Source organism: Amyelois transitella, chromosome 3 (genome assembly GCF_032362555.1).
Source record: "Amyelois transitella isolate CPQ chromosome 3, ilAmyTran1.1, whole genome shotgun sequence".
Classification (NCBI taxonomy): domain Eukaryota; kingdom Metazoa; phylum Arthropoda; class Insecta; order Lepidoptera; family Pyralidae; genus Amyelois; species Amyelois transitella.
Window position 1 is genome coordinate 1,662,028 of NC_083506.1, and position 469,952 is coordinate 2,131,979.

The window sequence follows — 469,952 nt, forward strand, 5'->3', positions numbered from 1 at the left end:
CACGTACTAGCCGTAAGTAAATTTGGCGAACCCTTCTTTGGCGGGGTCGGCACAAAAAGCGGGCAGGATTTTATTGGGTTTAGCATAACCGGTGGGGCCAGTCGCCGCCGCCCGCTATCATCTCGGCACGGGCACTTTCTTCTGTCTGATTGGCTCGCGATCCGGCCCGACACTTCAATTATTTTTATCCAATGCTGTGCAATGTAGGAGTTTTTTTATTATTTTGTTTTTTTTTAGCTTTTTGTTTATTTCGTCTCTCATGTTTTTAATTTTCTTTATGTTTTATGCCTTCTAGTTTGTTTGTTTGCTAAGCAATGTAGGATAAGGTGTTTGTCGAAGTTCAATTTAATGTGATGTAAATTATACCAGTTTGGTTATGGAAGAGAATAGAATTGAATAGAGTAGATTTATTTTCAAAATTAGATATGTCGATAAAAGAATAGACGCTACACCACTTCAATCTAAATATAAAAAAAATAACTACTATGGTAAAATGTTACTTATTCAACCCAGGATCATATTATTAAACAGTATATATATCATATTGTACAATTTTTCAGTGGTTTATTCATTAAATTTTTATAAATATCTACCTCAAATACAAGCTTTCGAATATAAAACCTGTTGCATTCGGACAGACAGGTCAAATCAGGACATGACAAAACTATAAAGGGTCCCGTTTTTGTAATGGCTACGGACCCATAAAAAGGAGTAGTATTAAACATCCGTATTAAGTGCAACGAAGATTATAATATTAAATAAATAAATTAATATTATTAAATAAATAAATTTATATTTCTTGGAGTGTGAGCCGGATCGCGCAATTCACCCATTGCGGCGTTACTTAGGCCAGGCTTGATACTGTCAACTGCACGCCTTGGTCTGCGATGGAATTGAAGGAATTTATTATTTTTACTTGTTCTTGTGACTCACTGCAGGGGGAAAATCGCCAACTTTTCCTTTGAATTGTCTTAATCCACCTTAATTCGTTTAAATCGCATTGTAATGAGCTGATTTTGCCATCGTTAACATGTACGTACCTGAATAAGTACCTAAACATGTAATTTTTGACACCTAAAATCGTAAAACCTAACCATGTAATGGCGTAGGTATTGATTGATTTCTAAGAAAGGTCCGAGTTTTCGCAATTTCACAGAATGCCAAATATAGCTTTTAGCTTAGTGGGAATTTGTCGCCAATCATAGGTATAATTGCGTTCTCACCTCTTTAGAGAAGAGTCCGGGGTCCGCCTAAGATCACCATCTTGGATCGTAATTCTTCTGTGGGAGGCTCCGCACGGATAAAACGAAAGTCCTTTTATTTTTGTTCTCCTCCTCCGTTCTTACGCCGAGAAACATAAATGCTAAATTAAATATTCCTACACCCAAAAGTATCAGTTGTGCATTGTGTCCAGTTAATTATATTAAGTTGTGTTTAAAATGAACGCACGCACTCAATGGACTATAGTGTTTCAAATATCATTTTAATATTTTCTCCATATAGAGAAAATAAAATATAATTTTAAGGCATCCAGTAAACCACAATAACAAAGGCGCATCGCTTGAAATCCGTAAATTTGTGAAGACAATAACATAAAGTTAGCACAATACGCTTGGATATTCTGTCCTTTTTATACGTATAATTGCATGGGTGCTCATAATAAAATTAATTTCGCGTTTATCTCTCCAAGCACCCATTGAGTTTTAAAGCTATAGAGCCGACAATAATAAAATTACATAAAAAATAAACACATAAGCAAAGCTTGGCTTGTTACGGATACCTTAAATGCTTTTTTTAAGTGAAGCGCATGTCACGCACAAGTATTTACTTGTGCTTATATCGTACCTATAACTTATAAAAACCAGAATTTAAGTCATCCTAAAACATCCTCAAAAAGAAACAGTATGGCCAGCCCCAACCTAGATTATGACAGTAAATAGGCTTTTAAAAACTGTAGATCACTTAAAATTTCTTAGTACCTTCTTTGAGGACTCTTAATCTAAATTGGGTGCCAAAAATCCTTCTGCAAATTTCAAATTAGGTCTTCTTCTGGCGTTAATTCCGATTAAATCCTAACCTAACTTACCAGGAGAGGTCCCCAGGGTCCACCTTTTTGACCATGATCCTAGATGAGATAAGTCAGGTTTTAATGCCAAGTGACTCCCGTCTAACCTCCACAACCTTTGTAGGGGAAGCTTGTTCATACTGCATCATGATAAAAGCTTCGTTACATGATTTTCTTAGTCACCTTTTACGAAATCCATGGTAAAGAGATGGGACAGTCCAGTCCAGTCTATCCACAGACTGAAGTCTGTCTTATAGGATCAAATAAATGTTAATAGCATAGCTTATTTCCAATTAATTAAGGAGTAAAGTCAAATTTTATAAGCAAATGCGGTTAGTTCGGCAAAATTACAAGGCTTGGCTTTGGCTGCACATTCATCAGATTGGAGCAAGAATGCCGATTCATATTTTCATATTTGTATTATTACGATTGGAATAACAATCGAGTTTCTACCTGCTTTCGACTCGTCACTCTTGTCTTCTCACCCCTCTGTAAAAGATGTATCTCAAAAATCTTAAACCATCCATGTTAAATTAGACTTTATTTCGTTTGACATAAATTTTAAAATCTCGTAGAAGGAATCATTCGTTTTGTTCAATATCGAGGTTTGACCAAAATAACCAGTCATCGAAATCATCGTGATACAAAATGAAGAGAGAACAGAATAAAAAAAAATGGGTTTATTTTTTCCAGTTTGGCAAAATATCAAGTCATGAACAGAGAGTGAGTGTGAATAAAGATAAAGCGGTATGCAGGGATAGTGGCAGTAGAATGATGGTTTCTGCATTCTCCTCCGGGATGGAGACGTGATTTTATAGTGTGTATATTAACTATGGAATATATATACGGGGAACGTTGTAAGTGGAAGGCCTAGATGAATAATAAATAAATAAATAGTAAATAAATAAATAAATATATACGAGACAAATTACACAGATTGAGTAAGCCTCGAAGTAAGTTCGGAACTTCAATATACTATAATTTTCTGTTATTATATATAGAGTAAATGCAGGTAATTTGGAATACAAGTTTCTTTAAAAATCATACTCGCGAAGGGTTAATTTTATTTTTATTTTATTTTATTCTGAAAATATACAGTCTTAAATTATAATTTAATAACTATATGAGAGACTATTGACCATTTACATATTTTCACATGTAAAAATCTAAACAGCATGTAAAAATCTTAAGAGCAATAAGATTAAAAACTACAAATATAGTTAGTGAAATTTGTGTATTAATAGCATAAAAATAATCAATATTCTCATTCTTCTATAAAACACTAACTTTTTTTTACAAAGAAAACAAGTGAAAGGCATCGAATGCCTAATGTGAATATAATAATAGAAAATTAGCTTCCGAATTTTGTGAATGTTGGTGATTTGAATATATTAACATTATTATTTGTTCTTATGTTTCACATCTATCATTTCTTTAATTTTTCTCCTAAATAGAAGGTCCCTTTGAGGCACAGGTGCTTGATCAAAAAGGGCAAAAAAGGCCCAGATCAGGACAATTAATGGATTATGTATATATAAAATAAGATATGCGTAAATGGGTCCATAAAGATTGTAACGTCTTTCGCGTCAGAGGTGGTTCAACTGGGGTGTCTGACTTATTTATTTATAGTCAAAATGCATTGGTGCCGGTCGTTGACTTGACGTAAGTTTTTTTTCATAGTTATAAGATACAGTCCAGAGAAATACTAGGGTTTTATAACTGGCCAGATAATATACTTTTTTAAATGATGTTTTTCCGTCGCCGTAAGAGCATCGCTTAGCACTCAAACTAATGCACTAAAATAACGTAGGTATTAAGTTTGTATAGTATTTTTATATGTTAAGTATTATACCGTAATAAAATCATATACATATGTAATAACTAAATTTTTCCTATCACTAACCTTATCTGAAATTTAATACACTGTAGGAAATGCTACACAAATATTCTCTGCAAGCACACAAAAGCTACCTTAATACACCGTTCACACATACATACATATAACCACGTCTATTTCCCTTGCGGGGTAGACAGAGCCAACAGTCTTGAAAAGACTGACATTCAGCTTGGCTTTGGCTTTAAGATAGAATTAAGATTCAAATAGTGACAGGTTGCTAGCCCATCGCCTAATAGAAGAACCTCAAGTTTATAAGCCTATTTAGTCGCCTTTCACGGCAGCCATGGGAAAGAGATGAAATGGTCCTATTCCCTTTTCTATTGGTGCCGGGAACCACATGGCACAATACACCGTTTTATTTGTAAATAAGCCGAGAAAACGAGACGGCATACATCGCATAAAGAACAGTTTGACAAGCGTTGTCCTGCCATATATCTGGGCATCGGAAACATTCGTCTGCGACGGGCGATGCCGGGATTTATAGCTAGGCGAGTCTAAACAAGGGTATTTGACCGGCTCTGTTCATTTATCAACGCGAACCGCTTCTGTGTTAACATTAAAGAGGTTATAGAAGTCCTTGCTTGTCGAGAGGCAAGATTATGAAAAAACACGTTTATTGTATGGGGATCCAACACGACTTTATTTATTTTTTTGTATTTTTTGTAATAGCGGAATCGGATATCTTTTTTCCATGGATGTCGTAAAAGGCGACTAAGGGATTGGCTTACAAACGTTGGATTGTAGCAAGCTGTCACTATTTGAATCTCAATTCTATCATTAAGAAAAACAGCTGAGGTGACCTTTCAGTTTTTTCAAGACTGTTGGCTCTGTCTACCCCGCAGGGGATGTAGACGTGATGATATGTATGTATAATAATCTAACAATTACATGCACTTTATCATATTATCCGCTAATAGGTATCCAACATTTAAAACTGAGAGGGGTTAGTGCAAGTTTGTTTTCCTCTGACAAAGGCGTCGAGCAAATATACGCGAGTTTGTATGGAGTTGCTTTAGTTCCCTCGCGTTACCACTAGATGGCGCTGATTAAATTACATACAAATTCGCGTTTAGTACATCGACGCGTTTGTCCTCCTTCAATTTAAAACGTTTGTTTGTTTGTTTTGTTTGTAATATCTTTATATCACATCACATATAATCACGTCTATATCCTTTGCGGGGTAGACAGAGCCAACAGTCTTGAAAAGACTGATAGGCCACGTTCAGCTATTTGGTTAATCATAGAATTTAGGTTCAAATAGTGACAGGTTGCTAGCTCATCGCTCATAAAAGAAGAATTCCAAGTTTATAAGCCTACCCCTTAGTCGCCTTTTACGACATCCATGGGAGAGAGATGGAGTGGTCCTATTCTTTTTTCTGTTGGTGCCGGGAACCACACGGCACTAACGGCATCTTTATTGCATAGAAATTAACACAGTAACTAGAAAATTTTATATAGTTATAAAAGAAACAAATCACTTGCAATGGCGGACTTAAACGTATTAAGTAACTTCTGCAATTTCTATGTTTTAATTCCATGTTTTACATCTCGAAGCAACATCCCATTAGATTAAATATCGGGCGAGCGGATTGTTTATGCTGATTTCTAGTTAGTTTCCAGGTAGCGTGTTTAACTGTTAGTGTTTGTGGATCGGCTAATTTAATTAAAATAACGTAACTGCAAGAGAGAATAGTTTGTAGTACCAATTAAATACTTTGTAAGTTTTCTCTTTAATTGCCGCGCGGTTGCCAACACTTATAGAAAAAAGAATAGGACCACTCCATGGATGTCGTAAAATGCGACTAATGATAGGCTTATAAACTTGACATTCTTCTTTAAGACGACGGGCTAGGAACCTGTCACTATTTGAATCTCAATTCCATCATAAAGCCATACAGCTGAACGTGATCTTAACAGTCTCTTCTAGACTGTTGGCTTTATCTACCCCGCAAGGGATATAGGCGGGACTATGTGTGTAGATATGTTAAACATCAAGTTGCTCAAATGTCCATGTACATTTCTTCACGATGTTTTCCCTAACCAGTTCTTACCTACAAGAGGAATCCCAAGTTTACATAAGCCAATCCCTTAGTCGCCTTTTACGACATTCATGGGGCTGATACATACATACATATGGTCACGTCTATATCCCTTTCGGGGTAGACAGAGCCAACAGTCTTGAAAAGACTGAACGGCCACGTTCAGCTATTTGAATTGAGATTCAAACAGTGACAGGTTGCTGACCCATCGCCTAAAAAAGAATCCCAAGTTTGTAAGCCTATCCCTTAGTCGCCTTTTACGACATCCATGGGAAAGAGATGGAGTGGTCCTTTTCTTTTTGTATTGATGCCGGGAACCACACGGCACTACCGGCGGCCATGGGGCATATATGGAATGGAATGCAAAGAAAGCCGTGATACACGATCACCCACAAAACTGTAAACTCATCACATTCCTACGACGTAATGCGCCTACAAATGACGGTGCTGTTATTAGTATAATTGGTCACTTACACGAGCTAGCAAATATAGGGTATTGGGGACTTACATTGTGTCCACGAGGTTTTATGTTAACCAAAGTTGTATATTCTTCGAGGTTGACAGGGCCAACAGTCTTGGAAAGGACTGAAAGGCTACTTTAAACTCTGTCTACTTATATACCTATATAAAGATTTTTTGTTAAAAAAATCTATTGTTATTTGCATTTAGTATACAGCTCGCAATTTGTGTCCACAAAAATGTATTTATAAATAAATAAGCTTAGGCTTAGGCTTAGCAGCTGCGCCCGCTTTAAATAAAGAATAGAGATTTTAAAGATCTCGGTAGTTATTGTCTCCTAGCTGTGCCCGCGACTTCGTCCGCGTGAAATAATTATTTTAGGCATCATTGAAGCCCTCAAGGATGAATATTTTCGCTGTTTTTTCACATTTTCCATTATTTCTACGCTCCTAATAGTTGCAGCGTGATATTATATAGCCCAAAGCCTTCCTCGATAAATGGTGTATTTAACACAAAAATATTTTTTCAATTTGAACTAGTAGTTCTTGAGATTAGCGCGTTCAAACAAACAAACTTTTCAGCTTCATAATATCAGTATAGATTTTGACGTCCCTCTATTCTCTCTAACAGTTTCGAATTACTCAAAAATATGTGAATCATGAACACATAATGTTTATTTTATGCAGTGGTCGTGCAAAATTTAAAATATCCATACTGCGCAAGACGCAATGCGCGCGAGCAACAAGCGCGTTGAAATCTACTGCATGACAGCGTTTTATTTTGAGTTTATCTCATAACACAAATCTTGAATCTTGATTGTTCCTGGCACCAATAGAAAAAAATAATAGGACCACTCCATCTCTCCCACGGATGTCGTAAAAGGCGATTAAGGGGAGGGCTTGGGAATCTTCTTTTAGACGTTGGGTAAGCAACCTGTCACTATTTGGATCTCAATACTATCAATAAGCCAAATAGCTGAACGTGGCCGATCAGTCTTTTCAAGACTGTTGGCTTTGTCCACCCCATAAGGGACATAGACGTGACCAGATGTATGTATGTATGCATATGTAACCTTAGATGATGTTACAATATATCTGATGTGTTCGGCGGCTCGCGCACATATCTCCCGACAAAGTGTCCATAAAAGAGCAGGCCTCGACTCTTTATAATGCCAGATATTCGCGGTCAAGTCACGACGGCTGTTCAAGAAGCGTGAGTCAAATGGAGATTAATGACATCAGTTCTTCTGCATCACAAATATTTTTCTACCTATTTTATTTTTTTTATTTATTTAATTTCCTAAAATTATGTCGCCTATTCCTTGGTCGCCTTAAACAACATTGATGGGAAACAGATGGAGTGGTCCTAATTTTTTTTCTATTGGTGCTGGGAACAACACAGCAACGGCGGCGTAGACAGAGCCGACAATCTTGAAATGACCAATAGGCCACGTTCAGCTTTTAAGCTTGATGTTAGAATTGAGATTTTAAGAGTGACAGATTACTAGCCCTAAATGAAGAAGAAGGTATTATACACTTAGGATTTCTTCATTTACGCAAATCATTCATTTTATGATGAAGACTAGTGGACAAGAGTTTAAGTATAAGGAGAAATCTCAATTCTATCATCAAGCAAACAACTTAAAAATGGTTTTCGAGGCTTGTGACTAACATGTAAGGGAAAATGACTTCATAAGTATAAGACCCAGCTAAGACATATGTATGGCAGTGCAAACTCCATACTTTCCTACTTCTTGTACTTCTTCTACGATGCATGTGCCCAGCGGGTGCCCTCACGAAATGGCCTGTGACGTCACTAGAGTTATCTCTCATCTCGCCAAGTGACTGGGGTGCCAGACATTACACACAGAGTTGGTGGTCGAAAAGTTAAGATGCCCGAATAAAAAAGTGTGATGCACTGCTTCAAATCATAACGCATGTACTCAATTGTACATGCGGTATGATTTGAACCACTCATCATCTAGTCAAGAGTCTAGACCATCTAGTCTTGTACTAGTAATCACGTTATAAACATTAATTTTGTGCTCTACAGTAAGGGAAAAACATCGTGAGGAAACCTGCAAACTCAGGTACTGTATGTGTTACAAAAATTGATTATGCGTTAGGTTCCCCAGCAAAGGTTGCGAAGGTCTAATGGGAGTCGGTTCTTGTAAAAACCAGGCTTACCTTGTCCAGGGTCATGATCCAAGGCGCATCTCCTTCAGAGAGCTGATCATGTAAGATAAATTAGTAAAAACTTATTCGAATCAGTTTGAATCATACACAAATAAGAAGTTACAATATTAACATTACAATAAAACGCACACATACCCTACCCCTCCGGGAAAAAGGTGTGATTTTATGTATGTATGTATGTATAACTCGCACTCACACACACACACACACACAATAATATGGAAAATATGTTAAATATGTAAGTATGTAGGTACAGATAGCAATAACAACATGTGTCGCAGTAATATAAAACTTAGCGGTCTCATTGCTTAAAGAGTATACACTGATTTTAAATCATCACCATGATGACAGTGGAGTGACACCGCCCGAGTTAAGCAAATTTTTATGTATGTACATACATATTGTAATTTCTATATCCCTTGCCGGGTAGACAGAGTCAACTGTCTATAAAGACTGCTAGGCACGATAGCTGTTTGGCTTAATGATAAAATTGAGATTTAAATAGTGACAGGTTGTTAGCCCGTCGCCTAAAAGAAAATCCCGAATTTATATCCCTTAGTCGACTTTTACGACATCCATGGGATGGGAGCACTGGAGTGGTCCTATTCTTTTTGCTATTGGTGCCGGGAATCACACGGCACATTTCATGTAACCGAAACTTATGCCAAGAAGAAGAGAAAGAATACTTTTTCTCTTGTAAATAAGTTTTCGTAAATAACATTTTAAATGCATCCGAAACTCAATACCTCTTAGATGTCCACACGGAATGCCAATAAATGTATTTGTATCTGCATTTCCACTCACGTAAATTCTTCCGAAACTTTTTATCGAGCACTTAAAGTAGCGTAATTACATGCAGATGATCACTTTGTACCGAATCAGGATCGTTTTTTGTACCGACTCGCGTTGGAAATGAGCCGGACGCCTTTTTCGTTAATTATTTTGTAGATGACGCCGTTTTCATCATTTATTTTTAACTAGGTAGCTTTTGCGCAGGGCTTCACACAAGTGGGAAATTCCAGAAAAAAAGCCTCCCAAGGTCACCATTTTAAATAACGTGAAAATCAGTCCCAGTAGTTTTTGAGCTTATTCATTACAAACATACAAAAATGAGGCTCTCGACTACCTTCTGTTTTAGTAGGTGTGTCAATAATTCATTGATAACATCAATTAAACAGTTCGAAATGTCGCGATATACAGCTTTTAGTGATACTCGTATTTGCTTGAAAAAAGTTTGACAAAGATTTTACGGCCCGTAATCGGCTAAGAATCAAGCAGGTTTTACCCTATCTTATGCAGTTCTTATAAGTTCTTGACACTTAAGTCATACATACATACATACACAAATCAGGGTAGGCAGACCACATTCCTCCAATTGCCACGATTCCTGCATACTTCTTTCTCGTCATTATAACTCTCTTCATGCAAGCTCGTCGGTTTCGGGTACTCTTGACCAGACCTTTTGCTTACAAACATACCTTGATCAAATCAGAGACGTTCTAGTCTCCAATTTGATCAAGGTACGTTGCACAAAGGATAAAATGTCTGTAATTAAGAACAGCGAAAGGGCGTCTTTACCCAAAACTCGTTAATTAACTTAAATGATAGCCAATCGTAACTAAAGTTAACGAGACTCGAGTAATAAATAGTACAGCGGTTACCAAAAGTTCTCAGAACTATATAATGAACGTTAAAGTCGAAGCAATTTCTCGAGATATGAATTAAGCCACCGATTGTTTGAAGGAGGTCGTCGACCCACCAAATGATGGCCAAAAAACCGCCCAGTCAGACCCTGACCGGCCCGCGGGCACCACGCACTTTATATGAAAGGTTATGCTGCGAAAACTTTGGAATTAGGAAAATAAAATGTTTTTCTTTTTATAAAATTACTAACTGTCCCGGAAAACGTTGTTTTGCCATGTAAATAATTTTTAAGTAATTACTAGTTAAAAAAAATGTTAATGGATGACAACCCTTATCAGTAAGGGATATGAAAAATAGATGTTGGCCGATTCTCAGACCTACTCCATATGCTCAAAAAATAACATGAGGTTTGGTCAAGCCGTTTCGGAGGAGTACGGGAACGAACATTGTGACACGAGAATTTTTTATATTAGATTACCATTAGGGTGATCCATTCCATCGTTGCCTTTCAGTCTTTTGATGACTGTTGACTCTGTCTACCCTATACATAAGGGTTATATATCTATACGTAAGGGTTATAGTTGTGATTATATGTTATGTTATTCATAAAGTAGTTAGGTACTTTTTACAAGAAGATTTAACAGTTTAATAGTGTGTGAATAAATAAATAAATAAATAACATCTACGCTCACAAAACTATCCCAATTCAAAGTTTACGTGGTCAGCCCGTACATAAAGCGTATACAGGTATCGATAGCCGAGTATAGCCTATGGGATATCTCAGAAGACCGCATTCCATGCCCCAGCTGCCCCTCCCTCACCTCTCCGGTACATGTTACTGTATACGCCACAAAATATTACGTTACCTTTAAAACTTTGTAACATTTACTGCCTTAACTTTAAAGTTCAATTTTGAATAAATTTGAGTTTTTTATTAGCATATATCTTGGTCGTTTGGGTCGATCGGTGTCGTTTTTTTTATCTGTAGCAGCGAAACCACGGAAAGGATTAATTTGAGGCAAATAAAGTGTTATGTGAAAATGTCGGTACAAATGTTTTACGATTTATACATACATACATATAATCACGTCTATATCCCTTGCGGGGTAGACAGAGCCAACAGTCTCGTAAAGACGAATAGGCCACGCCCAGCTGCTTTGCTAATGATAGGATTGAGAATTAAATAGTGACAGGTTGCCAGCCCATCGCCTTAAAGAAGAATCTCAAATTCATAATGGGAACGAGACGGGGTGGTCCTATTCTTTTTTATTTATGGTGCCGGGAACCACACGGCACTGCCATGATTATATTTCTCGATATAGAATACATATGTATATGATCACATCCTTCTCCTTATAGAGTAGACAAAGTCAATAGATAAATAAGCATATATATACGCGACAAATTACACAGATTGAGTTAGCCTGGAAATAAGTTCGAAACTTGTATCACGAAATACTCTAATTCAACAATACTATATTTTATAATAAAAACTTATAAAGATAAACATTCAAGACCCAAGCCAATCATAGAATTAAACATACATATGGTCTCGTCTATATCTCTTGCGGGGTAGACAGAGCCAACAGTCTTGAAAAGACTGAATGGCCATGTTCAGCTATTTGGCTTAATGATAGAATTGAGATTCAAATAGTGACAGGTTGCTAGCTAACCCATCGCCTTAAATAGAATCCCAAGTTTGTAAGCCTATCCCTTAGTCGCCTTTTACGACATCCATGGGAAAGAGATGGAGTGATCCCATTCTTTTTTGTATTGGTGCCGGGAACCACACGGCACGGTTATAATAAATACTTATATAGATAAACATTCAAGACCCAGGCCAATCAGAGAATTAAACTTGCGATTTTTCTTCAAGGGAATGGGCCAGCAACCTGTCACTATTGGAATCTCAATCCTATCATTAGCTTAACAACTGAGCGTGGCCTATTCGTCTTTTCGAGACTGTTGGCTCTGTTTACCCGCAAGAGATAAAGACGTGATGATATGAATGATCGAGAAATAGTGTTCGAATTTCACGCATCCGTTCCCCAGTAGTATCGAGGTATTTGTAATGTTAAATGAGGCCCGATAATGTTGCAATTAATCTTGTGGCCCCTTTTAATGACTGGGCCACATTTCACCAAGACATATAGGTACATTATCTTAACAAAAATGGGGTGTTTCAGAAATCATCAACTCTTAAAATCTATACTTATTTTATAACTAACTAGCTGTGCCCGCGACTTCGTCCGCGTGGTATAGTTATTTTGGGCATCATTGAAGCCCTCAAGGAGTAATAATTTTCCCCGTTTTTTTCACATTTTCCATTATTTATTCGCTGTTTATAGTTGCAGTGTGATGATAAATAGCCTAAAGCCTCCTTGATAAATGGTCTATTCAACACAAAAAGAATTCAATTCGAACCAGTAGTTCCTGAGATAAGCGCGTTCAAACAAATAAATTCTTCAGCTTTATAATATTAGTACAGATTAAGTTTTCAACCAAGAATTACCTTTTTAAAAGATCAAAAAGTGTTAAAAATTTGTTATAGAAATAAGTGGGTCTCAATGATAAAGATATCGAATTGTATTCCCAGTAAATAGTGTCGTAAAACTTGTTCATAGAACACAGAGTGAGGTCTCTTGCCGCGAAGCCTTTAAACTTTATGTTGCACTGATTTTGCCCAGTTTATTAGAACCCCTATAATAATGTTTGTCTGGTATATGGTGGCACGGGAGTAAAAATAATACAGAGCCAACGCTGCACATCAGGTTTTTATCGAGCCATTTATTTATTTTAGTTTTTTCAACACTGCCATAATACTGTACTGTGTAACCTTTTGGTTAAAGTTATTACTAATTCATTGTAAGGCACTTTTGTGTTTATGGTTTGATGAAACCAACGTTAGATGTGATCTAATTTGTTTTATTGCTAAGTACAAAAGTGAATCTTAAAATGAAATAAAGATACCTTATTAAATAGATAGTGTTGTGATTCGTTTGCTTACAAAATTACCGGAAAAGTAACTAGAACTAGAAGAATTTGAAGATTAAGAGGAAATGAGCGATATTGAAGATGGATGGAAGGAATTTAAAGAAAGAATTGTGAAAGTAGCTGTTGAAGTGTGTGGTGTAAGTAGAAGAAGGAAAGGAAAAAATCACAAAAATGCGTGGATGAGTAAAGACGTGCAAGAACTTGTGCGATTAAAGAAGAAAGCATGGCTGGATTTGTTAGCAGCAAAAGCTAACTTAAGAATGCAAGAGGTTATAGATGAAGATGTGAATGAAGCACGTAAGGAATATAAGAAAATGAAAGATTTGGTTAAGAAAGCTGTGATTAGAAAGAAAGAAGAGTATAAAGAGGATTTTGATAAAAGGCTATCAGAAGACTTTCAGTCAAATCTGAAAGTATTCTGGAAATCCGTAAGGTCAGCCCGAGGAAATACTATAACCAGAGAGCTGACTAGGATCAGATGCCAGGATGGTAGCGTTGTGAAAGGAGAAGAATGTGTACTAAAGATATGGAAGGACTATTTTGAAAGTTTATTTGAAAAAAAGGAAGGAAATAAGAAAGATTTCTGCTATAGTGAAGAAAAAGAGAATGAGATGGAAGGCGAAATTGAAATGTTCGAAATTGTGGAAGCACTTAAGAGTATGAAAGCGGGAAAGGCTGCTGGGTGTGATAGAGTGTCGGTTGAGATGCTTAAAGCAGGAAAAGGCGTAGTAGCTAGTCAGTTGTACTGCCTTTTCAATTTGTGTTGGAGAAGCGGCCGAGTACCAAAAGATTGGTGTAAGGCTGTTATCGTGCCACTTTACAAAGGAAAAGGGTCACAGCTGGACTGCAAAAATTATCGTGGTATAAGCCTGCTTAGCGTCGTCGGCAAATTGTATGCTAAGGTATTGATTAATAGAGTCAGGAATGAAACTGATGACAAAATATGGGATGCTCAAGCGGGATTTCGAAAGGGAATGGGATGTACTGATCAGGTCTTTTCCTTGCGGTGCATAGCCGAAAAGTTTTTGGCCAAGAGTCAAAAAGTCTATTGCACATTCGTAGATCTGGAAAAGGCCTATGACAGAGTTGAGAGGAATGAATTGTGGTCAGCACTTTCTATGCATGGGGTGAGCAGTCTCTTAATACGAGCACTGAAATCCTTATATGAGGATTCGAGTGCTTGTGTCAGGATAAACGGAGCGCACACTGAGTGGTTTAAGATTGAGAAAGGCGTTAGGCAAGGATGTGTTGCGTCACCGTGGCTGTTCAACCTATTTATGGATAGCTGTTTGACAGATTTGAAAGAGTCTAAAAGTGGATTAAGGATGAATGAGTTACTCGTCAAATGTCTGCGCTATGCCGACGATCAGGTTATACTGGCGTCATCAGCGGAGGAGTTACAGGAGATGGTAAACTGTATGCATGAAGCTTTAAAAGAGAAAGGAATGAAAGTGAACGTAAGTAAAACTAAAACACTGGTTTTTGAAATGGAGAAAGAAATGACAGCATGTAATATTTTGATTGGAGGAGAAAAAGTGGAGCAAGTGAAAGAGTTTGTATATCTAGGATCAAAGTTTACATCAGATGGCAAGTATGATAGTGATATTGAAAGGAGAGTGAACGCGGGGAACATGGTGAATGGAGCTTTGCATGCCTTTATGAGCAGTCAGAAACTATCCAAAAAGGCTCGACTGGCTGTGCACAGGGGCGTGTTGGTCCCGACATTAATGTATGGGAGTGAAAGTTGGGTATGGCAAAAGAAGCATGAAAGCAGAATAAATGCAGTGGAAATGAGAGCGTTAAGGAGTATGATGGGTGTGAAATTGAGTGACAGGATAAGGAACAGCGTGATAAGGGAATGTTGTGATGTGAAAGAAGATGTAGTTACAGGAATAGAAAAGGGTATGTTAAGATGGTTCGGTCATGTGGAGAGGATGAATGAAAGCAGGTTGACTAAGCAGATATACAAGGAGAGTGTGGAGGGAAAGGTCGGAGTGGGAAGACCTAGACGAACGTATCTTGATCAAATTAAGGACGTCCTGGTAAAGGGTCAGGTCAAAAGTACCCGAAACCGCCGAGCTTGTATGAAGAGAGTTATGAATGTGGACGAAGCGAAAGAAGTATGCAGAGATCGTGGCAAGTGGAAAGAGGTAGTCTCTGCCTACCCCTCCGGGAAAGAGGCGTGATTTTATGTATGTATGTATGTAACTAGAAGCAAACTAAAAGAGAGTTATGAATATGGATGAAGCGAAAGAAGTGTGCAGGATCATGGCAAGTAGAAAGATTTAGTCTCTGCTTATCACTCCGGTCAAGAGGCGTGAATTTATGTATGTAGACTATCAGAATGCGAAAAAAACCGTTTGCCCGTAGCTGGTTTGAATAAATAAAAAAGAGAAAAGGGATAATCATTTTTACTTTCTCTTTCATCTTGGCGTGTACCCAGTTGCGCCCTCCGCTATTAAGATTTGGGTCCTGGGCTCCGCTTCTCCTATTATGCTTCTAGCTTTGTCTCCACACATTTCCTCTGTAACAGTGTGCCCAATGAGGAATTTATAGCGACAGACCCTATTTATCTATTTGGAGGTTTATAGCTTTCGTTCACAGAATTTACGGCTACGCATAGTCAGTTACAGAGCCTTTTAAAATTATGGGCAATTATTTGAAAGATGGAATAGCGAGAATAAATGAGCCTTATAAGTTTCGATTATGAAGTCTGATAGCGAGACAAGATAACTTAAATACGTAAAATTTTACATTTTCTTTCGTTTTTGGAAGTTGTGTTCAGTTATTTCATAATAGTAGAATTAAACTGATAGAAGTTTACGGGTATTTACATACATATTTACTAGCTGTCCCGGCAAACGTTGTTTTGCCATATAAATATCTTTTAAAGAATTTCTAGTTAAAAAAAATGTTAAGAGTGGACAACCCTTATCACCAAGGGGTGTGAAAAATAGATGTTGGCCGATTCTCAGACCTACTCAATATGCTCACAAAATTTCAGGTGAGGAGCCCAGGGTCCACTTGTGACAACGATTCTGGAGTGGGTAAATCTGGTTTTATATACATAGATAGGTAAAACACTTTATTGCACCATTGCGCCGTGTGGTTCCCGGCACCAATACAAAAAAGAATAGGACCACTCCATCTCTTTCACATGGATGTCGTAAAAGCCGACTAAGGGGTAGGCTTATAAACTTGGGATTCTTCTTTTAGGCGATGGGCTAGCAACCTGTCACTATTTGAATCTCAATCCTATCTTAAAGCCAAATAGCTGAACGTGGCCTATCAGTATTTACAAGACTGTAGGCTCTGTCTACCCCGCAAGGGATATAGACGTGATTATATGTATGTATGTATGTATGCACCATAAGAGTAAATCTTTTATAATAAAGAGCATTTATTTAGCACCTTTTTGTTATTGGTACTTATATGTCCGTGGAAGGGTTCGAACCTGTGCCTTTCTGCGCATCAAACATTTTAACCGGACACATTACTAAAACGACCACCGACGCTCTCCACCGAATGTCGAAGACGTGGTAATATCTAATATCTAGTGCTTTATTTGTTTTACCCGGCGACTCAATATCCCCCACGACGAGGACATTTCACGTCCTCAGCCCCGCTAACAGCATTTCATAACAAACACACGAGCCACCATTTGACTTTTACATTCACACTTACAGTTTACTTATACCCATCAAACATGACTTTAAACCTTAATTTTATAACCTTAAGGATAATATTTCCTTGGTTATTATCTACGATTTGGATTATGCTCTGTTTGGAGTAGGTAATGGTGAATAAGTATTTCATTCTTAGCACGAGTACACAAATCGAGGGACCCAGCGAACACCACGAGTTTATTGCTTGATAAATGATGCGTTATTGCTGAGGTAAATAAAATAATCCCTTTTATGGTTTTAATTGATCTTACTCTACTTGTAAGATGGCTCAATTTTTCTTACGTAAAAGTTTTCTATCGATTCGAATTTGACTTAAAGGTTTTGCGATTATTGCTATGTCTTCTCCGTAGCGGTTAAACGCGTGAACAGAAGCCTTGCTTATTCTTAATGTTTTTTTTATTATCAAAAAATTTTACAATTCTATCTGCCCACTATCACATTCAAATCTCGGAAGCCACAGCAATTATTAAAGACACATTCAAATTAAAAAAATTGACAAACATTTTTAAGGTCAGCCTGTTTAGATTTTTAAAGTAAAAGGGTATGAGCAAAGGATACCTTCGTCCTTATCCAAATTCATTTTTATTTATATAAATGGCATTAAGTACGCGAAATCGACGAGCTTGCATAAAAACAGTTATGAATGCAGAAGAAGCGAAATAAGTGTGCACGGATCGTGGCAATGTTCAAAAATGTAGTCTCTGCCTTACCCTGCGGAAAAGAGGCGTGATGTTATATATGTATGTACATAGATATATATCCATCCATATGGTCACGTCTAAATCCCTTGCAGGGTAGACAGAGCCAACAGTCTTGAAAGGACTGAATGGCCACGTTCAGCTATATGCCTCTCCCTGCGGAAAAGAGGCGTGATGTTATATATGTATGTACATAGATATACATATGATCACGTCTATATCCCTTGCGGGGTAGACAGAGCCAACAGTCTTGAAAGGACTGAATGGCCACTATATGCCTTTCCCTGCGGAAGAGAAGCGTGATGTTATACCTATATGTATGTAATTGGCACCAAATCGCTGCAATTCAAAGGGACGCCTCCTACAATTTATCTCACCTCCAGTTATCTCTTTCGGTATAAATGTCGGTGCTTCGGCCGAGATACGGAACCACTTAGGGGGAAGGCGGTACGTACAATGTGCAATAAATAACATCTCGTAAATGTGCATGAAGTGTTTCTAAGTCGCACACTTAATCTGGCGTTTGGCTCGGGTAGGGTGGCCAGAAAATTTAAGAGAGAAAGTTTTTTTTTTTTTCTTTATAAAATATTTCATAGAAAATTTGAAATAGGTTGTCATTCAATCCCGATTGAAACAACATGCTTCGTCAAATGGTTTAAGAAGATTCTCAGCAACTTGCAACTTCACAAAGGATCAATGAATTATCAAAATCTTATCCACAACAAGTTCCGCCAAACGCAATCAAATAAAATTTTTAGACTGTAATTGCATTTTATCTTGTACCTATAATGCAAATGCATTTTCTCGACGTATTTTTATTTTTCGACAATTATGTGATTCCAGGAATAAGAAATACCTACTTGATTTAATAAATGTATCTAAATGCATCCAGTTATCATCTTTATTTATTTATTTTTCACAAACTTAACCTATCATTACAGATATACCTAATTCGATAAATAAATAAAATAAAATCTTACCATTAAATATAATAAATATATACTGCACAAATTACACAGATTGAGTTAGCCTCGAAGTAAGTTCGAAACTTCATACTTTTCAAGGAAGTCTTCTAAGTTTTTAAAAATATCTTACTAAATCATGGTTATCCTAACCGCATTACTTCCAACAAATTGCCAGATTAGCGAGTGCTGTATAGTTTGTAAAAGTGAAGATTTATCCGAGCATAATTTTATAGCTACAAGAACTTGATCGTTTTACTTAAAAAGAGCTCCACACCTTTGACGAAAAAACTGGCCAAGAGCGTTTTGACAATGTATGCAACCAAGTTGTTTAGTTAAAGAATTAGAAAATTTTTAATGTTAAATATTTTGCGAACGTTTAATTAAATTAAAAGAAATGTTTAGACCTTCGCATTGTGTTTGATTTTTAGAATAAATTGTCTCTGAGAAATGGGATGGATATGGCGAAACTGTAAGGGCTAAAATGATACCTTTATGTTAAATGTAACTTTCGTGAGTTCCTCTGTAAAATTTTAAGGCACTGTATGCATTTAGTTTGCCTCCATTTTTATTTTGCAAAAATATTTAGTGTCTGACATAACAAATTAAAGGGTCAACCAGCCCTTGAATGTCATAAATTTGGTTCAATCTACCTAAGGGATGAAGACATTGTTATGTGATTCCAAAAAAAAAACTTATTTTTAGCAGTCAATCGTTATGTCCGGCCTAGAACCTTCAGACAAAGACGTTTAAAATTAGCACTGAGTAAAAAAACTAGTTTAGATTATCTCATGCGTCATGCGTACGCGTTTTGTCTGGATCAAGCATGGCTAGAATATTTTTGCATAGCTACATTAAGTAAAAACCAGTAACCTTGTTACATCATCTAGGTTTGGTCGTGGATTTCTAACTCTGTAGCGTCACCACTGTAAATGTCACTAAAAATACACTCTTATTATCTTAAGTATAGAAAATGTATAAGTTTAATTGCAAGTTAAACTAAGAATCCACGAATATAAAGCGTTTTCCCCTAATATTTTTTGCAAGTATTTAAACATTTTGATTAAAAAACCGTTCTACAATCAAAAAACCGACAGCGAAATACAATTTTCGCCATAATTAAAAAATCAATCAGTTAAACAATAAAATTTTACCAGTAAATTTTCGCTATTGAATGCAAATTGAAAAGTCGCCAAATTGAAAGCATTGAGCGAACCAACCAAATATGGTTGTTGTGTAGGCTATTGCAATTTGCCGCATATGCAATTATATCATTAAGGCTCGCTAGCAAATAAGGTTGTTTATGGCGTAGGATACCAGCATCTTTCAATTAGTGGCTGTAAATGTGAACAGTCCGGGACAGTTGGGTTTTTGCTGTGAAATGTTTGCACTTCTTTGGACACGGCTCATTCAAATTCTATGAACACTTGCAGTAATTAGAGCATGATTACTTGTTTAATTATACTTGCCTATGTTCTTATTATTATTTTTCTCTTTGTGGGTGGTCAGCTCAGCGTGTTTTCTCTAGTTCAATCCATCATTTAACTATCTTAGCATTTCATTCACGAAACCAACAACATTCTTCGGGCATATACTACTTCTGAAAGCCTCTAATAATTTTTTTTTCATACAACTAAGTCGACAAGACAATTCACACTTTTACCTTTGGGGAAGAAAATTTTAATACAAGCATACTAGTAGAATTAGGTAGAGCTATACGTTTGTAGAGGAAAGGTAGATTAGTGAATAAACAAAACATATTTTGAAATTGGGTCATTTTATATCCTTGAACCAAATACTTGGGATTCTTCTTATAAGCGATGGGCTAGCAACTATATATATATATATATGATTGAACCAAAACTAGATTTTCAATGTTTCTATTCATTCAATTTGCATTTTTCCGTCAAATCACAATGGTGGTCGTGTTCACAACGCCTGGATGGAAGGAAGGTTCATTTCATTGAAATGAAATAAAATTCTAATATTTATCTGATGGAATACAGACTTTACACTGACAAATAGAAATTAATTATACACTTACAATAGCCCTTTTGAAGCAAAAGGCTCATTTGTTTCTTTGAGATACTATAAATAAAATATAGTCTAAATTTATCCTTAGGAACACTTATTGTCTGTCCAGCCTTTTCAGTGGGAACCTTATTATACAGTAACACAAAGCAGAAAACTCCTTTTGTTAATAGAGCTTTATGTTATTCATAAGTCTGAATATTATCTCATACTTTGCTGTTTTCGCCGAAGACATTAATATATTATATAGCAGCATTAAAGTAAGTAATGGATGTAATGTGTAATGAAACAGTGACTGAACAAAGAGTACTCCGCGTCTCTTTTTTGCGATATATACAATTTTCGTGCCGTGTGCTTCCCGGCACCAATAGAAAAGGTTGCTTGCTGATCGCCTAAAAGAAGAATCCCAAATTTATAAGCCTATCCCTTAGTCGCCTTTTATGTCATCCATGGGAAGGAAATGGAGTGGTCCTGTTCTTTTTTATTGGTTCCAGGAACCACACGAGCTTAAAATTAATGCTTGGTAGAAATAAAATTTCCTACAGCGACAACCCTTAACAGGCTAAGTGCTGTGACTAGCATCGTTAGCCGTCCATTCTACTAGATCCCTAGATAGTGAATAGCATCGGGTGAGAATGTCTGTAAACTGAGATTAAGGAAACAAGGAGATATGGCAAATCTTTTATCACTGGTTCGCCTTCTAATGCTATTTAAATAAAATTCAGAAATGTGAAATGATTTCCTACATTCGGAGTTAGCTGACTCTTTCATTGATTTGCATGGTTTTTATCGTATTCATTTATTTTAACTTTATGCTCGTAAAATGTATAATAGGTAATATTGAATATAAATATGCAATACTTATTAATATGCCTTACCTTATATCTCTTTTTCCAGCTTTGAGGTTAATCGTAGAGAACAAAAGAGAAAGGAGATAAAACATGTTATCTTTCAACGTTCATGAATAAGGCAGTAGAAAGTACATGGTACATATTAATAATAACAATATCTCCCAGTTACCATGATCCAAAGTTGAGTCAGAATAAGTACGTGTCACCTTTTCTACTATTATTACACGACGTGATTGAAGTCAATTGAATTTATGGCCACTTCTTGTGGGCTAATTTATAATGCTATTTTGTAATTAGGGGTTTAGAAACGTCGTGGAATCCAGGATTTATTTTTGACACAGATTTATTATATACTAGCCTTTGCCCGTGGCTTTTTTTGGGGTACATTTATCGTATAACTCAAGGAAATAATAATGTTAAACAATGAGTCCCTCTTCAGTACTTCTTTTTCATGAGTATATGTTTCATTTAGATTGGTCAAGTAGATTGTGAAGAAGGAACTAACACACTTTCCCCATTTATAATATTAGTATGGTCGATTTGATAAATTTGACTTGATGATTTGATTGCCGTGTGGTTCCCGGCATCAATAAAAAAGAATAGGACCATTCCATCTAATCCCCATGGATGTCGTAGGCGGCTAAGGGATAGGCTTATAAACTTGGAATTCTTCTTGTAGGGCTAGCAAACTGTCACTATAAAATCTCGATTATATCATTAAGCCAAACAGCTGAACGTGGCCTATCATCTTTTCGGGACTGTTTAAGGGATATAGACGAGATTATATGTATGTTTGTTTGTATATAAGTAAGTATGGGTTTTATTTCATTCGAATTACCAAATGATACACCGGGGTTGGATTCTTGTTAACAATTTTAATATTTACAGTAATTGTATGGAAGTACTGATATAATAAATATATTATAGTACCGTTAAGCCGTGTGGCTCCCGGCATCAATAAAAAAAGAAAGAATAGGACCACTCCATCTCGTTCCCATGGATGTAAAAGGCGACTAAGGGATAGGCTTATAAACTTGGGATTCTTCTTTTAGGCGATGGGCTAGCAACCTGTTACTATTTGAATCTCAATTCAATCGTTAAGCCAAACAGCTGAACATGGCATATTAGTCCTTTCAAGACTGTTGGCTCTGTCTACCCCGCAAGGGATATAGACGTGATCATATGTATGTATGTACTGTTACGAACTTCTTTAGAGTGTTCCGAACTCCTTTGTAAAGGACAAAAATTTTGTAATTTAGAATGAGAAAAATAAGAAAAATAAATGACAGTCAGTTTTAAGCGTGCATCATCTTTTCTTTACCAGCGCAAATATTTTATTATTATCAGCTTATTTCCTACTAGCTTCCCCCCGCGACTCCGTCCGCGCGGATGTCGGTCATCGCGTGGATGGTTTATTTCTCCATTTTGAGTAACTCTGATAATGACATCTTAGTAGTCCGGCCAATTTAGACCAAAAAATAAGAATGAAGCTACATTAATTCCCATCAAGCTGAAAATGAGTATAATTGTTTAAAACACAATCAAAATCATTATTTCAAAATTCCCCATGATTCCGGTTTAAGGAGAAAAAATTTAACAAAGGTCAAAGGAAAAAATGGGTGTTTCGCGATTTTCTTCAAAATGGTAAGTTTTATCGGAAAATTACCTCAGACATAGATTGTAGATCATAAAGTTATCTATAAAAAGGAATCAATATTTTTTTTCAATAAAGCTACCGTTTCTGAGATATAACGATGCAAAAAGTTGCAAGCGTCATAATATGCATAAGCACGTCTCGTATATACTCAGTGTAGCAGTAATATAAGTTAAAATATTGTTCTGTCGGTAATTATAACTTGAATTCAAAATATAAAATATACACAAGTATAATGAAACCCAGTCCCTTCATTTATACTTTAGTGAAACCTTGAGACAACATCTGTCTCTCTGTTTAATTGTGTACGTGGCTAGGGTCGTATACCTGCTTTATCTCAGAATGCTCAACACATGAAATACCGTTAGTCTTTAATAATAGTAGTCCTTGCGGGGATACCGTTGACGGCTATGAACACCACGGCCTCTCATGCCCTAGGAGTGCCGGCCGTTTACGGCGCCATGCCGCCCTAAATAATATAATCCTCCTTGCTCTTGCCACCATCCATGTTCCAGCCGTTCTAGAACCAAACGGTCTGGCTCGGGATGATGCCAAGAGACCGGATGGTCTGACTTTGGTACCCTGGAGATTGGGGCGGCCTTTGGTGTGGGATGCTACTTGTGTCGACACACTTGCGCCGTCTCATCTTCAGGTTACTAAATCAAAGGCCGGTTCTGCTTCAAATGAGGCAAAAAACCTCAAAAGGCGCAAATATGTAGGTATCAGTAATACCTATACTTTTGAACCTTTTGGGGTAGAAACTCTGGGACCGGGGGGCCTATCTGCCCATCAGCTTTTCTGACAATTATCGAAAAAGCTGATTGAGGCATCTCTTGACCGGAGGACTCGAAATTATCTGGCTCAGAGAATCAGCATTGCCATTTAAATTGGCAATGCTGTCAGCCTTCTGGGCACACTCCCGCGTGTTGACGCTATGCAGGGACTGTACAATTTATAAATTAAATTTTTGTTTGTAGTCATCTTTTTTTCTTTATTTTTATAAGTAGTTTAAGTTTTAATTTGATTTAATTGTAATCTCTATTATTGTCCTAAGATGATTTTCTTCACTTAGGGTTATTCTAATTTTTTTAAATAATAAATGCGAAAGTTAGTCTTGTGTGCCACTGCGTAGTGAAAACACGTGTTTATTCTAACCTATTTCAGACTTTTTCAAGTTTAATAATAAAAATGTTAAAAAAACGCGCTAATAGTACACTACCTTAGAGGTGGCGTGGAAACGTGTGCATATTATGACGCTTGCAACTTTTTGCATCGTTATATCTCAGAAACGGTAGCTTTATTGAAAAAAAAAATATTGATACCTTTTTATAGATAACTTTGTGATCTACAATTTATGTCTGAGATAATTTTCCGATTTGAAAAACTTACCGTTTTGAAGAAAAGCGCGAAACACCCATTTTTTACCTTTGACCTTGGGTAATTTTTTTTTCCTTAAACCGGAATCATGGGGAATTTTGAAATAATGCTTTTGATTGTGTTTTAAACAATTATACAAATTTTTAGCCTGATTGGAATTAATGTAGCTTCGAATGTCTAGATTGACCGGACTAAAGTATTTTTTCATAGAAATTAGTAGCGGCCCGCGTGTGCCGCAAACGGTTCAAGCTAAATCCGACTTTCGGCGCTATACGTTACGGCGCTGAATCCACTGCGGGTAATGTAACGTGTGTTCGCGGTTCTACAGAACAACGTCTATGGATAAACTAAAAAATTAAGACTTTTTTTTCTTCGTATTTTTCCAGGATAAAAAGTATCCTATTTTATGCCCAGGATAATAAGGTATAATTATACCAAGTTTCATCAAAATCGAACCGTTAGTTTTCACGTGATGCCTGAACATACAGACAAAAATTTTTTTAATCACATATTTGTGTTTGGTATCGATCCAGTAACACCCCCTGCTATTTATTTTTTCAATATTTTCAATGTACAGAATTGACCCTTCTACAGATTTATTATATGTATAGATATAAGTGCCGTTCAAGATTTATCAAAAGTTAAAAGTACAATGAACCACACACACACATTCTCTCGTATGGTTCACAAAACAATAGTTAATTAGTTCTTTCAATTACGAAGTTCGGACGATTCAGCCGCCTCGGGCGTTTACGTCCATCATCCGGAAGGTTTCTTAGGAACATTAATCAGCTGAATTATCCAGAGACTGTGACCCTTCGCGTCGCCTTTGTCCTTTGTTCCTTGTTAGACGATGTCTAGGAGCTAGTAACGGAATGGAGCCGACATACGCTAAATATAATAAAAATACGCTAAAAATAAATAAATGTTTGAATATTTTTGTTGTAATAAAATGAGAAAAACTATTTTTAACCTTTGTTTCTAAAATTTTAAATAAAAAAGGTTGAAATAAGTAGTTTGCTTCTAAAATTTGGTTGTTGAGAATGTTTTCATTAGAAAATTTAAATTCTTTAAAAAATTCCACTTGATCGTCTTTGCGTTTTTTTATTTTTCACAAGTATGTCCTGACAAAAGGTCAAGTCAAAAGTTCCCGAAACTGACGATCCGGTATGAAGAGAGTTCAGAACGTGGATGAAGCGAAAGAAATATGAATGCATCGTAGAAAGTCGAAAGATCTCTGTGCCTACTCTCCTGGGAAAGAGACGCCATTTTATGTTTGTACATTTATTAACCTTCTCCTTTCAGATCGTATACCGTCCAATTTCGTAACTTCGTGTCTCTTCAAACCATGACATTGGCAGAATCACCGAAATGTATGGTGGAAGCCATAATAGAAAAGAAAGAAAGAAAGACGCTATTTTATGTATGCATATTTTTAAATACGATACACTGCTTTATGACTCTTTACAAAGAAATTTGTGGATAAAGTTGGTAAAAAGAGAAGGTAAAGAAATTATTTAGTTCAATTGTATTTTATTCCGCAAACTAAACTTGAATCTTAAGTCCTTGGAGGAGACGATGAATGGTTTCTGTGAATCGATCCTGTTTTGGGCACTTCTCTCCATATTGTCTGTTCTGACTTGGGGCTATAATCACATATATACTATGAGATTCCAGGTTTAATAGCTCTTTGACATCATACAGTATATGTCATATAAGCTTGGGAGTAATTATGACATTATACTTCTGCTAATTTGCCCTATAGTATACATTTTATCGTACTTTTTTCAACTTGATAGGGTTTTTCAAACCTTTAGAAGCTTTCTCTACTATGGGAGCTGAGAAAAAGCAGCGCGTAAAAAAGAAGAAGACAAGATTATTTTATCCGAAAAATTTCATTGTTACTCGGTCAAGTTGAAAAAAGCGCGTTATAACGTGTTTGTAGGGACAAGCAGTGGACTCAGCATACCCCATTAATGGTGGACAGTAGTGATGGCAAAATATCGACAATAATCCTTTACAAAGAGTGAAGATAGCAAGAGTATCGATAGTTCTACCGATTCTACTGCAAGTACAACCATACAAATTTTTCGTCTTTATACCTTGCGTAACGAGACCTACATGGAAGCTTAGCGAGTCATCTATTGTTAATGATGCTTGTACTAGTAATTTAGTCCAATAAACAGATGTTTAAGACGTCTGTAAGCAGGAGTTGATGAGGAAGTAGGAATCATCAAGGGGAAGCGTTACCGCGTGTAGATTAAGATTAAATAAGTCGAAAAAGGTCTTGGAGTAGAGACTACCCATGTCTAGTTTTCACAACAGCCACACTATCGATAGAATATCGACAGTGACCTATCGATCGGCATCCCTAGTGGCCAGCCGAGTGGCCGCAGTTCGGTAACCGGTCGCGCCGGTCCGGTTTTTTCGCAACTCCTTCCTGTCTGGCCTGTTTTCGATACAACTATGTGTTTAACGATCGGCGAGAGAAAAATTGGATGCAAGTTCGGTGAATACAAGTTTGAGTCTGGAAATTTGGTGTAAAAATAATTATTTATACATACCTACTACGTTTATGCCATACGCCGCTGTACCTGGGGGGTTGGAGAGACTTCATATTTCTACTTGTTACAATAATTGCATACTTCTTTCGTTTCATTTCAACCATCTTTTGTTAAAAACTTGTCGGGTTCGGGTACACTTTGTCTAACCTTTCAGAACCTTCTCGATTTGTTCAAGGTTCGTTTGTCTGGGCCTTCCTCTTCATGCTTACGTTTACATGTGTATGACAATTATCGTTTCCTTTAAATTATCTGTCACCATCACTACTCCATCCTCATGGCGATGATGAGAGGAGTCTGAGATCCGCCGATGGGAATCCATAAATACGTATATGTGTAATTGTAATACATAAGAACTCTTTTGCTCTTAGAACTATAAGACTCTGCAATGCTTTAGCCGAAGAGCTCAGACGGATATCCAACAGGCATAATTATATTCTGTCTACCTCAGAAAAAGTCATCATCTCTTATTTATGTGAATGATATTTATGTATGTTTATCTATATTCTTATTTATGTATATCTATGATTAAATCGAAAAAAAAAACACTATTATAAAAAGCTAATTAATTACATGCTTGACCATAGCGGACCAGCTCTGAAATATATTCTATTCCGTTCAGATCCCTCGACCCCACTGAAGTAATAAAACGGATCCACAAGGGTATCAGATTTTGGGGATAAGGAATAACTCTTTTAGAAGTTGATACTTAACATCTAAAGAAGCTTTTTTGCCCAAAAAACCCAGGTGGACTGGAGGTGCTCACTTGTAGAACCTAAGCGACAACTCTACCACGTTTCATTCTAATATAGATAGATGTGATTATAATCTACTCCCATCATCTAGTTCTATCGCCACCACCGCCCACGTGACCACAACATCTTATCAAGATAACCTTTTTTTTTAAAAGATAAACTATCATCCGACGAGAAAAAAATAGCAACACGCGTCCAAATCGCGAGAGCATTGACTCTGGACCATTTAGCTCGGCTTGTGTGCGGAAACGAGTTTGAGTGTGTGTCCACGGTTGGGACTGAAACGAGATCGAGGGAAATTATGAAATTAAAGTTTTCTTTATTTAGTTAATACTGGCCCAATTGAGTAAAGAGCGGCTGTGGTTGAATTAATCATTCAATTCAAGGTTCTCGAGTAAAAGAGTGTGTTAAAACTTACAAGAACCAATGTGCCCATGTCTATTTTTTGAATTATTTTAACATTAGTTTGATTGTAGATTCTATAGTATATCGGCTGGGATCCTTTACAAATGTGGCGAAAGTCAGGCGGGAGTGGTTTCCTGTATAAACACCCAGCATCACGATCCTATCCACGATCTTATGAAAGATGTTGCAGTCTCTAGGGAAAACGCTGGAATCGTTAAAATATCGTGATAATCATTGCACTTGCATCATTAGAGGATGATGTTTGGTCATGTCTCTCTGTATTTCCAAACTCGGAACTTAATAAGACAAAGGGAACTGAAAAAACAAAAAGAACTGAAATAATGACAAGTATTTATCGGCCAATGGACAACGAGTGCGCACGCACACATAGGTGCGCAGACGCATACACGCAAAGGAGTTTGGTCACGAACACGCCAGATCTCTGATTGTGCTCTTGTCTAGTCTATGTGCTACATAATTAGGGTGTCCATGTGTCTGGAATTTTCCAAACGGCACATATTTGTACTCCTTAAAACAGTCTTGTCAGTACCAGAGTTTGTAATCAGAATCATCAGAATTCGTAAAAATCCTTCTATCCAAGAAGCATTATTCATTGGGTATAAATGTGGAATTTGCTGAGGGCAGACGGGAGTCGCTTCGTGTAATAACTTTATTTATCTAATCCAGGATCGTAGTTAATGGCGAGGAACAACGCCTCATTTCCTTAGGGGTAGCCGTAGACCACGTTTTAATGCACCATCTTCAATCATTCATTCATGGGCTAGCAACCTGTCACTATAATATTCAATTTCATCACTTATAGCTGAAAGTGGCCCCAAACTTTACGAGATTGTTCTCAACGGCCTCTGTGGCGCAGCGGTAGTACGCTTGTCTGTGACACCGGAGGTCCCGGGTTCGAATCCCGGTCAGGGCATGATGAGAAAAGAACTTTTTCTGATTGTCCTGGGTCTTGAATGTTTATTAATATAAGTATTTATTATAATATAGTATCATTGAGTAAGTATATCGTAACACAAGTCTCGAACTTACTTCGAGGCTAACTCAATTTGTGTAATTTGTCCCGTATATATTTATTTATTATTGATACTGTCTACCCGGTAAGTCATGAAGTCGTTATTTATTTTCATGCAAGCTAGTCGGTATATTAATTTTCATCAGTTATTATGGTTACCCTAACCATAGAGTCTATGTAGCCTGCATTGTGCTGTCATGACTAGTGGATACGCTGAACCGTTGAAGGTACGGCGCATCTATTATGTATTTAGTTCATTGTCTTTGAAGATCCTCGATTTGATATCAATGGTATGGCTTCGGGTATAAACATATTGAAACCTGAAGATGTTATGCCCAGGTTTGGTAACTTTGTTAATGCTTTTAGGAGACTTCTTATTATTTATTTAATTTGTCTCTCTAATCATATTAAAAAGAGTTATTTGCATTTTTAAACGGAACGATTGATAAAATTTGACACAAAGATTTAGACTAGAATATAAATCCTAGTTGTTATCTTTTAAGATATCATGTTGAGAAGGTGGATGAGAACAAACTGACGAAAGATATTGTTAAATCAAAACTGACTGAAATGCTGCAGTGCAGTTTGATTCCGCTTTTTCTCCACTAACGTTTTGGAAGCGGCAGTGAACTGAGTTTTAAGTCATTTATTTGACGTCAACCAATGTTGTGAAAACAAAAGATTTGACAATTATTAAGCGATATGAAGTATCTTATAATAATGAATAAAAATTATGAATTTGAATTTGACTAAAAAGGTGGGAAGAGGCCCAGCTTCGTCTAACTTTTAGGGACGAAAATGCAAATGTCTTGTTAAATTAAAGAAGGTTGGGGTACCCGTAATCGTCGAGAACATATGAAAATAAAAATGAGCATGAAAGAAGCGAAAGAAATCTGTGAAAATTCCAGAAAGTTGGATTCAATAGTCTCCTCTTACCCTTGTATGGACCAGGCGTGATATTATGTACCCACCATATGTGTTTTAAGGATGGAGGTTTGCCTGTGCTTTTGGGAAGTTTTATTGAGTTTGCTTTTGTCTTATATGGGTTAAATTAAACCACAGAATCATCATCATAGTCATTTTACTATATAAACGTATAATCACTTTATCCCTTACGGGGTAGACAGAGCCAATAGACTTGAAAAGACTGATAGGCTGTTTGGCTTAGTCATAGAATTGAGGTTTAAATAGTGACATTTTGCTAACCCATCGCCTAAAAAAATGGCAAGTTTATAAACCTATCTCTTAGTCGCCTTTTACGACATCAATGGGAACGAGATGGAGATCTTACTATAGGTTGCACAAATGCGATGTAATGCGTGCGTGGGTTATTTCTCCCATTTACCACCATACCGCCAGGTGGAACATTTTCTATATAGTAGTAAGCTGGTTGCATACTCACTGTTAGTGACTACATTCCCTTGATAAACTGGACAAATAATTTTGTAAGTAAAGATGTCTGACCAGTCTTGGTAACTGTAGTTAATTGCAACGGATGTACTTGCGTGTTAAAAATAAAAAAAGCAATTATAAATAACGGAGTTGGAGAGGAATGATAATTATCTTGTGTAAGGCTTTGGTTTGGTCACATCTTAGAGCTTACATAAATGTTTCTTCAGAGTTACAGTATTCTTTCTTGCGAAAAAGTATGCAGAGATTGTGGTAAGTGGAAAGATGTAGTCTCTGCCTACCCCTCAGGAAAAAAAGGCGTGATTTTATTTATGTAATAGGTAAACGTTGTTTTGCCATACAAAAAATTTTTGAAATAAGTTCTACTTAAAAAAATGTTAAGGGTGGACAACCCTTATCACTAAGGGGTATGTAAAATAGATGATGGCCGATTCTCAGACCTACTCAATATGCTCACAAAATTTCATGCGAATCGGTCAAGCTGTTTCGGAGGAGTACGGCGACGAAGATTGTGACACGAGAATTTTATATACATATAAGATGATATATTTTTCATAGAAAGCAGTTGGACGACTCGCCAGCGAAGTAGTAGTCGCCCTACAAACTAGACTGCACTAAATTAGAACGAAAGCTGTAGGCTCCCCGGCTAAATGCGGCGGAAAATCTATTCAGAGATAAACTCGGCGCTGTTAAAAGGTGAGAGAAACTTACTAGAAATTCAAAGATGTTTCGTCTAAATAATATTACGAGTATATATTCTAAGTTGTATTTTCTTCGAGAAATGGATGTGAGTCAATCCCCACGGGAACAGGAGATAAATAAGATTAGTTTAACGCTGGCGCTGCAGGCATATTCCTGAAGAGTATTTGAGGTATTTGAGGTAAGAGACATAATTATCTAGCAGACAAGATCATAATTATTGTTATACGCTTCCGTAAAGAAAAGATTTTTGAAAATAATTACTGGAGCATTTTAAGCAATACAGCTGAACGTGGCCTTTCAGTCTTTTCAAGATTCTTGGCCCTGTCTACCCACTATGTCATGGATAAAGTCGTGATTATACTCATACGAGTATGTGTGTATGTATCACGGCTGAAATAGCAAATTCAAAGAGAATAAAAAAGACGTTATATGACATTTTAATAAAATATTTGTCCTTAATTGATGATTGTGATCGACGCAGGCGCCGCCGCGCCGACGGGAACTTTAGGTAAAATTTCTGTGAGAGTTCGTAAGGAGTTAAATTATCACATTGGCGATGCTCTTATGGTGAAAAAATTGTGTGGAAAAAATAAATTATGGCAACTGTAAAGGTTGCGGAGATTCACTTCGTGTAAAAACGTGCCTTACCCAAACCAGGATCTTGGACGTAGGCGAAGGCCAGGTTCTTCTCCAAAGAGGGGAGACTCTCTTGCGGGGTAGACAGATCGAATAGTCTCAAAAAAAGCCAACAGGCCACGTTCAGCTGTTTGTCTTAATGATAGAATTGAGATTCAAATAGTGACAGGTTGATAGCCTATCGCCTAAAAAAAGAATCCCAAGTTTATAAGCCTATCCCTTAGTCCCTTAAGGGAGAACACAACTGGCATTAACTCCAAGAAGACTCCGAATAACAAAGGGATTTCCATCAAACATGTTAAAAGCCACCTGTATTTCTGTATATTGTTTCGAGTTGCATTCTCAGCCATTATGCAGCGAAGCTAGGACATAAGTCCGGTGTTTTTTACCTCTTGAATTATTTAATCGTAAACTGTATATTGGCTGCAAGGCATTGTGGTCGATAGTGCTTATGCGCGCGTACGCACATTGAAATGTCCAATATAGAAAGGCTTAGGTATATAGATAATTAATTTTAGCCCATAATTTTACCATAAGATTTTTCAAAAAAAGAACACTTGGAAAATTAATCCAGCGGTGCGAGAAATCGTTGAATTTTACAGTCTAAGTGACACACACAAGGTTTTTTCTTCCTACCCTGCACAGAATTATAACAGTTTAGTTGGCACAATAATATCAACACAAACTACAATATGGATGTCGTTATGGAAGCGCCCTTATAGTGGACCCCTTATTGATCATACTAGAAGTAAAAGCATAGTCTATGATGAATGACTTTTCCTGGTTTGTGTTTCCTCCGATACAGACTATTTTTCTATACATACTTGTACCTTAAAGCCGCTATTAGACCGTTCGATAATAAGACTGTCTTAGTTTTAGAATGAATAGTGTAATAAGAGTTAGACAGACAGTTAGACTCTAAATTCCGGCTGCAAGACTGTCTTACTGTCGACGTGTCTGAATATTGAATAGTGTAATAAGAGTTTTACTCATATTGAAGTGGTTGAAGTCCAATGAAACTTACATCATTTTTGTGTTCCTAATAACAAAGGCGTAGATTTGAAAATTCAATTTTGAAAACTGATTCTGATATAAAAGAAAGAGACAGATGGTATTCTATTTTTTATCAAATCCTTATATCCTTCGGAACACATTCAAATCTACCGCTTGTTGTAAAAACCTTGATTGATACATCCTACTGGTACGTGAAATATTCTTTCTTGTAAGTTAGGTATGTACTGTACATTAATTGACAGTTGAATCGGCCGGCACGAATTAATCGGGCGTATTGAATTATTTATAGGATACAGTGCGAGTGGACGAGTTGGGGGGAGGTGTGGAGGGGGAGGGGGAGCAACAGGTCCGCATTGTGCCGGGATGCAAGGGATGAGGAGGCTGTAGGGCTGTCACAAACGGGTTAGTATTTAACTGATTGTAAACTTTCAAGTGACATTCTACGAGAACTGTTAATAAATAATGCAGGTATTAGGCGCGCACGCAACATGATTCGAAACGTTCGAGATGTAAATAAAGGTACGTACGTTACCTGCACGATTAATACTTGGGTTTGTATTAGCCACGTGTAAATTATGAGAAGTATCACATAGATTGAGTTGGTTACAAAAATAATTTCCAAAAATTCGAAATTTTTTCGATTATATGACATATTTAAAGAATGACCGCGGATATTCTTAATTCAGCCCCCGAAATAACAATCGCTGTCTTGTTTCCTGGGCGATAAAAACGGCGTCGCGCCTGCCATTTTACGGGACTGGAGTCGGTGTTCCGCCACTGAATCTGTACGATATCCACTTGGCGAAGATAGCGTCAGCTTATCATAAAAAAATATAGAAAGCGATGAAAATGATGCCAATATAAATATATTCACAATTTTTTTAAGACAACAAGAAATGTATTACACAAGTGGCATTTTATAGATCCCAGGGTTACCAAACATTTCCGAAAGCGCTTTAGCTTAGTCTGATCCTCACTTACCAACTTATATACCACCATTAAAATATGTTCAATTAATCATCAAAAAATCCTTTGAATTTTTTGCGTTGGCACCCCTACGCGTCGGCGGCAGGGTGCGCGGGCGCGGCGGCGCGCAGGAATGCAGGCTCTTGTTCGTTTTGGGGAGCGTCTGCGCAGGTAGGCGCGCCGCCCGCGCTCCCCACACCCGTTGCTAGGGAGGGATTAAACTCGACTTGTTTGTGCTGCGAAATACGATTTTTTTACTCGACTGTGCATGTGAGAGGGTTGTGCTTTTCGCGAGTCTGTATTTTATTGGCATGTTATACAGAAAAACAAATAAATAAAATATAATTGAAACATAAATAAAATTTCGCTTGTCTTAAGATAGGAACTCGTTAAAGCACCAAAGACTGAAGGTCCAACATAAACTGGGTTCTCAAAGCGAATAAAAAAAGGACAAGGGAAAATAAATCACCGGCGGAGTGTAGACCACTGTAGCCCTTCGTTATTTTTTTACTCGCACACTCGCTGGAGGTCAGAGTAGTAAAAGTAAAGTATTGAGTCGAAAAAAAAAGAAACGATCGCTCATGGGAGCACAATCCAGGTCATAAATGGTTCGTCCACGATGACTACGCGCTTGAGCTTCGAAAAATAAATTGGAGAATTTTAATTGATAATGAATTGTTATTTAATGAAATATTTTGCTAAGTAATTGAATGATTTGTATAAGAAAACAAATGATCACGATCTCTGTAACGTCATAACAGAGGCCATTTGTTTGAAATAATATTACCTAACTCTCTATTAGCCTAATAATTTGTTTATCATCTCCAAGAGTTCCCAGTTGTACCCTCCTCCGATATGCTTCGGTGTGTGTAGACAACCATGGTATACGCCATAGCAACGGTGGCCATGATTTTGTTTTGTTAGTGAGATGTCAAAAATAATTTTTATTGTCAAAGGTTCTGAATTTATATGTTGAATAATATAGTGATTTTTAACTGATTATTTCTCTCCTCTTTTCTCCTTATATCTTCTGTAGGAATTAAATAATTTTATAACTATACTTCCTACAGTGTGCCTCTGCTTTCCACTTTGTTCGGTTTTCGACATCCTCGGTTTTCTTCTCTCATTGATTTATGGACCAGTCCTGACTACCTGGGCCTGGAGGAGGTGGTATATTAAAAAAAACTGTTCTCCAGATAATCTGCACGCTTTTTATTAGACGTTACCGTCCGACCGTACCAGCATTTTGGTGCTAATACATCTTTATATATTATTAGCTGTCCCGGTAAACGTTGCTTTTCTAGTTAAAAAAAATACATTAAGGGTGGTATGAAAAATAAATATTGGCCGATTCTCAGACCTACTCAATATGCTCACAAAATTTCATGAGAATCGGTCAAGCCGTAACGAATATTGTGACACGAGAATTTTATATACATATAAAAGATACGGTCACTTAAAAGTAACCTTTCATACGATTGGGTAGACTAAGCTTTTCATTAGTTTAAAAGTCAATTGAAAAACGCTAACATAAAGAGGAAGAGAGACTATTAGAGGATATAAAAAAAGAGTCAATTGGTCAATTTCCAACCTGAACAATAAATATAGGTAGTAAGAAGTAACATAATAATTCTAGCAATCAAACCCGCCTTACATTGTTGCGGCTTATAACGTAGAAGCGCGGGTCGACGCCAATTTTACGATAATTGTTGTTTACAGCTCAGATAGCGGATAACTGCAGATTGCATAAATAAATTTACTGATTTTAATATACAAATTAGCTGCTAAATCGGAATACTGCTGCAGTTTTAAGTACAGCCTGATTTGAAGAATGTCGACTATATACTGAGTACATACATATGTATAAAATCACGTCTATATCCCTTGCCGGGTAGATAGAGCAAACAGTCTCGAAAAGTCTAATGGGCCACGTTCAGCTGTTTGGCTTAATTATAGAATTGAGAATCAAATAGTGACAAGTCGCCGTCGTCATCTCTTTCCTATGGATGTCGTAAAAGGCGAGTAAGGCTTATAAACTTGTGATTTTTGAACTTCTTTGAGGCGATGTACTGAGTACCGTACAGTTTATGTCCAAACTTTATACCTTGGGATGATTCGAGCTCATTTGAGTAATAGATTTAATGTTAGTGTAAAAATTATGGAATGATATGAGTTCACGCGATGGATTGATAAATGTATACTTGTAAAAATCGTTCAGAAGCCAATGTAAATCAAATTTGATAGACATAGTGAATGTTTTTTGATAAAATGTTTTCTTTTCAAATATTTGCAACTGCAGATGCAATGCAAGATAATCTTACAGACGAGAAATGGTAGACGTAAAATGTGAGATTTGACATTTTTAATTTTAACTTAAAAAAGTATTTATTTCCTCATCTATACAAATACAAGGATAAAGTAACAAAAATTTTTAAGCAGATAATTTTCCCAACTCCACATTATCAGTGGCTAAGCCGCAAACGTGGCTAGTCAATGAGGTAAATCCGATTAAACATTATTAAGAACTTGAACAAGACGCCACTCAGCCGGTCATTATATTTAGACAAAATAACTATTTGTTTGAGGATTATTACATACTAATCCTTTTTTACATACAAAGTTTAGACGGCCTCAGTGGCGCAGCGGTAGTACGCTTGTCTGTGACATCGGAGGTCCCGGGTTCGAATCCCGGCCAGGGCATGATGAGAAATGAACTTTTCCTGATTGGCCTGGGTCTTGAATGTTTATCTATATACGTATTTATTATAAAATATAGTACCGTTGAGTTAGTATCTCATAACACAAGTCTCGAACTTATTTCGAGGCTTACTCGTGTTATTTGTCCCGTATATTATTATTTAATGACCAATTTTTTCACTTCAATACCAATTAAATTCACTGATTTCTTGAATATAGTGAGTACTATGTTCTGATATTATTTTTATGACAAACTTTCCCCAGTCTAGGTATTTGGAAAGAAAAATACAGGAATCTAGCTTATAGTAAAGTACACGAGAATGACGAATACGGTGCAATTAACAAGCATGAGGTTGAGGGAGATGTTAGTATTAATATTAATCAATAATATTGTTTATCTTTTATGTAGTACTAATTTTTAATCCTATTCAAATTTTGAATTGTTAATGCCCTCCGTCCAGTCAGAGGTCGGACTAAATTCAAAATGGTTGCTAAATCTCAGTTAATATTCATAATTTGTTTATTTTTATCATTATTTTCCTCCATTATATTACATCCTCCATGATATCTTATCACACTTTATTCAAATCTCTTTGTACGCGGCACAGCAGCCGTAGGCCATCTTTGTGAGGATTTTAAATAAGACAGTCAAGTGTGTGTCGGGTAAGCACTGAGTGTTACGAATTGAATTGTCAGTAAATTTTATATGTTTATTTGCTTTAAAATAACAACCACTCAACTTAGGGCAACAATATATTTTTTGTATGTTTGTGTGTTTGTAACGCGATAATTTTCGAACCGCTGGTCTGTTTTGATGAAATTTAAAATAATGTAGGATCGGACAATAGAAGCATCAAAATCGGTTTAGTTGAGATATTCAAAATTTTGTAGAAAAATTTTAAGGGCCACGTATATTTCAAATTTCTTCAAAATCAGACCAGTGGTTCGAAACTTATCATGTTACCAATCTTCACTTGTGTGTTTTAAACTACATTAAAGGTATTAAAGTAAAAAAATTATTCATTATAACACTTTGAAATAACATTTCATAAAAATAATATTGAAACGAAGACAGTTTTCTATGTTTAAAAAATTGAACCCTAAAAATAAAGAGTTTCCTCTGCCCTGAATAAAATATATGGCTTTTTGTTCCAACGTTTCGTTAAACGCAGTCCGATTTGAAATGGAAATTCGTAATCCTTTGTTGTTCCTTTGGTAACATTTTTTGCGTACACTTCCAATTCGGATTAATTGAACTTGTTGCAGAACGTATCTTTTGAGAGGCTTTATGAAGGCGGTAGGAAGTTTGAACATAATTTATTTATGAATGAATAAATTATTAATGGCATTTTTATTTGAAATAGGTCTTTATTAGTATTTTCTTAAATGTTAGGACAGAGACTACATCATTCCATTTAGCAATATCACTGAATATTTCTTTCGCATCATTTACATTCATAAATATTTTCGTCGCTTCAAAAAAGCTCGTCAGTCTGTCTGTCTGTCCTGTCGCCAGAAAGAAGGTCCCCGATTTGACCAAGGCGTACGTTCGTCTAAACCTTCCACTCTACGATTCCCATTCCTTGTTTAATTGCTTTGTAAAAATGCTATCATTTATCCTAATGCAAAATCATCTAAGTATTCCCTTTTCTATTCCTGTCTTTATATCTTTATGAATTTGATTTAGTAGACTTATATTTTTATATATTTACTTTGTTTATATATGTACGTATATAATTATTAAGTCTTCAGCATAATACTCTTAATTGAACTGTTGGTCACCCTTGCCTCAATTTTGTATGTGATCCTCTTATTGTCAGGTTGGCTGGAAGAGATCCCACTAAGGGATAAGCCCGCCTTTGTACTGTACTGTTTTATATTTGTAATATACTCCTTTAGTGAACAATAAAGCATTTACTTTATTACTTATATCTTCTTCAAATTTATTATAAAACAATTTTTTTTTGTGAATGAGCAGTGCACCCCTTTTCTGATCTAAAACAAGTTTAAAATACAGCTCGCCTGCTCCGGTTCCAATAAACTAGTTTAACCAGTCGGGTTTGTCTAATTTTAGACTACATTTTGAACTATTTTTAAAGCATCATCCGTTTATTCTTAACAGGTGTAGAAGAATTATTATCCTTTGGAATACCTCTCTCTGCCTGATACAGTGTAGGGTTTTATATGTATATATCTGTAATTCTAATATGTAAAGATTCGGCTAAGTGCGAGCAAGGAATCAAATATAAAAATTAAATTTGATCTTATTTAGTGTATTTATTTGGTATAGTGCCGTGTGGTTCCCGAAACTGAAGAATAGGACCATTTCATTTCTTTCTTAACGGGCAGGCTAATAAACTTGGTATTGTTAGTACTTATAATGTGTCACTATTTGAATGTCAATTCCGCATGCCTTGTGTGGAAAAGACCGAAAGGTCTTTTCGAGACTGTTGGCTAGTCAGCCTGTCTAGCCCGCAAGGGATATAGACGTGATAATATGTATGTATGTATTAAAAAATATTTTTAGTTCAGAGGAGGGGAGAATTGGGTGGAGAGGGAAATTAACACAAACTTTTTATTACTTTCGTAGTGAAAATAAAAATAGACCATGTTTTAGCAACCTATAGTTGAGTCAACCTATAGTGAGTGACCCTGTCATGTCATGTCTTAATAATTTCGTCAGTCTGTTCCCATGGATGTCGTAAAAGGCGACCAAGGGATAGGCTTGCAAACTTGCGATTCTTTTTTAAGCGATGGACTAGCAACCTGTCACTATTTGAATCTCAATTCTATCATTAAGCCAAATAGCTGAACGTGACCATTCAGTCTTTTCAAGACTGTTGGCTCTGTCTACCCCGCAAGGGATATAGAAGTGACCATATGTTTGTATGGATGTGTAGCCATGATCGATCCAATACAAGGTTGCGGAGGTCGGTCGGGTGTGGCTTCGTGTTAAAACCTGACACACTCAATCCAGGATCCATGTTTAAAGGCCTCTCCAGAGTGGTGAGGATGCAACCGGGATTGATGCAAAGAAGAGGAAGAAAATATAATATACTAGCTTCCGCCCACGACTCCGTCCGCGCGTGTTTCGATGTTTTAGTAAGAGAAGATCGCTTAAACTTAAAAATTAAGATTTTTTTATACGTATTTTTTCCAGGATAAAAAGTATCCCATTTTATGCACAGGATAATAAGGTTATATACCAAGTTTCATCGAAATCGAACCGTTAGTCTTTACGTGATGCCTGAACATACAGACAGACAGACAAAAATTTTTTTAATCATATATTTGGGTTTGGTATCGATCCAGTAACCCCCTGCTATTTATTTTTTCAATATTTTCAATGTACATAATTCACCCTTCTACAGATTTATTATGTGTATCTATATGTTGAAATACATGTGAATTTGCTGTAATTTATTTTGGTGCAATGAAGGGTTATTGTATTGTATGCACATGTATATATGTAAAAAAACTTCCATTGCCGAGACTAACTGACCGACAACACTAACCACTGGGTCTAGAATATAGCTAAGGAGTGATACATACATACATACATACATAAAATCACGCCTCTTTCTCGGAGGGGTAGGCAGAGACTACCTCTTTCCACTTGCCACGATCTCTGCATATTTCCTTCGCTTCATCCACATTCATAACTCTCTTCATGCAAGCTCGGCGGTTTCGGGTACTTTTGACCTGACCCTTAGGAGTGATAAAAGAGGATTATCCTAAATTTCAGCAGGCAATTACCGTTTTACGCAGGCGAAGGCGCGGGCGAACGCTAGTAGTAATATATCCACATCGATTCGCGTTACTTAGTTAAAAGCACACCGCTAATGAATGGTAGCAATTACTCGACGAATACGGTTAACTAATGACCGATTTCAATAACCTGTCTGAGCGGGATTCAACATCTACGTCCTAGTTTGTAGATAGTCTGCGAGCATTGTTCGTACATACATACATACAAATGTATATTACATGCATACATATGGTCACGTCTATATCCTTTGTGGGGTAGACAGAGCCAACAGTCTTGAAAGACTGATAGGCCACGCTCAGCTTTTTGGTTTAATGAAAGAATTAAGATTCAAATAGTGACAGGTTGCTAGCCCATTGCCTAAAAAAAGAATCCCAAATTTGTAAGCCTATCCCTTAGTCGCCTTTTACGAAAGTCGTAGGAAAGAGATGGAGTGGTCCTATTCTTTTTAGTACTGGTGCCGGGAACCACACGGCACAAATTTATATTCATATAATCATTCATGTTTTTCACCCTTACTGAGTAGACAGAGCCAGCAGTCACAAAAATACTGAAAAGTGAAGTTCAGCTGATGAAATTAAGATTAAAATAAAGACAGGTTGTTCAGTCCATTGCCTACATCTTTATGAATCCCAAGTAAATTGTTCGTGGAGTTTTTTTTAATTTGTATTATAGCGCGTTCTCTGCCTACCCCCCGGGAAAGAGGCGTGATCTTATGTATGTATGTATGTTAAAATGTTGAAAAGAAAGTTTTCTGAGGAAGTTTTATACCTATAAATGCTACCCACGCGTAGCCGGGACAGATCGCTAGTGTTTATATAAGCCAAAGTTCCTTGCAAATAATGCAATGTCTTCTACTGAAGCTGGAAGTTAATAAAAATAAAACAGCGAAAGGATTTGAGGCTAGCGAGGAAAGAACCATTTATCTCACTCGTGGCGTCTGTTAAAAGCTCCGAGACGAGCTTTAAGCTGTATTATACGTTATTACAGGATAGTAAGAATAATGATACTATTTACTTCTCAGTGCAAATGATGCAAATTGTCCGTATTTTAATCTGCAAGAGAGGATTCGCGTGAAAGTGTCTACCGCTGATTGCAGTAATAGCATTTCTTTTTACGACCTAAATATATTAATCTGAGCAATGTATTCTCTCGTCCACATTCTATTCTAAGTTTGGATATTTGTGAAGTTGACGTTGTTAAAGAAAATGCTGCAGTGCAGTTTGTTACCGCTTCTTCTACACTGACGCCTTGGAAGCGGCAGTAAACTTAGTTTTAAGTAATTTATTTGACGTCAACCAATGTTGTGAAACCAAACGTTTTGACAATTATTAAGCGATATGAAGTATCCTATAATAATGAATAAAAATTTTGAATTTAGCGTTTTTGAATTTTGACCGTTTTGGTGCAGAAGTAATAGTTTCTTGCCTGTATAATTGAGTTACTGGGTTCTGTCCCCGGTAAGGTCTCGATAGAAAGCGATCGTTCTTTTTGAATCAGTTAATGTTATAAGTAAGTATTGTGAACATTAATCGATTCCGTTATATTAGTTTTTGAGTGAAGGAATTTGAAGTTGGCCGAATAAATGAATTTGTTGGCCAAAAACACAGATCTTTTTATGTTCGTTCGTTCACTTTTCATTAATGTAACGAACACTCTGTTTTGCAATGATAAAAGGAATAATAAGTAGGAGGCAGCAGTTTTTTGAAAAAAAAAATAAACACTACTAATTAACAAAGCATAAAAACTTATTTAAAAGTAACCATAAATAAATACCTATTATAGATTTTGTATGATGTACGAAGGAAGTATGCAGAGGTCGTAGCAAGTGAAAAGATGTGTGCGTGATTTTATGTATGTACTAGCTGTGCCCGCGACTTCGTCCGCGTGGAATAGTTATTAAGGGCACCATTGAAGCCTTCAGGGATGAATAATTTTCCCCGTTTCTTTTTCATTTTACCTTCGCTCCTTAAAGTTGCAGCGTGATGTTATATAGCCTAAAGCCTTCCTCGATAAATGGTCTATTCAACACAAATAGAATTTTTCAATTCGAACCAATAGTTCCTGAGATAAGCGCGTTCAAACAAACAAACAAACTCTTTAGCTTTATAATATTAGTATAGATATATGTATGTATAGATTTTGATTTGACTTGAATATAAAACCTTATAGAACCTCTTTTTTGCGATCGGTGAAGACAGATAGGTCAGACTCTCATAAAGTTTACGGTCACTCAGTTGGAAATAAACTGCAGTGGTTTAATCCACGAGGGAAAGGACTCGGCCTCGGGTAATGAAGATACGAACGAGACAATTAACTCTGCTATTTATGAGAGGTGTAATGGAACTTACTATAATTGATCTATAAATTACTTATCGTGATTTTGATACGATGATAAATTTTTAATATTTATATTTGATTTATAGGGAATAGCTCGTTTCATTAATATAGATTCATTTATTCATTTAGTCATGTCTATATACCTTGTGGGGTAGACAGAGCCAGCAGTCATGAAGAGACTGATAGGCCACGTTAAGCTGTTTGGCTTTATGATAGAATTGAGATTCAAATAGTGACAGGTTGCTAGCCCATCGCCTGAAATAAGAATCCCATGTTTATAACCCTATCCCTTAGTCGCCTTTTACTAAACCATGGCTAAATATAGAGTGGTCCTATTCAATTTTCTAGTGGTGCCGGGAACCACACGGCACTTACTAACTTACTGATAATAACTATTACCTACTATTTTCAAATTGATCGCTCGTTGATGTCTTTTGTATAAGAACGACATGGATCGATTTTCTATAACAATGTATCGTTCCGTATATACGATACATATACATACGTCTGTGCGTTGCAAGTTGAACTAAAATCCCTAATACAAACTTTTCTTAATAGATCAGGATTTTATAAAATATAGTAAACTATACTACAAGTTATGAAGTTACTGTGGGTTACAGCTTGATGTGTTCGTAAAAAAAAGCTAGTCCATCGCTTTGAAAAAAATCAGTTTTATACCTAATACTGATGGCTCTGTTTACCCCGCTAGAGATAAAACGTGATTGTATGATGTATGTTTTATTAAAGTTGTTTAAAATAACAAATAAAAACACGCTGCAACTATAAGGAGCAAAGAAATGATGGAAAATGTGAAAAAAAAAACGGGGAAAATTATTCATCTTTGAGGGCTTCAATGATGCCCAAAATAACTATATATTTGTTTCTTTTATAACAATGTACTTACTATTTTCTTGTTACTGTGTAAATTTCTATGCAATAAAAATATTACAAACAAACAAACAAACTATTCCACGCGGACGAAATCGCGGGCGCAGCTAGTGTTATATAATCTGTACGCCCCGTAAGAGATTCAGAAACTAGCTCCAATCGAATGCACGGAATCGTCTGACCTTTCAAAACTCGAGATGAGCACTTAAATTATTCAATATACAATCCTTACTGTATATAGATAAGGACGGTCAACAAAAATGTCTCTAAAGGTCGTCTCTGTCCCATGGCCTGAATTTTATTTGTCGTTACTACCAGCGGAAGGTCAGCAAAAACAATGTGTCGGAAAGAATCGGTGAAATAGTGAGTTGACATGTTTTATTTTTTTTTACCAGAGTGACAAGGCTACTCCGTGTTTTTGTTGGATTGTCCTAGAAGGGTTATATTTATGGAATACTATAGGTTTTACTTGCAGCTTCGTCCGCGCGAAATTAGAGCTACCTACAAAAAGCGGGAAATTTAGTAGCGGCTATTAAAATCAACGAATTTAGCGACACCTACAAAAGAATACAGGTTATTCGCAAATCCCACGGGAATTTTAGCGGGATAAAAGGTATTTTTTATTCTTCGTTATATTATTGTGATATTTCAAGAAGATTAATTTTAGTAGATTACCCGTAAAGAGGTAACAAACAAACAAATAATTTCATATTCAAAAGATTATTTCTTTTCGCTCATCCTGAAAGCCCATTTGCCATTTTCCTCAAAGTAAGATTTAAAAAACAAAATGTACTTTATTTAGTCCACTCCATATCTTTCCCATGGGTGACGAAAAAGGCAACAACGGGGTAGGCTTATTAACTAAGGATTCCTCTTGTAGATGATGTGCTAGCAACCTGTCACTATTTGAATCTCAATGTCATCACAAAGCCATACAGCTGAAAGTGGCCTTTTATTCTTTTTAAGACTATTGGCTCTGTCTACCCCGCAATGGATACAGAGTAACTATACATATGTACTTTATTCAGCAAATAGTCTTTTTAAATGTTTCATACAAGTCGTAACCTATGTTTTACACTCGAACATCGACAATACGCTTTCAACTATACTTACATACATACATATAATCACGTCTATATCCCTTGCAGGGTAGACAGAGCCAACAGTCTTGAAAAGACTGATAGGCTACGTTCAGCTGTTTGGCTTTATGATAGAATTGAGAATCAAATAGTGACCTAGCCCATCGCCTAAAAGATGAATCCCAAGTTTATAAGCCTATCCCTTAGTCGCTCTTTACGTCATCCATGGGAACGAGATGGAGTGGCCCTATTCTTTTTTTTTATATTGGTGCCGGGAACCGCACAGCACAATACTCTTACAACTATACGATTCTACGTAACCTGTAGACGTATAGACGCTCGCGAAAATGTAACCTTGGTTTTGAAATACGTATAGCTCGTAGTCGGCGGTCGGTCAGTTTTTTGTCGTTGGTTTTTTTAATGGTTTTTTTTGTCGACTCCCCGACTCGCCCGTTGAGTGTAGGGCCGCCATGATGCGGTGCGACTTTTGTGTTTTTTTTTTTTTTTTACTTTTTAACATTGATCTTTTTAATGGTAATCCTTAGTGGACGGAACCGATAGGTTCTGTTTCATAGCAATTCGACGGTTCGATACTTAATACATACATTGATCACGTCTATATCCCTTGCGGGGTAGACAGAATCAGCAGTCTTGAAAAGACTGAATGGCCACGTTCAGCTATTTGGCTTAATGATAGAATTGAGATTCAAATAGTGACAGGTTCCTAGCCCATTGCCCTTAAAAGAATCCTAAGTTTGTAAGCATATCCCTTAGTCGCCTTTTACTACATCCATGGGAAAGAGATGAAATGGTCCTATTCTTTTTTGTATTGGTGCCGGGAACCACTAAATAATACATAAGAATAAGAGGTGCTTGAGAATTTTTGGGCTTTGAGGTTACTTTAGATTAATATATTATTTCAGACACTCAATGTGTTTTTTTAGTTAATATGACTGAGATGAACAATGAATCGTTGCCTGTCTACTGCCATTAATTGTAATTCCATTTGTATTATCAATATGTATTATTTTTAGTTCATTTGTAATATTAATTATTGATTATTAGATTAGATTATAGATTATCATTATTATTATTATCAAAAACGGCTCTGTCTTCCCGCAAGGAATAAAGAGGTGATTATCGTATTATTGATTTACTGTGTAAAGTCTAGGTTATTTTTTTATATATATAGAAGTTATGTTCTCATGTTTTGCCTTGCCCTCTAAAGATTAGGCAATAATTCTTCTCAGCAATTTCTTTCTATTACTATTTGAATCTCAATTCTTTAATTAAGCCAAACAGCTGAACGTGGCCTATCCGTCTTTTCGGAACTGATAGCTCTGTCTACCCCGCAAAGCGTATAAACGTGATTTTATACATGTACGAGTGTATGATATTTATTTCTCTATGCAATTAATTAACAAATGTAATTAAAATCCAACATCTAGTGCCGTGTGGTTTCCGGTACTAATGAACAAAAGAATAGGACCACTCCATCTCTTTGCCATGGATGTCGTAAAAAGCGACTAAGACATAGGCTTACAAACTTGGGATTCTTTTTTAGGCGATGGGCTATTAACCTGTCACTATTTGAATCTCAATTCTATCATTAAGCCGAATAGCTGAACGTGACCATTCAGTCTTTTCAAGACTGTTGGCTCTGTCTACCCCGCGAGGGATATAGACGTGATTATATGGATGGATGGATTAAAATCCACATTAATCACGCGATCATGGCGACACCAGCAGTTTATTCGTTATTGATCGTAGATATGCGTAGTCGCGTCTCGTTATCTCGAATACGTTCAATAAAACTGAATAGTTGCCAGGCCGGGTGTAATTACAGACTCATTAATTTATGATGTGTGATAAGTAACACGAATAACAATATGTCAATGAAATCTTAAGAGCAGATAGACAAAGTGGCCTCGGTGTGATCGTTATATTTTTTACATTTACGTTCATATACCTTGCGGGGTAGACAGAGCTAACAGGCTTGAAAACACTGGTAGGCCACGTTCAGCTGTTTGGCTTAATGATAGAATTGAGATTCAAATACTGACAGATTGCTAGCCCATCGACTTAAAGAAGAATCCTAAGTTTATAAGCCTATCCATTACTCGCCTTTTACGACATCCATGGGAATGATATGGAGTGATAATATTCTTATATGCCGGAAACCACACGGCATACAACCTGTACGCCAAATAATTGTGCGTTAATATTATGTCATTCAATCGGTCAGTCACTGCCTTTTTCTTATACCTATTTATATAGATTCCACATAACACGAACTATAATTATACACGACACTACAATTATATTAATTGAAGCTCTGTAATCAAGACGTATAGCTTTATAATGCCTACAATTTACAAATTAAAAATCCACATAAACCTTTCTCCAGTCACCCGTAAGATGTATGCAGGGAGCCATTAATATAAATTATTTAGATAAAATCTGCGATGGCTGAGAAATATATCTTATGGCGCCATTTCTGTCATCTGCGGTCTTGGCTACGTATTCTCTAGGTTTATTTTTAGTGTCTTGGTTATTTAGTGATCTGTGAAAGGACGTTTTTGCAACTAGAAGGTATAGACTTGGGATTCTTCTTTTAGACAAAGGGTTAATCATTATTTGTATATCGTATTTCCTTAGAGGATTTTTAATTTATTTTTTTAATTATATTTATATAAAATTTCATCATATTTTGATCGAGCGGTTTTGCCGGGAAAATGTATGAGATAGATAAATTTATTTTTGCATACATAAATTAAGTTTAGTATAAATTCGTCTCAGATATAAGTACGAAGGAACTTCCTAACAGTATAAAAGACTTTATAAAAATCTCATCTTATTTATAATGTTCTGTAGGCGGTACCTAATAGAGATTAGCCCGGAGACTGAGCGTTATGGTCCGTACCAGAACCGTTACTTCAAACCGGAACTAATGTTAATAAATTCCAGATGAGTTATTACATGTAAAGAAATTGTTAATACAAGTTTTAGATTCAGATATCTTCGTATATCGTATGCAGTTATGATTTTAACATATTGCTTATGCGTTCATGAACACACTATTCAATATAGCGTTATTTTACTTTCAGGTAATATTTCAATTTATTAGCCCTATTTTATGGGGAATATTTCAATTTATTAGCTATTTCAGGGTTAGGACCCTCAGCGAAGGTTGCGGAGGTCAGACGGGATCGCTTCATGTCAAAATCTGACTTAGACAGGATCGATAAGTCGATCAGACAAAGATTGACTAATAAACTTGGGCTTCTTCTTGTTAAACTGCTTATTTGAATCTTAATTCCAATATTATGCTAAACGTGGCCTTTCAGTCTTTTCAAGAGTCTTGGCTCTGTCTATCCAGCATGGAATATAGCCGTGATTATAATTAGGTATATATAGGCTCTACGCCAATGACGCCAGTGAGGATGCAACCAGGATTACCATGACAAGGATAATGTTATAAGAGGTGTCAGTTATGTTAATCAGTTTGGTCCTAAACTCTCATGGTGAGGGAAATATCGGGAGTAAACCTGTGGGTTAGGTTTCCCTGCAAAGGTTGCGGAGGTCAGATGGGAGTCGCTTCGTGTAAAAACTTGACTCACCCAATGCAAATCATTTTCAAAAGGCGCCGGGCTCCTCTTCTGAGGAGTGAGAAATGTACTCGACACTAGGAAGAAGTAGATACTAGTATTTGTAAATACAACTATTTTTAGACGTAATTCTCCTCCTCTCTTGTCATGGCGTTCCCAGATGCACCCTCTGCCATTAAGCTTTGGGGCCTTTGGTCCGCTTTCCTAATTCTGACGTTACTCTCCTTACTATTCGAGAATAAAGATCGCACATTACAAAACGCTAGTCAAAACTTAAAGCTCGAGCATGTTCAAAGCTCGGTAGGTGGTCTGACACGTGCATACGTACCGTCGCAAATCGTAAATGATAAACCACAGTGCACTGAAGACCGCCCTAGCTGTAGCTCTTTTTTTTTTTGTTTGGAAATTTGAGTACATTTTTTTGACGGTAACTCAATTTTCTTGAGGGTAGCATGATAAGGTCTAAAGTGAATAACGTAAACTCAAATAATACCTACTCCTTGTCTTGAAAATTACTAAGTTGTAGCTATCGGGGAACAGAGAAGCGAGATGGGAATTTATATTTTGGTATTTCGCTTAATAAATATGTGTCGTCATGGTCTACCCTACGCCCCCTCTCCAACACCCGGGGATCCTTACTTCTCCTTTGGTCTACTTCACCAAGTTACGTAGCTCGCTCTCCTAAGGCGGCAGCTTGTTGGAACTCGTGTCTTAAGCTAAACCTACGATAATTTAATAATTCTTAAAGTAGTCCAATAAAAATTTTCGTTATTCTATTAATTTTTTAATTGTCTGTTTAAAATTTTATGTCAAATTCATAAAGGATTTGGGGATTTTGACTACAGGTGGGTGGGATAGGTGTAATCGCCGCCCGCGCCGTATAGTCCGATAATGGGAAAGTGCGAAGCATTCACAAGTGAAGCTTCTAAAAGACACATGTCCGGTCGCTTCTTTGCTCTGTTTTACGAACCTACGTCGAATGGCACTGGCAGTGACGGGGTCATGACTTCAGAGGGTGATGACCTCTTGATGATGCACTTTAATTACCTTACACATGTGTTCACTTGCTCACAATGGCATTAAGAAATTAACGAAAATGCTTTTTGAATTTCGAAGGAAATTAATGACTTTTTTTGCGTGAAACATTGATGTTGTACCTTAATTATGGTTTTATTTAAGCACTGGCACAAATAGCTATTTGACCATTGACACGAGAAAACGGTATGCAGGCACTTGATAGAAGTACTAAGGTTCATGAAACTATTCATCACAAGAAATCTTTATGTCTAAACCTACAGTGGTATCGACACTGATGAAAATAAAAATATAGCTCCACCGTGACAGTTTTCACTGCCGTGACCAGGATTCGAACCTGGGTTACTACGGCCACAACGTAGGGTCCTAACCACTAGACGATCACGGCTGTTGGAGCTGGTGACGGTGTTGACGAAATTCAGTAAGATATTTTAAGAATTGAACCACTTTCACGATTTGACACGGTCTGCGCAGGCGGTTGCATAAAGCGAACTTAAGTAGAGCAAATATTTGTTAAGTTAAGCTAAAAGAATTACATTTTCATCATCAATGTTATATACGAACATACATATATAATCACGTATATATCCTTTGCGGGGTAGACAGAACCAACATAGTCGACCGATAGGCCACGTTCAGCTGTTTGGCTTAATTATAGAATTGAGATTCAAATGGTGAAAGGTTGCTAGCCCATCGCCTAAAAGAAGAGTCCCAAGTTTAAAAGGGAACCCAAGACATATTGAATCATGGTTACACATCCAGGCATATTGTATGTAATATCACAAACAATACAAATTTATGTCATAACAAATTTGCTTTTTCGTAGCATCACTGACATCAAAGGGAAGATCTTCCGCCACATTCGGCTAGGTGTTATGCCTGGGGAAACGCGGCTCCAACGATGCTGTGTCGGAGATTTTATACATGCTCCAATCCATGAAATCTTTGCTTGCGCGATTCAGACTCATCGCTGTTATTGGCTGATAGCGTCGCGTGATTGGCTCTCGTATCTTTTGGCATTGAGATGTCGCCAGATATTATACATAGCAAACAAATTACAAATCCTCTCTTACGAATTTGGCACAGAAAGAATAGACTTTTACATTACTTACTTTACTTTTCGAACGCTTTTTATACGAATAAAACCGATCGAATCGAAAGAAAAACCAATTTTAACTCGACAAGAGTAATTAATTGGCTTAGTATGAATAACGGAATGTAGTTCTAGATGGCTTTCAGCGTGTAATGGACGAGCGAAGACAGCGCCGGAGCAGATTTGAGATAAACTAACGAGTGTCTATTAGGAGCCGCACGACATAGATTGGCTTTTCACTGAAGATATGCGCGGGCGCAGTGTTAGTCAGGATAAAGTAAGAATATTGGAAATATCGAAATTACAATTGAGATATCGAGCTGACATAATTGTAGAAGAGTGAAATAAACATTTCAGTGTATTTATTTCTCAATAATGGATAAAGATATAGTCTTTGCCTATCCCTCCAGGAAAAAGGCGTCCTACTTTAACAGTTATCTCTGCCTTATAACTTCCTATCATTACAAAACGTAACTTACTCCTTCAGAGACAAGAGAGAGAAATAAGATAAATGCTTTGTCCGTGGATAGACCTCCAGGTCCACTCAAGCCGGACGCTTTGCAATTATAATTTTTATTGTCCAATAAATTACCAGATATTATTTATAGGAAACGGTACCAGCAAATGACAGCTATTGGAATTTAATTGCTTTACGAAAATGGTAGTTACTTCTGTCGTGCGAGTTTATATCGCCGATCGCATAATAGCGTATCTCTATTTTACTATCTTAGAATCGCGACCATCCGACAATCACTCGTATATTTTATGGACGTGTATAATGCGTGAAATCAAAAGTGTACTGTAACGTTTGATACATAAAGATTGTTTTGTCTTGACGGAAGTTTGGGAGATTATATCTTGACGCGTATTGTTAGATGGATTTGAATTACAACCGCTGTATAGTCGTGTATTGGAATTTAACACCCCTGACTAGTGGTGTCCCCCTAGGGACCAGTAATCTGTTTATTACTAGCGGTTCCTTCGATTCACTCTTGGCCACGCGAAAATCAAGCGTGCTTGAGAAGATTGCTAAATGTAAATAAAGCATAAGAGCTATATACATATTATAAAGAATATATAATATTATAATAAGTCCCCTTATTGTTTTCTGTCCGTATAAATGCGCTAATCTCGAAAAGTTGTGGATGTTTTTTGTTTCTGTATAAAATGTTGAAAAGAGGGTTTTCCGAAGGAGGTTTATATCTATTAAAGCTATCCGCGTGAAGCCGGGGCGGGTCGCTTGTGTTGGTATGTAGACAGTAATGATCACATAGGCCTTACTTAGGGTTACCTTAAGAATTTCAAGTCAGTGTAGCCTCAAGCAAGCGTTAGTAATTCTTAAGAGGCAAAGTACAGTTACAAAGTCATAAATAAAAATAAAAAAACAAAAGGATGAATAGTCTTTTAACGGAGACCTTAATTACAACAGCTTAGAAGGCGGATTACCACGACCATCACTCAGCTCCTACACTTGTGATACCAATGAGATATAAAAAAAATAGATAGCATATATATCGCAGCCGTAAAAACTTTACTTTTTTATCTTTGGAAAATCTATTTAAAGAACCTTTGCTTAAGAATTAAACTTTGTCAATTATTTTTACAAGGTAACTAAACAAAATAGATTAGTAATCATTGTAAATAAAGTAGGTAATCAAGGTATGTCAATTAGTAATCTTAACAAGGTAAAGGTAATTAGTAATAATCTTTTGAAAAAAAAAAATATCTACACTTCATAAAATAAGTAGGTGTATATTAAATCCGTAGGGCGTTTTCAAGGAAGGAATAAATTTGTACATAATTTATTGCATAATTTATTGTATGTAATGTAATGGTTGTTCACGGAACCTGAGCTCCTCTTAAACACCCGCAGAATGATGAGATTCATAATTCTTGTAAGTCTTACGCAACTAAATTTTAATTTCTCTAGAAATAATTAGTGCCCATGTACTAAATTTCTCTTTAGTTTAAGTTTTATTCTTACCTTTTCCTTTATGTACATAAATATACTAGCTGTGCCCGCAACTTTGACCGCGTGGTATAGTTATTTTGGGCATTATTGAAGCCCTCAAGGATGAATAATTTTCCCCGTTTTTTTCCCGTTTTCCATTATTTCTTTGCTCCTTTTAGTTGCAGCGTGATGTCATATAGCCTAAAGCCTTCCTCAATAAAGAATTTTTAAATTCGAATCAGTAGTTCCTGAGATTAGCGCGTACAAACAAACAAACTCTTCAGCTTTATAATATTAGTTATCTATATAAATAAATAAAAAATATATTAATAATTAAGCAGTCTATTTGCTTATATATCAATGTACTAAGCCCAGTGCCAGTGGGCGTGGCCAACGGGAAAATTGCGGTTACAACTGTCATACATTTGATAGCACAATTAACTGATTATCGAGAATTCGCGGGTGATTGACCCCCGCCATATCCGGGTTGAGGATTTCATGATGTGATATAGTATTTTAACTGTGTGTGAATCAAATAAATACTTAAATTGGACTGGATACCTACTATAGAATCTATAGAAACGTCTCGTTTAATTTTCGTCCTTCTGAAGGGACTTGTGAGGTTACGCACGAATTTTAAATATCTACCATGTATCTACCATGTATACATCTATGTATAAAAATAAAATAAATAAAAAAAACGTTTATTTTCTCTTCACAAATAAATACATAAGGAAGGAAGCGCTATAGATAACTTAACTAAGTTCTGAAGTCAGAGACTTGAACGAACTTGTACACTTTGTGAAGAGACTAGTCCCTGAAATAGGTCTCCTAAGAAACCTGTCCTACAGGTGACTAGGCCCCTCCCTTGGAGTACTTGTTGTAGTCACTGGTGCTTGAATATGTATCGTTTACGGATACACTTATGAATTTGTATGAACGCATATATATACATCATATACATGTATAAATATACGTATCTATACATCCACATATACACATAACTACATACTCGTAGCATTTATTATCTATACTTTTATCTTATGTTAACTATTATTAAATAATATAAGTATTGTATGATTAGGTACTAATATGGATTTGATTGAGTAGGTACTAACATATTTGGGCTGTTTAATTTGTATTGTATGTGTGGTTGTGAGAAGGATGTGTTGTTTATGTGTACGAAAGTGGTTTTTTATTTGGAGGAAGATTTAGTGGTGAGGAATTGCATTGGTGGTTGTGCTAAATAATTTGTTCAAGTAGCTTTTCTGTGTCTGTATAATTTAATGTTTTTAGGTAGGTTATAATTGTTTTTTTACAGCTATATTTGTGTAGTGGGTATATATTTAAATGTTTGTTTATTTTGTTGTAAATGTACGGTCCAAGGTAAAAGAAGAAAGAAGTTGCAGTAGCTGTGTTGAGAGGGGGTATTACGCAAACTGTTCTGTTCCGTCGCCTGTCTATGAATTTATTTGGGTCATATTGGATGTAAGAGTGTTGTGTAAGGGTGATGCGTAATATATATGATTGTCTGACTGTGAGTACGTCCCAATGTTTATATAGTTCATCAGTTGGGTGACGAAAGGGGAGGCTCGCTGCTACCTTAAGAATGCATCTTTGGGCTCTTTCGACTTCTAGAAGGTGTGTTTTGGCTACTCCCCCCCATGTGGTAATACAGTAGTTGATGAGCGATTGGCATAGGGCGTTGTACACCATCAGTATCACTTTACGGTCGGATATATGTCTAATAGTTTTAAATATATAGACTAGTTTGCGCAGTCTAGTTGTTAGGGTTTCCGTATGTTGTTTAAACGATAGGGTTTGGTCTATAATGACTCCTAGGTATTTTAAGTGTTCAACTTTTTCTAATTGGGGGCATGTACAATTTTGGAACATTTGGTTACAATCGTGAGCGGTTAAGGTGAAGGTTGGTGGCGGTTGTAGATTAGTTTTGAATGAGAATGTAACGTATTTGGTTTTGCTTGTGTTAAGAGTCAGTCGGTTGCATCAGCAAGCAAGTAAAGCAAGTATCTACCATGTATCTACCATGTATACATCTATGTATGTATGTATGTACCAGAGGTTTGGGGTATACATACGTTGATATGTCAGTAAATCAGTGAGCATTAAGCTTTAATATGTAGAGAATTTGTCCCAAAATTTTAAATTGCGAATAGACAAGAATGTTAACGTACTTATTTTAAAATTTCCTGATCTTAAGCTATGTATGTTACAAAAGGTCCTTAATGTTGAAATAGTCTAATAGTTATCTTAACAGCTCATAAAAGTCCACTGCTGGACTAAGGCCTCCCCAGAAATGGGGGATATTTTACCCATTGTCAGCATGCTGGGTTGGTGGGTTGATGACCGCTTTGTCTTCTGGACTATGTTGTCATAGAGAAGGCGCTTCTGCCACCTCCCAAAAAAATAATAAAAATATTTTACTAAACGGCATTCTATATACATACATACATACATAAATCACGCCTCTTTCCCGGAGGGGTAGGCATGGGACCACATCTTTCCCTGCACACTTCTTTCGTTTCATCTGCATTCATAACTCTCTTTATGCAAGCTCGTCGGTTTCAGGTACTTTCGCTGCGAACATCTCCGGTTTGTCCAAGGCAATAAAAAGGATAAACGGCATTCTTGGTAGGCTTTTTAGTAGGTATATAGGTAAGTAATTATTATTTTATGAGTAGAAATCTTATGAAGCTAATATTTCTTGGTAGTAGGAGTTATTTGACTGTTTTTAAGTAATCATTTCTTTAAAGAGAGTCGCACTCTATGGTGGTGTTCAACGCAAATTTCTGCTGTTCATTATTTTAGTATTTTTTATTTATTTAGCACAGAAAACTGATTACAAAACAATAAACAGTAATTATAATCTATATAGCTTTCGTCCGCGACTCCGTTTGTGTGGAGACCTTTCCGTTGTCCACACTCTACGTATGTATGCAAAATTTCATAAAGATCTGTCCAGTGGCTTTGGCGTAAAAGACTGAGAAACAAACATACAAACAAAACATTTATAATATTACGACATTTTTCTTCATTATAATTTAAAAGGTTAGGGTAAGGGAGCGCTTATACGGGCCATTTGCTAAAAAAGATTTTATTAATTTAAAATATAAACTTTTATCACGGAATAGAAGCTTTAAACAGTATTTTATTGTTAAAAGCTTCTATTCACAGAACCTTTTCAAAACGACCGCATCAAATGATTCAAGGAAAAGAACGTAGCGTATGTATGCAAAATTTCATAAAGATCTGTCCAGTGGCTTTGGCGTAAAAGACTGAGAAACAAACATACAAACAAAACATTTATAATATTACGACATTTTTCTTCATTATAATTTAAAAGGTTAGGGTAAGGGAGCGCTTATACGGGCCATTTGCTAAAAAAGATTTTATTAATTTAAAATATAAACTTTTATCACGGAATAGAAGCTTTAAACAGTATTTTATTGTTAAAAGCTTCTATTCACAGAACCTTTTCAAAACGACCGCATCAAATGATTCAAGGAAAAGAACGTAGCGTTGGAGCTCATTATTCAAGTCACGAGTCCTCATGTAGACTATATCTGAGACGCCCACGGTGTCTTGCGGAACTTCTATGGAGGTAACCTATTACACCTACCTACATAGGTAGTTATTGTGTTAAAGGTATATGTCTTTTACATTATATATCAATTGAATGAACGTGAATGTAATTTTTAGGTAACAACGATTTGTTTTGTTAGTAATTTAGACTTTAAAAGCGTCGGTAGTCTAACATACAACTAAAAAACATGGTGCACAGATTCAAATCCTACTTCGACCATGTGCGCTCAATATAGTTTAATTTGAATAAATTTCTACAGAACCTTGTAAAGTTACGATTAAATATTTTGAAACCGTGGAGGAAGGATAATCGCGCGCCTACACGATCTAAAAATGAATTTCCTAATTTAATTCGCGTTAATTTCCTCCAAGTTTCACAAATACGCTTTCTGAGAACAGTTTATTTTTAGTAATTGCGAGAAAAGATTTAATCATTGTTTTCACAAAACCACAAGTATATTTAACTTCAGAGAGTTAAAATTAATGAATACTTTGAGAATTACTGGGCAACCTCTGCGGTAAACATCTTTTGTGCCAGTCCACTTAAGATATTAAAAATCTTGAGTCTGCCTCCAAGAGATGACTTGCTTTTACACACAGAAATCGGAATAATACAAGACAATAAAATACCTTTCTAGAATTAATAAACTTGTGATTCTCCTTTCATTACTAATTGAATATCTTCAATCTATCGTTAAGTCATAAAATTGAAATGGGTCATTTAGTCGTTTTGAAATTTAGGGCTTTGTTTACTCTATAAGGGATAAGGATATAATATATTGTGTATGTACAAATAATTTGTGTCGACGTCTTGAACACACGAAGTCATATACTATACGTAGTTATGACACTCTCAAATAAATACGATATTGGTGGTGATTACCGTCAAGCGCTTACCAGTACGTGTCACTTCTGTGGTCTCATAATATTCTGAATTCTATGGTTTTACTTGTACTGTAACTGTCACTATTTGAATCTCAATTCCATATAAAGCCGTACAACTGAACGTGGCCTTTTAGTCTTTGCGAGACTGTCGGCTTTGTCTACTCCGTAAGTGATAAAGCCGTGATAATGTATGTATGTTACATGTACTGCGCAGGAGCAAGTTTGCGGCCCATCGGATGGTAAAGTTGTTACGCTGATTCGTTAAACAAATTATATTAAATTAGATCGTATGTTGGTTTTGAAACTAAATCTAATATGTAACACAGACTGTAATCATAGGTAATGTTGAATTTATACAAACAGGTTGTAACAATTACGAGATTACCATAGCGAGTACTGAACGCATTGACATATTTGAAAATCTATGGACTGGACTAAATATTTTGTCAATTGGATTCGATCGTTTATTGTTGCACTTGTTGTTCTGGAAAGCAGTTTTTATTTATTTACTTTTGAGAGAACCGAAAAATTATTTTTTACTAAATTATTGCTGTGTCGCTTTTATTATGACGTGCAACACGTAAGTTCCGTATGGTTTCCGGCACCTCAAAATAGAACCACTCTATATTTCCCATGGATGTCGTAGCAACATAGATATAGGCTTATAAACTTGGGATTCCTCTTGTAGGCGATGGACTATCATCCTGTCACTATTTGAATCTCAATTCCATCATGAAGCCGTACAGCTGAACGTGACCTTCCAGTCTTTCGAGACTATTGACTCTGTCTACCTCGCAAGAGATATAGACGTGACTATATGTATGTATGTGAAATGAGACAGTATCGCTGTCTCGTTTTTGGCGCGATAAAAATGGCGTCGTGGGTTTCATATTTTAAGGGCATTTTGCTTTGTTGCTACAGTATACTATCCAGCAACTTCATTTATGCCCATGACTCTTTGGTAGGGTCTGCTTTGCCATGACAATGTACTGATCAATCAACGGTCATCGACCTATCACTATGGCGTCGAATATTCCAGGCAATGGACTGCAAGACGTCTTATACGATTACATCTTATGTCGTCTGAATAAAGTTGATTTTTAGTACCTAAGTAAGGTAAATGTGTGGTCAGTTGTACGAACTGTATGTTTGAAATTTATTACAACTAATCTAAATCGGATGAGGTCAACGACTTTGGGACCAGTTTGGTATCCTCTTATGTATTATTTGTTTGATAAACAAAAGCAAGTATTTAGTATCAATATATGTATTGAATCTACTCGTTATATGTAACGAGACTGTAAAATCGAATGTCTGTACATTAAATATATATCCGAAAATCTGATAGGTGGCGATTAATGAAGAGTAACAGATAGCTAAAAAACTAATTTTGGATTTTTTGTCTATCTGTCTGGTACGATATAACTTCGAACCATCATTTGACGATCTAATGAACAGACAACTTATGAAGTGAGTTTTTTAATTCGTTCATATAATCACGTCTACATCCCTTGCGGGGTTGACAAAGCCAGCAGTGTTGAAAAACTGATAGGCCACGTTCAGCTGTTTGACTGAATGATAGAATTGAGATTCAAATAGTGACAGGTCGCTAGCCCATCGCCTAAAAGAGGAATCTCAAGTTTTTGAGTAAAGTAAATAAAACGTAAGTAATAAAGTAAATAAAACGTAAAGTAGTAAAGTAAATAAGTGGCCTTACATCACAGGCTTATAGCCTGTGATGTAAGGCCACTTATTTACTTCGATATATTTTTTTTAATGTCATCGACCAAATCATATTAACACTATTTAGAAAGGTGATATTCTTATTCATAAATACTGACTTCCGATGCAAAATATTTTTAACAATTATTATTCACTCCATTAAGCTGCTTGCTAAAAGCAATAACTCAGTCAAATATATTTAAAAAAACACTCCTTAGCCATAAACTATTTTACTACACTAATGGAAACCGCCCCGGGCGGACGCGAGCAGAGCCGTGAAACATGACTAGTGTTCGCCCACCAACCATTGAATAGATCCTGTCTAACGAGTTATAAGTATACGTATAGGCTATGCCCGTGTCTTCGCCTGCGTGAAACAAATGACGGTGAAATAAAATTTATGTAATTGTAACCTAAATAAAATTTGTGCCGTGTGGTTTTCGTAAACATTAGAAAAGAAGGAATAGGACAACTCCATCTCTTTCCCATGGATGTCGTAAAAGGCGACTAAAGGATTGGCTTCCAAACTTGGGATTCTTCTTTTAGGCGATATATTAGCAATCTGTCACTATTGGAATCTCAATTCTATCATTAAGCAAATTTATCAAATAGCTGAACGTCGCCTATCAATCTTTTCAAGATTGTTGGCTCTGTCTGCCCTGCGAGGGATATAAACGTGATTGTATGTATGCATGTATGAAAGCAAACTCAAATTGGATCAATCGTGAAGATGTTTGGACAAAATGCAAAATAAGACCAATCCCACTCACATATAGATCCCTTAAATTTAAATCGTGGACGAATGCACATTGTTTACATTAAAAAATATGAATGAATGTAAAACTAATGATTTCAATACGAACATATCGTCAAATTTTTATTATCTATGTTTAAACTAAATATATACATATCTTAACTTAGGTACGTTTTATGAGTCATAACCAACTTTTAGATTTCGGTCGTTCAAAGCTGTATTATCATAAAGCCGGTAATGACACTCGGCTTTCTACCAGATTACGTCAATTAGAAAGGCACTACCTACGTAAAGGTTGTAGCTAGCTTTAGCCGTGATAACTTAGCTGGCACAGAGCTAAAATCTAACTTCTACTTAGTTTATATGTCTCCATTATTCTCTTATGGGTCAATTGTCTTAAACTTGTAGGCCATGTTTAGCTGGTAATAAAAGTTAATAGGTACATACATTAATACATATAATCACGTCTATATCCTTTGCGGGGAAGACAGAGCCGGCAGTCTTAAAAGACTGATAGGCCACGTTCAGCTAATTGGCTTTAAGATAGAATTGAGATTCAAATAGTCACAGGTTGCTAGCCCATCATCTAAAAAAATAATACCAAGTTTATAAGCCTATGCCTTTTTTTGAAACTAGGTGTATAAGTCTTCTTTTTATTGTGTTGACTCTGGTAGATCTATTGCTTTATCAGAGGCATCATCGTCCGAAAGAAGATTCCAAGTTTATATCCCTTTTTTTAGAAACCAGATTTATTATGTCTTCTTCTTATTGTGTCGACTCTGGCAGATCTTATGTATTTTTTTATCAGAGGCATTATATGCGAACTAATATGAGGCCAACATCGGATTATCAGAGGCAGGTCCTTCAGTCTATTAACTTAGTGTGTCTATTTAGTTAGTCATCTAGGAACCAGTAACCCTAGGTTTAGATTCCCTATGAGTCATGCAGTCGCCTATTCTCAGACGGGTCTATTGTATGCAGAACTTAAGGCGGCTGAGAAAGCACAGGCTGTATGAATATCAAAGTGTTTGTATGAATTACTATGAATGGCCACAATTGTTGTAATGACTTCTAGGAGCCGGATTGCTGGTTAGCATAAAGGTTTGTATATTGCTGGGTATTAAGGATTATACATATAACATTGTTGTGGAACTATATGCGTGTTTAATATATACTACAAGATATCCGTATCAAGGTTTAAATCACTCTGTAGTCATATTTTATTTGAGTGTTTGTTTGTTTGTAAACTCTTTATTGCACATAAAAATAAATATAACAAAAATAAAACAGTCATTGGATATAGAAGAATATGTTCAATGGCGGACTTATCCCAATCGGGATTTCTTCCAGTCAACCAAAATAAAAAGGAAAATCCATAACCAAAGAGGCAGCGCAGATTAAAAGCATTGAGGATGCGTTACAACAATCAGTCTTAATATTTCTTTCACCAAATTTTTAAGGCATCTTACCATTCTTCCTCCTGGCTTTAGTCCCGGTTGCATCATCACCATTCAAAAGAGGAGTTCAGGGTATGCCTTCGATCGTGGATCTTGGCTTGGGTGAATCAGGTTTTTACACGAAGCGACTCCCATCTGACCTTCGTAACATTTTTGCTGGTAAACCTTTAAATAAAATTGTATTGGATTAAAAAAATGGATGGAACCCATGGTTACACATCCATTCGCCTGAATGTACAAGTTGCCTCACAATGTTTTCCTCGCCTTAAGAGCATCGGTTAGTATTCAAACTAATCTACATAACTTTGAAAATAGTCATTGGTACATGGTCGAGGAGGGATTTGAATCTGTGCCTTTCTGCGCATCACGCATTTTACCCGGGCACCTTACCAATTCGACCACCGACGCTCACCGGGTCAGACGAGAGTCGCTTAAACATAAATCCAGGCCCCGTTGCCGAGCACGCGCGACGCCGTTTTTATCGCGTGAAAAACTATCGCTATTTCGCTTTTTACGGCGTCTTTACGCTACGGAGGTAGGATCATGGTCAAAGGCACCATCCAGGGTCCTCTCCAGAGAAGCGCAGACGAATACGAGACTAGCACGGATATGATGATCTATGTATATGTGAATAGACGACGTTGCATATAGAAGTAAGTATCTATACTAATATAATAAAGCTGAAGAGTTTGTTTGTTTGTTTGAACAAGCTAATATCAGGAACTACTGGTTCGAATTGAAAAATTCGCATTGAATAGACCATTCATCGAGGAAGGCTTAAGGCTATATAATATTACGCTGCACCTTTAAGGAGCAAAGAAATAATGGAAAATATGTGAAAAAAAAACGGAGAAAAAATATTCATCCTTGAGAGCTTCAATAAAGCCCTATACCTATTACTATTCTAGTGACTAAGTTGCGGTTATACAGCTAGTAGAAAAATAAAATCAAACAGTCGGTGCATAGATTCTGAGAAACATTGTATTAAGTACAGTGCCCAAAACAGTGGCAAGTGTACCGCGTCGTATTTGTAACGCCACGCGCGCCTCCCGTGACGGCTGCGGGTTCACACGGCGGCGAGCAGCGCTCCTCAAACTTTACGAATTTAGCTGATTAATCTTATAAATAAAATTCTCTAATTTGATATAATTGTTCCGTGTAATTCCCGGCACCAATACAACAAAATAAAAGAATAGAATCACTCCATCTCTTTCCCATGGATGTCATAAAAGGCGACTAAGGGATAGGGTTACACAACCAACTTGGGATTCTTTTTTAGACGATGGGCTAGCAACCTGTCACTATTTCAATCTCAATTCTATCATTAAGCCAAATAGCTGAACGTGGCCATTCGGTCATTTCAATACTGTTGGCTCTGTCTACCCCGCAAGGGATATAGACGTGCCCATATGTATGTATGTGTGTATAAAATTCTCGTGTCAAAATGTTCGTTCCTGTACTCCACCGAAACGGCTTGACCGATTCTCATGAAATTATGTGAGCATATTGAGTTGGTCTGAGAATCGGCCAACATTTATTTTTCATACACCTAAGTAATAAGGGTTGTCCACCCTTAACATTTTTATGAACTAGAAATTACTTAAAAAATATTTATATGGCAAAACAAACGTTTGCCGGGACAGTTAGAAAGTGTATAAAATTCTCATATTATCTTCTTTGGTGTTGATCTCGGTTATATCCTCACCACTCTGGAGAAGAGATCAGTACGTAGTTTAACAATAATCTCGGCTTCTACAAGAAGCGATCACCAGTTTGATCTCCATATATTTTGCAGGGGAAGTGAAACCGAATTGAATTATGATAAAAACTAACCATATCTATTCCCTAGGTCGCCTTTTACGTCAGGATGAGTAAGGGATTCCGCTTGTCGGAGATGGGCTAGTAACCTGTCACTATTTAAATTTAAATTTCATCAATGAGACATAGTTGGTCGTCTACGTGGGCTTTCAGTTATTTTAAGACCGTTGGCTCTGTCTACTCCGCAAGAGATATGGGAAAGAAATGGAGTGTTCTTATTCTCAAGTACTGAGAACTGGGAACTGGGACCCAAACGGCACATTTCTCTTAATCTAGCCAAAAATAATGAGTTTTATGACTGTTACCAAAACATCTAGTGCTCTGCATTGATAGATTTAAAAAAATAAGTCTTTATCTTCAGTTCTCGTAACATAGATTTTGCATAGCTTCCTGTAAACTTATCGAAGCCATTAATGCGGTCACGGGTGGCTTTTTTGGAGTCGACTCAGCTTCTTATAAAAATGGAGAAGTTATTAGAATTAATATATTTTTAAACTTGAGAACCATTGCAAAACGGCCACTGACACTGGCATTACACAAAATATCTCAACAATAAGGTCTTAAGTAAATGGTTGTATCGTTTGAATTATCGCATACGATCGGCCAAACAATAGACCACTTTTTAGACGTTCGCACGATAATCATGCTCTATGATATATAGTTCGGAATTTAAATTGACTTTTTAAGGGAAATGTGTATGAACCTGTGGATAGTTTGACTGATTGCTAATGTGGCTTCATCATTTACGCTATTATTGAAGCAGTTTTGTAATTCATAACTCTGTGTACGGCATGTAATCTGAGGATCTTATTTCGGTCCACGTTTTTCCTTAGTAAGAATCATGCCCTTTTGGGAAGTTATGGTGGTGAACCAGACTAGCTGCTTCAGATCACATTAACAGCATTGACAAAATCTTTTCGCATTTTTTAAATATTCTTATACCCTTTGATAAGTGCGATGCTGATCTCGCAAGGGTATTTCACTAAAACTCTTTAGATTTTTTTTCTGTTAGCTCTGGCATTGGGAAGGAAGGTATCCTAGGGTAGTCGAGAAAAACACTAAGAGAGTTTTGATCCCGAAATTCCTACAGAAAATAAAAATACACACGACTTAGGCGGGTGGAGCTGTCGCCATAGAATTGTAGTCCAGTCTTGCAGTCTATCTGTTATGTGACCAATCCTCTTTTCAGTGGACGATAACTATATAAACTCGTGACTTTAATTTCTAATCTTGGTCTGAAAGTAGTAAGTGCCAAGAGATGTGGTGTCGTTGTCTTTTATGTCTGCAATGCACCTCGCAAACACTCGCAGAACGCATTACGAAGAATATTAAAACGTTTTATGTGCCACCAACCAAGAGTTTCTTGTGTCGGGCGCAGCCAATCGACTGTGAGGGCGTTAATATTTTATTAGATAAATAAATTGCTACTGGTTTTATATAGGGCCTGTTTCAATTGAGTACAAAAGCTGTACGTTAGTTGTAAGTTTTAAGGGATATTCTTTTATTACGGGTATATACGGTGATGTTATTATCATTGAATCGCAATGTTATCGCTAAGCCATACAGCCAAACGTGGTGTACGAGGCTTGTGAATTTTGGCTCTGTCTTTCTTGAAAGTAATAAAGACTTGATATGAAGTATGTGAGTTTGTTTGATATTGGCCATTTCCCTAGATTACGCATGAATTCAAAGGAGTTTTAATCCGCGAGGATCAATAGTCTTGCAGGAAGTATAATCGCAAAGTTGGTTATTCACTACAGAAGACAGAAGGATAAAAGAGGAGAGAAATAATCAGTTTTAAGTAATATATTGTTGGACAAAAATATTTTACCATAAAATATAATCTCCGACATTTTTTCCTAATTAAACAAACCATGGCAACCGTTGCTATGGCGTACATAAAGTAGGTTGCTTACAGTCTCATGCCTGAAATCACATTTCTTTTTTTTTGCTGTAGAAATGAATTATGTATAACTTTGCACAATTCCAAATCGCATTATTAAGAAAATAAACCGGAAAGACGTCATTTTAAAAAAGAACTTGTCAGGCGATACATCGACTGATGTCTCATAACATTCGTTTAAAGTATAAAGTAAAATTATCTTAGAAACAAAAGATCATGATAAATAAAAATGCCGTTATACAAAAAAATTTCAACGTGGTTTCAACCCAACATCAATCAACGTGATGGATGATCAATTTAAGAGTAATGATGAAGTTTGTTACATTAATATTTTACGAGATACATGAACGTTATTTTAAGATGACTGGTTGCCGTATACTTAATACTTTAAAAGTCTTCCTCTTAGTGATGAGGATCCTAAATTTAAATTTTTATCTGCTCAGTACATACTGACTACATAGTCACTTGGTTTTGGAATGAAGATGTGAAAATGCTTAGTCTGTGTATCGAAGTTAAGCGAAACGCGAGATAATCGAGACAAATATACATGCAAGTCAAACAGAAAACGACATTATTTTAAGGCGGTTAAATATAAATGAAATGCTTCATACATTGGTGAAGATGTTGTATAAGGCGATGGTACGGTCACATCTTACGGAAGCCTTTTTTTTGTTATCGAAGGGAAAATCCTTTTTACGGACAAACCCCCGGGTCTTCACCCGGGAGAGTGTGGGACTCCTGGCACTTATTTATCCTATCCACTAAAACCCCTCCGTGCGCCCTTCTTGCCATTTTGAGGGCATCATGGGATAACACATCTTGCGGAAGCCTGTGGCTCTGCCGTCGCCTAGCTAGGGGTTCGCAGACTGGGCAAGCCCCAGAAATTCTGGCTTACCACCGGCAAAAATTATATGTGTGTCAATAATCTTAGTACTGAATTCGCAGAAGTATATAGAAGGAGAAATGTCGAAATGACGAACCCAGGTGCTGAACCGGAGGGTGCAACTGGGAACAGGCAAAGATGTCGTAAAAGGAGAATAAGTAAAACTATAAACGTAAACTAGCATGAGAAATCGTTAGGTGCGAACTAGTGCTAATAGGTATTTACGAGTTTTTACTCGGAACTCAAAATCGGCGTCTTTGTGTAACGGCCGCGGTGGCCTTGCCTGGCCGTGACTGCGTCTGCGCCGGCCGCATTTCTCACGTACTCGTGCGCAGCCAGAGATCTAGTGGGAACGGGACGTGACATCTTTTTTATACGGACTGGCTGAAGCCACCTGATGTTACAAAAAATTGAGTTGAAATCAACATCCAGTTACGATGTTATCGATATAAAAATCTTTTTCTGTAAACATACACAGCGTAGGAAACTGATTTGATTTTTGTTTTTCGGGAAATACAATTTCTTTGAATTTCTACGGGGACAGAAAGAAAACAGGTTTTGTGTAAAAAAAAGTATGTATAATACAGTTACTACTAAATTGTTATATTACGAATGAACATATGGATACTAGTAAAATTTATAGGTTATTTAAAAAAATTTAAATACAATTTTTCGTGGCGTGATTTTACATAAATCACGCCTCTTTCCCGGAGGGGTAGGCAGAGACCACATCTTTCCACTTGGCCTGATCCCTGTATACTTCTTTCACTTCATCCAATTCAAAAATATCTTCATACAAGCTCGTCGGTTTCGGGTACACTTGACCTTTTGCTAGAACGCTCCCGATTTGATCAGAGTAAGTGCGTCTAGACCTTCCCACTCCAACAGTCCCATTCATCCTCCAGATTTTATGTAAACTCTTCGCAAATGAATATTTACGAGAAGAAAATACCAAATGCCACATCTAGCCGATTAAGTCAACGATCATAAGTATAGGTCAACGATACGGGCGAGACAGGATAATTTATGAGGCAGCAAGATTCTCTTGGATTGTATGTGTTCTCGCGGATTTTATGTGGTGCCGAAATTTTTTTGCGACGACTGCAGTAAAATATAGTCTCTCCTCTTTCCTATATATTCTATTTAGGACTTTATGACAAAAAAAGCGTGTGACTTTATGACAAAAAAGTAAATTGGCATCTTGATCAAAGTAAATTGGAAGCATTTCGCAATACTTTGGCAAAGATATTACTATCGTTGGTGTTTGGTATTATACAATCAAATTCGTATTCTTCGGTATGTCATCTTATACCGTGTTGTTCCCGGCACTAATAGTAAAAAGAATAGGATCACTCTGTCTCTTCCATGGATGTTTTAAAGGCGACTAAGTGATAGGCTTATAAATTTGGGATATTTCTTTTTGGCGACGGGCTATCAACCTATCGCTATATGAATCTTAATTCAATCATTAAGTGAAACAGCTGAACGTGACCTACCAATCTTTTCAAGGTTGCTGGCTCTGTCTATCCTGCAAGGGATATAGAGGTGATTAAATGTATGTTCTAGGTCAACAAAAGCGACTTGACCATACATTAATTTCTACATAACATTCAGCAGGACGTCATCGTGACCTTTCCCCTTCCAAACTTCCAATTAACATTAACCTTGTTTAAGCTTAGTAAAACTACCTTAATTTATACCAGTCAACTACCTAAGCGTTTCCTTTACCACGAAAATTCAGTAATATAATAGACAAATTCAAGATTTCCGTTACATTTGCCAAGTGTTTCACAGTTAGCTGCCCCGGGGCAATAGAGCGCTCCCGTCGTGTTCGCGCCACTAAATCCCTTCTTATCTTAAAGAAAACCCCCTATTATACCGGTAGAGGGTGAAACGTCGTCTTGTAATGCGACAGTTATATTTATCGAGAACATTCTGGATTGCGGTTTTGTTTGTAAACTCTTTAGAGCACATGAAAAGAAATATAATCTCTTAAACTTGGGATTATATTTTCAAACGATGGGTTAGCGGCTATTTGAATCTCATTTCTATCATTAAGCCAAACAGCTGAACGTGGCTTTGCGGTCTTTTCAGGACTGTTGGTTCTGCCTTCCACGCAAATATAGTATTTATTTTTTAATTTTTTATAATTTTTTTTTATAAAGGAAAAAGTAAAAATAGAACTTAAACTAAAGAAAAATTTTGCACAAGGGCACTACTTATTACTAGATAAATTTTTCCCAGTAGGCCCACGACAGGAAAATGTAAAGAAAGTAAGTATAGTGTGATAATATGTTTGTATATTTTTAACTTTATTCAAGTATGTTAGAGATAATATATTTAAATTCCTTCCATGTAAAAGTTACCGTAGATAAATTCATAGACAGTTGTGATTTCGTAAACCACATCTAAATATATATGAACGAACAATGTTCTCGCTTTACTGAACACATTCACCCGATGTTAGGGTAAATATCTTAAATCCACAATTTATACTCGTATATATCATAGTACACACTTGGAGAAACACGACATGAATAAGGGAATGTTTTTTTTTTCAGTAATCTGTTAAAGCTTATTGTAATACTTGGCAATGTTTATTGTTGTTATGACAATTTATTTGAATGTAATTTTTCGCGCACATTGTAAACTAAAACGTTTACTGAACTGAGGTATAATTCACGGAAATCATGTTTTTTGTTAGGTTTGCTTTTAATTTTCATTTGATCTCGATTTTTTGCAAATGGAACCGAAAAGTATACTTTTTCTCCTACTTCAAAAAATAACGTGTATTTAATAAAGATGTTGTGAAGTCATTCAATCTCTCTGTTTATTTCTTTAGCACTTCTTTTCATTAGTAAGTTCCTGTGTGATAATAATTAGATAAAAAAATCACTTCAAAAATACACACGCGGCAGAAGTGATATGAATTGTCGGCTAATTTAATTGCAATCGTGATAATAATTAAGCATACATGCTCTGTTCTTGGGATGAAAAGGGCGGCCAGCAACTTACTGATCGCCCATTACAGCAAGATTCCCGGCACAGAAGCGCCGGGCAGCCAGAGGGTATCGTGGTGAAATGCCCGCGATCCCATGATGCCCTCAAAATGGCAAGAAGGGCGAACGGAGGGGTTTTAGCGGGTAGGCTGGTATACTAGGTGCCAGGAGTCCCACACTCTCCCGGGTGAAGACCCGGGGGGCTGTCCGTAAAAAGGATTTCCCCTTCGATAACAAAAAAAAAGGCTCTGTTGAAGCTCCTATCCATCCTCTTTTGTGCCGTATTGACGCAATGCACGCGTCCGATTGTGTTTTTTTTTACTTTTCGATTTTCGAATTATAGTCAAATTTGATTCAAAAACAGCTCCGTGTTTTTATTTTAAAAATTCCAAAAATAATAAGCGACACTTCAAGTCAGGCTCAATTAGTCAAACAGGACTAAGATATCGCGTGATATTGGTCCGTAATCGTGCCTTAAGTAATCGTCGCTTAAGTTTTACCCACTTTTACCACGTCTTACGGGGTCGACAGAGTCAATAGTCGCAAGATTGGCTCGTTTAGTTAGACGGCTTAAACTTTCCTGTATATTATATTATTGCTATCTGCGCCCCGGGGCTTCGCACCCGTCGTCATGTCGGGATAAAAAACACCCTATGTCTTTTTAAAGATTATATTCTATCCGTGTACTAAATTTCATCAAAATTTGTCCTTAGTTTATGTGCGTTAAAGATAATCATAATCATTTATTCCTTGAATATGGTAACATAGGTCTAAACTATATATTAATCATATCTAAACTATATTTGACGGCCTCTGTGGCGCAGCGGTTGTACACTCGTCTGTGACACCGGAGGTCCCGGGTTCGATTTCAAGCCAGGGCATGATGAGAAAAGAACTTTTCTGATTGGCCTGGGTCTTGGATGTTTATCTTTATAAGTATTTATTATAAAATACAGTAAGTATGGTTCCCGGCACCATTACAAAAGAATAGGACCACTCCATCTCTTTCCCACGGATGTCGTAAGAGCCGACTAAGGGATAGACTTGGGATTCCTCTTTAATGTAAATCCCTGCCAATCTAAGGTCTGCCGCGCCGATGGATGCATGGCTAGGGGCGAGCCTAGTCTCGAGCGTGCCACTTCCGCCATGGGGTTGGGCGACCCCCAGGTAATGGCTAGCCTTACCCTGGCATGCGGGGCTCTGCTGGGGCGGACAAAATTTTTCCCTAGCGTCTCGTGGGAATCGCATGGATGCAAATTTTTTGAAAGAGCACCTAGATGGCGGCGATGGTGTCCGCACCCCATCACGTCTCGTTCCCGGCGGGAGCGGTATGCGGTCTGCTGAAAGCCGCTTTGCGACGATGAATGTAAGAGGAGGAATGAAGGATAAGATTGAGGAAGTATGCCAGATGATGGATGAAAGACGTTTGGATGTGTTGTGCGTGAATGAAACGAAGCGGAAAGGATGCGACGCGACGCAGCACGGCCCTTACACGGCGTATTGGTCTGGAATTTCCAGTACCAGCCGAGGCTGTCAAGGGGTCGGTCTAATTCTTTCTGCACGAATGGCTGAGTGCGTGAATGAGTATGAGTGTGTCAGCCCTCGTCTTCTATGGATTAGGCTGAAAGTTGGAATCACTCGGATCTTCGTTCTAGGTGTTTATGCACCTTGGGATGTGGGTTCGAGGGGTACAACATCAGCAAAAAGCGAAAACGAGGAGTTCTGGAATAGTGTAAGAGAAGTATTGAAAGTTACCAAGCCAAATGAGAAGATTATTATGTTAGGTGATTTTAATGGATGGGTGGGTGTAAAGCGTGATGGATATGAAAAGGTGCTTGGTGCGTTTGGTGACGAAAAGGTGAATGATAATGGAAGAAGTGTATTAGAAATTTGTCTAGAGTGGGATCTTTTTGTGTCGAACTCAATGTTTCAACATAAAGAGATCCACACCTACACAAGAGTGGAAGGTATTTTAAAAAGTATGATAGACTTTGTGATTGTAGATGAAAGATTGAAGAACAAAGTGCTGGATACCCGTGCATATCGCGGTGCTGGCATTGACTCGGACCATTTACTGGTGATATCCCGGATAAGGGGTATCTTCAATCGCTGGCGGCACAGGGTAAGGGAGCAAACCAGCGCTTTGGAAAGAGTAAAAGTAGAAAATTTGCAAGATATGGATGTAGGTAAGAAGTATATTAATAGACTGAAGGATGAATTTGAAGATTTAGAGGAAATGAGCGATATTGAAGATGGATGGAAGGAATTTAAAGAAAGAATTGTGAAAGTAGCTGTTGAAGTGTGTGGTGTAAGTAGAAGAAGGAAAGGAAAAAATCACAAAAATGCGTGGATGAGTAAAGATGTGCAAGAACTTGTGCGATTAAAGAAGAAAGCATGGCTGGATTTGTTAGCAGCAAAAGCTAACTTAAGAATGCAAGAGGTTATAGATGAAGATGTGAATGAAGCACGTAAGGAATATAAGAAAATGAAAGATTTGGTTAAGAAAGCTGTGATTAGAAAGAAAGAAGAGTATAAAGAGGATTTTGATAAAAGGCTATCAGAAGACTTTCAGTCAAATCTGAAAGTATTCTGGAAATCCGTAAGGTCAGCCCGAGGAAATACTATAACCAGAGAGCTGACTAGGATCAGATGCCAGGATGGTAGCGTTGTGAAAGGAGAAGAATGTGTACTAAAGATATGGAAGGACTATTTTGAAAGTTTATTTGAAAAAAAGGAAGGAAATAAGAAAGATTTCTGCTATAGCGAAGAAAAAGAGAATGAGATGGAAGGCGAAATTGAAATGTTCGAAATTGTGGAAGCACTTAAGAGTATGAAAGCGGGAAAGGCTGCTGGGTGTGATAGAGTGTCGGTCGAGATGCTTAAAGCAGGAAAAGGCGTAGTAGCTAGTCAGTTGTACTGCCTTTTCAATTTGTGTTGGAGAAGCGGCCGAGTACCAAAAGATTGGTGTAAGGCTGTTATCGTGCCACTTTACAAAGGAAAAGGGTCACAGCTGGACTGCAAAAATTATCGTGGTATAAGCCTGCTTAGCGTCGTCGGCAAATTGTATGCTAAGGTATTGATTAATAGAGTCAGGAATGAAACTGATGACAAAATATGGGATGCTCAAGCGGGATTTCGAAAGGGAATGGGATGTACTGATCAGGTCTTTTCCTTGCGGTGCATAGCCGAAAAGTTTTTGGCCAAGAGTCAAAAAGTCTATTGCACATTCGTAGATCTGGAAAAGGCCTATGACAGAGTTGAGAGGAATGAATTGTGGTCAGCACTTTCTATGCATGGGGTGAGCAGTCTCTTAATACGAGCACTGAAATCCTTATATGAGGATTCGAGTGCTTGTGTCAGGATAAACGGAGCGCACACTGAGTGGTTTAAGATTGAGAAAGGCGTTAGGCAAGGATGTGTTGCGTCACCGTGGCTGTTCAACCTATTTATGGATAGCTGTTTGACAGATTTGAAAGAGTCTAAAAGTGGATTAAGGATGAATGAGTTACTCGTCAAATGTCTGCTCTATGCCGACGATCAGGTTATACTGGCGTCATCAGCGGAGGAGTTACAGGAGATGGTAAACTGTATGCATGAAGCTTTAAAAGAGAAAGGAATGAAAGTGAACGTAAGTAAAACTAAAACACTGGTTTTTGAAATGGAGAAAGAAATGACAGCATGTAATATTTTGATTGCAGGAGAAAAAGTGGAGCAAGTGAAAGAGTTTGTATATCTAGGATCAAAGTTTACATCAGATGGCAAGTATGATAGTGATATTGAAAGGAGAGTGAACGCGGGGAACATGGTGAATGGAGCTTTGCATGCCTTTATGAGCAGTCAGAAACTATCCAAAAAGGCTCGACTGGCTGTGCACAGGGGCGTGTTGGTCCCGACATTAATGTATGGGAGTGAAAGTTGGGTATGGCAAAAGAAGCATGAAAGCAGAATAAATGCAGTGGAAATGAGAGCGTTAAGGAGTATGATGGGTGTGAAATTGAGTGACAGGATAAGGAACAGCGTGATAAGGGAATGTTGTGATGTGAAAGAAGATGTAGTTACAGGAATAGAAAAGGGTATGTTAAGATGGTTCGGTCATGTGGAGAGGATGAATGAAAGCAGGTTGACTAAGCAGATATACAAGGAGAGTGTGGAGGGAAAGGTCGGAGTGGGAAGACCTAGACGAACGTATCTTGATCAAATTAAGGACGTCCTGGTAAAGGGTCAGGTCAAAAGTACCCGAAACCGCCGAGCTTGTATGAAGAGAGTTATGAATGTGGACGAAGCGAAAGAAGTATGCAGAGATCGTGGCAAGTGGAAAGAGGTAGTCTCTGCCTACCCCTCCGGGAAAGAGGCGTGATTTTATGTATGTATGTATGTACAGTAAGTATCTCGTAAAACAAGTCTCGAACTTCGAGGCTAACTCAATCTGTGTAATTTAGATATTATAATTACATATATATTTATATATGTCATTATAATATCATTACAAATTTGTCATTACAAAAATACACATATCCTTGCACATTTTTGCATTAATTATATAAGTAGTTAGTAGAAATAGGACGGATTAAGCATTTAAATCTGCCGGGAGGGTGTAAGCTTTCTTTATTTTCCTCTACTAATTGTATTTGGATGTTGGAAAAAGCTGCACTAGCTTTTACTTAGATTCAAATACAACTAGATGAATGTACCCAAAACCTTAGTGGCTAGTTACGACATGCATAGAAAAGTGATGGAGTATCTTATTCTAAAATGCTCGGGACCTCATGGCACAAGGGTGAAAACGTCCATTATGTAAGTAACAACGAAAATATTTCTGTAGAGAAAAATAAATTTATATATTTCTCTCTACAGAAATATTTCACTTATATAAAAATTATATAGGTGAAGTCATGGCCATGTGAAGAGCAATGTTTCTCTCGTGTCGCTGATCGCTGGGTTTCGGTGTATGCAAATGTTGAGTTGCAAAGTTGCAACGAGGGCTTATCTCAGCGGGGCGCGGTCGCGATTACTCCGGACCACAGATGAAGGAAACGATGAAATATGGCATTCATGTAACATACATCAATATACAGTGGCATTAATTTGAGTATATAGATTCCAAAACATATCTTTAATAATGTAGCGAGATTTTCATAAGAAATATCGATCGACGATCTCTTTGAAATAATTAAAAAAATCAAACAATTTTTGTGCAGTTTACAAGAGGCACAAGACACAAAATATAAAAATACTGACTGTATATAGAAAATAAACATATAAGCCACACAGCTGAACGTGGCCTTTCGCTCTTTTCAAGTTGGCTCTGTCCACCCCGCAAGGGAGAATGGTTCACAGTAATATCTTAAGCTTGTATCGTAGTTTGCATGGGCACACTACGATAGAAGCTAAATATCTTTCACGGGTTTAAACTTTGCGGGACAGAGAGCGGTTCAATAAATTAAAATCACATTTGTCTGTTTCTTTAATCTAATGCCGAGACATTTCTTAGGGTGCGTGCACATTATTGTAACAAGAAATCTTGATACCCCAACGCTGTATGGCCCGTGTAAGGAATGGAATCTCCATACGTGCTTATCTTACAAAAATACCCGACATTTTTCACTTTATTTATTAGTTGCAATCTTTCAGTAATGCGATGGAGACATTTCTTTAATTCGTGTTCAATTATAGTGCCCTCATGCTGGTTTCCATATATGTATTGTACTAGTTTTGCAGTTTCATACATATAATACGTCTATATCCCTTGCGCGGTAGACAGAGCCAACAGTCTTAAAAAGATAGGCTACGTTCAGCTTTTTGGCTTAATGATAGAATTGAGATTCGAATAGTGACAGGTTGCTAGCCCATCGCCTAAAAAAAGAATCTCAAGTTTGTAAGCCTATCCCTTAGTCGTCTTTTACGACATCCATGGGAACGAGATCAAGTGGTCCTATTCCGGGAACCACACGGCACCAATAAAAAACTATTTTCTCGGGAAAAAAAACATGATTCTCTGTATGTATTCATGTTTTTCTTAAGTCGATGGGCTAGTAACAATATGAATCTCATTTCTATAATTAAGACATCCAACTGAGCGTGGCATTTTAGCCTTTTCGGGACTGTTGGCTCTGTCTACCCCCTTAGAGAAAAATACGTTATATATGTATGTAATTAATTTTTATAAGCAGTTCCAAGTGCAACGGCACGAGTGTGCAGTAAAACCCCGTTGCATTGGCACTAAACGATGCATTGTTTGCTGATGAATTTCAACTATGCAGCTGATGCCAGGAATATAGACAAAAGGCGACTAAGGGAAAGGCTAATAAACTTAGGATTCTTCATGTAGGCGATGAGCCAGCAACCTGTCACTATTTGAATTCCAATTTCCATAATTAAACCATACATTTGAAGGTAGTCTTTTAGTTTTTTCGTTGTTGGCTCTATCTAACCCGTAAATGATAAAGATGTACTCGTATGTTACATACATTGTTGCTGATGAATTTCAACTATGCAGTAGATGCCAGGTTTGACTAAGGCAAGGTCAAAAGATGACTGAAGTTTTGAAAGCACTTATAATATGACTAACTATGGACGCGGCTCCGCCTGCTTGAAAAGTATCCTATGTCTTCCACAGTATTCTATTCTACACTATATGTATACATAATTTCATGGGGATCGGTTTCGTGGTTTTGACGTGCAAGGTGGAATAATTTTAATCCAAAATAACAAATGTCTGTACATCGTGAGGAAACTTGTACATTCAGGCAAATTAAAAAAAAATTCAATATTCAAAATAAAAATGAATGGATGTGTAATCATGATTCATTACGGGTTCAGGTTTCCCTGCAAAGTTTGCGGAGTTGAGACGGGAGTTGCTTCGTGTAAAAACCTGACTCACCCAATCCAGGATCCACGGCCAAAAGCATATCCCGGGCTCCTCTCCGTACAGGATGAAACCGAAAATCGAGCGACGAGGAAAAAAACCGTACGGACAACATTTTCACTAATTTATTATAAGTTATGGAGAAACCTGTACTACGTGACATGGCGTGTTCACATGCAGGACTAGAAGTCTAGAAATGGAATCAAATGTAGGTTAATTTCATCCATGCTTATATAAATAGTCAGTATATAGTTTCATAATCCATGCTCTTATACAAAATCAATTCGAATCTCTGTAGGTAAGTTTTGTCTATCTGTCTGGTACGTTTTGATAAAAAAATTAATGATTTTGGTAAGTTTCTGTAGGAATATATCTCATGTTATTTTTTTATGCCAAGGTAGCTTTTCCCTGAAATTGATCGACGCGTGATTGTTTGCAGTTTATAATACATATCACGTGAGTTCATCCCGCAATAGACAAAGCCAAAAGATAATATGGAGTGGTTCTATTCTAAAGTTCTTGGAACCACAGCATTTATGTTATGGTTTATAAATTTGTAAAATAAGTAGATTTCTATAGGTCATAGAAATCTGAATCTTATCATTTAGTTCTGCGCGGGTAAGCCAGACATACGTATCTATTATCTCATCATGAACTGTGTAAAAGTCTGCTCCCACCTTTTAGCATTTGTTAATTAAAGTTCGCTAACTAATGACGTACAAGGTTCGAATTGTAAAATATTTAGATCCTAGATGTCCAACTACGTTTTTTTTTTTTAAAAAAGCTAAAAAGCAAAATGACTTTAAATTGATAATATACCTATTAGCTAACTGAAAATTTTTAATCAATTTCAATAAAAAAATATTAATAATATTTAATCATTTGGAAATTCTTACAGCAGCATTTCTTCAACTTATAAGTACTTTAGATGCGACCCTAAAAGATATTTTTTAGAGAGAAGCGTGGGGTAATATCAAAGAAAAAGTGGGTTTATAACTAAGAATCTCTCTACTCACTGAACAGAACACTACTTGAATAGATTGTTATTTTCTACATCTATAAATTAATTTAGGGCGAAAATACATTTTTTGTATGTATGTTTGTAACTTTGTAATGCGATAACTTTCAAATCGCTGGTATGATTTTGATGAAACTTCAACGCAAGGTACTCGTAGGACCTGCCAATATATTTTTTTAATTCGTGGAGCAACAAAATTAATTCGTTTTTTTGAGATATCCCCAATTGTTTGCGGCAAACTACTGCTTGCATAAATCTCATAAACATTTATTTATTTGGTATTTGCGCACTGAAACATGGGTGCCACATTTACAACCTCTTTCATTTTGTTGCAGTTTGCAGAACGCAGCTCGATGCGATCTTTATTTGTTTTTGTAAAGTTGGAGGTTATCGGCTCGTTAGTTTATAGTTGTGTAGACTTTTCTTTTTGTAATGAGAATGTTTAAGAAATGTTTATCAAATTAATTAGAAGAGTTAATTAACAAATTTGTTTGTAGTTCAATAACTTGATATTGTATTGTCAATATGCTTCTTCACATAGACGAAATTCTGTATAGTATTTAAAAAATAAGAAAATGCGTAATATATTTATTTCATTTTAATATATTCTAACATACGTGTCATTCTTATTCCAATTGCATATTTCAACCAAGATTTGAGAGTTGAACGTGTTATTAACTATTAAAAACCGAAATGCAATCAAATTCGTATTCTTGCGTGTTAGAAAAAAGAATAGGAGCACTCTATCTCTTTCCCATGGATGTCGTAAAGGCGTGGCTTGGGATTATAGGCGATGGGCAACCAACTTGTCACTATTTGAATCTCAATTATATCATTAAGCCTAACAGCTGAACGTAGCATCTCAGTCTTTCAAGACTACTGGCTCTGTCTAAGCCGCAAGGGATACAGACGTGATTATATGTATGTATTCGTATTCTTCTCCCTCCAGATTATCTCATCAACTTATGATACAACTATTTTATGCATTTAAATAGTTCTTAGTTAATTTAATAGTCAAATATATTAAATTATGCGTGGCGACATTATGCATGCATCAGGTGCCATGGCTGGAAGACATGGGGATTCCAGCTCCGTAATTATCTTTTCGTCGACATGGACTAAAGATTTTTGTTTGAAAATACATGGTTGTAATAAAAGGAAAATAAAATAATATTGTGATAGTACTTAATTAGGGATATAAATTTTTTGGAGTGTCGAACGGTCAGTTACCTGAACAAAAATGTTTAAAGATTTTATTATTGTAAAGAAAAATAATAAAATAAAATAATAAATCTTTTCTAAGTTGTGTACATTACATTCTGATGTTCTTACGGTAAAGGAAAACATCGTGAGTAAACCTACACATTCTGGTAAATGGACGTGCAAAAATCATGATTCGTAAAGGTTATGGAGTTCAATCAGTACATTTTCTAGTTATTTTATAACATAAGTCAGAGCATACATATAGTCACGTCTATACCCCTTGCGCGTAGGCAGAGCCAACAGTCTTGAAAGGCCACGTTGAGCTGTATTTCTTTATGATCGATTCAAATAGAGACAGATTGCTAGCCCATTGCCTACGATAGGAATCCTAAGTTTATGAGCCCTTTACGATATCTATGGCAAGGATATGTATTCCAAAAAGTCGGAAACCACACGGCACTTTAGAATAGTATTCGTAATAATAATCAATCAAACAAATAGAAAACTTATTTCTTTTATAAGATCTGATTTGTACGTAATGAAGCTTTAGTTACTACTAAAAGCGCACACGCAAACAAGTTTTAACTCTACGAAAATAAAGACCGGTTTTGGAAGCGCAATTTTCGCTAATAACGAATTCAAATAAACGGCCAAATCGCCGAAACATGACCTTCTCAGTTCTCACAGTGGTTATAATCCAAGTTCGGGGTCAGTGACCTCCGGCAATGCAGATGCGTTGGCCGGCGGTTCACATGTAGTTTTACAACCTCCCACGTGATTGGATGTAAGTCATGGACGCAGGCGGAGGCGAGCGGCAATAACTTTCATATATATCTTCTCTAATCTTACCCTATTAAAAGATCTCTTAAGATATCCCTTCGGTCACCCAGGTGCTAATATAAAAACAAAAATTAAGGAGTCATTATCTTATCTACTTATTATTGCGACTTTGATAAACTTAAAATTGTATAATATACTTACTCGCTGTCCCGGAAAACGTTTTTTTGCCATATGAATAATTTTTAAGTAATTTCTAGTTAAAAAATGTTAAGGTTGGATAGATGTTGGCCGATTCTCAGACCTACTCAATATGTACAAAAAATTTCATGAGTATCAGTCAAGCCGTTTCGGAGGAGTACGGGAACGAACATTGTGACACGAGAATTTTATATATAGTAAGACTATAACACACATGGATTCCCTTACGAGTTTGGACAAAATCCGTAGTCACAAGATTCCAGAGTTGCCTTCACTTGTATAGTTTAATGACTGAATTTAAATTCTGATTATTTAAAAGAAAATTCCAAGTTCATCAGCTACCCTTATGTGTCTGTTGGTTATTCACATTAAACATATCTCATTTAAATCTATGTCCGGTGCGGTGTCCAAATATATTTTAGCAAGATAAAGCTACGATTGATTTATTGAAAAAAAAAAAAAAAATATATGTCGCCAGCGCCGTATATCAGCATTTTTTGGAACTTACTTAAGTCATAAAAGTGATATTGATTTTATGCCCTTTACTAACACTGATATAGTGCACCTTAAGAGCAGGCTTTCGACTGTTCATGTGGTAGTTATTCTTTCAGTTTTATGAGTTGTCGATGATACTTCGTCCATATGAAATTCATCACTGGCCAGAGAAGAAAGTTTCTTATAACTTATACCATACCCCTTTAAGAAGTCCGCCTACACAATGAGCTTGGTTCTGGGACTGAATCCAAAGTGATTTGAGCGCTTTTTGTTGGTATTTAAATAAGGTGCCTATAATAAGTCTGTTCGCACTGAACACGGCGGTAACCTGTAACCTAAAATTATGTTAAAAAATTAGTCTAATTTATCCAGTTATAGTCATGTTTGACTATAACTGGATAAACTTTATTTCGGATGTTGATGGTGCGAGTTTTAAAAATAAAATTTTAATACTATCAAGACAGTTGTGAGTTATTAGCAGAAGATATAAGTATAAAGTCATTCTTAAAGCCAACTTCACCAAAATGTAATGGGTTTATTCCTAACTAATAAAAAGCAACATCTTTCTCTTCATGACGTTAGAATCGAATGGACATTCTGATTTTCCAGAAAAAGTAGGGAAAATCTCAATAGAGTCTCCGAAGTACGTTAACCCGAGACACTTGGATTTATGTGGCTATATCTCAAGCATGAGTTAATCACGACAAAGGAGAAAAACAAATAGGGTTACCCCGGGTCGTGCCAATAAAGCGGACAGCATGACTCACGAGTCATGTGTCACCGGAGTCATGACTCCGAAAGTGAGATAGTCACGACTTTTCATTGTGATAGGATTTTGATTTTAATTCGGGCTAAAGCAGAATAGAATAGATTTAGTTTGACTATCATCGCGAAAAGTGGTGCCTATTAATAAAACATAAATCTTAGAAATAAAACTCTTCCGTTTCTGAGTGACGAGGACGTTCTAACAAAAGGTCAGGTCAAAAGTAGCCGAAACCGACGAGCCACACAATTAGCCCTTGTAAATTTTGGGAATTATCATACTTCTAGGCTTGAACGAATGTAAAATAAATCGGGGACGTTCAGATCAAGAGTATCCAAAAACGACGAGCTTGCATTCAGAGATTAATGATGATGAATGTGGAGGAAGCAAAAGAAGTATGCAGAGATCATGGTAAGTGGAAAGATGTAGTCTCTGTCTACCCCTCCGGAAAAGAGGCGTGACTATATGTACCTACGTATGTAAATACTGATAGACAACGCACAGCCCAAACCTTAAGATACTTGACATTTTAGAGGGGTGCCTTAAGAGAGGATTTCCCGAAATTCCCGTGGGTAAGGGAAATTACGGGATGATACGTTATACGCGGGCGAAGCCGCTATCGACCTAGTGTAGTGCATTATATTCCCGCTCTCATTTTGGTATTTTTTCACCCGTAATATATAATTTATCCCGGGCGGTATTTCCAGATTGCTTGTAATCCCTTGGGCCGCCATTTTGCCGCGAGATAAATTAGACTCCGGTACAGTTTGTGTGTGATCATAAAACGTTTGTATTTTTTTCTTTACGACATTCTTAATTAAGGGGAGTTTATTTGTGAAGACATTCTGAAGTTACTGTTCCATCAATTTTGATATTTTGTCTTTTGGTATCATTTACAATTATGATGCAAACTCATAGCTAAATCAGACATCCTTTTTGTAGTACGGTGTGGGGAGTAGTTAAAATTTTTTAAGATTTAATATGTAATGTGACCTATTAGGTTTATCTATGTCCTATTGTTTATGGTCAATACTCTATACTGTTGTTTGATTTGGCGCTCATTAAAAGAATACTTCATTAGGATGTCGCGTTTTCCCTGTACTAAAGTAAGAAGTCCTCCCTAAAACCTAAGGCACCTTATTACGCCTGGAAGAATCTAAGCCTGCAAGAGATTGCATAATGCGATAAGGCCGCCTTTTGTGTAACTTTTCGCATAAATATAGCGTACATTCAATCGCCTCTATATCACTTACGGGGTAGACAGAGCCAACAATCTCGAAAAGACTGAAAAGCCACATTCAACTGTATGGCTTCATGATAGATTAAATTAATTCAAATTCAAATTAAATAGTGACATGAATCTAGAATTTTAGCGCACGACTGACACAAAACAATGTGCCGTGTGGTTCCCGGCACCAATAAAATATAAAGAGGACCACTCCATATTTTTCCCATAGATGGCGTAAAAGGCGACTGAGGGATAGGCTTATGAACGTGGTATTGCTCTTGTAGGCGATGTGCGAGCAACCTGTCACTTTTGAATTCTATCATTAAGCCTAACAGCTGAACGTGGCGTTTCAGTCTTTCAAGACTGCCGGATCTGTCTACCCCGCAAGGGATGGATATTTAATGAATACGTGATATTGTGTGTGTATCTTTAAGTTTTAACTTGTGTATCAGTTATAAACATTGTAAGCGTGGTCTTTTACTTAACCACAATTCATTTGCTTTTCTATAAATGTAGATATGTGCGGCTGCCAATTGCGGCCTGTTTATTCTCAAGATATGTACACTATATTCATGTTATTTCAATTTTCTTTCGCTGCAAAAACTCGAATGTTTTGCGGTTATGGTATCGAAATGAAGAATGTGGTGCTTCTTGTGTTTTGTGGACTTTTTGTTTCCTCTTTGGTCTGAACTTGGTCAAACGGCAAAAATGCGCCCTTTTAAATACGTAATCCAATAAAAGTAATAAATAAATACATACATATAATCACGTCTATATCCCATGCGGGGTAAACAGAGCCAACAGTCTTGTAAAGACTGAAAGGCCACTTTCAGCTATTTGGCTTAATGATAGAATTGAGATTCAAAAAACGACAGGTTGCTAACCCATCGCCTAAAAAGAATCCCAAGTTTGTAAGCCTATCCCTTAGTCGCCTTATACTTAGTCGTAAAAGAATAAGACCACTTCCTCTCTTTCCCATGGATATCAATCCATGGGAAAGAGAGGGAGTGGTCCTATTCTTTTTTGTATTGGGGCCGGGAACCATAAGCGTTTTGACCATCCCGTGTAAGTAAGTATTTTCTTTACATAGAATTTGTACTCGTAAGAAGGTTGGTTATGTAGTATTCAAAATAATCAATATCGTTCGTTCTTTTATCCACATCCATACATATCGTAAAATAGTAACTGACCTATGTCTGTGTTTGAAAAAAATTGACATGGGGTAAAAAGACCAACAGTTTGGTTTTTTAAGATATATAAGCGGCTTGGTCGAACTTAAAACTGGTATACAAAAACACCTTCCCCACCCCTTTAAGGGTCAATACAGGGGGTCAGTTTTCATGGCGAACGAATTCGCGGGAATTAGTAAGTCATCAATATAGCTTCTCTTCTTCTTTCTGGCTATAGTCCCGGTTGAATTCTCAGCCCGGGGTAAGCTCTTGACCGTGGACCCTGGATTGGGTGGGTCAGGTTTTTACACGAAGGGACTCCCATCTGACCTCCGTAACCTTTGCAGGAAAACCTAACCCGTATTGGATTATATGGTCACACATTCAGTTGCCTGAATGTGCAGGTTTCCTCACGATGATTTTTCTCAACGTAAGAGCATCGGTTAGTTATCAAACTAATGTACATAACTTTGAAAATAGTCATTGGAGTACATGGACGCGGTGGGATTCGAACCGGTGCCTTAAAGCGCGACCGCATTTTAACCAGGCACCTTACCAATTCGACCACTGAACGGGCCGAGGGTCTGGTAGGTCGCTCAGAATAAAACCAGATCTGTTGGCTGTTCAAGGCGTCGTGTCTTTGTGTCTTAGTCAAGCTTCGATTGTCCTTTTTTCATCAATATGTTAGTCAGTTTTGTACATCTAAAATGTCAAGTTAAAGTGTCTGTCTATCCATAGAGGCTGAACGGCCGCTACAACTATCGACGCTCAATCTTCAATATAGCATGTAAGTCTATTTACTAAGACGAAGGTTACACACATTTTCGTAGAATATTTATAACATCAATGATTTCAATCACGTGAATAGCGCTAAAAAGAAACCGTTTCATCACCGTCAAAAATAGCAATAATTCGTCAAGAGGTATACAGCAAGGGGTCAACGACCTCTTGTACTTAGAGCCTTGTACAACAATCTGGTTGGCTCTAGTCACATGTCAAGTGTGTTTACACCCCATGACTTGTATTATGTACTCTAGTCTTCATATTGAAGATGTATAAAATAATCCCCTATTTATTATAATAATATATTTGATGTCTATTTTACGCCATTTTGATTTTTTTATTCAATTTTAAATTAGGAATTTGTCTTCCATCTAACCTAATGGTAAGTGACGATATAAACGAAGATGTCAGATGCTTATACAAGAGATACCCATTTATTCTACTTTTGAATGTTCGCGGACAGTACTTGTCTGGGAATATAGACGCAGGCAGTTCATGACACACCTTAGCTACTCGAACCAAAATGGTTAAGAAAGTAAGTGTACTTATGGAATATTATTTATTCTTTTTAAAATGTTAGAACACACATACTACATTGATTATTATCACCAAATAAACGAAAATATATACAGAGTATGTTATTTTTTATTATAATTCACGCAAATTTTCAACTTTAAAACTGACGGATATTTGTAATGAAACGACATTTTAGAACCCAGTACACTCAGTGGTAACTAAAATGTCGCTTCGAAAGTTAGGTGTAATTTTTTATAGAATATTTGGTCCAGTATACTTGTATAATTCAGGTCAGTGGTTAACACCCATGATAGATTGGTCTGACAAGAAGAAATAATAAGTAAAAAACATCTATTGAGCCCAGCCATTACGAGTTACAGTTCATACGCGTTGTATTCTGTGACAGCTGGTTTGGTCGAGAGGTTGGAAAAAGTTGACATGTAAACTAGAAAGTATTGACGGATTTCTTAACGTAGTACAACGTTAAGGAAAACGTTTCATTCTCATGGCTATCAGTTTCATTGATCATGGTTTTCGTCAAACCAGCTTTGGGATCAAATACGCAAATATTGAATCTTAAATCCATCATTAAGCCATTCAGCTTAATCTGACCGTTCAGTTTTTTCGAGATTGTTGGTTCTATCTACCTCGTAAGGGAAAAATATGTGATAAGATTATATGTACTTACGTGCCGTGTGTGTGCACTAAGGAATTGGACCACTTAATATTTGTAATGGATGTAGTAAATGGTGACTGAGGGATAGGCTTTTAAACTTGGGATTCTTCTTATATGGGGGTTAGCTAGTAACCTTTCACAAAGCCATACAGCTGAACGTGGCCTTTCGGTCTTTTCGGGACTGTTGGTTCTGTTTACCCCGCAAGGAATATAGACGTGACATTGAGTATCTATATACATATGTGTCAAGCATTAAAGAAGAACGTAGTAACTGTTCAATTAAAAAAACATAATAATTGTTGATGGCAATTTTTTTTTTCTGCTTCCGTTTCTCTTTCCGCTTTGGTGTGCATCGTTTACATTGTTAAATTAATAAATACATAATTATATAAATTTCAAATGTTTTTATGTTCTTTCCCCGAACTAGTACAAATAAGAGACATTCTAGTGAAGTGCAGACCCTAAACTGACCAACTTATACCAAGACGGTCCACAAAGATCTAACATTTGTTTGCATGTTATCGCCTCGTTTGAAACGCATATTACTCGTTTGCTGCACAGGTTCACGGCCAAGTTGGTCGTTATGACATTTGTCTTATTCTTACGTGCCGGTTTAGATGCTAATCTTTACATTTTCGGAATGTTGTCTAAGCCATTGTAGGTTTACATCATTCTCCTTTGTTTTTTTTTGCGTGTGGAAAGACCCGCCAACCACCTAACATAGGTTATGTGGAATCGAAGCTGCGAAAACGATACGACGTTCCGATCTCATTTCACATAATTGGTACAAGTCATTACCTACAGAGGACACATTACGGTACGCTCTCAGACCTCTAATTTAATGAGTGGAGTCGGAGTAGCCAGAGTTGGGTTGAGTCTTGGGTTACTCTCCAAATTACCCAATGTAGGATAGGTGCATATCTTTCGACCTCAAAGTCGATAAGATCCCGATTCTGACGTGCAATCAGCGAGAAGAGAGTGTTGGAAAAGTCATCACTTTACTCGAGAAAGTGTTCCTTTCCTGAAGTGACAGTTATCACAAGACTCGAAGGCTACGTTGGGCTAAATGAAGTGATAGGATTAAGATAGATTTTAATATTTTTTTATCTTAAAACTCCGTTTATCATTTTTAAATTTAAAAATTCACTTATTTATTTCTTTGAAACGAAGGTAGTATGAAAATAGTTGCATTAGCCCATGCATCGTCTGCTCAATGCTTGATTTATGAAAAAATAACTGATCTCATATTGGCAATGATAAAATTAAAAATGACATTTAGATAGATGTGTTCGTAATCGTAATCATAAAATTAAATGAACAGCTGATCGTCAAGTTGCCATTCGTTTGATTATTCAAAATTATGCAAGTAACGATACGCCCTCTTTTGTTATAAGCGTAACTGAGTTTAACCTTGAGCAAGAATTGCCAACCGAAAAGATTGGGCGTAACAAAAATTCCATGATTTGGTAGGTATTGGCAAATGTGCCATTACAGTAGCAGAGTCTTATTCGAAATGGAAAGACGTACGTAATAGTGTAAAAATTCGTATATTTAATAGAATTGTCTCAACCCTTTCTTGCATCTGGACGAACCTTAAAGTGAACCGGTTCCATTGGCGTCTCGTGAAAGCCGCCATTGCGAAAATTCGGCCATGTTTGTTTCGGACAAAAACGCGGCAAAAGTGATGAGCGGTCGTCTCGGCGAGCCGGGTCGGGCGGCGCGTCTCTAAATTCAAATTTCGAACATATGATTCAGAAGTCTGTGGTCGGCGTGGTGGATTTTGAATTTCGAAGTCGGGTATGACGTCAGCGTCGGCGGCGCGAAGGGAGCGTCGGTTGCGCGGGCGGCGAGGGGCGGCCGTGCCAGTCGCGGGGCTCCAATGGCCAGTGTGAGCCGCGCATGCGCCGCAGTGCACATACCGCACGATTGCTCAAACTTGGCGGATAGCGCCCTCGCGTTCTAAGGGCCGTTTTCACAGTGTTCTCAGCGAGTGACCGCGCTCGTGAAAATGGCCCTGTGTGACGTTAAGTTTTGCAGAGTTGGTGCCCCGCCAAGTTGGGGCAGTCGTGCGGTAGACTCCAGACGCCGGGATTATCACCCGGATGCATCTTGAACTGCATCAGGTGAGTTTTTCAATTAAATATATTAGCATATAGATATGACCGGTTATTTGCGGTTTTCCTGGTATTCTCGTCGTTTCTTAGAAGCGTGTTTGTGGGCAATATATTTGGGTGTTGGTCTGTTTGTTACATCCGGGTTCGTCGGCTAGAGGCTGTGCCTCCCACGCCAGCCTTGACCGCCGCGAACTCGACGCCGGCCGCCGCGACGCCTTGCGTCTGCGCACTCTTACGCCTACTAGATCTTTGGGATTTCTTAATAAATATCCAAAAATTATAACTTCAACACACAATGAAAATTTTTTTTCGGATGCAAATTAATTGAGGGTAGATATACTTTTTGTTTGTTCAATTGTAAAATATCTGTTTAATATATATAATCTTGAAAGATTGACAAGAGATAAATTGGAAATTGCAAGAAACCTCTCGTATTGAGTTGAGTCATCAGCCTACTTACGTACGGTTCGCAGAAGGCAAAAACCTCGTTCAAGGAAACTTGTGGTTTACATAAGTAGTCGCGTTTTATTCGCTGAAGTCATTTCATGCATTCATATTTTTAACTTTTTTTTCTAATATTTGTAATTACATACGAACTATTTTATCAGGCTTGTTTCTTATGGAGCTTAAAAGTTTTTCTGTACCTACCCTAATTTTGTATTACGATATGAAATTAAGTAGTAGTAGTGCCCTTGTACTGAATTTCTCTTTATTTTAAGTTTCATTCTTATTTTCATTGATGTTTATAAATATATAAATAAATAAGTAAAATTAAGCCACTGTGGCAAAATTAAAATTCTCAGTTTGCGTTATATATTATACTTTTTGTGATATTAAACAGATAAAAATATATAAATAAACACTCGAAACGCTATCATTAATTTTATACAATTACTTATTTAATAGGCTTTCTCATTAAAAGTACATTATAAAAACGTATAATAATTAAATTTGACGGTTCTCTGTGAGTACCTACTTGCCCGACAGCGCGTTGATGTCTTTATAAGGGGTCTTGAGCATAATGAGCATATTATCTCCTAAATTTATTATTTAAGTGAAGTGATGTAAGCGGTTCAAATTGAATTAGATGTTTTTGATTTTGGTATTCATTGTTATATAAAAAAATATAATATGATATGATTGTATCAATGACATTTCAATACTATTATTGAAATGGAAAACAATATCAACAGAAATAATGAAAATATGAAGAATTTGTTTCTAACCAGTTATTTGAAATTTAGAAGCAATATTTTAGAAAAATTTAAATTCGTTGCTCGTTTTTTAGCTTGTAGATTTGGCGTTAGTTTCATATATTATCTTATTTGCAATATTAAAAAATTAATAACTAAACGATAAAAAGATTTTTCTGGGTGTCGGCAAGCACTATATATTTATTTTGTACAGATTGAAGTTCAAATGCTTTCAATAGTTATTAGTATTTATACCATAAAGATTATTTAATTTTATATGATACATAAAACAGATAAAAATGATAAACATAAGAAATACTTACTTCACAGTAAATAGGTTCTGCTTATTTCTAAAGAAATTACATCTAAAGGCATGTAAACCCAGGTATATGCATTTATTTAACTATGATACTCAAAGAAGATATAAACATTTTATTCGTTAAACTAGCTGTACCCGCAACTTTGCCCGCGTGGAATAGTTATTTTGGGCATCATTAAAGCTCTCAAGGATGAATAATTTTCTCCATTTTTTTCACATATACCCACCATTATTAATTTGCTCCTTATAGTTGCAGCGTGATGTTATATATCTAATATATAGTCTAAAGCCTTCCTCGATAAATGGTCTATTCAATGCAAAAAAAAAATTTCAATTCGAACCACTAGTTCCTGAGATTAGCGCGTTCAAACAAACAAACAAACTCTACATACATACATAAACTCACGCCTCTTTCCCGGAGGGGTAGGCAGAGACTACCTCTTTCCACTTGCCACGATCCCTGCATACTTCCTTTGCTTCATCCACATTCATAACTCTCTTCATGCAAGCTCGGCGGTTTCGGGCACTTTTGACCTGACCCTTCACCAGGACGTCCTTAATTTGATGAAGATATGTTCGTCTAGGTCTTCCCACCCCGACCTTTCCCTCCACACTCTCCTTGTATATCTGCTTAGTCAACCTGTTTTCATTCATCCTCTCCACATCACCGAAACTCTTCAGATTTATAATATTAGTATTGATTTTGTGCAACTTATCGATGCATGCCGATGTCGCCATGGTTCGCGAATAAGTTGCAATTCCCCTCGATTCGGTTGGGCAATGTATAATGTATAATAACGCCGGGTTTTACTTAAACCGGCCTTAAACGTAATGATTTATAGCGAAATACACGATTAAGCGATGTTTAACTATAAGTATTACATTCGTAGTCGAACTGTTAAATACTGGAAGTAAGAATAAACGTGGTTTATGTGATATTTGACTTTTAAGTAATAGGTAAAATCCTTTGGAATTATTTATATTAGTTAAATTTTTGGCGATTGATAAATTATGTTCTTATTACGGTGTAGTACGAGTAAGACGTCATGAGGAAACCTGCACATTCAGGCTACTGGTAGTGTTGGAATCATGATCCTATACGGGTTAGGTTCCCCTGCAATGTTTCGGGAGACATATGGAAATCGCTTCTTGTAAAAAAATAACTTATTCAATATAGCCTGGTCAAGTTATCAATACGTAAAAAAAAACTGAGATCAATACAAAAAGAAAATCATCCATTCTTCCAAAGCCCAAAAGGCGTACAGATGTGAAATCTAAATAAAAAATTAAGTAACTTTTTATAAAAATATTTATTGTTTCAATAAATTGCTTAGAGACACATCGCATCGTGTGCACCAAGCCTTATAAATGTCAGAAATCGAGGACAGTTTTGTAGGTATGTCTGTGTACCCGTTTCTCTTATACATAATAGCCCTTAATAAGGTTGTACCACTTGTCCTTAAGAAATCTCTTTGTGACCGGCTTTTAAGAAAGCTGTACAATTTATCGAATCGAGTTTTTATTTTGCCAGTACAAGAGCTGTTGAGAAATGATAATTATGTAATACATGGATAACACATCACGTTATTATCCCTTGCAACGTAGGCAGAGACAAAAGTCATAAGATACGCGTGCCAGTTTATTCAACTAAATGGCTTAATGATTGATTTAATATTGAAGAAATATAACTTTACAAGCCTTTTCTCATAGTAAATATAGAATAAATCCTTACAAACATACATACATGCGGCCACGTCTATATCCCTTGCGAGGTAGACAGAGCCAGCAGTCTTGAAAAGACTAAATGGCCACGTTCAGCAATAGCTGCCAAATATGGCTTAATGATAGAATTGAGATTCAAATAGTGACAGGTTGCTCAGGAATCTCAACTTTGTAAGCCTATTCCCTTTATTAAAGCCTTCTTTAAATTAATAACATACTAACTCAAGCAAGTACCGAATATGGGTTTAGTTGAAAATATAATTGGAAATTTAAAATTATATTTAGTTATCTAGTCACAGATAAGAAATAAATTGATCAAGTTCTTATAACCTGAAAGTCAAGGTGAACATTCGACATTCTGTATCTTTCTATACTTATAACTGATCTTTATTATACCTAACACAGATTCTATCGTTAAGCAAAAAATACTAAGTCAATTTATTTTTTAAGTATTCGTTTTAACTGCGTCTTGGGAATATTTATCAATACACATCTTACATTGCTCTGTTATTAAAAAAATAACTGAATATGAATTAGAAATAGGTTAGAATTTTATGAAAACATTTGGCTATTTTCTCTCATGTTGATTTGAAAAAGGTTTATTTTATTTAATTAACACAAGGTGTATTCGCTCGCGATTTAGATTTAAAAAATCTATTGTATTTGTAAATTAACGTCCTGTGAAAATGGTGCAGTGTAGTTTTTGCCGCCGTTTCTCTTACACATGCGCTTTGGAAATGGTAGTAATCTTAATTGGACTTAGGTTACTAGCAATTAAAAAAAATGTTTTGTATACTAATCTACTTCTAAAATAAGATATTTATATAACCATCTTAACGAAAAAATAAAACAAAAAAAGGGCAATCTTGTTTGCCAATTCGAAAAGCTAAACAAAATTATTCGTCCCACAAACGAATTGTAACTTTATGATTGCTATTTTAAAAACTTATATACTCGTAAACATCCACTCGAAGTAAGTCAGAGTCTCAGGCAACATGATTAGCATAAATTATTTCGCGCCAACGAATATTTCATTCAATTAATAATTTAAATGAATCCAATTAGTGGTGAATGATTTTCCCCATGCTATTGTCTCAGTCTCTCAGTTGATGTTTGTCGGTCGCGCCGAGAAAATAAGATGCTCCATTTACATTAGCTTAGTTGTAAAGCGTTAGTTTTGTGCGTCTTGAGTTTGTATGTTTTGTAATCATTATAGTTAATTTTGTAATCATTATATTAAAGTAAACAGAATTTTTTTGTATTGTTTTGAAATCATTGCATATTTTGTAATCATTCTAGTTCATTTTGTAATCATTATATTAAAGTAAGAAAAACTTTACTGTTTATTTGTTTTGAAATGATTTCATATTAAAGTTATAAGAACAGTATTTATATACTAATAACTATATACTATAAATTTATATTTATATGAGCAAAATAGTGAAAATTCGTTTACTACAAGAAGTTCTATGAAATAAATAAAATAAGAACAAGTAGAATAAACTTATAAATGATCCTTATTATATATGATCAACCTTACAATGCCTTTGCTATTACGTATATCCATTAATTTAAAAGTTGAAAAGCGACTCTAAACACCGCCGAATAAAGACCAAATACTGAGTCCATGTTAACAATTCAGAATACTTTACTGAAAAAGTATTCGTTTGTATACTCGGAAAGTGCTTAAGATTTTTAAATTGAAAAGTGATGAGTTGTTTAAATAATAAATAAATATTATGCCTTCTCTATTATATTCTCAATATGCCCTGGCCGGGATTCCAATCAGGGGTCACAGACAAGCGCTCAAGCCCTGCGCCACAGAGGTCGTCAAATTTCTAGAAAATATGGTTATTTTGCCAAGAGTATTTTAAAGTGGCTGTTTAAAGCTGCCGGGACAGCTAGTATAATATCTATAGCCGTAGTGTGAATATCGTTTCATCTCAAATTAGACAAGCCTTGACAGTCGTCGCGTACGTATTTCCCAGTTCGTTGGTCTTTCTCATAACTGTATTTGTTATTCAAGTGTGCCATTTACATGTCTCGAATTCAATTTATTATTTACATCAATGACTATTTTATTAACGCTTTTCTTCACTATGTAACTGAAACTCTTATATCTAACATTTTTCATTTTCAACTCGCTAGTGTCCGTTCACGATCAGGTTAGGCTTTCAATGTTTTGTATAAATAAACTTTTGGCTATAAATTGTTTAAAGAACAGTGAATACTGAATGTTTTAAGAGAATAAAATCTTAAGAACAGACAGGCAGAGAAGGATTAATTTGTCTTTTACTATAAAGTGAAAATTGACTAATTAACTTTTTAATAGCTACATCTTCATTCCTAAGTCCAATCGTATCTTTTATTATACTATCGTTCTAAGCTATTAATTAAAAAGCATAGTTTCTAATATCTTCACAACTTCTTAATTCTATCTCATTTTATATAGTTTTATTCCTTACTGCAGTTTTTACAGAGTATGTGTTGTGTTCACCCAAATTCTCAGTTCGTTCGTTCATTCGTCTTTGTTCCCACTAACTGTACCGGCGTTAGTCAGTACGTCTTCATTTGCATGGCCAGTCACCGTGACTTCTCGTGTGAATCTTGGTGCCCGACGGAGCGTTGCTCGCTAGTTTTATTACATGCGCCGAAATTCTATTACTTTTAAGGGGCTTAGTTTGGTTCTTATTACAAAACTTTAGTTAGATTTCGTCTGTCGTTTGTTTTGGCTATTAAGGGATCTTGTTACATCTTGGTATCATCGTCTTATAACGATGACCACTTTATTGGCTCCAAATCATATCGGATAAACCCAGAACTTGTAATACGAGCTTGTAGAAATATCATTTCAATTTCATCGGTGCCAAGATTAGCTCTATTTCAAATTCGGTTGGCATTTCTAAGTTTATTATACATCAATTGTTCAATCAACTATTCCTTTCCTTCATAGAATTTCTATCTTCAATCACATCACATAAATCCAGGCCGTATAATACCTCCAACGGTCACAAGCCATTAGAAGTAACATCACGAGTCTCAAGTAATAGCTGGTCAGTTGCATTGGCGCCATCGCTACCACTGTTATCTATTCAATTTTTATTTCTAAGTTCTTCACAAAATAGTTCAATCAACTGTATTTCCTCCATAGAATTACTATCTACAATCGCATCACATAAAACCAGGCTTAATAATAATACCTCGACCGGTCACAAGCTATTAGAAGTAACATCACGAGTCTCAAGGAATGTCTGGTCAGTTGCATCGGCGCCACGGTATGTTCGCACGCCTTTGTATTTCTTTCCGTTCTTACCTGCGTTACAATGTACAATAAGACACCTCCCATTTTGTTCTTCACTTTTGATGCTGCCAGTATTATTACTATACTCGTATATTTCTCTCAGTAAGCATTTATTGCCTTAGGGAATTCCCGCTCATAGTGTTAAATACGTGTCGTTTGTCTACTTTGTAGTTTTTCACACCTTTAAAGTCCTGTATCTCTTTAATTTACTCACCTGACTCTTCTTCTCGAGACTTAAAGGGTTTAAATTAAATTTTTGTTGTGCGGGTTTGATTGTTGGTTTTCATCATTTAGTGTTGGAAAGTCAAGCAATCAAAATACCTCGTTAACATTGGATGTTATTACGAATTTATTGAAAGTGGTAGTCATAGTTAAGTAAAATCTTTAGATTTTTTATTTAATGATTGTTAATTTCTACTTGTCTTTTGCTGACTTTGCATTTAAAAGTCGTGGTTAATGCTCAACTCGAATTCATATTGACGCTTCTGCAGAATGTTTTAGTTATTTAACTCTAAGGTAAATAACGCCACTGTAAAAATCTCGTCTTGCTATCCTAAAATAATAAATCCAACTGCATAAAAAAAAGACTGTTTTATCAATCTACCGTCGTCACCCACGAGTGCCCAGCTCCCTCAGTAGCCTCCGAAGCCAACCTTGTCGGCTACATCTTCATTAACACTACCACGATAAAAACCTACTCATTTTCTAGTATTGCCACTTCAACAAGTTGGTAAACCGCTTACTTTTTGTACTTTAGCTTACTCGGGTGCATCGAAATTTCTGAACGATGAAACTTCAATGTGGTTTGATATTTAAATAAAAATTGCGAGCGATTCAAACAACGATCTTTTTTGAAAGTAGTTGCGTTCGAAATAATAGGTAATTATTAAGGTTTGTATATAGAATGCTACATTAATAATTTAAACTTATTGTCGCGGTGAGATTTTAAACATTAATAAATTAGGGCGTGATTTAATAGAAAAAATCTTATTTATTTCCAAGAAGAAATACAAAAATTTAGGTGAGTAATTTTTAAAGTTACTTAATTACTATAAATATAAATTTTTTACAAAATTAAGAGCAGTAAATAAGCTCCGACAGTTTATTTTGGTTTCGGTACAAAGTGCAACCCTTTATTACCTACTTTTATTTTATTTAAGAACTGGCTATTAACGACCAGTTGTAAAAATAAAAAAATAATTATCTCTCATTTTGCTATAAAATACGTATAAAACGAAAGAAGCTGCGTCGTATACTTAATTATAGGTTTCTAACCGAAGTTTCTCTGGGACTATCAAAATTTACTGTCGATTCGGGGAACTCCTTACCTGCGCATAAAACCTTAACGTGTCTTTGTCCACTGTGTTTATTTTTAAAAAGGACGTTTACCAGCCAGAGTCATTGTGGCTTTGAAACTTTTTAAACAAAAGAAAATTTTAAAGTGGACAGCACTTGAGTTAGCCTTAAGAGACTATTGAATATAGATGGTGCCTTTCAGTTTTTACTAAGAAAAGGCACGGTAAGGTGAAATAAAAAATTATATCAAATTGTGTAACTATTTTATTGTCTTTGGGTTATGGCGTAACTAATAAAACATTGTTTTACGTCAAATACTCGTATAAAATTTGTAAAAAGTTATAGTTAGTATTTTTCTCTTGTCAGAGACGTTGGAATTGCCAGAATTAAAAACAAAGAATTTATTCACAAAAGCAATTATTCTTCTTTTCATAATATTAGAATGTACAAGCAAGCGATTTAATGCTTTAAATGTGTTTTTAAATTTACATTCTAATTTCCAAAGTCGTTGTTGCCCGCGAGACCTGATTAAGGCATTAGACATCTTATTAAAATATGCTAATACGCAATAAAAGATTTTCGCATCTCATTTCGCTCGCCTTGGATCGGTCGAATGATGAATATTAATAAACACAGATTACTTATATGTGATTTTCTTGCCGTGATCACTGCGACAAACTGACTGTCACTGATAGGATTGCCAACCAATAATAATAAATATTTTATCACGAAACCATAGCATAAAACAATCATAATTAAGGGGAAGATTTATAAACTTATCTGATTCATAACTTCCAGTCTTTTAAAAACGGTGGGCTCTGTCTACCCTCTGAGTGATAACGACCGCATAGATGTATGTATATTTATCATAAAATAATAATTAATTTTCATACTACCTACGAGAAGCATTAAAATAACACTTGGATTCAACCTTTACCATATATTTGTGTTTTGTGCTTATTTGTTCTGATTCTAAAAGCATATTTAAATCCTTTTTCCAAATGACAGAATAGAAATTCTAAATTCGAGTAAATTTAAATAAACTAAACTTGAGATAGTCCAATACAGAACACGCGTTTTGTTTTATCTAATAAATGCAAATGGCCAGTTGCTATGGTCAATTTCTTCATTTAACGAGACTAATGGCACGTGAAATGCCAAGTATGGGTAAACGAACGATTCGACTTTGATATCGCGTGGGAGGCCTATTACTCTAATTGTGAGAACTTTGCATACTCGCATTACCCAAAATGAAATGACACGCTTTGTCTATTGTTGTAGGGTTGAGATACTCTTTGATTTATTAAGGATTTTGCTTTCGCATACAACTGGCAGGCAAAATAAAAATTTTTGAATTACCCACGTACGTAATTGATTTTCTCTTCACGTGTCTATTCGAAGCCGTCATTTAAGTTAGATATTTCAAGTTGCTCAAGTTGTATTATTTTACTTTTTTAAATATTGTCTATATTACGAAAGTTGGCATTAAGGCGTGTGTGCATTGCAAAGTTAAAATTATCTGGATCCTAGTTTCTTGACAAAAGTTTAGCAACAAGTACGCATATAAAGCGGAAATCTGTACTTGGTGAAACGTTTATTACATAAACTACATAGATAGTCATAAATTTCTTCACCAAAAGAAGAAAAAAAAACGAATCAAAAATCGAAACACAAAAATTCTAACTTGGAACGCACTCAAGAAAACGCTCCTTCGTCAATTAACTTGAGCATCGGCGGCGGCCGCAGGTATCTTTCTTTTTTTTTCGGCAGGTAAGCGAAGCGTTCAGCCAGTGTCCATCCACCTGCCTTCCGATGCCTTGCCCCACATATTACGACCACTGTCTGCTCCTCTCCGGTCATTTGATTTTCTCCTCTATCGCCCTTGCGTGCAATACGCGAGGGGGGCAGGGAAGCTCCCTTTAAATCGGTTCTCAGTCTTGTGCAGCCACCTGTGAGGTTTACACGGTTCTTTTTAGTGTCCCTTCTATTGATAAGTGCTTTATTGTGTTGAGGGGCGTCTGTCCGTCGAACGCAGGTAAATACAGAATTTTTCCTTACCGATTTTGCTTTCCAAGGTTTAACCTGGCCTTGGACTAAAAATATTTGATTTTTTCGCCTCTATTAATCAATGTGTCTATAAATATTTTAGTCTAGACATTGTTATATGCTAAATTCTACATCATCTTTATGTATACATAAATAACTTCGCTGATCCGTTCTACTCGTACAAAGGCAGTGGAACAAAAACACCGCGTTAAGCACATTAGAGCTCATTATTGTCATTATGCGTATGATTTCATTCACTCGCTTCCTTTACATGTTCGTCGCCACCTGTTCAGAAACCTTTGTGGAACCCCTCTCATGTCTCATCGCGACTAGAGCATTCAGTCTTAATGATTTCGAATTGAGAACCAGGGAACGTTTAAAAATAGAATTACAATTACTTTTTTCATAAAATAGTACTAGCAAGTGATAGAAATTGCATTTACGATATATATTTCTTAATTATAAGTAGACAGAAATTTCCGAAGAAGCGTAATACAGTCTTTCGTATAAAAAGTGATCCCAATAGTACTTAATTTATAAGACTAGTTCACTCATGTCTTTACTCTCAGCCTTTAAATTACAAAGTTTTTATCACATTACCATATTCAAGCTTGGCTCCCTATACACGCGGTTCAGACAAAAGGCAAATTAACATTCAGTAATTATAATTAAAGTAAGTATAATTATGTTGTTCAAAGCCGCGAAGTGTCTAGTGGAAATAAAGACTACTAATGAATGAAACAGAATGTGCAACATGAATGAATCCATTATAATGTTGTAAATGGATTTAAAATAAAAATATAATAAAAAATTATAATAATTATAACTGATATAAGTAAGCACTGTAAAACGTAAGTACGTATTAAAATGAACGTAGTAAAAGCTTCTTTCAAAAAAATTCGTAGTATTTAGTTGAAGGTCACACATAAAAAAACTAAAATATACTTCCAGCCCAGCTTATGGATTTCAATAATTTAAAATGCGATGATAACTATTAACGATTTCACATTCGAGAATACAAATTGTCAATTCCATTTACAAAATGAAAAATTCAGTTTTAGTATATATATATAAAAAAAAATAACAACGTGATAGGGATTCCAATTTCAAATCTGCAGGTGCATTGTTGTTTGTTTCGTTTTACAAATGGCGGCCTGTTCCCCGTCTCCTGTTTAGTCTGTTGCATGCGATTTTGGAGAAATAACACGCGCAAGGCCGATAAGCGGGTTAACGAGTATGAAATATGTATTGTTTTAAATACATACATTCATATCATCACGTCTTTATCCCTTGCGGGGTAGACAGAGCCAAAAGTCTTGAAAAGATGTATGTATGTATAAAACCACGTGTAGATGGGAGGCCTAAAGATGGAATTGACAACTACAAGAAGAATCACAAGCTTTCCCTTTTACATTACAAGATGTGTAGTGGTCCTATTCTGAAGTCCCGGGAACTATACGGCACATATTGTTTTACATACGGCCGAAAAATGTAATGGCCTTTGAAAATTTGCCAAATACATTAGTTTGTAATGCGTGTGGTTTGAAAATAGTCCTTGAGTAGTTGTGAAGTATTATGATGTCAATCAAATCATAACTTTAAAATGTATTATTGAAAATAGGTAGGTAGTCAATGTTATCTGTTTATGCAAATATTTGTTACTGTTAATTCGTTAGCGTTAACCTTATATTCCCGTATTTTTAGTTTAGGCTATTTCCGTTTAGAAATTGCCAACAATTAACTATATTTAAACAAAATTTCATAAGCCGTTAAAGCATAACAGACCGTCATTCGCATTGATAACCATTAATGAAGTAAGCATTGAATATACTAAAAACAGTAAGGTATAAAAATCTGTAGGATTACTATTGTTGTGGAGTAAAAAAAGCTCTTTTCATTAATTTATATTTCCAACACCAGCCTAAAATATCTGGCTACAAAACTCTCAAGTCCGATGTAAAGACATACATACATAAAATCACGCCTCTTTCCCGGAGGGGTAGGCAGAGACTACCTCATTCCACTTGCCACGATCTGGATACTTGCATACTTCCTTCATTTCATCCGCATTCATAACTCTCTTCATGCAAGCTCGGCGGTTTCGGGTACTCTTGACCTGACCCTTTACGTCCTTAATTTGGTCAAGATACGTTTGTCTAGGATGTAAAGACGATTTGCCAAAATCTATGCCAATTCTATAACCAACCTACATCGTTCGTCTAGGATGTAAAGACGATTTCCCAAAATCTATGCCAATTCTATAACCTACCTACATCTTGTCTCGAGCCCACGACGCGAGGTCGTGTCTTGTCTAGCATTCGTGCTTGTCCGTTTTGGCCCGTATGGCGTTGCCAAGCGGGTTTCTCGATCCTAGATTGAATAAGCCATTAACTAGAGTTTCTACATCAATTACTAGGCCCATAAATGGGCTCGGCTCGGCCCTGGATTAAATTTATATCGCTGGTTGAGAGCGTCGGTGAGATTATCGGATACTTGAGCTGCTTTGTTTCAGATAAAATTTCTTGTTTTTGGAATTTTCGTGGTGTAGCAATGTATTATTGTTAATGCTTAAAGTACAAGCCTTATAAAAAGAACGCATTAATTCCTTTCGAAGTTTAAATTTGACGTTTCAGCAAAATATGTTGCGGATGTGACCTTACAATTGTCACATTTGTCTATGGGCTGGTGAAAACTATTCGTACATATTATTATCGTCCTGAAAATAAGCTAAACCTTGTTTTTAAATTACCATAATGTTTTAAATTTTTAGTGTTATATTTTTAGTTTTATAATTATATTTATAATTATATAATTATATTTATAATTATATAATTATATTACGAAATATATAACCAAATAAACTTAAAAAAGACACGGAACTTGAATACAATTTTGGTTATCATTTGTAAATGTGAATACCTCATTCATTTTTAACGTAAATCCGCTCTGAGGTGGTAATTAGTATTCTATCGGCTAGAGTTCGAACAACATACGTGATGTATAAATATGGTTAATTCACATCATACATCCGCAATAGGTGATTTTTAAATGATAAATAAATAAACTTATCCTTCCGAAGTTTTTCTTTAATTTATTTTCATATTATATATTCAAATCGATGGAAATTTGTCAGGAAAAAGAAATCAAAATACATTGTTTCAAAAGAAAGAAGTGTACAGGGATCGTGGCCAAACTACACATAAGTTTCTGCCTACTTTCTGGGAAATAGACATGATTTTATCCATCGTCGTATGTATTAGTTTTTAGGAACATCTGTCCAGACCGTAAAACCATTATGAAATTACTTTTTATATATTCCTTATAAATTAATTCTATATTTGATAAAAGATAGGTGCCACCTTGTTTGTCAAAATGAGAGAAAGAAATGATCTGAAGTTTGAATATGAAAAATGAAGGTATTTACATAAGTAAAAATACTCAAATATACCCACAGGACGTCACGAAATCCCTCGCGTCCTTCGCAACGAGTGTGGGGCGAATAACGACTATCGATTCGATTTTCGATTCTGTTCGCCTACTCGATTAGTATTCATAAGTATGTGCCGTGTTTGAATAAAGGTGTTTTTGTCGTCGCTCATCGGAATTGCCTGCCGACGTGATGTGAACGAACGCTTGCCTCACTATTTGTACGCCGGCACTGAATCATACGGTTAGGGTTAACATAGTTTTGAATATAACTTAGGAATACATACATACCATCATTCAGTAAACGTTAGGTTCCCTGCCAAGGTTGCCTAGTCAGGCGGGAGTCGCTTCGTTTTAGTCAATCGTTTTTTAAGTCGGTAAGACTTGCCCAATTCGGGATTATGATCAAAGGCATTTAGAATAGAATATATTTATTTTCAAAATTGGATACAAGGTATCACTTATTGACGTCACATCACTTAAATCTAATTATAATTACTACCGCTTCCAAAGCGCATGTGTAGAAGAAGCGGCGGAACAAACTACACTGCAGCATTTTCATCGGACGTCAATTTACAAATTAAGATCTCTTAAATCTAAATCATGGCCGAATGCACAATGTCTACATTAAAAAACATGGATGAATGTAGAACATTCCAGATGGAACCAGGACTAAAGCCAGGACGATGAAGTAATAGCTTTTCTTTTCCATAAATGCTAAATCTAGTATTTGTCGCTAAAATCTCTTTGTTTAGTATATTTTATAAACGTTTTGGCTAAATATTCTTGGGTAAAATATGCTAGTAGCAACCCTAACTTCGTGTGATGTGCATTGCCGCGTTGCGAATCTTATCTGATGTCAGACAACATTACGAAAGACGTTGAGTTTCCCTGTACAGTCATTTATTTCTAGACTTTCTTTTAAACCTATTCATTAAAAACTTGATGAGTAAAAAATATTATACCTACTAAATTAATAACTTATCTCACCATGAGCTGGGCGCATTTAGATGTCTGTCAGAAACTTTTACGACGCGCCTACGACTAATTAGTATCGCTTTAAAACCAAAGGTTTCGTTGTGTTATCAATTTCGCAACACTGTGTCATTGTACCCGAAACCGCCGAGCTTGTATGAAGAGAGTTATGAATGTGGACGAAGCGAAAGAAGTATGCAGAGATCGTGGCAAGTGGAAAGAGGTAGTCTCTGCCTACCCCTCCGGGAAAGAGGCGTGATTTTATGTATGTATGTATGTGTCATTGCACTACTTGGTACAGTAAAAACGGTAGCTTATTTTTCTCCATTCAAAATTCAATGAGAGAGAGAGACAAATATAATTTTCATTGATATTTTCGTAAACTGACATATGCAGTTACGAGCGTACTCTATCTTTTACTAAGGCAATTGTAAGCGAGACTTGAGAGTCCAATATTGAGTCCGGAGTTAAGGTCGTGAGGCGTGCGGGACGTGACTAGACGAGCTAACACCACGAGTTACCTTTGACACGTTTCTTTTCTCCATCCAAACGAGCCCCATCTGTCAACGATTTGATGTACAGTTACCATCATAAGCTCATATGCTTACATTCCAATTCTTTGTTGCACTTCAAATCAATTTGTTTGTTACTTGTAAAAGGCAGAATCGCGTAACCTACCGCCGAATCAAACAGAAGTTAACACGTTCAAATAACGACATTATAACAAGTACATTAAATTTAAAATCCAGAAACAAAATTTCTCTTGCTATCTCTCGCTGATATTTCAGTTTGCGGGTTCAAATAGCGGACTCTGATAGGCTGATAGGTTCAAATATTTTAGCGCCATATAAAAATTTGATGCGCGCGCATGTATTTACACCGGGGTAACATAAAAATGTTGTAATACTGTAAAACTGTAATACTATACGCAGGTGTTCAGTAGTTATTTCTTAGTTACAGAAGAATGGTATTCGCGGGCATGCCACTAGACACGTGAATGTCGCGGCATGCATAGCAATCGATGTCTAATATTTCGCATTGACATAACCGTGGGAAACGAACAACGCGAAAATATTCCGAGAATATATAAGGTGACGTAAAAACTATACATACAATCACATTTTTATCCCTCGTACGTCTTGAAAAGACTAAAAGGCCAGGCCGGATGGCTTAATGATGGAATGATCTGGTCACTATTTCTGAATTTCAGTTCCATCACTAATCCTTACAGCTAAACGTGATCGTGATAAGAGTGACTACTGGTTCTGTCTACTCCATGAGGCTGTGGACGCGATAAATTCTTCACAGTCTTTATATTTAGAAACTGTATATTGTAACTGTTCGTTTTGCCTAAAAGAAAACAAATGCGTGGCTTTCACTCGAGCATTATAGTTCTTTATAAAAAACCACCCTTTCCTTAAAAACTCTATGATGTCAACGTACTACTTGTACTACGTCTGGTGCTATTATCTAATCTGTGGTTTTAACTGACAATATTCCACTGAAAGTCGAGTTCAATATATTTACATAACAAGGCTTCTCCACAAGGCCGTCAGTGGTCGTTGTCATGCAAACTCGTGACAAGCTGTTTAGTCTTATACCTTCTACATCTCACTTTAACGTCAATCGCAATAATATCTACAAACATACTTTATTTGTTGATTAAAATAGTTCTTACGAAATTAATGTTACATGATACGATTCTGTGGTGGGTGCGACCGGAAAAACACGCAGATATGAGAGAGAGAGAGAGATACTATAATTTAAAATAATTTTTGCTGCACTCATGTGTGTCTGAAAATATCCATGGGAACTTACGCTATACTTTAATTGATATCAGTAAAAGTGCACAGAATTATTATCTAACAAGTTTTTTTTTAACTCTTTCAATGTTTTTCCTCAGGGTCAACTCTTATCTCTGTACCAAATTTCATCAAAATCGTTTCAGTACTCTAGGCGTAACAGACAGAGTTACTTTCACATTTATAATGTTAGTAGGGATTTAGGTAAAAAAGGGTATTAAATTGTATTTGTAATTTAGTTTTAATTCATAACTGGCAGCCTTCGATCAAATAAGTTTTTAAAAATTTAAATATCGAACTTTGTAGGCTTTAACGCCTTCTATCAAAATAATATAATTAGTTACAGTTGTATAGGAAACGGATGTTTATAAAGAAAACTCACCATGGTTATACGGTGTAGGTCTCCATTTCCTTTACATGTCATGGACGCATACATCTTAGCATTAAGTACCAGTTTTATTACCACTTGATGGTTTAAAAACTATTAAAATTCTATCCAGACGGTGATGATTTTAATCTTGAAGTCATTATATTCTACATATGAAACTGTGAGTTAAAATTAGAAATCCGAACTTATGTGTGAACCCTTTTGTTTCAGATCCAAATGAGCTTTATTCTTCAGCCCGTGACGTCTTCCGCACACTCTTGTAAGTATAAGACATTTTAAAACATGCTTCGTTCCCGGAAGATTAGGCAAAGACTTCATCTTTCCACTTGCCACGATCCCTGCATAATTCTTTCACTTCATCATTCATCACTCTCTTCATGCAACCTCGTCGATTTTGGGTACCTATTCTTGACCTGATCTTTCGCCAGGACGTCTCAATTAAAGCCCTAATATGTAAAAAAACCTTACCTATATAAAGTATCTAGAAAATTTTGTAGTTACGTAATCTTGCATAACTTAAGAATGGTTTCAGAGAAAAATGAAAAATTAAAGTGAGTCAGACATTATATAAGATACTTCTATAAAAAAAAATTAAGTACTTTATTTGACAGAAGAGTTTGAGGTTGGCGATAAAACGCTAGATGAACTATACATAAATTTGTGTAAACAAATAGAGTATTAACCTATTCAAACAGTTCTGTGAACTAAGCACTCAATGACGAATACCTGTGTAGCAAAATAAAAAGAGATTAGAAGTGTAAGAAGTGAGTATTAAGAAAATTAATGAATGTTGATGCGTGCATGTTTGTGTGCCCAAGCAATTTTGAGGTTTGTTTTTATTTATTTATTTAAACTTAATGCACGTAAAATGTGCAACAGGTGAACTTAATACCATGAGGTATTCTCTGCCAGTCGAAACTTTGAACCAAACCGAGATGGATGTACGGATACTATATATTATTTATCACACCACCATATATATTCGTATAAACATACAAAGAACGATTTCATTTATAGAAAAATTTGGCGTTTAGGCTTAAAATCAGTTTTTGTTTTTTTTTTACATAAAATATTAAAATATTTTTTTATAGAAAGCCAAAATTGTACAACTTCTGTTACTTCTTTATTGTGTATCTTCGCTTTACGCAACTCATTTGCACTTGACTGACTGCGGTGGACTCATAGGGAATAACATTTTTTGCACATTTCGACGTTTGTTTTTCTTATATATTTTTTTTTCTTCTTATTGTATAAATTTGCTTGGATTATTTACCAATACCGGTTTTGAAATTAGATTTGATGTTAACAGTTTTAGAAGTAACTAAGTATTATGTGTTATACGTTTATAATTGAAAAAAAATTCTATAGCTGCCTCTTCTATAACTTTTTCGTCAATATAAAAATATTCAAAATGTATTTTATTAACTTTTATCAACATCAATTTTAAACCAACACGATAGATATTTAGTAATATTCCAACAACTCTTCCGAAAATAACAGAATACATACATACTTAAAATCACACCTCTTTACCGGAGGGGTAGGCTACATCCTTTTGACACGATCTTTGTTTACATCTTTCTTCAAAAGTTCTTCATCTCTCCACTAATAAATAATAAAATCATTTTAAATAGTTAACTAGAACTTTACTCAAACTCTTAATCAACTCAACCTGAACAAGGTAAAAAATTCGAATCCCTATAATTATTATCTCTCATAGTCCTGGTATCGGCGTTCGATGATCCCTCTTCCCTTTAATTTGGGTGTTCCCAGAGGAGCTTCGCAAAGTAAAATCTTTTCAAAGGAAAATGACAGAAGTTTTTTGTTACAAAGTTCCTTCGTTTAATGGTATTGCGTAGTAAGCCTTTCGTCTCTGGCTTCGTCCGTGTAGAAGGGAATATTATTAGCAGCGTTTGTAATTTTTCAAATTTAATTATTTAATAATTAACTTTGAAAAAAATTATCCAAGTTATATTATATTTATTGTACGCTTATTTTGATGTTGAAGATTTTAACTATTTTTAAGTATATTCGTACATACATACTTACATACATATTTAAATTTGAAAATGATATTGTTATTATCACATTTCAGATCTGTCGCAATAGTTATCCACACTTTTCAATCCAGAAATAAGAAGTCAAAGCAAAAATCTCGGGGTGATTCATGCGATCTTACAAATCCTACACTTCAACAGCGAGAGAAAAACATCCTTCAGCGAGAGAAAATCATCCAACAACCAGAGATTTTTCTTCTGTGAAAGAAGATTGCCCTGAATATCCTTCATTGAGAGAAGATTATTTTACAGCGAAAGATTATCCTTCAGTGAGAAAAAAATATCCTTCAGTGAAAGAAGATTTTCCTTCAGCGAGAGAAGATTATCCAACAGCAAGAAGAGATATTCTTCGTGAGAAGACCAGTAGATTGGTTAATTATCTTTGGTTATCTAGCTGTATGAGTATTTAGACATCATAAAGCTAGGTTACCGGAGTTAAGTGCCATCTACGACGACTGCCTCAGTACAAGAAGACTATGAAGATGTGAAGACTATACTTATATAAGTTGATTTATACCAAGGTTCAGTTCAAACTAGAGACGGGACTGGGAGCAACTCAACATTTAACTTAGATTACATTTCATCTGTGTCTATCGGTGTGAACTGACCATAAGAAGTTATTGATTGATTTTAGTTTGGATTCTTTAGTTAATTGAAGTAACTGTCAATTTGAGTTATAGAACTTTTGTTCCTAGTTTTTAAACTGGTCTAGTAATGAAGAAAATCACAGTAGGTATGTGTTAGATTTTCTATACGTACAAATTGTAAAAAAATATCAAGAGAAAGGCTTGTAAACATTGGATTCTTGTCTGTCACTAATCTCAATTCCATTGCCAATCCATTCACCTTCCGTGACCTTCAAATAAGTATTCTGATTTTAACTTAACTTACCTCGTAAGGGATAAAGTATTTCAATATAAAAAAAAGTTAGCTTACATACAACAAAAATCTTAAAAAAATCATCAGAGCTAACAGCTAACTTTTCGCTATATTTCATCTGTTTAACGACATCGTTAAATAATCGCGTGATCAGTAAATAAGGCTTTATTAGCCATAACCACGGCATGTGTAATCGACTTGTAAATTTATCTTTAAAGTTGTTAAGCTTTTGCTCTGATTGTTTTTATTGCAGTCGTAAATATTCAGAGTTTACTGGTTAGGTTGAATTTATCGCAATGTGGTAACTTGTCGATTTATTTTTATGGTTTTTTAAGACCTATGATGAAATTTATGTAAAGAAATGTCAGTTAATTAAGATAACAAGGTTCTTATTATCAAGGCGATTCAGTGAATGTCTTTGAAATTTTATAAGAGGGATGTAAGGACAAATAATTACTTCATAGCTATCTCAATTAAAAATGCATTCTGACCTAAACAATGACATGAGAACAATACTGAAAGTTTTTTTAAATTGGCCACTTATAAATAATACAAAAAAAGAAAACAATTTGAAAAAGAACTACGAATAAATCAGACTTAAAAACGGAGACGCTACGATTCGAAGTTTGAGTAGGATTCCATTCATTTGCAATTTACGAAAACCTAAATGAAAAATTGACTTTTTTTTATGTCAGCACAAATTTCAGGCGTAATATTTTTTGTAAATATACTATCCGTCATTTGATATAAAAAAATTTAACGCGACTATTGTTTCTTAAAGTAGACAATGTTAAATTGTTGCATCGCTTCTTGTCTCAGTGCGAACTGACCCAAACACTTCAAAAGTTCATATTGGTGACGTGTAAAGCCCTTAACTTATAAAAAGGTCACCAACGTCACTTGGTCCTTTTAGTTTTTAAGATGAAAGACTTCTCCGAAACTTTGAAGCCTTTCTCACATACGATTTCTTTTGTAATAGACACAGTAATTTGGTGACTCGTGCCAACTTTCGTATTATCGGTAAGTACTTATGAAGTTACCACTGTCTAAATGATTCTGTAGAAAATATTATCGGTAGTGGTAATCTAGACATTTAAAACTTTGTAAGGTTTAAGACATACATACATATGGTCACGTCTATATCCCTTGCGGGGTAGACAGAGCCAACAGTCTTGAAAAGGCTGAATGGCCACGTTCAGCTATTTGGCTTACCGATAGAATTGAGATTCAATTAGTGACAGCGGTTGCTGGCCCATCGCCTAAAAAAGAATCCCAAGTTTGTAAGCCTATCCCTTAGTCGCCTTTTACGACATCCATGGGAAAGAGATGGAGTGGTCCTATTCAATCTCTTTCAATAACCCTAGAATATTAGGTACCTACATGCCAAATTTTAAGTCTCACCCAGCGGGCTAGTAGCGCGTAGTCATTCAGTCACTCAGTAAAGGAAGATTTGTCTTAAAATTAATCCTTTTTCTGATAGGTAAAAACCCATATGGGTAGACCATAGTCAAAATCCGAAAATAAACTTTTATGTTCAATGGACAAACACACAAATTAATGACTAAAACATACTGTATTTTCAGTAAGAGCTGAAGGAAAATATTTGAAGTCCGGACACTTGGTAGCTTACTAGCGTGTCAATAACTGTACTATAATAGGCATTAATTTCAGGCAACACTGAAAAAAGTTACGTTTATTTATTAATATATATTAAGTAGGTATGTATATATTTATTTCTTAATTTAAGTTAGTATATTATTATATTGCTAATAACATCTAGTTCTTTTATTGTTTGCCGGTTGACAGGAAGAGATCATTTTTTTTCTAACTACGTGATATTTCTTGTTACCGTGTAAATTTCTGTGCAAAAAAGACATCACAAACAAACAAAAGGATTGTTAAAGTCAATCAATGGAAAGTCTAATTAACTTAGTATTCTTTTTTTAGACGATGGGCTAGCAACCTGTCACTAGGGTTATCTTAATTTCATCATTATGCCATAATGTGGTAATTACAGTATTTTTAAGACTGCTTTGCTACCCCGTAAGGGACAAATACGTTATTATATTGTGTACATTTGTTTTAACTATAAATAATTAATTTTCAACAACTATTTGAACAACACTTGCTCGTATATTTTCATTAGCCGCATCACTTAGCTAATTGTATCCCGCCGCTTCTAAACAAATGCGTTGTTGTGTTATAACTCGCTGAGTTATGAATGCTGGAAAAGTTTATGAAGTTATTACTTTAGTATGGAAAACATAGAAATATGCGTAATATTTTGATTTATGTGTTTATTTTCAAGATTATACTTATTTAAGGGTCAGGTCAAGAGTACCCGAAACCGCCGAGCTTGCATGAAGAGAGTTATGAATGTGGATGAAGCGAAGGAATATGCAGAGATCGTGGCAAGTGGAAAGAGGTAGTCTCTGCCTACCCCTCCGGGAAAGAGGTGTGATTTTATATATGCATGTATGTAATATACTTATTTGTCAAATACTTACTGCTTACGGTGAGGGAAAACATCGTGAGGAAACCTGCGCATTCATGCAACTGGATGTGTAACCATGGATCCAATACGGGTTAGGGTTTACCTGCAAAGGTTGCGGGTGTCAGATGGTAGTCGCTTCGTGTTAAAACCTGACTCTCCAATCTAGGATCCATTGTCAAAGGTAAACCCCGGGCTCCTATCCAGAGATGTGAGGATGCAACCGGGACTAAAGCCAGGAGGGAGAAGACTTATTTCGTTCTGCTTCTTGGTGATGGCTTCATGATGTCATTAAGATTAAAACAGTGACAGATTGTTAACCCATCGCCTATAAGGGGCATCCCATGTTTATAAATCTATTCCTCTTATTATTATTTCATTATCCCTATAATTTTAATATAACGCGTACAAAATTCACAAGAAAAGCCAGCGGTAATAATTAATGTACATAATATTAGAACCACTCACCCCTACGGGACCCAGTATTGCTTGGAATCGGGCCGAGCGGTATATGAAATATCGAATGCTTACTTGTTAAATTCATATTTCCGACGCTGCTTCATATATACGAGTATAATTTCCCTTGGCAGTCTTTTTTCATGAGTTTACTCAATGAAATCTTGAACGAGTGTAATTGTTTTACTTGTTTTTATTTTTATCTTGACATTTGTTTGACGACTTTATAAACTTCCTCTCTAATTTAATTATATTCCCTAATGCATTCTGAGCTAGCTTCGGGGCTGGAAACAAACTCATAATTTTGGCATTATTCTAAGTAGCTTTCTTACTACTCGAGAGGAGCCTGAGGTTCAACACCGTAATCCTAGTGTGAGTAAGTCAGGACTCGAAACGACTCCCTTTCGACCTCCGCAACCTTGTAACGGAACCAAACACATATGGGGTCAAGTTTATACATCCAGATACTTGAATGTTGTGCGTTATTTAGAAAATAGTCATTGGAACATGACCGCAGTAGGATACGAACCTCCTGCAATTCTATTTAATCTAAAAGTCAATGCCAACTCTCAATTAAGAATACTAAGACTGCATCCGAGTGTGAAAATAGTATAACTTATCGGAGAAACAAATCGTGTTTGCTCTCAAATCAAGCCACTATGTAGCACTTACTACAAATTGGTACAATTCCCTAACAAAGCCCTTATCTTCTGAGTACAAAAGCGTCGAAAATTCGGTGAAGCCGCCAAATTCTATTTTCGCGACGACAACACAGCCTCGATGGAATAACAAGCGTTTCAACGAAAAATTCCACGTGAATTTTATAATATTTCCCGTAAAACTACTATATTGAGTTTGCCGGCACAATGATGAATTGGAAAGAAAATAGTTGGAGTATAACGTGTATGGAACAAAAGAAAACCTAATAAATTTTTCAAACAATGCAGCCTAAAGGCTAATTTAAATATATTAATAAGTTATTTTGTAGACTTAATAAGTTATATTTTAGACAAAAATGTATTTTTGTTTGTAATGAATAATCCCAAAAATTTTACCGATTGTGATGTGTGATGTTTATGATTGATGTTATATGTTTATGATATTATAAATATCATAATACAATTACCTTTTTTTCAAATTACACATGAATTGTACAGCATCAACACTAATAAAATAAAGTTAACATCTTAAAATCAATCCTGTGACAGGAAGATTGAGAGATAAATATTATAAATTCAAATACAAACCAGGGCCTATAAATAATAAAAATAAAATATGCATTACACTGTCAGTACGCTCGGAGAAGTATATACTCCAGTTTGTCGTAGTAAATTGCATCGCACTTAAAACGACGTGACTTTGCAAACTCTTCCAGGAACTCGATCGTTCTATTGAATTAATAAGATGTATGTATATTTCTGACAACAATGATGGAAAAAAGTATTTGAGATACTTCCGTCAGCGTGATAGCTTTTGGTGGCATTGTGTTTTAGACATCTGAACTCAATCTAGAATATTACAGCGCGGTCTATGTTGAATGACTTACGTTTTGATTGAACGATTACCGATATATTACGTTTTTGATTGAACGATTACCGATTAATTACGTTTTTGATAGAACGGTTACCGATAAATTACGTTTTTGATTGAACGATTACCGATGAATTACGTTTTTGATTGAATGATTACTGATGCTCATGCGAACAGCCTACCTTATGAGAAAACCTGCATATTCAAGAAATTTTATGTGTAATCATGATAGAAGCTGTAGTTATCAAGGTCACACAGACATGGTAACAAAGTTACACAATTACCTGATCTTTCCTTTTCTGGATCGTAGTCTTTACAAGAAACCTGAGCCATTCCTAGCTTCTATAAGCGGGACAAACGCAATAATATTGTAATGCTAGAATGAATTTCAGGAAAATGAGAAATAATTCGTCTACACGAGAGATAATGCTAAACTTTATCTATTAAACATAGTTAAGCTCTTTACGAATTGCGTTGTAGACAGAGAAGTCTTGAAATACTGACAGGCCACGTTCCGCTGTTAGTTTTAATGATAGAATTGAGATTCAAATAGTGACAGTTTGCTAGCCCGTCACATAAAAAAAAGAATCCCAAATTTATAAACCTATCCTTTAGTCTCCTTTCACGACATCCATAGGAAAGAGATGGAGTGGTCCTGTTCCTTTATATATTGGTGCCGGGAACCACACGGCGTTATAATATCGTATAATTACTAAAGATAAACATAACTACAAAACATGCAGTCCAATTATCAACACAGAGGAAACTTTTTAACGAAGTTTGAAAACTCGGAACAAGTGAGATAAAGTGGCGAGCGGCGAATTCTAATAACAAACAAGTTCTGTCTGTCACTGCTTGTTAGGAAGCGAAGGATTCTGGTTATATGAAACTGCACGGTTTCTCTCAACTTGCAATGAAGTTATAATTTGTTTAGTTTGGTAACCGAATTTTAATGGATTTAATTTATTCCCGGTCCAAGTGTTAAATCCAACCAGCCCCTGTAATATGGTGCGCGTGACGTCGTTTTTATAGCGCGAAAAACTATCGCCATCCCGTTTCACGTCATAATAAAGAGCGAAACAGCGATAGTTGTACGCACGATATTAAACAACGGGGGCTCGTCATTTTGTAAAAAGTAGGTTTTCTGAATTACTTGTGTTTTGCGTTTTGTACTTGTAACTTGTTACCAAGTAACAAGTTACAAGTACCGAGTAATTATTTGATGATTCGTGAGGTTCCCGGCACCAATATAAATTAAATAAAGATTCTTATTTTAAGCGATGGGCTAGCAACCTGTTATTATTTGAATCTCTCTGTGTTAATGATAGAACTGAGATTTAAATAGTGACAGGTTGCTAACCCAGCGCTTACAAAAGAATTGCAAGTTTATAAGCCTATTCATTAGTCGCCTTTTACGACATGCATGGGGAAGATATGGAGTGCTCCTATTATTTTTTTATTTGGTGCCGGGAACCTCACGGCACACTGTAAAGTAGCCACTCCTGCCAAACTACACTTCCTCGAAATGTGCCCAATGTATTTTGCTATTATAAAATACGTAGGCGCTTTTATTTTCATCTAAAAACGACAATGGTTTTTAGGCGAGCATTTTTGATGGGTAATAAAAATTACAGTTTAGCTTGCAAAAAGGTTTTATGTATGTTTGTTTGTGGATGCTTTTATGAATATATGACATATATCTATTAATTTACTGAAAGCCGAATTCATTTCTCTATAATTGAAGCTTTATGAGTACTCTAACGGCCATTTCAGTGTACCTACTCGTATTATAATGAAATCAAAAGTATATAGCTTTTTATTTTACTATTTTCTGGCCCGCGAGCTTTAAGTGAGTTTCTTCTCTTCATCCATATTTATCACTTCTTCATGGTGTACTGTGGTTTTTGGCACTTTAGAATAAGACCACCCCATCTCTTTCCTATGGATGTCGTCAAAGGCGACTAAGGGATAGATCAATAAACTTGGGATTCTTCTTTTATGGGACATAACATACATACATATGATAACCGACGTGATCATATGTATGTATGTCTTCAAGAAAGCTCGACGGTTCAGGGTACTATTGACCTTTCACCAGGACGTCTTTTATTCCACAAATATAAAAAAATTAAAATAAAGGTTTTAGGAGTATTTTAAAGAATGGTTTTCAACTACTTATTAGGAGAAACTTAGCTACTGTTAATGTCAATGACAAAAATTAAGGAAAGTGACCTTGGAATTTGTTCCAAAGATGTGAATTAATTTAATTTGAAAACTAAATTTGATGTAAACAATTAGAGAGGCGAAAGTTAAATCGAAAGGATCATTAAAGAGTTTTATAATTGCCGAAATTCAAAACTTTAAGTTCAGTGATCTATGCTTAACTCTTAACGCTTAGCTGTTAACGGCAGTCCATATTTTTTTAATTAATGCCCCATTATTTTCTGTTACTGCTAAGAAAAAAGAAAATTTACTTACTCAAATTACGATATTTATTCAGTTGTGTCTTCCCTAGGGAAGAGCCCGGGGTCCACCAATGACAACCTATGAAAGGGCACGTTTAGTTATTAAGTATATGAATTAAATTTGGTTTCACCTCTTTAATAACTGTAAACAAAGAAATCATACCAAAATTGTAAAAAGCATCGATTAGCATTAAAAGTAACGCAAGTAACCTGCAAAAGAGTTATTGGTATTTATGTACCCACAGATACTACATAAATCATACACACATATCACATACGTTTTTATTACTTGCATGGTAGACAGAGTCAAAAGTCACAAGGTTATAAGGCCACGTCTAACTGGATAGCTTATTGATGAAATTCTTGAATAGAGACATTATGCTAGCCATTAACCTAAAAAACTGTGGAAGTACAAGCAGCTGGAACACAAAGATCAGCATCAAAGGTAGGTACTAAGTACACGTTAACTATATCAAAAAAGTCCTGTTAACAAAAAGTCTAATAAAGACAAGAATAGAAAAGGGAATGTTTATAAAAATAAATAAATATATATGGGATAAAGGTTAGTTAAAGAGTGCCCGAAACCGACGAGCTTTTATGAAGAGAGTAATGATCGTGGTTGAAGCGAAAGAGAGAGAAAGATATCTCTGCATACACCTGAGAAGAGGCGTGATTAAAGTACTTAGTATGTGTTTATTTTATTTATTTACCAATACCAAACACAACACGAAGGAATGATATACACAAGAAACAATAGTACATAGGTTCTGTTTGTTTCTAAAGAAATCTCTTCCAGCAGACCCGAGACAGAAGACATGATGGAAAGGCCGTACTAAAGGCGTTTACTTCACACAATTGTTTATGTATGTATTTGGAACATTTTACTGTTTTAAAGTTATGCGTGTACCCAATATATGTGGTGTTTAAAAGCAAATAAACAATATAAATCGAATAAAATCACGTTTGTGTTCCAAATAATGGCTTGGGAAATACCGCGCGGTTTTCCGCAAACAACAGTATCCAATTACGCGGGAAAAAGGAGTGTGTTATTTTTATTAATTACCGGATTCCCAAGCGACAAGCCGAGGGATGAATTTATAATTGGAAGATATATAAATCGAATTATAAAATTGGTATACAAGCGGTAATCTCCCGACTTAAATCGCGTGGAAAGGTTACTTTGGAGCGTTTACAAACTGTATACAAACTGTAATCCGTTTGTATAAATTTCTTCTCTCTCTCCAAACAGAGAGAGAGAGAAATTTATACAAACGGATTACAGTTTGTATACAGTTTGTAAACGCTCCAAAGTAACAGCTGAACGTGGTCTATCGGTCTTTTCAAGGCTGTTGTCTCTGTCTGCACCGCAAGGGATATCGACGTGATTATATGTATGTATCAATTTCTTTAAGGGATAGACTTGGGATTCCTCTTTAATGTAAATCCCTGCCAATCTAAGGTCTGCCGCGCCGATGGATGCATGGCTAGGGGCGAGCCTAGTCTCGAGCGTGCCACTTCCGCCATGGGGTTGGGCGACCCCCAGGTAATGGCTAGCCTTACCCTGGCATGCGGGGCTCTGCTGGGGCGGACAAAATTTTTCCCTAGCGTCTCGTATATAAATGGCGGCGATGGTGTCCGCACCCCATCACGTCTCGTTCCCGGCGGGAGCGGTATGCGGTCTGCTGAAAGCCGCTTTGCGACGATGAATGTAAGAGGAGGAATGAAGGATAAGATTGAGGAAGTATGCCAGATGATGGATGAAAGACGTTTGGATGTGTTGTGCGTGAATGAAACGAAGCGGAAAGGATGCGACGCGACGCAGCACGGCCCTTACACGGCGTATTGGTCTGGAATTTCCAGTACCAGCCGAGGCTGTCAAGGGGTCGGTCTAATTCTTTCTGCACGAATGGCTGAGTGCGTGAATGAGTATGAGTGTGTCAGCCCTCGTCTTCTATGGATTAGGCTGAAAGTTGGAATCACTCGGATCTTCGTTCTATGTGTTTATGCACCTTGGGATGTGGGTTCGAGGGGTACAACATCAGCAAAAAGCGAAAACGAGGAGTTCTGGAATAGTGTAAGAGAAGTATTGAAAGTTACCAAGCCAAATGAGAAGATTATTATGTTAGGTGATTTTAATGGATGGGTGGGTGTAAAGCGTGATGGATATGAAAAGGTGCTTGGTGCGTTTGGTGACGAAAAGGTGAATGATAATGGAAGAAGTGTATTAGAAATTTGTCTAGAGTGGAATCTTTTTGTGTCGAACTCAATGTTTCAACATAAAGAGATCCACACCTACACAAGAGTGGATGGTATTTTAAAAAGTATGATAGACTTTGTGATTGTAGATGAAAGATTGAAGAACAAAGTGCTGGATACCCGTGCATATCGCGGTGCTGGCATTGACTCGGACCATTTACTGGTGATATCCCGGATAAGGGGTATCTTCAATCGCTGGCGGCACAGGGTAAGGGAGCAAACCAGCGCTTTGGAAAGAGTAAAAGTGGAAAATTTGCAAGATATGGATGTAGGTAAGAAGTATATTAATAGACTGAAGGATGAATTTGAAGATTTAGATGAAATGAGCGATATTGAAGATGGATGGAAGGAACTTAAAGAAAGAATTGTGAAAGTAGCTGTTGAAGTGTGTGGTGTAAGTAGAAGAAGGAAAGGAAAAAATCACAAAAATGCGTGGATGAGTAAAGATGTGCAAGAACTTGTGCGATTAAAGAAGAAAGCATGGCTGGATTTGTTAGCAGCAAAAGCTAACTTAAGAATGCAAGAGGTTATAGATGAAGATGTGAATGAAGCACGTAAGGAATATAAGAAAATGAAAGATTTGGTTAAGAAAGCTGTGATTAGAAAGAAAGAAGAGTATAAAGAGGATTTTGATAAAAGGCTATCAGAAGACTTTCAGTCAAATCTGAAAGTATTCTGGAAATCCGTAAGGTCAGCCCGAGGAAATACTATAACCAGAGAGCTGACTAGGATCAGATGCCAGGATGGTAGCGTTGTGAAAGGAGAAGAATGTGTACTAAAGATATGGAAGGACTATTTTGAAAGTTTATTTGAAAAAAAGGAAGGAAATAAGAAAGATTTCTGCTATAGCGAAGAAAAAGAGAATGAGATGGAAGGCGAAATTGAAATGTTCGAAATTGTGGAAGCACTTAAGAGTATGAAAGCGGGAAAGGCTGCTGGGTGTGATAGAGTGTCGGTCGAGATGCTTAAAGCAGGAAAAGGCGTAGTAGCTAGTCAGTTGTACTGCCTTTTCAATTTGTGTTGGAAAAGCGGCCGAGTACCAAAAGATTGGTGTAAGGCTGTTATCGTGCCACTTTACAAAGGAAAAGGGTCACAGCTGGACTGCAAAAATTATCGTGGTATAAGCCTGCTTAGCGTCGTCGGCAAATTGTATGCTAAGGTATTGATTAATAGAGTCAGGAATGAAACTGATGACAAAATATGGGATGCTCAAGCGGGATTTCGAAAGGGAATGGGATGTACTGATCAGGTCTTTTCCTTGCGGTGCATAGCCGAAAAGTTTTTGGCCAAGAGTCAAAAAGTCTATTGCACATTCGTAGATCTGGAAAAGGCCTATGACAGAGTTGAGAGGAATGAATTGTGGTCAGCACTTTCTATGCATGGGGTGAGCAGTCTCTTGATACGAGCACTGAAATCCTTATATGAGGATTCGAGTGCTTGTGTCAGGATAAACGGAGCGCACACTGAGTGGTTTAAGATTGAGAAAGGCGTTAGGCAAGGATGTGTTGCGTCACCGTGGCTGTTCAACCTATTTATGGATAGCTGTTTGACAGATTTGAAAGAGTCTAAAAGTGGATTAAGGATGAATGAGTTACTCGTCAAATGTCTGCTCTATGCCGACGATCAGGTTATACTGGCGTCATCAGCGGAGGAGTTACAGGAGATGGTAAACTGTATGCATGAAGCTTTAAAAGAGAAAGGAATGAAAGTGAACGTAAGTAAAACTAAAACACTGGTTTTTGAAATGGAGAAAGAAATGACAGCATGTAATATTTTGATTGGAGGAGAAAAAGTGGAGCAAGTGAAAGAGTTTGTATATCTAGGATCAAAGTTTACATCAGATGGCAAGTATGATAGTGATATTGAAAGGAGAGTGAACGCGGGGAACATGGTGAATGGAGCTTTGCATGCCTTTATGAGCAGTCAGAAACTATCCAAAAAGGCTCGACTGGCTGTGCACAGGGGCGTGTTGGTCCCGACATTAATGTATGGGAGTGAAAGTTGGGTATGGCAAAAGAAGCATGAAAGCAGAATAAATGCAGTGGAAATGAGAGCGTTAAGGAGTATGATGGGTGTGAAATTGAGTGACAGGATAAGGAACAGCGTGATAAGGGAATGTTGTGATGTGAAAGAAGATGTAGTTACAGGAATAGAAAAGGGTATGTTAAGATGGTTCGGTCATGTGGAGAGGATGAATGAAAGCAGGTTGACTAAGCAGATATACAAGGAGAGTGTGGAGGGAAAGGTCGGAGTGGGAAGACCTAGACGAACGTATCTTGATCAAATTAAGGACGTCCTGGTAAAGGGTCAGGTCAAAAGTACCCGAAACCGCCGAGCTTGTATGAAGAGAGTTATGAATGTGGACGAAGCGAAAGAAGTATGCAGAGATCGTGGCAAGTGGAAAGAGGTAGTCTCTGCCTACCCCTCCGGGAAAGAGGCGTGATTTTATGTATGTTTGTATGTATCAATTTCTTTTAAAGCTTAATTCGCAACAAATGGTAAAACATGTTCTTCTTTGAGGTCTAGTCTAACACTGAACCAAATTTAATTAATCTTGATTCATTGCTTTAAGCACAAAAGAGTTCTTAATTTTCACACGTTTTGGCATTAGTTGAGAGTTCTTTATCAAAATTTAGGTAACAGTGAGAGAGTATGATGCCCTTTCTTCTTTTTTAAATAACTTCAGTTGTTATAATTAATAGGATAAGAATGGTTGGTTTGTTTGTAATGAAAAATTCCACTAAGAAGAAGCTACGAAAACTAAACCTCCTAGTAAGAACATACATACTTATTACCTCGTCTATATCCCTTACGCGGTACACAGAGCAAACAGTCTTGAAAAGACTGAAAGATTATAATGTAATTAAGATTCAAAAAGTGACAGGTTGCTAGCCGATCGCCTACAAGAAGAATCCCAAGTTAGTTTATAAGCCTATCCCTTAGTTGCCTTTTACGACATCCATAGGAAATGGATGGAGTGGTCCTATTCTTTAGTGCCGGGAACCACACGACACGGCCACAAGTAGTAAGAAACAATGGGAGTGAAGATCAGGATAGTAAAGTCATATAATTTCAAGAAATAGCAAAATTGAGCGGCGAAAGACTCGAGTGAATGTAAGCTACTTAGGTTCTGCATTACATTTCTTAGAGACCAGTCTCTAAGGTGACAATGAGTTCAAATTCTTAAGGGTTTTTTTTTTAATTATTCTAAATATGAAGTAAAATTGAACTGTTAGAAAAATAGTAGCGTGTATTATTTAAGTCGTAAATGGCTTAATATTCCACTGAATCACTATTTCTCAATCACATGGCCGTTTTTTTTTTGTTCACAGTCACAATATATACATGACATTTAGGCTTAGATAAGATCCTAGTCTATAGAATAAAAACTTGACTCACCAAATCCAAAATCTATGGTCAAGAGCGTACCGCGCGGCTCCTCTCCAGAGTATTGGGGATGTCACCAGGTCTATAGCCAGGAAGAAGAAGAGCCTAGGCCTACTCTTAACAGTTCCGCAGTCATTCATTATTGGAAATGACTCCCATTATTATCTCACACGCAATGTCCTTGTGGTGGCTTGTAAGATATTGCATATTATGATGAAGCTGCCTTTTGTTCAGTATCTAAGCATAAATATAGGAAATGATATTATCTTGTTTTTTTATGTGTAATAAAGGGTATTAATTTTTTCAGGCGAGACGTAACTGGTGACAAGACGGCCGGCTCTTATATCGCGCAAAGGAGCAGTTGTAATTCAAAGCGAGAATGCAGTCGGAGTTCTTGGCATCATGCCATAAGATGCCATCCATTTTATCAGCCTTTTTCTACCGTGGTGCCGTGTGGTTCCCGGTACCAATAGAAAAAGTATAGGACTACTCCATATCTTTCACATGGATGTCGTAGAAGGCTTACTAAGGGATAGGCTTATAAACTGGGGATTCTTCTTTTAGGTGATGGGCTAGCAACCTGTCACTATTTGAATCTCAATTCTATCTTAAAGCCAAAAAGCTGAACGTGGTCTATCAGTCTTTTCAAGACTGTTGTTTACACAGTTTTGTCACTGTCACTCAGTCACTGTTTAGACAGTAATTCCTTCATGACCAGATTCTCCTGGCATTTAATACCTGGTCACCCTAGTCTAGAGGCTAAATGAAGTTTTGAAGCAGCTTCAACGATAGCTGCTAAATTGCATCAGCTGACCCGCAGTAGCACTCGTCTGACGCTTTTATTTCGTCCCCAATTACATAACCTGGGGGGTCCCATTTCATTAGAGTTAACCGTTATTTTGTCACTTAAATTACTGTTTACGGTCCTGTGATGACGCTTTAGTCAAAGATTCAGTTGTGAGTTGAAATCTCGACTAAATTATAATTCTATGTTAGGGTTAAACAAGTATTTTTTTGAAAGATACCACCTATCAGTTAGTGAGTTAGGTACATCAGGTGCTATAGTATCTCTCTCTCTTTAGTCTCGATCAAGAAAATGATTGTTAAATAACAAAAGGAAAGGCTTATTTACTTGGCATTCACTTTTAGGCGATAGGCTAGTAACCTGATTCTATTTGAATCCCAATTCTATCATTAGCTATTAGTTGAACGTTCCAATATTTTCGGCTTTGTCTACCCGGTAAGGGATAAAGATGTGTAACAAAGATAAACGAAGCCAGCGTTGATAGCATAGTTAGTCTGAATAATACTTTACAACGATATCGGTTTGTAACAAGAAAATCTCTCTGTAATAACTCTTTAGATAATCTTCACGAAAAAAGGTCTCCAATTTCCTGCTACCCTTTTGACATCCCATGGGAAGAGTCGAATATACAGATGTACATAGATTGGTCAAAACAAAGAATGTTTCAAAATGAAAAGTGTTTTTGTGGAGAATGTTTTGAAAATGCCCGGGCACTCTATCTCTCTTCTATTCTATTCTAAGTATAATTTAATATTGTGAAGTTGACGTTGTTGAAGAAAATGCTGCAGTGCAGTTTGTTACCGCTTCTTCTGCACTGACGCCTTGGAAGCGGCAGTAAACTTAGTTTTTAAGTAATTTATTTGACGTCAACCAATGTTGTTAAACCATACGACAATTATTAAGCGATATATAGTATCCTATAATAATGAATAAAAATTTTGAATTTTGAATTTGAATTTTTGAATTTTGAATTTTGATTTTTTTTTTTAATTTTGAATTTTGACTCGTTGTCATATTTATTTCACATGTTAAGGATGATGATCAAGCGAAAACTTTACTCGAAACTAATTTCTTCTTAATAACATTTTATACGTATATAAGAGCACTTTTAGAAAAACTTGTAAAGTAGGCTATCGAGCGGCTAATCAAACACAAAACAAATGAAATAAGATAACAGAACTCGTTTCCTTTACAATGAGACAAGTCAATCCAGATTTGAATGAAGAAAATCAGTTCAAGAATTAAATGACCAAAGTTTGTTGGACTGTTATTGCTTGGCTTGACATCGGGCCCATCTATAGATATCTTTACGTTTCGAACATGACGCTAACCAAGATAGGGGTCGAGTATTCGGCTTCATTTAATCACTCAATGTTACCATTTTGTCAAACCTACTTAAGGGTACATTTTAGACGTACCTAAATGTAATTTCCTGCAAAATGTTCTCGGAACGTTTGTCTGCTTTTGGAATTACATGATCGATATAAATTACATGCCATTGCTTTTGGAATTACATGCCTTACGGCTGAATGTAGCCTTTCAGTCGTCGTGCGACTGTTTACCCCGTAAGGGATAAAGACGTGATTATTTGTATGAGTATTATCAATACATAGTATATAAGCATAGTCGTTTTCCGCATTTGTCCCTATTTCTGAATAAATGATGTGTGTATTTATTTATTTAAATGTATGTATCATTAAAACTACACAACGGATTATGATGCAGATATTTTTAATAGATACAATAATTTAAGAGGAAAGTTTATATGTTTAATTGCTGCCCCGTGCAAAGCCGGGGTGAGTTGCTTATTTTTAATTAAAAGTTATTAAACTAACGCTTTTCATTTCTAGTAAGGGTTTAATTAACAAAGAAAAAATGGGGAGTAACAAATGGCTTCACTCGTAATACTAAGTTCGGTTGTTTTTCATTTTTCAAAGCCTCTCAGTTTTCTGGGTCAATAGAGATCCAATTTATTTAAGGAAATGGGTATTTAATAGAATTTTTATATTGAAGTTCTTGTGGAAAATATTATTGTATATAGATACAGAATCAAATGAATTTTCATATTGTAGAATGAGGCTTAATTTTATTTTTTAACAGCTGAACGTGGCCTATCAGTTTTTTTAAGACTGTTGGCTCTGTCTACTCCACAAGGTATATAGACGTGATTATATGAATGTATATATGTAGAATAAATAGCATACATAGCAGAATATGGAACTGTAAAAAAGATCATTAATTCGCGTTAATAATTTGTTGCCGTTATATAATATAGCGCGTAATAGTTTGTTACCGCTTCTTCTGCACTGACGCTTTGGAAGCACGCAGTAAACTTTGTTTAAATTATTTTAACGTCAACCAATGTTGTGAAAACAAAAAAAAATTGTCAATTATTGTGTGATGTTGAAATTTCCCATGTCCTAACGTGGCTTATCAGTCTTTTCAAGACGGTTGGCTCTGTCTACCCCGCAAGGGAGATAGATGTGATTACATGTTACATGTATACTATGTTTTTATATATTTATTTAATTTAGGTATGATTCCTTTGGCAGAGTACAGACAAACTAAAAGAAGTCAGATAAAAATAATGGTGGGTTTAAATTGCATGCTGTTGAGAATAAACGGTTTTATAAGTTAACTAGTTAGTTTTCTAGAAAGTTTTTTTCCATAGACTTTATAAAGGCTGTCAAATGCAAACAACATACTCTTCTTATTGTTAGTTATAGTAAAAAATAACAGTTTGCACTGGAGGCATTGCATAATGCGAACACGCGGGAAGGTTTATTTTTATAAATATGACTAGTTTTTATGCGCAGCTTCGCCCGCTTGGATTTAGCGCTATCTCCCAAAAAAAGTGAGGTTTTCCGCAAACCCACGAGAACTATAGTTTTTACCTGGATGAAAAGTGGTTCCCGGCACCAATACAAAAAAGAATAGGACCACTCCATCTCTTTCCCATGGATGTCGTAAAAGGCGACTAAAGGGTAGGCTTACAAACTTGGGATTCTTTTTTAGGCGATAGGCTGGCAACCTTTCACTATTTGAATCTCAATTCTATCATTAAGCCAAATAGCTGAACGTGGCCATTCAGTCTTTTCAAGACTGTTGGCTCTGTCTACCCCGCAAGGGATATAGACGTGACCATATGTATGTATGTATATTTACAGCAAATCAGCATTTGGTCGTTACAGTAAATGAAAATTCTTAACAGAATTTTTGGTGAAAATACTGCCTCAATATAAGCACGAATTAATATCGAATGCGGAAGAAAAAGAAAAGAATTAATATTAAAGTTTATCTTTTTATTAAAAATCTGTTATATAATGAGATTTGTTTCTCGGAAGTAATATTGTGGCGTGTGGTTCCCGGCACCATTACAAAAGAATAGGACCACTCCATCTCTTTCCCACGGATGTCGTAAGAGCCGACTAAGGGATAGACTTGGGATTCCTCTTTAATGTAAATCCCTGCCAATCTAAGGTCTGCCGCGCCGATGGATGCATGGCTAGGGGCGAGCCTAGTCTCGAGCGTGCCACTTCCGCCATGGGGTTGGGCGACCCCCAGGTAATGGCTAGCCTTACCCTGGCATGCGGGGCTCTGCTGGGGCGGACAAAATTTTTCCCTAGCGTCTCGTGGGAATCGCATGGATGCAAATTTTTTGAAAGAGCACCTAGATGGCGGCGATGGTGTCCGCACCCCATCACGTCTCGTTCCCGGCGGGAGCGGTATGCGGTCTGCTGAAAGCCGCTTTGCGACGATGAATGTAAGAGGAGGAATGAAGGATAAGATTGAGGAAGTATGCCAGATGATGGATGAAAGACGTTTGGATGTGTTGTGCGTGAATGAAACGAAGCGGAAAGGATGCGACGCGACGCAGCACGGCCCTTACACGGCGTATTGGTCTGGAATTTCCAGTACCAGCCGAGGCTGTCAAGGGGTCGGTCTAATTCTTTCTGCACGAATGGCTGAGTGCGTGAATGAGTATGAGTGTGTCAGCCCTCGTCTTCTATGGATTAGGCTGAAAGTTGGAATCACTCGGATCTTCGTTCTAGGTGTTTATGCACCTTGGGATGTGGGTTCGAGGGGTACAACATCAGCAAAAAGCGAAAACGAGGAGTTCTGGAATAGTGTAAGAGAAGTATTGAAAGTTACCAAGCCAAATGAGAAGATTATTATGTTAGGTGATTTTAATGGATGGGTGGGTGTAAAGCGTGATGGATATGAAAAGGTGCTTGGTGCGTTTGGTGACGAAAAGGTGAATGATAATGGAAGAAGTGTATTAGAAATTTGTCTAGAGTGGGATCTTTTTGTGTCGAACTCAATGTTTCAACATAAAGAGATCCACACCTACACAAGAGTGGAAGGTATTTTAAAAAGTATGATAGACTTTGTGATTGTAGATGAAAGATTGAAGAACAAAGTGCTGGATACCCGTGCATATCGCGGTGCTGGCATTGACTCGGACCATTTACTGGTGATATCCCGGATAAGGGGTATCTTCAATCGCTGGTGGCACAGGGTAAGGGAGCAAACCAGCGCTTTGGAAAGAGTAAAAGTAGAAAATTTGCAAGATATGGATGTAGGTAAGAAGTATATTAATAGACTGAAGGATGAATTTGAAGATTTAGAGGAAATGAGCGATATTGAAGATGGATGGAAGGAATTTAAAGAAAGAATTGTGAAAGTAGCTGTTGAAGTGTGTGGTGTAAGTAGAAGAAGGAAAGGAAAAAATCACAAAAATGCGTGGATGAGTAAAGATGTGCAAGAACTTGTGCGATTAAAGAAGAAAGCATGGCTGGATTTGTTAGCAGCAAAAGCTAACTTAAGAATGCAAGAGGTTATAGATGAAGATGTGAATGAAGCACGTAAGGAATATAAGAAAATGAAAGATTTGGTTAAGAAAGCTGTGATTAGAAAGAAAGAAGAGTATAAAGAGGATTTTGATAAAAGGCTATCAGAAGACTTTCAGTCAAATCTGAAAGTATTCTGGAAATCCGTAAGGTCAGCCCGAGGAAATACTATAACCAGAGAGCTGACTAGGATCAGATGCCAGGATGGTAGCGTTGTGAAAGGAGAAGAATGTGTACTAAAGATATGGAAGGACTATTTTGAAAGTTTATTTGAAAAAAAGGAAGGAAATAAGAAAGATTTCTGCTATAGCGAAGAAAAAGAGAATGAGATGGAAGGCGAAATTGAAATGTTCGAAATTGTGGAAGCACTTAAGAGTATGAAAGCGGGAAAGGCTGCTGGGTGTGATAGAGTGTCGGTCGAGATGCTTAAAGCAGGAAAAGGCGTAGTAGCTAGTCAGTTGTACTGCCTTTTCAATTTGTGTTGGAGAAGCGGCCGAGTACCAAAAGATTGGTGTAAGGCTGTTATCGTGCCACTTTACAAAGGAAAAGGGTCACAGCTGGACTGCAAAAATTATCGTGGTATAAGCCTGCTTAGCGTCGTCGGCAAATTGTATGCTAAGGTATTGATTAATAGAGTCAGGAATGAAACTGATGACAAAATATGGGATGCTCAAGCGGGATTTCGAAAGGGAATGGGATGTACTGATCAGGTCTTTTCCTTGCGGTGCATAGCCGAAAAGTTTTTGGCCAAGAGTCAAAAAGTCTATTGCACATTCGTAGATCTGGAAAAGGCCTATGACAGAGTTGAGAGGAATGAATTGTGGTCAGCACTTTCTATGCATGGGGTGAGCAGTCTCTTAATACGAGCACTGAAATCCTTATATGAGGATTCGAGTGCTTGTGTCAGGATAAACGGAGCGCACACTGAGTGGTTTAAGATTGAGAAAGGCGTTAGGCAAGGATGTGTTGCGTCACCGTGGCTGTTCAACCTATTTATGGATAGCTGTTTGACAGATTTGAAAGAGTCTAAAAGTGGATTAAGGATGAATGAGTTACTCGTCAAATGTCTGCTCTATGCCGACGATCAGGTTATACTGGCGTCATCAGCGGAGGAGTTACAGGAGATGGTAAACTGTATGCATGAAGCTTTAAAAGAGAAAGGAATGAAAGTGAACGTAAGTAAAACTAAAACACTGGTTTTTGAAATGGAGAAAGAAATGACAGCATGTAATATTTTGATTGGAGGAGAAAAAGTGGAGCAAGTGAAAGAGTTTGTATATCTAGGATCAAAGTTTACATCAGATGGCAAGTATGATAGTGATATTGAAAGGAGAGTGAACGCGGGGAACATGGTGAATGGAGCTTTGCATGCCTTTATGAGCAGTCAGAAACTATCCAAAAAGGCTCGACTGGCTGTGCACAGGGGCGTGTTGGTCCCGACATTAATGTATGGGAGTGAAAGTTGGGTATGGCAAAAGAAGCATGAAAGCAGAATAAATGCAGTGGAAATGAGAGCGTTAAGGAGTATGATGGGTGTGAAATTGAGTGACAGGATAAGGAACAGCGTGATAAGGGAATGTTGTGATGTGAAAGAAGATGTAGTTACAGGAATAGAAAAGGGTATGTTAAGATGGTTCGGTCATGTGGAGAGGATGAATGAAAGCAGGTTGACTAAACAGATATACAAGGAGAGTGTGGAGGGAAAGGTCGGAGTGGGAAGACCTAGACGAACGTATCTTGATCAAATTAAGGACGTCCTGGTAAAGGGTCAGGTCAAAAGTACCCGAAACCGCCGAGCTTGTATGAAGAGAGTTATGAATGTGGACGAAGCGAAAGAAGTATGCAGAGATCGTGGCAAGTGGAAAGAGGTAGTCTCTGCCTACCCCTCCGGGAAAGAGGCGTGATTTTATGTATGTATGTATGTATGAAGTAATATTAAATATTACGTTTTTCATTTTTTTTGTTATTTGATGGCCTCCTGACGAAGCCAACTTTTACTTGCCTTTGTTTATTCTTATGTTCTTCTTTTTCTCATTATAATTGATTACTTTCAATTCATTTTACATACATACCCATAAGACATAAAATAAAGTCTTTATTCCATACGGGGTAGACACAGTCAACAGTCTCGCAAAGATTGAAACGCCACGACGGAGTGGTCCTATTCCAAAGTTTCAGGAACTACACACGAACAAAACTATGATCAACATAATTGTTCGAGTAATCGCGGTACTAACTTTAACATGCAGTCTGATTGAGAACCTGCTTTTTAAGGAGCTGGTTAAAAATAATTCCAACACAAACAGGTAAAAATATTTATTTGTAAGGAATAAATATGAGTGGAAAAATTGTTATGCGGTAAGTTCGAGTCGAATGAAGCCACAGTAAGAAGTTGTACAAATACAAAGCGATATCAAACTTTGTCAGTTGATTTACTTTGTAAGATATTTTGACAAACAACAAGTATGAATTCTTACAAATAAAATATTGTTAGTTACCTGTCTAAGCTTTATTTTTTGTAAAAATGTATAAATGTACATACATAAATGTAATAACGACGATATCCCTTGCGGGGTAGACAGAGCCAACAGACTTGAAAAGACTGATTCCTTGACTGACCGTTCAGCTGTTTGACTTTATGATAGAATTGACAGGTTGCTAGCCCATCGCGTAAAAGAAGAATCCCAAGTTTATATTCACGTCTTGATCCCTTGCGGTGTAAACGGAGCCAATAGTTTCGTAAAGATTGAAATTGAATAGTGTCAGGTTGCTAGCCCATGCTTAATTCAAGTCTTTCCACTGATTAACTTTAAGAATCTCTGTATAAAGAACATACAGTATTCTCTATCAGTCTATCGCGAAAATTTAATTATGAATCGATAAAAAATAGCTCCACCGTGACAGTTTTCACTGCCGTGACCAGGATTCGAACCTGGGTTACTACGGCCACAACGTAGGGTCCTAACCACTAGACGATCACGGCTGTTGGAGCTGGTGATGGTGTTGACGAAATTCAAGAACGCTTTCAAGAAACGAGGTAAGTTAACTTTCACAATAAGTAATTCGACACGCTGCGCAAGCGACACGTAAAATAACAACTAAGTATAACAAGAGCAACTTTTTTTTTGGTATAGCTTACTACTATTTAATAATTTAAATATTTATATTATCTAATAATACCAACTATGGATTAAATCACAATTTATACGAAGAACTTATCTATTTTAAAAGAAAATCAAGTTACAGTTGTTTCAAAGTTAACACAAAGAAAATTTAAGAGGATTCAGAATTGAGGGGCAAATGCCAATTTGCATTGCTTAGACAACTGGGTCAAAACTTATGAAGGATTCCAACAATATTTTCTTACGGTTTGGGAGTTTTTTTTATAATAAATTAACTCACAAAATTGCATTAATTTACTTAAGATATATCATATTGCCGATCGGTCGAGTTCGAATCAAGATCAGCTCATGATGGAAAAAAAATTCTGACTGGCTTCGATGTTTATCTATTTATAAGTATTTATTATATGTATCATAAAATATGGAATCGTTGAGTTAGTATCTAGCTAGCTCAATCTGTGTGATTTATATATTTTTTTCCGTTGATTTATTTTTTTGATAGTTAGGTACTATTGTATGGCTGAAAGTTGCTATGCAAAGATTATCGAAGTGGAAAAATTTGGTCTCTGCCTACTTCTTCGGGAAAGAGACGTAATCATAAATTAATGTATTATGCTTACTGTTCACTCTTATTTTCTATGTCTTGTATACATCACGTCTGTCCCTTATGGGATAGACATAGCCAATCATTGAAAGTCTTCAAGGTCATGTTTATTTTTTTCATTAACAAAATATGGGCCCTAGACATGATAAAAAGAAACTCCACCGTGACAGTTTTCACTGCCGTGACCAGGATTCGAACCTGGGTTACTACGGCCACAACGTAGGGTCCTAACCACTAGACGATCACGGCTGTTGGAGCTGGTGGCGGTGTTGACGAAATTCTGACCGGCATTCAAAGTTAATGGAGAAGTGAAACACTTTCACTAAATCACATAAATAAAATGGCCGCGCAGAGTACTTACAGATTCGCTCGTTTGAAACGACAGCGCTATTTATAACTGCTCTAATAGGAATTTGGGTAAATCTCTCTACATGCAATATTAAGTAACTCATTATCTAAACTATTTTAAAAGTCATAAAAATTTTACCAATGGAAACGCTATATATAGTGTTTTACATAAATTTGTTATTTTATTTAGTTTACGGTAACAACGAAATGCAGCAACATTGACTCGTGAAATTTTTATCCCTAAAATATAAAATTATGTTTACTAAGACGGGGCAAAATATTTACCTCCGAAATTTTCACAAAATAAGATCAACGATTTATAAAACTAATCCTTAATACTTCTGACTTAAGATTATTTTTACTTAAAACTCAATGTAAACGTCTCGTTTACTTTGTACACAGCTTAATATATTAAAACAATGTCGATATTAAGTTAAGGGTTCTGTTTTTATCGTTCGTTCGGCGGGAATTAAGTTTGTAGCGAAATTACGGCTGTCATTGAACTGGCGAATATATTTACGAAATTTTATTAAACATTTTTCATCATGTTTACGTTCTTATAAAATTGGGATTCTTCTTTTAGACGATGGGCTAGCAATCTGTCACTATTTGAATCTCAATTCTATCATTAAGCCAAACAGCTGAACGTGGCCATTCAGTGTTTTCAAGACTGTTGGCTCTGTCTACCCCAAAAGGGATATAGTCGTGATTATATGTATGTTATTGAATTTTCAATGTATCTCGTTGGATGTAAAGTTTCGGCATTCAAGATGTCTCCAATTTTATGTGCGTTAAAAGTTTGTCGAACTCTGTGGAATTTTAATTTATTATGCGAGAAAGGAAGCAAACTTTATGTCAATTTATACGTAGGTCGCGTTTTTATACCTTAAGAGGTAGCTGAAACGCCACGTTCAGCATTGATGGAAGATTTCAGATAGTGGCAAGGTGCTTGCCTGTCGCCTCAAAGGAGAATTCCAAGTTTTTAAGCTTAGTTAAGATGAGAGAAAAATAAGCGGAAGAGCTAACAGTTTTAATGCTGATCTCTAACTCCAAATGCCGTATTTCTTCAGCTATCATTTTCGAAAGGTGCTTGTCAGTGTGGTTGATAGTATGCCATCACTTCTACGGCGGCCAGCGGCTCTAACGGCCCTACAAAACATTCGGTTATGTCTCCGAATCATGGGAGAGCATTTACTCTTTAGCAGTGGATTCTTTCTTAACTCTCGCGTTAACGAGGATCAATATAAATAAATCATACACATGCTATAAAAATAAATACTTCATCATTCGCAAGGCGAACGCCTTTCCGCTTCTATATTGTATTGCCGAATATATAATTCAATCCTCTCATTCGTAAATAGGGAAATTGAATTGCAAAGCTGTCGTATTGTAGTTTGTTGGCATCCGGCTGAGCTGGGTCAATCAATCAGTGACTTTATTCAGTCACTGAGTACAAATGCAAATTGGGCGAAGTTGCTCGAACTACAGACGCTAGGGAATGTTTTTACCCTTCTGTTATGAATAAAGAAGTTTAAAGAATAAAGAATTAGACCACTCCATCACTCTCCCATGGATGTCGTAAAAGGCGACTAAGGGGTAGGCTTATAAACTTGAAATTCTTCTTTTAGGCGATGGGCTAGCAACCCGTCATTATTAGAATCTCAATTCTATCTTAAAGCCAAATAGCTGAACATGGCCTATCAGTCTTTACAAAACTGCTAGCTCTGTCTACCCCGCAAAGGATATAGACGTGATTATATGTATGTATGTAATTAGACCTCTCCATCTCGTTCCATCTTCGCATCGGAACTAAAACCAGGTTGGTTTATGGTTACATACAACTATAGATGTCTAACCATGATCTAATATGGTTTAGCGGTTACAAAAAGTTTTGGGGGTCAGTAATTGCACAGTTAAGGGTGTACCAAAACATTAAAATGTGAAACATTAAGAGTTAAGCAGAAATCTTACTAATGTGGGTCTAAAACAAGGTGGTATTGTAAAAACAGTATTTAATTTAAACTTTTTTTGCTCAGAAGTTATGTAAAATTGGTGTAACTTCATGCATAATAATAAAATAATAACTTCATGAACAATGTACGTAAATAATTAGTGCATAGCTAACTTGAATTCATATTTTACGTAATATAATAAAAAAATCCTTTATAGGCCATAAAAAACTACATATGTAGTAGAAACATACATTAAGAATATGTTGAGTAAACATGGACTCTTTCTTTGGAGTAATCTCTTCCAGCCAACCTAATAATACACAAAGTAAAAATAATATACAATACAATACAAATTATCGTTATTGCCCATAAAAAATACATACTATGTAGTAGAAACATACATTATGAATATGTTGAGCAAAGGCGGGCTAAGCAATCTCTTCCATACATACATATGGTTACGTCTATATCCCTTGCGGGGTAGACAGAGCCAACAGTCTTGAAAAGACTGAATGGCCACGTTCAGCTATTTGGCTTAATGATAGAATTGAGATTTAAATAGTGACAGGTTGCCAGCCCATCGCCTAAAAAAGAATCACAAGTTTGTAAGCCTATCCCTTAGTCGCCTTTTACGACATTCATGGGAAAGAGATGGAGTGGTCCTATCCTTTTTGTATTGTGTGGTGCCGGGAACCACACGGCACAAGCCAACCTTTAATATAACTAAGGAATAGCATTGAAAGTTGAATAATTCTCCTTCGTAACCTACATTAAAAGCATTTCCTATTCATTGAAAACTTGAATGTAAAAGTTTACCGTGAGCTACTTAAAGAAAGGATCAATTTTATTCATATTCCTTGTTCACTTTTTACCCGACTGCTACAGGAGGGGTAATGTTTTTCGAGTGTATTACTTCCATTTAAAACACTGTTGTTGTGCTTACGTCTGTTTTTGTAGAAGTCGTTAAAGGCGAGTGAAGAAACAGAGCAAAATTTACAAGTATACCATACCATACAAAAACTAAACCACCATACCATATATAAAAAGAACTGACTAATTGATTGACACATCAATGCACAACCTGCTGGACCTTTGTGCTGTTGTGCTGCAGTGCAGTTTGTTACCGCTTTTTCTGTACCTAAGCTTTGGAAGCTGCACCAAATTTAGTTTTAAGTAATTTATTCGACGACAACCAATGCTGTGCAACCAAAAAGTATGTCAATTATAAACTGATGCTCAAAATGTCCCATGATAAAAAAAAATTATTTGATTGTTATATTGTCTAGCTAGTACCGCCGAGCTTGCATGAAGAGAGTTATGAATGTGGATGAAGCGAAGGAAGTATGCAGAGATCGTGGCAAGTGGAAAGAGGTAGTCTCTGCCTACCCCTCCGGGAAAGAGGCGTGATTTTATGTATGTATGTATGTTATATTGTCTAGGGACGCACTAAGAGAGGATTTTCCGAAATTCTCAAAGGAATTTTAATTAACAGAACTTTTAATTTTTCGCGGGTGAAGACGCGCGCTATGCGTCAAACGGTATCTACGACTTAGACCTATTGTGCGCTACAAAATGTGCTACGGTCTACGATTTTCTTAAAATGCTACGGCTTAGTGCTACGACTAGGCTACGACACGATCCTTGCAAGGATACGAAGAACGCATTATATTATGCGTTCTTAATATTTACTAATTTTATTTTAATTTTGACAAATTATGAAAAAAACTTTTTATAAAAATATTGGGTTTTGTTAACGGTTTTTCGTTTTAAACAATGTAAAAAAATTATCTTAAAATAATATTAAAAATCTTTGTGTTTTGTTTTTGAAATATAAATGAAATCATCAACTATAATAATTCTTTTTATGACAGAATGAGACCACCATCTCTTTCCTGCGGATGTCGTAAAATGCGACTAAGGGATAGCCTTTTAAACTTGAGATTCTTCTTTTAGGCGATGGGTTAGCAACATGTCACTGGGCCGTGAACGTGACCTTTCAGTCTTTTCAAGACTGTTGGCTCTATCTACCCCGCAAGTGTGAAACTGTAGTAAGATTTGCAAACTCAATTTACCTAGAAATCTTAAAAATCTTACAAACTTGGAATTCTTTTCTAGGCGATGGGCTAGCAACCTGTCACTAGTTGAATCTCAATTCTATCGTTAAGCCAAGTAGCTGAACGTGGCCATTCAGTTATTTCAAGACTTTAGGCTCTGTCTACCCCGCAAGGAATATAGACGTGACCTTATGTATGTATGTATGTATCTTAAAAATCAAACGCCAGGTGGAAGGCGTAAAAAATATAATATTTTTACTAAAACAGTCGTCGTAAAACCTGTAAAAATACGTTGTACTTTTATTCCTTTATTGGAATGGAGAGTTTATTTTGAAAGTGGTGTCTCACTGTGATACGATATGATGAATATTTTCGATACAAATTTAGGTTCAAACGGCTACAATTTTTTTTTATTTTTTATTTATTGCTTAGGTTCCACTGCAAAAATTGCAGAAGTCTAACGGGAGACTTTTCGTGAAAAAACAAGACATATCCGATAATTCAGGATTCAAATCAGGTGGTCACCATTTTTAAAAAACTAACCCTAGGTTCCTCTCCAGAGAGCTGAGTATTTAATGGCAATTTACATCAGGAAAAATAAATATGAGAAAACAAGACGAAAGACTTAATATTAATGTGCCGTGTGGTGCCCGGCACCAGTACAAAAAACAATAATAAGACCACTCCATCTCTTATGCCATGGATGTCGTAAAAGGCGACTAAGGGATAGGCTTACAAACTTGGGATTCTTTTTTTAGGCGATGGGCTAGCAATCTGTCACTATTTGAATCTCAATTCTATCATTAAACCTAATAGCTGAGCGTGGCCTATCAGTCATTTCAAGACTGTTGGCTCTGTCTACCCCACAAGTGATATAGACGTGCCCATATGTATGTATGGAAGAGATTGCTTAGCCCGCTTTTGCTCAACATATTCTTAATGTATGTTTTTAATAAATATGTATTCTTATGGGCTAAAAAGGTAATTTTTATTATATTAGTGAAATAGCACCCCAAGCGACCTCGACACGTACTCAATAATATTTGTATAGGAGTGCAATCTGTAACGAGCCAATATTATTTTATTTGTAAACAGCTGGCCGGAATTACGAATATTTTCTTAAGGCGAAGGTCACACTAGCGCCGCCTGTTATTTTTGTGATATAGTAATGAGTGAAGTCGCCATGAGTTTCCTTTTAATGTGATATTGTTTATGGTTAGAAAACGAATAGGACCACTCCATCTCTTTCTCTGGACGTCGTAAAAGTCGACTAAGGGGTAGGCTTATAAACTTGGGATTCTTCTTTTGGGCGATGGGCTAGCAATCTGTCACTATTTAAATCTCAATTCTATCTTAAAGCCAAATAGCTGAACGTGGCCTATCAGTCTTTTCAAGACTGTTGGCTCTGTCTACCCCGCAAGTGATATAGACGTATTATATATATGTTGTTTATGGTTGGCTTAATAGATTTGAATGTGTGAGTATTAAACCTATCCAAAGAATGGTCTCCGTGGTATATATTTGAGTCAATCAATGTTACAGTAACTACTAAATGATGGATGATTTATTGGGTTTTCTTTCTACTAAATGATGAATGATTTATTGGGTTTTCTTGTTACGTATAAGTACATAGACACCGTATAAAGGCAGAATTGTAGAATGTTTGTATGAACCTTGTTGAATCTGCTTCCGTGCAGATTATAAAAGAGAAAGTTATTAACTGTCTGAATCTCAATTTCACTCATTGAGCCTTTCAGTCTGTTTGAGTAAGCTGGCTTTTTTAAAAAAACACATTTTTGCCATAAACAGGTATTATAAGATACATTTACAAAAAAAATAATATAGTAGATTTTTCTATTACATAAGCCATAATATATGTCTGTATGTAGTGTACCGTGTGGTCGCATCTCTTTCCTATGGATGTCGTTAAAGGCGACTAAGAGATAGGCTTATATACTTGGGATTGCTCTTTGAGGGTTTGGGCTAGCAAACTAGAATTGAGATTCATATAGTGATACCAACTGAATCTCAATTCTATAATCAAGCTAAAAAGTTGAATGTGGCCTATCAGTCTTTTCAAGGCCGTTGGTTCTGTCTACCCCGCAAGGGATTAAAAACAATTTAGAACAATATAATATCTGAAGTCCGATAACTATTTTCGTTTTCTTACAATAAAAACAAAAGGAAATTGGGTCTCGCTCAGCTATATCGGGAACAAAATGCCATTAAAGGGAAGCGAGTTAGCGGCGCTTATTTCCTCAGAAAAATATCATTGTAAGCACAATTTGTGAAGAGTAAGGGATCCTAAATAAACTTTGTTTAATTCCAATGCTAGTTATTTATAAAAATTTACTCTTTCTACAGAATGTTGGTTTTCACTCTTTTCGATATTCTTGGCCCCGTGACGGTTTATCACCGCGGGGTTGGCCGCGTGGTGATAAAGATAGTTATGTCTTCTTCTTCTTCTTTTCAAGACTGTTGGCTCTGTCTACCCCGCAAGGGATATAGACGTGACCATATGTATGTATGTATGTATGTCTACATATATTTGTGTACTCTGTCCATAGATATCACAACAAAAGGGGTATCAAGTTTCTCTGCAGGCCACTGTACGTGTAGGTACGATCGCGTTCATATCTGCAGTCATAGTTTTAAAATTCTTACGGGTTAAAATAGCGTGCACTGTGGTTCCAGTAGATACACACACACATGCATATTTAAAAAGAATAAATATTCCATCAAATGAATACGGTCTTTAATACCAATGATTACTAAGTAAAACAGTTTATTATTCTATGACATATAACAAAACAAAACAGAAAGAGACGGTAATCAACGATGGCCGAACTGGGCCCGATAATTGTCGATCGAGATATCGTCGTCTCTCATTATTTGCATAAGATTTGCCTATAGAGGGAAGCCTGCGACTGCCAGACTTATGTCAATTCGATAAGGTTGAATGTTTGTCTGCACACGTCCCTAACATAGGTAGTGGTTCCTTTGAAAGTTAGTGGGTAGCAATTTTATTACTTCGTGTGAGCAAGTGAGATCTAAGATATATTAGATAATCTCGCTTGCTCACACTCGCTTGTTCTAGTTACTAGCGTTACTTGGATTCCGAAGTTATTCAAGGATTTTTTTTGTCTATTTAAAAAAAAAATTGTGTTACTGACAATTTTTAATGTTTCAAGGTGCCATTTGAACTCAGTAACTGACTGACTAACTAACTAACTGATCTAAGAATTACAATACCCGTGTTTTCAAACACGGAAATCAGCAAGAAATATTAAACAAGAGGGACAAGAGGGATCAAAATAAAACATTCAATAATTAAAATTAGTAAATTTTATTGAAACAGTTTACCTATAGTTTTGTTTACATATCGATGATTATATAAAGCTATACATACAGCATATTACACTAATTATATCATCTACTTATCTTCTGTTATTAAGGTTACAGCTTAATTATTCGTTTTCATAAAGAAAAGATATTGAAGCTGTCCTTAAAATACTATCTAAATAATTAGTGGTTTTAATATAAACTGGCAGAACATTTCACGCACTATATGGACTCGATGCACAGGGCAGTTGTCTTGCACAAATGATATTGTTGGCATATCATCAATCGGATAAATACACCGCACAGTTGGTAACATGGTTTCTTCCAGCACTTGCACATAATGAGCAGCTGTAGCGCGTCCTGCTATCCACACCTGTTCCCCAGGTCCAGCAGCACTCATCCAGCCCCACATATTTACAGAAATGCGTCCAGACTCCATCTTTGACCCAATATTTTTTCTTCATACCGAGTTGCATTTCTTCGCCATAAATGAAGCCTACCGTGTTGCGATGACGTAAACGAAATTTTCGTCCGTAAATATAGCTTTTTTCCAGTCAAAATCCAAATACTGCCGAGCAAATTCTAAATGTTTTTGCTTATTTATTTCGGATAAATACGGCTTTCTTGCTGGCTGCCTGTGGTGTAGTCCCTCACGGTGCAATCTCGACGAACAGTAACCACTGAAGTGTCGAACTGTTCCGCAAATGTTCTGGTCGGTATGAAGCCATTATTTTCGTACTGATCCACCATGGATCTCCGCTGTGTGGCGTGTCGCTGTGTTGATTAGCGGACGACGGTCGCTGCGCGGCGACTTTTACTTACACTACCCTCTTCTTGATGGCGCGTTACCCAACGCTTTACCGCTTGTTGTTTATTGTGTTATTTGTGTGAATGTGTGAGTGATAGCGATGACTGCAAGCTATAAAGTTTTGCGAACTATGACTGCAATTATGAACGCGACCGTACACCTTAGTACAAGCTGGCTGGTTTCTTGTACCATGGAGGTTGCTTGTGTAACAGGAGTATTTATTTAATATGTATCGGGAGCGATGATTCCGCTCGACCAAAGGTAAGATCTTCCGCCAGGCTAGGTGTCATGCCTGGGGAACCGCGGCTCCGCCGACGTTGAGTAGGAGGTTGTATTTATGCTACAATTCGTAAAATCTTTGTAATCGCGATTTGGATTCTTCGCTGCTATTGGCTGAGCGCGTCAATTTCGTCGCTATGATTGAAACATGGTGTGTGACGTTAGTGACGTCGCCACAAATAATTATTGATTGTAAAAGTCAAAGTAAAATTGGCATTTTTCTTTTAGGCTAACAACGTGCAGCTATTTAAATTTCAATGTCGCCATTGTGCCATGCATCTTAAACGTGGACTTTTAGTTTTTTCGAGTCTGTTGGCTCTGTCTATCCCGTATAAGATAAGGTGATTATTATATTTAATACATACATACATACATTTGGTCACACCTATATCCCTTGTGGGGTAGACAGAGCCAACAGTCTTGAAAAGACTGACAGGCCACGCTCAGCTCAAATAGTGACAGGTTGCTAGCCCATCGCCTAAAAAAAGAATCCCAAGTATGTAAGCCTATCCCTTAGTCGCCTTTTACGACATCCATGGGAAAGAGATGGAGTGGTCCTATTCTTTTTTGTACTGGTGCCGGTAACCACACGGCACATATATATTATATTTAAAATAGTAGTTATAATATATTTTCACCCCCTTTCAAGTCAGGTTAGTCCCGTCACCGCCCTCGCCCACTCAGTCTCATACAATCGTAACAATGACGTCTCACTGACGCAATTGCAACACCTGAGCGATAAAAAAGCCAATATCCGAGCACCTAGTTTATTTGCAGTTACGTCTAAAAATAGATCTATTGGATTTAGATTGGTGCGCGCAAATAGCTGAGAAAATTTCTTCAATTGCTATTATGATTATGTTGTCGTCTCACTCTTGACAGAATGGTCTCCTCTTCAAAATTAAATTAGTTACTATCAGGGAATGGATGTTCAAGAAAATGGACCGACTGGACATTGGTAATAAGACCTAATTTGCTGCGAGGTTTATGTCGGATCGCAGCCTAACCTTATTCACTAAAGTTGTCAAATCACATTATGTATTATCTGTGCTCACTTTTTATCACTTCGGATTATGAAAGACCAGAGGCCGCCCGCGACTTCGTCCGCATGGAAACCCTATCAATCCCGCGGTAACTCTGGGAAAAAAGTAGCCTATATGTTATTCTGGGTCTTCAGCTAACTACTTAACAAATTTCATCGTAATCGGTTCAGTAGTTTTTGCGTGAAAGAGTAACAATCATCGATACTGACACCCTGACATACTCCCAAATTTTCGCATTTATAATATTAGTAGGATATATAATGAGAGAAAATGTAAGACGCAAATAACTTTCACAGCGTCGACAATAAAGGTATGTGCGCGTTACCTGTGTTAATTATAATTATAGTTTCAAAATGTCATCCGATTAAAGCCCAGCTTTGTCGGAAACGGTATAGAGTTATAGATTTGAAGCCGGTTGCACACATAGGTGTATGAGTAATATTTTATTACTAGCTGCCTCCAAAGGCTTTGCTTCCTTGGAAATTCCGGGGAAAAAAGTACTTAAGTTAATTTTCTACTCGCGTATAAATTTCGTCATGTTAGTATTGCAACAAATACAATGTATTGTGATTACATTTTCTGCAACTAAGAACCGCAATTCGACAACCTTAAATTAAAAACATAGTTATATATTTTACGCCTTTATACTTTACGAGGAAGGCAGAGCAAACAGCCTTGAAAAGACTAAGGGGAACCCATCGCCTTTAAGAAGAATCCCAAGTTTCTAAGCCTTCCTTTGACATAATATTCATATTGAAATCATTAGTTTTATGACAATGTGCATTCGTCCACAATTTAAATTTACCAGATATAACAGTCTATAATTGTAAATTGACGTCCGGAGGAAATGCTGCAGTGTAGTTTGTTTCGCCGCTTCTTGGAAACTGTAGTTGATATAATTATATTTAAGTGATGTGACGTCAATAAGTGATACCTTGTATCCAATTTTGAAAATAAATCTATTCTATTTTATTCTTCCCATACTTGCCTTTGAATGACATATTCATGGCGAAATAATGGAGTGGTCCTATTCTAAAGTGCTAAAATGGACATGTACGGCACGGTCTTTTTTAAAAAAATATGCCTTTAAATATATTTCAGATTACAAAACATATACTATAAAATATAATACCCACGTGTATCACGGGGCTTTACCGGTCTGGCTCCAATCCAGGCAGACGCCGTCGGAACACGCCCCACCTCTCGGCCCGACATGTTTATACCTTGGTTTTAGCATAATTGAAACTCAATGACGTCACTCATATTTTGATATTAGTTTCACATTGAATTTAATATGAATAAACAGAGAAAATAGAATTTAGATAAAAAAGAATAGGACCACTCCATCTCTTTCCCATGGATGTCGTGTGATGATGATGTCTGCTGAGGTCAAACGGGAGTAGCTTCGTGTAAAAACCTGATTTAGAGTAAACGCACGTAATTTGGAATAATGTTGGTAATTTGGAATAAGTACTGAAGTACCTAAGTTCCTAGTAGCGACATCTATTAAAAAAACACCGGTATGAAATAGTCTACGTATTAGTCAATAAATAGGGCATGGCTTAGAATTTACCATGTTGTCATTGTCGTGGCAAACGTCATCCGAGTGCAAGTGCTGTTTTCAAAACTTTTCGAGTAAGTAAAAAATTCATTCGCATCTCGACTTCTAAGTATATTCATATACTTACACTGGTATAAAAATGTTGTTTGGTGTATTAATAATTGTAATCAATGTTAATTTTCCAAGAAATTGTAAATATAATAGATAGATATACGGCATTTTGAGGTTAGTTACAGTGTGTTGCTAATTTGGCATGTATATACGGTAGGTGAAGATTATACTCTTAACCTGAAATATTAAATGTAGATCAGTTTTACGTAAACTACGTACATTTTAGATTTTGTCGTTACTCAAAGATGATTATTTAAGAAAAACTCTACCAATGAAAGTTACATTTAAGACTGAGGACCCCATTCCAAATTATATTCACATTAGGCATTCGATGCCTTTCACTTGTTTTCTTTGTAAAAAAAAGTTAAAGTGTTTTATAGAAGAATAAGAATGTTGATTGTTTTTATACTATTAATACACAAATTTCACTAACTATATTTGTAGTTTTTAATCTTATTGCTCTTAACCCTTCGCGAGTATGATTTTTAAAGAAACTTTTATTCCAAATTACCTGCATTTACTCTACTATTTATTAATCCAGGCTCACAGGCAGACCATGGACTTCTCCTGTCCAGGAAAACAAGGCTATCATCAAGAGGATATGATGATTGAAGTATATTACGTATATACATATAGTCACGTCTATATCCCTTGCGGGGTAAACATGGCAAACAGCGTTGAAAAGACTAAAGGCCACGTTCAGCTGTATGGCTTTTACGATGCAATTGAGATTAAAACAGTGACATTGGACAGCGAGGTTTCTAGCCCTTAACCTACAAGAGGAATCCCAAGTTTATAAGCCTATCCCTTAATCGCCTTTTACGTCATCCACGGAAAAGATATAAAGTGGTTCTATAAAAGTGCCAAGAACACACGGCACTTCAAGTATAAGGAAGTGGAATTCTCTTCACCGCTATAAATAAAAGTAGCCCAATATCTTCAATACCTTCAGACGCAGAACACGGAACAGCTAGTGAATAATAAAGTGCGAATAATACTCTCGCTTCCCATGGAAATGTGTCACAGATATTACATTACTTACTCTGATTGTGACACTTCAATGAAACAAGACAATAAAGGACAACTTGTGAAGAAAAAACGACAGTTGTATACCTTCCGTCGGTTTGTTTACATTACAGGAACTAGTGGCTAATATTTCATAGGAATTTAGACTTTATTTCATAGAGAATACGTGCAAGGATTGATCCGGTATGATGCTGTAAAATGAGACGGTTTCAGCATAAACGATTCCCATTTCAGTGCATTTGCGCCGTTCAAGGGGCACGCACGCCGCCCGCCCAAAACACAGGACTTTTCGTTTTAATATACAAAAAAAACTTTCATACAAAAAAATATAGATAGACTATTTTATATATATGGTCTTGCAGTGATTATTTCGTGATGAAATATTTTCCGAAAATGTGACGTTTTAAAATTGTGACTTTGGAATATTCAACGAATCTTTGTTTATAAGAATTGAACTTTTAGTACCTACATAATTGTTGTTCAATGTTTCTTAGATTAAATGTGTATTATTTGTTCATGAAATGGCTGATTTGTTTCGGAAAGAAAGCAAATAGAAATGCCAGCTAAGGTTTTTGGATTTTATGAGAGGTAAGTTTTCACTTTAAGTCATAATTTAAAATATTTGAAAAGTGTATTTATTATACTAGACTTAGTTATTTTAATAACGAAGTGACGTACAAACAATATAAACTGTTAATTGTTTTGGTAAATGTTTATAAAGTAAGTAAAAATTTTTACGTTTATGCGTAAATTACTTAAAAAAATATATTTATTATGATCATAATATAAAAAAAAATCCTTAGACAAAATACTTGATAAGGCAAAAGACTCCCACAGATCCGGATTTTATAAACACTTTCTAATTGTTATTATTTTGTTTTTATTATTTATTAATTCTTTATTGTAACATTTACAATTTGTAAAGTACAATAGGCGGATTTAATGTTAAAAGCATTATCTTATACTCTACCAATTGGGTTAACCTTTGTATGAGTGATAATAAATAATGTATAATAAGCATACGTCATACATACATAAAATCACGCTTCTATCCTGGAGGGGTAGGCAGAGACTACCTCTTTCCACTTGCCACGATCTCTGCATACTTCCTTCGTTTCATCCACATTCATAACTCTCTTCATGCAAGCTCGGCGGTGTCGGGTACTTTTGACCTGACCCTTTACCATACGACATCATATGGTATATACAAAAATTCCCATATAAAGTATTAAGATTCACGTTATAAAAATGACATCGTGTATTGTTGCGGGAAGCAATGAACTTTTATTTGAATTTATAAATTTTAAGAATGAACTAGCTTTTGCCAGCGGTTTGCCACGATTCCTGCATAGTTTTCTTGCTCTGTTATAGACCAACTGTAGGCAAAACTCTTTCTTTTTTAGATCAGCTAAGGAATTGAACAAGCTGGTTGTCTCCTCGGAGCTCGGCCTTATCAATTCAACACCCATTCGTTTTAAAAAATTTTGTTACCGAGTCTTAGTTTGACGGTTCTCATTCTGTCAATAATAATTACAGGCGCTAACTGCTACCTACCATATTTCTTCGGTTTTAATTTTTTTTTATATTAGAAAAAAAAATCAGCATTTTGATACACTTATGCGAAAACATATAAATAGTCTAAAGTAACTAAATGAGATTTTGTACAAGATATACCTAACTGTATGTTTCCCAAATAAAATAAAATAATTATTCTGCCACCAAACATAAAAGCTGAACGTGGCCTATCAGTCAAGACTGCTGGCTCTGTCTACCCCGCAAGGGAAATAGACGTGATTATATAAATTAAAAAAATTAAAAAATAGTCTAATATCTCGCACCCGCTTACCAAACATACTACCAAAACGTGATCCATGTATAACCATAAGCTTCAAGGCCAGCCGTATAATAGTTTTACGAGCCATCTAATAGCTACGACGGTTATAGCCGTGTCCCACTTATTATACTGCCATGCCCGGACCTAACCCATTGACCATTTATATAGTTATGGAAACGGTGGCGAAAAAGGATTCTGAAAATTCAATAGATCGGATAATACGGGTGGTAAATTCCTAGAAAACAGTATTTGGCATTAATTATATTGTATTGAGTTATTCTGGATTAAGACACATCTAATTATATCATTATGTCAGTGTTTATTCTTTAGAATAAAATTTAGCTTAGATTATTAGCTTCCATAAAGTATACTCTGCGAGACATCTAAACTTTATTCAAATTGAAATTTGAGATTAATCGTAAGAATTTATCTTAAATTTCAAGTAGGTAAGTATAGTTCGCTACAAAATCGACATAGCTTGATCCACATTCCTCATACAAATTTAACTTCCAAACTCGTGTTTCGCTGTTATCAAAGGTATGATAGACGCGTGGTTCGCTTTATGTAAATAATTTCATTTTGCGGATTTCAACTCGCTCCGAACAAACTTATTCGAGTAATTGAATATAATGTTCAACTAGAATTTGTAATTACACAGAAACTATGTGTATTCAGTTGTATATGACTTTGTATGTTACGAACTACGCTCTCTCATATTAATGCTTTCTGAGAGCAGATTTTGTCTTTAAAGCTCTGCGTTCTCTCAAGATTGCATGAACTTTACAATTGATAATTATGTTTAAGCCGTGTGGTTTCCGGCACTAATTCAAATTCAAATTCAAATTCAAAATTTTTATTCATTATTATAGGATACTATATATCGCTTAATAATTGTCGTATGGTTTAACAACATTGGTTGACGTCAAATAAATTACTTAAAAACTAAGTTTACTGCCGCTTCCAAGGCGTCAGTGCAGAAGAAGCGGTAACAAACTGCACTGCAGCATTTTCTTCAACAACGTCAACTTCACAATATTAAATTATACTTAGAATAGAATGTGGACGAGAGAATACATTGTTTAATTTTATATATCTATGTGATTTAATATTGAAAAAAGAAAAAATATATATATATATATTGCCAATTTTATAAAGATTTATGTACAGAGTGTACTGAAATTTTGATTTAAGTTCAAATCAAACTATAATATAATAATAGAATAAGACCACTCCATCTGTTTTTCATGAATGTCGTAATAGGCGACTAAGAGATATGCTTATAAACTTGGGTATCTTCTTTTAGTTTTGATCCTATTCTTTTTTGTCATGGTGCCAGGAACCACACGACACTTACTTATATTTATTAAGATTAAAAACTACAACAGGTGAAATTAATGCTTGAAGCTTTCTCAACTAGCCTCCATTAATAAAATGTCCAACCGATTATGACCAGAATGCAATAACGAAATGGTGATAAGATAGATAGATGAAACTCTTCATTGCACCATAAGAGTAAAGCAAAACAGCACAAAACAGACAGAGATGGTACAAAGGCGGACTTATCGGTAACGCAATCTCTTCCAGTCAACCTATAAGGATAAGGACAGAGATTTAAACATAATCCCCACACTTTTACCGGAATGAAATCTAAGCAGATTAAGATATTTTAATTTGAGATTACGCGCGTGTCGCGTACATTTCAGACACTTGAAAACAGCAATTTTATTTCTGTTGTTCCTCTCAAAGCCGTGCCGTGTGGTTTCCGCCACTAATAGAAAAAATAAAAGGACCTCTATCTATTTCCGATAGATGTCGTACAAGATGACTTTTCTCCCAAGAAAAAAATTATCTTAGAAGAAAAGAGAATCTTGAGTTTATAAGCCTATTCCTTAGTTGCCTAAGATAGGCTTATAAGTTGAAGATTCTTCTTTTAGTCGATGGGCTAGCAACCTGTCGCTGTTTAGATCTCAATTGTATCAGTTTTGTCAAGGCTATTGGCTCTGTCTACCCCGCAAGGGATATATACGTGATTATATGCATTTATGCATGTTCCTCATAACAAAATTGGCACTGTACTACCTGTAAACTAACTCTAACAAGCGTAGATCCATCAATCATGACTGACATTATTGATTAATATATAAAGTTCGTTCTGTTTGGAAGATTCGACGAAGTTCTCACGTGCCACATGGAGTTACGAGTATATTGAAACTTTTGCAGTTGAATCACCCGCCTATAATGGAAAATCGAGAAAATTAACAAATGCGTAAAAATATTGGATTCATTGAATTTTATACACATGTACATACGGACATTTTAACGGGTGATATGTTTTAGTACATTTATTTTGTAGACTAAAATAATATAATGTCAAAAACTATGTATGTATGTATTTATTTTATACTAAAACATTGGAAATTACTTTTTATGTATTAAATGCAAGATGGCAATCTGATATGAAAACAATATGAAAAATTGGAAATAATTGTAATCAGAAAAAAAACTACAATCGCAGCCAATACATCCCACTTCTAATTCTGTTGTACTCTGGCAAGCCTTCGCTCGGGCCCACAGCCGCTACCACCGGACACTTGTCATAAATGTATTGATAGCATATCTCCTTCACGTCCTTTTCATGGACTTTATCAATTGCATCCATCACCTCGTCGACAGTTAAATACTCGTCTCTGTACAGAAACGATCGTCCCAAGTCGTGGCACATCCCTTGACAGCTCTCCAACTTTGACAGGATCTTCGCTTTAAGCTGATGCTTAGCCCTCTCCACTTCACCTTCAGGTGCCATAGTACACAGATGCATGAACTCACTTTGAACAAAAAACAACATGTCTTCCAAACTCAGAGATGGTGACATGAATTGAACGCCCCACAATCCTGTGTCACGGTATTTCAAGTGAAACGCTTTATACGAATCGCACGAACTCGTACAAGAAGCCTTGCGAGCGACGTTCATAGCGTGGTCTATCCCACCGTATTGTGAACGATCCCATCCACCTATCATAGTCGCCGCCACGTCTAGCACTAAGCTGTCATGGACGTCACAATACGAAGGTGCCTCAACAGCTATAGCCACGTTACAGACTGGCTGCGAGTCATCCCTGAAACGTACTTCAGATCCTGTGTATCTATACCCTCCTAAATCATCAAACTTGCAAGGCTCAAATTTACACAGATAAGCGTTGGCGAGGCAGACGACCTGCTCATGTTTCACACCGCCAACGACGGCAAATACTGTTTTAGTTGGGTCAAACCATTTCGTCAAATAATTATAAATAGTCGTCGGACTGAAATTGTACAAGTTGGTGCTGATTCCCATGACAGTTTGTGCAAGGGGAGTTCCTTGGAATGCTGTGCTGTGCAGATAATCATCGAGAATAGCGTGAGGATTTTGTTCATGATCTAACATTTCCGCGTACACTACTTTCTTCTGGACTTCAATCTCGTTGGGACAGAGGCAGTTGTTAAAGACGCAGTCGGAGAGTATGTCAACGATGCAGGGGATATCTTGACATAGACACTCGGCGTAGTAGGCGGCCATCTCGCGAGTAGTGAAGCATTTGAAATGGGCTCCGGTGCAGGACATGGTGTCCTCTAAGACGGCTTTAGGCCGGCATCGGGTGCTTTTGAACGCGATGTGTTCGAAGAAATGAGCTATGCCATTCTCAAATAGACTTTCGTATCTTGAGCCAGCGTCGAAATATAAACCAACACAAGCGTTGTAAGTCTCCCTCTCTTGGGAAACCACTTTCATTCCATTTGCCAAAACTGTAATCTGAACTTGGGGCTGGTTACGAAGGAAATGACCGAACTGAACGGGGTAAGGACGACTTCTCACCGATACTTTTTGGGGTTTCCATGCACGTTTTAATAAATGCGATGATTTTAACATTCTTAAAATTGTATAACCAAACGTTCACTTATTTATTGATTTGACAGATATTAAAATCATGATCGAAGGTTACGCGTTTCACGAACCATAAATTTTATTTATTTGTCAAAGTCAAATATAGGTACAAGTTTGAGGTTTACCAAGAAAAGGTTATTTATTGAGACTGAAAAATGTAACAAACAGAAAATTTTCCAAAACTAGTTTATTTCCACTATTCAAGACCCAAGGATACTTGCCGCATTTCATCTCCGAAACACGCCAGTCAGTCAATAATGCAAGAGTTTTATCATTGTCTCTGTAAACATGCTGATTATTCATAGGTACTTATGCTCTAAAAGAAATATAATATCTCGGTATGTGGGCATTGCTGACCGCACATCGTTAACATAACTACAGCGGGCTGTATTAATACTCACAGCAATGTTCCGCGTATAAACAGCGACCTTTGCATAGTAATGGACTTCTACGGTCATAGGGTAATCGTTTTGTAGTTAGGTCTCTATACGATGCACTTCTATATAAATTCTTTTAAAGATTATACATATGTATATGCGACAGTTTGTATATGTACCTACATATATTTATTTGTTAAACACAAAATTGCAAAACGTAGTCGGGTGAATGTTTAAAGGAATATCAACATTACTACTGAATGTTGAATTTAAGTTGACTACACTAATTCACTTCCATGCCATGCGTATAAGCTGCGACCTTAACTAATGGGCTTCTACGGTCAAATGGTAATCATATTGTACATAGATTTTTACGAAATATATTCATATCGTACTTTTATATATATTATTATATTTTATTTATATTTATATATTAGATATTCATAGATAGTGACCGGTATCTCTTCTCTAACTAATATTAATTAATATTGCTTACTGATGTTGTTACAGTGAGGGAAAACATTGTTAGCCAACCATTATATTCAGGATGTGTGATCCATAATCTAATCACGCATTCATAAGAATCAAATACCTATTTAATTATTTTAATTTGAAATATTGAAACTACATATTTCAAGAAATTAAAAGAAATAATTAACTTGAATTTGTTCTCACAATTTGGAATCACAACGGTCATCTTTACTAAAAAGCTCTTCAGAAAACATTTGAGTAAGTATTTAAAAGAAACTTTAATAGGAAAAAGACATTTAATTTGACGCGAAACAATTACTCCATCGAGTTCAATGAGTAACGTTAACTTTAATTAAAATTTCTTGCATATTGATTGTAGCTATTACGTCGACATTGAAGGAACTTAGTGAACTATTTAAATTACAAAACTATCTGAAGAAACTAACTTCCGAGTGAAGATAATGTGAAGTACATTATCTTCACATACATGTATAAGAAATCCGAAAAAGGACACTTCTTTTTGGCAATCTTGTTATAAAATCAACCTTCAAATCTTATAACAGTTACATACATAAAATCACGCCTTTTTTCAGGAGGAGAAAAGCAATACACATCTTCCACTTGCCACGATCTCTACATACTTCTTTTGCTTATTCTACATTCATAAATCTCTTCTTGCAAGCTCTTGGGTTCGGTTGATCTGACCTTTCATATAAAATGATTAAATTTTCAAATCTCATAATTATTTTTTTCATATGAATAAGATAATCACTATTTTTTCCATTGTTTGATAACCAATTTGTACACAAAAATAAAAATAACTACATTAATTATAAATATAAAGTATATCAATAAGTTCCCTCGATTTTATCAAGTTCTTCAAGAACCTCCTTGAAAATAATAATCATCAAAATCAATTCTAAATTACCAGAGCTTGAAAAATACAGAACAACATACAGTCGAATTGAGTTCCTCGTCATTTTTGCAGTAGGTAAAGAAAAGTAAAGAGAAAAGAAATATTACGATTATGTTATAAAAAAGAATTCGCCATTTCGCGATCAAAACCGTCACTCTTCGGTCGCGGGAAGCCATTTGTCAATGTGCCTGCGAACGCCGGGAGCATTACGTTACATAAGTGTTGTATAAGGGATGATTCTCATTGAGGATACAAATGAATATATGCTTTTAAACATGTCCTGTTAAAAAAAATTATTGATAAGAAATAATGTACGCATGATCTGCGACCCGTCCAACGCTGCGCTATGTGTCGTTGGATATATTGTTACACACAAAATTGTGTCTCTTGAGAGAATAGTCGTGGTCTGATACTTGGACACGCGCAGCACTATTTCTCTTAGCTCAGAGAGCATTTTCAACTATGAACTCGGTATTTTAGTTAACCTGCGTGCCATAGTCAATACCAGAATCTTTCGCTCGTTTGGGGAAATGCAACGTAAAGACAAAATTTGCGTAACGTTTCAAATCCGTGCAAAAGGTCACGTTAAGAATACCCTTAAACTGGCGAGCATGCTTAAGAGAGAAAAATAATAATGAATGTGCGACGGATAAGCAAAAGAATCATGCTGAGATCGTGGTAGGTAAGTAAAAAGATGTAGTCTCTGCCTGCCTTTTTCGAAAAAGGTGTGGTTCATATCTTTGTATATTGTTGTAATCTTTCTTTGCGGGGTAGACAGAGCAAACAGTCTTGAAAAGACTGAATGGCCACGTTCAGCTATTTGGCTTAATGATAGAATTGAGATTCAAATAGTGACAGGTTGCTAGCCCATCGCCTAAAAAAGAATCCCAAGTTTGTAAGCCTATCCCTTAGTTGCCTTTTACGACCTCCATGGGAAAGAGATGGAGTGGTCCTATTCTTTTTTGTATTGGTGCCGGGAACCACACGGCAATGTGTATGTTTTTGTCCCGTACAAATATGGCGCGCTCTAATGAGAATCACCTTTAAGGTGGTATAAGATTATTTTGTGGCGTGTCCCGGATCTTGTCATTTGTCAGATACGACTAGAAGTGACAGTCATGCTGCTGACAGTAAAGCTCTCATGTTACTACCAAGCGAATGAGCGTAACTTCGTGCCGAAGACGTGTGGTAATTGATTACCGCAGATATAATTATGTCTTGGAATATCCTGAACGAATATGTGATGTTTAGTGCGTTACAGTAGTAAATGTAATAAAGACATTTCAAAATTTATTTTTATTATGAAAAGAACAATAATTTTTTAGCTTATGAAAATAAATTTTAATTTGTATGCTGTTGAGTTGAGTTTGTGATTGTAAGACAAAAAGGCTTACTCACATTTTATCCTAGAAATTCGTTCCTTTGCAGCGAAAGACCCCGACTGAAATTAAAATGAAATTAACAAAAACATTTCATACGACGGTGTCATCATCACAAGGCAGAAGAAATCTCGTACCTAGACATTGACCTATCGCGTTCAACGTAACGGAGTCGGCAAAAAAATTGGGGTTGCGCAAAAACCCACGTTACTGCGGCTATTTTATCGTGAGATAGATCTGTGTAAGTGATGTATTAGGTTCTGGCGCCCACATTCTCCATTGTGTACCTTCAATCGGAACGTAAATGGAAGAAAAACATAGATCAGATATTTAAAACAGGAATTTTTCTTGGGAAATTGATTTTGGGGAAAAAGGTACGTTCGATTTGGTCTAATAGACTCACATTTTTCTATTCCTGCTATTTGTTATGAACTGTAAAATCTATTACGATATATATGTACACGTCTATTTTCCTTGCGGAGTAGATAGAACCAACAGTCTTAAAAAGGCTGAAATGCCGCGTTCAGCTGTATAGCTAGTAAGAGGTTGCTAGCCCATCGCTTAAAAGGTAAATCTCAAGTTTATAAGCCTATCTTTTATTCGCTTTTAACTACATCCATGGGAAAGAGATGGATTGGCCCTATTTTTTTCAACGGGAACCACACCTCACTTTTTTTAAGCTTTCGAGTTCATTATTTTTTCAAAAGATTTTCAGAGACAGAGAATGTGCGCTACGATAAATGAGAACAAAAATATACAGAGCGTATGTTGTCAAAATATTTAAATGCGCACAAAACGCGGGGCCCGAATTAATTTGAGTGAAAGAATTCAGAAGTTATGATTCTGCGGCTGTTTTGAGAGATTTAACTCGTTTTGATAATCCATTCCTGTGGATTTACATATTATTCCAGCTTTTAAGGGTTAAGTAGGAGCGAACAATGTAGACAGTACCTACAACGAACAAAAATATTTTTTTCAGACATAAACTATATAATTGTTTTAATATCGGTAAGTAAGTCTTGACGTTATTCTTGGATGAGTATTAATTACAATAATGAAAGCTAACTGATTTTTTTTGAACAGAAAAGGTACCTGAATTCACAAAAATATTATTATTTTTTTAAATTTAAAACTACATTCCAGCAAAAGCATTCCCTATCACGGATTCCCTCAAACACAATAATACGAACAAATAAAAAGAAGAGAAAATGAAAATAAAATTTAGATTTTTAGTACGAACATAATGCCGCATTACATTTTGTACACCTAATTAATGTAATGCCAAAGTTCAGACAATGTTAAACTCCATGTTTTTCCTTCGCCCGCTCTTTTCATATTTTTCTTACAAACATTGCATTATTTACGGTTTTTGTGTCGTGTGGTTCCCGGCAAAAGGACTACTCCATATCTTTCCCGTAGATGTCGTAAAAGGCGACTAAGGGAAAAGCAAGTAAACTTGGAATTTCTGATTTAGGCAATGGGCTAGCAATCTAACACTATTTAAATCTAAATTTTAAATTGCACCGAATAGCTGAACGTGGACTTTCCAGTCTTTTCAAGACTGTAGGCTTTGTCTACCCTGCAAGGTATACAGACGTGACTATATGTATGTATCTTTTCGGCGGTTCAACTGGAAACATCTTACGACCTTTCCATATCGTTGACTTTCGCTTTTCAGCTTTTGCTGAACATGGATTCAGTCAGCCCTTTGCTTTTATCGTGTTATGGAAAACCTTCGAAAAACTTATATCCATTTATTTTATTCCGGCAACACACAGTTTCAGGTTTAAAAAGGTAGTATACTTGTAGATGCCAAAAACATTTTGTTTGTGAACACTTTGTTGTACAAAAGTTACCTAGCTAGGGACTTTATCTTGACTTTATCTCTTGTGTTGACAAAATACTTGAAAAAATGTATAAAAATACTAACTTAAATAATACTTAATGATGTAATTAACTACGAGTATGCCGTGTGGTTCCCGGCACTAATATAAAAAAGAATAGTACCACTACATCTCTTTCCCATGGATATCGTAAAAGGAGACTAAAGTATGGGCTAAAAATCTCGGGATTTTTCTTTTAGGCGATGGGCAGCAACCTGTCACTATTTGAATCTCAATTCTAACAGCTGAACGTGGCCTATCAGTCTGTGAAGACTGTTGGCTCCCGCAAATCATATAGAAGGGATTAAATGAATGAATCAATCAATCAATTCGGGTTAGGTCCCCTGCAAAGTTTGCGAAGGTCAAACTAGAATCGTCGCTTCACGTAAAAACCTCACTTATTCAAACCAGAACTCCTGATTCATTTTCAAATCGAACAATACGTTTTTTTCCGTGAAAAATATTAACAAAAGCGTCACTAGTCTTCAGCAATAAGTGGTATTGAGGCGAAACTGAAAACATTCTCAAACAAAGGCTGAACACAACGGCGGAGTTCTCGAGAACCTCTCAATAACTATGGATGAAACACTTCATTCTCCACTTCATACCTCCATATATTCTTCATATTTGCACTATCGTGTGCCGTGTGGTTCCCGGCACCAATAGAAAAAAGTATAGGACCAATCCGTCTCTTTCTCATGGATGACGTTAAAGGCGAGTAAGAGATAGGCTTATAAACTTAAGATTCCTCTTTTAGGCGATGGGCTAGCAACCTGTCACTATTTGAATCTCAATTCTATCGTTAAGCTAAACAGCTGAACGTGGCCTATCAGTCTTTTCAAAACAATTGTCTCCGTCTGCCCCGCACGAGATATAGACGTGATTATATGTATGTATGTATTACATATACTATTTGACAAGAATATTTTTAAAGAATCAAGGTGACAAATAAGAGATAATTTATGTAATTTTCATATAACATCGCATTTATGAAGTGTTTCATAAATAGTTAGTGAGAGGTTCTCGAGAACGGCGGAGCGTAGTGTTTAGCTTTTGTTTGAGAATGTTTTCAGCCTCGCCACAATGCCTTACTTACTCTGCTGGAAGCTAGCAACTCTCTTTTGTTAGTTATTTTGTTTTTTACACGTAAACTAGAATACTAATAAAACCATAGTATATTTAATCATCACTTTATAACACCACAATATTATATCCGTTTGATAAGTTGTGATAGAATTTCAACTTGTACTGTACAATTTGCTTTTAGTTTGTATTAATTTTTTTCTCCCGTTTTTATAATTATTTTTTAGTTTTCATTTGAGTTCATCTTAATTATTATTTGTTAAACCTTAATAAAAAGTAATATCAATATCGTAATGGCATGGTAATCATAAAATTATTTCACATAATTCTGCTTTCAACAGACTGTATTAATAGCAATATTATGGCAGCTACGAAATGATATCCTCAGTTATTCTTTTTCTTATTTTATTTGACTTCTATATATCGTGAAAGTAATGTGAATGTCCTCGGGCGGATATATTATTATGAAATGTTTTTCATATCACAATGATGTACTTACATACATGTACACGTATGTTATGAGTTGTGTGCGGATGGATAAATATATTTAGCTTTCTTATATTTATTTATATATACTTTATTTTACATTGTTGGTGCTTTTGTTTTCACAGTAAAAAAATATGTCGGGTTTTCTAAACTGTGTGTTTGCGGTAATTTTGCGTTTACAATTTGTGCCGTGTGGTTCCCGGCACCAATACAAAAAAGAATGGGATCACTCCATCTCTTTCCCATGGATGTCGTAAAAGGCGACTAAGGGATTGGCTAGCATTCTGGTACTATTTGAATCTTAAAGCTATCATTAAGCCAAACAGCTGAACGTGGCCTATCAGTCTTTTCAAGACTGTTGGCTCTGTCTACCCCGCAAGGGATACAGACGTGACTGTATGTATGTATGTACAATTTATTTAGATTTGCACAACGAGCTTTTGTGCGCGCAAAAGCGTAATTCTAAAGAATTTAGGAAACGGATACATACATACACATAGGTAGTCACTTTATACTCTTCTATGATTGAGTTAGGTCTCGAATGTCTCTTTGGATTTTTATTCATGAAAGTTGACAAAGCATATGCCTTATAACGTTGGTGAATCCTCCTAGGATTCTTTTTAAGGCATAACCAAAAAAACAAATGCTAAAAACGATCCGCCGTGTGGTTCCCAGCACCAATAGAAATAAGATTAGGAACACTCCACATCTTACCCATGGATATCGTAAAAGGTGTCTAAGGGAAAGGCTTATCAACTTCAGATTCTTTTTGCAGGCGATGTGCTAGGACCCTGTCTCTATTGGAATCTCAATTCTGTCATTAAGAAAAACAGCTGAACGTATACGTTATAGGCTATAGCCTATCCTATCAAGACTGTTGGCTTTGTCTACCCCACATGGTATATAGACGTGATTGTATGTATCTAAAAGAATGATAATAACATAAATGGGCGAGCCTGCTTACTCCAATAAAAAAACTTCGAACATACATATAATATTCGACACTTGTGACTATTGGCTCTGTCTACCCCGTGCGGTTTACAATTTCGAAACTCACTTATTGTTTCTACTTTCCATAGTTTGCCCAGTAAATATGAAATCTAAATACATTTATGAAGGGCTCGGCAATTGAGCTGTCGGCGGCAGGCAGGAGTGCTCATATGAATGCCCTTTCATGTCGCTATTGTTCACTTTGTTTGTTCAGTGCTATCTACTTTTATTTCATACATAGATACATATACTCTCTCTGCCTAATACATATGTAGACACATATATTCCATAGCCTCTGCCTACCCCAATGGGAAACAGGCGTGACGGTATGTATGTATAGATACATATTTATCATGTCTATATCCCTTGCGGGGTAAAAGAAGAATCCCAGGTTTGTAAGCCTATCCCTTAGTCACCTTTTACGACATCCATGGGAAAGTGATAGAAGAAATTGCAAGAAGAAATGAAAAAAGAAAATGCTACAGTGCAGTTTGTTACCGCTTCTTCTGCACTGACGCTTTGGAAGCGACAGTAAACTTAGTTTTAAGTAATTTATTTGACGTCAACCAATGTTGTGATACCAAAAGATACGACAATTATTAAATGATATTAAGTGTCCAATAACAATGAATAAGAATTTTGAATTTGAATATTAATAGAGTGGTCCTATTTTTTTTCTATTGGTGCCGGGAACCACACGGAATAAATACCTCTGAACGATACATTATAGCTTTAGTTTGCGTAATACCTAATTAAAACGGTCAGGGTAGGGTTAAATAACTATTTCACACAAAGCTAGAGTCTAACAAGCTTGCAGTGAGGTTAATTAATGCAGCTTATTTTGAGGCTAATTATAACAGATTTGTTTAAATGAAATTGAGTTCCCATACATTAACGCTGACAGAATTTAAATAAATCTATACTAATATTATAAAGCTGAAAAGTTTGTTTGTTTGTTTGAACGCGCTAATCTCAGGAACTACTGGTTCGAATTGAAAAATTATTTTTGCGTTGAATATACCATTTATCGAGGAAGGCTTTAGGCTATATAACATTACGCTTCAACTATTAGGAGCGAAGAAATAATGGAATATGTAAATAAAACGGGGAAAATTTATCAAGGGCTTCAGTGATGCCATGATAAAAAAACTATTCCACGCGGACACAGCTAGTATAAATACATATGTATATACTGGACAAATTACCCAGATTGAGTAAGCCTCGAAGTTCGAGACTTGTGTTCCGAAATACTAAATCAACGATACTATATTTTATAAGAGATACTTATATAGATAAACATACAAGACCCAGGCCAATCACAGATATTTCTTTTCTCATCATGCCCTGGCCGGGATTCGAATCCGGGATCTCCGGTGTCACAGACAAGCGTACTACCGCTGCCCTACAGAGGTCGTCAATTAAATTTATTGAAAACCACAATGAGTGCCGTGTGGTTCCCGGCACCAATACAAAAAAGAATAGGACCTCTCCATCTCTTTCCCATGGATGTCGTAAAAGGCGACTAAGGGATATGCTTACAAACTTGGGATTCTTTTTTAGGCGATGGGCTAGCAACCTGTCACTATTTGAATCTCAATTCTATCATTAAGCTAAATAGCTGAACGTGACTATTCAGTCCTTTCAAGACTGTTGGCTCTGTCTACCCCGCAAGGGATATAGACGTGAACATATATGTATGTATTAGAGCTTCGGTGGTCGAATCAGTAAGATGCCGCGGATAAAATGCGTGATGCGCAGAAAGGCACAGGTTTGAATCCCACCTCGGCCATGTACCCATGACTATTTTCAAAGTTATGTACATTAGTTTGAATACTAACCGATGTGGTTACGGCGCGGGAAAATATCGTGAGGAAGCTAGATGATAGTTACATGATCGATCCATTACGGGTTAGGTTTACCTGCAAAAGTTGCGGAGGTCAGATGGGAGTTCATAACCTGACTTCCTCAATCCAGGATCCATGGTCAAAGGCATTACCCGGGCTCCACTTCAGAGTGGTGAGGATGCAACCGGGACTAAAGCCAGGAGGAAGTAGATTGAAAGTTATAGTTGTCTTGTTAGTAACAATATTTTCAAAATTTTATTTTATTAACACTAATTGAAAAAACAATTAGGTATTCAAAATTTTTGAACTTCAATCAATATTATTAATGTTTTCAACTACGAATTTGAGTATGTGGTGTTTACCTTCAATGGTTTGCACTTTTAGCAATTAAATTAATATACATATGTAAATCATGTATCAATGTAGCAAACAATGATAGACCAAATAAATAGTAATAAGAAAGATAAGTAATGCAGAAGTCGGTATTATATTTAATTTCTACCTGAGTAGGTCTCTAAAAACAGCTGGTATAATTCACAGAGCCGTTTAATCTAAAACTTTGATCTCACAAACCCTTGAGTGGGCAATGTTGTGTCAGCCCTCAGCTCCTCTAGCTAGGGGTCCCCTAGTCCCTAAGGAGGATAAACGATAACAAGATTCAGATAAATGAGGTCTTCAGATCTCAAAATCCTATGTACTTTGCTTGAGTCGTTTAAAGAACAAAGAATAAACGCTTAGGATTTGTCTTCTGTCGGCGTAATGGCGGGTATCAGTTTTATTTTTAAAGTGGCGTCGACATTTTGTATTTGGAACGTTCTTGGAAAATAGATAAATTTAAAAAGATATTTTTAAAAATCTTTAAGAACATGTGACTGAACTTAAAAGTTTATAGAAGTAGGTTTACGATATTTTGTCGGCCTATACCTACATATAAAGGTACGAAAGGAAGTTTATAATCGTCTACCTAATTCAGTAAGTTCCTAATTTTTCTTATGAATCATGCAATATTTATGTACTATATCAAATTTGATTTGATATTTAAAGTGTAATCGTATTGCTGGAAGTCTTACAAATTTCAAAATGGCTGACTGCCGGCAAATGGTAAATTAAAGTAAGTGCATGAACTTATATCATGTATCAAATCATTCCTTCTAAATTAAAAGCAATCCTGTCAGAGTGAAAGTACATCTGATTTATGTGAAAAAAAAATATTTTCCTACAAATTAATGTTCTTAAAAATATTTTTTTTTCACATAAATCAGATGTACTTTCACTCTGACAGGATTGCTTTTAATTTAGAAGGAATGATTTTCAAATTCTGCTTGCAATAAAGTAAGATGACAAGGGTAATATTTTCCCATTTTTCTTGGTTCGTAATAAAATAAAAAGATGAATTGCTCCGCGGGATGATAACGTTTCTCACTTAATAAAAGTCTTAGTAAAGAGCTTATATAAAATGTCTGGTCTATGGATAGTGAAAAAGTAGAATAATATACGTTAGACTTTTTTATTACTACGCTTTTATTAGCTTGGGTTGTATGTATGTATGTATGTATGTAGGTATGTATGTATGTATGTATGTAACGGAATCTTTGACCTTAATTTTCACTGGTTTCTAAACGTCTGATCAACTTGGAACTTTGCACACGTATTAAGGACCGATGACAATGCAATATTTTGATAAGAGTTTCTCATTATCCTTATTAAAACTGCCAGGATTAATAAATTCATTTTTAGATCCTTCGTACGAGAGTAAGAGAGACAGAGCTAGCAATTTCCATACAAGAAACCGAGAAGTTCTGACGTATAAGGAGTCCAAAAAAAATGTAATATATTTCCATATAATGTTACTATTAACCTGAGGCTTTTTTTTTATTTCATCGCATCGCTCCATTTAGAATTACCATTAGAAACAATAGTAGAATTAGTAGAATATTTTAAAACAATAAAAAATATATAAGTAATAAAACAAATGTAATAAATGAAAATTTAACAATTAAATTTACAATAATACAAGAATAAAGTTACTACCTACAGAACTTTGCGATATTTAATACGTATTTAACATATTAATGCAATTCTTGAATTAACATTAGGTATCTTTTGCCTATTTATAATAGCAACACTGTAATACTCGTTTGGAAAATGAGTGACAGTTTATTTATGTCAAATAAGTTTTGCAGTAAGTTTTTAATTCGATTCGAATACCTGTAAACTTTCTTTCTGTTTTTTTTTTACCGGTGCCTGCGTGTATTTACCTATTTGCACTTTGTTTTGTGCTGATAACTTGTCGTTATTTGGAGTTTGGAATCTTCCGTTGAGTCGAGCTTTGTTCTTCCGGATATTCGTCCACGCTTTTTACTCAGATTTAAATTGTTTTGTTAATAAATTTAAATTTGTTATAATTTTAATCCGAGGTAATTACTACTACAACTGACTATAACTGATTGTTCGACTTGCTACTACTGAATTCCTTTGTCATTAATTTTTATTTTTTAGTTTGATTAGCAATAAAAGTGTAGTTTTTTAGTTTTTTTAAACTATTATTTTGAATTTACAAAGGAAACGTACAGTATTGTATAAAAAATGTGGTTAACTATTAAATTCAACAAAGGCTCCATGACGATTTTAATTAAATGTTTTCCACATGATATAAGTTCATGCTGATTTATGTGAAAAAAAATATTTTTAGAACATTAATTTGTAGGAAAATATTTAGTAGCTGTTGCCCCCGACTTCGGTTGCCCTTAAAGTTCACTGACAATGTCAGTTTATAAAATTCCCTCCCAAGGGGCAAAACAGGGGGGTCAACCCCTTTATGAGAGGGTTAAGGAGAGAAATTTGTATAGGTTTCCGGCACCAATAAAAAAAGGATAGGACCACTCAGTCTTTTTCCCATTGATGTCGTAAAAGGCGACTAGGGGATAGGCTTATAAACTTGGGATTCTTCTGTCACTTTATATGAATCTCAATTCTATCAGTAAGCCAAACAGCTGAACATGTCCTATAATTTTATAATGCTAAGACTGTTGGCTCTGTTTTCCCCGAAAGAGATATAGACGTGATTATATGTAGGTATGCATGTAGTATATCTTTTAACCAAACTGTAGCTCCACAGATAAATAAATGTTGGAATATGTCCAACAATCTCATCGGAGATTGCCGCAGCAAATTTCTGAAATTTTTCATTGAATGCTGCCATGCCATTTTTTTCTATTGAAAAAAGAATAGGACCACTCCATCTCTCTCCCATGGATGTCGTAAAAGGCGACTAAGGGGTAGGCTAATAAACTTGTGATTCTTCTTTTAGGCGATGGGCTAGCAACCTGCCATTTGAATCTCAATTCTATCATTAAGCCAAATTGCTGAACGTGGCCATTCAATCTTTTCAAGACTATTGGCTCTGTCTACCCCGCAAAGGATATAGAAGTGATATGTATGTATGTAGATTTTACACGAAGCGTCTACCATCTGGCCTCAGCAACATTTGCAGGTGAACCTAACCCGTATTGGATCGATCATGGTTACACATCCACTTGTCCTCATGGTCTTTTTACGTACCTGTATGTACCTACATATAATCAGGTTTTACTTAGCTATTATGCTCGGCTTGTTTGCACTTAATGAATGTGCACTTATTCCCTTAGTCGCCATTTATGACATGAAAAAGTGACGTGGGAAAGTAGCCCTATTCCAAAGTGCGGGAAACCACACGGCTTCTTTCTTTTGAAATATTTTTTGTTTGCCTGTATGTTTAATTTGTTATACCTATGATATGTTAGTGACTTGAGGAACGTAGGCGAGTACTAAGAGAAGATTTCGCCAAGTTGCACGGGACAGAAAAAAAATATTGCCGTGTGATCGCCGACACTTTAGAATTGGACCACTCCATATTTTTCACATCTATGTCGTAAATGATGACTAAGAGAACGGCTGATAAGCTTGTAATTTTTCTTGTAGGAGTCTTCGATGGAGTAGCAACCTGTCACTATTTCAATATTAAACTGTGCAGTTGAACGTGGTTCTTAAGTCACATCAAGACTGTTGGCTCTGTCTACCCCGCAAAGGACATAGTGATTATATGCAAACATGAAATTTGAAACACTTGATATTAAAGGCAGGCTTATAATAATGATTTGAAAAAACCCGGACAGAAGAAACCATAAACTCACGGGAAATTTGACACGATTTACCAAAATCCCGGGTAGGCTCAGTGTTGCCGCACCGTAATTATCAGCTCCCACGTACCGACATTTTAATTACGACGTTGCCATGTTACGTGTGTAGATTTAATTTTACCACTTTTTTGTACCCTTGTTTTACTTTGCGAGTTGGGATAGTTAAAAAGGTTCTTGTAGGGATTTAAATTATTTTTTTTACTCGTAATGTTACTTTACAAATAATATTTGTCGTTTGGGCTGAGAATGCCCCTAACAGAAATAAGATGTTTTCTGTTAGGGGCATCCTGTTAAGTGATGTATTGTAAAGAGCTTCATCTTTCATAATAAATTAATACTTAGGAATCGTTGGTGAAAACGGGCATTAGTATTTCATATCAAAAACTAACTTTTGTTCATTATGTTCTAGATAATTCAAACCTACTTTGAGATTAGCTCATCTTTTGTAATTTTACCCTTTATATAATTCATTTTTAATGATTTATCAGTGGTAACTACTAATAACCGTTCTATCCAAGAAACTGTATCTATTTTACACTAACAAACTACTCTTTCAAGCAAACACACTTTACAAATAAAATAAATATTCTTTAGAATCGAACCCATAACTCTAATCTTAACCACTAGACCGCTGATGCCTTTATCTCGATGACCTTCCTCGCAGGCACGCTCGCTATCTCCATCGAGGTAAAATCAGCTTTATCGAATAATGTTAAAAAAATTTGCCTGTGTCTGTAAAAATCAAACTAGGTAGGCATTGTAATTTCTATACTTTGTTAGGATGTGAGGTGTCCGCAACACAGAAATATAGATAATAAAAGATAGATATACTGTTAGTTGCACCAAAAGAAAATCAGAAAATAAACAGGTTATGAGATACAAAGGCGGACTCATCGCTAAAGCAATCTCTTTCAGTCAGCTTTGGGGTGGGAGGAAAGTAAAGAATAGAAGGTTTATGCATTATGTATGAAATAAAATACAAAGCATAAATATATACTTAAAATAAACATAATATTAATATATCATACTACATTGAAATATATCTACGTAAATAAATAACTTGCAATACATATACATGCTGATATAATTAACCGTAGATCTTTCAAACTGCTTACAGTCTCGGTTTTTTCACACACACACACACATGTCACTTGAATGGGTAAATAGAGCCATTAGTTAGAAGGCTTGCAGGTCACATTATAGCTAGAATCAGAATAAACCCAAATAATAATATCTCGCCAAAATTCCTTGAATTTCGGGAGCACTTTATTTGCTACGTGAATTACTAATTCTGTTGTTTTGTTATTGAAATATTAAATATTCCGTTCCCAGAGTATTTTGTCCGTCCGTTCATTAGCGAAACAGCGAAATCCATCTGTTTTGTTTAGTTTTGAATGTATTTGAATATGAACAACATTGGTCTGAATAACAAATGCAATTGAAATACGTTGTTCATTTCTTGTTCGGATTCGCGGGATTACCCGAATAGTTTAGTTTTAAGCCGGGTACTCACCGTGCCAACGTAAACCTATGAATATTGGCACGCACGTTGATGGGGTCTCGAATTTAAGCTGGCGTTGGCAAAATAGGGATTATAAACAAATTGCATACATAACACTGCAAAACGAGAAGAGATCGATCATTGATCATTGTTACTGCTAAAAATTAAGGTCCATTTTCGCAAAAGTATTTTAAGATTTCTTCGGGTGTACAGCTTTTAACAAGAGTCACTTGTTTAGCTCTGACGACAGATGAAAGAAGGCGAAATAGTGTATACGTAGCTTTATTGTACAAAATGTGGAGCTGGTATTTTAGAATAGGATCACTGTTCCCTTCCCTGTATGTATTTTTAAAGGCGAATAAGGGAATAAGCTTAAACGTTAGTAGAGTTTTTTTTTACAGTATAGACTCAACTACAATAAATGCCAATAATAAATATGTAATACTTAATAATAAATATACATGGAACAAATAACACAGATTGAGCTAGCCTCGAAGTAAGCTCGAGACTTGTGTTACGAGATACTAACTCAACGATACTATATTTTATAGTAAACATGAAACTAACAAGAAACGAATTTTCTCTGATTTCTCTGGCCGGTCATGCCCTGGCCGGGATACGAACCCGGGACTCCGGCGTCACAGACAAGTGCACTACCATTGCGTCACAGAGGCCGTAAAGATAATGAACCATGTTTTAAAAACGTAATCAACAATTTAACCTAAGAGAATACTATAAAAATAGATAAACAATTCATTCCAATTAATCCACAAAATCCATACAAAATGCATAATAGATCCTTCAAACTTACTACCTCCATACTCTTTATTGATTCTCAATAGTACTCACAGCAGAACCAATTTGATTGGACGAAAGTTATTGACCGTCAAGAGGCACTCGGCCGTAACTTCGATAGCAATCTGAAATGCAGTTTTTATGTAACTCTCAATATTGAGAACGTTATTTTCGTCATTACAGCCACCAGCTCCAACAGCCGTGATCGTCTAGTGGTTAGGACCCTACGTTGTGGCCGTAGTAACCCAGGTTCGAATCCTGGTCACGGCAGTGAAAACTGTCACGGTGGAGTTTATTTTTTTTATGAGTAGATATTGATAGTAAATATATGATGTGAAGATACTATATCTCTGTATCTATAAATCTCTCATCTCTGATATAATTGATTAGACCCAAACAGAGGATACCGAGACTGAGTAACTAAAGGTGGTAAGGGATATGAAAGAAAGTGAATCTCGGGCTCCGAAAACGTCTATAGCATTATGACTGGCCATGTCCTAAAATAGGAAAGAAAATAATGTTAATGTGCATTGATTTTAGTTTTCATATGATAAAGAGTTTCTCCCGAACGTGCGCCTGACCAAGACACAATTTTCTAATATGCTTACATACTTTAAGTAATAACATTAATGGCTATTGCTCTCAAATTTGTTATATCTGCCTGTATGTATGTTAAGATTGCTATTAAGACTTTGTAGAGAGTCTAGAAAGGGTGCGCTATTGGAGAAAAAACGTGAGAGCAGCGCACTCCTTCCATGATTCGACTCGTATAACCGGAAGATTGGTAGATCCATAGGTGGTGGTAGGATACCCGTAGTGTCTGTATGAATGTGCGCGCGTCACACGAAAACCATTGCTCCGATTTGAATGCGGTTGTCTCTGATGTCTTGATCCAAAACAAAGTATATACCTATAAACTCTTGTTGGAAGAATTGTCGTGCCGTGTGGTTCCCGGAACCAATACAAAAAAGAATAGGACCACTCCATTTCTTTCCCATGGATGTCGTAAAAGACGACTAAGGGATAGGCTTACATACTTGTGATTCTTTTTTTAGGCGATGGGCTAGCAACCTGTCGTTATTTGGATCTCAATTCCATCATTAAGCCGAGCAGCTGAACGTGGCCATTCAGTCTTTTCGGGACTATTGGCTCTGTCTACCCCGTAAGGGATATAGACGTGACTATATGTATGTATGGAAGAATTGTCGACACGCTAGTAAGAATAACTCAAAAACTGGTGTACTTGCAAAAAAATTTTCTTTCCCCGCCACTATAAAGGGGCAATGCTCAATCAGCTTTTATATTTATTTATTTACTGATTTATGTACACAGAAAACATCGAGACTGGTAATCACAAGAAACAAAATTACAAAGGTTCTGCTTATTTCAAAAGAAATCTCTTCCAGCAGACCCGAGATAGGAGAAATGATGGAAAGGGTGACATGAGGGAGTCGTTATATATTGATTGAAAGAAACGAAGTCGCGGGCAACATATAGTTAGTTAATTTGAATGTTTTACATACATATGGTCACGTCTATATCTCTTGCGGGGCAGGCAGAGCCAACAGTCTTGAATAGACTGAATGCCCACGTTCAGCTATTTGGCTTTACGATAGAATTGAGATTCAACTAGTGACAGTGAATGTTTTAGTACGAAATTTATCCAAACGAAGCCATGCAACAGAGCTTGTATCAAAACGTCATCAGAGTACCTACAACCCGTTGAACCGTAACATGATTGTGAAAGTACAGTAACTGCACCAATTCCGTCGAAACGAGATTCGTGTTTTCGTCAACACCGTCACCAGCTCCAACAGCCGTGATCGTCTAGTGGTTAGGACCCTACGTTGTGGCCGTAGTAACCCAGGTTCGAATCCTGGTCACGGCAGTGAAAACTGTCACGGTGGAGCCAATATTTTTTTAAGTTATAAATTTTAATATCGCTTTCTTATATTGATCTTCTAATGAAACTGTAGTGTCGAGGCAAATTAAGCTTAAGTGATTCTTACGGAAGTGTGTACTCGTAACAAAAGGTCTGGCAACCATGTTCTAGTGAAAAAAAATTCACATGTAATCCTACTAATATTATAAATGCGAAAGTTTGTATGTCAGGACGTATGGATGTTTGTTACTATTTCACGCAAAAACTACTGAACCTATTACGATGAAATTTGGTATGTAGGTAGCTGAAGACCCAGAATAACTATAAGTCCCGTTTTCCCATCCCAGTGCTAATTTTGCAGAAATAAATTATCTTTACTCACACTAAAAGCCGTGAAAGCATCATAGACAGATAAACAGTCAAAATAGAGGGAGAAATTTCAGGCAAACCAATAAAAAATATATACCCTTCGAAGCTCAATAAATTGGAATAGGTATAGAAAGCAGGTTGACTAAGCAGATATACAAGGAGAGTGTGGAGGGAAAGGTCGTAGTGGGAAGACCTAGATGAACGTATCTTGATCTTATTAAGGGCGTTCTGGTAAAGGGGCAAAAGTACCCGAAACGGCCGAGCTTGCATGAAGAGAGTTATGAATGTAGACGAAGCGAAGGAAGTGTGCAGAGATCGTGGCAAGTGGAAAGAGGTAGTCTCTGCCTACACTCCCGGGAGAGAGGCGTGATTTTATGTATGTATAGATCTATTTAAAAATTCAAGTAATACACCCCTTAGTTTCAATCCTAATGGAGGTTCCATCTCTTATTTATATGCGTATAGTGTGACCGTGAAAGGACGTGTTTATTTAGGGCGTGCCCGCCGGCCCTGTTTGCGGCACCGAGTATACACACCCTAAGTGGCAATTCAATTCAGCGCCCTTACTCAGAGTCCCAACGGCTTTGGTACAGTTGGCTGCAAAAATTCCTGTACGTTTCAGTTTCGACGCCACTGTGAAGGAGATCTTACCGCTGTCTAGGTAACTTATATATTTTTGTTAAACAGAAAATATGCCGTGTGGTTTAAGCCACCAATACAGAGGAGAATAGGACCACTCCATCTCTTTCTCATGGATGTCGTAAAAGGCGACTAAGGGATTGGCATATCTCTCTGATCCTCACCTCTCAGGAGAGGAGTCCAAAGCGTCCATACAGGTCCTGAATTGGGTTAAGTTTTTACATTACGCGGTTTCTGTATGGAAACCAGCCAAAAATCACATAGTGTAAATTAAGGACGTCCTGGCAAAGGGTCAGGTCAAGAGTACCTGAAACCGCCGAGCTTGCATGAAGATATTTATGAATGACTAGCTTTCCGCCCGCGGCTTCGCCCACGTGTAATTCGGTTATATATAGCGTTTTTTAATGATCTCGACAGGGCTTTTTCTTCCTTCCTTCCAGGCTGAAATCTTGTTACAACTGGAATTAAATATAGCCTGTGTTACTCAGGGATGATGTAGCTTTCTAATGGTGAATGTTTGAAATCGATTCAGTAGTTTCGGAGTTTATCGATTACATGTGTAAACAAATATAGTCTGATAGTCATCATCCCATGTGAATGAGCTGATGATGGAAGGTACAACTCCTCAACGGTTAGGAGTTGAAAGAAAATTCTTACGAAGTTATACGTACATGTGAGGCTATTAGGTTGACCTGATAATAAAAAGTAAATCTCATTAACGTTAAGAATTTAGGTGAAAATGGATGCGGACAAATTTCGTCTCTTCACTTGTTTCCTTTTAGCTGTTTGTATGGGTAGTGTTAACACAAAATAGGGATTAAAAGGCGTGATGTTATTAATGTTATGCATGTATGTACATAATTATGTATGTTATTATGTATGTTAAAGAGACGACTGAAAGTTGTCATACAAAGTCTTTTTTTTTAAGGATGGGAAATCATCAAATGACCTCTCCCGCTCTGGGTGGAACGGAAGGGAGTGTCAGACTTTTACTGACTAAAACCCACCTCGTTCCTTCAGTTGCCCTTTGCGTTCCGGGGCCACGGTATCTCGTTAGAACTTTCCCGCAGCCCCGGCTCAGTTTATCCCGTTTCCCCCCCTTGGGGGTTGACATTTCAAAAATCCCTTCTTAGTGCTCACTTATGTTACTAAAGGAACCTCTGTTCAAAATCTCAGACTCCTATACCGAGCGGTTTCGGCTGTGCGTTAATAAATCAGTCACCCAATCGCACCCCCTAAATCACGATTGGAGGGTAGTTTGAAAAAACTTATAATGTCAAACATATTTACTTGCCTATGTACGTGTTCATGCCAAGTTTCAAGTTTATAAACCCAAGGAATAAGATTTTTCATAGAAACGTTTTTACCCCTTTCCCCCCCCCCCCCCCCCTTGGGGGTTGAATTTCCAAAAATCCTTTCTTAGTGCTCCCCTACATCCTATACTATACTACTACATACTATCCCAAGGAACCTACATTCCAAATTTCAGCTGTCTACGACCAGTAGTTTCGACTGTGCGTTGTCTGTCAGTCAGTCACTCAGTAACGGAAGAGTTTTATATATATAGATAGATGAAGCAAAAGAAGTATGCAGAGATCGTGGCAACTGGAAAGATGATGTCTCTGTCTACCTCCGGGAGAGAGGCGTGATTTTATGTATGTATGTATATGTAATCCGGAATGATACGTGTACCAATGGAATAACAGCTGATTAAGCTTAAACGGTCAAGTTGGCGTTATACATGTTGGAAAGTGGACTTCAGAAAACGCGTAAGGGTGCATTAATAACACTGAAAAATCTTAGAGGTGAGAAAAACCTATGGTGTTTTTAAAGTAAGTTTTATTTTCCCCAAACTGTACATTTCCGAGTGAAAGAATTACGTCGTCAAGCGAAATTAGACTTTCGAACGTTTGCCTCAAAGTTTAGTTTTCATCGATGTGAAGCAAGCACCTACGTAAATTCGTTGCTTCGTTGTTAAGAAACCGTTTAAGTATTTCTATTGCGTCGTTCCTATGCCACATTTATTAGCAGAAAAATGTATGAATGCTGCTTATTTATCTACATACATATATCTCGGTTTAAAAAAGGAACTCTCTATCTGATATAATAATTTCGTGAAATGTCATTAATATTTTAATAAATAAATATATACATACATATTATCTCGTCTGTATTCCTTGCGGGGTATACATACATAGCAGACATAGCCAGCAGTCCTGAAAAAAGACTGTCACGTGGCAATAGCTGAAAGTGGCTTCTGTTTGGCTTAATAATAGAATTGAGATTCAAATAGTGACAGGCTGCAAGCCGATCGCATAAAAGAATATTCCTAAGTTTATAAGCCTAATCCCTTAGTTGTCTTTTACGACATCCATGGGAAAGAGATGGAAATATTTAAATAAGTATATTTATGTGACATGTGACATTTGGTGGGCGGAGACACATTTTGGTACATTTCTAAATTGTAAAATAAATAAAATAAAATAAATTGTTATATTTTGTGTTCTCCGTATGTTGTACCAAATTTTTATTGAAAAAGCGAACAGAAACATATTTAAAGAAATATAATGAAGAAGTCAAAATGGCGAATGCTAAGCTCGCTTTTGTAAAAAATATCAACGGATTTTATTTTAACAAACGAATTCTAAATGGCGTTTTATTAAATTCCATAAATTAATCTCGCTCTGTCGTTGTTACTCAGACAAAATGAAACGACAAAAATATTTTTAAAATTTATAATTTGACTATAAGTAAATTTTGTATTCTCTGAAGTTCCAAGTAAATAGTAGTGAAAATCCTTAGACTAGATCTTTGTCTGCCTGTCGCCAACCTTTTTTGGAACTATGTAAATAGTATACTTGAAAAAGATACATTTTTTAATCATAATCGTGTATTTTTCAACTCATTAATTACTCTAAACGCTCAAATTTCACAAATGTTTGTCCTCATAATTTGTTACACAGATTTTGCCAAATCACTTTGCAATTTGAGTAAATGCGCCCATCAACATTATTGGGAAAGCTAAAAGTGGTTGTTCTTTTAATCCTTTATTCACTGATACATACATACATACATATAGTCACGTCTATATAGACGCCCGCAAATATCCCTTGTGGGGTAGACAGAGGTAACAGTCTTGAAAAGACTAATAGGACGCATTCAGCTTTTTGGCTTGATGATAGAATTGAGATTAAAATAGTGACAAGTTGTTGGCCCATCACCTAAAAGGAGAATCCCAAGTTTATAAGAACATTCCTTAGTCGCCTTTAACGACACCCATGGGAAAGAGAAGAAGTGGTCCTATTCTTTTTCATTCCCTGCTTCACTCTCTCAATTTCTCTTAAATGAGTTATGAAGAGTTGTTGCGTAAAGGTCGAAATACCTACATACTTCATCGTAGTACCTTCCAAACGAAAAATATCAAGAATTATGCCTTTTTTAATGACTTTGATATTATTAGACTTTATTAGATACGGAATGTGAGAGCTTTGATGGAGGGTGAACTGAATTTGTAAACATGATTAAATTACTGAATTAAGAATACTCCTCTAAAGGTTGCGAGTAATATTGTTTAAGAACCTAATCTTTACCCCAGAAAGGACATAATACATTCTGTTCTGGACATAATTATCTCCGACGACTATTACCCTACTTCAACTACCTACCTTTTTTATCAACTTGTTTAAACAAGCTACATACAATGAACAAGAGATTAACTTGAAGTGCCTAGCGCAAATGGAACTGCAATAATCCTGTTGGTAATCCCGCAATGCGGCGGAGTGAGGCGACGCGGCGCGACCGCAGCTTTCAATGTTACGAAGTAGGGCTGTCAGTCACAAGAAGTACAAGATTCAAAGATGGGTGCAAAATTATTTTTAATTCATTACATACATACATACATACATACATACATACACATATACATACATACATACATACATAAAATCACGCCTCTTTCCCGGAGGGGTAGGCAGAGACTACCTCTTTCCACTTGCGACGATCTCTGCACACTTCCTTCGCTTCATCCACATTCATAACTCTCTTCATGCAAGCTCGGCGGTTTCATTCATTCATTCATATAATCACGTCTATATTCCTTGCGGACTGAGCTAACAGTCTTGAAAGACTGATAGGCCACGTTCAGCTGTTAGGCTTACGATAGAATTGAGATTCAAATAGTGACTGCGGTTGCTAGCCCATCGTTTAAAAGAAGAATCCCAAGCCTATCCTTTCGTCGCCATTTACGACATCCATGGGAAAGAGATGGAGTGGTCCTATTCATATTATATTGGTGTCGGGAAACACACGGCATTGTCGTGAATCACCAGCAAAATCATCCTAAGTTTTATCCGCCATATCAATCATATAAAACTCTTTCGTTCACAATGATAATTAACGTACGATTTTGTTTGGTTCGGGTACTTTATTTTTCCAATATTTAAATTAACAAATGAATACACACACGCCCTTTCCCGGACAAGTCAGACATTGCATATCTCCACTTGCGACAATATTCATACACATTAATCATTCTTTTCATTTAAGCTCGTTGTATAATTATCAAATTTGAGACAATATTTTTTAATATTTTTTTTTGATTTGTAGTTTAGGTATTTTACTTTATTTTAATTAGGTAGTTTTAGTATTTGTATGGTTTAGAACTTGTAATAATCACATTTTGTCAACTTTTTTCATTAATATATATAACAATATGGCGGCCTCTGTGGCTCAGCGGTAGTACGCTTGTCTGTGACACCGGAGGTCCCGGTTTCGAATCCCGGTCAAGGCATGATGAGAAAAGATCTTTTTCTGATTGTCCTGGGTCTTGGATGTTTATCTATATAAGTATTTATTATAAAATATAGTATCGTTGAGTTAGTATCTCGTAACACAAGTTTCGAACTTACTTCGAGGCTAACTCAATCAGTGTAATTTGTCCAAAAAAAAAAAATTTTTATGTTAATATAGAAATATTAACATAATTTTTTTTTTTTTTAATTTTATTTAAGATTATAAAAAAAAACAATGATTTTTTTTTATGTAAGGTGTGCCTGACATAAAAAAGTATCATATTAAAAAAGGAACAATCTTTTCCACTCCTTAGATTTTTACAATATTTTCCTTTCTTTCGGGATGATGTCTAGACAAAAGGATGATGTACAACCCTACACAGTATAAATTACGTCATTTTGCGGGTCTGTCGCGAGATCTAACGTTTTGTTCTATTCAATTTCGATCCAGATGAAGTCTGCTGTCTGTCTGTTATGCAAATATTTACTACAATGTCTCGATTTAAATCAAATTATTGGTCAAGGACAACGCGAGAGGTGAGGATAAACCCCAAGACGAAGATGAAGGTTTAAAACACATACATAAATATATAAATCCATAAATCACGCCCCTTTTCCGGCAAGGTAGGCAGAGACAACTATATATATAGATAAATCACATAATCAGTCTTTAATAATGTATTCTTAATGACGTTTTGGTTAGAAATATACTAAGTGGATTCTAACAGAAAAAAAAACGTATACGTTTCCAAATAGATTGACAACTAACGCCTAGATCCCAGTTAATTGCGGTCGCAGTGGTAGAATCCGCGCATAATTAAGATCTGAATCCGATATTAGATTATCCAGCTTAGTCTTAGGGCCCCCACACACTGGATGTCTTTTTGCTAGCGCCTACGCAGCAAAGGCACGGCACTACTTAGCGGTATGTGCGTCATACAGGTAGATACGCCGCGTAGGCGCCAGCAAGACGATGGTTCCCGAAAAACGCCCAGTGTGGGCGAGCCTTTACATAATCTTGTGTAAGAGGTACAGACGCGATATAGGTATGTGTGAATGTTACTACATGTTGATTAAGAAAACACATAGTGTGTACCAACTTAATCAAGAAAAATACTTTTAAACTTGGGATTATTCATTTAGGCGATAGTTACCACTCTGAACCTCACTATTGACACAAAGCCTTTAAGTTAAACGTGGCCATTGTGTGCTTGGACATTTGGCTCTATCAATCCCGTAAAGGATAAAAACGTGTTATACGTGTGTGTGTTAATTGAATTGCAGTTCTTAAATGTATAAACGAGCGAACGTAGTTCCGTGAACGAAGTCCTCAGATGTTAAAACTGATTAGCTGAAGCCAGATTGGTGTGTTTAGCATTGGCAGTTAATTAGTGACGTGACGCGCATACATCTCGTACATACGAACAAAATTCATTCATATGAAGACGTTGCTTTGTCGTTGTTTCTCGTGCGAGATCTGGCGAATTGCCCAAACGCCAATGTTTGGTAATTGTCTTTAACTTTTAGTCGCAACAGTAATTTCGTGTTCTTTCTGAGAAATGTTGCAGAGTAGTCACTTTTTTGGCTATGAGGGGGATCTGGGCTTAACTTGTGTGTGCTTTACTTTATTTTATTTTTTGTCTTAAAAAAACTTCCATATGGTAAAAATTATTATATCGCTATTTCGCTTTTTATTATGACGTGAAAAGGGACGTCGATAGTTTTCGCAGATAACATTGAGAACTTTTCGTTAGGAAAGGAAAAAGTAAGAGAAGATAAACGATAACATCCATATAATGTTACTTATGTAGTCACATTAATTTATTTCATAAATACTAACCAAAATAATAGGGGTCAAGTTTCTCTGTCATTGGTTGTACATCCATACTAACAATATATCAATGAAAAAATACTTTAAAAAGTAAATGGGCTATCACAATTGAATTAAGTCGTCTAGAAAGTTGTACGTAAAGTTTTTTAATAAATCTAAGGAATTGTCTCCGTTATTACATTTTGTTGGAGACAAAAATTTCTATTTTTAGAAGTTATTATTAAAAGTTGCTTTCGGATGACGTGGTCGCTCAAGTCTCGTTATTTTTAATGTTTAAAAAAGTTGCGCTTTTAAAATGTATTATAACTATCATTTATTATATTGACTTGTCATGTAAATTGCAATTGTTATTTGTGTTCGAGCTAGTGTTTCAATAGGCAGATTTATGATAAATAGATAAATTGCAACAGAGCCAAAAACAAAAGTGATACTATTCAGCTTTTAGGTACATACATTAGTTTTGTACCAATCAGGGAACTTTTATCCGCTTATTAGACTTTAGACTAACTAGACTTTAGACGATAAGAAAATTATTGACTAATTTGGCTTTGCAATTGTCCCCGAATATGCTGCAGTGTAGTTTGTTCCGTCGCTTCTTCTACATATACGCTTTGGAAGCGAAACTAGATATAATTCGATTTAACGTCAATAAGCGATACCTTGTATCCAATTTTGAAAATTAATCAATTCAATTATATTTCTAACAAAAAGACCTTACAACATGTCGAGTTTTTGATGTGTCGCAGTGAACACGCCTGGTTGGTAGCAGAAAAAAATATGGATATTTTCGACATTTTTGCTAATGTTAAGATTAAGTCCTCGCGTTGAAAATAAAAATTATTATTCAGATTAAAATAGGAAATCTTACGGCCGGGTTCCTAATAGCCTTATGCCCTTTACTTTATACCCTACAGTAATTTTCATATCTGTGCTTTGCCCTTTCTTAATACTTTTAGGGACGAATGTATTATTGTTAAACTTTTTAGTCAACGAACGATAGCATTTGAATAATCCACATTTTTAACCTTATTAGTCGATAAAATATGAATTTTAGAAAAAAATTCTTACTCTAACAAAATGTATAGATTCCCGCTAAAAAGTCTGTTTTTATAATAAACCTTATTTGTGTTTAAGGTTCAATAATTGTCATTGGATTGAATTAAGAACATATTCAAATAAATCGTACAAAGGAATAATTTAATTACCTTCTCATAAAATTTGGTATGCCATTATTTATAGCAAAGCGGACAAAACTCTTATTAAAGTTTAAAATGAATGGGACCGAAGGAAACAATTAAGTCCTATTGGTTTTGCCTTGTTCGGTTCTTGGGCAAATCTATTGTTTGGACTTTATTTCGGAAACATGATTTACTCGATTTATTTAAATGGCGATTTAATTGTTGTAATTCTCTTATTAAAGAGTATAAGTACGACTGTATTGATGTTTTTTTTAATGTTGGCCACAAAGGAGACTTTGATACTGGTCAGTTAGAAAAGGAAAAACCAACTGAAATTCTTTATTTTGCCGCGAATAACTAACTGTCATTTAAATAGAGCAAAATCTTTAAATGTCAGTACCATGTTAAGCCATCTATACACTCGTATGCTTTATATTTAATTAACATTTTGAAATTATCTTGAATCATTAACAGCAGTTATGTTTACTACCGTTAAATTTGAAAACTAAATAAAATAATAGTAACAATTAAACCTTATCTAAAATAAATGATGTATTTTATAATCGTCGGTATCGATTTGTCGCCGTTAGCTATGTCCTAAAAAGAATATATATATATGTATATATATAACGTTATATATACGTACAATAATTGGTAAACTGTCTAACATAAAAAAAAAACTTAAAATTATGTGAGATAAAACTTAAATCACAATCTGCAGAAATTTAGATCCAAACGTGACAGTATACGTGATTTGAATCGCCAGAACACTTTCTTCATTCGGATTCACCCAGCATCCCTAACAGAGAAGTGGATTGTAAAATTCTGACACCCTGAACAAAAAGGGATGGGTCAGTCTACAGACATTAGATTTGCTAGACACCGCATGTCACATTAAAAAAATATATTTTCGAAAAATAATTGTGACAATATATCCTTTACTATTAGTCATCAGGTGTCTCAGTCAGTCACCACGGTTATTAGTCAGACGTGAAGTGTGTGTCTCAGTCGGACATTCTATGTCTAAGTCATTAGGGGTGTCATTTATTCCCGTGTCGCGTGGTCTAGTTAAATATATGTCTTTGCGTGTGTCTAAATCCAGATAAGTATAAAGGGTGACGTGACATACCACTGGATTCGCAGATACATGAATATGCTTGTAAATTATGTGCCTTTCAATAATCTGATGAGTGGTGATTGTCTGACGTCAGTGGTTTTGTAGCTTCAAAGTCCAAATAAATAAGGTTCAGAATTTCTTGTAATATATATAAACGAGGAAGGTTTTAGGCTATCCAACAACACGCTGCAACTTATAGGAGCGAAGAAATAATGGAAAATTTGAAAAAAAAAACGGGGAAAATTATTAATCCTTGAGGGCTTCAATGATGGCCAAAATAACTATTCCACGCGGATGGAGTCGCGGGCAAAGCTAGTATATAAATAAGTAAGGGATTATAGACGCAAATCAAAGGGACCATTAGTTTAATACTTTTTTATGGGATACTGACCCAACTATACTTTTCCGTATAAACATTCAAGACAATCAGAAAAAGTTAGTTTTTCATCTAGTTCGATTCGAACCCGGATCCTCAGTTCCACAGGCACACTACCGATTAAATAAGGTAAATGTAAGTAAAAAACGTAGTTTGCCAGCTACGTCTCTTCCCAAGTTTGTAAAAGACAACCAAGGAAAAAACTTTTAAATGCTGCGTACTATCAACTACCTACCTTTCCTGTAGTTGATGGAATTATTATACTACAGTATGCCAGCTGGTCCACCCGGGTTTAACAAAAAATCCCAGTTATTGAAGTTATCGCGAGAATTGCAGGAAACCTTCCCTTAGTACACCCTTAACCATAAGGAATCTACACGCCAAAGTTCTGAATCTACCGGTCTAGACTGTGCGGTAATTATCAGTCACTCAGTAAAGGAAGAGTTTTATATAAAAAGTGTGTAGTGAAATTTTTTTTTAGAGGAGTATAAAAAGATATTGTGTTGTGAAAATTCTTTTTCAGAGGAGCGGTTCCGTACAAAATTAATAAAACATTGACGAACGATTCTAATTTCCTTTAGTTTAGAGAAATAACGAGAATCTTTGTTCCACGACCTTGTCCCTGGCCGAGCGTTCTCTCGTTTTATCGTTTTTAACCGTTTACGACGAAACGCGTTAAAAACGGTTTACTTTCGGCTGTAAACGCCAAGACAATTATACTGTGACAAAAGAGACACAATATATTTTGTCATAAAAATATATCTGAAGGTTAAAAATAACGACTTAACCATTTTTATTTGCGAGTTTAAGTAAGTAAGTAATCAAATAAAAATGTGTCATGTCGTCTAGACTGTGAAAATGGAATAATTGAAATTCAGCCATTGTGTCGTGTGCTTCCCGGCAACAGTACAAAAAGAATAGGACCACTTCATCTCTTTCCCATGGATGTCGCAAAAGGCGACTAGGGGATAGGCTTACAAACTTGGGATTCTTTTTTTAGGCGATGGGCTAGCAACCTGTTTGAATCTCAATTCTATCATTAAGCCAAATAACTGTGGCCTATTATTCTTTTCAAGACTGTTGGCTCTGTCTACCCCACAAGGGATATAGACGTGACCATATGTATGTATGTATGAAATTCAGCTCCCGTACTTAACTCAATATTTTCTTTACAGCTAGTTGCAATGTCGTTGGCTACTCGACATGGAATAGATCAGTATTTTTATTTACAGATTTTATGACAACATACATACCTACATACATATAGTCACGTCTATATCCCTTGCGGGGTTGACAGAGCCGCCAGTCTTGAAAATACTGATAGGCCACGCTCAGCTGTTTGACTCAGTGATAGAATTGAAATTCAAATAGTGACAGGTTGCCAGCCCATCGCCTAAAAGAAGAATCCCAAGTTTATAAGCTTTTTATGACAAATAGGTATATTAATAACTTAGGATTCCACATATTAGCGATATACTAGCAACTTGCCACTATTTGAATCTCAATTCCATCACTAAGGCGTCCAGTTAAACGTAGCCTTTGAGAATTGTGACTAGCTCTGACTACCCCGAAAGATAAAACGTTGTATGTGTGTGCGTGATTAATAGATAGATAGATAAAACTCTTTATTGCACCATAAGAGTAAAACATACAAAACAACACAAAACAGATAGAGATGGTACAATGACGGACTTATCGCTAATGCAATCTCTTCCAGTCAACCTTTGGGTGGAAGGAAACCAAACAGGAGAACGGCGTTGGCGCTGAGCAAGATAAATAAATGTTTAAACATAATACGATGCACACAGTTGGTAAAACACACACACACTTGATTAATACCAATATTTACCAAGTTAATCTTTGGAAACCTTCTATTTTTAAAAAATATATCATAATTTATCGATGAAAATTGATCTTCCGATTTCAATCGATAAGATATCATTCGGATTCTCCGCGACAATATCTCCAATATCGTTTACCAGGAACTGCGTTTAATCAACGCGGTGTGGGCAGATAATCTGCCCTTGATTGGCCCACGAATTGCCACCTTAATTAAATACGTTGCTAATCGGATAAGGGCTTAAATGTAAGGGGTGAAGATTGAATTTGGAGTGCCGAAAGTTTGAATCTAAATTTAAATGTATGTAGAGTTTGAATCCTTTACATACTTAAGCCTTGAAAGTGAAGAATAAAAATTGTGTTTGAAAGTTTTGATAAGTTTGCAAATAAGTTTTAACTAACGGAATGACTCTAATATCGTTGAGTTAGTTAACATCGCGTAACTGAATTGATTATTGAGTGTTAGGGAATCTAATATCTGCAATTGCAATGATGATAAAGTGAGAGTAGAGAGTATTATAATGTCGATTAAATCAATTTATCATAACAATGTATTCCGTAGTCGACATTTTTTTTTAAAGTTTGGATAATTGTAAAGTTGACGTTATTGAAGGAAATGCTGCAGTGTACTGATGCTTTGGATGTGAAGAAACTTATTTCACATCAACCAATGTTGTGAAACCAAATGTAATGACAATTATTAAGTGATGTTTGAAATGTCCAAAAATATTTTTTGAATATGAAAAACATAATAATTTATGTCCGCAGATACGCAGCTTCGTCAAACTTAAATTTCCGTTTTAATGTTACCGTAAGAATTTTCAAAAAGTAGCCTATGTCCTTCGTACGGTCAAAACGAAATTTGTACCAAATTGTATTAAAATTCTGTGGTTTAACAGTGAAGAGGTAACAAACCAACAAATACTGACTTTCGTGTTTATGATATAAGTTATACCTAGTTAGCATTGACCCAATGATCTGGTGAAATCCACGGAGAAACGTTGGATGCAAGTCGCCTCCAACGGAGCGAGTTGGAAGCCATTTGGGAAGGCCTATGTACAGCCGTGGACGTCCTATGGCTGATATGATGATGATGAATTCGTTATAACGTTGTAACATATTTCGTGCTAACAGCATAAGCCCTTTTGGCAATTGGTTTGTTATTGGATTACGCAGATCACATCACAAATTTAACAGCGCTCCTAACCTAACCCATCCATGTTATATCTACATATACATTTATATATACATACAACTAGCTGAGCCTCGGGGCTTCGCTCCCGTGGATATTTCGGTATTAAAAGTATCCTTTGTGTTATTCCAGGCTACATTCTATGCGTGTACTAAATTTCATCCAAATCTGCCCAGTAGATTTTGAAAGAGTAACAAACACACACTCCCTTTTATATTTTATGAAATAGGTAAATTGGAAATGCATAATATCGAACAAAAAGTAAAAAGTTTTCCAATTACTTGTACTTGAACAAACTTATATCGACGTTTCGTCATTATAAGAAACTTTGGAATTACTTAGCAGCTAATCGCGCTTATAAAGCAACGTATTGAAAAGTTAAATAGCTTTTCACTGTACAAGGTAATGGAAAATGTATTCACCACGTCATTCTGACAAAGTTTTTTTTAACGATTTCCATTTTTATGTGGCGTGTCATGACATACTTTTGCATTGTACTTTCCTTGAATCCATGCTAGTCTGATGGCGTATTAAACTGACATTTCTCCTTGCGCAAATAGTAAAAGTCAAACAAGGAAAGGTTTATCTGACTGAACCTCAATGCCATCATTTATTTCTTTATTTTTATTTACCGTAGGGATCGCGGGATACATTTAGCTAACTTTAAATGCTTTTACTATACTTTCCAAGAAACAAACATGGCAAATATCAGCTTTTTTCGATCAGTTTTTTCGGATGATGTCTATCAGTCAGTCAATCAGTATTTTATATATATGACTGAGTGACTGACTGACATGTGAACCGCCTAAATCGCTGAAATTTTATATGTAATTTTAGTATGTGGTGAAAAAGGGCAATACACTATTATAATTTCCGAAATTACCACAAGAAAGAAAATTAATAGAACTTTTCGCATTACACAGGCAGAGTCGCGAGCTTTTTAACAACAATAAATATCAATGCATAAAGTTACAATATTTATGCGAATCAGTTACTTCTCACTCAATAGTGAATTACAAATTCAAATCAGTTTGCGTATCCAACTAATGTAATCAGGGCTTCGTCTGAACTCCCAAACTGTTGGATGCAATTAGAAGCCGAGTGACGGCATTATAGCGTGGATAATTAAATAAACACAGCTGTGTTTTGGTATATGCGAGGTTACATACCTTGTACTAACTACTTGTTAGTGATAAGTAAGATAAGAGGGCGTTCGAAACTTGTAATTTTAATAATATACCTATATGTGGATGAAGCGAAATGATTATGTAGGTGCGTTGGAAGGTGTTATATGTGTAGTATACGTCAAAATTAAACATAAATTAAGCTTACGTTTTATCAAGTTGTTTTATATGCGAGTATATAAAAAAATCTATGATTAATTTAGTATAAATGAAACGTATCCACATGTAATCAAGGTGTCAAATATTATAGGGCTCAACATTTTGTTCATTGACATTTTTTAATGTAGATAATATGCATTCGTCTACGATTTAGATCTTTGAATCCAATTTTAAATATAAATGTTCCATTCTATTCCAATGCTCGCTTCCATCTTGGATTAGTTTTAGGGTAACAGAACAATAAGTTCTATATTTAATTTAAATAATTAAAAACAATAAAAATATAAGTTACAACTTACATATTCCAAAAAAGACTTGCAATAACGAAATTTGTAAACGAACCGAGATAAACAGGTTTCACGATAAACAAAAGCTATCTATTATTAACAGTACCTACACCGCGGTCTGTGTGCGTGGCAGGTGTTTTGTTAGCGACGTCATTTCTAATCATATGTCACGGATATCCCTTTGAACGTAACATTATCGCATGGAAATTGTACAATGGATCTTATTACTTAAAATTTTGAAAATGCGACCTTGTTAGAGGTGCCGTGTGGCTCCCGGCACCAATACAAAAAAGAATAGGACCACTCCATCTCTTTCCCATGGATGTCATAAAAGGCGACTAAGGGATAGGCTTACAAACTTGGGATTCTTTTTTAGGCGATGGGCTAGCGACCTGAAACTAGTTGAATCTCAATTCTATAAAAGTTTTATTCGAATCTATAACAGTTCAATAATAAAAAAGAAAATACTTGTAATGACGGAGCATTTCAGTTAAGAGACAAAAAGTTACAGGATAATTGATAAACTTTCTTGGGTAATTGTTGGGAATATTGAGTCGAACAAATAAATAAATAATTAAAATATTTGGCCAAATTACACAGATTGTGTTAGCCTCGAAGTAAGTTCGAGACTGGTGTTACGAGATACTACCTCAACGATACTATATTTTATAATAAATACTTATATAGATAAACATCCAAGACCCAGGCCAATCAGAGAAAGTTCGTTTCTCATCATGCCCTGGCCGGGATTCGAACCCGGGACCTCCGGTGACACAGCCAAGCGCACTACCGCTGCGCCACAGAGGCCGTCAAATAAATCAAAAAATTGTGAAAAGGTGCAAAAAAACTGTAATTTGACTGTTTATTCAAAATATCTTAACGAAAACCACATTGACCACGTCATTACGTTTGACGTTTTATTATTTAAAAAAAAATAAGTTTAATAGACAATAGTTATATTGAGCATAGCCTTACATTGAAACGATATTGTGGTGATAAACGCTGTACGATAATGTGACCTTTAATATTTCTTCCTTGTCTTGTATTCCCTTCAAAGCGAGATGTCACTTTTTGCTCTCTTCGTACGAAATTGCTGCGGGATTTCCGCTCAAATCTGCTTTGTCCTCAAACTTTCCTTTTGATTATATTCTTTGTAAATATTTACCCCAATCTAAGCGCACCTTCATAGGGTGGTATTTATTTTTGGCTTTTTCGATACCTAAAGGATCAGCGACGAATTCATATTTTCTGAAATACTTATGTCTCTTGAATTTTCTTCATTATATATATGCCTCACAGTATATCCACTATAGGTTATACATACATACATATGATCACGTCTATATCCCTTGCGGGGTAGACAGAGCCAACATAACTATAGGTTATAATATACTATTTTTCATGGTATTTGTGGCGACATCTCTACGCCACTCTTCACAACATACAATCAGCACATAACCAGATAAGGCACACTATAAGATAAAGTTTAGAGATTAAGTTAGATAGCAAAACGCACGTCCTTTATTAGTATATAAGCAACCGATATATGTAAAATATATACACTTAAAACCATTACGTGTTTCACTACATCTCCTTGCCGGACCAACGGCAAATTGGTGACCCCGACGAACAGCAAGCAACTGACCAAGAAGAAAATTCGTCAAAACAAAATGTACACCTCGGCACAATCACCCTGCAAATCAAGCAACAACGCACAAGAAACCTTCACACCTTCTACGTAAGATGCGAGTGCTGAGTAAGGAAAAAATCGGCGACGACACCATAAAACTCCTATGGTTGAGGCTTTTACCGCCATCCGTAACCACGGTCCTGGCTGTCACAGAAAACATGGACGTCAACAAAATGAGCGAGATCGCCGACAAAATATTAGCAAACTCACAGATTACAGAAGTATCAGCCGTGAATCAAAACAAAACAAATGACGACACAATGACGTGCATATTAGCGCAATTAGCAAATATGCGAGTAGAACTGAATGCAATTCAGCAAGGTCATCGACGCAGTGGTCAAGATTATTACAATCGTCAGCATTATCCATTAAGGTCAAGACCAAGAACAAACAGTCGGGAAAGAAGACACCTTTGACCGACGTGATTGGAAGCAACCTTCATCATCATCAACTCCAATCCTTACCATCATCACTCCTCACTCTGCAAGCAGTCTCACAGCAAGCCAGCAACTGGGTATCGCAGCAGGTCCATCGCAGCCGACTCACCGAGCTTCCTGGTCCTGTCTCCACCCGCACTCACTCTCTTCGACTTCGGCAACGGACGCATCTACCGCAGCCCACGCTTGGATCTCTTCGACGGCCGCTCTTCTCTCCAGCGTGGCAGCTCTGCACGATTTCTACCGGCGCCAACAAGTCGACTTCGCTCTCTACTGTCTCGACTCACCGCAGACTACGAGCAACGCAACGGCTCACTCCTGACTCACTAGGACTTCGAGCAACTTCCGACTCACTGGAAGACAACTGGCACTTGCAAGCTACAACTGAAGCACAGATTGCACAGCAAGATCAAGACTTCAGACCTCCGGTCTTGGGGGGGAGTACTGTGGCGACATCTCTACGCCACTCTTCACAACATACAATCAGCACATAACCAGATAAGGCACACTATAAGATAAAGTTTAGAGATTAAGTTAGATAGCAAAACGCACGTCCTTTATTAGTATATAAGCAACCGATATATGTAAAATATATACACTTAAAACCATTACGTGTTTCACTACATCTCCTTGCCGGACCATCGGCAAATGAAATGAAGGAATGATAATGATAAAAAAATCTATAAATATAATTTTATCTATATCAAATATGAGAATATATCTTCTATTATCCGGCTCAGGAGCATTCCCGGCTCAAAAATTCGGCCTGCGAAGTACTATGATGATGGGAATCTAAAAAAACATACATCCAAAAGGCTAGTAAATCCGTTTCATCCGCCACACACGCCAGCACAACAAATGCCGGGCGTGTGGATGGAATCTATCTTCGTAAATTGACACACAGACAAACATTTTTTATAGATAACTCACCTCACAATACTATCTTGTTACCTACTGTTGTTGGTATAACATTTGGATCTTAATTTATTTGCAAATTCACGTCTCGAAAACGATGCAATGTAGTTTGTTCGACTGATTCTCTTACATTTGCGCATTGAAAGCGGTAGTAGCTTAATAAAAATTGTGTAGTAGGTATATTTTACGGTTACCTATATCAATACGGTTATTCAAAAGCATAATCATTCACTCCTGATTTATTATAGAAGGAATAACAAAAAGATGAATAGCCCATCAGACATTCAGGGAGTGAGAAGTATAATATTCAGGGTTTTATTCCTTGTCTTCATCGGTCCAAAATGATAAATGTACATATGACCGTTGTCCAAACTAAATATTTGTCTATGCCTTCAACCCTTTACAAAGATTCGTCGATTTGCGTCTCCATCGAAGTTATTGGGTTGAACCCTACGACCCCACGTATCACTCTCCGACGCGGAAACAGCGACTGACGAGAACACAATTTGACAAATCTAGGGTTGCGACAAACTGAGGATCCGCTAACATTATGTTGAGGGCTATCATTCCGAACTTCTCTTTCCTAGATATAAATGACATACATATATCTTTATGAATATGCCTGTATGCAACATACAAAAATTGGTATAATATATTTTAGAAATAAAGTGTTTACATAAAAAGTAATGGAAACATTTTGTCTAAGTACATTGTTCCTGAAGTTCTAATTATAGTATAACACGTTATGAAAATAAATAAAAAATATGTAACAGCTTTTATCATATAAAGTATCTTTTAGCAATAATCAGCTGCGTTCAAATCACCAATAATTCACACCTCACTTCAGCAAGTATAAATTATCAAAAATATTGGGTCTACACCGACGCATTATAAATTTATCGAATAACGGTAGCCCTTTCCATGATCCCCGGCCGGTCGAGGCAAATGAATCGAATAATTCTATCGAAAGATATGCCGGGAATCGAGAGAATTCGGTATCCGAAAAATCGACAGTTGATTGGTTTTACGGGGCCGGATAAGTTTTCGACAACCCTAAATAGGATTTGTTTTTGATTAATTAAAAATTGAAACATTTTGGTTGGGCTTTTAAAGGGTAGTTTAAATTGTAGATTAAATTTCGAACTACCTATTAATAAGTTTTTGTTGCTGCCTACTGTTTTAATTATTCTCTTGTAGCAAATTGTTAACAAATTAATTAATTCGCTTTCCTACCTGTATTTAATTGCAGTAATATAGTTTTGAATGAGTTAAACTAACAGTAAGCTTTATTTACGATGTCATTATAACTTTATGCAAAATCCGATTGTTTTAGCTGTGGATTCTATCTAACCTGTAGGGCTATTTATATTTTTACCCCCATTAAACTTCTCTCTCTTTTATTATATTAAATTTCCAGTTGCTACATACATTACATTACACATGGTCACGTCTATATCCCTCGCGGGGTAGACAGAGCCAACCGTCTTGAAAAGACTGAATGGCCACGTTCAGCTATTTGGCTTAATGACAGAATTGAGATTCAAATAGTAACAGGTTGCTAGCCTATCGCCTAAGAAAGAATCCCAAGTTTGTAAGCCTGTCCCTTAGTCGCCTTTTACGACATCCATGGGAAAGAGATGGAGTGGTTCTATTCTTTTTTGTATTGGTGCCGGGAAACCATACGGCTTCCAGTTGCTGTTGGTTCTAAAGCTCGATCTAACAACACAGTCCATACCTGTATATATGAAACACAATAGACTAATAAAATAACAAAGAGCAAATGTTAAATTGAAATTTAAAATCACTTTCCTTTGATATCCACTTGAAACACGGGGACTTTTCCGAGGTCCCAGGGGGTCTCCAGACGACAGTAAAGGGGTCATTAAGGGCAGCATTCGAAGTGATCAAAGCAAATTAAAGTTTAATCCCTGACTAATCTGTCCCATGGGGAAGGAATTCGGATTAAGTCATGCGTTCGAGTCGACAGAGTCAAGATTGAGGCCTTTTTGAAGATTAAAAATCATTTTATTTTATTTATCCGAAAAGGTTGATAAAATCCTTTTTACAAGCAGTTTGGCAAATACCAACTTCAAACAATTCAGGAGAAATTTCATGATGTGTGAGTGTGAATATATGAGGTTATTGACGTATTAATGTTTTTTTTAAACGGCTTAACCGATATTGATCAAACATGTACGAAAACTCACCCGTTTTTCAGCTTTGATAAAAAAAAAACTAAATTGAAATCACTTAATCCATTTTTGAGCTACGGTGTCACAGACAGACAGACACGACATTTATAAAAACCCCTCTTTTTCGTCGGGGGTTAAAAATTAATGAACCTTTTTCCCTTTATCTGATTGGCCTGGGTCTTAGATGTTTATTTATATAAGTACCCATTTATTTTAACGATATTTTAAAATAAATGGGTAGGTACTTATATATCGTTAGGTTAGTATCTCATAATCTAGAACTTACTTTGAGACTTTCTCAATCTGTGTAATCTGTCCCGTACCAGTATATATTTATTTTAATTAACCAGTTTTTAGTTTTTAAATAACACACTTTTAAAATAGTTATCTTTATTTTACTTGTACATAACTAATGTTTTATATACTACTCTGTCAAGAAAGTAGCAGGAAAAGATCAATAATACACAAACTGTTTGTTATTCATCCAAATTTATTTTATCACCTTCAAAATATGCTCCTTTAGAAACGATACACTTACGCCAACGAATAATCCAATCATCAAAACATTTTTTAAACGCTGTTTCCGGAATTGAGGTCAGTTCTCGCCGCGAATTCTCTTTTATGTCTTCTACCGATTGAAAACGGGTGCCACGAAGTGGTAATTTGAGTTTAGGAAAAAGAAAAAAGTCGGCTGGAGCCATATCTGGTGAATATGGTGGTTGCTCGATGGTATTTGTTGAGTGTTTGGTTAAAAATTCGTTCACAATGATGGCCTTGTGCGAAGGTGCATTATCATGGTGCAAAATCCAAGAATTTTCTTTCCACAAATCTGGCCTTTTTCGTCGGATTTGCTCTCTTAAACGCCGCATAACACTCAAATAATATTCCTTATTTACCGTTTGACCTTCCGGCAAGAATTCCGAGTGCACAACACCGCGATAGTCAAAGAAAACAGTCAACATGACTTTGACTTTTGAACGACTTTGGCGTGGTTTTTTCGGTTTCGGTTCAGTTGGAAGGCGCCACTCCGAAGCTTGTTGACTAGTTTGCATGTCAAACTCGTAAACCCACGTCTCGTCACCAGTAACAATGCGTTTCATGAATGTTGGGTCGGAATTGACTCGTTCTAGCATGTCCTCAGCGACTCTCATGCGATTGAGTTTTTGAAAAAAATTCAGGTCTTTTGGGACTAGCCGAGCGGCAACATGTTTCATACCCAAATTATTAGTTAAAATGGTACGGATCGACTCGTGAGATACAGAAAGTTCGGTGGCTATCTCTCTCAAAGTTGAATGAGGATTTTCAGTCACTATTTCCTTCACTTTTGCGATGTTAACTTCAGTTGCAGACGTTGATGGCCTACCAGAGCGAGGCAAATCTTCCATCACATCTCGACCGCTTTTGAACGCTTTGTACCACTCATAAGCACGAGTTTTTGATAAAGTCGATTCACCGTAAGCCTTCTGTAACATTTTCAGTGACTCCGAACACGATATTCCATTGGCAATGCAAAATTTAAGACAAACTCTTTGTTCGATGTTTTTATCCATTATGAAATTAGCAATACACACTAGATATGATATAACTAAAAATAGCACTGTATTTAATGTAAACAACAGATGCAACTCAAACTCCGCGCCAAAATGGAAAACAGTTGTGCCAATCTAACAACAACAAAAAAAACAAAAATTTGAATTTGGAACCATAAATAAATAATCCATTCCCGATACTTTTCTGACTGAATGTACATACTCATTGGTGGTACAAGAATGGCCACTTTAGAAATCATGCTGTCCCTAGGTACTAACATAGTTTGTAAGCATTACTAATACAAATGAGTCCTTGTTACTTATATAAATAAAATTCATTCATTCATTAATCATTAACATTGACTTTTATTTAGCAACAACGGTAAAAAGATGTCTTAAAACAATATCAAGTCTTAATATTCCGAAAACCTCGAAGTTAATTAAGAAACCGAATGCCAGAACGTAGATGCATTCCTCAACAAACTTAAATCTAGTTTTCAGTTCGAAATGTTACACTAAGTGCACTAATAAGGCATTCAACACACACGAGAGTTGTTCCAAAGTCTTACTTAACTAAGTTTACTTGTCTAAAATAGCGGTAAACTTCACTATCAAAGGTTAATTAAGAAGTTTCTATTAATAAAATTCAATTTCTGTGTACCCTTGAGCATTTGAAATGCGTGTAAGCAAATTTGTCTTATTTCTAAACTTTTGGCTCTGGCTACTCCGTATGAGATGATGACGTAATATGTGTGTATATTTAGTATTAAAGTATTAAAAAACACCTCAAAAGTATATAGCGTCGATAGGATTTCAGTAAGGTTTTACTAATAAATAACTTTTTTTTTGTGTGACTAAGGGATAGGCTTATAAACTTGCGATTCTTTTTTAGGCAATGTGCTACCAACCTGTCACTATTTGAATCTCAATTCTATCATTAAGCCAAACTAAGCTGTACGTGGCCTATCAGTGTTTTCAGCACTGTTGGCTCTGTCTACCCCGCAAGTGATATAGACGTGACTATATGTATGTAAAAAGGTTTATAAACTTGGGGTTCTTATTTTAGGCAATACATTAAAAACCTGTCACTATGTAAACATACCTATAGTGTAATCTCAGACTTCTAGCTACGTCTACCCCGTAAGGGATAAGGATGTTATGATATTTGTATGTGTGTATATTTCGACTAAAATAAATTAATCATTTCAACGATACGGTGAATTTCCGTTTCGAAATGACAAAGGAGCGTAATCGGTTTAATTTATTAATTAAGTCGCGATGAGTTTCACTGAAGAGATTTGATTTTAATGTTCCAATAATTTAATGGACTCTGTTTAGCATTTTCCTTCATTAACACACCTACCTGTTCTGATTTCATTGTTGAAAGAATAATTCTTGCATCGGTATTACATTGCTTTGTTGACAAACGTGTAGTTATAGATAGATAAAACTCTTTATTGCACCATAAGAGTAAAACATACAAAACAACACAAAGCAGACATATATGGTACAAAGGCGGACTTATCGCTAAAGCAATCTCTTCCAGTCAACCTTTGGGTGGAAGGAAATCAAACAGGAGATTGGCGTTGGCGCAGAGCAAGAAAAATAAATGTTTGAACATAATAAAATACATACATAATATATATCTATATATAATACATACAAATACGCATAAATACAGATAAATACATAAAAATAACATATACTTAGGAAAGAGTAGAAAGATAATGAGACCTAACGAGATTTTTGAAACTATCAATAGTCTGGGCTTTCCTGATATCGACAGGGAGAGCATTCCATAGACGGACAGCTTGTACAGTAAAAGAGTGGGAGTAAAAATTGGTGTTGGATGTCGGTACTCTTAGTCGTAGAGTAAACGTGCTACGCAGACTGCGTGTGGCGCCTTGGGCATCGCTATAAAAATTGAAGCGCTCCTTTAAATAAGATGGAGAAAACGGATCAAATAAGACCGAATAGAGCATTGTCACAATGTGCAAGTTGCGACGAAGTCGGATCGGGAGCCACTTCAGTTGCGATCGAAATGAAGAAACATGATCGTATTTACGAAGCCCAAATATAAATCGAATGGATAGATATTGAAGACGCTCTGATTTGTTTAATTGTTCTTCAGTGACATCCAGATAACAAGTATCAGCGTAATCAAGAAGAGGGAGCAGAAGGGATTGTGACAGCGCAATTTTGGTGTCATAAGGCAGAAAATTACGGAGCCTTCTGAGTTATGTTACTTAGTACATACATACGCCACGTCTATATCCGTTGCGGGGAAGACAGAGCCGAAAGTCTCGAAAAGACTGAAAGGCCACGTTCAGCTGTTTGGCTAAGTAATAGAATTCCCATCGTCTAAATAGAATCCCAAGCCTATCCTTTAGTCGCTTTTTACGACATTCATGGGAAAAAAGTAAACACTACTTAGCTTTTTATTTTTGGTTTCCACACACACACATACACATATATAATCACGTCCATATCCCTTGCAGGGTAGACAGAGCCAACAATACCAAAAAGACTTACACATATGTTTGGGTTAATGATAGAATTGAGATTAAAATATTGACAAGGTGCTAGCCCATCGTCTAAATCTAAAAGAATAATCCCAAGTTTATAAGCCCATCTCTCAGTGGGCTTTTACGACAGAATATTATGTTACAATAATTTTTATGTTATTTGTATGAGAGACTATATATAGACTATTTTTGATTCAGACTGCCCCGTGGGTAAAGCATATTAATATTTTTTGTGTATGTCATCATGCGCAAACGCAATATTAGCCGCATGGGCTCTCTAGTTCAGCTAATGAAATGTTGTTTATCTAAATTGGTACAAGTAAAACACCTGACAGTTGTTAAATCCGTAAGTTAAACATTATAATTATTGAGCTAATAAAGTATTTTGTTAATAATAATATGTTTTGTCTCACTCATTGTCTATCTCTGTGAAAAGAGAACTAATAAAAAGAAACTTTCAATTTTAACTATCAAATTTTCCAAACTTAATAATTTATTTAATTCATTTTTAGCATAGCCAAGTAATTTTTGTTTTGAAATACCTACTAGTCATTGTTTTGTAAAAGAAAGAAAAATCTCTTTTTGAAAATTAACAGAGAAAAAAATTATCATTCATCAAACAAGCTCCTGAGAAATTTTAGTATGGCGCTTCCTCCCGAACCACTCCTCTTTCCGAATGCCCTTTCAATTTCTTACCTACAAAATTGATAACCCTAATCTCAACAAATAACCATATTTCAGAGACTGTAGTGTCAAAGGTTGTGCTATATTGTAATTGTAATAATTTTATTTATTACAATAACAATATAGCTAATAACTCGCATTATCAGTGATAACACAACAATGTTGATTATGACAGTAGCTTTGTGACATGTTAATCGATAATTAAACCTCGGCTTTAATAACGCAATCAAAGTACTCAATTGCGGAGAAAGTTGCTCCAGTTTGCTAATAAACCGACCATTGAGAGAAGCCAGTTTTGTTGCAGTGTAATCGTTCGAAAAGAGCACCTTTTTAAATGAGTTACATTTTAAACCACCGATAATGTAATCGAAATTTTCGGAGATACGGTCATGAGCTTCAACAGCCGTGATCGTCTAGTGGTTAGGACCCTACGTTGTGGCCGTAGTAACCCAGGTTCGAATCCTGGTCACGGCAGTGAAAACTGTCACGGTGGAGCATATTTTTTTTTCACAGAGAGTATTTGAATGAGCGAAAGGCCCATTTCTTTGATTAACATTTCCGAATGAGATTTTGTGAAATTTCCAAAAATGCGTAAATAATGGGACGAAACGGGATTTTAAGTAAAAGTCGCGGCCAATTTGTCCAGGATTTTAAATACGAAAAAAAAATGTTCAATTTCTCAATTCTATCATTAAGCCAAGCAGCTGAATGTGGCCTGTCAGTCTTTTCAGGACTCTTGGCTGTGTCTACCCCGCGGGGTATGTGGACGTGATTGTATGTATGTATGTAAAAAAATGTTTAACATAGAAGCAAGTAAAATATATGCCAAACTAAAAAAAAATTCCGACGTTACTTATAAAAACTTCATTTTCTGCGTCCAACTTTTGTATAGAGAAATGATCTATTTGGCGTCCCTTATCATTCCTTTTGGGGCCCTATCTTAGGCGGTTATCTTACACACAAAAGGGAGGGTTAACTGATTACAAATGAAACGGGGTGGCATATCGTTAGACTAATGAATAAAGGCAAGAACTGTAAGGAGATGATTTATGATGTTGCAGATGTATCTTAAGATGACTCAGGGGATATTAATCGTGACATATTAGTTTCTAAAAGCCTCATATAGTTAAATATACATATACATTTTGACGGCCTCTGTGGCGAAGCGGTAGTACGCTTGTCTGCGACACCGGAGGTCCCAGGTTCGAATCCCGGCCAGGGCATGATGAGAAAAGAACTTTTTCTGATTGGCCTGGTTCTTGGGTGTTTATCTATATAAGTATTTATTATAAAATATACTATTGTTGAGTTAGTATCTCGTAACACAAGTCTCGAACTTACTTCGAGGCTAGCTCAATATGTGTAACTTGTCCCTATTATATATTTTTATTTATTTATTATACATAAAATCATGCCTCTTTCACGAAGGAGTAGACATCTTTCCACTTGCCACGATCCATGAATACTTCTTTCGCTTTATCCGCAGTCTTTTCATGATAGCTTTTGGGTATCTTGCCCTGATCTTTTGCCAGAACAACTCCGATTTGCTTGATTTGTTAGTAAAGGGTCAGGTCAAGAGTACCCGAAACCGCCAATCTTGCATGAAGAGTTATGAATGTGAATGAAGCGAAGGAAGTATGCAGAGATTGTGGCAAGTGTAGTCTCTGCCTACCCTACCGGGAGAGAGGTGCGGTTTTATGTATGTATGTATGTATGTATGTTGTAAATTGTCATATTTGTAATGTGTTCTTATTTTTTGGACCAAATAAACAATTTTTCTTTTTTTCTTTCTTTCGAACCACACAGCTAATTGTCTTTATAAGGCTATTGGGAAAATCAATTCGATAAACTTTAAGTAGCCCTTCTGTCTTAAGCAGAACTTGCTTTTTCCACATGGCTTCGTATGGGGTAATAAAACTCTTAATAGGATATAATAAATCGAGTAAGTCAGGTTTTGCCAGAGTTTCACAAACGAATATTGCAAAAAGACATACTTACTTAACTGATGTCATAAGTTCTTACCTCAAATTCAACTATATTCATTCAGTGGAATTAGCTTTCGGATTTAACAGTGGACACTGACTTTTTTATTTTTTTCAATAATTTTTTTAGGTTAACGAACATTTTACATTTACGAAGATCTTACCATCTTAATTCTAATATAAATAAAATAGTTTTAATGCTCCAAAATACTTGATTGTCATATAAACACACAGCGGACACTACTGAAGAGATAATGAGATTTCAAATTTGGCATGTGGATTGCAATAAGAGTGGATTTCTCGAAATTCCCGCGAGAACAAAAAGACCGCGGCGCGTGCCTATATAGGTACTCTTGTCACTAGTCAAATTTCAGCAAAATCTATGCAGTAGTTTCAGATCCATTTCCCTTTAAAATTTTCGGATAGCTGCGTAAATAAAACCAGCTGTTCCACGTTTCTAATAGGAATGAAAAGGGCCATGTAACAAGCAACAAGTCTTTAATATTAAATGAGCCCTGTTGTATTCTGAAACGTTTTAAGAATTTTCTGAGCCCTCTCGTCATGTTACAGAATGGAATGAAAAGAATCTCCCAATTTGAAACACGATACCAACACATGAAATGGAACGTATTTTCTGTGTTTATAATTGGAACATGGAGAATGTCATACAACGGCTTGGATATGAAAATACATATAAAAAGATTACGTAGAATCGTAGAAGTCGTTTGCAAAGCGTCAAGAATTTTGTGAATTTTTTTTTTAATGTAAAGATATAAACATTGACAATGTAAATAAAGGTTTTTACATAAGAGCGTCGGTGGTCGAATTGGAAAAATGCGTGATGCGCATAAAGGAACAGGTTCGAATCCCACCTCGGTCATGTACCTATGACTAATTTTGAAATTATGTACATTAGTTAGAATACTAACCGGTGTTCCCACGGCGAGGAAAATCATCAAGACAAAATCTGCATATTCAAGCAACTCCATGTATTATCATGATCGATCCAATATGGATTTGGTTTACCTGCAAAAGTTGCGGAGGTCAGATGGGAGTCGCTTCGTGTAAAAACCTGACTCACCCAACCCAGGATCCATGGTCAAAGGAATACGCGGGGTTCCTCTTCAAAAGTGGTGAGGATGCAACCAAGACCAAAGCCAGGAGGAAGAAGATAAATATGGGTTAAAAATAAATAAATCTCAAAAAAGGTTGTTTCAAATAAATGCACAACAAATATGCACAAAAATACGGTATAATTGTTATAGAAAAATTACATTCGGTTTAACTGTTTTTAGAAAAAAACTTCACAAAATACTCGAGTTTTGCATCAGACTTTGGATATAGTTGTACAGAAAATATATGTAGTTGGGATAAACTTCTGAAATTGTATACCAGTTTTACGATAACTAAGTACACAAGCATAAGTTTTGTTTCATTTCGCAGAAATCCCGTGGGTTCCAAACCCACAAAACAAAAGAACCTCTCGTTATATTTATGGAAATTGGGTTTTTCTCTGCGTATTGAAACACAAAAATGTATTGTATAAGGGCTTTGCTGTGTACTTTATAAGTATTTCAGGAATATAAAACATTTTCCTTGTTTTAGCGACTGCCCCAAAAAGGAGTGTAACGTTTATTATAGTAAATGTTCTTGTGAGATTTTCTTTCTTGAAGTAGCTATGACTTAGATTTGAATGCGAATTTATTTTGATATATTTTGTTTAGGTGTCCTATCTAGAAAATCTTAGAGTCTATTTTCTAAATGAAAATTTTTCTAAATGCATGACGTGTTTCCAATTAATATTTTTAATCGAACAGTTTGGCATTCACCATGAACATGTCTCTCATTTGAAAGACTGATGATTTTTTTGTCAGTAGGCACAGTGTAGGCCGGGCACAAAATCGGAAGACAGACCCCAAGCTCTGAAGCATCTTGTTTGTTGGGCATCGAATCGAATTTCGTATTTTTCTTTAATATAATTATTTCGTTTGTAAATGTTAGAAATAAACGATCGTTATTGCCTACGCTCGAACAAAACTTACCGTCAATAACATGATTCCTCTCTATATTGTTTTAGCACCTGAGGATGCGGCGTGATGTTCACCAACAGTACCGAGGAGGTGGCGGAGGAAGCTCGCATCCACGCAGTGGCAGCTCTGGTAGCGTTGTACGTGTTGGTGTCTGCTATTGGAATCATTGGTAAGATTTGCTTTGCTCAACAGTTTAACATGAGAACTTATACATACATATTATCACGTCTTTATCCCTTACGGGGTAGACAGAGCCAACAGTCTTGAAAAGACTGATAGGCCACGTTCAGCTGTTTGGCTTTAAGATAGAATTGAAATTCAAATAGTGACGGGTTGCTAGCCCATCGCCTGAAAGAATCACAAGTTTAATAGCATATTCCTTAGTCGCCTTTTACGACATCCATGGGAAAGAGATGGAGTGGTCCTATTCTTTTTTGTATTGGTGCCGGGAACCACACGGCACAAGAGAACTTATGGGTAGTCAATAATGGATCAATGAAGGAATGGATGAAGACAGACTAACGAAAGGAATTTATAAAGCAGAGCTGACTGTAAAAGTGGGACAGGGCTAGACGTGTCGGACTTTCAAGGACCAGTTTCCGGATGTTTTAAAAAAGGCTATGTTAAGAGTTATTGTCGAATATACATGAAAAGAGCAATGTGTCTGGAGAAAGCAAACGAGGTCTGTAAGGGTTGTAGCAAATGGAAATCAATATACATACCTCAACGGGAGATAGGCATGATTGCACGTATGTATGTATGTGTGTGTGTGTATTGGTAGAGTATATGAAGGAAAGGTCACTCCCACCTCCACTACTCTAAGGTTTTCTCATTTTTTATGTGTTTTTTTAAATGCACTTCATAGACATTGCCCAATCCTTTGCAACTAACGCCACCGCTGACCACTTTTCTTATTATACTGATATCAAAGATAAAGAGATCTAAGATCATAATCCGGCGATGCCCAACTTGGTGGGAACCTACTTTAATTATTCCACTTTTTATACTAATAATGTGCAAAAGATAAACCTAAATGTGCTATTTACCTTTTCTTATGTATCCAAGCTGTAACAAGAATGCTATTACAAACTAGATATTTTAACCAGTCTTCTTTTTCTCCAGGCAATATAAGCCTAATGGCGGCCCTGGCCTCAGGGGGCGCTGCCAGACTCCGGACGCCGCAGCTGCTGAGCGCCTGCGCAGCCGACTTCCTCGTGTGCGCCGCTAGCGCACCGCTGGCTGCCACCCGGGCCGCTAGGATACATTACCTGCCGTGCCATGTTATCTTTTACATCGAGGTCAGAGCCTCTTAGATTCAAAACTCTTGCAGTTATCCAAAAATTATATCCTCGTAGTCATGAACGAAATAGTTTGGTTGTTAAAAACTATATTATAGATATATTATGCCATAGCTGCCGTGTCATGTTATCTTTTACATCGACTTGAGTGCCTCTCAAAGTAAAAGAGAGATGGACATTTACAATTCCTAAATCTAAGACACTTAATATTTTCTCTTTGTGGTTTAGCTTGGTCATCTAAAACTTACTTTTAGATTTTTAAACGAAGAAGTTTAAAAAATTTCAAATTAGTCCCAAATCCCATCCACATCTTTTGAATGTGAAAGTCGAATCATCACGTCAGATTTAGTTGGCTATGAACAATTCACATTCAAAATTCGAATGTGCGCTGCAGTTTTGAGTCTACACTACACTCACGGGCACTACTGTACTTGAATGTCCAGCTCAGTACAGTAACTCAGAAAAGTACACCACTTCAATAAGTCTAAGAACCAAAGGTGAATTATGTTTAAGTTTTTTTTTATTTTTATTTTTTTTTTCAGTCATTCCCAGTAGCTGCCAGTACGCTCTCGCTGGTGGCGATCGCGGCGGACCGTTGCGGCGTGGTGCGGCGCGGACAGGGCTTCTGTGCTAGACCCATTGTGGTGGTTGTGATTGTGTGGATCAGCGCTTTTTTGCTTGGTTAGTAACATGAATTTTCAAAAAAAAGTTTAGATTTATAGTTCGTAACGATTGAGAGAGAGAGAGAACAACTATTGTTCTTAAATTCCTCAAAATTATAAGTTAGCCGATGAACGTGATATTGATAACATGAGTTTTCTAAAAAAAGTTAAGATTTAAAGTTTGTTACGATTGAGAGAGAGTTACTATTGTTAATTGTTCTAAAATTCCGAAAAATTACAAGTGCGTAGATAAACGTGCTATTGACATATATTTTTCGGGGTTGATAAAAAAAAGCTTTTGTAACCTATTGTTTTATGAATACACTTAACTAAAATGTACTACTCAGTCAACTAATACTTATACATTAAAACATCTTCTTAATGTTAGTTGGAGATAATTTTATTAAAATTTCAATATTAACGCAATAGCGTTTTCTTTAAATACTCATCATGCATTTTTTAAATAATTAATTATGAATATTTAATAAAATAAAGAGAGAGAGTGATCGACTTTAACTTAGATGTCTGTTATAATTATAACTGTAATTTGAGGTCGTCTCATATAAATTTATAGGTAGGTATATTGCTGTGTGTGTTGCGCCCGATGCGACCCTTTCCATTAGCCGAATAAACTTTACTACAGATTAATATAATATTCAAGCACGGAGATTAACACGGTTTCATTAAAGTTAATTTCAAAGTTACAGTTATTTGTATATATAAAACCGTTACGTTTACACCACTAGTCATAATATTTCATACATACATATCATCACGTTTATAGCCCTTGCGGGGTAGACAGTCTTGAAAAGATGGAAAGGCCACGTTCAGCTGTTAGGCTTAATAATAGAATTGAGATTCAAATAGTGACAGGTTGCTAGGCCATCGCCTAAAAGAAGAATCCCAAGTTTATAAGCCAATCCTTTAGTCGCCTTTTACGACATCCATAGGAAAGTGATGGAGTAGGTAGTCCTATTCTTTTTTCGATTGGTACCGAGAACCACACGCCACATAATATTACCTATACAAAGTTATTCAACAATAGCTGTTTAAATCTCAAGCAATGTAGTGTAAAACGCAACTAAGTTATAGCCTCGTTTTCGTTTCAGAAAGCTCGAGAAATTTTATCTCAAAACTTGTACCTACTGAAGTATGGCAATAAACGTTCTTTCTATTTGTTCATTTGAAACTGCAAAACTATCTTTTACTGAAGTTCTTTTTTTATATACAATGTCATACAAGCAGAATTTGTTTCGTCGAACTAACGACAACTTGTATTAAAGTATATGCCAAACACAGAAAAACTTCATAATAATTGAACAGAAATAAAAAAAGTAAAAAACAATTGAATAAATTAACAGTAACCTGACATTATTTATTTACCAGGTGTGACAGCAGTAATAACCACATGCGTGCCGTGCCCGCCCCTGGCCGCAGCCCACGCCCTGGTCACATACTGCTTTCCAGTAGCAGCCGTTGCCAGATGCCACTGGGCCGTGAGGGTCAAACTAACTGCGTTGTCGCTAACCGCCCGAGCGGCCCACGGGGAACTCCCACTCCCAGTGCCACTGATGAGAAGACCGACACATGTCATCATCGTAGCCGGAGTGGGCCCCCGGGAAAGACGCGACGCGGTCGACGTCGGCGACGTCAGAAAGAAGAAACTTCAACCCAGCCTCTTGGGACCTCAACCGCAAACGTCGACGCTGCGCTCGCGACGTAGACTCGGCAACGTGCTTCTGGGTATAGCAGCCATCTTCGCTGTCTGCTGGTGCCCTCACGCCGCGATCGTCATTTGCAGCGCATTCGGCCTGCACGCTCCATTGGTGCTGAAACAATATGCGCTACTGCTCGGGTATGCCCACTCAGCTATAAACGCAGTCGCGTACTGGGTGTTGAACAGGCACGCTCTGACGTCAGCGTGCGCAGCGTGGCGTCTCCCGCAGCTGAGGGTCCGGGAGGAGAGACCTTCTTCGACGAACGAGGCAGCACTCGGAGCGTTCCACCCCCGCCTCGCCCGCCCCGCCCCCTCCCCGCGGCCGCCCCCCTCTAGCTTCCTCTATTGATGTCCGTCTATCTTCTAAGCTCTGTCTGTGATTCCTGTTTCTCAGTGCCTCGTATAGTCTACGGCCGCCCAATTTCGCGGGTGCGTCGCTCGTTTCGTCGTTATAAACGTGGTTGTTCGAGATTTTATGGAGAATAATATCCGTAAAGCAATAAAGTGTATGAAACACTTAAAGTCGTTTTATTGTCGTCGCGAACGTCTACGTAAACGAGTGATGACGTGTCATAATCTTGAGCTCAATCGTAGGTGATTTATTCACGACTTTGTGGTTTAACTTAAGACTAAGCTACTAAAACACATTGCCATTAGCATATCATATATAATTCATAGTTAAAACAACAAAGTATTAAATATGGCTTAAATATTTAGTCCATTTAAATGTAGCTGGATAAAGTTAGGGTCGGATTATGCGGTAAGCGCAGAGAATTGTCCCCTGGGGATCCATTAGTGGGTCAACTAAGACAGCGTCAACTAAGCTTTCAGTTAGGATTAAACGAAAAAAATTTAAACTCTTATGTATCTTTTATATCTATTTTAGTAAGCATAATCCAGGTTTTAACAAGGTTATTTGCCTTACAAGCTTTCACCCGTAGCTAATCCCACGGGAATTACCAACAATCCCTCCTAAGTACGTATGACTAACATACATATCTGTATCACGCCTTTATCGTAAACATAGCCAGTAGTCTCGAAAAAAAACTTAACTCAAGTTCAGCTGAATGGCACAAATAGTGACAGCCATTATCAAAAAGTAAGTCACTTCCTCATACTTAAAAGGAGATAAAAGTTCCCTGAAAATCTGAGGGACAGCCTTTTTGCCGACTGCTAAACTGGCAGCGTCATCATTATACACGTATCAGGTTTTACGACAATATTATATGACGTATAAAATTTTACGACCGTGTTACAGGAATATATTCATTTTCAGAGCTACACGCATGTGTTGAACGGTAAGATTTTAATTATAAGAGTAAATCTCTCTATATCTCATTATAGAGATTTTCAAACGTTGGTTACAAAATGGAACTGACACCAAGATATTAGCAACAAGTAAGAACTTTTTTTTCTTTATGACCTGTTTATGTTATGATTCCAAACGTAATTAAGCTTTGCTTGGGCAAACAAAACGCAAGTACTTTAGAAAGGTTAACCTACATACCTAAGACTTTTAATTATATATCAGAAAAATTTCAATCTGACTGGTTCAAGAAGTAACGCCTGAAGAAATGACAAACAAACTTACTTTCTCATTTACCATTTAAGTTAGGTCAATATATTGTTTTACATAAAATGAGCAGATAAACTCCAACACAAAGAACCACGCTCAAAGTTCCGGAAATAAATCCAGTATTCACACACACATTCAACTTTATATAACAAAACTTTTATTCAATAATTTAGGAACGTGCAAGTCACGAACAAAATTGCATTTCTCAAACCCCACACGCCTTTAGCATTCTCTAAGAGCTTTCCCGATAGAGAGTGATTCTATATCCAGCTTTCGTGATAAAATTTAAGCCCTGGCGCCTGAAGGATTATATTCAACAATACTGAAGTAAAATTTCGTATTGAATCGGTATTAAAGATCGGTATTAAATCCGTACAGGGTTATCCCTGTACGTATAAAAAAAAATTTTACATAGGTACATATTATCACGTCTATATCCCTTGCGGGGTAGACATAGCCGACAGTTTTAAAAAGACTGAAAGGTTTCTAGTTCTTTCGCGTTCAGCTGTCAGCAATCAGTTTTTGTGGGCGATGGGCTAGCAACCTGTCACTATTTGAATCTCATTTCCATTATAAAACCAGACAACTGAACGTAGCATTTCAAACTTTTAAAGGCTGTTGGCACTGTTTACCCTGCAAGGTATATAAACGTGACTATATAAATAAATGGACGCTGAATTATAGCACTATGTTTGCAATAAATTCTGAAAAAGCGACAGGCTGTTAGCGGCATCAATTTATGAAGGAAACTTAGACAATTTTTGTTATAACCTCTGAAATATGTTTTCTTAGAACCAATATTATGAAAATTGGAGGCTTTATCGGGACAAGACAAATGAAGAGTGACGTGATTATATTCAGGTAATGAGACGCTGTAAAAGGAATGGGAGGGGTAGAAATGAAAAAATCTTGCAACACACCCATTTTCATATAAAAAGCAAAGATGACTGATTGACTGACTAATCTATCAACTCATAGTCCAAACTACTGAACCAATTGAGCTGAATTTTGCCATAAGGATATTTGCTATGATGTAGACATCCACTAAAAAGGATTTTTGAAAATAGCTGAACGTGGCCATTCAGTCCTTTCAAGACTGTTGGCTCTGTCTACCCCGCAAGGGATATAGACGTGAACATATGTATGTATAAACAGGAACTAGATAACTAGATTATTTGTTTTCACCCTAGTGAACACGCGGGCGCACTTAAAAACTTTTTTTTTTAATCACGAATATTTTAACGACTGCACTGACTTCTAAAGGTACTTAATATTTAAAGTTAAATAAGACATATTTGAAATATATATTTTAAATTCTTTTCACCGAATGAAAGCCCATCAGAGGTAACAAAGAAATGATGATGTTACTTTAATGTAGTGACATTAAAGTAACAAAGAAACGATGATGTTACTTTAATGTAGTGACATTAAAGTAACAAAGAAATGATGATGTTACTTTAATGTAGTGACATTAAAGTAACAAAGAAATGATGATGTTACTTTAATGTAGTGACATTAAAGTAACAAAGAAATGATGATTTTACTTTAATGTAGTGACATTAAAGTAACATCATCATTTCTTTGTTACCTCTGATGGGCTTTGATTTGAATCTCAAATATATCGTGAAGCCAAACAGCTGAACGTGGTCTTTCAGAGTTTTTGAAGACTGTTGGCTCTGTCTAGGGTTATAAACGTGATTATACCCATGTATGTATTTAATGAGTGACTTTATTCTTAAAGGTCATAAAACCCATCTATTCTAAAGTCGGTTCATAAAAAACGTATCGATAAATTATCCACTAAGTTTGTTGCATAGGTATTTTATAAATTCTGCAAAGGAAATGTTGAAACAAAATTGTCTCACAAACTATAACGGTTTCCTACCAATACGGCGGATGTTAGGCGGAAGGTGTTGTGGTATTGTTACCTTCGTCGCAAACCTCAACTAGGTCACTAAAAGAACTTACAATACATACGAGAGCATTCTGATTTTATTCATAACTGCCACGCTGTGCGACGTCGGGTGAAACTCGACTTGAGAAAATTTTACCTACTTTTCTAAGGAAACTTATCAAATAACTAGATTTTGCCAACAATTTCCCGGGCTCATATTGTCATAGGTCACAAATAAAATGGCAAAAAGAACCTTTTCTGGGATTAAAAGTACTTTTCCATGTGATTTGAGATTGTACTATTTATAAGACTTTTTAACAAAACTATGTGTAAATTTCACAAAGATTCATGAAGAGAAGAAAATTATGGAAAATCATTCCGAATTTCCAACTAACCTTCTCCGGTTTACATGCATACATATTAGTATCACTTATATGACGGCCTCTGTGGCGCAGCGGTAGTACGCTTGTCTGCGACATCGGAGGTCCCGGGTTCGAATCCCGGCCAGGGCATGATGAGAAAAGAACTTTCTCTGATTGGCTTGGGTCTTGGATGTTTATCTATATAAGTATCTATTATAAAATATAGTATCGTTGAGTTAGTATCTCGTAACACAAGTCTCGAACTTACTTCGAGGCTAACTCAATCTGTGTAATTTGTCCCGTATATATTTATTTATTTATTTATACTTCTTTATCTCGTATATATCCCTTGCCCGGAAGACCACGTTCAACTGTTTGGCTGAGTGATAGAATTGAGATTGATATAAAGTGACAGGTTGCTAGCCCGTCGCCTAAAAGAAGAAGTTGAGGCACATTACTTTTATAGCGTCAACAATGGCTCTTCACATGAGCCGAATAAGACTTATCATCGATGGTATGTAAATTTGCTTACGAAGATATTACGTAGGCTAATGGATACCCGGGTAGTCTTTTGAAAAACCCTCTCACGTTTTTCTCAAAATATAGATTGTATGGAAGAACTACATTTATCACAACTACATTACGGTTGAGAGTAGATTATTAATGACAAATTTGTTTAATAATAATGGCTACATTTTACTTTAATACTTTACAAAAACAAGTGTCAATTTATTTTCTTATGCTTCAACTTCATTTAAATGTCCGTTTGGAATCATACATACATATATATGGTCACGTCTATAACCCTTGCGGGGTAGACAGAGCCAACAGTCATGAAAAGACTGAATGGCCACGTTCAGCTATTTGGCTTCATCATAAAGCCGGCTGAGTGTGGCGTTTCAGTCTTTTCAAGACTGTTGGCTCTGACTACTCCGCAAGGGATATAGACGTGACTACTTGTATGTATGTAGGCACTTCTTCTTTCTCATGGCGTCAAAGTGTCATTCAATAAAATTGCGACGCTGTATTTCATGAATAAAATTCTATAACATTCATATTTCGAAGCATTATTTACAAAGACGAAATTTTACAGAATCGCATGTCATTTATATGGAAAAATTGAAATTTTCAGCAGAGCTGATGTGAGTTTAAAACAATTTATTTTCGACATTATAACGTTTCTCTTCGTAAGACGAGTATAAATATGACAACTTCGTGATGTGTAAAGTAAGCACTTTGATCTCTATAATTGTTTCAGTCGATTCTCGGAATTGAATTTGTACGACGTGAGTTTTAGACTCTTGACATTTCACTCGGAGTAACATTGAAATTTAGAAAATCCTTTGAATGAAATTCTCAACTTCTTAGGAATGATAATGTTACTAATATTTAGATGTACAATAAATATAACATTTATTTCTAGACTTGTATACTTTAAACGAATGAATAAAACAATAAATTAGCATGAATATGTAACATATAATAAAAAAGCCAATCCCTTAGTCGTCTTTTACGACATTCATGAAAAGGAGACGGAGTGGTCCTATTCTTAAGTGCAGAAAACCAAAGAATTTTTTCCTATTCTAAGTCGCAAACATACGTCTGACGGTAGACCAGCTTTAAACTGATAAGTTACGATCTTTACTCAGAATTTAACTGGAGCAGTTTCATAATAAATTATGAAAGTGTAGTACTAAGCGTGACCACTACTGCTATGCCTTTCGTATTTTCGTCAACACCGTCACCAGCTCCAACAGCCGTGATCGTCTAGTGGTTAGGACCCTACGTTGTGGCCGTAGTAACCCAGGTTCGAATCCTGGTCACGGCAGTGAAAACTGTCATGGTGGAGCGTTATTTTTTAATCACGAAAGCCACGGAAATTTTAATTAAATACAAGAAGATGTAGTTATGATGAAGAAGATCATGAAAAATAATGTTTAAATTTCTGTCAGATACCTACTCGTAACTACCAATATGTTGTCGTAAAAGGCGACTGAATAATTCAACCACATACAAAAAGTTAACATTAAACTTTGTTATTTATGACCTTGTTATTTGTGAACCCTTTATAAATACATACATATAATCACGTCTATATCCCTTGCGGGGTAGACAGAGCCAACAGTCTTGAAAAGACTGATAGGCCACGTTCAGCTATTTGGCTTTAAGGTTGAATTGAGATTCAAATAGTGACAGGTTGCTAGCCCATCGCCTAAAAGAAGAATCCCAAGTTTATAAGCCTACCCCTTAGTTGCCTTTTACGACATCCATGGGAGAGAGATGAAGTGGTCCTATTCTTTTTTCTATTGGTGCCGGGAACCACACGGCGAAACGGGAACCATATTATCATACCTGTTAAGTAAATTAGGTACCTTTATTGAGCGCCGGTGGTCGACCGGTTAAAGTGCTGCCTAAAATGCACAAGTATTGCATATCGGCACAGGTTCAAATCCTACCTCGGCCATATATCAATGACCCTTTTCTGACTTATGTACGTTAGTTTGAGTGCTAACCGATGCTGTTACCGTCTTAGTTTCATGGCATGTCTCAAGTCTGCGTTTGGCTTAAACAGCCAATCAAAAGGCTTTCACAGAAATTATACCGAAGTGCCTGTCCGCCATTATCGACAAATGGACCTCATTAGCTTATTGACATCTTCACAATATCCATTGGCTAATAATGCTTTCGTCCAAGTGCCGTGTGGTTCCTGTCATTCTTGATAGGATTCCATCTCTTTCCCATGGATGTTGTAAGATGCGACTGAAGGTATAGACGTACATTCAGGTAGTATTATTATATTCAATCATATCCCTTACGGGGTAGGCAGAGCCAACAGACTTTAAAAGACTGTCTACCCCGCGAGGGATACAGACGTGATTATAAGTAGCATGTTATATGTACTACGACAATATTAAACATTGCATACACCAATCATATAACAAAACTGCAATTATAAAACCAATTACACGCTGTATTATAAACGGCGCCGCGGGTCACAAAAACTGTTCCAGTTCAACACAACACTGTCAAATTGAAAAGTTAATTTCTCCAAAGCTATTCCAATTGCACAAATAACTTTCCAATTTGACACCTTTGCATCGACGAAGATAGTGGTCGAGTTTTTTAAAGATTAACACACCAGCTTCAACAGCCGTGATCGTCTAGTGGTTAGGACCCTACGTTGTGGCCGTAGTAACCCAGGTTCGAATCCTGGTCACGGCAGTGAAAACTGTCACGGTGGAGCTATTTATTTTATCTTTTCTACGTGAGATTCCATTTTTACACATAAACATACAATATTTATAAAACTTATTAACTGATGACGTGCCGTATTTCCGGCACCATTAGAAAACAAAGAATAGGACCACTCCAACTCGTTCCCATGGGTGTCATAAAAAGCGACTAAGGGATAGGCTTATAAACTTGAGATTCTTCTTTTAGGCGACAGACTAGCAACCTGTCACTATTTGAATCTCAATTCTATCATCAAGACAAAAAGCTGAACGTGGCCTATCAGTATTTTCAAGACTGTTGCCTCTGTATACCCCGCAAGGGATATGGCCGTGACTATATGTATGTATGTATGTATGTATGTATACAGCATAACATGGCCTTTAAAAGACGTCGTCTTTTCAAGACTATTGGTTCTGTCAACCCCGTAAGGGATATAAACGTGTTCATATATGTAATGTAATTAAAATTTAACTACTAAGCCACCCTTAGTTAAACTAATTAGTGAAATGACAGCAGGTTAATGTGGCATCACGTTTTCAATCGGCAAATGCATGTGCATTTGAGCTTATACGGAAATCTCAAATGCACATGGGACTCCCGAGAGCTTTAGTGATTAAAATTTCCAATTTGAATATTCCATTCCACATTACTCTAAAATTACCCAACTCAGTCGCAAGGAGGTATATTTTTCAAAGGATTTTCACTGTAATCTTGTGAGTTTGGGCGCTGATGGTACACCTCATTTTATTCGGTGTTAATGAAACAAATTCGAACTCTTTAGTGGGTTTTGGCCTCTGTTCCTATAATATTTCGATCACTTGTCAGTTCATGATAGAAACGCGATCTGTTCCTGATTGGCCTGGGCTAAGATATTAGATTTGATACGATACTAAAGAATTTGATACGTGTAAAATATTCCATAACACAACTCTCGAACTTTTGAATTTTGAAGTAAGCTTAGTGCCGTGTGGTTTCCGGCACCAATACAAAAAAGAATAGGACAACTCCATCTCTTTCCCATGGATGTCGTAAAAGGCGACTAAGGGATAGGCTTACAAACTTGGGATTCTTTTTTAGGCGATGGGCTAGCAACCTGTCTCTATTTGAATCTCAATTCTATCATTAAGCCAAATAGCTAAACGTGGCCATTTAGTCTTTTCAAGACTGTTGGCTCTGTCTACCCCGCAAGGGATATACACGTGACGATATGTATGTAAGTTAGCTTTACTTACATATACATTTTCGCCTACATTTATTTACGTTTGTTAGTTTTTAAGGCATTTGCTCTCATCTTTTTATTTAAATAACTTGTCTTAAATTTATAGACCGTCAAACGTTTTATATCTCAGTTCAGACTAATTTCTACTTCCAACGGGTCAATTCAAGACATTAGCAACTTGGACGACAATATAACAAAATCCTTCGAAAGCCCAAAAAAAAACGCTACACTTCCATTAATGATCCAAAAATATCGGAACATTTTGAACCTCTAATCTGCCAGAGAGAATTTTTGGAGCGTTATCAAAACATTTAATGAGCGGTAAGAAATGAATTACATGATATTGCGACACTTCAGATGATTAACTTTCAAGCGAGGACGTTGTTAATTCTGGAGTAAATTGATTTGATTTATTTCTTTTTTTAAATTTGTCAGGTTTAATTGGGCAACATTTTTTAATATCTGTAACATCCTGCAATTAAATCCATCATGAATAATTAATCAAGTACTCGTAAGTATGTATTTATAAAACTAAATATTTTATTTACGTAAAAATCGAACGCTTAAAATAATTTTCATGGATATATCAGTAAACTGAGAGTTCAATTACTTTACTTTACTTTATGCCGTGTGGTTCCCGGCACCAATACAAAAAAGAATAGGACCACTCCGTTTCTCTCCCATGGATGTCGTAAAAGGCGACTAAGGGATAGGCTTACAAACTTGGTATTCTTTTTTAGGCGATGGGCTAGCAACCTGTCAGTATTTGAATCTCAATTCTATCATTAAGCCAAATATCTGAACGTGGTCATTCTCTTTACTGTTGGCTCTGTCTATGTGTTCTTTTTCTTCTCGATAACATTCCATTATAAAAATTTTCTACAAACTGACATTTTTGCCTTCAGTGCCTATAGCACTGAAGGCAGGATGCCAAACAGGCTCTGCATTGTTATACAAGATTACATTTTTTTTTTGTTCTGTATACTTTTATGTTGGCTGTACTAGTTAGAGGGAAGATATAAGAAAAAAGTAAAATACAAAATTAAAATGAATAATACTTAATTAAAGCTGAAATTGAATTTATTTTTACAGTCGAAGTATGCATAGGATCGTGCAGCAGTTTGCTGTCAAAGAGAAGTTGTGATTTAAACATGAGCAAATTGGACTGAACTAGTGTTTGCTTTGCGAAAGATGCAGTCTCGAATTAGCTTTAGAACACGCGAGCGCTTTCCATTTTATGCCTGCCTAGTTACAAATTCCTTCTAATGTTATAAACTACACTTGGGTCGCAAAGAGTCCGTAGAGATTTTCAGAAATAACAAGGCGTAACTACATTATATATTATACACTAGCTGTGTCTGCAACTTCTTCCGCGTGGAATAGTTATTTTGAGCATTATTGAAGCCCTCAATGATGAATAATTTTCCCCGTTTTTTTTCACATTTCCATTATTTCATTGCTCCTAATAGTTGCAGCGTGATGTTAAGTATATAGCCTAAAGCCTTCCTCGATAAATGGTCTTTTCAACGCAAAAATATTTTTTTTAAAACCAGTAGTTCCTGAGATTCAAACAAACAAAGAAGCAAAGTGATTTATTTCTTTTATAAATATGTACTAGTTCTAGTAACAGTATAAATTTCTGGGCAATAAAGATATTCCAAACAAACAAAGCTAAACATGTTTTCATTAACCATACAAAATTCAAATGTTCGTGCCAAAGAAAAAAGAAATTTACTCAACAAGAACGGATGTTGTTGCTCATTATAAGTTTGTTTGGGCTTCAGAGAATTATCGAGTTGTTTACACAGCAAAAAATGGGTGATAAACCGAGAAGTTTCCTTCTGAACGCTGACACAGAGCAAATAAACCGTTTCCAAATACAGTGGCCATATTTGTTTTCAATTTTGGGATGTGCGATTAGTCTGAATCTTCTAAAATATTATATAGTATAAATAAAGATAAATGATTTGTAGGTATATTTATTTACCAGCATCTTTGTTTCTTATTTGTAACGAAGAAACTCAAAAACGACTGGAATTATGATGTTATTTGATTGATCAATAATGTCTTGAGACATGTAAAGAGAAACAAATTTATAGTTGGATCATTCTAATAGCCAATAGGGATCAAATCTACTTACTACTTTTTTTAAATTCTTGACGCATTTGTACTACTTATCGTTACAAATGCCTGTCTTTATAATCTATCACTATAAACTAATCATATTTCTTTTCATAAAAAGAACTAATAATCACCTCCTGATCAAAGAGGTACTATTAGTAGATCTGATCCTGATCAAATAACAGAGTAGAGAACTCTATAAATCGCTTAATGCTATGACTTGGACCAGACATAAAACAACTAAAACATCGTATGATTAAAACGGTCATTCATTTAATCAAGTATGTGAACTGGTATTGTTATAATCAGTGTAAATAAATACTTACTGATAACCCCATTTATCAATAAGATGTACAAGGCTTGGTTTATTATCTGTGCATTGTGTTCTTCGGAGGCGTGTGAGTATGACTATATAATTTTTATTGTATTTATTTACTTTTATTCTGAATCAATCAAAGCTGCCCTCGTAGCATGGCACGCGCCGTTTTAATCGCGCGAAAAACTAACGCTGTCCCGTTTCAAACCGTAATAGAAAGCGAAACAGCGATAGGTTATCGCGCGATAAAAACGCGCGTGTCATGCTATGGGGGCTGAGGTTATGAACATGGGATTACTCTTTTAGGTCATGGGCTAGCAACTTGTCACTGTATCTATAAATCTCATACAAACATAAAATCACGCCAGTTTTCCGGACGGATAGGCAGAGACTAAATCTTTCCCCTTGCCACGATCCCTGCATACTTCTTTTGCGCGTCATCCCCATTCTAAATTCATTCAATTCTCAATTCTATCATTAAACCATCCGACATAATGTGACCTACAAGTCTTATGAGTAAGTGTGTAACTTTTATCCTGAGATGTCATATAAAATTAATCTTTGTTAATCCAAGTAAAAGTAAATGTCATAATGTGTAGTTTGTTCCGCCGCTTCTACAACACGTGCGATTTAAAATACTCAATTTATTCGAATGATACCAAAGACATTATGAAAATGAAAAAGAATGTTTTGGTCAATAACTAGAATAAAAACTGCAGTATTCAGTATCATTACAGTAAGATATTTCGAAACGCGGTCTTTAGGATACGCGCAATATGAGAGGGAAAATTAAGAAGAACTATTATATTGGACAAATCCTTTTCTTCTGAGGCTAGATTTACTTTTATATAACAATATGATATAATAACGAATAATAACGAGATATGTTAGCAACCTGTCACAATATTAAAAATTGCGATTGCAAAGAGCTTAAGTGTACTTTTGTCCAAACATTTGTTGACAAACAAGTTAATTTTTCGCAGTTAATCCTCTAAAATGTCAAGAGAAACCGCAGGAGAAGCATTGTCTTATAGAATGGATGGTACGTGACCGTTGGCCGCATACAGTGAGGTTAATATTTTTATTTATTTCCGGTACGTTGTCTTAATTTACCTCATTGTTACATTTGTCTAATGCATTTCAATGTTCTAGATTCCCTCAATCTTATCGTACCACGTTGTGCTACCAACAATAGTGAAAATTCTTTTATTTTTTTGATTTTCGGCATTAAGAAATCACTTTATTAGATCTGTTCTGTAGTAGTTATAATAAATTAACCTCGAATAATGAGTAATTAGACGGGGTACTCTTAACTCTTTCTTATACGTTTTTATTTCTTTTTTTTGTTTTGTTACTATAATATTTTATATTATCTGTTGTTCTTAAAATAGATTATTATATGTATAAAGCCTCGAATTAAGTTCGAGACTTGTGTTCGAGATACTTACTCAGCGATACTATATTTTATAATATCTTATAATATTTAAACAGCTATTATTTAAAATTATAATGTATAAAATTATAATTTACGTATTGTTTGATTTGTTTGATCCGCCTAGGTACTGGATGCTTAACTATATAAGTATTTATTATAAAATATCATATAGTTGAGTTAGTATCTTGTAAAACAAGTTTCGAACTTACTTCGAGGCTAACTCAATCTGTCCCGCAGATATATATATATATATATATATATATATTAATTTTCTCGAAATACATGCGCCCTTGACCGGCTTTGTTTTCAGATACGTTTACGACTGGGTGACCCGCAAGTGTTTCGAGATAAGGTGGTCAGACCACTGTCCAGACGTGCCTGTTCCGACCACTTCCAACAACTTCCCTAGCGAAGACGAGTGCTTGGACCAATGTTCTGGATGGAATTAAATCATACATATATACAATTAGCTGTGTGTAATAACGAAAAAAAGAAAAATTGTTTATTTGGTCCGAAAAATAAGAACACATTACAAATATGTCAATTTACATCTACAACATACATACATACATAAATCACGCCTCTTTCCTGGAGGGGTACGCAGAGACTTCATCTTCCATTTGCCACAACCCCTGCATACTTCTTTCGCTACATCCACATTCATAACTCTTTTTATGCAAGCTTGTCGGTTTCGGATACTCTTGACCTGACCTTTTGGTAGAACGTCTCGGTTGTTACATACATACAAATATTCACGTCTATATCCCTTACGGGGTAGGCAAAACCGCCTTTTAGAAAATACAGAAAGTTATATACTATATACTTGGGATTCCTCTTTAAAGCGATGGGCTAGCAACCTGTCACTATTTTAATCTCAATTCTATCATAAGGCCAAACAACTGAACGTGGCCTCTCAGTCTTTTAAAGACTCTGGCTCTGTCTACCCCGCAAGCAATATAGAGTGTTTAGGTATATAATACGTTTTGTTATTTATTTAGTAATTATTTACAAATTGATACGACAAAATTACAACGTTAAGAATAACGCAAACAAAAAATAAATTCAACTGTTTTTATTTTTTTGTGGAGTGACAACTCTGTATAAGGTCAGTGCAAATTAAGTGTAAACATTTGTAGGGTGCTCCCAATAATGGATACCAAACATTTGTCGTTAATTTATTGGTCGATGGATCTTCATTTCTGTTAAGAATGATTTGTTTTCATTAAATTTTCTCTTAAAGCTATCGTTGGTTTGTTATTCTTTTTCTAATTAATCATATAAAATACAAAACTTCATAGGAAACGGAACAGTCATGATATTATATCTTTTGTTTTATTTTCGCATTTATATTTTTACTAGCTTTCACACGCAACTTCGCCCGAGCGGATTAAGCGCCACCTTCACTTAACGTGTGAATTTATCGCCATCAACAAAAGTATGCAGGCTTTTCCCAAATCCACTGGAATTTTATTTTTTAAAAAGGGATGAAAAGTACTCTATATCCTTATCCAGACTCTTAATTGTAAATACCTACTTAAATCTTGAAGATTGGTTGGTTCAGTAGATAACGCGTGAAAACATAACAAACAAATAAACTTTCTTTTGCATTTACGATATTATCTGTGTATGTGTTAGTGTTAATCTGTGGCTAGAAATATGTAACTCTGCATTTTTGTTTCGGCCGATGAGTTAGCAATTTGTTTCTATTTAAATATCATTTATTACCTCTTTTTAGGACTGTGGGCTAAATTTACCCCGCTAGGATTTAAATCAATGTGTATAAAGTTTTGTTTAAGAATTTGTTTAATTTTATTTTTATTTATTAATACAAATACATTAGCAGCTTAAAGCTGATGCGTGTATAGCACTGCACTTGTGTTTTATTGCTACGTCCTTGTTAGCTATAAAAAACATTTTTTTTCTTGTAGATAATTTAGTTACAAGATTTATATCAAACTTTTTAACAGAAAAAAGAGTATACAGACAAAGAAAGAATAGTATTTATTTGATGATTTAGTATTTTAAACATTTGAAAATTTCAGTGTGACAAAATGATGAAAGTTCTTTCATGATCTAATTTTAAAACAAGAATAAAATTAATTAGACAGAAACACACTAAACGATAAAGGTGTGGCGACTATTAGACAAAGTGCAGAGTAACGAAAGAAACAGAAGTCACGCACGAAGTTATTAATATAGATGTACAATTGTACATAACAGCTCTAATGAATTGGTTGAATAAAATAAGATCAATATTTAGATATCTACAAATAATACTGTCTCAATAAATGCTGGTAAATTGAAAATGTTTTTGCGTTCGCAGTATTAAATATTCAATGGCGTAATTTTATATTTCCATTTCATGTTTTAAGTGCCCATATAATATGAGCGTGCGTACAAAATATAATACACTATCGTTTGAAATATAATTTAATTCTATAAATCCATACATATTCTTAATTAAGCGGTACTTACATCTATAAACACGTGAGAAATGGAATAGGAACTTATTTTAAAATAACGGTACTCAGTAATCTTCCGATGCTTATTCAAGAATATATAGGTATTTATTTAACACGTACATAGCAAATAGAAGATCTCTCTCTATTTAATTTCGATCACATTCCTGAACATTCTGTCACGTAATAAAGAAACGCCCTTGGAGCATAAACACGCCGCCTCTGTCGCTTCATTACTCTGTGACGCCGCGCCCCAAGGCCACGAAAACTATCAACGCGAACGACTGAATTTTCCAACTATCTATCTCTTTTTAACATTGAGTACCTCATGAGACAGACTGATAAACAAGGCTTTGTTATTCAGGTTCCCATTTTCGTGGCCAAACCTATAATTCTAAACCCGCAGACAGTGTTTTGTGTCTGCGGAGTTAACAGGCTGGTTTTACCGTTGTTTACCGCTTTTGTTAAGTTTAGTTACCGTCGAGGGATGGGGAACAAAGTAGTTACATTTACGGAACAGCAACTTGAGGATTACCAGGTGACATTTTAATGTGATTACTTTTATTTGAGCCGTAATCATCCTTCCGTTGAAAAAAAAAATTACCAAAGAAGTGCTAAGTACTGATTAGAAAGTTATAGTATACTACTAATAGTTTAAGATATTGTATCGTGTCTCCATTTGGATATCTCGGGTCCATATACCCCGGATTTTTGAGAAGCTTGCGTGGGGATATAAATCCAACACGTAGAGGCCCTTTGGAGAAGTTGATGTTAAATTACTATAATAAAATGTATTATTATTATAAATTTTCTTCATAGAAATGTTAAATAAGTATATATCTATTTAACTTCCTACATAAATACGTAAATTTATATTTGTAAATAGGCACTGACATGGAAATAAAATTCTAATAGGAGGAAAAGTATTATATTGATTTATTATAGTCAAAATGAAAAATATTTGACTCTTAAAGAAGAGAAAGAGGCGTGATTTTATGTATGTATGTATGTATTTGACTCTTAAACAGATTAAAATGTTCTTTTTTTGTAAAATCCTTCCGAGTAAGGACTCAAAGTAATTCTTGCCTCTTTCAGCAAAATCCGCTTAGTGGTTGTGGATTTGCGTTAATAAGATTAGTCTGTCAGTCACCTTTTTCAGTCGGATTTGATAGAATTGCAATATTCTTATTTCATTAGGACTGTACATTTTTCACAAGGAAGGAAATACTCAGGTGAGTGAAATGAGGGAAAGTGAGAACATACATATATCTTCTTTATGACAATGATCTCTGAATCCTAATTCGTTAGCCTTCAACTTTTGTGAAAATGAGTGCAGGGTTGCAGTGCCATGTGGTTGCCGGCAACTATAGAACCTCCATCTCTCTTCCATAGATGTCGTAAAAGGCGACTGGAAGCGAGTGATAAGCTTATAAACTGGGATTCTTCTTTTAGGCGATGGGCTAGCAACCTGTCACTACTTGAATCTCAATTCTATCATTAAGCCAAATCGCTGAATGTGGACATCAGTCTTTTAAGACTGTCGGCTCTGTCTACTTCGCAGGGGATATACATATGTATGTATGTATGTATGATGCAGTGGTTAGACGAAAGTCGCTTCCCGGAATAGTAGTTTTACGCAAACCTCGAACTTCTTGTTATTCTTACTTTCTTATTTGTTCTTCTAATTCTTAATTTAAGGTACAGACGTAACTTACACTATTACCAGAGGGCTGATAAAATAAATAACCAATTATTATTTTAGCCTCGTTTTGAAGATAAATCAAGAAAATAAAATGTTGCCGTGTGCGTGTCAACTGAATGTGGTCTAACAATAACTTTTGTTACCTAATTGTTTGTCAAGACATTACCGAAACTTTCAAACTTACCTACGGAATTAATATTATACCTGACATTATGTATAGTTTTACTTGGCAGAGTTTATCTGCGAAAAATCTATAGAAAATTCTCATTTATATTTTTTTACAAAAGAGAAAAATTTGCAATATACATATTTTGATACACGCGCTGAAGGCTTCTTGCGAGTCAGACACAGACATATGTACATGCATATATTTACGTCTTTTTCCCTTACAGGGTAGACAGAACTAACAAGACAATGATGTTTTAGTCAAAAGACAGGGCTGGCTATAATCAAAAACCGCGGATTTGCTATGATAAAATAACCATCTTTTATCTTAGCGTTATCCTTATAAGACAGGAGATTTTATTTACAAAAGGTTTTCAAGATGTACCTAAAAGAAATGCTAATTAAACACCCATCACGTAAATTAAAGTATACCATTTTATTAGCCGAGGGTGGGTACTAAATGGATTTGGTAATGACCTTCTTACCGACAGATTAGTGACGAAGCCTTCTACCAAATTTATTTTATATCGATCGACTATATTTATAGATAATGAAATAAACGACTGCTTTCTTTATTTATAAACTAACAACAGCTTCGGCCGCGTTAACCTTACATCCCCTTTTTTCCGTTCCCGTGGGAATTTCTAACATAAAATATTAGCCTCTTATGTAACTCCTGAAGATTATGTTTGCGCAAAATTTTGCCTGATATATGTAGACTCCAGTCTTCAACAACTTGGATGTTACAGTTAAATGTACATACATACATAGTATTCTATTTAGTTTGTGCATACATATACGAGTTCTCCAATTACTTGATGGAGAAAATATATAAATAGTTATATCCTTTAAATCTCATATTTTATTTTCAGAGTATTCAAACGTTTCAGAGAAGTGAATCCTGACCTGATTCCGAAGCGGATGACAGGTGACCAGGCGCACACTATTGCTGTACCGGTGGATCAAATAGAACAACTACCTGAGTTGAAGGTAAAAATCATCTTGAGTTCGTGGCCTTAACATACTTGAGCTTGGGGTCTACTTTGCTTCTGATCTCTCTTCAATTTTTTTTGGTCTATAGTTAGACCATATACCTATGTATATTTTATCAACTTTTATTATGAATTTCGGGAACTCCTCATCTATCATGAATAATATGATCACCCTTGTATTCGGAAAGTTGGTGAAGTCACTTCCTTACCTACCTAAGTATATATGTTTATCAAGAGAATAATGATGATTCTTCATTTTCTTCTAGGAAGAAGAATCATCCATTCATCCAGTAAACGTCACCTGACCTGACGTTTCCTGGATGCATCCTTTGACGATCTCTGTGGCGCAGCGGTGGTACGCTTGTCTGTGGCCAGGGCATGATGAGAAAATAACTCTAATTGCCCTGGGGTCTTGGATGTTTATCTATATAAGCATTTATTATAAAATATAGTATCGTTGAGTTAGTATCTCGTAACACAAATCTCGAACTTACTTCGAGGTTAACTCTATCTGTGTAATTTGTCCTGTATATAAAAAGGAATTCTCACCTCTCTTGAAAGACCTTTAAACCTCAAATTTTAAGTAAGATATATGCTATGATATATCTATATGCCATCATTTAAGTAGGTATATATTAGCAAAGTAATTTTTTTAAATTCCTTATCATAGTCAGAGTATCTTCTTTCAGGAGAACCCGTTCAAGCGCCGCATCTGTCAGGTGTTCTCCCACGATGGCAAGGGGAACCTCACCTTTGAAGACTTCCTCGATATGATGTCAGTGTTCAGTGAAGCTGCCCCGAGGGACATCAAGGCTTGGTAATTGACATACATATATAAAATCACGCCTCTTTCCCGGAGGGGTAGGCAGAGACTATATCTTTCCACTTGTCACGATCTCTGCATACTTCTTTCGCTTCATCCACATTCAAAACTCTCTTCATGCAAGATCGGCGGTTTCGGGTACTCTTGACCTGATCTTTTGGCAGAACGTCCTTAATCCGTCCTCCATCTAAGTACGTTCTAGACGAACGTCCATCCCACTCCTAATTTCCATCCACACTCTTCTTGTAAATTTGCTTATTCAACCTGCTTTCATTCATCTTCTTCACATGACCAAACCATCTGAACATGCCCTTTTCTATTCCTGTTACTATATCTTCTTTCACATCACTACATATTTTCAATATTGAAGTATTCACGTTAGCTGTGACTAGAGTCTCTTCTTTTACCTCTCACTCACCTCACTTGAGAGGAAGCCGTGGTGTCAATTATTGACCATGTTTTGAATCGTATTGAAAAATACGAAGCAATTCCATCCTGACCTCCGCAATACTTGCGGGAGATACTTACCCATATACCTTACATTCATGGTATCTAAAGCTCTTGATAAATTTGCCTATTCCCTTAATCGCCTTCACGACATCCATGGGTAAGAGATTTAAAGTACCGCAAACTACACAGCACGGCGTCTTTAATAAATTAATTTCCGGTTACGTTCGCTGCTATCTAAGGTGTGGCTTGAAGGACGGTCGTTAGACCAGCATAATGATTGCCATGAATTATGGTATCGATCTGTTGTCTTAGTGGTGGCGATTCCTATCCATTTTACACCTTCAGTTTTCTGCTATGACTGGCTTTAGTGAACAAGTAACTGAGAAATGCTTCAAACAGTTTATCCCCAGGAAAAGAAGCAAGGCGCAGAGGATACAACTGCGGGGCTAGCATGAAACGCGTGAAGACTTTTTTAACGCGCAACTATCGCTGTCCCGTTTCATGTCATAAGAAAAAGCGAACCAGCGATAGTTTATCGTGCAACAAATACGTCGTCGCGTGTGGTATGCCAGCCCTACTGGGAACAGGCCAAGATGAGACAAGAATGGTAGTTTAGTGTAGGTAGAAAGGGGGAATTAGGGGAATAACTGTAACGTCGTAAAATAAACAAAAGATTAAAAAATTCTCGCTATCATTAGGTATTTCAACGTACCTACCTGCGTAAAAAAAATTACTTTACATTTAACCCAATTCACCGATTTAGAGCTAGCTTATAAATAATGTGTGGTTCCCGGCACCAACACAAAAAAGAATAGGACCACTCCAGCTCTTTTCCATGGATGTCGTAAAAGGCGACTAAGGGATAGGCTTACAAACTTGGGATTCTTTTTTAGGCGTTGGGTTAGCAACCTGTCACTGTTTGAATCTCAATTCTATCATTAAGCCAAATAGCTGAACGTGGCCATTCAGCCTTTTTAAGACTGTTGGCTCTGTCTACCCCGCAAGGGATATAGACGTGACCATATGTATGTATGTATGTATGTTATAAATAATTATATAAAAAATAATACATGAACATTGGTCTTTCAAAATCTTCATTATACCTCTCTAGGTACGCCTTCCGTATCTACGATCTAGACAACGACATGTACATTGGCCGAGAGGACCTCCTTGAGGCGACGAGGCTCCTCACCAAAGATGAACTGCATCCCCAAGAGAGAGAGGAAATTGTTGCCAGTGTTCTGGACGAGGCGGACGTGGACGGCGACGGGAAGCTGTCATTTATGGACTTCGAACATGTAGTGGTGCGAGCCCCGGATTTTTTATCAACATTTCATATAAGAGTGTAATGATTTGATGGGATTAAAATAAATGTTTGGCAAATTCATGTTGTATTTTTTTTATTTAATTTTAGAATTCCCTCTTTCCCATGAATGTCGTAAAAGTTCAGATGCAAGCTGCCATGTTGGTCTGGGAGCGAAGAAAACAATTGCGTCGGCTTATCTTCGCGCGCAGAATGTCAATCAAGGTAATGTCTTATAAACTTGGGATTCTGCTGCGATGGGCTAGCAATATGACACTATTTGAATCACAATTCCCTCATTTTTAGCTATGCAGCTTCAAACCGTTTCTATACCACTGCTTATGTTTATGTAATAGAGAAAATTCCGTTCCCGAAAAAGTATATTTATTACTACATATTTGTTACTATGAATAACGTCCGAGAAATCTATAGTAGAATTATAGCTCAATCTAAATTTTCTATTCACATACAAACGGGGTTCTATTCTCAATTAAGTCGCTTGCAGCGGCGGTAATCGCTCGCCGTAAACTCCATCAGCCCTCGTCAATCACGTGACAATACCGCAATAGCCTATTATCCGCTCGCCTATGACAAAATCCTATTGACAATTTGCTTTGTATCACCTTTTGACCCAAAATAAGTGTGCAGATAATGGTAGACTCTAAAAAGTCAGTTAGAAAACTCTTTGATAATTAAGTTACATATTAGCTAACGCTGAATTTAAGACATATTTCTTTGGAGGTTTAGGAGTTGACGAGTTCGCAATAAAGTAGGAACTTACCTAGTTAAGATAAAAATTTTTGAAAAAAAAAAACATTTCTTTTCTCATCACACCGGTTTGCTGATGAAGAAATTAGAAGGCAAATTGAATCTTTGTAAAAATACGGGTAATCTTCACTTGCGATATAATTAATGGTAGAAAATTCCAAAGATACTATAATTATTTAAGATAAATTTCATACATTTGAATTAATATTACTTAATTAATACTTATACTTATTATTAATATTACACTTGATAATAAATAATTCAATTTTGTGAAATATTAATTTATAATTCAATTTTACGAAAATTTTCATAAATAATTATCACTCACATTTTGTCTGTGCCAGTGCTGCCATCTTGTAAGCGATAGCAAAATATAGTTAGTTATTTTTTCTAGTTAACGCCATCTTTTGAACAAAGGCAAAACCATAAAGTAACATTCAGCACAAGCTACAATGTAATATTAAAATATTAATTCAAACTTTATAGGCAAGGAGATTTTAGACTTAATATCTTGTTTATGAGATATTTTTAATTGAGCTGGTTTTGTTTTGGAAATATAGCGATCGGTAGATTAGGTATCTAAATCGAAATCGAGGAAATATTGAATTTGTAAAAGGAAACATTTTCTAAACTGCACGTGTTCTCTATGACAGAAAAGTCTACTTTGTCTATAGTAAATTAAAGTAGATCTGCCATCGCTTTTGTAGTTCGCGTTTTTAGCTTTACCATGGCTAAAATGCTGTTTTAATCTGCAAGACGTGCCTCTATATTTACTGTAAACACGTGCAGTGAAAAGACAATTAGATATTTTATACGATTTTATGGTTACTTGCTCTAATTTGACAAATTGCGCTAGACCGCATATTTAAAATGGCAGCCCTACCACGTAGAATAATCAAAGAGACACAGCGACTGATGCAGGAACCAGTGCCAGGAATAAGTGCGGTGCCCAGCGAAACCAATGCACGCTATTTTCACGTTATCGTCACCGGCCCAGAGGACTCGCCCTTCGAAGGAGGACTATTTAAATTAGAATTATTTCTACCAGAAGATTACCCTATGTCAGCGCCTAAGGTTAGGTTTATAACGAAAATATACCATCCGAATATAGATCGGCTCGGCAGAATTTGTTTGGATATCCTGAAAGATAAATGGAGTCCGGCATTGCAGATCCGCACAGTGCTTCTGTCGATTCAGGCATTACTATCGGCCCCGAACCCGGACGATCCCTTAGCCAACGACGTGGCTGAACTGTGGAAGGTGAACGAAAGCGAAGCTATTCGAAATGCGAAGGAGTGGACGCGGAGATATGCTATGGACAACTGAGCTCGTGCCGCCCGCACACACATCAGTGCCTCCCCTACGCGCGCGAAACGAGGTGCGACATGAAACTAACAGAAATATCATGGATTTAAGAGTGCAAGTTATGTTACACACCCTACTTGTGAAGAGACAATTGCAAATAAATTTTTATCATGGATGGGCATCGTTGCAGCATGCCGGTCAGCGCTGCTGCCCCCGTCCGCTCAGGTTAACCCTTGCATTTCTCTGTTGTAGCCTTGCCCGTGGAACCAGAGTTCCACATCCCCACTGATAGTTGTTTACATTCACGTCTAGCTTCTTTACAATATTAGGTATGCATATTTTTTTACTATCATTAAAATAGTGAATATAATAAATATCTGAAGACAAATGTATATATTTCATGGTTACAAATTTGGTTAATTTTATACAAAGGATAATGTGTATTGTCACAAAGTTAGTCATTTGTATGTCTTACAAAGAACACCTTGAAATGCGAAATAAGCTTAATTATATCAGTTTGCTGATCTCTAGAGATACTGAATAATTTTTTTCTATTAGTATGTGAAGTTTTAGGTATATTGTTTTCACAGTATAAGCAACACCAATATAATTTGTCTATGGATCTTTTGTGTATTTACGTCTTGTATAAAAGTTATCATTAAAATGTATTTATGTAAATTTAATTTGGCTTTGTGCAGAAATGAAAATACATAATAATATACAAAAACCAATCAATATTTTATTTATATATCTGTAGATGTGTTTATGTAATGCAGAGAACCTTCATCCTCTCCATCTTAAGAACGTGCATAATAATACATACATACATACATAAAATCACGCCTCTTTCCCGGAGGGGTAGGCAGAGACTACCTCTTTCCACTTGCTACGATCTCTGCATACTTCTTTCGCTTCGTCCACATTCATAACTCTCTTCATACAAGCTCGGCGGTTTCGGGTACTTTTGACCTGACCCTTTACCAGGACGTCCTTAATTTGATCAAGATACGTTCGTCTAGGTCTTCCCACTCCGACCTTTCCCTCCACACTCTCCTTGTATATCTGTTTAGTCAACCTGCTTTCATTCATCCTCTCCACATGACCGAACCATCTTAACATACCCTTTTCTATTCCTGTAACTACATCTTCTTTCACATCACAACATTCCCTTATCACGCTGTTCCTTATCCTGTCACTCAATAATAATAGGTAGGTATGTATTAAGTATTATTAATTATTAATTATATTAACAGCTTCGAGTTTATCTGCCGTTAACTGTACAAATAGCCACAACCATACGGTTCAGACATACATACATCTAATCACGTCTATATCCCTTGCGGGGTAGACAGAGCCAACAGTCTTGAAAAGACTGATCGGCCACGTTCATCTTTTTGGCTTGATGATAGAATTGAGATTCAAATAGTTAATAATAATTCAAATAATAAGTAAATAGGCTATTTGACAAAGTTCTAAAAATTATCTTAGGGTATTTATTTGTTTATAAGGAGCCCTACAAAAATACTTTTCTGCCTTTATTACAGCTATTTTATTAAAAAATCGAAAAAGAAAATGAAATATTCAAATATGCCGCCAAAACGCGACTTTTAGCAATATGGCGGCCATGGCATGCAGTGACGTAAATTTCGTGTAAATATCATACAAAGCTTGTTGGTGTTTCGAAAAGTTTTGATTTTCTCTTGTTTTATTTAACTTGTGCCACGTCATATGTGTGAAAATTATTAAAATGAGTTCCTATAAATGTTGTGCAGTGCCTCAATGCACTAATACAACAATAAAATCTCCTACGAAACTGTTTTTTTCTATGCCGATGGATTTGAATATTCGCAAGAAGTGGTTTCAGATCATGATTTAAGATCAGTGGTTACCAAGATATACTTACATTGATGTTTTCACATTACTCAGTACGGCAGCATAGAAATCTGGATTGTCTTTGAAGAAGACGCCAACCATTATTGCGTCCACTTTTGGTAGGTTTCGACTGTCAGCTTTCGCGGAATTGGTTTCCAATATTAAATACCTATGTTATCTAAGCAATCCTGAGCGATCAAACACTTATAAAATCTTGAAAAATAATAGCGAACACTAAGGAACGGTACGAGCCACAGTCTGTTTATGGATAATTTACGTCATAATAGAAATAGCCAATCACGTTCGTTTTTAGTCACGTGACAGCTGCATATAAAAACCTAATTTTCTAAGACGGATTTTGTTAAAATAATGCAATATTTTTATCTCGCGTTATGACAAATCGCTCCAAAAAAATAATATTAAGACTGATGACATAAAATATTACAGTCAAATAGCCTATTACAGTTCAGACGTCACGTTTAATTTCCATTATCCATCTTTTGTTCAACATGCAGACACCCTTTGTGGTGTCGTTGACTGTAAACAAAGAGTCGAACCGAATATTTATCTTTATCTGACCGATAAAATATATTGATGTCCGAAGATTATTACTGGTGCATTTTCTTCTTTACGACCGCATAGCCTTTGTTCCATCACCAACGTTAAAATATATTTTAAACAAAAAAAGAGAGATGGACTACAAAAAAAAAACTTACTTAGGTTCAAGCATCTTAGTTTTTTTTTGTAGTAGGAACTCTGATGAGGGTAATCAGATTTTTTATCTCATTTTGGAATTAGATATTACACGGGAGTCTCGTTTGGACATCGGACGAAGACGGTCGTGCCGAACACAATAGATCCCATCACATCTGTTGACCACTCGCACCGCCTAAACGTCACCCGGGCCGAGCCTCATACAATAAGTTTAGTCGCGAAATTAAGAGACTTTTTTAGTTTTAGATTCCTTAAACCATACATAGTGCAAATTGTGTCGTGTTTTCAAGTGTTTTGTGTTGGTGCAGCGCAACAATTGCGATATTTATATGTGCTCGTGCTGCAGAAAACCCGGTGAGATCGTTTCTATATACTTTAACACCTGCGGTACCAGAGCTCCCAAGAAAGAAAACTATGATAGGAATACGTCATTTTAACCCAAACAGAACAGTCCCTACATTCAATTATTTATAACTAATAAAATTAAAAGTAAATACCAATTCTGCTAACAATTTGTCAACAATCTATGGCAAGCTCAATTCTGTGTAAAAGTTAAATGACACAAATCAAGTAAACAACACAATAGGGCCTAAGAAACTTCAAACATTTAAACACATCGAGATCAATCCAATAACAACCCCAACTACATTTTTAACTATAACAACAAATAACATCATTAAATTCACGTAGGTTTTCTTTAACAACCACTAACACCCCAGTATCGTAGCTCCCGCTATTATTATCAAAAAAGGTAAACACCTCAAAGCCAATTAATATACCTACCAAACCATATGAACCAGCTAATGTAAGTAATTCATATATGTTAACAAAATTAAGGAACCTCAATCACCAGACTTAATAAACCTTGTCCATGTAACAATTATTCTATCTTCAGAATACACAAAAACTCTAAAAAAGAGAAAAACCTAAACAGGGCCATCCGTAATAAATAAATAAAACCATCGGCGTCAATGACAGCGCAACACAATAAAAAAATCCTCCTTCAAAACTTTCTTGAAAGTCAATGCCGAACATGTGCGAGCATTGCGCAATAAACAAAAATTTTAAAAAGAAATAACAAAAAGAGGGACCCTAAAGAAACAACAATTTTAATGAATCCGACAATAAAAGCCAAAGAACGCACATCTGGCCAAAACAAATTACCAACCTAAAAAACAAAACCCTGCAAATACACATACTAAACCATAAACCATTATAATACTTAATAATGAACCATTCTCTCCACAGCCATTCTAGATATTAAGTTCTTTTTACAGCTAAAAATACATTGCAAGAACAAACACAAAAATCATATCGATAAAGGAAATAATGCGAGATGGCAACTGCATATACAGAGCAATCACTCAAAAGTAAAGCTCACCAAATAAATGACTTATTAGGCCTAAAATTCGATCACCGTGCGATTCGTCGAGACCTTGCAAAATATACGTGTAGAGACAATGTAAGTGGGACTGTTATGTGTCAGCGATTTTGTATGAGAGCGACGAATGAATGGCGTGTGGTCAGTTACTGCGCACTGGTCCTCACGCGTATACGTATTGTTTAGTTATTGAAAATTAATTCATTAATAAAAGTAAAATTTAATTATATAGAACAATTTATTATTGAAGATCAGTGGCGGTGCTCCCAGTAGATTAGGACCCTCACACTATAACAAAATAGGCACTCAAGAATATTTTAAATTAAACAAATTATTTAATTTTTACATATTTAGTAGGAGCCTATAATTGGTGACCCCGATTTTCCTAGTGTTTCATTTTAAAAAAATAGTGTGAGAGTTGTTAAGTGTCTACTGGAATAGATATAAGTGCATAGTGTTATTTGCGATAAATAGAGACACTAGTGATAAACAGTTGACAATTTAGTGAAGAGTTTTGGACTAATTAATAATGAACAAGGACTTAAGTGCTGGAGCCCCGCTACAAGGATCGTCAAAAATGGCACAAGGTACGTCTAATACGGATTTAGCTGCTATCGCTCTTCAAGCCCGATTACCGGATTTTTGGGCTGAAATGCCACGTTTATGGTTCGCGCAGATTGAGAGTATCCTTTTGCCTCAAAAGCAAAGTGATGGAGCCAATTTTGATGTAGTGGTAGCAAAATTGAATCGAGATGCATTGCAACAAGTTAGTGATATTGTATTGTCGCCACCTGAAGCTAATAAATTTAAGGCCATTAAAGAACGTTTATTACAAGTTTATGAAGAAAGTGCGGAACGTCAGTTTCAAAAATTAGTTGGCGAGATGGAATTGGGAATGCAAAAACCTTCTCAATTATTGCGGCGTATGCGTGAATTAGGACAAAAAGCGCAAGTTTCCGACCATACATTGCATAATTTATGGATTGCTCGTCTGCCATCATCCGTGAGAGCTGTACTCACAGTAAGTCAGGATCAAACATTGGATAATTTAGCGAAGATTGCTGACAAAATAATGGAAAGTGTACGCAGTTCTGATATCGCAGAAATCAACAATACATCTTCAGGGAGTACCCAGTTTCCTGTTAATGATCTGTTGACTAAGATGCATAAATTACACCTGGAAGTAGCATCCTTGCGTGAAGAGGTGAGTCAACATCGCCGATCATCATATCGAGGACGACAAAATTTTAGAAACAGATCGAGGTCAAAGTCCAGGACTCCTAATGATCCTAATTGGTTATGCAAATGGCATTATCGTTTTAGGAATAGAGCGAGGAAATGTGAGCAACCCTGTGCATGGAAAACTCCAACGGAAAAAAATACGGAAAACTAATGGAGGTGCAATCGACGGCGGGAAATATTGTACCTACGAATAATCACCGCCTATGTGTTTATGATAGGGAAAATGGACTTAAATTTTTAGTGGATACTGGTGCGAATATTTCTGTTATTCCGGCAACCTGTAAACAAAAACGTGAAACATGTACGGACTATAAGTTATTTGCGGCTAATAATAGTGAAATTAAGACATTTGGTATAAAACACTTGACATTAAATTTAAATCTTCGACGCCCTTATCATTGGACTTTTGTAATTGCTGATGGTAATCAGGCAATATTAGGTGCCGATTTTTTGACTCATCATAACTTGATTGTCGATTTAAATGCAAAGAAATTAATTGATAAGGAAACTAGGTTACTAACGTTTGGCAACATAGTTAACAATAACACACCATCAATAGGGACTGTAAATGGTGATCATCCATTCCTAGAATTATTAAATGAATTTCCGGAAATTACTAAACCGATTTCTTTTAATAATCTAGATAGTAAATGTACTAAAAATAATGTTTTCCACTATATAGAGACTACAGGGAAGCCTATTCATGCTCGTGCGAGACCATTGCCGCCCGACAGGTATCATAAGGTGAAAGAAGAATTTAAATTAATGCAGGAACTAGGTATATGCAGACCGTCGAAAAGTGAATGGGCCAGTCCTCTGCATGTTGTGGCAAAGAAGAATGGAGAAATTCGCCCAGTGGGAGACTACCGACGTCTTAATGCGATCACGAAGCCAGATCGCTACCCCGTTCCTCGTCTGCACGACTTCACATATATGTTAGCAGGTAAGAAATATTTTTCAAAAATTGATATTAATAAAGCATATTTTTTTATAAAGGTAGCTCCACAGGATATTGAGAAAACTGCAATTATCACGCCTATAGGTTTGTTTGAATTTTTAAGATTGCCTTTTGGTTTACGTAATGGTAGTCAAACTTTTCAAAGATTTATGTGTAATAATGTATTAAAAGATTTAGATTTTGTATTTGCATTTATTGATGACGTCATGATTTCAAGTTTTACTAAAGAAGACCATGAAAACCATTTACGTCAAGTATTTCAGCGTTTTACGGATTTTGGTATAACTATAAATTTAAATAAATGTGAATTTGGCAAGCAGGTAATTGAGTTCTTAGGATATGAAGTTTCCACAGATGGCATTAAACCACTTGAAAATAAGGTTAAGGCCATACTGGAATATCCGAAACCGGAAACAGTTGAACAATTAAGACGATTTTTAGGAATGGTAAATTTTTATAGAGCCAATATACCCAACGCTACAAAATATCAATCGATTTTGAACGAATTTTTAAAAAACTCTAAGAAAAAAGATAAAACAAAAATCAATTGGTCAGATAAATCAGTTCAGGCATTTGAACAATGTAAATTAAGCCTTAAAGAAGCTGTAATGTTGTCTCATCCAGTACCGAATGTACCATTGTCAATTATGTCAGACGCGTCGGATAAATTTGCGGGTGCGGTATTGCAGCAATTGGTAAATGGCAAGTGGTTACCGTTAGGATATTTTTCTAAGAAGTTTACTACAGCTCAACAAAAATATTCTACATACGATAGAGAACTGACGGCTATTTACATGGCTATAAAACATTTTAGATATCAATTTGAAGGTAGGGAATTAATAATATTTACAGATCATAAGCCATTAACATTTGCATTTAATAAAGGCGAAACTAGTTGCGAAACACCAAAGCGTACTAGGCAGTTATTATTTATTAGTGAATTCACAACGGATATTAGATATATCGAAGGCAAGAATAACAATATAGCGGATGCCTTATCGCGTGTTGAAACAATACACAATCCTACTTATATTGATTACGCGGAGTTAGCCGTAACTCAGAAATGTGATATGGAATTAAAACAATTGTTGAATGAACAAAGTGATAACATTTCTTTGAAAAAAATGTTTATTCCAAGTTGTCAACAAGAAATCTATTGTGAAACTTCATCCAACAGTTGTAGACCATATTTACCAAAAAAATTCAGAAAAGTAGCTTTTGAATCAATTCATAATATAAGTCATCCAGGAATAAGGTCGACAAGGAAATTAGTGTCGCAAAGATTTTTTTGGCCGGGATTGAATAAAGATGTAGGTATATGGGCCAAAACATGTATTGACTGTCAAAAATCAAAAATAAATAGGCACACTAAATCTGAATTTCAACAATTTCCTATTACTGAGCGTTTGCAACATGTACATATCGACATCGTAGGAAGTTTAAGTCCTTGTCAGCATGGACATAAGTATGTTATTACCATGATAGATCGTTTTACACGTTGGCCAGAAGCAGTTCCAGTTTCTGAAATAACAGCCGAAATAGTTGCAAAAGTTTTTTATGAAACGTGGATATGTCGATTTGGTACATTTTATAAGTTAACTACGGACCAAGGTAGACAATTTGAGAGTAATTTATTTTGTGAATTGTTAAAATTAATGGGTATTAAACGATCTCGTAGTAGTCCTTACCATCCTCAATGTAATGGGATGATAGAACGTTGGCATAGAAGTATGAAACAGTCATTAATGGCACGTCTTAGTGAAAATAAATCATGGTGTAATGAATTACCTACAGTTCTTTTAGGATTACGTTCAGTATGTAGAAGTGATAATGGCGTGAGTCCCGCAGAATATATGTATGGTCAAGCAATTCGTTTACCTGGTGATTTTTATGATATCACAGATAAACGAATTAGTGATGAGAATACGTTTTTACAACAATTAAGAGATAATATTAGGAATTTGAAACCAGTTTCGAGACAGTTAAGAGACTCACGTACATTATTTGTTCATGAAGAATTAAATACCTGTAATTATGTTTTTATTAGAAATGACGCGGTACGAAAGCCATTGGTTCAACCGTATGATGGTCCTTACCGGGTCATTGATAGAAAAGGTAAGGTATTTACAGTCCAGTTAGAAAATAGAGTAGTTAATATATCAGTGGATAGATTAAAACCAGCATTTTTATTAAGTGATCAATCAGATACGGTGGATGGAAACTATGATGCCAACGTTAGCAATAAAATAATTATTCAGGATAAAAAGGAAAGTAAAGAAAGCGATATTGTGATGAATCAAAAAATTACTAGTAGAGGTCGTGTGGTTAAATTGCCAGTAAGATTTAATTGTTAATAATAAAAAAAAAATATTTTTCGCTTACCTAAAAGTTTCAATTAGTCTAAGAATAGTAATTTTATAAAGCAGATTAGATTAAGTTATTGCATTAATTTTATTTTTTATGAAATTAGATTAAAATGTAATTAGTAATATAAGTCAAGTAATGTATAATTATTCATGTAGCCGACTGTACCTTTAGTATTAAAATATTGATACAGTATTATATGTTTAAATGTACATTGTAATATTTTAATGACGAAGACTAAATTGTTGTAACAACATAAATTATAAAGCTGATGCTTAGTTAAAGGTAATATGGAATTTTCAAACTAGCAAAAGCAAAAATCCTAGTTACAAATTCTGTATTGCAAAAATTGGTATTTTTCGGTATCATACAAATAAGTTGTTTAAAGTTTATAATTTTTTGATTATTCATAATGAGTCAATATAATACTAAGGAACAAGTAAATGTCGCCTCAAACAATGTTGTTCAAGAAAATATGAACAAAATGCAAGTGACACTGGTTATTGTTGCGTGTTAATGGGAACTCTGGTTGGATTAATTATTGTGAAATATTGCCATCAGAGGACAAAGAAGTGGTTTAATAAGCAAATCGTTGGTGCGGTGACTAAGATTACGTCCGTATCACAGACGGTCTTTCAACAGCCACATGCAGCCAGCCGAGTGCAATTTGACGCCTTAGATTCATAGAAATGCTATTATGTGTTGCGTTGTATTCAATGGTCATTGTGTTAACATTACATACCAATAGTTACTCATATTAAATTTGTGAATGATAGAACATTTGTATGGCATTTAATAAAATTTTTTTTGTATGTAAAAATTTGGGGGGTGTAGTGTAGAGACACAATGTAAGTGGGACTGTTATGTGTCAGCGATTTTGTATGAGAGCGACGAATGAATGGCGTGTGGTCAGTTACTGCGCACTGGTCCTCACGCGTATACGTATTGTTTAGTTATTGAAAATTAATTCATTAATAAAAGTAAAATTTAATTATATAGAACAATTTATTATTGAAGATCAGTGGCGGTGCTCCCAGTAGATTAGGACCCTCACACTATAACAAAATAGGCACTCAAGAATATTTTAAATTAAACAAATTATTTAATTTTTACATATTTAGTAGGAGCCTATAACTTAATATTTAGAAGAAAACCAACACGACAAAAACATACGCCAAGAAATTATAAGCAACCTGAACCATCAAACAGATATTTCAGATTTAGAAACACAAATCAAGAAATACACAAAATCCCAATTCACGGAAGGCGTATGAGGTGGAACCGACATTCTAATAGCTGCCGCCGAATACGACATCATCCAAGTCAAAGTATTTCTCGGCACCCTCTTAAAAGAAATAACAGAGTTTAATCTTCATAGAAAACCACTACGATTGTTTCAAACACCATATGGGCGCAATGGGCCCAATCAACTCAAAACTCAAGACACGCTAAGCTCTAACGATCACACGCCGATGGATGCCGCCCAGACGAGACAGGCCACAGACTTATTCGTCCCAGGCCCTACTAAACCACGACCAGATCGATAATAATAACCTCAACATAGCAACATGGAATGTAAGAGGCGCTGCAACCCTAACTAAGAAATTGGACATCGACCAAACACTGGAATACAAAGCAATGCCTATAGCCTGCCTTCAAGAAACGCACATAAAATCCGGCACCTATGAATCTAAACACCATAACTGGATTTTGAGCGGCAACAATAGTAGCCGAGGGCTAGTCATCCTGACAAAGAAAAACTACAATATATCGACTGACTGGATGAAATCCAACATTAACAACATGGCAGCATTAATCAACGTCGGAAGCAAAACTAATCTACTCGTGATCACAAAACATTGATCAAACTCAACATCCGCAGTAACTAACGACCTCATACGAATCCGAAAACTCATAAGAGTACAGCCAAACAACTCCAACCTGATAATTCTAGGTGATTTCAACGCACATGCCGTAAACCAAGACACTAGAAAACAACGCACCTTAAAGAGCATAGAGGAAAACCTCCACCACAAACACAAAAATACCACGGGAGAAATTCTAACAAACCTTATAACGATGGAACAACTTAGATTAAATACATTAATCGGCAGAGCAAGCTGCAAAACCACGTGGATCTCAGGCAATAAAATCAATGCTGGGATTTGGAAAAATACGACATATTAGAATCAAAATTGAGTGCTAAATAAAACTAAGTACTAAGAACTGGAGAAGTATGATATTGGAATCAAGGCTACGAGCTGGAGGAAATACTGAAAACCGATATATTGGAACTAATGCTGCGAACCTCAAAAAACATGACTTATTAAAATCAATGCCGCGAATTTGAGACAACACGACGTATTGAATTAAGGCTGTGAATTCGAGAAAACATGATGGACTGGAATTAATGCTGCGAACTGATAGAGGTCATATTGCAATCAATACTGCGAACTGATAGAGGTCACATCGGAATTAATGCTGCAAACTGATAGAGGTCATATTGGAATTAATGCTGCGAACTGATAGAGGCCATATTGGAATCAATGCTGCGAACCTGAGAGAACACGACATATTGGAATCAAGACTACGAATTAGAGAAAACATGATGTATTGGAATTAATTCTGCGAACTGATAGAGGTCATATTGGAATCAATGCCGTGAACCTGAGACAACATGACGTATTGGAATCAAGACTACGAATTTAAGAAAACATGATGGATAGGAATTAATTCTGCGAACTGATAGAGGTCATATTGTAATCAATGCTGCGAACCTGAGAGAACACGACGTATTGGAATCAAGACTACGAATTAGAGAAAACATGATGTATTGGAATTAATGCTGCGAACTGATAGAGGTCTTATTGGAATCAATGCTGCGAACCTGAGGTAACATCACGTATTGGAAGCAAGACTACGAATTCGAGAAAACGTGATGTATTGAAATTAATACTGCGAACTGATAGAGGTAATATTGCAATCAATGCTGCGAACCTGAGAGAACACGACGTATTGGAATCAAGACTACGAATTAGAGAAAACAAGATGTATTGGAATTAATGTTGCGAACATGATGTATTGGAAAGAGATTGCAATTAATGCTGCGAACTGATAGAGGTCATATTGGAATCATTGCTGCGAACCTGAGAGAACAGGGCGTATTGGAATCAAGACTACGAATTAGAGAAAACATGATGTATTGGAATTAATGCTGCGAACCTGAGAAAACACAATGTATTGGAATCATAGGTTTGAATCCGAGAAAACACTATGTATAGGAATGAATGCTGCGAACTGATGGAAATCATCATCATCAAACACGACGTATAGGAATAAACGCTGCTAATTAGAGATATCACGACGTATAGAATCAATACTAAGAACCTGATGAAACACGGGCATAGGAGGCGAAAATGAGATCTGGAAAAACTAGAGTAAATCAAATCGGAATCTATGCTACGAACTGGAGAAACACGACGCATTAGGGCTAATGCTGCAACTGGAAGTGTACAAGAAACACGACACTTTAGAAACAACACTACAAACGAAACGTGTGACATCAATATCTCAAACTGGAAGTACTCACATTGGAAACAACGCGGCCAACTCTAGAGAAAGCCACAGGTTGAAGGCAAATTTGGATGACAAGAATAAAGATCTGAAACAGCCGACCGACCAACCACAAAAACCATCGAAACGGGGATAACATTCCTACATAATAACAAGGGCCTAATGAAATCCTACACTACAAATTCTCTAGAATGGGCAGACATCGCGACTAATAACAAAAATCATCACAGCAGCACGAGATTCCTACGAAATAAATGAAACTGATAACGAACCGTTAAAACAAGAATTAGATACAAGGAAGAAGGAAACACGCAACACATCAACGCTCTCCCCCGTCGAAATACCCGTCTTCCTTAATTCCTATATTGGCTATAGGCTGTATAGTCGGTCGATTGTGGTCGACTGGTTGCGGTTGGTCGGCCTTCCTCTCCCATCCCTGAGCGTGTCACTCCCTATAAAATCTGTGCCCCCTGGTGTATCCAGCTAGACTGGGTCAGGCTTTGCTTGGCTGGGTGTGGTACCAATGTTCATGTTCATGTTCATTTTGGAATTAGATATTACACCAAATGCTATATCATATTTGCTTAGTAAATTTAGTGGTTTCTTGTGATTTTTATTTCAATCATGCAGCACTTTAGTTAGGTACCTAGGTACGTAACTCTTACTAGAAGGCCAATTTTGTAATCATAGCCCTCGTGATGGTATTTAACTGACAAAAGGCGTGGACTCATCATATACTTGGTAAGGAGAATCAGTAATTATTTAAAATTTTATTTTATTAAAGCGCCCCTCAAGGAAGTTCGACAAAACATCTTTTTATTGACGTTACCTTGAGAAATCAGCACTATTATGTCCACAAGGTTATAGGGTAAATAAAACAAGTGTCAGTTTGTTCAGTTTATTCTTAACTTTAATGCAGACTAGAATAATACTCTTAGAAATGAGAACAACAATAGTTATTTCACATGTTACAGTGTACCTACCATATACCAGCTTTCACAATAAAAGGCTATTTATTATCTGTGTTTCTCAATGTAAATAATTCTTATTCACAACAGCTAGCAATACAAAATTACATACATATCAGACTGTGTACCTATATTAACTGGAACGACAGAGAAATGTGGACCGGTATCTAACAAAATTTGAAACTAAAGGGTTTATTAGTTCGAGATTTGATGTCCGCCGCCATGTCACAAACTTGTGTTACTGTAGTCTAGGTCATGATAAGCTTTTTTTTTATGTCAGTCACAAAATTGTTTTGTTGAGTTGCCAGTTATTCTAAGAACGTAAGAATATTAACTAAATTTTGGGTAAGCTCAATAAATGGCCTATATTCATGTCCGTCACTCATCATCACCCACCGTGCGAGCGAAATGTTATCGAAATGTCACGCACTCGTCGCCATTTTGATACGAGAAGTCACGAATACCTACGTTCTTCATATTGAAATTCACATACCTAAATAAAAAATAATGAAGATACCGGCCCTTAAAATAACTTTCACAGCTATAATACCAAAAGCGGTTGGTTATTATTTATAAGGAAAAGCGGGATATTTCGAAAGGGTTAACTAAGTTTTACCAATTATCACTTAATAAGTATTATACATAAATAAATGTACTCGTCCCCAGAGCGCTAAGCCTAGCCAAGAACACAGACATACATACAGATATAGATTACATATAGGAATGCTATAGCGACACTATAAAATTTACAAAATATGATATATCTTTTGAAATACTACAAGAAATAATGCTTTATTTATGTACTATGATCCACTAATCAATTCTTTTTTGTATGATCACCGTAGATCTTTTGTTCCGGGTTCAAATGATGTTATGTGAAATCCAGAAAGGTAAGATTGATTGTCCACTTAAACATAGTGTTGCAATACTTTAACCCATTTTGCTCTATATTAGCTAAAACCTCACGTTAGGCCACATTGTACGCCGCATATTTATCGAACATATCGTATTATCTTTCCCCTCTCTATTTTTGCTGAATCCAAACTGTTAAAAAGAGAGACGACATTCCTTGTCAACGTTAGAGAATTAACAGGGGCTGGTCAGTATAAACCGATTGTGGTTGTCGACTCAATTGTATTCATATTTTACCATTCCCTTAATTTTTGTATTCCCTTAGACCACTCTTTAATCGTGGGCTAAGGGAACCTGATCCTACCTAGGTAGTAGGAATGGCGCGGCCACAGTAAAACATTCAATGGAAGGTGAGATGACTAGAAAAAAATTAAGTATGATTAATAGAACAAAATAAATAATTAATTTAATTTAAATATGCATCCTTTTTCCTCTTTAAAATTGATTCTCTTCCACTTCACATAATCTTCTACCACATATTAAATGGATAATCAATCTCGTATTCATTTAAACCCTTAAATTCAAAGACCAACTGTTTCTATCTAAGCTATACATAATTATGAAATATTTTCACAAAAGTACTCTTCCACCACGGTAGGTACTATTTGAACGACTAAATTTTATCAATTATACTAAAATACAGATTTTAAGCTGAAGAGATTCTTCGTGAATGTAATGTGGATTGAAAAATCTGGTTTGAACTATGGTGCACGGTCTGTAAAACATGTACTTAATTTACGGTTGTAAAATAATATCATTTAATAATATAATTATAAATAAATAAAAAACACAATAAACAACAGGTCCTTCGGTAGCAAAGCCGAATTGTATCCAGGTATTATGTAATTTCGTATCGAACGTTAATTAGGTATTATATTCTCATTCGTTATAAGATTTTTATAAATTATTTAATTGTTGAGTGTGTGTCCGCCCATTGCCCAAAAAACTTCCCTTTTCAAATTTTTATATTTGTTTTACGGATGATTTTGTTTCGACGAAAGAAACCAGAACACAATTCTAATTTGCTACAAAAAAAATATGGCAAAGAAAACAACAATGGAATGCTTTGACAAGAAATGTTACGAATTGTTGTTGATAAACTTAAATCTAAAAGAAATTAAAAAAGAACAATAGAAAATACTCCATAAAAAGAATGGCAGATCCGTTATACATTAACCTTGAATGAAATTTATGGCAAAAATAGCTATTAGATATACTTAACTTTTAAACTCTAGATACACACCAAATAAATATCTTACGTATTGTCTTTAATGATAATTACATCTAGTATAAATGTTTACGCCTGTGAAATTTAAACCAAAAATATATATCTGTTACGATAAAAAATGTGTTGCCAGTTAGAAGCAAGTAAACTCCACGGATTTATTGTCCAATGGGAAACTTGTTTTCACATTAATAACATCAAGCTTAGAACGAAACTTTCTATATTAATACGACACTATCTAAGCAGATATAAGTGTTTTTTTTTTTCGATATTAAATTTATAGGTACAATCGTTATGATTAAATGGAGTATGTTTACACGTTGTCATGACGAAGGAATGCTGATTTTGTGTTTGCTACTATATTCAATAATGAGGATAGGATTTGAACCAGCATAACGACTACAGACACCGAAGTAGCAAGCACAAAACCAGCACAATCTAGAGAGAAAATACAACTTATGTCTATCTTATTTAGCCACGTAAGCATTGTAAGCATTCTGAGACTTGACATCACATTGTTTTGTTTTTGAGTATTTTTTTGTTCAGCTAAGCTATGGGTTTCGTCCTCGCTTTTTTTAACAACATTGGTATCTATTTAAGAAAAGAAAGAAGATAATAAAAAAGAAGATTACCTTTATTTTCTAAACATTTCATTGGTGTTTATTATACGGAAAGTCCTTGTTGCTGGCATCAATAATAATATAATCTCTATAAGAAATTTTCTGATACCAGGATATCGCCTAAACTAAATCAATATCGGCCGTTGAAAATTAACCACCCAATATTAAATGCCAATATAATTATTTTTTTGCTTTTGAATGATCCCAAACATTAAAAAAAAATCATTTCGTATTTATGATCTCTTATCATTAACTATATTTTAATTATCCATAATACCATCAACCATTCTTGTATGTTTAAGCAATATTCGAAATGGCAATGTGTTATTAATTTATATGTATTACTGCAGCCTGTGTTATTCATAAAAATGGAAATAATATAAGACAGTAAAAATGCCACATATACTTACTTGAAAATATGGAAACATTGCATTACGTTTTTTCATTGCATGCATCTTTCAAATTAGACCAATTAGAAAGAGATGGAGGTATAAAAAAATCAAGTAAAGAACAAGTATTAATTCAGAAAACACACCAATTGATACGAAACCAAATAATATTTTTCCGCCTTAACGCCATACATTATTCCGAATCGTACAGATCTCTTTAGTCTGTCTGTTTGTTTAAACAAAGCGAGGACGACAAAACCGGCGGGCGTTGCGTATATCGTAAGCAGGCACTTGGTGCGCGCCGGCTCGCGCTTAGATGAACACCGGGTTCTCCTGCCCCGTCAGCAGCCGGAACATCGACGTGGGCATCGTCTTCATCAGGATCTGAAAGTATTTTAGTACCGTCAAATGAGAGTTTTCCAGAGAATCTCAGTTTCATACATACATACATATGATCACGTCTTTATCCCTTACGGGGTAGACAGAGCCAACAGTCTTGAAAAGACTGATAGGCCACGTTCAGCTGTTTGGCTTAATGATAGAATTGAGATTCAAATAGTGACGGGTTGCTAGCCCATCGCCTAAAAGAAGAATCCCAACTTTATAAGCCTATCCCTTAGTCGCCTTTAACGACATCCATGGGAACGAGATGGAGTGGTCCTATTCTTTTATTTTTTATTGGTGCCGGCAACCACACAGCTCAACTCAGTTTCATCATTAGGTAAGCTATGCAGATAGCCTTTTCCAAGACTACTTACTAGAGCTGTGTCTACCGTGTAAGGGATACAGAGGTGACCGCCACCTATTCTACTTTCAAATCAGACGGCGCAGACGCCTGAAGGATGTAAGTTCTTTCGATTTTATTTGTAAAGAATGTTTGAGTCAAATTTATGTGCTCGTGTTACTCTGCGACCACGCATTTGAAAGTTGAATAGGTGGCGGTCACCTCTTTATCTTCTCTACTCGAACGAAACTAACGGCTAGAATATTCCCACTGGAATCCTCTCCAACAGATATCGCCAGTACATTGAAAATGCGTTTGTGCGGCACGTCAAGCAACTATTATTACTTATTATTCACCTACCTCTACCCGAAAGTACCGCCCCCTAGTAACGTTCTAATTTTAAAATAGTTTCAGTCACCTCTCCAACAGATGTCGCCAGTAGATTGACAATGCGTTCGTGCGGCACTGCGACCACGCTCTGTGAGTTGATCTCTATGATGCGGTGTCCCACTCGCACGCCGCCCCTCTCAGCTATGCCGCCACGGAGGAGACTGCATATCTGTTGAAGGATTTCAAATTAGAAATAAGCGCCCTGTAATTATCTTAAGATATCGTAAAAAGGCGACTAAAGGATTCATCTTTTAGGCGATGGGATAGCAAGCGGGAAATACCTACCACTTATATATCGTTATGAGTCTAATATAGGATATAGAATATCTTGCATCCCGGTAAAAACTTTAAGATCCGTGAGATTTGCAAAAAACCGGTATTGTTTTTTAGGTGGCGTCAAAGTATTCGCTTTTTGCAGGTGGCGTTTAATTCGTTGCTCTTCGACGGTGGTGCTAATTGCATAATTTTTTTGTAGATGGCGTTAAATTCGTCGCTAAGCTGCCAGTTAAAAAAAAATCAAATCATGGTACTTACGACGCCATTTTGCACGCTAAACCCGAGTTGATATTTCGTGTCCGGCCGTTTAATCTTGACCTCCACGACCGGCGCGCACGGCACCACGGTCAGTTTCACCACCGTCTGGTTCTTAGAGTTCTTTATGTAGGTCTGACACGTGGACAGAGGCAGCCCGACTAGGCTGACACCGTTTATTGCGATTATTTGATCACCTGAAAGGGACAAAAATGGGTGAAATAGATTTTTTTAACATTAAAGGGGCGTTTCTTTTGAATGATGAGATGGCTAGTAACCTTTCACTCAGAATCCGAGGGTACGACGCTCCTTCCAAACGGTTTGCGCAAAAATATCACGAAGAACAAATTTACCTCGGCCTTTAAACGAATGCTCGGAAAAGGTTATGATAGTCATGTTTGTCTTATACTAACCTATATTGAGCTGTCCACACCGCGCCGCCGCGCCCGCCGGCGCGAGGTTGGCGATCACCACGGTCGGCAGCATGGACCCCCACCCAGACTCCACCACCACCACCCCCAAGATCTCCCCTTTCGTCTTCGGCACCACCACCTCTTTCTGCAACTCCTTCGGAATTAAATAAGTTATCATCAGGGCTTTAAATCTACATCTACTTACAAGATCAGAACATTCTTTTTACATTCATGGTAGGTTTGTATTTTGTTCTATCGCCACAATAAAAAGACAATCAGCATCCAATAAATGGCAACATCTTATTAAATATTCCTAGTTTATGACATTTTTGGTTGATGACTTAGATGTTAATGACATAAATATTTATTTGTTTTTAAATTGCTTGAAAAGGGGAACTGGGATCTTGTTTATCTATAATTATAAAACGTTTAAAAGGAACCTATAGAAATATACAAAGAGAGGGAATGGAAAGTCCTAGACCAACAAATTAAATCAATCAAGTGAAGGACGTCTTTGCAAAAGGCCAGGTCAAGAGTACTTACCTGAAAACGAGCTTGCATGAAGAGTTATGAATGTGGAAGAAGCCATTCGCTTCAAGTATGCATAGATCGTGGCAAGTGCAAAGATGTATGTCTCCTACCTACTCCTCCGGGAAAAAGGCGTGATTGTATTTAGAAATATACTTAGGTGATGTAAATTAGTGCGAGTTTTTCAAATCTATGGTCAAGTCAATACACAGACGCCTTTTATTGACAAGTAAGTATGTGTAATAGTAACAATAAATAATATCGCTATTTCTGAAAACAAACTAAGAGACGTTCTTTTTATTTGTCCTTTTTTAATTTTTATAGTGAACAAGTCCTCTAAGATCTGAGCTAATTATTATACGTTGTGGTAGAGACGTTACCTTCTTCGCAAACATCTGTAACTCATCCCCAAAAATCTCTTGACTGTTCAAAACTTCTTGGTAGTCCATTTCTTTGACAAAGCTATGGTCTTCTATCCCATTGGCCTTTAGGAACTCCATGTATGCCACTTGGAATGCCTGACCTATCGATTGGGCGATAAATTGAGCCTGTAAAAAAAAAAAATTATGGCAAAATGAAGAATATAATTTAGTGACTCTCATGTTACTACCGTTACAGGGAAACTTAATCCAGTCCCTGCTTAAGTCGTGGTTTTTGTACTAGGTGGAAAAAATGGAATTGCCCTCTACTTACATCCATTATTTATTGTAAAAAAATAGTACAAAAATTATGTTAATTATACCAACCTCTTCGCTCTCAAAAACATGACATATCATCTTCGGCGTTCGGTTCAATTTCGGTTGATCGGAATCGTTTTCATGCGGCACAAATCTTCTCCTGGCCATCAGTACCACCAAATCTCCAATATCAGCGATGTAGGATATGGTCCTTAGCGCGTGGTCCATCATGATTTCTTTCAGTTCCGTGTTCAGAACCATTATTTTCTCGGTCGATATGAACAAGTCCACTTCTGTGCTAGGTTGGTTTTCACCTTCGGGTGCCTGTGAGCAAATGATAAAAGATTTCTTGAAACTTCAAACTAGGAACGATTTTACAATTGGATAGAGTATTATCCAATCGGGGCAGGTTTTCAAAGCGGAATAATGTGATTGGATGACAGCTGAAAAATAGGGTGCACGCACTATACAGTAAACCAAAGTCCGTTTTGGATTCTCTAATACCACACCAATTTCAGGGGTGCTAGTGAAACCAGAGGCTTTAGAATCAAAGGGAAAAGCCGAAAACTATTATATACGACAAATTTTAACATCGGGCATGCTCAGAAATTTTTCTACATAAAATTTGGAACTTACCAAAGCCTGATCATAGCCCGAGGTAGCAAAATGGAAATACAATTTGAATTAGTCATCGTACAATTTTCTAAATTACGTAAAAATATACAAAGGTAAGTAATGCATAATATGTTTGTTAAGTATAACTGAATATTTTAATTTGGATTATTTCAAACATATTAGGTTGCAAATTGTATCTGTGATTTCTTTATTTTAACCTTAAAATTATCTTTAATTCAATATAGATACAATTTAATTTAATAAAAAATGAATAATTGATTAGTCATGTGAGGTTCGTGTTCAGTGCCGGGCGTACAAAAGAAATAAAACCTATTAAACGTCACTGTTAAAACTGACAGCTGTCAATGTCAGCCAAACCACCTTGATCTTAGTGACGGCCTCCTCCACCATATTCTTTTTGGGCCTCTTCTTGCGCCTCCTAGAGTCCTCTTCGACCTCGACCGAGCCCAGGAAGGAGAGGCGGAACACCGCGGCCGGGGCGGCGTACACCCCGGAGTACGGGCCATCGCAGCCCCACTGTGGGACACACCGGCTAACCTCCTCGAAACTCACTCGCTCTCACATTGGTGTACGATTTGTTTCGATTTAGGACCCAAGTGGTTAACCGAAGGAGAAAATACCGATACGGGCGCCAATCGAACGAAATAGTTTCGCATGTTGGACAATATTTACGGTGCAATTTTTTATAATCTTATCTTACAAATTCCAATAGCCTGAAGGGACTTATTTGAAATTGATATACATTTTCATATTTTAATTGTATTTTTTTATAGTAAGAAAATTTATGTATGCTTATTATAAGCTAAACGTGGCCTTTCAATCTTTTCAACACTATTGGCCCTGTCTACCCCGCAAGGGATATAGACATGAATGTATGAATGTAAGTCAATATATTGGTTAATAAGTAATATTACTTAATAAGTCGACCAATTTTTATTTCATGTTTCCTTTATAAAATTTTGCTAAGCCTAGTTCTGAAAATTGCTAGAACTTCCACAAAAGCTTTGACTTTCACAACTGTAAACTACCCTCAAAAATTAAAAACGGCCATTGCTTGCTTTTTATAACCTCAAAAGCATTCTGAAGCAAAAGCAAGCAAAACAAATCGAACACCACACACTGTTCAATGATGTGAGAAGCGAGCGAGCATCCGTTGTTGTTAGTATGAAAGCAGACCTAACAGAAAATCAACCTTATCGTTATGAGACCAGGGTTTCTATTATAGTCTACTATTGCAAGCGGACAAAGACTGGTGACGTTGTAAGGCTACTCACACACCTGTTGCAGAGGCAATGTAGAGGTAAAAGTGGGGATAAATAATCTTTAATCCTTAAACGCTTAGGAAATCAATGGCAATTTTTAGATCACCCCTGCTGCGGTGTTCTAGATAACTGCTCCTGTTTTACTGAAGTACACGAACGGCCTACAAGTACGTAGACACATCCTGCCATCTACCTATAGTGTATACAGATACAATTTGGAACGGTACTACCTATATTGCCCCCACAATCTAAGCGTGTGATTTGCCGATCTAAGGACGGGATAATACCGCGTTTTTTTTCTCAACAGACAATCTCCTTGGATCTTGTAATAGTAGACTTTAGCTTCAACGCCCCCCCTCCCCCACTTTTCGTGAAGGCGTAAGCAATCGCAAGGTGCTGTCGTAAGGCCCCAGCCGGTGTGAATCGGGTCATGTATCATGCCAAACGTGCGAATATGAAAAGGTGCGACAAAAATGGCCCTAAACCTATAATGGTACTTATTCTGTAAAAATTTATATGATTTGTATGACCTAAGTAATTTAAGTCACCATTCGTTTCGTTGAATGACGTTTTATTCGATTTATGATATCAAAATTTTAAGTTAAAATAATCGTGTTGTTATACCTCAAATAAAAGGAAATAACAAAAACATTATAATATTTTTCACTTTCATTCTTTTTCTACATTGATAGATGATCATGCTGGCCATAGCATTTGCTGATACAATATCGTACATAGTATAAAAATATATATACGAAAACGTGTTCGTTTTTCGAAAATACTTAGCACGAGCGCCATAAAGCAAGTACTCAACCGCGGTCTAAAACAACCTTACCTTGAACCGTAAAAAAAGAAAAAAAGCATAGCATAAAGCGGAAATGTAAGCAGAGAAAAACATATCCAGAGGAGGCTAGCCGGCCAGTACGGGACCAATCTTCCTGGGTTTGGTCGGGGTGAGGAGCACACTGAAAAAAATACTCTAGTGCCAAGTCAATAAGAGCAAAAACGGTTTGGCGGACAGGTGGACTGGCCACAATGGTTATTCCAATTTTAAAACATTCACAGGGCAGTATCACGACAGTTCTAGTCTATGGTACACACCATTGATATAAGGATTTATAAGGATAAAGGATATCCCACTAGCATTCTCAAAATAATAATTCTAATGAGCATGAAATTACACTATACGTTACACTGTTATTATTGGTTTAAAAAATATTGGATTGCTTACATATGTATAAAGAAAAAGTCTCTATTTCATTTAAAATAAAAAAAAAAAAAAAACAAAAAAAGTTATTGACATTATAAAACTTTTATTTTTAATTATGCAATAGTGGCAAATAATACCTAATTTTAAAAATATACAAAATCCGTTGTTTTTCAAACTTAGAATACTTGCGTGTACTAGTGCGTGCACATTAGTGTGAGTAACGCATAGACCAAAAAAGGCGATAGAGAGGACAGTAATTTCATGCTCTTAAAACATCTACAAAAATACAACATATCACCGATTCACACGGGCAATTCGATTGCCTGCCTGTGTATCATAGTATGAGAATGCGTGTAATTACATAATATTTAAAATATTTCATAAATTTGCGATTCGTGGGTTTTGTACTGGGATCTAAATGTTAAAATAACACCCTACTTAATAAAATACTTAACTACATATTATTATAGAAAATTATCTTATAGGTACTTAACACATATTTATAATAAGGTAAAATTAAGATATTTATGTGCTTCACTTAGTCGTTTAGAAATATTAAACCACGAAGCATACAAAATTCTCAGTTAAAAATATATATTCAAATGAATCTAATCTAAATTTGAAACGTTAGAATATATTTCTCTTGAATAGCTTTGCATTAACAGCATTGTATGAAAAAATTTATAATAATAATAAAAAAAAACTTTAACCCATGCTCTTTGCTTGGTCATACCTTGATTCTGGAGACGGCTTCTTCAGCTTGAAGCATCCTCGTTGCTTTGGTAGGCTGTCCCTCGCATGCCAGTTGTGTAGAACCGAGATATCGAGCTCGGAATAAAACTCCTTCGATAAGAACTTTACGAGCCGCATCTGTGGGCAAAGATAGTCACCATTACACACTTGTTCCATTTTCAAACGCTTACCGTAATCCAATAAGTTCAAATTGAGAAACGTTAGTATATTGATTTAACTTTTGGATTACACAACAAATTAAATTGCAGTAAAGAGAAAGATTTTTTAAATATGAGTTAATTACTATTTTTTGTATGTTGTCAAATATAATATTAACTCAGCTGTCCTATGACGTTATGTTATCGACTTATACTTAAATATAAAAAGTAATTATGCGGTAAATCACCAGTAAAAGTATTTGTGATAAAAATGAGGTAAAATAATAAAAGGATATAAAATAAATCATGTGCTTTAATATCAATCAAAAATATAATGAAAAGGGTTAGCGAAAATTGACAAAAAATATGGCAAGCAACACTTACCAAAACAAAAAAATATATCCAAGGGCAGCATACGGACAAAGGAAATTGAAATGTTAGTGAAATAAATCTGGCCAAAATGTAACATATAAAGGTTTAAAAAAGTGGAAAATTATTGTACTAACCTTCTTTGTTTTTACATTTCTTTTTGCCATCTTTGTCCTGAAAATAATAATTAGTGTTAGTTCTCAACTTATTACAAATTCCACCGAGGAAAATTGTGTACTGAAATTTTGTAAAGCCTAAGAAATCATTTCGTAAAAAAAAACAAAGTATTTAATACTAAAATTTTGCTACTGTACTGTACTGTAAATAACATATTACGCACACACTATAGTTTATAATATATGAAATGTACGCAATTGATACTATATCACGCAACTTATATGTAGAAATATATTTAACATGAATGAAACTATATTACCTACAAAGAAATAATTTTACAGGCCGAAAAACTTTTTTCGTATAGTGTAATAATTTTAATACAAACAAGGCTCTGCCGAAGCAGAGCCATCAAAAATACTCAAGACTCATTTGAGTGTTCCCCTCCACGGAAATCTTTAGTAAAAGGCGAAAGATTTATACGTTTTGAAGGGAAACCAGAGATAACCAGACGAATCAGCGCAGTCAACCCCATTGATTGTAAAGGAGAAACCATAGCGCGAGTTAGCAATATGCGGTTTGTGACAGCGCCATCTATTGACGTAAATATACGAGCGACACGAAGTGTGCGAAACAATTTTTTAATCTAAATTTGACATAGATACCCACGACATAAAGATCATACAAGCTTTAATAAATAATCTTTCTGTTGTGCAGTGCGGTGCGCGTGCATCAAAAAATGTAAAAACAACGCCTGACGGCATTTTATTTTGTGACGTTCCTACACACATATAGTCACGTCTATATCCCTTACGGGATAGACAGAGGCCACATTCAGCTGTATGGTTATATGATGGAATTGACTTTCTAATAGTGTCGGGTTGATAGCCCATCGCCTACAAGGAGAATCCCAAGTTTATTAACTTATCTCAGTCGCCTTTTACGACATACATGGGTAAGATATGATATATTGTCAGCTTAAAAGTGCTCGAAATCACACTGCATATTTCGTAAAGTGTTATCATTTGTAAAGGCCCTGCCGAAGCAGAGCCATCAAAAATACTCAAGACTCATTTGAGTGTTCCCCTCCACTCCACGGAAATCTTTAGTAAAAGGCGAAAGATTTATGCGTTTTGAAGGGAAACCAGAGATAACCAGACGAATCAGCGCAGTCAACCCCATTGACTGTAAAGGAGAAACCATAGCGCGAGTTAGCAATGCGCGGTTTGTGACAACGCCATCTATTGAAGTATATACGAGTAACGCGAAATGTGCAAAACTTTTTTTTAATAGACTTCAAAATAGCAAGAGGTTCTCGATTAGACCGTAGTTTTTATGTATGTTACGGCTTGTCTCTGGCATTTATAATCCGATTTCATTTTACATTCAAAAGAGTAACTGCAGAGATTTCGTGTAGTCTCTATAGAAATTTGGTTATGGTCTGGCCATAAACGTAGAACATATTCCAGGGAACACCTCAAAACTCAACAGCTCTGCAGTTCAGATGTGCCATACAGCTGAACGTTGCCTGAAGGGATATAGACGTGATGTATGTATGTAAAAACCAGTACAGTCAGCAGCTTATTAAGCTAACTTAAAAAGAGCTAATAGAGACAAAGAGAGCAGATGTTAAGCGCTAATCGCGTAAATGTCTCATACTCCCACTAAAAAGTATTAAATAAATAAAAAAAATTAAGAAAAAAGTTAAAACCGACTTCAAAAGTGTGTCTGCAATCTATCAGTTATTGACAATACCTACATTTTTAAAGTACATACATATATTGTTTTGCTATTATTTTTATTTTAGCGGGCACAGTATCCAAAAATAGGCATGTTAGCCACTAACCCACTAAGGTTTAGTTTAATTTAAGTCGGTTTAACTTTAATTTCTCCTATTTTTATTTCCTATTGCCTTTTTCCGTTCCGTTGTCGTTTTTATTTATTAAGGCTCTACCGAAGCAGAGCCATCAAAAATACTCAAGACTCATTTGAGTGTTCCCCTCCACGGAAATCTTTAGTAAAAGGCGAAAGATTTATGCGTCTTGAAGGGAAACCAGAGATAACAAGACGAATCAGCATAGTCAACCCCATTGATCACGAAGAAGAAACTATAGCGCGAGTTAAAAATATGCGGTTAAAGACAGCGCCATCTAGTGACAACAGTTGCTACAAGTGACGCGAGGTGTGCGAAAGTATTTTTTTTTTTCATTTAGCCTTACTTTGACATAGATAACCACAAAATAGAGGTGATATTAAGCGTTACTTGTCTAACCTTTCCATTGTGCAGTGCGTGTGCATCGTTATCATGGTTGTCGGGTTCGTGTGCATGAGGTGACCGTGCCGCTCCGGTCACGCTGCCCGCGGGCATCACAGTGCGCGATTTCGGTTTTCGCCAACCCTGGCAAACAAAACCAATCGTTGAATATGTTATCACAGGATTGATTTAAATTTCGAAAATCGTATAACCGGCCAGTACTTATGCCAATAATTAACTAAATCATCAAATGAAAAAATATTTAATAACAAAGTTCTTATTGGTTATATTTTATAAGTTTAACTATTTAAATATACCTAGGCTTCATATTTTTATTGTGGATCTTACTCGTTTCTTAATAATATAACTACACTCTTTTCATATTAAAAATATGTACATCTAAAAATATATTTTATTTAAAACAATATAACCCAATGTTTGTAACATTGAGTTATATTGTTTTTAACATATATATTTTTTATATACCTACCTATATAAGGTTTATCTTGCATGTTTTATCATTAAAATTATACGTGTGGGTAAGCAACAAACCTCTTCCTTTTCGCTAACCCCATTCCCTGCACACTCGCAATCACTTTCAGTACCTTTAACGAGTCCCATATTATCTACATCAATATTTCCACTTATAACAACATTTGTATCACTCAACTCATTGACATTCTGACTCACGTCCTCTTTACTATCAACATTTTCCAACAAAACATTGTCTAATTCACCATTATTATCTACAATTTTATGACTTTCACAACCACTTTCATTGGTTAAATTAATTACTTCTGAAACGATGCCTTGTATTTTATCATTAAAATTTTCCAATAATGTATTGTCTATTCTGATTTTATCATCGAAACAAGTTCTATCATCACAAATTTCCGAGACACTTTCTATTTCATTTTTACTATCTAAACACGGTTTTCTCTCTTCCTCACTCATGTTTGTATTAAATAAATTAGATCTATTTTTAACACAACACTGCAGTTCTCCTTCGATTAATGCTGTTGTTATCAGTACATTTGGTCATTTCCCATACGTTACTGATATCGCGAAGTAAACACACACACACAAGTCCAAAATCGCCGCCGTGTACAGAAATACTGACATTACAACGCATATAGTTGGCCAGTTGCGGTAAGCGCGTTTATAGTGTGTAAACACTGGCATAGATTAAATATGTGCTGAACGTTTATTAGTTAACTTATATTTACATATGGATATTGAAATGTCTAGCTTGAATACACGTGAAAATAAAATACGAGTACAATATATCTACAACGCTTCATGGTAAATTTTGTCACGGTATTAAAGAGTTATTATAAATCATAAAAAATAATGAAGCAAAAAACAATATGACTAGACTTTTTTATTTCACGCGTTTATATCTAAATCTATTTATTATAAACAAAAAGCTAAATTTAAAACGTTGAAAAAAATTACTTTATCTACCATGAGATAGTAATTAATTACGAAATTTAATATAAAATTAATACCTATATGAAAATTAAGACGCTCAACTAACACCACATCTAACACCCATCTCACAAATACCTATAGGTTTATTCTGTGCGATTAAGTCTCCAAGAGGCAATATACCAACTAGGCATTAACTAAATCAAATTAAATCTTTCATCTATGACAAGATCATTACAATAGCAGCGCAAGGTCACCAACCACGCGTCTCGGCGATATCAAATCGTTTATTACTCGCCGTGAGCAGCTGACGATTGCGTCACCGCTGCGCCGGCGCAGGCTAAATGGTACATTGTGTTACTTGTTCTGTGATGTGGGTTAATTGTGGAGATTATTTCAATTAGAGGCAATTACTTAATGTCGAAACTGTGTTTTCTACGCAGCAAAAACATTATTTTTATTTTTGATTTAAGGTGTCTATCATTTTAGTTCAAAAAGTGTAAAATCTAGGTAGTAACTATCACGAAGATAAAGCTGTTTTTTAGTAAAGAAATATTTTTCTTAAAAACTGCCAATTAATAACTAGATTATACATGTGTGAAAGTAAAACAGTAATAGCTACTTTGAAGTGATGTAATTAATGTTCTTTGAACAATGTTATTGACACTGTATGCGAAAGCGATGAAAACTACTTGTATGTATCGTGCATATAATCATGCATAATAGTGAAGAAGGATTTATAAATAGATACTAAATTATTTATAAATATAATTGCATTTTTGAATTATTACAATATACCAGTCGATAGCAAAAAGCCGAAAATCTTTAAATAAAGACCTCTACCCTAATTTACGCACCAGTCCTCCACAATTTTGATTATATAATCAATATAATTTATATATCTTTCTAATATATTTAAACGAGCAATTCTTGTATATATGTAGATAATCAGGATCTCGGAAACGGCTCCAACGATTTTCATGAAAGTTACAGATTAGGGGCTTTTCGGCTCAAGGAATCGATTTATCAAGGTCCTAGGTACGAGAAAAGCTCGGTTCCCAAGATATATAAACATTTTAAAAACCGAGGTTTTAAGAAACTATATCAGCGCCATCTCTGGTAGACCAGGCAAAGCTCGGTCACCCGGGTACTAAATATATTTATACGAGAAAATAAATAAAATTATTATATTATTCACATCGTAAGTAAATCACCACTTACGGACACTAAACCATAACCAAATTTTTAAGATGAGAGAAAGAGAGGGAGAGACTCACCTTCTCGTCAAAGAATCCTTGGTCGTCTGTCCGCTGCTGACCAAGCAGTCGGTCCGTCTCTAGGTCTGTGTCCGCTTCGTCTAAAAAAAAAAAGAATATTCCTTATTTGCGTCAAAACTGCCTTATTTTTTTTTTTTTGGTTTATAGTTGGGTACTTAACTTTTTTTGAAGTACATAGCTGTTGTAAACTACTTATAAGGCTAACATTATAAAGGATTTGATTCTTGCTTATGGTGAGAAGATTAACGATATACCTAAAGGTTTATATTTTTTTTTCACGTTAAATTAACTAATTACACATTTTACGTTATTCTCCTATTTAAAAATTAATAGTAAACTTAAATAAGTACTTTATATTTGGCGATCTGTAAAATTACAAATTTATTTTTTACAATCAGTAATCAAGTAAATATAAGTAGGTAAGTAAATCTGAAATATTAAGTAAATATATAATTTTTTATATTAAATATCATAATATACGCATATTTTATACGCATAAATGTAACAAATAATGATTGGTGCATTTAATGACAACTTTACCTTCATCTCCACTGGTTGGTTTTATTTCTACTGAATCTCCACTTTGCGCTGAAGTCGGCCTTTTTCTAAACAGAAATATACGAATATTAACATAAATTCTGAGCCGAGCAGCCGGACAATGAACGCCTTTCAGTCTTTTCGAGATTGTCGGCTATGTCCATTCCGTAAGGGATAAAGGCGTGATAATATGTGTTGTAAACATACATTCAAAAGTATAGTACTTTCATACGTATAGAACTATCCTATAAGTGGTCAACACAGTCCAATTGAATAAACTTTGCTCAGTGTATTGGTGTTATCAATACATATAGTGTTGGTTTCCAATATATAGTGTCCTGTGCCGTGTGGTTCTCGGCACTAAAGAATAGGACATCTCTTTACCTTGGATGTCCTAAAAGACGACTAAGGGATCGGCTAATAAACGAACTTGGTATTCCTCTTGTAGTGAGTGGTCTAGCAACCTGTCACTATTTGAATCTCAATTACTTTATAAAAAACCCACCGTCTGCTAAACGTGGCCCTTCGGTGTTTTCAAGACTGTCGTCTCTATCAATTTTAATTTTCATTTAATTTAAATTTTCTGTATTTTTGCATGCCATGCATGACTGGTTAAATGCACGAAATGTATATGCTTTGTAACACCTATAATTGTACCGCATTTATTGCAAATAAAGTATTTGTAATATGTACGTATGTATCACCTGGGCGGGTAGACGTCGTCGGGGCGCGGCGCGTGCGCGGGCGACGCGGGCCGGTGCGGCGCGGGCGCGGGCGGCGGCGGCGCCACTTCGCCGCACGACGCTGCCAATGAGGAAAAACAAACTTACCAATTAAGTAGGTACCTTTCAAATAAATACATTCGGGACGTCAGTCCCTATGAATTTATTTGAAAGGTATCTAAGCTATCTTAGTAATTCAAACTCAATCTGTGTTATCAAACACAGATTGAGTTAGCCTCGAAATTAGTTCGAGGCTTGTGTAACGAGATACTATATTTTACTAGCTGTCCCGGCAAACGTTGTTTTTCCATATAATTTTTAAGTAATTTCTAGTTAAAAAAATGTTAAGGGTGGACAACCCTTATCACTAAGGGTTATAAAAAATAGATATTGGCCGATTCTCAGACCTACTCAATATGCTCAAATTTCATGAGAATCGGTCAAGCCGTTTCGGTGGAGTACGGGAACGAACATTGTGACACGAGAATTTTATATATAAGATAATATATATAATACTTATATAGATAAACATCCAATACCCAGGACAATCAGAGAAAGTTCGTTTCTCATCTTGCCCTGGCTGGGATTCGAACCCGGAATATACTGTGTCACAGACAAAAGCGCACTTCTACTGCGCCTCTCTCGTAACCCAAGTTTCGAACTTACTTCCGTATATATGTATATATATATACATATATATATATATCCTTTTACTAATTCAATCTTTTTTAACTCTCAGCATAACATTGGCCAGTTAGTGTATACAGAATTAACTTCAACTCACAGCTTAATTATTTCTATGATAAATTCTTTAAAAAGTACCTTTAAACTTACCCAATGGATCTAAAGAATGCAAGTCCGCATCCGTCAGTAAGTGAGGGTCCGTGTTCGTTCCGTTCTCCACAATTTCTTGAATCACGACAGATGAGTGGTTCTGAAAAATATATTTATATTCATACATACATTCATAGGTGCCGTGTGGTTCCGGGCACCAATACAAAAAGAATAGGACCACTCCATCTCTTTCCCATGGATGTCGTAAAAGGTGACTAAGGGATAGGCTTACAAGTATATATGTATGTGTACATTCATATAATCACGTCTATATCCCTTGCGGGATAGGCAGAACCAGCAGTCTTGAAAGACTGATAGACCACGTAATATTTTATTACTGAATATCGCAACAGTATGTTCAAATATTTAATGATTTTATGAGATGACTTAGGATTGTATTGCACACTTGCGAATATTCTTCTTTGTCAAATATTTTTTTAATATTATAATTTGACCGCCATGTGGTATACCCTGTGTATGTATCTCGGAAGCTAGCCAAAACAACACCTTAAGATAACCAGCAAATTAGAACTCCTTTTAAAAAAAAACTTAAATGAATCGATTTCTCAAGTCTACCTTAACAAAAAAAATCTTTTTAAAAAATATGGACGTGGCGTGGTTGCATGCATGTTTGTAATTTAACTTGCAGCATTCAAAGAGTATGTCTTTATAATAAATCGGCTATCATACCTGTATTGAAATCATCTGGTTATTATTGTCATTGTCCGAAGCGTGCTCCGAAGACAGCCCGTCTTCCACGATAGGTAAATGCGTCACCACGACTCGATTCGCCTCCAATTCGCGAACTGCAACACAATAATTTAGCCTTCATCTTCGTATGCCCAAAGCTAAGTAAAGCGTATCATCATCAAGCGGCCGACAGCGTGTCTTTGATCAGCGAACAATCTTGTTCATTTAGCGAGGAAATGTTGCCAGACTATTGCTTTAAATGTGGATTTTTTTTTTAATATTATACCTTTCAGCTCAGTTATCTCATCTTCAATTAGTACCTATTATTTTAAACAGAGTACCTAACTGTCATGTGATCTATGTTTCTAAAAAGCTAGACTGCTGTTAATTGAAAGAGGCTTTATTCTTCTTAGCCAAAAAAAAATACATGGCAACTCAGCTAAAATCTTTAAAAGCAATGGTTATTCACGTAATTCCTATCGTCATCACTACATAGTATAAAACAAAGTCGCTATTTTAGTCTGTATGTCTGTATGCTTAAATCTTTAAAATTACGCAACGGATTTTGATGCGGTTTTTTGTAACACAGAGTGATAGAGTGATTCAATACGAAGGTTTTTATGTAGAATAACATTTATAATATTGCACCCGTGCGAAGCCGGGGCGGGTCGCTGGTCTTCTATAATTAATTACCTTTCAGCTCGGATATCTCATCCTCCATGAGCATGAGCGAGAGGTCGCTGCCGGTGTCGCTGGTGTCGGAGGACAGCGCGAAGGGCGCGCGGGCGCGCGGCGACGCCGGCCCGCTCCACGCGCGCCCCACGCTCAGCTCCGCCACGTTCGGCTCCGGGTACCGCGCCCTTTGTTGCTGGGAGGGAAGATAAATTACATTATTATGTAGTATCTCCCAAATTCAAATATTCTATAACTTTTAGGCGATGGGCTAGCAACCTGTCACTATTTGAATCTCAATTCTATCACTAAGCCAAACAGCTGAGCGTGGCCTATCAGTCTTTTCAAGACTGGTGGCCCTGTCTACCCCGCTAAGGATATAGACGTGATCATATGTATGTATGTATGTATCTCCCAAAAAACATTCGAAACATAAAATCACGTCTCCGAGATGGGCAAGCCCAACAATCTCGAAAGGACTGGAAAGCCACGTTACCTAGGTATACATACTTTTCGAGACGTTCGGTCTAATTCAGCTGTATGACATAGTGATGGAATTGAGATTCTAATAAAATAAACGAACAATTTTTTTAAGGTTTCAATATGCCTTTTGGGATCGAACATGGACTTTACCATTTCCAGTCTGAGTCCGAAACCCATGCACCAGACATAAACGCCTATATGTTAAATAAAGCATTCACTGCAGTTAAATGGCAATCCGTCCATTCATATGATCACGTCTATATCCCTTGCGGAGTAGACAGCGACAGCGACATTCAACTGTTAGGCTTAATGATAGAATTGAAATTCAAACAGTGACGGGTTACTAGTCCATCGCGTTAAAGAAGAAATTTTGACTTAACGGGTTTAATAATGCTCTTTCTCATATTTTCTGTTCCTGATTGTAAAACGTGAACATTTAACTGGCAAAAACTGCCTAAAATAAGTACCTACCTGTAATCCTAAGAAATTGGTGTGATTGTGAGTTGTGTGGGGAGAGTCCATAGTGTCCGTGGGCTGAGGCCACTCCGACTCGCTGCCGCCCTCCAGCCCGTTCTCCGACGGGCACTCTTGTGTTTGACGTCTCAGCTCGTAATCCAGGTCCTGAAAAACAAAACGAAGTTCAATATCACACACAGGTAAGTTAGATATATTCACTTTGCAATCACGGTCGAGTGAATGAGCATATTAGTTGATTTTAATAAAATTTTGTAATTTATTTAATTTAAATTTGCTTAAGGAACGTTAGTTTTTATGAATTCAAATCGGTTACCTAGTGGAGGGAATTAATTTTGAGGCTAAATAAAAAGGGTTGGGTCAGAAATACGATAGACAGATCCTCTGATGTTTCTCTAGCATGCATACGTAGCATGGCACGCGCGGCATGGTCACGCGAAAATCTATCGCTGTCCCGTTTCAAGTCATAATAAGAAGCGAAACAGCGATAGGTTATCGCGCGTGCCATGCTAGTCACGTTCTGATAAAAAAAATCCATAAAAGATTTTTTTTTTTATTTGTTCTTGATGCACATTTGTAATGTGCTATCTTTGATTCACAAGACATGAGATTCGAAACCATGTTATGAATAAAAACATACGGGTTTGAGTGTCTTTTCCCTCCTTTGTGCCTTTTCTCATTGAACATACATACATACATATATACATAAAATCACGCCTCTTTCCCGGAGGGGTAGGCAGAGACTACCTCTTTCCACTTGCCACGATCTCTGCATATTTCCTTCGCTTCATCCACATTCATAACTCTCTTCATGCAAGCTCTCACTTTCTCATTGAAAGATATGTAAATATTTATATTTATGATTGTTGATAAACTAACCTGAAAATTTACAATTTCATCGTTGCTGTTCAGCGCCATCTGTCCGGCCATAGCTGGACATTTGAAGAACTCTTCTAGAACTTTCCTCGTCTCTGAGAATTCGTAGAGGTAGTCGAACGCCGCCGAACCCGACGGCGGGGTTATATCTCTGCTCTCTGTTACTACCCTCTGGAAGGAAAGAGACGAAATGTGCTTGGATTAAAAGTAATTGGTTGTTAAGAAAATAATTTTAACTACTTAGTATGGATTACCTCACAATAAATGACACGAGAGCAGTTGCTATAGTTAATGCAAGTAAATTTGTGGCCTTCAAAGCTCCTAATATTTTCGCTATAGTCTCATCATCCATAGAACTAGTCCATATCTTTTTCATGGATTCGTAAAAGGCTGCTAAGGGATAAACTTGTACACTTGGGATTCTTTTCGTAGGCGATGGGTTGGAAACCTGTCACTATTTGAATATCAATTCCATCATAAAGCCATACACAGCTGAACGTGGCCTTGCAGTCTTTCAAGACCATTGGCTTTGTCTATCCTACAAGGGACATACGCGTGACTACATATACGCATTCAGTAATAAAAACTAACCTGTGGAAACCCAGGCCTCGGCGACCTATTACTGGTAGCCTTCACCGACCCGACTCCGTATCTCCTCGGGGAGCCCTCGTACTCCGCTATGGGCAGTTCCCCGATCACCCTCGTGACCCTGTTCTTGTCCTCGTCCCCCGACATCCACACGCCCGGGGGGCTCGAGTCACTCAGCCTCACATCCTCGGGTGACGGAGACGAGTCACTGCCCTCACTCTCACTTTTATTGTTCACAATATCACCATTTTTCATATTCTCTAAAGTCCTCCTAACACTCGTGTCTATCTCATCGTCAGTTGCGTCCGGCTCAGTCCTCAGACCTAGAGACACAGAATTCAATATCACTGAAAATAAAAGAAAGAAAATAATGGAATTTATGTAAAAAAATAATAAATAATATTGACCCTGTACTAAGCGGTGCCGTGCGGTTCCCGGCAGTGTCATGTGGTTCACGGCACAAATAGGAAGTTTTATTCAAGTAGAGTGAAACATTGGACTGTAATTTAACAACAAGTGACGTCACAGTCAAAATTACTGGAAGTGAACAATTGCACTTTAAATATTTCTTGTGATTGGTACTCAAGTACCTTTGGAACGGGAGAATTTTCTTTTTGCGTGTAAGTATAAATGTGTAAATATACGTTGTCACATTTTTCAAGCCGTCTTTGTCTAAAGCAAACAATTTTTTTTTGCTGCTAGGGTAACTACAAACTAGGAATGTACAAAAATGCCTTCGCTTCGAGGGTCTTACCTTTCCAGTCATCGTTATCATCAAAAACCACCACTTCACCGTCAGCCACCACCGCTATGGGACTACTCTTGGTGCTGACGTCAGTCGTTTTATGGGGGTCCAGTATTGGTGAACTGTTTTTAGGGATCCCCATACTATCTCTCGGCTCCAAGGGTTCTTTGTCACCGTTCGTGTAGGTGGGCGACGTGTGACGCGATATCTTTTTGGGCTCGCTATTTATTCTGTGGAGTGGTAACTGAAAAAGATTATAGTTTTTATTTAAAAAAAAGGAGTCAACACTTTTTAAGAGAATCTTAAAACGTACAATTTTCAAAAAGTAAAAGCCGTTGGTACATTTTTAACTATGTCTGATTATTTCTTGATTACGCAAAAAACAATTAAATAATTTATTTATGTATCTCACATCTTTTCATGATCTTAGTAACACCTGAGAGCCCGTCTATGATAAACGCTTGCGTTAGCCTTAAGTATGAAAATATTCTATTGCACAATTTTCTTTTTTCTCAAAGTTAAAAAGGTATTCCTACGTCGGAAAAAAAATTATAAATAGAAATCGAGTAGAAATCAATTTATTTTCAAAATAAGAATCACGCATAACTTGGAACTAAAAAAAAAAAGTGGCGTGTGATTCTTTTTTTTTTTTATCGCGCCAGTATGCTCACTTCGTTGGTAATGTTGTCATACTCGACGGGGTCTTTATTGAGCGCTCGCACCCTGTTCCTCATGTTGTGTTTGTGCGTGCTGTTGTGCCGCAGCTTGCGCACGGCCTTCGTCCGGCTCGCCGAATACAGTTCGCGGCCGCCAGCTATTTCTATTATCCTGGAAACGAAAGGAGTTACTTTATAATTGTTTTAATTCAGATAATTTAATTTTGGATAATGTTTTCTCACGATTTTTCCTTAAAGTATCTGTAAGTTTTTATCAAATCGTTAAAAACAAAAACTCTTCAAGGAGTTATAAATTTCCGCACTGCAGTTTCTCTCTTTTACAAGTTCAATACCACTCTGACGCTGTAAAAATTGTCCCGTAATAAAATAAGCTCAGAGCTTGGACAATGATTCCGTGTACTGAGAGTGTGGAATTCTAGGTAGCGTGCAATGAGTATATTCGAAACGTAAACGAGAGGTATCAAAATAGAGTGAGTGCCAATGAATGCTCTTTATAACATTTACTTACGTCCTTACGAGTTTTATCGCGCGAAAAACTGTCACTGTCAAAACAAAAAAAAAGCGATAGTTTTTCGCGCGATTAAAACTGCTTCGCGCGTGCTACACTACTGGGGCTGTATTGTTCTTTCAATTCATAGCCCAAATCTAGGTCTAGGTCAGTTATCTTTTCTAGAGGTGAGGAAGCAAGCGGGACTCACACCTAATGGACGATGATGAAGATAAAAATAAAATTAAGATTTCACACCTAGAATCCCTAAGTTTGTAGGTGCCGCCTTTGGAGTTGAGTATGACGAGCTGGCTGTCCCGCTCCTCGTCAGAGGACAGGTTGTTGACATTGTTGTCGCGCCCCTCCAGGCCGGAGTTCAGTCTGGAACATTCGAGATTCACAGTTATATCAAACTGGATTAACAGTAACATTATACATACAGACTGTCTTAAAAAGACTGATTAACCACGCTCAACCGTTTGGCTTGATGATAAAATTGAGATTCAAACAGGTTGCTAGCCCATCGCCTAAAAGATGAATCCCTAGTTTATAAGCCTATCCCTTAGTCGCCTTTTACGACATCCATGGGAAAGAGAAGAAGTGGTCCTGTTCTTTTTTTTATTGGTGACTGGAACCACACGGCACTGAATAAATTATGAATCAGCTTTCTATGGCAGCGAACCTTCTCCTCTAAAACCAGGCGTTTCGTGTATGTATGTATTTTGAACAGTCGTTAAACTGAGGGCTTGAATCGACGGTACCTAGGTCACACGCATAAAATGTAAATAAGAATTTTATATTAAGAATGCTTGCGACCCTATCTTTTCACGTTCCATTACTTTTTTAGCTCACAAAATTTTATAAGAAAATACTTTTAGTCTTATAAAATTTCGTGAGCTCACACCCTTAGATACACATGCAAAGAAAAAAACAATATATTCCAATTTCGAATTAAGTGTTAATAGAGGTGTAACCTAGCCAATAAATTCCCCAGGATTTACGTTTAAGGTCAGGCAGGGCACATATCGACTGCCTCCGGGGAGTCTCGGCGTGTGACAGATTTATTTCCATTCACCCGACTGCGAAGCCACTGCGTGATGGAACTAGCTGTTCGCTTCACGTGACTTCATTGTCCCCATTTAATGCTAGCCTAAGTGAAATACATGGCCGATGTCGTGTGCAAAACTATTTTAAAACATAAATAGAATATCTCAATATCATCTCTATAAAGATGTCAAAATTCGGAGATATTGGACTTGAATAAAACCAGTCTAGAGCGCTTTGCAAATTGCAAAATATTGGCTAACAATTAAACAGACAATTCAGTGTGTTGCTCATTCTGCATCATCTCTTGTCGATACTCTTTCCTTTTTCATAGTTCCTGGCAATTGCGCACAATTTGTCCAATTTGTATCGGTCCAAAAAGGCCATTGATTTCGTCATAAAGTTGAGTGGCTCGCTAATGTTTTTATCACAATAACCTAACAAATCTACTTTAAACTGAAATGTTTTTTGTTCATAATGGCGCCGACAACAACATAAGCAAGCGAGGGTAGCGAACGAGCCACCGAAGTCTAAGACGACGCGAAACCAGCAGACTTCTCATGATTAAGCTCATTGCAGGAAGGTTGTTAGAACAATGAGTGGTGGTGGAATTGAGATTCAAATAGTGACAGGTTGCTAGCTCATCGCCATAAGAGAAGAATCCCAAGTTTATAAGCCTATCCCTTAGTCGCCTTTTACGACATCCATGGGATCGAGATGGAGTGGTCCTATTCTTTTTTTATTGGTGCCGGGAACCACACGGCACTTAAATTTCCTACCTTAGATTTTAATGAAAACAAACCTGTCGTGCTGGTGCTGCATGTTCTTCGGCCGGCACTTGGGGAAGAGTCGCGTGATGCGCTCGCCGACGTCGGAGCCGGGCGTGGAGTCGCCCGCGCCGTCCGCCCGCAGCGCCGCCGCGCTCATCGCTCCGCCACGGTCACGCGCCCACCGCCTCTACCGGCAGAAACGCCGCTAAATTAGTTACAGTGTATGGGAAAGCTACTTCTGCGTTGAAATAAAACATCGCGAGCAATTTGCACAAGTAACTGGATGTGTAGAATTAATATATGAAATGTTCCCCTGCAAATGTGGCGGTTCGTGTGCATACCTGACTACAAATGTGAGTAACATGACAGGATAGAAAATAGAGCGAACGACAGTGCCCCTTAGAAAAGGACAAGGGATACATAAAGAACTTGTAGGGGGACACATGAAAGGGTTCATATTTATCATAAGAAACAGGTTATAATTTCTAGATTTTTTCTTTTTTTCAGGCCAGCAAGAAATAATAAAAACAAATCGAGAATTTGCTCACAATTCAATAGGGAATATATTTGGATGAATACTTTCAGTCCTGAATCATCTGACTTAATATAAACTGCAAAACAGTAGTCGGCAAACTTTCCGATTCAACTGTGACAACAGGTGTCACAGGATAGATTAACCTCATAAACCACATCAAGAAGAACGTATCCTAGACAATCAGTATTTCCTTTTTGTTATGGCTTTATAAGAATGTGAGTCGGCGTTTCTTGCCAACATATTTACAATATATAGTAGGCGTTCATGATAAATGATAGCGCGATCCCAGACAGGCGCGTATTTGCACTACTTCGACGAAGGCATGCGGGATAAGGGAATATAGGACGAAGTCAATGACTGGTTTCATGATAATAAATTGATATTGAGAGCTTTCGAAGCCTAGCAAACATTATATTGGACAATAGTTAAAGTAAACCTGCACATTAAAGTTAATTTTCAATTTTTCTTCACTCCTCATGTACTGTATAACCTTTCATACATACATATGGTCACGTCTATATCCCTTGCGGGGTAGACAGAGCCAACAGTCTTGAAAAATCTGTTTCCCATGGATGTCGTAAAAGGCGATTAAGGGATAGGCTTACAAACTTGGGATTATTTTTGGGCTAGCAACCTGTCACTATTTGAATCTCAATTCTATCATTAAGCCAAATAGCTGAACGTGGCCATTCAGTCTTATAACCTTTTGTTTATTATTTTTCTAGAGCATTTGTCCGCGCATAACAAACACACTTTTTTTTTAATTTACATTTCGCGAGAATTTAGGTAACCTAGGAACACACAGAGATTTAGGCTGTGCAGTATTTATATTCTTATTTTGATTTATTCTCTTCGATGACCAAATTTTTTTATACTCATATATCTTGATTTCAGTTCAGTGTAGTTTACTATGTAAGTATGTATATTTGTGTAATATCGAAGTAGTACAGGGATGCGATGACGTGTCCCGCACGGCACCGACTGCCAAATTCCCGGATCGATACAGCATTAGCGTTCGGCCATAAAACCAGCGGGGCTGAGACGTGGAGGCGGTCCTAGTTTATTGACGGCATAAAATGATAATACGTCAATACCACCCAGATGTTAGGACCAGCCGAGTTATTTAGGAACTTTGACAAGGCAATAAGTACATATATACTCTCTCTTTCTTAACTTTTCCTGTAACCTCATAGTTAGAGTGAGAAGTAAATTAAGAAATTAATTTAGAAAATGTACGTTGATAAATAACCTGAATAGTACCTATAATTACATTCAAACTTAGTTATCTTGCTTATCAGTATCCTCTCCATCGAAATCCAAAAAGAACCGAAGATATGACACGCCATATCAAAATTCGTGAATAAACTTACTGGCTCTTAAAGCACATTCAAAAGCGTGAGGAATCTACACCATCAATCCACAAACATTAGATAATTGTAAAATTTTCCCGTTGCATCTCAGCTAGTTATTTAATACAACAATTTAGACGTAAATACACTTTTCAATTACGCAAATGATAATCAATTAAATTATATACATACATATAGTCACTTCCATACGGGGTAGGCAGAGCGCACAGCCTTAAAATGACTGAAAGACCACGTTCAGCTGTATGGCTTTTGATAGAATTGAGATTTACAAGGGACAGGTTGCTAGCCCATCGTCTAAAAAAGAATTCAAAGTTTGTAGTTTATCAGCCTATCGCCGCCTCTTACGACGCCCACGAATTAATAGTGTAAAAATAACGTGTCAAAAGCAGGACGAGTTCACGAAAACTTTTATGTATTAAAAAAATGTTAGTTGTAAAAGTTATTTTTATGGCCCGACGACGCGAACATTTTGGCATGCCGAGTCGGGTCGCGACACCCCGGCATTTTGTAGTTTTATTGCTTTGCTTCGGCCTGTACCTACTAGCTGACGGTGCAACACAGTTCTTTGAACTTTAACTTATTTAAGTATCTTTCCTTACGATTTTCGATAAGAGGTTTCAATATAAGAAGAAGAAATATATGACACTTACATTCAAAGATTTCTTTCTATTCGTCATCATCCAGCGGAGCCGTCTTTAACGCGCGATAAACTATCGCTGTTTCGCTTTTTATTATGACGTGAAACGGGACAGCGTGACAATGACAGATCCTTGCTATGTGGATGAGTGACGACGATTATTTAGGTTTAAATCTTGGTTTACCAAGACTATCCTAAATAACGATATTTGTTTGAAATGTACCTAAGCAAGGCTATCACGGCAAGGAATAATGAATGCATATATAAAGAAAATCACGGTCAGGCAGCTGAATTTGTTTCTAAGTAAGACCTAAATTTGGTCAGGTCCTCTAATGTAAGAGTAGTAAGACTCTAAGGAAGTTTTGCTTAATTTTCAAAATCTTAGGCATCTCCGTCTCATGAAGCGCCGAGACAGAAATGAGGACAATAAGAAAGAGTTTCTGCCTGATGATGATGAAATGCATTGCAATTACAATGCTCGACAGATTTCTACGATTACGACGATTTTGGAAACAGAATAGTAGAAACATAATTGCATCCAATTGAGACCAAAATGATTTCACGTCATTATATATACGACAGGGAGTGAAATGGGATGTATGAAATTCGGGTTAAAAGCTACCCTCCACTGATGAATCACCCAGGACACATCCCTTTATGTATCCGTATAATATAATAATTCACAGAGTGCTCAGAATGGCCCCGGTCTCTAGGAGGCCTATTCTGAAAATGGGTGTTTAATTACAGTACGGTTCACGCCATTCTTTTACGAAATTCATTAAATATCTAAAGTCGAGTCTCGTAGCTCTAATTGGCGAACTCTGGTGGCAGAACGTCGTGGCCTTAAGGCTGACATCCCGGCCACTCTCGTCAATTAACGAACATTAAGCAAAATTATATCCTGTCGTCGAAAATTTAAGTCACTATTTCGATCGTTTTGTAACGTCTTGAAAGGGGTCAAATTTTCTAAACGCAAGGCGGTAATACGGTTCAATTTACATCAAAGTAAGTGAATTCCCGTCTGTGAATAAGAATTTTATTGAGGATAATTTTGTTATGGAAACGAATGGAATTACTATGATATGGATGCAAGCGAGAGATGATTTCACGCTCTGTAATCATGAAAATAACGAGTTTCTATGAGCCGGGTGAAAGATAGTATTAGTAAGGCCAGCTTCGAGACTGAATGGTAAACAAATTCGAGATGATAATGTATGTATTTGTCAATATTTAAATAAACATAGAATATTCTACTGTCGATGAAAATTCTGAAAATACAAAGAATGCTGTTTTCAAGAATAAAAGAGAATGTGAAAAAGTACTTCATTTTGGGCGTCAATTTGGCCCATTTCTGAATTAAAATAATAGAACAATGTTGTTTGCGCTAAGAAGGCTAGCTACAAGCTGATAAGTTTTTGGCTGCTTTAATTCCTCGCTAAGTATATCATGAGAAACAGCTGAACGAACTGATAGGCCAGTCTTCTCAAGACTGTTGGCTCTGTCTACCCCGTAAGGGATAAAGACGTGATCATATGTATGTATGTATGTATGTATATCCTGAGAATTGAGATATGTTTTATATAGATGCTCCATGACCAAGAGAGAGTGAAATGTATTAATATTTATTAATTTAAAGCGTACTTACAAATAATGACAAGATCCTTTATCAGTCCATTACAAAGTTAAACGAATTACAAAAAGGTATGTTTTGTGGGAAAAGCCGGCCTAGCATTAGTACATTTTATATTACAGCCCTGTAAAACCCAGGGCAAGACAAATGGGGCTCTTTTCTTAGTAATTAAGCATTAAATAAATGAACCGGGGGAAAAAAAACGTTTGGGCGTTACAATACTGCGCAGGGAAATAACCTTAGGAAGCCATAAAGGAAGTTAATAATTTCTGACCGTGTTTAATTTGAAATTTTCCTTTCCTATAAAAAGGTGATTAACATTTTTTTAACGTGGGTAACGTAAAAAAAAATTTTAACCTTTTTATAGGAAATGTTATATGTTCTATAAATATAATCACGTATTTATCCCTAATGGGGTAGACAGAGCCAACAGCCTCGTAAAGACACAAATATGCGGATATTGTTCACGTGTATAAAAACTTGACTTAAATTGCATTATTGCAAGCAAACCCTTATTATACCTTGTTTGCTTTCGGGAATTTCTAAACCCAGGACAGAAATATGGCAAAGGTATGCTTTCTAAGCAAATATGCTTATAAAACGAAGTACTTTGACAAAATCGGAAAGAAGTCCCTATACTGACAAGGTTACATGAAGAAAATAATGAATTTGGATAATGCAACATATATGTATATACATATGATCGTGGCAAGTATAAAGATATAATCTCTGCCTATCCTTCCGGGAAAGAGAGTTGATGACAAGTACCTATATATTATTTTTTTGTTAGTTTCGCTGATATTTGAATATCAATCAATACGTTACATGTTTTTTTTCGCAGCTATAAACATGTTTACACTTGCCAATTTGCAAATGTCACGGTCTTATTTCGTAATTTATGGCCTTAATATCGAGACAGGCTTCTGAAAGCCATTAAATAAAGGTCATTGGTTCAAATGGATGAACCTAAAGCTGTATGCTGCTCGCGGCAAAAATATTAGCGACTAGTTGCTGCCCGCGACTTCGTTCGCTGTAGTTCACTGAAAAAGCTGCATACATACATATAATCACGTCTATATCCCTTGCGGGGTAGACAGAGCCTACAGTCTCGAAAAGACTGATAGGCTACGTTCAGCTATTTGGCTTTAAGAAAGAATTGAGATTCAAATAGTGACAAGTTGCTAGCCCATCGCCTAAAAGAAGAATCCCAAGTTTATAAGCCTACCCCTCAGACGCCTTTTACGACATCCATGGGAGCGAGATGGAGTGGTCCTATTCTTTTTCTGTTGGTGCCGGGGACCACACGGCACTGCCGGGGGCCACACATCGGAACCACACGGAAATAGCTGTATTGCTCCATAGAGATTATAGTATAATATATTAATAGTAATTTCTTTTTTAGTATAATAATTACCTACTATACTATTTTTAAGACAAAACATTTAAGAGACTACATTCAAATCAGAGCAATAGCTTTCGCATGATGCGAGTACAAAAATACAGACTAGACATAGTAATTCTTAAAATGACCTCGTTATCAGTTTCAGATTTTTAAAAAAGTCAAAAATGTATGTTAAACCTATTTTCGAAATTGTGATAACTTTCTTATTGAAAAATATAAAAAAAAATTGACTAGGACAAACTGTATGGTATAAACCTTCATAACGTTTCAAACGCATAAAGTTTCATGTTTGTTACTGACCTATTTTCTTCTAGATATTTTCTACAACACAAAAATTTTTCTAAATGAAGTTTAGCACAATCTTGCTGTGAAAATTTCATGAATACAAAATTTTATGATGGTGCTCAAAGCAGGCGACAAACTTAAGAGTACTGATTTACTATGTATAACTAGCTTTTGCCGCTTTTGGTGCCGTGTGGTTTCCGGCATCAACATAAAAAAGAATAGGATCTCATTTCCTTGGATGTCATAAAAGACAACTAAACGATAGGCTTATAAACTTGGGATTCTTCTTTTAAGCAATGGGCTAGCAACCTGTTAATATTTAAATGTTAAAATCTGATTTTTATCATTAAGTAGGTATACCAGCTGATGTATTGCGGGATATTGAGACAGGGCCAACAGTCCTGAAGAGACTGACAGGCCACGTTCAGCTGTTTGGCTTTATGATAGAATTGAGATTCATATAGTGACAGATTGCTAGCCCATCGCCTAAAATAAGAATCCCAAGTTTAAAAGCCTGTTTTATATAATCCTTTTTATGTGCTTACAAATCCATAATTTTCAAGCTTTGGCGTCCTGATAGAAACCTTTATAATGTTTCTTCAAAGACTACCATTGACCTTATGGAAATTGTTCATTAACATAATTTTCATTTCAGTAATTAAAATCTTAATTAGAGAAATTTTCGCTCATTTAAGAGAGTGCGTTGTTAATTTGGCAAAATCATCATTACATGTATTTCGGCAAAATGGCATACATTTTACGTAGGTTTACGTGATGTTTTCATCCTTAGTCAGATAAGTTATATATATAGTAAGGAGCTATTTCAAAAGTAGAATAGAATGACTAAAGAAAAAAAACGCTTAAAACTAGACCAGGAACCTGTTGTTTTTAGGCTGAAAACTCAAACAAGTCAAACTAAATAAAACCTTTTAAAAAAAGCTAACCTATACGTTTTTACGCAGGGCAAACGTATCGAATAACTAATAAATAAATAAATATTCTGTTTGATTTCTCTTCTTTGCCAATTACGAAGAATTAAGTCAACCTTTATAGTCACTGTATGGAACGCACAGAACTTTTTCAAAGCCCTAGTGACATAGTCAACACGAAAGAGTCACCAAGAGTTCGAGGTGTCATACGAGTAACATTAATTTACACATCATTCAAAACGTACTTCCAGAACTTTCGGCGCAAATTTTTCATCCTTTCATGTCTGGAAAGTAATTATAATTTCTTTAGAAGGGTTTCCTCGTACAAACTCGTTTAGCATCGGGACGTTTTCAACTCAAAGTAAAACACTGGCACTTGAAAGGTACACGGGGCGGTGTAATATTCGAAAGGAAAAGTTTGTTCGCCCGTCGTCGGGCGGGGATTTTTACAAATTGTTTGTCTTGGTTCATCTTCTTTGCCTTCCATTGTCTTTTGGGGAATAAAAAGAAGTATATAACAGATATTCGAAAAACCCTTACATAAATACATATGGTCACGTCTATATCCCTTGCGGGGTAGACAGAGCCAACAGTCTTGAAAAGACTGAATAGCCACGTTCAACTATTTAGCTTAATGATAGAATTGGGATTCAAATAGTGACAAGTTGCTAGCCCATCGCCTAAAAAAGAATCCCAAGTTGGTAAGCCTATCCCTTAGACGCATTTTACGACATCCATGGGAAAGAGATGGAGGGGTCCTATTCTTAGAAACCCTTTCCTGTTACTTTTCAACCTTTCTTTCTAGAACTTACTAAAGCCTACGTATAATGACAGCATACTAATACTCGTATCCACAGAAATCGGATAATATTAGTCCTATGTACTTATACGGTTTATGTGCTCGTACTGCATGATGTGAAATAAAAGTTTTTCTCAATTTAGACTTTGTAAATCAGCCGTCGAACAATCTCGTAAACTGTATCTTTAAATATAAACTCACCCTGGCTTTTGGCAACTTTCTCTAAATGTAAATGTAAACACAAACCAGTGAGAAAAATACGCGCTCCCTTACTTCATTTCTAGTGCATTTGAAATTCACATGTTACAGAGAAAAGAAAACTAGAAACAGAAAATGAGTTATTTATCACGACAGTGGGAGTCTCATTATATGCAGAAACCTTTTCAACATGGCGGCCACATCCGCTTCAGGGCAGCGAGGCAGCTCCCACTATGATTTTCAACACAGTAAAAAATTTATCTTTATGCATTGAATTACTTAACTTAAACAACATTTAAATAATGTAGGTACCTACTGTAACTTCGAAGACTTAACCAAATTAGTAGGAGAAGGTAAATTTATTATCTGTGTGTTATTACTTTTGGGCTGCAACGGGGTATCAGCGCTGGTTTTTCATGCTTATGATGAGAAAGGTACACTTACTTATTTCGAGAACATTGCGTTAAATTGTTATAAAATTGTGAAAAAAGAAATTGGAAAAACTACCGTAGCAGTTGATACGAGAATATTTTGTTGAGTTTTCGCACTGTTATTAATTATAAAAAGGAAATAGGTGCAAGATTTTTGTTACCTGTCAATAACAAATGAAACAAGTTATAAAACACGGTCGAGAGGTCTTTAGTAATTTTTTTTTTTTTACGAAACTTTTCATACTGGTGTACTACATATAGGGAGGGCGTCTCCTGTCTTTTTATTTCTCTGGAGGTTTCCATGCCATCTTCACCACAGCATCATCTCGTCTCATTACATGACCGTAGCACCTGAGACGGCTTTTCTTGAGTTCAATAGTCTCATATTATTCCGAATTCTATGACAGAAAATAAGTCTTACAAATACTATGACAAAAAAATACCTACCTTTCGTTAACATTGCTTCTGCCTTAGACCTGTAACAACAAAAGACATACGTTAACTTCAAATTTGGAACACACATACAAATTGGCGGCCATTTTGGCACATCTCCAGTACGCAAACTACGGAGGAGATGTGTTTAGATGTGAAAACTTGTAACCGAAGTGAAATATGAATAAATTTAAGTTTTCCCTTCTATTAAATGAAGGGAGGAGACCTGTGAAAAACACGACGTTTTATAACTAGCTGTAGGCCGCGATTTCGTCCGGCTTGAAACTATATAAAATTGAACTTATCCTATTCCTAATGTCATAGCTGCAAAGTATAGTGAAAATATTTTCAGTAATTTTTGCGTGAAAAATTAACAAACACACACACACTTCCAAACATTCTTAATGTGTTAATGGATATTTGTACTTATGTAGGTATATACATATATCTTAATAGATAATGCACAGCCGAAACTTCTGAACTGAATACATATCGCTGAAATTTGGCATGCAGATAATTAAAAAAGACTTTTTGTTATGGGTTTTTTTGTAATTTTTATAGGGATATTAACCCAATCTTAATAACTAAAAATTCACAAATTTCGCATATGTATTCTAATTATAATAATTTAAAATAAAGTTCATACTTAAATTTTAAATTATTTTTTTATAATAAAAATATTATTTTTTCGTACCTACACCTCATATTCGTTTTCTATTTCTATCGAAACAAAAAAAAATACGAATTGAGAAACGTCCCCCTTTTTTTGAAGTCGGTTAAAAAGTATGTAGGTAGGTATGTCGGAATACTATATAAAATACATAATATAAATAATTTATGACGTTGGGGCCCAATTGTCTCCGAAGCCAGTTTTATATTCTGCCTGAAGTTTCAAACAATACAGCCATATTGGAATAAAGCGTGGATAAAGCTTTGCAAAATAAAATATTAACATAGTTTGACGAGATTTTGTATCACATCATAGAAATGTGAATTTTCCGGCTTTTGTTTTTATATTTCTAACTCATAAAAAAATTTGGTTCTTTGTACCGGTACGTGTACGTCAAAATATATTTTCAGATACATCACACAACACAGACATTTGTATTCTTTAATAATTATAATACACACATAAAGGTAAAATTTTATTCTAGTTGGTAATACTCGTATATAATTTTACATAAAATGCAGAGCTACAAATGTAGCAGACACGGCACTTGTAAAATAAATTCCGGAATGTTAGCGGCAAGGACTGTTGTAGGTACTCTGCGGCTTAAAATCGCGTGTCGGCTCGCAGTCGCTATGACACGCTGCAAGAGCTGCAACAACTACTGAATATTACTATCGTATAATAATGTTTTCAGCTACAGTGGCAACCCGATTTTAAGCTGAAAATACACCACACTTACACGTAGCGTAACGTTACTGAGATCCATGTCATATGCCTTTAGGCGACTTGAAAATTCTGTCACCAAAGTTGATGACTTATACACACAAGACAAATGAAATGAAAAATGAAATAATAGTTTAAAAAAAAAACTAAAAAAACTACACTTTTATTGCTAATCGAACTAAAAAATAGAAAATAAAAATTAATGACAAAGGAATTATAAAACAGTAGTAGCAAGTCGAACAATCAGTTATAGTCAAGAATAGACAAGAGAGTTATGAAAATGAAGTAAAATGCACCCCACGCTTTTTACTTCGATTTAAATTGTTTTGTTTATAAATTTAATTTTGTTATAATTTTTATCGGAGGTAATTGACTATAACTGATTGTTCGACTTGCTACTACTGTTTTTTAAATCCTTTGTCATTAATTTTAATTTTCAATTTTTTAGTTCGATTAGCAATAAAAGTGTAGTTTTTTAGTTTTTTTTTTTAAACTATAATTTATTTTCTATTTTTTAGTTCGATTAGCAATAAAAACGTAGTTTTTTTTATACGATTATTTTTTGGAAGTAAACACTTCTAGTATAACTATCTTACTAGAAAAGACTTTCGCAACCATGCGCCCATCGCCGGAGGTTTTCACAACTAACTTTCTTAAAGTTATACGTAGCCTGATTGGATTAAATCTCATAATATTCTCATGATGATTGTTAAACCCAGTTGAAAAGAATTTTATAGGGAACAATCACTGTTAATAATATTTTTGACTATCCAGCAAACATAATAATTTTCGATTGTGGCCTTGCCAGGAATCAAACCACAAGATTAAAAGGCAGATTGATACAGGAACAAAAATATTTCAAACATACCTCCACTGCCTTTACAACCAAGAACGCAACAATGTTTATCTGAAGACATCGTGGCACTTTTGTTGTAAAATCTGTCTTTCACAAAAACAAACACAAACTTGGGAGTCCTATCTCAAATAATCAGGTACTTATTACAGGAGTCCTATCTCAAAATATCTGCACAACACAGTGAACACAGTCAAGAGTCCAATCTCAGATGATAAAATCGCACGAATATCCGAAAGAACAAAGCTCGACTCAACGGAAGATTCCAAACTCCAAATAACGACAAGTTATCAGCACAAAACAAAGTGCAAATAAATACATAGGCACCGGTAAAAAAACAGAAAGAAAGTTTACAGGTGTTCGAATCGAATTCAAAACTTACTGTCAAAACTTATAAGAAATAAATAAACTGTCACTCATTTTCCAAACGAGTATTACAGTATTGCTATTATAAATAGGCAAAAGATACCTAATGTTAATTCAAGAATTGCATTAATATGTTAAATACGTTTTGAATATCGCAAAGTTCTGTAGGTAGTAACTTTATTCTTGTATTATTATAAATTTAGTTGTTCAATTTTCATTTATTACTTTTGTTTTATTACTTATATATTTTTTATTGTTTTAAAATATTCTACTAATTCTACTATTGTTTCTAATGGTAGGGGGAAGTCCCCCAGTGGCGGACACCTAAGGTTATTTCAAAATAAAACATAAAATATTTAAGGAATGTTTATAAAATTATGACTTATATTAGATAACAAAGTTAGAAATCAAATTAATTTAACAAAAATGCAACCTCTGCTAAAAAATAATTAATACTATCAAACAAACTTTGGTAACAAAAAACATAATTTTAAAAAGTGGCACCTAGTACCGGACGAATATTTGTGCACGCAACTGACACCAGTTTCATCACAGTTATAAATTCTTGAGGGTGAGAATGTTGTACTGTTTCATCAGCTTTTCAAGGTTGTCGTAGAAGAGATCCACTCGTGGTTTGTTAAATCCTACGGGGCGCATCATGCTTGTCGATTCCGGTGTTCTCAACGAAATGTCAGAATGCCTTTTCATGAAGTCGTAATTTTTTATTGCGAATTTTATTTTTTATTTATCAGTACTGCCTTTTTCTTTATTAAATCGATGAGGAATCTTCATGACTTCAGCTAAGTCGTATGCTAATTTAAGAAACTTCTTTTTCATGAGCGGCATGCATCTATTCGATAAATCTTTAATGTGGTCCACCAAGACTTCTTCATACTCTGCTGAGAAGGTGTTAGTGAATCTACCTAACTTTGGTTTCATTGTTACTTCTTCTCGATTTAGGGCCTTTATTTAATGTAAAGTGCTTTTAGGAATATTGTATCGCATTGCAGCTTGTCTTACACTCAGTTCTTTTGACATAACCTTATCAATAGCAGTTTGTAAGCTCTGTGGATCCCAGGATCCTTTCTTTTTCTTCTCTTCCATTTTAACTATCTTCTTTCTTCTATACTCTAAAACAAAATTAAATAATTAGAATAAAATACGCAATTTCTTACAAGAAATATCAATATGTTTACTGTCCGGCACTAAGAGACGACTTAGTGACCGGTGCTAAGGGACACACATTTTCGTTCATTAGATGGTACCTACTAAAATTGTTTAAAAGATGTAATAATATTCTACCATTTTACGGATAACAAACGAGTACTGATTTTATCTTTGAATACCACTCAAATGTAAATGCATAAATATACTAGAATTACTTACATTGATATTTAGGTGACGCCGTGATTTCGAGCCTAAAACAGCAAATGGTTACTCCTGCCGCGGCCGTGTGCGTCACTGGCGAGGCGCGGCGCGTGATCTTGTACCTGTATGCCCCAGCACCCCTTTCACTTGTATTTTGAAACGAACTGATTTGTACTAGCTTGAATAGTACGAGTGTCCGGCGCTAGGTGCCGTCCGGCGTTACGGGACTTCCCCCTAATTCTAAATGGAGCTCTATTAGTGCCATCTGCTATCTCTGTCTCTCTTACTCTCCTACGAAGGATCTAAAAATGAATTTATTAATCCTAGTAGTGTTAATAAGGATAATGAGAAACTCTTATCAAAATATTGCATTGTCATCGGTCCTTGATACGTGTGCAAAGTTCCAAGTTGATCAGACGTTTAGAAACCAGTGAAAATTAAGCTCAAAGATTCCGTTACATACATACATACAACCCAAGCTAATAAAAGCGTAGAAAAAACGGAGTAAACGTCTTTAAGTAAAAGTCTATACTCTCATTTTTTTATTTTAAATTAATAATAAGAAGAAAGAATGCGTATCTACTTGGAAAAACACTTGAGGTTTTCGTTAAAATTTGTGAGTGCGTACTTAGTATGTAGGTATATGTTATAATTTTGTGAAATAAGTTACTTTAAGTAAGTTAGTTGTTCAGAATTCTTTTAACTTTCTAATAAAATTGTTTAAGTTACTTACCAATTATCATCAATAATATATAAGCTGATTAGAATTTTTCTACGATTAATTCTATCACAACTTGTTACAGGCACCCGTAATTCCCCAGGAGTCCCGTACAAACAGTCTCATGGACTGAGAGCTCGGTTTAACGAGATTTGCCGCGACTATCATATTTTTTTCAAGGATGACATTTCTATTTTGTAATAAGATTTCTCTGAGGAGATTATCTTTTTAATATGGTTATGTGGCCAGAACTTTCACTTTTTTAGTTTTCAAGAATTAACTTAAAACCCTCTATCATTAGTAAATTATAGATACAGACACACATATCACGTTTTAAGCCTTACGGGATAGAAAGCGGCACAAGACTCAACTCATCAATAGAAACAGTATTACACAGAAGTAATAAAGAAAAAGAATCCCACCTGAGATGTGTCAGCCGGCAATAGTAATAATAATTATTACCTTTGATTAGTATGGTACTTTTTATAGCATACTTAGATACACTCTCGCATTAATTATTTATCTCCTGTAACTTTGATTCGAAACAACTAAAAAAAAACTCACACACTTTTAAAATAGTACTTTTGCACATTTTCATTATAATTTCGTAACAATGAAACTTTTTATTATAACACGACGCTATTACGAAAACTGGATCTTAATCACAGATTATGCTAAAGAAGGAAATTTTACTTTACAAAGAACTTCATTCCACATAACATGGGAATCGTTATGCAACAAAACATAAAGGAATCATTATGTACAATGACTTTCCTTTTCTTCGAGATTTCCCAAAAGGAAAAATGGCGTCAAAACTAATGGATAGGAGAAATCAATGGGCGCGCCGGGGCGGCCCCGGTCGGAAACAATTTGACCCGGCCGACCGAGGCCCGGTCACCAGCTTGACTCGTAAGTATTCATATTACATTACACTACCTTTTTCCCGCTTCTTTGCCTGCGCAGGACCCGGTTCTCGATTTCAAAAAACCCGGTTTCAAAAAATCAGTGTACTGTAAGATTTACATGATAAATTTTAGCATCCTCTGCCCAGTACATTCGGCTGTACGCGACTGTCACTCAACGCAAGAGTGGGAACTATCATTTTATAAAGCGGTTACGTTTGCAACTTTGATTATTCGTTTGAAAATGTTAATCTTCGTTAGTACCGTATTGATAAATAAAATAATGTCACAGTTAAAAAGTTTATAAAGTTATCTGAGGGTGTTAATAGGCCAGACTATGTTTATACCACGGATAAAGACAACATTCATCCGAACAATTTAATCGATTGGTTTTCTTTTAATAAACATTCTTAATGCATGATTACACGACTAAACGTCATTTAATAATAAATATACAACAATATAAAATAATCTTGTAAACATTGTCACATACGATAGCATTAACACGTCATCACAAGGCCCCTGAGACCACCCCTTTGATATTAAACGGAATGAGGAAAAAAATACACGCCTCTGTAAGAAGCGTTTTTATGAATTTCATTTCGCCGGATCTCGGAGGTGTAATCCTTATGTTCTAGTAGCAATATGGCGTCCTCATTTACAAAGGGAGGTAAATATCGCTAAAAAATTTATGGATGTATGTATGTATCAGAATATAATCAATAGGTACTTATAAAACTCTTCCGTCACTGAATGAGAGACAAAACACAAACCGCTGGGTGTAAAAACTTGAAGTTTGACATGTAGGCTCCTTATTTGGTCTAGGGGGTGCACTAAGAGGGGATTTCCCGAAATTACCACAGTAACAGAAGGAAACGGGTTTTGCGTTTTACGCAGGCGGGGCCAAGGTCGCTCACTAGTATAAACTATCGCGCCAGTTTCTGAGGTAGAGCAGAGACTAACAGTACAATTTTTTTTTATATATTATCTTATATTGTATATATGCATAATCGACGAATCAAGTGTTAAGTAAATTAAGAATTTTTTATATTCTGTATATGAGTAGGTATTTTACTTCATAAAGTATGGTATAAAATCGGATATCAACTTTACCAAAGTAGCCGCCTGAACTGAAAAGATATTACCGCCACGGATAAAACTTGGCGAGTGAAGGCAAGGCTTCTTTCCTCCCGAGCTACATTTTACTTCTTATTATACAATAGATAAAGCAAAACAATTGCAACTACATATTATTAACGACAAATTTATTTGAACTGACAGTAAACAATTGAGGCACCAAATTTTCAATAAATTTTAATAGATTTCGGAGCCAAAGCTTTCATAAACAGATGCAAAGATTCTTAATCGTAGTCTTCGTTTAATAGGCACGTGTCAGAAACTTCCGACCCTCAATTTAAAGTTCAAATTGGTATACCTCACTTAAAGTATATTAAGAGATGCATTTTTTTTACTGTTACCAAAAATAGAACTCCGAACTTTCAAGAGAACCGAAGGTAATAAAATTATAAACTTGCGATTCTTCTTTACATACACACGTAAAATCACGCCTCTTTTCCGTAGGCAGAGACCACCTTCATCTTGTTTCCACGATCTCTGCATACTTCTTTAACTTCATCCACATTCATAACTCTCTTCATGCAGACTCGTCCGTTTCTCTGATTTCATCGTGGGTTCGCAACCTGCCACCGTTATTAATATGAACATTCACAATAAAGGAAGTAAATCTAAATACATTTTAAATAATACCTATTTGTTTTGTGGTACCTAAGTCATGTAAAAATAAGAATTATTTAAACCACACTCCATTTTTAATCATGCTACAAAATGTTCAAGAAAAGTAATAAATATTCAAGTAAAGAAAAATAAAATCAAAGAGCTTGTTACTCAAGTTCTTGAAAGCTCGTAAACTTGCTACATAAGTTATTGTGGTAGCTTTTTTCCAGCGGGTTTAGTGCGAAAGTGCAAAAATTGTGACCGAGAACAAAACTTGTATACCCCTAATGCTCACTACGGTATTGCGGTTAAATTTGAAAATATTACGTTATTAATTTCTTTAGATACTTGGCTTAAAGGTAAATATATGTAACTAAGTATTTATAAAAAATATATATATATAAGTATAAACTCATGTGTAATTCTCCACTTTTAATTATTTCATGTTTTTGTCCAATAATAATACTAATTAAATTCTAATACATATTCAAAAGCAGTAACAAAAAATATTGGGGTAACGGTGTGAAGTGAACCAAGGGCACAAAACTAGGGCGGTCACACGCGAATGCGTCTTTAGTCTACGCGTTTAGGGTCTTTACACATATCGCATGTCGCGGATCTTATAACTTGAAAAAATTTAAGAAGTTATTTATGAAAATTAAGTTCTTATATAGTCCATGTTTACATCCAAAACGTGGATTAGATGTAAGTATATTAATATTACCAAGTAGAAATACATTTTCTTGACATTAGCCCCAGATGTGTCCTCTACCTTTTTTGAATAGGAACCCAGCGTCTGGCTGCGACCATCAAATATTATCGATATAAACTATATAATAAAGTGAAAATTTTTTTGGAACGAAATAAACACATTACTTCTCAAAGGATTTTGATTAAATACGGCACTGGTTAAAAAGATAAGACTTAAGAAGTAGAATATTCACAATTTCAAAACTCTGGCAAAACGAATTCTTGATATTCTCATTGCAGGGAGGCATGGTAGGTATTTGGTATTTTAATGAATAAATTTGGTAATTAATTTGACCCTCTGACGACTAACATGTAAATTAGTGAAAAAAATTTAGACTACAGAAATGTCATCTCTGATAGGTCCGGTGGCTCGACGACGCCTAGTGTGAAGCGACCTTTAGGTAGCAATTAAGGCGACACCAGGTTTTTTTTACTCCCGAAATTAATACGGTTGACACGCAGTTTGATTTATTATTGATTAATGACTCGCTTTGTTATTCTTTTTTTCAAACCATTGACGTACTATAAACAACTTTCAAACTAATTATTTACCCTTACGTCGCTCGTTTAACTAACTACATGTGAAGTGATCACTAATCAGTAGTTATAATAGTTAGTAAGTTAGCAAGTTAAATAGTTTTCTTAAATAACTTGATATAATTTTATCAAAATCATACAGATATATGATAAGGGTTATCAATAATACGATAGGGTTAATCACATCCTTAAACCTTACAGGGTAGACAAAGCCAAAAGTCTAGGAAAAAACCAAAAGGTCGTGCTCAAATGGAATAGAAATTCAGATAGTGACAGGTCGCTAACCCATCGCCTAAAAACATAAAAAAAGCTAAAAACCTTTCTGGTTCGTTAACCCATTAGGAGGTCAAACATAAACACACCAAACGGTCCCCCTGTGTGCTAATAAGGGCTCAAAAGCACTTTATCTGGTTTAAACCCTTCGAATGAAGCAATAAACGCCCGTCGGTACCTACACAGGCGAAACAATGTCATTTTCACACCCACGAGGATTATAATGAACTAGAGAGAGCACGCGGCGCCACCTGCGTAAAAATTAAAAACCGTGGAAAACTTCTGTTCCCGCTGGAGATTTCGGGCATTCCTCTCTTGGTGTGCACAAGAATTTCTAGTTTCTAGTCTCAGCGGTTTGGACTGTGCCTTGTCTGTTAATAAGTCAGTCTCTCACTCTGTAACGAAAGAATTTGATACTTGGTATTCAAAGATTTTAGAATACGTCTTTAAAAAATGTTGCGTGTTGTGTTAATAGTAAATCTATTAGAAAATTAAATTTGCAATTCCATATATTCAGAATTCTATTCATATCTAAAAGAATCATATAGAATTTTTATCTGTAAGAAAATATAGTCTTCTTACAGATCACAAAAGGAAAAATAAAACCATTTCACAGTCCCTATATTATCAATTGTGTGTTTAACCGAAAAACATATCCAAAACCGACATACTTCCTCAAAATTCAGAGACAACATTAGCTCTGCACCACAAACACTATTAGCCAGAAACTCCACTACAAACTCCCACTCTGCTCTTTACATTGTAAAATGTACATTAACATTGCAGATAGCACCGACTTAATGTGTGAGTGCACTGAGGTATTAATTGAGGGAGGTATGCAGGGATTTACTCATTTTACAGGGACGTATCCCGGGCAATGAAACTTTCAAATTATTTTGTCAATTCACAGAGTATTCCGGAAGATAATCTCTTGAATCGGTAACCAGGGAGGTACTTAGAATAAATAGGTGTCCTGTAATTAAATTCAGCTGATATATGTATGTGTAAAAAATTGTTGCACGTGTGTGAATGCATGATGTGATGACGTGATGGATTTTGCCAAAATGAATGGCAAAAAATATTTTTCATGAAAGTATGTGATTTATTAGTTCTTTGTGAATCTTAAAGATTAAAAGCTTAAAGCATTTTAGTTTTTCTTTTTAAAACCGCAGTCGTCAAATAAAATTAAAATTATAAGTACAGTAAAAATCATGTAAAAATATACCAAAACGTGACGTTACAAACGTTTACTTTACAAACATGACTTCATTCATTTTATTACGTCGAGAATCCTCATTTATTCTTATGATTATTTCTTATGATTATTAACTCCGTGATGTAGGGTGAAAATGTCATCTTAAAGGGAAACTCTTGTTAAATGATGTCAGCATATTACTTGATTAAAATACACGGATATAAGGCACGTCACCTGGGTAGACAGAACCAACAATCTTAAGAAGACTGAAGGGCCACGTTCAGATTATTTGGCTGTTGGAGCTGAGGTTATGACATCCCATTTGACCTACGCAACCTTTGCAGGGGAACCCAACCCACATTGGATCTTGGGAATGGCAACACTGTAACTAACTAACTAACTGTATAATGTTGATCAACCGTGCTTTACCCGCGTTGTTTGCGTGCAAACATTTGAAGTTCAAAATGGCGCAGTATAAAGACATTATTATAATGTATCCAGGGATTTTATAAACTGATGATGAAAATTGTTATATCATCAGTTAATTAATTATTTTGGGTCAAATTTACACAAACGTGGCTTTCTCTCTTATGGGTAGACAAAGCGGTAGTAGTTATAATTAGATTTAAGTTATGTGACGTCAATAAGTGATACCTTGTATCCAATTTTGAAAATAAATCTATTCTATTCTATTCTAGTCCAATATAGTCACAAGATTGAAATAAGCTATATATAATATATTGATGTTCAGAGCTAGTGACAGGTAGATTAGATAAGGCTTTAAAATGTAATTTAAAAAAGTTGAAACAGACGAAACTATAAAGATGTCTTAATCTTTTCACATTATACTATGCCTATTACTAATGCAATCTAAGTGACCCCGACGCTAAGGTCAGGGTAGAAAAAATAAAATACATCAATAGTAAATGTCATAGCTTGCTGCCATTTTACATACACCGTATCCGCAAAAATCGAATCATACCCTTTTAGATATTACAATGAATTCGTGAAAAAATTACCATACTGTCTGTTTATAGTGGTATGATGCTCTAAACTCAACACTCCATCACATTATTAACTCTCTTATGAATAAATCTGTCGTTTATTCAGAAAGTCTCATAGATCCCCCATCAATCTTTATTACGGTTATGGCCCTCGATGAATATAAATTTGTTTTGTTTCAATCACGAATCCACAACCTCGTTGACGGTAACGTTTACCTTAGGAAATCAGTTGGTGAGAATTTGTGCAGGCAAACTAGGAAACTATATTAGCCTTTGTCTATAGAGATGTGAAATTCATGAGTGATTCTTTAAATAACAAGAATGATTAAATCAATCCAATACATATTTATTGAATACATCTTAAAATCATCCTGTTATACATAAATATTGTTAATTGTTAAATCTGTACTTTTGCAGAACTTTGTAACGATTTAAAGATATAGGTAAGTATTACGGATATAAAAATCTTGTACTCTGGATAATTAAGTTTTATGATAACTTTCCCGCAATATCCCGAATTATTTCCTGTTTATCGTACTTTACCTGTTTACTTAGATGCAATATTTCGTGTGGGATAAAATAATAAAAGAAAATCAAAATCCGATTTGAGTACGCCTGCAGCTACATTTTACTAAAAACTTCAAGCCACATTTATTTTCGACTTAGCCTAAAATTCTTCCTATACGGCAGAGAGCATCACACAACTTTGTTCTTAAAATTCTTTGAAGGAATACCACAGGGAATGTTATGAAGATTATTTGACGTAATCCATTCCACGAGCCGCGTTATATTCCACAATTTTTCATTATAAACACGCTGAGTAAACATGGTTTCCCTGGGGGTCTTAAGCAAATAATTAAAAAGGTTATTAGATGCAAGGCGAACCGTAAACAAAGTTAAGAACCTTAATATTAGTATGGATAAAACCAAAAATGCCGTGTGGTTCCCGGCACCAATAAAAAAAAAGAATAGGATCACTCCTTCTCTTTCCCACGGATGTCGTGAAAGGCGACTAAGGGATATATGCTTATAAAATTGAGATTCTTCTTTTAGGCGAGGGGCTAGCAACATGACACTATTTGAATCTCAATTCTATCATCAAGCCAAAAAGCTGAACGTGGCCTATCAGTCTTTTCAAGACTGTTAGCTCTGTTTACCCCGCAAGGGATATAAACTTGACTATATGTATGTATAAGTTTTAACCATGAGCGAAAAAGTTTACCTAAATATTAATCATATACAAAAAGCTGACAAAGTTAAAATGATCATTACAACATCTACACTAATATTATTAAGAGGAAAACTTTGTTTGTTTGGTTGTCATGAATAGGCTCAAAAACTACTGGACCGATTTTAAAAATTCTTTCACCATTCGAAAGCTACATTATCCACGATTTTATTTTGGAAAAAAATAGGGTTCCGTAATAATATATAATATAATAATAATTGGTGAAACAGTGTTTGCCGGGTCAGCTAGTATTTATATAATTTTATTTCACATTCGGCGTGACTCCACACCGCGGGTAGCATTTTTTAACTGTGGTTCTTTGGTGATACAAAAAAGCCTAAATAAAGGATCATCTTATTTGTCAGCCCAATTAAACAACGCAATGACCTTCCAGGATTATTATGCAAATCCCAATAAATCATTGATAACGTTGTCATATTGACACAATTACTTTAAGAAACAGAATGTCAGGTCAAAAGTGACCTAAACCGATGAACTTGCATGACGAGAATGATGAATGAGGAAGAAGAGAACAGTATGCTCGTATCTTCGCAAATGGAAAGACGTAGTTTCTGCTCAAGCCTACAGCGTATTTTAGTACGAATATAACGAAACGAAACCTTCAAAAAACACTGAATATAATAAACGGATCGTATTGCCACACTAACCCAAAGAAAAGCAAAAAAAATAGTATAACTTACTTAGCTAAACTAGTGCACAGGTCCTATATATATATATATATATGACCGAGGATATACTATATATATATGTATATCCTCGGTAGATAGGTAGGACTATAACGCATCTGAACGGAAGCTGACATCATTTCCTGCCAACTTTGTACTCAGTCGTTCACAGAGTTTTTAACTCACTTTGCAGAATACCAGACTGTGTAACCACTGTAAAGTGAAAACTTTTAATAATATCAGACAGAATTTTCACGAATAACTAGTTATTAGTGGCGAAATAGAATTCATTGGCATAATTGCTATTTCCACATTAAAAAAAATACAATTATATTGTGATTTTATTTTCAGCTAAACAGAGCAGTCTTGAAAAGACTGAAACGCCACGTTCAGCTGCTTGGCTCAATGATAAGAATTGAGATTCAAACAGTGACAGGTTGCTAATCCTATTCCTTAGTTTTGCTTGTAAGCCTATCCCTTAGTCGCCTTTTACAAAATCTATGGGAAAGAGTTTGAGTAGTCCTATACGTTCTACTAATGGTGCCGGTAACCACACGGCACTACAAATCATGTTCATAAATCTGAGCTTCATATTCACTCGCACATGATGTGCATCAAATCACAAAATCACTTAACTGTGCTTGGTATTCCGTGTCCCAAACCAAGCTTAATATCTATTCTGAGGTTACAACAGCCCTTTGTGAATAATTCTGCGTTCTACACAACAGTAATTAATTAATGCAACTCCGCAAGAGATGTAATAACAGATTCGTATCGATCCGTGAGCGGAACGGCTGGTTTGTTCGGAAAACTATTATTTTGGGCTTGTGTAGTTTGTATTGTCGATTGATAATTATTTTGACATCGGAGTATTACTAGTACATATTGCGTGGCTGAAATTGTTTTGATGTTAATTCGAAACGTGCATGCTTTAATTATTAAAATGCATCTATTATATATTTATTATTATATAATAAAATTAGTATATATAAAATATTTTCCTTATAATATGTTTTCCAAGTCAAATCTTAGAAAATTGTGCAGTTTAATCTGATCAACGCTGATGGTACTGATTATAAAAAAATATTTTCCAAATGAACAGAAAAATATAAATAAGTACTTAAAATTCTTCGTCAAAAGGAACGCTTCACCTGCTTCTTCGAACTCATTTATCTAAACATTATGGACACATAACAGAACAGTAGACGTCTAAAACTGTAACTAAAATCATCTCGTAAAAGAAAATGTCGTGTACAAACATTAGGACAGACAAAATAATGGCTCCCCAAAGATCAGGGGAGAAGTTGCAAGATCCTGATTAAAAATTGTTGTTGACTTCAAGACCGCCTCGAGGGACGAATGCGGTGGGGCAGATAGAGGGGCAGTATAGTCAGGAATAAATATATACAAGCTTTTTGCCGACAACGCTACTGCTTTCGGAGTTTCGGTAACCGTTCTTGACTTAGCTTTTGTTTCATGATAGTGTTAAGCATTTGGTTTACTTTTGATGCTTTGTAAGGAGTTTCAGTTAACCTTTTCTACTTTTGTCTACGTCCTTCTGGTTTAAGTCTCATTCATGTCATTCCTTGAGGAAACTCGGGATCTTTTTATTACCAAGATCCAGGAATGGGATTGCCAGGCGGTATTTACGATCAATAAATTTGACTTATAAATGATTGTTGATAAATCATAAATTATGTAAAAAAGAATGATGCGTTTTCAAAGACTAGGCCATCTGTTCCATCTGGCCATCTATATGTACAAATATTTCATGGCTTTACGAAGATAAACGATAAATTATTCACTTTACCGAAAATCAACGATGTTTTGACACCGCCGCCATTTTAAGCACTGCCCACTCATTATTGTCATCGGCAAAACGAAACGGTTTTTAATGGACACCTGAAACGACTTTGATTAATGGATGTCATTACATTATCTGACGCAGAATTATAATGCGTGCTCTACATCAATTCGGTTTGCAAATATGTTGTTGGTGTACCGTAAATAGTAAACATTATTAATCTCATTTGTTAATATGCTCACTTTGATCAGAATGAAAAATATAATCTTATATGCAAAGTATGAATAAATGAAACGTGTACATTGACTGTAATGCACGTATTTAGACAAAATATCTACTTTGTTTACCACTCTATTTGTTTCCTCATCTTCGGGTGCTCCCGGTTGCACCCTTCACCCGCTTTGCCGCTTTCCTTAAACATACATACATATAATCACACATATATCCCTTGCGGAGAAGACATACCAATAGTCTCGAAAAGACTGATAGGCCACGTTCAGCTGTTTGGCTTAATGATAAGTAGAAATGAGATTCAAACAAGTGGCAGGTTGCTAGCCTGTCGCTTAAAAGAAGCTTTCCATAAATGTGAAATTGAGTGACAGGATAAGGAACAGCGTGATAAGGGAATGTTGTGATGTGAAAGAAGATGTAGTTACAGGAATAGAAAAGGGTATGTTAAGATGGTTCGGTCATGTGGAGAGGATGAATGAAAGCAGGTTGACTAAGCAGATATACAAGGAGAGTGTGGAGGGAAAGGTCGGAGTGGGAAGACCTAGACGAACGTATCTTGATCAAATTAAGGACGTCCTGGTAAAGGGTCAGGTCAAAAGTACCCGAAACCGCCGAGCTTGTATGAAGAGAGTTATGAATGTGGACGAAGCGAAAGAAGTATGCAGAGATCGTGGCAAGTGGAAAGAGGTAGTCTCTGCCTACCCCTCCGGGAAAGAGGCGTGATTTTATGTATGTATGTATGTTTTATGTATGTGATTCAATTTACTCATTTTGCTATCCCCGATCCACTGAACATAAAATCCGAACGATATTAGCGTACGAACGATATTAGCGTCCTAAAGAATATTTTTTGAAACACAGTACGACAGACCTCTGCCTCCACCCATTACCGCTTTCCCAAACAGTCGTTTAGCCGGCATTTAAGCCGTTAATACGAATTAAGTGTCCGCGTAAACTCACCCTTATAATTAAGCGATATTAAGAGAAATAATGGATTTTTATTATGGCACTTCGGGCTGTAAACGTCGTGAAGTAAACAGGGTTAACAAATCGCTTTCTTATTTGCTACAGCTACAATTAGGTTCTAGAAGAACCTTCTTCTAGACACAGTCGGTTTAATTAGGAAAACTAATGCGAAAGATTTATGAAATTTAGGAACACAATGTTCTTCAATATATCTAATTTGAAGAATGAAGATTTCTTTCCGATTAGATATTTCAAATCGTATTCAGTCATGAAACTCAGACCAGTTTTTAGAGTGTTGTTATAATATTGGCAATTTTCGTAGACGCTCCCAAGGAGATTGTAAAAATATGAAGATGGCTATTTATACTCAGCACAATGTTTGTATCCTTGGCACAATAACTATACCTATCGATCTGTGCATCGGTATTCTCAACAACAATTCCTCTTTAATAAAGGGGGAAATTCAAAAGCGTTTACTCTAAAGGCATTCAATAAAGACTGCAGATTAATATATCTCGTGCATGCACCAGGTCAAGAGCCTCTCCAGTGAAGGACCTCCCGGCGCCTCGGAGCCAGGGGTTGGAGCCAAAACCTATTTTCGATCTTATCCCATTGTAATTAAGGCCAATTTGCAATGGGTGACATTGATAAATGATCAAATTCGGTTCTGCTAAATGTTTGCCTTATTGGTTGTGAAGTGTAATGAGATTTGTTTTATTAATTTTGTTTTTTCGTCTCTTGTTCTTTATTAAGTGGCAGTACTTTAATGGCCGACTGAAGCAAAGAATTGTGATTTAACTTGCTCTGTAGATTTTGGAACAGGCTCTATCTTTTGTATTTTCAGCATTGATATCCATTCTATGAAAAGATGTTCTTGTTTAAACTACTTTATTTGTAAAAAGAAATCAACCCCACTGATTATTCTCACATGTAGTGATGGCTGTGTACAATTGATAGAAAACGGTTGAAAAGCAAGTCAGTACGTAAATAACGTTTGGACAATAATTTATGCTGGACAACATTATTCAGATATATTGCTCATTACGACCCCATCAATCGTCGTAATATCTGTGGTTGAGTAACAAATTAATCAGTGATCCAACGGCCAGTATTAATCACAATATTGCACATGCTAAGTAAACTTGTTCGCCCACTACACCTATTATTAGAAACTGGTAATAATTTCACAACCGTGAAACCGTTTTCAGTGCCGTGTGTTTCCCGGCACCAATACAAAAAGAATAGGACCACTCCATCTCTTTCCCATTGATGTCGTAAAGGGCGACTAAGGGATAGGCTTACAAACTTGGGATTCTTGTTTAAGGTAGATAGGCTAGCAACCTGTTACTATTTGAATCTCAATTCAATCATTAAGCCATACAGCTGAATGTAGCCTTCCAGTCTTCTCGAGTTTGTTGTCTTTTTCGACCACATAAGGGTCACGACGCGAATAAATGCAAATCAAGAAATCTAGGTCACTTTGAACATTAAAGCCCCCCTGAATCACCTATCACAATAAATCCACCGACATAACACAGGCTATCAATGAAACCCCAATGAACGGGGATAAGAGCGCCTTAGTCCAAATACTCGTAAAACCCAAATAAATATTCCGCATACGAATAAAATGGAACGTGGTGTGTTCCCTTTTTTCTTAGAATTCCGTGTGTTGAATTAAAGACCCATTTATTAAGTCCCTGAAAAATATAGATATGATCATGCCTCCATTTCGTAGAGGCAAGTAGACGATACATAGGTACATATGTATATCCAGTGACAACAATACTAAGCTAAGCGTTACATCTTAAGCAAGCTTGTCGATTTGGGGGCCTTATGTGACAAGGTATTTTTATCGTTTAACAAGGTCGTGATTTGTTCGGTGGAGAATTATATATTTCTGTTAATACAAGCCAGTAACCTCTCACTATCTGAATTTCAATTCCAACATTAAGCCATCCAGCTGAACGTGGTCTTCCAATATTCGATACCATTGGCTCTGTCTTCCTCATGTAGGATAACGACACAATATAAACTCCTTCGTGCCGTGTGGTTCCCGGCACCAATACAAAAAAGAATAGGACCACTCCATCTCTTTAACATGATGTCGTAAAAGGCGACTAAGGGATAGGCTTACAAACTTGGGATTCTTTTTTAGGCGATGGGCTAGGGACCTGTCACTATTTGAATCTCAATTATATCATTAAGCCAAAAAGCTGAACGTGGCCATTCAGTCTTTTCAAGACTGTTGGCTCTGTCTACCCCGCAAGGGATATAGACGTGTATGTATGTATGTAAAAACTCCTTTATCCTGACGTCAATCCCGATTATACTCTCGCCTCAGTAAGCCACACGAAGCGACTCGCATCTGACCTCTGCAAGCCTTTCAAATGAACCTTACTCTTTATTAGATCATGAAAAAACCTACACTAGATGCCTGCCGTTTTACTTTTCGACATTTATGAAGGAGTGATTGTGTGGTTCTATCTTATAGTGGCAGGAAAGTGGGGTTACAGCTAAATATAGTTAAACGTGGAGACTTTTAGCTTTGCAAGGGATAAATACGTGACTATATGTATGTATGTTAATAACAAACAGAAATAAAAAATGAAGGACATGTGTTTATGAATCACTGCCAACCCAACACGTCGCCGTGAGAGCCTGACCCTTTACTCAAAGCGAGATCCTCTTGATCCGGACAAAGCGCTGAAAATTTTGAAATTTAATACACGAGTACCTATATACAACTCAACCCAAGAGAATGTATGAGTATCGTGGGATCAAAAATGCCTAAAACAACTCTTTAAAATACTTCTACGTCGTATTCGCATCGTATGTCAATCCATCGTCCTATAGTCTTACTTACAGTCTTTATATTCTGAATTCCATGAGTACATGCAAGAAAGTTGCAAACTAACAAAGTGTTAGCAGGAGATGAAAAAAACCAATGTGACCTACATATAAAATACAAGTTAATATGTTTCAAGATAATTTTCCCACTTTTCTGTTAAAAATATAAAATTATTGTTGCTCAAATAAATATCACCTGTAAGCTAAATCATTTTGTTCGCTCATTCCTTTTTGCCCTATCTCCCGCCCCTAACTTCCGAAAGATCTCAGTTTATTTCAAAAGTGCCCAACTTCGTACGTAAATCAATAATACTGTCTCACTACGTTCGTGGACAAATGAGACAAAACGAACTTGTTTTGTGTTATTACCTCCAAGGGACTGAAGACAAGAAAGTCGTTTCGCAAGAAAATATATGGAATTGTTTGAAGAGTTTCATTTTTAGAGGTCCGTAGCTAAACATGGAAATACGGAATTTATAAGACCACTCGTGAAGATCTGTCGTTTTAAATAACTAATTCCACAATACGAAATACGAATTGGCTTATTAATCTTTTAAAATCTTCGTATTAATTTATGTATTGTATTTTCACCTTATCACAAATAATTTTACCTTCTTTAAAATAGGAAATGGTGCACAGAAACATATGAAACTCATACAATATGTAAACCTATTGTGTTTAATTATGTATATAAATATGTTCTAACCCAATATTTTATTTGTATAAGTTTATCCTTTCCACAAACACACCCGACTTAAGTCCACCAAAAAACTATTATGTAAAACCGGTCAGCCCTCTAAAGATAATAATGAAAGCTTCGTCCTTTCAAATTATGCTTCAAAAATTGCTATACTTCGCTGCGCAACTTGTATCCCTTACAAACTTCGAACCCCAAGAATTTTGTCCATTAAGCAGTTTATTACGTCGAAATTAAAACAAAGCTGTTTGATCTTTACATTCTGATTCAATTTTAAATCATCCATAAAACCTCAATTTTTCTGTCTTAAAATGTAAATTTACAAATTTGGACGACCTCGGCATTAAAAAGTTTGCTCGAGTATTTTGAAGAGAGTGCTTCGAGAAGAAAATCTAATTTAAAGGCTTAATGCGTTTCAAAATGGCCTAATTTTGATGTAATAACAACTAAACTAAAATTAAAAGGAAAACCAAACACTAAAACTCTACAGAGTCTACAAACATAAAACAACATACTGTTTATGAAAAAATTCCCATAAATCAAAATCGTTTGGACAAAATCACAGTGATGGATAAAACACAAAAACGGCCAATTGGATATTGAATAGTTTGATCCTATAAATATATTGCAATCTCGATAACATATCCTTTGACTACAGCATGTGGCAAAATAATTTCATGGTATTTCATGAGATGAAAATTACTGAGCTGAAAACCAAATAAATACGTCTTCCAATTCTTACATCAAAAAATATCATAATTTCAACAAGCGAAAAACAGCTAAATGCTGTTACTTTGTCCGCCTCTTCAGAATTTTAATAAATAGTGCATAATTGTATGGAAAAATTGTCAAAAGCGAGGAAAATTGCCTACTTAACTAATGAAAAAGAGTTGAGAATAATAAGTTCGTCTATAACCGAGTATTCTTAAAGTTTATGTTTGATAGTGGTTGGGTTTAGGTTTCGCTATATGGTGGAAGATTCAATTGACTTAACGCCTCGGAGTACGTTACTATTGCAAAATTAAAAGTCGATGTAACTTTAGACGTTATCATAAAAAGGGAAAAATATTGATATCCGAAGCAAAAAAGCACAAATTAACAAGCGCCTCAGTTAATATTTGTTGTAGTTCTTAATTGCACTTCCAAGAATTTAATTCAAGTATTCACCGCCGGAAGAAGTACTCCCCTTTACTGTAATTGCGATTCCAAAGTGAAGTTTCCAGAACGATGTTCAACATAGTAGGCGTTAACATCAAGACATCATCCATATATGCGTACTCCAAATACAGCAGCAGAAATCCCAGTTTCACCTAGCAATTAGCCTTTGCCTGCTTGTGAGCAGAATCGGATTTCCAGGTCACAGGCAGGTGCCCGGGTCTCCTCGAAACTAGTCGCACACAGTTTGCGCCTTGTTCAACCTTGTTTACAAGTGCTGATTCAATTTAAGTCCTCGCAGAGCTATAATGTTTACTTTCCAATATGTTTCCGATTCTAATAAACTGCTGGATACGGAATTCTCTCGACGAGTTGTAAATTTGAAGTGGGTTATGGAAACGGACTGAGATTCATTGTTTAGTACACAATTTAAAAATAAAGAATAAGTTAAGCTTTCCAATTTTGATTGGCTAGACTAATTTATCGCAAAATTTATCAATTTGTGTGTAGAAATGTCTTGATCATCTGTATAAACCTTATCCTGACATCAGTCTCGGCGGTGTCTTCTAGGGTGTATCCAGTTTACCCTTATTAGTCTAAGATTGAAAAGATCACGTTAAAAAAATAACAACTCAGTCTCTGTCCAAACAAATTTTATCGATATCAGATGGAAATAAATGAAAATCTGGTGATATGATTTACCACGGAGACCAAATTAAAAAATAACACCCTAGATTTATGGTCATCATTATTTTTTTAATCCGACGTTCGAGGGCGTGAGGGTGAAAATGGCGTCTGCGATAAACATTTTGAGAGCGAATCAAATTTTGATCGTCTTTGTTTATTATGCCTTTTGTTCTCGCCAGTCGATTTATATTAATTACAAAAGGGTACTGTTTCCTCCTCCCTTTGTTGTTTGACTCGTCTCGACGTTTTTTGTTTGACCGAAGTGTCAGATTTTCAAAAGTACCTAATTGTGGTTGAGTTCATTATAAAATGCGTACTGTCATTTTTGTTATTCGTATTAGGTGCCTAAGTGCTTAAACTTTAGCAAGCATAAAAGATGCAGGGCGTAGTAAAAGCGCATTCTTTTATTGACCTACAATTATCTTAAACGTCTCTCTTTAGAGCGAAGGAAATCTTGTCATTTTATTTATGTTACAAACTAACTTTTGCTTTGTTCCAGTGCGAATTATCAGGAAAAAATTGTCTCATTAAATCATTTCCCTGTACAATATCAGTATGGATGAACCACACGGTTAACAGTAGGTTACTTTCTTTCACTTGATTACATTATTAATTTTAGTCGGTACGAGTACATCTTTCTATATCATCATTATCCAAAAATTAATGGAGCGGCACGGTCTATTGGCTCTAAGGCCCAAGGGAGCTGTAGCTAAGAATGAGAGGGATGTAAATAGCCTCCTTATTGGATGTCCGTTTAAGGGTTTTAAGAGAAATTCCCAAAAAAATCTCGAAAGAACTTTGACCTTACGAAATATAAAAATATACAGTGAAATATGAGTGTTTACTAATACTCCAACCGTAAGACCCTGTGAATTGACGGACTCTGTTTAGAGTCAGCAAAACATGTAACTCAAGTAAAATTCCCAAAGCATCATATTTATCGAAAAGATCTTTAATTGTTTCATGAATTGTGTTATCTTCGTCGAAGTAATCGTCTGTTATTGGTAATAATTACTCTAAAAGATCCCCTTAGACGACAAGGAGCACTTGTTGGTAAAGTCAAAAAAGCTACGAATAAGCTAACCCAGTAAGTTGACTCTTTCTGAACTTCTAACCGTATCTCCAGCAAATGTAACCTTTTATCAACACACCTTCCAAGCAATAAAATTTATACTACAAAGTACACTGCAACCGTGTACGTGTGGCTCATTTCAGGGAACAACTAGATATTACAAACTTGAAGAACGACGCAACGCGGACTGGCAACTTACCTGGAACAAAGGAATATTATTATCAGACGAAACATTCCGAGTACCACATGCATACGGAATCACACGAGTATTTCAACTTTACAAAAGACAACTTGGAGCATTTTCTTTTAAGATAAAAATCTTTTGTAAGCAGCATTCTTTTAGAATTAAAGATAGATAGATACACAGGATATATAAATTAAAATCTTTGAGCTAGTACAATTTATTTACGATTTCTAGATATCAAACTTGTGGGTTGTTCACAAACTATGTCAAAATCGGAAGTACCTAATAATGAAGCCGAAGATAAACAAATAAATAAGAAAAATGACTAAAATTCACACTTACACAAATTCTACTGAATAATCCAGGGCGAGTCATTCATGCACAAATTTACTATGTAAAAACGGGTCTTGTGATAAATCCAAAGCCCTTCACAAACAAGTCACGAAGGCGCATTATTAATCCGGAGGGTTTTATTACTGTAATATTTCCATACAAAAGTTTCTATAGAGCAGACCGCAATCCAACCCATTGTGGGGAATATATGACAAGTCACTGAGAATAATAAGATTAAAATAGTTACAAAAAGTTTTAATAAACTGAGGGTACCCTAAAATTATGAAAAATCCGATATTGAAATTAACATACCTAAGTCAATGGAATCGAAAGTTTGATCGTATAATAGGGATCCTGGATTGGGTAAGTCAGATTTTTAGACAAAATGACTCCCATCTGGCTTCGGCCACTTTTCAGGGCAACCTACCTAACCCACATGGGATTATGGTGAACTTGATGAGTACTCTTCCTTACTTTGGAATAATCAATAACCAATCTGCGTAATTTATCTCGTATAAACATGAGAAAGATAACAGACAGTAGACACATGTTATTGGTCTACATGAAAATCGCAAGCAAGACTCGTCAGCGGGTATAAGTCCAGGGTTGGGAGTCAATGACCGCAGTAACGATCGTAGGTATGTACGAGTGACTCACGGGCGGCCTGTTCGCCAAGCGAGGGTGGCCAATCGATGGGAATAAATTATGCACATGGCAACTTCTGCGTAATGTATAATTTGGTGTGATGCTATTCTTTATAAATGTAATAGATTTATTTTCAAAATTGGAAACAAGGTATCATTTATTGGCGTCACATCACTAAAATCTAATTATAACTACTACCGCTTCGAAAGCGCAATTGTAGAAGAAGCGGCGGAACATACTACACTGCAGCACTAATGAATGATTTATCTAGGAAAGATGAAAAATTTGATAGTTGCTACACAAAATAAAACAGAATTGAAGAGGTTAAAGGAGGCCTGCACCAAATTGCTTGAACATAACTTATTGTGATGATTAATCTAGATCTAGGCAATTCACTGACATGATGACGTCATGGAAGACCGGCTGGTTAGAAAGCCAAAAGAACTTAAAAGAGATAAAAAAGAAATAGAGCCGACTTCAAAGTGATGGATAAAAGTTTGAGGGAAAAACATATATCCGACTTTATAGGCATTTCAGCTAGTTTAATTAAATGAATATCAAGAAATTTAATGTGATTTTATTGTCAGGAATCCTAATCTAACTGCCACAGACTTAACACGCTATGTAAATAATTGACGAATAAATCGACGTTTTAATAAATAATGCACACGGTCAGACTTCCACATTATTTATAATTTGAGTGTAATTTCTATACGTTCAAGGTTACTGGCGGTTTTCGAGAAACAAAAGACCTTTGTACAGCACAAGAAATAGGTTAAACTACAAATGATAATGGCGAGCGAATCCAGAGAACATAAAACGATCTATTGTGGGTTAAAATCTATACTATTATTATAAAGCTGTTTGTTTGTTTGAACGCGCTAATCTCAAGAACTTCTCGTACGAATAAAAAAAAAATATTTTTGCGTTGAATAGACCATTTATCAAGAAAGGCTTTAGTCTATATAGCATCATCACGCAACTTTTAGGAGCGAAGAAATAATGGAAAATATGAAAAAAACGGGGAAAATTATTCATCCTTGAGGGCTTCAATGATGCCCAAAATAACTATTCCACGCGGACGAAGTTGCGGGCACAGCTAGGTTTAAATATACCTTGAAGTAATCAAAGTGTAATGTGTTAAACTTATTGTGTATGCATATATTTATAAAAGGCTTGTGTTTAAACGCCTACCAGAAATGCACCTATATTACTTCCAATAAATTCGAAGTGCCTGCCATAACGGATAAATGCTCACCAAATTGTGTATCACAAAATATTCTAGAAATAAAGCTATTTTGCTTTTTATAACATTCTATAAAAATAAATCCACACCTTTAAAGTCAATTTGAGTCCAAATTTTGTAAATTATTGTTAAGGAGATGTTACCAATATTTTATTTTATTACTTTCATTTTAGTATCAATGTTACTGTTTTAGTGAAACAATATTTGGTGAGCATTTATCCATTTTGGCAATCAAAAAGAATATTTGTACACAACGTACGATTATTCTGACGTGTGTATACTTATTTTGGAGCTTAATACGTTTTACTTTGGGAAACTAAATATAGATTGATTTTAATTTATATGGAGTTAATTTATTTTACTGGGTACTAAAATTTGGAAAACAAAAGCTATTTTGGTGAGCCCTTAAATTGTACCCTTTATAAAATGAGTGGTCAGTTTTATAACTTTTAAAGTTATTATACAATACAAAACATACATCAGTTAATGATGTATATAACCGAAGTTTTAAATGTGGAATGAAATTAAGACTTTTTTGTCTCAATCATAAAATCAATAGCTCGGTTTCAGAAGCTACTTACTTTAAAATATTGCTTATTAACCGACTTGAAAAAAGGAGGAACTTCTCAATTCGGCCGTATTTATTTTTCATTCCGCCATTGTGTCTCGGTTGCCTTTGTCGGTGGCATAACGATGTAGGGTATAACATAGGCAAATGTTAACCAACAACCCCCATTCAGATTTCATACAAACAATGTACTATCATTTAGGCTTATTTATTACATTATATAAGTGTCAATACGAATTAAACTATGTTGGACAGAGCTATTTAAAGTTTTAATAATTTTGTTTTAAAATATTTTGCAGGTATCAAATAGTAATGATTAAGTTAAGAAGAAAAAGAAAATAATCTTTTGACGGCCTCTGTGGCGCAGCGGCAGTAGCGCTCGTCTGTGACATGGCAGGTCCCGGGTTCGAATCCCGGCCAGGGCATGATGAGAAACGAACTTCCTCCGATTGGCCTCTTAGATGTTTATCTATATGTATTTATTATAAAATTCAGTATCGTTGAGTTAGTATCTCGTAACACAAGTCTCGAACTCACTTCGAGGCTAACTCAATCAGTGTAATTTGTCCTGTAGGTTCATATTTATATTTATTACTTTATCATTTCGACAATGTGTCCCGGTTGCCATTGTCGGTGTCATAACGATGTACCGCCCAACGTAGACAAACGTTGGCCAACTCCAGCCATTCAGGCACAATGCACTATCATTTAAGCCTATTCAGTTCTGAAGCGAGCCGGGGCATTGCACATTATTTCTGTGCCAATGCGAATTAAACTGTGTTGGATAGTGCTTGAGCAAAACTTGGTTTCTATTGTTGTCCGTAGTTAAAATTAACAGTGCTCAGAACGTGAATTATTTAAACTACATGTTTTTGTCTCTAATATCCAAGATTGAAGTACTTTTTGCCCCATAATACTAACATTCACTGCTTCGACTTCACACACGTCTATGAGTGTAGAAACTGTGTGAATGCTTTAACGCACCAAAATCGGAAAATTCGGCGTGGAAACGGGACATACTAAACATAAAATCACAATTAAGTACATATTTATTTTAAGTAGATATATATTATAAACTTGGGATTATTCATTTAGGCGATGGGCTAGCAACCTGTCACTATTTGATTGTCAATTCTATCAATAAACCAAACAGCTGAACGTGGACTTTCAAGTTTTTAAAGGCTCCATCTACCCCGCAAGGGATATAGACGTATCTATATGTATATATGTAGATACAATTAATTAATTAAGTGAATCCCATTATTCAGTCAGTTATGCAACTGAGCGTGGTTTGTCCGCCTTTTCGGGGCTGTTGGTTTTGACCCCGTAAGAAAGGAGGACGTGATTATCTAAACTAATATTATAAAGCTGAAGAGCTTGTTTGTTTGTTTGAACACGCTTATCTCAGAAACAACTGGTTTAATTGAAAATATATATATATATATTACTAACTATATATAAGGAGCAAAGAAATAAGGAATATGTGAAAAAAAAACCGGGGAAACTTATTCATCCTTGCAGACTTCAATGATGCCCAAAATAACTATTCCACACGGACGAAGTCGCGGGCACGGGCTAGTAGTATTATAAGTGGACAAGTAGTTATTGTATCTCGTAGTGGTTTACCGCTAACCACAACATTGTACCGAAGATCGATAGGAAGGCTTGAGCCCCACGCGATAAGCAACACTCATTGTGCAAGCAAACTTAACGGTTAGTCCTGATTTTTTGATGCAACTTAAATCCTACTAATATTATAAATGCGAAAGTTTGTGAGTATACCAGTATGGATGTTTGTTACTTTTTCATTGAAAAAAACTACTAAACCGCTTACGATGAAATTTGGTATTTGTACTTTTATCCCGGAGTTCCCGCGGGATTGATACAGTTTACATGCGGAGGAAGTCGCGGAAGGCCTTTAGTATATATATAATTACGTCTTTATCCCTTATGATACGGATAGACATAGCCCACGAGAAGTCTGAAAGGCCACATTCAGCTGTAAAGCCAAATAATGCATTTGAGATTCAAATTCTACACAGTTAACGGATTGCTAGCTCATTGCTAACAAAAAAATTATCTAAAGTTTAATTTTTCATTTCCAGCCGTAAAAATCCTAGTATTTCTAATAACTTGACAGTCACGATCAATTCACATATGTATGTTGTGGATCAAAGCTTCGTCCGTTTTGTGTATTAACAATGAATAAATAAAATAGTTCGTGAGTTGAGATTCCTCTAGAAGGCGATGGTCTAGCAACCTGTCACTGTTTGCATCTCAATCTTAAAGCCATATAGCGACCTTTGTGGCCTTTCAGTCCGTACAAGACCGTTGGCTCTGTCTGCCTCGATAGAGATATAGACGTGACTATATGTATGTACCATTAAACAGACAAAAACTCTACGAGTGATAATTGTAATATAAAACTTATTCTTCTTACTTGTTCATCACAACATCGACTTTCACTACAAAGGGAATTGCTAACACAATCAAAAAGGGAACAAAATCAGCCAAACCAAAAACAAAGTTATTATTCACAAAATGGCACTCGAAACTGATCACGTTAATAGAACAAGGGAGAAAATGTTTTGAAGCGATCATGATCATGGTTACACATTCAGTTGCTCCCTCACCGTAACAGCATCGGTTAGTATTCAAACTAATGTACATAACTTTGGAAATAGTCATTGGTACATGGCCGAGGTGGGATTCGAACCTCTGCCTTTATGTGCATCACGCATTTCAACCGGGCACCTTACCGATTTGACCACCGACGCTCCTTACATACATACATATTGTCACGTCTATATCCCTTGCGGGGAAGACAGAGCCAACAGTCTTGAAAAGACTGAATGGTCACGTTCAGCTATTTGGCTTTATGATAGAATTGAGATTCAAATAGTGACAGGTTGCTAGCCCATCGCCTAAAAAAATAATCCCAATTTTGTAAGCCTATCCCTTAGTCGCCTTTTACGACATCCACGGGAAAGAGATGGAGTGGTCCTATTCTTTTTTCATTGGTGCCGGGAACCACACGACGCTCCTTCACTTTTACAAATAAAGAAGCTATATCCAGCTATAGCTACAATTCTATACCAGTGGTTTATCAGATTTTTATAAAGTTACCTGATGTAATTACTTTGATATCTGCGGGCTGTGGCGGAGTCTACACGACTTTTATCGATTTGTTGAACAGACAACATGGTCGTCGCAAAATTTATTAAGGATTTTTATATAACATCAGTATTTTTAAGGCTCCATACTGCTTAACATTTTGTAGCAATATTAAATCGTTTCAGCTCATGGGAACAGTTTTTTGTGACTACATATTTTATAGCAAAGTCACTGCCCACGTCTGTCTTTATGTTTATGTTTAGATCTTTAAAACTACACAAAGAATTTCAATTCAGTTTTTTTAATATACAGTGAATCAAAAGAAAGGTTTATATGTATAAATGCCAACCGTGCGAAGCCGGGGCGGGTCGTTAGTTTGATATATTTCCGAAATTGCAACTAACCATTAGTGTTTTATATCATTGTTCATGGAGTGTTTAATAATATAGTAATAGCAGAATAATCTCCTTAATAAACAAAGGAAAGAACACAAGATTAGACGTGATTTTAAAACGAGAAAATTAGACTAATCACGTCAGAGCCGTGTGATTCACGGCTCTTTAGAATAGGACCACTCCATATTTTTCCCATGGATATAGTTAATGGCGACAAAGGGACTGGCTAATAAACTTGAGATTCTTCTTGTAGTGGATAGGCTATCAATCTGTCACTATTTGAATCTCAATTATAGTCTTTGCGGGACTATTTGCCCTGTCTCCCTCGTAAGGGACCTCTAAAGACGTGGTTGTATATATAGATATACATTGTCATAGTGTAAACATTACAGTACACAATAAAAAGATGTGTGAAAGCGCAGTGATGCATTAAAAGCATTGAAATGGGGCAGTGGAACAAGGGTTGATGCACTGTTAAGCGTGCAACAATTATGCAAATCCGTGACGTGCCGAGACATAAAATACGGAGCCTGGTTGAGTGGCCACTCGTTTAAAGTCCAGACTTTATTAAACAGGCTAATTAAACAAGAAGGTTTTATACATATTATCATGTCCTAACGAGGCCTATCAGTCTTTTCAAAACTGTTGGCTCTGTCTACCCTACAAGGAATATAGACGTGACTATATGCATGTATGAAGCGAAAGAACTGTTTATCGATTGTGGCAAGTGAAAAGATGTAATTTCTGCCTACCTCTCCGAGAAAGAGGCGAGCTTTTATGTATGAGTTGCAACATACATAAACTAAACTTATAGATTCACTAACCCACACCCAATTCAGTCGCAAATTAACACATAAATGTAGTATTTACTTACGTAACTACGAGATTAGGGGCTAAGTAAGAGAGGGCAAGTTTTATACGAAAACATGTGGACCTTCCGAGTTACTATTTATTTTCCTGCGAAGGCTGCCGTCTCGCACTTAATTTATATACTCGTAGTTATTGCTACTTTGATCTAGTGTGGTTTGCGAAAATAGGTTCGTCTAAGAGAAAGGGATGCCAAAAGTGATTGTGATACCTGAAAAAATGTGTGTAACAATTATTTAGTAAGTTTACAATAAATATCACTTACGTTAGAATGAAAGTAACCCATCTAGTAATTTTGGTAAAAGGACGAAATTCAGGTCGGTCTACATTCCATTTAACTCTGAAATGTGAACACCAATTTGCGATTCCCTACAAATCATGGCCACCCTTTCATTCTAACCATGCGATTTATGTTGACATTGTACATATTTAATGAATTTTGTTGCATTATAATTAATTTACCTTCTTCCTCGAATTCTTCGAGATAAAAATGTCATTAGACTAAGTTGATTTTGTCGAACACGGGGTGTGTTCGACAAAATCAACAGTCTATTCTCCCCAGCATGCCGAACGCCCCAATATCTCGAATTACTGAGCAAGCATTCGTTATTGGGATCGTCCAAGCTATTTTATTGAATATGAGGGGACACGTGATACGCCATATCATTCATTATTCATCTGAGCAATAATCTAACCTTACTTTTTCGGATATATATTTTTTATTAATGTTGGAAATGATCAGCTTTATTTTTTCGTACAAACATAAAATACGTTGTTATCCCTTACGTAGTAGACAGAGCCAACAGTTTCAACAAGACAACCATTTCAGAATTTTTCAGTCCTTAACTTAATTAGCGACATAATTTTAGAAGCGTTTTGTTTTAACAAAACAAATACAATCTAATTAAATAAGGAGTAAACCTAAATAAACAAGATCTTAATGATACAAAGTTGGTCGGAGGAAGGTAAACCGTAATATACCGTGGAAAGTAACGATCTACCAAAATTATGACGCCGCTGAAGGAAAATTAGATGTTACTTACATAAATGAAAAATTTTATGAGAAGCAGTTTGACTATGAAACTTATGAATTGTAACTTCATAACATTTCAACAAATATTATAACTATTTACGACAACAATCCATTCATAGCCACTTATTCATTATTAATTATTATTATAAATACATCTATAGCAAATTCAGTAGTGTTATTACATACTTACATACGTACAAGCAAAAACTTTTTGGCTTTGTCTACCCCGCAAGAGATATTGACGTGATAATTAATATGGATGGGCAAGATGTTGTGTCTGCCTACCCTTCCGGGACAATCCGTGAGGTTACGTGTATGTGAATGTATATTAAAAAATCCATGTTACACATGGAAAATACAATTAAACATTAATTTTAGTAGTTATATAATACAAATTATCTAACTCCATTAGTTTCTACATTCGAGGCGACGACTAGTCGCTAAAAATAACTTCGCTCGTTCGCCGCGCTGTCACGATCACATTAAAACTCTCCACTGTTCGCTACGTTATTATCCCTCCCTTCCGAATGCAGCGCTTTTACTTAACGTGTGCTTCATTTACGTATTTATATCTTAGCGGCCTTTAGCTCCGGGCTGTTGATTAATTAAAAACTGCATTAAAAGTTTTCGCGGGAGCGTAAACGCGAGAGAAATACGCGGAAAACGAATAACGGTGCAGCGGTTTTGTAATGCAAAAATGTTTTTTTTTTTTTTTAATCCTGTGGAAGGTTAAAAATGTTACCGTAAACGCGCTTATTCGAAATTTAATTTTTTTTTATGAAATATAAGGATTTTCATTGTGAGATATTCCACCGAAAGAGCTATTATATAACAAAACGAAAAGAAGCTAAAAATGTTAGTTCACATCTCTTTTACAGAGAAAACTAACCCATACTGGATCATTATTAAGTACATCTATTTCTCGGATCCTCGCAAATTTCCTTCACAGTAACAGCATAAAAATATTTTTTTACAAAGAAGTAATAATAGCCGTGTGGTTCCCGGCACCAATACAAAAAGGAATAGGACCACTCCATCTCTTTCCCATGGATGTCGTAAAAGCCGACTAAGGGGTAGGCTTATAAACTTGGGATCCATCTTTAAGGCGATAGGCTAGCAACCTGTCACTATTTGAATCTCAATCCTATCTTAAAGCCAAATAGCTGAACGTGGCCTGATTATATGTACATATGTATGTATGTAAGTAATAATAGCACAAATAAGTATTCCAACGGCGTAGTGGCGAACCGTCTAGACTTCTCTTATTCTGTTCGGTTCTTATCCCAGTCGTTGGGGAATCATTAGCGTGACAGGGAGTAATGTCTACAACGGTTGTAACTAAAACCTTGCGAATATTACCGGGAAAGTCAACTGCGAACATACATACATACATAAAATCACGCCTCTTTCCCGGAGGGGTAGGCAGAGACTACCTCTTTCCACTTGCCACGATCTCTGCATATTTCCTTCGCTTCATCCACATTCATAACTCATACATACAATAATCACGCCTAAATGGCCTGCGGGGTAGATAGAGCCAGTCTTGTAAAGACTGAAAGGCCACGTTCAGCTATTTGACTTAATGATAGAATTGAGATTCAAATAGTGACAGGTTGCTAGCCCATCGCCTAAAAAAGAATCCCAAGTTTGTAAGCCTATCCCTTAGTCGCCTGTTACAACATCCATGGGAAAGAGATGGAGTGGTCCTATTCTTTTTTGTATTAGTGCTGAGAACCACACGGCACGAGAAAATTACCGGGAAAGTTAACTGCGAACAATTGAATTAACTAGGATTATAATGTATTTACTGGTGTTTATTTCAATTATCATAATCACACATTAATTTCGGTGAGCAAATATGTATTCATTAGTTCAACAATGCATAACTTTCTCGTTGCCCAAAATAAAGTAGGTGCCTATATAAAGTTTAATTTTCTAGAAAATCTCATTAAATAATCTTCTTTTATTTCTGCACAGATGTTTCTTTAGTGTTTTAGAAATGTTTTATTTTTTTTTTAATTCAAAATTTGCCTGCTACTTCACCCGCGTTTGATTACGAAATTTACAAATTTATAAGTTGTTTTACATAGCATTTTATACCTTAATCAAAAAGATTTACGGTTAACTTTATAAATGTCTTGTCTGAGAATAAGTCTCGAGGAAAATTTAGCTTCAGATTGCTAGTACTGCCAGTACGAACCGCTCTAAAATGAACCAATATTTCTAAACCTATTTCTAACCAAGGGCCTTATTACAACGATATAAGTATGTTGAGCCGTGTTATTTAGCAAAATATATTGTACTTTTGTATAGTTTATAGCAGCAGATTCTAATATCAGTCGTCGTAAAAAGTTAAAGGCCGCTCTTTTATACATATTGATTTTATTTATGTACATATGTATATTCATCAATTCTAACCCTACTTCAAGCGGGCTTTGTAACGCGACTTTATAAAATCCATTCTGAATTATAAATTTGTTATTTTTCCGAAATATTTTTACGTTCATTATTCAGTCATCTTCATCATATATCCCTTTGAGTAAAACTCATGCTTTTTATAGACTCAGTACGTGACGGAAATGAAGGAGTTATCTTTCCCGACCCACGCACCTCGCACTTTGAGGTCATCAATCATTCTTCATGCGGTTGAACACAAAAACATGTTTCTGACATTTCCACTACTACGTAACTACAGGAAATTAACATGTAATGACGTATTAGCAATTATATTTTTTCCTAACGCTTTGATGAAAGACGATACTGTTAGTTGTTTTGTTTTTGAGAACAATAAAAATTGGATGCAATGAATTAAGAAACCTCTGTTTCAACTTACATCACAAATGACTCTCGGGAACTATAGAAAATCACACACGTCGAAATCCATTCGCAAATATTAGATAAAAAATAACCACAACACTGTACCACGTCACTTCACGAAACCGTTATTTTATCAAAAAAAAACGTTATTAAAAATAGTTCGACAACGTCACTGCAGGGTTGGCTACGTGCTACGCCGTAGCGGCTATAACCTATGAAACTGCCGCTCGTAGCGCTACGAACGCGTTGAGTTTTGAAGGCAGACTGCGGCGGCGGGAGGCGCGTCAATTCGCGCATGCGTGGAACAAATGCGTAAGGGATGGATTCGTTTAATGGTGGTGTCAAACCTTTTTGGATTTCCAATAGTTTGTATTATTCAAGTTTTATCAGAGATACCGCTAGCAATGACTGAACAATTAATTTATTCTTGTACAAGTATTAATGGTAAACAAAGGTCATGATTTCGTACAAAAATGTAATTTTAACATAATTATAGTTAAAGCATGACTCATTTTACTTCACTTTGAAATCGATTGTAACTACTGTACAAAGTAATGGAGCCAACTCTTCCGAACATGACCGCGAGACAGTAAGGAAACAGTTAGAAACGCAATTGAGAAATTATACAAATCATAACGAAACTAAAAGCTGTCATTGCAATGTTTTAAATATACAAGGTGACTTTAATTCTAAGGGAATACATACACATACATATAGTCACGTCTAGGGATTGGTTTATAAACTTGGGATTCTTCTTTAAGGCGATGGGCTAGCAACCTGTCACTATTTGAATCTCAATTCTATCAATAACCCAAACAGCTGAACGTGGGCTTTCGGTCTTTTCAAAACTGTTGGCTCTATCTACCCCGCAAGGGATATAGACGTCATGATATGTATGTATGTAAGGTCGTCGATTTCGGGTAGTTAGAATCGTTTCAGCGAATTGCCTTCGAGTCGTGGTTTCGGTTCCCAAGAGACGAGAAACGTATTTTGGCACTAACGCTTTCCTAGTACCGTAATTACTCGTACTAAATAACTGGTGCTATCAAAATACGCATTTAAAGTAAGTAGTGTAAGGTCGATTTTGGAATATACCTGCATTGGAAACAGTCTAGACTGATTTATCAGCACTGAGTCTAAATTACACTTTGACTTGAAAATTATTAGCTTTTACAAATTGATTCGTAATGGAGCTTTTACTCGGACTTATAAACATGTGCTTTTTAAAGGGGTAAGTACTAACTATATCTTTACACACATACAAGTCTTTATACTTTTGTCTCTTCACTCGTTATCTTCTGAAACTTCTGAGTCTGAAGAAGTAGATAGGGTACTTTTTATCCTGGTAAAAACTATAGCCGTGTGGTTCCCGGCACCAAAACAAAAAAGAATGGGACCACTCCATCTCTTTCCCAAGGATGTCGTAAAAGGCGACTAAGGGATAGGCTTACATACTTGGGATTCTTTTTTAGGCGATGGGCTAGCAACCTGTCACTATTTGAATCTCAATAGGCTATTTGACTGTATTAAAAATAAACATTTCTTTTATGTCATCAGTCTTAATATTATTTTTTTGGAGCGAATTGTAATAACGCGAGATAAAAATATTGCATTATTATAACAAAATCCGTCTCAGAAAATTAGTTTTTTTTATGCAGCTGTCACGTGACTAAAAACGAACGTGATTGGCTATTTCTATTATGACGTCAATTATCCATAAACAGACTGTGGATCGTACCGTTCCTTAGTGTTCGCTATTATTTTTCAAGATTTTATAAGTGTTTGATCGCTCAGGATTACTCAGATAACATAGGTATTTAATAATGGAAACCAATTCCGCGAAAGCTGACAGTCGAAACCTACCAAAAGTGGACGCAATAATGGTTGGCGTCTTCTTCAAAGACAATCCAGATGTCTATGCTGCCGAACTGAGGAATGTGAAAACATCAATGTAAGTATATTTTGGTAACCACTGATCTTAGATCATGATCTGAAACCACTTCTTGCGAATATTCAAATCCATCGGCATAGAAAAAAACAGTCTCGTAGGAGATTTTATTGTTGTATTAGTGCATTGAGGCACTGCACAACATTTATAGGAACTCATTTTAATAATTTTCACACATATGACGTGGCACAAGTTAAATAAAACAAGAGAAAATCAAAACTTTTCGAAACACCAACAAGCTTTGTATGATATTTACACGAAATTTACGTCACAGCATGCCATGGCCGCCATATTGCTAAAAGTCGCGTTTTGGCGGCATATTTGAATATTTCATTTTCTTTTTCGATTTTTTAATAAAATAGCTGTAATAAAGGCAGAAAAGTATTTTTGTAGGGCTCCTTATAAACTAATAAATACCCTAAGATAGTTTTTAGAACTTTGTCAAATAGCCTATTCTATCTTAAAGCCAAATAGCTGAACGTGGCCTATCAGTCTTTATAAGACTGTTGGCTCTGTCTACCCCGCAAGGGATATAGATGTGATTATATGTATGTATGTATGTAAAAACTATAGTTCCCGTGGGATTTGCGCATGTAGGTGGCGCTAAACACGCGCGGGTGAAACTGCGGGTTAAAGCTAGTTCATAATAACTCTTCTACATCTTACAGGTCGAAGGTTTAGTATTAGTTATTAGTGCCAAACATAGGTTTTAAGTACCTACTTAAAACCTATGTTTGGCACTAATAACTAATACTAAACCTTAACACCTGATAATTACTGTAAATTTTGGACCATGTTAGTTGTCCTTAATAAACAAATTATTGTTATTATATTAGAGTACTTTGACTTGACCTTACAACAGGACGTCCCAGATTGATCAAAATACGTTTGTACATTATTTACATTTAAAGTTTATATTTACACTAAACTTACACTTTGACTTATAATATTTCATTTACAGCGTTGGTTTACTATAATGTTTGTCTACTCAATGAATACTTTACTCGTGCTCGTGGCCAGACACGCACTTGGCCGTGTTTTTCTTTTGGCGTTTTGTTACAAAGCCTAATATTTTTTAAGATGTCGTGCTTATAAGGGATTATTCCCATTCCATGGGCTACGAAAAGCCTCAAAAATTCACCAAAATGTACATCGAACGCTTCATATCACCCTCATAAAAAATAACATCGTATTTTGAAAGCATCGTGGAATCATTCAACGCCCATATTCGACAATTTTGCACGATGGCAAAACGTTCACATTTTTTATGGATGATCACGAAGTGATTTTACTAAATGAAGAAAATTTATAAAATAAAATATGTAATGAAAAATGGAAAATGTTAATTAGCATCTGATAATAATCAAATCTATTTATTTTCGAACAAACATAGGTTCAAAATATATTTAAGGATTTATAATAAACTAGCGATCCGTCGCGGCTTAGCACGGGCAGCATTTAAAAAAATATCCGTTCACAACTTTCCGAGATTGGCGCATACAAACACACAGAGAATACAGGGGGACTTTGTAATATGTACTTGTGATAAAGATTAAGTACTGTTTTCAAACTATTTGTCTTAACTAGGGAAACAAGAATGAAATATCTCATACATACAAACATAACTGTAGCCTTTATAAATAAATATTACTATAATTCCGATATGAGGAGTCACCTATTTCATTATTAGCCCGCCCAGGAAGGGCACGTCTTTACATAATATATTACGTGGGATTGAAATCAAATTAAAGACGCGCCATGTCTCGCCCTGTCTCGTCCTGTCAATTTTTGTCTCATTATTTTTCCGTGTTAGAACATATACCAAATTATATGTGGGTGTCACTCAGTCAGTCAGGCAGCTGAACACACAAAACTTACTCAACTCATTGTCTTTCTGGCGTTAGCTCCGGTTGCGTCCCTACCTAATGGACCCTGGTTCATTACCTTATACCTACTATAAAAATATTAAAATTATTAATAAATTAAACTATCAATAGAGCCTTGTGTCAATCAATTGTCTGTGACACCGGAAGTCCCGGGCTTGAATCCCGGTCAGGGCAAGATGGGAAAAGTACTTTATCTGCATGGCCTGGGTCTTGGATGTTTATCTTTGTATATAAGTATTTATTATAAAATACTATATAGTATCGTTGAGTTAGTATCACGTAACACAAGTCTCGAACTTACTTCGAGGCTAACAATCAGTGTAATTTGTAAAAGTAAAAAATAAAAAAAATGTACTGAAAAAGTCGAACAGCTGAACGTGGCCTATCAGTCTATTCAAGATTGTGTTGGCTCTATCTACCCCGCAAGTGATATAGATGTGATTATATGTATGTAAAAAAAAATATAACTTTACGTGCGTTAAAAACGGCGTCACGTTCGTATGTTTAAAAATCTTTTACTAATATTTTACAGCATTGCCTTTCTTAACACAACTCATTTCATCAAGATTCAATTCACTTCGATTATTAAGTCCTAAACATTGAGTTTTAAAGCGGCCGATGTTCTTATATTAGTTTTAAAGCGAACGGTATAAAGCGACGCCATAAAAGTTACTTTTAAACTAGGGAACCCTAAAAATCACTGGTCAAAAATAAAAAATAAATGCAAGTACGAAAATTAGCCCATGTTTATTTGTCCCCTAATGAAGGTTGGCGGATCCCTCCCCTCTTTTAGTAGGGTCGCGCATTTGAAATGTGTGGCATATTTTAAAATGACAGCAATCTTTGTCCGTTTATTACTTCATTTGTTTTGAGTATGGGTTGCGCCATATTACTTTTTTATATAATTTCTTTATGGTTTAAAGACATTTATTCTCATAAAGACAATTTTTCACTTACATGAGAACTTAAATTAAGTACTATTTACAATAATATTTCGTTCGTTGCCTTCAAACGGTTACATAATAAAATAAAAGTATACATACTTAAAAGTTAGATCAAAAAAAAAAAAAACAACAAACCACAATAACAAACTTACTACAAAGTTATTAAGCACAATATCTCGTACACCCAAACCAGTTTTACACTTTAATAGGGACATTTGTGGTTATATTTCTTACTATACTATTCATATTATTAAACCGCTGTAGTTACCACTACATTATGTTAAATTTGCCGTAAATTTATTTTTACCGGACTTAGTCAGTTAGTTTGTTATTTAGTCTGTTAGCTGAGAAAGAAAATAATCAATCAGTGTATGTTTGCTCTTTTCCCGCGCCAATTGTAAAAGTCAATTAATGGAAAGGCTTCAAACTTGTGATTATTCTCTCGCACGGGCAAGCAACGAGGTAAACGTTTCCCTTTCGAGTATTTTCAAGGCTGTTAGGGATAAAGTCGTGATATTATGCTTGTGGTGCCGTGTGGTTACCTGGCACCAATACAATAAATAATAGTTTAAAAAAAACTAAAAAACTACGCTTTATTGCTAATCAAACTAAAAAATAGAAAATAAAAATTAATGACAAAGGAATTATAAAACAGTAGTAGTAAGTCGAACAATCAGTTATAGTCAATTACCTCTGATTAAAATTATAACAAAATTAAATTTATAAACAAAACAATTTAAATCAGAGTAAAAAGCGTGGGGTGCATTTTACTTCATTTTCATAACTCTCTTGTCATAAATATATGCTAATAGAATGATTTTAATATTTACTACATCAGGCACCCCACGCTTTTTACTCAGATTTAAATTGTTTTGTTTATAAATTTAATTTTGTTATAATTTTAATCAGAGGTAATTGACTATAACTGATTGTTCGACTTACTACTACTGTTTTATAATTCCTTTGTCATTAATTTTTATTTTCTATTTTTTAGTTTGATTAGCAATAAAGCGTAGTTTTTTAGTTTTTTTTAAACTATTATTTATTTTCTATTTTTTAGTGCCGTGTGGTTCCCGGCACCAATACAAAAAAAGAATGGGACCACTCCATCCCTTTCCCATGGATGTCGTAAAAGGCGACTAAGGGATAGGCTTACATACTTGAGATTCTTTTTTAGGCGATGGGCCAGCAACCTTTCACTATTTGAATCTCAATTCTATCATTAAGCCAAATAGCTGAACGTGGCCATTCAGTCTTTTCAAGATTGTTGGCTCTGTCTACCCCGCAAGGGATATAGACGTGACGATATGTATGTATGTATGTTTTAGTTCGATTAGCAATAAAACGCGTAGTTTTTTAGTTTTTTTATACAATTATTTTTTGGAAGTTAACACTTCTAGTATAACTATCTTACTAGAAAAAAGCCATCGCCGGAGGTTTTCACAACTAACTTTCTTAAAGTTATATGTGGCCTGATTGGATTAAATCTCATAATATTCTCATAATGATGATTCTTTTTTAGGCGATGGGCTTGCAACCTGTCACTATTTGAATCTCAATTCTATCTTAAATCCAAATAGCTGAACGTGGCCTATCAGTCTTTACAAGACTGTTGGCTCTGTCTACCCCGCAAGGGATATAGACGTGATTATATGTATGTATGATGATTGTTAAACCCAGTTGAAAAGAATTTTATAGTGATAAATCACTGTTAATAATATTTTTGACTATCCAGCAAACATAATAATTTTCGATTGTGGCCTTGCCAGGAATCAAACCACAAGATTAAGAGGCAGATTGATACAGGAACAAAAATATTTCAAACATACCTCCACTGCCTTTACAACCAGGAACGCAACAATGTTTATCGGAAGACATCGTGGCACTTTCGTTGTAAAACTGTCTTTCACAAAAACAAACACAAACTTGGGACTCCTATCTCAAATAATCAGGTACTTTTTACATGAGTCCTATCTGCACAACACAGTGAACACAGTCAGAGTCCAATCTCAGATGATAAAATCACACGAATATCCGGAAGAACAAAGCTCGACTCAACGGAAGATTCCAAACTACAAATAACGACAAGTTATCAGCACAAAACAAAGTGCAAATAGGTAAATACACAGGCACCGGTATAAAAACAACCCAAGCTAATAAAAGCGTAGTAAAAACAGAAAGAAAGTTTATTTCTAATCGAATTCGAAACTTACTGCAAAACTTATTTGACATAAATAAATGTCACTCATTTCTTAAACGAGTATTACAGTGTTGCCATTATAAATAGGCAAAAGATACCTAATGTTAATTCAAGAATTGCATTAATATGTTAAATACGTATTAAATATCGCAAAGTTCTGTAGGTAGTAACTTTATTCTTGTATTATTGTAAATTTAGTTGTTCAATTTTCATTTATTACTTTTGTTGTTTTACTTATATATTTTTTATTGTTTTAAAATATTCTACTAATTCTACTATTGTTTCTAATGGTAATTCTAAATGGAGCGATGCGATGAAATAAAAAAGCCTCAGGTTAATAGTAACATTATATGGAAATATATTACATCTCTTTTTGGACTCCTTATACGTCAGAACTTCTTGGCATTTCTGGCACTGGTGCTATCTCTGTCTCTCTTACTCTCATACGAAGGATCTAAAAATGAATTTATTAATCCTGGCAGTTTTAATAAGGATAATGAGAAACTCCTATCAAAATATTGCATTGTCATCGGTCCTTGATACGTGTGCAAAGTTTCAAGTTGATCAGACGTTTAGAAATCAGTGAAAATTAAGCTCAAAGATTCCGTTACATACATACATACATACATACATACAACCCAAGCTAATAAAAGCGTAGTAAAAAAGAATAGGACCACTCCATCTCTTTCCCATGGATGTCGTAAAAGGCGACTAAGGCATAGGCATACAAACTTGGGATTCTTTTTTAGGCGTTGGGCTAGCAACCTGTCACTATTTGAATCTCAATTCTATCATTAAGCCAAATAGCTGAACATGACCATTCAGTCATTTCAAGACGGCGTGGCTCTGTCTACCCCGCAAGGGATATAGATGTGACCATATGTAATGTAATGTATCATGCTTGAAATTACCGGATACCTAGTTACCTCAGCCCTGGACAAAAGGCACTTCGTCCTCACCCCTAGTTTCATACGCACGCACACAAACGCGCGAACACAAAATAAACGAAGTTACCCACACATAGACGCATTATTGAAACAATTGAAAACGGTATTCGGTTGAAATGTTGTGTTTGTACCTATTCAAAGTAAATTAAGCCCTATTGTTATTTAAATCACATTTAATATTGTTGATTCAATTAAAATACTACGCGAGTTTGTTTTGATGTTTTTTTTTTCAATTTATTTATTAAATGTACTTTTAATTTCAACAAATTAATTATTAAAATTCTTAATATAAGAATTGTTTTGATGTTTTTTTTTTTAATTAAAGGTACCTACTTTTCATTTCAACAAATTAATTATTAAAATTCCTTTATTAAGAATCCTACAGAACACGCACATTGCAAGCCGGGGTCTGTGCTTCGTAAAAATTACATTTATTTTTAAATGTAACGGAACAATTTACAACTAATGTTACCCAAGGAATTTTAAATAAAAACACAATCTTGTTTGTTTCTTTGTTTTGTACACTCTTTATTGCTCATACATACATATACGATGTATTACGTATACGTACGTGACATACGTCTATATCCTTTGCGGTGAAAACAGAGCCAACGATCTTGATAAGACTGATTGGCCACGTTCAGCTGTTTGGCTTAATGCACATAAAAATAAATATATGATACAGTAATTGGATTTAGAAGTATGTATATGTACAATGGCGGACTTATGCCAATCTTCCTGATGTTACCTATTCAAGATGTCTATTCACGGCATGTTAATAAGGCATATGCCTTATCATGTCTCTCTTTCTATCTTTGTGTATAACCTCAGAGTTAGAGAGAGACAGAGGCCTAATAAGACATGCCATATCAATATTATTGAAACTCCACTGTTTTCAAACACGGATAATGCTACTGTTTCTCGGAACTAGCCAACAAAAGTGCTAACAATTTTTAAACTTATAACAAGCAGCATTAAATACTTTCACGTGAAACGGAACGGAAACATTTTACCCTATTCATTAAGCAAAAAGATTAATATCCTCAGTCGCTTAACAGGGTTTTTAATTTTCGAAATGTCCTTTGTGCAAACTTCACTGTTCCACAATTATAATGGACCTTAGTGGTCTTTTGAAATGTTATTGCATAAAAACGTGCACTCTGAGCTCGCTGGCTGGAGGAATTTCATTTTACCATGTAGACTAGACTCTAGACTAGATGACCGTCCGACTCTGTCTATAGAATTTACTATCTAAAATTATAAACCTTCTTAACAGGGTCCAACTCATTTTTATGTCAGTTTAAAAGAAAAGTTACGAGTAGATTATATAAAGTTAAACAAAATTTAATAATTTTTAAATAATATTAATACAATTTTTTTACAGTAAAAAAATTACATTTTGAAATTAAGATTGTTTTTTTTAGTAGCAAATCTAACCTTAGTGGAAAGAGGTAGTCTCTGCCTACCCCTCCGGGAAAGAGGCGTGATTTTATGTATGTATGTAAAAGGAAGTATATTTGTCCTTTTTGTTTCATTACCTGTACAAGTTAGCTCTCATCTTTGGTCGTTGTAACCTACATCACTATACAGAGGTCAGGTGTCCAAATACCGTCATTCTTCTTTTCGCTATATATGATTTTAATTTCTCTCTCATATTCTGGTGTCAGTCACAGCTGTTCCACTTTATTCGATACCAATAAAAAAGAATAGGACCACTCCATCTCGTTCCAATAGATGTTGTAAAAGGCGACAAAAGCCATAGGAGTTATTAACTTGGGATTCTTCCTTTAGGCGATGGGCTAGCAACCTGTCGCTATTTGACTCTCAATTCTATCATTTAGCCAAACAGCTGAGCGTGGCTTATCAGTCTTTTCAAAATTGTTGGCTCTGTCTACCCTGCAAGGGATATAGACGTGATTATATGTATGTATGTTATTGTGATGCAATAAAGTGTTATATTTTTATGTATTGTATACATTTTTTCAAAACTCGCTAAGGGCTTATTTTCCAAATAGAAGGATTAAGGAAGCAAACACAAAACACTACCCATGATTACCACAGCCTTCCGTTACAGCCGCGCGGTAATCATGATTACCGCAATAAAACAAAACACAGCAATACGTGAAAGTGCTGTCTACGGCCTAATTACGGCCATGATGGATCCTGTTACTGGGGCCCGAGACTGGGGAAGAATTGCCGCTTACTCTAAATATTATGAGTATGTTATTTTATTTTTATACTAGAGGCCGCCCGCGACTTCGTCCGCATGGAAACCCTATCAATCCCGCGGGAACTCTGGGATAAAAAGTAGCCTATGTGTTATTCTGGGTCTTCAGCTACCTACATACCAAATTTCATGGTAATCGGTTCAGTAGTTTTTGCGTGAAAGAGTAACAAACATCCATACATCCATACAAACTTTCGCCTTTATAATAGTAGTAGGATGCTATATACTCGTATGTTACCCGCAGGTAAGTCCGCGCGTATTTAGCGACATCTACAAAATAATACCGGTTTTTCGCAAATTCAACGGGAACTTTAGTTTTAACCGGGACGAAAAGTACCCTATGCGCTTCTCCAGGCTCATAATTATATATAAGTAAACTTTCAAGATGATTGATTCGGTAGATAACGTGTGTAGGGAAAACAAACGAACTAACTTTCGCATTTCTAATGCTTTACTCTAATGGGAATTTAGGGATGAAACAAAATCTGTCCAGATGTTTTTGCGTGAAAACGTAAAAGTAACATCCTTACGAACTTCTTATTTATAATATGGGTATAAGGACCAGCTTTCGTACGCAGATCTACCAGCGATTAATCAAAATTCCCGCTTTTCTTAAGGTATTGCTAATACCTACTAAATATTATGTAAATTTGTTGGTTCAATTGTTTTTAGATATGACGGGACGTGACTTTGCGTTTATTTAGAATATTAACATTTAATTACAGACCAGACTTGGGACTCAGTGTGCGGTAATAGATTAACGGTACGGCGGATGAATGCAAAAAAATAATCCTTCAATAATAGGTAAATGGTTCCCAACAATGTGACGCTTTTTTCGGTAAACAAAAACTTATTATTTGTTGTAATTTTTTTTTTATTGTATTAACTAACATTGCTTTTATTATACATAATCTTAATTGTAAAGAAGAATTTAATAATAAATTTATATTGATCCTGGCATAAATACTTACTTATATACCTTTATATTATTTTATTTTTATTATTTTTTTATTACTAAGTATATGTTAAAAATTTTATAATATTTTTTTTCTAATACTTAATTTTTATACTTAACATTTTAGTACTTCATCTTAGTTCATGTACCAACTTAATCTTTTCCGTTATTAATTAAATTATAATATCAGGTGTGGGAAGGCCTACGAACATAATATCTTGATCAAATTAAGGACAGGTCAGGTCAAAAGAGTACCTACCCAAAATTAAGATTATGATTTATTTAGTAGCAAAGCGGACCCCGGCGCTCGGAGCATTGTACGTACAAATGTAAAATAAAAACTGACCCATTCATTTTCATACCATTTTCAACAAACTAAAATCATTTACGTTAAGTTGGCGTAAAAGATATTAAAGGCATGGAATTTCCGGATTAATAAGAATTATCAAACCTGATCCCCAAAAAGGGCCTAAGCCGTGCAGGTTTGGGAGTATTTCCGATTTAAAGGAAAACATTTTGTAATGAAGTCATTTGAATATGCTATATTATGCTACATCAATACCAAAGCTGCTTCCTGAGTAAACAAAACTTTGCGGTGAAATATGTAATTGGTTCATTACTGGAGGTGCGGACGCAGATTATATTTAGTAGCCGACCTGTAGCGCAGTGGTAAAATGTTTGATTTTTGAGTCATAGGGTTAGATCAACGGTCATGTCAAGAAAAAACGACCGAAGGAATTAAAAAGATACTCGAAAATACGTACATACATACGTAAGATACTCAATAAAAAGTACGAGATCTATTTCAAATTTAAAACTTATTCTTTTTTTATATTATTTACAAGTGGCCAGTTGTAAATACAGTAATAGCACAGAACAGACAATAGCACATCAACCTAACCAAATTCACTGCAAGTTCGCATCTATAACCGCATCATAGATCCATGAAGAATAACTTGATATGCGGTTGACTGTACGTTAAGCAGATATCTCACAGTTTCTAGAAGTTTCACTAACTTCTGCACTCATGATGATGGCGGAACGTCTCGTCTGCTTTTACTATACATACTTCTTGAACTAGAAACTATTTACAGAACAAGCGCAACTAGTGAGACGCGGTGAACAGTGATAACATCAGTATCTTGGCGCCGACCTCCTGTGGGGAAGCCTCCTGTTAATCGAGTGAAAAATGGGGCTAAGTCGCTTCACTCTGCCATCTGCCAGATCTTACTGGCCATCGTAGTTTAGTTTGTAGTGAAAAATAAAATTCATCTTTTACTATAAACAAGTACGCCCGAGTAAATTTAGAATTCCCGCTTATTTTCGTTTACGCGGGAATTTCCTCCTAGAAGACCTCAATGACCCTATTATCAGCTTGATTCCTGATTGTTGCGACCAAGTAAAAGTGTTTTAAGAAATTATTTTTGCCTTTTTTTACCATTAAGAGACGAGAAATGGGCGTCGATAGTCGATTCGGTAAAGTTAAAATGCCTGTGGCGTAAAAATTCACAGGTTCGAATCCCACTCCGGCCATTTATCAATGACTAATAACCGATGCTCTTACGGTGGGGAAAAACATCGTGAGGAAACCTGAACATTCAAGCAACTAGATGTGTAACCATGATCTATCCAATATGGGTTAGGTTCCCCTGCAAAAGTTGTGGAGGTCAGACGGGAATCACTCGTGTAGAAACCTGACTCACTCAATCCAGGATCCATGGATCCATGGTGAAATACATCGGGGTATAGCTCGTCTCCAGATTGGTGACGATACAACCGAAACTAAAGCCAGGAAGAAAAAGAAGAAGACGAGAAATTTGAATATTGCTAATCAAAATTTCCGGAAACCACACAGCAATTTATCTATACATACATAAAATCACGCCTCTTTCCCGGAGGGGTAGGCAGAAACTACCTCTTTCCACTTGCCACGATCTCTGCATACTTCCTTCGCTTCATCCACATTCATAACTCTCATCATACAAGCTCGGCGATTTCGGGTACTTTTGACCTGACCCTTATCTATCTTAGACTTAGACCTTAATTTATCTATACATATATTAATGTACTTAATCATGTATAACGTTGAATGTAGGTACATATGTCTGAGCAAACATCTGAGAATCTAATTAAACCTTGTAGAATCACACGGCGATCACCGCGCGCCTCCACCGCAGAAGTGCGGCAACACACTGTAACTTGAGATTCCCAACTTGAAACTTACCTCTAGTGCTCTCTACTTAGTTGAAAATATCCACAGACGACCTTAGCGGTCGTTTGAATAACTTCGCTCCTTTGAATTGTACAAGTAAATGGGCTAAATCTGGTTATGGGGCACCAAATCCCTTTTGTGCTAATTATAATCATAATGTAACGTATAATCACGTCTATATCCTTTGCGGGGTAGACAGAGCCAACAGTTTAGAAAAGACTGATAGGCCACGCTCAGCTGTATGGCATAATGATGGAATTGAGATTAAAATAGGTACAGATAACTAGTCCGTCGCCTAAAAGAGGAATCTCAAGTATTTAAGCATATTCTTTAGTCGCCTTTTACGACATCCATGGGAAAGAGATGGAGTGGTACTATTTTTTTTTTCTTATGGTGCCGGGAACCACACGGCAATAATCGTAGGACAATAAACTAAAAGGCATATCCAAGACAAGAGTACACTGAGGTAGATAAACGGTTACCTCTATGATACTGTACATATATCTTGATGGAATTGATCACTTACCTGAAACAAAGAAATATCTTAATTAATATACTGATTGATTGAACAAATATAGACTTTAAATAGATAAACGAAAACAACCTTAACTTAATTTTAACACAATTAATTTGTCGGCCTCTGTTGCGCAGCAGTAGTGAGTTTGTCTGTGACAAAGAAGGACCCGGGTTTGAATCCCGGCTAGGGCATGGTAAGAAACGAACTTTGTCTGATTGGCGTGGGTCTTTGATGTTTATCTATGTATTTCTTATAAATATCACACAAGACACAAGTCTCAAAGTTCCTTTGAGGCTAACTCGATTACTCGATCTGTGTTATTTGTCCCGTATATATTTATTTAATGGATATTCGTTATGCGGATCATGTATTTTGTTTATTTAACAATAACATTAACTTTGTACGAAATTGTGTCTTCAATATATTTAATCAATCAATTTTATCAAATCCATTTGCCAATACTTACATGCTTTCAAGATTCTATCAGAAATCCTACCAATAATATAAATGTGAAAGTTTGTGTGTATACATGGTTGTTACTTTTTCCCGCAAATACTACTGAACCGATTACGAAGAAATTTGGTATTTAGTTGAAGACCACATAAAATACTTCTTATCCCGGAGTTCCCGCGGGATTAATTCCACGCGGACGAAGTCGCGTACGGCGCCTAGTACGCTACAAACAGAGTGACTTCATTAAGGCATTATATATTGGCGTTTGTCATGACTTGAGTTCTTCGAAGCCTCTCCTCTCTGACATTAGCGACTGTGTTCTCGAGAAAACCTAGCTCAATAACCTATCTCGAGTCATGGTTTTGCCCTTGAAAGCCATGACAGCTAAGTTCCCATTTCATTACCTCTTCGGCGACGAGCAATGAACTCGAAGATTTACTTTTATAGTCGACCGCGACGTGTGAAACGCTATGAAAACAGTCTGTTCGAGTTTTAATTAGACTTTAAACACGGCAGTTTCTCGTAGACTTGTTTACGACGTATTAAAAAGTTCTACACTAGTATTTTATGTATGTAAAAGTCGTTAAGTTTGAGAAACGTTATTCATTTACTTGAGAATTCTTAATATATGTACCTATCTGGTTTCGTATCCTTGACAATTTTTTCATTAATTCATATAATCACGTCTTTATCCCTTATGGGGTAGACAGAGCCAGCAGTCTTGAAATACTGGCCACTTTCAGCTGTTTGGCTTAATGATAGAATTGAGATTCAGATTGTGACAGATTGCTAGCCCACCGCCTAAAAGAAGAATCCAAAGTTTATAAGCTTTAATTAAGTTTTACGAGATCCATTGGACAGAGATGGAGTGGTCCTAGTCTTTATTATATTGGTGCCGGGAACCAACCGGCAATTGAGCATTAAAACTGATAAACGGAAAAATCATTTAACAAAAATTCCGTCGCACTGTAATCCATACAAAAATAAATAGTTTCACAATCCGAAGAGTTTTTATTAAAACCTCAATTTTCCAAGTCCTCCGCGGCTCATAATTAAAAGTGCGCGATTCATATGCAAGGAGCGTATTTTGGGCTTTGAACCGACACCCCACATCGGGGTAGCAAGTTCTAGCGGTGTCATTACAGGTCGCCGACCGGGGGGAAGAAAAACTTGTCCAGACAGCCACAGATGTTAGTAAAAACATACTTATACAAATGCCTCTCTACCGGAGGGGTAGGCAGAAATAAAATCTATCCACCAAACTTATTTTGCTTCATCGACGTTCATCAATCTCTTCCTAAAAGGTTGCTGTTTTAGGATACACATAACTTGAATAGAATATAATAATTTTAAAAATTCAATACAACGTATCACTTATTGACTTCCACATAACTTAAATCTATAACTATACGCTTCCAAAGCGCACGTGTAGAAGAAGCGGCGGAACAAACTGCACCGCAGCACTTTCACCAGTCGTCAATTTACAAATATAATAGATCTCTTGACTATTTACCAGCACGTCCTTCGTTTAGTAAGAACGTTTGTCACGGCCTTCCTCTTCCAACGATTTTATTTGCACGCCATTCTTATCTCCTCAAAGAAAGGCCGTCGCTATATATATGTATATATATTATATATCTATATATATATATATATATAATACTACCTTTTACCCGCAGCGTCGCCAGCGACCTACAAAATAATGTAGGTTTTTTGCAAATTCCACGGAAACTTTATATAGTTTTAACCGGGATAAAAAGTACCCTATGTCCTTCTCCAGACTTTTATTTCAACAAGATTGGTTCAGTAAATAACGTGTGAAGAGAAAACAAATAAATTAACTTTCGCATTTTAAAATTTTAGTCAGAGATTTTAAAAAGATTTATATTTTAGAGATTTTTGTTTGTGACGAATAAACTCAAAAACTAGTATATGGTTTTTGACGAAACTTATCACAGACCTCCAGAAGTATCATATGCTACTTTTTTAACTGGGAACAAAGGCTCGCGCAAAAGTACGCGCGCAGAAAACAAATGTATGTCTTGATTAATGTGTTTACTCGTATTATCTTAGAAGCCTTTTAGGGCATCGATGGGAAAGAGATGTGGTACCTTTATCCAAAATATCAGAAACCAAACGGCACAAGGCTTATCTGACGTTGCCTGTACAAAATATAAATGCAGCTGTAGTACAGTGCTGCAACTGCAACACGTCTAGAATGCAAAATAATGGACCAGAGGAATCGATACTAGAATTTATTCGATACTTTCCGTTCCATATGAGAAGTACTGTATACAAGGAAACCGAATATATAAGTAATAAGTATATACGGCTTTATATACTTATTACTTATATTACTTATTTGAACATTTAAATAAACTATTTACTTTTAAAGTTAAAATCCAAATTTGTTAATCTTACAGCGATATCTTAATTCCATCAACGTGGCCTTTCAGTCATTTCTAGACTATTGACTCTGTCTTCCCAGTAAAGACGTGATATATTTAGGTGTAGGCAGATGCCACGAGTTTAAATTGACATCTAAATGTGAAATGTTATAATTCAATTCTATTTTGGGGCCCGCTTGTAAGATTCATATACGAGATATCAAATATTAATCCGAATGGTATACAAAATACAGCAGAATTTTGGCCTTTTAGTCTTTTCAAAATTATTGAATCTGTGTGCCCCGCAAGGCATATAAACGTGACTGTGTGTATGGAATACAAAATCGGGGTTGGGGGACACTCATAGCTGCCTGCCACCAGCTGTACTAGATTCAAATGGTATTTAAAGTAAGTTCAAAAGAAAATTCTTTTTAAATAATACCTATTACAAATGCATTTAGCTCGCAGGCTGCTCTGTAGCAAAGGACGGAAATTGTTTCTGTGTCAAACGTGGTACAAGCTTTAAGGTTACATTTGTGTTAAACTTATTTTCTATGTGTCTGAAATTGATCTGTATTTATATCTTCAATGGCAAAAACTAATAAACTAAAATCACTGGAACGATTTACATGGAATTGATATAGAATAGAGCTTCAAGGGTAATATGGGCTCCTTTTTTTCTGGGAATTCCCAAGAGCACAGAGGTAAAAACGGAAATTTAATTTTGACGCGGGGGAAGCTGCAGTTAGCAGCTAGTTTCATATTTCAATCAAAGTTCTACAGCCAAAAAGCTGAACGTGGCCTTTTTTTTTTTTTTCTCCGAAGGGGAATTCCTTTTAACGGACTGGCTTCAGGAGTCCCACACCCGGGAGAGTGTGGGACTCCTGAAGCTGTACGTGACCTATCAGTCTTTTTGGGACTGTTGGCTCTGTCTACCCCGGAAGGGATATAGACGTGACTATATGTATGTATGTATGTTCTACACCATACCTACGTTGTAAAATTACAGGTAGATAAATATATATATGATAAATAAGCTTTCAGTGCCTATACACTATTCTTACTTTCGCCCGAGGGCTGGATCGATCGGACGACCATCACGCAGATTTCCCGAGGGCAGATTGTTTGTGATAGCACGGTTTCGTGAGAAGGGGCCTTTACTATTACAGCGACTGCTAAATGGCTGGCCGTAAAATGATCCAAGCTAAGTACTCGGGGTAAAGTAAAATGGTTATTCGATAAGTAGTTGAAAACAATATACAACGAAATTATCTTATAACGCGATGTAACTATGCGCGTTTCTTCGTCGGCGGAGAAAAAACAACAATTGTAAATCTTGTATTGTTTGGATTAATATGTATAAAGCCTCTTGATAAAACGCTACTTAAACACAACGCGCGATGAGTTTACCTTCAAAATGTCCGTCCTCCCGACGTGAGGATTTGATCACATTACGTTTCCTTTACCGTACGTTGTAATTGCAAAGAAAACTTGTGTTAACAAGAGTCCTTATATTGATTTTTCATTTTGAGTACGTTACGGATACTAAATACTTCGAGAATTATTCATTAACAAATTATCCAAATCATTTTCAGCCGCCAATTAATCTCCTTGCCGCATCACAGCGCACATACACACACATAAATGAGGATATTGTTCAGAATGTAGGGGGACTTAATCTCATAATCGCACAATCTAACCACATCTCACGCTTGGCTGCCTATCGAAGGGCTGATAAGCTCGGCTCGCCCATCAATATCAAATCAACCCTTTTTATTATCCGACCAAAAAGTGTTGTCCGTCTATGGCATATCGTTACAGCCAAACAAATTGTAAGCCTGATATTCCGATTTCTACGCCTTATATGCCTTTGATGGAAATCAGTAGAATTGTGAAGGAAAACCTACCAATTAACAATTAAATCGCATTTATCCATTTATTTTTCACTTATTTCGTCTTGATGCTGGCCGATTATAACATATATTTAAAAGAAAAACTACCCTGAACCCATTTTAGGCAAACGGCAAACGGAAAATCAATCACGTCAAAACTCGCACTATCATGCGGTTGTAATATTATTCATGATTTTTAATGCCCCAAGGGTTTCGCTGCGCCAAAAATAAATAATTCAATATTTGCATTAAAGTATTGATGTTTTGTAACCAACAATTTTACTGCCTGAATATTGTTTTGTTACGTATACCGTTAGCCACGTGGCAATAATAGAATCTAATCGGATCTTGTGGAAGCTGTAAAAAGTGGTGTGTGCGTGTAAAAATGAGGATAACCAATGGATTAAGGGAATACCGAAAACGAAATATGGTGGCAAAGATTCATCGTCATAGGATACAAAATTTCAGTTACATAATTGATAATTTTAAAAAGGTAATGTAGATTATTTATTAAATATAAATCCTTTTATATTTAATAAATAATCTTTTTTTTTATTTAAATTTTTGAGAACTCCTTGCCGGCAAATGACCATTATAGATAGGTAGCGTAAATAATGGTAAAATAAATAAGTCAATAACGAATGGTCTACGCTTCAACCAAAATTCTATTTTCAAACTGATCTAGCAACCAAAATCCTATTTTAAGTCCACGTCTCAGTACAACTACACCGCTTCGAATCTTTTACGCTTCACTCAATAATGTACGCCTTTGCCTTTGTTTCACATTTTGATATATTAAAAACGTGACGGGTGTTGTACGCGTCTTTTTGGCGCGAAACACGCGTATCTGTCTGTTTACGAGATCAAAGGCTGTAAAAATTCGTAAAAGAATGGATGGTCCAATTACATTTCCAGTGACAGTTTTTACATTATGTGAGTACATTGTCATGCATATAATCACGCCTTTTTCCCGGAGGGATAGGCAGCGACTTTATCTTTCGTGTATAAGTATAATTATGCCTCTTTCCTGGTGGTGTAGGCAGAGACTTGAATGTTTCACTTTTCACTTTGTTCTATCTTCATCCTATAGGTAAATCAGAAATTACTGGTTGTTTACATATCCCTATTTATAATTTAGTCCAATTTAAGAGATGGTAGGTAGAAATAGTTTTCATCTCAATTATACCCTGTTTGGATAATGTGACTGTGATTGATCGACGGCAAGTTGTTTGGTTCATCTCTACTCTATAATATACTGGTAAAAAGCAATCAAATTTATTAATTTAATAAACAATGTTTCTTAGCAACATTGTAATAACATACAAAATAGCTAGAACGCCTCCTCGCAACTCTATCTTATTAAATTCCGCATTTGAACATTGCCATAAATTAACTACCATCCCGACACTCTACTCGTAATGAAAATATATTTGGAGGGATAAAGATAACCAACAAACGTGACAACGTGATAACTCGCAATTATAAAGCTATAAATAACTTTAAATTTGAATAAACAACGCGCTATTTTCAGCCAGTTACTTGTTAAGCCTAAGTTAAGTTAAGTTTATAGGCTTATTTGATTTTAGAATACAATATCTTTTTAATGGAAATTGATCAAGAAAATTCTACTTTAAAACTTGAAACCTGTACTATGCCAAGGACAATCGAGGTCCGATTTTCGGAAGAACGTCACAGTTTTGGTTTGTATTGTACTTACTCTACGCATAATTCACCCGGATCGGGACTTCTGAAAATTATAAGTATTTAGCCTTAGGTACTACTCAGAGATGGCTCAACTTTACGGTATTGAAAGTATATCACTTTCATGCTGTCTGTATTGAAAAAACTCGTAAAATTAATATTCTGTGAAGAAAAAATGGCTTTCTGCCGCGTTCTGATCTCTTGTTACGGCACGAGTATACAACGTGTATACTACAATAACATCTCTGTGTTCTGTGACAGTAACCACTTTGTTATTCTCTGATTGATTTTACGGCCGTGGATACAAGCCCTTCTTAGTTTATTCAAAATCCATAATAACGATAGCAAGCTTTCTTTCCTTCTTATTGTGAGAGAGAATTAAGACTTGAGTATTTAATGTACCAATGGTTTACAATATGTTATGTCAAAAGTCATGATTACATCACCGATTTCAAAGTACTCTTCGATTAAACAGTAACTTAAATCAATAGCTCGAAATGATTTAAATTTTATCTGAATAAAAGAGAATGTATGAATTTTTTACTACAAACTGCATTGCATGTTTAATCAATGGTAATGAACAATGCTCTTCGCTGATAAAAATAAATAAAATAAAAAGAGACAAATGCAAAATAGATTAAAAATCAATTGTACAAAACGATGTTTGTTCGGTGGTACTTTTTGTGAAACAAAATGGAAAAACAACTGAAAATCGACTATTACAATGCCATTTTGCAGATAAAAGCGGGCGGTGCATAACCTTTGCTTATTGGTCGTTATCACGGATGGTTCTGTGGTGTCCACCTCCGAAACATGGCACGCGCGACGCCGTTGTTATCGCGCGAAAATCTGTCGCTGTTTCGCTTTTTAGTGCGTGCTGCGAGGGCCGGTTGCTGAATACGCCTCACCGCTTCCTCCACACTCATTACTCTTTTTGTGCATATTCGACGATTATGTAGGTACTCCTAACATCTCCCTTATACAGACTTTTAATACTGCAATTATCCCTTTTTTTCAACTCTTCTAGCTCAAAAAACTTTTTACGCTATATCTATTGAACACATACACAAGCTCACAGAATCACTAAGAAGAATAGGGTTACCTTTCATACAGTTTACAAATTATTTGCGTAAAACTATTTATAAAGTGGCTAAGACACAGGCAAAACTAGTATTATGCTAAAATTTGCAAGATTAACTTGAAGGGATTTCGTCATAAGCCAAATTGGCTTGCACTCGGAGCGATTACATTGGAGTGAGCGCGTTACAGCGAGTCTGGCGCAGCTTGCTAATAAAGGACGAATTTGCATATTATCACACACAAAATTAAACTAATATTTTGTTCTATAGATAAATATATACGGGACAAATTACACAGATTGGGTTAGCCTCGAAGTAAGTTCGAGACTTGTGGCACGAGATACTAACTCAACGATACTATATTTTATAATAAATACTTATATAGATAAATATCCATGACCCAGGCCAATCAGAAAAGGTTATTTTCTCTTCATGCCCTGGCCGAGATTCGAACCCGGGACCTACCGCCGCGCCACAGAGGCCGTCAAAATAGTTGTATGCATACATATGATCACGTTTATATCCGTTGCGGGGTAGACAGAGTTAACAGTCTTAAAAAGACTGAAAGGCCACGTTCAACTGGCTTAATGATGGAATTAAGATTCAAATAGTAACAGGTTGCGAGCCGCCGTCGGTTACAATAAGAATCACAAGTTAACAACACGACACTATAGATGTATGTACTTTTTGAACGAGTGAACGCTCGTACGTAATAAATTTTTATTTAAATAATTAAAACATTGAAAAATCTGCCTAAATTCAAATACATGTACAAATCCTAGGTAAGAGATTTTTGCGTGAACGAGTAACAAACATACATACGTACCATAATTACACATTATGCACTTTCGCTATCATCATTTGGTAATTTTTTCCATGCTAAATTAATGAATTCTTAGATAACGCAGATTTTTCTAATTTTTATTACGATAAATCGGGGTGTCCTGATGAAAGGTCAGGTCAAGGTCGAAAGTAGATCCCTTGCTCTGTTTAAAGCTGAGTTTCTAGTATTGTTTTGCGCCGAGCTTGCGGGGCGAAAGAAGTATGTAGGGATCGTGGTACTTGGAAAAGTTAAGTCTCTGCCAACCCTCCGGGAAAGAGGCGTGATTTTATGCGACGAAAGTAGTGGCAGGCAACAGCTATTGCCGTTAAAGTTCACTAATAATTTTTCATCTCCAATTTTGAAAGATCAACTGGGTCAACTCTATCTCTGTACCAAATTTCTTCAAAATCGGTTCAGTGGTTTAGGCGTGAAAACATAACACAGAGAATTACTATCCATTTATAATTTTATAGTTGAGAGGAAGGGTATATGTATGTATGCTATAGTGATAAACGTCAAACAGAAAAAGTCAGTGTTCCAATAGCCCCAGCCTTCGTTTAAAATGAACGAATGAACGACCGTCGGGCCTGAGCGACAATGGCATTATTTTAATCGAATATCAATGCCGACACCGTCCCGATTCTGACGTTCGCAAACGAAGCCAATCAACGAATACATACGAGATGGTTTTATGCTATTGTATGACGATTAGTGAAATATTGCACTAAACGGAACGTTTTTTGAATTTGTATGAAAGATACTTTGAGCACAGATATCTTACGGCGAGGGAAAATATCGTGAAACCTAAACATTTTTACCTAACCTACCATATTCCATTTTAAGCACCAGCCGGCAGCCAACCTTTCATACAGTTTCCTTATGTAGTTTGCGTATGAAAGGTACCCTATATTTTTCTTAGAACTTCTACGACTATGGTAAAAAAAAATCCAAGATTAATTTAGTAAATATACCGTTAACGAACAAAATAACCACAAACAAACACATTTCGCATATCTCACTCGAGATGATTGGCAGCTACAGCACGCGATGTATGCGTGGTTTGATGAGTTCAATAATAAAGTTACGTTCTGCATATCAATGTTGACACAGGCGCAAATATACATGTCGTGCGTAAATAGTTTTTGACAAGGGATCCATATTACCTATAAGAATATCAAATTATGATCCGAAACATAACATGTATAAGTTAAGAACCACACGGCAGATTAATACAGATAACAGTTAAAACTATCAACAACATCAGGCGTGTGGAACGCTCACCCGACCATCGAAGCAGCATTGGATGCCTAACACCAGAAAGTTACCGGAACATTTGATAGGTAAAAAAAATTGTATTTATTTCAGATGATGCGCATATAAATTGAGGGAGTTTATGAAGAAGTTAGCCTGTAGTTGTTCCATTTCACTCTTGATGAAACAAATGTTCAAACAGATATAGTTGCACAGTTACTATGCAGAATCTACCTTACTCCTGTGGCGACCTATTTACGTGGCCCGGCTTCCATTGCGGATTGCGACCTAAATTTCTCTACAGATATCTGTCAAAGCCAGCAATGCATTTTCTAAACGTCGTGATTACAACACGTTATTATGCTGATTTCTTTCGCCCAGTTTCGCACAGTCTTTCTTCATCTTTACATAAGCCATTAAAAATCGAGTGTTTGTACATTAATTATTTTTCCAAAATACTGATTGTGTGTGATTTAGGAAGAGTAACGGAAACCAAAAAAATACTATTTTTGGATTTTTTGTCTGTCTGTCTGGTACGTTATAACTTTGAAACTAGGCACTCAACGGATTTGAATGCGGTTTCCACAGGTGGATAACATAACTAGGAGCGTTTTCAAAACTTGTTTCATCAAAATCGGTTAAGGGAAAAATAGTTATACTAAATTGAAAATTTACTTCAAGCACTGCTACAAAACTTTTGAATAGAATTGAATGCGGTTTAAATGTTCTTAAACACGTGCAACAAGAAGATTTTATTTAAAAGAATTTTATAATTTAATTTCTTGATTGAGTTTTACAATCTACCTACTCAGAAGGGGAACCAGCTGGAATAGATTGTGTTTTTGCCGCAAAAAGACTACCAGCGTGGAAGCGTGCACTTGATAATTGGTAAAACCATTCTATTATATAGAGAGAGTAAAATTAGGCATTTACCCTAGTCCCATTTGCTTACAGTCTTGCGAGCTTGAAAGTGATAACTTACCTGAAACAAACAATTTTAATAATCATTAAGATGTAAGAATACAATACCTACATCAACTCAATAAACTGAATCAGATATTTTTCTCAAACAAAGTTCGGTTAACGCAAAAAATCATCACAACCCTAATTGAAATGCTATTAGGTAACAGAGCAGTGTGATGTGAAGTGAAGTGCTTACAGTTTACGACCCACCCTGACTACATGTGTTAATGCAGCTTGTACTATACTGTTCAAATCCCCTGGTTTTGCGTGCTCGGATTATAGTGAGCTTGAATAATAGAAGCGATACCTACAGAATAAGAGTTAATTTAGAGTTTTGTAACTATTACTTCGACCTAACCTAACCTATCCAGAAATCCCAACCCTAAAACAAATGTTTTATCTAGCTGTCTATAAAATCAGCCTCCTAACAATAGTCACAAAGCCAAGGGGCTCTTGTTATTATTAATATTTTTTTTATTTATAGACTTTTTGATTTTCGTACTACAGTTCCATTTCCGCGGGAATTACAGGAAATCATGTGTTGGTGTTATCCCTAGACTAGAATTTTAAAATCTTTAGACCCAGCGGTTTAGGCTATGGCTGTTTATATAACAGTCAATCAGGCAGAGTTCCCCTTTAATTATTTAGACCTAAAAGATTAAGGTTACACCGTACCTGTATATTCTATAATTTTTGGTCTAGCTAAATAACATTTGTAGCCAAACCCGTAGAAAACCAGCAGAGAAACCAAGAAGTTTCATTAGTGCTGCTATTAGGGCCGGCAGTTTTACGCCACGTCGTGCGGTATGGCACCGATTTACGACCGATACTATTTATCGGGTAAGGCCGCTTGCACATTGAAGAAACGAAAAACGCAGGAAGTATCTTTTAGAACAAAAATATTTATACGTCCTTACAAAATTTAGTGAAAATCTATTAACAAAAATATTTATTTTACTTTCCTTTTAAAAATTACAAAATACAGGTGAAAAGTTCAATAGGTGGAAATGATGCCTTAATCATTATCATTCAACCATTGGGTCTTACAGTTTAGCACAAATTACCAAAATACCGTAATTTTTTCTAAAGTCTACTCTATTTATATTATATTTCTACAATTTGTATACCGAACGATTGTAAAAATAACCGGGCAAGAATCTTTCTCACATAAAAAATTAAGTCAGAAAATTAAATATTTTAATAAACAATTCCATAATTTACCTTCACAATTTGGAAAAGGAATAATTCATAATAATAATATTTCTCAGTTAGTCTTGTCTGCCCTCTCCCCGAAACACGAGCGTGTCCCTGCAAATGAAAGAAGTGCCCGTCGTGTCATCCAAAGAAAACCCGCGGAAATTGTATTATAAATATTCAACAGATGACAACCGCTGACCCTTGAGAATATCCAAAATTGTAAAAAAAAAAATGGTAAGGAAATGGAAATTTATACAATTCTTTGTTTTAGATCTAGGAGAAATAAGTTCTTTTCCTACAAATAGAATTTTAAATTAGTTTGTAATTTTTTTGATGATCATTGCGAATTAAAGCTACATCATTGTTCTAGTCTTAATACATACTAATATTTCATAGTTTTAGATCAAATTTAATTAAAACAAATTATTTATTAATCAAGGGTTAATATATTCCTATTCTTTATTACCGTCTTGTAATTTTCAAACTTTGCAACGGGAATATTACGGGATCATAGCGGAATTAAAGCTGAATCGGGTTAGTGTTCCCGCCCAGTCATATTGCGGTGGACACCGGGTTTATCTCGGAAATTATAAGCTTTTAGCTGTAGCCGGTCGATAGTGCTCTATGTCTAGGCTATATTAAGGCGGATGTTATCTAGACTTAAATGTTTGTTCCCTTCAAAGTGGAAAGTATTGCTTCATATGAATTGCGTCATATTGTGGTTCACAGCTGTTAATTTCGGAAATAATATGTAAGCCTGTGGCTGTTACCGGTCAATAGAGCTTTATATCCCGATTTTAGTAAGGCGTATGTTATCTAATCTTAAGAGTGTTTGTTCTTTTCAAAATGACAAGTATTGCTAAGTTTGAATTGCGTCTTATTGTGGTAAGCAGCGGGTCAATCTCGGAAAATGTAGAAAGTGTAGTAGCCTGTAGTTGTAGCCGATCAATAGTGCTATATATCTAGACTTTAGTAAGGCGGATATTATCTAGACTTAGCCCCTATTTCCGCTGCTTCTTCTAATCTTGCGCTTTAGAAACAGTAGAAACTCTGAGTACTGTTTGAAGTTAATGAGTAATAAGTACTTTCTGTCCAATATTATATCATAGTATGTATCGTTCCGCCCAATTGTCACAGAGAACAGGCTATATTTTACAGGCAGTAAGTAGCTCACAGAACAACACGTAACACATTTGCAAGTATATGATATAAAGCGTTCATAAAATGACAAAAAAAATCAAAGACTGATAAACTCATAACATCTAACCCGTTTTCTATTTACTAAACATCTCACGGATTCCCTTTACGCCGGCCGCCGCCCAGTGCAACCAATCTCGGGAATTATCCGCTGAATTCCGTTTTAAACTTCTAACAAGGATTTTATGTCTGGTCTTGTTACTTCCACTACAGCTTTTGCGATTCCATTATCCGTAGTGCGATTTCAAATTAAACTGTAATTTCACTCGTGTTGGCTTACAGGAAATTTACTTTATGTATTTTACTGTTTTATTTTCCTTTAGAAAAAACAAAGTATTTTTCTTCCAAAATCCGCAAACTTTGTTTGTAATTATCTTTATTGCATAGAAATTTACACGGTAACAAGAAATAGTATATAGTTATAAAAGAAACAAATCACTTGCAATGGCGGACTTATCCTATGATGGGATCTCTTCCAGTCAACCGGCAAACAATAAAAGAACTAGATAATAAGAGAACGAAACGATTTTAAAGATCTTAACATTTTTTATGTTAGTTACCAATTCAGAAAATATTTGTACCGTTTAGAATCCGTCCGTAATGTTATTTATTTAGTTGGTACGCTGTTGAATAGTTTACCCACTCATTATAGAAACGAATTCAATTTAAAACTTTTATCCAGGGATGTTGTATCCAGTCGCTGTATTTGCTTTGCCGCTAAACATTTTATAAAACGGTTTCTTTTTGAGAGAGCAGATTGAGCTAGCTTCAAATAAAGTTTAAAATTGATTCAATAGAAACCATATTTTATAATCCATAGAACTTACAACTACAATCTAAGAGCTAATTTTGGAGAGAGAGATTCTCCAGGGTTTGTAGTTCAGAATAATACTCCGTTTCAGAAGGTGAGAATGGAATGGTTTATTTACAAAATTGAGACATATTTATATAAAACTATTTACAAAGGAAAAGGCATGGACGAATCAAAAATACGGAATTATAACCAATGATAAAGAGAAGTTATTTGTAACAAATCAGAAATATCGAATTATAGCCAATGGTGTGAGCGTATTTACAATAGGAAATCTATCTAAAAGTTTTTTGAGGATAATAAAATGAATTTGCATAGATTTCTGAGAATTTTGCATTGCTGTCTCTTGAGTCTGGATAGCTCCGTCTCGTTTCCGCTACACGTGTCGAGCTTGAGTTTCTGTGATGCCCGGTGCGGCCGCAGGCGCGCCGAGGGCGCTACGTGCGGTGTGCACGCGATGTTTGTTGGGCGACACTTGCTTGCGTATAAAACCGTCTTGCTGCTTGCTCCCCGCCTCAGTGTGAATTTGAACTTGCGGCGTGAGGTCGCGCTCGTGAAGCTCGCGCGAAGTGCAGTGTGTGCGTCGAACTCTTGAGTTTGTTGTTTCGGACGGAGATCCGATGGACAATAATGCAGTGTGAAGAATTGGCGTGTGAAGATGCTGATGCTGCCTGGAAGAACTGCTGATGCACGATGTGTGGCATGTCAATGTGCACGCGCTCACAAACAGTTCTTTTCAGAACTAGCTTCTTCTGGTTTCTGGGCAACGAAGTCGGCATGATATTAAAGTGCTTGATTTGTTTTATTCATCTCTTATATATATATGTATTATATCTATTATATCCTGGTAATGTTTTGGTATAGTGATGGTAAATATTATGAAGGTAATGGTTGTGCTCGGTAATGGGTAAGGTAATCTTGTTGGTAAGTATGCTGGTACTTGATGGTAAGTATGCTGGTAGCCACATAATTATAAGCCAATCTGAAAAAGTATCTTTTAAATCATGGCGTAACCTGATATCGACCCCATAAAACGCACACCACAGGCGAAGAGACAATATCATAGTATTTAAGAAGTTCAAATTAAAATTTCCTCATTCAGTTTGAATAACACTCAAACCTATATCAACAAAATCATAGCAAAAAAGTAACAACAGTAAAATAACAGAACATAATATTTGTCAGCGCGAGTGAGATGAAGCGTCTGTCATATCCGGTCAGACTGCCGGATTTCCAGACCGGATAGAACCGGATTACGACTGCGGTTTCGTCAAACCTGGAATTACAAAACAAAGTTTATAATTTTTTTTACTTTCAGTATAATTCATGTCAAACTATCATTTACCCATTACTATTCTAGTATAAATCCAAAGATATCTAACAAACAGTATTTTTTTATATATTGGATTGAATTGTTATATCATTAAGCCCAACAGCTGAACCTAGTCTATCTGTATTTTAAGACTGTCGGCTCTGTCTACCCCGCAAGGGAGATAGACCTGATTATATGAATGAATGTAAGTTCTCCTCAATAGTTTTAAATATAGGTATGCGAATTGGGAAACATTATGTAGCTTGTTTGGGTTGAAATATTAAGCGTGGAAAGGAACAAAAATATATATATAAAATTGCACAAAACACCACCCACTTTTCGAATTACTTCTTAGACACAAACAATTTAACGTTCTATTTAAAAACAGATGTAAAATTAACTTACACCAAAAATATCGTACAAATTTTTAACTCGCATTTTCGCATGTCACCTTTGAATATTTTTCATATTCCAAGTATTTAATCTGAATGCATCCTTTTCCACCGCACTGTCACCGACAGGCATCGCTTGGCGCCGGCAACGCGCCAGCCCGGTTAACCGGATTACTAGGACGACTATAAAGTATTGAGAACACAAAATGACAAAATAAAACATATCGTTAAAATATTAAAAATACCGTTATAAGCTCCCGATCATGCGATCCGATAGCTTTTGAATACGAATTTCACCCAACTGTGATACGAAAAATACCGTTTATTTTGCCACACTCGTGGCAATTTACGTGTTATTACTCATTACACTTCCAAAGGAATATTCAACCAAATGCGTTAAAACTGAAATAGTAAGTCTGTCAAAACTAGGGACCGAAAAAAATAAAAGGTATCTTTCTAACTATATTTTTCGTAATAACTATATAAAGAGTGGCGTTTTAGTTTCAAGAAGTACTAAAAAAACTGGCTACAAAACTATTATAATAAATTTAACTTGAAAGATAAAAGTTCCTTGGAGAAACAAAAATCATCTCCTTTTCACTGAATCGAAAAAAACAAATGAAGTGTAACTTCTGTACTCACTTATTGCTATAACGCTTTTGTGGTTTCGTACGGACGGGCCCCTCGGCAAATATATACGGACATGTGTATGCAAATTCTGAATTTATACCCAGTTAGAATTTTAAACGTCGAAACAAACCCTGAGATATGAAACATCATGATAAATTTCGCATGAAATAATTCTGTTATGATGAATTGCTTTTTGTATATTCAGGGCAGTTCGGGGTTGGATATTCTGGGAATATTTTTTTTTGACATTTTTCTTTTACTAGCTACAGCTAGCGTCTTCATCGCCGTGTTTTTTATCTCTCATAATCTCTATTTGATTAAAACAGAGCCTTTTTGATTTCAATTAACAGTTTATGAAAGCCACGTCAAAATCTGTGGTTTCAGATTTGTTTCCCAACAAAAACTTTACATTATACTTAATTATATAAGCATTAAAATAACAGTCAATTGTTCTTAAACTTATTTCTTTAATTTACGAAAATCCGTTATTTTGGGTGCTTATTTTAAAAAAGGTTCCTAGTATATTATAGAATCAATGTCCAAAACTCGCCCCATACATTCTCAATCCTGACCGTTTCCAAGATCGCACGTTTATAGGGCCGGCAAATAAAGTCAATGCAGTACATCCATCTTCTGGGGCCTTGGAACGACGCGCCGAAATAAAATCTATGGCCCATATAAACAGGACAGACAATGGATTGTGTTAGACGGTACACTTTTATGCCCTGAATACGGGTGATTTGCAACAAAATAAGCCCGACACAAGTTTAAGAACAAATTAATTGGACCGGTGTAAATTAATTGAAAATTAAAATGGTGAAAAGTTGAATAGAACCGTGTGGTTCCCGGCACTAATATAAAAAAGAATAGGACCACTCCATCCTTCTCCCATAGATGTCGTAAAAAGCGACTAAGGGAAAGACAAATAATCTGACAGTCACTATTTGAATTCCATCATAAAGTCATAACAGCTAAACGTGGTCTTTCGGTCTTTTCAAAACTGTTCTCTCTCTCCACCACGCAAGGGATATAGACATGATAATAGTAGTATATGTAAGTATGTATATATATGTAATTGTAATATTGCAATATAGCACATAGGAGGAGGCCTATGTTCAGCAATGGACGTCCTTCGACGTTATGAAGATGATAGCACATACAGTTCAGATTGATGTAATAGGCGAATCATCCCTAAACGATTCCCGTAAAGCGGGTAAAAAAATCGGTTGTCTGTAAAGTCGGTTTACTGACGATAGTTGAACGTGACAACGTCTTAAGAAAATACTGATGAAAAGGTAGCATTTTTCAAAAGAAAATTTTAATTTCCACTCAAGTAAGAGAGAGACGGATGTCGAACGCTGCCGAACGCGAAGGCCGATTGTGCCTCTTTGTCACTCGTTCCGCGCTCTCGCTTGCACTTCAAGCCTTACATGGAACGCCTCAGAGCGAGGTAACGCCGCATGAGTCATGTTTTTTCGTGCGTGCAGCCGGCTCAATCGAATTATAAGACGTTGTCACGTCAAAATGTACAAGTTGTGGGACTGCCGTTGTGAGAGAATAAGTCTATAAATTCTGTGACACACACCAACACATGACAATCGGATTTAGCCTGAAACTTCATTAAAAGTTAAATAAAAAGTCCTTCCTCGTACAAGAATCTGTACAATCCATAAGACTTTTCAGGTTTTTGACTATCACTATCACCGCTAGTGATAATGAAATGAATTGAAATAAATTTTTCCGTATCAGGACAAACATTTTCAACATTTTTCACAATGATAGCAAAGATCCCACCGTGAAGTTAAAAGCCATTCTTTTTACAGCATTTACAAAACATTTACTTATTGTATTGCATATTTCTGAGAGCCTCTGTTCGCTCACCTACATTTTAAGAGTAAATACCAGGAAACATATCTCAATACGAACACCATCATTTGAAATGAAGTTTCTCATCTGTCTCATTTTAAACGTCTATTATATTCTTAGCTACTGACAAAGCTACGGGTGAGGAAAGATTTAGCTAAGTTTTTATGATTTCTATTCTTAGATTTGACTATAGATATTCGCATTTCCCTCTCATTCTAACGTACTTTTTATGTTTTGCACCTTACCTAGCGTATCCTCTTAACTCTGTTCCTTTATTTGCGAACTCGATGACTCCGACCGTACACTTCCCGTGAAGTTATTGCCACACTAATTGCTGGCAGAACCTGTGTAATCAATAAACGGGTAAATACATGGAAAGGAACGCAATTACTCGAAGACGAGCTGTGAAAGCCATTTGCTGAAACTTTCGACGATGTTACCCGGACAGAGACGTTTGATAGCGAGAATTCAGTAAGCTGTCGTTTTAGATATTAAACTTGGATATTGATAAAGTTATATTTGGATATTACCGTGATTTTTTTTGTTTACATGCGGTGGTTTAGAAACATCCATTTGCAGTCACTGTCAATACATACATACATAAAATCACGCCTCTTTCACTGTCAATCACGCATACTTATCCAGCATTTAAAAAATAAAGAAGTGTAATATACTAAAAATTCCGCTGTATACTAGTGCTTATTAACGCTCGTCACGTCTCTACATCCAAAGTTTAGAGTCGTTAAAAAGGCAGGCGACAAACGCAAAATTTGCATGAGCGACAAGAGTTGGCAACGCGACAAGTCTATCTGCCGAGTCTTTGCTGATTTATTGCAGCTCAGATTAAGGCACATGCGAGAGGCGACGATGATTACACGGCAATATATTAGCGTGTCTCTATTAGTGGTGGTATTACCGCCCTTGTACAGATCTTTAAATCACGTCGACCGAAACAGCTAGATACATATTTGCTCTTTAATTAAGGAATAATAGAAAGTTCGCGTTATTATTTGCGATGTAACGTGCTGGTAAATGCCGCGTTGTCATCATTATCATAGTAGTAAGTAGTGTACTACTGTTGATAATTCTTTTTAGCAGTGTAGTACGGTGTTTGCTCCGCCTATTCTATCCAGGACGATCTTACTGAAGCTCTATAATACATCATTATAAAGAGTTATTTTTTTTATAAAATACACGGACTAATTTTGTTATCTATCTACTTATTGCTCCACCAAGTACTCTCTTTATTAAAGCATCAGTCGATTTCGGTTGTCACAAAGCAATATAAATGAACAGACGAATTCACGAGCCAAGGCTTTAAGCTGACATCTATACGCCTACGCCTCGCGACACATGAATTTAATAACTCTCTGGAACAAATTAAAACGAGTTGGAGGAGACAGCATGTTGAACCGTGAGAAAGTTTACTAAGTATGTCGTATGCGGAACGCCTTAACCCGATTACAGAGTTCTTATGACAGTGATAGTGAGCAGTGAGCGAGCATAGTTGGTGGACTGTTTTACGCTGTGCGAATTTTTGGTACTTGGAATTTTGGTATTAAATTTTTCTGTGTTAATAAAAGTTACGAAAATTAATTATGTGATATAGTTAGCTTTAGCTTCGAACGTCCAATTTTACCTTAGGAATATTAGAAAAATGTTAAAAGCGTGGGTTTTTTTTTTACAACTATCTTGCTTTGTAATAAAACTATGCAAACGCTACGAATGTTCCGGATTAGCTCATAGCTAATGAAAGGCTAGCTTTAAAATTTCCACCCTCGAAAACCTAAATCCTTTCCATTGGAAAGCTGAATGAACATAAAACAGCAGGAAACTACCATCGTAGCCGGGAAAACTCATATGCCAAACAGCTCTAAAACAAATAGAAAGCACAAGAATAGGCGCCCGATTCTCACACAAACGAATATCGTTCACGTTTGAAAACATTTCAAGATATTTTGTATATAATGGAGCATCTCGGTCGTGAGAGTTACATCATCAAAGTCTAAGGAATTCGGGCCCGGGTCCCTGCAACCATGTGTCTAGAACTATTTTTTTCACTTCCTTACATTCGTTTGATAGCCTACAGATTCTCTCATGATGACGGGAACCATCGTGAATGAAACTACTTATTGATCAGACATCTAAATATACAGTGCACCAATGTCGTAAGTTGTACGAAACAACAAATTCGTTGTGAAGGCCAGATGGGATTCATGCCATAAAATCACTCGACTCACTTATATGTGGTCGTAGATAATCTTATTCATTCAAACAGTTGTTTTGCTTATGACTTTCAAAGACCGGAAAAACTGTTTCCTTTCGAAAAAGAAAATGTACGAGTAATTCAAAATTCACTATGAGCGAGAACTTTTCGATCGCGTTAGAATCGCGCCCCAGTTATCTAGCTCGGACAGATGGGCAAGGATTTCACATCACGCCGTAGTAGGCACAGCGCTAAACAAAAACCTAAAGCCATTCCGTACGCGCCAGTTTCTGAACGAAAATCCAGATTTATTCAATTGTGGACGTAAACAATAGATAAGTGTTTATTGTATTTGCGCCGCTTCTTGTTGTTGTTTAATCTGTGGAAGATTATTAATATAATCCTTTAAGAGCGTTGTTTTAACAAAATTATTTATTTGTACATACAAAGATACAATTTTGCAATCAAATTTATTAATTAAGACGACCTGGATATAAAATATAAAATTTCATTGATATTGGGGATCATTTTCATTTGAGATACATGCTATTTCCATACTCTTACAAAAATAACAGGAACGAGCGTCGGATGTCGAATGAAAGGTAAAATGTGTGAACAGTGCGCGTGGAAACACAAGCTCAAATCCTACTTCGGACATGTACCAATGACTTTTTTCTGAGTCTTGTACAACATAATTTTTTTTTTATAAATTATTGTACAAAATACAAGCTGCATAGAAGAATAGGCAGACTTTATGCTCACAAAATTATCTAACGATCTTCTATTAGTTTGAGGACTAAGCGAAAACGGTTAGGGAAAATATCGTGAAGAAACTTGCACATTCAGGCAACTGAATGCGTAAACATTATCCAATATGGATAAGGTTCTGATGCAAAGGGTTGTGGAGGTCAGACGGAAATTGTTCGTTTAAAAATAATTCACTCACCCAATCCAGGATCAAGATAAAAAAAACGCACCCCAGACTCCAGTCCCATCCAGAGAGGTGAGGATGTTAAACCGGGACCAATGCCAGGAGGAAGAAGACATACATCACGTCTATATCCCATGCGGGGTAGACAGAGCCAACAGTCTTGAAAAGACTGATAGGCCACATTGAGCTATTTGGTTTAATGATAGAGTTGAGATTCAAATAGTGACAGGTTGATAACCCGTCGCCTAAAAGAAGAATCCCAAGTTTATAAGTCTATCCCTTAGTCGCCTTTTACGACATCCATGGGAACGAGATGAATTGGTCCTATTCTTGTTTTTATTGGTTCCGGGAACCACACGGCACAAGAAGAAGACTTCTATTTTAATTTCCACAAAATACAGTCGCTTTATCAGGAAAATGTCGCTTTTAGTTCGCGAAACTAACCATTGAGCTGATAAATTAGTATCGCATACACTGCAACTATTCACTTTTGTGGTTCATGTGCTCCAAAACCACTCTTAAAAGAACCGTATATAGTTGAATATTGCTTGTAGACTAGGTTCATTAGAGAAATTACTGAAGTCCGAACCAGACAGAGTTGACAAACAAAATGCATTGTTGCAGCTGCGGTTACGCAGAATAACTAGGCAATTGACCGATGAAATAAACCAATATTGATAGATAGATACATAGAGAATTAATTTATTTGATTTGCTACACACAATTTACAATTTCTTATATATCAATTAGGGTAAGTATTGTTATACTGTTCATATACATAGATGGTTCCATTTTTAAGTGCCGTACACGGCCACACAATTGTTTTTACATTTCCTGTTTATTTGCTTCCTTTTCATAAATGCGTTATAATGTATAATGATTATTGTTTTCAGTTAAGTAACGTGTATTTTTAGACACATCATTTTAATAAGGAAAAAAAAATTGAATCTAAATCAACGGAATTATTAAATGAAACATATTTAATAATTTATACATACATACATAAAATCACGCCTCTTTCCCAGAGGGGTAGGCAGAGACTACCTCTTTCCACTTGCAACGATCTCTGCATACTTTGATAAATAATCTATCAAATAAACTCGTTTTATAGTATTACAGACGTACGCCAAAGATAGGCAGAACGAATCTGTATTCACGCGGAATACATTAAGTGTTTCAATTATATTCTGTCTGATCACAACTAGGAATGTTAATTAGCAATAATATCGATAGAAAATTCATTTAAAAAACAAAACAATAAAACAATCTACAAATTATGCGCACTTACATCACAGACCGTGCCGTGTGGTTCCCGGCAACCAATGTAAAAAAGAATAGAACCACTCCATATCTTTCTTTTTCTTCATGTCGTAAAAGGTAACTAAGGGATAGGCTTATAAACTTGGGATTTCTTTTGTACATATATGATGGGTTAGCAACCTGTCACTATTTGAATCTAAATTCTGTCATTAAGCCAAACGAGGCCTAACAATTGGCTCTATATACCCCGCAAGGGATATGGACCTATTTAGAAGTACTTAGAATATACATAAATCAATGTGAAAAAGAAGCCGAGGATAAAAGCTTTTAGTATATATAGCTAAAATTTATGAAAAGGAGACATAACTATTCACTTATATGTCTAACTCTTCCCACTGACCTTATTTCATTCCAATTCCAAAATTTCAAGTTTCGACTCCCACCACTTTGTATTTCAGCATGATATATCATAATTTATAATAACATACATATTTTCACAGTTTGCCGTATGATAAAATACACGGCTTATCGTACTAACACAATAATTAATAGGACTACACTATGAACTCTGCAGCCCAGTGGACTCAAAGAGCAACTGAACACACGTTTGAATATGCAATTAGAATGCAAGTCGTGTAATATTGCAGTAGGTGTAGTGTGACTGTCAGCAGACTGTATTGGTCAGAGGAAAGGGTATTTCGCTTAAACAAAGATTTGATAAATGAATGATAACTTAATTGTATAAAACATACATACTTATCATCACGTCTATATCCCTTACGGGCTAGACAGAGCCGACAGTCTTGAAAAGACTGAAAGGCCACGTTCAGCTGAACATTGTATAAAATGTGCCATGAAAAATCTCTAAATATAAAGTACGTAAAAGATTCCAACTCCTATCTCTCTATGTTTTATTGCTCTGAATAATGGAAGCCTAAAAAAAAATTTAATGCCACTCTTTCCGTCAATCGAAATGAGTGAGGATTAATAATATATTCTATACACTTTTGATTTAAGGGAAAAGTTAAAAAATATCACAGAAAAAAATCATCGTACTCGTCGTTGTATGAGGTAAAATATAATCAAGTAAATTTTCATGCGACTTATATGTTAAGTAAAGAGTAGTTGACAAATCGATCCAATTTATTGATGATAGAGAACCATAACAAAGCAGAAAGGAAACGAAAGTTGACAAAACAAAACGCAGCCGAAACTTGGGAGATAACATTAAAACTGGGGAACAGACAAGGATACTGTCAATGCAAATTAGACTTTGATTACGTAGAAATATGCCTAGAATCGCAATTAAAGACACCAATTTCTGAAAGTGGGGAGTCGGTAGAGTTTACACAGACCTTTACTTTTAATAATCACTGGATAGAGAGTCTTTTTCATTAAAAAAATGGTCTTATAAAATCAAATCTTTGTCACTTTAAATTTGGATAATCAATAATACAGAAAGAGAGAGCAGATAAGACATGCATTTTCAAGTTTCGTGTATAAACTCTCTAGACACCATTAGTGAATTGAAACATTTGTGTGTTTAATATAGGCTAACAACGATAAATTTATATAGAATAGAGTCAAGTCGTGTTAAAAAAAGGTGAATTATAAGAAAACATTAAGAAATCGGTGTCTCATACACCGCTAACGTGAACAGACTTATTTAAAACAAGCTGTTGCTCGCAACTTCGTTCGCCATAAAAATTCACTGACAATCTCAATACATAAAAGCTGACCTGAATTGCCCCTTAGTAAGAAATGGGGGAGAGAAATTCTTGCGTAACAGTTTTAAGTTAGACCAAAGTACAATAACGGTCAATATATTTTTGAATTATATAAGTCAATGGTATTGATATAAATGACGCCCGAAGACACCGGACACGGCCCTGCTGTGTAACCAGATTACTTTGCACAATTGCCTTCCAAAATGTTTCCCCTGCCCATCGAGGGTAATAAAAACAGATAAGTTTCACCCAAATTTAATTTGTCTAAGTCAAACGGCATTACAATGAAAATATTACTTGCGCTATCTTACGTAGCAAATATGAGGATGAAATTTATAAAGAAATTTGTGAAATGATTGGATTTTTGTAACGTGTGTTTCAAGGCACTAATATAAAAAAGAAAAGGACCACTTCACCCCTTTCTCTCATAAACTTGGGATTCTTTTTTTAGGCGACGAGCAACCTGTCACTATATGAATCTCAATTCAGTCATTACGCCAAACAGATGAACATTATTGTTGAATCTGCCTATCCCGCAATGGATTTAGACGTAATTAAATGTAGTTTGTATGATTGTATTTTTCTAGGTGAAATATGGGTACAGAAGTGCCCCGCCAAGACAAGCCAAGCAAAGCATGGGCTCTACCTTCCTTTCCTCGAAAGGTTTCGACGTTTAGGAGTTTTATCAATACATCTAACAAAAGTGGTAAATGATATACTCGTACAGAGAAAATACTGAAAAAGGAAATGAGGCAGAAAATAGTTTTGAAGTAGATAAAACCGAGTAAAATAAAATTTGGAGCGCAGCAAAATATTTCTACAGTCACGTCGTCAAACGATCACGGTTAAAAGACGCTTTCAAGACATCGCTTTCATTTAGGTTTTATTTTTAAAAGTTATTTACTCGTGTTGTGTTTATTGTGCTAGGAGTCCGCTGACGAACGCTAAATTCATGCCAAAAATGTCACCATTTTCCTGTTGATGAGACGTGGACGAAAAATAAGCTGAAAAAAAAAACATAAATTTCTTGCCAAAAAGTATCTCGAGTCAAGACGCGGAGTCAGGGCGGAAAATTGAATGGGCACTCGGGGGTACGCGATTTAACACAATATTAGAGATTTCATACATACATATGTGTATGGTCACGTCTATATCCCTTGTGGGGTAGACAGAGCCAACAGTCTTGAAAAGACCGTTCAGCTATTTGGCTAAATGATAGAATTGAGATTCACATAGTGACAAGTTGCTAGCCCATCGCCTGAAAAAAGAATACCAAGTTTGTATCCCTTAGTCTACTTTTACGACATCCATGGGAAAGACATGGAGTGGTCCTATTCTTTTTGTACTGGTGCCGGGAACCACACGGCAGAGATTAAATTTGAAAGAAAGTAATCTTTTTATTCATAACTCGCTTTTTCACGCGGTTTTACCGACAAATAGTTAAAACAAGAATCATGAGATAGGGGTACGATTCTTACCTACTGAAACATCTGTCAAAATCACAACCACACCACGAAACATTTAATTTTCTGAAAAGCAATTTACAAAGCATAACCGTAGATTGTTGCTTGTTGTACCTACTTCGTTACTTGGGTTATTTTTTGTGTAATAACTAGAAGTCCCTAATTCTTTTCTTGGCCAAGACAGATATTGGACTCACCCCATACAGAGCAAAAACGGGTAGAACACCAGAAGGATGATTATGATGCAAAAAAAAAGAAATGATTTATGACGTAAGGCATCTAAAGAATTAGACTCCTTTGTTTGCATATCAATAAATTTCATTGATTCACAAAAATTTAGCTTATATGCGTGTAAAACGCGTCTTTTTATACATCAATTTACACAATATTACATCATATTTTTACAATAAAAAGAAAACTTAACTGAAATATCGTCTTTCAGTAACCGTTAAATAGGAAAACTTCGCCAAAACAGCACAGCGCAGGAAAATAACGAATCCGGGGCGTAAACAAAAGGTTCTGAGTTCTTGGTTTCGGGATAAGGAAATTTCAACTTTATGAAGTGCCTGTTAACTCACTAAAATTTGAAGTTTTCTCTTTAACTGCTGTTCATTTGTTTTTGTAAAGGTTTACACTTTTGTGTTGAGAACTAATGCCATTCTGTTAAACGTCTGGTTCAAGTCTCATGAGTATTTGGTATGTCTAGCCAGTATGGGATAAACATGTGATATGTGTATGTTAATCATTATGTTGAGAAACAAAGTTTGTATAAATTCGATGTTTATATGTGTGTGTTTCGTAAGAATTTTCACGAAAGAGGTATATAGAAGTATCTTTTTCAGACTAACCTCCTCCGGTATAGAGGCATGTTTTGTGTATACTTATGATATTAATTTCCGTTTGTTTGATACAAAGAATGTCTTAAAGGTAGCGAACGAAATTACAACTTGAGTGCAGCGTTTTTTTGTTCACACTATCTTCAATTTCCCATAATTTTTCAGAGACACTATCGACATTGTGCTGGGAGCGGCCATAAATTCTCCTTGAAGTTAAAATAGAGTTAACTGAGACCTTTACAGAGCAAGTGACACCTCAGGCTGGGATGCTGATAAATGAACTTTGTAGTGCAGCAAAGGTTTCTTTATAGAGACATTGCCAGTGCAATTTAATTTATTTTATATATAATGCATTTTTGTATCTTATCGCTGGATAAGTTTTGTTCTCAATTTTAAGGTTAGAAGTGAGAAGATATAAAGATTATTGATTATTAATGTTTATTATAATTATGATTTTTGAGTATTTGGTTTTTTTTCAGTAACCGGGAGGGAGTACATTAGAGTTTATTTTTATAGAAGTATGTACGGACCGCGACAAATGTATTGAAGTCTCTGTGATTATGTGTGTAACAAACATAACAAAGTAATTTGACTCATTCGATATTAAAACATTCAATATCTCATAAAAGCGGATTGAATATTGCTTTTCCAATAAAAAAAGCGATCCAGCCACGCGTCTAGATCGCAAGATAAATGCGTCCACATAAAACCTATATCACCATTATTGCTCATCCTCTCCGATACGATAGAATCGAATATAAAAGGTATAGAAAAAGTTATCTGACCATGATAAAAGTCTTCGCCAGTTGTAAGCACACCCGTAAATTGGGGTGAATTGTATTTACGTCGGCGGCATATTAGTCAGCTGTCACGCGGGAATCGCCCCCTGTATGCTTGTGGTTGGTCCGCTTTTATTTTCCAACAAAATAAAATGAGAATGGTCACTGCCTGTGGCTCCTTGGAAATGTTATGGTATCAAGTAGAGGTAAGGTTGAAAATAATAGTGATATACTTAGCTTGTATGAAGAGAGTTATGAATGTGGATGAAGCGAAGGAAGTATGCAGAGATCGTGGCAAGTGGAAAGAGGTAGTCTCTGCCTACCCCTCCGGGAAAGAGGAGTGATTTTATGTATGTATGTATGTACTTAGCGATAAATGAAACCACATTAAAATACTTATTGCATTGTAATGCTCTTCGGTTTTTATTCAAAGTAGAATTAAACATTGACTTAACGAAATTCTTATATAGGTACATATATGAATATGATCACCTATATGAAGTTTGCTAAGAGGTAGTAATGGTTCAATAAATGACATTAGCCAACAATATCGGATAAGAAATGTTAGTTTTACACCCCTTTTATTTATTTTATTAGTCATTATTAAGTGAAAAATAACGAAAGTTAAAAACAGGTTAAAAATATAACGTGTCAAAAACATTCCTTTCAGATTTTATTGACATTTCCAAACTACTAGCCCATCGGCGAAAGACGTAATGACATCCATAAAATAAAGCGAATTCGAAACTCCGTCATTACTGCCGTATAGTTTCCCATTCCCTTTTATCCTGCAGATCACACGGTAAAATATTTTCCGATCAAAAAACGTCAGACTGCTCCAGACAATGTCCCATGAATAAAATATTGAATATACACAGGATTGCGAAGATTATTTACGATACGAATCGTCCGTGCAGATAAAACAAAAACATCTGCCCGTACTGGAAATAGCCGATAATAAATATCCCTGGGCGAGGTATAAGAGTGAACACAAAAACGATAAATCACAATATAGAGAAGGTAATGTAAGCTAACCAAAGACATCCTCAAGACGGCCTGAAAAATGATAGGGAGAGGAAAATTTGATCGAGTAACGACAAGAGGCAAATTGCATGCCCGCTGTTGCCTTTGCCAAGTGTATGTGTGATTTAAGTTATAAGGGCAATAGGAATATTTTGTACTAGACTTTTACCCACGACTTAACTTCAGGATCACATCTGTCACTTCAGAGAAAGACGGCCTGAAAAATGATAGGGAGAGGAAAATTTGATCGAGTAACGACAAGAGGCAAATTGCATGCCCGCTGTTGCCTTTGCCAAGTGTATGTGTGATTTAAGTTATAAGGGCAATAGGAATATTTTGTACTAGACTTTTACCCACGACTTAACTTCAGGATCACATCTGTCACTTCAGAGAATATGTTTACTGAGGTGGAAAATATAAGTGAAACGTGAGTAAGTCACAATTCCAATCGGTACTACTAAAAACAAATTCTCAAATCAAAATACAAAAATTTTCAATTTCTTTCGTCATAATGGTATTTTTCTTAACGTTTTTTGCGAAAATGTTGCGTGTATGGTTTTATCAGTGCAAAATACTACGAAGAAAGACAATAGGGATAAAGGGACTATCGATCGTGATGTTGCCAAAAATAGCAACCCCAAGTACCCTTAAAAGGTGTCTTTAAATTTGCTAAGACATCGCGGTCATAATAAAGGGAGAGACGTCCCCTTCGGTGAAGAGGCAGGAAACTCTTTTATGAAACAAGTGGTTATACGTTTTAAGCGATTTATGTGAGATGAAAATTGTTCAAGAAAATGTACTTCATTTTAAAGGAAAGAAATTATGCTCAACGTTGTTATAAATGAGGAAAACTACATCTTGGTAAATTAAATGCGTCCTGGTATTTTCTGTTTCCGAATAAAAAAGAAAGAAACTAGTTATATTCGTAAAAATTAGCTTTTGAAGTTACACACATCATTTGGATTATTATCGATATCGATTCAGATAGATCATTTGACACGAAGCGAAATTGTCACGACATTCTAGCCGAAAACGATATCATAAAATAGATTACTGGTATTGATAAATCTGTCAACAGTTCACCATGTTCTTTGTGTTATAATTGTTAATTTTGATGTGTATGATTGGAAATGTAAATTAGATATTGATGTTGTAGAAAATTACATCCAAAACTAATCTTGATTGGAACAAAATGATTATGAACTTGATATATTTAGCAAAAACCTAAATTCATTTCAAATTTTAAAAGGTTTAATAAAATTTTTGGTTTAATTAAAATAGTAATTTTTTACTTCGCAATATAATTTGAAACTCAATTCCACCTTAGCGGGAATCGTGGCAAGTAGAAAGTCTCTGACTAACCCTCTGGGAAAGAGGCGTGATTTTATAACATATGTGATTTTGGAATTTTACTAACTTTGTCTATCAAGTACGTGATAAATAGTGTTGTATGTGTGTGTATTTGAATCAATTTCCTGACTTCCAATACCATCACACATTCGACCGTTTCACGGGCACATTCACATATGACAGCTGACAATACGTTGATATGAACAACGACGTTTAATAATCAAAGGAACAATTCACCAAACCCAGATCAAATGCCCGCGATGCCCCGAGGCTACACAATGAATTAGAAAGCTTCAAAAGAATAAGATTTCTAGATTCTAAGAAATTAAGCTGTTTTGTGACCTTATTTGTTTCTGATTCGTTTCTAAATGATTTGTTTCGAAATCGTATTTCGGATTCCAGTAAGGCTATTATTTGCATTGATTTTATCTTAAATGTTTATGAATGACTAGCTGTGCATATAAATATTTTTTTAAGTTATCACTAGTTAAAAAAAATGTAAAGGGTGGACAACCCTTATCGCTAAGGAAAAAAAAAATGATGTCTGCCGATTCTCAGACCTTACTCACAAAATTTCATGAGAATCGGTCAAGCCGTTTCGGAGGAGTACGGGAAATTTTCATTTCGTTCGTTCAGAAATTATCCCAAGTTCCCAGCAATTTAGAATACTACCACTCCATCTCTTTCTCATGGATCTCATAAAATGAAACTAAGGAATAGACAAAAAACTTCTTTTAGGCGATAAGTTTCCAACCTGTCAATATTTTAATTTCAATTTCATCATAAAGCTGTCTGTCTACCTCTTAGGGATGAACACTTTCGTTACATTCAAATTCATAAGTAGGAGGAATCCCAAGTTTCTAATTTCTTTCTTCTTTTATGTCTTCTATGGGAAAGAGATAATTTCAATAAACAAATAAATATTTACAAACTGTAAATAAATAAAAGCATTTCACATATTTAGGTTGCTGTGAAATATGCTTCTGTTTGTTTACCAACTCAGTATAAAACTTTGTGAACAACATAATCCGATGAAAACAACACAGTATCCAATGTGCAATTTTCAGTAAAACTATATTTTTAATCCGTTTAAAACTGTAGTAGGAGCTTTAACTTATAGAATAACCATCGCATCTACATCTATAAACCGAAAAAGTCCAAAAGTCTCGATATTATGTCAATGAATTACTACCATTTAGTAACAAGAACGTAGTTGATACTTTATAGGCTAATTGTCGGGTTCATCGGTTCCTAAATTATAAGATCGCCTGTCCGGGATAATTACTGAGACATGGCTAACTTAATAAGAGTAATTACGGAAACTTCCAAAGAAATTACGCTATCTTGGAATTCTGTTCCAACTTTTATACACAAGGAACTTTCCAAAATGTGTAGGCAGGCACTAGATTGTTGTGCCCGACACGACAATTATATTCTAGGGACGCAGGGTTTTTATATGAAAAAAATTGCTACTGCGCATCCCAGAAGTGTCAAATTCTTGGCTCTACTTATTTGCCGGGTGCTAAACCTACATCTCCACACTCGTACAACGTAATGAGTCGTTTTTAATTCTCACGAGAATTTCGGGATATTTTCTTTTAGTGTTAAAATTCTATGTCTTATGAAAATATAGGGAAGCCCCTAGGAACATGCTCATCAACTTTCGACTTATCATGCCCAAAAGTTACGGCTGTACGGTGTCTATCAGGCGCTCACTCAATCAGTCAAATCAACTCAAGAGATTAAACTACTGTAATTAAATTTAAAAAACAAACAAAGGTAGAAATACTGAGAAGTATATAGGGTGCCTTTGATCCCGGAAAATACTGTTCCGAGCGAGGCTACAAGCTACAACAAGTATTGTGATAAATATAACAACTCTTAGACTGCTAACAAACGATATAAAGATGTGAATTATGACATCGTACTTACATGTATCTCATAAAATGTGAAAAGAAGTATGCCTCCTGTACACGAACAGCTGTTGTCTGGCTGAAACAAGGAGAAACGGAATTATTTACCCATACATACATACTTGTAAATACGTCTATATCCCTTGCCGGGTACAAAGAGCCAACAGTCTTAAAAAGATCGATAAGCCACGTTCAGCTGTTTGGCTTAATGACAGAGTATTATTATTTACTCATATTGATGAAATGACATGTATAGGTTCACGAAGGTAGCGCAAGTATTTTCATGGCTGGCGTATGTCTGTCTCAGGATATCGGCATAGAATTAATAGACTGAACGCAACGTACTGATTACCTTACTTTTAAATAATACCTCACTTAATCGTCGCTATTAGTTTAACTTGAAACAGATAAAGTTTTCTGATTACTTGACCGAAAGCATGACGCAAACATTGAAGTGACTCTATTAGTATAAGTACAAATTCAATAAGAATAATCATCAAATAAGAAATTTTCTTGGCATCTTTCATCTGTTTTTAGCGCACCCTAGACAGATATCTTAATCACTCCACAAATTCAGAAGTTATTTATTCAAAACCTTACAAGCTCGAAAAGTACAAGAATTTCTCGCTCAAAATATTTCAGAGCTCGACCTAGAACCAGTAAAAAGGACCGGATGGGACCTATATCCGAGATAGCGCTAGCACACGAATGTACGGCGATAACGAATAATGCTTCGTCCATACATATCTGTGTAATTTGTCCCGGCTATATACAAATGTGTGACAAAACAAGTATAATTTGAAGCTCGACAACATCAGAGCAGTTAGATTGCAGGGAAAATGAGATTTATAGGTACTTTCTACAACCGAAAATTATAAAAGATTCTAAAACGAAAGCTTTATATTTACAATGCATGTTTTCTTTGTAGTGAGTTGAACTCAAGTAGGAAAGCTTTTTCTTAGTTAGATAGATAAAAGTCTTTATTGCACCATGTAAAACATACAAAACAGATAGAGATGGTACAAAGGCGGACTTATCACTAATGCAATCTCATCCAGTCAACCTTTAGTTGTAGTATTCGTTTGTAAACATAGATTTTGGGAAATTTAAATTGTTATAATCTTATAGACTTCATAAATAAAACACACAAGCACATTCATTTTCGAAATTTCCAGGGAGATGATCGAATTCGGAAGCCAAAAGTACAATTGATACCATTTCGGAATAAACAAGGAAAAACAATGGTTTCCACAATGCAACCTAATATCAAAATTAGCTGATTACCACAGCTAACGTTATCAATAGTAATCTTATCAATATAGGCTTTGATTCAAGTGCTGTTTATCCATATAACCGTAGGTATTGATAACGGTAAGTACACAAGTAACCATGGAATACCAACCTGGCACGATAAAATATATTGTTTAATTCGCATAGTTTTAGATTTGTTACGTATCATATCTCTAAAGCTGGTTGGTGTCAGTCAAGCATGCAAGTTGAAACTGCCAAATCTTGTCCCAAAATGTAAGTAATTTAAATTTATAGTCCAAAAAAGTTTCGACTTTTTTGCAGAATTGATTAAACAGTCGTCAAAATATCTTTTTATTTATTAGGATAAAATCACACAATTTAAAAACAAATTAGGATTGCGTGCGTTGGTCTAGAAATAACTTCTATTACGTCTGTGATGATGGCTTGTTGAATAAGTCATGAAGGTCAGAGCAAATGAGGTTTATGGAACAAACCCCAAAAGGTTTAGAGAAAGTTTTTACAAATAAAAATATTACCTAATTAGTCCATTCCTTTACAGATTTTTATTAAGAATTTTAGGCGATCTTTTTCGATCAACTTTTTTATTTAATAAGAAAACATTTTCTCCCTTATAACGGCCAGTGTTTCATCTCACCGCTAAAAGTATATTTGTTATCCACTTATCTGCTTGAAAGTGGACTATACGATGGTCGAAATTGCCAATTCTACTTACCGGAATGGCGTGAAAGTCGATATCGCATTATGTGAAAGGAAATTCCGGGAATTGGTTAGGGTCTCAAATTGTTTCGCATGAGAATCCTGCTTGTTTATTTGCAGTACTATGGAAGTAAATCGATAAATTATACTGCAAAAAGTGTGTATTATTTGGCATAATGAATACCATATTTATTGGAGCCGAAGCTGATGTTGAAAAGTAACAGTCAAAGCAGTTTGGGTCAACAAAATTCAGTGGCAATGAGCAGGCCACATTTCTCGAAGAGCTTATGGCCGATGAGGTCTAAGTGCTCGAGTAGTGACCACATACCGAAAAGCGCAGCGTTGGCCCCCACGAGATGGGAAAGGTGCATGCAAGGTGCTTCTAACAGAGCGAAATGGAAAACATTAGGGGAGATCTACGAGTATGTTTAACAATGGACATCCTACAGCTGATATGATGATAATAAAGCTTATGTGGCTATTTTAAAGAATAATGCACTGGTTTTAAACAGTATTTTCAGTTCTTGAACTTTCTCCTCCCTTTAGAATCTTAATCTGGTCCGTGCTTACCATTGGGAATATCCTTGAACCAGTTCACAAAGCAAGCTCTTAAGCTTGGATCACCGACAGACACAACTACGTGAGAGTATGCGAAGCGAACATGTAGTACACTGCAATTTGCCTAGGATCCTTTGAAGATTAAAGTTATGGAAAAATGCATTTATTTTTAAAAACTGTACTCAAACCTCCTATACATTCAGTTTAAAAATTTACTTATTATATTTGCAATTATATTCTAAAGTGATCATTATGACTTCTTACAACATGTTCCTGCTATGATATAATTGTTATTACATACAATTTATCTTTCTTTTCAAATTACTATATCTTTTTTATTATAATTTTCTGATCAAGTTTCGATGTGTATCGTTTTACGTGTGGTCGGTACAGTATATTTCTTCCAATGCGATATATGCGATATTTTAACAAAAAGCTCTATTTTATTACAAAGGTATTGATTTCGCAATTCGATATTACGTAGTACCGATAAATCATGAGTCCCGATTTCAAGTTTCAGCGAAACAGCTGGTTTTATAACCGGCTCGATTGCAGCGATAATCCGATGATCCGGCCCGGCTAATAACGAACGCAATAAACCCGGTTAACAAACTTAATCTCGATGCACCCGGGCGATTCAATGGCATACACTAGTTTCCAGCCTTGATCATCTATCTACCTGTAGAATAGTTTCGCTTTATAACTAACTAGCGGGGCTACATTCCAGTGGAAATTTCGGGATAAAGAGCACTTATTATTCCAGGTTAAAATAAGTCTAGTAGATTTTGCGTGAAACACATCCACACAAAGTTTTTCATTTACAATAATATTACAATTATAAATAATATGCCTATAAGTTTTTATTTTCATTTTGACGATTTGAATCACTCGGTCTTGTTGTAGGTACTAGATTTTACAAAATTTCGGACGCGGAAAGCCCAACTTTAAAATTTAAAATTGTAACTCGGTACCGAATTATGAAAAAATCAAATTAAACCCTACAATTTATCTCATCCGCTTTATTGCTGAACGAAGCAAGTTCTCTTATAATGGACACATAATTCATGCAACGTAATTTATATTTATTGCTTATGGGCTGGTACACAAAATTGCAACAATTTCGGTGGATTATTATGATTTTAAATCTTGCAATAAAGATTTCATAACTGTGTTTCAAGGTGCGACCAGACCAAAAAAAAAAGTTTTCAGTAGACTCACAATATAGATTAGCATATGACGAAGACTCTTGCAGCAGCAATGTATTTTTGTAATATTGTGAATGGGTGATGTACATGTGTAACATTTCCACATATAAAGTAGAAATATAAAAAGTAGAATACAAATGTTGGCATAACGTTGGTACATCATTCTTTCAGGACCCAAAGATAAAGTTTTAAAATGCAGGGCAAGTTAGCCTTGTGGAAACTTAAAACATCTCTGATTGGTCTATAATTCTTATTAAATCTATTTAAAAATGAAAGCTACGATCAAGCATCCTACAATTACGGGTAGTTGCGCAAAGACGATCGCTGACAAATGCAATTCAAGCGGTACATATAAGCGGTAAATGGGGCATGAAGCCGGCGGAGACGTTGCGTTGACATCGACAGATACAGGACATCTGATCAGTTACATCTTAACTGGCAGTAAGTAGCAGTAATACGATTATAATAAAGAGAAAATATTTGTATTTTGTTTGTAACGAATTAACTCAAACAATGGACTTTGATGACATTCGATACAAATGCTAAACCTTCATGAGTGAAATAGCCTAACGTGTGCCTATACAAAGCTGTCATTTTGGTTTTAATATGTATCACACGGTTATAAATTAGTTGTCGTAACGCTTTTCACGACATTCGCAACAGGTCATTGCTTAAACTTTTGGGATGTAAGCTCTTTATCAATTATCGCAATCCGACATTTTGGCACATAGTCATTAAAATCAACGTTGTTTATTCAAGTCAATGTGTTATATAAATTAAGCATACATTATTACAGTAATAGGCCTTCCATTTTTAATAAAACTTTGTTACCATGTTTTCTCAGATATAATAATACAAAAATCAACGCAAATGTGTCATCTCCACCACATAATACAGATGCAGTTTACCACTGAATTATCACAGCAACTGCATCTGCCAATATAATTCAGACATCTCGTATCGTGAGTAAATGGAGCGTGAACTGTCCCACTGAGACGATACCAACCACCTGTACAGGACGGATTCAGGACAACCATCCTATCAACTACAATCTTGTAAGTACAATTATCTGTACGTCTAAGTATAAATAAGTTGTTTATTTTATACTTAGTCGGTAAATTTTAATAGTTTGTACATAATAATTTAATATGAATTCTCATGTTTCGTCCTTTTTTTTTGCTGTATTCGATATAGATAGATTTTCTATTCTGGTCCATTAAACTATAGTACGATACGAAGTCATACAAGTTAACTCTTTTTGAACACCCGTTTCATTTTTTGCTGCTGAGTTCAAATCTACGGTAAACTAGGCTAGGTTTATAATTCTTAGATTTTTTTTCTGTTATTTGACGTCCAGGCTAATTATTATGATATTCCCCGATTATTACGATTCTTCAGACCTCCTACAATATGATCCGACGGAGAGAATAAGAATTTCCTCACACCGATAACTCCTCATTTCTTATTGAGTGTCAATAGGTCTGAAATAAGGAATGGGTTCAACTGCGTCACAACAATCGCTTCGCCATTACGGTGTAGCTCCACTCCGTAAATCTTCCTGTGTGAATGGCAAACCTTTGTACAGTTTGCGTTTTGTACCCCGCTTTGCGATCGAGGACGCTATAATACCAGGCTATTGTTGGTGAACTCGCAAATTACTTCGATGAGGGCATATTTTTATTCATTCACAATCCATTTTTACATAAACAAATTTCGAAGAAAATATCAGAACAAATTTTCAATACAGAATCAAAGAGGATTTTAAATTCTTTATTTAGTGTTCCTTGTATAGGTGTCTGTAATCACTAATTGCAAGAGTTGAAATTTAATATTCAGTTCTATGAATTTTTTACATGACTTAAAATTTTAAGTATTCTGTTGGATTTAAATCGCCCAGTTTAGGTGGAGCAAGCTCTGAATTCAGTACGTCCTAACACCAACCACGACCACTGGTACGTTAAGGTGAAATTGAAACAAAGTCTCAGATGATGACATTCCATTGAAATTTTATAACAGAACAACGATACATCACGAGAATTAACACGAACATGTGAAAAATTGTGACGACAGTTCTGTATAGTCAGTCCTAAGAATCACAACAAAATAGGGCAGTAAATTTTTCGAAACGTATAAATCTTATTTCACAATTCGCGTCTCCAAAACAGCGAATACTTAAGCTCTTACTAATTGGGAAGAAATACTGGGTACAAGGGAGCAGGTGACGCTTACAGGCGGACAATAAATAACGCCGCCGTATAACTTACAAATTATACGATTCTAGATACAATAAATGTGATCCGCCTTGGGACAAAGGCACGTGTGCCTGATTTTCAATTGTTTTTATACTTAGTATCAACCACACAAATGGATTGTGTTTTATGTTAAATAATAAACCTTGATAGCTCATAGTCTCATAGTATCATTAAATTCATCTCATCTATGAAAATAAGAGTAGGCCTATATATAGCAAGAAATTATCTGTCAAAATTTGATGATATCCCCTTAAGCTATTGTTAAGCAAACGACGACAATAATCGCTTGGTTTAACTTGTTTTTGTTTGCGAGTTCATTTGTTTTAACTGCGAACTTCGTTCCGCAGATTAACGAAGCGAAAACGGTACAAAAAGGATTAGATTGGGCTGATTTTTTATTCCCATCTCTCTATAGGCTAACGAAGTCAGACAGGATATTGTTTGAACCTTCAGATTATTTGGATCAAGAGACTTAGTTTTATTAGATTTCATTTAACGATTAACTTAAAAGAACGTGAGAGGAAAATGATTTGTCTTATTATAATAAGGTATCTAAGTAATTACAGAATCTATTACCTAGCTCTTATTGAGATCACGTCCGCTTTCTTTAAATTTCAAAAGCTTCCGTAGCTATGTTCAGAGATACTTTTCAAATTAATTGTCTTTTATGTTTAATTACGCATGGTGGTTTTGTTTGTACATCCAAAACATTCACATTATGAACATACTAACAAATGATGTAACCTCATAAGATTTATATCACGTATCAAATAGGGTATTCCTAGCAGGATATGGAGGCCCATCTGCATTTACGAGTAGTCTCTGAATATGCTTGTGGCAGATTTACGTGCCGCTGTCGAGGCCATGCGAACAATATCTATCTGAATCACATAAGCCCTTTGAGGGTCGTACTAGTTGAATGAATTAATGTGACACTATTATCTAGAAATTAAATGTTCTAGGAACAAATACACAGTATTGTTATCGTCAGTGTATTTTCATTTGCATCCAAAGTGGTGTTGCATTGTACCCCGGGGCCCTATCTCACCTAGATGATTTTACAGTCTTTTAGTCATTTCATACCGGCCGCGCACTTACTCCGGGGGATAAAACCACCGAACAAATACCGAGGCGGTGTCATCTGGGTGTGTGCTAGCTTGCGTTCTAAGCTGTATTTCTTTGGAGCCCGAATTCTACTTTATAACCTAGAGGTTTGGCGAGGTGACTAGTTTTACATAGACCATTTACACATTATCTCGTCAGGCAAGTTTAGGTCCAAGCCTTTAATTAGTTAAAATAAATAGCATTTGCGACAACAAAAGTTCATCAAATAAAAAAATTGTACCGTTCGTGTGTCAACCACGGAGTGTCATGTCATCAATAAACGTACTATTAAAGGTGGTCAACTCGCACGACAGCTACTCAATCGAGCCTGAAATCTATCTGAACCCACCCCAGCCTGTCATCCCGTCATCAGTTTTGATACGACCAGAATCCCATACGTTTATCCTGTTGTATAAATAAAAACCGGACAAGTGTGGATAACGATCAAGAACGCTATCTTTGAATTTCGGCTGTTTTTAAGTTTCAACCATTTTGAAGTGTAGGTATCGACGTTTGCCCAAAGGTTATGGTAACGCGTTTGTGCCTCAAGATCACAAGGCCCCAGATTCGAACCCGGATTAGGTACAGGTGCAAAATGATCTTATTCAGAATTCAAGGTTTTAAGTGTTATTGATTTAACAACCATATTTTAAAACATACATTTGATTTTTTTATCTCTAAGATGCGGATTCTAAAATGTCTGATACATATACGTAAATATTTGTGAGATTGTTTGCCTTCCCCACTTGTTGCGTAGGAAACTCTAGAAGATTATTATATCCACATTTACCCATATTATGGTTTGGTCAATATTTTGATAGGGAAATGGGATATTTTATTTAAGCTTTGCTGAAACAAATGTAACTACAATTACAATGGCGGACTTTTGGCGTGCGGTCGGTTTGTTGTCCTACTGACAAAAAAAATAGTAAGAAAGTAACTATATTTTTCATAGAGAGATTAAAATATGTTTTAAAGATAAATTTCAATAGGGTTATAAAAATAGTGTCAATGGCGACATTTTAGCTACTGTCTGTTGTTTAACTCATATTCAGATTATAACTGGCTGGGCTCTTATTATAAAGGGCTGTTTTCCAAAAGGCAGAGATAAAAGTTATAATCTGCATACTTGTATGTATGTATGCAGATTATAACTTTGATCTGCCTTTTGAAAACCAGCCCTGACATTCAAATACATAACTAGTAAAGCATTATTCTCTTTGGTTTTCTATACGTTCGTCGTATACAAAAGCCCCTCGCTATATTAATCATTCTGAGCTGAGTGCAAAATGTTGTACAAACGTAGACCCACGTACGATAGCCTCGAATGACACACAACTCAAGACCTAGTTCTTGAAGCATTGAACTCTGTTCAAAATGAAATCGTTACAATTCTGAATCTTTATAAATAAAAGAAGAAATTTATCAACGCACAGTGTAAACAGAAAAATTAGCGGGATTTCCGTTTCCGATTTTCCGTAGTTCAATTTAATTTCAAAATAGAAAAGAATAATTTTATTTTCAAATTGGATACAAGTTATCGCCTTATTGTCGTCAAATAGACGCAAATTTCGTTTAACAAATAGGTACACATCTTAAACAGCAAAATATTAAAACAGGCAAAACGAACGTCAAGGAATGTTAGTTATACTACCAGAATACTGTGCCTATCAGTAACCTATCAAAAGTTCAAGCCGATAATGACGTGAGCGAGAGTTCACTTACAGTTTGAGGATCGATATTTCCGCCAACTTGCATGCATGGTATAGGGTTATCACACTACACCCATGATACTACTGGTAGTACCATAGGAATTATTACTTGCTCGTAGTTGTAAGACCTAAAAGATATATACTAAGTATATTTGTATCTTAGTATATGTGTATAGAAATGAATTTGGCCCGAGATTCTATCAAGCGGGAATTTTCAGAAAACCACTATTAAACACAAAAGAATTTGTACGCGCTTTTAGTGTGTCAAACTAGAACGAGTACCGATTAGTACAAAATCAGATGAAAAGTCGCAGACAAAAGCCAAAGAAAATTCTTTCAGCTATAATAGGTAACAATTTCATGACAGAATTTCATTCAAATGCCGTTTCACGGGAAACATAAAAGCTTTTAACAGCCTTCTATCGGCCATAATTTCTGAAGCGGTTCAAACGACATCAAAAATGAATAACTAAATGGTGCCATCTTGGGAATCATTTGGGATCTTTTTTATGGTAATGATGAAATATGTCGTAAAATTCACTGATATCACGGGCTGCTGGTACAATGAATAAATAAAATTTTAATGCTCAGCGAGTGCGTTAAATTTTTTACGAACTATTACGACCTTGGCCCTTGTGAAGAGTTTGAAAGAAAAAATGTAAATTACATTAAATACTTCACATGGGAATCTGGAGTGAAACAAAAAGGTATTAAAAATTAACAACGCAGAAGAAAACAAAAACAAACCAAGCATAAACATGCAGGTTTTGTTTCAAGTAAACAAACGATTCACAGGCATCCCAAATAACAAATGGTGAGGTGAGTGATAAAGCTAAAATATACTTTAAGAATAAGAATGACCGCCCAAACTGCGTTAATTTACTTGAGAACTTAAGAGCATTACTTACCACGTGTCGAGTGCTTCACTATTAATCTTGATGTCCAACCATTAATAACAAAAGCCTGCGAATTTGGACGTGAAGATTAGACGGTCCATGTAGGTAACAAATGGTTAAACTCAACCTTAGAATTATATGGCAACAATGGTTTTTGAAGAACATAAGCAGACAGCAGGTCAGGCGATTCATGGAGCCATAGAAGGGCATATAAATAGACTGAAGACATACAAGAACAAATAAACAAATTCATCTTGCTTTAAATAATCTCTAATTACTATGTATTTCTATCATAGAAAGAATTTTCAGGGCACTCATGCAAAGCAAGTTGAATCAGGTTGATCAAAATTGTGAGGATCATACTGACGCTACTGATTTAAACCGACCGGGTAGTCTTCATTCGATCTAAAATGATTTTTTTGCATCGGGTGTATGTATAAAAAATGTAACCATCCATGTTGACCAAAGAAGGTTGAGTCATGTTGAGGAGCATCTCTTCCCTGCTCACCAGCTTATAGGTAATTCTGATAAGAGAGACCTCACCAATTATTGAGACCCTTGAACAAACGACCCTACATAAACAGAGAAGTACCGGCCAAAATATGTACCCACAGCCTATTGCTATTTATGTCTAAACAATGCCTAGCCTATGTCATTGAGGGCTAACTGTATTCCGCCAGTCATGTATGCGTAATTAAAGTTGCTACAAGTTTACTCGCTCGAGAATCCGGATAATAGTTTATGGCGCTCTGTTCATCATCCAGTTAATGGCTTTAAAGCTCGCCTCGTTTGTTATAATTAGTTTGTGGGCAAAAGTTTTTACCTCTGCGCCGCTGGTACCCTTATGAATAAATAGGTGAAAACCTTTCAGGTTCTGAAATTTTCAGTTCGAGCTTTCTACTTAACTGTCAGTAATGGTCAGAACGATTAAAACAAATTTTGCTGATTAATTCTGAAGCGTAGTTCCCGTGCGTTATGGGATAAAAAGAAAAACCTTGTTGTCAATCTATAAGACCCACGTTCCTATTCAACAATGCCTGTAGTCTGACAAAATCCATGAAGATTTCATTCTTTCAACCTCTTGGCAAATAACATCAGATCAACAATGTCCTTCAACTTTTATATTCGTGTGAGAACAGAATAAACAATGTGGTAGGGCTTTATTATTATCAGTTGAGTTAATAATGTATGGTGTATTGAAAGGCCATTTTAGGCTGTTGCGTGTAGACGAAATCGAATGGTTTAATTTGCCACCTACGCGCTTACTAAACAATCAATACACGTTTGAACAAGACACCTATCATTGATACCTACCGGTGGTCTGCGTTCATATTAATAGTAGATAGAGCTGGTGCCTTACAAATACTTGAAGACAACGATCAGTTGCATATGGCTCAATGGAACTGAGATTTGGATAGTGACAAGTTGCTAGCTCGCCTATTGTTTAAAAGAAGTATCGTTTATAAACACCCACTACGGTTTTTGATCGCTACCGAACCAGCATGGAAGATTGATATATTACACTGATACATAAAGGTACCAGGCAGCTTAATAGCTCCCTTGCGACAATTTGCTCCTGACGCCGCTTCCTGTAAAAGCCACACAGGAATAGTGAGATGAACATTCAATTAATAGGCGATAAACATATGTAGTTATTTCTGTTGGTACTCTAGAGTATAGTTGGTTTGTCTAATGACCCAGTCATACATTCCAATCCCGTGGGTAACAACCTACTTTAAATAATTTTCGAATAAGAAATAATAGAAATAAACATTTATACATACCGAACCGAAAGAGGGGTCGGTAGAGTAAATCTTTCATCCATATTCATAACTCTCTTTATGAAAACTCATCAGGTTAGGGTTTAGTAAAACGTAAAGACAGAAAACCAAGATCCCTCCGGCCCTCATGCTTTAAACTGTATCTAGCTATAGATCTTTCTTCATCAAAAACACTACTTTGATCGCGTGTGATTTATTGTGAACTAATAATAACTGAAAGATCGATAACCAATCCAAGACAAAGACCAATCAGAAACAGAGATTTTTCGTCTTGACCTGACGTTTAAAACATTATAAAACAAATACCTACTTAGGCAAAATCACTGCCAAACTAATAACAGTACTGCTAATTGAAAACCGTATAATGTTCTTCCGGTCAGACTAGACTATAGAGTATTTCTAGGCGGTTTCAGTACGTATGGCCACTCGACCGCCGTAGTGGCTGACCTAGATTACGTCATTGTTTTATCTCGGCATCCCCTGGTAATTAAACCTCGGTTTCATCCCTGGATCTATCTATTTTCTGCGTTTAAACGGTGAATTTTATTAGGGATACCAACTTTTTATGTGCTTTTTGACAACATTTGAATATATGTAAAAATGCACGATACGATAACTTCGTACTCACAATCTTTACAAGATTTATTTAATACCAAGTTAATATCTAATATCCTTGATTGAGAATTCTCTTTTAATGCATCACTCTTTCAGCTCTCTCTTAGAACATGTTCATGCAATGTGATTCTGGAGAAGCAACCCTCGTTGTCATTAAATCAGCCCTGTAGCAACTATCGCTGTCCCGTTTCATGTCATAATGAAAAGCGAAACAGGGATTGTTTTTCGCGCGATAAAAACGGCGTAGCGCATGACGTGCTATACGTCAAGCTATACTTTCAAAAGCTATACTTTCGTAAAACAACGGAACCAGCTATATTATTTATGGTTTTACTTGCTATATTATCTTGCTTCATGGTTTAAAATACAAACATACACGTATTACGCCTTTAGGTCTTACGGGGTAGACAGAGCTAACAGGCTCAAAAATACTGAAAGAAGATTAATAATATGATATTAATGTCCTTTTATTAATTATCTGAATCTTCCATTTAATTTCAGATAGTGACAGAATGGACAAATGAACTCATCGTTTTTAAAAAAAATATGAGAAGCTTTTCATATTTCAAAAAAAAAAGACTCTACTGTCAACAAGAAATTTTGTAAATAAACCGCCCTTTGAAATGTTAACGGTCTTTAAAATTGGAAAATTGGTTATAAAACTGTTCGGCGTTGTAATAAGAAAACCTTCTGGAAAACCGATTTATTTAAATTAAACGGTTGAAAAACCGCATTTCGGTAATCCATCGACGGCGCACACCTGCTACTATAACCTTTTTGAGGGTCTACTACTTACATTGTGAAATAAATATTGCCCATGACTGTCTGTTTGTAACTGTTTGTAAGAGAAAAAAATAATATTACATGCGCTATTGTTTTAGTTTAACATAACAGTGGTAATTATTCAAAATCAAGTGATTACACACCACTTATAGTTCTGCGTTAGATCCAATGGTTGACTGGTACATGATGCTTCTAGCATTAAGTCCGCCATACTGTACCACTAAATCTACATATTAATACAATATTCTAATTTTCCGTTTCCTAGTATATGTATTTTCATACATATAGTCACATTTATATCCTTTACGGGGTAGACAGAGCCAACAGCCTGAAAAGACTGACAGGCCACGTTCAGCTAGTTGGCTTGATGATAGAATTGAGATTCAAATTGTGGCAGGATGTTAGGCAATCGCCTAAAACAGGAATCACAAGTTTATAAGCCTATCCCTAAGTCGCCTTTTACGACATCCATGGGAAAGAGATGGAGTGGTCCTATTCTTTTTTTATTGGTGCAGGGAACAACACGGCACTTCACGAAAGCTTTAACAAAAATAGCGCTGAAAATACCTACGCTAAATAAAATACAATTTAAGCAATTAGGCTCTCGGTGATATGAGCGGCAAAGGTTTTCACGAGGCACATACGAAATATAAGGGCGCCGTGGGAAGAATTTTAATGATATTAGAATAGCAGTAAAACTTTTACGGACGCTCTTGGATATAACTCGTAAAACATCTCTTCCCTCTTTCGATTTCCTCTGGATTATTTACCTGGGATGGCTTTGAGAAAATATGTAAACAAGTTATGGTGCCAACGCCCACCGGGCAGGGTTGCCATATATACGGATTTGAGTTTGCCTGGAGACAACGATATGGATTACGTTTCCGTTCTGTTACATTGCTATTTACAAGAAAAAAAAAAACAATGCAAATCTGTTAAAATAATAGTCAGAAGTTTCCTTTGTGCAGAGAAGTAATACGAACGTAATGGTTGACTGGTAGATAATGCTTCTAGCATTAAGTCCGACAATCGTGCTATACATTTGTATTTTGTGCAATGAAGTTTAAATAAATAAATAAATATTACTAGCGGCCCGCCACGGCTTCGCCCGTGTCATATCATACGTAGCCTAACACACCCGCAAATAATGTACCTCTTTTCATTATCGGTTAAGTATTCTGAATATTAGTCCTTACAAACGTTTTTAACTTTACCTCTATGCGTTCTACAACAGCTTCTTTACGAATATAGAATAAGCTTAGGTATTTATACACCATACCTATCTAGCTAATATTTCGATTTATGTCAATTTAGTTTTCGAGCTATCAGTTTAATTGAATTTATTATTCGCACCTGTAAAAATATTCAAAACCGATATCAAGGTCCTTTCACGCCTATAACCAAACTAAAAAAAAATTATATTTAAATTTTAAAAGATTGTTTGTATTTTCTCCGGTTTTTCCGGAACTACCCAACTAAATGGTAACCCTACGCGACTTCATTTGACGGGAAATTGGAAACGATGATCGTGACTAAACATCGTTACGATGTATCGTAGTTCGAAAAGAGTTTCTTAACCTCTTCAACGCGTCTGACAAACTATACTAAAATATAAAAAACATGACTATAAATACATTTTTCGAAGTCTGTGCTGTGCATGGGAAAGCCAATAGCTTTTCAAAATGAATGTGCATAGGTAAAAAAATGCATACTTTCATAATGTAAACGTAATTTTGTTTTCTGTCAGAGTTAGGTATTTAATTACTGAAAATTTTGCCATATTGCGCTGATAGATTTTAAACCTCTGTTCATACAAACCAAAATAGGGTTCAGGGGTCAGGGTTCTCTGTTGTTAACTGTATAAAGGTACAAATAGAAGTAATATGTAATTTAAAAAAAAAACTATAAGAATATTAATAACAGTTCAAATAATACGTTTATTACAGTAACACCCGTTCCCGTTCTTCCTGGGAGTTCCCAAAAGTATTTATCCGCCAAATCTTATATAGTAATTAACACATCACCTGCCAATCGATCAATAAAAAGGTCTATCATACAATTAAAGGATTAACTTTCAGGATGATTGAACAGTTAAGAACCAATTTCTCTATTATTAGGTATATTTATAGTTTACATATAGGACAGTCTGATAAGCCAGTTTTCTTTTGCGTCAAATCAAGGACGTAGGGCTTATACAATATGCGTGGGAAGAGTGAACATGCTTAATTTTAAACCAATATTAATAATTAATTGAGAGGATATTTTTATAAGCATTATATTATGGGAAGTACCTATTGGGTAGGTATACTCGTATTATGGTATAGATGCCTAGTTTTGAACACAAAATATTGAATAATTTTGATAAAATTTGCCACACTTGACTTTCAAGATTTGCCTAAATTTTTACTGAAAAAACCTACGGGGGCGATGTTCCGAGTAAAACTCTTGTATTTGAAAAAATATGAGTTTCATGGGACAGATGAATAATTTTCCGGATTTTGTGGTAACAGTATTGCTTGATTAGCTAAATTACAATGTCAGCGCGAAAACTAAAACATGATTTTCAATACCGCTTATACACGGGCTTCCGAGTTGGATTCTTGTGTTGTTCTAAGTGTATGAGCGGGGTAGACAGTTGGTATATAAAATTATCGAACATTTAAATATTGACAAAGATTCACAATATACATATTTAAGCCTAAAATATAAAAGTAAGAACGTGGTAAGAACCTATTCATTTCGATTGAAGGTACCACTTAGCCTTGGGTGGTGAATACCAATTCTTAACAATGAATTAAAACCGCTAATGCGTTGTGTCATTAAGATGTAATTAATCAAAAAGTGAGGAATGAAACTCCAAAAAATATTATTCAATGATGGCATCGTTAAATTCGCTATAAAGCTGTACAAATGCGAGAGATTTCGAGTTTCCGCTTTCAATAGTATAATTTTTACACCATTAAACATTCTCTCAATCGGCTCTCTCATCATTTATTTATTTGGATACTTGTCACCTTTCGTTTTATCGTTTGTATTCAAAATTTTATTTTAAAACATGGCGGAGTCCTATACAAATGATATTAGTATAGAGTCGATATTTGTCGAATACATAGTTCTGTTAAGAAAACGGAGTAGAAACAAACACAATTGGTAATGCAGGTATGTTGATAGAGAAATTCTTATAAAATATTAAAATAAAATAATAATGTAGGAAGTTGTGTACCTTGAAAATGAAAGCAAAATTACACACATTTAATTTGCCCCAAAGATATTAATAATTCTATAAAGATACCATCCATGGCTAGATACTCGTACTACTATGATAAACGTAAAAGTTTGTTTGTTTGTTCTTCCTATACAAAACATAAAACAACTAAACCGATCTCCATGAAATTTTACAAACACACATTATAGTGACCACAGTTAGTGACTGCATGGGGTATGAAGAAGGACATAGAAACGTGCACAGAGCCGTGGGCGAAAGCTAGTATTTCATAATAAATATGAAGCAATGAGGGCAAAGCTTACTTGTAAGAAGGTGCACAGACAGAAAAATAGCGAAAGATGAACTGAAGGTGGTTATGAAATAAAAATAAGCGCGTTATTGTGCTAAGTGTTCGAGGAACAAGCAAGCATGCGTCTCGCGTCAAGTTGATATTCAGACTGGCCGCCGGCCGGCCAGAGACGATTGAGGGGAATGCGTGTGCGCGGGAGCGGGGTGCTCGCCGCGCGACTGCCTACCGGTCAAACCGGTTAGCGGTTACGCAATCACGTCTCATGTCACAGCTAAACAGAAAATTTCTTATGCTACGGTACAACGTGGTCTGTTTGTTTGTCGGTCTGCTTGTTTCTCGATGACACATTTATTAACTTTATATGACAACTATATTGCACACTTTATATATTGCATCTTGTATATAATTTATTAGGCTACTTAAATTAATGTTACATGTAAATATGTAGGTATATAAATGTAAGGGTAAATTCATTATAGCACATAGGTAAGTTATATAATGCAATGTATTTATTGACTAGATATTATCAGTCTTAAAATTAATAAGTTAGTAGTTGTATATAAAATAATCAAGTTTGTAAATAAAAGTTAAAACAATATTGTAAACAAAAATAAGACAAGTGTAAACATAAATTTAAACAATTGATGTATATAAAAATCTATGTAAATATTTATTTTGTAAAAGAAAGTTTTGTATAATAAATGTAAAACTTTTGTAAATAATAAAATCAAACAGATAAAATTAAAATGAAAAAGTGATTACAGTCACTACATCAGCCCCCTCTTGAGACCGTCAAGGGCGATAAAAGTCGGGAAATCTAACCTTTCTCCCTGATCTAGTTCTGAAAACATTTTCTTCGCGATCTGGTAAGCTCTGATCTCCCGGTGGTATCACGTGTGTACTTGTGTTGTGTTTCTTTGGTTGTGGTGTATGCGTGTATGGTGTAGTGTCGGGGTCACTAAGTATGTAGGCCGGCTTGACCCGGTCTATCGATACCGTGACTTTTTTGTCGTTCACCAGAATAGTGAAAACCTTGTCGTCACGCTGTAGAACTTCGTATGGTCCAGAGTATGCTGGTTTTAAGGCACCGCCGACAGTACAGTCACGCAGAAACACATGACTGCAAGTGGCTAACTCCTTAAAAACGAAAATTGGACGTTTTGTACCGTGACGAGAGCCAGGTGAAGGTTTTAAGCCCTGAACTATACTCCGAAGTCTTGAGGTGAACTGAGTCATATCAAGAGTACAGCCAGGCTCCGAATCAAAAAATTCACCTGGTAGACGCAAAGTTTCGCCATACACCAATTCAGCTGCAGTAGTCTGTAAGTCCTCCTTAAATGCGCTGCGGACACCTAACAACACCAGCGGCAGAGAGTCTACCCAATTTCCATCACCGTGGCAGATTATGGCAGACTTGAGTTGCCGGTGGAATCTTTCCACGAGACCATTGCAGGCCGGGTGATAAGCAGTGGTGCGGCGATGTGTAAATCCAGCGATCCGTGAAAGAGCTCGGAATAATGCCGACTCAAACTGTCTGCCACGATCTGTCACGATGTCAGCAGGACAACCAAACCGAGCAATCCAGCCACTAAGCAGTGCTCTCGCCACTGCCTCGGCCGTAATTTCTTCCAATGGTACTGCCTCAGGCCAACGCGTGAAGCGGTCGATGGCAGTAAGACAGTACTTGTAGCCCTGAGATGGAGGCAAGGGTCCCACCAGGTCAATATGAACAAATTTGAAGCGGGATGCGGGGAGTTTGAAACTACCAAGGGGAGCACTGTTATGACGGGTGACCTTGGATTTCTGGCACGCTATACATGCCCGCGTCCAGTTCCTACAGTCCCTTCGAACTCCAGGCCACACATATCGTTCGGAGACCAGCTTGACAGTTGCATTAGCGCCAGGGTGGCTAAGACTATGAAGACTTTCGAACACCCGTTTACGCAGCATCCTTGGAACAAATGGTCGAGTGATATCCATACCGATGTCGCAAAACAATTGAGTCCCGGTACCTGGAACTGAGACTTTTTTAAGGTGCAATGACGTCGTACCTCCCATGAGTTGTATCAGCTCTGGATCTGCCTGTTGAGCGGTAGCCAGCTCCTCTGGAGAAATGGGCTGGGAAATTTCCTCGACTCGAGAGAGAGTGTCAGCTACCACATTGTCTTTGCCGCTGATATGCCGTATGTCGGTGGTAAACTGCGCGATCAGGTCCAGGTGTCGGAACTGTCTAGGCGACCAGTTTTCCTTGCGATTATGAAATGCGAAGGTCAGCGGCTTGTGGTCGGTATATATTGTAAAGTCCCGGGCCTCGAGCATGTGTCGAAAATATTTTATACTCTCGTAAATAGCGAGTAGCTCTCGATCGTAGGGTGAGTACTTCTGTTGGGAAGGACTCAGCCCACGAGAGAAAAATGCCAAAGGCTCCCAGGATTTATCATCAGTCTGTTGCTGTAGCACCGAACCAATAGCTCTGTCCGACGCATCAGTAACAAGTGCTAATCTCGAGTCACACTTGGGATGGGCCAGCAAGGCGGCCTGACACAGACCTTCTTTGCAGGCTTTAAAAGCCTCGAGTGACTTACCAGTAATATTGACCGGGTGTGAACCTTTGACTGATCCTGTCAGCAGTGCGTTCAGAGGACCCTGTTGTTTAGCGGCGCCTGAAATAAACCTACGATAAAAGTTCACCATACCCAAGAAGCGGCGTAGTTCTTTTACCGTCTTTGGAACAGGGAAATTGTTGATGGCTTTGACCTTCTCTGGTAGGGGTGTGGTACCTTTACCTGAAATTCGATATCCTAAAAAGGTTACCTCAGACGCGCCAAAGATGCACTTCGCCGTGTTGACGACCATGCCGTACTGCCTCAGTCTTTCGAAGAGTAGACGAAGGTGCTCTTCATGGGTCTTTTGATCCTTCGAGAAGACCAGAAAATCGTCCAGATATGCATAGGGGTTGTCCATTAATCACGTGAGGCTTCAAAGGGGGGGGAGGGGTTTGATAAAAATCACGAAAATATCACAAGGGGGGTGGGGGGTAGTAGTAAAATATCTCGTGTATTTATTTTTTCGTCAAACGCGCGATTTTTAAACAAATATTAAGCGGCACGGCGCGGTCTTGACTCGCCGTTGCCAGGCAAAGAACGGAGGCCTCACGCGCATGCGCCGCGCCGCCGCCGGCCGCCAGTTATTCTCTTGTTTTGGCGCCGAATACATGCGTAAACCGTTACCGTTTTTCATTAAAACAATGTTTAAAGTAGGTGATCTGTATAAAGACCTTTTCGCCGAGTATAAGAAAGGAAAAAAACCTAGTATTGCTCAGAAAGAATTTAATGAGATGTGGGCTAATGCAAAACAAAAATATTCTACAAAACAAGAATTTGTGAAGTGGGCGAATGATCTTCTAGCAGATTACCGCCGAAAGCACCAAGCAAAGAAGTCTTCCAATATTCTCTATTATTGCTCTAATTCTAAAAAGGTAAGCTATTAAACTAGTATTTGTCTGTTTAAGGGCGTTGTCCTAATAAATACGACTTCATCTATAGTTTACTAGCTGTTGCCCCGCGGCTTCACCCGCGACTTTTTTCATAGTAACTTTCATTTTTGAAAAAAAAAGTAGCCTATGTTTGACCCCGGGTATCAAACTATTTCCATACCAAATTTCATAAAAATCGGTCCAGCGGTTTAGCCGTGAAGAACGGATAGACAGACAGACTTTCACATTCATAATATTAGTATGGATTTGTAATATAAATGTTATTGTTAAGTCTTCCAACATTTTTGATAGGTAATTTAAGGAAAAAATATAGATAAAATATGTATAGCGTACTTTAAGTATTACTTAAATCCAAAAGATTTTTTTTTATTTTTACATTATAAAAAAGTTATTCAAAAAATTTCTAGATTTTTAATAGTTTTAGCTAGTCATTGGCGCACAGGAATGTCATTCCATAAAAAATGCTGAATAAACATCACGTGGCCCATATGCCTACATATCACCGATCGCTGAACTCTAAAGAAGTAGGTGTATTGAGCTGAGAACCATGTCTATGAGGCATGGGTTTATCTAACGTAAAAAAAACAAAATAAACCGTAAGTCGCGGTGGTGGTTATAAGGTGAAGGTTATGTTACTATTGTTACACATTTTGCGCCTGTTTATATACTAATATCTTGTCGCTTTGTGAAAACTTACAACTATTTATGGATCATACCTACATATAATTATATACACATTATTCTAGTGAAAATGCGAGGATTGTGCATGGTTTGTGTGCCGTTTCGAACTCTTATTTTAATAAAAGAAAAAATAACATTACTGGACATGGTTAATTTGTTTGCACGATATTATCTTTACTTTCACGATATTAATTAAATTATTAATTTTCAGAATGCCAGCGAAAATAATTCTGTTTTGCCAATGACATCCAATGAGCCAAATCTACCTGTAAAACTTCCTACGCCTGCGATATGCGTCTTACCGATCGGTACCGAAATTACTGACGAAGGTAATGTCACTACTAAAAGCACCTCAACAGGTAATAAACATACCAAATTCGCAATATCAGTAATTATTTAAGCAGCCAATTATTTATTCCTACTAATCTTATAAATGCGAAAGTCTGTCTGTCTGGTACGCTTTCGACGTCAAAATTTTAATGCGCGAAATTTTTCCAAGCGTGATATAACCTGAAGTCTACGCGAACGAAGTCGCGGGCGAAAAGCTAGTATTATTATAATTCTAATTAAGAATTTCAATGTTTTCTTGTTGTTTAAATGTCGGTCATTCCAGGTGCTCGGAAACGTAAAGGTGAAGATTTGGATTGTAGCAACGAGAATTCACCCGATACACCAAGTACAAGCAGCTCTATACTGCAGCCTGTACGTGCTACTCCTGCACAGGATAAGTTGAAGAATCAGATTTCTCTTCTTCAAATGGAATTGGACTTAGCTGTTCGTCGTAGGGATTTTCTGGGCGAAAATGAGACACGTGATGTGACGAAACTGCGCCGAGAAATTGATAAATGCACAAAAGAACTACGGAAGAAGGAACAACATATGCGTCACTCCCAGTCACATAGATTATCAATAAAATCAAAGATTAAACTTGCTTGCAATCAGAGTCCGATTGTAGCTGATCTTCTTAAGGCGCGTTCTGCCCCAGGTCGCCCACGCCTAGAAGAGCAACAACCGCAATTGCTAAAAACTATAGTCGATTTGGCTATGTTTGGTGCTTCTGCGGAGGAACGGCGTCGCTCAGAAATTGTTCGCAGTTGCCGAACACTTACTGACCTCCATGAAAAGCTAAAGGAGCACGGATTTCAAATTTCGAAGAGTGGCACGTATCTTCGATTGCTCCCTAGAAATTATACCACCTTGGAGGGTAAAAGGCATGTAGTCACTGTGCCTGTCAAATTGAGTCGCCCTGAGGCAGATCACCACAAGGCTCATGTCGATCAACATTTTTGTGTCGCCACAATAAGATCCTTGGAAACGCTGGCATCTATTCTCGGGCCAAAACAAGTGTTTTTTTTGTCTCAAGACGATAAAGCCCGGGTACCTATAGGTTTGACAGCGGCAAATAAACAAGCTCCTCTCCTGATGCATGTCGAATATCGTGTCTCATTGCCTGATCATGATTGGGTGATTGCTACAAGGCACAAATTGATCCCTAGTGTATATGCTGGGTGCATCATAAAAGGAAATGACATGGGCCGTGCTGAAGCAATTACTTATTCAGGGCCAACATACGTGGCGATTAGAAGTGGCAAACATTCCTCTTCGACAGCTTCCACTCATGCTGTGGACTTCAATAAGCTTGCTACACTCAACAATTTCAAGGAAATTATGCGGGATGAAGAAGGACGCCTGAAACCAGTTGTTCTGATTTCATCTGATGGAGGACCCGATGAAAACCCGAGATATCCAAAGGTTATTTCCCATGCCATACACCACTTTGTCAAGCATGATTTAGATGCAATATTCATTTTTACGAATGCACCCGGCAGAAGCGCATTCAACCGTGTTGAGAGAAGAATGGCGCCTTTAAGCCGGGAATTATCTGGACTCATACTTCCGCATGATTCTTATGGAACTCATTTGGATGAACAAGGGAGAACAAAGGATCATGATCTCGAAAAAATGAACTTTCAGAAGGCTGGAGAAGTTCTCGCAGAAGTATGGAATAATATGGTTATCGACGGCCATGACGTCGTAGCAGAGTACCTTAAGCCCGATGACACTGCTGAAAGCTTTGTTCCAGACTTGCCTTCTCTGCAGTGGTACAGCGAGCATGTGCGAGAGAGCCAGTATTTGCTTCAGGTACATTAGTAAAATCTCATTTATTATTATTTTATCATTTACTTTTCTTATCTAATATGATTAAGATATCTTAATATCATTACCAGGTGGTAAAGTGTGATGACCGCGCTTGCTGTGGAGATTTGCGGAGTTCTCTTCGATCTATTCTTCCTGAACGCTTCGTTATTCCTCCTTACCCAATTTTGCAGTCGTCTAGTGGTCTATATATTCCGAAGCCTCAAGAGCATGATGGCAAGACGTTTGCTACATTTCTTCTGCGTCGGTCTCTTGGAATCACCCCAACGCATGATGGCTTTAACAAATTGCCGTATGACCTGTATTGCCCTAGTCTGCAAAAGGATCGTCGGCAACTTTTGGAAAGGACGTGCCAGTGGTGTGGATTGTACTTCTGTACAAAGAAGAAAGTTAAGGAACATGTAAATTCATGTCACAAGCAACCTAATCCGAGCAGCAGTAATAGCGTAGAGATGCACAATGTTCGTCCTTCACGCATCCTCACGCGACGATCAATCGGCAGATCGAAAGAAATTCTGTGCGTTGTGCGCGAAAATGATGACACCGAGTGGCTTGATGAAACCGATGTTGATTTTCAACAAAGCACAGTACCAACAACTGACCTGCAAGATGCTTATCCAGTTGTTAGTGTTGAAGAATGTCTTGCTAATCCATGGTCCGAGGACAATATACATTAAACATACTCATAACATGTTTTTCCAATGATTACACTCTTCATTTCTATTATTGTTATGGCAATAAAAAAAAAAACTTGCAACCTGGTGTAGACATTTTTATTATGGTCCTTAATTTCAGAATAAAATAAGATTATAGTTTGTACCTGTATTTAAATTAAGATAATATTCAGAAAATTTTAAGATTTTTGTAGGTACTAAAATACACGTGATGTTGAGAAGGGGGAGGGGGGGTGGTCTTAAACCTCACTACGTATCACCAATGGGGGAGGGGGGGTTAAAAAAAGGGTAAAAAAAGATCACATGATTAATGGACAACCCCATAGGTGAAGTCGAGGCCCCGCAGCATCTCATCGACGAATCGCTGAAACGTCTGTCCGGCATTACGAAGTCCAAACGTCATGAATGGAAATTCGTAAAGACCGAACGGCGTCGTGATTGCTGTCTTCGCGATGTCGTCTGGATTGACCGGGATCTGGTTGTAGGCCTTCACCAAATCAATGGTAGAGAAGACAGTGCAGCCTGATAAGGAGTGGGAAAAATCGTGAATATGTTTAATAGGGTATCTGTCGGGTATTGTTCGGGCATTCAGCATGCGGTAATCGCCACAAGGGCGCCACCCGTTGTCCTTCTTGGGCGCTAGATGAAGCGGTGAGGCCCATGCTGATTCCGAAGGCCGACAGGTACCATTCTGCAACATCGACTCAAACTCTGACTTCGCTATCTTGAGTTTATCAGGCGCGAGCCTACGTGGTGTGCAAGAAACCGGTGGACCTGATGTGGTGCGGATATGGTGGATGGTATTGTGACGTACCGTGCGATGTATTCCGGGTGGGCGGGTAATCTCGGGATATTGAGTTAGTATTTCGTGATACACTGAGCAACCAGAAGATACCTTCACCGAAGAAATGTTTTCAGCACTAAAAGCGAGTGAAGCTACAGACGAAAGCATAGTTTTATTATCTATAAGACGTTGATTTCTGACATCTACCATTAAATCGTAGTGTGATAAAAAATCCACGCCTATTATTGCCTTCGTTACATCGGCCACTATAAAGTGCCAAGGGAAATCACGGCGTAGTCCTAAGTTTAAAACTAAATGATAAAAACCATAAGTATTTATAACAGAGCCGTTAGCGGCACATAATTCAAAATTTGTTTTGGCTCGACATTCTTTTAAATATTTACGAGGGAAAACGCACAAATCGCTACCCGTATCCACTAAAAATTGTATCTTTGAGTGTTTATCCGTAACAAATAAGCGACCGGCACTTGGGCAGTCGTCGGCCGCCATTACCGACTGCCTGTCACATTTCCCGCATAGTCGCATGGTTTCACACATCTATTTGCTTTATCGGCGAACTTATAATGAAACCAGCAGATCGGATGTCTTCTGTAATTTGAGTGCGATCGTGTAGATGAAGATGACCGACCTCGACGATTTGCAGAATGTCCGATTTTTCTCGAACTTGACCGCGACATACGCTCGACTTTCTCGGCTAACGCTTCGATCTGCCGTGTTAACGCAGCAATTTCGGTGGAGTTATTTGTTGCACCACTTGCCGAAACTGCAGCTACCTGCGCGTTGGGTGACACTGCATCCAGGACCTGGTCAGCAAGCTCAGCGACTTCATCCAGCTTCATCCTGGCCTGTGACGCGATGATGGGCTGCACACTGCTAGGAAGACGACTAGCCCAGAGGGTTCTAAGAAGGTCGTCTGGCACTTCGGAACCGGCCAATCCACGTAATCGCCGAAGAAACTGTGACGGTTTACGATCACCTAATTCTTCATGATGAAGCAGTTGCTGAACTTGTTTCTCCCGTGACGCAGACAGCCTTTTCACAAGCTCCGACTTCAGCGTCTCGTACTTGTTCGACGTAGTTGGGCCTTCAACGATATCTTCTACGATTTCTATGTACTGAGGTTCTAAATGGGACACTGCGTAGTGATATTTTGTAGCATCCGACGTGACTCCAGCAAGCGCAAATTGGCTTTCCAGCGAAGCAAACCACAGCTTTGGTTTTGATGGGTAGAAAGGGGGTACTCTCACACCCACACGGTTCAAGTGAAACCGTTCTCCGTTCCCTTTGTTCTCGTTCTCGCTATCCGACTGCGACATTGTGTTAGCGAAGGGGGTCACCAATGAAGCAATGAGGGCAAAGCTTACTTGTAAGAAGGTGCACAGACAGAAAAATAGCGAAAGATGAACTGAAGGTGGTTATGAAATAAAAATAAGCGCGTTATTGTGCTAAGTGTTCGAGGAACAAGCAAGCATGCGTCTCGCGTCAAGTTGATATTCAGACTGGCCGCCGGCCGGCCAGAGACGATTGAGGGGAATGCGTGTGCGCGGGAGCGGGGTGCTCGCCGCGCGACTGCCTACCGGTCAAACCGGTTAGCGGTTACGCAATCACGTCTCATGTCACAGCTAAACAGAAAATTTCTTATGCTACGGTACAACGTGGTCTGTTTGTTTGTCGGTCTGCTTGTTTCTCGATGACACATTTATTAACTTTATATGACAACTATATTGCACACTTTATATTAGGGTGCTTCAAAAAATCTAACTTTAATTTTTTTTGTGGGGCACACTCTCATTTGATTTCAATATAAAAATAAACGAATACGTATTTTTTCTTTTTAGAATTAAGTGAAATTTAGAGGTCGCTACCGGTCATCAAAGTTTTGCAAAATAAACTCTATTTGGTGCAATATGACTCCGGTACTTTAATCTAAACATGTCCCTGCAAGTTATCTAAACACGCCGCAAGTACATAAATAAACCGCGTACAAGGACTCAGCATTGTTCTAAACAAAAAATATTGTGTTAAAACGTGTCACTATCGCAAACAAAGTAGCCAGTGTGAAGACGTATTTTTGATAAGTCCGCCAATATTGTGATTGTGGTGAATAATGGCGTCTACCAGTAAAAGTGGTGTAACAACGCGAAAAAATACTGATATCTGGTTAATAGGACATGTCACACCAACTTTGTCTCATGTAAAACTTCCGTCTATCAAAGAAGTAATGAGTTTATTTTTTTACTTCAAAACTATAGAGAAGGATCAAAATAACAAAGCTGCGGGTCGTGCGGCATACAAGGTTATTGAAATATGGGAAAAAGCCAGTATTCCCACTAGACTTCAGAAACATGTCGTAGCAAAAATACTTAAATATTTCTCTGAATGGCAGAAGCTTAAAAAAAATAAAGAAAATAAGAAAAAGCGCTCAGCTCAGATACAATTAAAGGAAGAACGGTGGAAGCAAAGTCTGGATTGTCTTTTTGATATCGCTCATGCCAGTGCTTTAGATTTGATTACTATAGAGGAAGACAAACAGTTTCTACTTGCACAAAGAACAATGGGACGTCCAGGACAAATAGGCAGCCTAGACAGAAAATTCGAACAAATACAAACGATCAAATCACAACAGGATGAAAAGTTAGAAAAAAGAAAGGTGCGCGAATCAGAATGTATAAAACGACTAACTGAAAAGTGTGAGTTGTTGTCATCATCTTCATCGTCTTTGGAAGGTATTGAAGAATCAAGTCCACCTATTACTCCGTCGCCAAAACCATCTAAATCGATTACAAAACCAAAAAGAAGTAAGAAGATAATAGTCGACGACCGTTTGGCTGTAAGTCTCGACGTTGCTAAGCTAAGTGACCGAAAAGCAGCCATTGTTTTAACATCAACTCTTAAGAGCGCAGGTTGTGACGTTTCAAGTTACAACATTAGTTCATCGTCTATTCGCCGTCAACGAATCCAGCGCCGACAAAAAATTGCAGAGTCCCTTAAAAGTGAATTCAAGCCCGAGGTCCCACTAACCGTTCACTGGGATGGTAAAATGCTTGAAGATATAACGGGACATGAAGTTGTCGACCGTTTACCAATCTTAGCTTCAGGCCAAGGAATAGATCAGCTATTAGCTGTTCCAAAACTGCCAAATGGAACTGGACAGGCAATGGCCTCTGCTGTTGTTGATACCTTGTTATCATGGGGTCTAAGTGATAAAATCAAGGCGATGGGATTTGATACCACTGCTTCAAATACTGGGCGAATAAATGGAGCCTGTACTTTACTTGAGCAAAAATTAGAAAAACCGCTATTATGGTTGGCGTGCAGACACCATATTTTAGAAATCGTACTTGAAGCGGTTGTAGTTTTGGCATTGGGTTGTTCAAGTGGGCCAGAAATACAGATATTTAAAAAGTTTCAAAAAAACTGGCCTCAAATTGACCAAGGAGACTTCAAACCAGTTACTTCTGACCCTGACACATTAAAGGATGTCCAAGATATAAGTGACACAATGATTTCTTTTGCCACACAACAGTTGAATCAGTTTCAACCACGAGACGATTACAAGGAGTTGCTAAATCTCATTGTGATTTTTTTGGGAGGAACACCAGAAAAGGGCGTATCGTTTAGAGCACCTGCAGGATTGCATCGAGCCAGATGGATGGCGAAAGCAATTTATGCTTTAAAAATGTATTTATTTAGACAACAGATAAAAATTACAAAAAAAGAAATCAAAGGTTTAAGAGATGTTTGCATTTTTGTTGTCCTAATTTACGCAAAATACTGGTACCAAGCACCTTGCGCGAGGTCAGCTCCAAAGAATGATTTACAGCTTTTGAAGGACTTGGTGGCTTACGAGAAGGTTAACAAATCACTGGCACAGGTTGCACTGAAAAAAATGACAGGACATCTTTGGTACTTGTCTGAGGAGCTCGTTGCCTTGGCATTTTTCGACGACAATGTTACAGCGGAAACAAAAGCAAAGATGGTCAGTGCTCTCGAAATTCAAGGGTCAGAAGATCCACCTAAAAGAGTGACCCTTGATCGTGACCTTATCCTCAACAAAAACTTAGAAGATTTTGTTACAAACAATACATTCACTTTTTTCAAAACAATTGGAGTGCCGTGCGATTTTTTGAAAAAAGATGTGAATTCTTGGAATTATGACAATGATTACACCAAATGTAAAGAATATGTACAATGTTTGAAAGTTGTGAATGATTTAGCGGAAAGAGGAGTAGCTCTCATGGAGGAATATAATCGTCTTCATACCACCAATGAGGAGCAGAAACAATATTTGCTTTTGGCGGTCAAAGATTATAGGAAAAGATTTCCTAACACAAATAAGTCCACTTTGATATCTTAATTTGATTTCTAAACATCTTTAATACGTTATTTTTAAAATAATTCATATTAAAATATTGATTTAACATCACACTTTAAAAGCTTCTCTCATTTTTTAAATAATAATGCTCTAATAAAAATTATTTCATGTCAAACATGATTTTTTATTTTTCTCTATATTTCAAAAGGCGGTAGCGACCCCTAAAACCTATTTAAAAAATCTGAAAAAAATCCCCCGTAAGTTTTTAGTGTTATGGTAACTATCGAAAAGGTGCCCGGTTACAATAATTAAAAAAAAAATTTTTTCGAACAATTTTGAAGCACCCTACTTTATATATTGCATCTTGTATATAATTTATTAGGCTACTTAAATTAATGTTACATGTAAATATGTAGGTATATAAATGTAAGGGTAAATTCATTATAGCACATAGGTAAGTTATATAATGCAATGTATTTATTGACTAGATATTATCAGTCTTAAAATTAATAAGTTAGTAGTTGTATATAAAATAATCAAGTTTGTAAATAAAAGTTAAAACAATATTGTAAACAAAAATAAGACAAGTGTAAACATAAATTTAAACAATTGATGTATATAAAAATCTATGTAAATATTTATTTTGTAAAAGAAAGTTTTGTATAATAAATGTAAAACTTTTGTAAATAATAAAATCAAACAGATAAAATTAAAATGAAAAAGTGATTACAGTCACTACAAATATACACGTCCTAGCAAAAGACCAGGCCAACTAGATTGCATGAAGACTTAAGAATCTGAATGAAGCGAATGTGAAAGAACAGGGACTTTTGCAAGTAAAACTAAAGCCAATTGCCCACAAGGGAACACAAGGTAATTATTATATTGAGATGAACCCATCTCAATCTGCAAGAATGTGCAGCCTAGCCTTTATAAATATGTTAACATAATTTCTTCTTCCTCCTGGTTTTTAGTCCGGGTTGCGTCCTCACTTCTTTATTCTCACTAGTAAAGGATCCTGGTGAGCCTATGACAATGTATTTTAGATTGAGCAAGTCAAGTATTTACACGAAGCAACTCCTGTCTGACCTTCACAACCTTTGCAGGAGAATCTAACCTTTATTTTATTGATCGCTAGCGACCCGCCCCGGCTTCGCACGGGTGCAAAATTATAAATGTTATTATACATAAAAACCTTCCTCTTGAATCACTCTACCTGTTACAAAAAACCGCATCAAAATCTGTTGCGTAATTTTAAAGATTTAAGCAGACAGACAAACAGACTAAAATAGCGACTTTGTTTTATACTATGTAGTGATGGTTACACATATAGTTACCTGAATGTGCAGTTTCTCTAATGATGTTATCCCTCACTGTACGAGCATTGGTTAGTATTCAAACTAATGTACATAACTTTGAACGTAGTCATTGGTACATAGGAAAGGTGGTATGTAATCCTGTGCATATTAAACTGACACACATCTCACATTTTAACTACACACCTTACCAATTTGACCACTGATGCTATGTTAACACAATTTGCCTTACGGATTTGTCTTCAGTCATCACAAGATAATAATAAAATACCAAATTAATAAATAAAAAACCAAACAGTCTCAAACTAAATGAAACACAGTTAATCATTTAATATTCTCACGATGAGACAAACCATTCAATCAGCATGTTTATTAACAAATTCATGATATAATAAAAACACCAATAATTGTTCTCAGTTTTTAAAATCCAAAAATAATTATACAAATTGACAGTATATTATTCCCATTGCTGAAGCATAATTGTGATTTAACAAGTGGTTTCACATGCAATATAGGATGCCAGGGTTGAGGGATTCAATGGATACAGGATACAGAATCTGACGGACATGAGCCTGGCAAAAACAAGAAAGAAACATAAAAATCATAATAAAAATAAATGCTAATTTTTGATTTACATTATGAATAGCCATAACAGATACTTCCTTAAATGAAACATTAACACAATGTTCAAAGTACAAAATCGTTGCTGACATGTGCATACATTAAATTTCATGTTTTCAATTGTGTAAACACATCATCTTCTCATTTTTCAGGGTAGCGAAACGTTAGTAAGTAGGTACGCATAGAAAGTGGTCCTGCAAGCTTGTTTTATAAATGGGTCATTGCGTTCTGTTGCGTTTATAACGAAGATTGGTGTGTTAAATTGTTATTATTTTGTTATAATTATAGCAAATATCTGGTAAAACATTATTTTTATAATATCGATCGGCTGTTTCTGTGCATGCGACATAAAAATTTCTCATGTTATGTACTTGCCTGATATGGACAGCCACCGGATCCTGTGGGTGATTATTTTCACAACTATTAAAGTTTATAATAACTGTAGAAAGCACTCAATAATAAATACACAAAACACTGCGAATTTATTATCGTCCAATATTTCTTACACAAAAAATTCACGGAAACAAATCGCAAACACGAAAGAAAACAATCTGACAGAAGAGGGCGCTACAGTGCAAAACTTATGACGTTTGCTTCAGTGTTGCCCTTTTATTTATTGAATATTTTTTATTTTAATGAAAGCACGACCGTAAGGTGAAAAATTTAAAACACACAGCAAATTTGATTATGTAATAAGTTTTATTACCTTGATATTACTGGCTATCTGAATCTCAATTATATCCAGCTTTCATCACAGTCATAAACAAAACCTGGATTCTCTTCAGAACAGGCGCATGTTGGGCAAATGCTAGTAATACGAATATCAAAATGGTATGTCAATCAGTTTACAAACATAATATATCACGTCTTAATCCCTTTGGGGTAGACAGAATCGAGATTCAGATAATGACCATAAGTACTCTTAGCTAGCTCATCACCTACTAGAATTCAAAATTTGCCTTTTCCTGATTGACTTTCCCAATCTGTTTGGTTTTCGCATTGATGAATTAAAAAGTCACGTAAAAAATAATATAATTTTATTACCCAAAAATCCTAGCAGTTATTGAATAAGATACTTCAATTACATAACCATATCCTATACAAATTTTAGGCCAAAATACCAGATATTGTTGCAATTTTACAAATATAATATTTTTTTTATTAGCATCTTATATTTTTGGCACATAGAGCAGTAAGTCATTCTTTGATTAAAAAAGGTACGTTATTTTTTAGCTTACTCTTAATCAGTCTAAGTAAAAAAATTGAGTTTCTTTGCTCTATAGAAATAAATAATTTTTAAAGACATTTAGTGTAAAAGTTCTAAAACACTTCACTTTTTCTTGCTATTTATTGGATAGTCTTGCCAACAGCATCACATAATGTGATAGGAATTTTAATTTAAATATGTCTTAGATATATAAGGGTCTGCCATTATGATTACTGGGTTTATGTAGTAAAAGGGATCAATCACAGTTACAGATTTATATGTAGCTTATTTCTACTGTCAGTCTATTTGTATACTTGACTACTATGCAATACTACTTTTAAAAGTTTAGAATAGCCAAACATAATCAAATTAATTCCAGTAAATTTCTGTGATTTTCCCAAAACACATACATTTTATCCAGAACTCAAGGTCTGTTTAATTTTATATCCACACTTATAATAAAGAGGAAAGATTTGTATTTTTGTATGTTTGTGTGGAATAAACTCAAAAACTACTGGTCCGATTTTTATAAAATTTGACACAGATAGAATAGACCTTCAAAAGTGACATAGGCATAAATTTGTTTTGAAATAAATTTATTTCAAAGCATAAAACACAAAAATATGTCCACCCGTGCGAAGCCGGGGCGGGCCGCTATACATTATATAAGAGAGGCACATTTTGGTTTTTGGTCATTCAAAGTATGATGATCATTCATTTATCATCATAACACAAACTTCATAGCCACTGTTAATTCTATCACAGTTAGTTCTAAGGACCTTATATTTTTCTTATGAAAATTAAATACCAAAAAGCTCTAAATTACCTATTAAAATGCAGTTAGTTTTTAACCGACTTTAAAAAAGGAGGAGGTTCTCAATTTGACAGTATTACCCTATACCCTATTTTTCATCACACATTTGTTTGAGACCTTGTACGTTGGTCAGTTTCAGTCATCAGTCTTTTCCAATCATTATACTTTGTTATGGGGACTGTAATTTCAATCTAACGGTTGTTATTTGCAGCTCATTGAGAGTGTATTGAAACTTATACAAAATTAAAACAATGAACTAGAAAAGTTTTATGGCACAATATTTCTACAATTTCACTATGCAAGTCCAATATCATACTGACATTATGCAGACCAATATCATACTGACGACAATGGTGGCCTTCCTTGGCGGTAATCTTAGAAGGTAATCATGTATTTAAACTGCTTTGGTTCTGAAGTATAGGACATGAACTTAAGAATATTAATCGCACAATATTTTCACAATATCACTAAGCAAAGTCCACTCCGGTATCGAGCAAATCCCTGATGAGAACGGTCGCCTTCCTTGGCAGTACTCGTAGAAGGTGACCGAGGTACAGCAGGTGCTTCGGTACTGAAGCCGAGTGGTAATTCCGACGGACACTGTCGAGGATCGACGACGCCGCCTGCGCAGGCGTTATGGTGCCGAAGTAGCTTGGTATTCTGGAAATGTTGAAGTTGTCAGAACGAGTTAAAGTAACGCAATCAACATTGGTTGTGTGTAACACAGAGGTCATATGGAAGCTGTTTTTGCTTCGCCTTGCCAACACCTTGTGATCATAATCATCATATGTAGATTTCGTAGTAGTCCCTAGGCAGGAAATGCTGATTTGGTGTGATCAAAAATACTCCAGCAATTTATGATTTTATAAATTATTAATTACGAAATAATGCATCTTTCCTCTTAATTATACTACTGAGGATTGCATTGCATTCAACCATAATGAGAAGCCTTTTCAGTTAATATTTAAGACGCCTTTCAAAGACACTTGGTTATGTTGGTTTACTTGTATTTATATTTTTTTAAATATTCTATATCTTGACCACATATGGTATTGACTATTGGTACAAGTGGTCCAGCGGGGTTCTCGTTGCTCGCTATCATATCCTTATGACTAAGACGAGCTAAATTAAACCTTCAATAAACGCTTACAAATATAAAGAATATCGTACTTACTTCAGCCTTACATCTGAACTTTCTTCAACGATGAACGGATAAATATGAGTCAGTGTCACATGGACACCTTCCACCTTATGTATCCTGAGATCCTCCATGAGAGATTCGGCCAGCCCCTGGACTGCAAACTGGGCCACGCTCAATGGTAACTGATCCTTGATATAGCTCAGTCCAGCTACGGAGGTCAGCGCCACTATATGACCGTGATTCTTGGCTATCATGTCCGGCATGAAGTAGTCGAGGAGCTGGAATTAATTAAAAATAAATTATTGCAGTACAGAGGTAATCGTTGCATAGACAATTTTCAATATTGATTTACGCTGCTCAAAATTTTATGTAACTATGTTATTATTAATATTGCTGCCAGAAGTACTTAGATGAATTGTTTTCTTAATTCTATGTTTTAATAATTGTACAACAGGTCAAACAGCTGAACAAGATACAGTTATTTACGACATAAGGTCTTACCCAAAATACATAAATTACTACGTCTATATTACTTGCGGGGTTGACAGAGCCAACAGTCCTGGAAAGATCACGTTAAACTGTATGGCTTTATAATGTAATTGAAATTCGTAAAGTGACAGGTTACTAGCCTATACAAGAAGAATTCCAAGTTCATTAGCCTATCTCTTAGTCACCTTAAACCAAATCCATGGGTGGTCCTATTCTTTAGCGTTAGGAACCACACGGCACAAAATACTAAAAATCTTACCCAAAAGTAAGCTGTCAGCGTTAGATTCAACGAGTCTTGGATATTCTGCGGGGGCTGCGTCAGAAGGGACCTAGGGCTCGGTATACCACAGCAGTAGAATATCATGGTAGCGAAACCCAGGTCTTTCTTGACATCTAAAGCTAACTTCTTGACGTTGTCCTGTCTGGTTATATCGCATGTGAATGCTGCAGCGGAACCTCCTTTGCGTTTAATGATCTCTACAGTGTCATCGTTGTTCGCTTTGTTTTTGTCAACACAAAGCACTATTGCCCCGAGTTCAGACAGCTGTATAGCTATCTCTCTGCCTACCCCTCTTCCGGAGCCGATAACCTGAAAAGTTGAAAAAATTTAATATTTATTTTGTTATTTATATTATTGATTTTCCAAATCAATAAATTTTTCATGGTCTAAATGAATACCATTTTCAGGGTTTATTTTATCTTTTTTTTTTATTTTATTTATTTAATTTTATATGCCGTGTGTTCATCATATCTTTCCCATGGATGTCGTAAAAGGCGACTAAGGGAATGGCTAATAAACTTGCGAACACAGCTGAATGTGGCCTTTCAAGGCTTTCGGGAAGGAATCTATGGTCTATTGTACTGCACATCATAAAAGGGCAAACCATCTAAATCAAAAATATATCAAGCACCGAAAAAAAAAACTAGTGAATTCTTAATGAAAGAATCATTTACAGATTTACAGTATCAATTATATTATCATCTTCAATGAGTGAGCATTAAAGCCAGGGGGTAATTGTATAATTTTTCCCTGGCTATAAATGCATATGAGTATTCATATGATTCCTATGTATTGATATATCACTTGGTTTGCATAACTATCAACCAGATAGATTTTGACATGGCTGCGATGATTCTGTGTCTGTGGTAAGCTGGTAAGAACATTGCATTAATTATCTTTGTCATCTAATTTCTTATCATGAAAAAATTAAATGATTATTATAATATACATATACCTATCTTATCAACAAAAAATTAAATTTTCGCCTTCTAAAAAAGGTTGTTTTCAGTTTGTACGTTTGTCGAGATTATCTCGAGTTTCACTGAGTCGATGTTGATGCATTTTAAGTAAAGTGTTTGTTACATTTGGGAGAATATTTAACCAAATCCAATAAAGGAGGATGTTATTCAAAGGCGGTTCTCCTTTCACAAAAGTAATTAATTTCTAATTCCGGTTCTCAACTACATCATTATAAGGATTAATAATTGCATTAGATAAGATAAAAACTAACAATGTAAAAGATATACACGATTAGGCTTAATCTATGTTTTTACGTACAGATAATCAAATATGAGCCAAAGTGCATTGTTTGTTATATCTTTTAAAAGGCACTGAAGTCTATGTTAAAATGACAAGGTTATGATCATGATTTTCCAAGAGACTAGGTCCTGGGTCTGATAACATGTCAGAAACATACAAACGATCACGTCTTTATTCCGTACAGAGTAGACAGATGGATCGTCAGAAGTGGAAAATGGTGCATTTCTCATTGATCTGGGTGTTTGTTTTGTTGATTGTGTTGCCTGTAACTCAAAATGAGTTTCCCATCAATATTTTTTATCAGAGTTTTCTGATAAAAAATATTGATGGGAAACTCACTTTGATGCATACATATAGTCTTAGTCACGTCTATATCCCTTGTGAGGTAAACAGAGCCAACAGCCTGCCTGTACCTGTCACTACGAGACCAAGGTCTTTTCATAATTGTTTGTTTTTTATTTTGGTTTTCTTTTGGTATTTGGCAACTGGCCATGTTTCTACAGTTCGTGTTGTATTATAACTTTTCTTTTTAAACTGTTTTGTGTGCCAAATAAATAAATCAATATAGAAAGGTAAGAAATTGAGAGGAAGAGAAGTAGAAAGTGGAATGTGGATTCAAGATATGAGGACAATGGTGCCAATTATATAACTAATTGATTCTTTTTTTCTTTTGTAGTGTACAAATATTAGATGTACTGTACAATTCCAGCAGCATACAGGTCAAAGAGATAACCCCTATTTTTTGTCTCACTGATAAATATTCTTACTCTTTCTCCTGAGATTAAAACATTTTATTGGAAGAAGACCAAGAAAAAGTATTAACTTGTAGTTAGACCCCAGAATTAATTTACTATTGACTATGTAAAAATTTATTATTGGACCAAACTTTTTTACAACTATACCTTTTCTTTACAAAACCCATTAGGGTTTTTAATTAGAACAATATTTCATTGTATCATTTGATGATCTGATATCTATGATTTTTTAGTAATGATAATAAATATCTCTATCTGAATATGTTTAAATTCTCAAAATATTCCAAATGAGGATAAATAGGAGTGAGACATATTGGCTGAAAAAAAACAAATGGTATATTTCCATTTGATTTTCTTAAAGGTTTGTTCTGGTAAAAATAAAAAGTTTGTACATAATACATAAAAATACTGTGGAAAGATTTAATAAAAAATTTACATGGCTAAATGTAATAATCTCATTTCCTCCGAACACAAACCCACCTTGTGATTATGATGATACAAAAGAATTTAAAAAATGTCTTACCAGAGCAGTCTCCAGCCTAACAGATTTCAGCGGTGGTGGCTTGAACACCTGGTAACATGACTGCAGTACTGCTAATATTGCGTTCATCACCACCCATATTATATCGACCATCAAGATACAGAGAGAATACAGTCGCAGTAACATCTTGATGGGGAACATAAAGTGCATTAATGTTCCAAGAACATTGTCTACTACAGTGGATTCCTGGAAATATTATTGATATGTTAAAAATAAGCCGAGTTTTTCATGGTTTTGTCACTGATCCAAGTTAGAAATGAAATTGTTACAGGCTGTTCTCAAATACTAGAAAAAGAATTGAAACAAAATTTGTCATGATAACCCTACCTAATTTTGCATAAGACCCAGTATTCAAACAAAACAAGATATGTTGATTAACTGAGATTTTTTTATCTAGTATTTTATTAAGAAGAATTTAATATTCTTACTAGGTTGTCTGTTCAGCAGAAAGATTGAGATTGAATCATACAAGAAGATCAATAATTGTTGACATTAGTGTGAATTTCATTTCATGTGGGAATTTATTCTGACATTTAATCAGAATCAGCTAGAATGGTAAGTATTTTAGGAAGGTAGGACATGAATAACATAAGAAGCTCACCATGGAAATAAATTTAAAGCTCTCAAAATCAAATCGGTTGTGCCTGTAAAACAATTTTCAAATATTAAGACTCGCCAAGAACAAAAAAAGATACCCTATTTTGTTTTATAGTAAATATTTTCTACTACCGTACCTTTTTCGCAAAAAAAATTCTCGCTTCGGCGGATGTTACAAAGGTCTCTTCGAAGATTTCGTGACCGAGAACTGGTGGCCGATTGTAGTTACTTGTTATCAATATCTATTGAAACTGATAAACAAGTGACATTCGTTATCAGTGGTGTTGATTGGTGAAAATAATTCACCATTTCTTTGTTAGTACCTTAGAAACTTCCTCCTCTGCACTTAATTGTTTTGTTAAATCAACAATATTTTTAGAGAAAATAGCAAGAAACGGCAGTTCGGCTATTAGATTTTTAGTTTGTGTTTTGTTGATGGTTGGTTGTTTGTTAGCATGATTTTTCAATCCCAAAGGATCTAAATTTTTTAAATCGATGTAAAATAATGAATCGATCCAGGTAATTGATGTTTCATCCTTAAAAAATCGACATCCGATTTTTTTATAACTTTATATTTGGGAGCTTTCATAAATTTGCATTTGGCTATTTTTTTCAGGTCAATCATTGTCAAATATTTATATCATGTCACTGTCAGTGTCAGTCATTCATCGAATAAAAATAAAAACAATGGTTGTATTATAGTACTATTGGATTTTCCTTTGAAATACTTTGAATTAAAAAATAACATTAGAATTACAAAGTCTTTGGTAGTTTATGTACGTAAAACCCAATTAAACAATTATTACTATACTGTATAAGTCTATATTATTTTTTTTACTTTATAAAGACTAATATTTTTTAAAATAATACATAAATCACAATGGCATTTGTTTATCAAGGGGACTCAGATTTAGACGCAAAATCAAAGAAAGGTAAGTTTCTTCTTGGCTTATTAACTTACACTTATCATATTTATATAGTTAAGTAACATCCGTAATCCAATCCCAAAACTGCCAGCCTGTAAAACTAGGCTATATCTCTGATTATTATATTCCCTCTTATTTTTTAATATATATATTTTTTTTGAAGCCGCAGAAAGAATATCAGAAAACATGCACATTGTGGCAAATGAACCATCATTAGCACTATACAGACTACAGGAACATGTTAGAAAAGCGTTGCCGCCGATGGTAGAACGTAGAGTGGAGGTCACAAAACTTCAGCATGAATTGCAGGGCCGGTGCTATGATGTAGAGTATGCTTTGAGGTAAATTCATTACAAATATGTGATTGTTACAAATATGATATGTCAAGTACATAATAAGTACTTAAGTAGCTTACATACACTTACAGGATAAACAGAACCAACAGTCTTTAACAGTATAGAAATCAACATTCGGGATGGAATTAAGATTCAGATAGTGGCAGGTTGCTAACCCATTAAATGAAAGAAGTTTATAAATAGCAATTTATTTACTGAATTGGTAGGCTGTATTAACTACTTATTTCCTTTTTTTATTTTTCAGTGCTGTAAAATCTATGGATGCTGCTACCACTAGTTTCAAAAACATACAGGAAATGCTGAAGCAGTCTATATTTTTAAAACAACAACTCAAATATGAGGAAACTAGGCGAAATAAAAAAGATACTAATTCAGTTTACAAACGTCTCTCTGCTCATATTGTTCTTGACCTACCGGATTTGTCAGAGTTCTCTATGGTCCGTGAGACCACTAACCGGATAGAGAATATGATGGCTCATGCTAGGGGTTCTACGGCTGAGTTGCATAGGTCACACACCACACTACACTAAGCAATATAATAGTGCTAGTTTGAACTTTTAAGATTAATTCTGCTGACCTTTGTGCCATGTATGAGACAAAAATGGTTGGTGACTTAACATCGACGCAGACTACCGCCATGCAAGGCACGGGTCCTGTCGTGTGTTTAATTTGTACCATTGTAGTTTTTTAGACCAGGAGAAGTAATTCCTTGCTTAGATTTTATAAATCATTCTAGTCATTGTCATAAGCTACAAGCATGGTTTATTGGGCATATTTTGTTGAAATTTCTCTTTCATACATAGATATTGTGCCAAGGCGACTGCTTACAAAGGTTGGAAATTCCATGGTGAAGGATTTTATTCAGGTTTATCTCGCAAACTCTTCCCCAGATTCACTCATGGCTCATTGTGATGACACAACGGGGGTAATGGCCGAGAGTGGCCGATATTTATGCAATAGTGAATGTAAAATTTATTATAGTATGTTTGTTTAGATAAAGTCGCCTTTGACAAATGAAGCGCGCCTGTGAAAGCCGACATTGTCTAAGCTAAATAGACTAAACATTTCTTTTGGTAATGAAATAAAGGTAGACAATCATGATATGTCTTTGTCAAAAAAAAAATTCTAAATTCATAGCAAAAGTAATTCATTGGTGAGATATTTCACTTTTCTTTTTTTTTCTCACGCCTAAACGCCTAATTTTAAAATCTATTTTTCAACTACACGACGTCTGAAAATTGTTTTATTTTATTTCAGTACCCAAAGAAATGGATTATGCACAAAATACGATCACTTGCTATGTAAAAAGAAAGAATATGGTAGCTTGACTTTGTAACGAGTACTACACTCATAACACTACCTTTTGGATCAGGCGAAGGTTTCTAAATGATCCGTGTTTTTGTGAACTAAGTTTTTTCTTGGTTTCTGGGTCCAATCCTTAAGTTCAAACAACGCATGATCTTGGGCATCAACCCTTCAAGGAAGAAGATAATGAGTGTAGCATTCGCTACAGCTTTATTTTTGGGTGATTTTATAATGACATGCGTAACTCATTAAATACTTACAAGAATTTACAAGACAGCCATCAACCTGTCATTCTGTATGGAGCAGAGTTTTGGGCAACGAAAGCGATGTATGAAAGGAAACTGCTTGCAAGTGAGATGCGAATGTTGCGATGGATATGTGGAGTGACAAGAATGGATAAAATACGTAATGAGTAGGTATATAAGAGGAAGTATGAAAGTAGCGCCAATAAATGAAAAGATGAATGGTAATAAGCTGGGTTGGTACGGACACACCATAAGAAGAGAGGAAGGTCATATAACTAAAAGAGCCTTAAACATGGAAGAGGAAGGTTTAAAAAAATAGGAGGAGACCGGAAAAGAGATGGATGAACAGCGTAAAGGATAGTATGAGTGGAAAGGGAGTGACCGGTGAAATGGCAAGTGATAGAAGTAATTAGAAAAAAACTTACATACTGTGCCGACCCCACGTAGAAAGTGGGAAAAGGAAAACTACAAAGAAAAAGATGCTAAACTCATTAAATCCAGTTAACACAAAGAGACTCAACATCGGCATAAAAGATGTTTCTTCTTGAAAGTTCCTAATATTAACTCGTTGAAGGTAATAGTTTTTTTTTTTTTATGTTACTGTAAAATCACCCTTTGTGTAATGTTCGCCTATATGTAACCCGCTTTAAAGTCACTAAAGGAAATTAAACATGTAACTAATACTTACTAACTTTTATTTTGCATCAAAGCAAACTAACATTTTCTCAAGCTTATATCTTTTCACAAAAAAGGTACTGAGTTAACATACATTAGGTAAAGTAAAATTAAGCTATTCTTCTAAATCTTTACTTAGGATGTCACAACAAAAAATTAAATAACTCCGCTTAGGTCGCCTTGGGCTTAACAATTCCTATGCCTATAAATTATGAAATTATTTAAAAAAAGGGCATTATATTTTAACCATTGACAGGTAGGTATTTGGGTGAAACGCTTCATCATCTGAAGGCTTATACACACACACACATTGTGCATGTATATATGTCATATGATTTTATATTACACAGCCTTAATATAAAATCATGCGCCGTGTGGTTTCCGGCACCAATATAAAAAGGAATAGGACCACTCCATCTCTTTCCCATGGATGTCGTAAAAAGCGACTAAAAGATAGGCTTATAAACTTGGGATTCTTCATTTAGGCGATGGGCTAGCAACCTGTCACTATTTGAAACTCAATTTTATCCCTGGCCTATCAGGTCTATCAGTCTTTCAAGACTGCCGGCTCTGTCTTCCCCACAAGGGCTAAAGCCGTGTTTATAAAAATGAAAACCTAATACAAATAAACAGTAGAATCAATTTAAGTAAAGAAAACAAACATTTTATCTATGGAAAATGACCGACCACGGCAACTCCTTCAGCTTAGTGATTTCATACTTGGACTCGAACGGCGTCAGGCTATCCAATATGGCTTTCGTCGGCTGAACCTTGGGTTTCGGGCCAAAGAATTTGGAGATGAATTCGCAAGTGAAGAGGTCGCCTGTCGTTTGTTTGTTGCCCATTTCGTTAACTATGATAGAGTTGTAGATGTAGTCTATGGGGATGCTCGTCACTATGTAGGAGTAAACTTCAGTATTAAGAGTTTGGAGTTCCTCCATTTTTTGAAATACCGTCATCCAGTTGAGATCGGGATCCAATACTTGTACGTTCACTAACACCTGTAAATAACGTTGTTTTTTAGGGTTTTTAAAGCAAATTGAATACAGCCGCAGTATCATAAGATTACTCTTGAGTTCGTAAGGTTGATGATTCATATGCAATAAAAATATCTAAGTCAGTCACAAAAACAATTAATTCATCATAATATTCATCATAACATTTAATTCATCTGCTTTAACGACTCCAAAGGCAGTGGAATTGTTTCTTCAACAAAGAAAGTCGGCTTGGGTAACTGTTTACTATATGGCAGATGAAATGGTAGGTCGGTTTGTCTTTCAAGGCTAGACATTGTTATTTTAATAAGTTTGAATTGCAACTCAAACAAAGGCTACAATTTTAATGAAGAAGAGTAATAATAAGCCGACATGGAACTTACATCAGTGGTGTCATTAATGAAGAACTGTTTAAAATGCGCGGCAAACATTTTGTTGATGTCGACCTCGTCCTTCAAATGGACGACCACGGTGAAGCCCTGCGTCGTGTAACGCGCTATCAGGGTGTCTACCAGGTCCACGTCCACTATCCTGCCATCCAGGAGAATACCCAGGCGGTTTGTCATCGGCATGTGACTTTCGATACTAGAATAAAAGTTCTAATCTGTACTCATATTATAAAGCTGAAGAGTTTCTTAGACGCTAATCTTAGGAACTACTGGTTCGAATTGAAAATTTCTTATGTTGAATAGATCATTTATCGAGGAAGGCTATATAACATCACGCTGCAACTATTCGGAGTGAAGAAATAATGGAAAATGTGAAAGAAACGGGGATAATTATTCATCCTTGAGGGCTCCAATGATGCCCAAAATAACTATTCCACGCGGACGAAGTCGCGGGAACAGCTAGTTAAATACTATTTGACGACCGTTCTTACAGGAGCGTCTAAATGTGCACGTTACATGCTATAGGAATTTGGTGTAGCGCGCTACTTCCACTAAGTCCACGTCCACTGTCCTAACGTCGAGGGAGATTACACAGCATGACAATTCCTTATTGTCCGAGGAAATTAAGAAATTATTTTAGGAAAAAGAAGCATGCCCTTGCCGTTACTATTAATTGCAAATCACGACACTATTAATTGATGAGGAAGCTGTTTTGAAACAGGAGTTAAATGATAAAAATGTCCAGGGAGTGCTACCCTTGTAAGGCAGGCATTTGACCGTGAAAAATTCAAATTCTTACATACGGATATAACAAGGCTACAAAGCGCAACGGCTGAGAGAACAACTGAGAACTCACAAAGGCGAAATAGAGAATATCAGAAATTATATCGACAAAATAAACTTAGCTATCCATTTACCTATGTGAACTAATAAAGATGGCGTGCCCTCGCTTCTTCAGCTGGTACAGTATGAAGTACATGGCTCGACACACGGAGTAATCCTGGAAGTTGGTGCATTCGTCTATGATGACCACGGGTGGGGCTCCGATGACGGCCGCAGCGAAGTTGATCTTTGTACGTTCATTTAAAGGAGTGTGGCAGATAAGCTTGTCTGCTTGTTCGTGAAGTTCTGAAATTTTGAGGTGGATATAATAGTCAGGAATAAACACGTGATCATCTTTTATCTGGCGATTGATTGGGTTCTCCAGAAGTTCAGGATCTGCCTATACCCCTCAATACAGGAGAGTAACAAGATGCCACACTCTGACTTCTGTGCCCTATTCCATCTGACTTCCTTGACCTGAAGGCTGGTGGCCTTTAGGTAAAGTAATTGGTGCACTTATCTATGCACACTGCGGTGGGGCTAATCCTGTAATAAATTTATCCAAAGCTTTTATTTATATGTTTATGTACATCAAAGAATAATATTATAACTTAAACTAAAGAGAATATCGGTACAAGGGCACAACTTATATAAGCTTTTGTTAAGGTAATGTACAAAAGGCAGCCTTATCGCCTCATGTATAATATATACCTATACATGCAATGCGATAAGGCATGGGGATGTGTTTTAATAACAATTGAAATTCCAATCATAATTCTTACCCAGTGCATAAATGTATTTCCAAATCTCGTTGGCGACGTGTTTCTTCGGCACTCCACGGAGAATGGCAATCATTTCCAGGGCATCATACACCGTCATCCAGAGAGGCAGGGAGTCCCGTTCACAGCCTACTGACACGTGACGGCAGTACTAACAGAAAAAGAAATACTCAAATCAAGATGTTCCCTTACAGGATAGCCGAGAGTCACGAAAAAACTCGAATGTCAGCTGCATAGCTAAAATTTGGATTGTGGAATCAAGATAATAATGTTCCTGACAGAAAAATGTTTATGAATTGTGGCGCTAGTCCCGATTCCATCTTGTCTGTGGAGGGTTCTGGTTCCGTTTAATACCACAATAAATCAGTCACATTATTCCACGAAGGGACTTCTATTCTCCGTGACTTTATAAACATGGGAACCCAGCTCGGATCATGGTGGTTCCATTTCCAATTAAGCCCAATAAAAAAGATGAATCAAAATATTTGCAAATAATCTTCACCTGATGAGGATTTGTATTGAGCTTCCACTTCGACTTGGACCACAGTTCCCCGCTGGTGGGAATTGTCAAGCCTGCAAGCATCTCTATCAGAGCCACTCGTCCGTGCTTCTTCAAACCCGAAATAGCCAGGGCCTCCCCCCTTCCTAGACCCAAGTAAATGTTCCTTAGCACGTACTCGCCTAGATCTTTCTTCGTCAGGTTGGCACACAGGAGGCTCTCACCAAATGTATTTACCTTTTCGGCTGAAAAACAAGACTTCTGTCAGAAGTGAATTAAAAAAAATCGCAAGTATGTATAGTATATACATAATAAGAATAGAAGCAGGTTCTTTATAACATGCTATTTTATCACTTCGACAGATATTTGTAAAATGCAATATACTCACGATGATCAGACTTAATATCACGCAATTTCTCCATAACCTCCGTCTTCTCTCTCGTTGATCCCAGCGATGCTGGTTCCTCCACGTCGTCTTCTTTCCCCCTAAACATAGCTATCAAATACCACCACCGCGTCTGAATGTACTTGTACTCCCAGAGAAGTAGGAACGATAGGAATACCAGAGTCATGATCAGCATGGAGTTGATTTCTCGTAGTATACCGTGCGAGGTGAGGTAGTGCCTTTCTGAGTAACATTGCTGGAGTATTCCACATTTTTCTGTGAACAGTACTTTTAGTTGCTACAAGAGAGAATACCAACGCTTACAAGTGTTTGCAAATACTGAAAACTATCTGCAACAAGCGTAGAAATTTCAGTGGAATGACTACGTTTATTTTCAACTAGCTTTCCCCCGCGACTCCGTCCGCGCGGATGTCGGTCTTCGCATAGATGGTTTATTTCTCCATTTTATTTTCAGTCCGGTCAACTTAGACCAAAAAATAGGAATGAAGCTACATTAATTCCCATCAAGCTGAAAATGAGTATAATTGTTTAAAACACAATCAAAAGCATTAGGTATTTCAAAATTCCCCATGATTCCGGTTTAAGGAAAAAAATTACCCAAGGTTTCCAATTTTCACGATTTTCTTCAAAACGGTAAGTTTTATAGGAAAATTACCTCAGACATAGATTGTAGATCATAAAGATATCTATAAAAAGTAATCAATATTTTTTTTTCAATAAAGCTACCGTTTCTGAGATATTACGATGCAAAAAGTTGCAAGCGTCATAATATGCTTAAGCACGTCTCGTATATACTCTGTGTAGCAGTAATATAAGTAAAAATATTGTTCTGTCGGTAATTTTAACTTGAATTCAAAATATAAAATATACATAAGTATAATGAAACCAAGTCCCTTCATTTATACTGTAGTGAAACCTTGAGACAACAACTGTCTCTCTGTTTAATTGTGTACGTGGCTAGGGTCGTATAGCTGCTTTATCTCAGAATGCTCAACACATAAAATACCGTTAGTCTTTAATAATAGTTGTCCTTGCGGGGATACCGTTGTCGGTTATGGACACTCATGCCCTAGGAGTGCCGGCCGTTTAGGGCGCCATGCCGGCCTAAATGATATAATCCTCCGTGCTCTGGCCACCATCCATGTTCCAGCCGTTCTAGAACCAAACGGTCTGGCTGGGGATGATTCCAAGAGACCGGATGGTATGACTTTGGTACCCTGGAGATTGGGGCGGCCTTTGGTGTGGGATGCTACTTGTGTCGACACACTTGCGCCGTCTCATCTTCAGGTTACTAAATCTAAGGCCGTTCTGCTTCAAATGAGGCAAAAAACCTCAAAAGGCGCAAATATGTAGTTATCGGTAATATCTATACTTTTGAACCTTTTGGGGTAGAAACTCTGGGACCGGGGGGCCTATCTGCCCATCAGCTTTTCCGACAATTGTCGAAAAAGCTAATTGAGGTATCTCTTGACCGGAGGGCTGGAAATTATCTGGCTCAGAGAATCAGCATTGCCATTCGAATTGGCAATGCTGCCAGCCTTCTGGGCACATTCCCGCATGTTGATGCTATGCAAGGACTGTACAATTTATAAATTAAATTTTAGTTTGTAGTCATCTTTTTTCTTTCTTTTTATAAGTAGTTTTAGTTTTAATTTGATTATTACATTGAATTTGATAATTGTAATCTCTATTATTGTCCTAAGATGATTTTCTTCACTTAGGGTTATTCTATTTTTTTTTAAATAATAAATGCGAAAGTTAGTCTTGAGTGCCACTGCGTAGTGAAAACACGTGTTTATTCTAACCTATTTCAGACTTTTTCAAGTTTAATAATAAAAATGTTAAAAAAAAACGCGCTAATAGTACACTACCTCAGAGGTGGCAAGGAAACGGATGCATATTATGACGCTTGCAACTTTTTGCATCGTTATATCACAGAAACGGTAGCTTTGTTGAAAAAAAATATTGATACCTTTTTTATAGATAACTTTATGATCTTCAATTTATGTCTGAGGTTATTTTCCGATTTGAAAAACTTACCGTTTTAAAGAAAATTGCGATACACCCATTTTTTACCTTTGACCGTGAGTAAATTTTTTTCCTAAAACCGGAATCATGGGGAATTTTGAAATAATGCTTTTGATTGTGTTTTAAATATGTAATTATACTCATTTTCAGCTTGATGGGAATTAATGTAGCTATGTAGTATTTTTTTCATAGTAATTAGTAGCGGCCCGCTTGTACAGCAAACGGTTCAAGCCAAAGCCGACTTTAGGGGCTACAGGTTACGGCGCTAAATCCACTGCGGGTAACGCAACGTGTGTTCGCGGTTCTACAGAACAACGTCTATGGATAAACTGAAAAATTAAAATTTTTTTTTCTGCGTATTTTTTCGGGATAAAAAGTATCCTATTTTACGCCCATGATAATAAGGTATAATTATACCAAGTTTCATCAAAATCGAACCGTTAGTTTTCACGTGATGCCTGAACATACAGACAGACAGACAAAAATTTTTTTAATCACATTTTTGTGTTTGGTATCGATCCAGTAACACCCCCTACTATTTATTTTTTCAATATTTTCAATGTACAGAATTGACCTTTCTACAGATTTATTATATGTATAGATAACACAGCTAGGTATTGTTGCAAGTCATCTGTTTCGAGATGGTCACATTACTCTCGTACCCCCTCATGTCACTAATCAAGTATGTAGGGTAGGCAGAAAACTATAAAAACTTGTTTCTTTTTCTCTAAACTGTGCCGTGTAATGAGAGACAAACATATACTTACTGCAACATTTATGTAGCGTCTTAGACGAACACAAATTTTCAGTTTTATAAATGATACATTCGCTGTTGTACAAGAAAATCTGTTTTATTTTCACAATAGCGAACCCCGTGTTGAATTGGGGCCACATTCTCATGAAAAACAATATGACGTTTTGCAAATCGAAGAACACTTTCGCAACCACGGTCGCCTCTCCTGCAATGATAACGCAGAACGATGAAAGAAACACGCATGCGTTCATGCGCAGGGGCGCGCATGCACATTCATACATAAAATCACGCCTCTTTCCACTTGCCACGATCTCTGCATACTTCCTTCGCTTCATCCACATTCATAACTCTCTTCATGCAAGCTTGGCGGTTTCATGCACATTCATGTCACATCTATACGCTATACATGGTAATCAAAGCCACAAGAGATAGACGTAGGCCATAGTCATAAGACAAGAACGTCTCGTTAAGCTAGATGGCAATATTATGGCATTGAGATAGTATCAGTCTGGTAGGTCACTAACCGAAGAATTTTAAGTCCCTTTCCGTTAATTTTATTATGCCATTTGCGCGGGACGAAAGGAGAGACTAGTGTCTTCCAGCATCCCTTACAAGAGCTGTCATATCCTATGCTGTACTTTCTGTTAGGTACGTGTAATACTCGTAGCTATTTAACATAAAGAGGAGTGAATTGAAGCGAAAATATAAAGTTGGGTTAATGTTTTATGAAAATAAACATATAACATAACATATAATCACGTTCATGCGGGTATATACCCCTACGGGGTAGACAGAGCCAACAGTCACCAAAAGATTGTAAGGTGAAGCCATGCAATGATAGAATTGAGATTCAAAAAGTGACAGGTTGCTAGCCCATCGCCTAAATGAGGAATCCCAAGTTTATAAACCTATCCCTTAGTTGCCTTTTACGACATCCACGGAAAACAGAAGGAGTGTTTTTTTCTATTGTAGCCGGGAACCACACGGAAAACGAAAAATGTTTATTAAAATAAACAATTATCCTTTTTATACATTTTACTAAGCCTGTAGTTAAACCTGCTCAACTCACCAAAAAGTATATTAATGATGACGAAGCTCATAGCATTGAGAGCCCCCCTCGGGCCCCTACAGAAGACATAAGATTGTGGGATGCAACCAATGCTGTAGATGATCAGTATGAATGGAATTACCACTGGAAAATAAATCAATCAATAGGTAATTAGAGACTGTCACACTGAACTCCGATTTTTAAAATATCGACGTATTATAATCATAATGTACAGCAGGTAGATTTACATCAACCAAGGAGAATGCTGTGGCGTATTACTTTCTAAAATTTAAAAGTAAATTAAATTTAATAAAGTTAATTAATAAAAGCATAAAGTAAACTTTATGCTTTTATTTGTTATGAGACGTTTCTCTGTGGCGCGGGTTCGAATCACGATAATGATGAGAAAAGAACATCCAATATATGATATTGAATATAACATATATGTACGAGTATATGTTTTTATTATAAAGTATAGTATCGTTGAGTTAGTATCTCGTGACACAAGCCTTGAACTTACTTTGAGGCTAACTCAATCTATGTAATTTGTCCCGTATACATTTTTTTTATTTTATTTTTCTTTAATATTATTTATTCATTAGTAATAAGACTTTTATTTTATGTTGAATAAAAAACATTCGAAATCTTAGTCTGAAGAAGACTGCCTTCCATTGATTATTAGCCTTCCACATATTAAAAAGACCTGAAATCGCCACTGATATTGGACTGTTAGCAAATGAATAACATTAAAAAAAGTTTCTTCAAGTTGCGTGTAGTTTGAGATCCCGAGCGTGACATTACAAAGGTTTAAGCCTACACCACCCAGGCCGGCGACTTGCTAGCCAACTCAGCAAAATAATTACTTACATGTTGAGCAAACCATTCCATGGGTTTATTCACGAGCAGGCATTTATGTCTTCTAGTTTCGAGGTGAAAAAGGGAAGATAAAACATGCGTCTTATAAATTCAGGAATACGATACTGAAATTTCTGACAAAACGGTAAATGTTATGAGACAGGGAAAGAAACTCACAAAGATCGCTATATCGGAAATGGTCGACAGGTACAGTGAGGTACATGACACCCACCACGGCTACGGCTATAAATCCCACAAGTAACCAGTACAGAATGAGATCGCAGAAGTACAGGGAGAACCAGTACTGGGCCGGGGAGAAGTTGTGAGCGTGGCTCTGTGGAAAAACGTGAGTATATTTATGTTGCCGTGTGGTTTTGGACACTTTAGAATAGGACCGCTCAATATCTTTTCCATGGATATCGTGAAATGCGACTAAGGTAAAGGCTTATTAACTTGGAATTATTTTGTAGGCGATGGCCTAGCAACCAGTCACTATTTGAATCTCAGTTCCATCGTTTAGCCAAACGTCTGAACGCAGCCTTTCAGTCTTTTCAAAAGAGTTGGCTCTGTCTACCACATAAGAGATAAACACGTGATATATGTATGTATGAACAGTGGTATGAGATATATACAAAAAGAGAAAATCTATGAGATATATCAGAAACAATTAGCTTTTTAACCTCTTATGATCCTAACTAATATTACAAATGTTAAAGTAAGTTTGTTTGTTTTCTCTTAATGCGATGTCTACTGAAACAAGCTTCTTGAAATTTTACTTATATGATATGAGTAGATGAGGCTGGCGGACATAAAGTACTCACTCATCCCGGTTAGAACTATACTTCCCGTGGAATTTGCGAAAAACCTGTATACCCACTTTTATAGGAGACATTTATTTATGGTAAATGGAGCTTTGCATGCCTTTATGAGCAGTCAGAAACTATCCAAAAAGGCAAGACTGGCTGTGCATAGGGGCGTGTTGGTCCCGACATTAATGTATGGGAGTGAAAGTTGGGTATGGCAAAAGAAGCACGAAAGCAGAATAAATGCAGTGGAAATGAGAGCGTTAAGGAGTATGTTGGGTGTGAAATTGAGTGACCGGATAAGGAACAGCGTGATAAGGGAATGTTGTGATGTGAAGGAAGATGTAGTTACAGGAATAGAAAACGGTATGTTGAGATGGTTCGGTCATGTGGAGAGGATGAATGAAAACAGGTTGACTAAGCAGATATACAAGGAGAGTGTGGAGGGAAAGGTTGGAGTGGGAAGACCTAGACGAACGTATCTTGATTAAATTAAGGACGTCCTGGTAAAGGGTCAGGTCAAAAGTACCCGAAACCGCCGAGCCTGCATGAAGAGAGTTATGAATGTGGATGAAGCGAAGGAAATATGCAGAGATCGTGGCAAGTGGAAAGAGGTAGTCTCTGCCTACCCCTCCGGGAAAGAGGCGTGATTTTATGTATGTATAGGTGGCGCTGAATTCGCGCAGGTGAAGCTGCGGGTAAAAGCTTTCAAAATCAAAATTTATTTATTTATGTACACGGAATGATAAACACAAGAAACAAAATTAGGTGCTGCTTACTTCAAAAGAGATCTCTTCCGGCAGACCCGAGATAGGAGACATGATGGAAAGGGTGACAGGCGTGTACTTCACACACACACAACTATTTATAGACATACATATATAAAATACATATGTTAATACCAAATAATAAACTTACATAAAATATATAAAAGATACCAAATTAGCAAGGCTTAGAGAGGTAATATTTTTTTTAAATTGGAACAGTGCTTTGAGGTCACATATCTCGGAAGACAATGAGTTCCCCAATTTAATGGCATGGACAGAGAAGGAGTAAGAGAAAATGGCCGTACGATGCATTGGGACATTGCATGCATGCATCGGATTGAAATTTGTTACAGACTTTCGCAGTAACAATATTCCAATAGATGTAAATGATTAATATGATGTTACCTGCACATGCTTTATCAAGCCAAACTCTTTAGAAGGTATAAGGGTGACGTGTGACATCGTCACTATCAGCAGGAACATGATTATAAGAGGCGGGCTGCCGGCATACTTCATAAACTGCAAGCAAAATTAATTCTCATAGATTTTCGTATTTATAAAAAAATATAAGAAAAAATAGAGTTAGAGAGAGAAATGGTTTGGAGAATACAACTGCATTATTATCCTTGTTTTTTATAAAATGTAATGATTATTTCCCAGAATACTCCACCTGTTTCTCATGGATGTCGTAAAAGGCTACTGGGTATATGCCCATTTACCCAGTGCACCTTTTACCTTTCAATATGGGTTAGAATACCCTGAAAGTAACGAAGGCGCGGAAGTCGGTTCTTGACTCACCTAATCCAGAATCAAGTCAAACGCGCACTCCGGCGCATTCCTTTCTAGACACGTGAGGATGTAATTTAAATTAACGCTAGGAAGAAAAAGAAGAACAAGGTGCCGTGTAGTTCCCGGCACCAATACAAAAAAGAATACGACCACTCCATCTCTTCCCAATGGATGACGTAAAAGGCGACTAAGGGATAGGCTTTCAAACTTGGGATTCTTTTTTTTAGGCGATGGGCTAGCAACCTGTCACTATTTGAATCTCAATCCTATCATTAAGCCAAATCGCTGAACGAGGCCATTCAGTGTTTTCAAGACAGTTGGCTCTGTCTGCCCCGCAAGGGATATAGACGTGACCATATGTATGTAAGAACAAGAATATAAATGAATACAAACCGGCGTAAAATCCAGTGACAATGGGTTATCAGTAACTTGTATGGTTGCGTCTTTGGTCTTAGTAAAATGTCTTATAAGTGCCATGTAAAGTCGGGCGAGAGAACGCGCTGCGGTGCTCTTGTCTTTATGTATAGGACTGTACAGTGCGTCTAACTGAAAGGGAAGAATTCAATTTTATACGGGAGCGAAGAAAAAACATAGTGAAAGTATGCAAAACGTGCCAGCAGTTTCAAAGTGTAAAAGTCAATCAAGGTTTATAGACTTGTGATTCTTCTTTAAAGCGATGGGCTGGCAAAATACTTTGAACCTTAAATTACTTTTTTGTAGCAAACTAGATATTTCTCCGAGAATATAGTCGCATATATAATAATTAGAGGCCGCCCGCGACTTCGTCCGCATGGAAACCCTATCAATCCCGCGGGAACTCTGGGATAAAAAGTAGCCTATGTGTTATTCTGGGTCTTCAGCTACCTACATACCAAATTTCATGGTAATCGGTTCAGTAGTTTTTGCGTGAAAGAGTAACAAACATTCATACTGACATCCTCATATATACATACTAGAGGCCGCCCGCGACTTCGTCCGCATGGAAACCCTATCAATCCCGCGGGAACTCTGGGATAAAAAGTAGCCTATGTGTTATTCTGGGTCTTCAGCTACCTACATACCAAATTTCATGGTAATAGGTTCAGTAGTTTTTGCGTGAAAGAGTAACAAACATCCATACATCCATACAAACTTTCGCCTTTATAATAGTAGTAGGATTAGTAGTAAGGAAACAAAGAGCGTTGGTGGTCGAATCGGTAAGGTGCCCGGTTAAAATGCGTGTGGCGCAAAAGGCCATAAGTTCAAATCCCATCCCGGCCATGTATAAATGAATTTTTTCGAAGTTATGTACATTAGTTATAATACTACATACATATATCCCTTGCGGGGTAGACAGAGCCAACAGTTTTACAAAGACCGATAGGCCACGCTCAGCCGCTTGGCTTATTGACAGAATTGAGATTCATGTAGTGACAGGTTGCTAGTCTGTCGCCTAAAAGAAGAATCCCAAGTTTATAAGCCCGTTCCTTAGTCGCCTTTTACGACATCCATGGGAAAGATATGGAGTGGTCCTATTCTTTTTTCTAATGGTGCCGGGAACCACACGGCACTTTTAATACTAACCGATGCTATTATGGTGAGGAAAAACATCGTGAGAAAACCTGCACTTTTAGGCAACTGGATGTGAAACTATGAGTAATACGAGTTAGGTTCCCCTGCAACGGTTGCGGAGGTGAGTCGCTACGTGTAAAAACCTGACTCGCCCAATCCAGGATCCATGATCAAATGCATAGGCAGGCCCCGGGCTCCTCTCCAGAGTGGTGAGGATGCAACCGGGACTAAATCCAGGAGAAAGCTGTACTGATGTCAAACATATACAGTTGACTGCGCAGGAGAGTTATCGATCTTGCATGCTCTCAGTCGGATTAAAATTTATATCCTCTCTCTTATGATTTGATTTGTAAGTTGAATACTTACAGTGTGCCGTGTGGTTCCCGGTACCAATACAAAAAAGAATAGGACCACTCCATCTCTTTCCCATGGATGTCGTAAAAGGCGACTAAGGGATAAGCTTACAAACTTGGGATTCTTTTTTAGGCGATGGGCTAGCAAACTGTGACTATTTGAATCTCAATTCTATCATTAAGCCAAATAGCTGAACGTGGCCATTCAGTCTTTTCAAGACTAATGGCTCTGTCTAACCCGCAAGGGATATAGTCGTGACCATATGTATGTATGTATGTACTTACAGTCAGATTTCCGTCTTTTCGTACAGTTACATATAAGCCATAAGCGTACATATAAACGTAGTGTTGTGGCGAATCTATAGCTCTGGTAACCAGGTACTCTATTAAGCTCTGCGGCCAAAGTATATATTTAGTTTTTTTACGATGTGTGACAGGATTGATGAACTCAAAGCAAGAATGGGAAGCAAAATAAGTTATTGCTTTAATAAATATTTAAAAAATCCAAATGAGAGTAAAGGGAACAACTGTGACCAACGCTAGAAGTACGATGATACTATAAAAACTATTAACACATATTTTAAACTATTTATACATCTTTTTTTTCAACATACATACATACATATGGTCACGTCTATATCCCTTGCGAGGTAGACAGAGCCAACAGTCTTGAAAAGACTGAATGGCCACGTTCAGCTATTTGTCTTAATGATAGAATTGAGATTCAAATAGCGACAGGTTTTTTTCAAATATAAATAAAATGTGTCGTGTGGTTCCCGGCACTTAGACCACTCCATATGTCCCCATGGATGTCGTCAAAGGCGTCTAAGGGAAAGGCAAATAAACTCGAGATTCTTCTCGTAGGCGATGAGCTAGCAACCTGTCACTATATGAATCTCAATTCCACAATTTAGCCATACATAGCTGAACGTGGCTTTTTAGTTTTGTCTCAAGACTATTGCCTTTGTCTACTCCGCACGGGATAAAGACTTGACTTTATTTATGTATGTACGTTTTCAAATATATTTTATTACTTTTTTCTTATCTTTGACCAAATCCCAATTTTAGATTTTCAAGTAGACGCGAAATTACCTCATTACTAGTCAATGCTGTATACGTCATATCCCGTATTTGCCGTTGCGTGGAATTAGTTTCAGATAGTACGTAGCTGAAATAATTGATTTTAATTGAGTATTACAATTTTTATTAAAATTAAAGTAATTAATTTAAATAAAAATTGTAATACTGTGCCGTGTGGTTCCCGGCACCATTCCAAAAAAGAATAGGACCACTCCATCTCTTTCCCAAGGATGTCGTAAAAGGCGACTAAGGGATAGGCTTATAAACTTGGGATTCATCTTTTAGGCGATGGGCTAGCAACCTGTCACTATTTGAATCTCAATTCTATCACTAAGCCAAACAGCTGAGCGTGGCCTATCAGTCTTTTCAAGACTGATGGCTCTGTCTACCCCGCTAGGGATATAGACGTGATCATATGTATGTATGTATGTTAAAGGAATTAAAAAATTTAAAAAGCGACAACTTACGCAGACGCTATAGACCTTGCGATGTCGCTACTGTCGGCGGCGACGATCAAATTGGTTTTTTGATATAGGTGCTCCACGGTCAATACCTGTGCACGTACATAAATATATAACATTAGAATAGAATAGATTTATTTATTTTCAAAATTGTATAGAAGGTATCACTTATTGACGTGACAACACTTAAATCAAATTATATATATATATATATATATAATTATATATATATCATTGCATCATTGAAGCCCACAAGAATGAATAATTTTCCCCGTAGCCAAACAGCTGAACGCGGCCTATCAGTCTTTTTCAAAACTGGTGGCTCTGTCTACCCCGTTAAGGATATAGACGTGATCACATGTATGTATGTAAGTAGAACGTGTGTACGTACCTCTCCGTGTATCATCGATATGGCCGCATGGTCTCTCTCCAGCTCTTTCAACATGTCGGACAGCGATAGGCCTATCAACACGCCAACCGCAAAAGCTAATATAACCTGAAAATTATTATTGTTAACTTTACAAATTAAGTTATAGAATAATGCTGGAGTACGCCCGCGTAAAGCGAGTACAAACATACATTCGTATAATCACGTATATATCCCTCGCGGGGTAGACAGAGCCGACAGTCTTGAAAAGACTGATAGGCCGCGTTCAGCTGTTTGGCTTAATGATAGAATTGAGATTCAAGTAGTGACAGGTTGCTAGCCCATCGCCTAAAGGAAGAATCCCAAGTTAAGCCTATCTCTTGGTCGCCTTTTACGACATCCATGGGAGCGAGATGGAGTAGTTCTATTCTTTTTTTATTGGTGCCGGGAACCACTCGTCACGAAGCGAGTACTCTGTAAATGTTTGTTCCAAACGGTGTCATTTAGTCAATAAATTAGTTTCTTCTTTAAATTGAAAATCATTAGTGTTTTTGATTAATTCTTTAGTTTTTTGTTGAATATTAAGTAGACAAACCTGTAGAGGGTCTACGAGAACTTGTAGCTTCGTAGCGCCAAGCTCGTTGATGTCTTATATTTATTTATTTATTTATTAATGGAAGTCTTACAGTCTAATTTATATGATATATAAGTAATAATAATATAATGCGATTGCTAATTACAAGACTTCACAAGTAGAATTGCAACCATGGAAAGATTTACACAAAAACTAAATGAACATATAGTAAAAGAACAGATAAAAGCAATATACTTATGACATATCATTAAAAAAGGATCCACTCAGTATGTTATATCTTAAGCTTGCTACGATAAGTCTCAAATGTTTTCTTTAGTTGCATTCTCTTTTCTACACCTATCATTATCTAATCTACTATTAGACCTATCACTATCTATCCAATGATAATGATAAAAAAATATATTAAAAAAAATACCGTTAAGGTGCGTACAGATCATGTAACAATTTTACTTTATCTTTAACATTATGTTACTTTTTTGTATAACATATCTACATTATCTGACGTAAATTTAAATCTTTGCAACATATAACAATACTGTCTACATTAGAATAACATTTGTTAGTAACAATTATAACCAGTTAAATAACTATATACTTAAAATAACTTAAGTGTTCACATAACTGCAATATAATAAATATAATAGCGACATACATATAGTCACTTCTATATCCCTTGCGCGGTAGACAGTGCCAATAGATTTGTAAAAACTGATAGGCCACCTTAAGCTTTTTGGCTTGACAATAGAATTGAGATTCAAATAGTGACAGGATGTTAACCCATCGCTTAAAAGAAGAATCCCAAGTTTATAAACCTATCCCTTAGTCGTCTTTTACGACATCCATGGGAAAGAGAAGTAGTGGTACTATTTTCCTTTTTTTTTATTGGTACCGGGAACCACACGGCAGACAAAAATATAATTATTTTTTATAATCTGTAGTTAAGTACGCACGGTAAGAATAAAATAGAATCTGTAGTAGACACAGAAGGAGAAGTACTTCCAGCCGATCCACCTCATGTGCGTAGTGTTGAGGCACCACGTCGCTCGCCTTCTCCATTCTGTCGGTTCTGTGGACATACATACATACATATGTACATTTGGTGAAAAAAGTTAAAAGAGAAGATTTGTCTGTGATAGATAAAGTGATAAAATAAAAGGTCGGCAAACATGTTGGGTACGGATCCCGGCCAGGGCATGATGAGAAAATAACTTTTTTACCATAACGATACTATATTTTATATGTTATATAGCCTAAAGCCTTCCTTGATAAATGATCTATTCAATGAAAAAAAAGGAATTTTTCAATTCGAAATTAGCGCGTTCAAACAAACAAACAAACTTTATAATATTAGTATAGATTTTCCAAGGGAGCTAATCCCTGTGTCCTAGGTAGTTCCAAAACTTCTATACAGTACTATTTTCATATTATATTTTTACTACAGGAACAAACTAAATGTATTGAGATAAATTGATCTCTGAATAATCTCATCCAAATTTAACGCATGTACCATTTATGGAAACCTACGCTCTCACGAGAGTTATCAAATAAATCTTACCAGCTAAGTTTTTCAATGCGTCATTCGATCTTGGGTGGAACGTGTGTGATCCGCGAGTTTCATTTATCGCCCTTAAACAGTCAAGAGAAAGTGCTTGAAATTGTTTAGTAAGTAATAGTAGCGCTCTGAAAATTGGCAAGTCCCTAATGACGTATTCCGATACATTTAACATCAATTGTTCTTAAGTGTACTCATATTTATCTAAGTTGATATACACATGTTTTAAAAAATTATTAAATAAATAAATAAATTTTGGTTGACTGGAAGAGCTCCCGATTGGGATAAGTCCGCCATTGAACATATTCTTCTTAATCCAATAATTGTTTCGTAATTTGTTATATTTCTTTTTACGTGCAATAAAGAGTTAACAAACAAAGAAGACGTTGAGATTCAAATAGTAACAGGTTGCTAGTCCATCGCCTACAAGAAGAATTCAAACTTTTATAGACCTTTCCCTTAGTCGCTGATTACGACATCCATGGTAAAGATATAGAGTGGTCCTATTGTACAGTGCCGGGAACCACACGGAACTTTACAATATTGTGATAAATTAAGTCACTGCACTTCACTTCACTTTTTAATATTAAGGCTCCATCGTTCAACAAAACGATGATTTTGCCAATGTCAAGGTTGAAAAATACACGATGAACCTGATAAGTGACAATATCATAGATCCGTGTGTAACCTTATACATATAGACTAAGAACAAAACATAGCACACAAAAAACAAAATACCTCCTACAAATCTCCTCCGAATCCGGCAGTGAGATTGAGAATGACGAGACGCCGTAATACACCGACCTCTCCTGTATGTCCTTCACCAAAGCGGCCACATTGGCAGTGGGGTTAGCCGGCAGCCTCAGTATGATGAGGGAACCCAGGTTGGCCCTGACTGTGGCCCCGTGTGACGTCGCAACTTCCAGCAGTTCCGACATGCGTTCGTTGCTGAATGTGCCCTCGCCGCGGAATGTCATGCGAACTCTGTATTCTCGACCTTGTAAAGGAGGTTATTAATTATTATCTGTAGTACATACTACAATGAGACACGACCTCTTTATTGGGAGGCAGGCGTAAACAATAGTAATGCAGTAGACAAAGAAATTTAAAAAAAAAGTAAATGGCAGCTATGTCTTACAACACCAAAGTAGCAGTGGACTTAGATACGCTTTCCTTTATATTTAAGACGACATAATTTGAATATTTTCGTTTAAGATTTATTTTATTGACTTATTTGATTAATGCATTGGTATTGAAAAAGTGAACTTGGTTTGAACTGTGTAAAATTTTTCTCTGGCATTTGTTAAATCACTCGAATATTGTTTTTAGTAAGCATATTAAAAAATCTTCCAAACAAAACCAAAAAAACAACAGTGACTCACCATATTTGAAAAACATATACGCAGGAGTGCCTCCGAACACAAGCTGTTTGCTATCAAACAAAAAAATTCTCTCTGCATAAACCAAATGAAGCGATGTAAAGCTCATTTTTACTATAGTTATATATTTTTTGTATTTCTGAAATTCAAACAAAATTACTAACTTGACTTATGGTTTTGATTTGTATGAAGTACCTACGGCTAATGTCTTTCCGTTAGTGACATATTGTAAAATTGTAAACTCTCCTACCGTTGCACGAATTGATAGACAATTAAATACAACAAAAAAAAATTATACATAAAATGTTTTTTTATTAGTTTTAATTATTGACTTGTACTTATGAAGAATTCACCACTTACCATGATCTTGTCCGTTATCACTGATATATACGCATACGGGTCGGTATAATCGGGTATAACAATAATCTGAAAATAATATATCAAATACTATATGTTCTATATAAAGGATTCTGAAGAAAAGAAGTAGAAAGCAGCTTGCCTATCACAATTGCAATATTAGAAATTATACCCTGTAACTAAAAGTAGTTTCGTTAACACACATACATATTAACACATTTATATCCCTTGCGGGGTAGACAGAGCTTATTGTCTTGAAAAGAAAGTCTGTGTTCATATGGCTCAGTGTTGGATTTGATATTTAAATAGTGACAAGTTGCCAGCCCATCGTCTAAAAGAGACCTAAGTTAAAGTTTCTTTAATTCTATACTAATATTATAAAGCGGAAGAGTTTGTTTGTTTGAACGCGCCAACCTCAGGAACTATTGATTCGAATTGAAAAAATATTTTTATGTTGAATAGGCCATTTATCGAGGAAGGCTTTAAGCTATAACATCACGCTGCAACTATGAGGAGCGAAGAAATAATGGAAAATGTGAAAAAAAAAACGGGGTAGATTATTCATCCTTGAGAGCTTCAATGATGATAACTATTCCACGCGGACGAATTCGCGCGGGCACAACTAGTCTTAAACAATTACCCTCGGCTCCAACACCAAAGCGATTGCCCAACACAGCTGGGCGCGGTAATACATGTCCAGATTCTCTATAAACTCGTGTTTCACTTCCTCCAAATCACACTCGGCCAAAAGTCGTTTAATGCGAATGTGACTGTACTGTGTGATGAAATGTATCGTCTCGTTCCACAAACACAGCTGAAAAACATATACACATACAAATAATTACGTCTATATCTTTTGCGGGGTAGACAGACCCAGCGATCTTGAAAAAACTGAAAGGCCATGTTCAGGTGTTTAAATATACATATATACAGGACAAATTACACAGATTGAGTTAGCCTCGCAGTAAGTTCGAAACTTGTGTTACGAGATACTAACTCAACGATACTATATTTTGTAATAAATACTTATGTATAAATAAACATCCAAGACCCAGGCCAATCAGTGAAAGTTCGTTTCTCATCATGCCCCGGCCAGGATTCGAACCCGGGACCTCCGGTGTCACAGACAAGCGCACTACCGCTGCGCCACAGAGGCCGTCAGTTTGGCTATATGATGGAATTGAGATTCAAATTCTGACAGGTTACTAGCCTACAAGGAGAATCTCATTTCAATCTCGCTTTTTACGATATCCATAGGAAACTTACCTTTATAAACAATTCGAGGTGCTCTTGTACAGTCAAATCGTCCACAAGAAATATGGATCGGTGACAGTAACCCAGCATGTTAGGTATTGACATCACATTGCTCTCTGGTGTCAAAACTTTACCTAATATATTTATGGTACCTTCGTCAGGAAAAGCCAGGCCTGAAAAAAGAAAAAAAAGCGGTCGAATTGAGAACCTCCTCCTTTTTTTGAAGTCGGTTAAATAAAAATGACTGAGAGTCTGAGATAACTATAGTATTTAACGGGATCAAAGGTTCCTTAGGCAATGTTCTTCTCTCGGCTCTAATTATATATTACGGGTTATTTTAAGATGTTTAAATCAGCAGATAACCCGTGAGGAGGTAACATTCAAACAACAAACATACATACATACATATGGTCACGTCTATATCCCTTGCGGGGTAGACAGAGCCAACAGTCTTGAAAAAACTGAATGGCCACGTTCAGCTATTTGGCTTAACGATAGAATTGAGATTCAACTAGTGACAGGTTGCTAGCCCATCACCTAAAAAAGAATCCCAAGTTTGTATGCCTACTTATCCCTTAGTCGCCTTTTACGACATCCATGGGAAAGAGATGGAGTGGTCCTATTCTTTTTTGTATTGGTGCCGAGAACCACACGGCACATATAAACAAATATATGAATAGTTGTGAAGAAGACGTTGTTTAAGAAAATGCTGCAGTGCAGTTTGTTACCGCTTAAACTTAAGTTTAAGTAATTTATTTGACGTCAACCAATGTTGTGAAACCAAAAGATTTGACTATTATTAAGCGATATGAAGTATCCTATAATAATGAATAAAAATTTTTGAATTTTTGAAATAAACTTACTTTCGCATTTATAATATTAGTTAAGATTTGTACCAACCAGTTATTAAATCTTCACAAGTGTTCACCATCTTAGCCTGAATGCGTTCAGCGAATAACATGGTGAATTCTCCACGGTAAATGTCTAATGTTACATTTTTCAACACTTGCACATTCATGATACTCTGCAGAGAAGGATTTCGCATTAAGAATTAAATACTATTAATACTATACATACATACATACTTATCATCACGTCTATATCCCTTGCGGGGTAGACAGAGCCAACAGACTTGAAAAGACAGAAAGGCCACGTTCAGCTGTTTGGTTTTTTTGATAGAATTGAGATTCAAATAGTGAAAGGTTTCTAGCACATCGACTAAAAGAAGAATCCCAACTTCATATTAATACTATACTATTAATCTACTATTAAGTGCAGATGAAACACTGTTAGTACAAGTGCCGTGTGGTTCCCGGCACCAATGAAAAATAACAGGTCCACTCCGTCTCTTTCACGTGATGTTTAAAAAGGCGACTATGGGATAGGGTGATAAATTTGAGAAACTTGAGATTTTTCTTTTAGGCGATCGGCTAGCAACGTGTCAATATTTGAATCCTAATTCTATCATTAGGCCAAACAGCTGAATGTGGCATCAGTCTTTTAAAACTGTAATCTAGTTACCCCGCAAAAGATATAGACGTGATTAAGTATATGTTTGACGTAGAACAAGAATAATGTGCTATGTAATCTGCTTAAATATTAAAAGAAAACTAAAGTAAAAGATTAATATTAAAGATTCCTTTTAAATTATTTCATTGTAAATGTGTATTCAATTAACTAACCTCTTTTATATTACGAGTACGTGAGTATAATTGTTGAAATAAAAGCAACTACATACTTACAGCTTTTATTTTTCAGCACTTTCTTTTATCAAATTTCTGGCGGTCTAATTTTCTTACCAATAAATAAATACAAATTGAGTTATTCTCCTTTAAATTAGCTTACCTTAGAAACATTCCTAAAACTTATTGCTTTGGCAATAAGGTCGTCCACTTCTTGCAAATTCTCCCTTTCCCTACCCGTAGGTTTTACGATTGGTCGAAGTTTATTCTTATCCTGAAACAGTAAAAGACACGCATTATTACTTAACATACATACATACATATCATCACGTCTATATCCCTTGCGGGGTAGACAGAGCCAGAGCCAAAAGACTGAAAGGCCACGTTCAGTTGTTGGGCTTAATGATACTCGTAGAATTATTACTTAACTCTAAAATAATTATACTTGCGTTTCACAATTATCAGTGTGCAATGTAAATATTAAGAGTTACTTGTACGAGTAGGACTCCTCACCCCCTATATCATTAAGGAATGAACCCCGAATACATCCTAATATTGTTAACGCAAAACATGAATAATTACGCCTCTTTTTTGGCAGAGGCTGTAAAAAAACATCTGTCCATTTGCTGCAATTTGCTCCACATTCATGATTCATAACTGACATTTTGCCAGTACTAAAACATAATCATACCTACATTGTAACCATATTCAAGGAATAAATGATAAATGATTTTATAGTAAATTACCTCAACTTTCTTGAAGATGATGGACTTCCACGACACCTGTCCGCCGATGGCACGTTCCTGGCCAATTGTTCTTTGGAGAAGCATGAGTAGTGCAAAGTACAAAAGGTTCATGATGGTCCAAATGAGCACCGTGTAAATTATTGATATTTTGTCATCGTAGTGATCTGAAAATCAGAGCGTCAGTGGCCGGTGGTCGAATGGTTAAGTTATCAGAATCTAAAATCTTACGACTCATGAATAAAATAAATAAATATATACGGGACAAAATACACTGATTGAGTTAGCCTCGAAGTAAGTTAGCGACATGTGTTACGAGATACTTACTCAACGATAGGTACTATATTTTATAATAAATACTTACATATATAGATAAACATCCAAGACCCAGGTCGATCAGAAAAAGTTGTTTTCTCATCATGCCCTGCCCGGGATTCGAACCCGGGACCTCTAAACTCACAGACAAGCGTACGAGTACTACCGCTGCGCCACAGAGGCAGTCAAGGGAAGGGAGGAGATTCGTGTAATATGAAACGACTTTCGTCCATCCTTCGTTACACTGTTAAAATACATACATAAGACCCCTTGCCAAGTGGGGTTGGCAAAGACTACATAATTCCACTTGCCACGATCCTTGCTTACTGCTTTTTCTTCATCTTCATTATTCAGCCCTTTTATTCAAACCTGTTGGTTAAGTGTATTATTGACCTGACCATTATTCAGATAAGGTTCTGTATAATGGTCAGGTCAATAATACACTTAAACCAGCTTGGACTAGATGAAATAGCGTTGTCTACAGGATTAAGCTAGCGGCATTACACGTATGTTACGTAAACATACCTAAGTGCTTTAAAAAGCAGCGTAATAAATTATTATCGAACTAACGTCCCGTCTGCAGGAAGGCGAACTGATTGAACGCGTGGATCAAGCCCAGTGGTGGAACTACGATTTGTAGCACAAACGACACAGACTTGTCCCATTCGTCGAAACCGTGGTGGACCAGCAGCTCAGCGAGGAATGCCTGCAGCACTGTGAAGAGCACAGTCCACAGGCAGGATATTAAGGCTGAAAATACACATAAAATCTTAAGAATTAGTTCATCAACTTAGGGATTTATAAAGCAATAGTCCATGTGCTCGCAACGTCTGTAACCGGCAGAAATGGAAGCGAATCACTGAGAGAACAGTCCTCGGGAAAGAATACGACCCGCCGAACACCTCTCCATGTACCTCGTCTGCGCAACCACGACCACTCTGACAAGAGTGTTCGACTAAGAAGAAGAAGAAAGCAATAGGGTATAGACATTATTTGGTGTTACCCTCGGTTCTCAGGATAGGAGCACGAGGTGCGTTTATAATCACGATCCTGGGATGGGTAAATCAGACTTTTTAAATCGAAGCCACTCCAGTCTGACCTCCGAAACCTTTGCAAGGAAACTAACCTATGTTGGATCACGGTTAAAATTCAGAGATCATAAAACATACCAGTTAAACGTAGCTTAAGAATTATAAGCCATAGCTCTTACCTGTATTATGGAACATGGCCATGATAAGTGCGAGCATGATCATAACTGACACGTATGAGAGAAGTGTCATCAGAGCATACAGCAAGTGGATCCATCTGAAGATGAGGATCAAGACGATGGCACCCAGAACGCAGATAGGGAACACGGTCAGGTACGCGTAGACCATCCAGGCGAGGTAGATTGAGGAGTAGCTTACGTGACGCATGAGAAGTGCGTGCTGAAAAATATATCAAGATACAAATATAAACTCTTGCGATACTGACAAGATAAGGCTCACCCCGAATAACTGGACTTCAAATATACTAACTTTTACCCGCAGCTTCGCCCGCGCAAATTCAGTGTCACCTAAAGAATATAGAGCAAGAATAAGAATATAGTTTTCGCAAATCCCATGGGAATTATAGTTTTTTAACGGAATTATAAGTCTCCAGAATCTAACGTTATATATACGCAAAATTTACTCTTACGTAACAAAATACAAACAAATATACTATCGCATTTATAGTACTATAAGTTGGGATTGAAATGCATTTTAGCTAATTGGACGACATGCTCATAAGAGGAAAAAACATCGATATTAGAAAGAGATATGTTGTGTTAACAACTTTTAAAGTAAGTTATTAGGGTTCCGTAGCAAAATAAAAAAATGTCCATTCAATTTTGTAATAAACTTTCGTGGCAGACATACATACATATATTTTATTAACCACTTGTAAAAATATTGGCTTGCTAAATAAGTTTATTGGAATATACCCTTCGTACGGATAGGTCTTTATTTGTAAATATTATGGAGGCTTTTTTACCTTAAACTTGGACTGTGTCTCATGCACGACCAAGGCCTGAGCTTCAATGACAGGAGGCAGCAGAGCCAGGGTGTAACACATGAGGATACCAGATATGGACAGTCTGACTGACGACGCGTCCATTAATGGAGACACTGGCATCGCGGTGAGGTTGATCTAAAATTAAAAAAAAACAAAAAAACAATATGTGACGTTCCTATCCCATACGGGGTAGACAGAGCCAAAAGTCTCGAAAGGATTCGAACGTATTCCGTTGGATGGCTTATTAATGGAATTGTGGGTCGGTTAGTGACATGTTGATCCAGTCCAGTTTTCTTATTTTAATCCTTAATAAAATGTTACAAATCTTTTCTTTTTAAAATATTAGTAAAGTATTGATAAAAAAGATGTATGCAAAATCACTGTTCTTACGGGTTATCCTACTACTATTATAAAGGCGAAAGTTTGTATGGATGTATGGATGTTTGTTACTCTTTCACGCAAAAACTACTGAACCGATTACCATGAAATTTGGTATGTAGGTAGCTGAAGACCCAGAATAACACATAGGCTACTTTTTATCCCAGAGTTCCCGCGGGATTGATAGGGTTTCCATGCGGACGAAGTCGCGGGCGGCCTCTAGTTTTTACAATAAATATGTCCAAACTTTTTTTTGTGATAACAGATTGACCCGATTACCTTATCAGCACCATTTAGCTACTAAACTTACCCATTATCAAAATTTGGACACTGAAAATGTACCATTGTTATCTAAGAAACCATTACCGACATTCATCAACTACTCATATAGCCGAAATAGCTCAGTTGGGAGAGCGTTAGACTGAAGATCTAAAGGTCCCCGGTTCAATCCCGGGTTTCGGCATAACTTGAACTTTTGCGCATTTTTATAACATATGCCTAAATTTGTTTTTGTCTTTATCCTACTACTATTATAAAGGCGAAAGTTTGTATGGATGTTTGTTACTCTTTCACGCAAAAACTACTGAACCGATTACCATGAAATTTGGTATGTAGGTAGCTGAAGACCCAGAATAACACATAGGCTACTTTTTATCCCAGCGTTCCCGCGGGATTGATAGGGTTTCCATGCGGACGAAGTCGCGGGCGGCCTCTAGTTATTTATAACGCGGATATTTACACAAATAAATTTTTATTCTCAGCTATGTTTGAAGGTGTAAGTTATATTTTATGAGAACATACTCATGACCTGTTTAAAAAAACATCATTTCCCTTTATCTGGTGATCCTTGAAGAGATAGAAGACCTCGTAAAATTGACCTACCTCAAAGTCAAACTTTTCGCCTTTGGCCGCGGTTTCCAAGATGGCTTGGCTCACAGCCATTTGGACGCCCAAAAAGAGCAAGGAGTGGGAGGTCTGAGTGCTGCCGTCTTCTGAGACGTCCCTCGCGCGGTCCGTTGAACGGATACTGAACTGCCACATATTTTTGTACTGTATACACCGAAAAGATGATAATATAAATATAAAGTTAAATATTACGGTTTTTTTAAATAGGTACTCAATAATTTATCTAATTCCATAAATTTTACATGGCGACCAAAACAATTTCGGATGTAGATTTTTCACTAGTCATACATTTTTGTACAATTTACGGAAAACAAACTGTATGATAAAGTAGTTAGTTATAACTATTTATTGGTATAAACAAATAAAACTATAAATACAAAACTAATAACATGAAATGATAATTTTAATTGCGTTGTTGCATTGTGAAAATTAGCATTAATGTATGTTAGGAAAAATACCTCTTTTTTTCAAAAAGTTAGTGCCACAACTGATAGAAATTTACGTAATAAACATAAATTAGTCATGCCGTTTCATAGGCTTAGCAAAGTCAGTAAATCATTTATGGGGAACTGTATACGATTTTATAATAGGTTGCCGGAGTCTGTTCTTGATATGCCCAACCGAAAATTCAAAGAGTATGTAAAGAAAGTACTTTGTGGGAAGGCTTATTATAGGACTGATGATTACCTTAATGATAAAAACATCTGGCTCGAGCTTGGCACAGGAACCTCGTAATTAATTGTAGTTTAATTTGAACTTAAATCAAAATTTCAGTACACTCTGTACATAAATCTTTTTAAAATTGGCAATCCATAATATATATATATATATATATATATTTTTCTTTTTTCAATATTAAATCTCATAAATATATAAATCTCCCGTGAACAATGTATTCTCCCGTCCACATTCTATTCTAAGTATAATTTAATATTGTGAAGTTGACGTTGTTGATGAAAATGCTGCAGTGCAGTTTGTTACCGCTTCTTCTGCACTGACGCCTTGGAAGCGGCAGTAAACTTAGTTTTTAAGTAATTTATTTGACGTCAACCAAGTTGTTAAACCATACGACAATTATTAAGCGATATAATAATATCCTATAATAATGAATAAAAATTTTGAATTTTGAATTTTGAATTTGAATTTTGAGCAATTGACAATCGCGATTTTTTTTTATTTATATAAGTATTTTTTTCTATGTGACCAGTGAGTAAGGTACACATAACATTTAAACAAGAACATGCGAAAATTACCTTAGGCTTAAAAATAACCCATATAATAGTCTCATTGACAAGATCGCCTTTGGAACGCTCATACAGTTGAGTGTTGAGATCGTCTTCTGTCAATCCGCTTAAGAATTCTGGAATGATCACAATAAACGGTAAAATATAAATTCCATTAACTGAGCAAGCCCGAATCTACCTAGTTGAGATACAAACACAACTTATAGACATGTTTTTAAGATAACCATGCAGGACAAGCTCAAGCATGTAAATATTTTCCGTAATCGCTTGACCGTGTATGTCCACGGGGGTTAACATGACAAGCGCGATGATGTTTATATCGCGTGATAAACTACTCGTATCGCTGTCATCTTTACATCATAATAAAAAACAAAGGACGTCAAAATACCAATAAATAAACTCACGCTTTTTCAATTTCTCGGAGGCCTTCGTTATAATTTCATTAAACGGCTCTGTGTTAGGGGCATATCCTAATATTGTTTTAGAAACGGGATTCAGAAGTTGCGCGGAGGTGATGGGAGGCTTTGGGGTCGCCTGGATTGGAGTGAGGAACACAGGCCAGGCCAGTAACACAGATATCACGAAGAGAATCAGCCCGAACAAACATTCCACCATCAGAACACGCCATCTGCGCCTGAAAAAAGGTGACCCTTTCATTTTGAAGATGATGATAATACCACCTTGGTGTATTCTTTACGATATCAATGACATGAGTGAGAAGAGAAAATATCACATAAAGATGATGATGATGCTATGTATTAGTTTGTGCCGCGGCATGAAATTATGAAATCACAAACACCGAGCTCCGAAGATTAAATGCTGAAGACGCAACTAGGACCACGCAAAACATGCGACAAATATATATCTTTGTATAATACAAATTCGTCGCATGTGCACTGAGGTACTCTCTGTCTACCCCTCTGATAAAGAGTACGTGTATGACTTTAAATTTTGGGGTCAATCTTTTCCTAGGAGGTTCAGGGGTCAACTATCTTTAAACAGATTTTAATGTAAATTTTACCTACACAAAATGTATAAGAAGGTGGAGGTGTAAAATATTTCGGAAAGTCGGCTGCCAGCATGAGGCTGGCTTTTTTTTTAAAGAAATCACTAGTTGTATCTAACAACTCTTATCATAAAGTTAGCGTTGATAGACGAATACTCTTCTGTAAAAATTATATTCATGCTGAGATTATTATGAGTACTTACTGTCTTTGCAAAACACTCTTCTATAGAAATTATATTCATGCTGTGATTGTTGTGGGTACTTACTGTCTTTGCAAATAACATTTCCATACAAGTGTCCTCAAGTGCCTCTGAAAGCGGCTCTTTACTTGAGTTTCTTCTGATTGCAAGAAAGACAAGAAGTTCCACTCACTGATGGCTCGCTCGTTCATTGTCCTTTCATTCATGGTTTCCTTTAAACATAATGTTATATCATGAATTGGATGCTTGCGTTTTGTGCGTGACACTGACAATTCTCTAAAAAATATTCCACATTTATTTTTTATTTTCTCATTACTCGATCGAGTTTTTATTAATTGTGAAAAAAGTCACAATCAAAATCTTTTTACTTGGCTGAGGTATAAATGTTGTCCCCAAGGTCTTAATCTCCCTTATTCTCAAAACACTCACCAAAGCAAATTCACGATTCTATTCCCAAGTGTTAATACAGCAGAAGGTTTTTTCAATCGCAAATAATATAAAAAACCTCACAGAAAGATTCTCTTGATATGTAAAGGGCGTCAGGCCAAAAAACAAAGCGGCAGCCTTGGATTTTCCACGATTTCCATATAAGCAGGTAATTCCTAAAGTTCCTGATTGGCTCCTGTCCTTTGTAAAATCCATGAGTAAAATCCCTCTTACAACTACCTATAGGAAGTACAACATGTGTGCACAAGAATATGAGCCTAATGTCTTTACATTTTGTGCTCAAAATAGTTTGTGACCAAATTACGATTAGTTTACCATTAAAACGTGCGTGTGAAAATTATCACTTATGTAATAAATAGCAAACTATGAGATTATTAATATATTGGTAGTTGGTTACTACCTGGGAAGCGTCAGTTGGAAGTTGTGAACGATCAAGATGACACATCTGAAGGAAATTAGCGCCGGAGCGGCGATATTTTTCGTGTTGTTTAATATTTCTGTGACATACGCAGGTAAATAAGTTTTAAAATTGATTTAGCCGGACAGATTTAGTTACAAGTTATAACATGAGCTATGTTCTTTTCTTTAAAAAAAAGCCTTTTAAAAATTCTCCATTAATTTTAAGAACTTTGTTATTTTGCCACTCTTTCTATAAAGAAACTATTACTGGCTCGTCATTATCAATAACTGGAAGCAGAATCACATGAATATCATATCTAGGGATAGTTCCAACTTGGTTTTTAAATGGTACAAGTTATTGTAAATAATAAATGCTCGTGTTCTTATCTTCTTCTTCTTCTTCGTCGTTACCTTTTCCCACTTTCTACGTGGGGTCGGCACAGTATGTTAGTTTTTTCCAATTACTTCTTCATTAATGTATATTTCATATATTTCAGCTCCCCAGTTTGGTGGTTTCGGCCAAGCCAACGCAAACGCTCAGGCTAGTGCTGGCGGTTTTGGCGGTGGAGGCTTCGGGCCAAATCCGTACTACCAGAGGTATGGTGGCGGCGGCTTCGGACAAGGCGGCTTTGGACAAGGCGGATTCGGTCCTCGACGAGGTTTTGGTCAAGGATACGGCCAAGGTGGATTCGGACAAGGCGGATTTGGCCAAGGAGGATTTGGACAAGGAGGATCTCTCAGTATTTCTAAAAGCATCTCCATCAGCAGGGGAGGGGCTTCACAATCTAGTTCAAGTGCTGGAGCGAGTGGAAAGTAATATTGGATTTAGGAATAATAGAACTATAGCCAAATAATGTACCATTCTAAACTTTTTTTTAAATAAAAAAAAGAAATTCTATAAGTATCTGACATTTTATTTGAACCTGTATACGAGATCGTGTCTTAATAGGTACTTATTTTTTAGGTATCCTTAAAGTTAACAGTATCAACCCCTCATCACCCGTTTATTATAACTTCTGTAATACTTTTTACTCGAAAGTAAATAAAGTACAAGATAACTTAAAACGAATTAACTTTGACATCTACAATTCCCAAGACATCTGATGTAGGTATTCAACAAATTTTCACTTAAAAAACTTTGTATGGTCTGGTTCACTTAAAAAACTTTGTATGGTTCGCTTCTGGGGCAAATTATATCTTTGACATAATTTCTGTCTTGGCACTTTAAAAATTTATCTATTATATATATTGGATTATGATATCAAAATATCAGTAATATTTATATCGAAATGAGAGAGAAAGGAGAAGGTTAAGACGGTGAAGTTCTGGTAAAAAGTCAGATGAAGATTTCCTTTAGCATAGAATAGAATAGAATAGATTTATTTTCAAAATTGGATACAAGGTATCACTTATTGACGTCACATAACTTAAATCTAATTATAACTACTACCGCTTCCAAAGCGCATGTGTAGAAGAAGCGGCGGAACAAACTACACTGCAGCATTTTCATAGGACGTCAATTTACAAATATAGATCTCTTAAATCTAAATCGTGGACGAATGCACATTGTCTACATTAAAAAACATGTATGAATGTAGAACTGATTATGTCAATATGAATATTTCGTCAAATAAAATAAATATAAAATAAAATATGTACATACTGTACAAATTATGTCAAGATCATGTCAAAAATACACAAGCATTTAAGAGGCCATTATGTCCAGCTCGGGCCACACATGTTTATCATTAATATAATCATCCGTGCTGTAATAGGCTTTCCTACAAAGCTCAACTTTAATATACTGTTTGAATTTTCTATCATTCATTTCAAGAACACTTTTTGGTAATTTATTGTAAAATCTTATACAATTAATCAGAAATGATTTCCCTACCTTAGCCAGTCGATGTGCTGGGATCGACAACTTGTAATTGTTCCGCAGTGATCTACTAGTACATTCACCTACTTTTTTGAAAGAGTCTAAGTTTTTCCTAACATGCATGATGTTATCAAATATGTATTGGGAGGGCAAAGTTAAAATATTTAGGTTTTTGAAAAAATCTCTAAGGGAATCTCTTTGTTTAAGACCGTAGATATATCGAATTGCCCTTTTTTGTAAAATGAAAATAGTTTGTATGTCTGCTGCTGATCCCCAAAGCAGTAGACCATATGACATTAAACTATGAAAATAACTAAAATATACTAGCTTAGCAGTTGCCACATCCGTCAAATGCCTAATACGACGAATAGCGTATGGTGCAGAACTAAGCCTTTTAGAAAGTTTTAAAATGTGAGCATGCCATTTTAAATTTGAATCTAATGTTATTCCTAAGAAAGTAGTACTATCAACAAAATCTAATCTTTTACTACTTATACTAATATTCACATTCGCCTGCCGCACATTGGGAAGTGTAAACTTAATGCATTGGGTCTTATTTGCATTTAACAGTAAGTTGTTGATTGTAAACCAGTTAGAAATGGCGGCTAAAGTGCTATTCACATCATCACAGTTTTCGCTACGGCGGTTCATTTTAAAAATTAGTGACGTATCATCTGCAAACAACACGATGCCAGTCTGTTTCTCAATCATGCAAGGCAGGTCGTTGATATATATAAGAAAGAGAAAAGGTCCCAAAATGGAACCTTGCGGTACCCCAATTTTTACCGTCGCTCCTTTCGATTTTGTATTATTTAAATCTACCATCTGTAATCTATCACTAAGATATGATTTAATTAGTTCAACGGCAGCAGTATCGAACCCGTAATGAGCGAGCTTGAGCAGAAGAGTTCTATGATCTACGCAATCAAATGCTTTGGTCAGATCGCAAAACACTCCGATGGCATCCTGTGAGTCTTCCCATGCATTGAGAATATGAGTGACAAGAGCCACACCTGCATCTGTTGTGAGGGGAAATCCTCAGTAAAGCCGTATTGCTGACTATGAAATATACTATTGCTGACATAGAAGGAATCGTGGTAGATAGAAGAATGTACTCTCCTGTAGACAGTTCTGATTAGTCTTTCTCCTGGTGCTAGTCCTGGCTACATCCTCACCTCTCAGGAGAGGATCCGGGAAGCCCCCTTTCTGGATTGTCTATGTCAGGCACATTGAGCGACTCCTGTTTGACCTATGTAACTTTTCAGGGGAACCTGGCATCATAGTAAAAGCTCCATTAAATGATTGTGCTTATTCACTTAGTCACCTTTTACGACAATGAAATACAACAATAGGTTCTTTACCTAGGAATATTAGCATAGAATACCATTTACTATAGTACAAATTTTTGTGAGTCCAAATTATAGTCATGCTAACTTTCTAAGAATAATGGCAATCAGCATAGTCCGATGTCGAGCAATGATGTCATGGTCAGCGGCGGACGATTCATATGCCACTACAACGTTCCAGTCCTCATCTCTGTAGAAAAGCCCCGAAACCTTAGCAGGGATTTCTAAAACATTTTGGATCTGGATTTACACATCCAGTTGCCTGAATGCGCAGGTTTCCTCTCGATGTTTTCCCTGGCCGTAAGAGCAAAAACTTGGCCGTGTTGGTTTTGAACCTGCTTGTGCATTCTGCTTTCTTTTAACCGGAGTGAGATTTGTAGACAGGCACATTATAAATACGAGTATTTATATATGCATACAAAATAAAAGCGAATTACACAGAACCCTAATTCTGACACAAATTTCCTTTGATTTTTCTGATAATATCTGCTCGATATTTCTTTGGTAGGTGTTTCTGTAAAGTCTTACTGTATCTAATTTGCGGCAGATAAAATAAACTGAAATTGTGGTTGACAATAAACATTACGTAATGAATTAATTTGAGTGATTTCTCCGGGCTTTACCTTATATCGATTTGATGCCAAAACATCGAATAAATATAACCGTGTGAATTTCCATACGTGATATGTTTGCTGTGTACAAAACTAATTTGATGGCACATCTGCCAGACAAGGATATTCTCAGAAAATATACTTTTTTCAGCTGATTCTTAGTATAAATGCAGCTACTGTGGTTCGGCTTCAACAGAACGGACCAAGGGTTTAAGCAAGATGGCGCAATTGGCAATAATTTTTTTGGGCTTTGCAATGGTGGTGCAAAGTGCAGTTGTTCCGTCTGCAGGTAAATTCATACATTACTTAAATGCTCCGAAATCATGTTGAACTCCTTTCAACGATAATTGATTTCATAATAACTATAGAATTTCCCAAAATGTGTCTTTTTTAATTTCCACTGTTGGTGTACCCAAACTCTCTCTATACTGGAGCAGCATTTGGTTTTCAGTAACAGGTGTAGTAACTATACTGTTTGTCTTTCCAGATGCTCTCCTAAGGAGAGTAGCGCGTTCTCCATGCTACTCATGCGGTGACGGCTTTCCTCATGGTCCACCACCTTTCCCTCCTCCGCCATTCTTTCACACACATAACTGGAGTGGATACTCAAGAGGCTCCGATGGCCAACCAAAAGGAGTTTTCAGTGGGGCAGCTGCCACTGCACTCGGAGGTGGAGGCGATTCTTCGGGTCAAGCATTTTCTTTGGCATCGTCTGACACTGATCAAAACAACGATCAGTCTAACTTTGGTCGATCTGGAGGATACGGGGACCAGTCAACCAGTGGTTCTTCTGGTTTTGGTGGACAACAATCTGGCTCCGGTGGATATGGCGGGCAGTCTTCTGGAAGATATAATAGCCAATCGTCAGGAGCGAGTGGTACCTCTGGAAGTTTTGGTGGACAGCAATCTAGCTCCGGTGGATATGGTGGGCAGTCTTCTGGAAGATATAATAGCCAATCATCAGGAGCGAGTGGTACCTCTGGAAGTTTTGGTGGACAGCAATCTAGCTCCGGTGGATATGGTGGGCAGTCTTCTGGAAGATATAATAGCCAATCGTCAGGAGCGAGTGGTACCTCTGGAGGTTTTGGTGAACAACAATCCAGCTCTCGAGAGTTTGGAGGCCATTCCTCTGGAAATGGAGGTTTCGGTGGCCAGTCGTCAGGTGCTGGTGGATCTTCTTCTGGTTTTGGTGGCCGGTCTAATTCTGGTGGATTTGGTGCTCAATCATCTGGAGCAGGTGGATATGATGGTCAGAGCCACGCCAATTTCAGAGAAAGTGGAAGTTACAAGGAAAGTCATTCAAGTGGAGGTAACCAACAATCTAGTAGATTCTCTGGTAATGGTGGATTTGGGCAAGGCGATGAACAACAGTCTCAATCTCGGGGATTCAGCGCTTCGGCGGCCCAGAGCTCTTCTCAGGCTGGGGGGTCCGGTGTCCAAGGTAATGCAGGTCAAGGCTTCGGATCAACAAAGGGAGGGTTTTCATCAGGAGTGAATCAGCATCAAGTGGAAGTTGGTCATGGAGGTGGATCTCAAGGCGGATTCAGTTCGAATTACGAATCCCAGGGTTCATTAGGAAATGGACAGCAATCTTCAAGTAGTCAATTAGGATCTAGTCAAGGATATTCAGGGGGCCAGAGTAATCAAGAGTCGTACAATGATGCCCAATCAGCGCTCGGTGCTGCTCAAGGTCTGGCCAGCCAAGGGTTGCAGGGGTCCGGTCAACCTGGATGTAGTACGTGTGGTAAGAGCAACTACGCTCTGAGTAATGCTAAGAGTAAAACTGGAAATGCTATCGCTGTGTCTGTAGGAGGAAAGTAAATGAATAAAGTGTGCCATTGTCAGCTTTCCGATTATTATGTGATTTGAATAATGTTATTTGTAAAGTGATTGGGAATTAGACTTCTTGTATTATGACTATTTTATGAAAATGAATAAAGTTTGGTTATTTTTAATATCTGCTTAATTTTTTGGTAACGTCTGTATAAATACATACATACACACATATAGTCACGTCTAGAAAGAGCTAAAAATCTTGAAAAGACTGAAAGCGGCCTCTTTCGGTTGTTTGGCTTGACTTGAATCGGTGGGAGCCCTTATTCGCCTTTTACAACATCCATTGGAACGAGATGGAGAGGTCCTATAGTTTTAAAATTTTAAGTCTAAGCGCTTTGACGAATCTCCCGAAGTCCAAATCCATTGAACCCTTCATATCGTCGTGCTATATCTAAGAAATATCAACATATCAAAGTATCTGACAAATAAAGCCAAAACTGGTGTGTTTTCTATCAATTTCTCGTTATGTAGTCAATTAAGCTGTAATTTAGAACGAATAAAATGTGATTTCATTATCTGAATCTCGATTATCTAATAAACAATGCAAGTAAACTTGGCCTATGAGTCCTTTAATTTACTCAGTCTACCCCGCAAGGAATGAAGAAATGATTTGTGTCACGTCACGAATGGTACAATACAGATGACTCTAGATGTACCATTTCTTAACTTGGGAGTTAGATGAAACATTTAAACAAAACATATAACAAAACAGTAAAAAATAGTCCGTACATTGAGTAAATTAAAAAAATATATATATTACGAAGAAATAATAGTAACTGACCATGACTTTGAAAAAAAGTCTGTCTGTTTTTTGGTTAGTATGTTTGTGTGTCTGAACGGATTTAAATGAAACTTTTTTTGTTGATCTTATCACTGGCCAACATATAGGGTAAAGTTTATTTTGGAATATGGAACAGCTGATGTCGAACCATAACTGCTCAGCTAAACTATAGGAAATATCGAAAAGACGCCTTAACAAAAATTTGTTCAGCCTGATGAGAGCATTTTCTGTTAGCGTATAAAAGTCGAAGATCTGGACCACCTGATGCAGTACCATTATAGAAAAGCTAAATCATCCGAATTATGGAAAAAACGTCTTAACAAAAGATCTTCAATCATATGAGCTTTTTCTTTTTTGCGAATAAAAAGATCTGGATCATGTCATATGAAAGCCAAAGGGAAACCAGCTACTGTGTAATATGTAAGGAAATGACGTCTTAGCCAACCTGACGTCTACCTGATGATATAACGGTCCATTAGTTTTTGAGTTTATTCGATACAAACAAAAATACGAATCTTTTTTCTCTATGTAATATTAGTACGGATTATTTAATATTTTGTTGTCACCTGTATGTACCCTGGGGCTCCGTTACCGTGAGAACTTCGGCATGTAAAGTATTTTTAGTTAATCCAAATTATCTCTCGTTCGGAGAATTCATTTTGATGCATTTTCATGCATGAGAACAAATCCATCTCATTCCCATTGATGTTCTCATAGGAATGAGAATAATTAATGAGTAAAGTCATCTAGTGCAAGGTTCAATACTGGTCCATCAAGTCAAGTACCAGTGTTACAGAAGAAAAAAAACATATGCGCAAGCTTGTACCGTGTAGTTCCCGACACCAATACAAAAAAGAATAGGACCACTCCATCTCTTTCCCATGGATGTCGTAAAAGGCGACTAAGGGATAGGCTTACAAACTTGGGATTCTATTTTTAGGCGATGGGCTAGCAACCTGTCGTTATTTAAATCTCAATTCTATCATTAAGCCAATGAATATGGCTTATCAGTCTTTTCAAGACTTTTGGCTCTGTCTACCCCACATGGGATATAGACGTGACCATATGTATGTAGATATGTATGCATTTCTCTCCATACATATTCCTAGTACATATTCATAGCTGTAGTGTCTATTCGAAACAGTCGGCTCTTTCTACTCAGTAAGGGATAATAAGGACGTGAAATGTGAATGTACAGTTATAAAGGTGGATTTTAGAATAATACTATTTTTTTGAAAATAGAAAAAAAAATCACGAAAGGCGTAATCATACGATTTATATTTGAGTCAAGCGCTAACATTGACAGGGAGAAGTAAAGAACCTTACATCAGCTATCCGCATCTATACTAATATTATAAAGCTGAAGAGTTTGTTCGATCATGCGCTGCTTTCGTGTTTACTCTCAAACAGCGCGCCCTTTCTTACCTCACATTAGATAAATTTCATTTTAAAATTAACACGGGAAACTTCAAAAAATATATTTACATTGTCAAATTCGGATTTCCCAAACACATTACCGATGCTGTTATTTCCCCGTAAACAACAGGAGATTTTCTTACATCATCAAAAACCGCATGCAAATAACAGAGCACACAGTGTTGCCACAAACATATATACAAAATGAAGGCAGCAATTCACAAAAGTACATTTTGACACCTACTAGATAAGTGTACATAATCAGTTATCACATATACTATGTTTCTACTCTTGTTAGTTTAAGTAACATATAAAAATGTCAACTGTCATAATATGATTTAGATCACAATAAAATGTGGCGTTTGTGTGTTGTGTTTGTGATCTGTATAGTAGCTATAGAAAATGCGAGGGCGGAAGTTAGACGTAAGTATTATCTATACATACATACATATAATCACGTCTATATCCCTTGCGGGGTAGACAGAGCCAACAGTCTTGTAAAGACTGATAGGCCACGTTCAGCTATTTGGCTTTAAGATAGAATTGAGATTTAAATAGTGACAGGTTACTAGCCCATCGCCTAAAGGATGAATCCCAAGTTTCTAAGCCTATCCCTTAGTCGCCTTTTACGACATCCGTAGGAAAGAGATGGAGTGGTCCTATTCTTTTTTGTAATGGTGCCGGGAACAACATGGCACCTATTATCTATACTAATATTATAAAGCTGAAGAGTTTGTTTGTTTGTTTTTTTTTGTTTGAACGCGCTTATCTCAGGAACTACTGGTTCGAATTGAAAAATTTTGTGTTGAATAGACCATTTATCGAGGAAGGCTTCAATGATGCATAAAATAACTATTCCACGCGGACGAAGTCGCGGGACAGCTAGTCATAATAATAAGACTCTGCAAACTTCTTTGTTGGAAACCTTAAATTTTCTTAACTAACTGCGCCAGTTGTAATTTATTGTATACAACAATTAATGTTAGGAAAAACATTGAATTGAATACTACTTAATAACAATAAAAATTAAATATTTAATTTATTTTTCTTAATAATAATTAAGAAAAATAATAAAATGTTATGATTTTTTACTGAGAAGGATAGAAAATTCTATCTGTTCTTTTTAACTTGGGATTCACTATTAGGCACTATTTGAATCTAAACGCCTATCAGTCTTTTCAAGACTGTTGGCTCTATCTACCCCGCAAGGAATATAGACGTGATTATATGTATTTGTGTATGTTCTTTTAAATATCATAGGAGGTGACTGAGGGAGAAAAGAACTAACATATTATACATGTTAACTATCCGTTACAATTGAATAGGGATAGGCTTATAAACTTGAGATTATTCTTTTAGGCGATGGGCTAAGAACCTCACTATTTAAATCTCAATTATATCATTTAGCCATACAGCTGCACGTGGCCTGTCTGTTTCTCGAGACTGTTGGCTCTGTCTACCCCGCAAGGGATATAGACGTGATTATATGTATGTATTACTAAACGCGTATGGTATGTATTTAAGTATGTACAATTGGATTAAAGTGAAGTTTAGACTGTTAAAAACATCCATAAAGATAAACTGAAGATTTTAAATAAACAATTGTCTTTTCCAGCCGGTGATCTGAAAATAATCGGGAGGTTCAAGCGTTCCCCACATTACTGCGAACCGCCGCCATATTGGCCCCCACCACCGCCACCGCCGCCACACTGGCCCCCACATCGGCCACACTGGCCCCCACCGCCTCCGCCGCCACCTTACTGGGAATACCAACCATCCCACGACTCCTACCGTCAACCCGAGCACCAAGCGAAGCCGTGTGAAACGTGCGGTTCATCGTCAGGGTCATATGCGTCAAGTAACTCTGAAAGTGAATCGGGGAATGCTATAGCAGTCGCTGTGGCTAGAGCGAAAGCACAGAATTAAAAAGAAAATGGAAAACGTCTGCGTGTAAATGTTTTTTTTTTACCATGCATACATAAAATCACGTCAATTATTCCTTGCGGGATAGACAAACCAAAAGTCTCGCAAAGACTGAAAGGCCACGTTCATCTGTGCGGCTTGATAATGGAATTCAGATTCAAATAGTGACAGGTTGTTAGCTCATCGCCTTAAAGAAGAATCCCAAGTTTCAGTGGCGTAACTACAGTGTGGCAATGCCACGGGCTCCCAGCCGGAAGGGGCCCCCGGTCAGAGGAGAATCCCAACTCCCAACATTTCTTATTTATCATACATGTTTAGTAAAAAAAAGTTTTAGTCTTTGATTTATTTTTGTTACCTACTCAGTTTCCTACACAAGTAAAAAAAATATTAAAAATTCAAAGCTTTTGTAAAAAAAGGGTTGTAACCCAGTTTTAGAACGTACCTATCCGATGAATTTGCCACGGGCAACGAATGGTATAGTTATGCCACTGCCAAGTTTTAAAGCCTATCCCTTATTCGCCTTTTACAACCTTGTTTCTAAGCCTTGATCTTAATTGACTTGTACATGCCGTGTGGTTTCCAGCACTCCACAATAGAACTACTCCATATCTTTCCTATGGATGCCGTAAAAGGCGACTAAAGGATAGGCTTATAAAATGGGGATTCTTCTTGTAGGCGATGGGCCAGCAACTCGTCACTATTTGAATCTCAATTCCATCATGAATCCGTACAGCTGAACATGGCCTTTCATTCTTTTCGAGACTGTTGCCTCTGTCTACTCCGCAAGGGATAAGACGTGACTATATGTATATGTATGACTTTTACTATCTGCACAAGAAGAGAAACAGCTGGCACGTAGTATATTCTTTGCTTCCAGACTATTATAGAAGTGTGATAATATATGTGTGATAGATATATTTTTTTTGTAATGTTGTATTATTATGACTGAATATTTAATAAATATATTAGTTTATTATGTTAGTTTAGTTGCCTTTTTTACTATCAAACTTGGCTTTAGCTTTTAAATTTGGGATTCTTCTTTTACGCGATGGGCAAGCAATCTATCGCTATTTAAATCTTAATTCTATAATCAAGCCAAACCACCCATCGTTCCCTATCAGTCTTTTCAATATTGTTGGCTCTGTCTACCCTGCGAGGGATATAGACTATATGTATGTATGTATTTTAACTACCAAATTTAAACATGCTACAAGTGACTTCAGCGCAAATTCTTACAAGCGTCAAGCCCGCGGCATATGCTAATTTATACACGCCTTTATTAAAACGACGATTTAAAAAAACCTATAAATTTACGGCTAAACCTGTTAAGTTAGAACCGTTATATTTCTAGACTAAAGATTTGATAAACAGTCTAACATAATTAAATGCTTTTAGAAACCCGTTAAGCCCCTTTGTTGAAACATTATCAAGTTTTTGCCGACAAACGATTGTGAATTGATAATCTCTGTAATTATAATGGATGTTTTATTGAGTGAATGAGTCTCAAATTTATGTTTTAGCTAAGACTGTGATAAAGTTCAAAAGGCACCTACCTACTTCTAATTAACTAGAAGAACAGGATTTAAATCCACAGCGGTTACAAATTACTCTTTTTAGGATAACATTCATTGGAGGGAGGAGCCAATCCGCTTTGTCTTCACACGACCTACATATTAATAATAATAATTAATATATAGAATAATAGATATAAGGAATAATTAATATTTATAGAAAAAAAAAATAATTTTGTTAACTGTTCTTGATATTCATCTGCTTGACTTATCAATTATATTATTAAACGAAAAATATTAATTTTTAATAGCTGAACGTGGCCATTCAGTCTTTTTAAGACTGTTGGCTCTGTCTACCCCGCTAGGGATAAAGACGTGACCATGTGTATGTATGTGTATATTAATTTTTTCGCACTATTGTATTCTGCCATTCACTGCCACTGCAGTCGGTGACAGTCATTCACCATGTTCTTATCCTAAGTTTAAAAAAGAACCTTCATAATTTGGGTGGGTAAATCTCTTTCTCATGAATGTCGTCAAAGGCGACTAAGGCTTACAAACTTGGGATTCTTTTTTTAGGCGATGGGCTAGCAACATGTCACTATATTAATCTCAATTTTAACATTAAGCCAAATAGCTGAACGTAGTCGATTAGTCTTTCCAAGACTGTTGGCTCTGTCTACCCCGCAAGCGATATAGACGTGATGGTATGTATGTATGGTAAATCTTTATTTGCATTACATTATATCTGCCATTAAAATCGAGCCGGAAGATCAATGACATAATAACTAAATTATCGACCCGAATGAACAAAATCCAATATTTGAATGTAAGCTTAAATGTGGTATAAATATAGCTTATAAATCAAGATTGGATCACAAATTGGACCGCACCTCGCTATAAATCGCCAAAATAATCTAAGTTCAAGTTCGCAAAGCCCAAGGTTATGTGAATCAAGTTAAGCTGGTGATCCACTGGGTAGCGATATTGAGCGAAAATTAATTTTTTAATTATTTTTTAGCGATAATTGAGAACACTGAATTACTTTATTTAAAAAAAAAAAGAATTTTCGTTCTGTTTGCTCACTGGTAGAATATACAACGGAATATCAACTAAATTGTTTTCGATTACAAAAATATTGTCACAACTATAATCACTTGCGAGGAAGATAGACATAACAGTTTTTAAAAAGACTGAAAGACCACGTTCAGCTGTATGGCTTTTTGATGGACTTGTTTAAGATTGCTATAAAATAACAATAAAAAATAAAATAAGTACATAAATTTTTTAATTAGGGATTATACTGAAATACTCAATTTTCACTTCTATTTTATGATACCTCTAAGTAATTTAAATAAGCTAAATTATATAATACAATTAAACTTGAAATTCTCACATTTTTAAAACTCTTTTAAAATATAGCAGAGCTTGTATAGCGTCTACTATAAGACATGCCTAACCCTTACACCCACGCCGAGCCTTGCCGGCACTGTTATAGGTAAAATCTGTAATTATGCAAAAATATTATAACTCAAGGATTTAGGAAACTATATAACTTCCGTTCTATTGTCACGAAGCATGTGCTTTCCGGTTTGAGATGGGTCTTTAAGATGATATGCTAAACAATAGTTTTAAAAAATAGTTGTCGGTGTGAATGACCTGCTTAGCGCCTGAGGTGACATTTGAACGAAGAAAATATGAAAGAAAATTGGGTGCAACTGGGAACATGCAGTCTGTAGATTTTTAAATCTCTGATATCGGATATTATCTCTGATATTACTGAAATTCTCTCTCTCTCTCTCATTATAATCAAGTGCATTTTTTGTTTATTTTTTCAAAGCTCGTGGTTATCTTTTAAAATCAATGCTAGAGAAATAAAACCCAAGAGACGTTTATATGTGAATAGTGCATTATTTAAAAAAGATCAAAATCTTTCATAGACCTAAAAATATTAACAGCAAAGAAATCAGCCATCAATCAGAAGGAAAACAAAATATGTAAGGCAAATCCGAAAAGAATGTACGTATTGTTTGCAAAAGAATACATTGTTTACAACTCGCTTCCGTGGGATTTTCGCGAATAAAGTTTCAATGCCTCAATATACTGTGTGGGGGATGGCCTCGCGTTAAACTATAAAACTGCTTTGACCCACAAAAAAAATAACACACCCAATAACGGAATAAACAGCAAAACATGGCTTGCTTACGATTGTTACCGTTCTTTTTTGGCATCGTTTTCTTAGGATCGAGCCCATCTGCGGCCGAAGGTTGTAATTTCTTTATCGATACACTATAATCTCAGCGGGTATCACGATCGCCCGATAGATTCGCGACTCCAATATAAACACCGTTAGGTAATTGAGTCTAATGGAACCCTTTGTGTCTTTGATTTGCAGATACGGCAGGGAATGGAGCGGTCAGTGGCTTAGTTCGAGTGCCGAGGAGTCACGCCAACAAACTATGCCGGAAATATGGCATCTGCAACGGTGGCGGCTTTCAGGGAGGTTATCAGGGATACCAAGGAAACTACGGCTACCAGGGGTACCAGCAACCGTACCCTCCGATAAATATCGCGATCAGTCAGTCCCAGTCTTCCGCAAACGAGGCAGGTGGTGGTTACAGCAATGGGTATTACCCAAACAATTATCAGTTCAATGGAGGCTATCCCAATCAGAGGTATCCCAATTACCAAAGACCACCTGGCAATTTTAATAATGGCCAGGGTTCCTACAATAACCAATTTAACGGTAATTATTATGGGCCTTCTTTGGGTCAGCAAGGAGGAGGAGGGTATGGCTTCCATGGGGCGTTCTTTGATGAAGCTTCAGAAGATAATGAACAGAAAGTGAACCAGGTAGATGGAAGCGGATCAGGCGCTGGCGCCGGTGGTTACAATGATTACAATCAAGGACGTTCTAATGAAGGAAGTCCGCAAGGGAACTTTGCAGTTGCTGGATCTTTTGCAGCCGCTGGTAGACAAAATTAATTTTCCACCATTACTAATGACTAATTTGTCTTAAGTAGTTGAAGGCACGTTAAGAATTTAGTAAGTGCTTCCCTTTGATTGATTGTTTAAAAGTCAGTAAATAGGATAAATAATTTTAAACTACTGGGAAACATAAAAATCTGTTTATTATTGCGAAAGCAGTGAACGGTACATCAAAAGACATAAAGTAATAAGTTATTATACATTAAACCTCAAAAAATCTAAGCCTCGAGAAATCCAACAATGCATATTAAGTAATTCAATTTATCTTTGTTTGAGATATGCATTTAATAGAGCAAATTCTAGATTTTATTTGTGTAATATGCAAAAAAACATCTGAATAGGTATAATTCAGATTTCAAGGATATCGGAAGATCGAATCGTGTTACTAAGGATTTAGTTTTATGTGAAGTATTTATTATGCCATTTAATTTATAAGGTTCAATAAAGCTGAAATGAATCGAAAAACCTGTTTTCTTTTTTATTTCTCACTTTTATCAATAAAATGAATAGTTTTGTATGGTTAGATACTAACAGTAAAATTAGTTATTTTTACGATTGTATGATCTATGTAATATCCTATTCATAAAGGAAGCTTAAGTTATATGTATAAAATGAAATTACATATCTTTTTATTGGACTAAAATTATACAAACTTTTAAAATTTAATTTAGACAACAACAATGAGTCTTTTCTATTTATTACAAGGTTTATTTCCTATTTATACATACATAAATATAATCACGTCTATACGCCTGGCAGGGTAGACAGAACCAACAATTTAGAAAAGACTGAAAGGCCACGTTCAGCTGTATGGCAGAATGATAGAATTCAAATAGTGACAGATATTCAGCCCATCGCTTAAATGAGGAATTCCAAGTTCATTAGCAATTTCCTTAGTCGCCTTAAACGACAATAATGGTAAAGATATGGAGTGGTCCTATTCTTAATAGTCATACGTGGGGTTCATCTTACATTGGGAGGAGTTGGGGTCGGCTTATACATAATCCTGGAAAATGAAAATCTGGTAAATACGTAAGTTGAATCTACCGTGTTTCATACAGTTTGAATCATGGTTTCACATTTAGTCACTTAAACGTGCAGGTATCTTCCTCCTGGCTTTAGTCCCGTTTGCATCTTCACCTCTCTGGAGAGGAGCCCGGGGTATGCCTTTGAGCATGGATCCTAGATTGGGTGACTCAGATTTTTACACGAAGCGACTCCCGTATTGGATCCATGGTTGCCTGAATGTGCAGATTTTCTCACGACATTTTCCATCACCGTGAGAACAGTATGCAGAGATCGTGGCAAGTGGAAAGAGGTAGTCTCTGCCTACCCCTCCGGGAAAGAGGCGTGATTTTATGTATGTATGTGTGTATGTGAGAACAGTATATAACTTTGAAAATAGTCATTGGTACATGGCCGAGGTGGGATTTGAACCCGTGCCTTTCTGCGCATCACATATTTTACACACCTTACCGATGCGACCACTCTCGTACAGACCTAAACAAGCAGGTCATCTTTACAATTTACCCCTCATCTTAAGAGTATCGAGCATTAATAAGCACTTCATTCAGAAGTGTCATTAGTATACTTTTGAACTCGGGATCGTTAGTTTTCAATATCCCTTGGTCATTTTTCCACCGACGCTCTTAGCTCTCTTCACCCTCAGAATTATCACAAAAGAATTTAGTCTCAGATATTAAAACAAAAGCGTCATTATTATATGCGTGATCATCGCTTCATCTAATCAAATTACATTACCGTAATTTTCGATTACAATTTGAACCTATGTGTTGATAACGTCACAGTGACCCAGAAAGTGCGAGTGGGGGCTGTATTCTTACTATAAAAGCTAGGAGAAATGATTCGCAAGTAACCATTATCGGAGAAAGGTGTGCAAATCTGACAAGTACTGTAAGGACAATGGTAGCTACGCTCATCTATTTCTTTTCGGCGCTGGCGGCTTGCAATGCAGTGCCAATATGGATCACAGGTACGTCTTGGATAAGTATTATAAACAGGATCCTCTTAAGCGTCAGTGGTGGAGTGGTTATTAACAAATTTGGAACGCAAAAGCTTAGTGTCTAGGTTCGTATTCCAACAACATGTAGTTGTTAGTAATGACTCTAGTCGATTAAAATGCCAACCAATTCATCTTGAAGAAATCAGCACATTTATGCAACTGAATATATCCAAAATCTCCATAATTCAAAATAGGGTAAAAATTCCCTGTTGTCAGTCAGTTGTCAGGGTCACGGAGGACCGATTGTATTCACTTGTGGAATTAGGATGGTGGTCGTAGCAGACGCTCGGTTGTTCTTCAATATAGCAGAAAACCATTACACATACAAGGCCATAGAGCGAATAAGGAGATGGCGCGTCAATAATTGTTTACAAGTCAACACCAACAAGTTAATGTAATTGAATATCTTTTTGCCGTGTGGTTGCCGGCACCAATAAAAAAAAAGAATAGGACCACTCCATCTCGTTTCCATGGATGTCGTAAAAGGCGACTAAGGGATAGGCTTATAAAGTTGGGATTCTTCTTTTAGGCGATGGGCTAGCAACCCGTCACTATTTGAATCTCAATTCTATCATTAAGCCAAACAGCTGAACGTGGCCTATCAGTCTTTTCAAGACTGTTGGCTCTGTCTACCCCGTAAGGGATAAAGACGTGATCATATGTATGTATGTATGTAATACCTTTTTTACGTTTTTTTTATAGATAATATACTTATACTTCTCTGGCACACTCTGTAATATCGGTGTCGCATTGTTTGTGAACAAACAAAAGAAGATTAATAATAATATGACTAGCTCTAGATATTTCGTCTATAGAAATTTATTCCGATTTCTATGGAATCTATCTAATTTTAAGATGTTTCTTATATTCCTTACATTGCATTCAATCGCCTAAAAAATAACAAATCTTTCCATTTCTTTCACAGGAGCTGATTTCTTCCCCACGACATTAATGCGCATTGGACGTTCCCCGAGCGTTGCGTTTGGTTTCGGCAGCGGATTCAGCAGCAACATCGGCGGCATCGCGCACTCTACCGGCATCGGCTCCTCCTTCTCCACCGGCGACGCCCAGGCTTACGGCTCCGGGATGGGTGGAAGCGACAACGCGTATGCCCGAGGAGTAGGCATCGCCAATGCCAGACCGTCCTACCCACGCTACCCATTACCCTACAACAACGACTTTGGTCGCACATCTTTTGGATCTGCCGTCTCATCTGCCCAAAATATCGGAGATTACAGCTCGGCTGTCTCCTCGGCGCAGTCGCACAATGGCCGTCAATATGGAGCGGCAGCGTCAGCAGTTCAAAATGCTGGACCAGCGCGTTACCAATCAGCTGTGTCCTCAGCTCAAAATACGGGCCTAGATTACCAATCCGCAGTAGCTGCTGCTAATAGCAATGATGGACATTACGGATCAGCCATGTCAGCGGCTAATACTGGCAACTATGGTGATACTTTTGCCCATTCTAGAAATAATTTCGCTGGTTATGGAGCCGCTGTATCTGCTGCTGAAAATATCGGTGGATATAGAGCCAGTACAGCTCAGGCCGTTCAACAGCAAGGTGGAGCCCTTCAACAAAGTGGCGCTTCTAGCATCAACGCGCCTGGTATCCAGGCAGCCCAGTCACATGCCATGAACACTGGCTATTACTAGATAGAGTTTATTTTAGACTTAGTATACAATTAATATAAATTTTTAGATTACACTGACACTGAGATGACTATTGTAGTTGTACTTATCTCATTGTCTTTGTATAGACTTAAATGAGGAGTTGTCAATAAAAGACTGACAGAAATATAAAATTTGTTTATTTGAAACTTAACAAAGTAATCGTAAACCTACATATCAAATTACACCTAGCTAAAGTGATTTGTTATCAATATTCAGAGTTTTGACATTACCATAAATATGGCCATTGTCATTAACGGCTGCCACTGTCGTGATGTGACCATTTCTTGTTAAGGTAGGATCATAGTAACCTTCCACTCCTCTCTGCCAATTCCAAGAGCTTGGATTCGTCAAGCCAATGCCCTCAAAATTGAGTGGAGCGAAGAAAAATGGCAGTAGGAAAGGGTTGAAAGATGTAGAAGGAAATCCTCTGCCTGTATTAGCACTGGCTCCAGATATTGTACTTAATGCGGCTACACTTCTACCGTTACTATTCTCACCATCTTTTGCTTCTGTGACAATGGAATCATCAGCATTATCCAGCTTTGGGAAGCCAAATCTCAAGTACTTCTCAACGTCTGGATTATCAGACGAAATTGCGATGACGGCTTCTCCAGAGGGTGATGACCCTGAAATTGGGAGTAAACGTATACCTATTAATATAAATCTGCATTACTTTTTAATTCTTAAAACTTATCGGCACTAATAATTTGTCTCGATTAAAATTGATAAGGTTTGCCAAAGTAGGTATTGCCAAAGCAGAAGCTGATTTATTACATACATATCTTATAGAACTTCTAATATTTACTGCTAATATTTTTATTAAGCAGTCACATTCATTTAATGCACTCAATTTAAGTTAAATAATAAAACCATTTTTAAAAATTATACTCGTATTTAAAAATAACTGTACCTGACAAAAATATTGGAGTTCCTCGTATGATTGAAACTGAACATAACATAGACAATAATGTTATAGTAAAATCCATTTTTATGTTAACAATACAAGTAATAAATAACCAATAATACTTGTAACAATATTAACTGTACAAATCTTCTGAAGGACTATTGCATAACAAATGCGTGTATTCTCATCAAAACAACGCTTATATAGTTTGGTATGATCTATATTATAGATCATTATAGATTCTATAATTTAACAATATGAACAGAACAGAGATCGGTGACCCCTGAATGTGAGCACGATTAAAACAAAATGTTTGCAAAAAATGTACTGTTAGTACTGATCTTACCAGGAGGCTGATTGACAGGTGCTTCTGAGGCAGGAAGTCAAGTGTTTATAGCTATCATTAATTTAAAATTAAAAAAAAGTAAAAAGTGATCGATAAAAATCCTGCTCCGAACCTAACGGGTCCGTCCGTCGCTTGGTTTCACAAAAATGAAAAAAAAAATACCGTAATTTTTTATTATTAAAGTAATTACGTTTTTGAAATATTTTAAAGGGGTTTGGAACAAAGAAGCTTTAATGAGTACTACATGCTGCATTGCTAAACCTTTCTTATATACCTAACAATGAAGATATTTTGTAATCAAAACGTAATATTATTTTTAAGTTGTACCTAGTCTTGTTCATTTGATAAATCGTATCACAGCACTCAAATGTATCTTTAAATTTCTTTTCTGCCATTCCTCTTAATTATCGCAATTAATGTATTTGTATTGTATATGTATACCTAGTCACGTTTGCACCTCTATCCCTTGTGGGGTAGACAGAGCCAATAGTCAAGTCGTTCAGCTGTATGGCTTAATGATAGAATCGAGATTCAAATAGAGGCAGGTTGCTAGCCCGTAGCCTAAAAGAAGAATAGGTACCAAGTTTTATAAGCACCAAAGACCACGGCACCAAAGAAATCGAAATATTATAAGGTTGGCACAACTGGTAAATATTATCTCTCACATTACATCAAAATTAATTTAATCATTCATTCATTCATATAGTCACGTCTATATCCCTTTCGGGGTAGACAGAGCCAAAAGTCTTGAAGAGACTGGTAGGCCACGTTCAGCTGTTAAGCTTTATTGAATTGAGATTCACATAGTGACAGGTTTCTAGCCCATCGCCTAAAACGTGAAACCCAAGTTTATAAGCCCATCCTTTAGTCCCCTCTTACGACATCCATGGAAAATGAGATGGAGTGGTCCTATTCTTTGTTATGTTGGTGCCGGGAACCACGGCACCAATTAATTTAATAAACTAACTAATTACCGTAAAATATTCCTACTTTGCACCTTTAAGGTTAATTATGCTTCAATTTTCTGAAATGTTTTGTCGCTTGATATGTCCAAAACGGTGCGACATTACATTTAATTGTGAACGCACCTAAAAATATTTATTTATGAGTGAAGAAATATAACATTACTTCACTTAAAAGTATGATTTATTTTGATTTTTACAAATTTTTCGACACTTGTTATTATATAAAAAGGTAAACCATAACATTACCAGAGCATTTAAAAAGCAAGGCATAACTTTTCACAAAAAGCTTCTACAATGAAGATTGGTCGTGAAATATACCTAGGAGAACATGCTTTCCTTATTGAAATAGGAAGTAAATATAATTTTTCACCTAACTTCATCCTACGCATTTATGATATGGATCAAATTATTTTTTTTTCTTCTATCTGAAAATTCACTAAGCAAATAAACAAAGAATGTATGGAAAGGAAAGGCCTAGGCGAAGGTAACTTATCAAATCCGGGGAAGACCTGGGAGTAGGCGTACACGCATCAAATAAAGCTTCAATTCTGGTCTGGTAGTTAACAAAAAACTTGGACTGCCAAACATTTTACGCCTACGGGAAATAGACGGTATTTTATGTTAATGTCTATGTTTTGTACTTTCAATTGTTTCTGAAGTAGTTACAAACATACAATTCATAATCTTAATTTGCTTTGAAACTTGCCGTAGAAAGAAAATTAGGAATAGAACTAGGTAACTTCTCCTAAGGAGTATTCCCGGAATTCCTTCAAAAGCGAAGACTAGTATTAATAAAAGTTTCTTATCAAATAACTTTTATATACATACATACATACAATCACGTCTATATCCCTTGCAAAGACAGAGTCTACCTACAGTCTTGAAAAGACTGATGAGCCACGTTCGACTGTTTGACTTCATGTTAGAATTGAGATTAAAATAGTAACAAGTTGCTAGCCTGTCCCCTAAAAGAAGAATCCCAGGTGTATCCCAAGTCTATCCCTTATTCGCTTTTGACGACAGCCATGGGGCTGGAGTAGTCCTATTCTTTTTTCAATTGATGCCGGGAACCACACGGCATTAACTTTTAAATAATTAAGCGTTATTCCACGTGCGCGCAATAACAGTGAAAGATTTAAGTGATACGATTTCGTTCGCTAGAACAAAGTTTCTATAAAATTTATTAAAAGTACCGGTAGCTTACCTATTACAGATCTAGTTAGAATACGAGTGGGGGGCATTTCGATCGTATAAAAGCATAGAGATATATTTTACACCCATCCATTATAACTGGCGAAAGTCCAGACAGGTCATAAGAGAATCTAATTTGTTTTAATCATAATGTCAGTAAGATTAGTTGCAATTTTTGGGATACTGGCGGTGGCGAATGCTGTTCCAATATGGGTAATTGGTAAGTTGCATTAATCTGTTCTTATATGCTTTTGCATTAGATTCCCGTGTGAGTTTTTATTGTAAGATACAGGATTTTTATATAGATATATTATATATTTATAATAATATTTATAATACATATAATAACGATTTTATTCCCCACGGAGTAGACAGAGCCAAAAGGAATTTTCATTTGTTGTATATTACTTTATTGTATAAACAATTAAGCGGACTAAATTCTAAATGCATTATCTAACAGTCAACAAATAGAGTAAGCGTTAAATAAAATCATCGTTGTTATTATATGGTAATGTTAATAAAAATAAACTCGATTTTGAAAGAATCAAAAGTGAATTATTTAGTTTTCAGTAAGTTTCATTATACCAACTAAACGTGGACTTTGGTCTTGTGATGACTGGTTCCGTTTACCCCTTAGGCATCTGATCTCCGCCCGAATTAACTGGGTTACTGACTCATCCCTTCCTGGATCGTGGTCGCAGATTGATAAAACTGCAAACTAGAAGCATACTGCTAAAGTAGAGTCTGATGTCTATTTTTTGTGTACATAGCCGAGGTGGAATTGGAACCTCTATGTTTTGTGTTGATGTTGTGATTTGTATCCCGAGGTAGTCAGATACAGTCTTTCTGTATAGTATTATTTAAAGGAAACTTATACATTTTCTACTTCCACCAGCTCCAAAAAACGACCCCAGCTTTGGTCAAGCGCCCAATGTGGCGTACGGCTTCGGTAGCGGCTTTAGCAGCGACGTGGCCGGAGTCAAGCACTCCACCAGCATCGGATCATCCTTCTCCACCGGCGACGCGTCCGCTTACGGCGAAGGCCTCGCCAACACTGGGAATAACTACGCAAGAGGAGTAGGCGCTGCCAACAACTACTACCAACCTACAAATCAATTGAGGCACTCTTTCCCCGCGTCCTCGTCACTAGCCCAAGCGTACAATAGCCCTCAATTCGGCTCAGCGATTTCCAACGTTCAGAATACACCTCCTTACCAACCCCAGTACCACGGCTACCGAGCCGCTATCACAAACACAGTGGACAATGGCCAGTACCAAACTGCTTTATCTTCAGCCCAAAACGTGCAAGGTCAAGATTACGAATCCGCCGTTTCCGCGACCCAGCAAGGTCTGGGTTACAACTCGGCTATTTCTAACGCTCAGTCAGTGAATGGTGGTGGCTTGCGTTCAGCCACTGCCGCTTCTCAAGACGTGAACGGCTACAAAGCCAGTACAGCTCATGCTGTCCAGCAAAATGGTGCGTCTCTTCAGAACAGCGGAGCTACTACCATCAATGGCCCAGGCATTCAAGCCGCGCAGTCACACGCAATTAGTTATTATTAAATTTTAAAGACTGCACTTGTGTAATGTGTTGAAGTTGCCTTACAAAGTCAGACCTTTGGTTAAAATTATTAAAGAAATTTGTTCACAGAAATGAACGTTTCAAAAAATTTGTTCACGGAAGTGTATGTATTATTTGTATTTGAATAGGTGACTTACGTTTTGGGCTGTGTTGAGATGTGAATTTCATAACATTTTTTTAATTGTGTAAAGTTTTGTCAATATTCTGATAGATAGTCTGATTACTGAAAAATTGTAATTATATAATTTAAATATAGAGACGACTACATTTAAAGTACTTGTCTCTATTATTTAATTTAGTAAGTCTATCAAATTTATTTATAATAATAAATAATAACAGTAACACAATTTCGTGTAAACTTATTTATTACCCTGTATCATCTACAAACAACAATAATTGTCACTAGTTATTCTTAGGTCTACTGTTATACCTGATGGTTTTCACATTGCCATACACGCGACCGTTATCGTTCACAGCTGATACCGCACTAATCGCGCCCGGTCCCGAAAAACTTGCCTCTGGAAAACTCTCGAATCCTTTGAATAAATTCATTGGTTCAAAATTGCCCAATCCGATGCCTTCGAAATTCAAAGGGTTGAAAAATAGAGGGGATAGGAATGGGTTGAACGCTGAAGTGGAAACAAAACTACGGCCTGTGCCGGCCGCGGCTTGCCCAGGGGAAGCGATGCTGAACGATTTTCTAATAACTCCTGGATTTCTGTTTGAGACGGTTCTTTGATTAATAGTTACTCTGGGATTCCCGTTTGATATCACCCTTTGGTTCATAGACTTGGGGAACTTAGATGAGATGTATTGAAGGACTGCTGGGTCATTGGACGATATTGCTACCACTGCATTTCCGGAAGGCGACGACCCTGAAATATCATATTTAATCACTTATTTCAAATCAGGCAACATGGGTCATTACAGTCATATTTACAATTTCAGTATGTACCAGATAAAAATTTTCTGATTTCTCTTGGAACTGAAAATGTAAATAAATAAACTTTAAGACATAATTTAAAAAGTAAACAATTAGAATAAATCAATACTTATTATTTTAACTTTAAAGTTAGGTAGATGCAATACAATTTAGGATAAAATCGTTTAAGACGAGATAATTTATTTGATCCTTTATTAAATACTGAGCCGGTCGAGGCTATTTATATTTAAGGAAAGAAACAAAAAAATCGGAATAATATATTATTTAGATTTTAGATTTTTTTAATCTCAGCTTATGCTGGTAACCTAATAACCATTACGGCCGTCAACCAAGTAAATGATACATAATTTATTCTGTATGTTGTAAGTCAGTCGGTCCGTTTTCGTCAATTTGAAAAAACTTTCTAATTAACCGACATGTATTTATTTATATATATTTTTATTATTATAAGTAACAAAGATGACCCACAAAACCATATAAAGTACCAACCTTTCAAAACGACAGGGATGGCCTGTACATTGCAGAAAATCGCTATAAACACGACCACATTCAGCGAACTCATTTTAAATACACAAAAATATTTGACAAGAACCAAATTTCACACAAATGATACACTAACACCTACACACTGGTTTATATACGCCAGTATAGCCAGGCTATTTGGAAATTAAAGAAATTCACCGTACATTGAACTCGAACTTGTAATAATAGGCTATATTATCTCTTGAAAAATTTGTATTATGGTATAAATTTGCACTGTGGTCAAGAGAATAACCTCTACTGTTCATAAAATCTACCATAGACCACTTATATGGTCCCCAAAATACTGTTACCCGTTTAATCATTCAGCTTTATTTGACAAGAGAAATAAATAAAACTGCGTTTAACCTTTCCATTATTTATTCAAGTTTACAAAAGCTATATTTTAATGTGTCATCTTTTACTAGTGTTCTCGTATTGAAAGGATTTTTATAACAATCTTATATACAATTTTATTTACACCTAGCATATTAATTAGGTATGGAATATATCTTCTTTAAAATCTATGAAAGAGTGGTCATGTTCTGCTCGCTCGGCTCACTGGCGGCTGTTACCACGAGCCTCTATTGGGTCAGTCAAGGTTCCTACAGAAACCGACTCCCGTCTGAACTTCGCAACCTGTGCAGGGAATCATATTTGATGACTGTAACACATCCAGTGCCGTGTGGTTCCCGGCACTAGTACAAAAAAGAATAGGACCACTTCATCTCTTTCCTATGGATGTCGTAAAAGGCGACAAAGGGATAGGCTTACAAACTTGGGATTCTTTTTTTAGCATCGCCTAAACCTAGCAAGCAACCTGTCACTATTTGAATCTGAATTCTATCATTAAGCCAAATAGCTGAACGTGGCCTATCAGTCTCTTCAAGACTTGGTTGGCTCTGTCTACCTAACAAGGGATATAGACGTGACCATATGTATGTATGTATGTATCCAGTTGCTGAGTGTATAGGTTTCTTCACGATGTTTTCCGTCGCCGTAAGAGCATCGGTTAGTATCAAACTAATGTATGTACATAACTCTGAAAGAAGTCACTGGTACATTACTGCTTTAGGATTTGAACCTGCGCTTCCCTATGCATCATGCACTTTCATTCAACCAGTAACGCTATAAGTAAGTAAGGGTCACTAAGTATATGCTATGAAAAAAAAAATGGCAAAGTTTTTTTACCTATTTGGTTGTAAAATTTTATGACATATAATTTTAAAGTTTGAAAGTCAACAATATTAATAAACTATAAATTAAAATAAATATAATACATAGATCGTTTGATATATTCGATGTACGGATAGGTCAAACGATGTCAAAAATCTGTTAGTGTGCTCAAAATGCATTGCGCCTTAGAATCGCAATTCTAATTTTGTGAAATATTTACATATAAATTCATTTGTTTTAAAAGCGGTTCCCGGCATTGCCGTTTGGTTTACGGCACCAATAGAAAAAAAAAATAGGACCACTCCATTTTTTTCCCTAGGTTGTCGGAAAAGGCGACTAAGGGATATGCTTATACTTAACATAACTTGGGATTCTTCTTTTAGGCTGAGCTAGCAACCTATCACTATTTGAATCTCAATTCTATCATTAAGCCAAATAGCTGAACGTGGCTTATCAGTCTTTTTAAGACTGTTGGCTGCGTCTACTCGCAAGGTATATAGACGTGATTATATGTATGCTTTAAAAGTTATATGAGAATAAGTATAAAAATAATAGAAAATAGAACATTTCAACCTTGTTTCTTCTCAGACAATGCAGGTCAAACCTAATAAAAGCGGGTTAATAAACTTAAAATTCGAAAAAGCAAAATAACCGTGTATTATATTATTTTAGAATCGTGATTTACAGCCAAAATCTAACCTCTGAACTGTTTTTATCGCAGTATCACTATCATTAAGAGAATTTATTCAATCCTAACTACCTGCTATATTTAAGAATCATGTCACTGACTGAGTTATTACACACATACATATAGTCGCGTATACATACATATAGTCGCGTAAACCCTTGCGGGGTAAACAGAGCCAACAGTCTTGAGAAGGCTTAAAGACAACGTTCAAAAATGTAGCTTAATAATAGAATGATATACAAATTCTCAAATTGTGACAGGTATCTAGCCTATGCCCTTAACAAAAATCCCATGTTTATAATCCATCCCTTATTCGCTTTTTACGACATCCATGAGAAAAAGATGGAGTGGTCCTATTATCTTTTATTTAGATTTATTGGTGGAAATTATTTTATGTATATACATACATATGTACATATGGTCATGTCTATATCTCTTGCGGGGTAGACAGAGCCAACAGTCTTGAAAAGACTGAATGGCCACATTTAGCTATTTGGCTTAATGATAGAATTGGGATTCAAATTGTGAAAGGTCGCTAGCCCATCGCCTTAAAGAAAAAGCCCATCCTTTAGTCGCCTTTTACAACATCCATGAGTAAAAGATGGAGTGGTCCTATTATTTTTTCTTTAGATTTATTGGTGGAAATTATTTGATGCACCAGTGTATGTTTGTGGAATAATCAAATTACCAAACACCGACATCAAGACATAATTTAATATTGGGATTTCAAATCATCTACATAGATACAGTTATCCAATTGACTCTTAAACATCTTAACATGAAGCAAAAAGCCGATAATTGCATCGACAATTGCTGGTTTCAATCTACTGTCACAACTTAAAGAGGTACTAGATATACATATATCGGTTACTTTAAGGGCTTTTTATCTGAAGAGTACATACATACATTTAATCACGCCTTTTTACCGGAAAGGTAGGCAGAGACTACATTAAGATCCCCGGTAAAGTCTCACCAGGGAGCCAGTAGGCATCATGGTAGAATGCGTAGTCGAACCCATGATGCCTTCAAAATGGCAGGAAGGCAGCGCCGGAGGGGTTTTAGTGCGGTAGGCTGTCCTTAGGTGCCAGGAGTCCCACACTCCCCTGAATGAAGACCCAGGGGAATCCGTAAAAAGGAATTCCGTTCCGTCAAAAAAAAATAATAGGCAGAGACTACATCTTTCCACTTGCCACGATCTCTACATATTTCCTTCGTTTCATCCACATTCATAACTCTCTTCATGCAAACTCGGCGGCAAAGGGTCAGGTCAAGAGTACCCGAAACCGCTGAGATGAAGAGTACCTACATATGAAAACCTTGATATGAAGTTACCTACGTTCGTCTTTTACGTCATTCCCTTTTCAGCTTTCACCACTTACACTAGTATATGTATATAATTTCTTTTTTATAAGTGAAGTATTTATATCAAAAATTTAATTAAATCTTTAGACAAGCAACCTGTCACTTTTGAATCTAATTACCATTATTAAGCCTGCACGTGGCCTCTTAGTCATTTCACGACTGATGGCTCTGTCTACCCCATAACGAATAAAGAAGAGATAATATGTTTGAAGAATATCGACGAACTTGCATGAAGTGACTTATGAATGAGTATGCAGGGATTGTGGTAAGTGGAAATATGTGTTCTGTGCCTACCCCTACAGCAAAGAGGCGTGATTTATGTATGTATGTATGTAGAATACATGTTGTAATGTCAGAAAATCCAACCCACTTACTCATTCTTCTGCACTATAATTATTTTGTGCCATCAATTCAATAATTTCGAATCTCAACATGAATATTTATACTAATTCCTAGGTGTTAAAATGGTAATCATAGGAGAATTATAGTTATAAGGCTCCATGCTATTTCATCTTTTGGAGCCAAATTAACGTGTATTAAGAACCGTTTTGTGATAGATATAAGGTGAGAAGACTATGGTTGTCGTGCATTGAGCCTTGGAGCCTGCACCATGAGGTCTTTTTCAACTATTATGTCATTGTATTATATAGTTACGATTGCATTCGCTGGTAGAACAAGTAAGTGCATTTTAAAACCAGTTATATATACTCGTATACACACATATATATATATATATAATTGGTGGTTTGTTAAAAAAAATATTATCAACATTCAGTTACCTTACTTTTGACAATTTCATTTGAATACTGTTGAACTAACTATATATACCAAACCTTTGTTTTCTGTCAAAAAATTTGACTAAATTTTAGCAGTAATAGAACATGGAGCTAATAAACGAAGAATAAGTACTTACACAAAGTTTCAATTAAAAGTAAAAGGATTTACCATCTCTCTCTTCTTTAGTCTAACTTAGTCTTAATGTAAGAGAGAGTGTTAGTGTGTTCTTGATTATCAGCTGCATAATTTTAAGTTCAGAGCGATTAATTTGCCACAATTTTTACCACACCTCATATTTTTTATAACTGGAAGATTTATAACAATTTCGACCTTACAGATGACCACAGAAAGATAGATCGTCGAGATATCCCACAGTCACCTAACAAGATAATAGGCGTCGCAAGCATTGCCGGTATCACAAACAGAAATGGAAGAGTTTCTTCCCTCACTGGGATAAAACTAATCCCCGGGATAGATTCCCCAGATTTAATAACCCGAGATACATCACCATTCTTGTATCCACTGACAGTAACTAAAGAATTCGGGGACAAATACGCATCAGGAACGATCCAGGTTTACCCAGGGTCTGTCATGGTATCCTCGACTGCAGGTTCAGGGTATAAACCAGATTGGAAGTGGCCGAAGATCAATATGCCGTTGGATGATGTTTTCTTACCTCATCTAGATGTGTTTGACGACCCAAGGAGCTTAGATCCGTGGTTCCCGAAGGATGTATTCAAGGCTGCGCCACCACCAAATTTTAATGTACCAGCGAGCTGGATGTTTCCTCATTTTAATCCGTTTTTAAACCTTTGGCGTTAACCCATGGCATTAATTAAAACTTTTCGCATAAATGTATGAAATTTGGGTGTATAAAAATATTAATAGACTTTTTCTTAATTTTTCAAACCTGGAAATCATATTCATAAATTGTATGACAAATAATTGTAATGATAACAATTTTAACGGTTACTATGGTCAAGTTTAGTAAGAATAAGGATTCTTACTAAACTTGATATATCTTTATTTATTTTCTTTACTTATATAAATAAATTAATATCTGAAAGTTAAATGAATTTTAGTAAGTAAATAGAAATTTATTCCTCGATGAGATCATCCAGGTGAATTGTTGATGCAAATGTAATTTCAAAATAGTTTGACATAAAATCATTACAAATCCCAATTTCCAATGTCATTTATTTATATCAAAACATATCAAATACTCTTAAATGACCGATTGGTAGTTAAAGTGTTTTGCTCTATAAATCAAATGACAAATTTAAAACGCCGTATAAATGACATCAACGCGTCATTATAATAGTTTTTCTAACCCACTTCAAAAAAGAGGTCTACAATTTGGTGTGTCAAATATTAAATTAAACAAATAAAATCAGTTAACGTATCAACAGAGCTACATTCGTGCTTGTTGCCTCAAGATTATGTCAACATTGGAAATCGCACACCCACTCTGTCCTTATGCAACTTGTGAGGTTATTCTGTTAATACGATAGTTCTTTTATAATATTATCTTTTGCACAGACAGGTTGCTAGCCCATCGCCTAAAAATGAATCCCAAGTCAAGTTACATGAGTACATTTATTTATTTGTAATATAATATAATAAACTATGACCAATAAATATTGATAACATATAGCTTGACCTCTGTGACAACATAATGAATTGATAACTCTGACGTGAAATGCGAAAGAGATACAACATAATATGCTAATCTCACCAACTCACTCTTGTAAGCTGTAACTGTGACCTCGTTTAAGAAATAATAAAAATACATCATTATTTTATTATATCGTTTGTTATATTGTGTTTATGTATTATGGCTATTAAAGTATATTCGTGAACCGATTTTGATCAATGTAATTAATTGTAAACAGGTTCTGATTATAAATTTATTTTTAACAAATAAATATTTTTTAATATCATCTTCTATTGACTGATTGGCTGAGAATAACCCAACAAGCGACAGGGCCGCGGCATCCAACTCTCACAGTTACTTCGTCACAGTACACGCCACAGTATAACTAAGTATTTACGCGGAGCAAGCAGTCTACAACATACAAAAACTACAATGCGTGTGTCACTTTTTTTGTTGCTCGCCACAGCCACATTTGTTGCGTGCCACGCCGCGCCACAGCGACAGTCGGGTTTGCAAACCGGCCACACTGGTAAGTCTTAATTAATTTTCTTGACTGTCGATTGAAGTACAGCCATTTTGAGGTCAAGTACGTGATGAGTTGGTCGTGTGTTTGAATAAAATTTATTAAATAACTTCTCAACTCAACATACATACATATAGTCTATATCCCTTGCGGGGTAGACAGAGCTAGAAGTCTCGAAAAGACTGAAAGGCCACGTTCAGCAATGTATGACTCAATCTTTTAAATTTCATTTATTTTCTTTTTATTTATTTATAACTGTTGAATGTTAACTTTGTTTACTATTTAACTCAATGTTCTATCAAAGCGAACAAAACTCATATAAATACAAACATATAGTCACGCCTATATCCTTTGCGGCCAACAGTCTTAAAAACTAAAACGTTTAACATAATAAAATTAGAAAACGGAAAACTGGTTATAAGTATAAAAACCTAAATACCATTTGTGGAATCTTAATATAGCCCTGTAATTACTTGAACTAAGGCAATTGACATGTTACTTATAACTCGTGTACAGTCAACAACAAAACATTCATTAGAAAGCGTTTTATTTTTATTTTACATTTAATAACATCTCGCCTAAGACTGTTTGACAGCAAAATAATTTCGCAAAAAATTTTAATATTTGCAAAACATATACCTACAAATTCAAGGTCAGTAATTCCTTATGCGTAGAGAAAAACATTGTATTAAAAAAACATTGTAGTGAGTCACACGTTACCACATAACCTATTGTTTTACAAAAATGGCCTGGAAATGACCTATCATACATAGTGTAAAATCGCTGCCAGACACTTAGTGTTGAGATTTATGGTGTTTGACCTAAAAAAAGGAGTTGCTTATCAAGTTGATGCCATATTAATTGATCCTGTATACAAACATACATATTATCTATTTAAAATATTGAAAGGCCACCTTCAACTGTATGGCTTAATGGTGGAATTGAGATTCAAATAGTGACAGGTTGCTAGCACATCGTCTACAAAACGAATATAATCCTATCCCTTAGTTGCTTACAACATCTATAAGAAAGCTATGAAGTGGTGCTCCTATTCTAATATGCCACACCACACGGCGATTCTATATACCTTGTTATTAACCAGAGTTCCATAGTTAAATTATCTCAAAGATTTATAGTTTATTCTTTACAAACAAAAACACAAAAGCAGTTTTACAGAAAAGATAAAATTATGAGAACAAAAGTTTAAAAAAATCTTTAAATATTCTTGCCTAAAAGCGTATAAAAAATGTGAAAACTTATCGTTTCAGATTAATCTCTGACTGTACAGATAACATCACTCAATTCGCCTCTGTACAGATCCAAAAAAATTTTTTTTTTAATTTGCAAAATAGCGTAAAAAAGTTATTATTCCAGATAACAATACTGACCACCAAGAAACCTGTCTTTTATCGTAAACTTGGCGATCCGCCATTAATTCTAACTTAAAATAAATTGAATAACGGTGCTTTAAGTGGACACTAAACAGGTCCAAGGCAGTTTGTGTATGAAATTAAGTTATTGCTTTTTTTGGTCTAGCTTTTACACTAGTTTAGTTTTAAATTTTTGAACAATCACATCGAGGTTCAAATATTAAATAGCAAGATTTGATTTGCACTTTACTCTTTTTTGAATGGAACTCGTGGGCTTCTTTCAGACATTTTCTCTCCTCTTTTTCCGATCTTTCTTTACCTCGCTTATCATCTTTCGTCTTCGGCCTGCCACTTCTACCAGGGCCGACGGAGGTTGTATAGCCAGAAATTTGTTCTCCAGTTCCATATTTGAATAATTTTATTAAGAATTTTAACTCCAGTTTAAATTTTCAGTGTGGTTCCCGGGATCAATAGAAAAATAATAGGATCACGCAAAATAATAGGACCACTCTATTTCTTTTCCATGGCTGACGTAAAAGGAGACTTTTAGGCGATGGGCTAGCAATCTGTCACTACTTGAATCTCAATTCTATCATTAAGCCCAACAGCTGAACGTGGCCTTTTAGTCTTTTGACGACTGTTGGCTCTGTCTTCCCCGCAAGGGATATAGACGTAAGTGTCAGATAGGTAGATAATTAGAAGTCAAGTTGAAATTTAAATACAGAACAAAACAAGTCATACGAGTATTTAAACATACATTTGAGACCATATGACTGCAATTAAACCTCAATGACAACGAGCAATGCCTTGTGGCGCAGCGGTAGTGCGCTTGTCTGTAACACCGAAGGGTCCGGGTTCGAATCCCGGCCAGGGCATGATGAGAAACGAACTTTCTCCGATTGGCCTGGGTCTTGGATGTTTATCTATATAAGTATTTATTATAAAATATAGTATCGTTGAGTTAGTATCTCGTAACACAAGTCTCGAACTTACATCGAGGTTAACTCAATCTGTGTTATCTGTCCCGTATGTATTTATTTATAATGTTATCACTTCCAGAAGGCGACAGCATACCATTCATAGAGGAGGTGGTTGTGGAGTCCACTCTTCACGTGAAGAGTCCCACAGCTGGACGGCAAGCCCGCACCAACACAAAGACCAGCCTTCAAGATGGTGCGCGAGTGTCCGAGATGAAGCCTAAATATGTTAATTATTCATAGAATAAATGGAACCCTTATTTTGTTTTTTATTTATAATAAAAAATTCTTAGGATAAATGTGCCGTGTGGTTCCCGGCACCAATACAAAAAAGAATAGGACGACTCCATCTCTTTCCCATGGATGTCGTAAAAGGCGACTAAGGGATAGGCTTATTAAATTACGATCCACTTTTTTAGCCTTTGAAGCCTAACTCATATTAGATAATGGTTACACATTCATTTGCCTGAATGTATAATCCCATAAGCGTTGTAGTGTAGAGTACATTGAAATCCTTATAGTACCTACCTATAAGAAATAAAAAAAAATTTAAAAAAAAAACTTTTAATTTTTTTATCTGTGAAACAATATAATATTCTAGCAATGTGACTACTTATTACAATTTCTGAACTGTAATTATAATAAATGTACCTAATTAAATAATGTAAACATTACTGGAATTAATAATAAAAATTACATCAATTAAAAATAATGATTACTGGAACACGTCCGTAGTGTGTCTGTTCATGTAAATCATTAAATCCTGTCTGATTGCATCCCACCCCATAAAACCATAAGAAAATTAAGGAACAAATTTCAAATCTGTGGTTTAGGCTGTGCTTTCTCTATCAATCAGTCTGTGAGTGTATTCTTCTATTTATAAAAGAAGACAGAAGATTTACACAACCCGTGTAAAACAAAATAAAAACAAATACGGAACAACTACACAGATTGAGTTAGCCTCCAAGTATGAGAGAAACTTGAGTTACGAGATACTAACTCAACGATACTATTTTTCATAAAAATTACTTATAATAGATATCCAAGACCATCATGCCGACACCGGTATTCGAACCCAGGACCTACAGTATAACAGTCAAGCGACAACCACTGCGCCACAGTGGCCGTCTATTGCAATAAATCTGTCTTTTTTCTCCGTTGCAAACAAAATTAATTGACATCAAGTACAGTAGCTGAATGCTAAACTTTAAGTATTACAATAACAATTAAATTAGACTTTTAACTGCGCAGATGTCGTTTTGCGAATTATTTGCGCATTGTAAAGTTTTTTTTAAAGCCTCATTACATTTTTTTTTTCAATAGGTATTTCAATACTTAATGTACTTTACATGATAAGTAAAGTGTAGGAAAAAGATACAAAAATAATATTAAAATCTTACTTATTTACCACCAATAATAATTTTGTGTTTGGCTGGGAAAATCTTGGCTGGTTGTCACGAAAAATTTTATGCGAGCCAATGTATGACCGGACAAAGTGGAGAGAGAAAAAGCGAATCCCCGTCCTGACGCATTCTGATGAAAGACAGAGTTCGGCAACTCAAATGTTACAGTAAAACTCAGAACCAAAGAGACTTTATGTGGTGATATGCAATCTTGCCTTGTGGTTCCCGGCAGCGCCGTGTGGTTCCCGGCAGTGCCGTGTGGTTTCTGGCACCAATACTAAAAAGAAAAGGACCACTCCATCTCTTTCCCATGGATGTCGTAAAAGGCGACTAAGGCATAGGCTTACAAACTTGGGATTATTTTTTTAGGCGATGGGCTAGCAACCTGTCACTAGTTGAATCTCAATTCTATCGTTAAGCCAAATAGCTGAACGTGGCCATTCAGTCTTTTCAAGACTTTTGGCTCTGTCTACCCCGCAAGGGATATAGACGTGACCATATGTATGTATGTGTATGTTTATGCAATCTTCACACTAGTTTTGACACCCTTTCATTTATATTTCATTTGTGTCACATACTCAAGTCATCCTACTAATATTATAAATGCGAAAGTTTGTGAGTATGTCAGTATGGATGTTTGTTACTCTTTCACGCAAAAACTAGTTAACCGATTACGATGAAATTTGGTATGTAGGTAGCTGGAGACCCAGAATAACATATAGGCTACTTTTTATCCCGGAGTTCCTGCGGGATTGATTCCACGCGGACGAAGTCGCGGGCGGCCTCTTGTACTGTATAACTTTATTGAATAAAGCCATATTTACTGCGAAATGGTTAGTTATTCTACACTGTACTCTATACACTGTCCTCACCTTTAGACATTTACGACAATGATCCTGGATTAGCTGAATCAGGTATGGCTGGGTCACAGATGCAGCTGTACTCTCTCGTTTTGTGATATTTAACTGACGTATAACGCCTTATGGAATTGAAAAGCAAAGTAATGTTATCTGTGGTTTTGCTATGAAGATCTTACTAAACGTATTTTGGAATGTTACGCAACAACATTCTGATTTTATTATAACTTTGTATGCTGTTCTGGACCCCAAAACGCAGTAAAATTTAGATTACGATATTTCCGTACCTATCCTGAGTGTCGGTGAAGGGTAAGGGATTTAAATACCTATACGATAAATCAATACTCTGTCACAATTTTAATTGCGAACTTTCAGGTTGCTTAAGGCGAACCAGAGAGATTTAATTTTGTGTGGTCTTCTTCTTCCTGGCTATAGTACCGGTGGCATCCTTACCAATCTGAGAGGATCCCGATGTAAAATCTTGACAATGGATCACCATAAGAGCATCGGTTAGTATTCAAACTAATGTACATAACTAAACAAAATGTTATAAACAAAACTATTTATAGTCACGACCAGATGTTTCCTAAAACAGTGCCATAAATACAAAAAGCATAAATAAAAAGGCTATATATCTAGACAGTCCCGTCGGTGTATCATAGACGATGCGTGTCCAATTGTAATGTATTCCAAACAAGCCACGCGACAATGAGATGCGCACGCGCCGGGAATAATGTGAACGGCTGCGCGTGTTCCCGGGATACAGGGGGATCTTGCATACATACGACCAAGTTTCATACAAAGCAACCACTGTTTCACTCCTTTAGTACCTAATTAAATTTCACAACTCCTTTTAATAAATATTCTCTTTACTGGCGCAGACGTTTTCCAGTGTTTATCGCTTCGTGGACGTAATAATTTATTGGAAAGCATTATTTGACCAGGTTTAGTGACTTTTAATTCTGCCCTAAAAATCTCAAGAAGGGTCGTAGTAACGCATCCATATGACGTGGACATATGTTACACTAGAGGCCGCCCGCGACTTCGTCCGCATGGAAACCCTATCAATCCCGCGGGAACTCTGGGATAAAAAGTAGCCTATGTGTTATTCTGGGTCTTCAGCTACCTACATACCAAATTTCATGGTAATCGGTTCAGTAGTTTTTGCGTGAAAGAGTAACAAACATCCATACATCCATACAAACTTTCGCCTTTATAATAGTAGTAGGATATGTTATTAGGATGCTCGTCATCGTACCGAACTTAAATTCGACACTAGCAAAAATAAGCTCCCGATGTAAGTACATAATTTTGATTGTCATAGTAAGAAGCAATTATAAGTAAATAAGTAAAATAATTAAGTACCAAGAGAAATCTAAACTTTGCTTGAAACAATATGCAATGATATATGGATTTAATTAGTTAAGCAAATTCTCATCAGCCTGTATAAATCGCCCAAATAAAAACCATATCCATTTGAATACAATCATGTTAAGTCTTGTGTTGCCACGGTAAAGAAATTAAATTCTCTAGGGTTGTAAAATATTATACGGTACAAATACAAACTTTTTCTCTGGAATAATTACAAAAATAAAATATTATACAATAACAAAATAATTTTTAGAAGAACTAGTTTATGTCTTCCAGCAGTTTAGTCATGAAAGACCTTAAGTTTACGTAACTTTCGCATATTGTTTATATTGTTATAGAAGTGAGGATTAAGAGAAAACAGTTCTATGTATGTAAATTTGTTGGTGCTAATAAGGCGGTTATATCGCATTTTGCAATTTTGTCCGGGCAATATTTTGGATATTGTTTTTTTGAGAGATGTATAACAAATTTCGCTTTAACACACTATGATTTTTCAAAGTATACTAAAAAAAATTAAAATAAAATTAAACTTCCTGTTACAATTTCTAGGTAAAATTAGACTTGGGATGTATTTTCGTGATAAAAGACATGGGTACTAGCGGGAAGAAAATAAAAAGTTCAATACAACCTTAATTTAGATAAATGTATTCATTATTGTATAATAAATATATTTCCAAACAAACAAAAAAACAGTTGAGTTATTTAATTGTAAAATTAATTAACATTTAAATAGACAACCCTATAATGTTGATATGTTGAGCGGACAAGAATTTTGCGATTAGTTATTTTACAAGTATAAACGCGACTAGTTTCTAAGAAAGCGATAATTCCTATTCTGGCTTGAAATACGTATGAATTTCTTTTTTACGACTACGATGAATATTCAGCTAACAATTATAAAGGATGGTCGCGCAGGCGCATATATTTTTACTGCTTTTAATATACCTCGATCGAATCGGTGATATCCTGGCGAAACTAACGAGCTTGAATGAAGAGAATTATTAATGCAAATGAAGTGAATGTAGTATGCAGCGATCGTGGCAAGTGGTAAGATTTGATCTCTGCCTACCCCTCTGAAGAGAGGCTGATATAAATATATTTTATGAGTCAAATATATAGAGGTATGAAGAAATCACATCTATTGAGCCAACCGAAATATTAGTTCGAGCCTTGTATAATGATTAACAAACTCCTTAATATATTTGTTTAGTTTTTTTTTAAATATATGAAAAATTCATTAAGGAACGTGCAGTACCTATTGTGTTTGCGAAAATTTACAATGTGTCTACAAACAAAAAATTCAGCGATGACCTTAATCGGGATTTATATTCTACCGCAGTTATTTGCAGCTATTTCGGTGGATTTATTTCATAGAAGGACAATAAAATTATGGCGACACGTATTGCATCTTAAATAAGGAGTTTCAATAAAGAAATAAATTAGAAATAGTCTGCCTCTACGCTACAATATTCGACTAACAAACAGCTTCCTTGGAATGTAAAAATTGGGGAAAAAAAATGATGTTTCTACCCATAATTCGCGTATGTAGGTTTAACTGGCGTTCGTCTCGATTTTGACTTATAGATAATAAGTCAAAATCGAGACGAACGCCAGTTAACTGATAAATGACATAGATGTCTGTAAATTATTTTATAACCTTTTATCAAGTGAGTAGCCGAGCGACTATAAAACCAAACCATAAATAAATGAATAATAATAGTTGCAAAAGTGGGATCCTTTAGTTTATTGACATATCATCACTCCTCTTTTCCGGCATTCCATTACTAACCAGCACTCTTTTTCCTCATCTAAAATCGTCATTTCCTGTATTTAAATCGGATGATAATGACGTGTTCTTCCAAAACATTCCGCTGAAACACTTGGATGCCTCCACAAAATTTTGAATCTGAAATGAGAGTAAAAGCCTAGGAGTTGTGGTGAGTAATCGATGATATAATCTGTGGAAGGATCAAACAATACAATAGCGTCATAACACGCCTTAGTATCAGTCGCTTGTTTTGCATGACGTCAGCCAGAAACCCGCGGCCCTATAGGGCATTGGCAGTTTTTGTCTCAAGGATTGAAAAAAAATAACCTTATAAATCACAAAAACCACACAAAAAATGTAAATAAAACAAAAGCGAAAAAAATTTTTTTTTTATGTTGGCTTTTGTGTAATTTGTTGCACCCTCCGCCACAAATACTGAGGGTCTGGGGTCCGTTTAAAAGCAAGTTCGCTCTAAAAACAATATGAGTGAAGTAAATACGTATTTATACAAAAATAAAATATCATTTTTACACTAATTGACGGCCTCTGTGGCGCAGTGGTAGTACGCTTGTCTGGAGGAGGTCCCGGTTTCGAATCCCGGCCGGGGCATGATGAGAAAATAACTTTTTCTGATTGGCCTGGGTTTTGTATGTTTATCTATATAAGTATTTTTTATAAAATATAGTATCGTTGAGTTAGCATCTCGTAACACAAGTCTCGAACTTACTTCGAGGCTAACTCAATCCGTGTAATTTGTCCCGTATATATTTATTTATTTATTATTATTATTATCGAGAGAGAGGATAAAAACGTAATGTACGTTACGTATGTACGTAATAAATATCACGTGTGAAAAAAGATGCAGTATCTAAAGACTTGACCAAACTCCAACGATGACGTTGATGTCTTTTATACGCGCGTATCAAATACTCAAATGAGGAAAAGTTAATTTCACTTCACACAGGATAAAATTCCCGATTCTAGGCGAGTGCCGATTCAAAATCGATAAATCAAATCGTCGTCGATCGTCAACGCAAGCACGTCCACTCTAGTCCACACTTCGAATCCAGAGGAAAATTTGCGTATTTAATTTTTTTTGCACGTTGGCTCTAGTGCAGGTTAAAAAATTAAACAAAAAATTTGAACATAACCTCTGCGTTTACTAACTTTATATAGTTTATTAGGTGATATAATAGTAGTAGTAGTAATGTCTGTCCCTTTTTGAACGTCGCGCTCGTGTAAGTAATTATAGATATATAAATAAATTGACTATTACAATAAACATTGTTATTTGAATTTTTCAAAACTTACAAAGCAAGTAGGTCTGGCAGGAATTTTTTTTTATAAAAGTCAGTCAAAGAGTCTTGACATTCTTCTATTTGGCAGTAACATATATTCCGAGATATACATATGTCTTTTCGAGACTTCTTAATGTGTCTGGCCCGTAAGTGATAAAGACGTGTCGTATACATACATGTATGCAGAAATAATTTTCAGGCAGGTCCTCTTAATACTAACTCCAAATTTCTGACTGTAGGCCTATAAGCATCGAATGCAAATAACCCGATGTGGACAGCACAAAGAGCAGGAAAATGTCTCGTTGACGTCAAATGACAATATGCATTGAATGGCCGCGTCGAAGACCGAGCCAGACGGGGTGGACACGACGTCACAGCACTTTTACAATTCTAATGTGAGACATGTGTATCATCATGCAAATATTGTGTGAATCATTTATGATATTCACAGCATTTTTAAAAAACTTGGTATTTTGGGGTATGGGTTTGTATCTATAAACCTGAATTCCATGGAATTGAAACGAGATGGTTTAATAGCTATTCAGCCAAACTTAGCATCATGAGACTAACTTGTAAAATATAAAATGTGGTATGATGTAGGGTCCTGTTGTGTGTCATATGTAAGGTGGCTACTGAATTTAATAACAATTTTTTTTCATTATCATCACCAAGTTGTGTTCAAGTTGACTCCTTGCGGTGTTCTTTAGATAAATCTGATCTCTGATGATACACGGTAAGGTTTTCAGTCAAGCCTAGTTCTAATACCTTAAATAAGTTGACAAAATTACTAGTGCTAACACAACAACTCTACAACCCAATAGCTAGACCAGAACCAAGCCGAGAATAAATTTGCGGTTACATTTAGTTGTTTTGTAAAATCTAAGTTTTCAATAGGATAGAGTGTGTCTATTTTAATTGAGTTTTATCAAAATTTGAAAAATTGTTTAAGCCAAATGCTCGCGATCCGTCCGAATCAATAGAATTAAATTATGTTACCAACATCGACACTCGTTAAATATCCATAATATCGACCTTACAAGAGGCGGGTTTTAAAAAATAGCTTTTAAATTAAGATCAGATATGCATACGCATGTTATCCGGACTACTAAATATTGGGAGCCGACAGATATTCAGGTGTTCGGACATTTGGCAGTCCACAGAGTGAATCAGACGTTTATGCCGACCATACTAATGACCCTATATGTTTCCGGCAAAATTCGTCCTATTCGTTTGCGAATTTGTAGTGGCTCATTAAAATTTGATAAATCAACCAACGAACTGTTTATTCTTATATAAATTTTTTTCATAGGCAATAAATATAACACGTATTAAAATCAATTAGATTTAAAATAGTATGAAACCATTGATGATGGATGACCTTATGAAATTTTTGCCTAGAAATGGTTTTGTTTTCATCAATATTGCAATAGGTTTTATGACATTATTCATCTATTTACTTAACACTTCATACATACACTACATACCACTGTCTTATATAAATTAGATGCCTGGAAGAGATTGTAGTGCGATAAGTCCCCCGCCTTTTGTGTAATCATAAGATATTATCTGTCATCTTGTCTTTTTAAGGTGAAATTAATTGAAAAATAAGTATATAGATATTCCGACAACAAAAAATAACCAGCTTATTCCAAACTCAGTCTGGGATTTGGCAGGTTTTTCTTTTCTTGGTTCGTCATCTCACAGCCGAGTTATATTGAGGTATATTTCGTAGAATGAATATTTTACATTTAAAAGAGTTTTCACGGATACAGTTCGTTGCATACTTATAGCACACATATGTACGTGTAGACTCGCAAATTTGACCGACCATTTAGCGGCGAAATGCCGTGATACAGATGGTATCACAGCAAATGGTAAACGAAGCCGAGCGATACCATCAGTTAAGCTACTACCGTCCCCAAATGTACAGCATGGACTGAATACGGAACGTGAAATATCCCGACAAACGCTCGTTTTGTGTGATAGAAGCACATATCAACACATTCAGAACATTTATTGCTATAGGACCTGGGTCATAAATGCGCCGCGCTTTTGACATACATATCGTATTTCTTATGATGTTAATATCACCTGTATTCCACCAGAATAAAATAGGATATTTTACTTCTGCATGCAAATTTTACGAATTCTCTCCTAAGTTCCTGTGACGAACATAAAGGAGTCCTCAGGCTAAAATTTTTGCAAAATTATTTATGTACTTTTACTATATAAAGTTACTTGTTAAGCTTTTCCAAGAACGACCCATATCTAGAGGGAAAATATAACACTTCGATCTTTATCCTCTGGTTGTATCGTTTCCAAGAACATGTTTGTATTTTATAGTAAACAATGTTCTCATGTTGGGAATAAATGCATTTCAAATTGTCATGAATGAACCCTTTTATGATTCTAGGCATTTCAAATGATGCGAATTCGATTATACATAGTTTTTTATTGAAGAAAAATTTTATGCCAAAATCATGAGCACATAAACGTCTATATAGAGATTGATTAAGTATGGTACATAAATATTGGGTTGATAATCAAAATGGAGTATAAGCCAAAATATATCATGCTAGATTCCAAAAGAAGAAAAGAGATGTAGTGTGTTTGCACTGGCCCAAGTTTTTGCCGCAAAAGGAACATTGTGTGAAGCTTTTTCTAACTCCCATCCCAGCTTTTTATACATGCATGTTCCCAATAGAATATCGGTAAAAAGCTATCAAATAGTAAAAAACAAAGCGGTTCACCCAAAAGCAAACGTGGCTTGCATCTCCAGGCTAGGATACCCAAATATCCAGTTCTCCATAACGGAGAAGTACGCCTGGTAAAATGACTGCCGAGACGTGCACTGTGCCTCCGTGGTTTGCATCCCAATGAATCTAGATCGTCTGGACTATATAACGCCGGGTGTGTCTGAAGTCCACAATAGACTGGTAGCTGTTTATTGGACAACACCAGGTTGCGAACTTGTAATGATGAAGTATTTGGTCCTAATTTGCGTGTTGTGGTTAGCCGAGGCGTACCCGACTTATCCTTATTATGGGACAGATTTGGATACATGTAAGTTATTTTTAAAATATTTGGTATAGATGTAGAAGGAAGGAATAGTTATTTTTAAGACTAAGAGTTACGAACATCAGGAAAAAGCATAATTAAATACAATACTTTTAGTTATTCTTAAAAAATTACGAAAGATGGCTAAGGGATTATATTTTACTGTAATTTAATTGTAAATTATTAATTTAATGTCAAAATTCTTTATAATTTCCATAATTTTTGAAATCGTTTATACCTATTTTCCTAAGTTTTTTATAATAGCTTATGCACCATGGCGAAAATCAGCGCCTTAGGTCGCGGGCGGCTTATTTTTGACGAATCATCATGAGCGGATCATATCAACCAGATACATTATGAAGCTGCAAAAAATAAAGATTTTGTTTGAGAGGACTATATTCTATTTTTCACGTCAATGATAGTTAAATAAATCTTGTATCAAATTCTTTAGAATCACATCTTTTTATTATAATTTTTATTGTTTCGCTTATTGTTGGTCTTGTTAATTATTTAAACAAAGGCCTAAAATTCCATGATATTGAACGTTTGCTTTCTTATCATTAAAAAAAATACTAGATTTGATATTCTATTGTAATGAAATACAATTGGACAATATTCATCGGCTGGTGTAAAAAATATTATAAGAGAATTTTGTTTAGAGAACAGGTATTTTATTTATAAAATTGTTACAGTGTCTTATGGATCAAGTGACAGCTCCCGAGGCGGCATGGTCCTCAGCCGATACTACAACCCCTACTACAACCCTCGGGCAGTAGGCGGTGGCATGGCAGCATTCATGTTCAGACAACCCGAGGAGAACCAACCGCCCTCCAGCCAGTACTACTACCCCGACAGGCGCAGACAGGTTCAACCAGAGATCAACTACCCTCCACCACAACAGAACGAAGTATTCTTTCCACAGGTCCCAGAAAAACCAATCGTAACTGAAGCGACAGAAATCGCTGATCCAACTGAGAAGACAGAACTATTTTCCACGACACTAAGGTCTACTAGTCCTGAAATATTTGAGCCTGAAATCGACGATGAAGAGGTAGTACCGAAGCCTAAAAAGAGGGTGTCGAAGAAGAAACAAGTTAAAAGACCTGTAGACGATGAAGACGAGGAAGAAAATCAGCCAAAGATGCCTGCCGGGGCGTATTTCCCTATGTTCTTTGGGTGGGGAGGCAGGTCTGCTGGGAGTCCGGGAGGAGCTACTGCAATAGCCAACGCTTACAGCACGGGTCGAGGAGGAGTGGCCACCAGCCACGCAACAGCATACGGGGTGCCCCAACGACCAGAACTGAGAGAGAAGTTACAGCAGTAGATAAGATTTTAATGTAGGATGCTCCAGTAATAGAACCTAGTTATAGTTTTGTTAAGCCAAAGCCTCGATATCTTGGGAATATTAAAGTTTTAATCTTGTATCGGTCATATTAATATCGATCGGGTAAAGATTAACCGAGTTTTGGTTCAAAACAGCGTATCAAGACAAAAAGAACACAATTTCACTATAATAGAATTTCAGCGTTATTTCCATAAAATCTGTATCAAATTTTATGATAATGCATCGAAAAAACACAAAATAAATAATTTTGTGGTAAATAACCATTTTGGCTTTGATTGGTAATTATTATAAAGAACCTATGTCTAGCCAATTATCAGATACAACTTAAAGTTTTATTACCTCTTTATATTAACAATGGTTCGAGCCTTTTCATTGGAATGTTAAACATACATGTAAAGCTATAAAATGTTTATACCACGCCGTAAAAAAACTATGAAAATATGTTTTTAATCATTTGTAAATCAACAGTTACAATTAATTTTATTGAATAAAATGCTCAATATTCGTCTTTTTGTTTTATTAAACATTGCAAATATACTAAGCCACCAAGGCTATCTAAGTCATACAAACATATAACACAGACAGAACCAACAATCTCGAAAAGACTGAAAGACCAGTTTATCTGGGTGACGTTATGAGAGATTCAGATTGACAGGTTGCTAGCCCAACTGATAAACCAATATTCAGAGATTTTCCTTTTCTTAAAGAGCTAACTCTTGTCGGTGGAGTTGAGTGGAGCATCGTCCATTCATCTCTTGTCTCTGTCTTTTTTTTGTTAGTATGTTGTAACATTAACTTTTCAGGGATAAATTTCAATATTACATCAAGACTTGAGTTTTATTATCACAAATAATTAATTGTACTTTAAAACGTCACATGTAGTAACTTTAGGTATTCATTTAAAACCCAAAACAATAAAATTACAAATTTTTAACAGACGTACTTTACGGAAACTTTCAAAAATAATCTTAATTAATAATGAGGGAATCCCTGTAGGGGTTTATTCTGTAAATTATAGTATTTTAATTGCTGCAATTAAAATATTTTGACAAACCGCATAATAACTAATGCAACATTTGTAAAAACTAACTAGAAAATAAGTTTATTATACTCAGTGTTTTTTTTAACTCTCTACCGAGGCCATTATACCAATGACTAGGTATATTGTGGTTCACTTTAGAATAGGAATACTCTATATTTTTCCCATGGATGCCGTAAAAGGCGACTAAGGGAAAGACTAATAAACTTGCTATTCTTCTTGTAGGCGGAGTCCTATTCTGTACCTGGCACAATCTTAATTCTATCATCAAGTCATATCTGAATGTAGCTTCTCAGTCTTTTCAAGACTGTTGGCTCTGTCTACCCCCCTTTCATCAGGTCGATTTCTAACCAGCGGCTTTAATATGCCCTTATGGCAAGAGAAACGTCCTGACCTGAGGAAACCTGCAAATTCAGGCCATTGGACGTGTTACGGGAAACTTGGTTAGGTTCCCCAGCAAGATGTCAGATTTAAACCCATATGTTTTAGTGGATCCAATAGTCCACGTCCAACATCATACTAATAATTGAGTAGATTGTTAGGTATTATTATTCACATAGTTACCTAAAGTACAGTTGACCACATATAATAGTATACCACACATATCGTATGTATACTTATTTCTGTGACCCATTGTACCCCAAAAAAAAACAACAACAATAATATCAACACAAATATAATATCTACTCCGGAAAGTCCATTTAAAATCATACAACACCCGGATGTGGTTTTTTCTGCATCTATTGCACATCGTGACTGATAATTACTGATTATTATCTCTTTACTCCATTAGCATATGAGATCGCCCATTATATTTTTATTAGATCCTGCATACAAGCTTCACTTCGGAGAATGTGGCCTATAATTGCATAATTTAATTCCTCTTGCAGGATTCGAATATCGAACGACGACGCGCAATGGTCACTCGCCAAATCTTTTATCATGTGGCAGGCTGTGATTTTGAATAAATTCCCACATCTCTCCCCCGATACATACAACTTGGGAATTTTCAAGGCAATAGTGAATAGGCATTATTTGAGTTTGCGTGCATTACGTACCTTAGGCCTCATCTTGCTTACCATCAGGCTGATTGAAGTCAAATGCACTCAACTTATTATATTTAAAAAAAGATGAGGTTCTAAATGGAAAATTTTCTTAAAAATGGAGTGCTTGCTAAAGTAACAAGAGACATTTTGGAAAGTAGACCCCGAGCCACGAAGGGTTACGGGTATAGTTGCAACTAGGAGCACGCAAAGATAAGTGAAATCAATATAAGAAGACATCGTGCAGTGTGAAAGTGATGGTTGATGATGGCACTACAAAGTACATGGGTTCCATTCCCGCTACGGTCATGTGTGGTCATATGTATATGACTTCTTTCTAAGTTACGTTAATTAGTTTGAATGTGAACCGATCTTACGGGTAAGGTAAAACTTCGCGAAGAAATCTTTACATTTGGATAACAGAATGTGTGAAAAGACTTATATGATCCAATGCGTTATAGAGCTCATACAGTAATTCACTCCTGACCTCCTGACCTATCAAACGCCATTAGGACAAATATCAGAAGAATGATGATGGTAAAGTGTGGACAAATTAAAATTGCAAAGCTGCGGGCTTATTCCAAGACATCTGCAATTAACCAGCTCGAATTGAATGTAATGATTTTTAATTTCTTATTTTATTATTTTTCCCTAGAATATAAAATCATTCGAATTCTGCAGTTTCTTTGCTCTGTTACACAAACAAGTTTAACGCCGCCAGTTAAACTGTATAAAGTAAGTCGTACAAAAAATATTTATAAGTATGTACTCAAATAAAAAAATGTTAACGAGATATAAACATTTTGTTTCAAGAATCGAATACACGTTTGGTATTCCCAAGGCCTCAAGTCCCGCTGAGCATAGATTTTAAGATTACGACCAGCCTAATCAGACCACAAAAAAGTTGGAGCCTTATTCACCTACTTGGTACAACCACAGCATAAAAAGTAATTTGTTTCCCCGTATTTACGCGCGTATACTGGCCACACGTTTTCTCGATTATAATAATGATATAAAAGGATGCTAAATGATACATCTTTGTTAGTTAAGCTACTAAGTAGAGATGAGGCAGACGATTTTAAGTGTGGCTTTGTGCTTAGCGGTAAGCTTCAGTGATGCCTCAGGTAAATATAAAAGATTCTTATGTTCGGCGGTTGTCTGGGTTTGATGTTAACAGGTCACGGAGGTCAGGCAGGAGTCGCTCTGTAACTTACCTGGCACACTCTTTAGATAAAATGTACTATGCAATCTATTTGCTATCTCTTTTAGTTTTAAATTGCATAATGATGCATATTCGCATTTTGGTAATTTAAATTAAAATAAAAAACAATAAGCCAAGCATAGTTTCAATACGGATAATACCTACTTTATTTTTAGTACCTAATTAAAATACTATAATATTTTATCCCATTGCAATTTAAATTTTAATGTCGGCTGTTGTAACTTATCGTCGATTGGTTTAAAATCTTATTTATTATTTACCTTCATTGTCTAAGTAAACAAACATATACGGGACAAATGTAGGTAACTACTAAGCAAGCAACACTAACTTTCAAACTTTCATAATTTTCAGTAAGAATACGCCGCGGTTACGGAGGTAGCTACGGCAGCGACGGAGGCGGAGGCGGAGGAGGCGGAGGCGGTTTTGGATTCGGCGGAGGCGGTGGGTATGGCGGCGGCGGAGGAGGCGGATTCGGTGGCGGCTTCGACGGCATCCAAGAAGGCGTCGGCCAGATCTTGGGAAAAGTAAAAGAGGGATTGAGTCATCTCGGAAAAGGATTCGGCGCCGGCGGCGGGCTAGGAGGGGGTTCTGGCGGATTTGGCGGAGGAAACGAGAAAGTGATTTATACGAAATCTGAAGACGGAAACTCTGGAGGCTTCGCTTTCACTGGCACTCTTGGAGGCGGAAAAGGCGGATATGGCGGCGGAGGCGGATATAGTGGGGGAGGAGGATTGGGCGGTGGAGGAGGATATGGCGGCGGCGGAGGACTGGGTGGTGGAAGCTCTGGCGGCCATGGAGGCAGCGGCGGATATGGCGGTTCTGGTGGCCTTGGCGGTGGAAGTGGAGGCGGAGGCGGACTCGGCGGCGGTTTTGGTGGGGGAGCTGGTGGTTCATTTGATGGAGGACATGGTGGATCTGCCAGCTATGGAGGCTCTAGCGGCGGAAGTCATGGAGGTGGCGGTGGACTCGGAGGAGGTTATGGCGGAGGAGCTAGTGGCTCGTTAGGTGGAGGTCATGGTGGATCTGCTGGATTTGGAGGTTCCAGCGGTGGAAGTCATGGAAGTGGCGGTGGGCTTGGAGGTGGATACGGTGGAGGCGGCAGTGGACATGGCGGATCCGCTGGCTTTGGAGGTTCTGGAGGTTTAGGAGGTGGTAGCGGACTTGGTCATGGAGGCGGTTATGGTGGAGGCCAAGGAGGCTCTGGTGGTCATGGGGGTGGCGCTAGCCTCGGATTGAGTATTGGGAATTCTCTTGACCATGGCGAATCTGGTGGTTCAGGGGGCTTAGGGGGAGGCCATGGCGGAGGAGGAGGCTTAGGCGGTGGATACGGCGGCGGCGGAGGATCTAGTGGTGGTCTTATTTCCGGAGGTGGGATTGGAGGTTCTGGAGGATTCGGAGGAAGCCATAGTGGTGGTTACGGGGGTGGCTTAGGAGGTGGTGCTGGCGGAGGTTTAGGTTCAGGCCATGGTGGTTCCGGGGGCTATGGGGGTTCTGGTGGAGGCCATAGTGGTGGTTACGGGGGTGGCTTAGGAGGTGGTGCTGGGGGTGGTTTAGGTTTAGGCCATGGCGGCTCCGGTGGTTCTGGCGGATGTAGCGGTGGTTGTGGGGGTTCCACTGGGGGCTATGGGGGTTCCAGTTCTTTTGCATCAGCCAGTGCTAAAGCCTCCGCATCAGCCAGTTCCGGTAGTTACGGAAAGTAATGAGGAAATACCGAATTTGTGATTTGAAATGTGATTATGACATTGATGTTCTCATGTTAGTGAAACTATCTTTTAAGTACATACCTACCTATTTATATGTTTGTTTAATAAAATATTAGTCATTTTTGTATTAATTATTTGTTTATTAAAACATATCATAACATAACATATAGTCACAAATATATCCCTTGCTGGGTAGACAGAGCCAACAATCTCCAAAAGACTGAAAGGCCGCGTAAAGAATAAAGACGTGATTATATGTATGTCTTCTTCCTCCTGACTTTAGTTCCAGTTGCATCCTCACAACTCTGGAGAGGAGCCCGGGGTAGGCCTTTGATCATAGATAAAAGATTGAGTGAATCAGGTTTTAACGTAAAGCGACTCTGATCTGAGCTCCGCAACCACTGCAGGGAAGCCCGACCCATGATGTGTATGTTTCCTCACGATGTTTTCCCTCAACTAATGTACATAACTTTGAAATAAATCTTTGTAACATGGCCGAAGTGGGATTCGAACCTGTGCCTTTAAGCGCATCACGCATTTTAACCGGCACCTTACCGATTCAACCAGCGACGCTCCAGACATGATTATATGTTTGTATGTATGTTTTATGTCATCTCGAGTCAATCACTCCACCTTGCTTACATATTGTACGATTTATTATTATGATGATTTTTTTCTACTGATATTTGTACTAAAAATTTTCATTTGATAGTATTTTTCTATTTAATTAATTTTTTTTTTTTCAACAGTTTTATTTTGACTGGCTTTGGATATTATGTCTGTCAATCTGTAATTTTTTTAATGAATAAATAAATGAATATAAGTAACTCTACGAGTCATGAGAAGGTTTGAAAAGCTTTGATAGACGAAATTAATTTTTTGGCATCTACTTTAATATCTTTGTTATAAAAATGCTTCCTAATGCCTAAGATTAGACCAATATATTTAGAATAGTTCTAAATCTGCTGGAGACCGCACGGCCAAACTGCATCTCAATAATAATACGTTATGATGCTTTTTATAGATACTTAATTACAAATACAGTGTTTTTACTGTAGAATAAAACATGGAATCCTTGTGACCTTCAACTTAGACCTTCATTAGTTGCCAACTGTAACTTATGTACTTATACCTATATCTACAACCTAACAAATACTTATGAGCAAGGTTTGAATTAATTTTATTCATAGCAATTAATCGAGACAATAAAGTGTTTCCGTAAGTACCTTAATAGTGTGTCATTGTAGAAATGAAGAACTAATTGTCTACCTATAAAAAAGAAATACGAACAATCCATCTCTTTCCTATGTGTATCGTAAAAGGCGACTAAGGGATAGGCTGTTAAACTTGATATTCTTCTTTTAGGCGATGGGCTAGCAACCTGTTACTATTTGAATCTTAATTTATACTAGTCCTAACAGCTGAACATGGACTGTCAGTCTTTCAAGACTGCTGGCTCTGTCTACCCTGCAAGGGATATATAATGGTTATATGTATATGTATCATGTATGTATAAATAAGCAACCTGAAAATCGACTGAAAAATTATCTCGAATTACCTTTTTTCTGTCCACGACTAAGTATCAATTACTAACTGAGACATTTTACACTTCAGTGCAATGTTAGTGGTACCTAAAATCTTGCAAATTATTTCAATAAGCCTTTGAAACGCCCACTGGGAATTCGTGTACGTATTGTAGAATTCACGCGAACAGGCAACTCTACTCATATTTTAATGTCAGGGGCTATCTTTGGTCATATAGTCATATTAGTGTGAACTTTTGAAACATGTTATTTATTTATATATTTATTTATATAAACTTTATTGCACAAAATACAAAACACAATTGGCGGATTTAATGCTAGAAGCATTATCTACCAGTTAACCAGTGGGTCTAAAAGAGAACTTTAATTAATATATTTATACCTACACAAAATATAAAATAAAATAATTATAAGAAAACTACATAAAAATTACAATACATAAATAAATAGCAGTGCTAACCGAAATGAGAGAGAGAACTGAGAGTTATAGGTATTAAATACCCTCGCGACTCAAGAGAAACCTGTACACCCGTGATTTGAAACTAAAACAACTTGGGGATGTCCTGATGGACTCGGGAAGTGAATTGGAGGCAAAACCTGGACGGTGATAAGGGGTACCAAGAGTTAACTTATTTTTATTTTATTTGAAGAACGTAAGATTATTTCGTGATTAAAACTTAATAGTTGGCAGTCTTTTTTATAATGGTAACTAATAGGTATTAGACGCTACTTATACTAACAGTAGTATCCAAAATAATTTATTTATTAACTAATTTATGTACACAGACACAAACACAGGAATCAAAATTACATAGGTTCTGCTTATTTCAAAAGAAATCTCTTCCAGACTCTAGATAGGAGACATGATGGAAAGGGTGACAGGTGAATAATATGTTGGAATACATTTTTTTACAGATTAAAAACCTACTTCACATCATCCTCCGAAAATACTTTTTTTTATAACATACATAACATACATGTAGTTCACGTCTATATCCCTCGCGGGGTAGCCTAACTAGCTAACAGTATTGAAAATACTGATTGGCTACGTTCAACTGTTTTGGCTTGTAATAGAATTGAGATTCAAATAGTGACAGGTTGAAGCCCATCGCTTAAAAGAAGAATCCCTGATTTATTATTTAAAATTTATGGAAAAGGTAGAGCTGTCTGTGAAAGTGAGACAGGGCCAGCCACGTCGAACTTTCAAGGACCAAATTTCGAATGTTTTGAAAAAGGGAAATGTTAACGGTACCCTTAATCGTCGAATATGCATGAAAAGCGTAATGAGTGTGAAGGATAGGTCTGTAAGGATCGTAGCAAGTGGAAATCAATAGTCTCTCCCTACCCTTACGAGAAACAGGCGTAATGGTATGTATATATGTATATATAAAAATAATATTTAATAATAAATAATAATAATATCTATGTAAATATAATAAAATTCATTATATAAAAATTTATATCCTGTATAAAAAGACATAATACAACTAAAACGATCCACTTCACAAAATAAACAATATAGTCACCATGTTTATTGAATCCTTGAGACTCGCTAAATAAAAACCAAACTCCTTCTGATTGAGGAAATATCTGTTTGAAATAAATTAGATATATTTTCATCCAATCAATTCGGAGAATTATTGAATTATAACTCCTTAAGATGAACAAAGACAAAAACTGTTGAAGAACAAGATAAGAAGGTGCAAAAACTTAAGATAAATATACTGTATTATATAGATTCCTAGTACAATAATCACATTTATATCTAGGTTTACACTTACTATGACAATTGTCAAATAGCTGAACGGGGCCATTCAGTCTTTTCAAGACTGTTGGCTCTGTTTACCCCGCAAGGGATATGGACGTGACCATATGTATGTATGTATGTATGACAATTGTCACATCTTTGGTCCAAACAAGATATAGAGCCGGTAGTTTTACTCTTGGGTTTTTTAAATAGTAAGATATCAGCGTCAGAACATGATCTGAAATGTAAAACAAACAATAATAGTTTTAGACTTTTTAACATACCCAGCCTGATGAGATGGACATTTTAATTATGTTTTTGCGAGAGTCATATTTTAATCCTTTACGGAACTAGTCTTTCTGTTAAGACTCCCGTTAAACGTTTCCTCGCACGTTACTTAGAAAAGATTATTACCTAAACACAAAAATGTGCCGTATGGTTCCCGGCACTAATAGAAAAAAGAATAGGACCACTATATCTTTTTCCAATGGATGTTATAAAAGGGAAAGATATAAGCTTATAAACTTGGGATTTTTCTTTTAAGCGATGGGCTATCAACCTGTCAATATTTGAATCTCAATTCTATATTCAAGCCAAATAGCTGAACGTGGCCTCTTAGTCTTTTGACGACTGTTGGCTCTGTCAATCCCGCACGGGATATAGACGTGATTACATGTATGTATATACAAAAAACGATCACACAAAAAATATGTGTATGAACGAGTCACTCAGACTCAGCCAGTAACCAGACGAAGTAATGCGTTGTAAAAAATATAATAAATTAATGTTTGTGTTTTAGTTGTTATTTAATAGAAGCCTTTTGTCCTCGACTTCGTCCGCTTGTAGATGTTGTAACTCTTCCGTATATAATAAAATATTTTATTAAAATTCAGATTCACATAATGACAGGCTATTCAAACGCCTAATCCTATCTCTTAGTCGCCTTTTGTGAAATCGAAGGAGGAGTGGTCCTGTTCTTCTTTTCTATTGGCGCCGGGAACCACAGGACACTTCAAATACAAATTGACATTCATCCATGTTGATTCTACTTTATTACAGTCGACGAATCAATATTACCCGATCCTTTCGCACGTGAGTCTGAGCAGCGGAACAAAAACAAAAAAAAAGCAAAAAGTATCGGCAAAAAAACGCTGAAGAGGATAGTAAACATCAGGTTATGAAGTATGACATAAGCGGGTGTATGCGGTCGGTATATAAGGCAGTACCTAAAGGACACTAGCACAGTCAAAAATGGCGCGGCTGGTGGTTGCCGCTTCGGTCCTAGGACTCCTGGCCTACTCTCATGCAGCTCCAGGTATAATTATATTTTTATTGCATTCGCACTTGTTAAGTTATCATTGGCTTAACAGTTTAAGACCGTTGGCTCTTTCTAACCCGTAAAGGATGAATGCGTATGATAATAACAAAGCGATATGATAAATTGCCAGGGTCAAGATGCTAAGGAGATCTCTTACGTACACTCCTAAGTACACTTTCAGTAAAGGAAATATATTTTTTGCTTCTGTTATTTGTTATACATACATACATATGGTCACGTCTATATCCCTTGTGGGGTAGACAGAGCCAACAGTCTTGAAAAGACTGAAAGACCTCGTTCAGCTATTTAGCTTAATGAGATTCAAATAGAGACAGGTTGCTAGCCCATCGCCAAAAAAAAGAATCCCAAGTTTGTAAGCTTATCCCTTAGTCGCCTTTTACGACATCGTCCCATTCTTTTTTGTATTGGTGCCGGGAAGCACATGGCACAGTTATAAAAGTAAAATGTATATTTCAGGTTATGGAGGTGGAAGCCTCGGTGGTGGAGGCGGTGGGGGCGGTGGATTTGGCGGAGGCGGCGGTGGAGGTTTCGGAGGAGGCGGCGGTTTCGGCGGAGGCGGCGGCAAAGGGGGCGGCGGTGGCCTAGGTGGGGGTCTAGGCGGTGGACACGGCGGCGGACTTGGAGGCGGATCTGGAGGCGGTTTAGGCGGCGGTGGTGGATTAGGCGGCGGCCATGGGGGCAGTGGTGGTCTTGGAGGCGGAGGCGGAGGCGGATTAGGCGGCGGCCATGGAGGCGGTGGAGGACTTGGAGGCGGACTTGGAGGCGGCCATGGCGGCAGTGGCGGATTAGGCGGAGGCCACGGGGGCGGCGGTGGCTTAGGCGGAGGCGGCGGACTTGGTGGCGGTGGTAAGCATTAAAAAGTATGATTACCGTCAAACTTTCTGGATAGGTTGTGAATCACTACATAGTACTTATAAAACAAAGCCGCTATTTTAGTCTGTTTGTCTGTATGCTTAAATCTTTAAAATTACGCAACGGATTTTGATGCGGTTTTTTGTAACATGTAGAGTGATTCAAGAGGAAGGTTTTTATGTAGAATTTTTTCCGAATTTTGCACCCGTGCGAAGCTGGGACGGGTCGCTAGTTGTATATAAAACATTTAGATACTGAAAAAATATTGTCGACCCCTTTTGGATTTCTTCCTATGGATATTGAGGAGGAGACTTTAGAATAATATTAAAAACCAGGACAACAATCAGGGACAATGTAAAATAATTGCCAAATCTTCATACAGGGTGTAAATTTCGACAATGAGAGATACCTAAACTAATAAATATTTTTAGCCCTAGTATTGATTTTGTGGCTAAGCAACTATCTATCCTTGTCACCTTTTTTAATTTTATTCGTATACGCG

General features: G+C 36.2%; 19 protein-coding genes and 12 non-coding genes across 36 annotated transcripts in view; 21 read left to right on the forward strand and 10 right to left on the reverse strand.

The window, feature by feature from the left end:
• Positions 1–49,763: 49,763 nt before the first annotated feature.
• Positions 49,764–49,835, reverse strand: Trnah-gug (transfer RNA histidin (anticodon GUG)). Its single transcript has one exon. It is a non-coding gene; the product is annotated as a tRNA-His (tRNA).
• Positions 49,836–126,878: 77,043 nt separating this feature from the next.
• On the reverse strand, positions 126,879–126,950 carry Trnah-gug (transfer RNA histidin (anticodon GUG)). Its single transcript has one exon. It is a non-coding gene; the product is annotated as a tRNA-His (tRNA).
• Positions 126,951–127,870: 920 nt separating this feature from the next.
• Trnah-gug (transfer RNA histidin (anticodon GUG)) lies at positions 127,871–127,942 on the reverse strand. The gene has a single exon. It is a non-coding gene; the product is annotated as a tRNA-His (tRNA).
• A 12,526-nt stretch (positions 127,943–140,468) lies between these two features.
• On the forward strand, positions 140,469–196,866 carry LOC106136075 (galanin receptor type 3). The gene is made up of 5 exons (XM_013336512.2): positions 140,469–140,805; positions 192,751–192,872; positions 193,826–194,001; positions 194,544–194,682; positions 196,050–196,866. The coding sequence occupies exons 2-5, from the start codon at positions 192,770–192,772 to the stop codon at positions 196,727–196,729; spliced, it is 1,098 nt and encodes a 365-aa protein (XP_013191966.1). The 5' UTR covers positions 140,469–140,805; positions 192,751–192,769; the 3' UTR covers positions 196,730–196,866.
• LOC106136067 (cytochrome b-c1 complex subunit 1, mitochondrial-like) lies at positions 144,555–145,958 on the reverse strand. The gene has a single exon (XM_013336504.2). It carries the CDS (start codon positions 145,956–145,958, stop codon positions 144,555–144,557), a length of 1,404 nt encoding a protein of 467 aa, XP_013191958.2.
• On the forward strand, positions 162,075–162,146 carry Trnah-gug (transfer RNA histidin (anticodon GUG)). The gene has a single exon. It is a non-coding gene; the product is annotated as a tRNA-His (tRNA).
• On the forward strand, positions 163,693–163,764 carry Trnah-gug (transfer RNA histidin (anticodon GUG)). The gene has a single exon. It is a non-coding gene; the product is annotated as a tRNA-His (tRNA).
• Trnah-gug (transfer RNA histidin (anticodon GUG)) lies at positions 189,094–189,165 on the forward strand. Its single transcript has one exon. It is a non-coding gene; the product is annotated as a tRNA-His (tRNA).
• A 5,102-nt stretch (positions 196,867–201,968) lies between the features above and the next one.
• Trnah-gug (transfer RNA histidin (anticodon GUG)) lies at positions 201,969–202,040 on the forward strand. Its single transcript has one exon. It is a non-coding gene; the product is annotated as a tRNA-His (tRNA).
• Positions 202,041–203,362: 1,322 nt separating this feature from the next.
• Trnah-gug (transfer RNA histidin (anticodon GUG)) lies at positions 203,363–203,434 on the forward strand. Its single transcript has one exon. It is a non-coding gene; the product is annotated as a tRNA-His (tRNA).
• A 3,643-nt stretch (positions 203,435–207,077) lies between these two features.
• LOC106136068 (uncharacterized) lies at positions 207,078–210,345 on the forward strand. Its single transcript, XM_013336505.2, has 3 exons — positions 207,078–207,184; positions 208,086–208,173; positions 208,848–210,345. Exons 1-3 carry the CDS (start codon positions 207,136–207,138, stop codon positions 208,984–208,986), a joined length of 276 nt encoding a protein of 91 aa, XP_013191959.1. The 5' UTR covers positions 207,078–207,135; the 3' UTR covers positions 208,987–210,345.
• A 1,138-nt stretch (positions 210,346–211,483) lies between these two features.
• Positions 211,484–216,477, forward strand: LOC106136080 (calcium and integrin-binding family member 2). The gene is made up of 5 exons (XM_013336518.1): positions 211,484–211,534; positions 212,194–212,228; positions 213,736–213,853; positions 214,545–214,672; positions 216,240–216,477. The coding sequence occupies exons 1-5, from the start codon at positions 211,484–211,486 to the stop codon at positions 216,475–216,477; spliced, it is 570 nt and encodes a 189-aa protein (XP_013191972.1).
• A 1,368-nt stretch (positions 216,478–217,845) lies between these two features.
• LOC106136076 (ubiquitin-conjugating enzyme E2 N) lies at positions 217,846–219,235 on the forward strand. The gene has a single exon (XM_013336513.2). The coding sequence runs from the start codon at positions 218,070–218,072 to the stop codon at positions 218,523–218,525; it is 456 nt and encodes a 151-aa protein (XP_013191967.1). The 5' UTR covers positions 217,846–218,069; the 3' UTR covers positions 218,526–219,235.
• A 3,765-nt stretch (positions 219,236–223,000) lies between these two features.
• Positions 223,001–223,800, forward strand: LOC132902629 (uncharacterized). The gene is made up of 2 exons (XM_060948551.1): positions 223,001–223,675; positions 223,795–223,800. Exons 1-2 carry the CDS (start codon positions 223,001–223,003, stop codon positions 223,798–223,800), a joined length of 681 nt encoding a protein of 226 aa, XP_060804534.1.
• Positions 223,801–231,498: 7,698 nt separating this feature from the next.
• On the reverse strand, positions 231,499–375,730 carry LOC106136093 (amyloid-beta A4 precursor protein-binding family A member 2). 4 transcript variants are annotated; one of them, XM_060950805.1, is made up of 25 exons: positions 375,448–375,730; positions 344,638–344,697; positions 265,688–265,716; positions 257,057–257,209; positions 255,469–255,591; positions 254,718–254,874; positions 254,056–254,290; positions 253,305–253,648; positions 252,717–252,884; positions 251,835–251,984; positions 250,902–251,076; positions 250,209–250,324; positions 249,519–249,618; positions 248,667–248,766; positions 247,966–248,030; positions 247,426–247,505; positions 244,739–244,864; positions 242,490–242,526; positions 241,827–241,963; positions 238,055–238,309; positions 237,689–237,856; positions 236,781–236,925; positions 236,371–236,564; positions 235,865–236,005; positions 231,499–235,106 (listed from the first exon to the last, which is right to left on the reverse strand). In XM_060950805.1, the coding sequence occupies exons 4-25, from the start codon at positions 257,179–257,181 to the stop codon at positions 235,035–235,037; spliced, it is 3,213 nt and encodes a 1,070-aa protein (XP_060806788.1). In that variant the 5' UTR covers positions 257,182–257,209; positions 265,688–265,716; positions 344,638–344,697; positions 375,448–375,730; the 3' UTR covers positions 231,499–235,034. The 4 variants fall into 4 exon arrangements, with proteins under 4 accessions (XP_060806788.1, XP_060806776.1, XP_060806791.1 ...); XM_060950793.1 differs by having other exon boundaries at positions 236,781–236,934; positions 375,448–375,728; XM_060950808.1 differs by having other exon boundaries at positions 236,781–236,934; positions 253,305–253,624; positions 375,448–375,727.
• Positions 242,857–242,972, reverse strand: LOC132903814 (U5 spliceosomal RNA). The gene has a single exon (XR_009657497.1). It is a non-coding gene; the product is annotated as a U5 spliceosomal RNA (small nuclear RNA).
• LOC132903818 (U5 spliceosomal RNA) lies at positions 243,499–243,619 on the reverse strand. The gene has a single exon (XR_009657499.1). It is a non-coding gene; the product is annotated as a U5 spliceosomal RNA (small nuclear RNA).
• On the reverse strand, positions 244,413–244,528 carry LOC132903817 (U5 spliceosomal RNA). Its single transcript, XR_009657498.1, has one exon. It is a non-coding gene; the product is annotated as a U5 spliceosomal RNA (small nuclear RNA).
• On the forward strand, positions 364,039–368,178 carry LOC106134851 (uncharacterized). 2 transcript variants are annotated; one of them, XM_060950815.1, is made up of 3 exons: positions 364,039–365,543; positions 365,798–367,326; positions 367,413–368,178. In XM_060950815.1, the coding sequence occupies exons 1-3, from the start codon at positions 365,426–365,428 to the stop codon at positions 368,016–368,018; spliced, it is 2,253 nt and encodes a 750-aa protein (XP_060806798.1). In that variant the 5' UTR covers positions 364,039–365,425; the 3' UTR covers positions 368,019–368,178. The 2 variants fall into 2 exon arrangements, with proteins under 2 accessions (XP_060806798.1, XP_060806803.1); XM_060950820.1 differs by having other exon boundaries at positions 364,039–365,513.
• A 362-nt stretch (positions 375,731–376,092) lies between the features above and the next one.
• On the reverse strand, positions 376,093–382,454 carry LOC106133527 (epidermal retinol dehydrogenase 2-like). Of its 2 annotated transcripts, XM_013333288.2 has the most exons (6): positions 382,294–382,454; positions 382,161–382,203; positions 381,542–381,745; positions 378,983–379,312; positions 378,268–378,512; positions 376,093–377,753 (listed from the first exon to the last, which is right to left on the reverse strand). In XM_013333288.2, the coding sequence occupies exons 2-6, from the start codon at positions 382,161–382,163 to the stop codon at positions 377,561–377,563; spliced, it is 975 nt and encodes a 324-aa protein (XP_013188742.1). In that variant the 5' UTR covers positions 382,164–382,203; positions 382,294–382,454; the 3' UTR covers positions 376,093–377,560. The 2 variants fall into 2 exon arrangements, with proteins under 2 accessions (XP_013188742.1, XP_060806811.1); XM_060950828.1 differs by lacking the exon at positions 382,161–382,203.
• A 32-nt stretch (positions 382,455–382,486) lies between these two features.
• Positions 382,487–385,658, forward strand: LOC106133528 (BLOC-1-related complex subunit 8 homolog). The gene is made up of 4 exons (XM_013333289.2): positions 382,487–382,675; positions 382,773–383,088; positions 383,246–383,423; positions 383,683–385,658. Exons 2-4 carry the CDS (start codon positions 383,037–383,039, stop codon positions 383,966–383,968), a joined length of 516 nt encoding a protein of 171 aa, XP_013188743.1. The 5' UTR covers positions 382,487–382,675; positions 382,773–383,036; the 3' UTR covers positions 383,969–385,658.
• A 556-nt stretch (positions 385,659–386,214) lies between these two features.
• Positions 386,215–414,260, reverse strand: LOC106133458 (ABC transporter A family member 4-like). The gene is made up of 32 exons (XM_013333188.2): positions 414,121–414,260; positions 413,253–413,482; positions 412,858–412,964; positions 411,581–411,748; positions 410,300–410,455; positions 409,497–409,713; positions 408,857–409,036; positions 407,975–408,138; positions 407,392–407,502; positions 406,447–406,570; positions 405,559–405,719; positions 404,933–405,106; positions 404,296–404,361; positions 403,939–404,074; positions 403,295–403,553; positions 402,560–402,630; positions 401,955–402,070; positions 400,434–400,538; positions 400,049–400,134; positions 399,594–399,669; positions 398,783–398,894; positions 396,991–397,139; positions 396,214–396,327; positions 394,416–394,572; positions 393,405–393,527; positions 392,349–392,540; positions 389,536–389,808; positions 389,151–389,392; positions 388,652–388,799; positions 387,965–388,175; positions 387,042–387,243; positions 386,215–386,664 (listed from the first exon to the last, which is right to left on the reverse strand). Exons 1-32 carry the CDS (start codon positions 414,258–414,260, stop codon positions 386,329–386,331), a joined length of 5,106 nt encoding a protein of 1,701 aa, XP_013188642.2. The 3' UTR covers positions 386,215–386,328.
• On the forward strand, positions 411,089–411,161 carry Trnaf-gaa (transfer RNA phenylalanine (anticodon GAA)). The gene has a single exon. It is a non-coding gene; the product is annotated as a tRNA-Phe (tRNA).
• A 637-nt stretch (positions 414,261–414,897) lies between the features above and the next one.
• On the forward strand, positions 414,898–415,802 carry LOC106133487 (uncharacterized). The gene is made up of 2 exons (XM_013333219.2): positions 414,898–415,013; positions 415,398–415,802. Exons 1-2 carry the CDS (start codon positions 414,938–414,940, stop codon positions 415,715–415,717), a joined length of 396 nt encoding a protein of 131 aa, XP_013188673.1. The 5' UTR covers positions 414,898–414,937; the 3' UTR covers positions 415,718–415,802.
• Positions 415,803–418,898: 3,096 nt separating this feature from the next.
• LOC106133474 (spidroin-1) lies at positions 418,899–420,691 on the forward strand. Its single transcript, XM_060951283.1, has 2 exons — positions 418,899–419,025; positions 419,224–420,691. Exons 1-2 carry the CDS (start codon positions 418,956–418,958, stop codon positions 420,555–420,557), a joined length of 1,404 nt encoding a protein of 467 aa, XP_060807266.1. The 5' UTR covers positions 418,899–418,955; the 3' UTR covers positions 420,558–420,691.
• Positions 420,692–423,091: 2,400 nt separating this feature from the next.
• LOC132902963 (uncharacterized) lies at positions 423,092–425,678 on the forward strand. The gene is made up of 2 exons (XM_060950057.1): positions 423,092–423,192; positions 424,385–425,678. Exons 1-2 carry the CDS (start codon positions 423,123–423,125, stop codon positions 424,693–424,695), a joined length of 381 nt encoding a protein of 126 aa, XP_060806040.1. The 5' UTR covers positions 423,092–423,122; the 3' UTR covers positions 424,696–425,678.
• Positions 425,679–427,940: 2,262 nt separating this feature from the next.
• Positions 427,941–429,521, forward strand: LOC106133494 (ATP-dependent RNA helicase A). Its single transcript, XM_013333237.2, has 2 exons — positions 427,941–428,469; positions 428,599–429,521. Exons 1-2 carry the CDS (start codon positions 428,397–428,399, stop codon positions 429,186–429,188), a joined length of 663 nt encoding a protein of 220 aa, XP_013188691.1. The 5' UTR covers positions 427,941–428,396; the 3' UTR covers positions 429,189–429,521.
• Positions 429,522–431,010: 1,489 nt separating this feature from the next.
• Positions 431,011–432,978, forward strand: LOC106133457 (uncharacterized). The gene is made up of 2 exons (XM_013333187.2): positions 431,011–431,184; positions 432,140–432,978. The coding sequence occupies exons 1-2, from the start codon at positions 431,115–431,117 to the stop codon at positions 432,865–432,867; spliced, it is 798 nt and encodes a 265-aa protein (XP_013188641.1). The 5' UTR covers positions 431,011–431,114; the 3' UTR covers positions 432,868–432,978.
• Positions 432,979–436,441: 3,463 nt separating this feature from the next.
• LOC106133456 (uncharacterized) lies at positions 436,442–437,854 on the forward strand. The gene is made up of 2 exons (XM_013333186.2): positions 436,442–436,511; positions 437,187–437,854. The coding sequence occupies exons 1-2, from the start codon at positions 436,442–436,444 to the stop codon at positions 437,852–437,854; spliced, it is 738 nt and encodes a 245-aa protein (XP_013188640.2).
• Positions 437,855–457,435: 19,581 nt separating this feature from the next.
• LOC106133480 (uncharacterized) lies at positions 457,436–459,466 on the forward strand. The gene is made up of 2 exons (XM_013333214.2): positions 457,436–457,622; positions 458,309–459,466. The coding sequence occupies exons 1-2, from the start codon at positions 457,436–457,438 to the stop codon at positions 458,938–458,940; spliced, it is 819 nt and encodes a 272-aa protein (XP_013188668.2). The 3' UTR covers positions 458,941–459,466.
• A 2,636-nt stretch (positions 459,467–462,102) lies between these two features.
• The window catches only part of LOC106133454 (uncharacterized), an 8,812-nt gene continuing 962 nt past the window's right edge, over positions 462,103–469,952 (forward strand). Inside the window, exons 1-3 of the mRNA XM_060950090.1 lie at positions 462,103–462,167; positions 462,617–463,873; positions 469,055–469,444. Of these exons, the coding sequence (XP_060806073.1) occupies positions 462,107–462,167; positions 462,617–463,873; positions 469,055–469,444 (1,708 nt within the window). The 5' untranslated portion in view covers positions 462,103–462,106. The remainder of the gene's footprint in view (positions 462,168–462,616; positions 463,874–469,054; positions 469,445–469,952) is intronic.

Coding starts and splice junctions, on each gene's coding strand:
- LOC106136093 (XM_060950793.1), bottom strand. CDS start 257,181: ATGAGCGCGGCGGCGCTGCGGGCGGACGGCGCGGGCGACTCCACGCCC. Junction 248,767..249,518: donor GCATTCTTTAGATCCATTGG/GTAAGTTTAAAG, acceptor CCTCATTGGCAG/CGTCGTGCGGCGAAGTGGCG. Junction 247,506..247,965: donor ACCAACCAGTGGAGATGAAG/GTAAAGTTGTCA, acceptor TTTTTTTTTTAG/ACGAAGCGGACACAGACCTA.
- LOC106136076 (XM_013336513.2), top strand. CDS start 218,070: ATGGCAGCCCTACCACGTAGAATAATCAAAGAGACACAGCGACTGATG.
- LOC106136075 (XM_013336512.2), top strand. CDS start 192,770: ATGTTCACCAACAGTACCGAGGAGGTGGCGGAGGAAGCTCGCATCCAC. Junction 192,873..193,825: donor GTCTGCTATTGGAATCATTG/GTAAGATTTGCT, acceptor CTTTTTCTCCAG/GCAATATAAGCCTAATGGCG. Junction 194,683..196,049: donor GATCAGCGCTTTTTTGCTTG/GTTAGTAACATG, acceptor TTTATTTACCAG/GTGTGACAGCAGTAATAACC.
- LOC106133528 (XM_013333289.2), top strand. CDS start 383,037: ATGGCATTTGTTTATCAAGGGGACTCAGATTTAGACGCAAAATCAAAG. Junction 383,089..383,245: donor AGACGCAAAATCAAAGAAAG/GTAAGTTTCTTC, acceptor TTTTTTTTGAAG/CCGCAGAAAGAATATCAGAA. Junction 383,424..383,682: donor GATGTAGAGTATGCTTTGAG/GTAAATTCATTA, acceptor TTTATTTTTCAG/TGCTGTAAAATCTATGGATG.
- LOC132902963 (XM_060950057.1), top strand. CDS start 423,123: ATGTGGCGTTTGTGTGTTGTGTTTGTGATCTGTATAGTAGCTATAGAA. Junction 423,193..424,384: donor TGCGAGGGCGGAAGTTAGAC/GTAAGTATTATC, acceptor TGTCTTTTCCAG/CCGGTGATCTGAAAATAATC.
- LOC106136067 (XM_013336504.2), bottom strand. CDS start 145,958: ATGTTAAAATCATCGCATTTATTAAAACGTGCATGGAAACCCCAAAAA.
- LOC106133457 (XM_013333187.2), top strand. CDS start 431,115: ATGGTAGCTACGCTCATCTATTTCTTTTCGGCGCTGGCGGCTTGCAAT. Junction 431,185..432,139: donor AGTGCCAATATGGATCACAG/GTACGTCTTGGA, acceptor TTTCTTTCACAG/GAGCTGATTTCTTCCCCACG.
- LOC106133456 (XM_013333186.2), top strand. CDS start 436,442: ATGTCAGTAAGATTAGTTGCAATTTTTGGGATACTGGCGGTGGCGAAT. Junction 436,512..437,186: donor TGTTCCAATATGGGTAATTG/GTAAGTTGCATT, acceptor TACTTCCACCAG/CTCCAAAAAACGACCCCAGC.
- LOC106133474 (XM_060951283.1), top strand. CDS start 418,956: ATGGCGCAATTGGCAATAATTTTTTTGGGCTTTGCAATGGTGGTGCAA. Junction 419,026..419,223: donor TGCAGTTGTTCCGTCTGCAG/GTAAATTCATAC, acceptor TTGTCTTTCCAG/ATGCTCTCCTAAGGAGAGTA.
- LOC106134851 (XM_060950815.1), top strand. CDS start 365,426: ATGACATCCAATGAGCCAAATCTACCTGTAAAACTTCCTACGCCTGCG. Junction 365,544..365,797: donor TACTAAAAGCACCTCAACAG/GTAATAAACATA, acceptor CGGTCATTCCAG/GTGCTCGGAAACGTAAAGGT. Junction 367,327..367,412: donor AGAGCCAGTATTTGCTTCAG/GTACATTAGTAA, acceptor TATCATTACCAG/GTGGTAAAGTGTGATGACCG.
- LOC106133458 (XM_013333188.2), bottom strand. CDS start 414,260: ATGAATGAAAGGACAATGAACGAGCGAGCCATCAGTGAGTGGAACTTC. Junction 409,714..410,299: donor AGACACAGTCCAAGTTTAAG/GTAAAAAAGCCT, acceptor TATATTTTTCAG/CACGCACTTCTCATGCGTCA. Junction 389,393..389,535: donor TGATATTAAGTCTGATCATC/GTGAGTATATTG, acceptor CTTGTTTTTCAG/CCGAAAAGGTAAATACATTT.
- LOC106136080 (XM_013336518.1), top strand. CDS start 211,484: ATGGGGAACAAAGTAGTTACATTTACGGAACAGCAACTTGAGGATTAC. Junction 212,229..213,735: donor ACAAGGAAGGAAATACTCAG/GTGAGTGAAATG, acceptor TTTTATTTTCAG/AGTATTCAAACGTTTCAGAG. Junction 214,673..216,239: donor CCGAGGGACATCAAGGCTTG/GTAATTGACATA, acceptor ATACCTCTCTAG/GTACGCCTTCCGTATCTACG.
- LOC132902629 (XM_060948551.1), top strand. CDS start 223,001: ATGAACAAGGACTTAAGTGCTGGAGCCCCGCTACAAGGATCGTCAAAA.
- LOC106133480 (XM_013333214.2), top strand. CDS start 457,436: ATGAATCTAGATCGTCTGGACTATATAACGCCGGGTGTGTCTGAAGTC. Junction 457,623..458,308: donor TGGGACAGATTTGGATACAT/GTAAGTTATTTT, acceptor AAATTGTTACAG/TGTCTTATGGATCAAGTGAC.
- LOC106136068 (XM_013336505.2), top strand. CDS start 207,136: ATGTACAAGGCTTGGTTTATTATCTGTGCATTGTGTTCTTCGGAGGCG. Junction 207,185..208,085: donor ATTGTGTTCTTCGGAGGCGT/GTGAGTATGACT, acceptor AATTTTTCGCAG/TTAATCCTCTAAAATGTCAA. Junction 208,174..208,847: donor CGTTGGCCGCATACAGTGAG/GTTAATATTTTT, acceptor CTTTGTTTTCAG/ATACGTTTACGACTGGGTGA.
- LOC106133527 (XM_013333288.2), bottom strand. Junction 379,313..381,541: donor TTAGGCTGGAGACTGCTCTG/GTAAGACATTTT, acceptor TCAACTTTTCAG/GTTATCGGCTCCGGAAGAGG. Junction 378,513..378,982: donor CGCTGACAGCTTACTTTTGG/GTAAGATTTTTA, acceptor AATTAATTCCAG/CTCCTCGACTACTTCATGCC.
- LOC106133494 (XM_013333237.2), top strand. CDS start 428,397: ATGGCTTGCTTACGATTGTTACCGTTCTTTTTTGGCATCGTTTTCTTA. Junction 428,470..428,598: donor GAGCCCATCTGCGGCCGAAG/GTTGTAATTTCT, acceptor TTTGATTTGCAG/ATACGGCAGGGAATGGAGCG.
- LOC106133487 (XM_013333219.2), top strand. CDS start 414,938: ATGACACATCTGAAGGAAATTAGCGCCGGAGCGGCGATATTTTTCGTG. Junction 415,014..415,397: donor TATTTCTGTGACATACGCAG/GTAAATAAGTTT, acceptor CATATATTTCAG/CTCCCCAGTTTGGTGGTTTC.